Below are 431,508 nucleotides of genomic sequence, written 5' to 3'. Positions count from 1 at the left end.
GCAGGTGGGAATTTTATTCTTTCCGATTTGGTACAGCAACTTCAATTACTTACTCGTCGGACTCCTCCTCTTAGGATTACGTCTATCCAAGGAACAGTTGCCTGGTAGTATTTCTAACTCCACGGCTCCGCTTACTCTCCGAACTGGAGTGCTACATTCTGAGAAAATTTCCTTTTTGATCCTGGAGAAAGCGGTTCATCCAGTAGTATTGGGATTACCTTGGCTACAATGCCATTCGCCCATGATCCATTGGAACTCATTACAAATCGTCCGTTGGAGTCCCTTTTGTTTTGATCACTGTCTCCAGGTTCCGGGTCCACCATCTGTGTCCTTGTTGACTACTTCCGTATTGCCACCTGTACCTTACGCTGAATTTGCGGAAGTTTTCTCCAAGAAGAAAGTGGATATTTTGCCTCAGCACCGTCCCTTTGATTGCGCAATAGACCTTTTACCGGGAACCATTCCACCACTTGGGAGGGTATACCCTCTATCCTTGCCATGTCTGAGTACATCTCTGAGAATCTCGCTAAAGGGGTCTTAACACCATAACCAAGCGAGATCGGTACCTGCTGCCATTAATCTCAGAACTTCTGGACAGATTGCAAGGGGCCAAAGTTTTTACCAAACTTGATCTACGAGGGGCCTACAACTTAGTTCGAATCCACCCTGGGGATGAATGGAAGACTGCCTTCAACATGAGAGATGGGCATTACGAATATTTAGTGATGCCCTTTGGCCTATGTAACGCTCCGGCAGTCTTCCAAAACCTCATGAATGAGGTGTTGCGTGAAATGCTACACTCCTATGTAATAGTATATGTAGATGATGTTTTGATTTATTCACCAGATCTGAAGTCCCATCATCAACACGTTAAACAAGTACTGCAAGTTCTCAAAGACAATCAATTGTATGCGAAGCTAGAAAAGTGTATGTTTGAATGTGAGTCACTCCCCTTTCTGGGATATATCATTTCATCCACCGGGTTCCACATGGACCTGGAGAAGGTGTCCGCTATAAAGGACTGGTCCCGCCTTGTGGGGGTGAAGGCGTTACAACGTTTTCTTGGATTTGCAAATTTCTACAGACAGTTTATTCCTAATTATTCCCTCAGAGTCGCACCTCTTACCGCGCTAACCAAAAAGGGGGCGGATGCTAAAGTTTGGCCCAAAGCAGCCTGTCAAGCTTTTGAGGATCTGAAACAAGCTTTCTTGTTGGACACTTGTTTATACCATCCAGATCCGCGTCATCCTTTCGTTGTAGAGGTGGATGCCTCTAGCATTGCAGTAGGGGCAATCTTAAGTCAACACTCTTGCTCGGGTAAACTACTTCCATGTTCTTACTTTTCCAAAAAGTTTTCAGCAGCCAAGTGTAACTACAGTATAGGAGACAAGGAACTCCTAGCAATCAAGTTAGCATTTGAAGAATGGAGGCAATGGCTGGAGGGGGCAGCGCACCCGATTACGGTATACACCGATCATAAGAATTTAGAATTTTTGTGCCAAGCCCAGTGGTTAAACCCTAGACAAGCCCGGTGGTCCCTCTTCTTCAATCGCTTTGACTTTACACTTCGGTATTATCCAGCGGCCAAGAATACTCATGCGGAGGCCTTGTCGTGAACTATGGAACTTGAAGAAGAGGGAGAGCATCCCCAGTACATCTTGGATCCAGCAAGAATCAACATAGCGGCAGTGACAGTGAGCCCACTAGGAAGGACGGTAGTTCCAAAGCGTCTCCGAAAGGAGGTATTAAGGTGGGCCCACGACTCCCTTTCTGGTGATCATGCTGGCCGAGAAAGAACTTTAGACTTGCTAAACCGTTATTATTGGTGGCCCAATGTGAGAACCGACGTTCGCAGCTACGTAAGTTCCTGCCCCACTTACACTAGACAAAAGCCTCGTATTGGCCAACTTTGGGAGTTGCTGCAACCACTGCCTGTTCCCATTGAACCATGGACTCATATTGCCACGGACTTCGTGGTGGATCTACCTTCGTCTAATGGGAAGTCAGTTGTTTGGGTAATGGTGGATCACTTTTCCAAGATGGCCCATTTTGTTCCGTTGGCCAAATTACCATCAGCACCAGAGTTAGCTCTGCTTTTCACAAAGCACATCTTCCGGATTCATGGACTTCCACAGGACATTGTTTCTGACCGGGGTCCCCAGTTTATGGCCCATTATTGGAAAGCCCTGTGCAAGAAGTTTGGGGTTCAACTCAGTTTCTCTACTGCCTTTTATCCCCAGAGTAACGGCCAGACTGAGCATATGAACCGTTCCTTAAAACCATTTCTTCGCGCCTTTGCCAATGAGAGACAAGACAACGGGGTAGAGTTACTACCATGGGCCGAATCCACTTTCAATACTCAGATTCACTCAGCCACGGGGAAGTCACCCTTTCAAGTTGTGTATGGTAAGCAACTTAAATCACTGCTACCCCAGTCTCTGACCGTTCCGTCACTGGCAGCCCAGGTGTCTGCTCAGCAATTGCATAATCTCTGGAATTCCATCCAAACCAGATTAACTGCATCAGCAAGCTCTGCCAAGAGGCATGCCGATCGGCATCGTTGACCTGCACCAGTGTTTCTTCCAGGAGACAAAGTTTGGTTAAGCACAAAGAACATTCACCTTAGATTGCCTTCGAAGAAATTGGCTCATAAGTTCTGCGGTCCATTCCAAATTGCTGAGAGAGTTGGAATGGTTTCCTATCACTTACGGTTGCCCACTTCCTTACATATTCACAATGCATTTCATGTCTCTCTTCTCAAACCAGTTGTTCTTTCTAGGTTTCATCGAAGACCTCCAGACCCTGCTGATAACCCCACTGCTGCTGATCCCACATACCAGGTTCAGGAGGTCCTTGATGTCTGATTCCTCCACCGCTGCTGGGAGTACCTGTTGGCTTGGGAGGGCTGCGGTGAGGAGGAGAACACCTGGGAACCTGCTCGCAACATCCTGGACAAATCTCTCCTGCAACAGTTCCATCAAGACCATCCTGGTAAACCGGGTCCCTTGAAGAGGGGGCGTAAGAGGGGGGGTACTGTTGTGGTCCCGGTCGCTAGACTTGCGACCGGGCCCTTACCTTTCTCTCTCATCGTGGCCTGCAACGGGGTCCAGTGTTTCTCTGCCCTACCTGGCCTCTCTGCCGCGGCGTCTCCACAAGGGAGACGCCGCCGAGTCCCGATTCTGATTCCGCCCATCCCAGGGGTATGCACGCGAGGGATTCCGTTTTAAAGACTCAACTGCAGGAAGCTCCGGCCCACCTCCTTGATGACGTCAGATGCCGGCAAGGTATTTAAGTCCAGTGTCTGGCTAAGGAGGTTGCCTAGCAATGACGTTCTCTCCTTGGAGGCACCAATTGCTGTGTTTCTGATCCTGATCCTGCTGTGTTTCTGATCCTGATCCTGCTGTGTTCCTGATCCTGGTTCTGCTGTTCCTGATCCTGCTCATCTTCTGGATTCTTCTCGGTTTGTCTCCTTGGTTCCTGATCCCGGTTCACCTCTGATACTCCATATCTGTCACCTGTCTCGACTCCTGCTCTGTTCTCGCTTTGGTCTCGCTACTGCCGCCTAAGTCCCAGCGGTCCGGATCCTCAAGGGTTCCTCCCGGGGGGATCTCGGATCTCCAGAGTGAAGATTCCATCTTCTCTTCAGGACTCGCTTCTGCCGCCTAAGTCCCAGCGGTCCGGATCCTCAAGGGCTCCTCCCGGAGGGATCTCGGATCTCCAGGGTGAAGATTCTGTTCCTGCGTTCATCTTGGTACCGCCTCCCGGCCTGTCTCATCTCCGTGGAGCTCTTTCTTCCAACCATCTTCCTCCACCAGGTCGGCCCAAGGGTCCACTGTCCAGTCCGCAACAGTTTGCAACAGACCAAAATGATAAAGGGAATGGAATGATTCCCCTATGATGAAAGGCTAAAGAGGTTACAGCTCTTCAGCTTAGAGAAGAGATGGTTGAAGGGAGATATGATAGAGGTTTATAAAATGAGTTGCATGGAATGGGTAAACATGAAATTGGTTGTTTAATCTTTTAAAATATACAAAAACTAGGTGACACACAATGAAGTTAATAGGTAATACATTTAAGACAAAGCGGAGAAATATTTTTTACTCAACACATAATTAAACTCCAGAAATTGTTGATGTAGCTGGATTTAAAAAAGGTTAGGATAAGTTCTTAGATGAAAAGTCCATAAACCATTATTAATTAGGACTTGGGGAAATCCACTGCTTCTGTCTGGGTTAAGCAGCATGGAATCTATCAACCTTTTGGAATTCTGCCAGATACTTGAGACCTGGCTTGGCCATTGCTGGAAAAAGGATACTGGGCTTGATAGACCTTTGGTCTGACCCAGTATGGCAAATCTTATGTAAAAATGACTTTTATTTATTTATGATTAATTATTTAATTGGTTTATTTATATGCCACCTAATCCAGGACCCTAAGCAGCGTACAAGCCAACATACACAATATTAAATACAAAGACAAAAACAAGACAACTGCAGTATGCAGGTCAGAGGTCTAAGAAAAGGCCAATTTAAAGAAAAAATTGTTGGCCATTTTCCTAAATGTTTTAAAGCACTCCATCAGCCATAGTGCCTATGGTAAGGTATTCCAAAGAATTGGAGCAGCAACCAAAAAGACCTGCTCCTTAGCATCTGCAAGTCTAGCATGCCGCACTGAGGAGACATTCAGCAAGTCCTAGTAAGGCCCTGCCAGGGTTGTAAATTCAAACTAAGATGTGAATCCATGGTGAAGCATCCAGGGCAGAAGCTTGAGTCCTACACAACAGTTTTGTACTTGATCCTCCATTGTACAGGGAGCCAGTGTGTTATAACACACAAGAGAAAAATCAGTGGAAAAGTCATTTTTCCACTGATTTTTCTGTTATAAAATTTAAATTCCCAGGAAAAATAAAATAAAAACTGAAAGCAAAAGTCCTAACCTATATATATATCACCAAATCCAGTCATCTCCTGATTTTGTGTTTATAATAATTCTTGGAATGTATTTATTTTTAATTGAAAGCCTGTATTATAATTCTAGCAGCTATATTAGTCCTAGAGAAAACTGGAGTCCTAGTAGGTTGTGACATCTTTTAAAGGATTGAAAGGCTCAAATGTCCCAACTACAGGTATATCAGTGCATCAGGAAGAAAATGACTGGTATAATACCATTGATTTATAACAGTCACTTTCTGCCTAGAGTCTTTTAAAGGACCAACAAAAGAGATGTGGGAGTATATACTGTAAGCTTTCGAGACTGTACACATCCTTTCTTCAGATCTTCATAAAAGGACCTGTATGGTCTCCAAAGCTCATGTACTACTACATTTTTTGCCAAGTTTTTAAAAGGTATCACAGCCTATTTGAACAGTTTGAATCCAGGTGGGAACCAGTAAAAATAAGACTTTAAAAATTTCCACAGTAAAATAAATCAGAGTTGATTAAAGCCAGAAGATTGAAATGTTATTCATCCTTTGTCATTGATAAGGCTATAATGAAGAGCATAGGGAAGGCATCATTTATACTGTTGGAGCTGGAAGAAATATTAAAAAATGAGAATTTCTTTTTTATATATAATATCATTGAAACAGGGTGGGGAATAAAATACCTCAAAGGTTTGGTACATAACTATGCATATAAATGGGAGTTTTATTTTAAGGACCTGACAGTTTTAGTAAGCATAAGAAGAGATCTGTATCTCATTACTGAAGACTAATCACACATTTGCTCTAGATCCAGACTAGAGGATTTTTGTAGAAGCTACTGTAGGCTTTATCACCGCATCTCAAAAAAGATATAGGGGCCGATGTAATAAAACTCATGGTGAAATCAGCGCTATTTTTCAGCACATATTTTTTTTAGCATGCACAGCAAAAGAAGATGTCTGCATGGGATATAATAAGGGGATGGCATGCAAATGAGATATGTTCAGAAAATCCTTGCAAAACAAATATCTGTTCAGATATGCATGCAAAAATGCACACTGAAGGCCCTATGAAATAAACCGTGCATAAATCTGCATTAATGTGGTGACCCATGATTGATTCTCATTTGAAAGCCTTCCCCTTTTATAAGAAAGTAGTGAGTTAGTGGTCCAGAAGTGGGGCTGAAAGTGGGTAGAGCAATGTCTAACCCCTTCATGATGCGTCACTGACTACATGGGAGCTATAATGGTGGATGCTGATGAGCAAGGAAAATGCAGCAGAGATTTGGAAGGGACTACAAAAGCATTCAGCATTTCTGACATGTACCTATTCCTTCTCTGACCTCTCTTCTGACTTCTGCCTTTTAATTTTTTGACCTCCAGATAGGTGCTTAGACTTAACTCCTGCTCTGACCCAGGTGCTAAAACACCCGTTTTTAAAAAAAAACAACAAACAAACGCCAGCCCATGAATAGTTAATTTTCTCCTTTGCATGGCATTAGCATGGACTTGCACTAAACCAGCTGGGCTTCTTCACGTGGGTTTGTGTACATGGTTTTTCTGCACTAATCGCATTATTACATACACAAGTAAGATTAGCGAGGGGAAACATGCAATACCACGTGCAAAAAAACCCATGGCACGTCTACTGTTTATTTTATAGCCCCCATAGTGGAATTAGAAAAGGTGCAGAAAAAGGCAACCAAAACGATAAAGTGGATGGAACAATTCCCCAAGAAGTCATGTGACTAGTTACCCCCTTCTCATGGCTTCCCTGCAGATCCAGTAAACCAGAGGTCCCCAAATTTAATCCTCTAGGGCTGCAACACAGTCAGTTTTTCAGGAGTTCCATAATAAATATGCATGAGATCTATTTGCATGAACTGCCTTGAGTCTGGGGACTTACTGTATGAAGTTAAGACCAGGGCAGACTTACAATTCTAGTGTTTCACTAGCTCATGAGCAGCCAACTTTGACATTGGGAGGGTATTGTTATAACTGTGCCTGTTCTGGCAAAGTCTGAGTGTATCTTTTACATGCAGACTTTACTCTGAATTTTCAAAGCAAATATATGTTATGTGAATTTTCAAAGCAAATCTTTAAAAATGATTTTAGCTGGGTTATGCGGGAACAGGGGAAATTGCATTTTTTTTTTGTTTTACTTTAACACCTCTGAAGAGATGTAATGTTATGTAATTTACTCTCTGTGCTTTCCAGGCCAATTACCCACGAATTTTCAATGTGAATTTGCTCATGCACAGAGCCCCAGGCTATTTTCTAACAGCCATTTACGTTAATAAAACAAAACAGGGATTATGTTGTAAATCTCTGAAAATTCAGCCCGAAATCCCGAAACACAGGTAGAAAATCTTAGCAGCAGTATGGTGTCTCAGCGGCACTGCGGGGTCCACTAGCAACATGAGCCCTATTAAAGTAAAAAAAAAAAAATTTCCCCACTGTGGCAGTGCCTTATGAGGTCCTGCGCCAGGTACCCGATGTGTGTAAAAAGTTCTTTTCTAACGGGCACTGCTGTGAGTGGCACCCGCTGCACTGTACCGGCGTCTTGTAACGCCTCCTTAGGCTCATATCCAGGTAGGGAGCGTAGGAGCCGAGGCCGCCCTGACTTGGGTCTGCAGCCCCAGTACTATCAGCCCAGCCGTGAAGCCGGGCTCCCACCGGCAGCGACCACTCCCGAAGACACGCCCGAACCTGGCTTTCCCTCGTCCCCACTCAGGCCTCCGAGCCGCCACGTGACCCGGTTTGTTGTTGTTGACGTCATGAAACCTGCGGGCCGCGTGGGTGTCAGTGGTGGAAGCCGCGTCACGTGACGCGTTTAAATCGCTTTCAGCTGGAGCGCTGCGAGCGGCGGGGGAAGGGGAGCGAGCTAGAGACAGTTGGAAGATGGCGGACGGGGAAAATGTTCCTCCGGCTGGCGCCCGCTTCGCGCTGGTGGCGGAGGGGGGCGAGCCGGCTTCCAAGAGACCACGAATGGTCTCCGGAGACGCTGGGCCGCCCATGACTTGGCGGGACGAGACGGAAGCAGGCTCGGAGGCGACCGGAGAGCCGGTCCTGTCAGCGGCCCAGCAGGGGGAGGAGGCGCAGGCCTCGGCGGTGCTAGTGCGAGCAGACAATGGGGCAGGGCTACAGGGCCTTCCTGTGGAAGAGCAGCAGCAGCAGCAGCGGCGCCGGCGGCAGCAGCAGATGATGCTAGTCTTGCTGCGGGAGGAGGAGGAGGAAGAGGTGGTGAATGGAGCCGGAGCCGCTCAGGCTATTGGTTACCGAGGTGCGCAGTTTCTGCCGCCGCCGCCGCCGCCCATCTCTAGCTAGCGGTCTCTTTCAATCAAATGGTTGCACAGGTTGTCCCGGGGAGCTTCCCCTAGAGTCTGACAGTCGGGTCAATCGATCTGTCTTCGTCGTTTATTTAGCGTAGTCGCGCAATGATGTGTCAGATGGATGACAGCTCAGGCAGGAAGGCGAAACACTTTATGAAGTTTGCAAAGAATTTACTTTAGTGTTTTAAGCCCGGCTTAAAAACTCTTGCATGTATGCTATCTTTGTAACTGTTGAAAGAAATTTTTCATCTGGATATGACTTTTTTGTATATATTTAAGAGCTATTAGTTTTATATAGATATTTTGTATTGAGCCACTGGCAACTTGTTATAGTACTCATAAATACCTAGAGGGTGTCTTTGATGATTCCCAAGCATTTTTGTAACGGTAAAAGCTAACATAATAGTTACAAAGTTGAAAAGAAAACTTTTGTTGGGCATTTGAGTTTAATTGTTGTGCAGTGAGGCCAAAGTTTAATGCAAAACAACTCGCTGATATCACCTTGTTTTAAGGTATTATGTATTATACTGTTGTTGTGTACAAATTCTGATTCACCTGCTCTGAAGTTGATTCTTGAACATTTTTTAACATATTACCTTATCAGTACCATTATACTTTTTACAAAGATATTTGTACTAATTCAATATTTTATTATAATCTACCTTGAGACTGAATTGTAAAAAGGTGGAATATCAAATGTTTATATATAAAAATAAATAATTGGTTATTGGATTATTTAGTGTTGCATGTTTTAGGTAAGGATTAAAATTAAGCAACCATTTGTAAAGCTAGAACACAAGAAGCAATCTGATTTTGCGACTTCTCTGTGCTAGTCAGGTAATGGATAGGACAATTTTCAAAACAATTTACACAGTTGGTCATGTTTTTTCTGTTGAATGGGGTGTTTGGTTTTACTTGATGTTAGTGGGTTTTGAGGGATTTCTGATATGGAATTATGATGCCTTGTTCTGGGTGTCCTTAAGGCAAATAGTATAAATTGTTGAGAGATGTGTTAAAGAGGTAAATTTTTATTGGTAAGTAGTGTGATATTCTAACTAGGAAGGATTATCCAGGTTTTTTATTTTGGATTTTACATTTTATTTAATTACTTGCTGTAATGTTATTAATATCTAACTATTGAGAGGGTTAGTTTATTTTTATGTATTATGATTGTTTCCCCTTTTGGAGTTTATACCTTGCTTGGAGAGTGGTAATATAAGCCTGTAATATAGATTTTAAATCAATTCTCTCATGTTAATTGGCTATTTGATAATTGCCTCTCCCCCATTTGGCTGCAAGTCTATGCATACATTCCACCACATTGAGAGGAGGTTCCTGGGGACATGCTTAAGTTGGGAAGGAAATAAAGTACATAGATTGCATTGTCAAATCTATGTCCATTATTTTTAATGAAGAAAATTGTTGCAAACATTTAACCTGTATTTTCAAGTATTTTGTAGCCACAAGAAGTTTCAGAGTGAAAGTATGTAAGAACTTTCACTTTAAAATTGGTGCAAAGTCTACTGGTTAAGGAGTAATTTTCAAAAGGAATTGCCCAAGGGGTTATGCACACAAGTACACATGCAAGCCATTTCACCCACAGTTTACATGTACTGCAAAGAGATGTTCAGGATAGGGGTGGGGCAAAGTTGGAGCAGGGACAGAACTTATTCACATACTGTCCTTTTTTTTTTTTTTTAATATTCTTGTAAATATACATGCCCAGGTACACCTGTTCCCAAACAGATATATTTTCAAAGTGGATCTATGTGCATAAATCTGCTTTGAAAATTCTGGCTAAAATTTGCAGGTAAAAAGTATCCCTGGTAGGCTGAAAATAACCCCCTCTAAGTATCTGCAGACTTTCTCCAGATGTGGATAGTTTGAAAGTTGCCTTCATAATTAAATAAGCAAGTTCTCTAAAGATGACAGGGTTGTTTTTTTTATTTTTGTTTTTTCCATTGACGCTCTTTATTTCCTATGGATTGTTCATTGTAATAAGGTCTAGTAATAGTAAACTGTAAATCAGAGAGAGACTGCCAATTAGAGATAGAGGCTTCAGAAACACATACATAGTTGCCCAAAGGCAGATAAAGTATTAGGAAAACTGATGAGTCCTGATAAGGTGAAAATATTTATGAGATGGTGAGCTGTAAAAGCAAAATAAGTATGACTTTCTGTCAAAGTATAGAGTTGGTATAAGGGCCCAATTTACAGAATGGGAGAAAAGCCTTAGTGAATCAGGCTCTTAATCTTCTAAAGTTATTTGAAAACTGTGTTTTTGTAAGTATAATTCTATTAAACATTGAGTATGTTCTAATTGACTAAATGTTACATATGTCACTCAGTGACTTTTTTTTTTTTTAACTTTTTCTGTGCAGATAACATCCTTTTGAGTGATGATATTCTTGCTAATGGTTTCCATTCCTGTGACAGTGATGAAGATGACAGAACCTCACATGCCAGCTCTAGTGATTGGACTCCTAGACCACGAATAGGTGAATATATCGTCCTTAAACACTAGTTTATCATGACTTGTTTGGTTGCATTTGTCTTGAATATACTCTTGTAGAATGACAGTATTTTTAACATACCATTTTAATCTGAAAAATGTCTCAAATGAGGTGTTCAGAATTTTGGTGTGGTCATTTGTGTCCCTCACTAGGGGGTGTTGCTACATCCTAACAGATGGTCTTGCCTATCTATTTAATAGTGGACAAAACTTTGTTCTTGGTTAATCATTTTCTCTTTGCAGGATGGCATTCATAATCCTCACTCGTGTGCAAAATCATATGAATGATCTGATGACTTCAGTAACCACTCTTGCAACCATATTCATTGAAAAAAATGCAGTCTCATTTAAACACATTTTTCATCTTCGCCTTTCTCTATTTCTCAACTAAAGAACTGGAAAACTGCGTGTCTAAGTATTGCTTAACAATCCTTTATTGAAGAGTCAGTAGTGTGTGCAAATGAGGTTGATGCACAAAAAGCAAGTTAATCAAAACCCTTTCTATTTCACTTTGACTGTTAGTCATGCCCCCTATCTAATATGTACTTGCTATGTTTTTCATTGAGTTGGTTTCCTGAGATAAGAACAAGAACTTCCATAATGGTTCAGACAAAGGGTCCATCAAGCCCAATATCCTCTTTCTAATAATAGTAGGCTAACTGTAGGGACAGAAAAAAACAAAACAAAACCCCAAAACAGCCCACAGGACTGGCTTAAGAAACTAATTGGTCATCTTGCAAATTGTAGTGGTTACTGAATGAATAGTCAAAGCAAATAGAGGTTTTTTTGTTTCCTTTGAGGCCTTCTACATTAATCATTGATTCTCTCCTTACCTTGGTGTTTTTTTGCTCTGGGGAGAGGTTGTATGTGTGCACCTGATGGAAAGAGTTCCTGGCTCTCGGAGAACGAGTCCTGCTTCTGGAGCCTAGAGTGGCAGACAGAGGTGTATAGATGAGACTTTCAGGGACATAGTAGCCAAGTCCCAACTACAGTCTGGCAGCCCTGGTGTTGCATTGGATCAGAAAAGTCTCCTAGTTAGAGAGCATCACCCTGGTATAGCAGGAAGTGATCCTGTAGTAAGGAGTTTCCTTCCAGGTGATGCATTGGTCTCTCATACCAAGGATACGACTCCCAGGGCTATTGCCCAGGAGGGAAGGGCTAGTTCGGCTGAAATAGTTAGTGATTCAGTTATTAGAAATGTAGATAGTTGGATGGCTGGTGGATGTGAGGACCGTCTAGTAACTTGCCTGCCTGGTGCAAAGGTGGTGGATCTCATGCTTCTCCTAGATAGGATTTTGGACATTGTTAGGGAGGAGCTGGCTGTCTTGGTACATGTGGGCACCAACAACATAGGAAAATATAGGAGGGGAGGTTCTGGTAGCCAAATATAGGCTTTTAGATAGAAAGCTGAAATCTAGAACCTCCAGGGTGACATTCTCTGAAATGCTCCTTGTTCCAAGTGCAGGTCCCCAGAGGCAGGCAGAGCTCTGGAGTCTCAATGTGTGAATGATACAATAGTGCAGGGAAAAAAGATTCCATTTTGTAAGGAACTGGGCAACCTTTTGGGGAAGGGGGAGTCTTTTCAGAAAAGATAGGCTCCACCTTCACCAGAGTGGAACCAGGCTGCTGGCATTAACTTTTCAAAAGGAGAGAGAGCAGCTTTTAAACTAGAACAAGGGGGAAAGCTGACAGTCGATCAGCAGTGCATGGTTCAAAGGGAGATATCTTCAAAGGATGCTAATAAAACAGGAGAGTTAGGGCATCCCAACAGCAAAAGTAGTCCATGTACCTAAAAGTAAAGAAACACCTGAGCTAAAGTATTCCAAATTATCCTTCCCTGTACATACCTGGATCAGTCCAGACCATGGGTTGAACCTCCTGTCCAGCAGATGGAGACAGACCAAAACTGAAAGGGTATCCTATATCAGGACAGAGCCTACCCTGCAGCCCTTCAGTATTCATCTGTCTCCAGCAGATGCCAGACAGCTCACCCTGTGGTTCCCTGTTAGCTTGCCCTTTCCCTTCGGGGTTTCTTCTTTGTTCTTTTCTTTGGGGGCAAGCTCAAGCAAGTATTGTATGAAGTATTTCTCTGAAGAAAAAAAAAGAATTTTCAGTCTTTAATTTCTGTCATTTGGGTGACTGTGCAGGGAGACAGTCCTGTCTTCCTCGCTCTTGGGGTTCCTAGGGGGGGCTTTGCCCCTTGATTCGCTCAGCCTAGGTTCCCTTCCCGGTGACCACCTTATTGGGGCGATACTGGTGGTGCCAGTCACTCCCCCCTCAGCCTTCTGCCTTGCCCCGGGACATCCATTCCTCGGGTGCCCTTTTCAGGGAAGCACATTCCCCTGCACTCTCTGCTGTAAAAAAAAAATAAAATAAAAATAATAATAAAAAAAAGTGTAAACAGCAAGAGAAGGAGAATATTTGTATTTTTTGGTAAAAGTTCAGTGGCAGGAAGGTTTTGGCTTTAGGAGGGAGCTGGGTTCGATCTCCTGCTCCTCTCCTCTGGGACTCCCCTATCGGCTGTTTTTTACTTTCACTTGTGGCTGGACTGTTTCTGTGATACCACATTCAAATCTGTGTTTAGCCTGTGGAGAGCCGGCCGCCTGGCTTTCCAGAGAATGGGGTGTGCTCCCGATGCCTCCCGGGTGGGGAGGGCTCCTCCGGTGGCAGAGAAAACTCAAGCCCAGTGTCGGGCTCCACGTCGCATGGCTAGGCCGTTCCTGACCCAGCAAACCGCAGGAACGGCGGCCATCTTGGGTTTTTCTCCCGATGCAGATTCTGCTTCTCAGGGACCAGAGGAGCTGGATTTGCCAGTTTTGCCCCCCGATTTGAGCCCGGTGCGCGCTCAGGAGGAGGCCACGGACCCCCCCTCCCCCCACGGGAATATTGTCTCGGGCCCAATTTACTTCAGATTTTGTACTCCTCTTGTACAAGTCATACCTAGCTAGCCTGCAGGAGGAGGAGGATCCCCGCTGGTTCCTCCCATGGACCCGCTTGATGCATTTGATGAGGAGGCTGCAGATCAAGCTCCCCTGCTCGAGGGTGATGATCCCAGAGTCCTCTGCTTATTTCAGCGAGAGGAGCTGGAACCTCTCATACCTTTTGTTCTCCAGGAATTGGGGATTGATGCTCCGCCGGATGATTCTGTGACGGCGGCGATGCCACCTAATGCGGACCCGGTCCTGGTGGGACTTAGGGCTCTCCCGCATACGTTCTCATTCCATCCTATGCATAAATTGCTCCTCCTACAGGAATGAGAAGCCCCTGAGACGGGCCTCAGGGTTGGGAGAGCTATGGATAAGCTCTACCAGCTCCCCAAGGATTGCCTGGACATGCTGAAGATTCCAAAAGTGGACTCTTCTGTTACTGCGGTCACTAAGCATACCACTATCCCAGTGGTGGGCGCCACAATGTTACGGGATGTGCAAGACAACAAGCTCGAGTTTTATTTGAAGCGGATCTTTGAGGCCTTAACCCTAGGGGTCCGGGCGACAATCTGCAGCAGTCTCATGCAGCGGGCAAGTCTTAGGTGGATGCAACAATTACTCAGCACCCAGGACCTCCCGTCTGCAGAGGCAGAGTAGGCGGAACGCTTGGAGGGCGCCATTGCATATGGCACGGATGCCCTTTATGACTTGCTTCGCGTCCAGGCCAAGGCGATGGTTTCTGCATTTTTGGCTAGATGCCCACTCTGGCTGCGTAACTGGTTCGCGGACTCTTCGTCAAAGGCTCAGCTGGGCACACTTCCTTTTAAGGGCAAGTTGCTTTTTGGTGAGGACCTGGAACAGCTTATTAAATCCTTGGGCGAGAGCAAAGTCCATAAGCTGCCGGAGGACCGCCCTAAACAGTCTAAGTCTTTCTTTCCGACTCGTACCCGCTTCCGAGGGCAGCGCCGGTTCGGCAACAGGGCGCGAGGTTCCTATCCCAGAGGAGGCGCTTCCAGGTCCCAGTCATGGTCTCATTCCTTTCGGGCCGTCGTGGCTTTCGAGATGGCAGTCAGCAACACCCTGCCACCAAGTCCGCTCCCCAATGAGATCCAGCCGGTCCATTCCTCCACATGAAACTTAGGTGGGCGTCTGTTTTGCGAGGAATGGGCCAAAATCACGTCCGACAAATGGGTTCTCGAGGTGATAGAACATGGTTACGCGTTAGAGTTTGCCTGGGACCTACCGGATCTTTATCTCGTTTCACCTTGTGGCCCTTTAAAGAGGCCTGCGGTCTGCCAAACCCTAGCCAGGCTCCAGGACCTGGGGGCAATTATCCTGGTGCATTGCAGGAACAAGGCGCTGGCCAGTATTCCATTTACTTTGTTGTGCCCAAGAAGGACAATGCCTTCCGTCCAATCCTGGATCTCAAGCGAGTCAACCGAGCTCTCAAGGTTCCTCATTTCCAAATGGAGACCCTGAGGGCGGTGATAGCGGCGGTCCGCCCCGGCGAGTTCTTAGCCTCACTCGACTTGACGGAGGCTTACCTTCACATTCTGAATCAACGAGAGCACCAGAAATTTCTCGGGTTCCATATCCTGGACCAGCACTTCCAGTTCCGGGCTCTCCCCTTCGGCCTCGCCACCGCTCCCCGCACTTTTACCAAGATCATGGTAATCATGGCGGCTGCGCTTCGCCGGGAAGGAATCCTAGTCCACCCTTATTTGGACGACTGGCTCGTTTGGGCCAAGTCCTCCGCCCTGCGCAGTCGACAGGGTCCTGGCTCTTCTAACCTCGCTCGGCTGGATACTCAACTTCTCCAAGAGCAATCTCCAGCCCTCCCAGGTCCTGGAATTCCTGGGAGCTTGTTTTGACACTTGGGTCGGGAAAGTTTTTCTCCCAGACGCTCGGGCACTCAAGCTCATCGATCAGGTGCGCAGCTTTATCTACCTGCCGCTTCCCACGGCGTGGGATTATCTGCAGTTTCTCGGAACCATGGCTTCCACTATCGACCTGGTCCCCTGGGCATTTGCGCATATGCGTCCATTACAGAAAGCCTTATTCCGCTGGCAGCCAGTGACCGAGCAGTTCCAGGAGACCCTACCTCTCTAGGACTCTACCATTGCAGACATACAATGGTGGCTGTCACCAGCGCATCTCCTGAAGGTGATGCCACTGCTGACTCCTGCGTGGGTCATAGTCACGACGGACGCCAGTCTCTCCAAATGGGGTGCGGTTTGACAATCTCAAGCGACTCAGGGATACTGGTCCCCACTCCAGTCTTGGTGGCACATCAACCGCCTGGAAACCTGTGCGGTGCTCTTGGCTCTCAAGTTTTTTCTCCCCCTGATCCGCCACAAAGGGTTCAAGTGCTATCGGACAATTCCACCATGGTGGCCTACATCATTCGTCAAGTGGCTATTCGCAGTCGTTTGATGGTGCTGGAAGCCAGCAAGCTCTTCGCTTGGGCGGAGAGGCACTTGGATCGTTTAGCTGCCTCACACATAGCAGGCAAGGAGAATGTTCAAGCCGACTTCCTCAGCCGTCAATGTCTCCATCCCGGCGAATGGGAGTTGTCAGGCGAGGCAATGGAGCTCATTGTTTGCAGGTGGGGTTCCCCTCGCCTGGATCTGATGGCGACTTTGGGCAACGCCAAGGCCCCCCGATTCTTCAGCCGTTGGAGAGAGCATTGCTCGGAGGGAGTAGATGCGCTAGTCCTCCCTTGGCCTCCCGACATTCTCCTCTACGTGTTTCCGCCCTGGCTGTTAGTGGGAAAGATTCTCAGGAGAATAGAGTTGCACCAGGGTCCGGTGATTCTCGTGGCTCCCGAGTGGCCTTGCAGGCCGTGGTTCACGGATCTGATAAATCTGGCGACGGACGGTGCTCTGCATCTCAGCCATCTCCCCCGGCTGCTTCGCCAGGGTCCCTTATGTTTCGATCAGGCGGATCGCTTTTGTCTAGCGGCATGGTGTTTTAACGGCGACGATTGAGGAGAAAAGGTTATAAAGAAGAGGTTATCTCCACTTTGCTTCAGGATCATAAGCAGTCTACGTCTCTGGCCTATGTCTGTGTCTGGAAGGTCTTTGCGCGGAATGGGGCGTTTCGGCGTGTTCGCCTTCGGTTTCCATGGTTCTCACTTTCCTTCAACGGGGTTTATCCAAGGGACTTTCCGTCAGCTCGTTGTGCATACAGGTTTCCGTCCTCAGTTCCCTCCTGGGTACCATCGAGAGTAGGGCGGTGGCCTCTCATCCAGATGTTGTCAGTTTCCTCTGAGGCCCCAAGCATCTGAAACTGCCCGTCCAGCCCACTTGTCCTTCTTGGAGTCTAAATTTGGTTCTTCGGGCTCTTTGTTCGGCCTCCTTCGAACCACATAAGAACATGCCATACTGGGTCAGACCAAGGGTCCATAAAGTCCAGCATCCTGTTTCCAACAGTGGCCAATCCAGGCCATAAGAACCTGGCAAGTACCCAAAAACTAAGTCTATTCCATGTTACCGTTGCTAGTAATAGCAGTGGCTATTTTCTAAGTCAACTTAATAAATAGCAGGTAATGGACTTCTCCTCCAAGAACTTATGCAATCCTTTTTTTAAACACAGCTATACTAACTGCACTAACCATATCCTCTGGCAACAAATTCTAGAGTTTAATTGTGTGTTGAATGAGAGAGAACTTTCTCCAATTAGTTTTAAATGTGCCACATGCTAACTTCATGGAGTGCCCCCTAGTCTTTCTATTATCCGAAAGAGTAAATAACAGATTCACATCTACCCATTCTAGACCTCTCATGATTTTATCCTCCCATCTCCATCGGGCTCATCTCAAGGACTTGATGCTCAAGGCTATCTTCCTGGTTGCCATTTGCTCCAGCAGGAGGGTGACGGAGCTTCAAGGTCTGTCTTGCAGAAAACCTTTCCTGCGGTTCGTGGATTCGGGCGTCTCTCTCAAAACGGTGCCTTCTTTCTTGCCAAAGGTTATTTCCTCCTTTCATGTTTATCAGTCAGTGGAGCTTCCCGCGTTTTCTTCTGAGGAGATCTGGGGGCAGTGACCTTTGCCGCCTGGATGTCAAACGCGTTTTGTTGCGTTACCTTCAGGTTACCGATGATTTCTGGGTTTCGGATCATCTTTTTGTTCTGTGGAGTGGTCCAAATAAGGGCAAACCTGCTTCTAAGACTATGATCGCTCGGTGGTTGAAGGAGACGATTTCTTCAGCCTACATCTGCAAGGGTCGGGCGGTTCCTGAGGGCTTGAAAGCTCATTCCTTATGTTCTCAGGCTACTTCTTGGGCGGAGAGTCAGTCGGTCTCTCCACAGGAAATATGCAGGGCAGCTACATGGAAGTCACTGCATACCTTTGCTCGGCATTACCGCCTTGATGTTCAGGCGCCAGTCTTTGATTCCTTTGGTCAGCAGGTGCTTCGAGCGGGACTGTCTTGGTCCCACCCTGTTTAGGGAAGCCTTGGGACATCCCATGGTCTGGACTGATCCGGGTACGTACAGGGAAAGGAAAATTAGTTCTTACCTGTTAATTTTTGTTCCCGTAGTACCATGGATCAGTCCAGACGCCCTCCCGTGTTCTGTCCGCTCGAACTTTTTTTTCCTGGGGGGGGTTTGTCCTTCTTATAGGAGTATTTTGGGTCTCTACATGGCTCTCTTGGATTTTTATTACAGGCACCGGAAGCATCTTTTACGATGATCTGGGGTAGTCATGCAAGAGCGTTTTAGTCACACAGTTCATTCAATTGTTCTATTGTTTGCTGTTTTCTACCCAATTGTTGGTTATTCTGTTACTTGCTTGATCTTATGCCTTTTTCTGCTTTAACAATAGTTATACTGAAGGGCTGCAGGGTAGGCTGTATCCTGATATAGGATACCCTTTCAGTTTTGGTCTGTCTCAATCTGCTGGACAGGAGGCTCAACCCATGGTCTGGACTGATCCGTGGTACTACATGAACGAAAATTAATAGGTAAGAACTAATTTTCCTTTATCAGCTGAAAAGCAGGTTGAAAATATAAACAATAAACACACTTTGAAATGTCTGCATGCCAGTGCTAGAAGTCTAAGAAACAAGATAGGAGAGTTAGTGTGTATAGCAGTGAATGATGAGAGACATAATTAGCATCTCAGCGACTGGTTGGAAGGAGCACAACCAATGGGATAGTGCTATAGCAGGGTACAAATTATATTGCAATGGTAGGGAGGATCAACTTGGGGGCACTTTATGTCCGGGAGGGCATAGAGTCCAACAGAATAAAGATCATACAAGAGACTAAATACACAGCATATGGGTAGAAATCCTCTGTGTTGGGTAAGAGTATAGTGATAGGAGTATACTACTGTCCACCTGACCAAAATAAGATGGACAATGAAATACTAAGAGAAATCAGGGGAGCAAAACAATTTTACAGTGCAGTAACAATGGGGTAAATATTACATCAGGACATGCTAGAGAGAGAAAGTTTCTGGATGGAGTAAATGACAATTTTATGGAGCAATCGGTTCATGAACCAAAGAGAGAGAGAGAGCTATTTTAGATCTAATTCTTAGTGGCATGCAGGATTTGGTGAGAGAGATAATGGTGGTGGGGGCCACTTGGAAATAGTGATCATAACATGATCAAATTTGAACTAATGACTGGAAGGGGGACAATATATAAATCTACAGCTTGAACACTAAACTTTCAAAAGAGAAACTTTGATAAAATAAGGAAAAGAGGAAAAAAGTGAAAGATGCAGCTGCAATGGTTGAGTGCACAACAGGCTTGGACATTGTTCAAAAATACTATTTTATAAGTACAAACCAGATGTATTCCATGCATTAAGAAAGTTGGAAGGAAGGCAAAACTAATACCAGTATGGTTAAAAGTTAAGGCGAAAGAGACAATTTTAGCTACAAAATAACCCTTCTTTTAAAAATTGGAAGAAGGATCCATCTGAAGAAAATAGGAAAAAGCATAGGCATTGTCAAGTTAAATGTAAAACATTGAGGTAGGCTAAGAGAATTTGAAATGAAGTTGGGCATAAAGGCAAAAACTCATAATAAAAACTTTTAAAATTATATCTGAAGCAGGAAACCTTTAAAGGAGTTTGTTGGACTGTTAGATGATCGAGGGGTTTAAGGGGCTCTTAGGGAAAATAAGGCCATTGCCAAAACACTAAACATTCTTTGCTTCCATATTTACCATTGAGGATGTTGGGGAGATACTGGTTTTGAAGACTGTTTTCAAGGTGATGATTCTGATGAACTGAACCAAATCACAGTGAATTTGGACAATGTAGTAGGCCAGATTGACAAACTAAAGAGTAGAAAATCACCTGGATCTGATGATATATACTTCAGGGTTTCTGAAAGAACTCAACATGAATTTTTAGATCTATTAATAACAATTTAGTAAAAATTGTTAGCCTATCATTAACATTGTCCATTGTATCTGAAGACTGGAGGGTGGCCAATGTAACCCCAATATTTAAAATGGTTCCGGGGTGATCTGGGGAAACAATAGATTGGTGAGCCGACTTCAGTTCTGGGAAAGATATTAGAAGCTATTCTAAAAAACAAAATCACAGAACATATGGAAAGACATGGTTTAATGGAACACAGCTAGCATGTATTTACCCAAGGAAAGTCTTGCCTCACAAATCTGCATTTTTTTTGTTTTTTAAGGGTTTAGTGAACATGTGGATAAAGGTGAACTGGTAGATGTAGTGTATTTGGATTTTCAGAAGGCGGTTGACAAAATTCCTCATGAAAGGCTTCTAAGAAAACTAAAATGTCATGGGATAGAAAGTGGATGTCCTTTCAATGACTGCAAACTGGTTTAAAAGACAGGAAACATGATTAAATGGTCAACTTTCTCAGTGGAAAAAGGTAAACAGTTGAGTGCCTCAAGGATCTGTACTTGGACTGGTGCTTTTTAATATATTTATAAATGATCTGGAAAGGGATACAATGAGTGAGGTGATTAAGTTTGCAGATGACACAATTATTTAGAGTAGTTCATATGCTGATTGTGATAAATTGCAGGAGGATCTTGCGAGACTGGAAGATTGGGTGTTCAAATAGTAGATGAAATTTAATGTGGACAAGTGCAAGGTGATGTGTACAGGGAAAAATAACCCTTGCTGTAGTTACACAATGTTAGGTTCCATATTAGGAGTTACCACCCAGGAAAAAGATGTAAGCATCATAGTGGATAATACATTGAAAGCTCAGTGTGCTGCTGTGGTCAGAAAGGCAGATAGAATGTTAGGAATTATTAGGAAGGGAATGGTGATTAAAACAGAGAAGTTCATAATGCCTCTATTCATGGTCAGACCACACCTTAAATACCGTGCAATTCTGGTCGCCGCATTTCAAAAAAAGATATAGTTGCACTGGAAAATGTACAGAGAAGGGCGACCAAAATGATAAAGAGGATGGAACGGCTCCCCTGTGAGGAAAGGCTAAAGAGGTTAGGGCTGTTCAGCTTTGAGAAGAGAGAGCTGAAGGGGGATATGATAGAGGTCTATAAATCATGAGAGGACTAGAAAGAGTAAATGTCAATCAGTTATTTTACTCTTTCAGATAATAGGACTGGGGGGCACTCCATGAAGTTAGTATCACATTTAAAACAAATTGGAGAAAATTCATTTTCACTCAATGCACAATTAAGTTCTGGAATTTGTTGCCGGAGGATGTGGTTAGGGCAGTTGATGTAGTTGGGTTTAAAAAAAGGTTTGGATAAGTTCCTGGAGGACAAGTCCATAAACTGCTATTAAGTTGATTTAGGGAATCACCACTGCTTTTACTACCATTAGTAGCATGGGATTTATTTAATGTTTGGATACTTGCCAGGTACTTGTAACCTGGATTGGCCACTGTTGGAAACGATACTGGGCTTGATGGACCCTCTTTCTGACTCAGTTTGGCAACTTATAATTTTCCTCTGTCAGAACCTCCATTCACAGCTACCTAGGGATTTTTCCCCTATTTTATATTCCTTCCTTATCCGGTTAACTTATGAGGCATATTCAACAGTGTAGCCTCACTATTGAATATAGCCAGCTATTTCACTATAGTTAACAGGCTAACATTAGGACAGCTCTTTGACTCAACCAGACTTAGGCTGGGATTTTCTATTGGTGCACAGCTTGCTGAATCCCGTGGTAGCAGGGGGCGGGCCTGCAAAAGCCAGCAGCGAGTGCACCACCACAGTGTTTTCGCTGCCGGCTTTCACACACAATAGCGCCACTGTGAAAGGTGGCGCTATTGGGCGCGCTACTGGCGGCGATAATGGGTCTTAACTTCGCTGGCAGTGATAAGGTATCGCCATGTCCGCCCCGACTGCGCCTCTTCCAGTCCCGACTCCGCCTCGACTCCACACCTATCAAGCTATCGCATGCGAAAAGGGACTTTTTGCGTGCGATACCGATAGAAAATGACCCCCTTAGTTGGCTAAATCTTAATAGTGGCGTTAGCTGGCTAACTCAGCTCCTCCCAGTTACACTCCTAGACCGCTCCTAACCTATTCAGTTAAATTCTGATCTAATTTATTATCCAGCTAGACTTTAGCTGGATAAATGTTGAATATAGCCAACTAAGCCATTTAGACGTATAACTATTATGTTTCCATGTAAATGGCTTTTGAATATGGACATCATAGATGTCAGACAAGGACTATATGGTCCACCCAGTCTGCCCAGAGGGGATATGGTCACAAAATAACATTTATATATTTTAAAACACTTCCGTAGATCAGGGCATAAAATTTTGGATATAGTTACACTGGGCAAAAATATATAGTCATTAGACTTGCTCATGCTGAAATTGATGGTCAGACAGGGGTGAGGAGGAAATTCAATTACTTTTGTTAAATATATATGGTAGTTTCTCTAATTGTCATGTTGACACTGATGTACTTTTTATGTAGCTAGATGCCACCAAGAAGATAAGGTGTAGGAAACAGAAAGGAATGCAGTCTGTTGGTACTTTCTTGCACATTAGTACAAAGTGCTATTTCCTGGCAGACTCGTGTGTGCCTAAAAAGGTTGCATAATGCGCTCTTTTTTTTTTTTTTCATCTAGATTTGTTTCTTCTCCTTTTTCTTTTTGCCTCCCAACTCCTGCTTCCTTTTCTCCTCTCTAGTTTTGCTTACTTATCTGAGGTCTGCTTTTGCTCCTTTTCCTCCTTACAGTGGTGTAGAGCAGTGCATTCTCTTTCCCCCCAATCACTCTATCCCTCTTCCTTTCTCACCCCCTTTGCTGTCTATAGCTTTCTTCCCTTTTTGCTCATTTTCTCTAATTGTCTCCTATAATTTTCAAATTTATCTTCTATGGAAGAATTTTCAAACTGCCTACATTGCCGCAAAATCTCCTGATACTCTTTTGCCACAGTCTTGCTTCAAGGAAAATTATCTATAGAGATTTGTATCTACTTTTTCCAACCAAAACATGCATAGTTTTAGAAAATTCAAGACTCTCATTTTCTTCACTGATTTTTATGCTACTCTAATACAGTGGCGTAGCCAGAATTGATTTTTTGGGTGGGCACAAGGTTAACATAGGTGGGCACAAGGCATGCAGGTCTACTAGTTGTTTTCTTACTGATAAATAATGCCATATACTGCACCCTAGAATGGCTTTCTAAGTAGTTTGCAACAGCCATTATGTGTCATGTATGAAACTTTAAAATAATTTACTTCAATTATTTCAAGTATAGAAAACAATCAAATCCAATCATATAATAAAACAAAAATTAATGTATTCTTTCATGAACCATCTTTGCAGAAACCCAGAAATCTTCATAAATACAATAAAATATAATTAATCATCAGAACAGGTGCAGCGCAAAGCTAGGGCAATTCACATTACAAGTAACATGAAAAAAAAAATTCAAATTCTGGTGTAATCTCAGCAAAAAATAACCCTCCACTGCTATTTTGTGAAGTAACAAACTCTTGCAAAGAAAGAGGCATCTGGAACCTTGCCAAACAATCACAGCACTGACTCTCAGGATTCAAACAGCAACCTTATGAAAAAGCAGCAATGCAAATACTACACCAGGCCCTAGAACATTAAAACATCACCTACGGGAATAACAGAACAGGCTGGACTACTACTACAGAGAAACTATATGCTAGAAATACTCATTTCTGTCACAAACAGGCAAAACTGAGACGACCCTTACCTAATATAGAAATAAGAAACTATAAATTAGAAACAGAAACATGTAGATAAAGCCAAAATAGAAAGCCTGAGAAACTAAAATGTCTGAACAGTGGAATACTTAAGAGAGAGCAAAATACAAAAATATAAGAATGCACATTCCCAAAGATGACATATTTAAATTGCTAACCACAAACAACCGAGCCGTGGCCAGCATTCAAACTGGTTATATATAAATCCAACACAAATGCTGGTAGTGAGTAATACAGTCCCAAACACTTCATTCAGGTATATAAGTATTTAGTTTCATTTATTCAGAAATTGGCAACTCCATTGTTATAAAGCATAGTTTTTCATGCACACGTGTGCATGAAAAACTATGCTTTATAACAATGGAGTTGCCAATTTCTGAATAAATGAAACTAAATACTTATATACCTGAATGAAGTGTTTGGGACTGTATTACTCACTACCAGCATTTGTGTTGGATTTATATATTTAAATTGCTAACATATCTCTCTCTCTCTCTCTCTCTCTCTCTCTCTTTTTTTTTTTACCTTTGTTGTCTGATCTTTGTATTTTTCTAATCAGTTGGTCCTGGTCTCTCTTTCCCATTTTTAACCTTGTCGCTCATTTCCTAATTCCTCTTCAGTGTCTTTTCTACTACTGTCTTCTTCCCTTCCACACACACACACACACATATATACATAAATGCTTTCTCTCACAGACTCCCTCACACACTCAGGCTCTCACTCTCATATGCTCTCCCCCCCCCCCCCAGCTCACATTCTCTGCAGGCACACATACAAGCTCTCACTTTCTCACCCCTCCCCAGGCTTATATTCTTATGCACACACAGACGCACATCCAGGCACCCATTCTCATCTACACACACAAACCCAGACTCCCATTCTCACCCACACATACACACATTTAAGGTCCCATTCTCACCCACACATACACACTTTCAAGCACCCATTCTTACCCACATATTCCAGCTTCCATTCTCACCCACACACACAAACCCAGGCTCCCATTCTCACCCATATATACACACATTCAAGCTTCCATCCTCACCCATATATGCACACATTCAAGCTTCCATCCTCACCCATATATGCACACATTCAAGCTTCCATCCTCACCCACATATGCACACATTCAAGCTTCCAACCTCACCCACATATGCACACATTCAAGCTTCCAACCTCACCCACATATGCACACATTCAAGCTTCCAACCTCACCCACATATGCACACATTCAAGCTTCCATCCTCGCCCACATATTCAAGCTTCCATCCTCACCCACACACATTCAAGACTCCATTCTCATCCACACATACACATTCAAGCCTGTGCACAGTTTCCGCTTCCTCCCCCCAGAGCAGGAAGATCAGCTGCCTCTCCTGCTGCCACTGGCCTCCTGCTATCTTCGGGCCGTATGGCCGACCGATCTTCCTGTTTGGGGGGAGGGGGGGAGGAGAGCGGAAGCGCCGCGCACAGTTTCCGCTTCCTCCCCCCAGAGCAGGAAGATCAGCTGCCTCTCCTGCTGCCACTGGCCTCCTGCTATCTTCGGGCCGTATGGCCGACCGATCTTCCTGCTGGGGGGGGGGAGCAGAAGCTGTGCGCAGCGCTTCCGCTCTTCTTCCCCCCCCCCCCCCCCCAACAGGAAGATCGGTCGGCCATACGGCCCGAAGATAGCAGGAGGCCAGTGGCAGCAGGAGAGGCAGCTGATCTTCCTGCTTTGGGGGGAGGAAGTGGAAGCTGTGCACGGCGCTTCCGCTCCCCCCGCAAACAGGAAGATCGGTCGGCCATATGGTTGTAGGACCGCTTCCCCACGTGTGCCGTGATGGCGTGCCAAGCATGGGTTCTCCTCTTCACTGTCGCGGGGATGGGATCCCGCGACAGCCTTGCAGTTCTGGTGTCAGTTGGGTGGGCCTGGGTCTAAATTGGGTGGGCAGCTGCCCACCCAGGCCCACCCATGGCTACGCCACTGCTCTAATAATGCCTAATCTACAATGGAGTTAAACACAACTTACAAAACTTTGCGTGTACTTTCATGTGCAATCATGTGGGCAGTTTTCAGATACCCATTTAATGTAGGTAAAATGCTTTCTACCCACAGAAATCCCTCTTGAAAATTGCTCTCTAAAAGCTGTAATATATATTGGTTATGTTCTATGATTATATAGATCAGTGAATGCAATCCAAGTTTTTCCTATGGACAAAAAGAATAGTATATAATACTTACTTTTTCTAACAGGTCCCTACACCTTTGTTCAACAACACCTGCTATTGGGCACAGACCCTCGGACAATCCTTAAAGACCTGCTGCCAGAAACGATCCCTCCACCTGAACTGGATGACATGACCCTTTGGCAAATTGTTATAAACATTCTTTCAGAGCCACCAAAAAGGAAAAAACGCAAAGATATTAATACCATTGAAGATGCTGTGAAACTTTTACAAGTGTGCAAGAAAATAATTGTTTTGACTGGTGCTGGGGTATGTATAATATGTAACCAGTTTTTTTTTTTGTGTTTTGTTGTTTTTTTTGGGTGTTTTTTTTTTTTAAGAATAGATTTTTTTGGGGAGGGAAAAAGTAATACAGTTATAGATACAGCCATTTCAGTCTAGCTAACTCAAAAAGTTCACTGGATTGAATAGCATCTGATAACTATACAGTAATTAAAATGGAAAAAATATTTTCTTTGTGATGTGGTGGTTAGTGCATATACAGAATTCTTACTTTCCCTCTGGCAGGGCTCCAAGGCCCTGCATAGTGTAGCAGCAGCCTGCACCCCACAACACTTAGGTGGAAGAGAAAATAACTTTCAAAATAATTTTTCCCTGTTTAGGGTGCATAGATCTATGTTTATCTATTGGGTTACATTTTTTTTTTAAATTTATATCTTTATCGATTTTTCCATAATAAAAACAGAAAATAGATTGTTTGGTTCAGTGATCAACCTTCCAAACTTATTAATTTCATATAAAGAAATTACTAAGCAATTAAACATGTTTTCTCATAGCATGGTCAATGTAACAGGTACTTTTGTCAACAGAAAAGAGAGGTATTAAGATAATAGGGAGATATTATTTAACATAATCAATTGTCTGAATTAGTAATTCACAATTCTGTGCTATTCCTTTTTCTCACTTACTGGGGAGAGAGGACGAGGTGGTTAATCTCTTCTGTTCAACAAAACACTTTAACTGATCAGGCAGAAAAAATATGAAAACATCTTGATCTCTCTTAATTATATACTTGCAAGGAAATCTTAGGATGAAGGAATATCCCATAGTTATCACATCCTGGCGATATACCAAAAACTGTTTCCTCCTCTGCTGTGTGGCAAAAGATAAATCAGGAAAAAGTTTTACTAAATTTCCATGATACGATATAGGGTATTTGGAAAAATATCTTTTCATAACTTTATTTAAGTTGGAAAATGTATAAAGGAAACTAGTAATAAACCCCTATCAATTATCAGATTATTAGAAGTTTCTAGAAAATTAGTTAATCGCCTTGAAAAGGCAATTCTGAGACATTCGGATTAATATTTTTCTTTGGCAAGAAATAACAGTAACTAATACTAGGCAAATCTTGTTCAGAAAAAAGCAACTCTTCCCTTTGAAATTTTTGCAGCAATTCCATCGGTATTTCTCCGACCACTCTTGGAAAATTAAGTAGATGGAGATTTAAACGTTTGGAATTGTTTTCAAAAATTTCTATTCACCTGGATAATACTTCTCTATCCTTTGCTACAGCAGCATGAAATTCCAAATTCTTTGCTCCTGTTTCTTCCAGGACTTTAATTCTTTCTTCAGACTTTTTAACCACATTTTGTATATTCTCTAGATCTGCTGATTTTTCCCTGAAATAGAATCTATCTTCTTTTCTAACCCTTTAATATTGGTAGACATTACAACCATCAAGTCCCACACTCGATCTAGTGTGACCACTGCAGGATGAATTAGTCTCCAGAACCTCTCCCTCAGCTGGCTGCTTTTCTCCTTCATTTGTGGCCTCAGAATATTTCATTCCTTCTTGCTTTTCATCACTCTGGCCTACACTTAGACCCATTGCAGCTGAGGGCTCTCCTCTCGAACTTTCCAAGGAGGCCTCTGCTGCTACCAAGGATGGTTTACGCATTATATTTCCAAGTATCGACTCATTCGCCTGCAGCAAAGGTGGTAAACCCAGATTGGGGCTCAGCGACGCCTCCTCTATAAATGCAGAACATCCTCCCTCATGATCCAGTTCAGCAGGCTCCTTGGCTGCTGGAGTATTTAGTACAGACGCTGACATATATCTAACAATCTCCTGCTGGATAGGAGATGGTAGGGGCATGGTGGGAAACACCCTAACATTGCCCTTTTGCTTAGGCGGCATTGTAAACAAAAGAAAACTTTAAACTCCAGCAGATTATGTCACACATAGTCAATTTCTTGTGAAGTTCCTTACCTCTGGGGCTGCCAAAGTTGGATCATAAGCTTCCTCCTGCTACTCCGGCCTATTCCGGACCAAGGGCGTGTGCAGCTTTGGCGGCACGCCAGTCTTATGGCGTGCAGGGCCCATCTCCCTGACGTCGGGCCTCCAGGGTGAGCAAGTTGTTCTTTGCTTGGTTCTTCCAGGTAGGCTCACAGTCCAATAGGCAGCATCAGAACGCCGCTACTGTGCCGATCTTATGGCGTGCAGGGCCCCTCCCCCTGATGTCGGGGCCTCCGGGGCGAGCAAGTTGTTCTTTGCTGGGTCCTTCCAGGTAGGCTCACAGTCCAAGTAGGCAGCCAACTATTGGGTTATATTTAACACTAGATAATTTAAGTGAGCTAGTTTTAAATTGCTCTTGAATTGGTAAGCACAAAAGAAAATCATCTGGGCCATTTTGAATATTTTGTTCAGTGTTTAGACTTAAAATTAGCATTTATCCCTCAGCATTTAAAATCTTTAGTTTCTGGACCCTTGAATGAAAGCTATAAACTATCTAGTATGCTTGCAAGTTGATGCAACAGATAGTTGACACATTTGCCTGTGCAACAACATTAGCTGTAACTTTCAGTACAGAGCCTGGTTATGCAATGGATGCAGACACCTCAGGGTGTTTGTTAGAAGACTGGAGGCATTCTTCACTTGATGCTGCAAGCCTCATTCAGTAAAAAAATTTTTTTCCAAGAATACAGATTAGGAAAAAGTTCTTTGAATAAAGCTGTTTGTCTAGGATTGGACTGCTTTTTGGCTTTCAGATTTGAGATTAAAGATATTTTTGTTTATCAGCAGTGGCTTGATTTATTTTTCTTTTTTCATAAGTAGTTTTGCAGTGTTTCTGCTTTTTGTTGTGTACAGAAAAGATGATTCATTTGATTAACCAGGTATTGATACTAATGTAATATATCAAAATTCAGTTTAAAATATTCAAAAATGTTTCCCAAAACAAAAAAAAAAAGTTGAGTAACATTCTACTGAAATAAATAGTCCAAATTGAAAATGTCATTCGTATGAAAATCCTATTTCTTAATTTTATACCGTTTAAAGCAGTAATCCATGGTGGCTGGCTAGTTTTTAGCCTCCATTCAGAAGAAGAGAGCCTTATGAGATTGTACTGAATATCTCTGTGTTGCAGTTTGTGTGTATACGTGGTCCCTCTCTTCTACAACCATGGAACAGCCGGACCTAACTGCATCCAATTTTGTGCAGTGTTAGATGCTGGAAAGGTTGTGGGGGAGCGGATGAGTAGGCAATCCAGATTTCTGCTTTTGAAAGTTGGCGAGTTATTTGCAGGGGTGTAAGAGAACAAAGTTGGCACACTTGCTATAGTAAATATATGGGGATGAACCAAGGCTATCTAGAATGTCGCACTCTTTCTACTAACTAAAATTTAGTGAAACTTCAATGATATGCATATTATGTTCTCTCACCTTTTATAAATGCTATATCTGGCAGTAAAAGAAAACAAATAGTTCAGCATGCTTAATTTTTTCTTTATAATATGGGATAAGTATAGAATTTTAGTTCTGAAGCAGTTTGTTCTTTCTGTGTGGTATTCCTTTAGACATAAATTATACATTTTCTTTTAATTTTCTCCAAAGACAGGCAGCATGGCCAGATGTGTGTTTAAAGTCATCTGATTGTGCCAACCATTGCATCTCCAAGAGTCTTCTGGAAAAGATTAGAGAAGCTTTTCCAGATATGCCTGGGATTTCTTGAATAGCCACTACTACCTGTTGGAGCCCCTTCAATTTATTTTTGTCCTCAGTAGCTTTTGCATGCATCTCTACTTCCAAGTTGTCTCATTAGCACTAATCTCTTTTTATTGCAGTCATTTTTTCCTACTCTTGTCCCATTGTTGCTTTGGGATTTTGGGACTTAAGTTTGTTTTATTTGTTTATTTTTACATGGCTATTTACCCCAAGGTTTCCCTCTGTGCAGCCTTTTGAGTAGCCACCCGCAGCCTTCGTTCAGCCTTTCCCACAAAAATTTCATCTTTTGATTTTTCTTAGTATGACTGAGAAGTCTAGCAGCTTTGAATTTTGTCCCTCCACAAAATTTCCATCATGCACCATTGTTGAGTTTCCTTATGCTGGTTGGGGCTGGAACATGATATCCCTGGTTGAGGCATCTGTTCAAAGATGTCATCCAGGACTATCAAGCTTTGGAGCCTGAAGTTACTTGACATCATCCCTGCAAAGATAAAGGTATTTCATTACTGGCACCAAAGACATGGGTTTCAAAGGACCCAGGAACCACATTGTCTACTGCAAATGTTGGGTGGCCAAAGAAGCACCTCTCATCCTCTGAGCCAAGGCTGAAGCATAGGTTCAGGAACAGGGAACCCTTCTGCTCTTCCCACCTGGCATACGAGGAGGATCCTTTGCAGTAGACTTCGGACCCAAAGAGTCAGTGCTGAATATCAAACAAAGTCACAAAACAGTAAGCACTGTTCTCATCAATGCTCAAGTCTGAGTTACAGGAATTTTGTAGCACTTGCCATGCAGCCTTTTAAGCAGTTTTGCCTGGAGGTGAGCTCACCTTTCCAAATTGACGCTCAGCTGTTAGTCTTCAGGATCCAAACCACAGGCTTCTGACGTTTCCTCTCCAGTTTTGATCGGAAACCTGATAGAAGAATCCCAAGTCTATCTCTTGGCACTTCAAGCAAGATGAGTTGTCTATGCTGAGTCCTAGAAACCTTCACCATGGTACCAAAGGCTCAGTGTAAAAACTGGTATCTTTTGGTACATAGATTGCGTATTGACTCCATCGCCATCGTATTGACTCCTATCGCCAATCTCCCATTCATAGCCAAGATTCTAGAAAAAGTTGTCAATACTCAACTCTCCGAATACATAGAAGAAAACAAAATCCTATTCCAATCACAATATGGATTTCGCAAATCACTGAACACAGAATCCCTCCTCATCTCCATGTCTGACTTCATATTAATGGGCCTTGACAAAGGCCAATCCTTCCTCTTAATTCTACTGGACCTATCAGCCGCCTTTGATACGGTCAATCATTCCATTCTCACTTCCATTCTGGCTTCTATAGGTATCTCAGGCACCGCTCTCTCATGGTTTAAATCTTTTCTCTCCAACAGAGGCTTCAAGGTTAAGATACAGAACAAAGAATCTTCACGAATGGACGCATCCATAGGAGTCCCTCAGGGCTCCTCACTGTCACCTACACTCTTTAACATTTATCTTTTACCTATCTGCCAACTCCTCTCCAACCTTAACCTCAAACATTTTCTCTACGCCGACGACATCCAGATCGTGATACCCATTAAAGAATCTTACACAAAAACATTGGTTCACTGGGAAAACTGTCTCTTCGAAATTAAACATCTCCTGGCTAACCTAAACCTAGTTTTAAACTCCTCTAAAACAGAACTGCTTCTCATCTCCCCAGATAACAATGCCATCTCTAATCCTCCAACTATCCCAACTACTACACAGGTGAGAGATCTAGGAGTATTAATTGATAACCGGATGAACCTTAAAGCTTACATCAACAGAACCACCAAGGACTGTTTCCACAAACTCCAAGTTCTGAAAAGAATTAGACCACTCTTCCACACTCAGGACTTCAGAACCATTCTACAAGCTATCATTTTTTCTAAGATCGATTACTGTAACTCTATCCTACTGGGCCTACCTTCCTCCTATACTAGACTCCTCCAGATGTTACAAAACGCTGCGGCAAGATTACTGACAAACTCCAGGAGGAGGGACCATATATCTCCAATCCTAAAAGATCTCCACTGGTTGCCTGTTCACTTTAGAATCCTCTACAAATCTCTTTCCATAATATACAAAACCATCCATCAACACACCCCACTCGACTTACAATTCCCATTCCAAATTTATAACTCCTCCAGACCAACAAGAGACACACTCAGAGGATCTCTTCAAATGCCCCCAGCCAGAACTACCAAACACATTACCTTGAGAGATCGGGCCTTTTCAACAGCCGGCCCCCTTCTATGGAACTCCATCCCACCGGACCTTAGACAGGAGCCCAGCCTCCCAACCTTCAGGAAGAGACTTAAGACCTGGCTGTTTAAAAAAGCTTTCCCGGACACCGATTAATTCTATTCAGCCAGATTCTACCACTTCCACATGTAAAAATGTTATTACTAATGTAAATACCTATACCTAATGTTATTCTCTCCCTTTCCTTCTCTCCTTCCAGTTCTTTTACCTTGTTATTTGTAACTGCTTCCTTCTACACAAATAGGTTATTGAATTGTTCACTGTACACCCCTGTTATATGTAAACCGGCATGATGTGTTTGCAACATGAATGCCGGTATATAAAAATTTTAAATAAATAAATAAAATCTGCACCAAATCAGTGTCAAATGGCTGTAGCATTGCTTGGTCCCAATGCTTAGAAAAGCATCTGGTTTAGTTTCTTGATCTCCCCTTGGGCACTTAGGTGGGGAGTAGGTGGTCCTCCCTGTTATCTGTCCTTTTTTAACTTTTGTACAGAGAATGGCTGAACCCATTACTTTTTAAATTTAGAAGTGGAGGATAAGCTGGTGCACCACTACTAGATCAAGTATCTCGATGCCCTTAAGCAGTTGGTGGTAATGCCTGTTAACCAATTTTTGTAGGATATATGTAGAAGACCATGCATATGGCACATCCTATATATAAAAAGTAGGACACCTAGTATCTTATCCAGACACCTGAATGGTTCAACAGTCCTATTACTGCACTAATTTGTGGTTATCAGATCTGCCCCCCAAAAAAGCCAAGATGTCATTCTCACTCTTCAGTGCTTGTGGAGTGTGATTCCCAAACTTTTTGGATCTTTATAGGGAAAATTTAGATTATTCTACCTTAACTAGTCCTTTGGCTTGCCAGCATTTATCCTTGGGCCACATGTTCATATTGGTGATCAAGCCCTGCACAACTTGGATTGTAAGAGAGCTGTCACCTTCTATGTGGCACAAACCTAAGCCCATGGAAGGTCCACTCAACTTTTTTTTTTTTTTTTCTTTTGATCTTAACTGCAGTAACCAGATTTCTATTTGATAGCAGATTATATCTCCTCTTGTTATGCCCAGGCAAGTTCAACTGTAGAAAGGCACGTCAAGGTTCCTAATGTTTGAGCCTTGGTAGTGGCTCATCCATGATTGGCCTCCATGGAGGGGAATTGCAAGGCTGTGATGTGAAGTTCAGACCACACATTTTACATCCCATAAAGCATTTGAATTAGTATTGGTATGTCCCTGGTCACACTATATGCTTATCTCGGGGGGTGGGGGGGGGGGCTTTATTACAAATTCTTTGAGGCAGGAGGTATGGAGAGTGTGGTGTAGGAAAGCACATTTTTGGTGGTGGGTCCTGAGCTCTGAAATGATGCACCATTAAATATCAGATTAGAGCAAAATTTTGACCTTTAGAAAAGAGGAAAGACGTGGTTGTTCCCTGGTGGATGAGGGGCTGGAATGCATGTTTAGGTCTAATCTTTGCCTCACCCTTTTGATTTCTTCTTTTAATTTCTGCTGGTTTTTGTATTATGGGCTGGCATTTAATGAGTGCTGGATGTGATATCAATGGGCTAAAATGGATGATATAGGTTTCAATGCCTAATTGTGGTACTGCAAGAAGATTATTTTTATTTTAATTTAATGTATTTATTATTGTGTAAGTTTATTATGGGCCATTGTATTTGGTGCTTTTGATGTTATATGCTGCTCTGGGCAACTTGTTCTTGGTATTGCAATTTATAAATAAATTAAACTAAATTAAAGTTTGGATATGAGATTTGCTCTTTTCCATGGTCTGTTCAAGGAATGGAAATCATCAACTTCCCTTGCTCCTCCCCCTTACTTATACTGTCTGGGTCCATTTTATTATTTAGGGTTTCCTTTGTAATGTGTGTTTAAAAGTTTTTACACAACAAATGTTTTTCATGCCCATTGGTAGGCCTGTTTTTTTTTATTTTTATTTTTTTTGTTAATGAGCGTAATCATTTGATAGACATTCCCTTGTGACTGGTCATCCTACTTGTCCTTAGAGAAAGCAAAATTGCTTACTTGTAACAGGTGTTCTTTGGGCACAGTAGGTTGATCAGTCATGGATACCCTCTCCTTCTGAGGAGTTTTCATGCTTTAATAATATGTAAGAGAGAAGGGCTCCAAGGGGCAGTGACTGTATGGGAAATCCCACACATGTAAGGAAAAGTTTTTTTTTTTTCTTTTTCTATAATCTTTTTCAGAAGACTCTGGGAGATTCTCAGCATTGGCTCCATCAGATGACATTGCCCATGTGTGTCCGATCATCCTGGTGCCCTCAGAGATCACTTGTTACAGATAAGCAACTTTTTTTATATCCAGGGATATATTTTACCAGATGTTACACATTATATTTCAGGTTTCAGTTTCCTGTGGAATACCTGACTTCAGATCCCGAGACGGTATTTATGCACGACTTGCAGTAGACTTTCCTGATCTACCTGATCCTCAAGCAATGTTTGATATAGAATACTTCAGAAAGGATCCAAGGCCATTTTTTAAGTTTGCAAAGGTAGCTTTTTAATTTTTGTATCTTACTTTTTTTTAAATTACCAGTGTCATGCTAAATGTTCTGGAAAGTACAGAATGTTGATTATGGGGACCTGGATGCCTTAATAAAAGCCTTTAGCAGTTAATTCTCAAAGCTGCTAGTTTGGAACAGGATTAAATGAGAAGAGAAAAGAATGTCTTTTGCAGTCTGATCATCATTCTGTTCTCTGTCTGACATTCTTGTTTTCAGCAGACAGATTTATATTTTACAGAAATTCTACTTCTAATTGGCACTCCAGTTGGCAGCCCCTGTAGACAGAATAAAGATTGGGGCTTGTGGATAAGCTAACTACAGTATCACTATGATCACTCATTATTCCAGAATGGGTCTAAGGCATGATTGTGAGACCGGTTGTTAAACCTGCATTGCCTCTGTGTGATATGTTGAGGGGTTTTTTAATTTTATAGATAAATTAAGAATGTAATTATTTCTTAATTGCCTTTCCAAAGGTGATCTTGTGTTATAAGGGAAATACATTGCATTGACACATTTTTTTTATTGAAATATTTAATCTAGTAAAAACTAGTCGTATGGAGCATAATCTTCATAGCCATTTCAGCAGGTAAGAGTACTTTTACCTGCACATATGGGTGTTTACAAAATTGCCTGTGGAATATGCAGGTAAAAGTATGCACATGGGACCTCTGGACGTAGATACTTTCCCTTTGGAAATTGATGTAAAGTCTTCAAGTAGAAAGTACCTGGAGACTTTTTGCCAGCTTTGGGCAGTGTTAACACTACTCCCGAGGATGGAAATTTTTACATTATCTGTTGTGACTTGACGTTATACCTGTGGGATTATAAATGCATTTCAAAGGGAAACCCTCATACCATATGAGCAATGAAATCTTCCGACCTGTAGGATAACCAAGGATGGAAGCAGCTTGTTTATAATTTTTGCTGCATATTTCACAGAAGTAATGGAAATTTTGAAATGAACCACGTTTCTTCTATGAATATACCATGGTGGAAACTACCAGTGGGAAATTGGAAGAGTGGTATAGTGTTATGAGCCATACATGGGTGGCAGTGGTATGTGTTTTGATATTGGGCGGTCTGGTGAGATACTATAAAATATATAGTAAAATTGATTGCATAATAAAATACAGGAATGATCCATGCAAGTGCTTGTTACAATACAGGTGGAATGATATGATTGATATATTGTGAATAGGTTCCAACTCAGTTTTCTGAGAGGCATTACTACATATGGTCATAAAAGATTTAATTTTCAGTGTATTGTAATACCATGAATTCTGAACAATCAGTTAATATATAAAATGTAAACAAACTTCCAGCAATTCAGTTTATCTAGATTAAATGGTTTGCTGAAGGAAAGACTTTTTTTTTTTTAATCCTATATTTCACTAGTAAAGATGATCGAACATAACCGTTCTGCCTTCTGTGATCTGTTTAATGTGTCAAATACTTCATCAGATTTTTAACTCTTTCACTGGCTGTTACTTTTCAATTTTGCAGGAAATATATCCTGGTCAGTTCCAACCTTCTCTATGCCACAGGTTTATAGCAATGTTAGATAAGGAAGGAAAACTTCTTCGGAACTACACCCAGAATATAGATACACTGGAACAAGTCGCTGGCATCCAAAGGATAATTCAGTGTCATGGTTGGTAGCTACAGTTTACTATATCTTTTTCTCTATCACATTTGGATATCTGATATATCTAAACCTGGTTTCTGCCCATTGGACAGGCTGGAGATGAGGATACTGTGAAAGCAACATTCATGGCCTCTGACCAGGAGTCTGTCATAATATTGGAAACAAGTATGATTTTGATCCAGAGTGAATATGCGTGTGATTCTGAAGAGAATCACAATATGTGAACTGCCTATCGAGGACTGTCACTGTGGTATCTGAGTTATAAAAAGGAGGTGAAGGAGGGGAGAACTTGTGAGCAAATAAAAGCTTATGGCATTGTATCTTCAAATAAGTTCATGTTCTGATTGATCTGTAAGCCCAAAGAAGCAGGAATAAGCTGCCAGGTCAACTCTGCTACTCCCCCAATCACCAATATCACCTCCCCCCCCCCCCCCCCCCCCCCAAAAAAAAAAAAAACTAAGCATGTGAAAATACTTTAAATTATAATACAAGTTGTTTACTTGTTGCAGAATATATGCACACTGTTAGTCACACGTATGCAGCCTCAGTCATGGACTAATACAACTTCAAACACCTTCCACTTACTATATTTAGCCTAAAGTCCTCTATTTTAGGTGGATGGATACTGGGAACCTTCTCTTCTTTCTGTCCCCAGCTCCTAAAATTGACTCTGAATGAATGAGAGACAGAAAAAAATCTCATACTATGTTTTGATTGAAATGCTGTGTATCAAGAGGAGTTCTACAACTGAACATGAACAAAAAAATGTCAAACTGCAAAAACAAAAAAAATAAATAAAAATCTAACCATCCAGTCATGTACCTAGCTTTTTCCAGTGTTTCTAACATGTTCTTCATTAGGTATAAAACAAATGGTGAAGCATACCACGTACACTTTTCCTCCTCCAACCAGTTGGATTTCAGTCTTCCCAATTGCAGCTAGAGGTGGAAGCATTCCTTCACCAGAAGGTTCTCAGACCTTTCTGTTCTCAGGAATATGGCCAGAAATTAAATTACCAATATTTCCTAATCCCTAAAAAATCGGGAGGCTTGAGACCTATCCTGAACTTGCAGAGACTGAGTAAGTTGTTAGTTCAGGATGAATTCCCTCTGGACAATTCTCCCTTTCATTCAGCCAAAGGATTAGATATGTGCTCTGGGTCTGGAGGATGCTTATGTACACACATTTACCATGCCCCTCAGAAGTTCCTCAGGTTTGTGGTGAAAGATGCACACTACTAATGCAAGATGCTCCTTTTTGGTGCTTCTGCAGCCCTAAGGGTATTTACAAAGTGCTTTATGGAAGTGGTGGCAATATTTGTCGTCAAGGAGTCTGCATGTTCTCATGCCTGGATGATTGGCTGGTGATGGGTCCATCCCATTCAGGAGTTCTGGAGTCTTTTTGGACCACAGCTCCTTCAGTCCCTGGATTTCCTAGTCAGCTTTGCCAAGTCAAACCTGGTTCCAGCTCAAATAATTTAGTTGATAGAGGCCTGGATGGACTCACTTCAGAATAAAATGGTTTTTTTTTTCTCCCTATTGAAAGAGTTGCATTGCTGATGGGCTTGGTAAGGTCTTCCCTTCAACAGGACTGAATGTCATCTGAGTTGGTCCTGGTCCTTCTTGGACCCATGGTTGCTGCAATATATATAGTTCTTGAGTCAATCTACACATGAGGGACCCTCAAAGCCAATGGGATCAGCTCTGTCATTATCCCACCAAATCTCCATGATTCCAAGGGTTCACTTCAGTGATGGATAAACCCAGAGGTTCTAAATGTGAATCTCCTTTTATGCATTCTACTGTATCAAGTGACACTGTCTACCGAGGGGGGGGGGGGGTGCATACTGGTGCAACTTAGACCCAAGGATCGTGGTCTGCAGCAGAGTGTCATCTATAAATCAACCACATGGAGCCAGAGGCTGTCTGCTATGCTTTTGGGGAAGAGAATCTTGATCCAGACAGATAACCAAATGGCCATGTTCTGCAGGAAAGTACAGGCTCTTATGCCCTCTGCCAGGAGGCCCTCTGAATTTGGTCATAGGCAGTATATCACAATGGTCATCTCCAGGCAACCTACCTTCCAGGGATACAAAACATGTTATCAGACCACCTTAGTATAACTTCATGAGTGGTCTGTGGATCATGGAATTGCAGTGTTCAATCTGTTTGCCTCAAAAGACAACAGAAAGATGAAAGTTCTGCTTTATGCATCTTTATCTTGTCCTGAAGGTTCTTCAGGACAAGATAAGGATAATCCCAGTAGCACTAACCTGGCTATGGCAAGTGTGGTGTCCATGTCATGTCTGCTTGTCAATTCAGTCTCCGGTTTCATTGGGAACATTTCCAAATGTCATTACACAGGAGAAAGGAAGGCTCTGCCATCACTGGTCCTCATGGGATGGATGTTGAACATGCAATAGTCTCCTTACTACTTCCTAAAGAAGTGGAAGAATTTTCTGATTTCCACCAGGAAACCTTCAACCACAAGGTCCTATAGTTTCAAATAGAAGAGGTTGTTGTCCTCAGGCCTTAGCACCTCTTAAGTCAAAGCTCATCTCTGTCATTGTGGCATATCACCAGCATGTGGAAGGGGCTCCAGTCTCCCTCCACACCTTGGTATCTAATTTCATGAAAGGATTGTGGCATTCAAAGCCTTTAGTCAGTAAACTCTCAGTGCCTTAGGCTCTCTATAGTTTTAATTTAACTCAAGAAACTTTCTTTCAGATGTCTCGAAATAGTGGACTTTTAAGTTTCTCATATGGAAAGTATTTTCTCATCGCTGTTTCTTTGGCATGAAGATTAAGTGAACTAGCAGCTCTGATTTCATATTCACCATACTTGCAGTTTTTCACAATAGGGTGGTTCTATGAACTCTCCAAGTTTGTTATGAAAGTGTCTGCATTCCACAGCAATCAAGCTATTGTGCTACCTATATTCCTTCCAAGACTACACACACAGGAACATGCCTAAAGGGGACTCAACCTCACTGTCAAGCTTCTTTGGGAAGGGCAGTTGCCATACTCTATCTGATTGGCTAATGGACTGTATATTGCACAGTTATCCACCAGCTGGCTTACAGATTAGACTCTTTCAAGAATCAAATAAGAGCCATGGTGACCCTTGGTGGCTCATCTCAGGACCACTTCTTCTGAAGACATTTGCAAAGCTGCTACTTGATCATCTGTTTACATTTTTCATATACCACTGCTGTCTGGACAGCATGTCCCAAAAAGGCAGTAACTTTGGACAAGCAATTCTGTGCAGCCTGTTTAGCCAATCGTCCACTTGATGGAGCCAGATTATTTTTATTTACAGGAATCTATATTCCACCTTACATAGAATCATGACAGCATCCAGTCTGCCCATCATTCCAACTAATTTAGCATTATAATTGCCATCACTTCCTTACAGAGCTCCTATATTTATCCCATGCTTTCTTGAATTCAAGTACTATTTTGTCTCCACCACTTCCACTGGTAGGCTGTTCCACACATCCACTACTCTCCTAAGATTACTCGTGAGTTTACCCCCTCTTATGAATCCTCATTCTAGAGTCGCCTTGCCTTTGAAAAAGGCTCACCTGCTGTGCATGGAAACCTTTGAGATATTTGAATGTCTTTATCATGTCTCCTCTATCTTGCCTTTCTTCTAGGTTATACAAGTTTAGATCGTTGTCTATCCCCATATACTTTACAGCGAAGACCATTGATCATTTTAGACTTAAGTGCAATGCAATTGTTAGCTTGGGACGCTCCATGCTTTATAGTTAGTTTGTCTGCTTGTTGACGGAAAAAGCAAGTTTGCTTACATGTAAACAGGGCTCTCCATAGACAGCAAAATGAATTGGTCATACTTAATGCTTACCTATCTCTCTGGAAAACTGACTATCTCGCTTAAGCTGTGAAAGAGACTGAGGGGATAACAAGGCAGTGTGCAGATGCTTAGTCTTTACTGAGCTGTGAGCTGGTGGTGGCTGCTTATGATGTTACTCATTATGGCTAATTCATACATCCTACCTACAGAGAACCTTGTCTACCAGTAAGCAGACTTTTTTTTTCTTTATTTTAAAACTGTTTAAGCCTTCACTAATCTGTTTTTGGGAGGGCATCCATGTTGCTTCTGAGCCTGCCCCCTTGGTGCCTTGTTTTATGATCCCTTGTTCTATAACTTCCTTTTCCTTTTCATTGAAACAGATTTACTTCTGGTTTTTTAGACATTCAGATACTTGAAGAGTAGTAGTTACTCATATCTCTCCTGTTTCTACTGTCCTTTAGGATTTACATATTTAGGTGCTTTAGTCTCATCTTGTAGGCTTTTTTGTGCAAACTTTGCACCGTTTTTGGTAGCCCTTTTCCGGTCTGCCACCACAGATGCAGTGTTGCCATTGATCTATGCAATGGCACAGTCCCTTCTTTTTATCTACAATTATCCTCTGGATCTGGCCACTGCCTTGTAACACTGTTTTGCTACCTTGAAATCATCAAATATAATCATCCCAGGGTATCTTTCCTGCTTGGTGGACAACAATATCTCATCTCCATCATGTACCACTCCTTGGATTTTTGCACTTCAAACACACAACTGCATTTTTTTATTGTTGAAATTTAGGTGCCAAATGACCATCCCTCAAGCTTTTTTAGATTGCTTCTCATTCTGCCTAGTCCCTTAGACCAGTCTATTGCAGATCTTAATGTCATGCAAAGAGACAAACATTTCCTCTTAACCTCTTCACAGTATCATTGACAAAGGTTTCAAAGGAACCAGTCCTATCTGGTGCCTTGGGGTTTATGCCATCTATCTGCAGCTCTCTACAATGTCTAAGAAATTCTTTATTTTTTAAAGAAGGAATTGTCTAAAATTAAAGTTGCTTTCCCCATTATACAGGATCTAGAAAATTTGCCTCCCCTCTGACAAAGGCTCTAAAGAACCAGAAGTAGATGGCAAAAGCAGTACAGAGGCCATTGGCACTTTATAAACTAACATTTATTGAGACATAAGCTTTTGAGAGCATGCATCCATCAGATGCTACTACAGACTAGCATAGCTACACCTATGGAAGAAGCAGATGAGTTATAGTGGGTGTGGGTAGGATAAGACCTGTGATGCAGATGCCCCATTCCCAAATGAAAGCCATACAAAATGCTTTTACAGCATTGGAAATAGATGTGTACAGTTCTGGTCGCCGCATCTCAAAAAAGATATAGTTGCGATGGAGAAAGTACAGAGAAGAGCAACCAAAATGATAAAAGGGGATGGAACAGCTCCCCTGTGAGGAAAGGCTGAAGAGGTTAGGGCTGTTCAGCTTGGAGAAGAGACGGCTGAGGGGGGGATATGATAGAGGTCTTTAAGATCATGAGAGGTCTTGAATGACTAGATGTGAATCAGTTATTTACACTTTCAGATAATAGGACTAGGAGGCATTCCATGAAGTTAGCAAGAAGCACATTTAGGACTAATCGGAGAAAATTCTTTTTCACTCAATGCACAATTAAGCTCTGGAATTTGTTGCCAGAAGATGTGGTTAGTGCAGTTAGTGTAGCTGAGTTCAAAAAAGGTTTGGATACGTTCTTGGAGGAGAAGTCTAACTGCTATTAATCAAGTTTATTTAGGGAATAGCCACTGCTATTTAATTGCATTAGTAGCATGGGATCTTCTTGGTGTTTCGGTAATTGCCAGGTTCTTGTGGCCTGGTTTGGCCACTGTTGGAAACAGGATGCTGGGCTTGATGGACCCTTGGTCTGACCCAGCATGGCAATTTCTTATGTTCTTATGATAATTAAGAAGAGGTTTAAGAAGTGGTAACAGAGTTGAAGGAAGATGCCCATTATACACAAAACTCAGAGGCACTGAACTCCTGCTGGGGGACTCTATCAAAGGCAATAACTTGGACACATTTGGAGGGAAACAGAAGTCTAATACCTTCCAGGATTCTTGGTAAGTAGGAATTCAAAACAAATCCTTAATACTATAGGAGTAAAAAATGACGGTGTTAATATCATAGTCCACCTGGAGATACCAATAACCTTGCTAAAAATGGAGTCTCTAATACAGAGGAAGTTTGAGAATTTAAGGAAGGGGTTTAGGTAGGTAGTAAAGATCATAGCATTTTCTGAGGTTCTACCTATTTAAGACGAGGGAAGGGAGGAAAGGCTATGTTGTATCAAAAACATCAATACTTGGCTCAAAACCTGCTGTAAAGTATATACATTTAGATATATTGGGATGGGGCTGTATGTAGAACATAAAATGATATACTGTAATAAAGTCAATATCCATGAGAGGTAAAATGATCCTAGGTGAGAGATTCAGATCATACTGGACAGGTGTTTCAATTAGTGAAGGGTGGTAGTGGATGGAAGTCAGTTTATTTTTGGTTGTCACCCCTGATGAACAAATGAAGATGATGGGTGTGGCAGGGAACACAATAGTGAAGATCTCAATAGGGTACGCTTGAATAACATGGGTTAGGTAAGTGGAGCAGGTAAAAGACAATATGGTGTGTAGGCTAGGCAAGGAAAAATAGCTTGTAAGACTGAACACAAATGCACATAATAAAATTTCAGATCTGCAAACCTTGATAGTTGAGACAGTCCTTTCTTTCATTATAACTTGTGTGTAGTGGTATAAAGGAAACACAATCATGGTTTATCTGGGGATTTGTGATATCTCTAATGAATAAGAAGAGTTTCATAAGGTAGTATAGGTTAATATTCTCATCTTCACTTTATTGGAACGTACATCCTGTTACTGACCCTTCCTTCAGGGACTATTCTTCCCACCCTAGTAAGCAAATGCTTTAAAAGTTGACTGCATTATCCAACTAAAGAATGATAATCCAGGGAAAGCCCTAAACTTCAATAATAAAGTCCATGAAAGAGGTGGGTAAAAATAGTTGTAAAGGCACTGTTCATTCTACTATGAGTGAAAAGGAGTATCAGAATCGCAAAGCCCAATACATTTTTTTTCTCTCTCATGCCCATACATTATTATCCCAAATGTTGTTTTTAGTGTACTTTTTGCTTTGCAAAAATGTGCTTAAATCCACCCCTTTGTGTCACATAGACTTTCCAAATATAAATCTCTTAACACTGAATGTTGTTTCAGCAGCACTTTTATCAGGAGTCACAAGAGAGTTTGAGTCAGAAACTATTATCTGAGTGACCAGTTTTATTAACACCTCTTCACTCAGTGTACTGATGGTGTAAACAGCAGTCCAACTTTCACAAAAGTGCTCTGCCACATTTAAAGTGCGTAAGTAAGTGATATGAGAGCAAAGTAAGTATCACTCCAATCGGAGCTCAGACTACACTTCATTCATAGAAATATATTAATCTTAAGACTAATCAGAGAAAATTCTTTTTCACTCAACGCACAATAAAGCTCTGGAATTTGTTGCCAGAGGATGTGGTTAGTGCAGTTAGTGTAGCTGGGTTCAAAAAAGGTTTGGATAAGTTCTTGGAGGAGAAGTACATTAATGGCTATTAATCAATTATACTTAGGGAATAGCCACTCCTATTAATTACATCAGTACACCAACTTGAGCATACAAGGGAATCCTTGTGTGGTGGTAATCTTGTACGGAGGTTTTCGATGAGGATAACCGATTTGCAGTTATCCTTTCTTTTACCTCCGTCTATTATTCTTTTATTAAGGTCAAAAATATTTTTTGGTGCTCTTTCGTGTGATTTTTCAATTTTTCTTAAAATCCCTTCTCCCCTGCTGCTTTTCCGACCCACTGCTAGTCTTATGTCATACTTATCAAGGTCGTCACCTTTGTTGATGTCTCATGGGTACGGAGCTGCTTGTCCGACACGGGCCATGTTTCGGCACGATGTGCCTGCTTCATGGACTATGGGGGAGTGTGCTGTGTCCTATGTAGGGTTCACAGCGTACTAAAGTCCTTCAATATATAAAAATATTTAATTAAACATCAGACTTTGTTTCACATTCATTCATAACTCTCTAATTCTTACCCACCTTTTCATGAAAAACTTACTTATCAAAAGCTTCTGCTGTCTCACGTGCGACGCCTTCTGTGTTTGCCTGGGCGTCTACCCTATTCTCACTGTTTTTATAAGCCTGCCTAGGAGTCCACCACCCTCTCTGGCCAGAACGAGGCTATCTCAGGAGTGTACTATGAAGTTAATTAATTCTTTTCTAACTTACATATACGATGCTGGACCCTTAATTTAATCAAACTCGGTGAATAAACATCTTTGCAACATGTCATATATTGTATTGACTTGCAACCGCGTTCAACTGATATTAATTTCGGTAATTTTGCATGGTTTTGTATGCACGGCTTTAGAGGACCTGATGGAGAACTTCATCTACTTAGCAACTAGTTTCCTCCTTGTCTCGGGCGGACCTGGTAGTGAACCTGTGTGTACCACCGTCCGCTCATACTGCTTCTGACTCATTAGGTGTCAGTGCTGGTGGGCGTTTCCCGGGCGGGGCGCTTGTGCCGCGCCTCTCTGTAGATTAGCTGTCCACGATCCACTCTTCTTTAACCTTCAATTGAGTACTGTGCTAGGTTTCTCGGGCGAATCACTGAGCCACATTTGTATACTAATCTGCTGTCCGCTTCGTACTCTCTCAAAGTGCTCCGTTTTAATCCTGGTTTTCACTACACGGGGTTTTTGTATGTCGGACCTGGTAGAGGACTATAAGTCTGCTGGGTCCGATCTATTGTCAACATGTGACTGGGTCATATTCATTAAATGCTGCTACTAGTTTTAAACTTTTGACTGGTATTTTTGAATGTGGCTGATGAACATAGTTTTGAGCGTGGCTAAAAACCGCATTTACTGATCAGTGCTTTGTTTCGACGGCACTGTTCTTTAATACAGTGCTCTGAGACTTTTATGGATGTGATACGAGCCTATGAGCATTTCATAAGATTTCAGCTTTAAAAGATGTGCTAAATTTCTTGTGTTACTGCTAACCTAATGGCCAGAGAGGGTGGTGGACTCCCAGGCAGGCTTATAAAAACAGTGAGAATAGAGTAGACGCCCAGGCAAACACAGAAGGCGTCGCACGTGAGTCAGCAGAAGCTTTTGATAAGTAAGTTTTTCATGAAAAGGTGGGTAAGAATTAGAGAGTTATGAATGAATGTGAAACAAAGTCTGATGTTTAATTAAATATTTTTATATATTGAAGGACTTTAGTACGCTGTGAACCCTACATAGGACACAGCACACTCTCCCATAGTCCCTGAAGCAGGCACATCGTGCCGAAACATGGCCCGTGTCGGACAAGCAGCTCCGTACCCATGAGACATCAACAAAGGCGACGACCTTGATAAGTATGACATAAGACTAGCAGTGGGTCGGAAAAGCAGCAGGGGAGAAGGGATTTTAAGAAAAATTGAAAAATCACATGAAAGAGCACCAAAAAATATTTTTGACCTTAATAAAAGAATAATAGACGGAGGTAAAAGAAAGGATAACTGCAAATCGGTTATCCTCATCGAAAACCTCCGTACAAGATTACCACCACACAAGGATTCCCTTGTATGCTCAAGTTGGTGTATTGTTGAAAAGGGAAAGAGGTTGGTTAGCGATTAATTACATCAGTGGCATGGGATCTTCTTAGTGTTTGGGTAATTGCCAGATTCTTGTGGCCTGGTTTGGCCTCTGTTGGAAACAGGATGCTGGGCTTGATGGACCCTTGGTCTGACCCAGCATGGCAATTTCTTATGTTCTAATAGATGTAGAAGGGCTCTGCAGTTTCGGCAATATGAGGCACCATACGAAGACTAGGCTTATAAAACAGAATTCCAGATCTAACAGGTATACTCTGTCAGATGACCCATCACAAAATAGACCCATCACAAAATAGACCATTCTTTTCTCATCCTGCTATACCAGTCCAGAACAATTGGGTTATGACCCCCTTCCAGCAGATGAAGGCAGATCACATGACTTTCTGTGACATCACTATTTACTATGGTGCCAGGATAGTTAAAGCCAGTATTCTCTGCTCCCAGGAGTTTCCATAACTGTTTATTTTCTTTTGAGTTAAGAAGTGAAGCTTTATCTGCAACTTATTTAGCTTGATTCAGAGTTTGCGAACCCTGATGCTGATAGCAACTAGTCCCATTGAGGGTCTTGGTAGAGCTTGAAGGGGAATCTAAATTAAGGATTTAAAGGAAAAGAATAAGAGGAGGATCTTCTAAAAAATTACTATCTCCTCTTCTATTCCCTCTTTATATTTCTCTAAAAAAAAAAATAAAAATTCCCTCCCCCGATGGCTGAGGTAAGCTAATGAAAGCGAATTTTGTTTCAATGACTACATATTAACTCTTCCTAAGAGAGTAAATGTTAACTTGAAACTTAAAATCCCCTTGTGTTAATAAGGTACCAATATTGGAGTGGAGCCGCTGCTGTCTCTCCTGTGGTAGCAGATGAGTTGTGGATGCAATCTGTTTTCTGTCCAGCTTGCTTGCCTCCATGTTGAAAATGACTCTGAGCAAGTTGCAAAAAAGCTTAAATGAATGAGATGGTGACTTGAGGTCAGGACAAGTTCCTCATTTATACGCCAGGCTGAACAGAAAGTAGTTGGATTTTGAGGCAGCTTTTAATGATGGAATGGCACCATATCGAAAATAACTTGCATGACTTAGTGTAGCACAGGCAGACAGAGGAAAAAATGCTGAATCTCCAGTTTTAACTCATGAAATCAATCAGGTATTGGATTAAAATGTAGATACTAACATGCCCACCATTGGAGAAATCTCCCCAGAGATTGATTCCTTCACCAGGCTTTTTGTGCTTTATAGATTCTCAGTGAAGGAACATTTTCTGCAGTTCATAAAAGGCATAAGCTACAGGACAGCTACCAAATAAATTCTTTTCTGTTTCAAAACAGAGAGAGGCTTTCACCTGAGACAGCTGGAGTAGGGTTTTCTCAATCCTATGAGGATCTATAAGATGGGAGAAACTGTGACTCTATTGAAGAAGGGGAAATTCAGTCTGAAGGAGAAGATGATTCAATGTTTAGACTCTTAACAAGAGGATGAGGTTGTAGCATTCATTTCATCTCATCCAACAAATTGGATGAAACCCCAGACTGGGATCCAAGTATTAAAGGGTTTTGCAAAACATCAGTCTGAAACAGAAAATGTTATTAACTACATGGGAGTTACTACAGTTTATACAAAGACGACCAAAGTCCTTCTGAAAACTATAACCACTTCCTCATGACTGGAGGACAACTATTCCAGATGCAAAGACTGGAAGCTATAGTCTCAGCAGTAACTAGAGAAACAACTATCCCTGTGGAAAGAGGTGCAGCACTTAGGACCCACAGGATAGCAAGCTAGATATATTGTAACGTGTTCTCAACAACAGCTCTTATAAATAGCTATTTGTAATAGTTTCATAGCTAGAGCAATTTTGCGCTTGGTGCAGCTCAAATGGAATCAGCTGCAGCTTATCTTTCAGATAGCTTGTATATCATATAGGGACTTCTTCAAAGTCATTAACTTCATCAGTAGGAGTTAGAAGGCTACTTTGGTTTTGTCAATGGGCATTTGAATGTTGGTCAAAAACATGCTTATGCAAGTATCCTTTTAGGGAAAAAAACCTTTGTTTGGAGAGGAACGAAAAAAAAAAATTAGTCAAAAGCTTGGGTGAACAAAACACCCAAAATCTACTAGAAGACAAAGTAGAATACATTTTTGGACATAAGAGGTTGAGAACAATTATGTAACATGAAATTTAGGGGAAGAACGCTACTTTTAAGGAGCAAGGAAGTCCAGGCCCGAAACAGCAGGTTCTTCAGGAACAATACACTTATCCCAATGAAAGTTTTTAGATACTCTATAGTGCAGCTGATAGACAGTCAACTTCAACGATTTTCCAGGTAACCTCAGACTAATGGATCTTGGCAATTATTCAGAAGGGATATGCATTGGAACTAGTACAGTTGTGCTTGGTCTGATCCAGTATGGCATTTTCTTATGTTCTTAAGATGTGTATCATTTAAAGAAAACATGAGTAATCAGATAAAACGTCTTATTTTTAATGTTTCAAATTAAACTCTTCTACATCACAGAATAGCACAATTATTAAACAACCATAGAATGGTCCTGTTCAAAAGTTTGCACACCCTTAGTTCTTAATTTTGTATATTGCCTCCTTTTTGCATCAATAACAGCTTGCAGTCTTTTGTGATAGTTAGTTGTAAATAAGGCCCTTTATTTTCTCATGTGGTGAAGCTGCCCATTCCTATTGGCAAAAAGCCTCCAGATCCTGTAAATTCTTTGGTTGTTTAGCATGAACTGCATATTGTGACTCAATGATGGCCACTCCAGAACCTTCACTTTCTTCTGCTGCAACCACTGAAGGGTCAACTTTGATCTTATGTTTCGGATAATTGCCATGTTGGAAAGTCCAAGTACGCCCATGCGCAGCTTCCTGGCTGATGAATACAAATTCTCCCCCAATATTTTCTAAGATACATTTATTTTGCCATCAAGTTTGACTAAGTTCCCTTTGCCGCTGTAGCTCACACATCCCCAGAACAGCAGAGATCCACCTCCATACTTCACAATAGGGATAGTTTGCTTCCCTTCATAGTGTTTATGGTTGTGAACATAAAGTTCAATTTCCCTGTACGTACCAGGATCAGTCCAGACCATGGGTTGAGCCTCCTTGCCAGCAGGTGAAGACATCCTAAAACTGAAAGGATGCCCTATATGAGGACAGAGCCTACCCTGTAACCCTTCAGTATTTGTCTGTCTCCAGCAGGTGGAACAGCTCACCCTGTGGTTCCCTGGTTACGTTATTCTCTGTCCCTTTGGAGATTCTTTATACTTTTTCTTCTCATGTTGTCTGGATCAAGCAAGTATTTACTCTTCTTTGATTTAAAAAAAAAAAAAAAAAGAGATTTAGACTTTGTTTGAACTTTGTGTTCTGTTGTTACAGGAGACAGTTCCTGTCTCCTCGCTCTTGTGGGGGCCTAGGGGGCTTTGCCCCTTGTGTTACATAGCCTAGGCTCCCTATTCCCGGTGGTCCTCAGCTGCAGGGGTGGATATTGGTGGTGCCAGTCACTCCCCCTGTTCATCTCTCTCTCTTTCTCCCTTCACGGGGTTGAATCTTTCTAAGGCTGCCTGCTGGGAGTTTTCCCTGCCTTCTTTTACAAAAAAAAAAAGGAAAAGGGAGCATTTGATTACTATAAGGGAGAAAAGTTCTCTAACTTACTTTTGGCAGTCTCAGAGAGTTTAGGAGCGTGCAGACTTCACTCTCTGCCTCCGCTCCTGCAGCCCAGCTGATTTTAAGTGCTGCTCCTCCCCCTCTTCGGAGCCATGCCGAGATCCCCACTGTGCCTGGCATGTGGGGACTCCTCTTTGCATCTCTCGAGAGAGGGACTTTGTTCTCGATATTTGCCGGGGTTCCTCAGAGGTCCTGATGCCCTCAGGACCCCCGTACAGACCTCCTAAGCGTTTGGCCACGCCATTCCCAGGCCGCCAAACCGCGGGAATGGCGGACATTTTAGGTTTCTCTGCTGCTTCTTTTTCTGAGCAGCCTGAGCCACAAGACCTGACTCTTTTTTTTTTTTTTTGATCCATCCCTCGATTTGAGCCCCCCTCATTTCCCCCCTTGCAGGTCCTGACCCCCCCCCCCTCCCCCGGGACGTTAGAACCCGTTTTTCAACGGAATTTGTTCTTTTATTGCACAAATCCTATTTGGCCAGTCTGCAAGAGGAAGCAGACCCGCCCCTCCCCCGGCTAGGGTCCCTCTGCTCTCCGTTCCTTCTCCTCCTGTGGCTTCGGGAGGGGAGGGAGCGATGTGGGCCCGGGGGCCCTCCCTCCCATCCCCCCGCCCCCCTGCCTTCCCAGGATCTGGACTCTGTTAATATCCCTCCCCCCCTGGAGGGGGATGACCCCCGGGTTCTCCGTCTTTTTCGTAGGGAGGAACTGGAACCTCTCCTCCCCTTTATTTCCCAAGAATTAGGGATTGACTGTCCCCCCAGTGGATGAGTGTTCAGCAGCAATGCCAGCATCCTCGGACCTGGTCCTTGCGGGGCTCAGGGCTCTCCCGTACTCTTTTCCTTTTCACCCTATGCATAAGCTCATGCTACTAAGGGAATGGCAGGCCCCTGAGGCGAGTCTTCGGGTCGGGAGGGCCATGGAAAAACTTTATCCCCTCCTGGAGGAGTGTTTAGATTTATTGAAGCTGCCTAAGGTGGTCTCTTCTGTGACGGCAGTCACTAAACGTACCAGCCTTGAGAGATGTACAAGATCGTAAGCTCGAATCCCATCTCAAGTGCATTTTTGAAATCCTGGCCCTGGGTGTAAGGGCATCGATATGTAGCGGGCAAGGCTTAGGTGGGTCCGACAATTGCGCAGCACCCAGGACCTCCCGCCTGCAGAGGCAGAGCAGGCTGACCGGTTAGAAGGCGCTATAGCTTATGGGGCGGATGCCCTATATGATTTGTTCCGCATACAGGCAATGGCTTCGGCGGTCTCAGCTAGATGGCTCCTCTGGCTACACCACTGGGAGGCTGATTCCTCTTCCAAGGCGCAAGTGGATACTCTCCCTTTCAAAGGTAAGTTACTTTTTGGGGAGGACCTGGACCAGCTTAAGTCCCTAGGGGAGAACAAGGTCCATAAGTTGCCTGAAGACCATCCGAAACAGGCTAGATCTTCCCTACTCACACCCACTTCTGGGGCCAACACCGCTATAACCCTAGAGCGAGGGGCGCCTTCCCCAGGAGAACTTCTTCTCGGACCCAGTCGTGGCCCCAGTCCTTTTCGAGGCCGTCGGCCTTTTCAAGATGCCACTTCCCACTGTCCTGCGCCAAAGCCCGCCCCCCAATGAGAATCCACCAGCCCATCCCTCCATTCCCAACTTAGGTGGTTGTTTGTCCCTGTTTGTGGGGGAATGGGCCAAGATCACGTCGGACCAGTGGGTCCTTGGAACCATCCACAAAGGCTATGCTTTAGTTTGCTCGCACCATCCCCAACTTGTATATGGTCCCCCCGTGTGGCCACCAGAGGCGGGCCGCGGTCACCCAGACTCTCCTCAGACTTCAGAGGCTGGGGGCCATCTGCTCGGTTCCGGAGGCGGAGTGCGGCACCGGCCAATACTCAATCTACTTCGTGGTCCTGAAGAAGGACGACTCCTTCCGTCCCATCCTGGATCTCAAGCGGGTCAACTGGGCCCCCAAGGTGCCCCATTTCTGAATGGAAATCCTTCGGGCGGTGATAGCTTCGGTACACTCCGGAGAATTCTTGGCCTCCCTCGATCTGACGGAGGCCTATCTGCATATCCCGATCCGTCCCAAACATTAGAGGTTCCTTCGGTTTCACATCTTAGGGCAACACTTCCAGTTCAGGGTTCTGCCCTTCGGTCTCACCACAGCCCCACGCACGTTTACCAAGGTAATGGTGGTGGTGGCGGCAGCCCTTCGGAAGGACGGCGTCCTGGTTCATCCGTACTTGGACGATTGGTTAATCCGGGCCAAGTCGGAGACCCTATGCTGCCAGGCGGTGGACCGCGTACTCTCTCTTCTCTCGTCCCTAGGTTGGATAGTCAACTTCTCCAAGAGCAATCTCCAGCCGTCTCAGGTCTTGGAGTTCCTGGGGGCTCGCTTCGATACCCTTGTATGCAAGGTCTTTCTACCAGACTCAAGAGCTTTCAAGCTGATGGATCAACTCCAGGGCTTCTTCTCCATTCCTCTTCCCACAGCGTGGGATTATCTGCAAGTCTTGGGGACCATGGCTTCCACGATCGACCTGGTTCCCTGGGCGTTTGCACATATGCAACCATTACAGAGAGCCTTGCTGGTTCGTTGGCAGCCGGTATCGGAGCAGCTTAGATGCAGCTCCCACTTTCTGACTCTACCATCAGCGAATTACAATGGTGGCTTTCTCTCAAGCATCTCCTCCGTGGAATGTCCCTTCGGACCCCGCAGTGGATGGTAGTCATGACAGATGCCAGCCTGTCTGGTTGGGGAGCAGTTTGCCAGTCTCAGACCACGCAGGGGCACTGGTCCTCAGCTCAGTCTCGCTGGCACGCTGACATTCTACGTGATACCTACGAACAGAACAGTGGTCTCTTGTGAAGATTTGCTGGCCTTCGGAGTGAGGAAACTCACTCCAAGATGAGATTTGGGCAAGGTTTTCTCAACCTAGCTTGATGTTACCCAGGTAGAGAGTCCATCAAGCTAGGTTGAGAGAACACTGCCCAAATCTCATCTTGGAGTGAGTTTCCTCACTCCGAAGGCCAGCAAATCTTTACAAGAGACCACTGTTCTGTTCGTAGGTATCATGTAGAATGTCAGTGGCCCCTAACCCCCTACACTCTTACCTAATCCCCACCTCGAGTTACTAGGAGGGCCTACCACACCCCCCCCCCCCAGCTCTGAACCTGTCAATTCAGCTGAAATCGGACTTACGGGAGACATCGCGAATGGCGATGAAACCTTACCGCACGGTCACGGCGGCTGTCGCACAGCCTAACTCAATCGAAAGAGGTGTAGTTAAAATCGGTGTTACGGCTATGCGATAGCTCTTCGCCCCTAACTCCTCCTATTTTCGGAATTTGCATCGCACCATACGATATGGTGCGATCGCATGCGTTAACGGGGCTTTTCGCATGCGATAAGGCGTTTTCGCATGCGTTAAGGGCTTATCGCATTTTGAAAAATGACCCCCTAAGTGGCAGGTTGTGTGTTCCATGTGAATAGGTACTATTCTTTGTTAATCAGCACAGCAGTGGGTCACTCAGGAAATCTAACTGAAGTGTACATCTCCTAAGGGATTGTTTTGCACTAATTTACCTTAGAAGCACATTATATATTACAAGGGAAGTGTTAAGGTTGTGTGTTTTATTTGATTAGGTAACATTCTTTGTTAATCAGAACAGCAGTGAGTCACTCAGGAAAACTAACTGAAGTGTAAATCTCTAAAGGAACTGTTTTGTACTAATTTACCTTAGAAGCACATTATAAATTAGAAGGAAAGAGCTCAGTAACCCACATTCCAGTGGGAACACTGAGAGGAGAGGATCACCTTGCTGGTGGCTGAAAGGAATCAGTAAGTTTTTGCTTGGGACATTGTCTTTTTTAAAAGTATTGGGGCAAAGTTAATTGTTTGGGAATATTTAGTGTGTTTGTGCCTTTAATAGTCAGAAAGGCAGTGAATAAACAAGTTAGACTGTATTTTTAAATAGTCAGTCAATAAGGTAGCAGTAGGTAGTGTGTTTATTTTAAAAGTCTGCAGAACTGAGTGTTCTCCAGACTTTTAAAGAACTGAGTGCTTGTATTTAATACTAACTGAGTGCTTGTATTGAAAAAAAAACGCAAACCCCCCCCCCCCCCCCCCAAAAAAAAAAAAAGTAGCCAGAAGCTAGAAATAAGCTAGGAGCAGTGTAAACCTAAGTAAAAAAGTTGAATAGTTCAGCTCAGTTACTCACCTTGGAAAGGTGTTGAGGTAGTGTGATTGGGTTTGAATAGGGACCAACGTTTGTTAATCAAGAGAGCAGTGACTCACTCAGGCTGACTAACTAACTGAAGTTAGACTGTTTGTCCAAGAGGCGTGGTCATTGTTAAAAAATACCATTCTAGAAGCACAGTCCAGATGTATTCCACACATTAAGAAAGGTGGAAAGAAGGCAAAACTATTACCGGCATGGTTAAAAGGGGAGGTGAAAGAAGCTATTTTAGCCAAAAGATCTTCATTCAAAAATTGGAAGAAGGATCCAACAGAAGAAAATAGGATAAAGCATAAACATTGGCAAGCTCAATGTAAGACATTGATAAGACAAGCTAAGAGAGAATTTGAAAAGAAGTTGGCTGTAGAGGCAAAAACTCACAGTAAAAACTTTTTAAAATATATCCGAAGCAGAAAGCCTGTGAGGGAGTCAGTTGGACCGTTAGATGATCGAGGGGTTAAATGGACACTTAGAGAAGATAAGGCCATCCTTCAGTAAACACAGAAGCAAAGAAATGATTTTTTGCTTCTGTGTTTACTGAAGAGGATGTTGGGGAGGTACCCGTAATGGAGAAGGTTTTCATGGGTAATGATTCAGATGGACTGAATCAAATCACGGTGAACCTAGAAGATGTGGTAGGCCTGATTGACAAACTGAAGAGTAGTAAATCACCCGGACTGGATGGTATACACCCCAGAGTTCTGAAGGAACTAAAAAATGAAATTTCAGACCTATTAGTAAAAATTTGTTACTTATCATTAAAATCATCCATTGTACCTGAAGACTGGAAGATAGCAAATGTAACCCCAATATTTAAAAAGGGCTCCAGGGGCGATCCGGGAAACTACAGACCGGTTAGCCTGACTTCAGTGCCAGGAAAAATAGTGGAAAGTGTTCTAAACATCAAGATCACAGAACATTTAGAAAGACATGGTTTAATGGAACAAAGTCAGCATGGCTTTACCCAGGGCAAGTCTTGCCTCACAAATCTGCTTCACTTTTTTGAAGGAGTTAATAAACATGTGGCTAAAGGTGAACCAGTAGATACAGTATACTTGGATTTTCAGAAGGCGTTTGACAAAGTTCCTCATGAGAGGCTTCTAGGAAAAGTAAAAAGTCATGGGATAGGTGGCGATGTCCTTTCGTGGATTGCAAACTGGCTAAAAGACAGGAAACAGTAGGATTAAATGGACAATTTTCTCAGTGGAAGGGAGTGGACAGTGGAGTGCCTCAGGGATCTGTATTGGGACCCTTACTTTTCAATATATTTATAAATGATCTGGAAAGAAATACGACGAGTGAGATAATCAAATTTGCAGATGACACAAAATTGTTCAGAGTAGTTAAATCACAAGTAGATTGTGATAAATTGCAGGAAGACCTTGTGAAACTGGAAAACTGGGCATCCAAATGGCAGATGAAATTTAATGTGGATAAGTGCAAGGTGATGCATATAGGGAAAAATAACCCATGCTATAATTACACGATGTTGGGTTCCATATTAGGTGCTACAACCCAAGAAAGAGATCTAGGTGTCATAGTGGATAACACATTGAAATCGTCGGTTCAGTGTGCTGCGGCAGTCAAAAAAGCAAACAGAATGTTGGGGATTATTAGAAAGGGAATGGTGAATAAAACAGAAAATGTCATAATGCCTCTGTATCGCTCCATGGTGAGACCGCACCTTGAATACTGTGTACAATTCTGGTCACCGCATCTCAAAAAAGATATAATTGTGATGGAGAAGGTACAGAGAAGGGCTACCAAAATGATAAGGGGAATGGAACAACTCCCCTATGAGGAAAGACCAAAGAGGTTAGGACTTTTCAGCTTGGAGAAGAGATGACTGAGGGGAGATATGATAGAGGTGTTTAAAATCATGAGAGGTTTAGAATGGGTAGATGTGAATTGGTTATTTACTCTTTCGGATAGTAGAAAGACTAGGGGGCACTCCATGAAGTTAGCATGGGGCACATTTAAAACTAGTCGGAGAAAGTTCTTTTTTACTCAACGCACAATTAAACTCTGGAATTTGTTGCCAGAGGATGTGGTTAGTGCAGTTAGTATAGCTGTGTTTAAAAAAGGATTGGATAAGTTCTTGGAGGAGAAGTCCATTACCTGCTATTAAGTTTAGAGAATAGCCACTGCCATTAGCAATGGTAACATGGAATAGACTTAGCTTTTGGGTACTTGCCAGGTTCTTGTGGCCTGGATTGGCCACTGTTGGAAGCAGGATTCTGGGCTTGATGGACCCTTGGTCTGACCCAGTATGGCATTTTCTTATGTTCTTAAATTCAAGAAGTTTACATGATCTCATCATGTGGAACACCCACAAAAGATGGCAGCCAAAACTACATTAAACAAGCTGCTGCTATTGAAGGCAATATGGCTTGTACCATTTCAGGAGCAAACAAAAGAATACTGCTATTTTATATTTTGTTATAAAAGGATGGAACATTCAGACCAATACTGGACCTAAAGATAGTGAACTGAAGTCTACGAGTTCCACATTTCCTTATGAAGACTCTGCAGTCAGTCATTTTGTCCGTATAACAGGGCGAGTTTCTAACTTATCGGAAGTACATTTTGATATTCCAATCTGGGAACATCATCAGAAATGTTTATTTCTGTATAATGAGAAGATTACCAATTCAGGGCACTGCCTATTGCATTAGCAATGGTTCCAAGAGCATTCACCAAGGTAATATTAGTAGAAGCAGCATTTTTGAGAAAAAAAAAGGGATTATTGTTCCTGTTTGAACCACTGGTTGATCAGAGCAAGATCCTATTAAGAAAGCATCATAGTATCCAACAGTGTGGTACAAGTTTTAGAAAGCTTAGGCAGGCTAATCAATTATGCAGAAAGTAATGTTATCCCATCCCAGTCTTTGGAATATCTGGGCCCACAATTCAGTACCAAGAAAGGTCACGTATTTCTACTTCAAAAAGAGTAACCAAGATAATTGAACAAATAAATTCTTGACACAAGGAGCCCCAAATGCATGGGTCTATCTTCACCTGCTAGGGAAAACGGTAGCAACTCTAGACCTAGTGCTATGGGCCAGAATTCATACGTGACCTCTCTAGAATTCTCCTCTTTCCTTAGCATCTTCATATTCAAGGTTAAGAGTTGTCTTCTGTTCAAGTGTGAGAGAGTCTCTGATTTGGTGGTCAGAGATAAAGAATCTATTAAGAGCGTCAACATAGAAGCACCATTGTGGATTTTAGTCAGCACAGAGATGAGTTTAACATGTTGGAGACTACATTGCCAAGATCAAGAAGTTCAGGTAAATGGACAAGGAATAAGCCATTTGGTCAATCAACAGGTTAGAAATCAGAACATTAAGATTAGCCCGCTATCATTTCCAACTCATTGTGAGTTCTGTGCAACTGCAGTAGCATATGTGAACAAGCAGGGAGGAACTTCAAGTCCAAGAACATTGGAGAAGACAAATCAGTTAATTTGAGTGGAAATAAATCCTAAAGATTTCAGCACCATTCTCAGTAGAAATCTTCTGGATTCATGTGAGTGGGCACTCTGTAAGATGCCTTTTAAAAGCGAGTGAATCGATGGGGCAAACAGATGGATCTTTATGGTGAGTAGCAAAAACACAAAAATCAACAATTTTATAGTGAATGCAAAGAATACAAAAGTGAAGGGATAGCTGCACTGATTCAATCATGGCTAAAGCTGGATTTTAATGTATTTATTCCCTCAATTATTATTGATAGATTGGATAATGAAAAATAGAGAAGGAAAAGTCAAGCCTTTCTAATGGCACCATATTGGCCAAAAGAGACTATGGTATGCAGACCTAATGAGGTTACAAATCAATCCCCTTCTAAAGGTTCCTGAGGTCTTTTATTCCAGAGTTCAATAGTAATGTAAGACCTATTACCATTTTATCTTTCAGCAAGGATCTTGAAAACCAAAAATTAAATTAAAAAACTACTCTTCCTCTGTTATTTCTACTTGGAAAAAGCAAGAAAAAAATTCAACGTCACTAGTAGATGTACATATATGGCATTTATTTGAGGAACATTGCAAAAATTGTTTAATATCCCCTTGGTGGGCAGATATGCCAAATATTAACTTTTTTACAAAAATGTTTAGAAAAGGGTCTAGCCTTAAATTAATAAAATGTTGCGGTGTCAGCAATATCATATTACAGAGGTAGAAATAAAGGAAATTCTGTCGCATCCCATCTGGATGTCACTCATTTCCTATGTGGGGTGAAAAAGTTACATTTCCCATTTTGAGCAATTGTGCCACAGTGGAATCTAAATTTTGGTATTAAGAGCATTTATATCAAACCATTGAAGCATTCCACTATTAAGGATCTTACATTAAAGACAGTCTTTCTAGTTGCAGTATTGTCAGCAGGGTGTACTTCAGAGATTCAGACATTATCCTGCAGGGATCCATTTTTAAACTTTACTTAAGATTCAATAATTCATCTAGTTTCTTCATTTTTACTGAAAGTGATTTCAAGTTTTACTTAAATCAGTCTTATTTCTCTAGAAGTTACAAAATAAGTTTGTGAATCTGATAAACCATTTTATTTGGAGGACTACGTAAAGGTGACTCGGCATCAAAAAAAACATTAGGAAGATAGACTAAGGAAATGATAGCTCCAGAAATTATCAGAGCCCATTCAACAAGAACGCAGTTTTTCTCTTGGGCAAAAGCAGTGGCTGCACATCCTGTAAACATTTTGTAGAGCTGCAACTTAGTGATCTTTACATTCTTTCACAAATCATTATATATTGAAGGCCCTCATGACAGAAGACACTGCTTTTGAAGCAAGCATTCTCAGAGTGGGTTTAACATCATCCCACCCAGAATAATTGGGCTTTAATAGTTCCCAGTCATTCTGGGCTCATATAGCAGGGTGAGAAAGGAAGAAGAAATGTATACTTACCTGACAATTTCCTTTCGTTTAGTTCTGCTACACCAGTCCAGAAACTCACCTGGGGAGGTAAAAGTTTATTGATTGCAGGTTTTTATCTAGCACCAAAAAACCCCAAAAAACAAATCATGATTTGGCATTACTAAAGTTTACTTAAAGTAAACTTAAGATTTGCTATACTAGGTCAGACCAAAGCTTCAAGCCCAGTATCCTGTTTCCAATAGTGGCCAACCTGGTCACAAGACCCTGTCAGGATCCCAAAAGGTAGATAGATTCTATGATATTTATCCCAGGAATAAGCAGTGGATTTCTGCAGCTCCACCTTAATAGTGTTTTATGGACTTTTTCTCACCTTTTTTAAATGCAGCTGCATAATAACTTTCACCATATCCTCTGGCAATGAATTCCAGAGCTTAATTATGCATTGAATAAAAAAAAAATTTGTTCTTATTAGTTTTAATTGTACCATTTAGTAACTTCATTGTGTCTCTCTACTTTTTGAAAGAGTAAACAGATTCACATTTACTCTTTCCACTCCACTACATATAGACCTCTATCAGATCTCCCCTCAGCTGTCTGTTCTCCAAGGTGAAGTCCAAACTTTTTTAGCCTTTATTCATAAGGGAATCGTTAAATCTTTATCATTTTGGTCACCCTTTGCTGTACTCTTTTTAATTCTGCTATATCTTTGTTGAGATGATGTCGTCAGAACTGCATACAATACTCACGATCTGTTGTGTACTATGGGGGGTCTGCCCCAGGTGACAGGAGAGGGAGACCCTCATCCACACCGACAGAACCCAATATGCTGGCAGTCAAAAAGCGAATAACCCCAGGACCAAAAAGAAGCTGACAGCCAATGAAGACCAGGGTCATCCTAAGGGGGGGTGTGGAAGAAGGGAATGTGGAGTAGTGGTAAACTGGGGCAATTATGCCAGATTCCATGCTTTTGTGCTCCCACAGCAGAAATCTCCTTGCACTACAGGAAGGACTCCAATAGCCCCAAGCAGCATTTGCTACACATCAGCAGGAAGTGTCATTAGCATGCGTCTGCTGGCACAGAGGAAGGGGCAGTGCCATTTACTTGTATTTTCTTATGCAGTGCAGAGGAATCAACCATAGATGGGAAGAGATGACTGTCACCATGAACAAGGTGCTTGGGAGGGTTAAGGAGACAGAAGGAAGTGTTTCCTGGGGTCTTAGTGCCTCAGAAAGAGAGAGTGCTTGTTGATAGGATCTTGGTTGGAAGGGAAGAGGCTTCATGGGGTATTTGAGGGGGGGGGGGGCATAGACTATAGAGAGATTATTTGAGGGGTTCATGGGGGGAGGCTGTATGAGGTATCTTGGAGAAAGGGAAAAGACGACATGGTGTCTTTTGGGAGAGTGCATTCTCAATCTTGAGGAAGGGAACTCCTGTTGTCCTTCAATAATGGGTAGGGCACCTCTTTCTGGATGATTCACCCTGGCCCCCTACCTCTCTGTCATCCCTGGTGGATCCTATCCCACTAGCAGCCACAGAGTAGTACAGGCCCTCGGGACTTCTGTCAACAGTCAAAGAAGAGAGGGAGAGACCTGACTTGAGTCAGAGTTCATGTGAGTAATACGGTATCCTGGGTGTGCTGGTACCTGTCATTTCAAATGACATTTGAAATGACAGGTACCAGGAAGTGGATCCCAAATTTAACCAAAAGAAAACCTAAAATACCCTCCTCCCGAAGCAAGGCGCAGGGCGAAAAGCAACTCAACATGTAAAGTATTGTGAATAAGTGTAACCAAAGTTAACTTAGAAAGTTAACAATACTTTACATGTCGAGTCGCTTTTCGCCCTGCGCCTTGCTTCGGGAGGAGGGGATTTTAGGTTTTTAGGTTTTCTTTTGGTTAAAGTTTCTTCAGGAGGAGGGGAGAGAGGACTGGGGCTGCCCCGGAGACTGGCATCCATGGACGTGGCTAGGACAGGTGAGCGGGGGCTGGGGGAAAGTTCGATTCTACCCTTACCCCTGCCTCTAACGCAGGGGTAAGGGTAGGCAGTAATTTAGCAGGTTAAAGACGCTGCTAAACTGCAGGTTAAAAAGGCGATAGTCGGGGCGCACATTACTGAATGGGAGGGAATAGCTAATCCGATCATTTACATCTCATATACATGCGGGCGGAAAGGGTTACCCGTTGATTTAAAGAAGCGGTAAGGATGGGTTAAAAGGGATAGTGAATCGTAGGTTGGACTAATGCAGCCAAATTGTGAGTAGAAAGCGGGTTAGAAGCAGGGTAACCATGGCCGCACTTTACTGCATTGGCCTGACAGAGAGGTAATACAAGTTACTTCCTCTACAGCTTCTACAGCTTCAGAGGATTCGAGGGACATAATATGCGACAAAAAACAGAAAGACCATAAAGTATACACTACTTTACCTCAGAACACAACAATGCACCATAAAGCATGTGGATCACAAGAACCAGATGATCGTACAATAATGCCCCCTCGTACAAAAGAGGCATTTTTTCAATTGTCCCAATCCTTAGCAGGTTTTTATGAAACTCTTCAGTCATCATTCAAAATGACTAATATTGCTGCTGACAGTTCTCCGGAACATAAGACGCAGAATAATAGAGAACAGTCGGTGGAGCCTCAGACATCTCCCATAGCAAACCGACCAGCTTCACCAAATTATAAACAGGATACATCATTTGATTCTCCCTCACTGCAAACATCCCCATCATCTACGGGATTCCCATCGGATCCGCAGGAACAACCTCAGGAGCCGTTTTCCCCTCCAGAAGACCTTACATACCCAAAATTTCTGGAAAAATTGGGTACAATACTGTATCTAAAGGTCCAAAAAGATATAGACCCTAGGTCAGAAACCCTTGGTCTCCTAAAAAATTTTTGACACTCCAGGGGAACCAACATTTCTTCCACCACAAGAGCTCCTGCATTCAGTCTTACAGAAATCCTGGGAAACACCTTGCGCTATCGTAGCGGTTTCCAGAAAAACGGACATAAAATTCCATATGAGGAAAACATCACTGTACTCTGTACCACAATTACCTCATGCTTCAATTGTAGTAGAGTCAGCGATGCAAAGATTTAAGAAAACAGTCACATTCCTCATACCCACCAGGCAAAGACAACAAATATTTGGATGAGTTTGGGAGGAAAATATATCATAATTCAATGTTGAATGCCCGAATTATGCACCATCAATTCTACATGGTACAATACCTATATGAGTGCATACAAGCTATAAAAGGTATGCTTTCCTCGACTGCGGATCAGATACCTCCGCCTCTTCATGACTTGGAAGAGTCTTCTCGACACCTTTTGAGGTCAATCTATGAAGCATATGAAACATTGTCTAGGGCATCGGTAACAGCCATTGTAGCCCGCAGACTAGCATGGTTACGCTCAAGTTCTATATGTGAAGGTTTGCACGAGAAACTAACGAACCTCCCATGTACAGGAGATATCCTGTTCAGAGAACGATTTCAAGACACAGTGGGTAAACTAAAGGAGGAAGCTCCAGCAATACAATCATTAACATCACATCCTAACTATTCGACCACACATCGTTATATTGGATCTAATCGTAGGCAATCCTATGGCAGGAGACCCTACAGATCTTACCAGTCCTTTTGTACACAGACTTACCCTGCTTACCAGCGTCCTGCTCCACAACAGAATACCTCAAACCAACATAGAGGTAAACCACATAATCAGAGACAGCAGGCACAACAACCGGCTACTGCAGTGAAAGTGACTTCATCTTTTTAGTTTCCCAGCCACCACCACAACATCAAGCACCACCCGGCAGGATTCATTCCTGCCTGACAGCTTGGGAGAGAATAACATCCGATCAATGGGTTTTGGAGATAGTACGTCACGGCTACCAACTCCAATTTGTCACAAAACCCATATTACCTCATCTTTCCACTTTCAAGATTCACAACTTCGAACCACAACTGGGGGAAGAAATTGCTTTGCTTCGCAAACAAGCAATTCGACAAATTTACCCAGGGACCCAATCTTTAGGATTTTATTCCCCATACTTCCTCATACCCAAGAAGTCTGTGGCCTTTGCCCCATCCTAGACCTAAGGGAATTGAACAAATTTCTCACCAAAGAGAAATTCAAAATGGTATCCTTGAAATCAATCCTTCTCTGATTCAAACCAATGATTGGATGTGTTCCATAGACCTCAAGGATGCTTACACACACGTTCCAATCCATCCATCCTCGTGGCGTTACCTATGCATTCGCTACAGGCATCAACACTACCAATACAAAGTTCTCCCCTTTGGACTATCGACTGCACCCAGGGTGTTCACCAAATGCATGGTGGTGGTGGTGGCTCATCTCAGACAACAAGGTATAATCATTTTCCATATCTGGACAATTGGCGCATAATCGCCCCAACTCCAAACATCTTACTCGAGCACCTCCATCGAGTGATACAATTCTTACAAGAATTAGGATTGGTGATCAATTTTCAGAAATCACACCTACAACCAACACAACAGTTACAGTTCATAGGAGCATGTCTGGACACTACGTGCAACAGGGCATACCTACCAAGCGACAGAATATCACAATTCCGTCTTCTGTTACATACCTTGAACCATACTCAAAGACCTTCAGCGAGACAGGTTTTAGTAGTCCTCGGCCACATGGCAGCGGCAAATTTCATGGTTCCCAACACCAGGCTACACATGAGACGCCTGCAATGGGGCTTGAAACGTCAATGGAAACAGCACTCACAACCATTGACACAGAGATGAGGAAAGATATAACATGGTGGCTCCTAAACTCCACCCTATCCAAGGGAGCATTGTTCAGTTCCCCTCCTCACAACACAGTATTAACCACAGATGCGTCTCGCAAGGGCTGGGGTGCACACCTCCAGATTTATGAAACACAAGGGTTATGGACAATCTCGGAACAGAACCTGCAAATTTACTGGAACTCGGAGCGATTCGCAATGCATTACGAGTGTTCCAAGACCACCTGAAAGGATGCAGGGTCATGATCTACACGGACAACCAAGTCACGATGTTTTACATCAACAAACAAGGAGGGTCCGGTTCATGGTCCCTTTGCAAGGAGACCTTGACAATCTTCGAACATGCTCACTGAAATTGCATACATCTCCAGGCAACTTACCTACCAGGAGTTGCAAACACAAGAGCGGACAAGCTAAGCCGCATCTTTCATCCTCACGAATGGGCACTCAATACAGAAATAGCCCAAGACATATTGGTGCAGTAGGGGACACCTTCGATAGATCTCTTTGCAACAGAGATCAATGCTCAAGTTTCCAAATTCTGCTCGATAAGACCAAGCCAATTCAGGATCGCTCAAGATGCCTTCCTCATCCCGTGGACGACGGGCCTCCTATACGCCTTTCCTCCCATACCACTCATAACAAGGACAATTCAGAAATGCATAGCAGACAAAGCTCAACTGATACTCATAGCCCCGGCTTGGCCGAGGCAACCGTGGTACAGTTTCCTTCTCCAACTATCCATCATGGATCCAATTCGATTATCAAATCGCCAGGATCTTCTCTGCCAAGATCAAGGGACGCTTCTACACCCACTACACTCATCTCTCTACTTGACAGCGTGTAGATTGAGAGGCTCCTTCTAACAGAACAGAGAGTTTCCACCTCTGCACAATTTATCTTGTTAGAATCCAGGAAACTCTCTCCACAAGAAAAAATTACAGCTATAAATGGAAAAGTTACTCTACCTGGTACACTTCCAAAGGTGTTCCACCATTGGACTGCTCACCTGAATTGCTCATTGATTATCTTCATACACTATATGCAGCTGGTCTAGCAACATCATCCATCAGAGTTCATCTCGGTGCCATAGGGACATATCACAGACCAGTTAACAATATTCCTATATCCAATCACCCCTTACTATCTCGCTTCATTAAGGGGCTAACTCACATTTGTCCTCCGATCTCTAAGCCTCCAGTTCCTTGGAACCTCAACATAGTTCTAGAACAGCTCATGCTTTCCCCATTTGAACCCATGGACTCTGCACATATTAAATACCTCACATGGAAAGTGGTATTCTTGGTTGCAGTAACATTGGCACGAAGAGTTAGTGAATTACAGGCCTTGGTCCGTTATTCTCCATATTTACAATTTCATCACCAAAAGGTAGTTCTCCGAACTCGCCCATCCTTCTTTCCAAAAGTGGTTTCCCAATTTCACCTCAATCAGACCATGGAATTACCCACCTTTTTCCCTAAACCTCATGCAAATGCTAGGGAAAAACTACTGCACACACTAGATTGTAAAAGAACTTTAGCATACTACAAAGAAAGGACAAACTCGGACTCCTGTGTTTCTCAACTTTGTCTCCTTTGACCCAAAGGCACCTGGATTACCAGTGGCTAAACACACCATCTCCAGCTGGATAGCACAGTGCATCAAATTCTGTTACCTTAAACAGAAACTAAAACTACATTCACAGCTGAAATCTCACCAACTCAGAGCAGTAGCAGCCTCATTGGCACACCTAAGGAATGTGCAACCCATAGACATTTGCAAGGCAGCTACATGATCAAGGCTCCATACCTTCACATCTCCCTACTGCCTTTATCAAGAAGCAGCCACGGATGCGAAATTAGGGCTAGCAATCCTGCAATTTCTATCCTTCTGTCCACGGTGACTGCCACACTGTCAAAGATCACTTACAAACATATATATCAAAACAACGTGATCGGGAGCTTAGGACTCATATGACAGCATGGCTAATTCAGCCCTGCTATCGACAGGAAAAAGCAAGTTTGCTTACCGTAAATGGTGTTTCCGCAGATCGGATGAATTAGCCATGCTGACCCACCCCTCCTCCCTGGCAGTCACCAAGTTTTCGACTACACTAAGGCTTAATCACAGACTGAGGAGATTCCGTTACTTTCCTGTGCGGGAATACACGCGCAGCCGCAGAGAGCAAAGCTCTGATTTCTGCTTTGACAAGCTCCGCCTCCTGGACCTGATTGACAGATCCCATGACAGCATGGCTAATTCATCCTGCTATCTATGGAAACACCATTTAAGGTAAGCAAACTTGCTTATCCATTTCAAATTTGTCTACATATTTTTATTTATACTTTGCAGTCTTTTTATTGTATTTGGTGAGGGTCTGTGTTCTATCTGACCAAGGTGAGGTATTCTGCTAGCATGTAGTTTCTTTATAGGGATCTATAGCAACCTGGCTTGTTCTGTTTTCCTAATAGGAGGTGCATTGGTGTTTTAGGGCCAGGTGGAATATTTGCAATGTTGCCTTTTCAAAAGGAAGATTCAGTGCTGGCAGTTGGTGCTGTCTTGGTATGGGAAGTTTTCTATATGTAGGGCTTCTCTACTTCCCCCAACAAACATCCCTTCTCTCTCCCCCTGGGTTGTGTGTTTGTTTGTCAATGGGATTCTTTCTGAGGTGTATGTGTGTGTGAGTGAGAAGAAATTTTGTGCTGCCTCACTAATCCAAAACAAGCCCAGGGTGACTGGAAATGAAAAGATTTCAGTTGTAGAGAGTGGAGAATTGTTCCATCCTTATTAGTTTTAATTATTGGGTGTCTGATGTGTCTGCCATTTTTAAATATTTTATTGCTGTTTAGAATTTTGTATGAGCTCTTCATTATTGGATATTCTATTCATCAGCTCATTGGACATATTCTTATTAGAATGGTTTTACTAGTTTTGAGTGAAGGGATCCAGAGGGTGAAGAGAGGAAGTGAATGGGGGTATTGTTGGGGGTGGGTGGGAGTGTACCATGGAATGGTTGTGCCAAAGGTAATATCCACCCCACTGCCACATAATTTAGTTTTGCCACTGCTCAAGATGAGGTCACACCATAGAGCAATACAGAGGCATTATGTTATTCTGTTTTTATTCTCCATTCTTTTCCTAATAATTTCTAGAATTCTTTTTGCTTTCTTGGCTGTTGATCCACAACAGAAATATTTCAACATGTTATCAATGATAACACCTATATCATTTTCCTGAATAGTGACTCCTAATGTGGAACCTTGCATTGTGTAGCTATAATTTGGGTTACTCTTCCCTAAGTGTATCACTGCACTTGTCCACATTAAGTTTCATTTGCCATTTGTCATTTTGCCAGATAACAGAATTTCAGACATGAACTGAGAACATGGCTCTTTAGAAAAGCTTAAGATTTAACATAAAATACCAATATTCTGATAACTTCAACTTCAGTACAAAAGATTATGGTAGTGAAGTGAGCAATAAATAATGAATGAGATAAAGTGTATAGGTAGTAGAATTAGAATCTACGGCTGCTGGAATGCCGACTTATATACTTCATATTTGTACATTTTTTATCTGCTGTCATGTTGATTAAGAATATGTACGAATATGAACAAAAACATTTAACTGTTGTGATGTTGACCTAAATTATTAATGCTGACATAGAATGTGATTGTATGTCATTGGCAAATTTGATCACCTCTCGTTCCCAATTACAGGTCATTTATAAATATGTTAAAAAGCAGTAATCCCAAAAAAGATCCCTGGGGTACTCCTATGCACCTTTCTCCATTGAGAAAATGTACCATTTAGCCCTATTCTCTGTTTTCTCTTACCCAATTCCCAACACTGCCCCCATCCCACAACTTTTTAATTTCCTAAGAAGTCTCTTGTCTAATGCTTTCCGAAAATCCAGATACGCTATATCAACTGGCTCACCTTTATCCATATGTTTGTTTACGTCCTCAATAAAAAGTAGCAGATTGAGACAAGACTTCCCTTGGCTAAATCCGTTTTGGCTTTGTCCCATTAAAACATGCTTATCAATATGTTCAGTAATTTTGTTCTTTTATGATAGTTTCTACCATTTTGCCTGGTATGCTGGTCTGTAGTTTCCTGGATCACCCCTTGATCCCTTTTTAAAAATTGGCATTACATTGGCAACCCTCTAGTCTTCAAGTATCATAGACAATTTAATGAAAGTTTACAAATCAATAGCAGATCTGCAATTTCTTTTTTCTACTTTAGATTATTTCAAAAATAGCCTTAGATTAAAATTTTGTTAAATTTAATAAACTGCTTTTTCATGGGAATACTGGTTTCAATTTTCCTGCAACACAAGTAAATAGTGAATGCACAGAAAGTGCCATGTCATCTGCCACCATCTGCTGTAAGGGGAATATAACCAATCTTTCTGGACTGGTGTAGCTGGACTAAAGGAAAGGAAATTCAGGTAAGTATAAAGTTCTCCAAATGTCAGAAACCAGTGTCCATGAAGCTCACATGATATCTAGAAAAACAGATGTTGTGTGGAGCTCAAACTAAGAGGTTCTAATGACTGTAGTTGATGGATCCAATATTGTTCCAGCTGGAACAATCTTTTAGATGCATCACCACTATGCCAGTGGGGTAAGACTTGCAGAATTCTAAAGAACAGTAGGTCTATAAAAACATTCTCAAATTCTAAACAGTGGGTCACTGAAGGCATGATCAAATATATATTCTTGATAGCTGTTATACTCGGATAGCCTAATGTTTAAAGATCAGTGTCTTGCTGACAAAATTTTGGGGCAAGGGCACTGTAATACATACTGTCCCAGCTGAGTGGTAATCTGTTTTATGATGTAACTAAAACTTAATGGAAACGAGAGAACCAAGAATCTTAAAAGATTGCAAATGCATTGATTATGCACAACAGCACAATGATCAGAAGAAGAATGTCCCTCAGATGCCTATTGTGTGGATGGATCTGAATGAACAACCTAATCTTTTCCATCTAGCCCCAAATAAACCTCTTTCTGGTCTTTAGAATCAGTTGGAACTTGACAGTCTTCCCTTGGAATGTTTTACTTGTAGAGATAGTGTTCATGATAAACTTCTTAGCTTTAGATTCACCCCTTCATAAGCTGTTATACATAAACTCCTTGATACTTCTGTTTGATGTACTTGAAGCTAGTGGTCAACCACTTCCCAGAATTTCACTCCATGTAATGGAACTCAGTCATTGTGATTAGCATGCTTCTTACTGGCATTGGCTTATTGCACTCCTTGGTCTCACTCTTGTTTAACCCCTTGCTCTCTTTATGGTCTTTCAGTGCAGGGTATGTGTCCATCACAGTAATAGTAAGGACACTTCTTAGAAAGATATTTCTCCTATTTGTAATGGCAAAATATCTAAGGTCGTCAATGGGCATATACATGAAGCTAAAGCTAATGTCATTTCTTCATAGTAACTAATGTTTCACCATTGACATGAGATTTAATTGTTTTTGTTGTATCCTACAACCTGATTGTGGTGTTTTTTTTGTTTTTGTTTTTTTTTTTTTTAAGGCCTGCAAAAGCTTAATCTGTATTTCTTTTTTTAGGTTCCTTTGCAACAGCCTCTTGCCTGATTTGTAAGTACAAGGTTGACTGTGAAGCTGTCAGAGGAGACATTTTTAATCAGGTAAATGTTGGGATTATCTTTCCCAAGTTTTGAGTTTTATAATATTTAAAACAATTGAAAGCTTTGTAAGCAGAGGCCTGATTTTAAAAGGGAAATCTGCCACAGTTACACTTAGATTACCATAGATGACCATCTACTCATTACAGAATTGTTACCACAAACAACCTTACACTAGCTAAAGATAATTTAGATTTATTTCAGTGGTACAAAAATGCAAGAAAAAGGTGGTCTTACTGAAGAACAACTACACAATGAAGTGTATTTGTTTCCCCTTTGCGGATTTGGTGTGTAGTGAGGACAAAAATAAATGTGCTCTCTGAACAATAAACTGTTTGGAATGTAAATAATATAAAAATTTAGTTGTAACTAGCTAGTGGCATCTGTTTAAGTGAATCTCCAATTACAGCTGGTAACGGGGATCATTTTGGTTGGGTCAGGCTGATGTCTTCTACATGATTCTGTTGAGCCCTGGCTTTGAGTGCTGCATCTAGCTCCTGCTTCTCATATATTCAGGTCCTGGAGATACTATACAAGCAGCCTTCTTAGTCTCCTGAAGGTATAGTCTCAGCCATACCACAACTGTGATATCTGCTGGTCAGGTGTAGGTTGTACACAGACCTGGTTCCAATCTGTGAACCTAATCCATGATTCACACTGATGGGTGTTTTTAACTGGAAGAGGTTTAAAAAAAAAAAAAGAGAGAAAAGAACTTGTAGCTTTTAATCATGCCATGGATTATTTCTTCCCCCCCCCCCCCCAACCCCTTGGGGGCAGGAGGGACAGAACCATTGAAAAAATGTAAATGCCTGCTGTATGCCCCAGCCTACCCCACACCATCAATTTTTGGCATGGCTTCCTTTTTTGCATTAAGCTACATTATTGTGGTGTGTCATGGACCACTGTGCTAGTGCTGTACTACTTGTTCCACTATGCTGCTTTAGCTTTTGAAAATTGTGCTGGAAATAGAGAAAAAGGTTACAAGGAGGAAAGAGAGTGCTTGAGATTAGGAATCCTATACGAGAGAGAAGAACTGAGGCAATTGATCAGTATGTTCTAATATCCATGGTTGTGCTTAGATATTTCTGTGTTTTGGTTGTTTTTTGGTTTTTTTTAAATTTAAACTGAAAAAACATTCAAATCTAAACAAAAACATTAAATGTTGTTCCTTATTATACAGGTGGTTCCTCGATGTCCTAGGTGTCCTACTGATGAACCATTGGCCATAATGAAACCAGAGATTGTTTTCTTTGGTGAAAACTTACCAGAACAATTTCACCGAGCTATGAAGTATGACAAAGATGAGGTGGATCTTCTTATTGTCATTGGGTCTTCCCTAAAAGTAAGGCCAGTAGCACTGATCCCAAGTAAGTAAATGACTCTCGTTTTTTCTGTAAGTTAGGATATGTCAGGAAGACAAACATTGTTAAATGTTATCAGTTGAAATTTTTCAAAATAGGATATATTTATTAACTTGCATTAATGTGCATTGTTAGTAAATTGACCTCACTGAGATTAATGGGGTCTGTTGATAAGCAGTGTACACTAGTGTTATGTATTTTAGTAAATATGGCCCATTATCTCTTAAAAAGGTGATGGGGGAGATTGCATGACTCATTTTAAAAGGGAAACTCCTTGCAGAGTTTCTTCCTTTTGAAAATTTGGGGCTAGTGGGTACTTCTGCACCCACAGACTGTACCTGCTTTTAAAGTAAGCATGTACTTTCGCTTTTGAAAATTGGTGCAAAGTCAGCAAGTAAAAAGTAGCCACAGACTTTGTTCCAAAACATATAGAGGTCATTCATAAAAATGCATTATGGCGTTAATGCGTTAACGCATGCATTATGAACAATAACTCACGGCGTGAATGCAAATTTTTTGGAGGGGCGGGATCAGGGAGGAGTTTGGGCAGGATTTAGTAAAATGAGGGGCTGTAATGCACCCTGTGATAGCAAAACACATGCTATCGCACGGTTTTAATGCCATAAATAACTACACCTTTTTTCCTGGCATTAGGCTGTGCAATATGCCTGAAATGGCCATAACGCAATTCATGATAACTTGGAATTGCATTTTGGCTATTTCTGGGCTTGGGAGAGGAGAGGGGGAGAGAGAGAGCCTTTGGGGAGGGCCTCACTGTGTGCACATATTTATATCTCTTTAGGAGGGCCATCTAATAGGTCAAGGTGAGGTGTTGGTGGTTTAAAGGCCAGTTTTGCATGTAGAGTGAGATGTACGAACAGCACATTATACCTTGGTGAAGATTTGACATCATTTGGAATGAGGGAAGTCTCACAAAGATGAAATTTTGTTCTATGTTACCTCACCCTAGCTTACAAAATAGTTGACTCAAAGATCAGTTTTGATGATGATCTCCTTTTGTGAGTGTATAGTAGCATTTTATAGAATTCAGTAGTTTTTAAGATTGTACAGTCTACAAACATTTTTTAGCATAGTACTTCAGAGACTATGTGGGCTGAGACTGTCAGGGTTCCCTGCCAGATGCAGTATGAATCTATGCAAGGCTAACACTATTATAAGGCAGCACGAGTGCACTGCCTGGGTCAGCAAAGCATGTCAGCCTCTGTACCTATTGCTAACAGCATGAGCAATGCACTGTGAGCTAGTGTGCACTCAGTCCTCATGGCAGGCTCTTCTTCTTCCTTTAGTACAGATTTCTTACCCCAAATAGGAAGCCTGAAGGGAAGTGGTGAAGGATTCTGCCAGCCAGAGGGATTGTGAGCACATGCTGACTCTTGGTCCCAGTGCTCAAACTGAATGTCATTGCCTATGCTATAGAAACCAGGGTCAGAGCTGCCTAGCACAGCAGCACCTCTTCAAGAAAGAGAAGGTGAGGCAGAGGCTTGTGGGAAAGGCAGACTTGGTATCATTAAGGGCATTTCCCTTTACCGGTTTTGACCCTGTGCCACCCACTATCCTAATCTCTAAGTTCAGGCTCACAGTAGTATCAAATCATAGAAGTAAAGAGTTTCAAAACCTTTTTCTTTAAAATATTTCTAACACACTGAGGATACAGAGAGCAATGAAGAAGCACTATACATCTATAACTGTTTGTTTTGCGAAGTGTTATTTTTTTCAGCTCTTATGCTCCCAGCCTGCCTCTGCATTGTAGGATTATTGTTTTGTGAATTACTTCATCATTTACTAAGGATAAGTTTGTGAGGTGGTGGTGGTTTTTGAATCTATGATTTAAAGTGCCTCCTGGCCTTTCTTTTTCTTTTTAAGGTAATCTGAAGCAATATGAGAAGACACACTTAAATCTATTCTTTTACCTTTAATTTCATGTATCATTTTTCTTATTTATAGGTTCCATCCCTCATGAAGTGCCTCAGATCTTAATTAATAGAGAGCCTTTACCTCATCTGCACTTTGATGTAGAGCTTCTTGGAGACTGTGATGTTATTATTAATGAGTTGTGTCATAGGTTGGGAAGTGAATATACACAGCTTTGCTATAATTTAATAAAGCTTACTGAAATCACAGAAAAACCCCCACGAACACATAGAGAGGTGGAATTGCAGCCAATTGAGTTACCACCTACACCTCTAAACATTTCAGAAGATTCTAATTCTCATGACAGAATCACAGTACATGACTCTTCAGTAGTAGATCAGCTTCCCGAAAATACTGTGGGCAACTTGGAGAATTTTGATCATGTCTTAGAATCAAATGGAAGGTGTATGGTTGAAAAATCGCATGAACTGAGTATGCACACTACTACAGAAAACTTGGAAGGTGATACTGAACAATTAGTGAAAATGGAATGCATGAAGGATAATGGATCCATTAATGTGGAAAATAAAGAAAAACATGAAAAAAAAATTGATGTTGAAACACTCAGAAGATGTTGGATGAGCAAATTTGCAAAAGAACAGATAAGCAAGCGACTTGACGGTAAGTAGAATCTCATTTCATCTTTGTGAAAACTTTAATTTACAAAGTTGAGACATTGAAGCCATTGTAATAAGAAATATAATTATTTTTGGACTACTTATTTACATTCATATTTTTGATCAGGGCACTAAACAAAGGGTGACAGTTAAAGTACATTACATAGGAAATGATGGCAAGACATTGAAGCCAATTGATTTGGAGTTAAACTGTAAAGGAACAGGATTCCACTACCAAAGGGAGTGAGAATGCAAACAACTTTGTAGCTGCATAAAAGCCCATTGGAGCTGTTAGGATTTAAGCTAAGAATATCAGAATGCCTCTGTATTGATCCATGGTGTGATTGCACTTTGAGCAGTGTGTGCACTTCTGGTTGCCCCAATTAAAAAGAAGATATGATATAATTAGAGAATGTGGAGAGAAGGGTGACCAAAATAATGCGGATGGAATGGCTCCTCTGTGAGGAAAGGCTAAACAGGTTAAGGCTCTTCAGTTTGGAGAAAGAGCTAAGAGGAAATATGATAATAGGTCTATAAAATCTTGAGTGGGGTAGAACAGATAAACAGGAAACAGTTATTTATCCTTTCCAATAATACTAGGAGTAGGGCACATTCCATGAAACTAACAGGTAGCATATAGCAGTTAGAGGAGCTAGGTTTAAAAAAGGATTTAGAAAAGTTCCTGGAGAAAGAATCTATAAATCATTATTAGCCATGAAAACTTGGGAAAGTCACTGCTTATCCCCTAATTATGAGCAAAAAAATAGATTGACTCCATTCTTTGGCATCTGTTGGGTATTTGTGACCTGGATTGGCCACTGTTTGAGATGGGATGCTGGGTTTGATTGCTGTAGAGTATTGCACAGTAATTCTTGAATATATGTATGCATTAACAATGGTTGATTTATAACCAAAGAAGTTTAATTTTATGATGAGTTTGAGTATTCCAATTGAAAATTGTCAGTTTTATAATTCAGAATTAGAAACTAATTGAAAGCTTTAAACAAAATCCTTTTCTGTAGCCTGTCTCCTTCCCATTCATTTTTCATCAGTGAGCTATCATACACAACCTCCTAGTAGTTTCAAAGTTTTCTTCCACTTGACTAGTTATTACAAAGAATCATGTTTAGGGAATGACTTTAGTATAAGTATTGGCCTGTTGCTGACTAGTGCATATTTGTGAAAGAGCAATACTTGATTTTAGCATTGTCCAGAGTATGTAAGATAATTGTATTCTGATTTTGAAAGGGAAATGAGGCTTATAAGATCACTCTTTGTGCATGTCTCTAATATTTTTTTTTTCATATTCTACACCAGATTTTCAAAATGTCAGAGGGACATTAGTCTCTCAACAGTAGACATGCATTTGTTTAAAACAAATGCACATCTGAACCAAAAAAAGGCTGTGCACAAGAATACCCAAAAATCTTCAAATTTTTTTAGCAATGGTTTTTTTCCCCTCTTTAAATGGCTTCTCCTGAGCCTCCCCAGGCCTTTCCGGTTTGCTCCCTAGCCCCAAAAGAAAGTTAGAGGCCCAGATCTACCTGACTGGTTTCAGCCAAGCCTAGCCAGGGCTGCTACAGCCCCCATATACCCCTTCCATGGGGGTCCTGGAAAAAGGGTCTGGTGCAATCCGTACTCACTCCTTTCCTACCACAGGGCTGGCACCAAAGTGACCGCCATACAACATGGTGCCAGGCAGCCCAGAGATTGGCGCCAAAGTGACATCACTTTGGTACCTGCCTCCGTCTGTTACCATTTTTAAAAGCATTATAGTAGGACAAGAGCAAGTAGGGGATTGCTACTGCCCAATTGTTTTTCCAAGATCCTCATGGAATGAGTAAGTTTATTATATTTTTATACCATCATTCTGTGACAGTCATAACTGTTTACAAAGAAGTAACATCAAAATAAAAAAAACAATCAGTATAAATAAATATTAATACATTAAGGGAGAAAATAGGTCTAATACAAAATTCATAAAATTAATAGTAACACCCCCCCCCCCAAATCATAAAATTAAAATAAAGTATTGCCTTAAATCGACCCTACAAAGGCCTGATGAAAAAGCCATGTTTTCAAGTTTTGTGGGTTTTTAGTTTAGTTTTTTTTTGTGTTGGTTTTTTTTTTTTTTAGAAGCCAGAAAATCTTTGTAACCTTAAATCTCTGGTTAGAGTTCCATGATTAGGTCTGGCAATAGATATAGCGCGCTCTCTAATCTCACTCAGCTGGGCACTTTGCACTGAAGGGATCATTAAAAAGCTTTTATTAGCGGATCTAAGATTTCTTTGGGGAGTATACAGATGTAAAGCTATATTAAGCCATTCGGATTTCAATGTTAATGATTTTGTGCACTAAACAGAACCTTGAAATCAACTCTAAATTTGACTGGAAGCCAGTGTAATGAAAGTAATGTTTGTGTGACAGGATCAAACTTCCTGGTGCCTGTCAGGACTCTAGCGGTGGCATTTTGTAGTAATTGCAAAGGCCTTATTGTGCTTGCAGGTAAGCCAAGTAGAGCATTACAATTGTCCAAATTTGAGAAAATCAATGTTTGCAGAACCGTATGAAAATCTTCATAATTCGGGAGCGGCTTTAGATGCTTTAAAATGTGTAATTTATTGTAGCAGTCTCTGATTTTATGATTAATATATTTCTTCATGCTAAGCTCACTATCAATATTACTCCCAAATCTCGGGCATTACAGATCAGTTCAATTTGTATAGAGTCTATGTTAAGGTAAATTGGCTTTGATAATTTTCTATTTAATATAGTTTCAGTTTTTTGATGATTTAACATCAATTTCATATGTCTAAATTGTTGAATTGCTGAGAAATAAATGTCAACCAAATTCAGAGTATTTTCTATTGAATCCTTAATAGGAGCTAAAAGTTGTACATCTACATATATGTAGTGCATAACAACTAATCCAGAAAGTAGTTGGCATAAAGGTAACAAATAGATGTTAAAGTGTAGCAGGGAGTCAGGGAGGTCCTCATCCTGACAAATTTGTCAGGGAAAGGGGGCATCAGAGAAACTCAGGGAGAGATGAGAGAGGGATTGAAGGGTCTTTGCGAGGCCCCAGATGGACTCTGCCCAGCCCATATGGGTGGGCTGGAAGGGGATAGGATTTGAAGGACCTTGTGAAGATCCAGTTTCATTTTATTTTTTTCAGGGTGGAGGTTCTTTTGTTAATGTTTGTTTTAGGGAAAGAAACAGAACCTAAAAAAAACATTAAACAAAATGTAAACTGTATTTACAAATGTACCCCCCACCACCACAGACATGAAAAAATGTGCCAATACAAATTTCTATGGCTTGCACATCTCTGAGAGATGTAGATTTTTTTTTTCTAGATTCATTCATATGCATGGACAATGCACAAGCACGCATCCTGAAACGTAGGTTCCTTTAGATCTGGGTGGAACTTCTTGTTCTTGGAAGAGATTATATATATATATATATATAGAGGAAGCAAATAGTATGCTTTAAGGACTTGGGGGGAGGAGAGAAAATGTTAGCAAACGTGTTCTGCCAAGTATACTGATTTGGCACAGTACTGATCTGGCAGGTTGCCAAATATAGAAGGCATGAGACATGGATGGAATTTTGAGTGCAGTGCACACGTCCCAGTTTAGAGTTCTATGTACTATATAGTTTTGAGCAGTAGTTCTCGGTTTGCTAGCTGTGATTTCATATATCCTCTCCACCTTCCTCTTTTTGTAAAATTCAGATTATATTATCCTTGTAGATAATTATGCATATTATAGTTTGCATCTTTTGTCCTAATTTACATTTATCCTTTCACATATTTTATCAAATGTTATTCATCACGTTAAATCATATACTATCAACTGTTAAATCTATTCGTTTTCAAGTTGCTTTCTAATATTATCCCAAGCGTTTCATGTAACGGTTGCGCCGATTCCTATGGCCGTCCGCTTGTTCCTTGTAAACCGTACGATGTGCAAACGGTTATCGGTATATAAAAAAACATTAGATAAAATAAATATCCCATCAATTAAATCACTAGTATCAAATTGGGTTGTTCATCAAGTGTTACCAAAGGTTGTCTCACAGCTCTATCAGTGGTGTGACAATCGCAGGTATACTTAATGTGACAAGTCTGTATTACACAGGCTTATTATAATTTTCCCTACTTTTTCTCCAAAGTTCTGTATGAAGCAGGGCAATAATCCTGGTGAATACCATGTATAATGTGTTAGTAAAGAATTAAAAAAAAAATGTTATAGTTGATATAGCAGACATTATGCCTAATATTGAGAGAGCTTGTTTCTATAAATGATTTATGTAAAACAGTTTGTACTGTGAAATCTTGCTCTAAAATATGCATTATAAAATTATGGTGATGTGCCATTTATACTCTTTGGAGAATAAAATGGTTAGGAAGAAACTTTTGTGTCTGCTGTCTGCAGTACCATATGTCCACCTCCCAGTGACTGACCGCATGCCGCCTCTTTTTATCATGGCGACCAGTTTTCAGAAGTGCCCGGAATGTCCGTGGACCTTGTCCATAACGGATCCTCACTATGTCTGCGTCCTGTGTCTCGGGCCTTCCCATGATGTCCGTCTGTGTCCCAGCTGTGCTCAGATGACCTCCAATAGCTGGCACGCCTGCCTGGACAAGATGAAGCACTTGCTTGGTTCCATGCAATCTGCTCTATCTACTCTAGTGCCAGGTGCATTGAGTCGTGGCGATCAAACTGACTCGGGACCTGCCCCGCTGAGAAGACAGAGGAGCAGGAGACTGCCCCTCACCGGCATCGAGTCAATCAAAGACTTCGGCATCATTGTCCTCTGTGCCGGAGAAGGACCGGGCCGAGCACCATGGGAAGCGTAAACACCAGCTCAGACGTTTGTCACCGTCCGGTGCAGGCACATACACAGTAGGGGCATTGGCCTTGGCCGAACCCCCTCCAAAGAGGCCCCAGGGAGAGGAGGCTCCATCCTCCTCTGGACCCGGGAGCCCAGGGTGTTCCACCCCCCCCTCCCTCCAGTTATTGGTGCCAGGCACCGAGCCTCTGTGGACCCCAGTAGACACTCCAGTGATGCCCAGCCTGCCTCCTTCTCCAGGGTCGGTGTCTTCTGCATCCTCGTTTTGAGAGGAGTTGGACCATGTCCAACAGGCAGTGCTTAATGCCCTTCGGGGCCTCCAGGCACCACAGTCGCCAGCCCCCATGCCAGCATTGGAACTGGCACCCTGTATATTGGCGCTTCTCCTGGACAGGCGGATGTGCTGCTCGGTGCCTTACCAATGCAGCTCGTGCCAGCGGGCCCCTCCATGCCCTGCCAACCACTGATGCCTCCTCCCGTCTCGATCCCGATTCATAGCACCTCAGAGGAGGAAGATGCGGCTCCTCGCCCATCTCCATGGGTGGAACCACCATTGCTGGATCCTGTCCCTGGGCCATTGGACCTTCCGGTGCCCCGAAGTCCTCACAGGTCCCGGTGCCCTCAGTGCCGGTACCACTGCTGTCAGTTCAACTTTACCGACCATTGGAGGCCACACCCCGTACCCTGAGTTTTAGCCTCCCTCCTCGACCCGGGCACTTTGCTGGTGAGGAAGAGGCCCCCTATGATGCATGGGGGGATGCTTCTTCTGTGCATTCCTCGGAGGCCTCAGAGGACCTTCTGTCAGAGCCTTTCCCTCCAGAAGAGAGATGGCACTCCCCTCCAGAGGATCTCTCCTTCGCAAGTTTTTGTTAGGGAGATGGTTTTAACCATTCCCTTCCAACTTTCCACGGAAGAGGATGCCCACCACAAGATGTTGGAGGTCTTACAGTTTGTGGATGCGTCTAAGGAGGTGACAGCTGTCCCGGTGCATGAGGTTCTTCTAGACCACCTTCACAGTCTCTGGGAACATCCAGGTATTGTGCCTCCAGTCAATAGGAAGACCGATGCCACCTACCTGGTTCAACAGGCCCTAGGTTTTCAGAAGAGCCAGTTGCCATACCAGTCAGTGGTGGTTGAATCAGCCCAGAAAAAGGCCAAGAGGACCCGCCTTCACTCCTCTGCCCCTCCAGGAAAAGACCAGAGAGCATTAGACGCCCTAGGTCGAAGGGTCTTCCAGGGTTCCATGCTTATCATTCACATAGCAGTGAATCAGAATCACAGGAACCTCTGGAAACAGGTCCAGGAGTTCACGGAGACCCTGCCACAGCAATTTCTGAAGGGCCTAAAATCCATCCTCCAAAAAGGATTGGAGGCTGAAAAACACAAGGTGAGAGCGGCCTATGACTTTGAAACAGTGTCAAGAGTCTCAACAGCAGGCATTAGTGCCAGATGCTGGGCCTGGCTAAAAGCCCCTCAGACCTTTGTCCAGAGGTCCAAGAAAAACTGGCCTACCTCCCCTGTACAGCAGAAAACAACCTGTTTGGGGACAAGATAGAGATGCAGTAGCCCACCTCAAGGATCAGCATGAGACCCTGCATCAGCTATCAACTACCACCTCTGATGCCTCCACAGTGACCCATAGAGGTCCACGTAGGGATACCAGGAAGCAGTTTTACAAACAGAGATACTACCCTCTGGCCTCCCATGCTCGTACAGCTCGGTCCTCCCAAAGAGGCCATCCTAGCCAACAAAGAGCATCTAGAGCTCAACCAACTCCCCAGCCTGGTCCTGCATCTGGCTTTTGACTGGCATCCAGAGAGTCGAAACAAGTCCCCTCTGCCTGCACCGTCTGACCCACTTGTAGGAGGTAGTCTCTGCCACTTCATCAACAATTGGTTTCCAATTACCACTGACAGATGGTTACTATCCATCGTAGCCTACGGTTATCGCCTGAATCTCTTCACTATTCCTCCAGTCTCCCCGCCCTCTCTGGTGTGGAGCCTTGTAGAACACGTAATGACCCTCGAATTAGAACTCTCGGCACTGCTCTGGTCCAGAGCCGTGGAATCGGATCCCAGGGCTCAACGGGTACAAGGGTTCTACGCCTGGTATTTTCTTATACCAAAGAGAACAGGCGGCCTCTGTCCCTATCCTTTATCTTCGAGCCTTTAACAGGTTCCTTCACAGAGAATGATTCAGAATGGTATCCCTGGGCACCCTATTTCCACCTTTGAATCAAGGGGAATGGCTCTGCTCTCTGGATCTCCAGGACGGTTGCGCACACATTGCGATTTTTCCACCTCATCGCAAATATCTGTGCCTAGTCATAGGCTGCCGACATTTCCAGTACAAGGTTCTCCCCTTCGGGCTGGCCTTTGCACCCTGAGTCTTAACAAAGTGCCTGGCAGTGGTGGGAGCACATTTACGCCGGGTGCATGTGTTCCCATATCTGGACGATTGGCTTATCAAGAGCCCGTTGAAAGAGGGAGCTCTTCAGTCCCTCAACGTGACGTTAAGCCTCCTCCAGTCACTGGGTTTCCTCTTGAGCTACCCAAAATCCCAGTTGACTCCATCTCAGCAACTGACCTTAATCAGAGCATACCTGGACACCATGGTGGCCAAGGCTTTCCTCCCCAGCGAACGCATAGCCACCCTGATTGGGCTGGCCATATTCATCCATCACCGGTGGATGGTCTTCGCCCACCTGCTCCTGCAGTTGCTGGGCTACATGTCAGTGCATGTTACCCCAATGGCCCACCTAGCCATGAGGGGTCACGCAATCAATCCTGCAGTCTGTGGCACCAAGCCACTCAAACTCTCAGCAATGGTCCAGATAACCGACCCACTCCAGCTCTCGCTCACCTGGTGGGCACAGGAATCCAACTTGAGCAAGGGACTTCCTTTTCAGCCCCCTGGCTGCTCAGGTAACTTTGACCACTGATGCCTCCAACCTAGGCTGGGGAGTCCAAGTCGATGGTCTACAAACACAAGGGCTATGGTCGAGAACAGAGGCAGTCTGTCAGATAAACTTCCTGGATGCCCTCTATGCATTCCAGGACTACCTGTCCAACAAAGTCGTCTTGATCCAGATGGACAACCAGGTAGCCATGTGGTACGTGAATAAACAGGGAGCACAGGCTCTTATCTCCTCTGCCAAGAGGTGGCGCAGGTTTAGGCCTAGGCCCTGTCGCGTTCCATGCTCCTGCGGGCCATTTACCTGGCAAGCACCGACAATGTAGTAGCGGACCGACTCAGCTGGACATTCCAGTCCCACGAGTGGTCCCTGAACCCCTGTGTAGCGGGCAGAATCTTCCTCTGGTGGGGTCAGCCGAACGTAGATCTGTGTCCTCGCAGAGCCACAAGGTGGACCAATTCTGCTCCCTACACGGGATCCAAACGAGACCAGCCGTGGATGCCTTCACCCGCTCCTAGAGCGGAGGCCTCCTATATGCGTACCCTTTGATTCTGCTAATAGGCAAGTCTCTCGTGAAGCTACAGCAGGATTGAGGCTCCATGATCCTCATAGCCCTGCATTGGCTGTGTCCAGGTCTGGTTCCCCATTCTCCGCAACCTCTCTGTCCAGGAGCCCATTCGCCTGGGCACATCGCTTGACCTAATCACGCAGGATCAGGGCAGGCTGCGCCACCTGCAACCCTCCAGTGTCTGTACAACTACAACTAAAGCCTCTACTATGTCCCCCTGTTGTAGCTTGGGACCTCAACATAGTGCTGACGTGGCTCATGTGACCTCTGTTTGAGCCCTTGTACTCCTGCAAGTTCAAACACCTCACCTGGAAGGTCTTCTTCCTAGTGGCAGTTACTTCTGCTCGCAGAGTCAGTGAGCTGCAGGCCTTGGTGACCTATCCGCCTTACACGAGGTTATTCCACGACGGTGGTGCTCCGCACGCACCCTAAGTTCCTGCCGAAGGTAATGACTGACTTCCACCTAAATCAGTCCATCGTGTTGCCCACCTTTTTTCCCGAGACCACACTCCCATCCAGGTGAGCGGGTTCTGCATACCTTGTACTGCAAGCATGCCCTCACCTTTTATTTAGACCACACCGCAGCCCATAGGCAGTCCATCCAATTCTTTGTCTCCTTTGACAAAAATAGACTCTGAGTTGTGGTGGGCAGGCAGATCCTGTCTAACTGGTTGACAGACTGTATTGCTTTCTGCTACCAGCAAGCAAGCAGGCCTTCCGCTCGAGGGACAAATGAAAGCGCACTCAGTGAGGGCCATGGTAGTGTCAGTGGCACTCTTCTGGGCAGTCCCTATTGCTGAAATCTGTAGAGCCGCGACGTGGAGCTCCCTCCAGACTTTCGCAGCCCATTACTGCCTGGAAAAGGATGGTTGACAGGATAGCGTCTTTGGCCAGTCTGTTCTCCATAATTTGTTTCCAGTGTAAGAACCCAACTCTTCCTACCTAGGACTAAATCTAATATTCAGGCTGCCCCGTTGTTGCCAACAGCACCCCTGTTGTGCTTGTTGCATGTATTGGGTAACTGTTGGACCAGGGTATTCTGGGAGCAGCCTGCAGCTTGCTATTCATCCATCTGTGAGGACTACCATCTTGCTTGTCCTGGGAGAAAGCAGAGTTGCTTACCTGTAACAGGTGTTCTCCCAGGATAACAGGATGTTGGCCTTCACAAAACCCGCCGGTCACCCCCAGAGTTGGGGGTTGCCTACATTTTGTTGTGTTTAATTTTCTCTCATACTTTTCTGCTATGAAACGAGACTGAAGGGGGACCCCATGTGGCCATGGGGTTGGTAGCATGCAGGGCATGCTCAGTGTGCCAGTCAAAGTTCTAGAAACTTTGACAAAAGTGTTCTATGACAGGGCTCCATCTGATGATGTCACCCATCTATGAGGACTAACATCCTACATAAGAACATGCCATACTGGGTCAGACCAAAGGTCCATCAAGCCCAGCAACCTGTTTCCAACAGTGGCCAGGCCATAAGAACCTGGCAAGTACCCAAAAACTAAGTCTATTTCATGTTACCGTTGCTAGTAATAACCGTGGCTATTTTCTAAGTCAACTTAATAGCAGGTAATGGACTTCTCCTCCAAGAAATTATCCAATTCTTTTTTAAACACAGCTATACTAACTGCACTAACCACATCCTCTGGCAACAAATTCCAGAGTTTAATTGTGCATTGAGTGAAAAAGAACTTTCTCAGATTAGTTTTAAATGTGCCACATACTAACTTCATGGAGTGCCCCCTAGTCTTTCTATTATCCGAAAGAATAAATAACATATTCACATCTACCCATTCTAGACTGCTCATGATTTTAAACACCTCTATCATATCCCCCCTCAGCCGTCTCTTCTCCAAGCTGAAAAGTCCTAACCTCTTTAGTCTTTCCTCATAGTGGAGCTGTTCCATTCCCTTTATCATTTTGGTCGCCCTTCTCTGTACCTTCTCCATCACAATTATATCTTTTTTGAGATACAGCGACCAGAATTGTACACAGTATTCAAGGTAGGGTCTCACCATGGAGTGATAGAGACATTATGACATTTTCCGTTTTATTCACCATTCCCTTTCTAATAATTCCCAACATTCTGTTTGCTTTTTTGACTGCTGCAGCACACTAAACCAACAATTTCAATGTGTTAGCCATTATGACACCTAGATCTCTTTCTTGGGTGGTAGCACCCAATATATGGAACCTAACATTGTGTAACTATAGCATGGGTTATTTTTCCCTATATGCATCACCTTGCACTTATTCACATTAAATTTCATCTGCCATTTGGATGCCCAATTTTCCAGTCTCACAAGGTCTTCCTGCAATTTATCACAATCTGCTTGTGATTTAACTATTCTGAACAATTTTGTATCGTCTGCAAATTTGATTACCTCACTCGTCGTATTTCTTTCCAGATCATTTATAAATATATTGAAAAGTAAGGGTCCCAATACAGATCCCTGAGGCACTCCACTGGCCACTCCCTTCCGCTGAGAAAATTGTCCATTTAATCCTACTTTCTGTTTCCTGTCTTTTAGCCAGTTTGTAATCCACGAAAGGACATCGCCACCTATCCCATGACTTTTTACTTTTCCTAGAAGCCTCTCATGAGGAACTTTATCAAACACCTTCTAAAAATCCAAGTACACTACATCTACCGGTTCACCTTTATCCACAAGTTTAACTCCTTCCAAAAAGTGAAGCAGATTTGTGAGGCAAGGCTTGCCTTGAGTAAAGCCAAGCTGACTTTGTTCCATTAAACCATGTCTTTCTATATGTTCTGTGATTTTGATGCTTAGAACACTTTCCACTATTTTTCCTGGCACCGAAGTTAGGCTAACCGGTCTGTAGTTTCCCGGATCGCCCCTGGAGCCCTTTTTAAATATTGGGGTTACATTAGCTATCCTCCAGTCTTCAGGTACAATGGATGATTTTAATGATAGGTTACACATTTTTACTAATAGGTCTAAAATTTCATTTTTTAATTCCTTCAGAACCCTGGGGTGTATACCATCCGGTCCAGGTGATTTACTACTATTCAGTTTATCAATCAGGCCTACCGCATCTTCTAGGTTCACCATGATTTGGTTTAATCCATCTGAGTCATTACCCATGAAAACCATTTATTTATTTATTATTAACAGCTTTTCTATACCGACATTAAAATACACATCATATCTGTTTACATAATAACAAAAGGAGGAAAGTACAAAAAACAGGGAGAGGGGTGGGGACAACTGAAAGAGTTCCCAACAGCGGAAAACTGAACAAAACTGAAAAAGAAGAGAGAGGGATAGAGAAAACTTAACTATATTATACAAGGTTACTTGATATACATATTTACAAATGTAGCTGATTGAAATAGCATGGTCTGTGTGATAGCTTTGTACCTTCTCCGGAATGGGTATCTAGCCAACATACTCTTTAGTAAACACCGAAGCAAAGAAATCATTTAATCTTTCTGCGATTACCTTATCTTCTCTAAGTGCCCCTTTAACCCCTCGATCATCTAACGGTCCAACTTACTCCCTCACAGGCTTTCTGCTTCAGATATATTTAAAGTTTTTACTGTGAGTTTTTGCCTCTACAGCCAACTTCTTTTCAAATTCTCTCTTAGCCTGTCTTATCAATGTCTTACATTTAACTTTCCAACGCTTATGCATTATCCTATTTTCTTCTGTTGGATCCTTCTTCTAAATTTTGAATGAAGATCTTTTGGCTAAAATAGCTTCTTTCACCTCCCCTTTTAACCATGCCGGTAATGTTTTGCCTTCTTTCCACTTTTTTTTAGTGTGTGGAATAAATCTGGACTGTGCTTCTAGGATGGTATTTTTTAACAATGACCACGCCTCTTGCACACTTTTTACCTTTGTAACTGTTCCTTTCAGTTTTTTTCTAACAATTTTTCTCATTTTATCAAAGTTTCCCTTTTGAAAGTTTAGCACGAGAGCCGTGGATTTTCTTACTGTCCCCCTTCCAGTCATTAATTCAAATTCGATCATATTATGATCACTATTGCCAAGCAGCCCCACCACTGTTATCTCTCTCACCAAATCCTGTGCTCCACTGAGAATTAGATCTAAAATTGCTCCCTCTGTCATCTGTACCTGAACCAATTGCTCCATAAAAATGTCATTTATTCCATCCAAGAACTTTATATCTCTAGTATGTACCGATGATACATTTACCCAGTCAATATTGGGGTAATTGAAGTCTCCCATTATTACCGCACTACCAATTTGGTTAGCTTCCCTAATTTCTCTTACTATTTCACTATCAGTCTGACCAGGTGGTCGGTAGTATACTCCTATCACTATAGTCTTCCCCGACACACAAGGGATTTCTACCCATAAAGATTCAATTGTGCATTTAGTCTCATGCAGGATGTTTATCCTGTTGGGCTCTATGCAATCCCGGACATAAAGCGCCACACCGCCTCCCGGGTGCTCCTGTCATTGTGATATAATTTGTACCCCAGTATAGCACTGTCCCATTGGTTGTCCTCCTTCCACCATGTCTCTGAAATGCCAATTAAGTCTGTCATCATTCACTGCTATACATTCTAATTCTTCCATCTTACTTCTTAGACTTCTGGCATTAGCATACAAGCATTTCAAAGTTTGTTTTTTGTTTGTATTTTCATTCTGCTTTTTAATTGATAGGAATAAGTTAAATTTTTTAGCTCAGCTGAGTTTTTAGTTACAGGCACTTGGACTACTTTTCTTATAATTGGAACCTCACTGTTGGGATGCCCTAATTCTAATGTGTCATTAGTATCCTTTGAAGATACCTCTCTCTGAACCATGCGCTGCTGAGTGACTGTCTGCTTTCCCCTTTGTTCTAGTTTAAAAGCTGCACTATCTCCTTTTCAAAAGTTAGCGCCAGCAGTTTGGTTCCACCCTGGTTAAGGTGGAGCCCATCTCTTCGGAAGAGATGGGCACACATACAATTTCTCACCGGCGGGTAAAGAAATCATACATGTGACACTCTATGTAAAAGACTGGGAAGTCCCCCTCTTGCTGCTGGACTGCTGCCTTCATCTCAGATTTGTTCAGTTCCTACTTAAAGTTTTAGGTTATCATGGGAGTAGGAATGTCCTTTAAATGTATTAGTGAATTCACTATATGTGGCCTACACGGGAATGATCAAACTCTCAATAAGGTGGTGTGTTGTTTTTTTTTTTAAAGTGGCACCTGCCTATAAATTAGATGAGCTAGGGGTGGGTGGGCAAAGGTTGGGAAATACAAACAGTCTAACTTCAGTAGGTCAGCCAGAGTGACTCATTGCTCTCTTGATTAACAAATGTTGGTACCTAATCAAACAATAATTAGTCTTATATTCATACAGTTATTATGTTATATTGTAAAGCTCTATGCTGAATTAATGTTTGAATGTAAACTGAGGTGATGTTTCTTACGGACCCCGGTATATAAAAATCCTTAAATAAAACCAAATCACACTACCTCAACACCTTTCCAAGGTGAGTAATTGAACTGAACTTTTCAACCTTTTACTTAGGTATACACTGCTCCTAGCTCATTTCTAGCTGCTTTCTACTTTTTTTTTTTTTTTTAATATACAAACAGTCTAACTACTGCTTACTAGCTGCCTTACTGACTGACTATGTAAAAATACAGTCTAACTTCTGTTTATTTGCTGCCTTACTAACTATTAAAAACACAAACACACTAAATAATATTACCAAATAGTTAACTTTGCCCCAATACTTTTAAAAAAGACAATGTCCCAAGCAAAAACTTACTGATTCCTTTCAGCCACCAGCAAGGTGATCCTTTCCTCTCAGTGCTTTCAGTACCCCCACTGGATTGTGGGTTCTGCTGTCCTGGGAGAAACCTGTTACAAGTAAGCAACTCTGCTATATGCCACACTGGGTCAGACCAAGGGTCCTTCAAGCCCAGTATCCTGTTTCCAACAGTGGCCAATCCAAGTCACAAGTACCTGGCAAATACCCAGACATTAGATACATCACAAGCTACTATTGCTTATTAATTACCATAAAGGTTTATGGATTTTTCCTCTAGGAACTTATCCAAACCTTTTTTAAACCAAGTTACACTAACTGCTGTAACCACATCCTCTGCAATGAGTTCCAGAGCTTATCTATGTGCTGAGTGAGAGAGAATTTTTTTTGATTTGTTTTAAAGGAGCTACTTGCTAACTTCATGGTGTTCCCCCTGGTCCTTCTATTATCTGAGAGAGTAAACTGATTTACAATAACTTGTTCAAGTCCTTTCATGATTTTGTAGACTTCTGTCATATCCCTCCTCAGTTGTCTCTTCTCTAAACTGATCAATCCTAACTTCTTTAGCCTTTCCTCATTGGTCACCTTTCTCTGACTTCTCCACTGCAGCTATATCCTTTTTGAGATGCGGTGACTAGAATTGCACACAGTATTCAAGGTGCAGTCTCACCATGGAGCAATACAAAGGCATTATGGCATCCTCCGTTCTATTTGCTTTCCTAATAATTCCTAACATTCTGTTTGCTGCTTTGATCGCCACAACACACTGAGCAAACTAGTTCAATGTAAAAGGGCAGTAACAAAGCTCTGATGAGGATCAAACTCAGTAAAACTGGTTTTGTAAACCAGTACTCATACCACTGATTAACATTGGTACATTTAATAATCTTGTACAAGTATGAGCTGTTAAAATCATTCACCTTCCAATCCTTTCACTTAATTTTGTATGTAGTAATGCTTATGCTGTTGCAAATGCCATGCACAGAATCTGTTCAGTTTATAAAACTGACCAAATGACTTTTCAGAGGATATTGGCACAGACTAATAGTTTTACTGTCTTGTTTCCAATGTAAATCTCCAGCATGATAAAATAAGACCGTTCTTAAAGTTTCCAGAGACTTATCCAAAATGATTCAAAAGTGCATACATAGTTCTTATAGTCCCTTACACCCACAACTTTACAATCGCTAAACATGAAGATACAGATCTAGGTACCACCTTTTAAATTACTTCAATGCCAGCTACCATTTCAGCTTTATCTAAGGCTGCTCTTTTTGCGTGATAATGTGCTGTCATATGAATTGTGTTTTGTCTATTTTGTGACCTTTAATTTGCTCTTTTTGTATCAATGGGTTTGGCTTTCTGTATGATATCAACATATACTCTAGTATCAAATTGCTCCCAAAAGGACTAGTATAGGTGGCAATGGGTACTTCATAGGATGCTCTTTGGCCTAAAGGTCAGCAAGCCAGGGAATCTGATAACCTAGCCAAGAAATCTGGATTGGCTCTAGCCAATTTAATTAGCACAGAACAAGCAATTATAACCAATAATAAAAAAAATATTTTCCGGGGAAGGGAGATACAGTAATTTTAGGTAATTTACAGAATTAGGAAGTGGGCGTAGGTCATAGGGAAGCTAACCCTGGATTCCTACCACTTATCCACTTTCAGAGATCTTTAGGGGGAAGGAGCAGTTAAGGAAAGCTTGACCTTTCAGTGCAGAGGGGTAAAATTATTACTTGGGGAAGGCTTGGGCCACAGGCCCACACAGTACTCTTTAAAAATAAATAAATAAATAAATAAATAAATAAATAAAAAAAAATCTGCCACTTAGCCAGTTATAACTAGACCTGTTGTGAGGCTGACCTAAAGTTAGCAGAATAAATTAGGCCTGCCCTAGAGTACTTTTTTTTTTTGTGGCTAAAATCTAGCTGGATAACTGACTCATTCAGAAAGTTGCCATTTAGCTGGAAAATGTGAGTTATCTGGCTAAATGCCTTTGAATATTACCACAATAGACTATTCTTCTTAATCTCCAGGCAGAAAGAAAACAATTCCTAGAAACAGGTCTCAGATTGAAACCATAATATATTTATGAATTGTATTAGGTCAAAAAATATTTTACTAGTCACATTCATTAAGCTGATCTGGCTCAAAATAATGTTTACCCAATCTCTGAATTTGACATTTCAGTGATAAAATAACCAAAATTCTCAGTTTAATCAAGAACTTCATGTTATTTTGACAAATCTTTTACATGAAGCGTGTGTAGTAGCTCTTGATATTTCTGGAAAGACTAAGGCTTTACATCAATATATCTTATATGAAGGATCTAATCTGATTCAAAACATATGTTTAACCAATACCTTTTGGATCAGTGTTTTCTTGTTAATGACTACTGTCTGTCTTCCTTTTATTTCTTCAGACTTTGTCCTTTTCTTTCTCCTCCATCTCCCTCTATACCAGCTTGTCTCTCTAACTTAGTTTCCTCTCCCATGCCTAGTTTCTCTCCAATTTGCCTAATAAAATATTTATATGCCACCCAATCACTGCAACTCTGAGTAGCTTATATGATGAGCATTCATAAAAATAAAAAAAAAAAAAAATATCACAACTCTGAGAACTGTTGAAATAACCATCAACTGGGCAGCATAGCCCCTTTCTGGTGGGGGTGGGAAGGACTAGACAGATTCAAGTTTCTCTCCTTCTACCTCACTTCCCAATTCTGGATCCTCTTGGCAGAAAGAGTGGATCTTCATACCCACCTCCTTCCTCTACCATGTTGCTAGTTCCATGATTTGAACTGCCCCTGTTAAAATCCATATGGCCCCAGATGTGTGAAACTCTGAAATTAGGAGCAGCATATTACAGATGGCAGCTGGCAGAAGATGAATGAAATTCTGCCCTTGTCCTCCAGCTGAGTGAGTGATGAAGAAAAGAAGAAAAGTCTGGATCAGGATGAAGGAGAGGAGAAAGGGACCTCCAGGATCTGCTTCTAGCCCTCTGAGAGGGGTGGCTTCAAGGGGGCTAAAGCTAAGTACTAACTCTGCCTGTCAAGATGCTGAGTTAATAATGACGATTTTTGTAATCAACTTCTGTCTCCCCTTATATCACCATCTCTTCTCTGTCGCCCCTGTGTTTCACTCATTTATATTTGTCTCTATCTGTCCATGGCACCCCTCCCATTACTGCTTTTTTTTCCCCATCTGTCTCTTTATTTTCCACCATTCTATCTCTTGTCTCTTCCTTCCTTCCGCTATCTTATCTCCTCCTCTTATTCCCACAACAGCATAGGATACAGGAAGCGGAAAAGAGCACAGTATTCATCAGGCCCCAAATACTTCCACTTTATTTTAATTTTATTTAAAATATTTATAACCTGTTCCTTCCAGTAGTTCAGGGTGGGATACATCCATAAAGCAAACATTAAAACAGCATGACAATGAGGATGAAAACTCAAATATATGAGACAAACAAATATTAAACAGTTTGCTTGCCTTTAACAACTTAAAAGAATAGAGCATAGCATGTACAATTAAATGGTCTTAAACTGGGGAGTTAAAAGGCTTTTCTTAAAGGTCTTCAGTGCTTTTTTGAAAGCTTTAGAATCTTTCATATTTCCTAGCGAGTAGCCAGATGGACTCTGAACCAATGGGTTTTGCTCCCCTGGCAGCAGATGGAGACTGAGTCAGATTTCAAAGCTAACGTCACCCTAGATATAACCCTGCAGTGACCTCATTCCTCCAGTATTTCTCAGTCTTCAGCAGGTGGTGGACGTAGCTCTCCCTATGGGGATTGCTGTACATTTTGGAAGGAGATATTCTACATTTAAATTGGAGAAAAAAAATTGAGCCCCGCTCTCCTGTGGTGATACCTAAAGGACCCTCCCCCAGTTGAGAATTCCTGAGGCAATTTCCAAGGTCCTCAGAGGTGTGCCTTGGTCCGGTAGCCGGTTCCTGGCATGGACTTTGCTGCTTAGGCAGCAGGTGCAGGAAGCAGAGCGCGGCAGTAATCGCCAAAGCCCTCTCCCCCCGCAGTTGGAGACTCTGTCTGTACTCTGCCGGTAAGCACTGAGCCCAGCTAAGTGGTAAAAAAAAAAAAAAAAATCTCCCTATTCAGAGACATTTTGAGGGGTTTTGGTAAGACTTCCTCCGGTCTCTTAGCTCAGCACACCATACCGACATAAGGGGAAGTGGGCTTCCGAGTGGGTTGAACGCCCCCCCTCCCCCTGGTGGGCTAGGCCCCGCTTTAGGCTTGGTTGGCACACTGCGTAGTAGGCTGTGGTGGCGCCATCTTGCACGCATCTTTGTGCGGGCCATATTGCCCTCCTTAGAATGTCTGTATGCGCAGTGCTCATAACGTTGCGCGCATATATATGTGTACAACCTACTAAGTGCAGAATGCAGGTAAAGCCAGGCACACAGGCTGGGCATGCGCCTTGCTGCTTCCCGCCTAGGTGCCCGAAATCTGTGTGCATAAAAGTTTAAGCGCGAGCTGACAGAATGCAGTTACCGCTGCCAATGGCTCAGGCAGCCAAGAAATATAAGCGCCTTTCTCTCTGCGCTGCTTCTCATATTAGGGCTTCAGAGTCTGATCTGGATTCCAACTTATGTCAGCACTGTGAGGAAGCCTAGGGAGAGATGGCCTCTCCGAACTTTGCTAAGCCCGGCGCCTCCTATTCAGAGGATGCGTTAGCCACAGCCTTAACTGGAAGTACCTGGATCTGAGTACCCCTGGGACTGGGTCATCCATGGGACAGGGAAATTCAGCGGCACCTACCCCAGTGCCTCCTGGGCTAGGCATGGACCCAGTTGCCTTCTCTTGGGTGGAATTTTTCCAGGGCCTTCAGCCCTCATACAAGTGCAGTCTTCTACCTCACTTGCCCCTATCTGGATGGAACCTCAGCTGGTAAGCCCTCCCTCTCCCAGGACTATTGGCAGACCTCGAGGCATGCCTTGCCTCACCAACGGTATCCCTGGCAGGGACCCGGATGCCACAAATGAAGAAGAGGATGCAGATTCCTTGGAAGATGGGGAAATTCCTCCTGGTTTAGAACCGAATTGGAGGATGATATGGTATTTCCATAGAGACGAAGTACTGGCCCTGGTTTCCCAGACACTGAAAATGCTGGGAGTTCCTGGGGTCGACTCTGACGGAAACAAAGAAGAGTTCCATTTTGAGTTCCCTATGGAAAGCCTCTTGCTGTTTTTCAGTACTGGAAGCCATCCAGGAGTTGATTGACCTGGAATGGAATGCCCCAGAAGTAAGTTTTTAAAGGAGGATGAGCGTTAGAAGCTCTATATCTGCTGGATCCGGCAGTGAGAGAGTGTTTGTTTCCCTAAAGTGGATGTGCTGGTCTGTGCCATCTCTAAGCAAACAACTATCCCAGGAGAGGGAGGAGCGGCCTTAGATGTGCACAATAGACAGATGGAGTCCATCTTTAACAGGCCTTTGACGCAGTAGCAATGACCTTACAGATTGCTTCTGGTTGTGCCCTGGTAGCTTGTTCGTGCCTACTCCTCTCTCAAGAGGTGGATGATTCGGGGGTGAATTCCAGAGCAGTTATGGAACCCGCTGCCACCTTTTTAGCTGTCATAGGCTCAAATCTAGTCTGTACTTCGGCCATAGGAGTGGCCTCAGTGATGGCGGCTAGAAGACAGCTATGGCTGTGGAATTGTTCAGCAGAAGCAACCTCCAAGGCAAATCTTACAAAGATGCCCTTTTAAAGGATCACTTTTTGGAAGCAAATTGGAAAAGCTGGTCAGTAAATAGGGCAAATCTTCAGTTCCCCGGCTACCAGAAGATAAGAGAAAGCAATTACAGCACCTCTCACCTATAAGGGATTGATCCAGGGGCTCCCAAAGCTTTTGCCCCAACAAAAATGACATTTGAGGTGTCCGCCCTTTGGGAGGTCTCAGCCCTTTCGTAGTTGACAGCCCAAGAGAGGGGCCAGCATGGGTTCAGGTTTGTCCCGAACCCCCCCTCCAACAAAATTTTTCCAACGCCCCCCCCCCCCCCTTGAAACAAGGAGAGGGGGGGTTCAACTATCTCTCTTCTACTAGAGGTGGGTCAAGATCACTTTGGGCACATGGGTACTGGAGTTCATGTGAGAAGGATGTGTGCTGGAATTTCACAGCATTCCTTGAGACATATTCATGATGTCTCCTTGCCACTCCCAGCACAAGAACATAAGAACATAAGAAATTGCCATGCTGGGTCAGACCAAGGGTCCATCAAGCCCAGCATCCTGTTTCCAACAGAGGCCAAACCAGGCCACAAGAACCTGGCAATTACCCAAACACCTAGAAGATCCCATGCTACTGATGCAATTAATAGCAGTGGCTATTCCCTAAGTAAACTTGATTAATAGCAGTTAATGGACTTCTCTTCCAAGAACTTATCCAAACCTTTTTTGAACCCAGCTACACTAACTGCACTAACCACATCCTCTGGCAACAAATTCCAGAGCTTTATTGTGCGTTGAGTGAAAAAGAATTTTCTCCAATTAGTCTTAAATGTGCTACTTGCTAACTTCATGGAATGCCCCCTAGTCCTTCTATTATTCGAAAGTGTAAATAACAGAGTCACATCTACTCGTTCAAGACCTCTCATGATCTTAAAGACCTCTATTATATCCCCCCTCAGCCGTTTCTTCTCCAAGCTGAAAAGCCCTAACCTCTTCAGCCTTTCCTCATAGGGGAACTGTTCCATCCCCTTTATCATTTTGGTTGCCCTTCTCTGTACCTTCTCCATTGCAACTATATCTTTTTTGAGATACGGCGACCAGAATTGTACACAGTATTCAAGGTGTGGTCTCACCATGGAGCGATACAGAGGCATTATAACATTTTCCGTTTTATTAACCATTCCCTTCCTAATAATTCCTAACATTCTATTTGCTTTTTTGACTGCTGCAGCACACTGAGCCGACTATTTCAATGTATTATCTACTATGACGCCTAGAATCTCTTTCTTGGGTGGTAGCTCCTAATATGGAACCTAACATCGTGTAACTACAGCAAGGGTTATTTTTCCCTATATGCAACACCTTGCACTTGTCCACATTAAATTTCATCTGCCATTTGGATGCCCAATCTTCAAGTCTTGCAAGGTCCTCTTGTAATGTATCACAGTCTGCTTGTGATTTAACTACTCTGAATAATTTTGTATCATCCACAAATTTGATAACGTCACTTGCCGTATTCCTTTCCAGATCATTTATATATATATATATTGAAAAGCACCGGTCCAAGTACAGTTCCCTGAGGCACTCCACTGTTTACCCTTTTCCACTGAGAAAATTGACCATTTAGACCTACTCTCTGTTTCCTGTCTTTTAACCAGTTTGTAATCCACGAAAGGACATCGCCTCCTATCCCATGACTTTTTAGTTTTCGTAGAAGCCTCTCATGAGGGACTTTGTCAAACGCCTTCTGAAAATCCAAATACACTATATCTACCGGTTCACCTTTATCCACATGTTTATTAACCCCTTCAAAAAAATGAAGCAGGTTTGTTAGGCAAGACTTCCCTTGGGTAAATCCGTGTTGACTGTGTTCCATTAAATCATGACTTTCTATATGCTCTACAATTTTGATCTTGAGGATAGTTTCCACTATTTTTCCCGGCACTGAAGTTAGGCTCACTGGTCTATAGTTACCCGGATCGCCCCTGGAGCCTTTTTTTAAATATTGGGGTTACATTGGCCACCCTCCAGTCTTCAGGTACAATGGATGATTTTAATGATAGGTTACAAATTTTAACTAATAGGTCAGAAATTTCATTTTTGAATTCCTTTAGTACCCTAGGATGCATACCATCTGGTCCAGGTGACTTGCTACTCTTTAGTTTGTCAATCTGACCTACTACATCTTCCAGGTTGACAGTGATTTCGTTCAGTTCGCCTGACTCATCACCCCTGAAAACCATCTCCGGAACTGGTATCTCCGCAACATCCTCATTAGTAAACACGGAAGCAAAGAATTCATTTAGTCTTTCTGCAATGGCCGTATCTTCCCTAAGAGCCCCTTTAACCCCTCGGTCATCTAATGGTCCAACCGACTCCCTCACAGGTTTCTTGCTTTGGATATATTTTAAAAAGTTTTTATTATGAGTTTTTGCCTCTATGGCCAACTTCATTTCAAATTCTCTCTTCGCCTGTTTTATCAATGTTTTACACTTAGCTTGACAATGCTTATGTTTTATCCTATTTTCTTCAGATGGATCCTTCTTCCAATTTTTGAAGGATGATTTTTTGGCTAAAATAGCCTCTTTCACCTCACCTTTTAACCATGATGGTAATCGTTTTGACTTCCTTCCACCTTTCTTAATGCATGGAATACATATGGACTGTGCCTCTAGGATTGTATTTTTAAACAATGTCCAAGCCTGTTGAACACTTTTAACCTTTGCAGCTGCACCTTTCAGTTTTTTTTTCTGACTATTTTCCTCATTTTATCAGTTTCCCTTTTGAAAGTTTAGTGTTAGAGCTGCAGATTTACTTATTGTCTCCCTTCCAGTTATTAGTTTAAATTTGATCATGTTATGATCACTGTTGCCAAGTGGCCCCACCACCGTTACCTCTCTCACCAAATCCTGTGTTCCACTAAGAATTAAATCTAAAATAGCTCCCTCTCTTGTTGGTTCCTGAACCAATTGCTCCATGAAACAATCATTTATTACATCCAGGAACTTTATATCTCTAGCAAGTCCTGATGATACATTTACCCAGTCAATATTGGGGTAATTGAAATCTGAATTAGTCGAAAAAGTCAGTGGTGTACCACACAAATATAATCAACAAAAAATTAGTGGAAACCAAATTAATTAAATATTATAGCCTAAAAGGTGTCAGCAAGCCTGTCGTTGTGACACTTAAACAGTGACCAACCGGTCTACACATCACCCACCTTATAAAGTCCTTTTTAATGAAATCTATATTTTTTTGGATTTTTAAATTTTTGTAAAACTTCTTCTGGTGTGTACTAGTGAAAGACTCTTCGTATTCAATTTTAACCAGACCCAACACGGCCCGTGTTTCGTTGTGAAGCTTCTTCAGGGGCATACAATGATATCTATGAATAGTGAGTCATATCACTTTCACCTTTACGAAAAGGACACAGCATCTCGATAAATTCACCTAAAGACATCAATGACAAAATTAATTCTGAATTCTTGAACAAGAATAAAAAGAACAGTACTTATCTGTACATAGACTTGGCTACCATTTTGAAAAGGACACAGCGTCTCGATGTCTCTTCGCCTGAAAGCAAAGGAAATGAAGCCGAGGCTATATGCTCATCACGTCGCATCTCTGAACTACAGGCATTGTATCTGGAACCGTTCCGGATGACTCCAGGAACATTACAGCTTCATACCATTCCATCCTTCTTGCCCAAGGTGGTCTTAGAGTTTCATTTGAATCGGTCCATTTCATTGCCTTCCCTAGATGAGCACAAGGAACCAGAAGAATACCAATTCCTTTGTCATTTGAATGTCAGACGTTTGGTGTGGTATCTGGAAGTTTCAGAACCAGTCTGAAAGATGGACCACCTGTTTGTCCTTCATGGTGGAAGGAAGCAGGGCGAGCCAGTTTTGCAAGCTACTATAGCTCGCTGGATTAAGGACGAGGTCACGGGAGCCTATGTAGAGGCAGGAAAACCATTACCTTCTCAGGTTAAAGCTCATTCCAGTAGGGTTCAGGTGATCTCATGGGCGGAAGCTAGACTACTGTCTTCTGTTGATATCGGCCAAGCGGCAACGTGGTCCTCCTTGCAGACCATCTCCAGGTTCTATCGCCCGCATGTACAGGCCAGAGAGGATTCAGCCTTTGCATGGGGGAGTAGCTTTTGTACACCCCATTGGTCCTGAGTCTATCTGGCTCCACGCTAAGAAATGGAGAAACTACTTACCTGATAATTTTGTTTTCCTTAGTGTAGACAGATGGACTTAGCATCCCACCCACAGCTGCCTAAGAACGGTGCCAAGAATTCACATGTAGAGTGGATATAGATTCCAAGAGATTATGGATAAGCTGTCATCCAGTCCCTAGATCAGGGCATCAATATTCTTACTGGGGTTCAGTGTTTGGTTGAGTACAGTTATGGTTAACCATTTTTAATCATTTTAAATTGTTTTTTAATAGTATTTCCAGTGTCTTTTAAAGAGAATACTGAAGGGCTGATGTCACTGCAGGGGTGTATCTAGAGTGTTGTCAGCTCTGAAATCTGACTCAGTCTCCATCTGCTGGCAGGGGAACATAACCCATTGGTCCTGAGTTTATTGTTGTAAACTAAGGAAAACGAAATTATCAGGTAAGTAATTTCTCCATTACGCATCTGTAGGGGTAGGGAATTCCATAATAAGAGACAGTTCTCAGACAGATGGACAACTCTGGTAGATGGAATGTCAAGAAGGTTCTGACTAGATGAATGGAGGGTATGAGTTGGAGTGTAAATCTTTAGTGTAACAGAGATCCAAGGAGAGATGACATGACTGTGGATCGTGATTGCTAACTTATATTGAATCTTCCAGTATACTGGGAGCCAATATAGTGAGTGGAGGATAGGAGTAATATGGTCATATATATTTTGGTGCCTGTGAGAATTCATGCAACTATATTCTGAATGATGTGTAAAGATTTTAAATTATTAGCAGAAAACCCAACATACAGAGAATTGCAATAATTGAGACTTGAAAATTACTGACTAGAGAACAGTATGGAAGTTATTTGGATTAAGGAGTGGTCTTATGTAATAGCATATGTTATTTAGTGAATGAAGCTTGAACTACTGATTTAATGTGGAATTGCCTTGAGAGATCAGGGTCAATTATTATACCAAGGTTACAAACTTTATTGGATAACTGGATGGAATGACTGTCAAAGGATAGGACAGAGGGAAAGTTATTAACAGGAAGATATAAAAGAATGATTTCTGTTTTGGCAATATTTCATGACAACCTATTGTGGCGCAACCAATTGTGTATAGTAGAAAGAGAGAGAGACAACACTTTCCTCAGTTTGCAAGAGATATATTAAAGAGAGCCATCAATAAGGCAGAGTCTTGGGGCACATCTGTTTGAATTTGGATACAAGGATGAGGTCTAATTGATAATTCTAATCTGCCGAAAGCATTGTGAGAAATAAGATCAAAACCAGGAAAGAACAGAGCCAGTTATACTTTGGGTAGACAGAAGATGTAATAGAATGTCATGATTTATGATGTCATAATGCTGAAGCAATATCTAGAAGATTGAGCATGTGGTGTGTGGGGGGTGTTTTTTCTGAATCAAAACTGGAAAGAATAACCGGGTCATTCATCAAAATGCAATATGGTGTTAATGCATGCGATACCACTAGCGCATGGTGCAAATACAAATTTTTGGAAGGGGTGGGACCAGGGAGGAGTTTGGGTGGGATTTATGAAATGAGGGGCAATATTGCACCTTGTGATAGCATGCGTTATGCTATCACATGGTTTAACACCAGAAATAACTACACCTTTTTTTCCTGGCATTAAGCTGTGCGATGTACCCGAAATGGACATAACACAATTTCCTGGAATTCTTCAGCCAAGGTCTCATGTGACATATGAGGGCAAAGGCTAGCGCCGGCGCCATTTTGAATACTGGCAATACGGCGCGAGTGCAGGAGGTCGCTCCCGGACCCCCGCTGGACTTTTGGCAAGTCTTGTGGGGTTCAGGAGGCCCCCCCAAGCTGGCCAAAAGTCCCTGGGGGTCCAGCGGGGGTCCAGGAGTGATCTCCTGCATGCGTGCCGTCGGGTGCCAGGAACCAAAATGGCGCCGATAGCCTTGCCCTTACTATGTGTCAGGGGCTACCGGTGCCATTGGTCAGCCCCTGTCACATGGCAGGAGCACAAGATGGCGCTGGCCATCCAGTGCTCCTATCATGTGACAGGATCCGGCCAATGGCACGGATACCCTGTCACAAGGTAAGGGCAAAGGGCCATCGGCGCCATTTTGATTAGTGGCAGCTGACGGCCCGGGAGAGGGAGTGGCAGCCGACGGAGCGGGAGATTGCTCCCGGGACCCCCCACTGGACAACCAGGTACCTGTAAAAAAAAAAAAAAAAAAAAAAAAAAAAAGGTTTTGGGGGGGTCGGGAGGGTGGGGGAAACTAAGGGATTACTTTTAAAGAGTCGGGGTGGGTTTTTTGTTTATCGGCTGCCCAGCCAGGCCCGATGGTAAAAAACCAACATGTGAATCTGAACCGGAATCCAAACCGATTCCGGTTCCGATTCACATCTCTGAGGCGGTATACCAGTGTATAAATGCCCTTATTGGAAAGGAAGCCTTATACCCAGGTCTTTATTGAACTTTCATATCGGACATAAATGGTAGATTTCTTCCAAAAAGTTATACCATTTTGGATCAGTCTGATACTGTACTATATATCTATTAATGAAATACCTATGTGGTTCTCAGCATTAAGCAAGGCTTGCTTCATTTTTGGATTAAATGCACATGAAGATCCCTAGTTTTATAGGCACTACTATGTTGAAATATATTTTATCTTCTACATTTCAGGTACGCAATACCTATTTTTAACACCAAATCGCTACATTTTTCATGGTGCTGAGGTGTATTCTGATTCAGAAGATGATATATCATCCAGTTCATGTGGAAGTAATAGTGACAGTGAATCTTGCCACAGCCCCAGCTTAGAAGAACCTGTGGAAGAGGAAAGTGAGACTGAAGAATTCTACAATGGTATTGAGGAGGATGCCGATGTTCCAGATGGAGAAGATGGAACAGGCTTTGGGATAAATGGGATCGAAAGAGAGGCAGGAAATGAATTGACAGAGGAAACCCTAGGGATTGACAGTACATCACTGAAGTTGTAATGCAATTTGTACCTGAGTATGGTAACTTTTCCACCAGCAGGAGCTTTGGCATGTGAGAATGAACACTCTTACTTCCGGACTTAGTAGAGCAAGGAAACAATAAAGGTATAATATGTATAAACTACTAAATAGAAAGTTTTCATACATAATTTGTGGACCATTTCAGTAATCCTGTGCTTGATTACTTATTCAACACTAAATGATTACTTTTCAAATGAGGTACTAATAGCATCTGTTAACAGTCACTGTGTTCATGTTTTTAGGGTTCATTTATTCTATCAAACATATGTCTATACTATTTTTTTCTGCATGAAACACACTTTTGAAAAGTTTTGTAAAAGCCATTTAGAATCCTAAATTTAATACAAAGGGAACAGCTAATCTAGACCAAAGAAGAATGGTATTTCCCAAATCTTTTGTTTCTGTTTTTGAATGGTTGATTTTAAAACTCCTTATGCTTCTGCTTGAGTTTAGTTTCTTATATAGTGGGTCATGAAACACTGGCATTTTCCACAGTTTATTGTGGCAGCTAATATTTTGTTTTAACATACAGAAAATTTGTTATTTTTATACTTTGTATGTTTTCACAGTCATACTCAACATGAGTAGATGAGAGAGTGAGTGGAATTGAAAATATAGTACTTTATGCCTTACTGAGAATGACAGAAAATGCTGACAGAGCTATGAAAAGCACAGAATGTCAGTGTTTCTTGAATGTGGATGGATCATACTTCCTGTGGACACGCAGCAATCTCTATACTGGCTCATAAAACTTAAAAAATAAAAGCATTTACTGAAATGCTCTGGGTTTTTCACTTGTAGAAACAAATGTGCCTCCTTTGATTTCTCATGGTCTGTTTTCTAGTACATTGTATGGACATGCCTATCACTGTGGTACAGCTTGCATAACAAAGTCCTTTTCAATAAAACAAAACTGCCAAGATGTGAAGATGCAAGCTATTACAAATTTTTAATATTGGTACTTTAGTTGGAAAATGATTTCCTAGTATTTAAGTCAAACTGTGATATCTTTTTCAGGCTTTATTCTTTCGATAAGATCAACTTAAAGCTGTTTACAGTTCCACAGTAATTTTATAAAACATTTTGATTAGTTAAAATATGCCTCTTTGAAGTGTAGTGTCTGTAATTTGAAGAACTTTTTGACATCCTGAAAATGGTCCTCTTTGCATTTCCTATAGTGATACCCCCTTAAAGAAGCTTGCTTTTTAAATGATGCTGTATAGCCTGTAAATTGGATGTCACACAAAATTGCAGACTGAGGATTGTTTCCTTTTCTCTACAGCTATCGTTCTAAAATTGCCCAAGATAGTAGTATAGCAATCTCTTTCCATCTGCATGGTCTATTTTCAATACCAGCCCAAAACAGCTATAGAACATTTTTAATATATATATTTCAATTTCCTTTAGCAAGACTTTAGAAATATTTACATTTAGCTGTTCTTGAGCATACAGCAATAGTGCTATAAATTAATGCCCAGATATAGGTTAAGAAATGTGTGTTAGCAAGAATGACTGTTGTTCATCTGTTGGCATGTGGTCTTACAGTGTAATTTCTGGAAGTCAAATTTATTTGGTTACACTAAGAATGCAGTAAGTTAGTTTTCACTTGCATGATACTGTGTACCAAGTTGTGCTATAGCAAACTATTTTAAATTTTAGAGATTTTGTTTTAAATTATTTTTACAGTGAGGATGCCCTTTCTGCCCTTTTATATTGTATATAGTGTCTTTTATGTAATCTACTGACATGTTTTGTAGAAGCTGTTTAAATGACTGGCAATGTTCCTGCAACTTTTGAAATACAAAACCAGTGTTTTATACTTGTACACTGTTCTGTAATCTATTAAAATTGTCATTTGGCATTGTTTCTGTAAGTACATACATGCAACACCTAATGTGTTTTTGAAACAAAATGACTGCATTGCAGTAGTTAAAAGTATTTACTTCTATTCAGATATGTTGTCTTCTATTGGCATGGTAATATTTAATAAATATGCTTCTATATACTGATACATAGTAGCAGCTAGTACCAGTTCATATTTGCAGTAGCCTAATGGCTGTTCATTATTGTGTTCCATTGACTAAAATCAATATGAGAAACTACTGAAGTTACAGCACTCTCAGGAAAACATGCCCTAGCTTGCTGTGCTAACCTGTTAAGTGGTTTTTCCATTTCATTAAGGTTTTGTTTCAACATAATTATGAAGTTTGAAACTTTGAAAGCTACCATTTTTAAATGGTAATCAGCTTGCATTTTCTAATTTAAAAGTAGAAAATAATTTGGTACTACACTAAATATTTGTGCACTTCAATGTTATACAGTCTGATTTAAAGAATATAGTCACGAGTATAAGGATTTATTTACATTACATTTATTTACTATGATTTGTCACCTATCTGTAAAAAGCTTTGTGTGATTTACATAAAGTCCTTCTATTATTCGAAAGTGTAAATAACCAATTCACATCTACTCATTCAAGACCTCTCATGATCTTAAAGACCTCTATCATATCCCCCCTCAGCCATCTCTTCTCCAAGCTGAACAGCCCTAACCTCTTCAGCCTTTCCTCATAGGGGAACTGTTCCAGAATTGTATACAGAGTTCAAGGTTTCACCATGGAGCGATATAGAAGCATTATTATTATGCTGCACTGGCAACTAATGATTACATAAAGCAGGGGAGTTGTGGGTCACCTCCAATCTAGAGTAAGCCTAGCAGCAGCATTCTACAAAACTTGAAAAGGTCTCTCCACATAGAAGGGTAAATCAACATACAATGAGTTGCAATAATTGATTATCAGTAATATCAGTTCATATTAACATGCAAAAATTTGAACACAGTAGGAATTTAAGACTACGCTCTAGATCCAGTTTAGGAAAGCAAGATCTCTCCACAGCTTTGCTTTGATCCTGAAGGGTCAAATTGTCAATTAAAATCTCCAAACTCTTCTCATAAGCCACAGTTGGCAGCTCATTTTCAAAATGAATTGTACTTAGCATAAAATCTTCCTTAGAGTGCTGAATAGCAAAAAGCTCTGTTTTAGCTAAGTTCATAACTAATTTATAATGTCACTCAAGCAGTGGCTTACTCAACAACCAACAAGGACTAAATTGCACAGTCTGGGTAAACAAATAAGCATGAGAGTAGCTTGCTTATTGCAGCGGTTACTACCTCTAACCAATTAGGCTTGATACTTCACTTTGATGCAGCTCTAGCACTGCTCTCTATAAACAAAGGTGGGGGTGGAAAGAAATTTAAAACCAAAAAGTTCCCAAGAAGGGCCCTGACCTCAGCGGTCAGAGTAACAGATAAGTATGAGAAAAATAAGTGTGAAAGCTTGCTGGGCAGACTGGATGGGCCACTTGGTCTTCTTCTGCCGTCATTTCTATGTTCTATATTTCTAAGATAAACAATTCAATAAGAGAGATTATATCCACCCATGAAGTCTGCACAGTAATAAAGAACTGGATGTTCACATACTCTTGTGCAGAGCCCAGCCAGTATCCTGTATGTATGTGACATGTAAAGATTAAACAGTAAAGAAACAGAGTTCAGCCCTGGGGGACACAAGTTGTAATCAATCTGAACAATCATCATTAAAGCGTTCCAGATAAGCAGGACCTAAACCAATCTGAACAGTATCAATGATATTCACTTAACAAAAATACTATTCTCCCAGGACAAGCAGGATGGTAGTCTTCACATATAGGGAGTCCTATCACAGAGCACTTTTGTCAAAGTTTGTTGAACTTTGACTGGTACACTGAGCATACCCAGCATGCCACTAACCCTGCATCCAGCAGGGGTCCCCCTTCAGTCTTTTTTTTTTTTTCCACACAGCAGTTGCCTCGTGGTTCTTAGGAGCTGTGAGAATTTCTCACAATGTTTTCCTTATGGAACTTTTTTCAAAAAATTTCAAAAATTTTCCCCGTCCCTGGGTCCACCATCAACCTCTGCTAATGCCGGTAAGTTTTCCATACTTCTTGCGGTCGATTCCCGATGGGTGTTTCCATCAGTGCCCGATGACAGCACGCCACCCCTTTTTTTGAAATGGTGACCGGTTTTTGGAAGTGCCCCAAGTGTCAGAGGACTATGTCCATTACGGACCCTCATGATGTCTGTGTGTTATGCTTGGGGCCTTCCCACAACATCCATCGGTGCACGAGTTGTTCCCAAATGACTCCTAAAGGCCGCCTCGCCTGCCTAGAGAAGATGGAGCACTTGTTCGCCTCTAAGCGCTCGTCTCCATCGACTCCAGCCAAAAGCGCACAGTCAGAAGCTTTCCTCTTCATAGACTCTTTCTCCATCCACGTCTCAACATCGAGATGCCGATGACCGGCCGTCACTGGCATCATCCCGCTCAAAGGCTTCGACATCCTCCTCCTCAGCGCCGGAGAAGGACTGGGCCGAGCATCACAAGAAGCACAGTCATTGGCACCGTCCAAGCTATCTGCATCAACCTCGACTGAGCCGCAGTCCAAGAAGTCCTGGGGAGAGGAACCTCCATCCTCCTCTGGACCCAGGACACAGAGATGTTCCCCATATGCAATGGTGCCGGGAGCCGAGATTCCACAAATTCCGGTGGACCCTCCGGCAACGCCTACTCAGCCTCCAACCCCGGCCACTGTGTTACCAACACCAGCCTTGTGGGAGGAATTGGACCAGATGGTCCAAGAGGCAGTACTTCAGACGCTTTGAGGATTTCAGTCACCGCCAGCGCAGACTCCCAGGCCGATGCCTGACCCGGTGCAGACTATGTTGGCTCCACTCCTCGAAAGATTGGGCAACCTGATCGATGCACTTCCATCTGTGCCTGTTCCTTCTGGGCCAGTGGCTCCTCTGAAAAGCACCGGCATCAATCCAGATTCCTTTATCTTCAGATGACGAAGAACTGGATTGTGCCACTTCTCCTTCCTGGGAGCCACAGATACCAGAGCCGATTTCTGGGCCATCAGGTTTGCTTCAACCCTGACATCCATCAAGAACACCGATGCCATCGGTGCCACCACAGTCCTCTGTGCCTCCATCTTTTCCATCGGTGCCACCTCCTGATCCGGCTGGATTTGGACTTGTGCCTCCATCTGAAGGACCGCAGGGTGGACTAGATCCACCATACGACCTTTGGGGTGGTGATTCCTCTGACTCTCAAGATTCAGAAGACCTGTCAGCACCATCACTCCCCTCAGGAGGACCCCTCATTTGCCAGTTTCATAAAGGAGATGTCTGAAGCCATCCCCTTTAAATTGCAAACGGAGGAGGATGCCAGGCATAAAATGCTGGAGGTACTTCAATGCATGGATGCCCCCAGAGAGGTAATGGCAATTCCAGGCCACGAAGTTCTGCTTGACCTATTACACCACACCTGGAAACATCCTGGCACAGTGCCACCAGTCAACAAAAAAACCGATGCTATATACCTTGTTCAGTCAGCTCTGGGTTTTCAAAAGAGCCAGCTACCCCACCACTCAGTAGTGGTAGAATCCACCAGAAAAAGGCTAAGAGATCCTGGCCTTATTCTTCTGCCCCTCCTGGCAAAGAGCAGAAGTCCTTGGACACCTTCAGACGAAGAGTTCTCCAGGGATCTATTTTGATCACACGTGTAGCAGCCTATCAGCTATACATGAGGCAATACACCAGGAATCTCTGGAAACAAGTCCACGACTTCACTGAGACCTTGGCTGAAGACTTCCAGGAAAGATTGTCTACCATCTTCCAGAAGGAACTCTATGCTGGCAAACACGAGGTAAGAGCAGCGTATGATATCTTCGACACCGCCTCCCGAGTGTCAGCGGTGGGAATAAGCACCAGATGCTGGGAATGGCTCAAATCCTCTGACTTATGCCATGAGTCCAGGACACGTTATCAGACCTTCCATGCATGGGGGACAGTTTGGCGAAAAAATTCAGGAGACAGTAGCGCAACTCAAAGACCACTATGAAGCCTTGTGCCAACTGTCCACTGTCCCCTCTGACTTCTCATCTACTACCAAAAGAACATTTTAGACGAGAACCTAGAAGGCTAACCTACAAACCACGTAGGTATTACTCTCCTCCATCCCAGGCTAGACCCTCTCACAGAAGTCAGCCTTGTTAACACAGACCCCTAAAAGCCTAACTAGCTCCTCAGACTGGTCCTGCATCGGGGTTTTGACTTCCACCTCGAGAGCAGCAGTCAACCCTCTCTCCAACCATCTGTCCTGTGGGAGGCCGCCTGTGCCATTTTGCCAACAAATGGCACACAATTACCACAGGCCACTGGGTCCTTTCTATAGTAGCCCAGGATTACCATTTAAATGTCCTTACACTACCACCGGATTCTCCACCGTGTCTGAGTGGAATTTAAATGACCACACTCTGCTTCTTGAGGCAGAACTGTCAATCCTCCTGCAGTCCAATGCTGTGGAACCAGTTCCCAGACTGCAGCGAGGAAATGGGTTCTACTCTCGATATTTCCTGATTCCAAAAACGTCGGGTGGCATATGTTCTATATTGGACCTCTGTGCCCTAAACAAACATCTTCACAAGGAAAAGTTCAGGATTGTTGCCTTGGGCACCATTATCCCTCTCCTGCAAAAGGGAGATTGGCTCTGCTGTCTAGATCTTTAGGAGGCTTATGCCCATATAGCCATATCCCCTCCTCACTGAAAATATCTGATTCATTGTAGGTCAAAGGCATTTCCAATACCAGCTGCTACCGTTCGGCCTGGCGTCAGCACCCTGAGTATTTATGAAATGCCTGGCAGTAGTGCCAGCTTGCTTAAGACAACGCAGTATCCATGTCTATCCGTATCTAGACAATTGGCTACTCAGGGGTCCAGCCAGGGAAGTAGTACTTCAATCCCTCCATCTTACCATATCACTGCTACAGTCGTTGGGATTTCTTATAAACTACCCCAAATCTCATCTGACTCAGTCACATACTCTTTCATCGGGGCAGATCTAAACACCATTCAAGCCAGAGCATTCCTCCTAAATGATCGAGCATGCACACTGTCAACCTTGGCCAAAGCAGTACAGAGTTGCCAAACCACCTTGCTAGGACATATGGCATCTACAGTTCACATTACCCCAATGGCTCGTCTACCCATGAGAGTAAAGGCCATTGTGTTAAAGTCCCAGTGATCACAAGCACACCAACAGCTGTCACAGATTGTCCATTTAACCAGCCAGCTTTGCCTCTCACTAGCGTGGTGGATACAAGAGTCCAATCTTCAGATAGGACTACCCTTTTAACCTCCAGATCCACCAATTACGTTGACCACAGATGCCTCCAAACTGGGTGGGGGAGCCCATGTTAATGACCTATAAACCCAGGGACCCTAGACCAGAGCAGAAGCAAACCACCAGATAAACTTTCTGGAAAGCCGGGCGATACGCTATGCCCGATTTTGCATTTCAGGATTGCCTATCCAACAAGGTAATCCTAATTCAAACAGACAACCAGGTAGCGATGTGGTATCTCAACAAGCAAGGGGGCACAGGCTCTTACCTGCTATGCCAGGAGGTAGTGCAGATCTGGGCCTGGGCTCTCTTCCCATTCCATGCTGCTGAGTGCAACCTACCTGGCAGGCATAGACAATGGGATGGCAGACCGCCTCAGCCGGACCTTTCATCGCCACGAATGGGCCCTAGATACCACTGTAGCAAACAGAATTTTCCACCAGTGGGGTCGCCCACACATCGACCTCTTTGCATCAATTCACAACCATGACGAAGACCGCTTCTACTCTCTACGCCACAGCCGTGCGTCACCACCGATGGATGCCTTTGCCCACTCATGGATGACGGGTCTTTTATACACATACCTTCCTATTCCATTCATCAGCAAGACTCTCATGAAGTTATGACTAGACCGGGACACAATGATCCTCATAGCCCCATAGTGGCCGCGACAGATTTGGTTTCCCATCCTACGCGACCTCTTGGTCCAGCAACTAATTCACCTGGGCACAGATCAAACTCTAATAATGCAGAACACTGGACTGTTGCATCATCTGAACCTCTACTCCCTGTCTCTCACGGCATGGATGTTGAAAGGTTAATTCTACAATCCTTTGATCTTTCTAATGATGTGTCCCAGGTCCTCTTAGCTTCATGGAAGCCTTCCACTAGAAAATCTTATCATTCCATGTGAAAAAGATTCTCCTTGTAGTGTATGACTAAGGTCAAAGATCCCCACACCAAGGTTCCTGGACTACCTCTGGCACCTCTTGGAGTCTGGCTTACAAACATCCTCCATTCGAGTACATATAAGTGCCATAGCTGCTTACCAAAAAGGTGTAGGAGATGCCCCAATTTCGGCATAACCCCTTATGGGGCGCTTTGAAAGGCTTATTCCAGCTGAAGCCTCCACTACATACCCCAGTTGCGGCATGGGACCTCAATGCTGTGCTAGCACGGCTTATGCGACCTCCGTTCAAGCCCCTACGTTCCTGCGAACTCTGACATCTCACCTGGAAAGTGATATTCCTAGTTGCTATAACATCGGCTCGCAAAGTCAGTGAGCTACAGGCACTGGTAACATACACACCTTATACCAAATTTCTTCACGATTTGTGTGGTATTCCACACTCACCCTAAATTTTTGCCAGAGGTAGTTTCTGATTTCCACTTAAATCAATCCATAATATTTCCACCTTTTTTCCAAAACCTCACTCACACCCAGGTGAGCGGGCACTGCATTCCTTGGACTGTAAACGTGCGCTCGCCTTTTATTTGGACCACACTACAGCCCATAGGAAGTCCACCCAACTTTTTGTCTCCTTTGATAAGACCAAACTGGGAGTTCCGGTGGGTAAGCAGACCCTATCCTCGTGGCTGGCGGACTGTATTTGTTTCTGCTACCAACAAGCAGGCCTTCCACTACAGGAATGTGTGAAAGCACATTCGGTCAGAGCCATGGCAACGTCAGTGGCGCACCTCTGTTCCTTACCTATTGCTGACAGCTGTAGAGCTGGCCCATGGAGCTCTCTCCATACCTTCGCAGCTCATTATTGTCTCGACAAGGCTGGCAGGCAAGATTCAGTCTTTGGCCAGTCTGTACTATGTAATTTGTTTCCAGTTTAATAACCCAACTTCCTACCTACGACCCACTATGAAATTCAGGCTGCCCTCATAACCAACAGCACCCGTGTTGTGCCTGTTGCATGTCGTTGGGTGCTGCTTGATTTGCCTCTATTTGGGCATCCTGTAGCTTGCTATTCACCCATATGTGAGGACTACCATCCTGCTTGTCCTGGGAGAAAGCAGTTGCTTACCTGTAACAGGTGTTCTCCCAGGACAGCAGGAAACTCACCAGCCACCCCGCGGAGATGGGTTTGATTACATTTTCTTATTTATTTTTCACTCATAGCTTTTGCTACAAATGAAACTGAGGGGGAACCCTGCTGGATGCAGGGTTAGTGGCATGCTGGGCATGCTCAGTGTGCCAGTCAGTGTTCTAGAAACTTTGACAAAAAGTGTTCTGTGATCAGGCTCCATCCGCTGATGTCACCCCATAGGTGAGGACTAACATCCTGCTGTCCTGGGAGAACACCTGTTACAGGTAAGCAACTCTGCTTTTTCATGGTGATAAAGACTGAAAATTAAAATCTTGCTGCATAGTTCATCTCTTTATCTGCTCCAGCACAATTGACCTTCTGCAAATATTGTTGTAGGTGTGCAAATTATGTAGTAAATGAACTAAAATATTTATCTTCTGAAGTTACAGGAAGGACAGATTTAGTTTTTGTTGCCAAAGACTTATTAAATTAGAATTTCTTGAACTAAACATGGGTATAGTGTACAGTGGTGCACAGGCACCACCAGCTTTAAAATGGGGTGTGCCATGCACCACCAATTTAGGAAGCAGTTGCTTCTTCTGTGGCCCTTCTCCTCACCTCCTCTCCCAAGCAATAAGTGCTGCTGCCCATCATTTCTGTTTCCTCTAAGCTGCATGCCTGTGTGTAGCCATGTATTACTTTTCCCACTGGTGTGTACAGCTCCCACATCCCCGTGCAGAAAGCCTGGTGGGGCCGTAGTGGAGCCCATCCCACCATGGCCCATAGAGAAGAGGAGATCATCTGGGCCATAGTGGAGCCCATCCCAACACCATCCAAAGAGGAGGCTGTGTGTGTGTGTGTGTGTCTGTGTGGGAGAGAGCCTGTATGCATGTATATCTGTGAGTGATTGTGTGCCTGTATGTACATGTATGTTTGTTGTGTGAACTTGTATGAATGGCTTACAACTTATATGTATATGTGTATCTGTGTGAGAGCTTGGGTGCCTGTGTGCATACATATCTATGAGAGGCTGTATGTATCTGGGTTTAGAGCTGTGTGTATTGTGGTCTGTGAGGGCCTGTGTGCATGTATGAGGGAGATGGAGTGTGTGTGAAAGCATTATCATGTAGTAACGATGGCAGAAAAAGACCAAATGGTCCATCAAACCTGCTCCATGCAAGTTACCACCAAGCCTTATATTAAGGTTGGTAATATTTGCAATCCAAACCAAGTAACTGTCAAACCCATAACAAAATTACTACTAGCAACATTTTTGTGGGGTGAGTATCCTTTGATAATTCACACAATGCTGCTTGAACATGTTTTGCTTTTTGGACTTGGCCATAGAAGCAGTTCTCTGCTTTTTACCTAATGTCTGCATTTTCAGTACCCCTGATTGTAACAGTCGGGGGGTCTTGGCTGAATCCAATTCCCCTTTTTGCTCCCACCTTTGAAGCATGTATATGAGAGACGGTATGTGTGAAACAATGAATGCTAGTATATGTGTGTGTGAGAGAGAAGATAGTTTGTGCAGCCCTACCTCCCTTGATCCATGATAGTCTCAGGGTGACTGAAAAATCAAAAGATCCCAGGTATACAGAGCAGAAAATGTGTTTAATCCTTATTAGTTTTAATTATTGGTTGTAATTTGATGTTTCTATTGCTTTGAAAAAACTTTTTTTTGGGGGGAAATGCTAGAACATTTTTAAATTATTGGATGTTTTATTCATCAGATGTTTTGAAAAATTTTATTGTTACTTTTGCTTTTATGGAACCTTGCTGTTGGGATGCTCTAACTCTCTTGTTTCTTTAGTATTTTGAAGATATCTTCCTTTGAATCATGTGCTGCTGAGTAACTGTTTACTTCGCCCCTTGTTTTAATTTAAAAGCTATCTCCTTTTTAAAGGTTAGTGCCAGTAGCCTGGTTCCACCCTGATTGAGGTGGAGCCTGTCCTTTTGGGAAAAACTCCCCATTCCCAAAAGATTACCCAGTTCCTTCCAAAACTTCCTCCCACTTACTTGCACCGTTGTCTCATCCACGCATTGCGACTCCAGGGCTCTGCCTGCCTGTGGGAAACCTGCATGTGAAACAGGGACCATTTCATAGAATTCTACCCTGGAGATTCTGGATTTTAGCTTTCTACCTAAAAGCCTAAATTTAGCTTCCAGAAACTCCCTCCCACCCCGTCCTATGTTTCTGGTGCCCACATGTACCATGACAGCCTACTCCTCCCCAGCACTGTCTAAAATCTTATCTAGGTGATGCATGAGATTCACTACCTTCCCCTCAGCCAAGCAAGACACAAAGCAAGCAATCCTCACATCTACCAGCCAACCCAGCAATCTCCATTCTAATAACAGAATCACCAGGAATGCCAGCAAATTTGAATTAATGACTGGAAGGGGGACAGTAAGCAAATCTACGGCTCTTGTGCTAAACTTTCAAAAGGGAAACTTTGATAAAATAAGAAAAATAGTTAGAAAAAAACTGAAAGGAGCAGCTACAAAAGTAAAAAGTGTGCAAGAGGAGTGGTCATTGTTAAAAAAAAAAAAAAAAAAAAAAAACCATCCTAGAAGCACAATCCAGATGTATTCCACACATTAAGAAAGGTGGAAAGTAGGCAAAACAATTACTGGCATGGTTAAAAGGGGCGGTGTAAGAAGCTATTTTAGCCAAAAGATCTTTATTCAAAAATTGGAAGAAGGATCCAACAGAGGAAAATAGGAAAATGCATAAACGTTGGCAAGTTAAATGTAAGACAGTGATAAGACAAGCTAAGAGAAAATTTGAAAAGAACTTGGCCGTAGAGGCAAAAACTCACAGTAAAAACTTTTTAAAATATATCCGAAGCAGAAAGCCTGTGAGGGAGTCAGTTGGACCGTTAGATGAACGAGGGGTTAAAGGGGCACTTAGAGAAGATAAGGCTATCACGGAAGATTAAATGATTTCTTTTCTTCGGTGCTTACTGAAGAGGATGTTGGGGAGGTACCCGTACTGCAGAAGGTTTTCATGGGTAATGATTCAGATGGACTGAACCAAATCACGGTGAACCTAGAAGATGTGGTAGACCTGATTGATAAACTAAAGAGTAGTAAATCACCTGGACCGGATGGTATACACCCCAGAGTTCTGAAGGAACTAAAAAATGAAATTTCAGACCTATTAGTACAAATTTGTAACCTATCATTAAAATCATCCATTGTACCTGAAGACTTGAGGATAGCTAATGTAACCCCCATATTTAAAATGGCCTCCAGGGGAGATCCGGGAAATTACAGACCAGTTAGCCTGACTTCAGTGCCAGAAAAAATAGTGGAAAGTGTTCTAAACATCAAGATCACAGAACATATAGAAAGACATGGTTTAATGGAACAAAGTCAGCATGGCTTTACCCAAGGCAAGTCTTGCCTCACAAATCTGCTTCACTTTTTTGAAGGAGTTAATAAACATGTGGATAAAGGTGAACCGGTAGATGTAGTGTACTTGGATTTTCAGAAGGTGTTTGACAAGATAGGTGGCGATGTCCTTTCGTGGATTACAAACTGGCTAAAAGACAGGAAACAGAGAGTAGGATTAAATGGACAATTTTCACAGTGAAAGGGAGTGAGCAGTGGAGTGCCTCAGGGATCTGTACTGGGACCCTTACTTTTCAATATATTTAAAAATGATCTGGAACGAAATATGATGAGTGAGGTAATCAAATTTGCAGATGATACAAAATTGTTCAGAGTAGTTAAATCACAAGCAGATTGTGATAAATTGCAGGAAGACCTTGTGAGGCTGGAAAATTGGGCATCTAAATGACAGATGAAATTTAATGTGGACAAGTGCAAGGTGATGAAAAAAGGGAAAAATAACCCATGCTATAGTTACACAATGGTTAGGTTCCATATTAGGTGCTACTACCCAAGAAAGAGATCTAGGCGTCATAGTGGACAACACATTGAAATCATCGGTTCAGTGTGCTGCGGCAGTCAAAAAAGCAAACAGAATGTTGGGAATTATTAGGAAGGGAATGGTGAATAAAATGGAAAATATCATCATGCCTCTGTATCACTCCATGATGAGACCGCACCTTGAATATTGTGTACAATTCTGGTCGCCGCATCTCAAAAAAGATATAATTGCGATGGAGGAAGGTACAGAGAAGGGCTACCAAAAAGATAAAGGGACTGGAACAGCTCCCCTCTGAGGAAAGACTCAAGAGGTTAGGACTTTTCAGCTTGGAGAAGAGACGGCTGAGGGGGGATAAGATAGAGGTGTTTAAAATCTTGAGAGGTCTAGAACGGGTAGATGTGAATCATTTTTTTACTCTTTTGGATAATAGAAAGCCTAGGGTCCACTCCATGAAGTTAGCATGTGGCACATTTAAAACTAATCGGAGAAAGTTCTTTTTCACTCAGTGTACAATTAAACTCTGGAATTTGTTGTCAGAGGATGTGGTTAGTGCAGTTAGTATAGCTGTGTTTAAAAAAGGATTGGATAAGTTCTTGGACGAGAAGTCCATTACCTGCTATTAAGTTCACCTAGAGAATAGCCACTTCCATTAGCAATGGTAACATGGAATAGACTTAGTTTTTGGGTACGTGCCAGGTTCTTATGGCCTGGATTGGCCACTGTTGGAAACAGGATGCTGGGCTTGATGGACCCTTGGTCTGACCCAGTATGGCATGTTCTTCTTATGTTGTTATGTTTCTGGCCAGTAGCCCTGGGAGACTCAACTACAGTCCAAGAGGATAATGTATCACCTGGCGAGCAGATCCTTGCTACGGGATCACTTCCTGCTACTCCAGCATGATGTTCTCTGACCAGGGGGCTGATGCAATAGGCCGAGTGCACTCTTAACGAGCAGTTAGACACAGGTAAAATAGGCGCTAATCAATCCCCTAATGCAATAAGGGGATTATTGCCTATTTAATGGGCGTCTAACGCGGTGTGAATGAGAGAGTGCTCATCACATGCAAATGCATGTGAATGAGCCTATTACTCATTCACTCCCAATGCAAAAAGATAAATGGGCGTCTCACATGCACATTTATCGCTCAGATATTAATGCCTGCCTGGAGCAGGCATTAATAGCTGAGTGGCCATTTTCAATACTGGAAGAGAGGCAGGTTATGAAAACAGAGGCAAAGTTTACCGGCGTCAGTCTTCATAACTTGGTGGTCTGCCAGTAATGAAAATGGCCGCCAATAATCTCAGGGGCCGTTTTCATTACTGGCAGACAGCCGCGGCGGGTCGCACTAGGAAGGAGGCGCTAAGGTTGTGCAAGCGACCCTAGCGCCTCCTTCCTAGCGCGATCCCCTAATTTAAATATTTCAGGGTGCCCTCCCCCCCTTTGGGGCACCATGCGTGCATTAAGAGAGCCAACGCTGACTGTTCAGTGCCCACTTTCTACATGCCTTTATTGCATCGGCCCCCAGGTGAGCTGCTTCCTCCAAGGTAGCAGTGGAACTGACAGACTGGAATTGGGACTTTGCCACTGAGTCTGTGAAGGTCTTCTCTATATACCTCTGTCTGCCCCAGCAACTCCAGGTGTGCCCCTCTAGTCTCTAGCGATAAGACTCATTCTCTGCGAGCCAGGAGCTCTTTGCACTGAGTGCACATATACAACCTCTCGACAACTGGTAAAAAAAAAAAAAAAAATCATACATGTGACACTCTATGCAAAAGCCTGGCAATCCCCTAGCTTGCTGCTGGACTGCTGCCTACATTTTAATATTGTTATAAGTTACGTTTAGGTTGCCTAGGATGTATGTTTGTTTATTAGGGATTTATATACTGCCTGATGCTCAAGGCCCTAAGTAATTTACAAAAGTCATATAATAAATCATGAGACAATAAAACATACATAAAAACAACACATGATAAACACTACAACTGCAATCTTAAAAATTATAACTAAGTGTAAGCAAGTTTAGGGGTGCAGGTACCTGTCTGCTACAGGACACTTCATGATCCAAAGTCAGGAAAAAGATGACGTGTTTTCCTCAGAAACAGATTTTTATTTATTAGATTTGGCAGGGTATAGCATTTAGAAAATAACACTTCCTGTCTCTAACATCCTGGCTATTAAGTGCCAGTTTTCCCTAAAGAAAATTCTGCATCATGGGTGGTAACAAATGTCATAAACCTTAGCCTGCTTAATATATTAATACTTATGTCTAACTCACCCCTGCTCCCACCTTAGGCGATACCCCTCTGTTCACCTCTGAAGCAGTTGCTGGCTGGAGGTCAGGAGAATGTGTGCAGGGAAGGACTTGGTTCCTGGGTTTGGTACTGGCAGAGCTGGCAATGACTGGAAAGGAGGCTGGCTTCTAGTTCTGGTATTTCCCTGGCTGTCTGGGTCTTGCTCTCACCCCTTACTCTCTAAGACTGCGTGTCACTTTCTGCACTTGAGCAGGGCATTTTCTCTCTCCGGTCTCCTGCTCGGGTCTCTTGGCCAGATCTAGGCTTCTCCCTGCTCGATAGCAGGGGGTGCTGGTCTATTTAGGATTCCCCTTTTGCTCTTCTGGTTCCTTTTCTTTCAGGGGTCTCTGTTCTGGTTTCAGGGTCTCACTCCCAGGGTCCTTTTTTTTCCTTCTTATTTGCCCCCCTGTCTTATACCTTCCAGCTGATAAATATGCATAAGCTCATGCATAATCACAGGGTGGATGGAGGGTCTTTGCTGCATTGGAAGTCTTCCCCATCCCCATTTTTTCGGGGGAGGGGGTCCTGCCATATTGCAGGTCTTTCCCCCCACCCCATTTCTTTGGGGGGGAGGAGGGGAGAAGAACGACCATGTCTGTATGCCAAGCTATATGCTAGTGACTTTCTCTGTCTTAGACTTCCCCCCTCTCTTGCAAGGGTGGGGGTCTTTCTGACCTTGGGACTTGATGGATCCATGACTCCGCCTTAGGGGTTTAGCTGCTTTATTGTCGTCGTCTTTTTTATTGAAACATGTACTTACAAATAGGCAGAGCTAGATAACCTATCCTTCGGTGCAAGGTTTCTTCTTTTTTCCACTGAGACTGTTTTTGGGGCCTGTTAGAATTGTCTGTATATTTCTTTGGTTATTATGATTCATATTTACTGCTTTCAGGGGTAAAAGAAGAGATATCTCCCTACATTTCCTCCTTCTTGAGCAGGATGAGCCAGCAATGGAGCTTATCTCGCTTAAGCCTATTGATCAGCTACTAGGCAGGCCTGAGCTGTATGACATATATGACCACCAATGATGACATCATCAATATGAGGTAGGAATAATGCAACAATAATAGTCGTGGTACTTATAAGGAGTCATAATAATAATAGAATGGGAGTAATGCAAAATTGTAATAGGATAATGGTGAATAAAATCATTGTTATAGTGAGGAAAGGCAAAGAGTATAATGAAAAAAATAAATGGGGAATAGTAACAGGTAGGGATGTGAATCGTTTTTTGACGATTTAAAAAATCGTCCGATATTTTTTAAATCGTCAAAAATCGTTAGAGTGCACGATACAATAGAAATTCCCCCAATTTATCATGAAAAATCGGGGATTTGGGGGGAGGGCGGGAAAACCGGCACACCAAAACAACCCCTAAACCCACCCCGGCCCTTTAAAACTAAACCCTTACCTCTGGTGAAAATGTATTGTTAAATATTACTCAATTCCTAGAGACCACACAACAACAGCAATTAGAAGGAAGAGGAACCTTATTGGTAAAGTTTTCAACACCATTGGACAGAGAAAATATTATGAAGAAGTTCTTGCAAAATAGATCTGTTTTATATCTAAACCAGAAGGTATGGATATATCCTGACGTTTCTAAGGAAACACAAAGAAAAAGAAAAAAATTTTTGACATTGTTACCTATAGCTAGAAGTCATGGAGCCCAGATTATTCTGCGGTTCCCATGCAAATGTGTTATGAAAGTGTCCGGGAATAGATATGTTTTTTATGAGCCAGACCAGCTCGGCAATTTTATACAATCACATCAGTGGACATTAGATCCAGGCTGAATCAGCGATTTAATATATAACTGCCTAACTCTCAGTTTTCCTTTTCTTTTTATATGTTTGATAAATTGCTCTAAAGTGGAAATGGATCTCTCCTATGTTGTATAAAAGTAACAAGAGCAATAGTAATACTATATTTCAGTTTTCCATCTCTGTTCTAAATATATTTTTCTTAATTTTGTATTTGATGGCACTATTAGAGATTTGGATAATTGTAAAAAAATTACCTTAAATGATGGAAATATTATGCTCATTTGCTGAACATGTAAAATGTTTTGAGTTATTGAAATTTGTAAAATAAAAAATTTAAAAAAAAAACTAAACCCTTACCTTCCCCCACCCTCCCGAACCACCCCCAAAACTTTTTACGAGTACCTGGTGGTCTAGTGGAAGCCCCGGGACCAGTCTTCCGCTCTCGGGCCATCTGTGCCATTTTGATGCCACTAATAAAAATGGCGCTGATGGCCCGATTAAAAAAAACAAAAACAAAAAAAATCCCACCGACCCTTTAAAAATCAACCCCTTAGCTTCCCCCACCCTCCCGATGGCACCGCGCCATTTTTAAAGATGGCGCCGGCCATCCAGTGCTCCTACCATGTGACAGGGGCCGGCCGATGGCATGGATACCCTGTCACATGGTAAGGGCAAAGGGCCATCGGCGCCATTTTTATTAGCGCAGTCGATGGCCTGAGAGCGGGAGATCGCTCCCCGCACCCCCACTGGACCACAAGGTAATTTTAAAACGTTTTTGGAGGGGGTCGGGAAGGTGGGGGAAGCTAAGGGGTCAATTTTTAAGGGTTGGCGTAGGTTTTTTGTTTATCGGCTCGAGCGCAGATTTGAACCGGAACCGATCAGATTCCGGTTCCGATTCACATCTCTAGTAACAGGAAATATATGTATAGATGATAAGAAATAAGGAAATAATGTAGTTCTCACATGGTGCATGCTGAAGAAATATGAGGTAAGAACATAATCTCAGACTTCAGGTAGAATGTGTGTGCAGCCCTGTGCCAAAGTGTGATCACTGATTTGTCCGGTGCATCTTACAGTTCCAGAGGTAGGGGCTGTGGGAGATTTCACAAGTGCATAGGTGTACGATGCAACCTTCCCGTATATCTCATTAGGGCCCTTACTCTTTTAAAGAGGGTGATTGAAAATAGGATGTGGGCTATGATTACCATGGATTGGGCAGGTAAGGCATTAGACAGTATATGGTCAGTTTGTAAAATATCATAATCTCTGGAATCATAGTCAGCAATTTCTGCTGTATCTTGGTCTACAGACAGTTCCACAGTATGAGAGTCTTTATAGCCTAAAAGATATACCAGGCTTTCATCAAAGTTGATTTCGTGGCTCTGAAACACATCCAGGATTTCTACCTCTGTGGGAACTGGGTCTGGTTCTAGATAGTATAAGAACACATGCCCTACAGTAACTATTGAGATCTTAAGAACTGTGACTAAAGAAATATTACTGGATAAGGGAACCATACTGGTAACATCATGCTTGTTAGAAATATCAAGTTCTTTCAGAGGGGTGCTAACTAACCAAACATTATTTACAACAGCAACCTTGGTTTCTGAAAATTCATCATCATTTCTCATAGTAATCTTACATTTCTTTTGGATGTTGTCCGAGGACAAATCACATAGTACTTCTGTAGTATCCTTAAGGAAAGGCTTACCGAGGCATAACTAATGTATGTTCTTTATTGTTTGGCATAGGCCTAAATTAGGAACTAAATATTGCTGTGGGTTGTGGCTCTGATATGTTAGAAGGGTAGTGGTGTTTACATGCAGGTATACATTGTCTGTCCAGGTACCTACCTTAATTACTTGTTTCAATTAGTAAACATTCTCAGGTAAAATGAAAGGCACATTTAAAACATACACAACCTCCATATTATCAATGTCCACATACAGCGGTATAGCAATACCCATGTGATAAGCAATCTGGACCTGGATAGGCTTGATGTTACTTTGAGTAATTTTAGCGAAGGCATCTGTAATGACATCTGGAGAGACTAAATAGGTTGGAATCTATCCTTTCATTAAGTTAAGCAAATGTTGCTTAGCTGTAACAGGTGTTCTCACAGGACAGCAGGATGTTAGTCCTCACATATGGGTGACATCACAGGATGGAGCCCAATCACGGAACACTTTTGTCAAAGTTTCTAGAACTTTGACCGGCACCTACTGCGCATGCCCAGCATGGCACTAAACCTGCAGCCAGCAGGGGTCCCCCTTCTGTCTTGTTTAAAGCTACATGAAGTGCTGAAAAATAAAATAAGAAAACGTAATGAACCCAACACCATGGGGAGGTGGGCGGGTTTCGTGAGGACTAACATCCTGCTGTCCTGTGAGAACACCTGTTACAGGTAAGCAACATTTGCTTTCGAACAGGACAAGCAGGATGGTAGTCCTCCCATATGGGTGAGTACTGAGCTGAGGATGTCCAAGAAATGCACCAAATGTACCCAAGATGTGCAATAGGCACAGGGACTGGGGTGGAATTTGGCAGAGGGCATCCTGAACCCTAACGGGCAGGCGGAAGGTTGTTGGTACATCAAGTTGTAAAAAGGTTGTGCAAGACAGACAGGCCGAAGATGGAATCTTGTCTTCCGGCCTTGTCTAAGCAATAATGGGCTGTAAAGATATGGAGAGAACTCCAGGTAGCAGCCCTGCAAATGTCAGGAAGCGGCACCAAGCGTAGGTGCGCTACTGAAGTCGCCATGGCCCTCACAGAGTGTGCTTTAACACAGTCTAGAAGCGGAATGCCTGCTTGCTGATAGCAAAAGGATATGCAGTCCGCTAACCAGGAGGAGAGAGTCTGCTTACCCCCAGGCTGTCCCAATTTGATGGAATGGAAAGAGACAAACAATTGAGTGCTTTTTCTGTGGGCAGCTGTACGGTCTAGATAGAAGGCTAGAGCCCGTTTGCAGTCAAGGGTATGCAGAGCCTGTTCTCCTGGATTGGAGTGGAGCCTGGGAAAGAAGGTAGGTAGTATAATGGATTGATTAAGGTGAAACTCCGATCTTACCTTAGGTAAGAACTTAGGGTGAGTGCGGAGTACAGCCCGGTCCTGCAGAACTTTAGTGTAAGGTGGATAGGTAACTAGGGCCTGTAACTCACTAACTCTGCGAGCAGATGTTATTGCCAAAAGGAATATCACTTTCCATGTGAGAAAGCGAAGATCACAGGATTGGAGAGGCTCGAATGGTGGTTTCATGAGCCGACCTAAGACCAGATTAAGGTCCCAAGGGGCCGGAGGATGCGGTGGAGGCTTGAGGTGAAGCAAGCCTTTCAGAAAACGTGTTATGAGGGGTTATACCAAAATAGGAATGTCCCCAACACCTTTATGGAAGGCGGCTATCGCACTGACATGCAGTCTGATGGAGGAAGTTTTTAGAACTGATTCTGACAAGTGCCAGAGATAGTCTAGAAACTTCGTGGTGGAACAGGTAAAGTGATTGAGACGAACGCCATGATTTAAACCTAAAGATAAGATTTTCTTGTGGAAGGCTTCTGTGAAGCAATCAGGACACGGGAAACTGGTTCTGAAAGGTTAAGTGGCTGAAGAATTAACCTTTCAACATCCTGAAGATTGGGGTGGCGTAGGCACCTGTCGTTCTGAGTGATCAGAAGCGGGTGCTTTCCCAAGGGAATATGCCTGCGAATGGAGAGGTCCTGAAGTATTGGAAACCACACTTGGCGAGACCAGTGAGGTGCTATCAGGATCATGCTTCCCCTGTCCTGACATAACTTCACGAGAGTCTTTGAGAGAAGTGGAAGTGGAGGGAATGCATATAGGAGACCGGTTGCCCATGAGAGGGAGAATGCATCTCTTGGCTGAGAGTGTTGGCTGAGAGTGAGAGAGCAAATGTTCTCTACTTTGCGGTTTTGAGGTGACGCAAAGAGGTCTATGCAAGGATGACCCCAACATTGGAATATTGAGTCCGCTACTGTGGGGTTGAGGGACCACTCATGCGGATGGAAAGCGAGACTTAGGTTGTCTGCCAACACATTGTCCACTCCCAGCAAGTAGGTGACCCTGAGGTACATCGAGTGGGAGAGGGCCTCCGCCCATATCTGTGCAGCTTCCTGACACAGGTAGGAGCCCATCCCTCCCTGTTTGTTGATGTACCACATGGCCACCTGGTTGTCCATCTGAATCAGGATGACCTGATTGGAAAGGCGATCCTGAAACACCCTGAGAGCATATCTGATTGCTCGCAGCTCCAGGAAATTGATTTGGTGTTTGGCTTCCTCTGGAGACCAAGTTCCTTGTGTTTGCAAATTGGCAACATGGGCTCCCCAGCCGAGGTTGGAAGCATCAGTGGTGAGAATTATTTGAGGGTCTGGAGCCTGGAAGGGCAGGCCTTGGAGGAGATTGATCTGATTTTTCCACCAGGCTAGAAACTGACAGAGTGAGTCGGTGATGTGGACAGTGGTCGACAGAGGTTGGATGGACTGAGTTCATTGTGACCTTAGAGTCCACTGCATGACTCTCATGGCCAAGCGGGCCATTGGGGTAACCTGTACTGAGGACGTCATGTGTCCCAGTAGGATGAGGAAGTAGCGTGCAGTCGTGTGGTGCTGAGCCTGTAGCTGGTGTGCGAGAGAGATGAGTGAGAGCTCGCTGTCAAGGCAGAAATGCCTTTGCCTGCAAGGTGTCCAAGTCTGCCCCTATGAATGATAAAGTTTGAGATGGGATTAAGCAGGATTTTGCGTAGTTGACGAGAAATCCTAGTGAAATCAGAGTGCGTAAAGTAAGACGTAGAGCAACTTGCTGAGTGGGAGCCCTGATCAACCAATCGGCTAGATAGGGGTAGACGTGAACACCTTGAGTCCTGAGGAAGGCTGCTACTACTACAAGACACTTGGTGAAGACTCGTGGTGCAGATGCCAGGCCGAATGGGAGCACTTGGTATTGATAGTGCTTGGGGCTTACCAGAAATCTCAGGAACCTGCGATGAGATGGATTTATCGCAATGTGTGTGTACGCATCTTTGAGATCAAGAGAGCAGAGCCAGCCTCCTCTTTGCAGAAGAGGAAGGAGGGAACCTAAGGTTACCATCTTGAACTTTTCTCGGTGGAGGTACTTGTTGAGGGCACGTAGGTCCAGAATTGGATGAACGCCGCCTGATTTTTTGGGGATTAGAAAGTACTGGGAATAGAATCCTAGGCCTTGTTGGGAGTAGGGCACTGGTTCTATTGCTCTGGACTGGAGGAGGGAGACCTCCTGCTCCAGGAGTAGTGAGTGGTCGGATGTTCTCCATGTCAGTAGAGGTGGGGAGTCCGGTGGAATGGAGAGAAAGTTCAGGCGATAACCTTGAGAGATTATGGCAAGAACCCACTGGTCTAAGGTGATTGTGTGCCACCTGTTGTTGAAATGGCACAATCGACCTCCCACTGGTATCTGAGGCAGTGGAAACTGGCTGCTGCTCTCTATGCAGGAGTTAAAAGCCGGAAGCAGGGCCTGGCTGAGGAGCTGCTTGTGGCTTTTGTTTACGAGGTTGACGAGACTGGGCCTTTTGAAAAGGTCTCATGGAACGAGTTCTAGACGGTGGTGGATAGGATTTCTTTGGACGGAAGAATGACTTTTTAGTATCCTTCCTGAATGGCTGTTTGGAAGAATACTCAGAGGGCATCAGCGAGAGCTAGCGAAGGGTCTCATGATGCTCCTTGAGTTCCGCCACCATCCGCTGAATCTGTTCGCCAAACAGTCTCCAATGCAGGGCAGATCAGATAATCTGTCTTGCACCTCAGGGTGCAAGTCAGAAGACTTAATCCAGGCCCACCTTCTTGCCGAAATAGCAGTTGCAGACACCCTGGAAGTGGTGTCGAAGATATCATAAGAGGATTTTATTTCATGCTTTCCTGCCTCAAAACCCTTGTGAACTAGGGTTTGAAGCTGTTCCTGGAATTGCTGAGGCAGGGACTCTGCAAAGTCCTGTATCTGCTTGAATAAGACCCTGTTGTACTGGGTCATATATAGCTGGTAAGAGGCGATCCGAGAGATGAGAATTAATCCCTGGAAGACACGCCGGCCAATGGCATCCAGGAATTTTTGTTCCTTACCTGGGGGAAAGGAAGAGTGGGGTTTTGATCTTTTTGCCCTCTTTTGGGCAGATTCTACAACCACAGATTGGTGATCCAGCTGAGGTTTCTGGAATCCTGGGTCTGACTGGACCATATAAGTGGTATCAGCTTTTCTATTGACTGGGGCAACAGAACCAGGGTGTTCCCAGTTCTTTTTCAGGAGATCCAAAAGAACCTGGTGAATAGGGATGGAGGTTATTTCCTTGGGAACATCCAGGAATTGTAACAGCTCCATCATTTGATGTCTGTCATCTTGTTCAGTCTGCAATTGGAAGGGAACCAATTCAGACATTTCCTTCACAAAATTTATGAAGGATAGGTCCTCTGGAGGAGAACGCTTCCTGCTTTCAGTAGGCGAAGGCAAGTCATTGGTGTCTTGAGAAGAATAGTTGAAAAAATTGAGCCACAGTACGGTCGACGGTCAGTAGGCCGCGAGGGCCAAACTCGACGAGAATCAACTGAAAACGGGTAAAATCTTACCAGAGTACTGTGGAGTCAAAAATTCGAAGGAGGGACCCCTGTGGGGTATGAAAGTTTTTAGTAATTCCGTGAGGAAAATTCCTGTCAGGAATCTCTGTGGAGCTCCTTAAGCCGCGTGGCTACTGCTGCGCAGAAAAAAGAAGACTGAAGGGGGAACCCTGCTGGCTGCAGGTTTAGTGCCAGTCAAAGTTCTAGAAACTTTGACAAAAGTGTTCCGTGACTGGGCTCCAGCCTGTGATGTCACCCATATGTGAGGACTACCATCCTGCTTGTCCTGTGAGAACTCATGCTGTCGTCCAGCTCTCTAAACAAGTCATTAGTGAGCGCTTGAATGGGCTGGATAAAATGTCAGTCTTCACTCCGCATGGGTTTAATGGTGGTAATGTCCTCTCGGTTATGCTCAATTGCTTGAGAATGTAGGTTAACCAAGGTGACAGTATTACTTAAGTATTTTACCTTGAAGTTAACTGTTCTTGTTGGTGTTGTATCTGTTTAGAGATACTTTTCATATCATCCTGCAACTCTTTAACAGTGTTGTGCAAATTTTTCATGGAAGCTGAATTGGCAATGGACATGGATGCACCAAAGAGGGCACCCAGGGCAAAAAAGATAATGGATCCAGCAATTAGATCGACCCAAAAGGTTTATTGGACTAAGTCTTTTCTAATGGGCTGGATCATAATTTTATCCAATTGGCTAATGAATGTTCTAATGTTCTGGGTAGCATATTTCAGATGATCCTTGAACCAAGCTTTAGTTGCAGGCAAATGCATGTTAGTGAGGTTAAAATATTTCTGGATCACATGGGGGTCCAGCAACACAGACTTTCTGGGTGACAATCTGAGACTGCGTGATAAGGAAGCCAGGGATGTCTTGCATCACGATGCCAGAGGATGGACCAGGCTTGACCAATTTGGCAGCTTCTGCTCCTGTCAGCAGCACTAGGATGATCGCCCTACTCTTCTGCTCTATTAATGTCACTGTCACCAGGCATTGAATTTTGATCCACAAATTTAGGAGGGTGACAAGGTCTGAGCTGGTTAATGTGGACCCATTAAAGGACCTCTTCACAATCAGGATTTGTCTTAATTTGAATAAGATACATGACTTGTGAGACTTTATCCACACTTACAAAAGATCCTTTCCAGCTAGGCAAAAAATTTGCTTTCTTTGCCTTTATTTTTACTGTAATTATAGTAAAAGACCTTGTCTCTGTTGTGTGTACCAGCCGCGGCAGCCCCGTGGCTCGGCCCCCTCACCTCTCTGGTGAATCCAGGACCTAGTTCCTCATCTCTGGCGGTGGTAGGCCGCCGGCTCCGTCCTCGGGCCGCCCCCGGTGCCTCAGCTACAGACCTCCGTGCTCTGCGTCGGACCTCTCTGTGTGGCCTGTGGGAAGATGCCGCCATTCAGCGCAGCTCAACATTGTCACTTATGAAGGGCCTGCGGTGGGAACTTGGCCGCGGCCCCGGATGATGACATCACTGAAGTTCCAGTATTTAAAGCCGGGCTCGGCTTCCAGTGATCGCCTTTGCAACAGGTCTCCACGCTGGTCGTGTACTCGCCTCCTGGTGATTCTCCTGTGTTCCTGGTTCCTGATCCCTGTTAGTTCCAGTTCCTGTTCTCCTTCATTCCTGTGTTCCTAATTCCCAGCCCTTCATAGGATTGCTTTCTCGGACACGACCTCTGCATTGCCTGACTACGCCATTGATTCTCTCCAAGCCCGGACCTCTGCATTGTCTGAGTATGCTATTGATTCTCTCCAAGCCTGGACCTCTGCATTGCCTAAGCTATTGACCCTCTTCAAGCCTGGACCTCTGCATTGCCTGACCACGCTATTGATCTTCTCCTCACCCAGACCTCAGCCTTGCCTTGCCACTGCTCCTTGATTGCCACCAGCCCTGACTCCAGCTTGCTCTACGACGCCTCTTCAGTCTATGTCCTGGACTTGGCCTATTCAGGCTTTAGCCTGTTCTTGCTCGGGCGCCCCCTGTCTGACTTTGGTTCTATTGGCGCCCGGGTCTCCGGGACTCCACCTCATCCAGTACAGATTTCTCCATTTTCCTGTTGCTGCCTCTGGGCTGACCTCTCTACCTTTCCACTGACGACGACATACGGAGGTCCACCTAAGCTCAGCCGGCCCCGGTACCTAAAGGCTCAACCCGCTGGGAACGAGGGCTGGTATTGGTGAAACGCCAGCCGGCCTCCGGCCTTCAGCCCACTCCGCCTACCAACAGTAGGGACCCATAGGATCCCTCCTATGGGTAGCGTCAACCCCACCTCGGCCCAAGGGTCCACCTCCGGTGCAACAGTCTCCAATTTTATACTCTTTAGAGGTAGCTTTTAAATCATAATAGGCTTTTCTACCTCTGACATTTGTCTCTAAATTCTTTTGGGCAAAGGTAAAAGTGTTTTGCAAATGTTCTCGCAGATGGGTAACATTCATGTGCAGCTGTAGCACTAGCCAAATTTGCAACTACTATTCTGTAAAGCAAATGTATAGATAAGGTCATTTCTCTTCCTGTCATCATCTCAAATGGGAGAATCCCATAGTACAGTGTGGTGTGGCTCGAATAGCTATTAACACTAGGTTTAATTTAATATCCCACTCCTTACCTGATGTGGATACATACTTCTTTAGAATGCTGATCATGGTTTTCTGTGTTCTCTCAACTTGTCCTGACGATTGGGGGTGATATGATATGTGGAGCTTACATTTCATACCCAACGGTTTCCACATATGTTTAATTACCTGTCCAGTCGTTGGGGTCTGCTCATGAAAATAGACTCTGACCAAGGCCCACATTTTGCTGAACATGTGATTCAAGAGTAGGGTGACTGTGGTCTCAGCAATGTGGTTAGGGGTAGGTATGCACTCTTGTGCTTCATTTAAAGATATTGGTTCGGGCTTTGGATCCGGTGCTCTGTGGAAAATTTAATTTTCCCATGGTTCAGGATTTTTTTTGGCAATTTTTGACGAAGTGCGTTGGTGCGCACCAATGGGCCTTAGTGCACACTAACTGGTTATTAGTGCGCAGTATATCAGCATTAGTGCACAGTACACTGAACGAGATAACATCTAGCTAGTGTGCACTATCTCGTTCGGGGTATTGTGTACTAATGCTGAGGTAGTGCGCACTAACTGGTTGGTAGTGCGCACTAACTGGTTGGTAGCGCGCACTAAAAAAAATGCAACTTAAAAATTAAAAAGTATCAATTCAGAGAAGTTCGTTAGCTAGAAAAACAGTGCGCGCTAATTGGTATTACTGCGCACTAAGATATGCAGTGCACAGTAACTCCGTTAGTGCGCACTAACACGAAATATGAATTTTGCAGAAATTTCAGCAAAAATCGCTTTGTCTATCGGTGCTACAGACCCATGACGAATTAGACAATATCATTGACATTGTCTAATTCGTGAAAAACGAATGCACATCCCTACACTCTACCCACTTAGTGTAAACAGGCAGGTCACTGTGAGCATATATTTGTTACTTCTACAGGATCTGACAACAGGCCCAACCCAATCTATTTGAATATCAGACCAGGGCATGGTAATACCTCAGGTCTGTAAGGGCGCTCTGTGAGCGGGTGAAGTGGGCTGGACCCTGCAGCAGATGAGACAACCTCTTGTGTATGATTTTACATCCTGGTACATACGTGGCCAATAGGCTACTTGTTTCAGGGCATCATAAGTGATCTGATCACCTCAGTGTCCGGCACATAGCTCATCATGGGCTTGCTGTAGTTTGATCCCCCTATGGGACTGCGGGACCACCCATTGTGAGATTCCCTTCTTACTGGTCCTTATCAGTAAAACTTTTATTATCTGAAGCTGATTTCTGGAAGCATAGAGTTGCTGTAACTCCTCATCTGTCTGTCAATCTGCTTCAGTGAGGGGATTTGCAGCAGGAGCCTGAATGATGGTATAGAACTTTCCCAGGGTAGAATCTCCTTTCTGGGCATACACTAGGTCAAAGGCGAGCATTTTGCTACACCATTGGGGTGTGGGGATAGTGACCTGTTTAGCTTGATGCCTGGTGACTGTTTTTACTTCGACTGTGGGAGATTCCTTCATTTGCAAGAGCCTATCTGATGTGGCACCCTCCTTGGCAAGTTGGTTTGCAAGGTCATTGCCTGCTTTGTCGGTACCTGTGACTTTAGAATGCCCTCTTACCTTTTTCCAGTAGACTGTCTGTCATTTCTTTTTCTTGCACTAACTGATCTAAGGCTAGAATCAATTCTCGATGTTTGACAGGTTTCTTTTTAGAATTGAGAATTTTATTTGCTTTCCAGTTAGGCAGATGTCATGAAGTTATGCCTGACATAGTCAGAATCTGTGCAGATTATGATGGTCTGTAAACTGTGCTGTATAGGCATTTGCACAGCTCTCAGTGCTGTGGTGCTCTCTGCATCCTGATTTGATTTGGATCCCAGAGTGTAGCTGAGAGGACTATAGGGATGATTCTTCTCCCATGCTATTCCTACTATGGCTACTAATTCATGGTCACTATCCCTGCGGAAAGCACAACCGCCAACACAAGCTTTAGGAATATGGTTGCACATTTTTTCATTATTGGTGTAATGATGGTGGGATTCTGTTGTCTCAGTCACAGGTTCTGAGATCAACTCCGGTTCTTCCTCAGCAGTGCAATCATGTAACTCAGCTAAATTTTGAGCCACAACACTTTTATGTCTTTGGGCATATTGTCCCTCAAACGGCCAACCTTAAAGAGCAAGTTTCCAGGAAGTGTTTTTGCTGCTGGAGACCTGACCGGCTTTGATTTAGTCACTGGCTAAAAAATTTATGGACTGATGGCAAGTCTCTACTACTCGTTTCTCCCCTTGCACATAGCTTCTGAAGTGTTGAAGTGCCCATACTGTGGTTAGTAGGGATTTCTCATACTCTGAATATTTCTTTTCCACCTGTCAGAGCTTTACTAGCATATGCAATGACCTGCTGCTCAGTATCATATTTCTGGTACAAGACAGCACTCATGCTCTGCGGAGGGAAGGCTAATTCTAGGAAGAAGCCCTGCCCACGTTTTGGATAAACAAGATAGGGAGCTTTACCCAGAATTCCCTTCAACTCTTCCATGGATGCTTGCTGCTCAGATCCCCACTGCCAGCGTTCATCCTTCTTCAGTTTTACTAGAGGCTGTGTGATCTCTGCATACTGATCTATGAACTGTCATGAGTAATTGCCTATTCCCAGGAAAGAATGTAACTCTTTCAGTGGTAGGTGTGTTTATTTTTTGTAAGGCTTCTATTCTTTTGTGGATGTAGTCCTGCTGAGACCTCATATCCTAAGTAATTAAGTAACTTCCTACACCACTGTCATTTTGAGAGAGACCCGCCACCTGCAGCAGGACCAGAACAAGATCAATCTCTTGCAGGTGCTCCTGGAAGTTGGTATTCTTTATTAGGATGTCATCCATGTACACTACGGTGCCCCTAGTATCTGCAACAGGTAAGGCCTTGTGTAGGAAAATGTTGAAGTCTGCTGGTGAGTTTAGATACACCTGGAGCAGAACTCCCTTTGGGTATTGTTTCTTCCCAAAAGAAAAGGCCAATTTATACTGATCTTTAGGGTCCAGAACCCTGAGCTAAATCAAAGCAGAAATATTTGGTTCCCTGAATTCTGATCCATGTGGGGCATGGGCCACCTGGACAGGAGCACAATTTTGTTCAGTTTCCTGTAGTCTATAGCTAGTCTCCATGTGCCATTCTTTTTCAAGATGGGCCATATGAGTCTTTTAAAGGTACTGTTACATTGTCTGATAATTCCTTTTTCTTCTAGGGTGTTTAAGATTTCTTGCATTGACTTGTAGGAAGTTAGCAGTATTTTGTATTGGTGTATGAAAACTGGCTTTCTTTTGGGCTCAGTTGGCACTTGAGTAACAGGTAAGTCAGTCAGGCCACAGTCATCAATGGCAAACATATCTTTATATTTGTATAGCAGTTCCTTTAACTGATCTTTCTCTGCTGGGGTCCTACAAGCATCCGCTTCCATGAGCTGATTGTTCATTGTCTCCTCGAACCTGGGGAAGGGTTTGTTTTGAGCTATCTGCATTAGCTCTTCTATCTCCGCCAAGCTGGAGCAAGTCTGAACTGAGCCAATTGTTTGGATGCTTTCAGCCTGGATTTCATCTGTCTCACTTCCATCAAATTCCCTTCACAGTAGGAGGCAGTCATTTTCCAGTTTTTGCATGAGTTAACAGTGCTTTTCGTATGCAATAAGCCCTTAATGCATGTGAAAACACCTTATAGCATTTTGATCAATGACCCTATATGTTTGTACCTGAGGCAATGGAGGGTAAAGTGACTTGCCCGAGATCACAATGAGCAACAGCGGGACTCAAACCCTGGTCTGCTGGTTCATAACCCACTGCTCTAACCACTAGGCTACTCCTCACTTCTTGCCCCTAGAAAGAGGCAGAAAAAAAACCTTAGGGGTGAATTTTAAAAGCCCGGAGTATGCCAAAGCCAGGAGAGATGCACAGAAGTCAGGCTGCCATGCGTGCACGTATTTTAAAAGGCACCAGCAAACGTGCATATTTCCTGAAACGTGCACAAGTCAAAAGTTCAACGAAAGGGGCGTGGGCATGGCATGGAAGGCCAAGAGATGTGTGCATAAATACTTGCGCACATAGGTGCGCGCTGGGGTCCCCTGCCATGTAACTTTACTACTGCTGTGGATGGTATGTAAGTATAAAAAAAAAATCTACGCTAGTCAGCAGGGTTTTAAGGGTTGGGGCTAACAGGGGAAAAGGGAGGCTATTAGGGAGGTTTGCAAGTCATATCCCTGAACTGGGAATGAACTGGGAAAACTGGGTATGGTACCGGCGTTTGTCCCTTATAAAATTTTCCAACTTCTGCAGTTGACGCATTTGCATGCACATCCATTTAAAATTGTGCACATGTGCGTGTGCGTTCAGCCTATTTTATAACATGGCGCATATACACGTGAATGTTACAAAATGGCTGCGTCTCTGAAGGTGAGCCGGTAAACGCGAATACATGTGCAGCTGCTTCAAAGTTATCATCCCTGTATAGGAAGCACCTAGTCTTGAAAAGATAATGGAGAGAAATCAACAAACACAGAAAGAAAAGAAACCACAGAAAATTATGGGCAATCATAAATATATCTGACTCATCAGCCCACAGACCATGTACTTTTTTTTAAACATGTTTTTTCCTTTTTATGGTGTTAACATTAAAACAAAATATCGCAACATGGCTGTGTTTTGGCATAGCAGCGGCATGGCTGGATTTCTGAAACATAGAAATGATGGAAGAAAAAGAACAATTGGCCCATTCAGTCTGCCCAGCAAGCTCCCACACTGATTTTCCCATACTTATCTATTTTACCAACCACCAAGTTCAGGGCCTTTGTTGGTAACTGTTTGATTCAAGTTTCCTGCCATCCCCTGTCATTGATGCAGAGAGTAATGTTGGAGTTGCATCAAAGGTGAGCATAAGGCTTAATGGTTAAGGGTAGTAACCACCGCATCAAGCAAGTTACCCTGATGCTTGTTTACCCAGACTGCCAGATCAATGCCAGATTAAGTTCAGTTCACTTAGAGAATAGCAACTGCCATTAGCAATGGTAACATGGAATAGACTTAGTTTTTGGGTAATTGCCAGGTTCTTATGGCCTGGATTGGCCACTGTTGGAAACAGGATGCTGGGCTTGATGGACCCTTGGTCTGACCCAGTATGGCATTTTCTTATGTTCTTATGTAATGCCTTGTTGGATGTTGTCTGAATGTAAATCCTGTTTTCCACATTTCTTCCTGCCGTTAAAGCAGAGAGCAATGCTGTATATGAATTCAAAGGGATTTATCAGGCTTAATTGGTTTAGGGTAGTAACTGCTGTAATAAGCAAGCTACCCCCAAGCTTGTTTCCCCAGATTGTGAAGTTCAGTCCTTGTTGGTTGTTGTCTGAATGTAAATCCTGTTTTCTACATTTCCCCCTGATTACTGATTATATAATTAAAAAATAAGGAATGGAACCTACTACTCAGCCATCTAAGCACACTACATATTTTTCCCAACATTCACCACCTGATCCACTTCAATAGGCAAAAATGATTTAAAAAAAGCTATTGTACTGGATTGTTGATCTTTCTTAAGGCAATGCAAGAATAATAAATAAGTAAAATATTACAGGCTCCAGTGTTATTTCAGTGATGTGAATTCAAAGTCTATTTTTTGAAATAAAATCATGCAAATGGAAACGTGCAGTCACTTTTGCTCCTCAAAACAGGACTCAGGTGCTGAATGTAATATAAAATCTGAAATGTGCTCAAAAGATTTGAGTACCAGACATTCCCTCCTGACAGGTAGAGATCCCGAAACACAGTAACTGCATAGGTCATTTTTTAAATGTTCAACCCTTTAAAACAACTTTTAAAAAAAGAGCTGCAGTTAGTCAGCTGATGCGTTTGCATTTGGGCAGGTATTATAGAGGTAAGGATATTAATTTTCAGTTTTTATTTGTATTTTTCCTGGGAATTTCAATGTTAGAACAAAATTATTTTTCCACTGATTATTTTTGTGATAACATTTATTTATTTAAACAATTTTATATACCGTTGCATGGACGAATCCATCTCATAGGGCAAAAATCAATGGAAAAAGTTATTTTTCCAGTGCCAGTTTTTTGCTATATTTAAATTCCCAGGTAAAATTAAATCTGAAAACTAGGGTCCCTCCACTCTCTCTTACCTATCTCATTCCACGAGTTTTATGACAGGAATGAATCTCATTCTTAAACCAGGGTATGTCTCAAGCTCTCACATGTAGTTTTTTTGTGAGTTGTTGATTTTCCCATTATCCTTTTCAGTTTGTTTACATGGTTGATGTTCTGTTCTTTTTCCTTTGACGGGACTTTAGGGTTCAGGCCCTAAAGAACCTCAAAGGATTGGTTTTATAAACTAGCAGGAAAAGGTTTGTAAATGTGCACTTTATGGATCGATACGCACTGGTTACTATACCTCTCACAACATACAACTGTGGATACCTGAATACCCCCAGTATTGAGTGACCTCATTTACTGTAGCCAGAGAGGGGTGTTTATTTAGAACTCTCCATCATTTTGAAAAGTTGGTTCCTATGTATACCAGTCAAGTACAAAGGTACGTTTTCAGACTATCATTGACTGCAGGAGGGCAGACAAATTGCCCTCTCTTACGGTTAGACCGCTGAAAACAAACCTATACCAAGTTGGCCGAGCTCCTAGCCCTGCTCCCCAGTGGCGCCAGCAGCTGCAGTACTAAACCCCACCGCTCACCTTGGCCCGACTCCGACCTTATGGTGCTTGGGAGGGGCGGAGCCGGGGATGGCACGTGCTCTAGCTGAGCGCTCTGCTATTGGTTGGGAGCGGCGGTACATGTCAGCGCGCGGGCTGGTGGGAAGGGGTCGTGCCCTGTTATTGCAGAGAAGGACGAAATAATGGCTTCGGCTGGTTTATTGCGGGCTCTGAACCGGGCCGCGCTGCGCGCTGTGGTGGCAGGCAACCCGCTGGGCAGGGGCTCAGTTAGAGCCATGAGTGCTGGTGGTGAGCGAAAGTTAGGCCGGGGGCACTGGGAAAGGACGGGAGGCAAGAGGGTCTAATTCACCTGGGGCGGCTCTGAGAGCAGGCTCCGGGGCTGGTTGCTGGGCGAGGTCAGGGTGCTCGCGCCAGCACAATGCAGCGGACAAGGTGGGTTACGGGCGACCTCTGTCCAGTTTATAGAGGTAAGTGGGACCTGAGCCAGTGCCAGGCGCACCAAGGCGAGCGGGCCAGGGCGGGACAGCGTGACCTTAGCCCTGCTGTAAGAGCGCAGAGCACTCGAATTCGGGCGGAGGAGCGATCTACGCTTTGAGCTGCAGGACGTCTGCACCTGCTGTGACTTTTTCTCACCAGATGCTGACTACACTAAAGAATAGTATGGAAAAAGGTGGCAGTTGCAGCATAGCAGACAACCTAATGGGTACACGGTTTTTCACAGTTTCCTTTATCCGCTGTCAAATTTGAAACACTGTTTTATTAAGCGTTTCTTCCCCCAGGCCTTCGTCTGATAATTGTAAAATCTTACTAAATGACCGCAGCAAAATCCCCAAGCGGTCTAGCCAGACTTATCAGCAAGTTGTTTAGGTTAGTAAAACTACTGCTCTGTGCACTTTACCCCTAAAGTTAACATGGCTTATTACTTTATTTTTGTCCTTTAGCCACTAGGGATCCAGTTTATCCCACGCCCTTTTGAATTCTATCACCGTTTTTGTTTTGTTTTTTTTTTTTACCACCTCTTCCGGGAGGGCATTCCATGCGTCCAGCACCCTTTCCGTGAGCAAATAATATAAGTGAAGGCCCCTGTTAAGACATTTTTTAATCTAATTGTCGGCTTGTGATCGTTTAAAATTATCAAGTATTATAGTAGACATCATAGTGAATGAGTGGACTTCTTACAAACAAAAAATTGATTAATTACAATCCAGATATATATTTTTATTTTAGTACTTTTACAGCCTACTTTTAACCTGTGGTCCAGTGACATTAAGGGCCCATGAGCCATTATGTTTACCTTTTGTATATATGGAAAACTTTATTTTCTTAATTTGATATAGTTTACTATTTTTATAAAAAGTTTGCTTTCCAGTTGTGAATAATTTGATGTAAATATAGCATTATTCATTTTTTTTTTGTATAGGTATTCCAACAGATGAAGAACAGGCTACTGGGCTTGAGCGAAAAACTCTACAGGCATTAAAGAAAGGACTTGTATGTATTAAGAAAAATGAATTAACATATGGATAATGGTTGGAACAATGTAGTTTACTAAAATCTTCTGAAAGCTTGGAATCAATTTTTGGGTATGTGAGTGGAAAAATTGTTCTGAGCTAGAGGGATAGAGTGGATGTCATAATACCTCATTACTTTATTTTGTGTAGTCTAAGAGCCATTTAAGTTCATGTACACTAAAAGTGGGGAAAGGGTGGTTACATTAGAAATTGTAAGTAGTACTAGATTTCACAATATAAGGTATGAAAGAATTTGCAAGTAGTAGTAAACAAGCCTAGCTAATTTTTTTTCCCAAAAAGTCTTAAATGCTTGAGGAGCTGTTATAAGTGTAAAAGACTATTAGGCTCTCAACAACGATAGTAAGGGTCTGCAATTCAGCACTATTTGACCAGCTAGGTATGAACTTAGCTGGTTAAATGGTGCCATGGCCAGCCACTTAGCCAGCTTAGCACCTGACTAAAAACTTACCTAAGTTAGTGGTGAAATGGGGCCATTCCAGGGCTGGACCATTTGTTTGGCTAACTTACAGATAAATGCTGATATTCAGCATTATATGGCATACATGGATAAGTCTAGGACAGCAATTTTACTATTCTAAAGTTACCCAGATAAACTTATCTTCCTAACTTTAAGATAGCTAAGTATATTCAGCAGCATGGCTCTGACACTAAAGATCTTGGTCAAGGTAGCCAGATAAATTTAGCCAGCTCACTTGGGCAGTCAGATAGTGGCTGAATCTTGGGGCCTAACAGAAATGATTACATGCTGAGCCCAGATGAGGCATGATAAATTTCTTTAGGTACAGAACATAAATGTCCATCAATGCTGTGTAGGTTAACACTTGACTGACATAATTTGGACTCCTGAAATGATTGAACTTCAAGTGCTTACAGCACTCTAGCTGTTTACACATTGTGACAGAATGTAGGAAAGAACTAGAGTGTAATGAAGGGATAGGCACAAAACTTGATCTTTTAATGTTATTTTACGAAGAGTCAAGACTTAAATATGCAACTTGAAAGTGGAAATGGTTTGGATTTCACACATTTGGTCTTCTTGCCAATACTACTGAAAAACGCATTCAAATTCCTTTAAGCCAATGTAGCAGTGGTGTTGTATATGCTTGGAATAACATTTGTGAAGTGATTTAAGATGCATACAATTCTTGGTTTTAAAACAATTTCTACAAGCTTCAAAACTATTGTTAAAATCATACATGAAGTGGTGGGCTAATCCCTTCATTCTCAAATGACACAACATCAAAGCTAGTTTTGACACATACTGTCTGGAATCATTAATTTACTGTAAACTGATTTCACATTATGCTTTCCTTAAGGATCCATACAGCATTTTCAAACCAAAGGCATATGCAGGCACTAAAGAGGATCCTCACATTGTTCCATCTATCAACAAGCAGCGGCTGGTGGGCTGTATCTGTATGTACTTGACTTACTGTGAAATATTTTGCTATGCTTGTGACTGAATAATTTGATCCATTGTTGGAGATAGGAGGAAAGATAAATATATTGTCTGATTGCATTAGCAAATCTACTAAGGCAAACATTTAAACATATATCTAGAAATATAGAAACAGCAGCAGAAAAGGACCAAATGGTCCATCCAGTCTGCACAGCAAGCTTATGGTAGTAGCTACTGGCCTTACAAGCCACCTTGTAAGGCCAAAGTCAGGGCCCTTGGTGATTGCTGTTTGAGTCCAATGCCCCATTATCTCTTGCCTTTGAAGCAGAGAGCAATTAGTGGTGTTGCATCAACAGCATAAAGTCTTCTTGGTTAAGGATAGTAACCGCCCTATGGGCACGTTACTCCCACACTTTGAATTGCACAGTCTGGGAAAACATATGTCGTTGATGGTTGCTGTCTGAATCTAATTCCCCTTTTCCTTTTTTTGCCCTGCCATTGAAGCAGAGAGCAATGATTGAGTTGCACTAACAGCAACAGTTACCCACTTGCACTCTTTTCTTCATTCCCATCCTCTAGCCTTAACAGATCCAGTGTTTATCCCATGCCCCTTTGAAATCTTTTACTGTTTTTGTTTTCACCACCTCCTCTGGAAGGGCATTCCAGGCATTAACCACCTCAAAAATAGAGCAGAATTAGGAAAGGTACAGAGAAGGGCAACCAAAATGATAAAAGGGAATGGACATATTCCCCTTTGAGGAAAGACTAAAGAGGTTAGGACTCTTCAGCTTGGAGAAAGATGGCTAAGGGGAGATATGATAGAAGTCTGTAAAATGAGTGGAATCGATTGTTTACTCTTTCAAAAAGTACAAAGAGTAGGGACACACGAAGTTAAAATGATATATATTTTCTTAAGTTTTAAATGTATTATTTTTTACGCTCAATGCATAATTAAGCTCTATAATTTGTTGTGAGGGGATGTGGTGAAAGCTGCTGATGTAGCTGTATTAAAAAAAATAAAGGTTTGGACAAGTTCCTGGAGGAAAAGTCCATAAAGCATTATTAGGTGAAATTGCAGAAATGCACGTTATCCCTAGGATAAGCAGCTTGGAAAATATCTACCCCTTGGCATCCTGCCAGATGGTTGAGACCTGGATTGGCCATTGTTGGAAAAGGGATACTGGGTTTGATGGACCTTTTGATCTAACCTAGTATATAACAAGTCAATGTTAGAATGGGGGTTCTACTCTGCTTTCTTCGGCAAAGAGGGCCCATTTTTTTTCAGGAATTTTGAGACCTGTCAGATAAATCTGAATGCTAAAATCTTGACTGCATAGCTGGTGGTTACATTTTCTCTAAAATTCTCTTGTTGGCCCAGTAGGCCCTTTAGAGTGTGGTAAATGTAGTTAACATCTATACATGAAGTACATAAACTTTTCTAAGCCTTTGTAGTATATCAATTTGTTTAAACATATTTACAATTTAATGTTGCATATACCTTATATAATATGAAAGAGCAGCCACGAAACAAACTCTAGTGTCATTGAAAGCTTATGCAACAATATACTATTAAAGAATTCTTAGCTACAGTACATGCCTGTGTCAGAAGATGGCACAGAGCAGCTCCACCATTCAACCTTTGCCTCTGACCATCAGTGTGTAGGGATAAAGCTACGTGTTGAGAAGCCATGGAAGACAAATCTTTCATTTATTTTAGGCTGTTTGCCTTTCCGATGCTGGCCAGTGTTCTAAATTGGAAGTATTTTAGTTGACCCTTTTATTACATAGACAAAGCTAGCAGAAATGACTACACATTGTAGGCCAGATTTTCAAAGGGATACACGTGTACCCCCCAGAAACCTGGCCGAAGAACCTCCTGTGCGCGCTGAGCCTATCTTGAGTAGACTCGGCAGCGCGCGCAAGTTCCGGGGCTTTCCTGGGGGGGGGGGGGCATGTCACGGCGGCGCATCATTTGGGGGGGGCCACGGGCGTGGTTCCAGCCTGGGGTGTTTCGGGGGCATGGCCGAGGCCTCCGAAATGGCTCCCGGGCCTGGGAATCGCATGCTGGTGGCCGGCCCGGCATGGGCAGGCATAACTTGTACAACGAGAAGTGGAGGGGGGGATGGATTAGGTGGGGGGAGGGAACGGAGGCAGGCTGTGTGGCTCGGTGCACGCAGGCTGCCGATTTTGGGCAGCCTTGTGCGCGCCGACCCCGGATTTTAATGGCTACGCGCGTATCTTTTAAAATCCCGCATACTCGTTTGCGCCTGGTGCGTGAACAAAAGTACGCACGGGCGCAGATTTATAAAATCTACCCCAATATTATCATTAAATGCAAAGTTATCAAATTTCATTTAAACAAAGTAACATTTTTATCTTTAACATTCTGTGCTTCTCCCTCCCCCCCCCCCCAAACAGGTGAGGAAGATAACTCTGCTATTATATGGTTTTGGGTCCATCAAGGAGAAGCTCAACGTTGCCCATCATGTGGTGCTTACTATAAGCTGACCCATCATGATCTTCCCCATTAGAAAACTTTAATATGACTGAAAGAAGACTTTACATTTTGTTTGAATAAAGCCTGCAATTGCTGTTGTCCAATATTTTGTGTTTGTTAACTGTTTTAAGTTGAACTTTAATTTTGCTGTAGCACTTCTGAACTGTGGCTTTCACAGGCCCCGGTATTAAGTGCTGACTGAGCCTTTGAGAAAAAAAAAAAATTTTTTGCCAAGGTTTCATTTCCTGAAATTATGATGCCTCTGGCAATGGTACTGGCTTTTACATAAGTCTTATAGTAGTAGGAACTCACTTCAGCTTAGGCCTGGACAATTGGGGGTTGTATGAGAGAACTGTGTAAGGTAATTCTGACATTTTTCCTAAACAAGGGGGAGTGTAAAATTAGAGGTATCGTTCCACAACAGTGGCAGCAGCAGAATCATCCACTGTAAATTATCTTTAGCTACCTAAAACCATTCATATTTTTTCACTTCCATGTTTTTCAGACTTAGGATAAGATGTAAACATGTTTTTAGCCTGGCTGCTTGCTCTTTGGGCTGTTTCTGTTCAGAACTGGCTTAGTCCAGACAAGTGGGTTTTGCATCTCACATCTGTGGCTACTCTAGATCGATTATCGCTTTTGTTTTTTGGGTCCTTCGTTATCTCTGAGTTCCTCAGCAGAGAATGAGAGCCGGGGGAATAGTTGTCTCCAGAAGCCTGGGATCGCATTTGTGCCAGGTGGTGTGTTCCCTAGTTGGATCTCATGGCAACGTGTGCCAATGCAAAAGCAGCAAGATTTTTCAGTCGCAGAAGGGGGATAGACTCAGACAGGCTGAATGGTCTAGTGTGCCCATGGCCAATGCGGGTTCTTCTGTATGTGTTTCCTCCTTGGCCACTCATTGGTCAAGTTTTGCGGCACATGGTCACATCAAGGGAAGGAGGTGGTGCTAGTGGCACTTGAGTGGCTGAGTTAGCTGTGGTTTGCAGATCTGTTGTATCTTGCAACAGATAGGCCTCTCAGGTTCGCTCACTTGCCAGGGTTGCTGTGACAAGGACCCATATTTTTGTATTGGAGGATCACTTTTGGCTTGCGGCTTGGCTTTTGAGAGGTGGCAGTCTTCTAAAAGGATATTCGGAACCAGTAATTTCCACATTACTCCATGCTAGGAGCCTGTCTACTTCTATGTTGTATGTCAGGGTCTGGAAGGTGGTTTGAGTCCTGGTGTCTTCAACGGCTGGATCCCCTGACTGGGTGTTCCTCACACTTTGTCCTTTCTACAGCAGGGGTCGCTAAGGGCCTAGCCTATAATTCGCTCCACGTCCCAGTTTCAGCCTTGGGTTGTCTTAGGGGCGAGTTGCGGGGGAGGCTTTTGGCTTCTAATCCTGATATGGTTCGATTCCTGAAGGGGAACATTTGTGGCCTCTGATTTGGAAAGTTTGCCCGGATTGGAAACTTAACTTAGTTTTGCGGGTGCTCTGTGGGGATGCCATTTGAGTCCTTAAGACGAGTGTCTTTGAAGGATCTGACTTTGAAGACAGTTTTTCTGGTGACCTTATGTTCAGCCAGGTGGATTTTGGAGCTTCAGCCTCTGTCTTGTAGGGATCTGTTTTTGCATATTGCTAATGACAGCGTGACATTGAATACAGTCCCCTCTTTCTTGCTGAAAGTGGTTTCTTCCTTCCATATGAATCAGACAGTTGAGCTTCCGGCATTTCCCGAGTGGTCTAGGGAGTCTCGGCAGGATAGAGATCTTCGTCTTCTGGATGTGTGTTGGATGTTGTTGCGTTATCTGACGGTCACTAACAGCTTTTGGTGATTGGATCACCCATTTGTGTTGTTTGGTGGAGTGAAGAAAGGAAAGAAAGCTTCTAAAGCTACTTTGTCTTGATGGCTGAAGGAGACCATTTGCTTAGCTTATATTTGTTAAGGGTCATGAAATTCCAACAGGCCTGAAGGTACATTCTACAAAAGTGCAGGCAGCCTCTTGGGCAGAGTGTCAGCTGGTGTCTCCCCAAGCGATGTGGTCCTCGCTTCATACTTTCACCAAGCATTATCAATTGGAAGTTTAGGTGCAGGAAGTTGCAACTTTTGATATGTGTTTTATAAACAGGTCTTTTGTGTTCTCACTCAGTGTAGGGATGCATATCCCACTGCTCTGGGTATAAACAGGAAAGGAGAATTGGTTCTTACCTCATTTTCATTCCTGTAATACCACAGATCAGACCAGAGACCTGTCCCTTTGCTGCTGAAAGACTAAATTTCCTGGTGGTTTTCACCTTATATCAGAGATGTTTCAATCTGTACATAAATTGTTTTTTTCAATCAAGTGTTATTGAGTTCCTGGAAGCATGAGAGGCTTCAGCAATTCAGGGGGTTCCAGCCCTGTGTTTTCTGTTTGCCCTGAAAGGGGGAATTGGTGGCTACTCTGTGGCTTGGGTACAGGTCAATACTGAGGGACTGAAGGTGGAACTCTCAGATATGCAGCAGTGCCTCAGTTTTATTCTCTGCCTTCATCTGGTGGTAGGGATGCGAAACCTACTTGTCTGGACTGATCTGTGATATTACAGGAATGAAAATTAGCAGGTAAAAACTAATTTTCCTTTAACTATAGCACAATAAGCCTTCATTCCCAATTCAGCTCAGCATAATTCATGGCTCATTCAAAAACCTTGTTAACATGGGACCAGTCCTAAAGTCTGGCCACTGAGCATCACTTTTCAGTTTCTCTACCCCCACTCTACCCCAGGGTTGGGAATGCTACTTCTACATGACACCCCCAGCCCAGGTCTTTTGCATGGCAGCATGCAGCACTTGGTACACAGCTGTCACAGTATAAAATATTTTTTAAAAATAACTCAGCAGATCCAATTTAAATATGACTGCTGCTGCACTTATCAAACTTCAAAAGTCCCTCGGTTTTAGGGAATGTGGCTGAGCTGCAATAAGAAATGTAGGAATTTCAAAGCACAGAACAAAAATAGAGAAAAGCTGCCTACATTTTACTACTCTGAGCAGGAAAAGAAAAATATTCTAAAATGGGTAACAGAAAACCAAGTGTAGAGATTCCTTCACATACAAAAAAAAAAAGAGGGGGGGGGGCAAGTTTTGAATGAAGTGGCCTTAGATCCCAAAAGAAGGGGTTCTGATTTAAATATTTCTGATGTGGACATGCATTTTTAATAGGAATAGGATTTTAAGATTCTGTTTGGACAAGTAGGATCGTAGTCTTCACAGATGGGTGACACACTGAGCATGCACAGCATGTCACTATGCACTGCCACGCGAGGTCCCTCTTCAGTCATTTCTGCAAAGCAGTTGCCATCGCAGACTAGGAGCTTTCTCCAAAATATTTTTCAAATACTCTCAGCAGATTTTTCTCTGTTTTTTCTTCCCCACCGGGTCCCTCCGTCTCGGTAGGTATGTTTGCTCCTGTTCTTGGCAGTCTATTCCCAAGCGTGTCCACCCCCACCCCGTTGCCATCAACCTCTTGCCAGCTTTTCATGGCATCAACTGGTTTTCAGAAATGCCCCAGTGACTGCGGACCATGGCCATCATGGATCCACATGAAGTCTGCATCCTCTGCCTGGGGCCTTCCCACAATGTCCGTGGGTGCCTCAATTGTGCTCAGATGAGTCCCAAGGGCTGTGTTTCCTGGCTGGACAAAATGGAGCAGCTTTTTGGCACCAAAAGGGCTGTTCCATCAACTCTGGTGTCGGAGTCCTAGACACCGAAGCGTCACAGGGACCCCTCTGACTTGTCGTCCAAGTCCTGGCCAGTCCCCCCTCGGGAAGAAAAGGGTTTTGGGGGATCGACACTCTCAGTCGTCTGACCATTCCAAGATATCAGGATCATCTGCTTCCTCAGTGCTGGAGGATCACCAGGCCAAGCACTGAGGGAAACACAGTCACTGGCACCAACAGTCATCATTACATGCCCTGATGCCAAGGGAGAACCGGCCCATGCAGAGCCTCCCCTGAAGACACCATGGAGAAGATGCCCCATCCTCTTATAGACTCAGGAGTCCCAGGCATTCCCCACTGATTTTGGTATCGGGCACAGAGCCTCCTCAGTCTCCCATGATGACTCGTCCATCTCTTCCTCCGCCACCCACGCTTTCATTGCAGAGTTTCAGGCAGAATTGGACTGCAGGCTGCAACAGGCTGTACTCCGTGCCCTCCGGAGTGCTGAACTGGCACCGGAACCAGTGCCTACACTGCTAGCGCCTCTGCTGGAGCGGCTCGATGTCCTGTTGGGCGTCCTGCCAACATAGTCGATTGCCAGGGCCCCCTCTGTTCCTCATCAGCCACAGAGATCACTCTCTGATGCAATTACAGTCCTCGGTTCCTCTGAGGAGGAAGGCGTGCAACCGCTCCCCGAGCCCGTTCCATTGGGACTACCAGGGTCACTGGTTCCCTGGTAGCCCAGACAACCCTCAATGCCACTACCGAGGGAACTGGATGTTGGTCTCCCTCACTGCCCCCCCTCGGGATGTCAGTGAGGATGCACCATATGATCCCTGGGCTGATGATTCTTCAGAAACCTCTTCCGATGTCTCCGGCGATCTGCCCTCTGAGCCTTCTCCACCGGAGAGACGTCGCTCTCCCCCAGAAGACGTCTTTCACGGGTTTTGTTAGGGCGACAGCGGAACTCTTCACGGAGGACGATGCCCACCACAAAATGCTGGAGGTTCTCCAGTTTGTGGGAGCACCTGGGATCCGTCCCCTCCGGTTAACCGAAAGACAGATGCCCTCTATCTGATCCAGCAAGCCCTGGGCTTTCAAAAGTGGCAGCTCCTCCACCAGTCTGTGGTTGAGTCTGCCCTTAAAGCAAAAATATCCCGCACCCATTCATCCGCCCCTCCAGGCCGAGAACACAGGGCCCTGGATGCTCTGGGTAGAAGAGTCTTTCAAGGAGCAATGCTCATTGCCTGTATTGCCTCCTACCAGTTGTACATGTCCCAGTTCAATAGGAACCTATGGAAACAGGTACAAGAGCTGGCGGAGAACCTACCTCAGCAGCAACAAGAGGAGCTAGAGGCAGTCGTTCAGAAGGGCCTGGAAGCTGGAAAGCATGAGGTGAGGACAACCTATGACGTCTTTGAGACGTTGGCCAGTGTGTCTGCTTCGGGCATTAGTGACAAAGTAAGGGATGCAGTGGCTCAGCTCAAGGACCACCACGAAACCTTGCAGCAACTTTTGGCCAGCGCCTTTGACGCAGTCTTCTGGGCGCAGGGCTTCATGTCCAGGACCTTGCAAGCCCTTCTACTGCCAGAGAAGGTACTATCCTCTGGCTATAGGTACCAGGGCATCAAGCGCTAGAACCAGGGGTTGGCCTTGCCAGCAGTGTACCCCCAGCCCAACCACAGGCTTTTGACTTGTAGCGAGAGAGCGGAGGCCAGCTCCCGATGCCTGTGGATCCTTGCCTACTGGTTGGGGGTCGACTGTGTCTGTTCGCAGACCACTGGGTCCCCATCACCACCGACCGATGGGTTCTGATCATCATAAAACACAGGTTCCACCTGAACGTCAAAACAGTCCCAGCGGACTCCTCGCCACTCTTAATGATTGACCCCTTGGGACATCAGGCAGTTCTCGAGTCCGAACTCTTGGCAAAAGCCGGTGGGGTCGAACCTGTGCCTTGCTCTCAGCAGGTCAGGGTTTCTACTCGAGGTGTTTTCTGATTCCAAAGAAAACAGGCGGCCTCCGTCCATTCTCGATCAAAGAGCCTTAAACAGGTTCTTGCACAGAGAATACTTCAAGATGGTATCCTTGGGCACCCTGATCCCTCTCCTTCGCAAAGGAGACTGGCTCTGCTGATCTGAAGGACACACCCATATAGCCATATTCCCGCCTCACAGGAAGTATCACCCCTTCCAAGTAGGCCACAGACACTTCCAATACCGGGTGCTACCTTTTGGTCTCGCCTCGGAGGGTCTTCTCGAAATGCCTGGCTGTAGTGGGCGCACACCTGCACCACAGTGGTGTGCACATGTTCCCCCTACCTAGACGACTAGCTCATCAGGAGAACCACACAGGAGGGTGTTCTACTCTCCCTCTGCCTCACAGCCAAGTTGCTGTAGTTGCTGGGATTCGTAATCAATCTCCCAAAATCCCATCTCAGCAGCTGGTGTTTATTGGAGCTCTGCTGGATATGACCCTTGCCATAGCGTTTCTTCCCTGAGGTCATGCCAGGTCCTGGCGTCCCTGGCACACACTGTCCGCCAGTCACAAGGTCTCTGCCAGGGTGCTTCTCTGCTTGCTGGGGAACATGGCCTCGGTACGTCACCCCACTTGCCCAACTAGCCATGCCCATTGTGCAGTGGACACTCCGCTCTCAGTGGCTCCAAGTCACCCAGGCCCTCTCAGCGCTGGTGCAAGTCATCCCACTGCTCTAGGCTTCCCTGTCCTGGTGGAAGAGGCTGCCCAACTTGGAAAGAGGACTTTACTTCCAAACACCATCTCCCCAAGTGGTGCAGACCACTGATGCCTCTGCCTTGGGCTGGGGGGCACATGTGGAGAGACTCCACACACAGGGCTTATGGTTAAAACAGGAAGCGTGTTGTCAAACTTCCTGGAGCTGCGAGTGATCAGGTACACCCTCTCGGCATTCCAGGATTGCTTGGCTCACAAGGTAATCCTGATCCAGACCGACAACCAAGTTGCCATGTGGTACATAAACAAGCAGGGAGAGACGGGCTCCTTCCTGCTTTGCCAGGAGGTGGTGCAGATTTGGGTCTGGGCCCTGTCAGGCCCAAATCTGCAGTTTACCTGTCTTACGAGCAGTTTACCTTGCAGGGACAATGTAGTGGCGGACCGCCTGAGTTGGGCTTTCCACCCCCACGAGTGGTCGATCAACCCGACAGTTGCGGACAGGCTCTTCTGCCTATAGGGCAATCCAGAAGTGGATCTCTTTGCTTCCCCCCTGGAATTACAAAGTGCCCCACTTCTGCTCCCTGTACAGGGAGAATGGGGACCAGCCTCGGATGCCTTCACCTGGTTTTGGGGCAAGGGCCTCCTATAAAAGTATCCACCACTCCCACTGGTGGGGAAGACGCTTGTGAAGCTCCAGCAGGACAGGGGCACCATGATCCTGGTCACCCCATATTGGCCATGGCAGGCCTGGTTCCCGATCCAGCGAGATATGTCAATCAGGAGCCCATACAGCTGGGCTGCTCCCCTGACCTGATCATGAAGGATCAGGGCAGGTTGTGCCACCTGAACCTCCGGTTGCTGGCCCTCACTTCCTGGATGTTGAAAGGGTAGTCCTGCAGCCCCTCGACCTCTCTGATAATGTGTTGCAGGTACTGGTGGGCTTCCGAAAGCCTTCCACCAGGAAGTCTTACCGGTTGAAGTGGAGGAGGTCCTTTGGTGTGAGGCAAAAGGCCTAAATCTTTTCTCGTGCCCCATTCAGTGACTATTGGACTACTTGTGGTCCCTTCTCGGAGTCTGGGCTACAGATTACTTTGATCTAAGTCCACCTGAGTGCGATCAGCGCTCATCACTAGGGGATAAGTGGAAAACCCTTTTCCGTTCAGCCCCTGGTGAGCCGCTTCATGAGGGGCCTGTTTTAGCTAAAAGCCCCCTCTGATTCCTTCTGTTGTATCCTGGGACCTCAACGTGGTACTAGCACGGCTCATGCAGCTTCCGTTCGAGCCTATGTGCTCCTGCGAGCTTAAACATCTCACATGCACAGTCATTTTCCTGGTTAGCTCTGCTTGCAGGGTCAGTGAGCTTCAGGCATTAGTGACGTATCCGCCCTAAGTTTTTTCATGACAGGGTGGTTTTATGCACTCACCCTAAGTTCCTGCCTAAGGTGTTGACTGATTTCCATCTCAATCAGTCTATAATTTTGCTCACCTTCTTCCCGAGGCCCCATTCCCACTAGGGTGAACGGGCTCTGCACAGCCTGGACTGTAAATGTGCTCTCGCCTTTTATCTTTAGTGCATGGCAGCCCACAGGCAGTACATGGAGCTCTTTGTCTCCTTTGATAAAAACAGGCTAGGTGTTGTGGTAGGCAAGCAGACCTTGTCCAACTGGTTGGCGGACTGTATATCTTTCTGCTATGAGCAGGTGGGCCTTCCACTTGGAGGCAGCGTTAAGGCGCAATCAGAGCCATGGCAGCTTTGGTGGCGCACTTCCATGCGGTCCACATCGCTGAGATCTGCAAGGCAAAGATGTGGAGCTCCCTGCACACTTTTGCCGCACATTACTGTTTGGACAAGGATGATTGCTAGGACAGTACCTTTGGCCAGTCTGTCCGTCAATCTGTTCCAGGTATAAGAACCCAACTCTCCCTGGTTCTTGGTGCCTCCTGTTTTTTGGTGAGTACACTAGGAAATTATTGGTGTTTCTGGAAATTACAGACATTATACAACCATTTTTTTTTATTATAGAAACAAGCCGTTAAGCCTGTTAAAACGGGCAAGGTATGCCAGCCAGAGCTGTCTATTCCGCACAATCACAGCTGCTCATGGGCCCGTAAAACAGGTGAGATGTTCGCAGCTCGTCGGTCAGAGCTCTCTTCCGCGCAGAGCTGCTCCCTTCACATTCGCGGCGCAGGCGCGGCACGTCAGTGAGAGCTGTCTCATCCGCGCTTTCGCAAGACGCTTGTGAAGCAACCGGGGCTCCAAGAACCCAACTCTCCCTGGTTCTTGGTGCCTCCTGTTGCTTCCCACAGCACTTCTGTTGTGCCCATTGGCACAAGGTTTAGTCCTATTGCTGGGGGCAGCGTGCAGCTTGGTATTATTCACTAGGGATGTGGAGAAGGAAAAAATTTGTTTCGTTTTGTTGGTACCCAAATTCGTTTCATTAGTTTCATAGGGGGAAAAACCAATTCGTTTATTAGTTTCATTCGTTTTGCCATAAAAAAATTCCTAAAAACACATTTATTTCAATCTGCTTTCCATATATCACACTCTAAATAACATAACTACTTCTCCATCATACAGGGCACAGCATTATTATATATTGATTTATTTTATGTAAACTATTCATTGTTTTAGATTTTTTATTTTTATTCTATATTTTTGTAATTTTGAGCTTTTATAATTTGATAATTTTTATGTTTCTTTTAAGTTTAATCTTTATTTACGTTTGTTTTTTTATTTAGTTATGTAAACCGTTTTGATTAAACACTGTTTGTAAAGACGGTATACAAACACTTTTAAATAAATAAAAATAAATAAAAGTCAATGGGGGAAGTATTTGCAGCCTATTTTTGGCTGCAGAATTGGGGTTTTCTTATCAATTCTGATGAAACTTCTGGGGAGCAATCATCAGAACGAGAAAAGAGCTCCAAGGTACTTAGACTATGGCAAAGTGGCACCAAAGTGGCACGAATAGCCTAAGGCACTGTAAAGGGGCAAAGGGGTACCAGGAGTGGCAAGAGTGCTTTAACAGAGGTGCAAAGCAGCAGCAAGAGTGTGTCAAAAACACACCACAGCTTCAAAAGAGAGCACCTATAAACAGTTCATGAACCCTCGAAGGCAGCATGACAGGCTAAGTGGCAAACAAGTGGCATCAACATCCTGCAGCAAAATGAAGGGGGTTCATAGCAAGCAGAAAGGGTGTCAGAAAAAAACACAAGGTGCCAATAAAGGGAAAAAGCAGCAGAAAGACTAGCATCAACACACTGAGGAACCATGATAGTGGCAAGAATACCACAAGTAGTAGAATCGTCTGGCAGCAAGGCAGAGTGGCAGAAAGTTGATAGGTGCAAGACAGGATGGCAGAGCGGAGGTAGTCTGGTCCCTGTGGTTTTGATAGGGGCAAGATAGGCTGGCAGAGCTGAGGTAGTCTAGCAAAAAACCTCAGATAGAACCCAAGAAGAAAGTGCACTGTGTGCTATGCTTGCTTAAGGTAGAAATACAGTGGACCCTTGACTTACAACTCAATTGGTTCCAGAGGGCTGGTTGTAACTCAAGTTGGTTGTAAGTCAAGACTATTTTTTCCATAGGAAATACTCATAATGCATTCCAAACCTCCCAAAAGCACCCCTTATCTAACCATCAGCTAGATAATGGAGCGGTGACCGACGTGCCACGAATGCGCAGTAGAGAGCAGCTCTCACCGACATGCCGCGCTTGCGCGGATGAGACAGCTCTCACTGACGTGCCGCGCCTGCGCCGCGAATGTGAAGGGAGCAGATCTGACTGCGTGGAAGAGAGCTCTGACCGACGTTCCGCGAACATCTCACCTGTTTTAACGGGCACATGAGCAGCTGTGATTGCGCGGAATAGACAGCTCTGGCTGGCATACCTCGCCCGTTTTAACAGGCTTAACGGCTTGTTTCTACAATAAAAAGTGGTTGTATAATGTCTGTAATTACCAGAAACACCAATAATTTCCTAGTGTTCTCACCAAAAAGTTATAAAATGTGCCTAGCCTACCAGAAACAATTTCACCTCCTCCACCAGTTCCTTTACGATATCTGCATATGGACTCTCTACCTGGGTAACATCAAGCTAGGTTGAGAGAACACTGCACAAATCTCATCTTTGTGTGAGTTTCCTCACTCCGAAGGTCATCAAATCTTCACAAGAGTGCGCTGTTCTGTTCGTACGTCACACTCTGCATGTCAAAGTGGCCCCTAACCCCTACACTAATACCTACACCTCACCTCGAGTAACTAGGTGGGCCTCATATAGGGGTATAAATACCTACCTAGTATGAGGGCATTATGGCTAGGCGCTGTCTCTCTCTCCCTCTCCTAAATAAGATATGTTTCATTCGTGGGGGATTGCTATTTGTTTCGTAGACCCATGAATGCAACGAAAAGATCCCTAGGGCAAGAAGGATAGTAGTCCTTCTTGCCCTAGGAGAAAGTGGAATTGCTTACCTGTAACAGGTGTTCTCCTAGGACAGCAGGATGTTAGTCCTCAGGAAACCCACCCGCCACCCTGCGAAGTTGGGTTCGCTGTTGGTTTGGTTTTTTTTTTCGCTCATCTTTTTGCTAAGATACAAGACTGAAGAGGGACCCTGTGAGGCTGTACAGATAGTGGCATGCTGGGCATGCTCAGTGTGTCAAAGTTTTCCATGCCGGGCTTCATCTGATGATGTCACCATCTATAAGGACTAATATCCTGCTATCCTAGGAGAATACCTGTTACAGGTAAGCAACTCTGCTATACCCCTAAACTGCATTAAACACCTCCATCCCCATCCTTAAAAACAAAAAAAAAAAAAATGTTTTCAGAGGTTGTTTAAAAAAAAAAAAAAAAAAAAAAAAGTCCCAATCCATCCTATAAAAGACCCACAGGGTATTTGGATGACTATTAAAATACAGCTCATTTCTACTGCTTATCGATAGGAAATCTTGATATAGTATCAAAAAAGGGGAACCTGGTCCCTTTCATTCATTTATTTTTTTTAATTTAATCAAATTAAAATGAGTGGAGCCCATATCTACTGTTTTTGCTGACAAATCTATGCAACATGGAAATTACCAGATCTTAATAAATAAAATATTGTAGGTCAGGCCACAATTACAGCTAAACAAGAATCACACTGTTATCAAAATGTGACATTTTATTACAAAAGTAACATATTTACAAAATCAAAAATAAGGCTAACTGCAGTGAACAGGAAAAAAAACAATGTTTTCACATGGTGATTAAAGAATCAGCAAATCTTTCATGCACTCACACACAATCCAATCTCATAAGCTAAATGTTAAAATCCATGTTGTGGAAATTGAGTTTCATTCACAATACAAATTTTAAGATGGCAACCAGGATGTACAGACTGCTCTGTACAGTCTGTTCATCCTAATTCTAAAAAGGACCTGTTTCTCTTTTTGTGTATCTTATAGCACTGAACATTTTGCGAATAGTGTTTAATCATATCATTGCCTCTGCTTGGCTGCTGGACCTACCATTTCAAGAAAATTATGTCAAGAGCTTGAGTCTTAGATCATTGCTGCCACAAATAGCTATATCATTTCACTTCCAATACTATACTAAATTGAAGCCTTCGTAGTGATCTATAGCTTGGATCAACTTGGATTTCAAGGTTTCTTTATCTGTGTACTTTGGGAGATCAAGAAGATTAAAGCAAGTGTGGGCCACTGGAAGATAATATTCTCCTCCTGCTGTGGGCTGTATGACCAGCTTAAGACTCTTCATTCCAAGGATAGGGATCCGGTCACTACCAGTCAGAAATACTATCAAGAAAACAAATTAAAATGAACTCTTAAGACTCTGAAAGCCTATTTCACCACCACTGAACTGTAACAAGGTATTATTTATACACAAATTTCTTATTTACATTTTATCATCATCTAGTATGATCTGCCTACAATTCAGAAAGAAAAATATTGGATGAGCTGTGCAGTACTCAAAATTATCAACTATATTCACATAAAACGCAATTATGTACCTGTAGTTATGTTGGATGCCAAGTATGAGGCGTTTCTACTAAGCTCCAAACTTTTTTATAATTTACACCAACTAGGTAAAGCTAGAACCATTGCAAGCACATTTTTCTATTTTTGGAATTGGAAAAGGACAATTGACAATTCCCAAAAAGAAAGGAGGATATGATGTGTGGCACTGCTGAGATAGCAATTACATCTAGGTACTCTAAGGCTATATAAGCCTTAATAAGGCCATGGATGTTATCTAAGGGTTGTTTGTTGCAACATAAATGAGCAGAAGAGAAAAACTGAACACACAATTTTTGTTCTAGTATGATATTTTGTTTGATGGAGACAGGTAATAGCTGGAAGGAAACAAATAAAAATGGGCCCTGGGGGAAAGGAAGTTACATTACAGCACAGTCAAGCCAAACTTAATTCTCCAATAGGAAGAAATGTCTACATGCATTTGAATAATGAGTGGCGACTAACAAATTTCACTAATAGATGACAACCTGAGGTTAAATATAAATGTTGCTGGCCCTTAGCATGATAGGCTTTGACATGTTTCCCCACGTTCCTACCAGAATGAATGATGATAAATGCAATATGTGTCATTTGGAAGTAATTCATTTACCCAAAGGACTGTCATATTTATTTGTGTAAAAATAAAAGGATGGATGAATTGCATGAGGGCTTCAAGTTTCTCCAGCTAAAGAGGCAACAGGTCCATGGTGTGGAGGGCAGCTTCTCCCAATGGGCATGAGAAAAATGTCAGAAGGATGACTAAGCTTAAATTCTGACAGCAGCTCAGACTGCAGGTTGAAGTGACCGCCATCGGAACTACAAATTTCCAGGTCAAGTAGGTTTCCAACAAAAGCTGAATGGAACAAAAGGGTTTATATCCCATGATACAATGGTGATCTTTGAAAGGAGGTTTCAAATGCATAAGACCCTGCATAAACTTGATAAAAAGTATCAGCTGTACTCTGTCTTATTTTTGGAGTGCTACAAAAAAACACCAAAGCAAAACAGATTTGGGGACTTGCTTATACACCATCTGAAGAATCTTTCCCATATCTAATTAAGTAACTTCCTAGAAGACTCCACAATGGCCTTGTCTTCTGGTTCATAAGGGCATTCATAAGGGGGAAAGAGTAGGTCAGATATAACTTAGGAGGACGGGAAGTCTTAGTGCTGCCACTTGAGTGCATGTGCACTTTCCCCATCTCTCGCCCCTCCATGTTCTGCTTCAAAGTCACTCATTTTATTTGCTTGATTTATATCCGCTTTTCAGGTACTTCAGAGTGGATTGTATTCAGGCATACAAAATGAATCTTGAAAGAGAAGTCTTGGAACAGGAAGGGATGGCAGGGATAAATGTTCAATAAAAAGAAGCTGCCTGTTTGACAGCCAAGACTAATGGAAGTGGTTTGTTTCGGTGACTCTAGTGCCATCTAGTGGCCTTGAGCTTTGAGAAAGTGTCAGAATTTGAAAAAAGCTCTTCCAGTTTGCCATGCAACAGATCACTTGACTCATTAGTATAGCTATTAAAGATGATTATTTTCCAAGAATTTTCATTATTAATGCTCGAGTTCCAAAGAATTCAATGCCTTAAATGGGGCAAAATGAGCCATACATATCTAGGCATCAGTATTTAAAGTAGAATAAAAAATACTTGCAACTTTTAACAGGGAAAGTGACGGAGGATCTGTAATTGGGCTGGAGCTTGAGTTTTCGCATTGCAGGAAAATCTTGGATGTTACACATTATCTAATGGTTTTAGGATCTGTACTTTTTTTTTTTTTTTTTTTAACATTGCAAACCAAAACATTAAAAGTGAGGAGAAAGCAGAGTTGCTTACCTGTAAACAGGTGTTCTCACAGGACAGCAGGATGTTAGTCCTCACATATGGGTGACATCATCAGGATGGAGCCCAATCACGGAACACTTGTCAAAGTTTCTAGAACTTTGGCACCACTGAGCATGCCCAGCAGGGTACCAACCCTGCATCCAGCAGGGTCCCCCTTCAGTCTCGTGTATAGTAAAAAATACGTGCGAAAAATAAAACAACAAATCGCAAGCGTACCCAACTCCGCAGGGTGGCGGGTGGGTTTCGTGAGGACCTGAAGGGCTCGATGACCTCATCGGTGGTAACACTCCAGAAGGGCCTGGCATCAGTGATTCACCCTCACCTGAAGAGGGGAATGGGCATTGAAGGACTCTGAGGTAACTATGTTTTCCTCAGTGCCGAAGGCAAAGCATGATGAGGGCATCGATCCTGTTCAGCATCGGTGGCATCGGATCCGGCATCAGTATCGGAGCTGGTATCGGTACATATGGAATCGGGTGTCCATGGAGAGCTTGCACCACTGCCTCCTCAAACATCCAGTTCAGTTCCTCACGGAACGCTGGCACTGTTAAGACCAGGTCCGGAGTGGGAGGCTGGATAGGCACCGCCGGAACAACCACCGGTATAGGTGGAGCATCGGTTGGTGCCTCCACTGAAGGCGAGGGATGCCTCGGTGAACCCGGCACTGAGGAGGTTTGGGCTCCTCGACACGGGCCTTCTTCCTTGGTGGCTCCTTGGAAGTGGAAGCCACCGGTGCGCTCGGATCAGATGGTAAGGCTTCGCGACGCTTTTCCCTATGGTCACCCTTACTGGTATCCGGCGCTGAAGAAGCAGAAGCCGAAGTCCTCGATGCAGGTCGAGAGTCATCGGTATCCGACCGGTGACGGGACTTGGCTGGCGACGGTGTCAATGACTTCGAAGCTTTTGAAGAAACCTGTTTGGGATGGAACAATAAAGCCATCTTTTCCAAACGAGCCCGACGCCCTTTAGGAGTCATTTGGGCACAGTTGGTACACGAATCTACAGCGTGGGTAGGGCCCAAGCACAAACCTGGTGAAGGTCGGTGATGGACATTGTCCACGGACAGTCCGGGCACCTACCCGTCGCCATCGTCGTCGATAATTTAGGCTGCGGCACGGTCGGTGACCTCCGGGCCTAAAAGTTGGAACTGTCAGTAACCGATCGAAAAGGTAGTAAAACTTACCGAACGGACACGGGTATCGACAGTATACAAAGGGGACCCCCAGCCGGGGTGAAAATTTTTGAACAACTTGAACTTTTTCCTGAAGAATATTTTCCTGTCAGGAAACCATGTGGCAAGAGCTGCGAGGAAAAAGAGACTGAAGGGGGACCCCTGCTGGATGCAGGGTTGGTACCATGCTGGGCATGTTCAGTGGTACCAGTCAAAGTTCTAGAAACTTTGATAAAAGTGTTCTGTGATTGGGCTCCATCCTGAGGATGTCACCCATATGTGAGGACTACCATCCTGCTTGTCCTATGAGAAATGCAGATTCAGCACCATGGCCTGGCAGCAGTCTCATGGAGCAGAACTCCAGAGTTCAGTTTCTTATTTGAAATGGCAGATGGAGATATTTGGGGCTGGGAAGAAGCTTGATAGCATCCAGCATTCAAGTTGCTTGAGCTTTCTCCCCCAGCCTAGGAGCAAGTTGCTCTTGTGTCATATAATCCAAAAAATAGACTTGCATGATTTTTTTTTTTCCTAACTGAAAATACTTTTTTTTTTTTAATAAATAAAACATTTTTATGTAAACATACAACAAGGGCTTTGGAGTAAATGCTGTTTTCATCTCTGAAGTAAAAAGAGAATTCTAAAATTCTGGTATAACAACTTCCTTCCAAATTCTCATGTTATGTTATGAGCACAGGTTCAAATGCTATACTCACACAAAAACTGCTTTTTCTTTTCCAGTGGCAACTCATGAAACACCTCCCAAAAGAGCTTAATTGTTGTATGTTCTGCCCAGTAATCTCCTTTGTATTCTGTGTTCTTTAAAAAAAAAAAAAAAAGGAAAATAAAATGGTAATTTTATAGGATGAGCTTATTCCAGCCAAGTAGACAATCACATCTAATTACAATATATATATATAACACAAAACAGATCCAGGTAACATAGGATACGTAAATACAAATGTTCTTTCTTGTACTTATAAACAATTCAGGACAATCTATGGGAAACAATTTTGGGTAACTGCCACAGAAAGAGATTTTACCAATCTGTTTTCAATAGCAGTATTCTATCAAGCAGCTATAAGTTGCCAGTTTTAAAATTCACCTTTTAGTGTTATTGCCAAAACCATCAGTCAGGGCTTGATGAACACATTCCTTTCAGAATAGGGAACACTAGAGAGTAGAGATGTGAATCGAGTGCTGGAATCGGTTCCGGTTTCTGACTCGTGGACCCGCAGGAAATTCTGTTTCCCGCGGTCCGGGCATTTTTTTTTTTTTTGGCTATCCTGAGCCAACGCCCCCCCTCCACCCTGACCCTTTAAATCTAATTATTTACAATCCCCCACACTCCTGACCCACCCAAAACCTTCCTAAAGTATCTGGTGGTCCAGCAGGGGTCCCGGAAGCGATCTCCTGCTCTCGGGCCGTCGGCTGCCAGTAAACAAAATGGCGCTATTGACCCTTTGCCCTTACCATGTGACAGGGGCTATCGGTGTCATTGGCCGTCCCGTCACAATGGACAGCCGGCGCCATCTTAAAAAATGGCATGGGCCATCCATTTCTCCTACCATGTGATAGGGGCCGGCCAATGGCACAGATGGTAAGGGCAAAGGGCCATCGACGCCATTTTGTTTATTGGCAGCCGACGGCCCGAGAGCGGGAAATCGCTCCCGGGTCCCCCGCTGGACCACCAGGTACTTTAGGAAAGTTGGGGGGGGGGGCGCGGGAGGCTGGGGGATTGTAAATAATTAGATCTAAAGGGTTGGGGTGGGTTGGGGGGGGTTCTGTGTGCCCTTTCTCCCTCCCCCCAAAACGATAAGAAAACCACATGAAAATTTCGTGGGGTTTTCCTATCATTTTCAGGGACCCCCGATACATGACGGATTAGAAAATATCGTATGATATTTTCATCCGTCAAAAAAACAATGCACATCCCTACTAGAGAGTACACTGTCGGGTGTGTGTTTCTCCATTGTTTTACTGAACAACTAAAGAAGCCAAGATCACCCTTTGAGAAGTTCATACCACACAGACAAAGCAGAGTTGCTTACCTGTAACAGGTGTTCTCACAGGACAGCAGGATGTTAGTCCTTACATATGGGTGACATCAATGGGGTGGAGCCCTCACGGAACACTTTTTGTCAAAGTTTCTAGAACTTTGACTGGCACACTGAGCATGCCCAGCATGCCACCAACCCTGCATCCAGCAAGGGTCCCCCTTCAGTCTCGTTTATAGTAAACGTACGAGCGAAAAATAAAATAATAAATCGAAAGCAAACCCAACTCCGCAGGGTGGCGGGCGGGTTTCGTGAGGACTACCATCCTGCTGTCCTGTGAGAACACCTGTTACAGGTAAGCAACTCTGCTTTCTCACAGGACAAGCAGGATGGTAGTCCTCACATATGGGTGAACAGCGAGCTGAGGATGCTCGAGTAAATGTACCAAAAACACCCAAAGATGTGCAACAGGCACAACAACAGGGGTGGGTTTGGTTAGACGGGCATCCTGAAAATCCAGTGGGCTACTGGAAGGAAGTTGGGTTATTAAGCTGAGAATAGACTGTGTAGAACAGCCAAAAATGGAATCTTGCTTGCCAGCCTTGTCCAGGCAATAATAGAGCTGCAAAGGTATGGAGAGAATTCCATGTAGCAGCTCTGCAGATGTCAGTAAGGGGCACTGAACGGAGGTGCACTACTGATTTTGCCATGGCCCTTATAGAATGTGCTTTCACACGTTCCTGCAGTGGAAGGCCTGCTTGTTGGTAGCAGAAGGAAATACAGTCCGCTAGCCAGGAGGATAGAGTCTGTTTGTCCACCGGAACCCCCAGCTTAGTTTTATCGAAGGAGACAAACAGCTGGGTGGACTTCCTATGGGCTGCAGTGCGCTCCAAATAAAATGCTAGGGCACTTTTGCAGTCCAAGGAATGCAGCACTTGCTCACCTGGATGTGAGTGGGGCCTTGGAAAGAAAGTAGGTAGTATAATGGATTGATTTAAGTGAAATTCAGATACTACCTTCGGTAAAAATTTAGGATGAGTGTGGAGCACCACTCGATCATAGAGAAATTTTGTGTAAGGTGGGTATGTCACTAGAACCTGTTGCTCACTAACTCTGCGAACTGACGTTATAGTGAGATAATGCAGCTCGCAGGAGTGTAGAGGCTCAAATGGAGGTTTCATGAGCCGTGCTAATACTACATTGAGGTCCCAGGCAGGGGCCGGGGGGACGCAATGGGGGTTTTAGATGTAATAAGTTGTGTCGATATTGAGACTTCCCCTACGCCCTTATGGTACGCGGCTACAGCACTGACATGCACTCTGTTGGAGGAAGTTTGTAGACCAGACTCCGACAGATACCAGAGGTAGTCTAGGAACTTTGCTGTGGGGCAGGTAAAGGGGTCTGTTTCCTTAGTTATGCACACGAGGAAAACATTTTCCGTTTGGAATGATAAGATTTCCTAGTAGAAGGCTTTCGTGAAGAATTAGCCTTTCAACATCCATGCTGTCAGCAACAGGGCCTGGAGGTTCGGATGACGCAGCTTACCGTTGTTCTGAGTTATCAGGGACGGATCTGCTCCCAGGCGAATATAAGGATGGACTGAGAGGTCGCAAAGGATGGGAAACCATACCTGTCGTGGCCAGAAATGGAGAAATTACTTACCTGATAATTTCGTTTTCCTTAGTGTAGACAAATGGACTCAGGACCAATGGGTATAGTGTGCTCCTGATAGCAGTTGGAGACTGAGTCAGATTTCAATCTGACCTCAGCACTACATATACCCGTGCAGGAGGCTCTACTCTTCAGTATTGTCCTCGAAAAGCAATTGTGGATATATGTGTGTTTGAATAACTTGATTAACTTGAACTGGTTGACATGAATTCTAGCTGGAGACCACCAGTGCACTCAACTGAGAAACACCGACACCCAGTAATTATGGGTGTCTTGACTAGGGGTAAAGCATGGCTTACCCGTGCTTGTCTTGCTCTCGGGAATTGTCACTCGAGGTTTCCGTATTATGAGGCAGCCATGGCGGGATACTGAGTCCATCTGTCTACACTAAGGAAAACGAAATTATCAGGTAAGTAATTTCTCCATTTCCTAGCGTGTAGCAGATGAACTCGGGACCAATCAGATGTACAAAAGCTACTCCCGAACTGGGTGGGAGGCTGCCCATGGCTCACTTAGTACTGCCCTTGCAAATGCTGTGTCCTCCCAGGCCTGAACATCCAGGAGGCAGAACCTTGAGGTGTGAATGGAGGACCATGTTGCCGCCCGACAGATCTCGGCGGGTGACAGCATCTTGGTTGTGTTGACGACCCACCCGAGATTCTGCAGTAGATTCTTGACTCTTGTGGTTGCCTGATGACTCTTCTGGAGGATTTTTCCCTGATCAGCCAATTGTCCAAGTACGGGTGTATGAGGATTCCTTCTTTCCTCAGTGTCGCTGCCACTACCACCATGATTCTCATTGTGGGGTGAGGCTGGGGCCTGGACCTGAGCCGGCTCCCCTCTTATTGTGTTTGTTCCGAAAGGACTGGCCCCTGCCTGCGGGGCGAGGTGCTTGGTATGTTTTCTTGTACGGTCTAAAGCGCTGTGATCCTCTGCCCTTGGATGTTCGGGGAGAGGGGTGAAGGCTTATTTTGTTCTTGTCCTCCGGTAGCCGAGGTACTGGGGATTTGCCCCATTTGTCGGCTAACTTCTCCAGTTTGCTTCTGAACAGGAGGGCTCCTTTAAAGGGCATTCTCATGAGTTTCGTTTTGGAGGTCGCGTTGGCTGACCAGCTTCGGAGCCAGTGTTGTCTTCTGGCTGCCACAATGGATGAGACGCCTCTGGATGAGGGGCGCACCAAGTCGGACGTCGCATCCGTGAGGAAGGATATCGCTGGTTCTAATGTTTCGACGGGCGTGGTAGCGTTCCTGGCAAGTGATAAGCAGGCATGTGTCATCACGGTACAGCAGCGATCTGTAGTGTCATAGCTGCTGCATCAAATGACTGTTTAAGGATGGATTCCTGACGTCTGTCCTGGGCATCCTTGAGTGCCGCTCCTCCTTCGACTGGAATGGTAGTGTGCTTCATGACAGCGCAGACTATGGCGTCCACTTTGGGGAAAACCAGGAGTTCTTTGGCTGATGGTAGCAGTGGGTATAGGGCTTCCAGGGCACTTCCCTCCTTTGAAACTGGCCTCCGGCGCATTCCATTCCAAGTCGATCAGTTGTTGTACGGCCTGCAGCAATGGGAAATGGCGTGAGGCCTCACGGAGCCCGACCAGCAGATGGTTCGTCTTTGGCTCCGCTGTGGCACTTGTGCCTGGGATGGCCAGCTCCTTCAGGCTCAGAGACATGAGGTCTGATAACTCATCTCTGGAGAAGAAACGCATTATGGTTCGGTATGGTTCCGTTCCTGGAGGGATTTCTCCTTCCTCCAGGGAGTCTGGTTCTTCCTCAGAGGTGTCCGTGTCCCCTAAGAGGAGGCTTTTGTCCAGAGGGGGCACGTCTCAGGGAGGCCGAGAGGGGCCTGGAAGGTTTTGGTCTTCTGGTGGAGGCTGTGGCACCGGTGGCACCGATTGTGCCTGGACAAAGGTTTGCAGCCCTTTGAAGAACTCTACCCAGGAAAAGGTTCCTGGATCCATATTGAAGCCAGTGGCGTTCCCCGAGGTGCCCCGCGGAGTAGGGGCTGAGCCGGGAATAGAGAGGTCCAGGGTACTATTGTTGGTGGAGCCGGATTCCTCTACTGGCTGGGGGGCTCTTGTCCTGGTTCTCCCAGGGCCTTTTCACACTGCAGGCATAGGGCAGAAGCCACTTCGTGTTGTGCCGCTCTCAGGTGGCAGGCTGGGCAGAAAGCTTGCCCCTTGGCTTTCTTGGCCGGTGGTGCCATGATTTGAGCGCGTGGAGTAGATGAAAACTCATCTGTGCGCCTATATGCATGCAGCAGGAGGCTTAGATATGCGCTCCGGGTGCATCGAAGATGTGCGTGCAAGATTGTGCGTGTAGGCCGCTATGTGTGTGCCGCTGTGCGCGTCGCTGTGCGCACAAGTAGTTTATGCGCCTGGCTCGCCGCTGTGCGCACGGCTCGATTGTGCAGACAATACGGCGATCAAGGGAGGGAGATGGCGCCGGCGACCACGCAGGCAAGATGGTGACACCCCCCCCCCTCCCGGGAAGATCTCCACACGAGGGAGAACCCTCATACCGAATCGGGGTCTAGCCCGGACAGGGCTGTTCAACCCGATGGGACAGACGCCGGAGAGCGATCTGTGCGGCTATCCGAGCCTCAGAGACTTTAAGAAAGTTTTCTATCTTACCTTGTCTCGGCGCTTCCCAGTCTTGTGCTGGGCGGTCTCCGGCTGCGGGGGGAGAGGGGAATACCTTCACCGCCGCACTCGGTATTGCATCCGCTGCCTCTCAGCCACTCCCGTTCCTGGGGGCTAAGTCCATGCCAGGAACCGGCTACTGGACAGAGGCTTACCTCTGAGGGATCTCGGAAATCACCTCAGGAATTCTCAACTGGGGGAGGGACCCTTAGGTATCACCGCAGGAGAGCGGGGATCGTTTGAGGAGGTAAGATTATTTCTTCTTTGTTTTAGAATTTTCTTTCTTCTTTTGGTTTGGATTTTCTAACGCTGTGCAAGCGTGTGTAGAGTCACAAACTGCTATGGAGACTGAGAAATACTGAAAAGCAGAGCCTCCTGTACGGGTATATGTAGTGCTGACGTCAGATTGAACTATGATTCCGTCTCCAACTGCTATCAGGAGCACAGTAGACCCATTGGTCCTGAGTCCACCTGCTACACGCTAGGAAAGGGGCTATGAGAATCATTAAGCCCTTGTTCTTGCCGTAACTTCATGAGAGTCTTGCTGATGAGTGGAAGTGGAGAGTACGTATATAGGAGACCCTGTGACCATGAGAGGGCAAAAGCATCCCTTGGTGGCGCCCTGTGACTGTGATGTAGGGAGCAAAACTTTTTCACTTTGCAGTTGTGAATGGATGCAAAGAGATCTATGTGCGGATAGCCCCACTGCTGGAAGATATCCTCTGCCACCGTGGGGTTCAGGGACTATTCATGGGGACGAAAGGTCCGACTCAATTTGTCCGCAAGTACATTGTCCACGCCTGCCAGGTAGGTTGCTCTCAGGAACATGGAGTGAGAGAGAGACCAGGCCCATATCTGTGCTACTTCCTGACGTAGCAGGTATGAACCCGTCCCCCCCTGTTTGTTGATGTACCACATCACTACCTGGTTGTCTGTCTGGACCAGGATTGTCTTGTTAGATAGGCAATCCTTGAAAGCTATTAGGGCATACCTTATTGCCCTGAGCTCCAGAAAATGTATTTGATGTTGTGATTCTGCCAGAGGCCAAGTTCCCCGAGTTTGCAGGCTGTTAACATGGGCTCCCCAACCGAGGTTAGAAGCATCTGTTGTCAGTGTTATTTGAGGTTCTGGAGCTTGAAAAGGTAGTCCACTGAGAAGATTGGACTCTTGAATCCACCAAGATAGTGAGAGCCGGAGCTGCCTGGTGACGTGGACAATGCTGGACATTGGATGGTGGGCCTGAGACCACTGGGACTTCAGTGTCCATTGAGTTACCCTCATGGCTAGACGAGCCATTGGAGTAACATGAACTGAGGATGCCATGTGACACAACAGGGTTAGTAAATGGCGAGCTATTGTGGATCGGCGAGCCAGCACTAGTTTCGCAAGGGTTGCCAGAGTGTGGGCACGATCCCTTGGGAGAAAAGCTTTTGCCCGGATGGGTATCTAAGTCCACTCCAATGAAGGAGAGGATCCGTGACGGAACGAGATTGGATTTTGAGTAGTTTACTAGAAATCCCAGTGACAGTAGTAGCTATAGGGTTAGATGGAGGGAGTTTAGAACCTCCTTCTCGGATGGAACCCTTAGCAACCTATCGTCTAGGAAAGGGTAGACATAAATGCTTTGTTGCCTTAGGTATGCAGCTACTAATGCCAGGCACTTCGTAAAGACCAGAGGTGCCGATGCTAGGCCGAACGGTAGCACTCGATACTGGAAGTGTCTGTGTCCGACTAGGAAACACAGGTATTTTCGATGAATCGGCATTATCGCTATGTGTGTGTATGCATCTTGTAGGTCTAGAGAGCAAAGCCAATCTCCCTTTTGGAGAAGAGGGAGCACAAGGTTACCATTCTGAACTTTTCCTTTTGTAGATGCTTGTTTAAGGCACGAAGATCTAAAATTGGACGAATGCCTCCTGATTTTTTCGGTTTTAGGAAATATCGAGAATAGAACCCTTTTCCCCGTTGTAGAGGGGGCACTGGTTCTAGGACATTGGATTGGAGGAGGTTTGTTATTTCCTCCTCCAGGCGTGGTCGGATAAACCCCACCCCGGCCGAGGTGGGGAGTCCGATGGCACTGAAAGGAAGTTGAGATGGTAACCTTGAGATACTACCGAGAGGACCCATTGATCCGTAGTGATTGTGTGCTGGATAGTAGTGAAGTGGCACAAGCGGCCGCCCACTGGCAGAGATGGTAGTGCAGGTTGACACTTGCTCTCTAGCCAGAAGTCAAACCCCGAAGTAGGACCAGCCTGTGGAGCTGGTTGGGCTTTCTGAGGCCTGGACTGATGAGCTTGACCCTTTTGGTATGGCCTGGTTGGGCAGCTGCTTTATAGGTCGTCCTCTTAGTCTCTCTTCTGAAGGGACATTTTGAAGTAGAGGGAAAGTTAGATGGTACAGACGAAAGCTGGCGCAATGTCTCGTGGTGGTCCTTGAGCTGCGCGACAGTCTCCTGAATTTTATCTCCGAAGAGATTATCACCTGTACAGGGGAGGTCCACCAACCTCTCCTGAACTTCCGGCCATAAATCAGAGGACTTCAGCCATGCGCATATTCTTGCACTTATCCCGGCTGCAGACACTCTAGAAGCTGTGTCAAAGATGTCGTATGCAGCACGGACCTCGTGCTTTCCAGCATCGAGGCCTTTGAGTATAGAGTTGAGTTGTACCTGGAATTCACCTGAAAGGGACTCCAAGAAGTCTTGAGGAAGTTTAAAAAGGTTTCTTATGTATTGAGTCATGTAAAGCTGTTAAGCTGCAATACGTGAAATTAACGTGGAGCCATGGAATACTCTGCGTCCCAGGGCATCAAGAAACCTCTGTTCCTTCCCAGGAGGTGTAGAAGGATGTGGCCTAGGTCATCTTGCCTTCTTCTGAGCAGACTCTACCACCACAGAATGGTGAGACAGTTGGGTCTTTTGGAACCCAGGAGCTGCTTGGACCAAGTAGGTGGCACCCGTCTTACGGTTTACTGGTGGTACTGTACCTGGATGTTCCCATCTTCGTTGTAGAAGCTCAAGGAGGACTTCGTGAACAGGTATAGACATCACCTCCTTGGGGGTATCCACAAACTGGAGGACTTCAAGCATTTTGTGTCTGGAGTCTTCTTCTGTTTGTAGCTTAAAGGGAATGGTTTCTGACATCTCCTTTATAAAGCTAATGAAGGACAGATCCTCTGGAGGTGAACGTCTTCTCTCATCAGGAGGAGAAGGCTCCGAGGGGATGTCATCGGTATCCTGGGTATCTGAGGAATCATCAGACCAGGGCTGGTATGGCTGATCTCCTGCATCGGGTGGGCCTCCTGATGGTAGGAAAAGGCCTATTTCCGCTGGATCCGGTCGTGGCACCGAGGGAATCGGAGGAGGCACTAATAAGGGCTGATGCGGCACCGAAGATGGGACGGGCACCAATGGAATCGGTGACCTCGATGGACGCTTCGCTGGAAGAACTCCCGATGGTCCTGGAACCGGATCTAGCATCGATGATTCCTCATCTTCCGATGACAGGGGAATCGGCGACGATGGAAATATCGGTGTCTTTGGGGGCACCGGTGGAAGTGCCCCGATAAGCGTGTCCAACCTGTCCAGTGATGGAGCCAGTACCGTGGGCATTCAGATCGGTGACCGAGCTCGGAGCCGGTGTCGATGGAGGCGGAAGACCTTGCAGTGCTTGGATGACTGCCTCTTGAACCATCCGGTTTAATTCCTTGCGGAAAGCTGGTGTTTGGAATACCAGTTCCGGAGTTGGAGGCTGCACTGTTGTCGCCAGAGGTTACACCGGTGAAAGTGGAGTCGCGGCTCCCGGCACCACTGAAGGTAGGGAACGCCTCGGTGACCCGGGCATGGAGGAGGATGGGGGCTCCTCAGCGCAGGCCTTCTTCCTCGGCGGCTCCGTCGAGGCCGATATCGAGGCCTGACCTGGATCGGCAGACAAAGCCTTTTGATATCGATGCCAGTGCTCGGCCCGGTCCTTCTCCGGCGCAGAGGACGAAGAGGTAGACTTCTTCGGAAGAGATCCCGGCGGCCGAATATTGCCGGTGGCAGGTCGGTGCCGAGGAGTTGACGGTGACGGCGTTGATGAGGTCGAGGCTTTAGACAGAGTTGGCTGTTTAGTTTGAAACAGAAACTCCATTTTTTCTAAGCGGGCCCGGCTGCCCTTAGGTGTCATTTGGGCGCATTCGGTACAAGTCACGACGTCATGGGTAACCCCCAAGCACAGGACACATACCTGGTGCGGGTCTGTGATGCAGATCGTCCTTGGACAGTCGGGGCACTGTCGAAAACCCATTGCCATGCTAAGGAAAATTTTAACCGCGGTGCGGTTGGTGGTCGTTAGACCTGAAAAGGGAACCTTTGGTAACCGACCGCAAAAAACAAGGTAAAGCCTTACCTAATGTTAGCGGGTATCTATAGTTGATAGGGGGACCCCCAGATGGGGTGAAGTTTGTCAAATTTTTTGAAAAAATTTCCGTGAGGAAAAGTCCTGTCAGGAATAGGTGTGAGAGCTCCTCAAACTGCATGGCTACTGCTGCACGGAAAAAAAAGAGCCTGAAGGGGGACCCCTGCTGGATGCAGGCTTGGTGGCATGCTGGGTATGCTCAGTGTGCCAAGTCAAAGTTCTAGAAACGTTGACAAAAAGTGTTCTGTGAGGGCTCCATCCTGATGTCACCCATATGTGAGGACTACCATTCTGCTTGTCCTGTGAGTATCTTATTTTTTATGTGAAGCACTTCAATTAACATGTTTCTGTCTGTGGTACAACTGTGTGCAAACTTAATGAGACGTACAGCAGATTATTTGTTCCTCAAGGGTGAATGATGGAAACTTACCAACTGAACTACACTCAAAATGGAAAACAAGCAGCTAGTCTGGTGGAGTAGCTTTTATAGTGACCAGGTTAGGTAGCAACACACAAAGCCACATCTAAGGGTGGATGCCTTAAGATATTTCTGATACCTGAACTGTATATATGGGGTAAACAATTAGATATTGTTCCAATTACATATTCCCCATTTAGAATTGTATAAACTGGGAGCACAGAGAGATAATGCGACTTGCTCCAAGTGACTTGCAGTCAGTAACAAAAAAAGGTGTGTATCCTGAATTGTCTCAGGATGTGTCCCAAGTCAGTCTGATGATCTCAGCACTAGCCTATGTCACGTGGTACTGTATACAAGTTAATACATTCATACCCATTAAACAGAACAGAGTGGGAGCTGCAATTCCAAGCACTGTGATCGCTTGGGATAGAGGGAATTAAAAACTCCTAGAAATGTTTCATTTCACAGATTTAACTGTTTCAAAGGGTCATGTTAATGGCCTTTTGAAAAAAAAATTCATTAAGAAACCCCATTACAATTCAAGTGCAGCTCACTATAGCAATAATTTCCCCTTAACTGGGCATATGCTGACTCAAAGGAATGGTTCTGATTTTGTATTTAAATATCAAGTTTCAATTTTACATTTATTCTTGAGTACCAATGAAATTCAGCCACTTACTTTTTCTAGTTCTTTCCAGTCATAATTTGTGTTTCCAATCACCATTGATTGCAGTTCACTGGGTTGAAAGAGTTGAAGAACTTTACCTCCACATACCTTGTGAAAGCCTGCATGAAACGCATCAAATAAGGAAGCCACGGATTTATTGAATATGTAGTCCACATAAGCTTCTACATATTCCTGCCTGCAAATTGGAAACAAGTTTACAAACTTTAACATTCATTTTTATAATGCAAGACTGTAGTATTCCAGTTAACACATCTCACTGACATACCGTATTTTTCGCTCCATAAGACGCACCTGACCATAAGAATCACCTAGGATTCAGAGGGGGAAAATTAAAAAAAAAATTGTGCTAAACCCGCTCTGTCCCCAGGCGTCTGTGCATCTTATGGAGCAAATTAGGGGAGTGCATAACATTTTTTTTCTCCCCATTTTGTTTTCGGGTCTGGGGAGGGCCATTTCGGTCCATTCCCCAGATCAGAAAACTTTTGTCTTTCTAATTCTGTGGGGATCCCCCCCCAAAAAACCCCCATCCCAACCCTTTAAATTAATTAACAAGCCCCCACCCTCTTGACCCCCCCAAGACCTGCCAAATTAATTAAATACAACCCCCCACCCTCCTGACTCCTCTCCAATATCTTCCAAATTAATTTACTACAAGCCCCCACCCTCCTGACTCCCCCAAGACCTGCCAAAAGTCCCTGGTGGTCCAGCGGGGGTCCAGGAGCGGTCCGGGAGCGATCTCCTGGACTTGAGCCGTCGGCTGCCAGCAATCAAAATGGCGCCGACGGCCCTTTGCCCTTACTATGTCACAGGGGCTACCGCTGGCATTGGTCGACCCCAGTGACATAGTAAGGGCAAAGGGCCGTCGGCGCCATTTTGATTGCTGGCAGCCAACGGCCCAAGTCAAGGAGATCGCTCCCGGACCCTTGCTGGACCACCAGGGACTTATGGCAGGTCTTGGGGGGTTATAGTAAATTAATTTGGAAGGTCGGGGGGGTCAGGAAGGGGCACAGACATTTTCCCCCCACTTTTGGGGGGAAAAAAGTGCGTCTTATGGAGTGAAAAATATGGTAAGTGCTTGCTTCAGTTCTAGTCGACAATTTGGTGGTGACTATGCAAAAATGTGAAAACTTTTAAATGCAAAAGAAAAATATACAAAAAAAAGAGATACACACATTGGACCTTATGCTTATACATGTGGGGCATATTAAAGAAAAATGAATGCCTGAATCTCAGTATGAAGATACTATTAATAATAAAAGAAAATTTGATGTCTTAGTTTCTAGATTGGTATAAAGTACAGAGAAACATGAGGCAGTTGGTAATTTCTGAAGTTAATTTTCAGAGAGTTTGCTCTGCTCCTCCTAATAATCCCCCGATCCAACCACTCACTGCCTGGCCTACACCCGCCGAGGTGTCTGCCTGCTAGGCCGTTCAGACTGCTCACTCGTGTCTGCTGTTGCGAAAGCAGACAGTGGATTTTTTTATTAATGTAAACTTTACAGCCAAATATATTTAATGAGGGGACTTCCCTGGATAAAGTAGTGCTTTATCCGCAGACATGGTCCTTTAGACAGTAATTATGCACATACTTTTACATGCATAGGGGAGAGGCATTCCAGGGGATGCAGTCGGGGCAGGGCTGGATACTCTGCATACCTTTTGATTTTAAATAGAAGGCACGTAAATTTTCTCTGAAAAACTATGCACATCAAATAGCAGGTGGAATTGTGCACGCAGAGTTTTTTGGGATAATTTTCAAATGTAAGTTCGCTTTGAAGACTCATATAACTTTGAGGCTTATAATAGCCTGCAAATTTTCATGACCTGTTAAGAACAATTTACAAATCCACTCATCTGGTTCAATAGCAATTTACTGAGGTAAAAATTGGCTATTTGGAAATTGCCAACCCTCAATGAAGGTAAATGGATGTGCAGGGTTACAGACAGAGTGCACTTTTTGCCTGTCTGAGCGGAGGCCATGTTTGGGGTGAGGTTGGAAAGCAGGGTATAGATTGGAAAATCCAATCTAGGCATGCTTTTCTCAGCACAAATGCGCCCATAGTAAAAGCAGGTGTAAAGTTTGCAGGATCCTTTGTATTCGTGGGCAATTTTCAAAGGGAAAGCTTGTTGACTTTGTACCTAGGCGAGATGATCTCAGTAAGCAGAATATTAATAGCAGCAATAATACAATATTACAATATTAACAAAACAATATAACGTGATCATAAGAACACCATTTTTTTCTGCACTGGAAAATCAACCTTCCAAAATCTTAATGTCTACAAATGTTATGGGACCATGTTAAAATTATTCTGAACACAATACTCACTTGTTTTCCTGGTTAACAGGGATGTTATCACCATTTGGAACCAATTCTTTAACTTCAGTTGCACCAAAATTTTCCACAGTGATCTGTGAAATGGTAAAGACGACATCAATTCACTATACACAGCATGAAAACTCTGTGTGGTTACATGACTTATGTGTCACCATAACTCAGAATCTGAAACTTCATTCAGCCTTTTCTCTTTCATCAATAAAACTTTCATGTGAAATATCACACAACGAAGCAACAAGAGAATACCTGATATTCTGATTTCCCTTTCCCCCTTGATTTAAACAAAGCACTAAAACACAGGTTTCCTAGCTGACAAGTTTCTCGGAGTCCCATCCAAACAGTTTAAATAAGGAGAATATCCTCCTCATCAGCAGATGCAGACAGTTTTGCATGTAAAAGAGTCTTCCTTGTATAAAGCTTTGCCTGAGCTTCATTCCTTCCCAAGCTGAAAACCAAAACTAAAGAAAATACATCCTGCCTTACCAAACCTGTACAGCACCCCCACCCCCAAATTTAGCAATTGTTAGTACTGCAACTAAATTTCTTTCATAGAACTATGACAGCAGAAAATGACCATATGGCCTATTTCAGTCTGCCTACTATATATATATACTATGGGTGTAGTATATATATTATATTATATATATAGATAGATAGAAAAAAAAATCAGGCAATATGTGAATCATACGAAGTGCTCAACAAAGAGGCCAAAAAACCATTCCAAAGGAATGAGATAAAAGAGCACTAATGTAAATGATAACGAATCTTATTATTTATTTATTTTATTTATTTGTTTTTCTATACCAACATTCTATTCAAAATTTCACATCGGTTTACACATAACAGAATTGTCTCCAAGTAAACTACGAAGACAGAATAAGGTAAAACATACTAAATAAAATTAAATATAATATTAAAATCAATAATTTAAAAAAATCAAACCTATATAAACAAGAGAACCAATTATTAAAAAAAAATCAATCTTTATTATCTGTTTTGATACAATTAAAATAAATTAGCACTTTTATACTAACTGTGCTATAAAAGAACAACCATACGTATTATCCCTATATACATGTATTCATCTATTAAACATCTATTATCCCTATATACATGTATTCATCTATTAAACATATTAACCATACGTATTATCCCTATATACATGTATTCATCTATTAAACAAATAAACATGAAACCAGTCCCTGTCTATACAAATCTTACTTACCGTAGTAAATGTCTGCTAAATGTTATAAAATATGATGAGTGTTTATTTGCCAAAAACCATAAATAAGAGAGAGAGAGAGAGAGATATGAGGTCTCTTTTCAACAAGCCTGTTGGTTGACAAGTTATCTAGCTACAGTTAGCCAGATAACTTGTACCATATATTCAGCTGGATAAACGTACAGCTATATAATACTAGCTTAAAGTTATCTGGCTACATGCAGCTGGATAATAAAAAATCTTAACCGGTAATGTTTGAATATATCTTCAAAAGAGATCTGGATAAGAAGCAGTGCTATTAACAACCCAAAAATATTAAGATATTTACAGCCCGATTTTAAAAACCACACGCATAAAATCCGGAGTTTATGCGCGTGGCCAGGCTTTGCGCGTGCCGCACCCATTTTAAAATGGGTTCGGTACGCGCAGAAGAGCTGGGCCTATCAAAAGGGGCAGGCCAGAGAGCATAATCTGAGTGGGGAGGGGGCCAGTGGCCTAAATTGGAGCGGACTGGGAGGGAACTGGGAAAAAGGCAGATCGCGTTGCTGCACATAATTTACAAAATCCCCCCCCCCCAGCACGGAAGAGCCCACCTGCCCGCACATGTGTGTGTGGATGTTAAAATCCAGTGTGCTTGTGCGTGTGGATTTTAACATGTGCGCACCAACTCGCGCATGTTATAAAATAGCTGCATCCATGGGTCTTAAAATCGACCCTTAAGAGTACAAATACAGCCGCTCACTGGTAGTGCAACCACTGAGCGGCTGTGATTCAAAGCGCCAGGACGAGGATCTGGGTACCTTGCTCTTGGGTGACATTTTGGGGGGGTTCTGGGGGCATCCAGGGGTGGGGGGAGCAGGCAGTTTTGTATAAGCAGCCTGCAAGTGGGTGAGTCGGAGGGGGCCAAATACATATTTTATGACTGAATGGGTAGAAAGTGGGGAGCGGGAATGGGGAGTCCTGACCTCCCCCCCCCCTTTTTTTGTCTTTTTTAATTATTCTGGGGAAGGTGGGGTGGTAGAGGAGTGGCCCAGCGGAACCTGAAGATATTTTATTATGAATATTGAAGATTGGGACAGAGGACCTTTAATATCTTTACTTTTTTGGGCTGTTAATAGCACCGCTTCTTATCTGGATATCTTTTGAAGATATCTGGATATCTTTTGAATCTTTTGAATATGGACTTCATATATCTATCTATCTATCTCTATATATATATATCTAATCTATATCTATCTATCTATCTCTATATATATATATATATATATATATATATATATATATATTTACACGCATGCACATATAGTGGTTACAAAAAATCTTTCAAAACCAAAAAGTCAATAATCAATTTATATATATATATATTTCAAAAAAATATATTGCACAAAAATTTATATAAACAGACTTTATGGCATGCAAATGCCACAATATAGAAAACACATGCAACCCTATAAAAACATAAAACAAATTGGATGAAAGAAAAGTCCACTGATCTAACTTAAAAAACTGGAAAAATCTTGAGTTTCCATAAATATCCCTGGGGGCACATGCCCTCAAGGCAGAGTTGTTTTTTTAACCAATATAAGCATAAGTGCAATGCAACTGAAGATTTGATGAGATCTAAAATATGAATATAATCCACCATCAAAAGATCTCAATTAGCTGAAAAACGTCGTCTCATGAATGATGGAGTAAAGTTCAACATATCCTGCAAGGAATTATGCTTAACCAAGTTTTTATTGATTTTAATGCTGAAGATCCTTTGATGGTTAAATCTCGCTGGAAATCCTCTGACAGTTAAGCCCCAGCATAGTCCATGATTTGCCTTATAAAGGGCTGACTCATGGAGAATAGTCTAAAAGAGGAGGTTTTGGATATATTGAGGGCTGGGGGCAGTGTATGGAATAATAAAAGACTATACAGTAGAGATGGTCTACATCTGTCTGTGGCATGAAAAAGGATTGTAACTGAGAAACGAAGAACATATATCATCAGGAGTTTAAACTAGAGGATGAAGGTAGTAGAAGGAAGTCAATGGAATTGGAATGTCACCCCCAACAAATACAAAGTGAGTGGAGAAAAGAACAAAATTGGTCCACTCTTAAGCATAATAGAAAAAAGATGCCCAGGAATAGCAGAAAGCCAAGGGAGAAAAACTGGAAAGCGATGTTCACAAATGCTCATAATCTCTGCTACAAAACTCCAGATCTGCAGATCCTAATGGTGAAGGTGGACTTGGATATTGTTGCTATTTCAAAGATGTGGTCCAGTGAGTGTCATGAATGGGATATGGCCATCCTGGGCTATAATTGTTGAGGAAGGATAGATGGGACCGAAAGGGGGAGCAGTAGCTCTTTATGTCAAAAGCAATATTCTAGGAACAGACATGCAGGGGGTATAGAGAAAGGAGGAAGCACCATGGGCCATCTTAAGAAAAAAAAAGAAAAAGATGATGGTACATCCATTTACACTGGCCTCAAATCAGACAGAACTAGACAGGAATCTGACCAAAGACATCTAAAAGGTGGGAAGGAAGGGGGAAGTGTTGCTTGTTGGATATTTTTTTTCCCCAAAATATTTTTTATTGGAAAGAGATATCTGCACATAATGAATATCCAAATATCATAAACAGTCAGAAAAAGAAATTCCATGAACAGTGAGTGCACTGGGACAGCACATAAATCATATATAAACCCATAACATCTTGCCCCCTTTAGTGAGCGTTCTTCATGGTTACCTTTCCCAAGAAGTACGTAAGGCCTGCAACACCCTTCCCTTCAATTTTCTTCTTTATTCCCTTACTTACACATTCATTCCTCACAGATAAACTACACTCAGACAACCACACATTGCAAGTCTTTCCCCTTCCTAGAACCTTCTCTTAATTCACAACACCCCTAACGCTGCCATCCCTGCTTTTCCGCTTCCAGTGTGGAAATATAACAAGGGGCCCTGTAGGCACACCACAGGCATACATGAAAAACAAATGAACTTTAGACTGGACTGATAACATTAATCATGCAAAATAAGCATGCAAATTAGCTCACCTCCTCCTTAAATGACCTTTTAAATCCCACTCCAATTTGTAGAATACCCCATAAATGATACTCTGTTCCGGAAATCCATCGGTAAGTGTTCAAACAAAATCTCCCATGCGGCACAGTATGCCTCAGCAGCCTTGCGTTTATCTGATTTAGAGTCCAGCCATTCCATCTGCATCACCAAAACAATTTTAAGGAGCCAGGAATCAAATGCAGGGACTGCCTCTCCTGTCCAAAAAGTTAGGATACAGTTGCAATGCAGCAAAAGACCCTCCCACCCACCACGAGGTTATGCATGAGCTTATGCATATTATCAGCTGGGAAGTATAAGACAGGGGGGCAAAGAAAAAAAGGCAAGCAATGGACCCCTTGGGAGAGCGATCCTGAAACCAAAAGGAGGAACGGATCCCCCTGGGAGAGTGAGCCCTGAAAGAAAAGAGGCAAGCTGCGGACTCCCGGAGGAAGAGGCGGCAGAAACCCTGACTGCAAACCTGGGGAGAAAACCCAGACAGCGAGAACCTGTGCTGAGGTGTCCCTGGAAGGGAAAGGGGGGCCAAAGGCAGACCAGCCTCTCCCTGCTATTGAGAAAGGAGAAGACTAGGTGTGGCCAGGTGATCGGAGAGAGGAGACCCCCGCTCAGGTGTGAAGAGTGACACGGAGTCATAGATGAGGAAGGGTGAGAACCAATCCAGACAGCCGGCAAGCACCAGAGATAGAAACTAGCCTCCTTCCTGCACAGCCTGCCCCCTCTGCCAGCACCAAGCCCAGGAAGCAAGCCTCTCCCCTGCCCACATTCTCCAGCCCTCCAGCCGGAACCTGCTTCAGAGGTGAACAGAGGTATTGCCTGAAGCTGGAATCAGGGGTAAGTTAGCCACAGGTATTAATATCTTAAGCAGGCTAAAGTTTATGGCATGTTTTGTTACCACCCATGATACAGAACTTTCTTTAAGGAAAACTGGTGCTTAGTGGCCAGGGTGTTAGAGATAGGAATTGTTATTTTCCAAATGCTATGTCCTGCCAAATCTGATAAATAAAAGTCTACTTCTGAGGAGAATTTTCCCTGAGTTAGGATCGCAAGTAAGGTGGGAGGGCAGCTGGCAGTGTCTTGTCGCAAACAGATCCCTGCACCCCTAAACCTGCCTACAGGACGAAAGGAGCCCTCCTTCTTTAGCACAACAAAATTAATGGAATATCGGCTCGTGTTTTCTTGAGACATGGGTACTAGAACCACAGCCCTCAGACTGAGGAGCCTTGACAGTGTATACCTCACTGCCTGCTTCTTCTGTGGGGAGTGGCAGGGAGACACAATGAACACGTCCTGAGGATCTCCAGCGCATATCCTTCTCGTATTACCTCCAGGACCCACTGATCAAATGTGATCTCAACCCACATCTGATAAAAGAGAGCCCCCCCCCCCCCCCCATCTTCTGTTCCCAGGGGTGGGTTGGCAAACCTTCATTGGGAGGCTCGGGAGTTTCCATTATCTGAGCCTTGCTTGAAGCTATCTGGGATGAAAGAACTGAGACCTGCCAAAAGGAGGAGTCCTCTGAAAGGTCACCCCCTCTGTAGAGACAGAACTGCTTGGAACCCCTGAGACGATTCCTCATACCAAAGGGGTGCTGCAACTGCTTCTTATCCTTCGGCAACAGAGGATTCACCCCACTTACTGGCCAGTTTCTCCAACTTGCCCCACGCTTTCGCCCCTCCAACCGTCCGACTAGAACAGCTCGCAAAGCAACCCTCTACACCCCCACCCTTAAAATTGCACACCTCACCTCTACTAGGGAGCGAGCCATCTCCATCGCAGGCCCCACTCTCTGGAACACTCTGCCCCTAGAGCTCCGTTTGGAAGCCTGCACCCAAAAATTCAAAAAAGGGCTACAGACTTGGCTCTTTAAACAAGCATACCCGGACTTGGACCCCTCGTAGTCCCTACCTGCTCATTCTTTTCTCCCCCCCCCACCCCCCTTCTCTTTGACACCCTTTGCCCTCCCTCCCTGCACGTTTTTACCTTGGCCATGTGTTACTTTGTTTCATTTGTACAACTTGATATAATTCACGACTGCCTTCATCCCGCCCTCTCCCCGTCATGTTATTGCATCCTCTGCTAGTTTGTACATAGTGCTACCTTGTATATAAGCAGTGCTTATTACCTTTATTGTAAATTTGTATATTATGCGCATTACTAGTTCACTACCTTCGCTCTTTTACCGCAATGTTCTGTTCATTTGTTAGTTACTTCCTGTCCTTTTTTTTCACCCTCTCTCCACAGAGCATATTGATTCCTCACTGCTCCCCTTTCCCCTACCCTTGTTATATTGTATTTTCTCTTCAGTTTTATGTAAACCGATATGATGTACCCTTGAATATCGGTATAGAAAAACTAATAAATAAATAAACAAGAGTGAGTCTTTAAAAGGCAATTTCATAAGATTTATTTATTTAAGCATTTTATATATGGTCATTCCAAAAGAAGATCACAACGGTTTACGAAAGCGACATTCATATTATAGGTCAACCAAATACTTAAAACACAGTTGTCTTAGGACACTTTATATCGCCCATTTCTCATTAATTCTTCTAACATTGACTACGTGTTTTAATACTGTAGTTCTCTGCATATTGATATACTATGTTAGATCGTATACATTTTTGAAAAGCCAGGTTTTCAGCTCATGTTTTAATCTCTTTCTTTCTGTTAACAGGCTTAAACATCTCTGGTAGAGAATTCTACAGCTTGGGGCCTGTTATGGAAAACATTCGGTCTCTTATTTGCGTTAGATGTGTACTTCGTGTTGTAGGCACAGTTAATAGTCCTTTATTTTGCGATCTTAGTGCTTGCTGTGGTGTGTATGGTTGAGATTCACACTTATTAAGCTGGAGTTTCTGTCGATGATGTTAAAAATTAGTGTTAGTACTTTATAACGGTTTAGCTTTGGAGGTCGCATCGGCCAACCAATTTTTCAGCCATAACTGATGTCTGGCTTGCTATTACCGAAGCCACTCCCTCTGGCTGAGGTGCGGTCCAAATTGTAGCCTACATCTACTAAAAAGGTGACAGTGGTTTCCATAACTGCCCTGGCATTCACCCCAGAGTCATCAACCTCCTGAGAGAGAAGCAAACCACTAAGGAATAATAGGAAGCTATCTGCAGTGTCATTGCCACTGCTTCAAATGTTTGCTTAAAGATGGCCTCAATCCTTTTATCATGTACATCCTTCAAGACTGCTCCTCCCTCCATGGTCCCACTTCACAAAAATGGGTGCAGAGACAAGGCTGGCAACTACAGGTCGGTTAGTTTTACTTCAGTGATGGGACAATTAATGGAGATGCTGCTGAAGGTCAGGATAATCAACTATCTGCAGTCCAATGGGTTGCAGAATCTGAGGCAACACGATTTAGCAGGAAGGTCGTGTCAAACAAATGTAACATTTATTTTATTTAGAAACTTTTCTATACCGTCGTTCAATAAATTAACCATCACAATGGTTCACATAAAGGCACATATAGTAATAGAAATTAATTAGGATAGCTAAAACATTATAGACGTGCCAAAAATATGCAGTAACAGGATTCTTTCAATATAAAACTGTTAATTATTGATTTTATTAGGCTGAGGTTACTATTGCAGTTCATCTATAAAGAGAATAATCTTAAGTGTATTTAAAGGTGGGAAAGAAAAGAAATTTAAAAACTACTATTCGGTGCCGGGTTTTGCTATTATTTGCTCTCTTCATTCTCTTTGTAAAAAGCCTGTTTAAAGAGTTAAGTTTTAAGGCTTACTCTGAAAAGTTTGAAGTTTTTCTGCAGTCTTATCTTCAGAGGCATTGAATTCCATAATGTGGGTCCTGCCAACGATAGTGCTCCCTCCCTTACTTGTGTGAGTCTAGCAGATTTAACCGAGGGGATAGTAGTGCTTTGTTAGCTGATCTTAGATTTCTGTGTGGAACATGTATACGTAATGCTGTGTTCAGCCATTCCGCTTTTTCGTCATGAATTAATTTATGTATAATGCATAGTGCTTTATATTGTACTCTTTGTTCAATAGGTAGTCAATGAAGTTCTGCAAGTGTTCCAGTAATATGGTCTCTTTTTCTTTTACCTGTCAAAATTCTTGCAGCTGAATTTTGCAAAATTTGAAGAGGTCATGTTGTCACCTGTGGGAGTCCTAAGAACAGGGCGTTGCAATAGTCAGTGCTTGCGAAAATTAGTGCTTGTAAAACTGTTCCTGAGTACCATTAGTTTAGCGTATCCCTCTTTTATTTTCAGTGATATGTGTTGTTTCAGGTTTAGTTCAGAGTCTATTATGATACCTAGATTACGTACCTTTTCTGCTCATTCTACTCTTTGGTTATTGTTAATCGTTATTGTTAAATGGATTCGGTTTATGTTTTTTCGTTCTAAGTGCAGGAATTCAGTTTTATCAATGTTTATCACTAGCTCCATTTGGTTTAATAGCTGTTTGATTATGTCTAGATACATAATGGCTAGTTTGATTGTTTTTTCAATTGTGTCGTCTATGGGTAGGATTAGCTGTATGTCATCAGCATATATATAGTGTATGATTCCAAGGCCTGCTAGCAGGTGACATAACAGGAGGACGTATCAAAGTAGCCCTGATCCTTAAAATGAGAGTCTTTTCTTCACTTACTAAATTCAGTGGATAAGAACTTGAGAAATGCAATCTCTCCCTCTTTCCATACAAAGAGAACCTAATAGCATTTCACAGTTAACTTCTAGGATATTGGGAGGGAAAAACAGTTGCTACTTGGAATTTTACATTTGCAGATCTCTCCTCTGCTATCTGTCCACTTTTTTCCACTCTTCTCAATATTAAGTCAATCTCTGGCAAGTCCTATTGTTTTCAGATTGTATGGAAACACTTTAAAATGCAAGGGTGAATCAGATCTGTTACAAAAAAAAAAGTCCACATATTTATGTCCTGAAACATGCATTACTAAATTCATCAGATGTTTCTGTATGCAACACTTCACATATTGTGAAATGTGCTGTCGCTTCTTGTCCATCCTTGCACGTTGATATATGCCAGGGTCATAGCACTGTCTTGAGTTTATCCTCACGGCCTTCATTTTAATCCACTACTTGGAATGGCAGAAGGATTTGAAGGCTGCTTTCATCTCCAGTACACTGACATCTTGGAGTCTTACGGATAACATATTTCTTGAGCCATATGATTATTCAGGATGGCTCTCCAGTCTTTAAAATTTGTATCCATTGTTATTACTGTCCAAATCTGAGGGGCAATTGAAATCCCACATTTTAAGTTTTCTCCATTTTGCCACCAGGAAAGAGATCTTTTGCCTGCTCCTGCTAATATGATTTTCTGATTCAAATCCTTTGAATTCAGTTCCGTATTTTCAATAAATTCCACTAAAGAGGCCTTAGTTTGATTTTGGCTTATTGGACCAATCCTATTGTTGAGGTCATCAGGTCCAAGAGCAGCAAACATTGCTTTGCTTTAATTGTCTGTCTCTTGTAAGGCAGACACCTCTTGCAAATCTCTACTATTATGCTTCTATTAATGCCGCTGACTTTGAGGCATTGAAGGCGGCTCCCATTGAGTCTTTCTACCAAGCTGGAATCACACTATTCTTTTTCCAATGTATGACTCAGTGTTCCTGCCAGAAATTAATTTTGAATATTTTCCTGCCAATTCTGATTCTGCCCTTATCAGCCAATCATCCAAATATGGTATAACATGAATACCTTTTTTTTCTCAAAACTGTTAAGACTACAGTAAGTTTAGTGAATGTTCTGGAGCTCTGACAAGACTGAAAAAGTAGGGCTGTGTGCTGATAAAACAACACAGAAAATCTTAACTGTTTATGTTGGTTTCCTTTTATTAGAACACCCAAATATGCATCTGTCAGATCTATCGATGTCATAAAATCTCCATTTCTTACTGACATTACTGATTACTGAAAAGCTGTACTTTTAATAATTAGCTGACAAACTTTAGGTCAAACACCGCCCAAAACTCTGCTGAGGAATTTAGCACAAGGACATGATGGCCCTCATTGCTAATGGTTTTGTCACAGTCCTCACCGTGGCTATATTTTTCAGACTGTCTTTTGAAGGTTGAAACAAATCTGCTTTTCACAGGAATTTCTATTGCATTCCTAAGGACACTCTTCCATTATCCATTTGGTTGGTGTTGCATACGCTCACTCCTTCATAACAAAAAGAATCTGCACTGAACAGGACGCTTGCTTCATAAACATTCTGCCTCTAATATAATATTCTTTTGATTACTCCTTTGTTTAGATGAAAATTGCCTCTGGGACTATGTATAAACTCCTTTGCTTAGAATGTGCTCTTTAACCCCCCCCCCTCCCAAAACCCCCCCCCACAAAACATGCTTCCCATTCCATGAAAAGTACTTTTGATTAATTGAAAATGACAGTTATCTATTTCTTCTGTCATGAAGCAAAGATGATGATTTCTGCTAATTTATTTAACAGCACATCCAGATCCTCTCCAATTAATAATGCATCTTCATAAGGAAGTGCAATCTAATTATTTTTGGATGGCTTATCTGATGACCAGTTTCTCTGCCAGAGTGTTCTCTCCCCCCCCCCCCCGATTTATGATCGCATTTAAGAAAAAAAAAATCCTGAATTCACACAATTTAAAAAAAACTCTTTAAAGCTAGAGGGGTTGTGTGTGCAGTATTATACATGACCATCAACGGCTGCTTGAATGCTCACACCTGATACTGCAAGGGCCTTCCCGACAGGAATGTACCCATGGATTAATCTAGGTCAAGGCCAAGCTGCAAGGTACCCGACTGCACCCAGTAAACGAGTACAGCCACACAGGAGCCATTACCCCGACCAAAGTGTTCTCCTTGCTGTATTGGATGCCAAGTCAGTCATTTCTGAAACCAATGTTATGTCATACGTAGTAGGAATGTGAATCGTTTTTTGACGATTTAAAATATCGTCCGATATATTTTAAATCGTCAAAAAATCGTTAGGGCCACGATACAATACCAATTCCCCCGATTTATCGTTAAAAAATCGTAAATCGGGGGAAGGGGGAGGGCAGGAAAACCGGCACACTAAAACCCCCTAAAACCCACCCCCGACCCTTTAAATTAAATCCCCCACCCTCCCGAACCCCCCCCCCCAATGCTTTAAATTACCTGGGGATCCGGCGGTGGTCCAGAACGGTGGCGGTCCGGAACGGCCCCCTCAATAGAATCGTGTTGTCTTCAGCCGGTGCCATTTTTCAAAATGGCCGCCGCAAAATGGCGGCGGCCATAGACAAAAACGATTCGACGGAGGTCGTTCCGGACCCCCGCTGGACTTTTGGCAAGTCTTGTGGGGGTCAGGAGGCCCCCACAAGCTGGCCAAAAGTTTCCTGGGAGTCCAGCGGGGTTCCGGGAGCGATTTCTTGCCGCGAATCGTTTTCGTACGGAAAATGGCGCCGGCAGGAGATCGAGTGCAGGAGGTCGTTCAGCGGCAGTCCGGAACCCCCGCTGAACGACCTCCTGCAGTCGATCTCCTGCCGGCGCCATTTTCCGTACGAAAACGATTCGCGGCAAGAAATCGCTCCTGGAACCCCGCTGGACTCCCAGGAAACTTTTGGCCAGCTTGGGGGGGTCTCCTGACCCCCACAAGACTTGCCAAAAGTCCAGCGGGGGTCCGGAACGACCTCCTCCGTCGAATCGTTTTTGTCTATGGCCGCCGCCATTTTGCGGCGGCCATTTTGAAAAATGGCGCCGGCTGAAGACAACACGATTCTATTGAGGGGACCGTTCCGGACCGCCGCCATTCTGGACCACCGCCAGATCCCCAGGTAATTTAAAGCATTGGGGGGGGGGGGTTCGGGAGGGTGGGGGATTTAATTTAAAGGGTCGGGGTGGGTTTTAGGGGGGTTTAGTGTGCCGGCTCACGATTTTAACGATTTTTCACGATAGTTTACACACCCAAACGGCAACAATACGATTCCCTCCCCCTCCCAGCCGAAATCGATCGTTAAGACGATCGAGGACACGATTCACATCTCTAATACGTAGTATCCGTTACACGATCTGCTGCTTAAAAATCAAATTGTGGTCTGTGTTTTACCACTACATTATTTGCTTGCATCATGGCTAGCTTTCTTACCAAAGCTTTTGAAAAGTTTACCAATGAAAAAGAGATATTCTTTGCTGCTCCTGCATCTCAAAGCTGCTACCAAATGAGCTTGCAAACTGACCAAGCTCCTGATCTTAGTGGTCTCTCACATTCTGATACTTATAAGTACAGGCATTCATATTTGTACATAGGGCTTTATCTTGGGGATACTGAAAATTATGTCTCCTAACTCTAAGCTACTGCATCAGGCATGGATGTGCTTGGGCTGTACATTTTATAGAATAATTTAATTCCAGGTGTGTAATGGCTACACCTTTTACATTATGCTGTTACACCATGGTGTAAGAACCTTGCAAGTTTTTGGGTACTTGCCAGGTTCTTATGGCCTGGATTGGCCACTGTAGGAAACAGGATGCTGGGCTTGATGGACCCTTGGTCTGACCCAGTATGGCATGTTCTTATGTTCATGTGTGTGTGTGTATATATATATATATATATATATATATATATACACACACGCACACATATATACACACATAGTGCCTTTTACATACATATATTACAGCAGGACAAGCCAAACAGCTGTGCCACTTATAGAAATATAATGTTGGACCCTGCTGTGCAAAGCCTGAGGCTGTTCCATTTATATACAACAAGCCGTTAAGCCCGTAACAGGCTACATTAACATTTTTTTTTTGGTCCATTTCCTTTCCACTCCCTCCCTCCCCCCACCTCTCTCTCTCTCTCCCCTCCCCCACCTCTCTCTCTCACCTCCCCCCACACCTCCCTCTCTCTCTCCTCCCTCCCTCTCACCTCCCCCCACCTCCCTCTCTCTCTTCCCTCCCCCCACCTCCCTCTCTCTCTCCTCCCTCCCTCCTCCCTCTCTCCCCTCCCACCCCCCACCTCACTCTCTCCCCCCTCCCCCTCTCTCCCCCCTCCCCCTCTCTCCCCCTCCCCTCCCACTCTCTCCCCCTCCCCCTCCCCCCCTCTCCTCCCACTCTCTCCCTCCCCCTCCCCTCCCCTCCCACCTCACTCAGCTCACTCTCCTCCCAGCTCATCCACAACCGGCAGACAGGGGGTGTCCCTCCCGCGCGCCGCCGCCGTTACTGCTCCTCCCTGCCTCTCGCACGCTGCCGCCGCTACTGCTCCTCCCTGCCTCTCTCTCTCGTACGCGCGCGCGTCGCCGCCACTATTGCTCCTCCCTGCCTCGCGCGCGTCGCCGCCGCGGCTACTGCTCGTCGTCGTCGTCGCTGCCGGTCCTGCTCCTAAGGAGCAGGCGCCATTTTTTTTCCTGACACGCTGCGCTCTGGCCGATGTGCGCGCATGCGCAGTAGAGCTGCTCTCTACTGCGCATTTGCGGCACGTCGGTCAAGCTTCGTTTATTAGTATAGATATTCTGCTCAAAGGGTATGCAACAGTTCTGTCTCTTGCTGCTAGGCAAAAAAATAATCTCTTCAGCATTAAACAAATACATATTTACCTATCCTGCTTTGCTCAAAAAGGGTCCTCTTCTACTGACTGACAGTTCAAAAACGGAGGTTTGCATAGTTTTATTCTAGGACTTCTCCGACTGTAAAATTGTTTTGTTTTCATCTGCTGTCAGGAAAACAATGTCATGGTTCACACTGTTTTAGATGCAATATCCAAGCAGCATTTTTTTTTTTTTTAAGGAGCTGCACATTTATCCTACCACTGCATTGGGAGACACTATCTACTGCTGCCTACACCGCATTTCCAGTTCTAAGCTAGCAGTGCTACAAGCTCTTTGAATATGAAACTAGGCTTAGTTCCTGCTACGTTATTCTGACTGCTCTTCTTAGAAGAAAGATTTAATCTCTGCAAATTCATGACAAGAGTGCAGAAATAGGTTTCCAAAAAGAAAATAAATCTTATTTATGGCTGAAGTTTTAGTACTAATGAGGTCAATATTCAAAAAGATTTCTCTAGTTAACCTTTGGAGTTAGCCAGTAAAACCCTGGTGTTTAAAATTTCATGCCCTCTTCCAACCCCCGGCCCAACCAATTCATCAGATATATTTTGTCTGTACAAAATTTTGCCTGCACAAAATTTACCTTCATAAAAATAGGTGACAGTTTTACTTTGGTTAGCGCCAATATTCAGTGCTAGCTAGTTTCCTGGGTAACTGATTGGACAAATAGCAGTTGGCCAAAGACAAATCTAGTGGACCAAGCAGTAGTTGATCTCCAAACACCTCCCATTACTCCCCCAAATTAAAATGTAGCAGGCAGAGAGTGACCTATTCCCTCCATCCTACCTTAAAAATACATTGTGTGTTAAAGTCCCCACCTTCTCACCCCTCTTACCTCCTCCTGCTGGGTTGAATATTAAGTGCCAGTACAGCTGACAGCTACTGACACTTAATATTCATTTATTCACTTCACTCTGGGTTAATATTTGTATTTATTAAAATGTATTAATTGCTTGTACCAAGGTCCTAAGCAATATTTATTTATTTATTTATTTATGGATTCTTTTATACCGAGGTACGTATAGCAATACATCACCTCGGTTTACAGTGAAACAATAAATTAGCAGCCAGCTTTACATATAACAGTATATACATAAAAACCTACAAAATTAATGCAGTAATATGAATTTTAAAACAAATTTAAAACACACTTAACATAAGAACATAAGAAAATGCCATACTGGGTCAGACCAAGGGTCCATCAAGCCCAGCATCCTGTTTCCAACAGTGGCCAATCCAGGCCATAAGTACCTGGCAAGTACCCAAAAACTAAGTCTATTTCATGTTACCATTGCTAATGGCAGTGGCTATTCTCTAAGTGAACTTAATAGCAGGTAATGGACTTCTCCTCCAAGAACTTATCCAATCCTATTTTAAACACAGCTATACTAACTGCACTAACCACATCCTCTGGCAACCAATTCCAGAGTTTAATTGTGCGTTGAGTAAAAAAGAACTTTCTCCGATTAGTTTTAAATGTGCCCCATGCTAACTTCATGGAGTGCCCCCTAGTCTTTCTACTATCCGAAAGAGTAAATAACCGATTCACATCTACCTGTTCTAGACCTCTCATGATTTTAAACATCTCTATCATATCCCCCCCTCAGTCGTCTCTTCTCCAAGCTGAAAAGTCCTAACCTCTTTAGTCTTTCCTCATAGGGGAGCTGTTCCATTCCCCTTATCATTTTGGTAGCCCTTCTCTGTACCTTCTCCATCGCAATTATATCTTTTTTGAGATGCGGCGACCAGAATTGTACACAGTATTCAAGGTGGGGTCTCACCATGGAGCGATACAGAGGCATTATGACATTTTCTGTTTTATTCACCATTCCCTTTCTAATAATTTTTTTTGACTGCCGCAGCACACTGAACAGACGATTTCAATGTGTTATCCACTATGAACCTAAATCTCTTTCTTGGGTTGTAGCACCTAATATGGAACCCAACATTGTGTAATTATAGCATGTGTTATTTTTCCCTATATGCATCACCTTGCACTTATCCACATTAAATTTCATCTGCCATTTGGATGCCCAATTTTCCAGTCTCACAAGGTGTTCCAATCTGCTTGTGATTTAACTACTCTGAACAATTTTGTGTCATCTGCAAATCTGATTATCTCACTCGTATTTCTTTCGAGATCATTTATAAATATATTGAAAAGTAAGGGACCCAATACAGATCCCTGAGGCACTCCACTGTCCACTCCCTTCCACTGAGAAAATTGTCCATTTACTCCTACTCTGTTTACTGTCTTTTAGCCAGTTTGCAATCCACGAAAGGACATCACCACCTATCCCATGACTTTTTACTTTTCCTAGAAGCCTCTCATGAGGAACTTTGTCAAACGCCTTCTGAAAATCCAAATATACTATATCTACCGGTTCACCTTTATCCACATGCTTATTAACTCCTTCAAGAAAGTGAAACAGATTTGTGAGGCAAGGCTTGCCTTGGGTAAAGCCATGCTGACTTTGTTCCATTAAACCATGTCTTTCTATATGTTCTGCGATTTTGATGTTTAGAACACTTTCCACTATTTTTCCTGGCACTGAAGTCAGGCTAACCGGTCTGTAGTTTCCCGGATCGCCCCTGGAGCCCTTTTAAATATTAGGGTTACATTTGCTATCCTCCAGTCTTCAGGTACAATGGATGATTTTAATGATAGGTTACAAATTTTTACTAATAGGTCTGAAATTTCATTTTTTAGTTCCTTCAGAACTCTGGGGTGTATACCATCCGGTCCAGGTGATTTACTACTCTTCAGTTTGTCAATCAGGCCTACCACATATTCTAGGTTCACCGTGATTTGATTCAGTCCATCTGAATCATCACCCATGAAAACTTTCTCCATTACGGGTACCTCCCCAACATCTTCTTCAGTAAACACCGAAGCAAAGAAATCATTTAATCTTTCTGCGATGGCCTTATCTTCTCTAAGTGCCCCTTTAACCCCTCGATCATCTAACGGTCCAACTGACTCCCTCACAGGCTTTCTGTGAGGGAGTTTTTACTGTGAGTTTTTGCCTCTACAGCCAACTTCTTTTCAAATTCTCTCTTAGCCTGTTTTATCAATGTCTTACATTTAGCTTGCCAACATTTATGCTTTATCCTATTTTCTTCTGTTGGATCCTTCTTCCAATTTTTGAATGAAGATCTTTTGGCTAAAATAGTTTCTTTCACCTTCCTTTTTAACCATGCCGGTAATCGTTTTGCCTTCTTTCCACCTTTCTTAATGTGTGGAATACATCTGGACTGTGCTTCTAGAATGGTATTTTCTAACAATGACCACGCCTCTTGGACATTTTTTACTTTTGTAGCTGCTCCTTTCAGTTTTTTTCTAACAATTTTTCTCATTTTATCAAAGTTTCCCTTTTGAAAGTTTAGCACGAGAGCCTTGGATTTGCACACTGTTCCTCTTCCAGTCATTAAATCAAGTTTGATCATATTATGATCACTATTGCCAAGCGGCCCCACCACCCTTACCTCTCTCACCAATTCCTGTGCTCCACTGAGAATTAGATCTAAAATTGCTCCCTCTCTCGTCAGTTCCTGAACCAATTGCTCCATAAAGCTATCATTTATTCCATCCAGGAACGTTAACTCTCTAGCGTGTCCCGATGATACATTTACCCAGTCAATATTGGGGTAATTGAAATCTCCCATTATTACTGCACTACCAATTTGGTTAGCTTCCCTAATTTCTCTTAGCATTTCACTGTCTGTCTCACCATCTTGACCAGGTGGACGGTAGTATACCCCTATCACTATAGTCTTCCCCGACACACAAGGGATTTCTACCCATAAAGATTCAATTTTGTATTTAGTCTCATGCAGGATGTTTATCCTGTTGGACTCTATGCCATCCCGGACATAAAGCGCCACACCTCCTCCCGAGTGCTCCTCTCTGTCATTGCGATATAATTTGTACCCCGGGATAGCACTGTCCCATTGGTTATCCTCTTTCCACCATGTCTCTGAGATGCCAATTAAGTCTATGTCATCATTCACTGCTATACATTCTAATTCTTCCATCTTACTTCTTAGACTTCTGGCATTAGCATACAAACATTTCAAAGTTTGTTTTTTGTTTGTATTTTCATTCTGCTTTTTAATTGATAGGGATAAGTTAGAATTTTTTTTAGCTCAGGTGAGTTTTTAGTTACAGGCACTTGGACTACTTTTCTAATTATTGGAACCTCACTCTCGGGATGCCCTAATTCTAATGCATCATTAGTATCCTTTGAAGATACCTCTCTCCGAACCATGCGCTGCTGAGCAACTGTCGGCTTTCCCCTTTGTTCTAGTTTAAAAGCTGCTCTATCTCCTTTTTAAAGGTTAGCGCCAGCAGTCTGGTTCCACCCTGGTTAAGGTGGAGCCCATCCCTTCGGAAGAGACTCCCCCTTCCCCAAAAGGTTCCCCAGTTCCTAACAAAACTGAATCCCTCTTCCTTGCACCATCGTCTCATCCATGCATTGAGACTCCAGAGCTCTGCCTGCCTCTGGTGACCTGCGCGTGGAACAGGGAACATTTCAGAGAATGCTACCCTGGAGGTTCTGGATTTAAGCTTTCTACCTAAGAGCCTAAATTTGGCTTCCAGAACCTCCCTCCCACATTTTCCTATGTCGTTGGTGCCCACATGTACCACGACAGCCGGCTCCTCCCCAGCACTGTCTAAAATCCTATCTAGGTGACGCGTGAGGTCCGCCACCTTCGCACCAGGTAGGCATGTTACCAGGCGATCCTCACGCCCACCAGCCACCCAGCTATCTATATTCCTAATAATCGAATCACCAGCTATGACGGCCGACCTAACCCTTCCCTCCTGGGCAGTAGGCCTTGGGGAGATATCCTCAGTGCGAAAGGACAATGCATCACCTGGAGAGCAGGTCCTTGCTACAGGATCCTTTCCTGCTGCACCTGGTTCGTGCTCTCCCATCTTGAGACCTTCTTCCTCCAAGGCAGCACCAGGGCTGCCAGTCTGACGTTGGGACTTGACAAAGACTATGATGATTATCAATAATGGTAGTAGCCAATTTCAAGTTTACATTCCAGTTGCCTGCAGAATCAACAACAGAATAAAAGCAAAGAGTCAAGCGAACACCAATGGTAGCAAAAATGAATTTAGAAGTGCCTTGAAATGTTTTGGGTACTTCATTAAGTCTAAGGCTTCAGGAATTGTGTTCCACAGCAGTGGTTCGGCAACAGAGAATGCACAGTCCTTTGTCGCAAACAATCTTGCTACTCTTACTGAGGGAACTTTGAGGCCTTGCTGCTGAGACTGAAGGTTTCTTGTGGGTTGGAAACGAGCTAGTACTGAGCAATTTATGAATTATCAGTAGAGCTTTATATTGAATTTGAAATTAGACAGGTAGCCATGAAGCTGGACCAGTATCAGATGATGTGGTCAGTGTTTCTTTCCGCTAATTAAGCAGAAAATAATGCACTGTTCAGAACTAAGTTCTGAATGGAAATTGGTCCAGTCGCTGATAAGCAAGGAACCAATTCTCATTCAAAACTTAATGAAAGGGAAAGAGCCAATTTCAGTAGAGTTCTGAATGAAGATTGGTCCATCTTTCCCAGAGTAGTGAATAAATGAATATTAAATGCCTGGAGTGTCTGTACCAGCAGTTAATATTCATCGCAGCAGAAAGTAGTAAGAGCCTCTTCTCCTGCTGGTCTTCTAGAAGATTTTTGGGGATTCAGGGGTGTGGGTTGCAGGATTTGGTGCACAACTTATTTGAAGGTAAGGGATGGGGCAGATGGGGAAAAGCAAAGTTGCTTACCTGTAATGGAGGTTCTCCGTGGACAGTAGAACAAACCAATCACATAAGTGGGTGATATAATCGATGGAGCTGACATGGCTCCAGAGCTCAGACGATGCAACAACCCATTCTGAGCATGCACAGAAGTTCCTATCACCTACTTGTGTGGCTCGATTTGACCTGCTTGTCCAAGGAGAAAACTGGGCACCTTCGGCCAGCTACATTTTATTTAATCTTGGGCATGGGGGTGGGAATTGGTTGTTCAGCCAACAAGGTTTTGTTTTTTTTAATCTTACTGGTTGATATTCAAAAGCCTGGTGAACGGCAAAGTTACTCAAATAACTTTATCCAAGTATATTTAGCCATTCTTTTACTGGAATAAAAAATGCCGAATATCCAGGTAAAGTTAACCACCTAAAGTTATCCTGGTATCTTTGACACTCATTGGGCTTTTCAATATTGATCTCAATATCTCATAAAGAGCGATCAAAGGAATCGTAACTGATTTAATGAGCCATTCGCAGTTTCACTGTACTGGCCATGTGTACTTACATGTGCATGGCTTAATCTTTGAGACAAACATATGCTACTGGCAGGATCAACCAGGTAGTGCTCTTTATGAATCTGATGAACTTTTAGTTTTATTTGCAACAACAAAAAATCTTTAAAAAAAATTGACCAAGTAGTCCTGACAAGACTCATGATTAAATGTGACCCACATTATCACAAAATGAATGCAATGTCAACAGATACATGGGTGTTATGAGCAATCTTGCTATATTTATACAAATATTCTGGTTTTGCTCTGCATTTAAATGAGATTATGGCGATATTGGAAAAACATTAAAGATATAAACATGAATGCTTTAGAGAGTTTGTCATTAACGTGTCAATATAAAAATTCAAATACTATAAACATAAATCTAACATAGCTTTCTCTCAGCTTCATATATTCTAACATATGATCTGGGTACGTACAGGAAAAGGAAAATTGGTTCTTACCTGCTAATTTTCGTTCCTGTAGTACCACAGATCAGTCCAGATGCCCGCCCACTGGGGAGTTTCAGGGTTGCGTAAAGAGAGCCTGATCGATCTATACTGGTTTTTTTCTAGCCTTTTTTGAAGAATGGCATAGGATTTTCGTTTTAATTCTACAGTTCTTTTCCTCATCCTCTGCTTGTTCTAGGGGATAGAGTTAGGTTAATCCATAAGAAAGTTCTTTTTGTTCTCCAAGTTGGGTCTGCTTGGGTACTGATAAATAATGAGGAGCAGCGGGTGGCACACGGGGTTATGAGGCGGTGCCTGTGAAACTTTCTCTGTCTTCATCTGCTGGAAGGGAGGCAAAACCCAGAAGTCTGGACTGATCTGGGTAGTAACAGGGAAATAGAAATTTGTCATCTGGGAAGCAGGGAATTCCAAGGATCAATATATTCAGTGTTGCCCAACTTGTGAGAGAATTCAAGCTAGGACACACTTTCTGGAGTAGCGAAGGCTACTTACTAACAGGTTTTTAAACATTTTCATGTAAGTTAAAAAAAATAACTTACTGTAAAATTTATACAGAATGTCTCTTCTATATTATCTTCTGGATAATCCAGCAACTGCTGCATACTTCTACAAGGCAAATATTTATTTAAACATTTTAATATACCGTCATTAAATTATTTACCATCATAACTGTTTACAATAGGGCACATATATCAAGGAAAATATAGATCACACTTTAAATATGCTTAGTGTCCTTCACCAATGAATGTGTTAACCCACATTAACATAATATGCTCTTTTGGCATTCTACTGAAAACAGAAAGCTAGTGCTCCTCCTATGTGTATGTTGAACAGACAATTACAAACTGTGAAACACAACATATGGAAATTGGCTTCTCTTCACAACCTGAAGTAACTTTTTCAATTGAAATGTGGTTTGCCCCACAGTAGCTCCAGAAAGAGAGCACCAGACAGCGAGAGACGGGAACCACTGGACACTGACACTGCAGATAACTCTATTGAATCCAGCTTGGCTCTTCACAAACCTTAACCATTTCAGTTGGAATTAACTAACCTTCCAACATCAGGCATCAGCTCCTTTAAGTCATCCAAGGTTGGTTTCTTATTCAGCAGCTTCTTGTATAAAACCAAGGGAAAGTGCAGGTCTACAATGGTAAAATTGTAAATCGCTAGCCCGCAGACAACACCAATTAGGTGGAACAAGTCGCTGTCTTCAAAAGTCTACGTATAGAAAATTGAAAGAAAAATCAATTTATGCAGTCCTCGTTTTATAAAGGCAATCTTCTTGTATATTTTAAGTTTTATAGAAAAACTGCTGAAAACTAACATTTTAGAATCAGGCACATTGATAGGCTAAGAACTAAAGCATCTCTTCTTTAGCCAGTCTCTTGTCCTTTGAGGGGGAAAAAAAACCAGAGAAAGGATACAAGATGCATGCAGAAAGGGCATTCAAATTTTGTTTTGAATAACTAAGTTGTCTCCTGGCCTTGTGGCAATGCTGCTAGGAGAGCGTACCATGAAGACAAGCAGAGTACCACTGGCATGATGGGGCAATGTTCCCTACAGGAGCTGCTGAGAAAATCCACAGATAATTTATAAGGGCCCTATTGTTCTCCCTATTGGTGACTTGAAAACTATGAACTGGCACACCTATAAAATACTTTTAATTACAATTAAAACAAAGCAAACACCTTTCTGGTCGTATCCTTGACTCTCTCTCTCTGCTTCTTGTGTTAGCGGCAAAAACGTGGGAGAGGATTTACCAGGAGAAAAATGCTGGCCAATTCAGAGTGCACCAAAATGTACATCATATGATGCAGGAGATTTTGTTTCCCACCATGGAACTCCACACTTCCAAAACAAAACCTAAAAAGATACATTTCTTTTTTTCTTTTTAAAGCAGCAACAGATATTCCACAAAAAAAAAAAAAAAATTGTCATGTTAAAATGCAGCTATTAACTAGCACCACAGGCTTGTAAGAAATAGAAATACATTAATTTTTTTAATATATAACTTTGGTGGCAATACATTTCAGAAACTAAGTTCTGCTTGCGAAACACTCAAATTTTCAAACAGCCAAGAAGCTTGCAGCTCTGCTGTACACACAAATTTCCAAAGGGCTGGCAAGCACTGTAGCTGTATTTTGTACCTGTTTTACAGCAGGAGTAAAGTAACATGTAGCAAAGAATGATGAAATGTACTTCTTATCAGCTTTAATTCAACCCTGGCACTGTCCGTTTCTGCCACAGCCAAAAACAAGTGCAGCATGAAACAGTGTACACACTTTTGATTGCTGGTGGAGAGGGCAATTTTCAGCCTCAGAAACTTAACCATAATTAATTTTATAATTACCCAGGCAATTTCTTTTGCCCCCCCAAATTGCCAGTATTTTGAGGAAGGCGGCGATTTAAAGAATTTCACAGATAATGTCTTAAAACTTATATTTTCGTTACTATACATGTTGAAGATAACCAAACGGACTTTTGCAGATAAAGTACTACTCAACCCTATCTGGACACAGGTTGAGTCACGGGTCACAGGCTTCTTTCACTAGCCTCCCCCACCCATCTATTTGTGGGTTCTCCCTTTGACTCCTCCATCTCTTGCAGACTGAAAAGAAAACAGATGTGGCTGCATTTTGGATATAAGCACATGACCACAACTTTTTATTTTAATAAAGCAGAGTTGCTTACCTGTAACTGGCGTTCTCCTAGGACAGCAGCATGTTAGTCCTCATACATGGGTACATCATCGGATGGAGCCTGGCATGGAACTTTGATCTACTGAGCATGTGCAGTTGTAGTCATCACTCTGCCCCCTAGGCAGAGCCCCTCAGTCCATGAAATAGCTAATACATTGAGAAAAACCAACTCCCAGGGGAGGTGGGAGGGTTTCGTTAGGACTAACATCCTGCTGTCCTAGGAGAACACTTGCTAGAGGTAAGCAACTCTGCTTTCTCCTAAGACAAGCAGGATGATAGTCCTCACACATAGGTGAATACCATGCTACAGGCTGTCCGAGCAGACAAAGTGGTAAACCGCACAGTGCTAGATCACTACCTCCGTCCTTTGCTTGCGAGGCAGCCGACCCACCAAGCTGAAGAAGAGTTGAGTTCTACAAAGAAAGCCAAGAAAAAGACTGAGACAAAAATTCCCAAGCGTAACAGGGATGACTGAAGCAGTGGAGTGATGAGAGTGCAAGCAAAAGCAACTGAGCATTATGGAAGAATACAAGTAGGGCTTCTGACAAAAACAGTGGATCTAGATCCTCCTGGATACAGGAAGGACCCAAAGATATAAACAAGAGAGACTCTAGGACGAAAACCACACAGTTTCCTTCGGTGTGAAAAAAACATCCGACAAACAGGGGTCCGAGAGCCCTCCAGAAGACACTGTCGACTACTGATAGCAAAAGGTCTGGAGAAGAGTGCCCAGGTATGGCTGGTAGGCCAAATGGGCAAAAGAAACCCACGCCACACTTAAAGAACAAGCAGCAAACTACGGCAGGGCCTGGGACAGACACTGCGTGCCGAAGCATCAGACATAGCTGACTGCATAGGACAGCGTCAAGGGTTTCAGGGGATGAGACAATCCCCGAAACCAACCTGTAGCCCAAAAACTCCCTAGCAGGGAGATGAGATAGGCCTGAAGCTCACTCAAGTGCACCTGTCAGAACAGGTTCATCTATCCTGTCACAGGATTGCAAGGGGAGCAGGAAAGCCCCTTGGGCAACCTAGAGCAAGAGAAAAAACCCCGCAATATTGGCCAGAGAATGACAAAAATAAGTGGAAAAACAGTGTATACTTTCCTGCAGGTATACAAAGATATACCACGGGTGCCTTGGCTTTATCTCCCCTCCCCTCAACAATCCAATCAGAAGTTGGAAGGAGTGAAGAACAAAAGGAGGCAGACTGGAGGACTGCCAGGGCAAGCACAAATCACCAGGTTATCTATCAACCCCAAGCAAACAACTCGCTGCCGAAACCAGCAGGGAGTAACCCATTGAGATGAAGCATTCAGTCTTCTTGAAACAGTGGAAACTGAGAGCGATTACCCCAGGGGAGAAACTTCCCTTGCTAAGGGAGCACGAGGTCCAGTAATGGACAATGTTGCATGACCCAGGACTCCTCTGTCTGCAGACGGGGTGATCCTGAAAAAGGGGAAAAACAGACTGCATGCTACTGATAGCAAAGGGTGGTGTCTCTGTTGCGGGGTACTCAGACCTCAACTCCCTCTGCCATGGACAATGGCAAAAGGGTGAAAGGCACAATCACCCAGGGTTCCGCAGACAAGAATGACTGACGATAGCGGTCCTTAAGAAAGATGCTCACCGAGTCCAGCAGATTCCAAAGAGACTCCTGAACAGGGGGAAACCTGGAGGGTCACCGGGGAGCAACACTGGACAGGCTCCCTCATGGATAGACCAAGGGAGAGTGGTATTCAACTATTCTCAGGGCTGGTGCCTGTCAGAGCAGTGCCAGCCCTTGTCTGGGAATGGAAAATGAGGGACACTCCTCGAAGGGGTGCATAGTCGGACGTCGAAAGGGAACCCAGTCGAGTCTCCCCTTCCAAGAGGGGAAAGGGAAGCAGCAGGATCAGGGTCTAGCAACCCCCCAAAGGAGAATTGAGGCACAATCAGCGATCGCTGAGGCGACAACGCAATCAACCCACCACAGGCAGCCAGCCTCAGATAGGGGAGGTCGCCACTGCAATCCCCAGAGGGGCCCCAGCTGAAGACAGTTCAATGACTGCTAATGCAACTCCCTTGCCCTGTCCTCCAAGGAGAAGCGTCAATTCAGAGGCCCGGGGCTCTGGATCAGAGAAAAAACATTTATCAGGGACAGAGCCGCAGGGATTGTTCCACAAGAACATGGTAGAAAGCAAAAGACATATGCCTCTGCTGAGAAAGGAGAGAATGCTGGAGCCACTTTTGCGATGTCCTCTCACCTCAGAATCTGACCAGGAGTGCAGTCCTAGGCCAGCCCTGCGGCTGCGAAGCACAACCTGTTGTGGCCACCCGGAGGGAACAATCCACAACACACACACCCGAGGGCAATTGGAAGCCCTCCACTGTGAAAGCGTGCTGGGCGGACTCATGCCGTGGTAACCCATCCATGGATGGTGGAACACCCACGATCCTGAGTGCCAAGCTTCTGGGAGAAATCCTACACCCCAGCAAGGACCAAGAACCATGTGCCCGAGTCTGTGGCTACACGCTGCCCCACGACCAAGCACAGTGTGTGTAATGACACCTCCGTCACCAGTGCTTCTCAGCACTGTGCGGTACGGACTGACGCAGAAGCTGAGACGATGCTGAAAGTTGGCAGAACTCTAGTGTGGCTGAGGACTGCACAGCCAGGGAGATGCCGCCTGACAGTGACCGAAGCCCTTGGAACAGGTCATTGATATCAAATGGAACTGACGACCCCTAGTGCAAATGGAGAAATTACTTACCTGATAATTTCGTTTTCCTTATTGTAGACAGATGGACTCAGGACCAATGGGTATTGTGCTCTTCTGCTAGCAGATGGGAGACAGAGTCAGATTTCAAAGCTGACGTCACTCTAGATATACCCCTGCAGTAGCCTCAGCTCTTCAGTATTCTCTTCGAAAAGCCATTGTGGATATATCTTTGCTTAAATAACTTGATTAAACTTGAGTAAAACTTGAACTGGTTCAACTAATTTCCAAACTAGAGACCGCCAGTGCACTCAACCAATTAACGCCGACACCGTCAAACTGTGGGTGTCTTGAACTATTTATTTTATTTATACATACAGTTTTTCTATACTGTTATATAGAAACAAGTTTCTATCACTACGGTTTACATTTCATTTAAAAAATAAAAACAAAAATATAAATTAGAATAAAATTACAAAAACCGGATTAATCAAAATAAGACTAATAACTACATTCATTACTAAAAACAGTAAAGATAAAAACTAGAAAATATAAAAAAGTAGAAGAATCTTTTCATTTGGGGTCAACTTTAAACGCCTGTTGGAAGCACCATGTTTTTAACTCTTTTCTAAACTTTCTCAAATCCGGTTGTAAACTCAGGTTCTGTGGTAAAGTGTTCCAAAGTTTTGGTCCTGCAACTGAGATAGCTCCGTCTCTCACTTCACTTAAGTGGGCAGATTTCACTGTGGGTACTGTAAGAAAACCCTTGTTTGCGGACCTTAACTCCCGGTTGAGGGACATGAAGTCCGATTGAGACGTTCAACCAGTCAGATTTTTCTCCATATAAAATCCTATATATAGTACATAACATTTTATGTTTTATTCTAAAAAAAAACTACTGGCAGCCAATGGAGGCTTTGCAAGACTGGGGTTATATGGTCTCTTTTTTTAGTGTTTGTCAGAAGCCGGGCGGCAGAATTCTGGAGTACCTGCAAGGGGTAAGTGGTAGATTTCGGCAAACCTAACAAGGTTGAGTTACAATAATCAATTCCAGTAAATAGCATGACCTGGAGCACATGTCTAAAATTATTCCAAGAAATTAGTGGTTTTAATCGTCTGAGCATCCACAGTTTAGCAAAACCTTCATTAGCTTTTCTTGCGATATGAGCTTTCATATTCAATTCAAAATCCATAATGAGCCCTAGGTTCCTTTCTGTGTCCTCTAATTTAAAACTTGTGTTGTTATTTAAAATAACCACTTTCTGTTCTAGGTTAACATTTTTCCTATCTAAAACCATGAACACAGATTTATCCATATTTAAAATCAATTTCATTTGAACTAAAAATTGCTCGATTATCTTCAAATACATTTGTACCATTTTAAAAGTGTTTTCTAAACTATTTTCTATTGGAAATAAAATCTGGATATCGTCTGCGTAAATGAAATAAATTAAGCTAAGACCAGTTAAAAGATGACACAGAGGTAACAAATAAATATTAAAAAGGGTAGCCGATAGGGTTGACCCCTGAGGAACTCCTGTATTTAGCTTTACTTTGTCCGAGGTGGTATTATTTATTTTTACCATAAAAGTTCTACCCTTTAAAAAAGATGAAAACTATTTTAAAGTGTTATTGGCTAAACCTATTTCATGGAGTCTCATCAAAAGAATCTTGTGATCTACCGTGTCAAAGGCGGCTGAAAGATCTAACATTACAAGTAAGTACCTTTGGCCTCGGTCAAATCCCCTTAAAGTATCAGATAAGGACAATAGCAATGTTTCGGTGCTATGTAATCTACGAAATCCGTGCAGGGTATAATATTTCATTATCTTCTAGATGGTCAGTAAGTTGTTTATTTACAACCTTTTCAATTAGTTTTGCTATAAACGGTAGATTTGAGATAGGTCTGCAATTCTTAAGATCTGTGGAATCTAAATGTTTCTGTTTTAAAACTGGTCTCACTGACGCATTCTTTAATATCTTGTGCATACTCCCTTTCTCTAGTGATTGGTTCACTACTTTAGCCAGGTATGGCATAATAATGTCCTTGCATTGTCTTAAAGCTATGGTGTTAATTGTATCTGATGGATGATTAGCTGGATTCAGTTTTTTAATCAGCATTTCAATTTCTATTTTTGATGTGTTTTCAAATTCAGACCGTATTGGTATATCTTTTTTGGGCATGTTAATTATTTGTGATGGTATAGAATCTAATGATTTTAATAGGTTATCTATCTTATTTTTGAAGAACAATGCTAATTCATTACATTGGGTTTCTTGTAGGGATTCATCCTTTGATGGATCACTGGTTAACTTCGCAACTATTTCAAATAAGACTTTAGGATTGTTTGAAAAACTTTGTAATTTAGAATCATAACTCTTTTTTGCATTATTTATCAATTTCCGATAAGTGAGAAAGATGCGATAGTTAGTGCTAACGCCGAGTGTGTTTTTCTCCATTCTCTCTCTTTTTTCCTAAGCTTAATTTTTGTCTGTCTTAGGTTGTTGTTATACCAGGGATTCTGTCTTTTAGTCATTTTTATTGATTTTGTTTTCAATGGATTTATTCTTTCCGCTATTTCTTGTTGTTATTTTATACCATTGTTCAGTAGCATCCATGTTCAGTGGGTCCTGTATGTTTGATATTTGCTCAGAGAGTTCTCTCTGAAGTAATTCAGTATTGTAAGGTTTTCTATATTTAAATGTTATAGGGGTAGGCCGCGTCTTACCCGTATTTGCTTAGTCTCGAGGTTTGTTATCAGAGGTTCTCCTTTTTCCCGGGCAGCCGTGGGTGGGATGCTGAGTCCATCTGTCTACACTAAGGAAAATGAAATTATCAGGTAAGTAATTTTTACATTTCCTAGCATGTAGCCAGATGGACTCAGGACCAGTGGGATGTACAAAAGCTACTCTCGGACAGGGCGGGAAGCTACCTGTGGCCCACTTAATACTGCCCTTGCGAAAGCTGCTTCTTCGCAGGCCTGAACATCCAGGTGGTAGAACCTGGAGAACGCGTGTATGGAGGACCACGTCGCCGCCTGACAGATCTCGGTGGGCGACAGCAGCTTGGTTTCTGCCCAGGAGACTGCCTGGGCCCTCGTAGAATGAGCCTTAACCTGTAGAGGTAAGGGCTTTCCTACCTCTATGTAGACTGCCTTGATTGCCTGCGAGGCCGCTTCTTCTTGTTTCTTCCCACTGTGACGAACGAATAAGCGATCAGTTTTGCGCACCGATTCAGATCTTTCCAGGTAGCGCACCAGGAGTCTGCCGACATTCAGGTTGCGAAGAAGGCATGAATCTTCCGAGTCCTTATGTTCATCCGGAGCCGGTAGTGAGATGGTTTGGTTCAAGTGAAACTCGGAAACCACTTTCGGAAGGAAGGAGGGGACAGTGCGCAATTGTATGGTTCCAGGTGTGAACCTGAGGAACGGTTCCAGACAGGATAGAGCCTGTAGTTCGGAGATGCGATGAGCTGAACATATTGCCACCAGGAATGTCGTCTTCAATGTTAAGAGGCGTAGTGACAGACCATGTGTTGGTCTGAAGGAAGCCCCAGCTAGGAAGTCTAACACTAGATTGAGATTCCATAGAGGCACCGGCCACTTTAGGGGTGGTCGGAGTTGTTTAACCCCTTTCAGGAAGCGGGACAAGTCCGGATGAGTTGATAGCCAGATACCGTCCACTTCTGCTCTGAAGCAGGTCAGTGCGGCTACTTGGACCTTGAGGGAGTTGAGTGACAACCCCTTCTTCATACCATCCTGTAGGAACTCCAGAATCATGGGAATCTTGGCTGCCCGCGGGAGAACCCCGCGGTCCTCACACCAGGCTTCGAATTCTTTCCAGATCCATATGTATGACAGGGATGTGGAGAACTCTGTGGAGAACCAGTAGTGGCCATGGGGGGGAAGGCGTACAGTAAATCTTCCTCTGGCCAAGTCTGGACGAGAGCGTTAATTCCTTGGGATTGCGGCTCTCGTCTGCGGCTGAAGAACCTGGGGACTTGGGCACTGAGACGGGTGGCCAGTAGGTCCATGGCTGGGAGGCCTCAGTGATTTACTATCAGTTGGAAGGCTGTGGTCGACAGCGTCCATTCCCCCGTGTCCAGGCTCTGTCTGCTGAGACGTTGTCTTTTCCTGCAATTTGGGAGGCCGAGATCCCTTGTAGGTTTATCTCCGCCCATGCCATGAGAGGGTCTATCTCCAGAGACACCTGCTGGCTTCTTGGTTCCTCCCTGGCGGCTGATGTAAGCAACCATTGTTGCGTTGTCCGACATTACTCGAATCGCTTTGCCTCAGAGTCTGTGGCTGAATTGCAGGCATGCTAGTCTGACTGCTCGAGCTTCCAGGCAGTTTGTTCCATTCCACTTCTTTCTTGTTCCACTGTCCCTGAGCAGTCAGCTCCTGACAGTGGGCTCCCCACCCTCGCAGGCTCACATCCGTGGTGAGCAAGATCCAGTTCGGTAGGGATAGGCTTACTCCTCTGCTTAGGTGGTCTTCCGTAGCCACCACTGGAGCTGAGAACGTACTTCTGCTGGTAGTTGGAGGCGAATTGAATAGTCCTGGGACAGTGGGTTCCATCGTGACAGTAAGGTACGCTGGAGTGATCGCATATGGGCCCTTGCCCAAGAGACGACTTCCAGGGTTGATGCCATGAGGCCGAGGACTTTAAGATAGTCCCATACTTTGGGGCGTGCATTGGTCATCAATTGTCACAATTGTTCCATCAGTTTCCTTCTCCTCGTCGGAGGGAGGAAGACTTTGTTCTGTTTGGTGTTAAAACGGGCCCCCAGGTACTCTTGCGATTGAGAGGGCTGCAGACTGCTCTTGCCCGTGTTCACGACCCAACCAAGTTCCTGCAGTAGGCTCTTGCCTCTGCTGGTCACCTGCCGGCTCTCTTCCGAAGACTTTGCCCTGATTAGCCAATCGTCCAGGTAAGGGTGTACTAAGATCCCTTCCTTCCTCAGTGTTGCCGCCACGACCACCATGATTTTGGTGAAGGTTCTGGGGGCAGTTGCTAGGCCGAAGAGTAGTGCTTGGAACTGGTAATGGTGACCCAGTATCGCAAAGCGCAGGAAATGCTGGTGATCCTGATGGACTGGAATGTGAAGGTAGGCTTCGGAAAGATCCATGGAGGTTAGAAACTCTCCTGGTTGTACTGCCATTATTACGGAGCGAAGAGTTTCCATGCGGAAGTGTAGAACCCGCAGATGACGGTTGACATTCTTGAGGTCCAAGATAGGCTGGAAAGATCCTTCCTTCTTGGGAACGATAAAATAGATGGAATAGCACCCCATATTTTGTTGGGGCTTGGGAACCGGAGTTATTGCCTTCAGACTGAGTAGTCTTGTTAGAGTGGTTTCTACTGCCAGTCTCTTGGAATGGGAGTGGCAGGGTGACATCATAAATTTGTCTCGAGGGATGCTGCGTACCTCCAGAGAATAACCTTCTCGAATGATGTTTAGAACCCATTTGTCCGTTATCTCGACCCATCTTTGGTAGAAGAGGGCAAGTTGACCCCCTATATCCTCTTCCTGTGGATGGGTCGGCCCATTCTCATTGTGGAGCACGGCTGTAGCCTGCCCCCAGGCCTGCTCCCCCCTCTTGGTCTGTCTGTTCCGAAAGGGCTGTTTCTTCTTTGGTTCCGCCATAGGGTCCATGCCAGGAATACCCAGCGTCTTCAGAGTCTGGGAAACAAGGGCTGGTAATTCGTCCTTGTGGAAGAAGCGAAGCATGGTTCAGTATGGTTCCATTCCTGGAGGGATTTCTCCTTCTTCCAGGGAGTCACTCATCATCTGAGGTGTCTGGGTCCCTGTTAGGGAAGTTCTTGGTTAGGCGAGGCATGTCTCGAGGCATCCGAGCAGGGCCGGGAGGATCTTGTGCTTCCATCAGGGGTTGAGCCTGGGGCGCACCTGGGGCTGATTGCGCCTGAACAAAGGCTTGCAGCCCTTGGAAAAATTCCAACCAGGAGAAGGTCCCTGGGTCCATGTTAATCCCAGGGGGAATTGGAGTAGGGGCCCCAGAGGTGCCCTCCTGTGGGGAAGCCATCTCGGAGATGCAAAGGTCCGGGGAGCTATCTTCAGTAGTTCTGGAACCATCGCCCGACAATAAGGGAACAGGCTTTGGTTCCCCCTGGGCTTCTTTACAATGTTAGCACAAGCAGGACTCCAATTCAGGCTGCGTGGCTCTTGTGTGGCAGGCTGTGCAAAGAGTGCCTTCTGGCCTTCTTGGGCACCGGTGCCATTGTTTCTGTGGGTTTGCGCGCGTGCAGTTGTAAATGCGGCTGCACGGGCGCACGCCGCTGTGCGCAGGTCTGTATTGGACACGCACAAGTTAGGCGCATCGGCCGCCTGGTCTGCCCTGTACGTACTGCCGAGAATGGAAGATGGCGCTGCCAACCCCCATGCATAAGATGGCGCCCCAGGGTCTCCATGTGTGTGGACCCTTGCACTGGATCGGGGCCTAGCCTAACCAAAGCTGCTCAACCCTATCTGTGTTCCCTTCTAACCTCGCTGGGATGGATTCGATACGGCAATCCGAGCTGTGGAGACCGGAGACCTGAATTTAAAGATTTTTTCTTACCTGGTCTTGGCGCTTACGGGGATCGTGTGCGGGGGGAGAGGGAATTACCTTCACTGCTGCGCTCGTTTCTGCACCCGCTGCCTTTCAGCCACACTGGGGGGGGGGGGGGGGGGGGGGGGCTAAGTCCACACCGGGAACCGGCTACCAGACCAAGGCACACCTCTGAGGGATATCTGAGATCAACCTCAGGAATTCTTGACTGGGCGAGGGACCCTTAGGTATCACCGCAGGAGAATAGCGCTCGATTTTCCTTAAGGTAAATTTTTTGCTGTAATTCTTAACACTATTCTAGTGTGTGGGATAGTGTCCGCATCTGCTAGGAGACGGAGAGGTACTGAAGAGCTGAGGTTACTGGAGGGGTATATCTAGAGTGACATCAGCTTTGAAATCTGACTCCGTCTCCCATCTGCAAGCAGAAGAGCACAATACCCATTGGTCCTGCGTCCATCTGGCTACACGCTAGGAAACAGCAGTTTCCCTCGGCTCACTGATTCATCAGGTGGTGTCGATGCTGAAAGCTTGATGGCCTCACAAGATTACGGCTGACAACAGCCTAGCTAGCGCCCATTAATACTGATGGTGTGAGCATCTTGGTGGGGCCCCCAACACTGGGGTCATCGGCTGAAGGGGCAGTTCTGCGCTTTCCAGTGCTCTATAGTAGACACCATACCCAGGAGCCCTGAGGGCACTGGCCCATTTTGTACAGATGCACCAGCGTGCCTCGAGTAGATGGTGACCCCTGCGCTCGATCCGTAAGAGGCAAAGAACCCCTGCCCCTTGAGGGTGTTCAATGGCAAATCCAGTGCCTGATCGGTGGGGCTCAATGTAGTTGAGGTGGTAATGAGAGGCATCTGTGGTCAGAAGGCCTCTCCAGTGGCCCCACACCTTGATGGCCTCGAGGACGTCAGTGGAATTGGGGCAGCACTGCATTGTGCTGGCACTGAGGTTGCACACCTTGACGACCTAGTGGGGTTGATAGCATCGAGGGCTTGCCACCGCTTTGACCTCGCCAGCCCCTAGGGTGGCTATGCACACACCTTGATGGATCAAGGGGATCAAGGGCTCTGCGGGCACCGAGAGCACCATAGGCATTGAGAGCCCAGCGGCATTGATGTTACCACAGTAACCACAGCAGTGTGCAGTGAGGGTACTGAGGCAAGACAGCCATGAAGGCATCGAGAATTTGAGCTCATAGATGGCACTGAGGCGTTGAGTGCACCAAGGGCTCCGTGCCGAGCGGTCGAGTGCCCCAAAGGCACCGTGGTATCGAGTGCATCAAAAGCACCGTGGCATCAAGGGCACTGAGGGAAGTGCACCAAAGGCAACGAGAGCACCATGGCATCGAGTGCAAAGGCACTGAGGCATCAAGTGTACTGAGGCCACTGTGGCAAGTGCACCGAGGGTTCCGTGACATCAAGTGCATTGAGGGCAGCATGTCATTGAGTGTGCCGCATCACGGCACCAAGGGCATCAAGGCCTTGATGCCCAAACCAGCGCAAGACTCCAATTCCAATGCCGATGGCACTGAAAGCCACCGTGACATCGTGGATGGTCACGCACCGTGTCAAGGGGAACATGGTACCCGAAGTTGGGCCCCGTCCCTGATGCGGTCCCGACATCGATGTGTCGGACAAACGGTGCACTGGTCACAGCTGTGTAGGGCAACTGTTCATGGGCATAGCACTAAAGTGCAGCAGCAAGCTGCTAGTCCAGGCTCCGCTCACTCTCTCTCCTAGGGAAATTGTATTGCCAAGGCTGGCAAGCAGGAGGGGAGGAAATGTCATCCACGGCTTCTGCCCGTGGAGACTAGCTCCTTGAAATTTATTTATTTATTTTTGTACACTGACATTCACTCAGGGTATCACATCGTTTACATGATGTATTGTAATATACTGTTAAATAGGCATTAATCTGTTACATGATCATTGTATATACATGCATAAAAACATAGTGGTAGATTAATGTATGTTCATAGATAGTAACAAAATAGTTACAGAAAGTAGGGATGGACAAAACTAGTTCCATTGGTGTATCATTTATATACAAGCAGAGTAGAGAAAAACTAGGCTATTGGCAGTGTAGATTCGTTTGGATGGTCCATTGTCCCTGACTAGCTTCAATCTTCCTTCCCTCTAGTCCATAACCCACCATCATAGCTAATACCACTGGACCCAGTAATCTTTTCACTTTTGTACATAATATAACAATAAGCATTGTCAATATTATTTAGCATGATATGTACCAATAGTTACCTATGCTAATCTAAACATAAGTTAACCACCATTTATTACTTATTTTAAGAACCTCTCACAGGTTGACCTGTATTTCTTCCTTTCTATGCGTGCTCCCCGATCCCAGATTGTTTATTCTCCTGTTAATTGTATTTTCTTACATTTTGTTATGATGTAAACCGATGTGATGTACACACTAACACGGTAAAAAAAAAAAAAAATGTATTTAAGAGTGGTGAGGAGGGTGGGCTAAGGTTAGGTTTTGAGGTAGGAACGGTGCAAGCGTCGAATGGTGCAGATGTCGAGGTATTAGATGTCGGCTGGGTTTGCTTTTTTGAAAAGCCATGTTTTTAGTGATTTCTTGAAGTTCTGTGGTGAGGGATCCGTTCTGAGAGGTTCAGGTAGTTTGTTCCATAATGTTGGACCGGCTATTGAGATTGCTCATTCTTTGGTTGAGATGAGGTGGGACTTTTTGTTGGAGGGAATGGCGAGTAGTCCCGTGTTACTGAAGCATAGGTGTCTTTGTGAGGTGTATGGGTGGAGGGTGTCTTTTAGCCAGTTGGTCTTTTCGCTGTGGAGGGACTTGTGTATGAGAGTGAGGGTTTTGTATTGAATTCTGTGTGTGATGGGGAGCCAGTGAAGTTCTTTTAGTATGGGGATGATGTGTGTGGAGCGTTTGCTGTTGGTGAGGGATCTGGCTGCTGCGTTTTGGAGTAGTTGGAGGGGCTTGATGGTGTTGTGTGGGAGTCCAAGAAGGATGGAGTTGCAGTAGTCAAGTTTGGAAAATATGAGTGCTTGTAGTACAATTCGATAGTCTTGAGTGAGTAGTAGCGGTTTGATTTTTTTGCGGACTTGTAGTTTGTAGTATCCTTCCTTTATTATGGTGATGTTGTGGGTTTTAAAGTTTAGCTATGTGTCGAGGGTGACTCCAAGGGTTCTTGCTGATGTGATGAGGTTGTTCGAGCTTGGTATGGATGGTCCGCTTTGGATGATCTGTTCTGGGGGTTTGTTGGAGATATATAATATTTCTGTTTTTGAGTGGTTGAGGGTGAGTGCTATTTGGGATAGTAGGTTCTGTATTTGTGAGAGGTAGTTGTTCCATTTAGTGAGGGTGTTTTGTATGTTGTCATTTGTAGGGATAAGAATCTGGACATCATCAGTGTAGAGGAAGTATTGGAGGCCCAGGTTGGTGAGGAGTTTGCAGAGAGGGAGCATGTAGATGTTGAAGACAGTGGAGGAGAGTGAGGATCCTTGAGGAACGCCGTGTGCGAGTGGGTATAGTTTTGATTCTTTGTTGCTGTAGTTTACTTTTTAGGTTCTGTTCGAGAGGTATGAGATGAACTATTTGATTGTGGTACCTGCTAGTCCGATTTCTCTTAGTCTGGTAATGAGGGTGTTGTGGTTGACGGTGTCGAAGGCGGCAGAGATGTCAAGGAGAATAAGGTATGATTGGCCTGTGTCGAGACCTCTGAGTGATATGTCATTGAGGGAGAGTAGGAGTGTTTTGGTGCTGAGTGTTTTTCTGAATCCATGTTGGGCTGGGTAGAGTATTTTGTGGTTTGTGCTGACATTCGGCCCAGGATGCTGCTTGCGATCAAATAGTGAGCTCTCAACCCCTCAGGAACCATGCGAGGATGAAAACTATTAGTGACCTCCAGATACTGAAGCAACACCCGGTTCACATCCAAAAGTCTCAACTCTCTCTCTGAGAGGCACCCTTGCATTCAGAACTGTAAAGGCTGGTAGTTCCACTGACTGATTCAAATGAAAGGACGAGACCACCTTCGGAAGGAAGGAAGAGGCCGTATGCAGAGATTCCATCATCTGTAATCCTAAAAAAAGGATCCCTGCATGAAAGAACCTGTAATTCCAAAATTGTTCACAGTTGCTCTTCAGCTAGGTTCAAACAGAGCTGAGCATAACCCTTTGAGAACCAAGTTAAGCCTCCAGGGGGCACAATGTTTTGCCCCTGGGGCTGTAAAGTACCACATCCGGATGTGCAGCCAAGGCCACCCCCTGGACCTTGTCTCTAAGGCAGCCCAACGCCACCACCTGAGCTCTAAGGGAGTTAAAAATCAAACTGATCAACCAGTCCCTGTTGCAAAAAAGCCAAAATGTGCATGACCGATGCTTGAGTAGGATCAACCCCCTGCTCTATGCACCACGCTTCAAAGATTCTCCAAACCCTCACATAAGCCAAGGTCATTGAGGTCTTCCCAATTTGTAACAGGGTGGAGATGACATCCGCAGGATATCCTTTGGCACTCAAGACAGTGCCTCTCAAAACCAAGCCACGAGACAGAGGTGAGCCGCCTGGTCTGAAAAAACAGGACCTTGGTGCAAGAGATTGGACAACTGAGCAAGACACAATGGTCCAGCCACCGTGATATCGACATCATCTGCAACCCAAGGCCGCAAAAAAAACTACTTCGGGACCACTAGAATCACCTCTCCTAGATGAGCCTCTATTCGCCTGAGTACCTTGCCCACCAGCGGCCACGGCAGAAAATTGTACAGGAGGAAAACTCTGGACAGCCATGGGAACACCAAGGCGACGACTCCCTCTGCTCCGCGTTCCTTTCTGCAACCGAAGAATCACAAAGCCTTGGCATTTTTCTGAGTTACCATTAAGTCTAAGCAGGGGATGCCCCAACAGACAGATAAGCTGCATTGCTTCCTCAAACAACTCCTACTCCCCGGGATCCAGCTGACGACTTAGAAAATGTGCCTGAACATTGTCTATCCCAGCTATGGGAGAGGCCGCCAACAACTCTAGATTCTGTTCTGTCCAGTGAACCAATTCCTGGGCCTCCTGAGCCATTGCCAGACTCTTGCTACCCCCTGTTGGTTGATGTACGTCACTGCGGTCTCATCGGCTGATAAAAATCTCACTGGCTGACCTTGTAGAAGAGGAAGAAAAGCTCTCAACATGAGGTGCACTGCCCTCGACTTTAAACAATTGATAGGCCCTGATGACTCTTCCGGCAACCACCAGCCCTACGCTGATTGATTCCGTCACACAGTCCCCGCATCCAGAAAGCCTAGCATCGGTTGTGACTATCATCCAGTTCGGAACTTCCCAGGGAACACCAAGAGAGACTGGAACTGGCTACCTCCATCCAAGGCAACAGCAGATAAAACTATTTCAACAATGGATCTCACTGGGAAAGCAACGCGCTCTGCAAACAACTCCATAGAGCCAAGAACCTGCATGTCATTCCAGTCCCTGGGACCCGCAGTTTCCAACAAGCTGCAAATTCACCTCTGTCGCTTGTCTATTCGCTCCGTGTTGAGAAAAACTCTTCCAATCTTGGTGCCGAAATGTGCCCCCAGGAACTCCAACACCTGGGAAGGAGCTAGCTGACTCATGGACAGATTTACAATACAACCCAGAGACCTTAGATGCTGCAGTACCTCTGTCACCATCTGTTTGCATAAATCTTCTGACTTTGCCCAGAAAAGCCAATCATCCAGATATGGGTGAACCAAAATGCCCTCCCTTCTGAGAGAAGCCGCTGCCACAACCATCACCTTGGTAAAAGCTCTTGGGGCCGTCGCCAAACGGGCAGAGCACAAAAACTGAAAATGCGTCACAAGAATCTTGAACCTCAAAAACCTTTGATGATCCGGTTGAATTGCCATGTGTAAGTAAGCTTTGGTCAAAACAAGAGATGCCAGAAACTCCCCCCCTTGTGCACCGGCGCAGTCACCGAACATAGAGTCTCCATCCGAAAACCAGGAACACAGAGCTACGTTCACTTTCTCCAGATCCAGTATCAGGCAGAAGGTCCCTCCTTTCTTTGGAACCACAACGTAAATGGAGCTCCTTCCCATTTCCCACTCCCCACACGGGAACGGGAACGATGGTACCCAGCAAATGTAGACTGTCGATGGTCTCCCGAACCACCTGCCTCGCTTGTGTATGCGCAAGGAGTCACCATGAACAAATCTTTCGGCGGGCACACTGATTAGACGTAATCCTGGCCTATGCCTTGAAGAAAAGAGCCAACCGACTCCATAGAACTGGGACTGAGGAATGGGTTTGCCTTGCTTCATTGGGTGGGCTTGAAACCTGATGCTTCGTGGCCGGAACCATCTCTGGCTGACTTTCAGCCTCGAGAGGACTGGTACCAGGACTGTTGCATCCCGGCGCCTTGTCTCTGGCTCCCTTCCGAAGCCAGACTCTAAAGCCTGACTCTGCTGAAACCGCCGATTCACCCTAAGGCGAGTATCCATGGAAAAGGACTGCTCTTCAGCTTGTTCTCTGGCAACCTATGCCCTCTGTTGTCGTTCAGCAGTTTTACCAGCTCATCCAACTCCTTGCCAAAAACATCCTCTCCTTAAAAAGCAACGCCCCTAGTTGAGATTTAGACCAAACGTCCGCAATCAGTTCCTTAACCAAAGGAGCTGCCTGGCCAAGACCGCTGACATCATAGTACTGGAGGACGTTCAGATGAGGACATAAAAGGCATCCATTCCATAGTCCACTTCCGCTTCCAGGTGCTCAGCCTGTGTGGCCTCTTGACATTGACAGCGCTTTCCAGCTGCTTGGCCTGTTTACCAGACTGCAAGTGCTGAACCCAGCATAGACTAGCCCAAAGCATAAAACTGCTACACATCACCACCCGAATGCCATGGGCAGACAACTCAAAAATCTTTTTGAGCTGGACCTCCAATTTCCTGTCTTGCATGTCCTTCAGCACCGCTGAACCAGCCACAAGAATACTTTTCTTCTTTACAGCTGCCACTGAGGCATACACCTTTGGTAGCCATAACAATTTCAAAGTGCCCCCTGCCCCCCCCACCCCGGTAACAGATACAGTTTGTCCATAGCTCTGTTAACCTTCAAACTGGGTTCAGTAGTCCCCACACCCGGAACACTAGTTTCTTTACCGACTTTTGAAAAGGAGAAGGCCTTTGTTGGACCTCTTAAGCCTTCCATTATTGGATCCACCACCTCATGATCAGAATATTCTCACATTTCCTTGATTCCTAGCCCCTTTAGCACATAAGGAATCAAGGGTCACAACTCTTCCCTGTGGAAAAGACAAACCACCTTGGGATCGTCTCCATCCAGTCTGGGCTTGCCCTCGCCCCTCATTCAAGTCTGGACAGTCCAGAAAAGAGTCCAGTACCATAGGGTCCTCTGCCAGAGGCCCCCACACTTCAGACTCTACCAAAGTGTCGCCCGTGTCCCCTAAATGTTCAGGCTGCCATAGGAATCACCGAACCCTGGTAGCCATTCTAGCCCACACCGTTCTGGGCTGTTTGGAAGGACGTGGCCTCTGAAGCTCCTCACGCAAGAAAACAATGTCCCGCCACATTCCTGACCAGATATGCTTTGTGAAGCCAAAGCACAAAGTCCGGGGGGGGGGGGGGGGGGAATTGCTGGGTCCTCAGGATCCTTCCCCAGGAGGTCCTCATCATCCCAGAGGCTCCTGAGGCCCCCGGGCCTCCATGGGTCTTCTACCAGCCAGGGACAATGGTGGGGGGAAGGGCTTACTCTTCCCTTGCAGCCTCACTCGCCACTTCAAGCGAAATTCAAAATGGCCACCATTCCCGCATGCAGGAAGGGGCTGGCTGCAGCAGTGGCCTCTACCATGGTCCCTGCAACAGCCCGAAGCCTCCTGATGACGTCACCGGTGCTACTGAATTGCTCTCTCCCCGGGAGAGGCAGCTAGAACAAAGGATGGTCTAAGCGTGCTGTGCGCGCGTCTCCCCGCACATTAAATAGCGGCTGCCACGTGACATGGCTCCCGAAGTGCGCCGGCACTGCTGCTGAGAGGATGCCAAGTAAAACAAAAAATTACTCTGCTGGCCCGCCTGCTTCCCACTCCGCCAGGCGATCCAAGCACCCTGACGGAGAAGTCAAGAGAAAACTACATTTCCTGCATTCTTTTTTTTTCAAACTTTAATAGAAAAAAATGTGACAGACCAGCTTTTTGAAGATTAACAGCAGGCTCTGGGTGTCTTCCTGGTGGGGGGAGGGTACTGGCACCACCAGTTGTCCACTCCCAACAATGTGAGGGACCGAGCCAAACAAGGGTTCCCAACCCTCTGCTCATCCACCTCAAAAACAGAAGGAATGGTCCCACCAGGACCTGCCAACCTTCTGGGAGGTACTTCTCCACTCCTATTCTTGCTTGCTTTCTTCTTTTTTTTCCTTTAAACTTCTCCTCAGACTGCAGGTTCTGCACTGCCATCTGCTGGAGACAGAGAAATACTGAGGGACTGCAGGTGGCACACCAGATTACATGCCAGTGTCAGGGAAACTATGTCTCCATCTGCTGGAAGGGAGACAAAAGCCAGGAGTCTGGACTGATCTGGGTACGTACAGGGAAAAATTAATTGACAAAATTGTAAGAAGAATTCTGTGAAAAACAACATTTTCTAATAAGAGCACGAGTTCCACAACCACGAGACAGCTCCACAGAAAAGAAGAGACTGAGAGGCTCTGCCCAGGGGGCAGGGTGATGACTACAGCTGCACATGCTCAGTAGGGCATGCTGAAAGCTCTAGAATCTTTGAGATCAAAGTTCTGTGATAGGCTCCATCCGATGATGTCACCCATGTGTGAGGACTAACATCCTGCTTGTCATAGGAGAATCATTTCATCACATTATACACCACCAAGTGGGTGAGGTTCGTCCAGGCTGGCATAAATTTTCTTCTGTTGGTTACTGCCTTGTTACAGGAGGTGTTCTCCTGATCCAGCAGGAGGCAAGGAGCAGATGCAAGCTCTGCTAAATTTAACATAGGTGATGCTGACCTTTTGGATAAGGAGGCTCTATCCAGTCATGTGAGCTGTAGTTGGTCCAACCTCTTCTTATTTGAATTTTCTTTACTAGATATGAAGGCCCCCACCTCAGCCAAACTAGCAGGTGGTAGCAAGACCATCTTGCACTAAACTTGAAAAATGTGTGTTGTGTTCACTTCAGTGGAGCACGGAGGGCCCCACCCCTGCAGTAAATCTGCCCCAGCCCTATGTCATTATAAGTGAAACTAATGACTTATTTAAACTTTAATGGATAACAGCGTAATAGCAAGCACTTAATCACATATAGACTCAGTTGACACCCCCTCCCCCTCCATTTTCACCACTCGCTCTGACAGTAAATCCTCGCTTGGTGTAACATGGTGCTGAGAAAAGAGGCTGGGCCTACCCTTGTTCAGTTTTCTTAAACCCACACTGCCAGCTCTCCTGCAGCCTGCCCCCAAACCTCCTCAACAGCAACTAGAGGTCTCCTGACCATGCGGTACAAAATCATGCTATGCCCTTTGGACGGTCAGAGCAGTCTCAGGGTTCTTACCTATAAGAAACCCTTGGAAAATTGTGTGACTGATACACCTGTACTTTTATGCGCACAGGGGAGAGGTGTTCCAGTGGGTGGAGCTTTGGTAAGTTTGGGACTTACACACACTTTTTGATTTAAAAACTGTGTGTATAAATTCTTTTAGCAAAACTACCTACACCAAATAGCAGGCTGCCTTCTACCCTTCTTACTGAAGACTTGAAGAAGCTCCTTAAGTTGCACAACTCATTTTCTCCTTCCAAGACAGGTAATACTAGAATTCAGTGCTATACTGTACTAGAAAGCATACCAACTTTTTCAGCCAGCTAGCTTGCAGGTGTTTTTGGTACAACAGTGCCTTTTCACTCACAGCAAAATTTAGATTTGCCAGGGGCATGTGGTCAGTCTTTACTGATGCACCAGAGCTGTTATCAGAAGACTAATACTGATTATGGAACAATTCTTTACCCATCAGGAATTTCTGAAGAATTACAATAGCACCTGAGAACATGGCAGGAATGCCCTTAGTTTCTGTTCTTCCTCGTCCTCTTACTTTTCAAGCTTCAGATGGCAACAGGATGCTTTTTGGGTGGCTTTAAACTGATAGTCAAGGCTCTGATCAGCAATAGAGCAGACTGAAGGCTCAATGGCCAAGTTCTCAGTTCTGAGTTAGGTCGACAGAACAGCATATTTCTGCTCAATGGGATTTTTTAATCAATCAATTTTAAAAGAATCACAGTTCAGTAATTTCCCGACTGCAGTAAGTGCTGTCCTACTTGTAGCAAATCAGAGCACTACTCAAGGCGATGGTGCTACCACTTCAAGCTAGTATATGCTAATGAATGCTTTTCATCATCTCATCGGTAGTAATGGCTTACTGCATGCCAGCGTATGTTTTTGAGAATATATACCTGATCAGAAAACCAGATGAGTCTGGATTCTTCATAGTACCGGAACATTCCATATTTAGGATCCAACAGCTCTCTCATGATCAACAAGAAAAATTCCTTGCGCACACCCCCAGCATCAACAGCTTCTTCTCCTACAAAAATCACCTGAAGTGGGCACATAAATTAGCTCTCAGCATTAGTAAAATGTATTTATATTATAAATATAACTACTGAAGAAATTATGTGGCTGCATGCAGGTGAGAACATAACAATCATAATGTATTTCATATTAAAAACATTTGCAGTTTTAAGTGGACTTCTGACCATACAAGCATTGATTAAAATTGTATACTGTACCTTGAGTGGCTTTTTATAATCAATGTTTTTTGTTTTCCGAAGGACTTCCATGGCATCTCCTACAATATTTTCTCTGCGCACTATCAGAATTAAACAAGGATTTACAGACTCAAATACTGGTAGAAAAATAGATGTGAAATTCTGTCTGTGGGCTTGGTCAACAGCCATCTAGAACAAAAAGCAAGTTTAAAAAGTTTAGTTATACCAAGCATAAATGCCAACGCATACTTAAGCATAATATTGGTATTTTTTATTTTTTGAATCTTATCTCAGAAAATCTTTGGCTGGTGCAGAAAGATAAAATTTTTATGTGCTACACCATATTCAGCAAGGGAGAGAAAAGAAGTAGGACCACCGCAATACCAGCCACCACTTTTGCAGTTAAGGCAAAACTAAAAAAAAATACATACTGACTGTTAAAGATCATTAAAGAGACCCATTTTTATTTCTGAATTTTAAATGAAATGAATGAATAAATAATTTCTTAAGAGAAAACACACTGCCTTTAAAGGCTTTTCCTGTTTAGGTACTGCCATCACAGGGGTTTTCAACCAGGTCCCATGACACACCTAGCCAATCAGATTTTCAGAATATCCACAATAACTATGCATAAGAAGGATTTGCATATAATAGAGACAGTGCAAGCAAATCTATCTTATGCATAGTCATTGTGGATATCTTGAAAACCTGATTGGCTAGATGTATCATAAGGACTGGGTTGAGAAACACTGGTCATCTGTCTGGGAAATGCAAGAGGCTGCAGTACCAGCAGTGGCCACAACATATTAGTATCTTTCATTACAATTATAGATGACTTTTTGTCTTCAACAGGCACACACATATAGACATGGCCAAAGGGTACAGATGTCCAGTCAAGTTAGGGTTTTGGGCCATGATGGGCTTCAGGGTTGTTGCATTGGAGGGAGCTGCATCAGACAGGAGCACCAGTAATTTGCGGTAGGGACAGAGAGAACTACTGAAGTAAACCATGTCATTGGGGAGCAGTTTCCTCTAATTTTTTTGCGGGCTGTGTGCGCACACACAAGTTTGTGCGTGTAACCGTGCATAAATTTGTGTGCAGTGTCCTTTGAAACACCATTCTATTTTCCTTTTCTTGTGCGCGTTGTTTTCCTGTGTACTGTTTAACAACCTAAGTGCATGTGAACGTGTACAAAGCCTACAGGGAATATTGCTAGGGAGATGGACTGCACCAGTGCTAGGGAGATGGACTGCACCAGCAGATGCAAGATACATTAGGTGTCTCAGCTATGGACTGTGGCGGTGTTGTGGTGGTGATGGTTGCAGGATTAGCCACATTGAGCTTGGAGAAAAGGGGGCAGTGTGGAGCCATGGATGGTGTGTCATGGAAGTGGTGGTGGGCACCATGTAACTTGCACAGGCCACATCGGAGGGGGTAAGAGGGATCTGAACTAACTCGGGGATATGAAAGATGTGATTGGCTGGGGTGCCTGGAGGGAAAGAATTGAAGAATTAGAGGGAATTGACTACGGGGATGACAGAAGTGATTAGCTGGTGAGTAGGGGGAAGGGTGAGAGACGATCAACTCAGTGTATGTGGGTGTGTGAAGGATGGGTGCTGGAAAGAAAAAGGCGGCTGGTGGTAGGGATGAGGAGAGGGTGTGAGATTGCAAGTGAAGCAGGATTGGGGACGAGGGAAGGGATACCTGCCTGTCCCCAATCTGGAATCTCCCCTAAAGGTTTGATTTTGTTGAAGTCTTCTGTGAAAGAAGAACTAGAAATCTGTAATAACAGAAGTATTGTTAAAATAAAGATGTTATTTTGACAGCAAATATTTTGCAGGTCTACTAGTTCATTTTTTTTATATGTTTGTGCATGTATCTGTGTAACTCTCTTTATATATATATCTATATATAGATATGTATAGATATATATCTATATAGATATAGATAAGAGAGAGGAAAAGTCCTATTTGATCAAAATTGTATGGAACTACAGTTCTCTTTACTTCATTGTGCGATAATATATAAATAAATGTGTGCTGTGAGGAGTCAGTGTCGTGAAGCTCATCCCACCGCCACTGAAGACTGTCCTGGTTCTGGATGTGGTGACAAGGAGTCCATCCTGCCACCGCTGCCGAAGACTGCTCTGGTGCTGGAGGCGGCAACACTGCCACAAGCCATTTCTGTTGCTGCTGCTCCACTGAAGAGAGACAAACTGGAGGGAAGCTTGCCCCTGGCCAGAGAGCATTTTTAAAGTCTGCAGGCCAGGATCTCCTAATCTCACAATGTACGAGATTAGTACCAGATTAGCCCATGATTTTTGAACATGCATTTAGAGATGACAAAATACATTGCTGCCATCCAGGCCCGGCACCACCGGGTATGCAAATGATGCAATTGCACAGGATGGCACACCCAGTGGGGCAGTGTAGGAAGAGGCCTGTGCTGCTGCTGGTGGACCCAATCCCACCAGTGGCGGAAGAAGCATGAGGCCCGTGGTGCCGCTGGTGGACCTGATTCACTAGCGGCAGAAGCCGATCCCACCAGTGATGGAAGATGGAGGCGACCCAAGGTGCCGCCAGTGGACCAGATCCCACCGGTGGCAGAAAAATCAAGAGACGCATGGTGGCACTGGTGGACCCCATCCCACCAGAGGCGGAAGAAGCAGGAGGCCCGTAGTGCCACTGGTGGACCAGATCCCACTGGCGGCAGAAGAAGCAGGAGGCCACAAGATGAGAATACAAGAAGTTCTAGCACTGCGAGTGTTGAATTACTTCAGGGCCAGCATATGAAGAGGAACCACAGAACGGTTGTTTTCCACAAAGGTGGTAGTGCAGGCTGACAGTAGCAGCAGAGGAGGAATGATCTGTGGATTCTGATTGCCTGGTCTGCATGTGTGTGTGAGTGAGCGGGAGGCTGCATGGAATGAGTGTGTGTATGAATGGGAGGCTGCCTAGAATGGGTGTGTGTATGAATGGGAGCCTGCCTGCGATGGGTGTGTGTACATGCATACATGGGAGCCTTTCTGGGGTAGGCAGTGGGGTGTGTATGTGAGAATGGGAGCTTGTCTGGGGTGTCTGTGTATGTTAGATGGGGGCTGCAGGTGGATTCCAACCTGCCAGCAGCTGAAATGAAGATGAGGGCCTAGGATTGCTGATATATCCCAACCAAAGAAGAGCTGTAGACGCCTACGGATTTTTCTGGGAGGGAGCATATGTGCGTATGTATATAAGAAAGAGGAGACAATTTGTGCATCCTGCTCTCACTAATCCATGACAATCTCAGGTTGACTGGAAATCAAACGTTCCCAGGAATGGAGAGTGTAAATTTTTAAAATACATTTTCATTTTATTTTTCAGGTGTTATTTGATGTATCTGCTGTTTTGAAATAGTTTGTTGATGTTTGGGACATTTAAAAAACTTGTATATGAGTATTTAATTATTTGATCTTTTATTCATCTGCTTTTTAAAAAATATTATTAGTATGTTTTTAGTATTATGTTTATGTCTTTATTTTATTTCTTGATTTTGCTTGAGGAATGGTGATGGTTATGTTTTTTCACTGTTGCACTGCATAGAATGTCTGGCTTCTTGTGGTTTCCAGTTCAGTTTTTGTCTGCGTGTTTGCATTTCTACTTTATGGCTGCTCTATTATGTATTTAGTGAAGGTCTGTATGTTCTGCATGTTTGACTGAGGCGAGGCATTCTCCTAATAGGAAGTGTATTAGGGTATTCAGGCTTTCAGAGGGTCAAGCCCACACCCAACACAACAGGCCTAATACCATATGGGTTCCCAGTGTCTTTTTTGCAGGGATTTCTGGTTGGCATCACAGCAGTGCATGTAAAAAATCACAGAACATATAGAAAGACATGGTTTAATGGAACAAAGTCAGCATGGCTTTACCCAGGGCAAGTCTTGCCTCACAAATCTGCTTCACTTTTTTGAAGGAGTTAATAAACATGTGGATAAAGGTGAACCGGTAGATATAGTATACTTGGATTTTCAGAAGGCGTTTGACAAAGTTCCTCATGAGAGGCTTCTAGGAAAAGTAAAAAGTCATGGGATAGGTGGCGATGTCCTTTCGTGGATTGCAAACTGGCTAAAAGACAGGAAACAGAGAGTAGGATTAAATGGGCAATTTTCCAGTGGAAGGGAGTGGACAGTGGAGTGCCTCAGGGATCTGTATTGGGACCCTTACTGTTCAATATATTTATAAATGATCTGGAAAGAAATACGACGAGTGAAATAATCAAATTTGCAGATGACACAAAATTGTGCAGAGTAGTTAAATCACAAGCAGATTGTGATAAATTGCAGGAAGATCTTGTGAGACTGGAAAATTGGGCATCCAAATGGCAGATGAAATTTAATGTGGATAAGTGCAAGGTGATGCATATAGGGAAAAATAACCCATGCTATAATTACACGATGTTGGGTTCCATATTAGGTGCTACAACCCAAGAAAGAGATCTAGGTGTCATAGTGGATAACACATTGAAATCGTCGGTTCAGTGTGCTGCGGCAGTCAAAAAAGCAAACAGAATGTTGGGAATTATTAGAAAAGGAATGATGAATAAAACGGAAAATGTCATAATGCCTCTGTATCACTCCATGGTGAGACCGCACCTTGAATACTGTGTACAATTCTGGTCGCCGCATCTCAAAAAAGATATAATTGCGATGGAGAAGGTACAGAGAAGGGCTACCAAAATGATAAGGGGAATGGAACAACTCCCCTATGAGGAAAGACTAAAGAGGTTAGGACTTTTCAGCTTGGAGAAGAGACGACTGAGGGGGGATATGACAGAGGTGTTTTAAAATCATGAGAGGTCTAGAACGGGTAGATGTGAATCGGTTATTTACTCTTTCGAATAGTAGAAGGACTAGGGGACACTCCATGAAGTTAGCATGGGGCACATTTAAAACTAATCGGAGAAAGTTCTTTTTTACTCAACGCACAATTAAACTCTGGAATTTGTTGCCAGAGAATGTGGTTCGTGCAGTTAGTATAGCTGTGTTTAAAAAAGGATTGGATAAGTTCTTGGAGGAGAAGTCCATTACCTGCTATTAAGTTCACTTAGAGAATAGCCACTGCCATTAGCAATGGTTACATGGAATAGACTTAGTTTTTGGGTACTTGCCAGGTTCTTATGGCCTGGATTGGCCACTGTTGGAAACAGGATGCTGGGCTTGATGGACCCTTGGTCTGACCCAGTATGGCATTTTCTTATGTTCTTATTGTAGGTGATATTTTTACCTCAGAATCCTGTACTTTGATATTTTTCATGTAAAATATAAAAGCATAACTCTTAACTGTGTGTGTGGATAGTTCTTGTTTCTTGTAAACCGGGGTGATATGTATTTTATACAGGAACCTCCGGTATATAAACCCTATAAATAAATAAATAATAAATGGATTTGGGCAGGGGCGTTGTGCAAGGCTATAAGGTTCGCCTAGGGCACCAAATACCATGGGTTCGGGGGAGGGGAGGAGAGTGATGGTGTCAGTTTTTAAAATTTGTATCACTGATTTTTGGTGAGCCCAGGACAAAAAATGAATGAACGGGGGGAGGGGGTACAGCACAGTAATTGTTCGCACAGGGCAGCAAAAAAGCTAGCATCAGCCCTGCTGCCAAAGATGAAGAAGCGGTGCACAGCTAAAACAGCCAGCGGCAAGTGTGCGCAACATATAAAGCCTATGAAGAGTGGATAGTGCAAAGCCCAGTGAAAACACTCCTGGTCTGGAGGAGGCATATGGCAGTTGGAGCTTGCCTCAGCAGTGGCTACCCCTCCATTTCACGAAACAAAGTAGCTAAGTATGAGGCCCATAACATTTGGGGAAGTTGCAACCCCTGCAAGGAGAGGGCAGGGCTGAACAAGGCAGAGCTGACCTCGGCTACAGGAAGAGGAAATACCAGAGAGAGGGACCTATGCACTGCAGAAAAGCAAGGTACAGAGTGGAAATGGTGCAAAAACCCCCAAATTATTTCCAGACTCTGAAACAGCTGTTGAGGTATGGCATGAGGGGACGATGGAACAGAGGTGCATGGGGGAAGGTATGAGAGGAGAATAAAGGGGAGAGAACATGATGGATGATGGCACAGAGAGAGATTGGGAAGGGCAAGACAATGGACAATGGAATGGAAGGCATTTTATCTGCATAAAGGCTCTGAAAATTCAGCTCTAAATATCATTTTTAAGAGATTAGTTTATGGAAACAGTTCAAATAGCAATACATTAGAGAAGTCAAATAAAGGTTTTACCTGCATCTGTAAGACGGCATCAGTTTGCAACAGCGTTGTCTTTGCTTGTGCATCAAAAACAAATGGATATGTGCAAATTGTAATTGGAACATCTGTTCCCTGAAAGAAGAAAATTATATGTTGATATTCACTATCAGGATATGAACTTTCAGGTAGAGCCAAGGAAAAATGTCACTTGTTTATTACTGAGCACAATGTATTATTTTAAACCAACACCCTGTAAATGCCATTTATACTCAAGTAACATATCATTGATGAAGGGATATTAGTGTTTATTTTTTGAGAGCATCTCCTATTTAGCCACACAACCACTATGGCTCAAAGTAAATAAAGGTGCTGCTGTCCTGACCCTTACCGGAACCCTGTGCAAGCAACACAGATATAAGTGCAGCTTATATGTAGCAAGAAACACCTGCTCATCTTAGTATACCCCTCTCAATGACCAAAACAGAGAAAAGAAGAGCAGATTGGGGGGGGGGGGGGGGGAGGAGAGAGATCAATAGGAATGAATGATATCCATCCCTGGGAGCCTCTGAATTCTGCTCACTCTGAGATTATCATCAGTGGATGGGGCGAGTGGTTTTGGGGATGCTGCGGTGAACATTTTTTTCTCTCTCCCCCACCCCTCTTGTAACTACTGACTTTTTGATTAATATTCTCATCTGCTGCCATTGTCTCTATTCCTCTATTCCCTTTTTTATGTTCTGTTTCTCTGGTTTGCTTCCCTCCATTTCTATTTCTGTTCTCTCTTCCTTCTTTGTCACTTTCCTTCAGCAGCAGATACTTTCTCTATCCTCGTGTCCTGCTTTTTTCCCTGCTTCCTATTCTTCATACCTGCTCTCCTTTCACCAGTTGTCCTCCTCCTCTTTTTCTCCTGTGCTCTCCTTCATTCCTCATCCCCTTGAATCCTCCTTTCCACTGCCACCTATCAAGGATCCTCTCCTTCTCCTATCATCCTTGGGCCTATCTTCCTCTTCCACTTCATCTTCCCCATCTCCACCTTCTCATCTCTCTCTCACCTTTTCCTGTTTCCTTCCCCTTACTCTCTCATCTCTCCCTTGCAAGCCCCTCCTGCCTCCTCTCTCCTTTGCTTGTCCCTTCTCATTCTTACTCTTGCCCCATCCTCCACAACAGTTCCTAACAGCCAATCAGAGGCAGGAAGCACCTATAGACAAAACTCTTCTACAAAATAGGTTCCTACCTGTTTTGGCAGCCATCTTAGTGCCTGACTGCTCTTCACCACACACCAGTGAAAAAGAGCGAAGGATGATTTATAAGATCTGGAGATCTTGGTGACCCAGGTCAAATGCTGGGAGTTCCAAGGTATGAAGATATCCATCCATCTGCTCCCTCCTCCATCTCTCATACCTTTATATCCCTCCCTTATCTGTTTCCCCTCTCTTCACCAAACCCCATTTACAATACTATCTTAGACATTTTGCAGGCTGTAATAATTTCTCTATATTCTCCAATATGATTTATGTAATGAAATTTGGAAACTAAATTGGTCCTTTATTGGAAGACCACATATAGAGTCTAAAAAACTCAAATACATCATCTTTTCAATTCTTGTATCAGTCCAGTAAAAGATATTACAACCTGAAAAGAATCAATGAGGAATGAGAACAAAGCTAAATATAAGAAAATAAACAGAGAAATGTAAAAATAATGTAGAGAGGTGAAAAAAAAATAATTTCAGTAAAACGTGAAGAACTCCAAGCATTAGAAAATCATCATAGCTGCTTAATGTTTACAAAATTAAAGAATTTGAAACAAATGTAGTGTGAAATTAGAAGAGAAGGTACTTAACTACTGGCAAAGAAAAATTAAAGGAAGGTGGGAAGAGTAAATTAGAAAAGAACTCTACAGGGATGAATGGCAGGCAAAATACTTTGCATCTAGTAACAGATAAAATAAGTACAATGTATGAAATGAAGTAAAAAGGTGTGAAAAACACTTGCCAAAAAAATAAAAAGGTACCGAGAGCGCAAAACATACTTGCAGAATATAGGCAAGCATTTAAACCTCTCACAAATTATGTGACTCAGACATTTCACTGGAGAATTCTCAGACGACTTGCTGGTCAATATTTTTCTCCCAGTCCCCCAAATCAACAAAACACTGGAATGCAGTGATTACAAGACACTAAATACGATCACATACATTTAAGATACTTTTGCTTGAAGCCTTTAAAAACAGAATTATGCAAATTGTTCAACAGTATTTAGATGAGAACTAGTTTTCAGAAGAAAAATAGGAACAAGATATGTCATTTATGTACTATGAAAGATAAGGATGATTCAAAATATGGATCTATTTGATTTACTGACTATGCTAAGGCATTTGATAAAGTAAATCCTAGCAAGCTGACAGAAATAACAGGAACAATTCTCAAACTATCCACACTGGGGACAAAGACCGCATGTAATTTCTACCTTTGTGATTTGTATCAATATTCAAAGCTAAAGTGTGTATGTACTTTTACTTTGAAGATTGCCAAGCATACAAGGTACATGCAGTTACTTGCCCCTGTTTTTTTCTACAGATAGATTTTTGCTGGAAAAGTGTGCACGAAGATTTGAAAATGTCATCTTTGCAAATAATTTTTCCTTCCCCAACCTAAACATGCCCCTGGGAGCATGCAGGTTTATAGTTGCCTTGATAAAGACAACTTTCAGGCTGCTGATTAATACAAGAAAATGCTTTTTATCCATGTAAACTGCTTTGAAAGTTGCCCTCAATGTAAGGTGTATATGTAAGGTGAAATTTTGTCTTACCTGCAAATTTCCTCTCCTTGAGTCCTGCCAAACCAGTCAAGTGGGTAATACTCCCCTACCAGTAGATGGAGGCAGAGAGCAATGGGTTTGCTGATGTCGCCCTATATAGGGTCCCATACTGACCTCAGCCTGCCAGTATATTCTGTAACAAGCTAACAGAACTCCTTCCCACACACCCCTATATTCAGGGGAATTTGGAAAGAAGAAACGATTCAACAGCGATATCCCCCAATCTTGGGGAAGCAAAGAACTAGAACCATAACAAGGCCTCCAATCTTGTAGTCTATAATAAAGAAAATACAGTAACTATAGACATCAATACTTGGGAATATCAGCAACTGAACTGACAGAGGGAAATAGTTCTTTCTACTCTAACTAGAAAGGTCCTGGGCTAGTTTGGCAGGACTCAAGGAAAAGAAAATAGCAGTTAGGACTAAATTTCACCTTCCTTATCCCTCTAGACCAGTGGGTTGTATCAAAGCCATTTCTCATACTGGCTAGGATATTGCCAAGGCTGCTCTCAATATTCTTGAATCAAATGTAAAATTCTCTTTGATTTGCACAACTAGACAATAAAGCTTTGCAAATAGACACAAGGACATCCACGTAGCCATCGTGCATATCTCCAATGGTGAAACTAGATGAAATTACACCACAACGAGTCCAGAGTCTGGGCAAATGGGCTCCAAAAATCCCGAGAAGCTGCAAAGCCTGGGAAATGTACGCTGAGCTGATGACAGCTTTGCTCCATTGAGCAAAGTTTTGAAACAATCTCCCACTTCCTTCACCCTTTATAAAGAGCAAATTAATTCTAATTTCTAAACAGACTCTTCCCCTTCAAGTAAAGCAGAATAAACCTGCAGACATCCAAATAGTGAAGTTCTTCAGTTCCTCTTATCAATATAAGTCCTTCTTGACATGGGGGGACTTCTTGACATTGGGGGGGGGGGGGGGTGAACCATCTGCTTTAGATGAAACTGACAAACCATCTAAGACAAGGATGGCCAATCTTTCAGACACCAAAAGCCAAGGAACCAGAATGCAGAGTTCCAAAGAGCCTCACATTTTTTAGATACGAAGGGTGTGGGTGAGGAAAGGGATATTTTGAGGCATGTGGGGGAAGGAGGGGCCAGTGTTCACTGTTGGGTGCTCCTTCCCCAATATCGCCAGCCATATCTCTCTATTAGTATCGCCACTCTGTCCCCACCAGTCTCTCTCAATCCTTCTCTCTCTCTCTCTCAGTTCCCTCATCTTATCCTGACCAGACTCTCAGAATGCTGAATGCTCTTCTCTACTGTCCTGTCAGCTTCAGTCTTCTGCTGTTTCCAGACAGGAGGGGAGGAGAAGAGTGGGGAAGAACAGAGATAAGACTCTGCTTCCTTCTCCAACCTCTCCTTTCCTATCTCCATAGCAAAAAGCAGGACTGAGAGACAGGAATAGAGGGACTGGACCAGGAAGCAGAATAGCTCTTCTCTAATGTTATGTTGTGTGTGCTCCTTGCTCTGGCTTCTCTCCTCCTGTCTTTTGCAGTGCTGCCTAGCAGACATGGAGACAAGATGACAAAAGCCACATTATGTACATGAAAAAGGCACATATGTCTGCCAAGCTACAGGCTGGCCACCCTGGGTCTAAGACAAAGGGAAGAACTGCACAGATCAACATTGCACCTTCTGAGAACCACAGAAATGACTCCCTATAGAGAAAGGAGTCTGCAATTCTAAAAAAATACTTTGTTGCAGAAATAAAACAGTCTTCTACATCAGAGCTCTTAGCGATGCTCCTTTGAGAGCTCATGAAGGCAACTTTCCCATATGGAAGACCAAATATACTTCACCCCTTCCAGGAAGTGTGAAACATCTGTATGACCTGCTAGAGGCAAACCTGGAAGACAACAGCCGCCACCTGAACCTCGAGGGAAATCAGAGCAAATCCTCTCTCTAGGCCCTCCTATAAAAAAGGCTAAACACTATTGTTACTGATGCTTTCCAAGGGGGACATCCCCTATAAATCCCTAAGCCTCAAAAATCCTCCTTCCCCTAACCTAAACTAGGAAGGTGACCTTTTGCTGGTCTGTGAAAACATGGAAAATCCCTTGATGGAAAGGCCTTTCATAACTGATACATCCTCTCAACAGACAAGCCGTAAGACAAATTGAAGCCAGATTCTCGCACACTACCGAGTCCTGTACTAGAAGACTCCTGCTCTGAGGGGGGCCTAGGGACTCCCACATTGATACTCAGCAGATACACAAACCAGGGATGCTGAGCCAATCCAGCTGCACTAAACCAAGATATGAACTTCAGATATCTTATGTAGGATCTGTCCCATGAAAGGCCACAGAGGAAAAACATACTGGAGACCCTGAGCTAGTCCTAACTGCGTTAATGCATCCAGATCCTCCAAGCTGAACTCTCTTCTATGGCTGAAGAACCTGTTGACCTTAGCATTCCGTTGCCAACGTATCTATGATTGGAATTCCTCTTCTGGCCACAATCAGGCAAAAATCCCTTCCAAGAGCCCTCTTTCCTGGATTCAGAGTGTGACAACTCAGGAAATCTGTTTGAACATCCTCCAACATAGCCTAATGAGCAGATGACAGTACTCTTAAGTGTTCTTCTGCCCAAAGAAAGGGAAGACATTTATTTATTTTTATTTTATTTAAAAGTATGTTTGGGGGGGCTGCCAATGCAGTGAGGCAACCAAAATCTTAACAAAAAGGAATATTAGGAAAAACTTTCCTGGCGAAAAAAGGAATCGCATCCATGCTGAAGCTCAGACAAAAAAAAAAGGGTAAAGTACCTTACGAGGCAATGCCCATGTGGGAATTCCTGTATATGCTCATTAGAGCAAAAGCTCCAAGAGCTTAGAGAGGAGTCTGTTGGTGTCTTCAGATGATGTCACCCACGTGTCATGGCCGATTCAGCTCTGCTTGTTAAGAGAATTAGATCTGTCTCCTCACATGTGAATGAGTTTAAAAACCTACTCCAGCTTTTATATTACCTCATGGAGTATCCATATCTTTTTTTTTTCTAAGCCCATCTTTCAATTCTGACAATAGAACAGGGCTAGTCTGTGCCACAATTTGACTTCTGTAATAAGCCTATATTTACAGAACAAGTTGTAGATTAAATGGTTTTCATTAACCAGACCTTGCACTGCTTAACCAAGAATATTCTATTCTCTGAGGACAAGCAGGATGGTAGTCCTCACATATGGATGACATCATCAGATGGAGCCCGATATGGAAAACTTATGTCAAAGTTTCTAGAACTTTGAAGAGGCACATTAAACATATCCTATACCTCACGTCAGTGTGAGGTCTCTCTTCAGTCTCTTTTTTTCCGTGGAGTTGTGAGCCTTGCGGTTTGATCTAGCTCAAACCTTGGCTTCTTGCTTTGTGGAAAACTTTCATTTTTTGCATTTTTTCTTTTCGGTCCATTGCCGGGTTCCACTCAGTGCCTCCCCGTAGTGTCCCCAGTCAAGGTTTTCGGTATTTCGGGTAAGTTTCCTTTTGCGGTCGATTCCCCCGTGGTGGCGGTGCCCTGGTGCCTGTCGGCCATCGACATCCACCGCCATAATTCTGACTTTCGGTCCTTTTGTTTCACCCGTCATAGCCACGTTCGGTTTTCACAGATGCCCCCAGTGCCCGAGGACCATGTCTATCACTGATCTATGCATCCTCTGCCTGAGGGCACTGCATAATGCCAGGGTTGCCGCTTTATGCCCAGATGACCCCGAAGGGAGGTCAGCTTAGACTCGACAAGATGGATCAACTCTTCGGGTCAAAGAAGTTTGAGCCATCAGCAACGAAGGACCTGAGAGCCGCACCGATGGACACCATGCCATTGGCGGAGCTGTCTGTTCCATCAAGGTCGCTGGTGGATAGGGGCGCCGGAGACAGGCTTGTTGATCTCCTCCAGGACGACCTCAGCACCGGGGAAAGACCGGACCAAGCATAGAAGGAAGCCTAAGCAGCAACGGCACTGGTCCCCGATGCATAGTACTGGCAAGGGGATGCACCAGCTTTTGCCTTGATGCCCCTGAAGTGGCCCCATGAAAAGAAGCGCCTATCCTACATTGATTCCCGGGGTCAGAGACAGTATCCATTGGTCCTGGTGCTAATCACCGATCCCCCTCGTGAGTCCGAGAAGATCTGGCCAACCCCTCCTTTCTCCCAGTCAGAGTTGGCATCCACAATGTTAAAGGAGGAGCTGGAGCATCGAGTCCAACTGGCGGTGGTGTGGGCACTGCAGGGATTTGGGCCTGTGGTACAGAAGTCTGTGTTGCCCGTCCTCGTACCGCTCCTGGAGAAGCTCAATGTGCTCATTAGTGTGTTACCAACCCAGCTGGTGTTCCCAGGACAGTACTGGTGCCCGGCGGGGCACCAAAGCCTCCCTATACCGATATAGTGGTCCTGGTTCCTCCTCCGAGGAAGCTCTGCCGAGGCCAGCGGAGAGGCTGAGGCCTGTAGTCACCCATCCAGTTCCTTTGGTGTCTGCACCTCTGGACATAGATCAAGCATCTAGGGCCCCCCATCCCTTGTGGCATACAATGAGGATAAAGGTCCCTATGACCCATGGGGGGATGATCAAATGACTCGGATGGTCTCCCATCAGACCCTTCTCCAGATAGCGAAGGAAATCTCCACCCAAGGACCTAATCTTCACAGGGTTTGTGAGGGTGTTGGCGGAGGCCATACTATTCCAGCTTTTGACGAGACGACACCAGGCACAAAATGCTTGAGATCCTTCAGTTCGAGGAGCCTCCAAAGGAGATCATGGTGGTCCCAGGTACACGAGATCCTTAAGGAGTTGCTGCTGAGGATTTGGGAACACCCCCTCACGGTGCCTCCAGTTAATAAGGCAGACGGGGTTTACCTCATTCAGAAGGCTGCCGGATTTGATAAGCGTCAGCAGCCTCACCAGTCGGTAGTGGTTGAATCCGCCCTCAAGAGGGCCAAATGCATTCGGACCCATTTCTTGGCACTCTAGGGAAGGACCACAGAGTGATTGGATGCTTTTGGGAGAAAGGTGTTCCAAGGCGCCATGTTTATTACCCGCCTCGCTGCTTACCAGCTCTACATAAGCAAATACTCGCGGGACATCTGGAAGCAGGTGCAGGAGATGGCTGAGCAGCTGCCTCAATAGCAGCATGACACCCTCATGTTGCTGGTGCACAAGGGTCTGGAGTGCAGGAAACATGAGGTCTGTGTGATGTACAATGATTTTGAGGGGGCATCAAGAGTCTCTGCAGTGGGAATCTGCACCCACAGAATGGCATGGCTGCGGGCCTCAGATCTCTGACTGGAGGTACAAGAAAGACTCACTGATGTGCTGTGTATGGAAGAGAATCTCTTTGGAGATAAGGTGAGGGATGCTGTGGCCTAACTCCGGGACCATCATGAAACCCTTCCAAAACTGCCAGTACTCCAGACCCGTCCTCCTCCTCCAGTACGCTGTGGAGGCCGGGACCAAGAAAGTCTTTCTTTCACCGAAGGAAGTACTATCCTCCACCTCCCTGCTTCCATCAACACTATCAGAGCTCCCGCAGCTGTCCCAGGCAGCAGAGAGCTCCCAAGCCCCAGCTGGCTCCTCGGGGATGGTGTTTTGGGGCTGCAGGGAGCGTAAGCCAGTTGCCAGTATCCGGGGTGATGGACCCTCTGGTTGGGGGCAGGTTGCGGTTCTTTGCGAATCAGTGGCCCAATGTAATCTCGGACCAGTGGGTTCTGTCCATCCGTCAGGGGTACCAATTGAACCAATTGGGTACCCCACCAAATTGCCCTCCGTGCCCATATTGGGGGCCAGTAGCGCATCAGTAGGTACTACTAATGGAGCTCTCCTCCCTCTTATGACCAGAGAGATTGAGTCTGTACCACCAAAGCAAAGATGGTGGGGATTCTTCTTCAGATACTTCCCGATTCCAAAGAGAACAGGACAACTCGTTCCATTCTAGATCTGAGGGCCTGGAACAGGTTTAGAAAATAAACTGCCATGCTGGGTCAGAACAAGGGTCCATCAAGTCCAGCATCCTGTTTCCAACAGAGGCCAAACCAGGCCACAAGAACCTGGCAATTACCCAAACACTAGAAGATACCATGCTACTGATGGGATTAATAGCAGTGGCTATTCCCTAAGTAAACTTGATTAATAGCAGTTAATGGGTTTCTCCTCCAAGAACTTATCCAAACCTTTTTTAAACCCAGCTACACTAACTGCACTAACCACATCTTCCGGCAACAAATTCCAGAGCTTTATTGTGCGTTGAGGGAAAAATAATTTTCTCCGATTAGTCTTAAATGTGCTACTTGATAACTTCATGGAGTGCCCCCTAGTCCTATTATTCGAAAGTGTAAATAACCAATTCACATCTACTCATTCAAGACCTCTCATGATCTTAAAGACCTATATCATATCCCCCCTCAGCCATCTCTTCTCCAAACTGAAAAACCTCTTCAGACTTTCCTCCTATGGGAGCTGTTCCATCCCCTTTATCATTTTGGTTGCCCTACTCTGTACCTTCTCCATCGCAACTATATCTAAAAAAAGAAAAGTTCAAGATGGTTTCCCTAGGCACCTTGATCCCCCTTTTGCAAAAAGGGGACTGGCTATGCTCCCTCGACCTAAAGGATGCATACACCCATATCAAGATCTTCCTGAGTCACAGGAAGTATCTCAGATTCGTAGTGGGAAAACAACACTTCCAGTACCGAGCATTGCTGTTTGGGCTCACGTCCGCCCCTCGGGTCTTCACAAAATGCCTGGCTTCTCGTATCTGGACAATTGGCTGGTCAAAAGCACATCTCAGGCGAGGGCTGCTAGGTCACTAGGGTTTGTTCTCAACTACTCAGTCCCATCTCAGTCCATCACCTCAATTGACTTCATAGGAGCCATGCTAGACACAGCTCAGGGCAAGGCCTTTCTGCCTCACCAGAGGGTAGTCACCTTGGCGACCATTGCGGCAGAGGTTCAACAGAGCCAGCAGGTGTCAGCCTGGCACATGTTGAGACTGTTGGGCCACACGGCCACAACCATCTTTGTCACTCCCTTGCCACGCTTACACATGCACAGAGCCCAAGCCCCGTCTCTCAGAAACTCCTTGTCCTGATGGCATGTAATTTCCAATCTAGAACAGGCGATTTCCTTTCAGAGTATCCCAACTCAAATTGTGTTAATTACGGATGTATCTACCCTGGCGTGGGGAGCTAACGTGTACGGGCTTGGCACCCAGGGCTTGTGGCGTGCTCAAACATTCTTGGTCAACTCAACTTCCTGGAGCTCAAAGTGATCAGGTATGCATTATGGGCTTTCAGAGATTGACTGTCCAACAAAGTTGTCCTGATCCAGACAGACAACTAAATAGCCATGTGGTATGTCAACAAGCAGGGAGGCAAGGGATCGTATTTCCTGTATCAGGAAGTGGTATAGATCTGGTCGTGGGATGATGCTGTTGCGTCCGGTCTTAGGCGGCTTCGCCCGACATGCCTCACCTTTCTCCACCAGCCTCGGGAGAATGGCGTCCGTAGCGTCTCCTTGCTGCACCCTCCGGCTTCCCCAGAGCAGCTCTGGGGCGGCGTTCCGCCATGTTGACCTGAGGCCTCCTAGAGCGCACGCACGCCTCTCTTCTTGTAGCAGTGTTGGCACAAACCTCAGGAGCATCCCCCTCGAGTGACACCACTGCTTCCTCCTTCAAAAGATTGCCCATTTGCTGACTCTCACCGAGTTAGCATCAGATTGGATTCGCTCCGGTCTGAAGCTGCTCTGCCGCTTCTACTCTGCTGGAAGCCACCTTCACACCTTCGGGGTCTACTAACCTGGGTACCCACTCCTCGGGGGCCCTTTGCTTATTTCCAGGTGCCTATCCTAATACAGGTACTCGCTCGAGGGCCTTGGTGTCTATCCTGGTGCCTGCTCCATATTCTTCAACCTGCTGGAACACTACCTACAGCTACAGAGAGTGAGTACTACTTCTCTAGTCTGTCCATCTTCAGCTTCTCGCTGTTCATCTGCATCGGGCCCTACACCACTATTGTGGAATGGGTCTCCTCTGCCAAGGACCTCAGACTGTTGATACCTTATCCTCTCTGTACTGCTCACTGGGAACTCTTACTCAACTACAAGGAGTGTGTATAACATCTGCCAGTCTGTCTCTCCTACAGTGCCTTACTGCACATCTGCATCGGGGCCTTACACCACCATTGTGGGATGGGTCTCCTACGCCAAGGATCACAGACTGTTGCTATCTATCTACTCTCTACTGCCACCTCTGGTGGACCACAATAGCTGTATAATAAAAGATACATTCTCTGTGTTTGTGCATCTGAATTTAGCCTGGTGCTTCAGTTCCCTACGGGGCTCCTCCCCGTAGGAGATAGCATCACTGTTGCCCCGGAGAATCCACCAAACACCTCAATATTATAACAGATGCTCAGTGCCATGTATCTGGCAGGGACAGAAAACTTGGTAGTGGCAGACTGAGTCGATTCTTCAGATCGCACAAATGGTCCCTGGACCAGGGAGTAGCAAATTGGATATTCTGCCTCTGGGGAAGCGTAGAAGTAGATCTGTTCGCATCCTCCTGCAACAGGAAGGTGCCTTGGTTCTGCTTCCTGTACAGGTCAGATGGTAAACCAGCCTCGAACACCCTGGCATGTCATTGGGGTAAGGGTCTTTGGTATGCATATCCTCCGATTCTCGTAGTGGCGAAGACTCTCTTGAAGATTCGTGAGGACAGAGGGACTACGATCCTCACAGCCCCTCATTGGCCGAGATAGGTCTGGTTTCCACTCCTGTGGGAGTTGTCCATTCAGAAACAGATCAATTTGGGGACTTCCCCAGATCTCATCACGCAAGATCAGGGCAGGCTGTGGCAACCCACCTCCAGGCCTTGCCACTCACAGCCTGGATGTTGAGAGGTTAATCTTGCAGCCATTTGATGTTTCTGAGGATGTGTCTCGGATCCTGGTGGCTTCTAGAAAGTCCTATGGACTGAGGTGGAGGAAGTTTTCCGTGTAAAGCAGAAGGCCCTAGATCCATTCTCCTGCCCCACACAAAAACTGCTTGATTACCTTCTACACCTATTGGAAGCTGAATTAAAAAACAACTGTCAGAGTTCATCTTAGTGCAACTAGCGCATACCACCATGGTATAGATAGTATGCCCATCTCCGTACAGCCTATAGTTGTACATTTCATATGGAGCCTGCTTCAACTGAAGCTTCCCCTAAGGCCTCCCATATGGTATACGCATGTTCAGTGTACCTAGTCAAAGTTATAGAAACTTTGACATAAGGTTTCCGTATCGGGCTCCATATGATGATGTCATCTGTGTGTGAGGACCACCATCCTGCTTGTCCTCGGAGAAACTCTTATTATATACAGTATATAATAAATGGGCTCAACTTTTGCAATCCAAACAATATTGGTTGTTTAATCATGCTGTCGACATGGGAGTAGGCTCCAATTTGTTTCATCATTCTTGTTCAATTTTTACATGATTGCCTTAGCTTTGCTGAGCTATTCATTTATGTACAGTTTTTCTTTCATCAGGTGGCACACTAGAAGAGACTTTGTTCTGAGAATCTATAGGTTTACATTCCATGAGGATATGACTTTTTACCTCATAGTTGCCAGTTATATTCAGATAATACAAAAATACATGCACTGCACTTACGACTCCAAAAGCCTGTTGCTGGAACCAGTTGATGTAGTCATTCCTGATATCTATAAAATCTTGCACTTCATGAATGTAGAATTTGTCATACTGTATAATTTGTCCTGCTCGTTCATTTACCTGGAGGGGAATACAATATGCACTGTATTTAGAATGAACTGAGTATATTCCAATGACACCATTTTGTTTTTGGTTTGTTTTTTTTAATGGTCAAAGGTTTCTGTCTATATATTCTGAAATTAAACAATGCATTTTCATTTTTAAAGAAATGGAAAAAAATAATACTTGTGAGATGTCTTCATAACAAATAAGAGAGAGAAACAAGACTAGACAAACTTACAAAAAAAAACTGCAGTTCAAAACTCAGGATCTGATATTAAAACACCTAGTGCTAAGTGACATCACAAGATGGCAGGTCAGTGAAGGCAGGTCTTCTGGTGACATCACAGGATGGAGCCCAATCACGTAACACTTTTGTTAAAGTTTATAGAACTTTGACTGGCACCTACTGGGCATGCCCAGCATGGCACTAAACCTGCAGCCAGCAGGGGCCCCCCTCTTCAGTCTTGTTTAAAGCTACAGGAAGTGCCAAAAAATAAAAATAAGAAAACGTAATGAACCCAACACCATGGGGCAGCGGGCGGGTTTCGTGAGGACTAACATCCTGCTGTCCTGTGAGAACACCTGTTACAGGTAAGCAACATTTGCTTTCTCACAGGACAAGCAGGATGGTAGTCCTCACATATAGGTGAGTACCGAGCTGAGGATGTCCGAGAAATGCACCAAATGGACCCAAGATGTGCAATAGGCACAAGGACTGGGGTGGAATTTGGTAGAGGGCATCCTGAACCTTAATGGGCAGGTGGAAGGGTGTTGGTACATCAAGTTGTAAAACGGTTTCGCAAGACAGATTGACCAAAGATGGAATCTCGTCTTCCGGCCTTGTCTAAGCAATAATGGGCTGTAAAGGTATGGCGAGAACTCCAGGTAGCAGCCCTGCAAATGTCAGGAAGCGGCACCAAGCGTAGGTGCGCTACTGAAGTCGCCATGGCCCTCACAGAGAGTGCTTTAACACGGTCTTGAAGCAGAATGCCTGTTTGCTGATAGCAAAAAGATATGCAGTCCGCTAACCAGGAGGAGAGAATCTGCTTACCCACAGGCTGCCCCAATTTGATGGAATGGAAAGAGACAAACAATTGAGTGCTTTTCCTGTGGGCAGCTGTACGGTCTAGATAGAAGGCTAGAGCCCATTTGCAGTCAAGGGTATGCAGAGCCTGTTCTCCTGGATTGGAGTGAGGCCTGGGAAAGAAGGTAGGTAGTATAATGGATTGATTAAGGTAAAACTCTGATACTACCTTAGGTAAGAACTTAGGGTGAGTGCGGAGTACTGCCCGGTCCTGCAGAAGTTTAGTGTAAGGCGGATAGGTAACTAGCGCCTGTAACTCACTAACTCTGCGAGCAGATGTGATTGCCAAAAGAAAAGTCACTTTCCATGTGAGATAGCGAAGATCACAGGATTGGAGAGGCCCGAATGGTGGTTTCATGAGCAGACACAAAACCAGACTGAGGTCCCAAGAAGAGGCCGGAGTGGAGGCTTGAGGTGAAGCAAGCCTTTCAGAAAACATGTTACCAGGGGTTGTACTGAAATAGGAACATCCCCGACACCTTTATGGAAAGCGGCCACCGCACTGACAAGCATTCTGATGGAGGAAGTTTTTAGACCTGATTCTGACAAGTGCCAGAGACAATCTAGAAACTTCGTGGTGGAACAGGTAAAGGGATCAAGGGATTGAGAAGAACACCATGACTTAATCCATTTCCATTTGTATAGGTAAGATTTTCTTGTGGAAGGCTTCCGTGAAGCAATCAGGACACGGGAAACTGGCTCCGAAAGGTTAAGTGGCTGAAGAATTAACCTTTCAACATCCAGGCCGTCAGGGACAAAGCTTGAAGATTGGGGTGTCGTAGGCACCCATCGTTCTGAGTGATCAGAAGCGGGTCAATTCCCAAGGGAATGTGCCTGCGAATGGAGAGATCCTGAAGTACTGGATACCACACTTGGCGAGGCCAGTGAGGTACTATCAGGATCATGCATCCTTTGTCCTGACATAACTTCATGAGAGTCTTCGAGAGAAGTGGAAGTGGAGGGAATGCATATAGGAGACCGGTTTGCCCATGAGAGGGAGAACACATCTCTTGGCTGTGAGTGCTGGCTGCGAGTGAGAGAGCAAAAGTTCTCTACCTTGCGGTTTTGAGATGACGCAAAGAGGTCTATGCGAGGATGCCCCCAATGTTGGAATATTGCGTCTCCTACTGAGGGGTTGAGGGACCACTCGTGCGAATGGAAAGCGCGACTTAGGTTGTCCGCCAACACATTGTCCACTCCCGGCAAATAGGTGGCCCTGAGGTACATCGAGTGGGAGAGGGCCTCCGCCCATATCTGCACAGCTTCCTGACACAATAGGAAGGAGCCCGTCCCTCCCTGTTTGTTGATGTAACACATGGCCACCTGATTGTCCGCCTGAATCAGGATGACCTGATTGGAAAGGTGATCCTGAAATACCCTGAGAGCATATCTGATTGCTCCAAGCTCCAGGAAATTGATTTGGTGTTTGGCTTCCTCTGGAGACCAAGGTCCTTGTGTTTGCAAATCGGCAACATGGGCTCCCCAGCCGAGGTTGGAAGCATCGGTGGTGAGAATTATTTGAGGGTCTGGAGCCTGGAAGGGCAGGCCTTGGAGGAGATTGATCTGATTTTTCCACCAGGCTAGAGACTGAGTGAGTCGGTGATATGGACAGTAGTTGACAGAGGTTGGACGTGAGTCCATTGTGACCATAGAGTCCACTGCATGACTCTCATGGCCAAGCGGGCCATTGGGGTAACCTGTACTGAGGACGCTATGTGTCCCAGTAGGATGAGCAAGTGGCGTGCAGTCGTGAGGTGCTGAGACTGTAGCTGGTGTGCGAGGGAGATGAGAGTGAGAGCTTGCTGTTGAGGCAGAAATGCCTTTGCCTGCAAGGTGTCCAAGTCTGCCCCTATGAATGATAAAGTTTGAGATGGGACTAAGCAGGATTTTGCATAGTTGATGAGAAATCCTAGCGGAATCAGAGTGTGTAAAGTAAGACGTAGGGACAACAGAGCAGTTTGCTGAGTGGGAGCCCTGATCAACCAATCGGCTAGATAGGGGTAGACGTGAACACCTTGAGTCCTGAGGAAGGCTGATGCTACTACTACGAGGCACTTGGTGAAGACTCGTGGTGCAGATGCCAGGCCGAATGGGAGCACTAGGTATTGATAGTGGTTGTGGCCTACTAGAAATCTCAGGAACCTGCGATGAGATGGATTTATCGCAATGTGTGTGTACGCATCTTGGAGATCGAGAGAGCAGAGCTAGTCTCCTTTTTGCAGAAGAGGAAGGAGGGAACCCAAAGTTACCATCTTGAGCTTTTCTCGTTGGAGGTACTTGTTGAAGGCACGTAGGTCCAGAATTGGACGAACGCCTCCTGATTTTTTTGGGATTAGAAAGTACTGGGAATAGAATCCTAGGCCTTGTTGAGAGTAAGGTACTGGTTCTATTGCTCTGGACTGGAGGAGGAGGGAGACCTCCTGCTGCAGGAGTAGTGAGTGGTGGGATGTTCTCCACGCCGGTAGAGGTGGGGAGTCCAGTGGAATGGAGAGAAAGTTCAGGCGATAACCTTGAGAAATTATGGTAAGGATCCACTGGTCTGAGGTGACTGTGTGCCACCTGTTGAAATGGCACAATCGACCTTCCACTGGTATCTGAGGTAGTGGAAACTGGCTGCTGCTCTCTATACAGGAGTCAAAAACCGGAAGCAGGGCCCGACTGAGGAGCTGCTTGCGGTTTTTGTTTACGAGGTTGACGAGACTGGGCCTTTTGGAAAGGTCTCGTGGAACGAGTCCTAGACTGCGGTGGATAGGACTTCTTTGGACGGAAGATTGACTTTTTAGTATCCTTCCTGAAAGGCTGTTTGGAGGAATACTCAGAGGGCATCAGAGAGAGCTGGCGAAGGGTCTGATGTTCCTTGAGTTCCACCACCATCCGCTGAATCTATTCACCAAACAGATTGTCTCCTATGCAGGGCAGATCAGATAATCTGTCTTGTACTTCAGGGCGCAAGTCCGAAGACTTAGGCCAGGTCCATCTTCTTGCCGAAATAGCAATTGCAGACACCCTGGAAGCGGTGTCAAAGATATCATAAGAAGATCTTATTTCATGCTTCCCTGCCTCAAAACCCTTGTGTACTAGGGTTAGAAGTTGTTCTTGGAATTGCTGAGGCAGGGACTCTGCAAAGTCCTGTATCTGCTTGAATAAGACCCTGTTGTACTGGGTCATATATAGCTGGTAGGAGGTGATCTAAGAGATAAGCATCGATCCCTGGAAGACACGCCGGCCAACGGCATCCAGGAATTTCTGTTCCTTACCTGGGGGAAAGGAAGAGTGGGGTTTTGATCTTTTTGCCCTTTTTTGGGCAGATTCTACCACCACAGATTGGTGATCCAGCTGAGGTTTCTGGAATCCTGGGGCTGACTAGACCAAATAAGTGTTATCAGCTTTTCTGTTGACTGGAGCAACAGAACCAGAGTGTTCCCAGTTCTTTTTGAGGAGATCCAAAAGAACCTGGTGAATAGGGATGGAGGTTATTTCCTTGGGAGCATCCAGGAATTGTAACAGCTCCATCATTTGATGCCTGTCATCTTGTTCAGTCTGCAATTGGAAGGGAACCAATTCAGACATTTCCTTCACAAAATTTATGAAGGATGGGTCCTCTGGAGGAGAACGCTTCCTGCTTTCAGTAGGAGAAGGCGGCGATGGCAAGTCATCGGTGTCTTGAGAAGAATCGTCAGTCCAGGTGTCGTAGGAATCAGGACCTGCCCCTCTAAGAGCCTGAGAAGGACGGGATGATGATATTCCTGAAAGTCCCGGTCTAGGATCCGAAGGCATCGAGGGAAGTGCTGGGGGCACCGATGAAGGCATCAAGAGCATCAATGGATGGATTGGTGTCACTGATGGGCGCATCGGCATCAACGGTTGAGGCATCGGAAGAACTCCCGATGGAGGAATGCAGAACTGTGTTTCCTCTCCCGATGACAGGGTAAGCGGGGAAGGCACTGGAGCCATCGGTGACCCAGGATCCGTCAGTGGAAAAGTGGCTATAAGCGCTTCCATCTTCGAGAGCAGCGGTGCCAGTGCTGCCGGAATTGGATCGGTGGTCGGTTCCACAATCGGCACCGGCTTTGATGGCGGAGGAACTTGAAGTCTGTGCATCGCGTTATCGATGGCCTCCTGAACCATCCGGTCCAGTTCTTCACAGAGACCTGGATCAAGCAGCCCCGGCTCTGGAAGGGAAGAAGGAGGCAGAGGCATAGCCAGAGGGACCACCGTTAAAGGCAGAGTCGCGGCTCCCGATACCCGTCCGGGAGAGGGGTGCCTTGGTGACCCGGTCGCAGAAAGGATCAGTGCCTTTTCTGGATGGGGTTTCTTCGATGGCGGCTCGGACGATGGCGAGGTCAAAGATTTTCCTTCCTCGATGGTCCGAGACTTGCGGTGTCGATGCCTATGTTTCTCTCTATGATCTCCTTGGTCCTGAGGGGGAATAGAGGTAGTTGAAGGCTGAGAAGTCGTCGACACCAGACGGTCATCGGCAAAAGAGCAGGTGAAATGTTTTCTATCTACATGAGCTCTTCACAAGCTGATATGACATTTTTTTGTATTGGCCTGTTAAAAGATTTTTCAAAAGAGAAAGCTGGGCTCTATAAGTTTTGATGTCTTGTAGATTCCAGTAAGGAAAGCAGTGTTGAAGATATACTGTTTGGCATCAATAATATGTATTTTTAAAGTTGAACTGTACCTGTATTATGGTAGTAATGATTATAAATTCATTTATAGGAACAATATAGATATATTCAATGTTAAAAATGTACTTTACATCAATTACTCAAAAAATAGTCCAACCTTAATGCATACGATGCAGTGACCAAATACAAAGACATGTGCATACCGGTTTTCAATATCTTACTTATGAAATAGGACCATCATACCACCCTGCGGTATTTGAACAAACTTTAGTTCAATAATAATACCTGACCAGGGTTACTTATAATCATCAGTCCTAAGATAGTAAACATCCAAATGAAAACAATTTTTTAGTAAATTTTTTAGAAATGTGGAACAATCCAAAGAAACCCAATGAAAAGGAACCCAATGAAAAGAACGCCCGACATCACATCATGTTTTGCGGTAAACTGTTTCAGGGATTCCCGATGTAAATTCTCTCTCAATATCCAGAATGATGGTCGCAACTTTTTGAACGCCATTGAACTAAAGATTAAGTTCAAACACCACAGGGTGGTATGATGGTCCTTTTTCATAAATAAGATCTTGAAAATTGGTATGCACACGTCTTTTTGTATTTATTTCTTTACATCAATTACCAGATTTGACAAACTCAAATGCATTAAACCACTGATGACCCAACAAATTCCACAGGCAAAGTTCGGAGCACTGGAAAAGTGCAAATGTAATCCCTCTTCACAAAAGTGGCAACAGGAAAGAACCTCCAACTACAGGCCAGTTAGCCTGATCTCCATGATAGGGAAATTATAGGAATCATTACTTAAGGAAATTATTATGGAATACCTTGAATTCACCAGACTACAGGATCCTAATATGAGTACTCTACAAAGAGGTCATGTCAAATGAATCTAATTACACTGCCACTCAAAGAAATAAGATTATAATCAGTAGCTGAGTATGGTGTACCAATATTTGAGTAAGTTCTTGGACACTGTTCCAAAGAGGCGGGTGAAGCTGGGAGGAGTAGGGAAATTCTAAAACAATGGAGCTTGTGACATAAGACTGGAAAAGGGTAAAGTTAGTAATGCAAGGAAGTATTTCTATGCAGAAAAGGTGACAGATATAAAGAATGACCTTACAATAGAGATGGAGTAAAACTTGTTTTCAAATTGAAGAAAATTTAGAACAAGCACAAAGGATCCTTAGTGGTTGGAAGAAACTGGTAAAACCAAAGTTCAAATTTAGTCTATGATACTGCAGTAGGAAAGATGGACCTTGCAGTCTCTCTGCTGTCATATTCTATATTTGAATGTTAAAAATGCAGCATAAATTTAATAGAAATATTGGTCCTTGCCATCTTAAGTCAGACTGCACCACAGCAATCTTGTCAATTAATCTTGTCAAAATAGGAATTTTGTCTTCAATTAACATTCCATCAACTCTCATACAATCTGCACTAATAGTTTCAGACAGGTCATGGCAACATGAAATCAAGTTTCTTAGTGTCCAGTCAGCTGAATCCAGAACAAGTGGGCTATGCACCTCTACCAGCAAATGGAGACAGAACAAACTGTCGTCACAGTATACAGTTACATCAGCAAGCCAGTATTCTCCGTCTCCAGCAGATGATAGACGTGCATCGCCCCACTGGGGATTGCTTCATTTTAGAGAAAAGGAGAATTAAGGAAATAAATTCAACCTGCTCTCCTGCGGTGATACCAAATTGTTCCTCCCCCCATTAAGAATTCCTGAGGTGATTTCCGTGGTCCCTCAGATGAGTGTTTTGGTCCATAAGCTGATTTTTTAGCCAGCGTGGACTTAGCTGCTTGAGCAGCTGAAATGACTGTGGCTTATATCAATTGGCATGGAGGTACCAAGAGCCAACAAGTGTCGCAGGAAATAGATCGACTTATGGAACGGGCAGAAATACATCTCCAGATTATCTCAGTCTCGAACACTGCAGGCAAAGACAACGTAAGAGTAGACTTTCTCAGCAGGGAAAGTCTGGACCCAGGAGAGTGGGCATTGTCAGACAAGGTGTTTCAGCTGAGTCTCCTGTTCCTAGATCTGTTGGTGACTTTCTTGTTGCAAGGGGAAGCAAACAGGTCTATTTCTGAAGGCCACCAAAGATGGAAGATCTGGTCCGCTACCTCCTGCTTCAGAAACCATTCGTGAGGTTGGAAGGAATGACTTAGCCCATCTGCCAGAACATTCTCCTGTCCCGGCAGGTATCTGGCTTGAAGAAGAATATTCTGGGATAAGGCCCACAACCAGATTTGGACTGCCTCCTGGCATAGGAGGAACAATATCAGTCCTCCCTGCTTGTTGAAGTACCACATGGCTACCTGATTGTCGGTCTAGATGAGTACGAACTTGCCAAAAACTTGTTCCTGAAATGCCCAAAGCGCATAACGGACTAGTCACAGCTCGAGGAAATTAATCTGACACCTCAGCTCCTGAGCTGATCAGCAGCCTTGGGTGTGAAGGTCCTCCACGAGCACCCCAACCCAGGTGGGAGGCATCTGTGGTGAGTACAACCTGAATACGGGAAGCCTGGAACGGAACCCCCACCTCCAGATTGGGAAGAGTCACCCACAACAGGGAGTCTCGGAGCGGTGACCTGAATGCATGCACCAAGGTCCTGAATGGCCTTGCGCCACTGAGACTGCAGGGTCCACTGCACCCTGTGCATGAGAAGGCAAGCAAAGGGGATGACATGGACAGTCGCTGCCATGTGCCCCAGTAAGTGACTTCGTGAGATCGTCCCCGCCAATGAAGCCAAGGTGATCGCTTGATCCCTGGGCAAAAACCCCCAGGCTCGAGCTGTCTCGAACCTGACACCTATGAAGTTCAGATGTGGGGACAGGAGCAACTGGAACTAGGGGTAATTGATTAAAATCCCCAAGTTTTCCAAGATTCGAATGGTGGCCTGTAGGGACTGTTTGGAGGCACACTTGACCAGCCAATTGTCCAGAAAGAGAAAGACTTGCATGTACTGCCTTTGCAGACGCACAGCCACAGCCGCAAGGCACTTCGTGAAAATGCGGGGGGCAGACGCCAGTCTGAAGAGCAACACCCTGTACTGAAAATGGTATTCGCCCACCACAAACCAGAGGTATTTCCTGTGGGTGCGGGCAATCCCTAGATGAGCATAGGCATCTTGTAAAACGAGGGAGCAAAGCCAGTCACCCTGGTGCAGAAGGGGAATAAGGACACCCAGTGAGACCATCTTGAACTTCTCACATGTGAAGAACTTGTTCAAGACCCTCAGATCCAAAATCGGGTGAAGGCCTCCCATTCTCTTAGGATAAAGAAATACTTGGAGTAGAATCCAGTTTCCTTGCTATCCGGGAGGTACAGGTTCAACTGCTCTGGCCATTGTTAAGGCGGAGAGCTCCTTGAGAAGTATTTCTTGATCCCTGGAAGCCTTCTAAGATGGACACGGGGGAGAGTCCAGCGGGGTCTCCTGGAAATGTAACCTGTACCCCTGGTGGATGATGGAGAGGATGGCTCTCCAACGGTCCACGAAGGACATAAACCGACCTCCGACCGGAGAGCCCATCGCTGGCTGCACTGGTGACTGGCTTAAACTTCCTCACAGCCAGTCAAAAACCCGTGGCAGGAGTCTGCAGCACATCTACCCGTTCTAGACCTCTCATAATTTTAAACATCTCTATCATATCCCCCCTCAGAGCAATATGCTCAACCTTCACATTTAAAAAGGAAGAAAGAAGAATCTAGTAGTGTGGAACTTGTAACATGTAATGGAAGGCTTTTCATTTTAATAAAAAAGTTTCAGGATTTAGAATGACAATCACATAATCCAAGACCTTAGAGTGAAGTTTATTTAATTTAGAAAACATTCTGCTCACACAACGTAAGTTGTTCAATGCCCAAAATCTGAGTGTCAGAGTAGATACCGCTGCAACCAAAGTATGTGCCACTTTCAGGGATAAGTTAAAAAAAAAAAAAAGGCTGCTTTGTTTGAAGCTGGATTGTGCAAGCCGAACGGATAGAGAGATATTTGGAATTTGGGGATATCATAGAGGTCTTTAAGATCATGAGAGGTCTTGAACGAGTAGATGTGACTCGGTTATTTACACTTTCGAATAATAGAAGGACTAGGGGGCATTCCATGAAGTTAGCAAGTAGCACATTTAAGACTAATCGGAGAAAATTCTTTTTCACTCAACGCACAATAAATCTCTGGAATTTGTTGCCAGAGGATGTGGTTAGTGCAGTTAGTGTAGCTGGGTTCAAAAAAGGTTTGGATAAGTTCTTGGAAGAGAAGTCCATTAACTGCTATTAATCAAGTTTACTTAGGGAATAGTCACTGCTATTAATTGCATCAGTAGCATGGGATCTTCTAGGTGTTTGGGTAATTGCCAGGTTCTTGTGGCCTGGTTTGGCCTCTGTTGGAAACAGGATGCTGGGCTTGATGGACCCTTGGTCTGACCCAGCATGGCAATTTCTTATGTTCTTATGGAATAAACATTCAGTTCATTGCTGATGAACTAATTGTTCTGAGGACTCTTGCAATAAGGGAAGTTAAAGAGAGGCATGCCTCCAAGTTCCTGAAAAGTTTGGTCATAGACATGCTTGCTAATTGTAGTCTATTATAACACACAATGGATCAAAAATGGTCAAATTGCTGAAGCTTATGACTGAAGATGAAAAGAAAGTCTGTTCAAGTGACTATCTCATCTGAGATAATGTTGCAGATAAAAAAAACAAGATGGAATAAAGAACAAGGAATAACTGGCAGATGAATTCACACTCATAGGGGAGAAAAATTAAATATCATGAGAAAGCGTTAAAAGGTGGGGTGATCGTTTGCTGGTTCTGATGAATAACCAGGTTCAATACATACAGGTGTTTGCTGTGCTGCACACAATCGATGAAGAAAAATCAGCTGCTCGACCTATTGCAAAAGCATGTATCGCATGCAAAAAATTAAGAAACCAAACAAAGGTAGTTCGAAAAAAAAGTTAAAACTTAAGAAAACCCATGTTAGATTACCCTACAAGATGGAACTTCACTTGTGACATGCTGGAGGATTTGTTGGAACTGCGGGAGTTTTGTCACAACATGGTGTAATCAAAACCATGTTGTTCACATCCATGACAATGACTGGATGGCAATTCAGGATTTGACAGCAGCTCTGTAGCCTGCTAAAGTGGTAAGGTAAAATTTGTTCTTATCTGATAACTTCCTTTCCTTGAGTCTTTAACTAAACCAGTTCTTACACTTGGCATTTCCCTGCTCTTCAGCTGCTGGAAATCTAATTCTTGACATGGCCACAGGCTCCTGCCAGTAGCCTATTGTCAAAGCAACCAGATAAAGACCCCATTCTTATTCCTTTTCTTTTTTTTTTTAGTCTAGTAATTCCCCCTCTCAGGGGAGGGCAAAGAGGAAGAGAGAGAGAGAGAATGCAGATTTACCTCTGATATCTCTGCTTGTGGCCTGTGTTCCTGGGTGGGGCCTGGACTGTTCTAGCAGGATTCAAGGAAAGAAAATGATCAGGTAAAAACTAATTTTATGTTCCTTTCCCTCCTACTAAACTAGGGGAGTTTCAAAAGTTACCTCAAGACTAGGTGGGAAGAAGACAGGGCTGCCTTAAGAACCCCGAACCGAAAGGAGCGTTTTTATAACCCTTTAGTAAAAAAATAAAAAATACATTAAAAAGTCATATTTACTATTTGCAAACAGCATCATAGGTCAGGTCAGGTCATATTTATTATTTGTGACAGTAAGGATCACATGCAATCAAATAAAAGGAAATAAATCCACTGATTTACTACAGGAATTTTTTTTTTTTTACCATTTATGTAATCACCCTCTAATCTCTATCTGAAACTCCAATGCAAATTTAAAGCAGATAGAAAGCATGAAGAAAAATATGTTTAAAATGGTTACTTCATCTCTTTAGTTTCATTAAGTATAGAAACAGCAGGGACTGACACACACTGATACACTGGAAAGTTAGCTTATCGCATCATCAGAGACAGCAGTTTAGTTTATGTTAACAAAAATGCTTTTGCTGTATTTTTACAAAACAGATCATTTGTAATAAAATGCTACCCCAACATTACTTAACTCAGACCTACCCTGTGCAAAATTTCCAAAACCTTTAAGGCAGTATGCAGAAAGCTAGTGAACATCCTTCTCTCAGCAGTGGGAATGCCCATCTTGTAAACTTTCATGAGTTGTACCACGACGTCCTTGAAAAGCTGCACAATCTTGAGAAACAATGGAGGTTCTAACAGAGACCACCAGTTTTCTGTCATGAAAAAGTGAAAATGTAATTTTTACAAAGTGCACAGTTATCAACTTATTTTATTCATTCTCCTCCAACTCTAGCAGAGTTATTCATGAAAAGTGCAACCTGAAATCTTTCATTTATGCAAAGAAAAGGTACAACTGGGGAAATACATGCTTCCCCTACATTTTCCCAATAACTTGGTTTTCAAAACTGTTCTGAGAGATCAACTCTCAAGCCGGGAATATTGATCCCTGCTGAGAACGCCAAATAGCGTCTCTTGTGAAGGCAATTTTAGCCATGTGCACTGCTGTCCACTGGGACACAGAGTGACATGACCAATTCGTGTTATGCAAACCACCCAAGAAAGACTGTTAAACAAATATTAAACTAAAATTAAATCAGTCAATGATATTCAGTCACTATTTACCTGGGCTGGATTTAAATTGACATGAGAGAAAAGTCTCTGCTCATGTGCCAGGCTCTAACCCTCCTATGCCTTGTAAGCTGATAAAACAGAAGCATACCTTATTCATTTAAATATTCTCTTTTAACACCTCTTCTTTGGCCTGACAGTTTCCCCATATACCCCACACCACCACCAAGAGTTTCTTGAAGGCTTCCAGTAATACTGTACATTGTTTATTTTATATTTAATAATATGTAATGCCTCAAAATCATGTAAAACAATGTAATCAAGCCTCTTAGACCAAAACTTTTGCCTTGGTATTAAGAAGGGACTGTCTGGTACAGATTTGTCTGGGCTACACACTCCATTTCATATCAGACTAAAGCAGTAATACTAGCACATTTTTAAATACATGCGATTAACAGTTAAAAATAATTGTGATGAATGCTCCCTTTTTTCTGTTTCGATTTTTAGCTCATTGCTGAGGAGATATTAGTGATTAATGCTTCAGAAAGTTCATTCATAGCCACACCTAGCATTATGAATCTACGTAAGCTAGGGCACTGGTATGCTGACTCTCAGCTGAAAAACTTGCACTGCTATATGTGAAGTATGAATAATTGAAGTGTGGACTAATGGATGGAGATATTTTAAGGGGAAGTACTGTCAACCATAATATGTTACCCTCTTTTTCAGGTATTCTGCTAGTTTTCTGACGCCTTGTTTGATAAAAAAAAAAACAAAAAACCCAAAACCTACGTATCATTTAATAAGTACGGAAATAAGTGGATGGTGGTCATCTCAGTTTTTCAGAGCCCTGAAATTCCATGCTGCATTGCTGGTGATGATATCAGAATGCTTATAAATCGAATAGGTAATGAGAAAAATATGAAAAGCTAAGAAAATGTATAAAATTTAGAAAATTCCTGTAGTGCATAGCATGAAACATGAGACCCCGACCAACAAATCTGCAAACTTCTCAATTGCTGCTACCTCATCACCAACAATGCTGAGAAGGACTGGGATGAGGCGGACAACACAAACTCTTCCTGAAATGGAAGCAAGCAAGATTTTAGGCGATGCTGGAAACTCATCAAAATAAAACTGTGAAACAGGACAAATTACAATATTTGGATGCTATGGAAGGTGTATATAAGATAGAAGAAATACATTTTTGTGCTATTCCCCCTTTAAAAACTAGGGTGTGACTTTAATATGAAGGTACACACCGTCATTCCCAAAAATCCCTGTAAAAAATAAACCCTAGTGGGAAAAAAACAGAAAAGGAAACCAAGTTTGAACAGTAGAAGCAAGAAACTAGCAATCTGATAATAAATTTTGTGGACCCAGAAAACAAATCGGAAGCCAATCCAGTTGGCTGTATAGCAGTATGGCGGCTGAATCGGCTGAGACACAGGCTACAGGAACAATTACATTAGGTGGCTTTCATACCCTATGCCGCATTGCATAATCACATGCTGCAGCATACTGATGTGTGCATTACCAGTTGCCCTTGAGGCAGCTCTCGACCAAAGAGCGAAGCTCGGCCAGAGTCAGGCAAATTTCAAATAAATTTTGTGGAACATAGCCCTGTAGCATGAATAAAGGTTCTGGAAATAAATGAATGAATATTGTATATTTGTTCTCTACTAAATTATGCTGAGCAATGACTGAATTCCCTTTCCACACTGTTTAGACATGCCACAAGTGAAGACGCACAAAATTACACTTTGCAGTAGATAAAGAGTTATGAACAAATTCAGCTTTGAAAGCAGAAAATACCAAAAAATTAAAGATTAAATGTTAAGAAAATAGCTAATACCATAAGCTATAAAAAAAAATCAAAAAGGAAGAAGAAAAGTATATGTATTTTTCATAACCATTTAAAATGAAATTATACAGTGACTATGAACAACTGATGACCTCATTCTCTTACACCATCAGTCACAATAAAGTCAATTTTCAAATGGTATAGGCTCCTGACTTTTGGAGTTAGACTTCTAGTTTCATTAGCCCCTAAATTTAGGAACCTAAAAAGTAGGTGGCTACAGGGCCGGAGTTAGGGTGAGGAAACAAAATTAGAAGCTTTGCATTGATTTTTCAGAACTAAGCAAATAAACAGCAGGACTAAATTTATGGGACTTTTAGGGTCCTAAATATATGTGAATTTTCAGCTAGAAACTTAGGCACCTAAGTTCAGTTGAAAATAGATGCCTAACTCAGGCCTCTTATTTAGAGGCCTAAATTTAGCTCAGCTTTTTTTTTTTTTTTTTTTAATAAGGGCCCCAATGAATTTTTTCATGGTACAGATTAGTACCATTTCCACTGGATTATTTTCAGTGAACCACAAGGTGGCAAACATTACTGCGACTGCAATCTGGAGCAGCTAGAAAGATGAATCACAGCTCTACTTATACTCATGCAACAACACCTCTGTTAAATAGGGGCAGAGTTTACAACTTACTGATACTTATGGTAGTGATATGCAACACCAACATATGCAGACACATTTACCGAACAGCAGTATTTTCTTAGGACTGACAAGATGAAAACAAGGCCAAATAAGCTAAACACTTACAGGGCCTATTTACCAAAATACATAAACATGAAGTAAGGGCCAGACCTGTGGTTCAGGAGGTAAGCACTGTACACTGCCATGCTGAAGGCCCCTGGATTCAGTTCCTGAATTAAGCCTATTGTTCCCCAAGTTGGCTGGTGATGCCACGGAAGCAACATTCACCAGCAGAGAGGGTGTCCTTCTTTAAAGGGTGACACCTGGTGAATGGATTCAGGCCCATGAGTGCATGGTTCTGGATGGAGCCCTGGCGCATAGCCCCTTGCCCAGGACTGTCACGGCAATGACCAAACTAGGTATGTTGGGAGTGGGAGGAATAAAAAAAAAAATGGGAGAAAAATCTACAGGTAGTTGTGAATAAAGGCTCATGATGCCAGATCCCAGCCATGGCTCCTACTGAGCTAGAAATCCAAAGGAGCAGGAGGAAACTGCCAGGTAAAAACAAAAACAAAAAACCCAAACAAACCATGCAGTAATGCAGGTTTTTAACACACATTCATGTATTGTGTTTAAAGGAAAATTGGTTCTTACCTGCTAATTTTCTTTCCTGAAATACCACAGATCAGTCCAGACAAGCAGGTTATGCATCCCTACCAGCAGATGGAGGCAGAGAACAAAACCTTCAGGCACTGCTATATAACCAAAAGTGCCACCTGCAGTCCCTTAGTATTGAACTGTACCCAAGCTAAGAAATTAGAAACTACCTAAAACCCCTCTAGGGCGAACAGGTAAAGCAGGGCTAGAAAACCCCCTGCCCTGAAGCCCCTCTGATCTCCATAAAACTCACAAACTGAATCAGAAAGGCACAACTATATTATGACTATCAGTCTTTTGGCAGTGATGGGGAGGGTCTCTGGACTGATCTGTGGTATTACAGGAACAAAGATTAGCAGGTAAGAACCAAATTTTCATTTCCTGTACATACCCAGATCAGTCCAGACAAGCGGGATATTCCCAAGCACCCCTAGATTGGACAGGAACCCAAAAGACCCGCACGCAAGACACCCTCACCAAACGACACATCTTGCTGGGCGCGCACATCCAAACGGTAATGTCTGGCGTAAGTGTGCAGTGAAGACCACTCCGCCGCTCTGCAAACTTCCGGAGGAGAAAGCAATTGACACTCGGCCCAGGAAGCTGCCTGCACCCTGGTAGAATGCGCTTTCAGCTCCTCTGGAGCCCTACGATCTTTTCAAATATAAGCAGAGGAGATAGCCTCCCTAAGCCATCGTGCAATTGTGGCCTTTGAGGCCTTATCAACTTTCTTCACTCCTCCAAACAATACAAAAAGCTGATGTGAGTGCCGAAAGGAATTCATGACCTCCAGATAACACAAAATAGCCTGGCATATGTCCAACAGATGCAGTTCCTTGGACCACTCTGGAAAGGCTGGAAGATCCACCGTCTGAATGACATGGAAAGAATACAACACCTTCAGCAAAAAGGAGGGAACCGTTCGCAACATAATCTCATCAATGGAAATACGCAAATAGGGGTCTCTGCATGACAGAGCCTGCAACTCAGAATTCCGCCAGGCCAAACAAATTGCTACCAGAAAAACTATCTTTAAGGTCAGATCCTTCAACATTGCCCTTCGCAAGGGCTCAAAAGGCAGACCACAAAGAACCCCAAGAACCAAGTTAAGGCTCCAACTGGGACACAATTTCTGCACCGGCGGGCGCAAATGCTTCACTCCTTTCAGAAAACTAACCACCTCTCACTCACCTTCCCCCTAAGGGAACCCAAAGCAGACACCTGTACACGAAGTGAACTGTAGGCCAACCCCTTGGACAAGCCCTCCTATAAAGGATAAAATCTGGGGCACATCCACCGAAAGGGGATCTAGGTAGTGCTGCAGACACCAGAAATAAAAAACCCTCGAGACTCTGGCATACGCTAACAAGGTTGAGGATTTCCGTGCCTGGAGGAGGGTAGAAATCACCTGCTCTGAATAGCCCTTCACCTCTCAAAAGCCAAGCCATGAGACAAAAGTGATCCGCCCAATCCGAAAATATGGGTCCCTGTCGCAGCAAGCGAGGCAGGTGAGAATCTGAGGGGTCCCTCGAGCGCGAGATACACGAGATCAATGAACTAAGGGTGATGCGGCCACTCTTGCGCCACTCACTCTGGATGAGACTATGCGCCAAAGAAAGAGACAGATGAGAGGCCACAGGGGGGAAACACAGTAGAATCCCCATTGGCCAAGGCCACACCAAGGCATCCAGGTTGCCAAAACGAGCTCTCTTCTGTGACGGATAAACCTTGTCATCTTCATGTTGGCGCGTGTCGCCATGGATCCAGTTGAGGCTCGCTCCATCTGGCACAGATGTGATCCCAAGCTTCCGGGGACAATTCCCATTCCTCCGGGTCCAACTGCTGTCTGCTGAGGAAATCCGCCTGCACATTGTCCACACTTGCATGTGAGATGCTGTTATCCCCTCCAGATGGAGCTCCACCCAGGCAAACAACTGTTGGGCTTCCAGAGCCACCGATTGGCTCCTCATCCTCCCTTGGTGGTTGATGTATGCCACAGTCATCGCATTGTCCAAAAAAACTTGAACAATTCTGTCTTTGATCCAGGGGATAAACACCTCCAATGCCCGAACCGCCCTCATTTCTAGATGATTGATGGACCAGGTCCTCTCCTCCGCTGACTACAGTCCCTAGGCCGAATGTCCCTGGTACACTGCACCCCAACCTTGAAGACTGAAGTCCATGGTCACTACCTCCCAGTCCGGGGTCTTCAGATCCACACCCTTCTCCAGGTTGGGACTCGATAGCCACCACAACGGACTGGATCTGGACTCCTGTAGGAGAGGCAAGGGCAGATGATACTCCTCTGACACGGGATTCCACCTGGATAAGAGTGAGCTTTGTAATGGTCTCATGTGCATGAACACCCACAGTGCCAGATCCAAAGTGGAGGCCATGGCCCCCAAGACCTGCAAATAGTCCCAGGCCATTGGCATTGAAAGTCAAAGCAGCCAAGTCACCAGAGCCTGCAACTTGTTTACCCTGTCGGAGGACAAAAACACTCTGCCCTCTGGGTATCGAAAAACACCCCCAGATATTCCAGAGATATTCCAGAGAATGAGAGGAACCAAGTGACTTCGCCACATTTATCACCTAACCTAGTGACCGAAAGCTGACCATAACTGTCTGGATTGACCTCTGACACTTCCTCCGTTTTTGCCCGAATCAGCCAGTCGTCCAAATACGGATGGACCAACATTCCTTCTCTGTGAAGGGCTGCTGCCACCACTACCATCATCTTTGTGAAGGTTCGAGGTGCTGTGGCCAATCTGAAAGATAGGGCCCGAAATTGAAAATGTTGGCCCAACACCTTGAAACGCAGGAACCTTTGATGTTCCTGCCGAATGAGGATATGAAGACAGTTTCTATCAGGTCCAATGATCACAAGAACTCTCCTTTGTGGACCACCGTCATTAATGTCCTTAGCATTTCCATCCGAAAACGCAGCACACTTAGAGCTCTGTTGACCTTCTGCAAGTCAAGGATGGGCCGATATGTGCCTTCCTTCTTTGGCACCACAAAGTAAATGGAATACAGTCCTCGACCCTGTTCTTGCTTTGGAACTGGCACAATAATGTTGAGGCGCAACAGCCTCTGCAGACTCCCCTGCACAGCCTCCTGCTTTTTCTGGAAGATGAAGTGGGACTCAAGAAAGGCTTCCCTGATGGGATGAGAAAAAACTCTAGTGCATAACCATCACGAACCACTTCTAACACCCAGCGGTCTGAGGTAATCCTGGCCCACTCCTCGTAAAAGCTGGATAATCTGCCCTCTACCACTTCTACAGAGGAATGGGGAAGGTTGGCTTCATTGGGAGGATTTGCTATCACTGGGGCCTTGCCCGGCACCATCCCTGGCAGGTCTGCAGGTTTCTCGAAAGGACTGCTGACATACATCCCAGAGGCGGGCTTGCCAGAACAGAATCAGCTGTGCTTCAATCATCTCATATTACTTCATTAACTAGCAGAATGTCATATAATCATGTTATAATGCTAGTTATTCTCCTGAGGTTGGCTCCAAGCCCCTTCTCTATGTTATATTTCTCTACTTTGATTATCTTTCTCTTCATTTCCAATTCCAAGTTATTCACCCTTGTTATAATGTAACTTTTTACCTTCTGCTCCCAATCTGTCTCCTCTTTTGAGGTTTGACTAGTTATTGTTAATGTACTATCGTTCTATGTAAACCGAGTTGATTTGATCTGTATCAAGAAAATCGGTATATAAAAACCCTAAATAAAATAAATAAATAAACCTATGCGAATCCCGAAAACGGGACCAAGATGGAAAAACCTTCTTGCCGGACCTTTGGCCCTCTGGAAGTTTATTTCCCTTGGACTCTCCCAAAGTCTTCATCAGCTGATCCAAATCTTCCCCAAACAGGAGTTTCCCCTTAAAAAGGAGATTATACAGCTGGGTCTTGGATGACATGACCACGGACCAACTCTGTAGCTATAACAGCCTGGGAGCCACTACTGCTGAAACCATGCTCCTAGCAGAGGTGTGGGTCAGATCGTAAAGCACATCCGCGACATATGCAACACCAGCCTCCAAGCGCACAGCTTGTAGAGAATCCCCATCCCCAGAGGAAGCCAGCTTTCGCAACTTCTGCACCCAGCAAAGACACGCTCTCTGCATCATGCTACCACAAATCGCGGCCCAGAGACTCAAAACACAGACACCTCAAATAGCTGCTTCAACTGAATCTCTAACTTGCAGTCCTGCACATCCCTTAAAACAGCAGCCCCCGCCACTGGGATAGTCGTCTGCTTGGTGACCGCTGAAACCGCTGCATCCACCTTCGGAACTCCTTTTCCCTGCACATGTGGTTTCTGCCCCGATGATTCCATCTACCATGTCATATGGGGTAGGCAGAGATATTGAGGCTCAGAGCCACTTGATATCTATTAGGAATGGGAGGGTCTCCAGCAAGATATGAATGGTTTGTCCAGTAAGGGTGCTTGGCTTGAAGGGGCTTTATTTGTAGTCTGGGAAGAGGGATGTTACTTTGGGATATGAATGACTTTTAATGGATATAGGAAGGGGGACATAGTCAAGACATAAGCAGGTGCATTATACTACTAATACTCTTGGCAAAAATTAACTATACTTTTTGAGGTGTAGTAAATTTTTTGGATTACTGCAAATTGCATGACCAAACATGATTTGCAGTAAGCCAATTTAATATTAATGAGCTGCTTCAGATGCATTTGCATGAGACAGTTTTTGAAAATAATGTTGTGCATTAAGGTAGATATTTTTGTTAATAGTAACACAAGGGCATGCATTCCTTTAACACATTAATGCATTTTAATAAATAGGCCCTTAAATGCTACACATTAACCAAAAATAGTTACTCTAAGACAGGAAGTATAACATACACAGGAATAACAACAAAAATATTTCAATTTGCATGCATCATAAATAACTTGCTATGAATACATTCATACTTATAAACCAGAGAAACAGCAAAGTTGCTTCCCTGTAACAGGTGTTTTTTCATGGACAAAAAAAATGTAAATCTTTTCACATGGGGTGATATCATCCGATGGAGCTCGGTGCAGAAGATTTAAAAGCGTCTAGAATTCTAAACAGTAGGCTAGCCTTCAGGTTGCTCAAGGTGAGCCACCAGCGAAGGGCCTCAGTTCTGTGGTCACCATGACACAGTGTTGCAAGTTCTGAAAACACAAGTCCCATTGAGAAAACAAGGTTCGCCAGGACTACCTCATATTAAAACTTGCTACTGCAACACCTAAAAGGTGGAAGCCATATGACCGAACATGTGACTTGATAAAGTCACATTCCAAGACCACCCATCTTTTGGAGATGAAATGTAATGAAGACATGATTTTGGTTATTCTGCCAAGGGTACAAATACCTTGGCTTCCTTGGAATCAAAACAGCCTTCATTGAATTCAATTTGCAAGGAGGAAATGAGTCTGGACTTTTGGTAAAGCAGAGGGGCTTAGCTGTAACAGGTGTTCTCCAAGGACAGCAGGATGTTAGTCCTCACACATAGGTGACATCATCAGATGGAGCCAGACACTGAGCTTGCACAGCCTGTCCTATACCACGCATCCACGTCTTCAGTCTCGTAACATAGAATTGCGATAAAACAAAAAATAGGAGAAACCCAACTCCACGGGGTGGCAGGCAGGTTTCGTGAGGGCTAAATCTTGCTGTTCTTGGAGAACACCTGTTACAGGTAAGCAACTCTGCTTTCTACAAGGACAAGCGGGATGGTCGTCCTCACACATGGGTGAATCCCTAGCAAAAGGCTGCTCCCGAACACAGAAAAGGACCAATAGATACCTAACCAGTGTTGACAGGCACAAAAACATTGGTGATGTTGGTAACAGAGAGGGAAACAGCCTGAACCCAAACAATGGACCCTAGGTTGGGAGAGTTGGGTTCTACATCTCAAACAGGTTTCTAAGGACAGATTGGCTGAATCTACTGTCGTGTCAGCCATTCCTATCCAGACAGTAATCAGATGTGAATGTGTGGAGAGAACTCCATGTTGTAGCCTTGCAGATCTCCTCCATGGGAACTGTTCACAAGTGGGCCACAGACGCTGTCATGGCTCTGACAGAATGAGCCTTGATATGATCCCCAAGATGCAGTCCCGCCCAGGCATAACAGAAGGAGATGCAATTTGCTAGCCAACTGGAGATTGTTGGGCAACGGTATCGCCCAATCTATTCTTATGAAAAGATGGGTGGACTGTCTATAGGCTTCTGTCCACTACAGGTAGAAGGCCAAGGCTCGCCTGCAGTCCAAACTGTGCAGTGCTCGTTCACCTTGGTGCGAATGGGGCCTAGAAAAGAATATTGGCAGGACGACTGACTGGTTAATATGGAAATCCGTCACCACCTTAGGCAGGAACTTAGGGTGTGTACGCAAGACCACCCTGTCATGATAGAACTTAGTATAAAATGGATAAGTCACTAAGGCCTGAAGCTCGCTGACCCTGCATGCTGGAGTGACCGCCACCAAAAATATGACCTTCCAGGTCAGGTACTTCAGGTCACAAGAGCGTAGTGGCTCAAAAAGATCTTTCATCAGCTGAGTTAGTACCAAGTTAAGGTCCCAAAAGACAGCAGGAGGCCTTAGGGGAGGCTTCATTTGAAGCAGGCCCTGCATGAAATGTACAACTATAGGCTGTACAGAGATGAGCGTACCATCTACACCGTGGTGCTATGCACCAATTACACTAAGATGAACCCTGATGGAGTGTAGGGCAGGAGACAGGGTCTAGGGCCTTCTGCTCATACCATACAGAATACCACCTTCACTTCAGTCCATAGGACTTTCTAGTGGAAAACTTTCTGGAAGCCACCAGGACCTGAGACACATTGTCAGAAAGATCAAGTGACTGCAGGATTAACCTCTCAGCATACAGGCTGTGAACGACAGGACGTGGAGGTTGGGATGCTGCCCTGATCTTGTGTGATGAGATCCGGGGAAGTCCCCAGACAGATCGGTTTCCAGATGGATTACAAAGAGCAGAAACCAGAACTGTCTCAGCCAATGAGGATCACAGTCCTTCCATCCTCGCAAAACTTCAAGAGTCTTCACCACTAAGGGAATCAAAGGATACGCATACAGAAGATCCCTGCCCCAGTGATGGGCAAGTGCATCCAGGCTGGTTTGCCATCTGACCTGAACAGGGAGCAAAACCGAGGCACTCTCCTGGTGCAAGGGGACACGAACAGATCCATGTCGGGGCTCCCCCAGAGACGGAAAGTCCAATTCACTACCCCCCAGTCCAGGGACCACTTGTGGGGTCTGAAGGCTCAATTCAGCCTGTCTACCACCATGTTCTCTGTTCCGGCCAGGCACCAACTGTGAAGAGGGACCCAATGAGGATCTGAAAAACAACTCAAGGAAATAGAGGGAAAAAAAAATCCTAAAAGTTGGAGCTCCACAGACCGCGAAGTAACTGCACCGCGGAAAAGAAGAGAATGAAGAGGGACCTTACGTGGACACGTGAATAATAGCAAGCTGGGCATGCTCAGTCTGCTGGTCAAAGCTTCTAGGAACTTTAACAAAAGTTTTCTGTGCCGGGCTCCATCAGATGATGTCACCCATATGTGAGGACTACCATCCTGCTTGCCTTTGGAGAGTTTAGAATGAATCAGATATTCTAGCCATTAGATCACGACCCTCTGCAACTGGCCAGCTAGAGGATAGGACAATCCCTTGATTAGGCATTCGTCCAGGTAAGGAAAAATATGGATACCACAGTACCTTAGATATGCCACCACCACTGCAAGGTACTTAGTGAAAACTATTGGTGCCAATATCAACCAAAAGAGAAACCCTGTACTGGAGGTGGTGTTGGCTCACCACAAAACATAAGAAATGCCTATGATTTAGGTGTACACAGGACATATGGAACTTGCTAGGTAGGATATCTCTATTAAGAAATTAGTCAACCTTCATACGATACCAAATAAATTGGTTATCATGCTGATAAGCCCTTATGAATAAAAAGGCCTTGTAATTATTAGGTGACTTAGTATTGTGTGATTCTTCCGGGGAGGTTATCCCACCTTCTTTCCCTTGGTGGAATGGGTTTGACTGCATTGGCCTCTAAGAATAAGAAGTGCTCCTTTGTAGCAGTTCCTGATGCTGAGACGCAGACCAAGATCTCGGTGGACAATTCAGTGGGTTTCCCAATAGGAGTAAATCTGTTCTGATTATGCTAAGAACCCTAGTGCCCAGAGATACTCTAGGCCAACAGTCTACATAAAACCTTGGCCTCCTCCCAACAGGAAAGTCCTCCAGTATGGATACTTGAATCCGGGCTATGCACCCTCCAGTCCAGTCAAACCCCATACTAGGTTTGGGCTGGGGTGCTGGCTGTGGCTTTTAGGCCATTTGCTATCTAGGATGAGAATGAAGTCCCAGCTGTTCATAGGGATGAGAAAGTGGAGGATAACATCTCCTTGGCACCCCACTTTAAAACCAATTGGTTGAGAAGGGCAGGATTGGAGTGGCAGTGGAGAGGGTCTAAAGCATTGCACAGTGGTCATTCATTTGAGTCACTGCTTCCTTGACTTTATCTCCAAAAGATTCTCTCCACTGCAAGACATGTCAGCGAGCCTTACTTTGACATCTTGTTGTAAGTCTGAGGCCCTCTACTATGCAGGTGTCAATACCTGCCACAAAGGCTCTCAATGCCATTTTGAAAACAACAAAATGTAGAGCACATGTTGCGTTATCCACACTCCATCCCCTTATCCATTAGAAACTCTAAAGCATCATGCTACCCCTGAGTAATCTGCTCTGACAACCCTTTCACGACCTTCAGGATGTTTCACATACTGTATATTGGCTCATAAAGAGCTGGTAAGATGCTATACAGGTTTTGAGCATAGCTACCTGGTAAATTGTTCTCTAATAAGATCAAGGGCATGGGAATCCCCTCCCAGGGGCACAGAGGACTGGGTTCTAGATCTCTTGGCCTTTTTCAGATTGGTTCAACAATAACCGACTGATGAGGTAGTTCCTGCTTCGCTAATCCAGGAACCTTCTGGACTTTCAAGGTCCTCAGAGGCTTGACACCACACTGCCTTATCACCCTACTCACTTTATACACATCCTCCCAGCCTCTACGCTATCTCAATCCTGTCTTGTGTTACCAGTCCCTAAGGAAATGCAGCTCTCAATTACCAGAAAGAGAACATCTATCATAGAGATACCTGACAAACATGGTGAGTTCGTACTATGGGCTCTTATAGAAGCCACTGGTCGCCTTTTCCTTTAGGAGCATCAAATGAAAAATTAATAAGGCAAAATGAAATGACTCAGCAGCTGGTGAAAAATATAGGAAACTTTACGAAATGACTGAATAAACCTACCTAGAGATGCTAATGGGGTGGGGGGAAAAAGATCACAAGGCCCCACACAAAAGGAGCTTCTGCACTTTAAGAAAACTTTCCCAAAACGAAAAGGTTACTTGAGAAAGAGAACTGTGACCAAAGAGCTTAGGGTGACCAACTGCCTGGTTTTTGACCGGACAGCCCAGTTTTGCAGCCTGTTGGACAGTGTCCGGTTACAAGGGTAACTGGACACTGTAAAACCCGGTCAGGCAAGGCCAGGAGCCAATCAGTGGTGGCAGCCTGGCAGCGCTCCAATCATCTACCTGTTTTCAGGGCTCTGTTTGACTCTCCTCCTCCTCTGCCTCTCTCATAGCTGTGCCGCACTTTGTGCTATCCTTCTGGAAGTCACAGAGGAAGAAGAGAGACAAACCTGAGCCCCAAAGACAGGCAGGCAGAATCTGCCTAGGAAAAAAATCAATGCTTGATTTGAAGGTGAAAAAGGGGGGCAGCTGAGTCAGCCCCCTGACCCCCCCTCCCCAAATGTCTGGTTCTGCTCCATGGAAAAGTTGGCACCCCTAAAAGAGCTCCATGGAAAATCCAAGACTGAAGGGGGCCTCGTACAATGCAGTAATGTGGATTGGACCACACATGCTCAGATTTGCATGCTAAAAGCTTCTAGAAGCTTTTAAGCAATCTTCTCGCACTGGGCTCCATTGGATGACATCACCCCATGCATGAGGAGTTTGCAAGTTCTCCAAGGACAAGCAGGATGCTAACATCTATTAATAGATAGGGGGAATTGTACAGCTACTGGCTACAGCACTCAGCATGCCGAGTTTGTGTGTAATCAGTTGCTACTGGCAGCTGTACAATTACCCCTTATTAGGAGGACAATTTTTAAAAAGATATTTACCCAGCTAAAATGTGCCGACCAAAAATTGCCCTCTTGAAATGCAGCTAAACGTATGCACAGCATGTGTGCTTTTAGCTGCAAGAAAGAGAGGCATTACTATACACGTGTTTAGGGCCATGGTAGAAAAGGCGTACATGCACATTTTCAATTGTATGTCTGCTACTCCTGCCCCTCACCATCTGCACAAATAACAGATGCAAAGTACACAAATGCTTTTAATATGCATACACTGCACTTTCTAATTTTCTGAGAAATAACCTGGGCAGGTACTAAAAAAAAAAAAAAAAAAAAAAAAATCGGTTTACATCTATGCAAACCATTAACAGAGTTGTTAGATGTTTGAACGTTTTCTATGATTTATAAGTAGGAATATATTCACAGCAAGTCATTTTTAATGCCTGCAAATTGCAGCATCATCATCATCCCTGTGCATGCTCTACTTTCTTGTAACGTGTGTTATGCGCCAAATACGCTTTATATTAGGCTTTAATCCATAACATATACAGATGTGATTAATTTTCACACTCATGTCAATTAGTTTAAAAATATTACAAAAGTCAAAACTTCCTTCTTATAAACTCATTTTGTATTTTGCTATTACTTTGAGCATTACCTTCAGTATTTAAACCCAAGGGACTCATCACAAAACATCCATGTAACTAAAACCCACAAATGTTTCTGCAATTTAACTGTCTTCACTGTATAAAGTGTCTATTAGGGATGTGCAGAGGGAAGCCATACGTTGCATTCGTGATTCGGATTCGTCGGGGAGCAGATATGTTGCATTCGGCCGTATGGCGCCCCGATGCGTTAATACGGCGATTTCTATTCGTGTCCCAGCTAAAATTAAAATTAACTACAACCCCCCACCCTCCTGAACCCCCCCCAAGACTTACCAAAACTCCCTGGTGGTCCAGCGGGGGGGTCCAGAAGCCATCCCCCTGCACTCACACCCTCGGTGCCGGTTTCATCATGGCGCCGATAACCATGTGACAGGGGCTGACCAATGGCTACCGGTGCCATTGGTCAGCCCCTGTCACATGGCCATCGGTGCCATCTTGTGCTACTACCATGTGACAGGGGCTGACCAATGGCACCGGTAGCCCCTGTGACATAGTATGGGCAAAGGCTATCGGCGCCATTTTGAGTACTGGCATCGGACGGCCGGAGTGCAGGAGGTCGCTCCGGGACCCCCGTTGGACCCCCAGGGACTTCCGAACTAGTCAACGAACTAGTCAACGAACTAGTCAACGAACTAGTCAACGAACTAGTCAACGAACCCACTCACAAAGCGGGTCACACACTGGACTTGATCTTCAGCAACAAAGGCATTACGACTACATCAAATTTGAAGATCCAAAAAGTACCATGGTCGGACCACATGCTTATCTCTACCTCTTTCACTTTGAAAGAAACCACCACTCCTAATATCCCTTCACCTTCATTCCAATACAGGAGGCGATGCTCCCCAGATGATCTCAACAACTTGCTAGAGTCACAGCTCCCTCTATTAGATCTCACCGACCCGAACACTGCCATTCGCTCCTGGAATAATATAACAGAAAATATAGCAAACAAGCTCTGCCCTTCAACTATAAAAAAATCTCACACCAATGCCTCCAACAGACAACCTTGGTTCACCAATGAACTCAGAAAACTAAAACAAAGTTTAAGAAAGAAAGAAGCGACTTGGCGTAAAACTCCTTGTGACTTCACCATTTCATCATACAAATCCACGCTATACCAATACAAAGCCCTCACTTCAAAATCAAAAAAAGATTACTTTGCATCTAAGATTCACAACTTGGTCTTTGATTCTAAAGCCCTCTTCGCTTATGTATCCAGCCTCACTCAAACTATACCACGAGAAATCCCCAGCGACTTGACACAATCCAAAGCTGAAGAACTCGCCCAGTTTTTTCCAAAATAAAATCAACAATCTTTTAACTCAACTGCCTTCCAATACAGCTGATGCCCTCCCGACATATAATCACCCGACTTACATAAACTCCAGCCTAAACACTTTTGAGCCCATCTCTTCCACTGAGATACAAACCATCCTGAGAAGAATGAAACCTTCGTCTCATCCTGCTGACCACATCCCCACCAAACTACTCCTATCTATTCCTGACTCAATAGCCACATCATTAACAAACATCATCAACTGCTCTCTAGCCCAAGGATCCTTCCCAGATGATCTCAAAATGGCCTCAATCTCACCACTCCTAAAGAAACCCAACCTTGACCCGAAGGACCCCAACAACTTCCGACCCATTGCTAACCTCCCATTCATCGCCAAGATCATGGAAAAACTAGTCAACTCTCAACTGTCAAACTACATCGAAGACAATAATCTCTTCTTTGCCCCTCAACACGGATTCCGAAAAAACCGAGGCACAGAATCTCTCCTTATCTCTTTGACAGACCATCTCCTACTGGGCCTCGACAAAGGAAACTCATTCCTTTTGATCTTGCTAGACCTATCCGCAGCGTTCGACACGGTCAACCACGCTATCCTCCTAAACCAGTTGTCATCCATAGGAATCAGAGGCACCGTCCTTTCCTGGTTTAAAACCTTTCTCAACAATAGAGGTTACAAAGTCAAACTCCAAAACAAGGAATCCTCAAGATTTGACTCTACCATAGGAGTCCCACAAGGTTCTTCATTATCTCCGACTCTATTCAATATTTACCTTCTTCCTCTATGCCAACTTCTCACCGACCTCAATCTAAAGTTTTTTCTATACGCAGACGATATCCAAATCATCATCCCCATCAAAGACACATACTCTAATACTCTTGACTACTGGGAATCATGCCACCAAAAAATCAAACAACTACTCAACAGTCTACACCTCATCTTAAATTCCTCCAAGACTGAGATCCTTCTTATCTCACCTGAAAACAACACCAACAACAGTACTCTTCCCACCAATCTCCCTACCACACAAACTAGAGACCTAGGAGTGTTAATAGATAACCGGCTAAACTTCAAAGCACACATCAACAAAACAACCAAAGACTGTTTCTACAAACTCCAGGTCCTGAAAAGGATAAGACCTCTTTTCCACGCTCAAGACTTCAGAACGATCATCCAAGCAGTCATATTTTCGAAACTGGACTACTGCAACTCCCTATTGCTAGGTCTACCTTCATCATACTCCAAACCACTACAGATGGTTCAAAATTCAGCTGCCCGTATTCTGACAGGCGCAAGGAAAAGAGACCACATTTCACCCATCCTGAAAGAGCTTCATTGGTTACCCGTATACTTCCGCATCATGTATAAAGCCTTAACTATCACCTATAAAACTATACATCAACTCACCACTCTCGATCTCCAATTCCCTCTCCAAGTACATAATTCCACCAGACCTACCAGAGATGCATATAGAGGTTCCCTCCTGGTTCCCCCAGCGAAAACGACCAAACACATTACCGTAAGAGATCGTGCCACCTCCACAGCTGGCCCTCTACTGTGGAATTCCATTCCTACAGACCTCAGACAGGAGCCTTGCCTCCCAAATTTTAGGAAAAACTTAAGACTTGGTTATTCAAGCAAGCCTTTCCGGACACAACTCAATGACACAATCCAATAACTCCTAAATCACCTTGCCGTTTGTTTATAACATTTATCTATTTTGTATACTACATTTAAATTGTATATTGTTTAACCATTTTCTATCCTCTTTTCTATTTTTCCTACTCCAAGTTTGGCCACCTTGTTAAATGTAACTGTACCTTCTGTCACCACAGTTCTAGTTCTTTGTTCTTAAGTTCTATGTATTTTATTGCACCCCCATTCTATGTAAACCAGCAAGATATGTTTTCATGATTGCCGGTATATAAAAACTTTAAATAAATAAAAAATAAAACTAAGATAGGGAAGGGGAGAAGGCGATAGGAACAGTAACATGTTAATTAAATGCAAAGGAGCAAAAGATATACTATAAATAATATACATAATATACAAATGGAGCCAGGAATCGAAAGGGTGGAGGCAGTTATACGATTAAATGAGACCCCCCGTAAGGAATTTAGGTGTCCTACTCGACCCCTATCTGAACCTCAAAAACCACATCACATCGGTTATCAAGGGAGGTTTCTACAAACTCATGATCCTAAAAAAACTCAAGCCCCTTCTCCACACCCATGACCTCAAAACTGTCATACAAGCCACCTTAACAGCTAAGTTAGACTACTGCAACTCCCTGTATCTGGGCCTTCCCTCCTCCTCTATCAGACCCCTCCAGGTACTGCAAAATGCCACTGCAAGGATCATCAGCAATTCACGCAAATCAGATCATATTACCCCTATCCTCAAAAACCTTCACTGGCTCCCTATCCCCTACCGCATCTTGTTCAAAGCCATCACCATTACACACAAAGCCATTTACAACCACAACTCCTCCTGGCTTAATGAACCCCTCCAACCCACACAACCCTCACGCCCGACCAGAACAATTCATAAATGTACTCTCCTAGTTCCCTCTCTCAAGAAAGCCCGCCTCTCGACCACCAGGAATCGCGCCTTCTCCATTGCCGGCCCTAAGCTCTGGAATGACCTACCGCCCAACCTCCGTATGGAATCCTGCCCCTTCAAATTTAGAAAACAGTTAAAAACATGGCTCTTTCATCAAGCCTTCCCAGATTAACATTCTCACCCCCACAGACCCCCGGTAACCCCCTCCCCACCCCCCTTGTATAATTGCATATGTGTATTCTCATTTAATCGTATAACTGCCTCCACAAATTAGTCAGATAAGTATACTGAATATTCAGCAGGATAAACATCCTGCTGAATATCTCCAAAAAAGTTATCTGGCTACCTTAAGCCAGTTAGATTTAAGGGTATCCAGTTAAATGATGAGAGTCTTAAAAAAAAAACCAAAACCCAAAGAAAGTAATAATATGGCATGTGCACTTACCGGCCCATTCCCAGCTCCTCCAGTAAATGTATCCAAAATGGGCCCTGCTGGGCTGAGTCCAACAACTTTTTCAATTATTTAAAAATAAAAGCAGCATGGGTTACTCACCAGCAACTCCTTCCCCCTTGCCTTTTCCTAGCTGGCCAAAATCTTAAGCCCATGTTCCCCCCTCCTTGCTCCAACCTTTTCACCCATCATTCTTCCCCAAACGCCTTTCTGTGCCAGGATCAGGGTATGCTGGTACTGTTATCCTGGTGATCGTGGTATCCGCATGCTGTGACCCTATCATAGAAAAGGGTTTGCTAAGATAGTGGGGTCAGTGGGAAGGAAAGAAGGGGGCATCGATTTAAGATTTTGGCCAAACATGAGGGTGGGGGTGGACAAGTGGAGGAACAGTGGTTGGCCAACGACCTGTGCTATTTTTATTTTTAATTGGCGGGGTGGGGGGGTATGGTCCATTTTGGACACATTAACTGGGGGGCTGGGGAAAATTGGAATGATAAGTCGTTAAAAAAAAAAAAAAAAGTGGCATGCAGGCCTATCACCATTTAACTGGCTATATTCTTTTGAATATAGCTGGTTAAGACTAAAGTTATCTGGGAACACATTCACTGATAACTTTAGATCTACTCCTAGGGCCAGCCAGGGTTAACCACAAAACGTATTTTCCTATATTCTAATACTGGAGTTAGCTGGATACGTTTCCCAGCTAACCCGTCCCCACCCCAAAAATGCCCATTACTTGTTTTGGCTAATTTTTAGCTGGATAATGACTTATCTGGCTATAAGTTAGCCGGATAAGCACAGGGCATATTGAAAACCTTTAGCCGGTAACTTACACATTATCTGGTTAAATGCCTTTTAATATTGGCCTCAGAGTATTTAACTTTTAAATCCAAACACTATCACACAATCTGCTTACCGAGTACTTTCAGTGGTGCTTTGTCTAGATTCACAAGAGCTGTTCCAAAGGGAATAGCTAATGTTGTGAAATTGTTTTCATCGCTCATGAGTGGGCACTCTGGGAGGGTAAGATACAATCTCAGGGCTTCAACATCAGGCAAAGTGCTTGTCAGTTTAGGAATAAGGTTCTTTTCCAAACTAGCAGCAACCTAAGCAAAAAAGTAAAATTAAGATTGGGTTTACAATAAAAATTCAATTATATGAACAATTCTGAAAAATATAGAAGGCAATGTTTCATTCTTGTTAGCTTGACTAGTAAACAATTTAAGTGTACTAATTGTACTGCATGGTGCTCATAAACGAAGTAGTCTTCCATTGTCAGCTGTTTGGATAGCCCAAAGGTGAATGGTGCTAGACACACGAGTTAGCTTCGGAGATGGATAGCAAAGACTCATTTTTAACTTTTCCTTTTCTTGGATTTTCTTCAATCAGCTCACCTATCACTAGAGCAGCTATGTCATACTTAATCCTTGAAGACTACAAAGAGTCTAGTTTTCACAATATCCACAATAAATATTCTTTAGTTACTTGCATAGCTCTAGTATATACCGTAGTTAGTTTACCTGTTTGTTATCTTCTTTTTTTAAGGTTTAAGTGATTTACAAAAATGAAATATAAACCAAAAAATCATGAACCCTATATAAAATTTTAAAAAGAAAACATTATTAAGAAATATCCAAAGTCATAGTCTAGTCCTCATTAAGAAAAAGAGAGGGGAGAGGAAAATAAAGTAAATAAACATAAAAAAGCCAGGAAGAAACTGCAGATCTAAACTATTATAAAATTAATCAGCTACGTACCAAATCCTGGGTTACAATAAAAGTATATTCTAATTCCCCACATTTTTATCAACAAGAAAAGTTTCTAAATGTAAAGGGTAAAAAAAAAAAAAAAACCCAACCCCAATTCTTTTGATAAACAAACATAGAAACAGAAATGACGGCAGAAAAGGCCCAAATGGTCCATCCAGTCTGCCCAGCAAGTTTATGGCAGCATCTGCCGTGCAGGTTACCCTCATGCTTATCAGTTTCCCAGACTGTAAAAGTCAGAGCCCTCCTTGCTTGCTGTCTGAATCCAATTCCTTTTAACCCTTGCCGTGGAAGCAGAGAGCAGTGTTGGAGTTGCATCAAAAGTATCAGGCTTATTGGTTAAGAGTAGTAACAGCTGCATCAGCAAGTTACCCCCATGCTTATTTGTACCGCAAACCATAAATTCGAGGCCCTCATTGGTTGCTGTCTAAATCCAAGAAAATTTAAGAAAGAAAGCAGCCCCAGGGAACTGTTTCAACAAAAAAAAAAAAAGGTTTCCTACAAGTATGTGTAACATGAGATTTATCATGAAATACTTGGATTTTCTGACCACAAAAAAAGAAAACCTTATTTATCCCCTGAAGAATTTCTGGAGCTTAATAAATCTTCATCTTGCTCAGCACGAAAGAAACCAAGAGTATGGCCCTAATTGGTATATCATCTATCGAAGCCTCCAAAAAGGCTGATAAATCAGGATTAGTTTGTGGTAAGTCATTTATCCCACCATCTTCTCCACTCAAAACTTTCTTACCCTTAGGAACACAAAGATCTTATATAAAACAGGCAACTTCTCTTCTGCTATACCCAAGACTTCTAGTAGATTTTTTTTTTTTTTAAACAATTTCATTGACGACATCAATTTAGACGTAAGGAAATTCAAAAAAGAAATTTCTCCCCATCTGATTATTTTCCAGTTGGTTATGCAAAACTAGACTATTTTTTAATTTAATTTATGCTAGAAGCTTGCAATGATGCTGCCTGCAGACCTATAACATACAGATTTCTGGAATCCAAGTAATTGTGACTCATGCTCTTCCAACTTGGACCCAGAGAGTCTCCAGTAAAATTATAAAACTGAAAAACAATACAAGTCAAAGTCTTCTCCAATCTTGTTTCCACCCTCCACGTGTCCTCGAGGGATACATTCTTGGATTCCTCAATGTCCCTCAGTAGGAGGAGAAACAGCAGATGGAATAGGCACCTTCACAAATGTAGGAACATGATCCCCAGACCCCGAGGGGGGGGGGCTGGGGCATCTATAGGGACATCATCATTTGGAGTACCCCCACCCTCTGTCATCATATCTTACCAGCTGATCTTCTAAGGCCATAGCCCTGCCCAATCCATCTAGAGTCCTAGCTTTTCCTGATGTGAGCCAACCCCCAACAGTAAACAGAGCATCATTGATGGACAACAGCTGGTTGAAGAGGAGGCAAGCTGGCACCCAGACTCAAGGAAGCTCCAAAACAAGAGGTCCCCACAGTGAAGTCACTGAGGGCAGAATCAACAAAATGCTGAATGTGTTGATCCATGGGACATGGACCAAAGTGGGGCAAGGATACGTCAACAACTTACCCTTCTTCCTCTTTTCCATCAGTGTTAACAAAAAGACAATCATCCAGCCCTCCTCACACAAAGAAAAAAAAACCCAACAAAAAACTTTGCCTGGGGTTGCACCCCTTTGGTGCATGGCTATGGCAGCGTATTGCAGGAGCATCTCTGTTAAGTAGGCTCAAAATGGCACAGCTAGATTATATCAGCAAATTTCTCTCCGGATGGGGAACAGCATCAGCAGGCTTCCTCCAAGGAAAAACAGCCCTATTGTGAAACCATAAGTACAGGTGTTGTGAAAACCTGCTAACGCTGTTCTAGAGATCTCCCTTCCCCTGTCCCGGTGAGGAACTCGCTGATGTCATCTAGCTGTGCCATTCTGATCCAAGTCAGCTTTTGTTGCCTTCCTCATTAAATCTCTATCATTCTGGGTAGATGAGCATACAATTTCTCATACTTGATCCAACACTCGGCACCCCCTCTTCCCACATTTTACCATTAAGCTTTGTAAATAAATTACTAAAACTAGCGAGGCTGCTACTCAACCATCCAACTGCCTAAATCTCTGTGGCCCTTCTGGACACTATAAAACCACTATCAACCTGCCCCACTGATCCAGCTGGTTTCTATGGAGTTGTAAACTGCTGGTTCAAACCCAACCACCCTTTGAGGTGCAGTATCAGTATTAGTTCATGCTTCCATTATCTGCCCCTTATTTTCTCATTACCTCTCCCCAACCTTACCTCAGTTCTCATGGGAATAAAGGATGGATTGCTTGCAATACTATAACTTTCCATTCTCCTCTATACCTGTCCCAGGCATGCTTAAATTCTGTCACACTACTGGTTTCTACCACATCTGCTGCTAAGTTATTGGAGGCATCTATCAACCTCTCAGTAAAGAAGTATTTTCTCATGTTTCCTTTGAATCTTTCACTCATCTTCATATCACAAACCCTTCTTTTTGTAATTTCTTAGACCTTTTCTTATCTTTGCTCCACTGAGCACATTGAGTGACTTAAAAGTTTTTGTAGGGTTTTTGTTGCATGCCATGTATCATTTTAGTAGCTCTTCTCTGAATTACTTCTATCCTTCTCAATGTCCCTATAAAAGTACAGCATCTAGAACTATCCTATATGGGCTGATTATAAATCTGCTCCAGTTTAGATTACAAGCATGGGTTTATTGAAAGGAATTCAAACAGAAAAAGAACAGGAACCTGATTTGCATTTCTGCATGTTAAGACTCTACAACGTAAGGATAACAGAAATGCAATCCAAGATCCAATTTGCATCAGTTAAACTAGTTATATTAATCTTATATGATTTGACACAATTAGACATTTCTCACAATACTTTAAGACTTCCACAATACTATTCTACTTACAGGTACATAGATACACAGGAAGGAGCACTCATAGGGCTCTCTGGATCCAATGTCTCAACTCGTCTCTGCCCTCCAGCCTTCAAGTTGCCAGAACATTGTGGTGTTCCAAGCAATCCCTCTGAACTTGAGGACTAAATCTGTATCCTCAGTGGTGGGGCCGCAATTTCTTGCTTGAGGAAAAAGGCAAACCCCTTCTGGATAGCTCAGCCTATGATCAAGGGAATCACCCAGTGGCTCAGAAGCACGGTTCCAGCTCTCAACCGGGACAGACTCTGGTTCAAAGCTTTCCAGAACTCCTTCTGACCTGACAAGAACTGAACACAGTAGTCAAATTTGGATTTCACTAGTGACCTGGATAACAGTGATATTACCTCCTTTCTTGCTGAAAAAAACTATTTATTAAACAAACATACTGTCAGCTTTCCTAATTGCTTTATTTCATTGACTGACTTTCTTTCAGGTCATCTGAGATGAATACAGCCAAATCTCTCTCTTAAGTTTCCAGTTCCTGTCCTTCTAAATGTTATCTAGAGGATGAATTTCTGTACTCTAAATGCAAGATTTTTAGCAATGAAGCTCATTTTACAAGCCCTTGACTACTTTTACAGTTTTTTCTAGTCCCCTATAATATTTTTTTTCACTTCTTCTGATATACCCATTCTGTTACAAATGTTTGTATTATCTGCAAACAAGTAAACTTTTTCCCTCAGGCCCCTCTGCGATGTTTCTAATAAATATACTGAAAAGAACCCATCCTAGCACTGAGCCCTGAGGTACCACAACCCCAAAGTTCACTTTACCATCACCAGAGTTTTCACTTATCACCACTCTGTGTTCTCTTGCTCAACCTGGTCCTCACAGCATGTTTCAGCCTCCCCAGCATCTTAGCTGGAGGGGCTGAAAGGGGCTGGCCCAGGGGGGGCAGGGAAGGCAAAGTCTGCAACTACTTTTGTAGCTGCATGTGCTTTCCAGCCTCGAATTTTCAAAGTTTTGAAAATTAGTTTGCAACCAAATGATTTAAAATACGCCTCCATCTGAAATCCTTTTTTATTTCATGGGGTTTACTCTCTAATTTGCTGATTTCTCAGATTCTCTTTTGTTAGATTACACAAGGAAAATAGGCCTACTGAGTATTCTAATAAAAGAAACAATCCAAAGAAAATACCACATATGAGGAGCACAGAAACCAGAAAGTTAAATGCTATTCAATGCTCACCTTGAGATGCTACCCCATCCATGAGACTCACAACTGAAGAATGTTAACAAGAGTCAAGTTAAAGCTCCATCTCTCTTTACTGGCAGGAAAACAACTCCACATATGGACTATGATGGCATGGACATCCCAAAAAACTGAGAAACTTCTACTTACCTGATAATTTCCTTTTCTTTAAGACAGATGAATCCAGAACAAGTGGGTTATGCACCTCTGCCAGCAGATGGAGACCAGGCAGTGACATCAGCCTGCCAGTATTATCATCAAAAGCAACTGTGGCCAGACTAGCAAAAATCCTGATTAAAAACAAGTAGCCAACAGTCAACACTGAGCGCAGATGGAATGTATAAACATTAGTCTAGGGCAGTGATAGCTAACCTATGTCACGCGTGTCAGATGTGACACGCCGAGACGTTTTTGCTGACACGCGCAGCGTTTCATGGACTATCGGGAATTTTTTTTTTTTATCTGCTGCGCCGAGCCTTTTTTTTTTTTTCGGCTGCGCCGACCCTTTCAAATTTGTTTTTTTAGTATCCCCCCACCCTCCGGACCCCTCCACCCCCCCCCCCCACCAATGCCCCCGGGTGCAGGGAGGCTCATGCGGCGCGATAGGCAGGGCTGTGGTGAGGCTCACGTCACCATGGCCCAAAGAAAAAGATCGCATTTAAACGTGCTGATGCTCCTCCTCCTTCCTGCGGCCCCGGAAGTAAATGTTGCCAGAGTCGCGTGGGCAGGAAGGAGGAGAAGCATCAGCATGTGCAGAAGAGGAGCAGCACTTGCACTTACAGGCCGCTGCGGCCCGAGAAGAGGAAGAGGCCCTGTAGCAGGGCCACCGCGGCCCGAGAAGATCAGGGCCGCTGCAGAGCCCATCCTGCAGCGACCCGCGAAGAGGAGGCCCAGAGGTGAGAGAGAGGCTGAGGGTCTGTAGAGGGTGTGTGTGTATGAGTGTATGAATGAGATGAGTTGAGAGATTGGGTTTGAGAGTGAGGACCTGAATGTTTGCAGAGACAGCATGTGCTTGAGCAAGACAGCATGTGGGAGAGAGAGAGAGAGCCTGTGTGTAAGAGTCAGACAGCATGTGACAGTGAGAGACTGTGTGTGTGTGTGAGAGAGAGAAATGCATGTGAGTATGAGAACCTGACTGTGTGTTTGAGGGAAGAAGATGGAGAGAAAAGAAACAGAAAAAAAGACAATTTAAAAGGAATTGGCAAAAAAAATAAGAAAGGGAAGGTGGAAAAAAAAAGCCTGTGACCAACCAATTAGAAAACTAAGATCAGACAGCAAAGGCAAAAAAAATAAAAAATTACTTTTTAGTGATTGGCACATGTAATCTTTGGGAATGTGCAAGAATAGCACTTTCTCTACGGATCTCACAATGTACGAGATCAGCATGGAGAAAGTGGAAGCTCACGGGGCCTGCATAGAGGAGGCAGCAGAATGGGCTTCAGTGTTAGTAGCAGCAATCGGCACCTCCCCAATAGCCACGCGGCAGCAGTGACAGTGGCAACAGAGGAATGAGAGAGGTTCCGAGGTTGCTGGCAAAAGAGAGGGGGGTCTGCCTTTAGTGTGCATGTGTATGAATGGGACTCTGCCTGGGGCTGTATGTGTGTGAATGCATGGGTGCCTGCCTGGGGTTCTGTGTGTGTGATAATGAATGTGTGCATGCCTGGGGGATGGGGAGGGAGTGGTGTGAAAATGAATGGGAGCCAATAAAAGAAACCGACTGACAGATGAAGTTTGTAACGCTTGCTTGGGCTTGAAGTGTACGAAATACCAACCTTCAATTGAAGATTTAGCCAATGAAATTCAGCAACAAAAAAGTCACTAAGCAGGTAAGGTAAAGAATTATTTGTTTTTGTTTTATTAATAAATACAGTACATATTAAAATTATAACTTTTTGTTATTAATTAGAGCTACAAATATCACACAATTATGGATTTTTCTAGAAGTGACACACCACCAGAGTTAAGCTCGTTTTTTTTTTTATGAATTTTGACACACTGAGCTCAAAAGGTTGGCCATCACTGGTCTAGGGACTGGATTAACACTTACCAGTAATCCCTATAACAAGTAGTCACATAAGAGGACCATAATGCAAACATTCAGCAATCATGGGAGGGAAACTGGATTCATCCAACTGTCCTAAAGAAAAGGAAATTACCAGGTAACTAGTAATTTCTCATTTCTTAGCATCCAGTCAGATGAATGCAGAACAAGTGGGATGTAGCCAATCTACTCCTAAATAGGGTAGGAGGCTGCCTGCGGTCCAGTCAAAACTGCATGTGCAAAGGCCGCATCCTCCCGGGCCTGCACAACCAGATGATAATACCAGGAAAGGTGTCTAAGGGGGCCACATTGCAGCTCAGCAAATGTCGACAGGGGGGTAACAATCTAACTTCTGCCCATGACACTGCTCAAGTCCTAATGGCATGAGCCCTAATCTGACTAGGGAACGGCTTCCCAGCATGCATGTATGCAGCCATGACTACCTCCTTAATACAGCGAGCTATCATAGCCCACGAAGCCTGCTCTCCCTGTCTAGCACTGCTGTGAAGAACAAACAGGCGATCCAACTTCCGGAAAGGCTTAGAAGCCTCCAGATACATGACAATATGTCTCTTAACATCGAAGGGTCGCAACAGATGCTACTCCTCCATATCTCTCTCTGTCCAGAGACGGCAGGGAGATGGACTGATTCAAGAGAAGCACAGTGACCACCTTTGGTAAAAAGGAAGGAACAGTACGCAGCTGTACCGCTCCAGGAGTCACCTGATAAAATAGCTCATGACAAGACAAGACCTGGAATTTGAACCCCTACACGCAGAGCAAATTGCACAAGGAATATTGTTTTCAAGGACAGGGTACACAGTGGTCTAAATGCAGGGCCTGCCAAGAAAACCAATACCAAGCAAGACCACAAAGGGGCACCGGAAACCACAAGGCAGGACGAAGATGGTTCACACCTTTCAGAAAACTGCCACATCAGGATGAGCCAACAAGGAACCATCATTTACCTGACCCCTGAAATAGGCGAGAACTACTTGCACCTTTAAGGAAATGAGAGCCAAGCCTTTATTCAAGCCATCCTGCAAAAATTCCAAAATGAATGGAATCTTGACCAAAGAAGGAAGAGTACCTTGATCCTCACACCAGGCCTCAAACACTCTCCAAACCCACACATAGGCCAAGGAAGTGGAGAACATTTTAGCCCTAGGTAAGGTGGAAATCACCACAGCAGAGTATTCCCGCTTCAGCAAGTGAGCCCGTTCAAGGGCTATACTGAAAGACAAAATAGAGTCAGATCTCCGTGAAGGACAAGTTCCTGCCACAACAGGGTCCTGTGAGCTGGAAATCGAATAAGCAAATCCATTAGGTGCCTCCGCAGATCCGTATACCAAGGTCTCCTGGGCCAGTCTGGAGCTACCAAGAGTACCATCCTTCTGTGGTGCTTGATCCATCGAACCAATCTGCCCAAAATGGGCCATGGAGGAAAGGCATACAGTAACTTCTCTTCCAGATACTCCTGCACTAGGGCATTGATCCCCAATGACTTCCAATTTCTCCTGCAGCTGAAGAATCGCAGAACTTTTGCACTGCGCGAAGTCGCCAGGAGGTCTAGGAATGGAAGATCCTAGCAATCTAGAATCAGCTGAAACACCTCGTCTGACAACACTCACTCTCCTGTATCCAGACTCTCTTTGCTGAGAAGTCTGTCCTTACATTGTCTCTTCCTGTTATGTGCAAGGCTGAGATCATCTGAAGATGCACTTCTGCCACAATCGTTGCGTTGCTCGACATTATTTGGACCGAATGACCTTGCAGCCTGTCGCCGAACTGTAAACATGCCAATCAGACTGCCCTGGCTACCAGCCTGAGTGATGCTCCAGAGAGACTCTTCTGAATTTCAGCATCCTCATGCTATCAGCTCCTGATAGCGAGCTCCCCAACCAAGGAGTTTCGCGTTTGTCGTCCGTACTAGCCAGTTCGGTGGGGCTAGGGAGATCCCCCTTCCTTACATGATCCGCCTGCAGCCACCACTGCAGTTGAGAGGAGACCTCAATTGGCAAGCAGAGCCGAATTGAATAGTGCTGAGCTGCAGGTTCCACCGAGACAGCAGGGAATGCTGAAGAGGACACATATGCACCCTTGCCCATGGCACCACTTCCATTGTCGCTGTCATTAAGCCAAGTACCAGCAGGTAGACCACAAGGGCGCAAAGTGTTCAACAGACGGGGCTGCGCCAGCAACTTCTGAATTCAAGCTTCTGGCAGGAAAACATTGCCCAGCTTTGAGACAAACCAAACCAGAGGTATTCCAACGACTGAGCAGGCTGAAGACTGTTTTTGCCCGGGTTCAATACCCAACCGAGCTCTCACAACAGGGAAATCACCTTGTGAATCATCAGGCATCTCTCTTCCAGTGACAGGGCACAAATCAGCCAGTCATCCAAATACAGATGTACTAGGGTTCCATCCCTTCTCAACTCTGCCTCAACAACTACCATTACCTTAGAAAAGGTTCATGGAGCAGTGGCCAGACCAAAGGGCAGCACCCGAAACTGAAAGTGGCATCCCAGAACTGCAAACCACAGGACGCATTGGTATTCTTGTCAGATGGGTATGTGGAGATATGCCTTGGATAGATCCAGAGGTCAGAAATTCTGACTGCATGGCCATTATCACCGAGCGCTAAAGTTCCTTGCGAAATTGACGCCTTTGAGGTCCAGGATGGGATGAAGAGAGCAGTCCTCCTTTGACACGAAATAAATGAAATATTGCCCTGAATTTCCTTGAGATGTGGGCACTGGGACCACAGCCCTCAAACTGAGGAGCCTTGCCACTGTACCCTCCACTGCCTATGTCTTCTGCAGGGAGACTCCATAAACACGTCCCAAGGAACACTGCAGAACTCCATCGCATATCCTTCTCGTATCTCCTGCAGGACCCACTGATCTGATGTGATTTCAACCCACCTCTGATAAGAGAGAGAGAGAGACATCCCCCTAGCTCCTGTTCCTGGGGGTGGGTCGACAAACCTTCACTGGGAAGCTCGGGAGGTTCCATTACTCGAGCCTACTCCTCTTCTGGGTTGTCAGGGACAAAAGGACTGAGACCTACCAAAGGGTCGAGTCCTCTGAAAGATCACTCCTGTACAGGGTCGAAAATGCTTGGATCCACTAGCATGACCTTTCATGTTAAGGGAACACTGTGCCTGCTTCTTACCCTCTGGCAAACAAGGAACCGGAGATTCGCCCCACTCACTGGCCAGTTTCTCCAACTTGCTCCAAACAAAAGCGAGCCATTAAAGGGCAACTTGATGAGGCTAGCCTTGAAGGTTGTATTGGCCAACCAATATCGCAACCATAACTAACGCCTGGCTGCAACTATCAAAGCCACTCCACTGGCTAAAGTACAGATCAGATCACAGCCCACATCTGCCAACAAGGCAGAGCTTGTTCTGTAACTGCCCTGGAATTTACCCCAGGGAAATTAACCTCCTGGGAGAGAAGCAAACAAGAGCGAGCCACCAAGGAACAACAAGAAGTGATCTGGAAGGACATTGCCACTGCTTCAAATGCTTGCTAAGCTTTTTCATGAGCATCCTTCAAGGCCGCTCCACCTTCCATGAGAATAGTGGTCCACTTGGAGACTGCACATACAAGTGCATCTACCTTCTGAAAATGTAAGCGCTCTCTTATCATTGTATCCAGAGGGTATAGGCCTTCCAAAATCTGACCCCCTTTGAAATTAGCCTCTGGAGCACCCCACTCAAGTGTAACCAAATCTTGAATGGCTTCCATCATGGATTTCGATTTGGCTCAGACAGTGAATATGCCCCAGGAACTCCAAGCATTTTCAAGGTCTGGGAAATAAGAGCTGGCAGTACATCTCTATGAAAGAACCGTAACATATTTCTATACGGTTCTAATTTGGGGAGAATTTCACCATCCTCATGAGAGACAGGATCTGAGTTATCATCCTTGCCATCCAGATCTCGATCAGGTGGTCCCGCTGCCCCTCTAGAAGCTCTCCGGTCCAGGCAAGGTTTCTACCTGCGCCTCTGCTGTGGGAGCATTGGACAGGGGTACAGACTGCGCCTGAAGAAAGGATTGCAACCCCTGGGAAAAAATTTCTACCCATGAAAAAACAGACGTATCCAGACCAGAAAGTACCTGAGGAGTACTCACTGAGCTACCTTCCCCTGCCGAAGAACAGTTAGGGGAGTTCCATAATCAGGCACTCCACCTGAGTCACCTTTACCCAGACCCACATCCGGCTGGGAACATAACATAAGAAATTGCCATGCTGGGCCAGACCAAGGGTTCATCAAGCCCAGCATTCCGTTTCCAACAGAGGCCAAACCAGGCCACAAGAACCTGGCAATTACCCAAAGACCAAGAAAATCCCGTGCTGCTGATGTAATTAATAGCAGTGGCTATTCCCTAAGTAAACTTGATTAATAGCAGCTAATGGACTTCTCCTCCAAAAACTTATCCAAACCTTTTTTGAACCCAGCTACACTAACTGCACTAACCACATCCCCTGGCAACAAATTCCAGAGCTTAATTGTGCACTGAGTAAAAAAGAATTTTCTCCAATTAGTCTTAAATGTGCTACTTGCTAACTTCATGGAATGCCCACAAGTCCTTCTATTATCCGAAAGTGTAAATAACAGATTCACATCTACTCATTCTAGACCTCTCATGATCTTAAAGCCCTCTATCATATCACCCCTCAGCCATCTCTTCTCCAAGCTGAACAGGCCTAACATCTTCAGCCTTTCCTCATAGGGGAGCTGTTCTATCCCCTTTTATCATTTTGGTTACCCTTCTTCTTTATCTTCTCCATCGCAACTATATCTTTTTTGAGATGCTGCGACCAGAATTGTACACAGTATTCAAGGTGCAGTCTCACCATGGAGCGATACAGAGGCATTGTGAGATTTTCCTTAATGAAATCAGAGGAAGACAAGTCTTCCTGAGCCTCCAAACAGCGCTGGCACAAATTAGCAAGCACTCCTGGCTGAGGTGCCCGAATATGACAAGAAGTGCAAAGAGAAGGTTGCTACGCCTTCTGAGGCACAAGCGCTATTATGGTTGACAGTGCACTGAGTGACGGCCAGAGGCATACACCTAGCCAGAGGCATACACCTAGCCAGAGGCGCTCAACCTAGGTGCATGAAATTATGCACCCAACACTTAGGTGTTACACACCTAGATGCCTACCTAGGCACTCAAAAATAAAAGTCACAAAAACCTTAAGCACACGGTACAAGTTGTGTGCGTGGAGGAAAGCGTGCGGCGACTTCGGTGGTGCTTAACATGGATGCACAGACTACAAGGCCTGACTGTGCGTCCAAAAACTGGACACACAGCTAGATGTACACGCTGGACTGAGAATCCTGTAGAGGACAGCAAAATACCGTTATGGCCTACCATGAGACATGTAACAAAAAGCCTAAGAGCAGGATCTAGCCCAAGGAGGCTGCTCAACCCGCCAGGCTGCCCATGTCGACTTTCTACAGAGTGGGACGAACGGACCAGCATGCCGAGCACAGAGACCGGGGGGGAGGAGGAAGCCCTACACAACAAAAAACCCAAGTCTCTGTATAATTTTTTTTTTGTTTGTTTTAAACTTACTGAAGCTCAGCCTTACCTGGCTGAGTACAAAGATGGTCTCCGGCTGTGGGGTGGGGGAGAGGGCACATGCCGTCACTGCAACAATCAGCTTCCTGCACCCACTGCCTTTCAGTTCCTTAAGTATCTAATTCCATGCTGGCTAAAAAAAAAACCTAGCTCCCAGACCAAGGCACTCATGAGGGACCAGAGAAATCACCTCAGGAATTCTCAACTGTGGGAGGGACCATTTGGTAATAACACAGGAGAGTGGGGCAAATTTATTTCCTCAATTTTCCTTTTCTTTAAAATGAAGCAATCCCCAATGGGGAGATGCATGTCCACCATCTGCTGGAGACTGAGAGCACTGGCAGGCTGATGTCACTGCATGGGTATATGTACAGTGATGAAGGAAGAACGATCCATCTGAAGGTAATAGGAAAAAGCATAAGCATTGTCAAGTTAAGTGTAAAACATTGATACGGCAGGCTAAGAGACTCTGGAATGAAGGTTGCCGTAGAGGCAAAACTCATAATAAAACCTTAAAAAACAAATATATCCAAAGCAAGAAATCTTTGAGGGAGTCGGCTGGACTATTAGATGACCGAGGGGTTAAAGGGGATCTTAGGGAAAATAAGGCAACTGCAGAAAGACTAAATTAATTCTGTGTTTTTGTGTTTACTAATGAGGATGTTGGTGAAATACTGGTTCCGGAGATGGTTTTCAAGGGTGATGAGTCAGATGAACTGAACCAAACCACTGTGAACCTGGAAGATGTAATAGACCAGATTGACAAACTAAAGCAAATCACCTGGACCGGATGGTATGCATCCCAGGGTTCTGAATGAACTAAAAAGTGAAATTTCAGATCTATTAGTTAAAATTTGTAACCTATCATTAAACTCATCCATCGTACCTGAAGACTGGAGGGTGGCCAATGTAACCCCAATATTTAAAAAGGAGGTTACATCCCAGGGGCAATCTGGGAAACTACAGACCAGTAAGCCTGACTTCAGTGCCTGGAAAAATAGTGGAAACTATTCTAAAGATCAAAATCACAGAGCAAATAGAAAGACATGATTTAAATGGAACACAGTCAGCATGGATTTACCCAACGCAAGTCTTGCCTCACAAATCTGCTTCATTTTTTTTGAAGGGTTAATAAACTTGTGGATAAAGGTGAACTGGTAGATGTAGTGTATTTGGATTTTCAGAAGGCATTTGACAAAGTCCCTCATGAGAGGCTTCTGAGAAAACTAAAAAGTCATTGGATAGGAGGCGATGACCTTTCGTGAATTACAAACTAGTTAAAAGCCAGGAAACAGAGAGTAGGATTAAATGGTCAATTTTCTCAGTGGAAAAGGGTAAACAGTGGCATGCCTCAGGGATCTGTACTTGGGCTGGTGCTTTTCAATATATTTATAAATGTTCTGGAAAGGAATACGAGTGAGGTAATCAAATTTTCAGATGATACAAAATTATGCAGAGTAGTTAAATCTCAAGCAGATTGTGATAAATTGCAGGAGGACCATGTGAGACTGGAAGATTGGGCATCAAATGGCAGATGAAATTTAATGTTGACAAGTGCAAGGTGTTGCATATATGGAAAAATATCCCATGCTGTAGTTTCATGATGTTAGGTTCCATATTAGGAGTTATCACCCAGGAAAAAGATCTAGGCATCATAGTGGATAACACATTGAAATCGTCTGCTCAGTTTGCAGCGGCAGTGAAAAAGGCAATGTTAGGAATTATTAGGAAGGGAATGATGAATAAAACAGAAAATGTCATAATGCCTCTGCACCTTGTGTATGATGTACAATTCTGGTCACCGCATCTCAAAAAAGATATAGTTGCCCTGGAGAAGTTACAGAGAAGATCGACCCAAATGATAAAGGGGGTGGAACAGCTCTCCTATGAGGAAAGGCTAAAGAGGTTAGGGCTGTTCAGCTTGGAGAAGAGATGGCTGAGGGGGGATATGTTAGAGGTCTTTAAAATCATGAGAGGTCTTGAACGGGTAGATCTGAATCAGTTATTTACTCTTTTGGATAAGAGGACTGGGGGCACTCCATGAAGTTAGCAAATAGCACATTTAAAACTAATCAGAGAACATTTTTTTTTCTCTCAACACACAAGTAAGCTTTGGAATTTGTTGCCAGAGGATGTGGTTAGTGCAGTTAGTGTAATTGGGTTTAAAGTAGGTTTGGATAAGTTCTTGGAGGAGAAGTCCATTAACTGCTATTAATCAAGTTGATATAAGGATTAGCCACTGCTATTACTGGCATCGGTAGCATGGGATCTACTTAGTGTTTAGGTACTTGCCAGGTACTTGTAGTTGGAAACAGGATACTGGGCTTGTTGGACCCTTGCTCTGACCCAGTATGGTAATTTCTTATGTTTTATGTGATGTCAGTTTGCTCCATCTCCATCTGCTGGTAGAGGGGCATAACCCACTTGTTCTGGATTTATCTGATTGGACGCTAAGAAATAATATTTTAAGGTATCATTCTAATACGAAAAATAGTCTCTATAATGGAGTATGTGCACAGATTCCAGTAAGAGTAAAGCAGATTTGATAAGGGCATACCTGTTGGGATATCTGAGGATAATCAGGCTGTATGAGTTTATGAAACAGAAGTCTAGCAGTATTCATGTCAACCCCTGAGAATTTGGAGCTGGTTCTGTAGTGATCATCATTGCTGAAAATAAAAACAAACTTGTAGAAATTTATTCAATTTTCAACAGTTCTATGCAGCCCAGCATTTCCTAATTCACAAAGTAAACATTATGGCTCTAAGCAGGCTTTTTTTTAAAGCAACAAACTAATTCTTTTTATTTGATTTATATTTATTATTTATTTTACAAGCTTTTCTATACCGCCTATACAATATGTAGGTCTAAGTGGTTTACAAAGTTGAACATACATAATTAAAAAATTGACATTTAAAAACTATCATAAGAATAATAATATAAAATGAAAAAAATGAGCAAAATAAATAACAAACACACAACATAGAATTGGAAGGTGAAAGAAGGGAGGGTATCATGGTTGAGATTCGGCAAAGACTAAGGAGCAGAGGTAGGTTTTTACTGCCTTTTTTTAAATTCTTTTGTTTGGTAATGAATTCCAAAGTGTGGGGCCTGCTATAGAGAAAGCACGCTTACAGGTAAGGTCTAGCCTTGCCATTTTAATATTCTGAATTTTTAAGTAGTTTTTGTCAAGGGAGCATAGATGGCGCAGAGGTTGATAAAGACACAGAGAGGAGAATAACTACACAGCTGACGTATTGTGAAGTAGAATGTGAATAATTTTTAAGACCTTATAATAAATAGTTGACGTACTGGCAATCAATGGAGATGTTTAAGAGTTGGAGTAATATGATCCTTCGATTAATATTTGTCAATAAACGGGATGATGCATTCTGGACTAACTGCAAAGGGCGTATTACACTTTCAGAAAGACCTAAGTAGAGCGAGTTACAATAGTCTACACTCGTTAAAATCAATGCTTGTAAAACTGAGCAGAAACTGATGGTATACAATATCTGTTTTAGGGGGTTTTTTGGGGTTTTTTTAAGCAGTTGTAGTTTATAAAAGGAGTTTTGTTAGAGATGAATATTAGCAGTGATGGATAAACTGGAATCTATGGTAATGCCTAAATTACGTGCCTATTTGGTTATTGGAATAGGGATGTTATTAAATATGAATTCTGATTGTGGAGCAAGTGAACAATTGAGAATGGTTGAGAAGTATAAAATTTCAGTTTTTGCAGAACTGAGGGTGAGTCGGTTATGAGTCATCCAAATTTTTGTAGTATTTAAATAGGGATTGACTAGTGAAAATGTGTTGCTCCAGGAAGTGTTATAGGGTAGAATGAATTTGATGTCGTCTGCATTAATTTAATGTTAAGGCTGGAAAGGAGATGGCAGAGGGGTAACATGTAGATATTAAATAAAATGGCAGATAAAGTGGATCCTTGAGGGACACAAGATTCAATATAGTACCAATGAGAGTGATATTGTCCAATGTTGACCTGTTGTGGTCTATGGGATAAAAAAAAAAAAAAAAGTTGAACCAGTGGAGAACAGTACCATTAATACCAATGTGTTGAAGAATGGTACAGAGAATGCTATGGTCCAAGGGATCAAAAGCAGCTGAAATGTCGAGAAATATTACAATGTAATCTGAATTGGAATCAAAGCCACGGATTATGGAGTCAAAGGAGGAAAGAAGTAAGGACTCCGTATTGTGTCCCTTATGGAACCCATAGTGGTCAGGATGAAAAATATCATTTTTGTCAATGTATTCAGTTAATTGATGGAAGACTACTGATTCTATTGTTTTGGCCAATGTGGTTAATGAAGCTATTGGTCGATAGTTTAAGAGATCATAGGGATCATTTGATTTCTTTTTGGGAATTGGGAGAATTGAAGTTTGTTTTAAAATGTCTAGGAATGTACCAGTGGTTAGGGATAGATTAACTATTTGCATCAATGAAGGGGAGATAAGTTCTCTAATTTCTTTTAGTAATTGTCCAGGACAGGGATTGTAAGGGCATTTTGAGATTTTCAATTTGGTAAGAACATGGACGATTGTAGGAGGGTTGGTAGGAGAGAAATCAGTGCAAGAACTAGTTGCAGGGGGAAGGTTGCTTAATGGGATAGGAAGATGAGAAAATTTTGAGAAGAGGTTTAATATTTTATATTTGAAAAACTGCGCTAGGTCATTATAGAAAGAATCAGAGAGATGGTCTGAGTGTGCGTTCTTACAGTAACAAGAGATTTTACAACGTTGAATAAAACATTGCAATTGCCATTTGCGGCTTTTATTTTTTCTGCATAGTATAGTTTATTACTTGGTCTATTTGTGTAGGTGCGAAAAATACATATTTCTGTCTTTTGTGACTGCTCAGCTACTTCAAGCAGATTACATTCAGGTATGTAGTTATTTCCCTGTCGCCAGAGGGCTTACAGTCTAATGGCCTGATTCATCAAGGTATTTTCCCATAGACACAAAATGGGAGAAAGCTTTAGTGTCTGAGGCAACAAAGCGTGACATTATTTGTCTAAGGACACAAACAGTTTCAGCAAGATGCTCTTGCCCAGAAAAGAGATGCTCCCATTAACAAATGCAAAATTGTTTTGCAACAATATTGTCTTTTCTAGCCGCAATATTGCTTCTGCAGTCTAAGACTCTGGTCAGGGATCACACTATTTACAGCTTAGTGGACCATGGTACTTCCACTGCACCAAAAAAAGGGTCAAACATATCACTATATTTCAGTAATATATCTCTTCCAAACATTCTATTCCCAAAATGTCAACATGCTTTTCCTCATCCTTAAAGAAGTTATCCATATTTCTTTCCTATATTTCCCTCCACTTTTATAAATTGTAGAATGTTTTTCCTAATTAGTCATATGGTATGTGGCTGTAATGCTTCTTTCTACTCCTACTTAGTGTACCTGCACTCTACATACATGCTTTTCCTCATCCTTGCTGATTAGCTAACATGAACTCACACACCATACAGAGATATGGCTCCAAACTGGAAAAATGAGAGATACACTGGCAGACATACTTAAATTAACACCCCATTATTTTTTTCAAGTATTTTTCTACCAATTCTGACAAGAACAGGGGTGAAAGAAATGGTTTACTCAGAGTTTGAGTATTACTGCACAACACATTCAAATTTGAGCTAAATTAAAGGGACAAGTCTCACTGGTGCCATATGTTCATATGGAAATTAAAAAAAACCCAAAAAACACAACCGGGGGGGGGGGGGGGGGGGGGGGGGGGGGGGGGGGGGGGGGGGGGGGGGGGGGTTGAGATGGGACACAAAAAGGTAAGCTTGCAGAAAGACCAGAGCTATGCCATAAGCACAGAGCCTGTGTACCTACCTGACTGCAAGAAAACTTCCATTCAGACACCCAGCTGATGAAAATGTTCCATCAATCTCACTGAAGAGTAAACACACATGTTGCAAAATAAGACATTAAAAACAGATGGTTATTTTTTAACACATTCATTATGATTATTTAAGGAGAAATTTAATCTTACCTGCTAATTTCCTTCTCTTGAATTCTCCTAGACCAGTCTAGACAAGTGAGGTTTTACTTTGCCCCTCAGCTGATGGAGACCGAGAACACACTTTTTTTTCCTCTGTGACATCACTGGATAAATGGTGGTGCAGCCTGGGCCCTTGACAGTAAACTTCTGTCAAAGCAATGGCATGCGCCCCTAAGCCAATATACCTTTATCCTTGCGTGGAAAAAGGAATTTTTACCAGTATCCCATAGGCAGGAAGAGAAAATGAGGAAGCAGAACAAATGACAGAGCGGATCCAGCTGTTTCCCTAAGAGGGGGACTACATTCCCTATGCCTACTGAAGCAAGGAGAGAGAGACAGAGAAATACATATGTGCAGCCACTGTGTTCCCCGGTGGGTAACTGGTCTAGCAGGATTTAAGGAAAGGAAATTAACAGGTATGACTACATTTCTCTCTTTTTTTTTTTTTTATCATCATGCTAGACCAGTCCAGACAAGTAGGAATTACCCAAGCTTAAACAAGACTGGCTGGGATGAAGACAGGGCTGCTCTGAGAATGCCTGCTCTGAACACAGCAGTCTAGTCTGTAATATTTAACAAAGAAATACAAGGATGACAAGTGGCTGCTTTACAGATATCCTCTGGAGCAACTGCAAAAGATTCTAGCCACAATGTCGCCTGGCCTCTCATGGAATAAGTATGGAGCACCCTTCAGCAAGTATGCAGATGCAATTACCTGCTTGATTCATCTGGCCAGAGTAATCTTGTAAACTGCCAGACAGTACAAATAGCCTGTCCATTTTCCAGAAAGTGTTAGTCACCTTCAGATATCCAAGTAGGCAGACATCTAAAATATGGTGCCTGCTGTCTTTACTGTGTCATTCTCTCCCCTGGAAGGCTAGCAGCGCAATAGGCTGATTCAAATGAAAGGGTGACATCACTTTTGGGAGAACGGAGAGAACCGCCTGAAAGATAAGTTTCAGTGGAGAACTGCAAGATTAGGCCTGTAATTCTGAAATGTGTTTGATGGTGCAGAAGACTATCAGAAAAACCATCTTCAAGGAAAGATCCTAGAGAAGCCCATTTCACTGATTCAGAGTGTGAACCTACCAGTGCATTGAAGACCACTGAGGAACCAAGGACCGAAAATGGAAGCAGATTCACTTCACTCACTGGAGAAAGCGGGTTACATTTGGATGCACAGCTACAGAATATTTGACATGACCTTTGTAGCAAGAAATGGTTGCAACCGGGCTAGGACTCTCTGAAAGAAGGCCAGAATGGCTTCAATGTCTGTCCTATAGGGTAAAACTGACAGCTCTTCATAAAAGCTCTCAAAAAGGCACTATACCCGAACATACGCCAAGGAAGTTGAATTCCCAGGAGCCCTTAGTATCAATGCAGTAACTAAAGGGGAGTACCCCTTCCTATGTAAGCAAGGGTCAGGCTTTAAGATAAAATGGAGATGGGCCCTCCATTGAAACTGGGTCCTGCAATAATAGGCTGCATATGTTGGGTAGAGGAAGAGGGTGCCCAGTTAGTCTTAAGTCCACATATCAAGGTTTTCTTGACCAATCTGGAGCTACTAGTATCATTGTGGACAAGTGCTCCTCTATACTTTTCATGGTCCTGCTTATGAGGGGCCAAGGAAGGAAGACACAAAGAAGCCTATCCTTTGGCCATGGCAGAATCAAGGCATCTCTTCTGCTAGAGTTCCATTCCTTCCTAGGACTGAAGAACCTGTTGACCTTGGAATTCTTGCAGGTTGCCATCAGGTCCATAAAGGGAACCCCTAACTGGTCCACTATTAAAGGTAAACTCTCCTGGCTGAGAAAGCTGGCCCGGATATTTTTGACTCTTTCAATATGAGCCTCAGAAAGGTGAGCCAAACACTATTCCCACTGGAATGTCAGATTTGTCTCCTGGGCCAATCTGGCATTCCAAGTGCCCCTTGCTTATTCAATATATGCAACTGCTTTCTCTTCACCATCAGAAAGAACTATACCAGGGCTATCAGTCTAGCCTTGATTTCCAGCCTGTTTATGGACCACAAGACTTTCTCTTTGGTCCAGAGGATTTGAGTCATCTGATAACATTAGTAAGCACTCAAGTCCACTGCACTTATGTCTGAAGTTACTACAATCCAGGAGAGAAAATACAAGTCCATTCCCTTCAACAAATTTGAGGGCGTCACCCACCATTTCAGGATATCCCTTACTAGGAGTGGCACAGGCAAATGAATTTCATGGTTCTGATATTTGGGGAGCCCAACCAAACAGCAAGGTCAATTGCAGGGGATGCATGTGAGCCCTGGCCCATGGGCTTAAGTCCAAAGTGGTTGCTATAAGCCTCAAAAATTGGAGATAGTTTCACATTCTGGGTGCCTTTACAGACCAAAATGCTTGCATTTCTGCTCCATTTTAATCAACCCTTTATTGAGTTAGGAAGACATATCCTATTTTTGTATTGAACTGGGCTCCCAAGAATTCTTAAGGACTGGGAGGGGCTTAACCTACCCTTTGAATTGTTTGCCACCCAACCTACATGTTCCACTATCTGGACAACTCTGGCAGATGTCAACTAGTTTTCTTTGAATGATTTGATCCTGAAGAACCAATCATCTAGATAGGGATGTAACATAATGCCTTCCCTGTGGAGGGCTGCTACAATTTCAACCATCACCTTGGTAAAGGTTCTTGGTGCCATGGTGAGCCTGAATGGCAGAGCCTTGAACTAGAAATGCTGTCCCAGGACAAAAAACTGAGCAATCTCTGATAATCTTCCTGAATGCCAAGCCCAGGGGCAAAAGACACTCCCTTCTCCTTACTGCCACAATATTATCATGAAGAGTCTCCATCCTGAAACAGGAACTGCAGAGGCACTTGTTGACCTTTTTCATGTCCAAGATAGAGAGAAGGGACCTATCCTTCTTTAGGAAAACAAAATAAATAGAGTATCTTCCCTAGCCCTGGGCCTCAGTCGGGACTAGAATCACAGCTTCCAAACTTTGAAGTTTTTCCAGGATAGCTCTTACTCTCCTAGCAACTGATTTGCAGGGGGAAGTCAAAGGCAATGGTGATGAGAATTGCAAGCTCCAAGGAATATCTCTTCTATACAACAACTAGGACCCATTGGTCTGATGAGATGTGGATCCACTCCCAGAAGAACTACTGAAGGCAACCAACCACCGGACATACATCACAAAGGAACCCATTGAATCTCATTGGGACAAAATCCTCCCAACATCTTTTGCTTCTTGGCCCCACAAAAAGGGCAATTTCTATTACAAAAATGACTCCCCCACAAGGGGGACTGCTTCCCTGGCCTGAATCTTCTGGATTCTCGAAAGCATCTGGCACCCTGAGGCCCCGTATGGGATCTGTTCTCTGGAAGCCTCTGGGACTTGGATTCTCCCAGATCTTTGACCAACTTTTCCAGCTCCTCACCAGACAGTAACTTGTCCTTAAAGGGGAGCTTACCAAGGTGGACTTTAGATATGGTGTTCACAGCCTAATTATGCAACCATAGTAGTCTTTGGGTTATAACCACAGAGACTGCTGAATGAGAGAAGATCCTGACAAGGTCATACATGGCATTCACCAAAAAGCAACACTCTCAGGAAGCTGCTGAATCCAGCACACCAAGGCCTAGGCAACACATCCTCTACATATAAAGGATTGTATAAGCTAGTGCCACTGCCAAGGCGGCCTGTTTATAAGGGTTTCAATCTTTCTATCCTGTAGGTAGGTCCTTGAGAGCCATACTACCTTCTACTGATGTAGTAGTCTTGTGTGTTACGGCCGACACCAGAGCATACAACCAAGAAACTTCAAGGAGGTGCTCCTTGTCCTCCGTGGGCATGGGGTACAATTTGTTCATAATCTTAATCTCCTTAAGCATTCCTTGAGGGGATTCCCATTTTGCAAAAACCATCTATTTCAAGTCTTTATGGAGAGGAAAGGCCTTCAGAGACTTGTTAATTTTCTCCAAAACTGGATCTCCATCTAAACATTCCTCTACCTTAGACATCTTAGTAAGGAAATAACTTCAGTAATAAGAGCAGACAGCTCTTCTTTATGCAAGAGCCTAATGACCGAGCCTTCCCATTCCTCCAAGGAGTCCAATCAATCATCCAAGTCTGACTGGTTATCTATACTTGATCCCTTAAGGGATTCAGAGGAGGCAAGCTTGGTCAGGAAATCCAAGGCACCTGGAGCCACCTTTGGCTGCTTTGGAGCACAGCCATGGTGACCAGCAGAAATGGAACCCATACCAAGCCCTGAGACTGGTGGTAAACCACTACCACCAGGCCTCTGCACTATCCCGGGGGTGGCCAACTCCAGTCCTTGAGAGCCACAAGCAGGCCAGGTTTTCAGGATATCTGCAATAAATATGCATGAGGTAGATTTGCATACAATGGACAGCATGCATGCAAATCTGATGTATATTCATTTTGGATATGCAGAAAACCTAGCCTGTTTGTCTCTCTCAATGACCTGAGTTGGCCACCTCTGGCATAGTGCAGAAGGCCTGGTGCTTACACCCTGGAGGAGAGAATTAACCACATCCTTGGGGAACTCCTGGGTGTCATCCCCCTCAGGAAAGACTATTGAAGGTCTCTGTCCCTCGAGGCAGAGGCCTCAAAAGGCGGGGCTGAAGATGGCTAATGGAGATGTTGGAAGTTGACAAATCTTGGTGCCACTGCAGGGTAATCTCCTGCTGCTCCTGCGGCTGCCTGCTCCCCTTGCTTCACAGAAACAGAGGAGTCCAAGGCCCGAGACTGAATCCATGGGAGGAGGTCCTGTATCAGCATCACATATGGAGAAGAACGAGTCCAACATGCTAGGAATGCAACTGGGACTGTAGGCAGTACATCTCTGGCCATGGTTCACTTCAGCAGCAAGCTTATCTCTATCCCTTTATTTATGGGTTTTTTTTTGTTTGTTTGTTTGTTTTTAAGGTGAATCAAAGGTAGGCCTGATATGCAGGCAGATGGCTGAAGGAGAGAACTGTGTAGAGGCTAGCAAGGGGGCCTCCAATGCAGGTTGAGGTTGCTTTGCAACACTTACCTCTTCAGAAGCCGCTGGGCCCCGGAGATGCTACATAAACACATTCTCTCTGTAAACTACTACTACTAGTAATCCAGTTCTCTCTCTTTTTTTTCAACAATACTTTATGTAGGGCTTTGCCACAAATAAAGGAAGGGGAGGGGAATTGTCAGAGGTTCACTGAAGAAGATCATCCACTAAGGGCTCAAATCAGGCCAAAATTCCTGGGAGCTGCCTACAAGGTGTTTTAGCTTACCCACATAGTGAACCGACAATACAAAGGCCAGTATCCCCCAGGAAATTCCCCTAGTGAGATCTGCCACTTCAAGGCAAAAGGCTCCCTTCCTTACAGATCTGCTACTAAAGAAAACAGAAAACCACACTCACATGCTCATACACTCCAAGTCAGCACACAATAGATACTGGGATAAGCAATGTTTATCATTAATGCTAAGTTACATTCCAGAAAGCAAGGCAGCAAAGGTAATGTACAAATATAGCAAAGGCAATAATTGCAATGCTAACATTTCTTACAATTAGAGCCGCTGAGTTGCTTCCGTCAGTGAGTAGATTCTCTCTCGCTGTATGTCCCTCTGCCATCTCCCTCCCCTGCCTATTAATTATATCCTTTTTTGACTGTGATTCTGAAACTGTGTTTTGAGAGACTGCATACAGTTTTCCCAAAACATGGTCCAGAACGTAAAAAAAGGAAAAATTACTACTTATCTGATAATGTCCTTTCCTTTAGTAAAGGCAGGTTAATCCCCACGAGTGGGTTATGCACCTCTACCAGCAGATGGAAACAGAGCAAAAGATGACGTTACAGACATATGGCCCCGCCCCCAACATCAGCCCACCAGTATTCTCTGGCAAAGCCAAACTGTGGACAAAACTGTCTTTACTTGAACATTATCAACAACAGTCAACCATTTATGTTTCCCAACCAACAGGAACACTGAGCCCAGTCAAAAGAAGGAACATATCTAGCAAACTAAGGGCTACAGAAGCCAGTTACCAGTTTTCAACGAAGAGTAGGAATCATACTCTACATAGCTCACCCGAAGAAAGACTAACCACAAATTTAAACATTGGCAGCCGAGGGTGGATCGGGGATTGACCTGCTCTTACTAGAGGAAAGGAAATTCAGATAAGTAGTAATTTCTCCTTCCTCAGTGATCAAGTAGGTCAATCACCATGACTGGGATGTACCAAAGAATCTTGAAAAGGGCGGGAGGCTGCCAGCGGACCAGTCAATAGTGTCCATGCAAACACGGCATCCTCCCTAGCCCTAACATCCAAGTGGTAATGCTTGGAGAAGGTGTGCAAAGATAACCATGTCACTGCTCGGCAAATTTCAGCAGGTGACATCAAACTAAGTTCTGCCCAGGATACCGCTTGAGCCCTAGTGGCATACAGTCTAATCTGTTTCGGCAAGGCAACCATAGTTACCTAGGCTGCCGTAATGACTTCCTTAACCCAGGAGGCTATCGTTGCCGCATCACCGGTGCTCCCTGTTTACCTCCACCATAGAGCACAAACAGGCGATCAGACTTCCGAACAGCTTTTGTCATCTCCAGGTTCCGCAGCAAATGACACGATCTCCAAGGAACGCAGAAGATGGTACTCAGCTTCATCTCTGTCCCTATCCAAGGCCAGCAGAGAAATGGACTTATTTAAATGAAACTCCGAAACCACTTTTGGCAAAAAAAGAAAAAGAATCATACGGAGAAAAAAGGCTCACAACAGGAAAGAGCCTGCAGCTCAGAGACCAGATGGACTGAACAGATTGATACCAGAAAACTGCATTCAGTTTATTGTTGTTTACTGTTGTCACTCTTTGATTATGTTGTTTTCTGCTTCTAAACTTGTTGCTATGTTATTGAAACACCAATAAAATATAAATAACAAAAAAAAAGAAAACTGCATTCAAGGTAAGCAACTGCAAGGAAAGAGTATGCAGTGGTTGAAAAGTCAGACCTGCCAATAATCCGAGGACCAAGTTAAAGTCCTACAAAAGCACCAGAAGCCACAACAGGGGGCGAAGATGCTTAATTCCCTGCAAGAAATGGGACATGTCCGGATGGGAAGGCAAAAGCCCTCCATTAATTCTCCCCCTATAACAAGCCAGGGCAGCAACTTGAACATTCAGGGTTTTAAGGGCCAAACCCTTAAGCAAGTTGTCCTATAAGAATTTAAAAATCAAAGGAATATCCACCTTGAGCAGTTTAGTACCTCACTCAGAACACCAGGCCTCAACGACCCTCCAAACTCTAACAGTCTACAGAAGCAGAAAATTTCCAGCCCGAAGAGCAGAAATCACAGCAGGTGAATAACCCCACTTCAACAATCGAGCCCTCTCAATGGCCAAACTATAAGAAAGAATCGACCCAGATCCTTGTGCAGAATGGGCCCCTGACGAAACAGATCTGTCCGAGATGGTAGCCTGACAGGACTGCCCACTAGAAGTCTCTAAAGATCAGCGTACCACGGCCTTTGGGACCAATCCGGAGCCACTAAAAAGCGGAGTTGGTTTGACTTGCTATCTTCTGGACCAGCCTCCCTATCAAAGGCCAGGGCGGAAATGCATATAGCAGGGCACCATGTGGCCACTCCTGAACGAGAGCATCTTTGCCCATCACTTTTGGCTCCTGCCTACGACCTCAGAAGCGCAGAGCCTTCACATTGAAGGTCACCAACAGGTCTAGATCTGGTAGACCCCAGCAGTGCACCAGTAGCTGAAAAGACTTATCTGCCAGCTCCCATTTCTTCTGGGTCCTCTGATATTTTCCTTTCCAGTAATGTGAGAGGTGGATATGCCAGGAGATGCTCTCCACCCACATCATGAGCATATCTATCATCTCTGAAAACTGTTGACACTTGGTTTCACCCCGATAATTGATGTAAGCCACCGTCGTTGTATTGTCTGACATTAACCGGACTGCCTGAGCCTCTAGCCATTTGGTGAATCGCAGGCATGCTAACTGAATTGCTTGTGCCTCCAGTCTGTTAATATTCCACTACCACTCTGCTGCATTCCGGTGCCCTTGAACCACCAACTCCTGACAGTAAACCTCCTCAGCCCCGGAGACTCACATCTGTCGAGAATACCAACCAATCTGGCAACTTCAGGGAAACTCCCTTCTTGAGATGATCCGCAAGTAACTAACAATCCAAAAAGGACCTCACCCTCTAATGGGAGGAGCAGCCTCACTGCATAGTTCTGCGACTGCGGACTGCAGCAGGCGAGCGACGTGCGCTGAAGATGGTGCATGTGTGCCCTTGCCCAGGGAACCACGTCTAATTTGGTTGCCATCAATCCCAGGACCTGTAGATAAGACCACACAGTCAGACAAACAGACTTCTGCAGGGATCGACCTTGCACCATCATATGGAGCAGAGACTACAGCAGAAAAACTCTGCCCTGCCTTGCATCAAAACAAACCCAGAGATACCCCAGGATCTGAGACGGCTGCAAATTGCTCTTAGCCAGATTCACCACCCAGCCTAGTTCCTGTAGCAAGGAAAGCATGAAGAGAGTCTTCCATGTTTTTGGCTGGAATCAACCTGTTGTCCAAAATGCCCTCCTTGCAGAGGAATGCCGTTATCACTACTATGACCTTGGAAAAGTTCCTGGGCGCAATGGCTAGCTGAAAGGCAACGCCTGTAACTGGTAATGATGATCCAGAATAGCAACCCAGAACAACCACTGACATTCCTGATGGATGGGAATATGCAGATACACCTCCGTCAGATCCAGAGACGTGAGGTACTCCCCTGCTTGAACTGCTATTTATGACAGAGCACACAGTTTTCACCCTGAAATGCATGATTCCTAAAAGTAGGTCAACTTCCTTGAGATTCAGTATGGGCCGAAATGACCCTTCCTTCTTGGGCACGACAAAGTAAATGGAATATCAGTCCATATTTCATTGTGATACAGGAACGGGAATCATTACTTTCAGGTTCTATCCTTTTCTGAGGGGAGTTGCATGGAGAGATCAAAAAGGCATCCGGAGGAATGTAAAAAATTCCAGAGCATACCCATTCCGAACCACTTCCAGAAGCCATTGATCTGAAGTAATCTGGACCCACATGTAATAATGGGATAGGCAACCACCTATCTCCTGCACCAACAGGTGATCCTGCAGACCTTCACTGAGAAGACTGCAGGGTTCCATCTCCAGAGCCTACATCCTTTCAAGGCCCTCAGGGACGAAAGAACCAAGACCAGCGAAAGGAACGGGACCTCAGGGAAGCACCTCCCACATAAGGTTGAAAACGCTGACAGTCTCAGAGCGGTCACTTGCCTGAAAAGACCGGGCAACCGGTTTTTTGCCCTCAGGCAATCAAGGGACCTGAGTCTCTCCCCATTTACTTGCGATTTTTTTTCAATTCACTGCCATGCTAAAGTGAGCCCTTGAAGCACAGCTTGGTACGATTGGACTTTGAAATAGTATCCGCCGACCAGGTACGCAGCTCCAGTTGCCGCCTGGCTGCAATAACCGAAGCAGCTCCTCTGGCGGCCGTGTGAACCAAGTCACAGCACGCATCAGCTAAGAAAGCGGCCTCCCGGTTCCATCATAGGTCTAAGATCGGACACGGCGCTACCAGATTCTTGACAAAGATGTAAGTTAGCCTGAACTACAAAGGCACAACAAGAAGCAATTCAGAAGTTTATTCTCACTGCCTCAAAGGTTTGCTTCAGGATAGCATCAATCCTTCTATCCTGAGTATCCTTCAATGCCATACCTCCCTCTACCGGGATGGTGGTACTTTTTGTGACAGAACACACCAAGGCATCCACCTTAGGGAAATATAATTGTCCTTTGGCCTGCAGATCCAAGGGGTATAAACCCACCAAGGAGTGCCCACCTTTAAAGGTCATCTCTGGCACACTCCAATCCAGATCAATCAACTCTTGGATTGCATCCAAGAAGGGAAAGTAAGACGCATTGCGAAGGGTGACCAAAATGGGATCACCAAAGAGTCAGTCCCAGCCACTCCGAGGTTCTTCAAGGTCTGAGAGATCAAGCTCGGTAACTCATCTCTATGAAATAAAAAGAGGAGTTCGATATGGCTCCCAAACTGGGGGAATATCCCCTTCCTCATCAGGAGAGCCACCATCATTGTTATCATCCTGAGCCACTTGCATTTGAGTTTTGTCAGGCCGCATAGTGTGACAGCGCTTGACCATGGAGAAGCACAGGGACCTCTCTTAGTAAGCACCGCCAATTCAGAAAACAGGCCCTGTAAAAACGTCTGCAATCCCTGGAAGAATTCTACTCAGGAAAAGAAGGACGGGTCCATTCCAGGCCCCATTGGCCCGAACTTGACGTCCTGACAGCTAGTGGCTCGTAACGACTCAGCCTGAGGATTAATCAAGGGAGGGGACACCCCCATCATGTTTCCCTCTGTCCCACTCCCCTCAGACATAGGTAGTGGACCCACGCCAGCAAAATCAGAAGGAAGTAAATCTCCCCGAGCATCTAGGCAGCATGGACACAGGCTTAAAAGAAAGCTCCAGCTGAATGGCCCCAATGTGGCAGGCAGCACAAATAGATAAGTGCTTAGGCTTCTTCACGCGGGTGCCCTAGTTGTAAGCGTGCTGACTGGTACAGGCTCGCACCTCGATTAACTGTGCATTTAAGACATGCATAAAAAGGACGAACTAAAAATGTGCGTATAAGTACATGTGCCTAGGCTGCTCACCCAACTAGAAGACCAAACTGGGCGCTCAGTATCTACACCAAGGAAAGCATCTAAGCAGGATGCACAAGATGTGCATCCAGAAGTAAGGACGTCCAAACTGGATGCACAGGCGAGAAGGGACGCACAAACAGGCACGCACCGAGGGCCCACAGCAAATACGTGCGAAAAAACCTCACAACCTACCACGCGCCAAAAAGGGAGAAGCCTGCGAGTGGGGCCTAGCCAAACGGCTGCTCAACCCGCCGTGCCTGCACTACCTCCTCACCTCACAGAACTCCCCAGAGACCTGAGCTGGACAACCAAACAAGGTAACAGACCCTCTCTCTTGCTTACTTTCTCCTGTTTGCTGTTTCTCTTTTTTTTTTTTTTTTTTGAAGTAAGAAAAACTTTTACCCGAGCTAAGCCCTCCCTGGCTGAGAGGGCTAAAGTCTTCACCGCTGAGCCTCTCTCAGCCTGCAAATGCTAATTGAAATTTTGTTACATGCCACTCAAGGCTATAGGACTGAGGTACTCTACTGAGGGAGGGACTGCATGGTATCACCTCAGGAGGCAAGCAGTGCTATATAGATATCTTGTTTTTCCCGATATCTCCTTTTCCAACTTTTCTTCTATTTTTTTTTTTTTTACTCAAAGGCAATCCCCCTGAAGGGAAATGCATGTCCACCATCTGCTGGAGACGTAGAATACTGGCGGGCTGATTCCGGGGTGGGACTATATGGCCGTGACATCAGCTTTTGCTCTGTCTCCATCTGCTGGTAGAGGTATGTAACCCATTCGTTGGGAATGACCTGCCAGAACGCTGAGGAAAATGGCTTTTTCTTCTGATACTGCATCTGCTGTTTACCTCGTCCTTTCCCATACTTGTTACAGTCATGTGATGTGTCTCCACGTGAGCCCCCCCCCCCCCCCCCCAAGTCCACTAAAGGCCTACCTTCTGAATACATCCTTAGTCAAGTTTGTCACATGTAGGCTAAGTAATTCCATTATATAAAAGGTGATCAACCAGGACTGCTAAGGATCATCGGATCCCTACTCTACCAGGAAAAACCAAAAGACGTGGGAGGTAAAGTTGTTCAATAAGAGGAATTAGCCCAAAAAAGGGCTGTTACCCAAGGAATAGTCCAGACTGCTCAACCAGACCGAGGAATGGGTCATGGACCCCGAGAGCCGGGATACTTGCTGTAGTAATCCACATGTTCGTTATCTGCTGGAATCAGAAACTACTGGCAAGAGCCCAGGCTGCACCTCCCTTTGTGCAGTGATGTCATGGAGAAAAAAGAATATCCTCTGTCTCTAGCTGGGGGGGGGGGGGAGGGGGAGTAAATCCCCACTTGTCTAGACTAGTTTAACAGGATAAGAAAGTTTATTTCTTAATCCTCGGTAGCATATATTACCACCAATCTGACGAAACACAGGTTACTAGCTGCTGCTCTGAAGTAGCACCCATATAGAACTGGATTCTATTTTAGATTATCTTCTATAAATCATTTCAATTGGGACATATGCAGACTTAAAATTTTGTTGTAAAAATAAGGACTTTGTCTTTTTTTTTTGTTTGTTTCCATATTCCTATCTGCTCTTCCAAACTGGATGAAAACTCACCACTCAGCATGGAGTTTTGTAGATAGGAAATGCAGCTTAATCAATAACAATCACCAGACAAACTGACAAACAATTCAAAGAAATCAGACCCCACAGATTATGAAAAAGATCTGAGGTCACCAAAATAAGCAATTTCTTTCCTTAACATTTAAACTGACCCTTCTTTACAAACAAACCCTATCTCCCTAAGCTTAGTTATAACAAACTGCAGTGATGCCTCACAAAGTAAAGATTGTACAATACTTATTACAGCATTTAAATTCTTCTACAGCAAACACATCCGTCAGCTCCCCAACAAATACCCTTCTTTGAGTGGAAAGAGTCAGCCAAGAAACCCTTACCTCGGCCAAGGAAGACACACAGTATTAGGGTGGAAGATGAAACTAAAGGAAATACCATAGGAGCAAGGAGGGGAACCTGAGCTGAGACTGTTTTTGTGGTTTACCACTTATTGACTATAATATGCCAACACATAAGGTGAATATATCCTTTGTTATGACAACTAATGTTGGCTTAATTTGGCTCTTTACTTCACACACTGATTAGTTAGGGATGATAGTAACTTGTTGTATTTTTATTTTTTAAGTAAAACCCTTGAAGGCACATGCAATTATAAAACAGAACTAAAAGCAATAATAAAAACAAAATTTAATTCAAAATGAACTGAAATTCTAAATACCATGCTCATAATTCCTGGGTGTAAAGAGAGAAATTTCTGTATCGTCAGAGAAAACAGATGAAAAACACACAGGTACTCAGTAATATACATTTAGCAAAACAATCCTTCTCCTTTTTGCCGCTTCTTTCATAGAAGATTTCAGATTGTTCAAAGAACTTGCATGCAGTAGAAAAACACTGTAAACCTAAAGTACAACGTTGAACCTGACTTTTGGCAAGCATAAAATTGTTTGAATGTTCTTGGTGTTGTAGGGTTCTGCTGGTTTACATACCTTACTACTAGGCAAGGAACTGGAGACCATTTAGATGGTGTTAGGATATAGTTCCACTGCCTACCTATTCTACATTACCTGATTTTAAATATTTTACTACCACAATAAAAGATCTAACATTTATATTCCTGCACATATATTTTCTTTTAATTACAGAGTTGTGTAAATTTATCGCAGTTTCCAATGATGATAAACAAAACAGAGGGCATTTGCTTTACAAGTAAAATGAAACCTTCATCTGATTTTACATCATGTACCATTTCAGTGAAAAGTATTAGAATCCCAGTTAAAAATGAGGAAATAAATTTGGTAGTTTTATTTGATCAACATTTAATTTCTTTTTACCCAATTTGCATTCTATTTTAAAAACAGGTTTTTATAAGTTATGTGTACTGTGCCATATAAGATACATTTTAGATAAAAATGATTTTCAAATTTTAGTACAATTTATTTTAACAATTGATTTTTGTAACACATGGGGTTGGTAACTTTTAAACAGTTGCGCAGGTGCACATATACGCACATATGCTGGCTTACGCTAATGGACATGGCGATTTTATAACATGCATGTATGATATAAGATAGACTGTACACGCATACATGAGCACATAATGTTATACAGACGCACACATATGTGCACAAATACCGCCTCTACCGTGTAAGTGGGGAGATTTTAGTAGACCTGAGCTGACAATTACCAGTTTCCCCAGTTTGCCTAGGTAAAGGATAGGCCTACCTTTTACCCTGTTAGCCCCACTCTTAAAACCCAGCTAACCTCATTTTTTTTTTTTTTTTTTTATTTTGCTTCAGCACTTACACACCATTCATAGCAGAAGTAAAGTTATGCGGTAGGGGACCCCAGTGTGCGCTTGTGCACATAAATACTTATGCGCAGATTTCATTGAGAAAACTAGGAATGCCCATGCCCTTCTCAGACCGCACCCATGGCCCGCCCCTTTTTTGAAATAAGTTATGCGCGTATACCTGGAGATACATGCGTATTCATGCGCTTTTAAAATCTGTGTGGTGCGCACCAGTCTGACTTCTGTGTGGATCTCCTAGCTTTAGTGCGCTTAGAGCTTTTAAAATTCACCTTTCTTTGTGGGACTCTGCCTCAAGTATTAGGTTGCTGCGTACATTACAAAATTCTGTAGCCAGATTGTTAATGAAGGGGCAGTCATGGGATCATGAAATCCCGCTTTTGACAATTGCACTGGTTGCTACCTGTATATCATATTAAGTTTAAGGTATTAATATTATTTAAAGTGCTTAAGATTGAAGGTTCCAATTATTTATCAAGGATACTGGTTTCAAACACTCCAACCAAAACATTACAATTTCAGAATATAGGATATTTAGAAGTTCCATCTGTAAAATTCCTCCATTTAAAAGAAACAAGGTATAGAGCCATTTCTGTGATTGGCCCAGTAATGTGAAATGCTTTACCACCAGCACTGCAGGTTATTAATGATATAAAATTGTTTAGAAAACAGATAAAAGCCCTCCTTTTCAAGGATGCTTTTGGGGTATTGGCTGATGTCCGCATATAGATTCTGAATACTCAGTTTGCTCGTGTATCGATGCAATGCTTTTGTTTAGATGCAATGTGCTTTTTAAATTCCAAGGTAGCAACAGTAGCATGGGATAGACTTAGTTTTTGGGTACTTGCCAGGTTCTTATGGCTTGGATTGGCCACTGCTGGAAACAGGATGTTGGGCTTGATGGACCCTTGGTCTGACCCAGTATGGCATGTTCTTATGTTTTTAACATGTGTTGATTTTGTCAGATTGTATTTGTGTTGTAAATCCACCTAGCTTGGCTGAGTCATTATAGGAAGATGAGAAAGCAAATGTTGCTTACCTAATATGTAACAGGTGTTCTCACAGGAGAGCAGGATGTTAGTCCTCACAAATGGGTGACATCAAGGATGGAGCCCGACCACGGAAAACTTCTGTCAAAGTTTCAGGAACTTTGACTGGCCCCTACTGCGCATGCCCAGCACGGCACTAACCCTGCAGCCAGCAGGGGTCTCCCTTCAGTCTTGTTTCAAAGCTACAGGCAGTGCCGAAAAATAACATAAGAAAAAACGAACCCAACACCGCGGGGTGGTGGGCGGGTTTCGTGAGGACTAACATCCTGCTGTCCTGTGAGAACACCTGTTACATCAGGTAAGCAACATTTGCTTTCTCACAGGACAAGCAGGATGGTTGTCCTCACAAATGGGTGAGTACCGAACTGAGGATGTCCTATCGTGCACCAAATGTACCCAACGGCGTGCAACAGGCACAACAACTGGAGTGTAATTTGGTAGAGGGCATCCGCACCCTACCGGGAAGGTGGAAGGGTGTTGGTACCTTATGCTGGAAAAAGGTTACGCAAGACAGACTGGCCGAAGATGGAATCCTGTCTTCCGGCTTTATCCAAGCAATAATGGGCTGCAAATGTATGGAGGGAACTCCAGGTGGCAGCCTTGCAGATGTCAGGAAGCGGCACCGATCGAAGGTGAGCTACTGAAGTCGCCATGGCCCTCACAGAGTGTGCTTTAACACGGTCTTGGAAAGGAATGCCAGCTTGCTGATAGCAAAAGAAGATGCAGTCCGCCAACCAGGAGGAAAGAGCCTGCTTACCCACAGGCTGCCCTAACTTGTTAGGATGGAAAGAGACGAATAATTGAGTGCTCTTCCTGTGGGCAACTGTACGGTCTAGATAAAATGCTAGAGCCCGTTTACAGTCAAGGGTATGCAGAGTCTGTTCCCCGGAGTTGGAGTGGGGCCTGGGAAAGAAGATAGGTAGTATGATGGATTGATTAATATGAAACTCCGAAACTACCTTCACCGGTAGTACCGCCCGGTCCTGCAGGAGTTTAGTGTAAGGCGGATAGGTAACTAGGGCCTGTAGTTCACTAACCCTGCGAGCTGAAGTGATAGCCAAAAGGAATAACACTTTCCATGTGAGATATTTTAGGTCACAGGAGTGAAGAGGTTCGAAAGGTGGTTTCATAAGGCGACCAACAACCAGATTAAGGTCCCAAGATGGGGCCGGAGGACGTAAAGGTGGCTTCAAATGGAGCAATCCTTTAAGAAAGCGTGTTACAAGGGGTTGTACTGAAATAGGGATACCCCCGATACCTTTATGGAAGGCGGCTACAGCACTGACATGCATTCTAATGGAAGAGGTCTTTAGACCTGATTCTGATAAATGCCAGAGATAGTCCAAGAATTTGGAAATTGGACAGGAAAGGGGATCAAGGGACTGAGAAGTGCACCATGATGTATACCTTTTCCATTTGTAGGAATAAGATTTTCTTGTGGAAGGCTTTCGTGAAGCGATCAGGACACGAGAAACTGAATCCGAAAGGTTAAATGGTTGAAGACTAACCTTTCAACATCCATGCCGTCAGGGACAAGGCTTGGAGGTTGGGATGGAGGAGGCATCCGTTGTTTTGAGTGACCAGATGCGGGTCCTGTCCCAGAGGAATGTGCCTGCGGATGGAGAGATCCTGGAGTATGGGAAACCACACTTGCCGTGGCCAATGCGGTGCTATCAGGATCATGGTTCCCCTGTCCTGACATAGCTTCACGAGAGTCTTCGACAGAAGAGGAAGTGGAGGGAATGCATAAAGCAGACCGGTTGACCACGTGAGGGAGAATGCATCCCTGGGCCGAGAGTGCTGGCTCCGAATGAGAGAGCAGTAATTGTCCACTTTGTGGTTCTGAGGGGACGCAAAGAGGTCTATGTGGGGATAACCCCATTGCTGAAAAAGAGTGGTCGCTACCAAGGGATTGAGGGACCACTCGTGTGGGTGGAAGACACGGCTCAGTTTGTCTGCCAAAATATTGTTCACTCCCGGCAAGTAGGTGGCTCTGAGGTACATGGAGCGGGAGAGGGCTTCTGCCCAAATCTGCGCAGCTTCCTGACACAAAAGAAAGGAACCTGTGCCCCCCTGCTTGTTTATGTACCACATGGCCACCTGGTTGTCCGTCTGAATCAAGATTACGTGGTTCGATAGGCAATCTTGAAAAGTCCTGAGAGCATGTCGTATTGCTCGAAGTTCTAGGAAGTTGATCTGGTGTTTGGCTTCCTCTGGAGACCAGAATCCTTGGGTTTGTAAATTGTTTACATGGGCTCCCCAACCGACGTTGGACGCGTCGGTTGTGAGAATTATTTGAGGATCTGGTAGGTGAAAAGGCAAGCCCTGTAGGAGGTTGGATTGAGTTTTCCACCAGACAAGAGACAGACGGAGTGCATCGGTGATGCGAACAATGGAGGACAGAGGCTGAACAGCTTGGATCCATTGTGATCTCAGAGTCCACTGCATGACTCTCATGGCCAGGCGGGCCATGGGAGTCACATAAACTGAGGAGGCCATGTGTCCCAGCAGAATGAGGAATTGTCGAGCTGTTGCTGTGCATTGAGACTGCAACTGGCAAGCTAGGGACACAAGGATTTGGACTCGTTGAAGAGGAAGGAAGGCTTTTGCCTGTAAGGTGTTCAAGTCTGCCCCAATGAAGGATAAGGTCTGAGATGGGATTAAGTAGGATTTCTCGTAATTGACAAGAAACCCAAGAAAGTAGAGTTTGAATTGTCAGGGTCAGGGAGGACCGAGCGATTTGCTGGGTTGGGGCCCTGATTAACCAATCGTCCAGATAGGGGTAGACGTGGACACCTTCCTTCCTGAGAAATGCTGCAACTACCACGAGGCATTTGGTGAAAACTCGTGGTGCGGATGCCAGGCCGAAAGGGAGCACTCGGTATTGATAGTGATTTCAGCCTACTAAAAAACGGAGGTATGTGCGATGAGGTTGAGTTATCGCAATGTGAGTATAGGCGTCTTTTAGGTCTAGAGAGCAGAGCCAGTCCCCTCTTTGCAGCAGAGGGAGAAGCGAGCCCAGGGTTACCATCTTGAACTTCTCTCTGTGAAGGTACTTGTTGAGGGCCCGTAGGTCCAGGATTGGTCGAAGTCCTCCTGACTTTTTTGGGATCAGAAAGTACCTGGAGGAGAACCCTAGTCCTTGTTGTGAGGGAGGAACGGGTTCTATAGCGTTTGACTGGAGGAGAAAGGAAACTTCCTGCTCGAGAAGAACAGAGTGATCGGTGAGTCCCCACGCCTGCATGGGTGGGGAGTCCGAAGGGAGAGTCAGGAAGTTGAGGTGGAAACCGTGTGCAATTATCGCTATCACCCATTGATCTGTGGTGATATGATGCCATTTTTCTAGAAAGTGGCTTAACCGACCTCCTACTGGTATGGTTGGAAGAGGGATTTGGCAACTGCTCTCTAATTGAAAGTCAAAAACCCGATGCAGGGCCAGGTTGTGGAGCTGCTGCGGGCTTTTGTTTTCGAGACTGGCGAGGCTGAGATTTATGGTAAGGCCTCGCAGACCTAGACTTGGTTTGTGGGGGATAATACTTCCGTGGACGGAAGGAGGACTTTTTTGGGTCCTTCTTGAACGGCTGTTTAGAAGGTAAGTCAGAAGGAATGGATGAGAGCTGTTTTAAGTGTCTCATGATGATCCTTCAATTCAGCAACGATTTGCTGAATTTGCTCACCAAACAAATTATCCCCTAGACAGGGCAGGTCAGAGAGCCTGTCCTGAACCTCCGGACGAAGGTCAGATGACTTAAGCCAAGCCCAGCGTCTTGCGGAGATGGCCGTAGCAGAAAGTCTGGTGGAAGCATCAAAGATGTCATAAGCTGTTCTTATCTCATGCTTCCCAGCTTCAAACCCTTTATTTAGTAGGGATTGAAGTTGTGGTTGGAACTGCTCTGGTAAGGTATCTGAGTATTCCTGTATCTGTTTAAGAATGACCCTATTGTATTGGGTCATATATAGCTGATAAGAGGCTACCCTGGAAATTAGCATGGCTCCTTGGTATTCTTTCCTACCTATACTATCTAGGAATTTATTTTCCTTAATAGGAGGTATGGAAGAATGTGGCTTTATTCTTTTAGCTTTCTTTTGAGCTGATTCTACCACAACAGAGAGGTCTAGCTGAGGTTTCTGAAAGCCAGGTGCTGACTGTACAAGATAGGTAGAGTCAGCTTTTTTGTTTACTGGAGCGACAGATCCAGGAGATTCCCAATTCTTTTTTAGAGGGTCCAGAAAAACCTGATGAATTGGAATAGAAGTGATGACTTTAGGGGCATCCAAGAATTGGAGCAACTCCATCATCTGGTGCCTGTCATCTTGCTCCGATTGAAGCTGAAAAGGGACCAACTCCGACATTTCCTTCACGAAATTTATGAAAGAGAGGTCCTCAGGAGGAGAACGCTTTCTACTTCCCGCAGGAGAGGGTGGTGAAGGCAAATCATCGGTGTCTATGGAGGTATCATCACCCCAGGTGTCATAAGGATCAGGTTGCTGACCTGTAGGACCATGAGGGGGTTGGATACCTGAAGGCCCCGGTTGAGGCTCCGAGAAACTCGAAGGAATTGCCGGGGGCATCGAGAATGTCCTCGGTGGCATCGGCGCCGGCCTCGGTGCCGGTATCAAAGGAATCGGTGTCGGCATCGAAGGTATGGGTGCCGTCATCGAAATTCTCGATGGAGCTGATGAGCGTATCGCCCCTGTGGAATGTATTGGTGGCGAGGGACGACATGGTACCGATGGTACTACCCCCGAAGGGGGAATTCGGTACGGTGTTTCTCCACCCGATGAGATAGCTGTCGGAGACCCGGCTATCACCGGAGGAAGGGCAGTCATAAGCGCTTCCATCCGGGCAAGCAGCGGTGCCAGTGCTGCTGGAATCGGGTCGGTGACCGGTTCCACTCTCGGTGCCGGAGGAATCTGGAACCGTTGCATCGCCTTGTCGATGGCCTCCTGGACCAGCCGGTCCAGTTCTACCCGAAGAACTGGGCTAACAATACCTGGCTCCACGGGAGAGGGAGGCTGAGGCGGAGGGACCACCGTCACCGGTGGAGTCGCGGCTCCCAAACCCCGAAGGGGTGAGGGTTGCCTCGGTGTCTGCGAGACAGGAGTGGACGGTGCCACTTCTGGTCGAGACTTCTTCTTCGGAGGCTCGGACAGTACTGAGGTCGATGACTTCGATTCCTCGATGGTCCGAGACTTGTGACGTCGATGGCGATGTTTTTCTCTCCGATCCCCTCTATCTTCGGGGGAAGGGACGGGAGTCGATGGCCGCGGAGACATCGATGACAGGCGGTCACCGGGAGGCTGTCGACTATGGTGAGACTTCGACGGTGCCGGTTCCGATGACGTCGATGCAATCGATGGCGTCGGAGTGTGAGCATGGAAAAGGAGTCCCATTTTCTCCATTCTGGCTTTGCGACCTTTTGGTGTCATTAGGGCACATTTGGAGCAAGTCAGGACATCATGCTCACTCCCTAAACACAAAACACAGACTCTATGTGGGTCTGTGATGGACATAGTACGTGTACAGTCCGGGCACAGACGGAACCCCGACGCCATGGCCATAGGCCAAAAATTTAGCCGCGGGACGGTCGACTGCCAACAGGCCTCGAGGGCCGAACTCGACGGTAGTCGACAAAAACAACGGCAAAAACTTACCGAAGTACCGCGGAGCAAAATTTGAAGAGGGGAGACCCCTGAGGGGCAAATTTTTCTTCAAGAAATTAGTTGAAGAAATTCCTGTCAGGAATGTGGTAAGAGCTCCTTAACCGCGTGGCTTACTGCTGCGCGGAAAAAAGAAGACTGAAGGGAGACCCCTGCTGGCTGCAGGGTTAGTGCCGTGCTGGGCATGCCCAGTAGGGGCCAGTCAAAGTTCCTAAAACTTTGCCAGAAGTTTTCCGTGGTCGGGCTCCATCCTCGATGTCACCCATTTGTGAGGAATGCTTTTAAATAAACAGCCTAATATGTCTAGCATAGTAAAAAAAGAAAAAAAACACCACATTCTTCGATTCTGAAAGAATATATTGCATAATTTAAAGCAGAAAACAGCTGTTAAAATATTTACATCTTCTACTGCAGTAAAATGGAATTTATGCAACACATGTGGCTTGTACTAACTTTGCTATCTCCACCGGAAATCTTCCAGAAGGGCAATTCAGCCATTTCTGAATACTCGTCTCATTCACAATCCAGATCTGTTTAGAAGGGTCAAGATATCTGAAGTCATCTGGAGGTAATGAGTTCTAAAATGTAAAAAATAAAATCCTAAATACATAAAAAATAATGAAATTGGTCCTTTTTTAAGTAATCAAAGCTTAAAATGACATCACAATTACTTTTTGAAATCTGTGGGAGTATTGGGAGGAGAAGTATTGTTTCTTTGGGTAATACTGGGACAGTTTGGGAGAGGTGAAATTGTGGGGTAAATTACTCTCTAGAATGTGTGTGTGTATGCCTTGATTAAAAGCTAAGAAAGGTTAAGTAATTTCTTTTAGTGTGTATGCGCATTTGCGCCTTGATTAAAAAAGAAAACCAGTAGATAGGTAATTTCTTGTTTAGTTTCTGTGTGTGCACCTTGATTAAAAAATAAAGAGAGAACATGGAGGTATGTAATTTCTTTTTTAGTGTCTTTCTTTTCCTCCAGTCCACCCCTAAGCTCATTCTTTCACTTATAAACTCTTATCCCATATAAGATGACAAGAATCATTTTCAGGTCAAAAATAAATCACGGATTTATCTAAAACAAGGGAGTGACCTAGCCTTTATCAATTAGATTAACTGCCAAAATACCATTAAATACATTACATAACTTTAGATGACTGTTTATACATCTCCACTCCCATAGCAAGCTCACAGGGTCATTCATCAAAATGTGTTATGGCGTTAATGGTATCGCACGGCACGAATGCAAATTTCAGGAAGGGGCAAGATTAGGGAGGAGTTTGGGTGGAAATTATGAAAATGAGGGTCAATATCACACAGTTTTAACGCCGGAAATAACTACACCATTTTTCCTGGTGTTAAGCTGTGTGATATGACCGAAATGGCTGTAACGCAATTTGCAATAATTTTTAGAATTGCATTTCGGCCATTTCTGGGCTTGGGAGGGGAGAAGGGAGAGAGAGAGAGGAGTAGAGAGAGAGAGCCTGCCTTTGGGGAGGGCCTTCACAATATGCTACTATTTATATGCCAATAGGAGGGTCATCTAATAGACTGAGGTGAGATGCTGTTGGTGGTTTAAGGTACTTTGTTATCTTGCCCTAGCTTGATAGTACCCTGTTATAGAGTCCATCATGCTAGGGTGAGAAAACATAGTAGAAATTTCATCTTTGTGGGACTTTTCTCACTCCTCCAAATGAAGTCAAATCTTCACCAAGGTGTACTTGCTGTTCGTATGTCTCACTCTGCATGATAAACTGGCCCCTAAACCACCACAAAAACCTCATCTCAAGCTATTAGATGACCCTCCTATTGGCATGTTACGATGAGTTATGACCTGTCTTTTTACAATTATCACCACTGTTCCTTGTATCGCCCCTGAGCGAATGTTGAAGTTGCATTGTAAACCAATATGATTTGTATATTTTACAGGAATGTCGGTATAGAAAAATCTAAAATAAACAAACAAAAAATATAAATACTTGACTACTATGAAGGCCTTATAGATAGTCTCTTCTCTCTCAGCGCAAGATATGAAAGTAATTATTGCGGGGCACAAAAAGTTTACTGCACCAAGCTATCGCATGGTGCGGTAATTCTAAAATTTCCATACACATGCCCCTTTTTCTTAGCACATGCGTTATCAATGCGTTATCACATTTTGATGAATCTAGGGGTAAATTAACTAAGAACTCTACAATATGAAGATGCAGGCAGGAATCCAGCAGCGAGATGGGAGCCTCCAGTCTTTTTCACTGAGTGCCACATGTATGATTATCTATCAGTTGGTGAGAGATTGTATGACTCTCAAGAGAATGAATCCAATCTTTGGAGGCTAGAGTAGCAGATCTAGAGGAGCTGAGGCAGACAGGACATAGTCGCCAAGCTTCAACTCCAGCAGCCCCTGTGCTGCTTTGGAGGAACAAGGTCACCTAGTCAGACAAAATTACCAGTTGTAGCAGGAAGTGATCCTGTAGCAAGGTCCTGTTCTCTAGGTGATGCATTATCCTTTTGCACTGAGGATGTCTCCAAAGGCTAGTGCCCAGGAGGGAAGGGTTAGGTGAGCCATCATAGTTGGTGATTCGAATGTAGATAGCTGGGTGGCTAGTGAACATGAGGATTACTTGGTAACTTGCCTTCTTGGTGCAAAGGTAGCAAACCTCATGCATCACGCAGATAAGATTTTAGACAGTGCTGGGAAGGAGCTGGCTGTCGTAATACATGTGGGTACAAAAACATAGTAAAGTGTGGGAGGAAATTTCTGTAAGGCAAGCTTAGGCTCTTAAATAGAAGGTTGACATCCAGAACCTCAAGGGTAGAATTCTCTGAAATGCTCCCACTCCATGCACAGGACCCCAGAAGCAGACAGAGCCTCAAAGTTTCAATGCGTGGATATGATGATGGTGCAGGGAAGAGGGCTTTAGTTTTATTAGGAACTGGGCAACATTTTGGGGAAGGTGGAGGCTTTTCTGAAGGGCTGGGCTCCAACTTAACCAGGGTAGAACCAAGCTGCTTGTGCTAACCTACAAAAAGGGAGATAGAGTTACATTTTAAACTAGAATATGAGAGAAAGCCGTCGTCATTCAGCAGCACATGGTTCAGAGGGAGGTATTTTCAAAGGATACTAAAATAACAGTGGAGTAAGGGCATCCCAATAGAGAAGTTCCAATAAAAGCATAAGTAGCTCATGTGCCTCTAAGTAAAGAACCACCTGAGTTAATATCAGCAAAAAACATACTTTGAAATGTCTGTATGCTAATGCCAAAAGTCTAAAATCATGGGAGAGTCAGAATGTATGAATGAAGAGGTAGACATAAATGGCATCTCAGAGATCTGGTGGAAGGAGGATAACCAATGGGACACTACTATATCAGGATACAAATTATATTGCAATGATAGGGTGGATCAAACAGCTGGAGGGTGGCATTTTATGTTAGGGAGGGCATGGAGTCCAACAGGATAAAGATCCTGCAGGAGAATAATCGCACAGTAAGTAGAATCCTTAGGGGTGGAAATTCCATACATGATGAGGAAGAGTAGCAGTGGGGGTATACCTACCATCCATCTGGGCAAAATAAATAGATGGATAATGAAATGCTAACAGAGATTAGGGAAGCTAATAAATTTAGCAGCACAGTAATAATGGAAGATTTCAATTACCCCAATACTGATAGCATATCCTGATGTTATGTTTACCCTAAGGAGGTAAAGTTTCTAGATGAAGTAAATGACTGCTATATGGAACAGTTGCACCAGGAGCTGATAAGGGAAGCCATTTTAGATCTAATTCTTAGTGGAATGCAGGATTTGGTGCAAGAGATGATAGGACTGCTTGGCAACAGCAGAGTGCAATCAAATTTGACTTAAATGACTGGGAGAACATTACGTAAATCTACAGCTCTGGCATTAAAATTTCAAAAGGGAGACTTTGGTACAATGAGGAAAATAGAAAAAAAAACCAGAAAGGTGCAGCTACATAGGTTAACAGTTTACATCAGGCGTGGCCATTGTTTAAAAATAGCAGCAACCCACAAATGGAGTAAACAAACACACATACAGCATTTAGTCACAAAAGAATATATATGCAAAGCAGTCAAAATTCAGTCCAAATGGGTCTACCAATTTAATGATTATAATCTTCAGATAATGAAACAATGCCTTTAATAATATGTTAGGACTACCTAATACAACATTAAGACCACTGCAAATACTTCAGAACACAGCAGCTAGAATACTAACTGGAAAAAGGAGGAGGGACCATATAACTGAAACCCTAGCAGAGTTACATTGGCTACCAATTGAACACAGAATTAAATACAAAACCCTATGTATCATTCACAAACTAATTTATGATGAGAAATCAGACTGGTTGAACACAGCATTAAGGGTAACACACTCCACACAGGAACCTCCGCTCAGCAAATAAAGCACTCCTAACCATTCCATCAGTTAAAACAGCAAGACTGACACAAGTGAGAGAAAGAGCCCTATCACTAGCAGGACCCATAATCTGGAACACAATGCCTCCAGAGATCAGGCTACAAAGTGATCTCAGGACATTCAAGAAAAACATAAAAACATGGCTTTTTAAACAAGCATTTTACAAAGAGACTGGAGAATAGAGAGAAATATTTCAGGAAAAGACAGAAGGGACATAAGGTCCTTAGGACTATACATTAGATTAGTCTAGGAACTCTACACCACAATAAAACATAACTATAATACTATGTGTAATAAAACTACATGTGTAAGTACCTTGGTACAATTGGTCATGAACTACTTCGCTAAATGACTATGTCTAATGATATATTGTAACCGAACCTTTGACGGCACCTGTTAGAATGTACTATAGTACACTTTTACCTACATTAAATATGTTCCTACATGTAAACCGTTGCGACGGTATTTAACTTAGCAACGATATAGAAAAGTTTTTAAATTAAAAAAAAAGAAAAATAAAGAAAAGCTTATAACCATTATATTGATGGACTCATTTGGACAGAATTTTGAATGCTTCCACATATTTAAAAATACCATCTTAAAAGCCTAGTCCAGATGTATTCCACGCATTAAAAAAAGTGGAAGGAAGACCAAACAACTGCCAGCATGGTTAAAAGATGAGGTGAAAGAGGCTATTTTAGCCAAACGAACTTCTTTCAAAAATTGGAAAAAGAATCCATCTGAGGAAAAAAGGAAAAAGCATAAGCAAGTTAGATGTAAAACGTTGTACCATTCCCCCTTGTGGATGAGTAGCCTAGTGGTTAGAGCAGTGGGCTATGAACCAGGAGACCAGGGTTTGAGTCCCACTGTCGCTCCTTGTGACCCTGGGCAAGTCACTATACCCTCTATTGCCTCAGGTACAAACTTAGGGGCAGATTTTAATACCGACGCGCGTGCGTAGATTTGTGCGCGCAACCCGCACAAATCTACGCCCGATTTTATAACATGCCCCCCCAAACCTTTGTTTTGCAAGTTGCACCTGCCTCTGGGCAGGCCTAGGCTGCACGCGCTGGCCGAGTGCCGGTGCGCGATCCCCCCGGCCTAGACGCCCTACGGAGGCCTTTGGCCACGCCCCGGACTGCCCCCGCCCCTTTTTTCAAGCCCCGGGACGTACGCGCATCCCGGGGCTTGCACGCGTCGCCGGGCCTATGCAAAATAGGCTCGGCGCGTGTAGGGCTTTTAAAATCTGTCCCTTAGATTGTAAGCCCTCTGGGGATAGGGAAATAACTACAATACCTGAATGTAATCCACTTTGAAATGCTGAAAAGAGTGCAAAAAGTGGAATTTAAATCTAAATAAATAAGGCAGGCTAAATGAGAATTTAAAATAAGCTGGCCATAGAGGCAAAAAATTCATAAAACCTTTTTAAAATATATCTGAAGCAGGAAGCTTGTGAGGGAGTCAGTTGAACCGCTGGATAATCGAGGAGTTGAAGGGGCATTTAAAGAAGTTAAGACCATCGCAGAAAGATTGAATTAATTCTTTGCTTCAGTTACCAAAGAGGATGTTGGAAAGATACTTGTGCCAGAAACAGTTTTCAATGGTGACATTTCAGAAGAAGTGATACAAATCACTGTGAAACTTGAAGATGTAATAAGGCAGATTGACAAAATAAAGAGTAACAAATCACCCGAACCGGATGATATACATGTCAGAGTTCTGAAAGAACTAAAAAAAAAAAAAAAAAGAAATTACAGATCTGTTACTGGTAATTTCTAGCCTATCGTTGGGACTGTCTGTGTGCTTGAAAATTGGAGGGTGGCCCACGTAACCCCGTTCTTTAAAAAGGGCTCCAGGGGTGATCCGAAAAACTATAGATCAGCTTGTCTGATTTCAGCGACAGGAAAAATCATGGAACAAAAATCACAGAACATATAGAATGAAATAGTTTAATGGAAAACAGCCAGCATGGATTTACACAAAGGAAATCTTGCCCCATCAATTTGCTACTTTATTTTTTTTGAAGGGTTAATAAACAGGGATAATGGTGAGCCAGCAATGTAATGTATTTGGATTTTCAGACGTCGTTTAACAAAGTGCCCCATGAGAGACCTCTTAAAAAATTAAAAAGTCATGGGATAGGAGACAATGTCCTGTTGTGGATTGCAAACTGATTATAAGATAGGAAGCAGACAGTAGGACTAAATGGTCAGTTTTCGCAGTGGAGAAGGATCAAATGTGGAGTGCCTCAGGGATCTGGAAAAGGGAACCAGTGAACTGATTAAATTTTCAGACAATACAGAATTATTCAGAGTTGTTAAATAATAAGCGAAGAGTAAAAATTGCAAAAAGATGATCTTGTGAGACTGGAAGACTGGGCATTTAAATGGCAGGTGACATTTAATGTGGACAAGTACAAAGCGATGCATGTGGGGAAAAGTAACCTACACTGAATATCAAAGGAAAAGATGAATCAAGAACATAGACATTTTAAATAAACTATGCAAATTTTATTCATGGAGCATAACATTGCTCTGCAGTCTAAGGAAAAAAGACGACATTGGATATCACCTTGTACTTGGGAAATCATTTTCCTCTGCAAAAGGGACAAGAATTAAGTGTATTTTCAGTGGACTGAATATATTGTATTTCAGTTACCTGTAGATTAGAGTAATGTGAAAAACTTTGATCCCCGCCAGCAAATATTTTCTTTACACAATAACAAATCCCTCCATCTGTAACAGAAACAAAAATATAGGTAATTTAGACCTTTAGATGCTGTATTTAGAAGATATAAATAGTACTGCATAGAGGCAGGGACAGCGGAATGCCTTTTTGGTTGGGGGGGGGGGGGGAGCCAACTAAGCTCTGCCCCTAACTCTACAAGGACAGTCAATTTCTTACTTTACTTTTACCGTTAAATGTCATTCTCTCTTAGGTACATTCTTTCTGCAACTCATGGATTTGAATTATTTATTCCCAGACCTATCAATAAAAAACTTGATGATAGAAAATCGCTAGGGTATTCTTTCAGCTGGTATCCTCCGATAAGGGCGAGCAGGAAAGAGTGAAGATCAAAAGGGCTTCAATAAAAGAGCGCCGCGAACAAAGGCGCAGCTTAATAAAAGCCATGATGAAGAATGGCGAACCTTATAACGGCGCCGAGATTAAAGGCCCGTGCTAATCAAGGCAGTGATGAATATGGGCGCCACATAGCAGCTCATCAGAGCAATCCCCTTGTCCATTTCTCTGCTGTGGTTGATCCTTTTTTTTTGGGGGGGGGGGGGCCCCATTCATTTCTGTTGGACCGGATGAAAAAGCAGCCGCTATCTCGTCCCATCCCTTCCCCTATGACCATGGAATCCATTTAAGAAGCACTTTAAAAAACCAGAAATCAGAAGTCTATATCTATTCTCATTCCCACGTCTACTTGAAGGGAAAGCAAGTTTACGCCAAGCCGCTGCCGCAGCACAGGCACCCAGCAGAGCTCCCAGCAGCAGTGACGCCGGAGCTGGATCCAGAGAGCCACAGGGCGAACAAGAGAAATCGGGGATCAAGGGGGGGGGGGGGGAAAGCAGTGGCAGAGAATGTGCAAACCCCACCGCACATGCCGCCCCCGCCCCCCCCCCCCCCGGGAGAGATTGGCGATGTCGGCCAAGCTGTGACACGGAAAGTTATAGCCGGGAGGAAGCTCGGGGTATGAGGCGACTCCTTGCAGCCGCTCCAGATGAGCCGAGGCTGCCCTCCCGCCACCCCGATTTCATGCGCCGGGATCCGACCCGCCATGGATCCCCTGCCCTCCTCTTCCTCCTCCCCATCCCCAGGCATGCTGGAAAACAGCAGCCGAAGCCCCGGCACTACCTCCCCCTTCCCTTCATTGCCAGGGATGCAGACGGTGGGCAGGGCGCGGCTGAGCAAGAGCCACATCCAGAGGGGGTCCCCGGCCTTGATTGCTGCCCCAGCCGGGCATGGTGGGTCGCCACTGGCTTAGCTCTCCCCCTCCAGACTGTGCTCCTCCTCCTCTATCTGAGCCTTCTTTATATTTGGCTTCTTCTAAGGAAAGGAAGGGAGTGTGATTAGGTATTCTTCTTCTTGCCGCCTCTTCCTCCTCCCCACAGTTGTCTTTTTCTTTTCCCTTCCTCCTTCCTATCTCCCCTCCGCTGTCTTATGCACTTTTTGGCTTGGACCTGGAAGTGCCTGAGGACTGGAGGTGGCGAAGTCAAAAGCCAAACACTTTCCCAAAAAGCCTGGAGAAATCGACCAACTCGGGAGCAAAGAGAAGGATGAAGGAAGGGGAGGAGGGGGGATGACAAGAGGTAAGGCAGAGGGTGGATGACAGAGCTGAGGCAGTGCTGCCAAAAATAAAGACAGTAAGTAAAATTAAAAAAAAAAAAAAAAAGGAAGCAGCTAAATAAATAACTCCTTCTCAGCAAGATGTGGACTGAGCACTGAGAGTGGCGATAAGGAAGGGGGTGGGAAGAGCGAGGAGGTAACCCGTGCTGGCAGGCAGGAGGAAGCAGTCAGTGCTCCTTTCCCTCCCTACCTGAGGTATCCTCAATAATTCGCAGTTATTCACCATTAGAGGCGCCCATATTCATCACCGCCTTTATTAGCACGGGCCTTTAATCCCAGTGCCGTTATAAGGTTCGCCGTTCTTCATCGTCGCTTTTATTAAGCTGCGCCTTTGTTCACAGTGCTCTTTTATTGAAGCCCTTTTGATCTTCACCCTTATTGAAGTAAACCCTTTCAGCATTGCAGGCAGAGGTAGCCTGCACCTGAGAAAAACATCATTGCTAATAGAGGTGTCAGTATTAAAGGAAAATTGGTTCTTTCCTGCTAATTTTCATTCTTGTAATACCACAGATCAGTCCAGACTCCTGGGTTTTGCTTCCCTGCTAGTAGATGGAGACAGAGAAAAAACACACTAACAACTAAGACGCCAAAAACCCCTTCAACGAGAAGGGGAAAAGATGAAGCCTTACAGGCAGAAATCTCTTCCAACAGTAATCAAGAAGAACATCATTGAATTCTTCAACAACTCTGCATTATACATTAAGTATCAGTACGAGTGGAATTCTCAAGTGGATGGGGCTCTGGACTGATCTGTGGTATTACAGAACAAAAATAAGCCAGTAAGAACCAATTTTCCTTTCTTGTTCATACCCACATCAGAACAGACTCCTGGGATGTACCCAAGCTTCCCTACAGAGTGTGGGGCCAAGACAGTCCCGCTCGCAGAACACTCTCCCTAAATCCCATGTAATCCAGAGCCAGAACATCCAAACGATAACGTCTGGCGAAAGTGTGCAACGATTTCCAAGTAGCCACCCAACAAATCTCTTGCGGGGATACCTGTTGACATTCGGCCAGGAAATCGCCTGAAAGCAAGTCAAATGAGCTCTCAAACCTTTTGGTATGAGGCTACTCAAAATTTAAGCCTATGCAAGAGCTTTCTTTGGCCAACGGGCAATTAAAGCATTAGATGCCTTTCACCCTTTCCACAGACCATTCCAAAGCTAAAAGAGGTGATCTGACAAACGGAAACTATTCATAACCCTTGAGATACCTCAACAATGCCCACCGTACATCCAGCATCCGAAGTTCCTTCTCTGAAGCACGGATGAATCCAAATCCGGAAAGGCTGGAAGCTCCACTGTTTGATTAAGATGGAACACAACCTTCGGGAGAAAGGAGGGTACTGGGCGCAAGACCCCCCCCCCCCCCGAGTCCGAAATCTGTAGAAAAGGATCTCTACATGGCAACACCTGAAGCTCGGAAATCCTTCCAGCCGACCAGATTGCTTCAATTGTAGTAGGCCCTACATGAATCGTATAACATCCCCAAGAGAGAAGTCTCAGACTGCCCTTCAGGAAAAGTGTCTTCTGAGCCAAATCCAATGCAAAAAACAGGTTATGCCATCTTTTGTTTTTTTCTTCTGGGAATAGGAAGGCAAAAGAGGAGGACTAGAAACCGCCCCAGAGGCATTATCACTGCCAAAAGGTGGTACCTTGAAATCAGTATTCTAACATAGGAAATCATTTGAGCCTAAGCAGATCATCTCCTAAGATTGTTAGAGCCCTTAGCTGTAAGAGAACTCCTGCACTGCAGAAATGAAAACCAAAATGGCTGCCACTCCCACACTGCAGGGAAAGCCCAGCACTGCCTGGCTCTACAGGCCACAAAACTTGCCTCCTCCCAGCTGGCTTCCTTATACTTGCAGGAGCATTAACAGTCCCCGAACTGTTTCAATCTATTCAGACAAGCCCCATGCAGCATAGAGGCATTAAGACAGGTTTTGCGTCTCCCCCTGCCTTGCCGCATTTCCCATGCTCAGCACAAGCTGCCATGAAGAGTCCCCAGACTAGCAACCACTGCCAAGAACTACCACAATCCCTGGGTCTCCACCTGTTTTGCCTTGCTTCCTGTGCTCAGTAGGAGCTGCAATGAGCCGTGAAGCAGGCCATTACCGCTGAGAACCACTGTGGGTCACATGTATTTAAATCATGGCAAACTGATTCTTGCACGGGTCTGACCTAAGAACTAGTGTGGCTAACACTACTCACCAAGCAGCTGCTGTCAATCTCTCTGCCCCACCACACATACAGGCCACTGATCTCCATCAGTCCCCACAACACAGGAACATTGACCCATATAAGAGCAGCCCTATCAAAGCTAAAGTGCTGACATTTCTGCTCCAGACCCTCAAAACCCTCCCTTTTTTTTAATCAACAAATCGTGTGATAAGCAAGGAAAATTCACTTCCCTGATCTGGAGCATCGAGGAACAGGCCAGCAGCTGCCCAGGACGACAGGAAAGTCAGAGGAATGAGGGAGGCAGCACCACTGGCTTTCAATCCTCTTCAGGAAAGGATGAAAGCACCCAAGGATCACTGATCCCCTGCTCGTCCTCACTTGACCAGGAGGATAACCCCCACAAGGGACCTGCCCACTAATGGGAGTAAATTATCCAGCAAAACAGCCGACTGCAGGTTTTACACCTCTACCATCTGCTGAAGACAGAGAAATACAGGTCAAAACTGAGAAACTGCAGGTGGCACACTAGGTTATAAGCAGCAATTAAACTTTTTTCTTTATCTCCATTAACCAGCAGGGAGGCAAAACCCAGGAGTCTGGACTGATCTGGGTATGAACAGGAAGTGACTATTCTGTACTATGCATGGAGAGAGAGGAAGCAGAGTTGCTTACCTGTAAAAGGTGTTTTCAGAGGAGAGCAGGATGTTAGTGCTCACACATGGATGACATTATCATATGGAGCCCAGACACAGAAAACTTATGTCAAAGTTTCTAGAACTTTGACTTGCCGCTCTATACCATGCATCCATGTGGGGTCCCTCTTCAGTCTTATAACATAGAATTATACATGAATCAACAAATAGGAGAAACCCAACTCTAGAGTGGCAGGCAGGTTTTGTGAGGACTGACATCCTGCTGTCCTCGGAGAATACTTGTTACTGATAGGCAACTTTGCTTTCTCCGAAGATGAGCAGGATGGTAGTCCTTACACATGGGTGAATCCTTAACTACAGGCTGCTCCCCAACATAAAATGGAACCAACAGACATCCAAACCAGGTGCCAACGGGCACAGCAATGGTGCTGTTGGTAACAGAGGAGAAGATAGGGCCTATTGTTTGGGTTCAGGCTAAGTTGGAAGAGTTGGGTTCTACACCTCAAACAGATTCCAAAGGACAGATTGGCCAAACCTACAGTCGCCATCCCTATCCAAGCAATATGAGATGTGAATGTGTGGTGAGAACTCCACATTGCAGCCTTGCATATCTCCTCCACGGGAACTGCTCACAAGAGAGCCACCAACGCTGCCATAGCTCAGACAGAATGAACCCCCAAGTTGACCCCCAAGTTGCAGTCCCACCTGGGCATAACAAAAGGATTTGCAATCTGCTAGGCAATTCAATAGTGTCTATTTGGCAACGGCAATGCCTAACCTATTCCTATCAAAAGAAACAAAAAATTGGGTAGATTGTCTAGGGGCTTCTCTCCACTCCAGAAAGAAGGCTAAGGTTCACCTGCAGTCCAAATTGTGCAGGGCTCGTTCGCTAAGTCACTAAGGCCTGGAACTTGCTGAGGTGACCGCCACTAAAAATATGACTTACCAGGACAGGTGCTTCAGGTCATAGGTACGCAGCAGCTCAAAAGAAGTTTTCATTAGCTGAGTTTGGGACCATGTTGAGGTCCCAAGACACAGCGGGAGGCCTTAGGGAAGACTTCAATTGAAGCAGGCCCTACATGAATTGAACAACTTTAGGCTGTACAGATATGGGCATACCATCTACACCCTGGTGGTATGTGCCAAATGCACTCAGATGAACTCTAACAGAGTTGGGTTTTAAGCCAGCTTCCCACAGGTGTAGAAGATAATCAAGCAGTTTTCGTATGGGGCAGGAGAATGGATCTAGGCTCTTCTGCTCACACCACATGGAAAACCTCCTCCATTTCAGTCCATAGGACTTTCTAAGCCACTAGGACCCAGGACACATCACCTGAGAGATCAAGTGGTTGCAGAATTAACCTCTCGACATCCAGGCTGTGAATGACACGGCCTGGAGATTGGGATGTTGCAACCTGCCTAGATCTGGCGTGATGAGATCTGGCAAAGTCCCCTGATGGATTGGTCTCCGGATGGACAACTCCCATAGTGGAGTGGAGTGGAAACCAGACTTGTCTCAGCTAATAATGGGTTATGAGGATCATAGTCCCTTTGTCCTCATGAAGTTTCAAGAGAGTCTTCACCACTAAAGGAACTGGAGGATAACATACAGAAGACCTTTGCCTCAATATCAGGCAAGGGCGTCTGAGGCTGATTTGCCGACTGCCTGACAGGGGTTAGAACAGAGTCACCTTTCTGATTCAAGAGGACGTGATGAGATCCATATCTCGGCTCCCCAAGAGGTGGAATATCTGATTCGTAATCTCCTGGTCCAGGGACCACTCATGGGGGTCTGAAGGTACAACTCAGTCTGTCCGCTAACATGTTCTCCATCCTGGCCAAGCACATGGCCCTAAGCACCATCCCGTGGGACAGGGCCCATGACCACATCTGAACCACTTCCTGACACAGGATGTACAAGCCCGTAGCTCCCTGCTTGTTGACATACCACAAAGCCACCTGGTTGTCTGTTTGGATCAGGACAACTTTGGTGGACAGCCAATTTCTGAAAGCCCATAGCGCTTACCTGGTCACCCGGAGCTCCAGGAAATTGGATTTGGCAACAACTTTCCAGGGCAGACCAGAGACCTTGGGTGCTGAGCCCATCTACATGAGCTCCCCATCCCAGGGTGGATGCATCCTTGGTTAGGACAATTTAGAGGACTTCGAAATGAGATCCCCCGTTCCAGATCTAAAAGTACTAGCCATCAGGACAAAGTCTCAGAGGGGCGAGGTGACTCAGATGTGATCCTGGAGGTTCTGCATGACCTGGTGCCACTGTGACCTCAAGGATCACTGGGCTCTGCACATGTGTAATTGTGCCAAGGAAATGACATGGATGGTTGCGGCAATGTGACTCAAAAACGTCAACATGTGCCCTGCTGAATCTCTGCCATGGTGGTCATCAAAATGATGGTTCTTTGATGGGGCAGGAAGGCCTTGGCCTGAGCCATTTCTATCAGGGATCATATGAAGTCCAACTGAAGTGATGGGCTGAGATGGGACTTTGTGTAGTTCATAACTAACCTTAGTGACTCCAACATCCAGATGATCAAGTGCATGGACCTGACAGCCTCTGCCTGAGATGTGCACTTGACTAGCCAATCGTCCAGATAAGGAAAAACATGCAATCCCAACCTGCGTAGGTGCCCCACCAGGCATTTTGTGAAGACTCATGGGGCCGATGCTAACTTGAACGGCAACACCCGACACTGGAAGTGCTATTTGCCAACCACAAACTGGAGATACCTTCGGTGACTTGGGAAAATCTCGATGTGTATGATTGCGTCCTTCAGATTGAGGGAGCATAGCCAGTCCCCTTTTTATAAAAGAGGGGATCAAGGTGCCCAGGGAAACCATCTTGAATGTTTCTTTTTTGATAAATATGTTCAAGGCCCTTAGGTCTAGGATGGGATGGAGTCCTTCCGTTTTCTTTGGACTCAGGAGGTACCTGGAAGTAAAATGCCAACCCTCTTCATTGTGGTGCAATCGGCTCGACCGCTCTGGCTGTTAAAAGGGAGAACAGCTCTGTTATTAGTACCTCCTGATATGCTATCGGCCTCCAAAGTGGACTCTGAGGGCAATTTGGCGGAGCACCCAATAGATTTAATAGATGCACCTGACTTGATGATGGAAAGAACCCACTGGTCTGAGGTTATACTGAACCACAGCTGCCCCTGACCAACGGATTGGATTCATCGCCCCAGGTACGGGTAACTAGACGGCCGCAGAAGCCCTAATTCTGTTTGATGGGAGCGGAGGATAGTACTTCCTCTGCCCCGATCTCACCAATCTCCTAGCTGAGGAAGACAGATCCGGAGTGCTGGCAAAGATTTGTTGGAGGATTTCATGATGGTCCCAGAGCTTGGCCACCAAGGCCCTCACCCTATCTCCAAAAAGATTCTTCCCAGAACATGGCTCGTCAGAGAGTCTTTCCTGTACCTCTGTTCGGAGATCCAAGGCCTGCAGCCAGGCCATTCTGCGGGTGCCAATTCCAGCTGCAGAGACTCTTGATGCCATCTTGAAAACATCGTAGGTCGCTTGGACTTCATGTTTCCCGCATTCCAGGCCTTTGTGCACCAACTACATGAAAGCATCCTACTGCTGCTGAAGCAGCTGCTCAGCCTCCTCCTCACTTGCTTCCAGATGTCCAAGTACTGGCTCATACAGAGCTGGAAGTACGCCAAGTGGGCAATGAGCATGGACCTCTGGAAAACCTCTTCCCCAAGAGTGTCTATCGCTCTGTTATCCTTCACTGGGATCGATGAGGAATGAGTCCGAGACTGCTTGGCTCTCTTAAGAGCAGATTAGACTACCACCAATTGGTGAGGAAGCTGTCACCTTATCGAACCCAGGAGCCTTCTGGATGAGGTAAACCCCATCAGCCTTCTTATTCATTAGAGGTACTCAGCAGTAACTCCTTAAGAATATTGTACACAGGGACCACCACGATCTCCTTAGGAGACTCCACGAACTGAAGGATATCAAGTATTTTGTGCCTGGCATCCTCCTCTGTCAGTAACTGAAATGCAATGGCTTCTGCCATTGCCCTCACAAATCTACACGCTTCTGGAGAAGTTCTGAGGGGAGACCTTTAGAGCCATTGGAGGACGACTTCGTGGTGTCATCCCTCCAATGGTCACAGGAGCCCTCATCCTCACTGAAACCGACAGGGGAAAGGACCTTAGGTACTGAGCCTTCTTCTAGAGGTGCAGGCACCAGCAAAGCTGGGCAAGGGACTGCAGGCCTTGGTGTCTCAGCTGGCCTAGGTGGAGCTTCCTCCTTCAAGGAACCAGCAACGACCACCATATTGGCAGGGGGAGATTTTGGTGCCAAGATGGGCACTGATGCCAGCTGGGTCGTAACACGCCGATGAGCGCATGGAGCTTCTCTAACAGTGGCTCTAAGATGGACAGTGCCACGGGACCGATGCTTCACATCGCCTGCTCAACCGCCAATTGAACTTGCCACTCAAGCTCCTCCTGGACCACTGCCAATATCTACACCAACTGGGAGGAAGGAGAGGTGGCATCACAGAATGAGCTGGCCCATCCCTGTGCCCGACACCATGCATCGATGGGGACAGAGGCTGATATTTCTTTGGGTTCCCTCAATGCTCGGCACGGTCTTTCCCCAGTGCCGAGGCCGATGACGAGGAACCAGATGTCCTCAGCCTGGAGGAGCCAGATGGTAGCCGTCTCTGGCGTTTCTAGCAGCCGAACTTGTGAGATTGGAAAATTGGGTATCCAAATGGGAGATGAAATTTAATGTGGATAAGTGCAAGGTGATGCACATAGGGAAAAATAATCCCTGTTGTAGTTACACGATGTTAGGTTCCATATTAGGAGTTACACCCAGGAAAGAGATCTAGGTGTCATAGTGGATAATACATTGAAATTGTTGGCTCAGTGTGCTACGGCAGTCAAAAAAGCAAACAGAATGTTAGGAATTATTAGGAAGGGATTAGTGAATAAAACAGAGGATGTCATAATGCCCCTGTATTGCTCCATGGTGAGACCGCACCTCGAATACTGTGTACAATTCTGGTCACCGCATCTCAAGAAAGATATAGTTGTGATGGAGAAAGTACAGAGAAGGGTAACCAAAATGAAAAAGGGGTGGAATAGCTCCCCTATGAGGAAAGGCTAAAGAGGTTAGGGCTGTTTAGCTTGGAGAAGAGTTGGCTGAGGGGGGGATATGATAGAGGTTTTTAAGATCATGAGAAGTCTTGAACGAGTAGACTGAATCTGTTATTTAGACTTTCGGATAATAAAAGGACTAGGGGGCATTCCATGAAGTTAGCAAGTAGCACATTTAAGACTAAATCGGAGAAAATTCTTTTTCACTCAACGCACAATTAAGCTCTGGAATTTGTTGCCAAGGGATGTGGTTAGTGTAGCTGTGTTTAAAAAGGTTTGGATAAGTTCTTGGAGGAGAAGTCCATTAACTGCTATTAATCAAATTGACTTAGGGAATAGCTACAGCTATTACTGGCATCAGTAGCATGGGATCCTCTTAGTGTTTGGGTACTTGCCAGATTCTTGTAGCCTGGATTGGCCAATGTTGGAAACAGAATGCTGGGCTTGATGGACCCTTGGTCTGACCCAGTATGGCAGTTTCTTATGTTCTTATGACTGCACAGGCAGAACTGATGGTCCCACTGATGTCGATGGCTTGGTGTCCATTGGTGTGGCTCCGAGGTACTTCGATGCTGATGGCTCGGGTTTTCTCTGGCCTGAAGAGTTGTTCCATCTTATCGAGCTGAAGGTGATGTCCATTTGGGGTCATCTGGGTACCTTTGCGGCAACCCGGACGTCATGAGATGCCCCCAGGCAGAGGAAACATTCATCTTGGGGGGTCTGTGATGGCCATGGTTCTCAGGCACCAAGTGCATCACTTGAAATGAGACACGGCCATGATGGGACAAAATAAATGGGAAGCAAGATCAAAATCTATGGCGGCAAAAGCCAGGGGGCATCAAAGCACCGCCGTCGCAGGGAATTGATGGTGAATGGAATCTTACTGACAAACAACAAAAACCCTGACTAGGAACACTATGGGGAGAACCAAGAAGGACCTGACAGCAAACGCATGCGAAAAAAAATCTCAAAAAAAGCAAAAAAATGGAAAAAACTTTTTTAAACAGGCCTAAAAGGCCATAAGTGAGCTCACCAACTGCAATGCTGCAGATCCGCAGACAATGTGAAACTGAAAAGGGACCCTGCTTGGGTGCATGAATTAGGGCATGCCCAGTGTGGCAAATCAAAGTTTTAGAAACTCTGACATACGTTTTCCGTGTCGGGGCTCCATCTGATGATGTCACCCATGTGTGAGGACTACCATCCTGTTTGTCCTCGAAGAAGATAGAGTACCAAGAGATATAATCAAAGACCAAGAAAATGTGGCTTACAGATACTGAAACAGGCTTAACTGTTTTGGCACCACTCGCCTGTTTAAAAAGAAAATCCAATCTCACCTCAATATGCTGCCTCAGCATTTGCCTCCTGGGGGAGATAGGTGAATGGTAAGGGCTTGTGTGTGAACTCTCTCAGGGTCAAGCAAGGGTATTAGGCATCCAAGGTGAATCTTAAAGCCTTGTGGGCTCCCCCTCACCACTCACAATTAATAATTAAACATTTATAACATTTTACATGGAAGAGGACATTCAAAGTAGAGTCTTCTGAAGTAAAATTATCACTTACATCAACGGGCATATTATATTTACATACACTGCTGTGGTGCCAATAAGGAAACCCTGCAAGAGACACTTGGAACCCTTCTGTTATCAGGCTTATTGTAAAGTGTGGTGGGTTCGGCGCTTGGCCTCAGAAAGCCATAAGTAAACTGAGCTATAAATATACTAAACCTCTCTAACACTAACTGCCAGCATCCAAACACTAAGAACCCGGCCCATAAAAATGCAACACTGCAAATATTACTCTAGGCCTTAATACACTAATATCTATCTATTAGGAAAACAGAAAAAGTCAAGCTGCTATAGATCGCTACACAGAACTACACAGTAGCAGTATACCTCACCTCGGTCAGTCATGCAGAGCACAGATAGATCCTCACCAAAAACAGATTAACAAGACCATAAGGTATAAAGAGAAATGTAAAGATAAACTGAACCGGAAACCACAACAAGCCAGACTGCTTTCAGTGTAAAAACAGAGTCATAAAAATGTTTAAAAAGTAGTAAAAAAAAAATAGTTTTATTATTGGGTGATTTAATCAGGATAAAAAAATTCCCCACTCTCCATAGTGGGAGCTTTTGATTTCCAGTCACCCTGAGATTGTTCTGCACACAAACTTTGTCCACGCTCTCTCATATTTACACAAACACACACTCTTCTCCCCCTCCAGAATGCACAAATGGCAGCAGCTTCCACCTTCAGCCCAAGGAGCTGACTGGACTCCTCTTCCTTCTTCCCAGGACATGGACAGATGCTGATCCTGCTCCTTCTGGTCGTTGTGACTGTACTTTCTTTTTCCCACCCGTGTAGGCCCATGTGACACAACTTCTTCTTCTGTGCCCATGCAGAGGGAAAAAACAAGGAATCACAATCATTGCAGTTTTGCTACTCTCCTGTGCCACCCCCAAAATTGTGGTGCACTAAGCGGCTGCTTAGTGCTTCCACTGGCCCTGCACTCTTTCCCACTTAACCCCACTCCCCTCTTCCATCTCACTCACAACCCCTTCCCCATCTCTTACGTACATCTCCCCCTTCCCTCTCCTCATTCACATCCCCCCTCCTTCTCCTATCCCAGTCACCCCCTTCCCTTTCCTCATTCACACACACCTCTCTCTTCCCTCCTCTCAGTCACCCCCTCCCTTCCATCTAATTCCACTGACTCATCCCATTGACCCCCTCCAAACTCATCTCCACACACACACTCATTCTCTCTCTCACTCCTTCCCTTCTCTTCCCTCTCACCCCCATCCACTCAGCAGGTCTTCTACTCTGAGTGCACGCCACCATCCCACTCAGCCAAGGGGGTCCTCTTTCTGCCCACGGGGGATGAGAACCCCCAAGGGTAGGTTACCATTTGGTGGCACTGCTGTTACAGCAGCTGGGATCTTCTTTCTGCCTGTGAGCAGGGATGGCCTGCCCCCTGAGATGAAGCTGGGTGGATCAGGGCCTAGGTGGCCCATCCTGACACCTATGCAGTTTTGTCAACTCCTACTTGAAAAAAGTCACTAGATCCACTGTGAAAAGTCTCCAAATTGGTTAACATGTAGCTAAAACCATGTTGATGCACAGTGGCATCAGCACAGCTGGTGAACCTAAGATTGGTGGGGAAAGCAAAGTGGCTCACACTCAAACACACTCCTTTGCTCATTCAGAAACTGACATACATTATTGCATTCTCTCAGTCACACACACTTTCTGAGACATGCTCAGACACTGACACAATCTCCTGCTCTCTTAGATACAGCACACACACACTCTTAGACACTAACACACATACTCAGACACTGACACACTCATACATGATTCTACTTCTTCTTGTGTGCTCACTTAGCGAGTATCCACTCCTCTGGACTGGCTAACTAAGGGCTCTGCAGCATCATCACGTAAAAGTTCCTGCCCTTATTGCCAGCCCTTACCCTAGCCTGTAGCAGCCACCTTTATACTTTCTCCTCCCTCTTCAGGCACTCACTGTCTCCATTTGCTCTGTCAATGGTCCACTGCATTGCCCTTCTCTAAGATCAGCCCAGTCAGCTCACACAGAAGCTTGGCTAGCATAGCAGAGAACCTCCCCTGACTCCCAGGAAGACAGCAGCAAACAAACAAAAAAAGATTACTGATGATAAAACACAGCCCTCGCCTTGTCTTCTGTTGCTGTCAGTCTGTCATAAGATGATGATAAAAGTTGCAGCTCCTGTGGTTTTTTTTTGCAGGCTATGATTTGTTCTCCTTTCAGCAGAAAGAACTTGTCTGTGACATCATCAGATTCTCCAGGGTAGGAGGAAGAGAGTGGAGAGGGGAGAGACATAATCAGCAGAGCCTGTTCTGAGACAGGGAGGGGGCTGGACCAGTGAACACTGCACTCTCCTTCAGACTCTAGACAAAGGTCTCACTCTCATGTACTCTCCTGCAGCACTCTTGCCAGAAGAGGTCACTCTTGCACGTTTCAGCTTCCAGATATTCAGTAAATAGGGAGCCTGATAGACATTTAGAAGGGGGGGGGGGGGGAGTAGTTGCCGCTGGCAGCTAAAATTGGTTTTTTTTTTGGTGGGGGAGGCCATGGTTCCTATGCCCCCCCCCTTTCTAACACCTATACATACAGGAAATTTTATAGACTTTACAAGAGCAAAACCTACATATTTGATGAATGTCATGTGAAAATGCACAAAGTAGAATAAGCAACAACATTTTGAACTCATACACTAATAAACTATGTAATAGCATGCACATTGGTAATGCCATCTCCTTACTTGATGTAGATGGGCTCTGCCTACTGTGAGAAATCCAGTTGCCTTTTACAGTGAAAGGACTTTTCCTGTTGCAAGTTGTCCCAGTTCCCAGCTGTCCATTACCTCCAAGGCCAAAGGAATAAATTCTCCCAGACGTAGGAACAAAAGCTAAAGTGTGCTGTCTAGTAATAACATCAAAAATACATAGTTACAAACAACAAATACGTAATCTATAATCCAAAATAAAAGGCCATATTTTAATTTATTCACTCAAATATGTATCATAAAAAGAGTAGATACAGGGAGGGTAATTTAAAAAGTCATTTAGAGAATAAATGTTGCTTTACCTGAGGAAATAGGCTTTTAAAAAATTGTCTATCCAATTTACAGGTAAAAATACGTGCATAGGGGCCTCCATGCACATACTTTTACACACAATGACAAAACGCATTCCTAGGGGATGTGGCTGAGGAGGGGTTTAGAACTATGGGCAATCTCACATTTTACAGTTTTTTTCCAGAAAACTATCTATGCATGCTAGTGGGGGCTAATGTTTGCAGGTAGTTTTTCTAGGTTATTTTCAAAGTGAACATGTGCAGGTACTTTCACTTTGAAAACTGGTGCAAAGACTGCAGATAAGACTTTCCTGCAAACTTTCCACCAAAGCAGACAGACCATCTTAAAATCACCCTGTATATTCATTTCATCAAAAAACATGAAAGTTCACACTGTCCTCAAATTTTCATGCATAAACAAATTAAGAGGCCTGTGTTTAATACCTTGTGTTTCATTTTTATTGACAGATTACAGCATATGTATGTCTCAGTCATAAGTTACCATAAAAGATGCTTTCAACTTTCAAAAGTACAACCGCAAGGAAAAGGCTGACACTTGGTATTATGGAACACTGTCCATAAGATTTCTGCCTTCCCAAGTACAATAAATGTCTGCCCATATTTAATTATACATGACTAGCAGAACTGCTCATTCTACACACAAGTGTAGAATGGGCACATAAGTGTGCATGCCTATTTGAAGGGAGAGGCTAAGCAAGGAAAAAGTGAAGCTCCCTTCAGCATCTTGACGATAAACAAAACTAGGGCTTTTGTTGCTGGTTGGCTTGGCTACCAGTTGAATAGCTGATTGGTTGGCAAGACTTTTTTTACTTCTTTCTAGTCCAGCCAGGATAGCAAGTGTTGCTTACCTGTAACAGGTGTTCTCACAGGACAGCAGGATGTTAGTCCTCATATATGGGTGACATCATCAGGATGGAGCCCAATCACGGAAAACGTCTGTCAAAGTTTCCAGAACTTTGACTGGCCCCTACTGGGCATGCCCAGCATGGCACTAACTCTGCAGCTAGCAGGGGTCCCCCTTCAGTTTTATTTGATAGCTACAGGCAGTGCCGAAAAAATAAAACAAAACGTTATGAACCCAACGCCGCGGGGCGGCGGGCGGGTTTCGTGAGGACTAACATCCTGCTGTCCTGTGAGAACACCTGTTACAGGTAAGCAACACTTGCTTTCTCAAAGGACAAGCAGGATGGTAGTCCTCACATATGGGTGAGTACCGAGCTGAGGATGTCTGAAAATGCACCAAATGTACCCAACAGCGTGCAACAGGCACAACAACTGGGGTGGAATTTGGTAGAGGGCATCCTGAACCCCACTGGGCAGGCGGAAGGGTGTTGGTACGTCACATTGGAAATAGGTTATGCAGGACAGATTGGCCAAAGATTGGCAATAGTGGGCTGTGAAAGTGTGGAGAGAACTCCAGGTGGCAGCCCTGCAAATGTCAGGAAGCGGCACCGATCATAGGTGTGTTACTGAAGTCGCCATGGCCCTCACAGAGTGTGCTTTAACACGGTCTTGGAAAGGAATGCCTGCTTGCTGATAGCAAAAAGATATGCAGTCTGCCAACCAGGAGGAGAGAGTCTGCTTACCCACAGGTAGCCCTAATTTATTGGGATGGAAAGAGACGAATAACTGAGTGCTCTTCCTGTGGGCAACTGTACGGTCTAGATAGAACGCTAGAGCCCGTTTACAGTCAAGGGTATGCAGAGCCTGTTCCCCTGGGTTGGAGTGGGGCCTGGGAAAGAAGATAGGTAGTATGATGGATTGATTAATGTGAAACTCCGAAACTACCTTAGGCAAAAACTTAGGGTGAGTGCGGAGTACCGCCCGGTCCTGCAGGAGTTTAGTGTAAGGCGGATAGCTAACTAGGGCCTGTAACTCACTAAAACTGCGAGCTGAAGTGATAGCCAAAAGGAAAATCACTTTCCATGTGAGATATTTTAGGTCACAGGAGTGAAGAGGTTCGAATGGTGGTTTCATGAGCTGCCCGAGAACCAGATTAAGGTCCCAAGAAGGGGCCGGAGGACGTAAAGGTGGCTTGATATGGAGCAAGCCTTTCAGAAAACGTGTTATGAGGGGTTGAACCGATATAGAGACATCCCCGACACCTCTATGGAAGGCGGCTACCGCACTGACATGCATTCTGATGGAAGAGGTCTTTAGTCCTGATTCCGATAAATGCCAGAGATAGTCCAAAAACCTTGGGATTGGACAGTAAAAGGGATCAAGAGATTGCGAAGAACACCATGATGTATACCTTTTCTATTTATAGGAATAAGACTTTCTTGTGGAAGGCTTCCATGAAGCAATCAGGACACGAGAAACCGAATCTGAAAGGTTAAGTGGTTGAAGGATTAACCTTTCAACATCCATGCCGTCAGGGACAAGGCCTGAAGATTGGGATGGCGTAGACATCCGTCGTTCTGAGTGATCAGAAGCGGGTCTGTTCCCAAGGGAATGTGCCTGTGGATGGAGAGATCCTGGAGTATGGGAAACCACACTTGGCGTGGCCAGTGAGGTGCTATCAGGATCATGGTTCCCTTGTCCTGACGGAGCTTCACGAGAGTCTTTGAGGGAAGAGGAAGTGGAGGGAATGCATAAAACAGACCGGCTGCCCACAAGAGGGAGAATGCATCTCTGGGCTGAGAGCGCTCGCTCCGAATGAGGGAGCAGTAATTGTCCACTTTGTGGTTCTGAGGGGACGCAAAGAGGTCTATTTGGGGATAACCCCATTGCTGGAAGAGAGAGGTCGCTACCGAGGGGTTGAGAGACCACTCGTGCGGTTGGAAGACACGACTCAGTTTGTCTGCCAAGACATTGTGCACTCCCGGCAAATAGGTGGCCCTGAGGTACATCGAGTGGGAGAGCGCTTCCGCCCAAATCTGCGCAGCTTCCTGACACAGAAGGAAGGAGCCTGGGCCTCCTTGCTTGTTGATGTACCACATGGCCACCTGGTTGTCCGTCTGAATCAGGATGACGTGATTTGATAGGCAATTCTGAAAAGCTCTGAGAGCATATCGCATTGCTCGAAGCTCCAGGAAATTTATCTGGTGTTTGGCTTCCTCTGGAGACCAAGATCCTTGTGTCTGTAGATCGTTCACATGAGCTCCCCACCCGAGGTTGGAAGCGTCGGTGGTGAGAATGAATTGAGGATCTGGTAGGTGAAAAGGCAGTCCCTGGAGGAGACTGTTCTGATCTTTCCACCAGGCGAGAGACAGACGGAGTGCGTCGGTGATGTGCACAATGGTTGACAGAGGCTGAGTCGCTTGAATCCATTGGGACCTCAGAGTCCAATGCATGACTCTCATGGCCAGGCGGGCCATTGGTGTGAGATGGACTGAAGATGCCATGTGTCCGAGAAGGACAAGGAATTGCCGAGCTGTTGCTGTATACTGAGACTGCAACTGGTGAGCGAGGGACACGAGGGTTTGCACTCGTTGAGGTAGAAAGGCTTTTGCCTGTAAGGTGTCCAAGTCTGCCCCAATGAACGACAAGGTTTGAGATGGGACTAAACAGAATTTCTCGTAATTGACGAGAAATCCTAGAGAAATTAGAGAGTGTGTAGGGTCAAATCCAGGGACGATCGAGTGGCTTGCTGGGTTGGGGCCCTGATTAACCAGTCGTCTAGATAGGAAAGGTGTTCACGTCTACCCCTGAGAAAGGCTGCGACAACTACGAGACATTTGGTAAAGACTCGTGGTGCCGATGCTAGGCCGAATGGAAGCAATCGGTATTGATAGTGCTTTGGGCCTACTAAAAACCTGAGGTACTTGCGATGAGTTGGAGATATGCAATGTTGGTGTATGCATCCTGGAGGTCCAGAGAGCAGAGCCAGTCTCCTCTTTGTAGAAGAGGTAGAAGCAAGCCCAAGGTTACCATCTTGAACTTTTCCCGTTGGAGGTACTTGTTGAGGGCACGTAGGTCCAGGATTGGACGAAGCCCCCTGGATTTTTTGGGGATCAAAAAGTACCGGGAATAGAACCCTAGGCCTTGTTGCGAAAGAGGAACGGGTTTTACTGCTCTTAACTGGAGAAGAAGGGAAACCTCCTGCTCCAGAAGGAGAGAGTGGTCAGTTACTCTCCACGCTTGTAGAAGTGGTGAGTCCGGTGGAAAAGCAAGAAAGTTTAGATGGTAACCCTGAGCAATGATTGATGGCACCCATTGGTCGGTTGTGATTGATTGCCACATGCCGTGAAAGTGGCACAATCGACCTCCCACTGGTATGCTTGGCAGAGGAATCAGGCTGCTGCTCTCCAAGGGAAAGTCAAAAACCTGAAGCAGGCCCCGGCTGGGGAGCTGCTTGTGGCTTTTGCTTCCGGGGCTGGCGAGGCTGAGATTTTTGATAAGGCCTCGTAACCTTGCTGGTGGAGGATAGTACTTCCTTGGGTGGAAGAATGAAGAGTCCTTCTTGAAGGGCTGTCTAGAAGGGAAGTCAGAAGATATCGATGAGAGCTGTTTGAGGGTTTCATGATGGTCCTTTAATTCAGCCACTATTTGCTGAATCTGTTCACCGAACAGATTATCCCCTATACAGGGCAGGTCAGAGAGCCTGTCTTGTACTTCTGGGCGAAGGTCAGAAGACTTGAGCCAGGCCCAGCGTCTTGCAGAAATGGCAGTTGCAGACACTCTAGTGGAGGTGTCGAAGATATCGTAAGCTGTTCTTATCTCATGCTTTCCTGCCTCAAACTCCTTGTTGACAAGGATTTGAAGATGATCTTGGAATTGGTCAGGCAGGGTTTCAGAGAAGTCCTGTATTTGCTTGAAAATGACCCTGTTGTTTAGGGTCATGTACAGCTGGTAAGAAGCAATTCTGGAGATGAGCATGGCCCCTTGGAACACTTGTCGACCAATATTGTCTAGGAACTTGTGTTCCTTAACAGGAGGGGTAGAGGAGTGAGGCTTCGTCCTTTTTGCTTTCTTTTGAGCTGATTCTACCACAACTGAGTGGTGGTCGAGCTGAGATTTTTGAAAGCCAGGGGCTGACTGTACTAGATAGGTAGTGTCAGCCTTTCTGTGTACTGGGGCAATGGATCCAGGATTTTCCCAGTTCTTTTTGAGGAGGTCAAGAAGGACTTGATGAATGGGAATAGAAGTGATCACTTTAGGGGTAATCCAGGAACTGGAGAAGCTCCATCATCTGGTGCCTATCATCTTGCTCCATCTGAAGCTGAAAAGGGACCAATTCCGACATTTCCTTCACAAAATTAATGAAAGAAAGGTCCTCTGGAGGAGAACGCTTTCTACTTTCAGTAGGAGAAGGAGGTGAAGGTAAGTCATCGGTGTCTGTGGAAGTATCATCACCCCAGGTGTCATAAGGATCAGCAGGCTGACCTGTAGGACAAGAAGGGGGTTGAATACCTGAAGGGCCTGGCTGAGGCTCCCAGAAAATCGAAGGAATCACCGTACACCGTGGACGCCCTGGGGGGTATCGGTGCTGGCATTGAAGGCATCGATGGCGCCAATGTGCGTATCGCCCCCGATGAATGAATCTGTGGTGAGGGACGACATGGCATCGATGGCTGAGGCAATACCCCTGAAGGAGGAATGCGGAATGGTGTTCCCTCCTCCCGATGAAGCTGTCATCGGGGAGCGCACCGGAGCCATTGGATCCCGGGAATCACCGGTGGAAGGGCAGTCATGAGCGCCTCCATCCGGGATAGCAGCGGTGCCAGCGTTGCTGGAATCGGGTCTGTGACCAGTTCCACTCTCAGTGCCGGTGTCTGCGCTGGAGGAACCTGGAGTCATTGCATCGCCTTGTCGATGGCCTCCTGGACTAGCCGGTCCAGTTCTTCCCGGAGACCTGGGGCAATCAGCCCTGGCTCCGTGACGGAAGAGGGAGGCTGAGGCACAGTCGGAGGGACCACCTTTACAGGCGGAATCGCGACTCCTAAACCCCGATCGGGTGAGGGTTGCCTTGATGTCCCGGTCACAGGTGTGGTCTGTGCCGTTCCTGGACGGGGCTTCTTCGATGGTGGCTTGGACGGTGGCGAGGTCGATAATTTCGCTCCCTCGACGGTCCGAGACTTACGATGTCTATGGTGATGTTTCTCCCTACGATCCCCTCGATCTTGAGGGGGAGAAATGGGAGTCTATGGCCGTGAAGACGTCGATGGCGGGCGGTCACCGGACGGTTGTCGATGCTGGTGCGACTTAGACGGTGCCGGTTCCGATGAAGTCGACGCGATGGACGGCGTCGGGGTGTGAGCACGGAAAAGGAGTCCCATCTTCTCCATTCTGGCTTTGCGACCCTTTGGTGTCATGAGGGCACAATTTGGTGCAAGTCAGGACATCATGCTCAAGGCCTAAACACATTACACAGACTCCATGAGGGTCTGTGATAGACATGGTGCGAGTACAGTCCGGGCACCAACGAAACCCCGACGCCATGGCCATAGAAAAATCGAGCCGCGGTACGGTCGACGGCCAGTAGGCCGCGAGGGCCAAACTCAACGGTAATCGAAGAAAAACGGTGAAAAACTTACCAGAGTACAGCGGCCTGAGAAAAGTCAGAGGAGGGACCCCTGTGGGGCAATCTAATTTTAATTAACCCGTGAGGAAAATTTCTGTCAGGAATCTCTTCAGAGCTCCTAAACTGCGAGGTTACTGCTGTGCGGAAAAAAGAAGACTAAAGGGGGACCCCTGCTGGCTGCAGGGTTAGTGCCATGCTGGGCATGCCCAGTAGGGGCCAGTCAAAGTTCTGGAAACTTTGACAGAAGTTTTCCGTGATTGGGCTCCATTCCTGATGATGTCACCCATATGTGAGGACTACTATCCTGCTTGTCCTGTGAGAAACCCTTATACATATTTTATATGGAGAGAGATCGATCACACACACACACACCATCAGTGTCAGCAACCTTTCATCTCTTGCTCTGTCTCTATAAAGTTTTCAATAAATGGGTTTTCTAAAACAGAGTGCTGTACTCAAATTCCATAGCAGCTGAAACCAAACCCTAGCAATTACAGAAATACGATCACTATCTTATGTTTAAAAGTGCTATCACATTTGTAAATCACAAGGTTGCAGAACATAAAATAAGAAAATGAATTGGTGGCAACGTAAACAGAGAGGGGAATTTTATAATAGACCATGGAGGGCTAAAGTCTGTGGACACTTTGTACCCGCAGACTTTAACCCAAAGTTTATGTGCACAAATCCAATTAAAAAAATCTTTTGTTGTCCCAATATGCACATATGTATACGCTCAGAAAGTTACTCATGCTGCTGAGCGTGTGTAACTCTGTTTGCACTTGTTTATGGACATATGCTCCAATTCCTCCCCTGGAATGCCTCCTCCTAGCATAGGTAAAAAATATGTTTTTATATGCACAACCCCTAAAACAGGATTTTATGCACACAAGTCCGACTGCGTTCTTTCATTAGGTTTTATCATGTTTTTCTGATATGAATAGAATCCATGTTTTTAACAGTTTTGAGACTGATTTAAACTGCCTTTATTATTTTTTTTTGCAAAGGCATATATGTGAATCCTTTGAGCCCTCAGTCTGGCTTTCTTGCCAGTTGTTTTTTTTTTTTCAAAGCACAGCTTTAATTAAAACAATTAAGATGAAAAGAATGCAATAATAGTATGTAGTATTTTAATATTATGTTTATTATTAAAATGGCTCACTAAGGCCTAGATTTATCAAAATGCTATAAATATAGCGGAAATAGTGCCCGTGACAAAAAGAAAGGGCGTGGTTAGGCTAATTTTCCTGCTCCTGCTGTTTGAATCTATGAAAGGTACATAATGCTTTCTGCTGTTTGAATCGAGGAAAGGTACAAGAGAAGTTCATTTGTACAATGCACTCTCTACTTAGCTTCAAACAAGCTAGGTAGTGAGTGCATTGTACAAATCAAGCCATCTTGTACCTTTCCTCGATTCAAACAGCAGAAATTCTTCAGTGCTGTCAACTTTGCTGTTCGTACCTCCTACCGTGTATGTAAAGTCCCCCCCCCCCCCCAAACCCCACTCCAAGTTAAAAGTGCCCCTTCTTACAGTGGTATAAATAGTGGAGTGACATTGTTCTCTACAAAGGCTCTCCCCCCCCCCCCAGAATGAACTAGTGTTAAACCCCTAACACAAAAATGATATATGACCTGGTAAGAGCCATTGGGCTATTTATTTTTAGGGGGGTAAGATGGGAGTGGGTTTGTCTTTACTTTTAAACCAAGTCTCCCTAAATGCTGCCAATAATACAGCTGAGTGGCTCCAGGGAATCCTCGCCAGCTGGAGGGAGATCACCTCCGAGAAATACCCTTTGCACTATTCTACTACTCCCTCCCGGTACCTGATGAACAAGGAATCCATCCACAAGAAGTACTAAAGCATGAGTTAATGGGCCAGTTTTAATCCTTAAATCAACAACATAACAAAAATACTCCCTCTCATATACAATTGATTTCTTCAGCCTTTTGGGTTACTTTGTGCCCTGCCTCAGGGATCAGTGAGATGGGTGTTCCTACCATTTTTAACCAAGGATGACTTCCAGTTTCTGGCATGTTTGCAATACGTCTTATACTGCAGAATGAATCTTACCAAAGCAGCAGAAATCTCTCTTAAGACTTATTGTCATTTTGCTATTTACTGAAGACATTCTGTGCCAAATCAATTTTCATTGTTGCCCTTGGCCATTAAACAATTGCCATATTAGTCTTTACCTGCCACAGGCTATCTGTGTGACGATATTTCCCATGAGTTCAAAGACTTTCCTTGGGTTTATTTCATGGTTGGTAGAATTGTGTCCCAACTGACCATATCCTCCAGCTCCAAATGTAAATACACCTCCTTCCTAACCCATACAAAACATCGAGATTTAGGATTAATACTCGAAACAGTAGAAGGCAAGAGTCTACATTTTGCTTCTCAATTTTCCTGGCCTACCTTGTCCAGATGGTGAAAAAATTGAAAGAAATTACAAGATTCAGCATCTTGATGGCCAACAAGAATGCTACATGGCTAAAAATGTCAAAGGTTTGGGGTGCAATTGCCTTTTCATGTCTGTAAGAAAGGGTTAGCCTACATAAAAGGTACTACCTTAAGTGCATTCAGGTAGCCAATATCAAATCGACAGCTAAAATGCCAGACACATCCTAAATAATCCTGCTGCATATATAAATGTCAATTTCTTAAAATGTTGGCATTACTATTGCAATATAATCCCTGACATCAATAAAACTAGCAAATTATCAAGAGAAGATGTAACATCATTTATCACTAAATGTGATGTGACAAGTTAATATAAAAAATGTACCTCCTTAACGTAAGTACCTTAGTAAGAGCAGCTGTATGATCTTCTCCACAAGATATGTGAACAATCTTCTGAGACCTTAATGACTTTAAAAGGACAGGATAATACTTATCTGCAATTTAACAGCAAATGAAAATTTACTTTATTATAAAATTTGTAAAAAATCAATACTAAGTGGTCCCTTTTACTGTGGTCTGTAACAGATAAAACTCCTGTTTCTAACTGCAAACTCACTGACTGACTTCTTTCTGTACAGAAAATGAAAACCAGTCTCCTTTTCATTTTGGAGGTATATTGGAGAAATTACTTACCTGATAATTTCATTTTTCATAGTGTAGACAGATGGACTCAGGACCAATTGATATAGTGTATGCCTGATAGCTGTTGGAGACTGATCAGATTTCATAAGAACATAAGAAAATGCCATACTGGGTCAGACCAATGGTCCATCAAGCCCAGCATCCTGTTTCCAACAGTGGCCAATCCAGGCCATAAAAACCTGGCAAGTACCCAAAAACTAAGTCTATTCCATGTAACCATTGCTAATGGCAGTGGCTATTCTCTAAGTGAACTTAATAGCAGGTAATGGACCTCTCCTCCAAGAACTCATCCAATCCTTTTTTAAACACAGGTATACTAACTGCACTAACCACATTCTCTGGCAACAAATTCCAGAGTTTAATTGTGCGTTGAGTAAAAAAGAACTTTCTCCGATTAGTTTTAAATGTGCCCCATGCTAACTTCATGGAGTGCCCCCTAGTCTTTCTACTATCCGAAAGAGTAAATAACCGATTCACATCTACCCTTTCTAGACCTCTCATGATTTTAAACACATCTATCATATCTCCCCTCAGTCGTCTCTTCTCCAAGCTGAAAAGTCCTAACCTCTTTAGTCTTTCCTCATAGGGGAGTTGTTCCATTCCCCTTATCATTTTGGTAGCCCTTCTCTGTACCTTCTCCATCGCAATTATATCTTTTTTGAGATGCGGCGACCAAAATTGTACACAGTATTCAAGGTGCGGTCTCACCATGGAGCGATACAGAGGCATTATGACATTTTCCGTTTTATTCACCATTCCTTTTCTAATAATTCCCAACATTCTGTTTGCTTTTTTGACTGCCGCAGCACACTGCACCGACGATTTCAATGTGTTATCCACTATGACACCTAGATCTCTTTCTTGGGTTGTAGCACCTAATATGGAACCCAACATTGTGTAATTATAGCATGTGTTATTTTTCCCTATATGCATCACCTTGCACTTATCCACATTAAATTTCATCTGCCATTTGGACGATTTGACGTTAGCCCTAGTACATATACCCCTGCAGAAGTGCAGCTCTTCAGTATTCTCCTTGAAAAGCATTGTGGATATATGTATGACTGAATAATTTGAATAACTTGATTAACTTTATAACTTAATTTGAACTGGTTGAATTGGCTATAGCTGGAGACCGCCAGTGCCCTCAACCGAGAAACATCGACACCTGGTAGGATGGGTGTCCTAGATGAAGGAAAGTATGGCTTACCTGTGAATCACTCGCTCCCGGGGATGTCCCCCGAGAATTCCATGAGTAACGGCAGCCGTAGGTAATCCCATGCTGTAGGGCGAAGTTCACTCAACAGGGTTCGTAACTGGGTCATCAGTTTTGATCTCCTTGTCAGTGTCAGGATGACCTTGTCTTGTTTGGTGTCGAACTGGACTCCCAAGTATTCTCGAGATTGGGAGGACTGCAGGCAGCTCTTGTTTGTGTTGACCACCCACTCGAGGCTTGCCAGTAGAATTTTGACTCTGTTGGTTGCCTGGTGGCTTTCCTCTGGGGATTTTGCTCTGATCAGCCAATCGTCTAGATAAGGGTGAACACGGATTCCTTCTTTCCTCAGTGTTGCTGCCACCACCACTATGATCTTGGTGAACGTCCAGGGTGCCATCTCTAACCCGAAAAGTTGTGCCTGGAACTGGTAGTGACGGGTCCAGGATCGAGAAGCTTAGAAAACGCTGATGCTCTTGATGGATCGGAATGTGTAGGTAGGCTTCCGACAGATCCAGGGATGTAAGAAACTCTCCCGGTTGTATTGCCCTTATTACCGAGCGTAGGGTTTCCATGTAGAAGCGAGGAATCTTCAGGTGACGGTTGACCGCCTTGAGGTCCAGGATGGGTCTGAACGTTCCTTCTTTCTTGGGTACGATAAAATAGATGGAATAATGGCAAGTATTTATTTGTTGTGGAGGCACCGGTGTTATAGCCTCTAAGACTAGTAATCTGGTCAGTGTAGCCTTCCACTGCCATCCTCTTGGAAGGGTCGTGGCAGGCAGATTCCACAAACTTGTCCAGAGGGAGGTGGTGGAAATCCAGGTAATATCCCTCTCGAATGATGGATAGGACCTACTTGTCCGAAGTTATCTCGACCCATCTTTGGTAGAATAGGGCAAGTCTGCCCCCTATGGCTTCTTCCTTTGGATGGGTCGGCTGATTTTCATTGTGAGGTGCAGCTGGGGCCTGGGCCCGAGCTGGCTCCCCTTTTATTGTGTTTGTTCCGAAAGGACTGGCTCCGGCCTGCGGGGCGTGCCGCTTGATATGAGCTTCTATATGGGTTGAAGCGCTGTGATCCTCTGCCCCTGGAGGTCCGGGGGAAGGATCGCTGGTTTCTCTTATTCCTGTCCTCCGGTAGCTGTGGCAGTGGGGACTCACCCTACTTGTTGGCTAGTTTCTCTAGTTCACTTCCGAACAGGAGTGTTCCCTTGAAAGGCATCCTTGTGAGTCTCGTTTTGGAGGATGCGTCGGCTGACCAGTTTCGGAGCCAGATTTGTGTTCTGGCTGCCACGGCGGATGACACTCCTCTAGCTGCTGTGCATACTAGATCAGAAGCGGCATCTGCGAGGAATGATACAGCTGGTTCCAGGGCCTCCCCAGGAGTGCTGTTCCTGGTCTGTGCTATGCAAGCGCATGTCACCACGGCACAGCAGGCCGTGATCTGTAAATACATAGCAGAGACGTCAAAGGACTGTTTGAGGATAGATTCCAGACGTCTATCTTGAGCATCCTCGAGTGCTGCTCCTCCCTCCACCGGGATAGTAGTGCGCTTCAAGACCGCGCAGACCATGGCATCCCCTTTCGGACATGCCAGGAGATCTCTGGCGGCTGGGTCCAGAGGGTACATGGCTGCCAGAGCCCGGCCCCCTTTGAACATAGTTTCTGGGGCATCCCATTCAAGGTCAATTAGTTGCTGGACGGCTTATAATAGTGGGAAATGGCGGGAGGTCTGACGGATCCCCTCTTAGGTTCCCCTGAGGCACTTGTGCCCGGGATGGCAAGCTCTTTTAAGCTGTGTGTGACCAGGTCTGGAAGCTCACCCTTGGTGAAGAAGTGTCTCATGGTTTGGTGGGGCTTTGTCCCCGGAGGGAGTTCCTCTTCCTCCAGGGGTTCTGATTCCTCATCTGAGTTGTCCATGTCCCCGAAGGTGGGGCTTCTGGGCAGTGGAATCACTTCCCTGGGCATAGAGGGTCCCAGGATTTTGAGGTCCTCTGGTGGAGCCTGTGGCCATATTATAGGAGGCCCCGGTTGCATGTGGACGAAGGTATGCAGACCTTTGAAAAACTCCACCCAGGATATAGATGCTGGGTCTAGACTAAGGGGCGCCATGTCCCTGGGGAGCCCCGTTTGAGGGAGGGGGGTCCCGCTGTGTAATGCTAGGTCCGGCGTACTGCTCGAGAGACTGGGGTCTGGTACCGGCTGGGGAGGGCCATGAGTTGAGTTCCCTAGGGCCTCTTCGCACTGTATACACAGGGCCGTGGCCTCCTCATGCTGTACAGCTCTAATGTGGCATGCTGGACAAAGGCCCTGAGCTTTGTTTAGTTTCCAGTGGTGCCATGGCTTGTGCATGTAAAATACAGTTGTGCGCTCCGGTGTGCGAAGTTGTGAACGTAGGTTTGGTGCGCGCGTGCAGAGAGATGTGCGTGCTGTTTGCACACAGGTCGAAATTATGCGCCCGGCACAGCAGTAAGCACGTGGCTATGCGCATCGCTTGTGCATGCGACGTTGTGTGCACAAGGTATTTGTGCGCATGGCTCGCCTCTGTGCGCATGGATCGAAACGGCGGACGGGGCGGCGAACAGAGCAAAATGGTGACTGCGACCACACGGACAATATGGCAACTACCTCGGAGGGTGTCCACATGGGAGGACCCTCGGATCTAACCGGGATCTAACCGGGGTCTAGCCCTGCTAGGGCAGATCACCCCGGTGGCACTGGTCCCGGCTGGCGACCTGTGCGTCTCCTCAAGCTTCGGAGACCGGAGACTTTTAAATAGATTTCTACCTTACCTTGTCTCAGTGCTTCCCGGTTTCGTTCCGGGCGGTCTCCGGCTGCGAGGGGAGAGGGAAAATACCTTCACCGCCGCGCTCGAGGTTGCACCCGCTGCCTCTCAGCCTCACCCAATGTCGGGGGCTAGGTCCCTGCCAAGGGTGCGCCGCCGGACCGAGGGCTTACCTCCAAGGGATCGCGGCAATCACCTCGGGAAATCTCAACTGGGGGAGGGACCCAATGGGTATCACCGCAGGAGAACGGGGCTCGTCTGTAGAGGTAAGATTTCTTCTTAATTTGGTTTTCTTTGGTAAAATTACTCTTAACGCTGTGCTAGCATGCATAGAGTTCCTAACTTCTATGGAGACGGAAAATACTGAAGAGCTGCACATCCTGCAGGGGTATATGTACTAGGGCTGACGTCAGATCGAAATCTGATCCATCTCCAACTGCCATCAGGAGTACACTTTACCCATTGGTCCTGAGTCCATCTGCTACACGCTAGGAAATTGACAATTTTTATCATTCCTTGATGGATGTCAGTTCCTTTGAAATATTATGCCAGATGGGGCATGCATATACATTTTGAAGATAATATTCAAAACTTATGGCAGGTAAAGTAAAAGACAGGGTAGAAGGAATTTGGGGGGAGGCAAAGTATATAAGGCCTTTCATTTCAAAAGCCGTGTGTATACTTTTGGGAATTCTGTTTGGCAGACATTTCCAAAGGGAAACCCCAAACAGTGTTTCCCTTTCAAAATAAACTTGCAGGTCCATGGGGAATAATGTGTTGGAGGGGAAGGGCCTGCAAGCCTTGTAGCAAGTCCCAAATTTGTCCTATTAGTTAGTTAGTTTTCTTAATCTGCTTGGATTTGGTAAAGAAGATAAATATAGTAGTATTATAGTTATGTAACATTTTAAACACAGTTGTAGTGCATTTGAACATGCTTAAAAATAAAAATTCATCAACAATGTGTGCATCAGTAGCTGTCATAAGCTGCAGGAATGGAAAATGAACAGCAGGCATCAACTGTGTACTTGGAAGTCAAATGGAGAAATTATTTACCTGATAATTTTGTTTTCCTTAGTGTAGACAGATGGACTCAGGACCAGTGGGGGTTTATGCTCCCCTGCCAGCTGATGGGAGACGAGCAAGCTGATGTTGCAGTATATATAGCCCTGCAGTGACCCCAGCCTGCCACTATTCTCTTTAAAAGCAACTGTGGATAGACTAGCAACAGGGTGGGAGGCTGTCAATGGTCCAGTTAACCCTGCTCATGCAAAGACTGCATCCTCCCAGGCCTGCACATCCAGATGATAAAACCTAGAAAAAGTGTGTAGAGGACCACGTCGCAGCCCGGCAGATATTAACGGGAGACAACAAACTAACCTCTGCCCATGACACTGCCTGAGCCCTAACCTGAGTAGGCAACAGCTTTTCAGTATCCACATACATGACCGTGATCCAGTGAGCTATGGTAGCTTATTAAGCTGGAGCGCCTTGCTTACTCCCGCCATGGAGAACAAACAGGCAGTCCACCTTTCGAAAAGGTTCAGAAACTTCCAGATACCACACGACAAGCCTCTAGACATCCAAGGAGCGCAAGAGGTGATACTCTTCCGCATCCCTGACCTTACCCGGGGACAGCAAGGAGATAGACTGATTCATATGAAAGTCTGAGACTATTTTGGGCAAGAAAAATGGAACAGTACGCAGCTGTAACGTCCCTGGAGTCACTCGAATGATAATGTCTGCAGCTCAGAAATTAAGTCCACTGAACATATAGCTACCAGGAACACAGTCTTCACGGTCAACAACCACAAGAAAAGGTTACACAGCGGTCGGAACATAGGGCCTGCCAAAAAACCCAGCACCACTCCACCAAGGAACCTGTAACCTCAAGGGAGGCATAAGATGCTTCACTCCTTTCAAAAAGTGGACATCACAGTGAGATGACAAAGAACTGCCATTCACCTGGCCTCTGAAATAGGCAATAGCCTCAACCTGTATCTTCAAGGAATTAAGGGCCAATCCTCTATTCAACCCATCCTGCAAAAAAATCTAGCATGAGTGGGATCTTAACTGAACAAGGAAAAACACTTCGCTCCTCAAACTAGATTTCAGAAACTCTCCAAACCCACACATAAGCTAAGGAAGCGGAGAACTTGCGAGCGCAGAGCAAGGTGGCAATCACCTCAGAGGAATAACTGCGCTTCAACAGGTGAGCCCTCTCAAGGGCCAAACCGTAACACAGAACAGATTTGGATCCGCTGAAGAACCGGACCCTGCTGTAACAGATCCATGTGCAGCGGAAGACGAAAGCAGGGGGTTTCTCCACCAGGAGTCTTCGCAAATCTACATACCATTGACATTTGGGCCAGTCCAGTGCCACCAGGAGTACCAGCCCCCTGTGGTCTTCGATCTTGCGAATTGCCCTGCCCAGCAAGGGCCATGGAAGAAAGGCATAAAGCAATTTGTCTTCCAGCCAGACCTGTATAAGAGCATCTATTCCCACGGCCCATGGATCTCTCTTGCGACTGTAGAATCAAGGAACTTTTGCACTGCAAGAAGACGCCAGCAGATTTAGGAACGGAAGGCCCCAGCGATCCACAATCAGCTGAAAAGCTTCAGCCGACATCATCCACCCTCCTGGGTCCAGACTTTCCATGCTTAGAAAGTCTGCTCTTATGGTGACTTTTCCTGGAATGTGAGAAGCCAAGATCTGCAGATGACCTTCTGCCCATTCCAAAACTGGTATATTTCCTGCGACACTTTCTGGCTCTTGGTTCCTCCCTGGTGATTGATGTAGATCACCGTCGTCGTGTTGTCTGACATCACGCGAACCACATGATCCTGCAGCTGAACTGCAAAACATGCCAGCTGTACCGCCTGGGCTTCCAGGCAATTGATATTCCAGCAGGACTCTTCAGTATTCCAGTACCCTTGGGCCTTGAGCTCCTGACAGTGAGCCCCCCAACCTTGGAGACTCGCATCTGTCACGAGTATCAATCAAGTTGGACAAGGAAACTCCCTTTCGCAGATGACCCTCTTGCAACCACCACCGAAGGCGGGAGCAGATTTCCATCGGCAAGTGGAGCCGAACCACATATTCCTGAGACTGCGGGTTCTAATGAGACAGCAGAGAGTGCTGAAGAGAACGCATATGCGCCCTTGCCCATGGCACCACTGGTTTCCATCAAGCCGAGCACCTGCAGGTAGGACCACACTGTCAGGCGTATGGATGTTCACCAACTGACATACTTGAGACATCAATTTCTGAATCAGAACTTCCGGCAGGAAAACTCTGCCCTGCCTCGTGTCGAACCAGACCTCCAGATACTCTAATGACTGGGATGGCTGAAGATTGCTCTTGGTCAGGTTCACCACCCAACCAAGCTCCTGTAATAAGGAGATCACCTTGTGTGTCACCAGGTGGCTTTCTTCCTGAGACTTGGCTCGAATCAGCCAGTCGCTCAAATAAGGGTGCACCAGTATCCCTTCTCTGCACAAGGCCACCGCTATGACCACCATAACCTATGAAAATATTCTGGGAGTGGTGGCTAGACCAAAGGGCAGCCCCGAAACCGATAATGGTGCCCCAACACAGCAAACCATAGAAAGCATTGGTATTCCAATCAGATGGGAATATGGAGATAAGCCTCTGACAGATCTGGGGAGATCAGAAATTCCCCCGGCTGTGCTGCCATTATTACAGAATTTAAGGTTTCCATGTGAAAATGAGTCATCTTCAAATGATGGTTGACCCTCTTGAGATCCAGGATGGGATGAAAGGAACCCTCCTTCCGCACAACAAAATAAATGGAATATCGCCCCATACTTTCGTGAGATGTGGGTACCGGAACCACAGCCCTCAGCCTGAGGAGCCTTTGAAGTGTGAACTCCACTGCTTGCTTCTTCTACGGGGAGTGGCAAGGATACACCATGAACATGCCTCGAGGATTACCACGAAACTCCAGCATATATCATTCTCATATCACCTCCAGGACCCGCTGGTCCAATGTAATCTCGACCCATCTCTGATAAGAGAGAGACGTCCCCCTCTCTCTTGATCCCGAAGGTGGGTTGGCAACCTTTCATTGGGAAGCCCAGGAAGGTCCTCCACCTGAGCCCACTCCTCTCTTGGGCTGTTGGGGATGAAAGGACTGAGACTTACTGAAAGGCGGAGTCTGCTGAAAAGTCGACCCCCTGTAGGGACAAAACTGCTTGGAATCCTAGAAATGACCCCCTCATACCAAAGGGGTGCTGAAACTGCCTATCTTCTGGCAACCGAGGAACCAGAGATTTGTTCCACTTACTGGACAATTTCTCCAACTCGTTCCCAAACAAGAGCGAGCCTTTAAAGGGCATCTTGGTAAGAGTAGTTTTAGAGGCTATGTCAGGTGACCAATTCCACAACTAGTTGTTTGGCCGCGATCACCGAAGCCACTCCTCTGGCCAAGGTACGGTCAAATCACAGCCTACATCTGCTAAAAAGGCGGCTGCGGGTTCCATAACCGCACTGGAATTCAATCCAGACTCAACCTCCTAAGAGAGAAGCAGACAAGATCTAGCCACTAGGGTGCAACAGGAAGCAATCTGTAAAGTCACTGCCTCAAAGGCTTGCTTAAAAATAGCCTCAATCCTATCACGTACATCCTTCAAAGCTGTTCCTCCCTCTACAGGGATAGTCGTTTGCTTAGAGATGACACATACCAGTACATCCACTTTGGGAAAATGCAAACACTCTTTCAACTGGATCCAGGGGGTATAGGCCTTCAAATGTCTGGCCCCCTTTGAAATTTGTCTCTGGGGCGTCCCATTCCAGTCAATCAATTCCTGAATGGCATCCAGCACAGGGGAAAAAAAATAAGAGGCTTCTCAAAGTCTGGGAAATCAGGGCCGGCAGTTCATCTCTATGAAAGAACCGCAACATGGTTCGATATGGTTCTAATCCTGGAGAAACCTCCTCATCTTCCAGGAAATCAGGATCTACCTCATCATCCGTGCCATGCCATCCAGATTCCTGTCAGGAACATCCACAGGGAGCAGAGGCGAGCTCTGGCACTAGAGCATAGGACTGGAAGAGGGAGGAGCCACTGGCTGAGGGTCCAACCGGACAGAAATGGGTGAAGTGGAGGACTACACCTGAAGAAAAGCTTGTAAGCCTTGAAAAAATTCCACCCAAGAAAAAGCAGCTGGATCCAGACCAAGCCCAGTTGGAACTATGACATTCAAATCCTACTCCCCATGAAAGAGAACATACAGAACACTCTACTACAATGAGAGTTCCTATACATCTCAAATACAAAAATTCTTAACTCCGATATCTCTCACACTCAACCACAAGAAAACCGAAATATTATACATAGCAAACAAATCCTCCACAAAGAACATTCAAGACCCCTCGATCACACAACTAAACACTCAATTCGTATCCGCAGTAAAAGACCTAGGCGTCACATTAGACTCTGAACTAAACCTAAAAAAAACACATCAATGCAATAATAAAAGAGGGCTATTTCAATCTACAGGTCCTCAAAAAACTCAAACCAGTCCTCTTCAATCATGACTACCGGACAGTGCTCCAGGCCCTCTTATTCTCCAAGCTAGACTATTGCAACTCCCTTCTCCTCGGGCTCCCAGCGTCCACCCTCAAACCTCTGCAACTACTGCAAAATGCAGCAGCCAGATCTCTCACAAACAGCAAACGCTCCGCCCACATCACACCCATTCTTAAGGACCTCCACTGGCTCCCCATAACCCACAGAATGCAATACAAAGCCCTAACCCTTATGCATAAGACCATCAACAATGAAAAGATTGACTGGCTAAAGGACACCCTCCACCCACCCGACTCACAAAGAGACCTCCGATCCAGGAACACTGGTCTGCTAACAATTCCTTCTACAAAACTGGCTTACCTTACTACAATAAGAGAACGCACCATCTCAATAGCAGGCCCCTCACTATGGAATAAACTATTTATTTTATTTATTTATTTTATTTAAGTTTTTTTATATACCAACATTCAAGACGGTAGTCCCATCATGCTGGTTCACAGGAAACAGGGGTGAAACTCAAATAAACTTTACAATTTGAACAATGGTGCAGAAAAGCAGTTACATGTAACAGGGAATCAATAACTTGGGGTAAGAAGGAAAATGAAGATCAGATATATATATATATATATACAAAAACATTATAAGATGTGGCTATTAATGATTGATGATTTAAGGGAGTTAAGTAATGTTTGAGTTAGGAAAGGCCTGCGTGAACAGCCACGTCTTGAGTCTTTTCTTGAATGTTGAGATGCTGAGTTCCATTCTGAGATCCGGGGGAATGGAGTTCCATAAAGTTGGACCGGCTGTGGAGAAGGCCCGATCTCTGAGCGTGATGTGTCTGGTCGTTTTGGCTGGAGGAACTTGAAGTGAACCTTTGTAAGCATCTCTTTTCGGTCTTGTTGAGTGGTGTAATCGGAGGGGGATATGGAGGTCGATTGGGGCTAATTGATGGATGTTTTTGAAAATGGTGAGAATGGCCTTGTAGATTATTCTGAAGTGGATGGGTAGCCAGTGGAGGCCCATCAGGATAGGGGTTATGTGTTCTCTTCTCCTGGTGTTAGTGAGTATACGGGCGGAGGCATTTTGGACCATTTGTAATGGTTTGGTGTGTGATGAAGGTAGACCAAGCATGATGGAGTTACAATAGTCCAGCTTTGCGAAAATGACTGATTGTAGAATTGTTCTAAAGTCATGTGTGTGGAAGAGAGGTCGTATTCTTTTCAGCACTTGGAGCTTATAAAAGCAGTCTCTAGTGGTTTTGTTGATGTTCGCTTTCAGGTTTAGGTGATTATCAATTAGAACTCCTAGGTCTCTCACTTGTGTGGTGTTTGGTAAGGTTGGATGAGTGTGTGTGAGGGAGCTGTTTTCTGGTGTGATGATTAGAAGTTCCGTTTTTGAAGAATTTAGTATCAGGTTGAGACTTGTGAGACGCTGTTTGATATTTTGGAGGCAGGTTTCCCAGTGAGATAGTGTTTTTGCGAGTGACTCCTTGATGGGGATCAGTACCTGAATATCGTCAGCGTAGAGGAAGTGTTTGAGATTGAGGTCAGAGAGAAGTTCACATAAGGGTAACAGATAAATGTTAAACAAGGTTGGAGACAGGGACGAGCCCTGAGGGACTCCTACTGACGCAGGGTGAAGAGAGGATTCTTTATTATGAATCTTAACCTTATATCCTCTGTTGCTGAGGAAGGTTCTAAACCAAGATAGGGCAGTGCCAGAGATACCTATGGCTGTTAGTTGGTTGATGAGAAGAGCGTGATTGACCGTGTCAAATGCAGATGAAAGGTCGAGTAGGATCAGAAGGAAGGATTGTCCTTTGTCTAAGCCTAAGATGATGTGGTCGGTCATAGAGATGAGGAGGGCTTCCGTGCTTAAGGTTTTACGGAATCCGTATTGAGATGGGAATAGTAGGTTATTGTCTTCAAGGAAGTTTGAGAGTCGAGAGTTTACCAATTTTTCCATTATCTTGGCTATGAAGGGGAGGTTGGCTATCGGTCTAAAATTGTTAGGATCGTTTGGGTCAAGATTTGGTTTTTTGAGAAGTGGTTTGAGTGATGCTAGTTTAAGGTTGTCAGGGTAGAGTCCTTGTGAGAGGGAACAATTTATGATATCTGCCAGGGTTTTGGAGATCGAATCCGGAATTGATAGTAGTAGTTTGGCTGGGATGTGGTCTGAAGGGTGGGAGGAAGGTTTCATTTTCCTTAGAATTCCTTGGATCTCCATGGATGAAGTTGTGTCAAGTTCTTCTAGCTGGGTGTAGTTGATTGAGGGTTGAGGAGTGGTTAGTGGCACAGTGGGGTTAGTGGGGAGCTGAGATAGAAGAGTGTTGATTTTGTTGCTGAAGAATAGAGCTAATTCTTCCGCTTTCGATTGAGCTTGGTCATGTGCAATCTCTGGTTGGTTTAATTGTGTGAGGTTGGCTACATAGCTGAAGAGGGCTTTGGCATCGAATACAAGGTCGTGTATCTTCGAGGCGTAATAGTCCCTCTTGGATCTTAATGTGCTTGATTTGTATAGATGCAGAGATGATTTGTAGATTGAAAGGGTGTTGGTTACTGGGTTTTTGCGCCATTTAGCCTCATTTTGCCTTAGTTGGAGTTTGAGCTTTCTTAGTTCTGAGGAGAACCAGGGCTGTCTTTTGGAGGAATTCTGGTGTGGTTTTTTTGTGATTGAAGGGCATAGCTTGTTAGCTATAGTTTCGGTGATTGTATTCCATGATCGAAGTGCTGAGTTCGGATCTGTAAGGTCCAGTTTGTGGAGTTGAGGTGATAGGTGATTATTGAGGTCTTCTGGGGAGCAAGTTTTCCTGTATGTGAAGGAGGGCGAAGGAATACAAGCCGGGCTAGTATCTTTTATAGAGAATGAAGTTGTTATGAGGTAGTGATCTGACCATGGGACCTTTGTGCAATCTGGGATAGATATGGGCTTGATTGCAGCGTTAACGAAGATCAGGTCTAACGTGTGGCCGGCTTTGTGAGTAGGTTTGTTAACTAGTTGAGTAAAGCCTAGCGCTGAGAAGGCTGTGAGTAGTGTTTCACAGTTATGTGATGGGATAGGGTTATCTACGTGCATGTTGAAATCACCTAGTATGATAGCTGGCGAGTCAAAGTTGATGAGGGAAGAGGTTAGTTCGACCAGTGGTGAAGCATCTGATTCCAGGAGTCCTGGGGGAGCGTATACGAGAAGGATTTGGAGCTTGTCTGAGGTGAAGAAGCCAAATTCAAGTTTAGAATTGGAATTGGATTGCTGTAGAGAGAATTTGAGGTCCTTTTTAGATGCTAAAAGAATACCTCCTCCCTTTTTTTTATGACGAGGTAGCGAGAAGAAGTCGTAAGCCTCTGTAGGTAATTGATTAATTATTGCTGTGTCTGCTGGTTTTAACCACGTTTCAGTGATTGCACATATCTCCGGTTTCACGTCGATGAGGTAGTCGTTTAAGATTACAGACTTTTTCGTTAGAGATTGAGCATTGACCAGGCTTAAAGAGAAAAGGGTGAGGCCTAGCAATTGCGTGGTAGGGGTGATCAAAATTGAAGAAAGGGATTTAAGGTTGTGTTGTTGGGCATGTCGGAAAGAAATTCTTTTAGGTGGTGGATTATGTTGGAGAATTGGAATTGTGAAAAATGGAGCCATTTGTAAGAACTATGTTGTGAGATTAGAAGGATAGTGAGAGGGGCTATGTGAAAGTTGGAGGCTTGACTGTGCAGGTTTGATGAGTGTTAGAGGCTTTCAGGAGAGGCTGTATGAGTGCTAGAATCTTGCAGGTGGGTCATGAAGAGTGCTAGAGGCTTGCAGTTAAGGCTGGATGACTGTAGGGAATTTGCAGGCGAGGCTGGATGAATTGGTCTTGTATGCAGGTGAGGCTGGATGAATGCTGGAAGCTTGCAGGTGAGGCTGGATGAATTGGTCTTGTTTGCAGGTGAGGCTGGATGAATGCTGGAAGCTTGAAGGTGAGGCTGGATGAATGCTGGACGCTTGCAGGTGAGGCTGGATGAATGCTGGAAGCTTGCAGGTGAGGCTGGATGAATTGGTCTTGTTTGCAGGTGAGGCTGGATGAATGCTGGAAGCTTGCAGGACAGGCTGGCTGAATGCTTGTAGATTGCCGGTGCAGGTGGATGAATGCTGGAGAAATGCAGGTGGGAAGGGGGATGGATCGAGGTCCAGGTGCGTTGGTGGAGAGGTAGTATGTGAACGAGAGTTGGTGGAGAGGTAGTATGTGAATGCACAACGAGTGTCTAACCTGACTCGCGTCCTGAAGTGGTGGAGGGTCTTGTTGTAGATGTATGTTATGACGCTGTGGAGACTGGAATGGATGAAAATGGTTGAGTGGTACTTTTATTCCATACGGCTGAAACGGTTAGCTCCGTACCTTTCATAGTTGCTACCTTTGTTGTAGATAGAACACTTCCGCAGGAAGGACTCTGGCCTCCTCGGGGCTGAAACGAAGGGGCGAAACAAAGGGGCAGGCCCCTTTGTCGCGCTCCTTAGACGCGCGACGCACGGCGCGCGGCGCCGGTCTTCCTCTGATTTAAAGCCCCTCTGGGCTGGCTCCTATTGGAGGCTGGCTTCGGCGGGCGGGGCTTCCTATCGCGGCGATTTTTGGCGCGGAGAGGAGATGGTAAAGTCCCTGTAGGTACTTATCTTTTTGCCTCGCTGTCTGCGCTGGGTCTCCTGGGGGAGGAGGGTGCTTTTGCAAGCCTTCCCCCGGCGGGGCTCGGCGCCGATCGCGCAGGCTGAAGCAACAAGCAGCAGCAGCGTTCGAAAGGAAATGGCGCCGGGCTTCCTCTGATTTAAAGCCCCTCTGGGCTGGCTCCTATTGGAGGCTGGCTTCGGCGGGCGGGGCTTCCTATCGCGGCGATTTTTGGCGCGGAGAGGAGATGGTAAAGTCCCTGTAGGTACTTATCTTTTTGCCTCGCTGTCTGCGCTGGGTCTCCTGGGGGAGGAGGGTGCTTTTGCAAGCCTTCCCCCGGCGGGGCTCGGCGCCGATCGCGCAGGCTGAAGCAACAAGCAGCAGCAGCGTTCGAAAGGAAATGGCGCCGGGCTTCCTCTGATTTAAAGCCCCTCTGGGCTGGCTCCTATTGGAGGCTGGCTTCGGCGGGCGGGGCTTCCTATCGCGGCGATTTTTGGCGCGGAGAGGAGATGGTAAAGTCCCTGTAGGTACTTATCTTTTTGCCTCGCTGTCTGCGCTGGGTCTCCTGGGGGAGGAGGGTGCTTTTGCAAGCCTTCCCCCGGCGGGGCTCGGCGCCGATCGCGCAGGCTGAAGCAACAAGCAGCAGCAGCGTTCGAAAGGAAATGGCGCCGGGCTTCCTCTGATTTAAAGCCCCTCTGGGCTTTAAATCAGAATGGAACCTTCAACCCAGACTTTCAAGAATATCCTAAAAACATGGCTATTCCAGAAAGCCTTCCAGCCAGCGAGTTAATGATACCCCCCGATCATTATGAACCCATTCGACTCCACCCCACATTCTTGGTTAACACACTCCTTTCTTCACCGCCTACTTGTAGCTCTTCTGAGCTAAGCCCCCAAACAGTTGCTCCTCCCTACCCCACTCCCTGGTCCTCTACATAACTTTAGTTACTGAGTCCTTATTAAAGTGTTTAAACTGCCAAGTGTTTGTTAGTTTCCCATTAAAGAAGAATAAGACACTCCTATCTCATCATCTCATGTGTTCTTTGTATATCAAAAGAGAGTTCCAAATTGTTAAATAAGTTACTCTGTTACTATGTAAAGAATAATAAGACACCATTGTCATATTATTCCATGAATTACTCTGTAAACCGATGTGATATGCCATATCGAATGTCAGTATATAAAACAAATAACTAAATAAATAATAAAACTGAAGCTGGTCCCACAGAACTGCCCTTGCCTGAGGAGGAGCCAGTCAAGGGAGAACCAAAGTCTGGCATCCCTCCAGTCAATGCTACAACCAACCCATCATCAGAATGGGAAACGCCAGGCTTAGCAAAATCCGAGGAAGACATAGAAACATAGAAATGACGGCAGACAACTCCCCGAGGGTCTGAGCAGTGCTGACACAGGTTAGATGCCAGGTCAGGCTGAGAACCCCTAATATGACAGGCAACACAAATAAGAATATGCTTAGGCTTCTGTTACTGGCGCCATCATGGCGGTAAATGTGCGTCTGCACGGCTCACGCTCAAAAGGTTTTTGTGAGCATAAAACTGAAGTGCCTCAGAAGTGCAAAAAGGAGCACGCACAACTCATGCGCCAAGTCCCGAAGCGTGAAAAGTACAAAAAGGTTGTGCGCATAAAAGGCATGCCCAAAATCGAGCACACAACGGGTGCACAGAGCCGACGCACTGAGCACACTGATGGCCTGTAGAGGGCAGCAGAACATGCACAGGAGCACGTGAAGACGCCACGGCCTACCACACGGCGGGTAAAGAAAAAGCCTGTGAGACCTAGCCCAACAGGGCCGCTCAACCTGCCAGGCTGTCCAGTTCCCCAACCTCAATGGGAGCGGGAACGAACATCAGGACAGCATGCTGAGCATGGGGACAGGAGGAAGTCCTAAAAACCTCTCTGTCTCTGCATAAAAGGTAAACTTTTTTTTTTTTTTTTTTTTTAAATCTTACCTGAGCTCAGCGCTTACTGGCTTAGTACAGAGATAGTCTTTGGCTGCGGGGATAGAGAGCATCTGCTGTCACCACAGCGCTCGGCCTCCTGCACCCGCTGCCTTTCAGATGAACTAGCAGCTAAGCCCACACTACGAAAACCAGCTACTGGACCAAGGCACACCTCTGAGGGACAACGGAAATCACCTCTGGAATTCTTAACTGAGGGAGGGACCTTTTGGTATCACCGCAGGAGAGTGGGGCTTTCTTTCCCTTAAATCAGAATTTTACATTTCTCCTTCAAAGAAATACGAAGCAAACCCCATAGGGAGATGCACGTCCATCATCTGTTTGGAGACAGAGAATACTGGCAGGCTGCGGTCACTGCAGGGGTATATATATACTGTGACATCAGCTTGCTCCGTCTCCATCTGCTGGCAAGGGAGCATAAACCCACTGGTCCTGAGTCCATCTGTCTTCACGCTAGGAAAAGTAGCATTCATGTTCTTCAAACTAGAGGGATGTAACTGTTGAGGATAAACTGAACACAAAAATACTTCAGAAATACATTTCATTCACTTAAACTCCAAGCTCTGTAAGAGTTCCCTGCCTCTTAGGAACCTGCCATTAAGATCGATGAACAGAAGGAAAAAGTCAGTATCACCAAACCACAAATGATAAAGCACAAAATACCACAAATAACAATTTGGTCTGTTCAGAAGACCAGAATAGGCTAAAATTGTTCTCACTCCAGACTGGCCGATACAGTAAAAATCACGGGAGAGCGGGCGAGTGCCCACTCTCCTGTGCATGCGATACAGTAAATTAATTTAAATTAAAAAAAAACACTCAAATCCTGGCTTTTCAAACAAGCTTTTCCATAACCAGACGAACATTACCAATAACATACCACTTCGAACATTTCCATGACCATATTTTACAGGCCTATTATTGCACATATATTTATTTATATTTATTTTAGAATTCTCTAGTGTTGAATTACAGTTTTTTGCTTAATCGTCCCTTCGTTTGCTAAATGTCTCTATTGTTAACTGCTGCTAACACTTCCCCCTGTTCTTACCCTTGTTTTCCCAGTTCCTTGTAACCCTGGTTCTATGTAATGCTTGTTGCAAAATTGTGTTCCACTGTAAACCGATATGATATGTATCTTGCCACATGAATGTCGTTATAAAAAAGTTCTAAATAAATAAATAAATAAATTTGGGTCCGCAGCAAAAAGAGGCGCTAGGGACACTAGCGCATCCCTAGCGCCTCTTTTTGGACAGGAGCAGTGGCTGTCAGCGAGTTTGACAGCCGACGCTCAATTTTGCCGGCATCGGTTCTTGAGCCCGCTGACAACCACGGGTTCGGAAAACGGACGCCGGCAAAATTAAGCATCCGGTTTTCAACCAGCGAGCCGTGGGCCCATTTTTTATTTATTTATTTATTTTTAACTTTTGGGGCCTCCGACTTAATATCGCCATGTTATTAAGTCGGAGGGTGCACAGAATAAGGGGTAAAGCTAGCACATCAAAAACGCGCGTCCAAATGCCGGTTAACAGTTCGCTCTGTCGGAGCACACTGTACTGTATCGGCCTGAAAATAAGGTAGCTCTCCTGCAAGGCTAATTAATAATTGGCAATAAAAATGTACTACGTTTTCTCTATCAGCTTTCTCCTGCTCCTTTGAGTCACTAAGTCCAATTAGAACCGAACACTAGGAGCCTTCATTCACAGCTATCCTGATTTTTTCCCATTTTAATTCCGTGTCTAGAGATGTGAATCGTTTTTTGTGTTTGTGTCATTCTTCGGCCGCCGCTGAAAATGTCTTTTTTTTTGCAGTTCGGGGGGTTTTTTTCCGTGAAAAATCTTTTTTTTTTAGTTAGTGCGCGCTAACGGGGAGCAAAAACCATTAGATTTTGTTACTTTTTGTTAGTTTTTGTTAGCACGCACTAATCCAAAAAATGAATTTTCGTGAAAAAATCATTTTTCGGGGTCCCCGAAACATGCCGAATTGGACAATTTAGTTGAAATTTTCCAATTCGGAAAAAACGAATGCACATCTCTATCCGTGACTCCTTTTCACCCTGCTCAGCCATTACAGTGACAGGCGCAGATCATAATTAAGATTCAGGAACATTTATTGGCAGAGATCCCCCTCAGGAGTCTGACACAAGAACTTCCTGAAAGATAACAAATAGGTGTTGACAGATGGGACTCTCCAGGGGGACTGTGAGTGCTGTATCCACCTTTTCCCCAACAAGCCATCAGCAAAAGATGGCCCAGTCAAACAACAGTGAGCAAAGCTAAAGCAAGCTTAGGAGTCAGAAGCAGCTAGCTTTAAAAAAAAAAAAAAAAAAATTTCGGGTCAATTCTAAGGCTTAGCTACAGTACTGTCTGCTATTACATAAGACTCCAGTTTGGCCTACTGGCACAAAAGGCATGTGTAGTAATAAATCATTGGGTTTTCCTACTGATCCTTTCAATTCCCAAAGACAAGCATGTTAATATTTTACAAATACATGAAAATATTTTTCTTTTCTAGTCTTACTTAGCTCAATTATATTTACATATTCAAAGTAAGAAAGCTATAAACAGAGTCACAATTTGAATGGTTTAAGGCAGCATGCAGAAAGAAAATCTCTGTATTGTAAAAGGAAAGTGAGAACAAGTTTGTAAGTGCCTGATCATGAGAAATGCCTTTTTATTCTGAGGTAACCACTACCATCAGATTCTTCTGTCAGTCACCAGACCCTTATCTTCTGTTTAGAAATATAAGATGTATGCCATCCATAGAGTTCCTGCAATATGCTCTAACACAAAGCAAGGTAAATGCTTAAACACTGCAGTCAGTTAGAAAGCATGTTCATCACTTTGGTAATGCGTGGAAGCTTTTATAGAATGGTAAGAGACACATGCTTAATATTAGACTTTATTCTTCTCCATCCTTAGATTCAATTCTCATCTGGCACTAGAGTTAATATAAGCCCTTTTATTAAGCACAGGGGTTCTGATAAGCACAAAGTGGAGCAAATCCTTTTATATTAAATCTGATGTACTACTGTATATAGTGATTAAAATTAAAAAAAATTAAAAATAAACCTTATAAGAAATTTGGACTGATCATGGCTAGTTGTCCCCAATTTCTATTTTGGTGACTCTTTACCTTTATAACAGAAATATGTTTAAGATTGACATTAATACAAACTATTTATTATATTCTAAAATTCAGCATGATCTACTCAATATGGGTTGTGACATTTACCACTTTAAAACAGATCTCATCTTCATCACTCAGTGTTAACCTGGTCAACTCAAAACCTCCTAAGTGTATTATCACATATTTCCTTGTTGGTTCAATAAAAGGTGTCACAATCAAAGACTTCAACATCCCTAAATCTGATTACAAATTATTTAACTATTTGTACTGTTTTATAGACTGCTGCAGTAATACATATGTGGATAACATTATATATAAACATACATAATGATGTAATCTTTAACTTACCAATTTCATCGTTAAGTCCAAGCTGTCCAAATTTGTTACGACCCCATCCAAAAATAGCTCCTGAAAGTGTCAGCACAACACTATGCGCTCCTCCTGCTGCAATCTGGGTAAATGGGATTCCCAATAAAGACTTCACCAGTTGTGGTGAAATCTGTTTTTTGTACTCAAAACCTAAACCCAGCTGTCCATATTTATTCTGTCCCCAGGAATACACTTCACTTCCTGAAAACATAATAAAAACAAAAACAAAACAAAAACATATATAAGAAAATATAATTTATTTTTTTTAAATCTTCCTTCTAGAATAAGGGAAGCCCCTAAGAACCATCTGATTATGTACATGGCTATAAAGGATGCCAGATGGGTAATATGGCACAAATGTTGGCAGGACAAGCCTTTACTGCGCTACTGTCAAATATTCCTCATGAGATGTCACACTGTCTTCATGTCTGTTCATCAGAAAGTCATGAAATGCTTTTCCCATCTTACTAAAATGACACCTAGCATCAAAGAGAGTACATATAGCACGCACTGCTTTAATTTCAAAGCAAATATGCATGGCACAGGGAATACAGCATATCACAAGATAAATAGAATCCTGTCATTAAACACACTTGCATAAACACAGGATACACCCATAGTACTAAACAGCATCAGGACATCCTATCAATTCTGTATCAAACAAGTTGCTACATACACACCATTCACCATACAAACTATGCTACAACTGACAGGTCATCAACATCCTGTCTGCCATAGCTATATAAAATGAAGTGTATGCCTGTATGCATGTTTGCTTATAACTCAAGAATGACTGATGCTATCTTAAACTTATTAAAAAAATTATTGAATGCTAGCCAAAGAAGGTTACGACAAATCCTTTTTGACATGACCCTTTATGTTGGAATGTATTCCTGAAGCCAAGTTTCAGCATGCTTACCCTACCTTTATTTGGGTGTGGGGGGATTTTATTGCATAGGATGCACTTATTTTATTTGCCTGTGCTGAAGAATAATTTTATGAAACATTTTTCAAAGTTACAATTCTGAATGAATAGAAAACACAAAATGTGGAGATTACTTACCTGATAATCTCGTTTTCCTTAGTGTATGCAGATGGACTCAAAACAAGTGGGATACAGTGTGCTCGTGCTAGCAGTTGGAGACGGATCTGACGTCAGCACGGGTACATATACCCCCACAGGAAGTGTAGCAATTCAGTAATCTTCCTTGCAAAAGCTTTTATGGATATATGTGTGACTGACCGATCGTTTAAATGAACAGGATTTACCCTGACCAATTGATGGTAGCTGGAGACCGCCAGTGTTCTTAACCGGAAGGCATGACACCCGGCAGGGTGGAAGCCCTTTATAAGCAAACATGTCTTACCTTGAGTTGGCGAATCCCCATGTATACCGGCAGCCGGGCGGGATGCTGAGTCCATCTGCATACACTAAGGAAAACAAGATTATCAGGTAAGTAATCTCCACATTTCCTTTCGTGTAGCAGATGGACTCAAAACAAGTGGGATGTACAAAAGCTACTCCCGGACTGGGTGGGAGGCTGCCCGAGGACCGGTTAGGATTGCCCTTGCAAATGCTGTGTCCTCCCTGGCCTGGACGTCCAGACGGTAGAATCTGAAGAAGGTACGGAGGGAGGACCAGGTCGCCGTTCTACATATTTCTGCAGGCGACAACATCCTAGTTTCTGCCCAAGAGGCCGCTTGCGCTCTGGTAGAATGAGCCTTGACCCGTAGAGGTGGTGGTTTTCCTGCCTCTACGTAGGCCGCCTTGATAACTTCTTTGATCCAGCGGGCGATGTTTGACCGAGAGGCCGCTTCTCCTTGCTTCTTCCCACGGTGAAGGACGAACAGATGGTCCGTCTTTCGTACTGCTTCTGACATTTCCAAGTATCTGGCCAGTATTCTGCCGATGTCGAGATGACGCAGTATTCGACCTTCTTCTGACTTCTTCAAACCTTCCGTGGTTGACAAGGATATGGTTTGGTTGAGGTGAAATTGTGAGACTACTATGGGTAAGAAGGAAGGAACCGTGCGAAGATGGATAGCCTCTGGAGTGATTCTGAGGAACGGATCACGGCAGGACAGTGCTTGTAGCTCTGAGATGCAGCGTGCTGAACATACAGCCAGCAAGAACACCATCTTCAAGGTCAACAAACGGAGAGACAGGCCTCGAAGGGGACTGAAGGCGGATCCCGCTAGAAATTCCAACACTAGGTTGAGGTTCCACAGGGGCACCGGCCACTTCAGTGGCAGGCAAATGTGTTTGACTCCTTTCAGGAAACGTGAAACGTCTGGGTGTGTGGCGATGCTGTTGCCAGCACTCCAGGGACCGTAGCAGGATAGCGCTGCCACTTGAACTTTGATGGAACTGAGGGACAGACCCTTCTGAAGTCCATCTTGCAGGAAATCCAAAATGATAGGGATCTTAGTGGCATGTGGATTGGTGCCGTGAGTTTCGCACCAGGCTTCAAATACTCTCCAGATCCTTATATATGTTAGTGATGTGGAGAACTTGCGTGCTCGGAGGAGGGTATCTATTACCGGCCCCGAGTATCCTCGTTTCTTCAATCTAGCCCTCTCAAGGGCCAGACCATAAGAGAGAATTGAGCTGGATCCTCGTGGAGGATGGGACCTTGCCGCAGCAGGTCCCTGTGTGGAGGCAGGGGTAGTGGATTCCCTGCCAGTAGTCTTCTCATGTCTGCGTACCAGGGTCTTCTTGGCCAGTCCGGTGCCACTAGAAGAACTAGGCCTCTGTGCCGCTGAATCTTGTGTATAATGGCGCCCAGAAGGGGCCATGGAGGAAAGGCATATAGCAGGATCCCCTGAGACCATGGCTGTACCAGGGCATCGATCCCCTGGGATAGAGGATCCCGCCTGCGGCTGAAATATCTGGGTACTTGAGCGTTGGACCTGTCCGCTAGTAGGTTCATGCCCGGCGTCCCCCACCAATCCACAATCATCTGGAAAGCTGTGGGCGACAGCTGCCATTCCCCTGGATTTAGGCTTTCTCTGCTGAGGAAGTCTGCCGTGGCGTTGTCCTTCCCGGCGATGTGGACAGCGGAGATGTCCTGGAGATTTGCTTCTGCCCAAGTCATCAGGGGGGCTATTTCTAAGGATACCTGTTGGCTTCTGGTTCCGCCCTGTCGGTTGATGTATGCCACCGTGGTGGCATTGTCTGACATCACTCTGACCGCTCTGTTGCGAAGTCTGTGGGCAAATCGCAGGCATGCTAGCCTGACTGCCCGTGCCTCTAGTCGGTTGATGTTCCATCCCGACTCTTCTCTGTTCCACCGCCCTTGGGAAGTGAGTTCTTCACAATGTGCTCCCCATCCGTTCAGGCTGGCATCCGCAGTGAGCAGGGTCCAGGTTGGGGAAGACATTCTCGACCCCTGGCCCAAGTGGCCGGGCTGCAACCACCACCGTAACTGATTCCGCACTCTGGCTGGTAGAGGTAGGTGTGTGGTGTAGTTCTGTGATCGTGGGCTCCACCGAGATAGGCGGGCGCGTTGTAATGGTCTCATATGAGCCCGCACCCATGGTATCACTTCCAGAGTGGATGCCATAAGGCCGAGGACCTGTAAGTAATCCCAAGCTGTGGGCCGGGTGGCGCTCAGCAGAGCTTTCAGACGATTCCGGAGCTTTGATCTTCTCTTGGAGGTCAGGCTGACCTTGTCTTCCTGGGTGTCGAATCAGACTCCTAGGTATTCCAGCAACTGAGAAGGCTGTAGGGAACTCTTGTTCAAGTTTACAACCCATCCTAGGCTTTCCAGAAGAGCTATAACTCTGTTGGTTGCCTGGCGGCTCTCCTCTGGTGACTTCGCCCGGATCAGCCAATCGTCCAGATAGGGATGGACGAGGATTCCCTCCTTCCTGAGGGACGCTGCCACTACTATTATGACCTTGGTAAAGGTCCGCGGCGCGGTGGCCAACCCAAAGGGTAAAGCTCGGAACTGGAAGTGCTGGTCCAGGACCTTGAAGCTTAAATAGCACTGATGATCCCGATGGATTGGGATATGCAGGTAGGCTTCCGACAGATCTAGGGATGTGAGAAACTCCCCTGGCTGTACTGAATTTTTGACAGACCTCAGCGAAAGCTGGGGACCAGTAGGTATCGGTTGACTGACTTGAGGTCCAGGACGGGCCGGAAAGTGCCCTCCTTCTTGGGCACGATGAAATAAATGGAATAATGCCCAGAATTCATCTCCCTTGTAGGCACTGGGATTATGGCCTTTAGGGACAGGAGCCTCCGCAAAGTGACGTCTAGGGCCGTCCTCTTGATGGGCGAACAAGGAGATTCCACAAACCTGTCCGGCGGAAGCCGAAAAAAATCCAGGTAATACCCCTCTCGGATGATGGCGAGGACCCACTGATCCGAGGTAATCTCGACCCACCTGCGGTAGAAGAGGGACAGCCTGCCCCCTATGGCCGCGACCCCCGGATGGGTCGGCTGATTGTCATTGTGGGGTACGGCCGGGACCCGAACCCGAGCCGGTTCCCCTCTTGTTGTGCTTAGGCCGAAAGGACTGGTTCCTGGCCTGCGAACGAGGTGCTTGGTAGCGAGTCCTGTACGGGTTGAAGCGCTGAGAGTTTCTACCTCTGGATGGTCTGGGGAAGGGGCGCTGGTTCCTCCTTGACCGGTCTTCTGGTAGACGGGGTAATGGAGAGGCGCCCCATTTATTGGCCAGCTTCTCAAGGTCACTGCCGAACAGGAGGGATCCCTCAAAGGGCATTCTCGTGAGGCGCATCTTGGAGGAGTCGTCGGCCGCCACTGAGTATGACACTCCCTTGGCTGCCGTACAGACTAGGTCAGAGGCTGCATCAGTGAGGAATGAGAGAGCTGATTCCATTTCTTCTCCCGGGGTGTTGCTCCTAGCCTGTGATAAACAGGAACGTGTCACCACGGTGCAGCAGGTCACAATCCATAGGGACATGGCTGCCACCTCAAAGGCTTGTTTCAGAATGGTGTCCATGCACCGGTCATGTGTATCCTTGAGGGCCGTCCCCCCCTCCACCGGAATGGTGGTGCACTTCACAATTGCGCTAACCATGGCGTCTACCTGGGGGCACGCCAGCTTCTCCTTGGTTGCCGGGTCTAAGGGTTACATGCCAGCCAAGGCCCGACCCCCTTTGAATGAGGCCTCCGGCATATTCCATTCCAGATCGATTAGCTGCTGAGCTACTTGTAGGAGGGAAAAATGGTGAGACGTTTGGCGCAGGCCCTCCAACAGGAGGTTCATTCTCTGTTCCTCTGGGGCAGCATGGCCCGGAAGAGCCAGTTCCGACAGGCATTGAGAGATCAGGCCTGGGAGATCCTCTCTCAAGAAGAAGCGCCTCATGGTCCGATATGGTTCAACCCCTGAGGGAAGTTCTCCCTCATCGGGGGACTCGTCATCTTCCTCAGGGCAATCTGAATCCCCACAAGTGGGGGTCCTGGGTGGCGCGTGGCCGTGCCTAGGCCTTGAGGGTCCAGGGGCCGGGTCATCCGGTATGTATGGACCCACTCGGGGAGCAGCCTGCATTGAGACAAAGGCATGAATCCCCTTGAATAATTCCACCCAGGAGAGCGAAGCAGGATCTGGTCTGAGGGGTACCAGGTCCCTTGGGGTCCCCGGCTGCCCACTACTGCCGGCTAGGTCCAGGGGGTGTTCCCTGAGGAACTGGCAAGTACGCTGGGCTGTGACCGGTCCTGGCCTGGAACTCCCAGGGCCTCTTCACATTGGGCACATAGGGAGTCTGCTTCCTCGCTCTGTGTAGCTCTGAGGTTGCATGCTGAGCAGAGGCTCATGCCTGATGTTGGAGGGGCCAGGTCCTCTGATGCCTGGGCTCTCTTACGCTCTATGTGCGTCTAGGAACGGACGCTTATCAGCGGGCGCCTATAAACGTGCGCTTTACACCATGCGCCTAAGCAATGTGCGCCTAACAGCGGGCGCCTAACGCCGTGCGCCTAACAGCGTGCGCCTAACAAACCAGGCAGAAAAAATGGCGACCTCCGTGGCGGATTGCCACCTAGGCAGACTCTGCAAAGCCTCACTTCCTCGGAGACCAAGTAAAGATGTATATGCCTTACCTTGTCTTCGGCGCTTCCCGGTTGCGACCCGGGCGGTCTCCGGCTGCGGGGGGAGAGGGTAAGTACTGTCACCGCCGCGCTCGAGGAAGTGCACCCGCCGCCTCTGGGCCGCACCCGAACTCGTCTCGCTCGGGGGCCAAGTCCACGCCGGGACCGAGGCTGCCTCTATGCCGCGCCCGAACCCTTCTCACTCGGGGGCTAGGTCCCTGCCGCGAACCAGCCACCGGACCGAGGCACTCACCTCCGAGGGACCACTGAAATCGCCTCGGGAAACTCAACTGGGGGAGGGACCGACTGGTATCACCGCAGGAGTGCAGGGCTCGTCTTCAGGTAGGTTTCTTCTATGAATTTAGTCGTGTAGAATTTGGAAACACGCTCAGCAAGCGTGAAGGAGCTCCAAACTGCTTTGGAGACGGAAATTACTGAATTGCTACACTTCCTGTGGGGGTATATGTACCCGTGCTGACGTCAGATCAGTCTCCAACTGCTAGCACGAGCACACTATATCCCACTTGTTTTGAGTCCATCTGCTACACGAAAGGAAAGTAATTTTTTCCACTGTCAGTAGCATATACTTCTTTGTATTTAAACAATACTTCAGGTAATTTTTATCGCACTTCTGCTACAGAACTTTGACAGAATAGTTTTAGCAGGAAATATTTCTACTTTCTCTTCTTACTTAGCTCAATCTTTCTTTGAACCCCATACACATGAAAGTAAGAAACATATAACCATTCATGCTCCTTTTTTAAAAAATAAGCTTTACCACTAAAAACAGTGACTAGAACTTTAACCCATCTTATACAATTGAAAGCCTGAACTTATTAGATCTCAGAAGTTAAGCAGGGTCAGGCCTGACTAGTGCCTGGAGTTGCTAGGGTTGCAGAAGGCAAAGACAAATCTCAGCAGTATTCTGCCTACAAAACGTCACAGTCACCATGATAGGGCTACAATCACTAGTCCTTCGACAGGAAAAACACAATACTATACAAAATTAGATTAGCAGGAAGAACGAAATGCTGGAGCTTTGCTGTGACCAGCAAAAGCTTTCCCATAGTATACATTGGAGGAAATAAAATCAAACTGATACACCATGCCTTACTTCTACTCTCAAAACTATACAAGCTGTGTGACAACCCTCATATCTTCTAATTTGAGGAGAGGCTATTCACTTTCAAACCCTGAAGAGCAGCATGGCATGATGCCACACCAAAGTCTCAGACAGCAGTAGAGTAGGGCTCCTTTAGGATGATTTTATACTGTTTAGTGAATAAGATAGCCAAAACCCCACTTACTAAAAATTATACACCCTGAATGGCCTGGTAATTTTATATAAATTTTGTACATAAAGACACATAAATCTGATTTAGCTAGAAAGGGATATGCAAACAACATCTCAAAGCAAATATTCAGCTGTATCTGAAATAGTCAGTATACACATAGTTGTGTGCAAACATTTTAGCCACCCCTGGTCAAATTGTAATGTTTCAATGAATCTCTTAAGTGAAAAGAAGCTGACACAAATTCTACAAGGTACAGAGTTAAACATGAAATCTTTCTGCAATTTTTAATGTAAAATTACTTTTTGCTGATTTTTAACAGATTGAAGATAATAAAATATTGAATATGGCACATGCCAAAGTTTGGACACCATGTCAGTCACTGCTTTGTAATATCTCCTTTAGTGGAAAGAACAGCTTCCTGTAGCCAGCTCAGTCTTTTTTTTTTTTTTTTATTCTTGCTTTTGGAATGTTTTTTCCTCTTTTCCTTGCAGAACTCTTCTAGCTCCAAAATAGTCTTAGGTCTCCTTGCTTGCTTGAGATCTCCCCACAGATTTTTAATAGTATTCAAGTCTGGGGACTGTGAAGGCTATTCCAAATTTTCATTTTTCTTTCTGTAAGTACTTCATGATTGATTTTGAGGTATGTTTCAGATCATTGTCTTGCTGAAATATGCAACCTTTTTTCTGCTTCAATTTCTTCACTGTAACATTAGCTTCTAGGATAAGTTGATGTTTAGTTGAATCCATTCTTCCTTACATCCCCAAAATATTTCCAGTGTCACTGGCTGCCACACAATCCCAAAGTTTAATAGATCTACCCTAAGGCTAAATGATTGGCAAGGTGCTTTTCTTTTTTTTTCTCAAAATGTATCTTGTGTGGTTGTGACTGAACAGTTCGATTTTCATGTCTTCAGTTCAAAGCACTTTGTTGCAAAATGTTTCAGGCTTATCAACGTTTTGCTTTCGCTACTTTACAAGATAACTTTTGTGATGGGGGTCATAGAAAAGATTTCCTTCTCACAACTCTATCATGCAGATCATTGTTGTATAAGCAACGCTGTGATGTGGACACTTATGCCAGTGTTAGCAAAACCTTTCAGCAGATAGTTTACAGTGATCTGTGGGTTCTGTTTTGCAAATCTTTCTAATTCATTCTAATCATTCATTCTAATCGCCATTCTATAGGATTGCTGTTATTTATTGTTGTTTTAATGTTATTTATTAACTTATTAATTTCAATTGTTTTTTCTCCAAGTTCATTTTCCTGTTCTATGTAAGACTCACTTGTTAAGTCATTCCAATGTTATATGTAAACCGAAGTGATTAGTAACATTGTTACTAGAACTTCGGTATATAAAAATGCTAAATAAATCTGACCACTTTGCAGGCAGTTTTATCAGAGATTTTTCTTGGTCTTCCAGATCTTGCCTTGACTTCACTATTTCCATGTAATTTTCATTTTTTACAATGTTTCTGACATTTGAAATTGCTAACTGGAAGCCTTTAGAGATTTTTTAATAGCCTTTACCTGTTTTGTAAGAGTCAATTATCTTCATTTTCAAACGCTCAGTTAGCTGCTGCTTAGAGGAACTCAAGCTGCTGCTGCTTAGAGGAACTAAGCTGCTGCTGCTTAGAGGAACTAAGCTGCTGCTGCTTAGAGGAACTCAAGGTTGTTGAAGGTAAACAAAACAGCAGAGGGGTGAGAATATATGTTCAAGTTGTTGAATTGTTTTCACCTGATTAACTGAAAGCCTAATGAGTCAAATTTTTTGGCCTTAACTTAAAAAAAAAAAAATAATAATAGTAGTACATCAACTGGAAGAGTATCCAAAATTTTGTGTGTGTCAAATTCACAGTTTTATTATTTTTAATCTATCAAAATCAGCAAATAGTAATTCTGCATTAAAAATTTCAAACACAACTTTGTTCCATGTAGAGACTGCATTAGCTTCTGTTCACTAACGAGCAGATTTTAAAAGGCCCGCGCACGTAAAATCAGGGAGATAACGCGCATGGCCGGGCCTTGCGCGTACCGAGTGCATTTTAAAAGAGGCCCAGCCACGCATGTATCTCCAGTGCTGGGCCTGAAGAAAGGGGCAGGGCAGGGCGGAAGCCGGCTGGGACAGCAGCCATTAGGCCCTGTCCTGGGGGAAGCACACACCGGCAGCCAGCCAGCATATGGAACTTACTCCTGCTCGGAGTGGGCAAGTTCTTCAATATAAAAGAACGCTAATTAGGGTAGGTTTAGGGGCTGGGGAGGAGGGAGGATAGAGTTAGGGCAGTTCTCTCCCAATAAAGGAGCGGACTGGGAGGGAACTGGGCAAAGGACTGATCATGTTGCCGCACGATTCTTTTAAAATCACCCACCTGTGCTCGGAGGCCACCCACCCGCACACGTGAGCATGGACATTAAAATCCGGTGTATATGTGCGAGCGGGAATCACATTTTATAACATATGCGCATGTTAGAGATTAATTGAAACATAGCTTGAACTGAGGTGCCTAAACGTTTGCACACAACCGTAACAGCAAAAAGGTAGAAATCAGTTGTGTTGTATATTTACCTTTGGAAAGAGCAAGTGAATGATAACTACCACAGGCAACTTGCATTATCTGTATATCTGACAAACCTTTAATATTTCTGGGGAAAATGAAAAGAAAATAAATTAGATTTTGTTTAATTAAAAGACAAGTGGAACTCCTATATATTTACTGTGTAGCTATTTCATATACAACTACTGTTTGTGAAATGTATTTTTTTTTTTTTATTTATAACCCATTTGTTCACCAAATGTGCCCCAAGTAAAGCACACCACAACTGTGAAATATAATGGAATTTATTATCAATATAAACACCATAACACAATATCCTCAACAGCAATCTCACCACCCTATTTAGTTGTACATTTAATCCTCATAAAGATATAAGTGAGAAAAATGATAAAAATGTGGAGGTTAAAGTCCAACTTTAGTAGGACTATTTATTATATAAGAAATTTTGTGTGGTTTATTACTTTTAACCAATATGCACGATTTAAAGGAAAATTAGTTCTTACCTGATAATTTTCGTTCCTGTAGTACCACGGATCAGTCCAGACACCTGGGTTGTGACTCCGCACCAGCAGGTGGAGACAGCAAAACTTGCCGGGCTTCCCTACATATAGTAAGGTGCCACCCACAGCCCCTCAGTCTTACGTAAGGTCAAAGCAAAACTGCCAACTATACTAAACAACTGTACCGCCCTAACAAGGGCCGATTCAACCAAACCCCCAACTGGAACAGAACAGCCAGAACCAGAGGGCAACCAAGTTGGAAACAAACCGAACCATAACAACTGAATTCACCGAGCGGACTCTCCGTTCGTCAGAACTCAACCGATCAGCATTTCGAACACTGAATACTCGGGCGGGATCCTGGACTGATCCGTGGTACTACAGGAACGAAAATTATCAGGTAAGAACTAATTTTCCTTTCCCTGTACGTACCCGGATCAGTCCAGACACCTGGGATGTACCAGAGCCACACAACTACGGGTGGGAGCCAGAGAGTCCCGCTCGGAGAACTCTCTCGCCAAAACCCCCCGAGGCAGGAGCCTGGACATCCACTCTATAATGTCTTGTGAACGTATGCAGCGACTTCCAAGTCGCCGCTCTGCAAATTTCTTGAGGTGAGACTTGAGAGGACTCCGCCCACGAAGCGGCGTGAGACCGTGTGGAATGAGCCCGAAGCCCCACCGGAACTGGTTTGCCCCGCAGAAGGTACGCCGAAGCAATAGCCTCCTTGAGCCATCGGGTAATCGTAGCCCTGGAAGCCGCACCACCTCGCTTGCGACCAGTGTGTAACACAAAAAGGTGATCCGATACACGGAAAGGATTCGTAACCTCCAGATAACGGAGAAGGAGCCGACGAACATCCAGCTTCCGTAACTCCGGCGACGCTCGAGCCTCCGGAAAAGCAGGAAGCTCCACAGATTGATTCAAATGAAAAGCCGACACCACCTTCGGCAAGGAGGGAACCGTCCTTATGGACACTCCTGAATCAGAAATCCGCAAGAACGGCTCCCTACAGGACAAGGCCTGTAACTCCGAAACTCGTCTCGCCAAAGCAATCGCGACAAGGAAGACCGTCTTAAGGGTAAGATCCTTCAACGTGATGCGCTTTAAGGGTTCAAACTGAGGTGAACACAACGCGGAAAGGACCCAATTGAGGTTCCAGGACGGACAGGGGTGACGTAACGGCGGATGTAAATGTTTGGCACCCCGAAGAAAACGGGCAATATCCGGGTACAGGGCCAGAGAAAAACCCTGTACCTTGCCCCGGAGACACCCGAGTGCTGCTACCTGGACCCGAAGGGTACTGCAAGACAAACCGTTGGAGAGCCCCGCCTGTAGAAAGGCAAGAAAACAGATACCGGTGCCAGCATAGTGTCTACCTTGCGATCCCTGCACCAAGCCTCAAAGACTGACCACACTCGCACATAGGACAAGGACATGGACTGCTTTCTGGATCTCAACAAGGTGGCCACCACCGCATCCGAGTAGCCCTTTCTCAACAAGCGACGCCTCTCAAACGCCATGCCGCGAGACAGAAGTGATCCGTGTCCTCCAAACAAATGGGGCCCTGACGGAGGAGAGCCGGGGATCCCCGAAGATGTAGCGGAGGATCGGCCATCAGGAACAGAAGATCCGCAAACCAAGGCCGCCGAGGCCATTCTGGCGCCACCAGAATCACGTCCGACGGGTGCAACTCGATCCGACGAAAAACCTTGCCAATCAGAGGCCACGGAGGGAACACGTACAACAACACGTTTGTCGGCCATGGCAGCACCAGCGTGTCGACGCCTTCGGCTCCTCTCTCTCGCCATCGGCTATAAAACCGCGGAGCCTTCGCGTTCTGAGCGGTGGCCATCAGATCCATGTGGGGCTGGCCCCATCTCCTGCAGATGAGGCGAAACGCTTCCTCCGACAATTCCCATTCTCCTGGATCGAGATGATGGCGACTGAGGAAGTTCGCCTGGACATTGTCCACTCCGGCGATGTGCGACGCCGCTATGCTGTTGAGGTGCTGCTCCGCCCAGCACATTAAGCGTTGAGCCTCCACCGCCACCGGTTGGCTCCTGGTTCCTCCCTGGCGGTTGATGTACGCCACCGTTGTTGCGTTGTCCGACAACACCCTGACCACCTGTCCGCGAATCAGCGGAAGGAAGGCGTGAAGTGCCAGCGTTACCGCCCTGGTTTCCAGGCGATTGATGGACCACCTCGACTGCTCCCTGGACCACAGGCCCTGCACTGAGCGTCCCTGACAGACTGCTCCCCATCCGGAGAGACTTGCATCCGTCGTAACCACTGTCCACACGGGCATGAGCAGAGAAACCCCACGCCTGAGATGGTCGGGATGTAGCCACCAGTGAAGACTGTCCCTCGCTGTGTCCGTGAGCGGGAGTGGGAGCTGAAACTCCTCCGACACCGGCTTCCAGCGGGAAAGTAACGCCGACTGTAAAGGACGCAGATGCGCAAACGCCCAAGGGACCAACGCTAGCGTGGATGCCATAGAGCCCAAGACCATCAGGTAATCGCGCACCAGAGGCGTTCGGAGGGCCAGTAACAGTCTCACCTGGCCCTGCAGCTTGCAGACTCTCTCCTCGGAGAGATAGACTCGACCCCGTTTCGTGTCGAACAGCGCCCCCAGATACTCCAAGGACTGAGAGGGCACCAAGCGACTCTTGGCTAGGTTGACTTCCCAGCCGAGGGAGCGCAAGAGCTGTAGGACTCTGTCGACGGCCCGTTGACATTGATCCGCGGACTTCGCTCGAATGAGCCAGTCGTCCAGGTAGGGGTGCACGAGAAACCCCTCCCTCCGAAGCTGAGCTGCCACCACCACCATCACTTTGGTAAAAGTGCGGGGAGCGGTAGCCAGCCCGAAGGGCAGAGCTCTGAACTGGTAATGTCTGCCCAGAACGCAAAATCTGAGGAACCTCTGATGAGATGGCTGAATGCCGATATGTAGATACGCCTCGGTTAGATCTAGGGACGCGAGGAACTCGCCTGGGCGCACCGCGGCCACCACCGACCGGATCGTCTCCATTTTGAACCGGGGAATGCGAAGGCACCTGTTTACCCCTTTCAAGTCCAAGATTGGCCGATGCGTGCCCTCTTTCTTGGGTACAATGAAGTAAATGGAGTACCGACCCTGTCGTTGCTGTCCTCGAGGCACAGGAACTACGGCCCCCAAGGCTTCCAGCCGCCCGAGAGTTTCCCTTACCGCCGCGCGTTTGACTATCCCTTTGCATGGGGACACGAGAAACTTGTCGGCTGGCACCCATGCAAAATCTAAACCGTAACAGTGCCTTATCACGCTGAGGACCCATTGGTCCGACGTTATCTTGGCCCACTCCCCGGCAAACAACCTTAGCCGGGCCCCCACGACTGGGATACCCAGTCGCTGCAGTCCCGAGGAATGGGCCGACCTCGTTTCATTGGGAGCCTTTGGACCCCGCTCCTGCCGCGGGTCCACTCTGCCTGCCAAAACGCTTCCCCCGAAAGGACGGAGCCCATGAGGAAGACCTGGCGGAGGAGGCAGGGCGATAGGATGAACCAGCCGCTCTCTGCGGTCGCGATCATCTAGGCCCCCGAAAACGAGACCGATTGGAAAATGACGATCGAGCCCTAGGCCTATCTTCCGGAAGCCGGAAGGCTTTGTTCTCCCCGATGGATTGCATCAGATCGTCCAACTACTTGCCAAACAGCAGCTTTCCCTTGAAAGGCAGGGCACCCAGATGAGCTTTAGACGAGCCATCCGCCGCCCAATTCCGCAGCCAGAGGAGACGGCGCGCCGAGACCGCCAAACCATGGCCCTGGCCGACGTGCGTAGGAGATCATACAGCGCATCCGCTCCATAGGCAATCACCGCCTCCAGCTGATCCGCCTGTGCCGATTCCTCATCCGAGAGACCGGCATTAGCCTGAAGCACCTGAGCCCAGCGTAACCCCGCTCGAAGGGCAAAGTTAGTACAGATTGCTGCACGAACTCCCAGAGCGGAGACTTCAAACACCTTCTTGAGCTGCATTTCCAGCTTTCTATCCTGGATATCCCGCAGCGCCGTGGCCCCTGTGACCGGGATCGTCGATCTCTTCGTCACCGCAGACACCGCCGCGTCCACCTTGGGGAGGCGGAGGAGCTCTAGCGCGGCCTCCGGGAGTGGGTACAACTTGTCCATGGTTTTACTCACCTTCAGCCCCAATTCCGGGGTATCCCACTCCCTAAAAAGTATATCCGTGGCCGAAAAATGGAAAGGAAAAGCTACAGCCAGACCCGCGAGTCCCAACAGGACCGGGTCCATATTGGCTTCCTGTCTGATCTCAACCGGCGGCGCCTCCACTCCCAGCTCCTTGAGAATAGCCGGGATAAGCGGATCCAGTTCCTCCTTCTGAAACAACCGGACTACCTTCGGATCATCACCATCACCAGCCGGTTGTCCTTTGGCAGCCGCCGGAGGAGCCGGACCCGCAAGATCCAGATCATCCTGCCCCGCTAGGGGCTCAGCCCCCTGGTCCCCATCCTCCGAGTCCGTGGATTCCGAATCCGTGTCCTGAGGGACGCCCCTCACCGGGCGTTTCCCTTTCGGGGTTTCAGAAGGCCGTTTGGGCACCTCCGCAGACTTCCTCTTCCGGGCACCCGGCCCCTGCGCCGGGCCCCCCACCGCCTTCTCCTTTTTCCGGGCCCTCTTGCACTTCAGGACTTTGTGCAGGAGAAGCGCAAAATCCGCTGAAAAGGACGCCTCGGACCCTGATGACGTCATGGCCGCGCTATCTTCCGCCGGAGATGCCCCCCCCCTCCGGGGGGGCCCCATCCGACAATCGCCGCTGTGGAGACAGCGTAGGAGGCCGGCCGCCATTAGCGAGGGCCCGCCGCATGGCCTCCTGCACTGTCTCTAAGATGGCCGCCATTCCCGCGCTAAGTGGGAACGGGTCCGAAACGCCGTCCTGACGCTGGCCTTCCCGCGGCGGCGATCGCGCCGACCGAGATCGGCCCCCCCTACCGATCCCGGACGACACCTCGCCCCCGGGAACGCAGGAAGAGCAAACCCCGTCACGGGACAACCGCACGCGCGGCACGACGAAGCCCTCGGCATCCCCGGCGCGTTCCGAGCGCGAAGCAAGTAGGAACAACTCAAAAAAGACAAGAACGTGAACCGGAGCCACCGACCGCTACGAGAACGCGCCTGACAAACGGAGAGCCAGCTCAGGAAAAAAACGCCAAAAACAAGCTTTTTTTTTTTTTTCAATACTTGCGCTGTCCCAGGTCCTGATGAGCTGCTCCAGCGGGGGTGAGTGAACCGGGCTCCCCGGTGTCACCCCCGACGCTGCTGCCTGTGACCGGCTGGGCCCTCGACCCTCAGCAGCGGCCTCAACCAGGGGGGGGCTGGTCCCCTCAGGACTTTACAACCCCCCTGGGAGGCTGTAGGACAATGGAGCCTGAACTTCCTTTATATTTCTTTTTTTTTTTTTTTAAACTGAGACTGCCTAACAACCTAACAGAAAACACTGATCCCTGACTACAAACCAAAAAGGAACCCAGGGATCCCAGAGGCTGTGAGTGACCCTGCACCACCTGCTGGAGACAGAGTAAGACTGAGGGGCTGTGGGTGGCACCTTACTATATGTAGGGAAGCCCGGCAAGTTTTGCTCTGTCTCCACCTGCTGGTGCGGAGTCACAACCCAGGTGTCTGGACTGATCCGGGTACGTACAGGGAACTGTAACCCATCTAGAACAATTACTGCTGCAATAGGAAGCTATACATTTTTAAAATAAAGTTGGAGGACAATTCATCTAGTAATCATCTAACTTAACAAAACTCTAGTACTCCCTACTAACCAAATGCCAAAGTAAACAAGAGTGTGCTCAATAGTTTACGAAAGGTCAAATCTTTAATTTTCTTAAGTTACTTAAGTAGTTTATTTCAAGTTGGGGCCCAATGAATCAGAAATGAATCAATACCAAGTACTTTTTAAAATGTATATATCTTTAAAGAACTATAACATTCTGAGATGAGAGCAAAGTCTGTCTGGGACTATATGGAAAAAGGCAATTTTTAAAGGTAGCCTGCCCTCATTTCTTATCTCGCTTTAAGAGTTAATCATAGGATCTTAAAATGGATCCAATAACTGAGCAGGATCCAATAAAAGCAGAAACCAATTAAATTATTTCAAAATGAATGAAGAAAAAGTAGATCTACATACAGACAACAACCAACAAGGACTGAATCACATAGTCTGGGTAAACAAATAAGCATGGGTGTAGCTTGCTTATTGCGGCGGTTACAACCCCTAACTAATTAAGCTAGATATTTCACTTAGATGCAGCTCCAACACTGCTCTTTGCATTAATGGTGGGGGTGGAAGGGAAATAGAACCAAAGGGTTACTAAGAGCCAAGAGTAACATAAGTATGAGAAAAAAAAATGCGAAGCTTGCTGGGCAGACTGGATGGGCCGTTTGGTCTTCTTCTGCCGTCATTTCTATGTTTCTATCCTATTTCTATATTTTGCTTTGGATATAATCCAAGCAGCCACATTTTGTACAAACTGGAGCCCACCAATGTATTTTTTTTTAAGTAGTCCAATTAATAAACCACTGCAGTAAACTAATCATGTTAGGACAAAGGCATGAATTACCTTAATTGATCTTTTGACAACAAAAAGCATATCTGACATTCCACATAGATGTAAAAAAAACAAAAAACCCTGCAGAAGCGTGGGAAAAATCTTCATTGAAGACCACACTCTAGACACAGAACTGGGGGATGACAGCTAATAGACTTATCAATCAGAAACAGATTCAATCTTTGTGATTTTGCTCCATCAATCCAAATAACCTCTGATTTCTATCAGACCACCAAGTCTTTGTATCCCCAATATGCTAAGTTGTTGAAAGAAGCAGTACAATCAGAACCTAATGGCATGTATAGCTGTAGATCATCAGTGTATAAAAAAATATTCTATACTGAATGCCTGAATGAACTTGCCCAGTGGTAGCAGATCTAAGCTAAACAAAAATAGGGCAGATAATGGCATCCTGTGGTATACCACTAAGTACAGCAAGAAATTTAAAGAAAAATATTTCTTCCAAAAATATATATTGGCTTCTGCCCTGGAAAAAGGACTGGAAACATTGTAGAACATTACCATTGGTCCCCAAAGAGTCTGGGTCAACAATCAGAATGACATGGTTATGCATGTGAAATGCTGAAGTAAGGTCCAATAGTATGAGCAGACTGTTATTGACCTCATCAAGTTCTGTAAGTCAGTAACTGGTTAAAGTGATCAATATGGTCTTAGTACCATATAATGAGAAAAAACAAATATGTAATGAGAAGTTTGTACGCTGTCCAACAGCTCAAACACACAAATGGTAAATCATTCAAATGCCATTTTATTTAGAGAATCACATAGCTTAGTGCCATATCTACAGGGTTTGTTTTAAGTGATCCTAAAAGAATTACAATACATTATCAGGATTTCAAAAATGCACAGATCCACTTGTCTAGAGCAAGTGCAAAATTTCATAGCTGGTTTCTAGCACTGTGGGACAGCATCCTCTTTCCTTCAGGCACTGACCTATCAGATACCAAGGAAAGTGGAAGTTGATGTAAGAGACTTAAAGCTAGGGCTGACACTGAGCAGGGTTTTCAAAATTTCTCTAGGACTTACTCACCAGGGAAAAATGAACTCATCATGCACTACACCTCCTGGGGGAGTGGGGGTGTGAGGTAGGAGGTACATGAAGAGTGCATTTCTTCCATAACAAGTGCACACCCTGAAATCCCATCGAGCCCTCTCTCCTCCTCCTCCACTATTTATGCCACCCCAGTAAGTCCCACTTACTTTTTCTTATCCCCACCCTCATGCAATTCTCTTTCCTCTTCCTCCCCCACATAGAATTTTGACTGCTGCAGTGTGCTGCAGCAGTCAAAAAAGCAAACAGAATGTTAGGAATTATTAGGAAGGGAATGGTGAATAAGATGGAAAATGTCATAATGCCTCTGTATCGCTCCATGGTGAGATCGCACCTTGAATACTGTGTACAGTTCTGGTCGCTGCATCTCAAAAAAGATATAGTTGCGATGGAGAAGGTACAGAGAAGGGCAACCAAAATGATAAAGGAGATGGAACTGCTCCCCTATGAGGAAAGGCTGAAGAGGTTAGAGCTGTTCAGCTTGGAGAAGAGACGGCTGAAGGGGGATATGATAGAGGTCTTTAAGATCATGAGAGGTCTTGAATGAGTAGATGTGAATCGATTATTTACATTTTCGAATAATAGAAGGACTAGGGGGCATTCCATGAAGTTAGCAAGTAGCACATTTAAGACTAATCGGAGAAAATTCTTTTTCACTCAACGCACAATTAAGCTCTGGAATTTGTTGCCAGAGGATGTGGTTAGTGCAGTTAGTGTAGTTGGGTTCAAAAAAGGTTTGGATACGTTTTTGGAGGAGAAGTCCATTAGCTGCTATTAATCAAGTTTACTTAGGGAATAGCCACTGCTATTAATTACATCAGTAGCATGGGATCTTCTTAGTGTTTGGGTAATGGCCTGGTTTGACCTCTGTTGGAAAAAGGATGCTGGGCTTGATAGATCCTTGGTCTGACCCAGCATGGCAATTTCTTATGTTCTTATATACAGAAAACATATAAATGCCTCCCCCTTCCCAAGCTATGTCTTACATTTTTAATCTGCTCTTTAGGTGATAGAGATGTTCTATCTTGACAGCCGGAAGATGGAACCAAATACAAAAAGGTAAAAACCTATGTCAATTTGAATTCTAAGAAGTCTTAGTGGAGAGATAATGCGCCTATCCATGAACTTAAATTTCTTGAAAGTGGGATAAACTAACTACACAGCTATCTAACTGATGACTTTAGCAATAAAAAGGTACTCTGCATATATTTAGTAGAAACAGGTCTCAAGATAAGAATAGTCTGACAAGCAAAGCAACTCAAAATCTGAGGAACTTTACAAAGAATATCAGAAATTTTCAAAAAATCAGATATCTGCAAACATGTCTCAATTTAAAACCAACAATATGACACTGTTGAAACTGAAATTAATACTTTTTTTTTTTTTGGAGTCTCTCAGATTACCTGGGTACTCTGATATAGTCATCTGTTCCTGGTAGACCAAGCTGTCCATCTGTGGCAAGACCCCAGGAAAACATTTGACCTTTGTCATTTAATGCCAGGGTGTGGGCTTCTCCACATGATACTGCTACAATATTTTGAGCATCCAAAGCTCCAACCTGCTCTATTAAAGAAAAAAAAAAAAAGAAAAAAAAAAAAAGGAAAAATTTTATAGTGTTAAATATTTGCTGTCACGACTAAGACAAGCCTCCTTAAATGCTCCTAAATTTATTTCTATTTTTAAGGACATATGAATGATACATAACATTCCACTTAATCTGTTAATTCCTGTTCTAACAGTTCTCCCACCAGTCTGAGCCATCAGTTCTTGTTTTAGTTGTGTGCTTAAGATCAACATTATTACAATGAGCAGCGCAATCCACTCTACTCCAACTGAGACATGTTGCCAGCTAATTCATCCAGTCAAACAGGACATCAAGGACACAGTCACTTTGACTGGCCATCACACCCCCTCCATCATAGGACACAAATAAATGGATTCTGAGACATTCAGGTTAAAGCACCGTCCTTAAGTTTTTAACTTGTACACTCTATGGTAAAATTTCTTTTACCGGCCTATCTTCTTTCCAGCTGGTTGCAAGCTTCCAAGTTCTCTCCCCCTGTTGATTGTAACTTTGACTTATTCCTACTTATTGTTATCTTTCGTTTACGTGAATTTGTTACTCTAGTTTTTCCCTTTGTTAAATTGTAAACCGATCCGATATGGTAATTTACTATGAAGGTCGGTATAAAAAACTGTTAAATAAATAAATAAATAAACATATTAAACTATGGAACCATGAACTCTGAAAGGTAAACCAGCAGATTTGTCCCCTGGAAACTAAACATGGGTGGTTATCAAAGGAGGCAACTGGGCTTCAGCAGACTGTGACATTCCTTACATCTTGAACAACTGCAGCTACCCTAAGTTTATGGTAGGGTACCCGAGCAAAGAGATGCATGGGAAGCTTGAATTGGGGTGCGGTAATCCAAAAGAGCCATATGTGATGGGGGTAAAGATTATTGTGCATGGAATGGGAAAGGGACCTTGGGGAGATAGTGTTTGGCAATCTGAAGATGGGAAAGCAATGTGACAAGGCCATAGCTAAAGCCAGACGAATGCTGAGCTGCATATGGAGAGGAATAACTAGTAAGAAAAAGGAGTTGATAATGCTCTTGTACAGGTCCTTGTGAGGTCTCCCTGGAGTAGTGTGTTAAGTTCTGAAGACCATATCTCAACAAGGATAGAGACAGCATGGAGGTGGTCCACAGAAGGACAACCAAAATGGTGGAGGGTCTGTACTGGAAGAATTATGAGAGGCTGAAAATTCTAAATATGTAGACCCTGGAAGAGAGGAGGTGCAGAGGAGACATGATACAGACCTTCAGATACCTGAAAGGTTTTAATGATGCACGATATTCAAACCTTTTCTGTTGGAAAACAAACAGTAGAACTAGGGGTCACAATATGAAACTCCAGGAGGTACGACTCAGAACCACCATCAGGAAATAATTCTTCATGGAGAGGGTGGAGGATGCCTGGAATTCCTTGCCGGAAGATGTAGTAAAGATGAAAACAGTAAATGAATTAAAAAAGATGTGGGATAAACACTGAAGATCCCTAAAGGCTGCAATTGGAATGAAGAAAAGGGGGCATGGGGGTAACCTGCAAGGAGCAGCTGCTACTACCCTTAACAGAAGGCATGGGGATTACTACCCTTAACCAATTAGCCTTGACACAACTGCAATATCACTCTCTGCTTCAATGGCAGGGGGCGGGGGAAGGAAATTGCATTCAGAGGACAGCTAATGTTGGGTCCTGACTTTTACGGTCCAGGATACTGATACACAGACATGCAGGAATGCGCTACGATTAAGTCCAAAAGCAAAGTATGTTCAAACAGCATTGTCTGAATCAAGAAGGCCGTGTATCCTGTTAAAATGTTGCTAGCAATATTTGTATAGGCTGGGACAGTTTGGTTTTGAATGTTAATATTACTACCCTTAACATAAGGCTTGGGGCTAACTGCATGGAGCAGCAGTTATTACCATAAGAAACTTGCTGGGCAGACTGGATGGTTCAGATGGTCTTTTTCTATGAACTGCAATGCACAGCACCTTCCCCCCTAGGACAGAAGTTGTTCCTATCTCATGGGGAATAGGGAACATTTCAGGACCATGGCAGTCGAGATGGTGCCACATTCTGCTGATTTGGTGCAGCACCAATTTGCCTTAGGACCCAAAATATGTGAACTGGACACAACCATGCCAGTGAGACCATCCTCAATAGCAATATCAATAACCCATCCTAGCATGGTAATACAGTTGAGGCACAAGTATTTACAGGGATTCGGTTTAGCTATTCCTTTGGCAGGCCAGCAGACCTGGTAATTTTTGGATTGCCTAGCTTACCTTGACAAATGTTTCATTTGGGTACAAACTGTTTGGTTCCTTATTTTGTTACTTATGTAACTTAAGTTGCAAGCTTTTATTTCTACTCATTGACGAGAGTTTGGGGTTCTAGGGAGGGGAGATGGTAGTGACAGAATGTCATGACTTCATATTATGAGAAAGAGGAACCCATTTGAACTGGATCTTGCACAAAACAGGGATCAATCTTATATCTCCGGTTCAGGCAGCAAACCATGGATGGCCTGCTCAGGATGTGCAGTACTATTTTCTAAGTGAAGAAATGTTCCTTATTTGTCTCTGATTCTTCATAAGCAAGACAGACAGATCCAGCTCCCAAAGGGTATTTACAAGCATCATACGCAGGGCAATGAGAGTTCAAAGAATAAAAATCATACTAAAATTCCAAAGTGTCAGGAATTAACTGGGAACAGGCAGGCTGTACACTTTTCAGAGGGGGCAGGGGTGCCACGAGTCAGAATATTTTTTTGCTAGTGGAGATAAACGGTTAAGAAAAAAGCTTTAATAAAGCTGTCGCTTTCAATTTAAAACCACAAATAAAACAAGCAGACTGAGAAATTGCTGCCACTTGGTCAGTTCCTTCTATTGATAAGGCCACTTGTAAACCCATTACACAGACTACAGTTTTTTCAGTTTTTGGCCATGATCGGGCACTCCTGTTCCCACTATAACCTGGCAAAAGATACCCTGCTATATTTTAACAACCTGTGGCATATCTTCTGAGAGTGAATGGCGTTCTTAATCTCAAGCAGGTTTTGTTTTTCCATAACTTCTCCAGGGCCTTAACTCTTAAACAATACCCAAAAAAAAAACCCCAAAAAAACTGCTGACTCACAGTCTACTTCATTGCAAACAGACAGACTGCACAGAGCATGGAATACCCCCTTCAAACACAAAAATAAAAGCCACTAGGCCAGCACAAAGAGGAAAGGGAAAAAAAACCACATCTTGACCTGTGTGACCAATGAACAATGTGGGGCGGGGAGGGGAGAATTTATGCTCTGCTCTGAGCATTTTAATTTGGGTGCAGCAGACTTCCAAAGATGTAAATGAAGAGGATCTTCTGGTGTCATGTTGCCTTCAGATGAATATACCTTAAGAGATGGTGCAATGAGGTTGATTTTAAGCTTACATCAGCAAATTCACAAATATGTATGAGATATATTTGCATACATTGGAGTCCCAACACATACAAAGATTTTTCATAAATATTCATTGTGGATATTCATAAAACACAACTAGCTGTGGTGTCAAGAGGACAGGTTTGGAAATCCCTATGGTAGAGGGCTTAAACTTGTTCTGTAAGATAAATTCACAGCGTGAGGTTATAAAGCAAAGACAGGAAGCTCCAGTCTCAGTGCCACAAACAAGTCTGGTTTTCAGGATAAAAGCAATGAATATCATGAAGTATATCTGCATGTGCTGCCAGTACTGTGCAAATAAATCTCATGAATACTCATTGTGGATATCCTGAAAACCAGACCTGTTTGTAGCTCTCAAGGAAGAGAGTTGTTTACCCCATTATAAAGTCTGTAACTCTACATCAAGAACTCTGCCCTCAGACTTTCAAGAAAAAACTTAAAACTTGGCTTTTCAGTCAAGCTTTCTCCGGAGACTTAAGCACTCGCTGATTGCCGCTCCACGGACAAGGACTAGGGGGCTCCTCGGACAAGGGCACGCCGCACTCTCAACCTAGTCCCCCCCCCAGGCCTTATCTAGGGCCCTCTTCCCTTTCGTTATTTCCTTCGTTCTTTCCCTGCTTATTTCACCTGCCACCCCCCATGCCCAGCCTTTCCCCATTCAGTATACCATAATTTTACATCTTAGACCCACTGACCTAAGCATTAGCTTACCTTACCAAGTAACTTGTAATTTGCAATTGGTTCCTATCCTTATATGTAGTAACAGGTAACCACTTATCTCATCACTTTCTTATTTGGTATCTAAATGCTGTTCCCCTAACCAGCGCCTCAATGGAGTGAATCCTCTGCCTCTTCTCTCCAGCCCCCCCCCAGTTTCCCCGTCTTTACTGGAATGTACCCCAATTTTTAGGTTTATATGTATATTTTATTCTGTATTGAAGTCTTTACTTTATTGGTTGTAAATGTTCCTTGTTTCAAATGTTCCTTGTATCGCTCCCACGCGACTGTTCTGTTACACTGTAAACCGGTGTGATCTGTATTCTATACAGGAATGTCGGTATATAAGAATTTAAAATAAATAAATACACTCATAAAAATTGCCATCCAATTTACAGAGCAATTAAGGGACTTAAGATGCAGGATTTCACCATGAGCATCCAAGTATCAATTCTAACCACATCCAGCATCATTCCTATACATTACACTCCACATTAGTTGTGTTACTGTTCTAAAATTGCAGTTTTCAGTGCCCTTTCTTACATAGCATTATAAAATATATTTATACTAATTGGTAATAGAGATAAGTAAATTATGTTTTTCTTCAACTATATGCTTGTCAAACATGGATATATTCCATTCCATTATGTCTTTCAAAACAAAAAAAAAAAGTACTGGCTACCTTTCCAAAAGAATGAAGTTATGTTTAATCAAAATAGGTGTTAAGTTCATGTGAATGGAGAAATTACTACTTACCTGATAATTTCCTTTTCTTTAATTAGGACAGGTGGCTCGAAAACTAGTGAATTATGAACCTCTACCAGCAGATGGAGATGGAGCAAAGCTGACATCACAGTATATATACCCCTGCACTGACATCAAACCACCAGTATTCTCTGCAAAAGCCAACTGTAGACAAACTAACAATACTTCATTATTAACAAATAACCATTCCAGCACTTATCTAACAGGAAACACTGAGGTCAGACAAAGAGTGTAACAATAGTCTAGGGCAGTGGTTCTCAACCTTTTTTTTGGCCGGGACACACCTGACAGATGGTTCTCACATGCGTGACACACTGAACATGTGACCATCACGGGGCTAAATGTAAACATGCACTCTGCATCCACAAGAATCCCCTCAATCCCCAGCAATGAGTACAGAGTAGATCTAGGGCATTACCCTGTACAACTTGTCATACAAAAAAGATATTCTGGTTCTGATGACACCCCAGTAAAAGCAAAACAAACTCCTTTTACTACCAGGCAAAATAGCCTTCCTTATGAAAAGACAGTAATTTACCACTAATGCATATCCTATTGAGAAAACACAACAAATAAGATTGATACAAATGCCTACATGCTAGTTAAATACCTCACTTCGGTCACACACCCAGAACTGACCTTCATCAAGTACAGAAAAACCACAAATCATAAATATGGAGACAGAAACTGGAATGGAAAACCAAAAAAGCCACTCTGCATGCAGTGCGAACCTGGAGAAATGGAAAGAGAAATATAGCACCTAACAGACTCTCAGGATTTGCAAGAATGCACACAAACTAACCCACACAAAGTTACACCTGTATTATGGAACACACTCAACAGTAACAATCCTGTCTAAGAAATACAACTATTAAACCAGGCCCTAAACACTAATACATTTCCTATTGGGAAAACAGAATAAGCCAAGCTGCTATAGAGCCCCAAACAGAAATAATTGTAAAGCTATACTAAAAATGTTACAAAACAGCTGCTGAACAGAATAATATCCAACAATTAAAAACTCATAAAAATTATTAAAACATGTCCAAATATCAATAAATATTTCAAAACAGCAGACATTGCATAATACTTAATTAAAATGGCAATCAATCAAGAAAAATAACCTTAAAAAGCCACCTTTACTTACCCTCTCCAGCAACTCTCCTACTCCTTTCCCTTCCAGGCCAATAGCACTCACCAGAAGCAGCAAGGGCTGCTGAAGCTCTGTCCTCACAGTCCTCTTCCTTAGCGCCCACATTCAGTCACCCCCCCCCCCCAATTAGACCCCATGACTAGTCTCGGTCTCTCTCTCACACCAGTCATCTTCCTGACCAGTCTCTCTCTCTCACACAGAAACACATCACCACCCTGACCAGTCTCTCTCTCTCAATCACACACAAATGCTCTCACACCTACAGACAAGCTCTCATCCATGCATCCATTCACGCCTACAAGTTCTCAGCCTGGCACCCATTCAAACCCACAGACACAAGCTCTCACCCAAGCACCCATTCACACCTACACACACACACAAGCTCTCACCCAAGCACCCATTCACACCAGCTCTCACCCAGGCTTCCATTCACACCCACAAGCTCTCACCCAAGCACCCATTCACATCCACACACACAAGCTCTCACCCAAGCACCCATTCACACCCACAAGCTCTCATCCAAGCACCCATTCACACCCACAAGCTCTCACCCAGGCACCCAATTCACCCCTACCCACACCAGCTCTCACCCAGGCACCCATTCCCACCCACAAGCTCTCACTCAGGCACCCAATTCACCCCTACCCACACCAGCTCTCACCCAGGCACCCATTCCCACCCACAAGCTCTCACCCAGGCATCCATTCACACCCACACACACCAGCTCTCACCCAAGCACCCATTTACACCCACATGCACCAGCTCTCAGCCAGGCACCCATTCACACACAGACGCACCAGCTCTCAGCCAGGCACCCATTCACACACAGATGCACCAGCTCTCACAAAAAACTTCTTCCTTCACTGCAGGGATGGGCTCCAGTTCTGCATTGGCTTTACTCTGGCAGGCCTTCTTTTTTCGCTACCATGGGAATGGGCTCCCATGGCGGGGGTCGGGTTTCCTCTTCACCGTGTGGCCTTGCTTCGTCTGAGTTCAAAAACTTCTATTCCTCCCACCCCACGTCCGGGCATTCTGATGCCTGCCTCACTGGCCAATCAAAGGCTTCATCCCTTCTTCCTACTCCCATGATAGGGAGGAGGCTTCCGATTGGCCTGCGCGGGGACAGGCAGAATGAAGGAGGCTTCCCATTGGGAAATGGGGGTAGGAAGAAAGGAGGCTTCCAATTGGCCCGTGGGGGCTGGAAAAAGGCAAAAGGAAAGTAGAACAGGTTAATGGGACACAGGGAGACGCAACATACCTGCCGGTGTTGGGCGACACACCGGTTGAGAAGCGCTGGTCTAGGGACTGGAGTAACACTTATCTGTAACTCTTGGAATACGCAGCCATGAAGGAGGACAATAGTACAACCATCTGGCAGCCAAGGGCAGGAAGATGGATCCACCTGTCTTAATTAAAGAAAAGGAAATTATCAGGTAAGTAGTAATTTCTCCTTTCTTAGCATACGGACTGGTGGTTCCAAAACCAGTGGGATGTACCAAAGATACTCCTGGATAGGGTGGGAGGCTGCCCACAATCCAAGCAACATGGCATGCGCAAAGGTTGTGTCTTTCCGGGCCTGCACATCCAGGCAATAATGCCTGGAAAAAGTGTATAAGGAGGACCCCGTCGCAGTTCGGCAAATGTTGATGGGAGTCAACCATCTAACCTCTGCCCATGACACTGCCTGATCCCTAGTGAAATGAGCCCTAACCTGACTAGGTAACGGCTGCTGAGCATCCACATATACGGATGTGGCTACCTCCTTAATCTAACGGGCTATTGTGGTGAACAAACAGGCGATCATCCATCTTCTTAAAAGGTTTAGAAATCTCCAAATGCCTCAACATATGCCTCTTGATGACAAGGACCCTAAAAGGCAATATTCCTCTGCATTCCTTTCCCTGTCCAGAGATAGCAGGGAAATTGACTGATTTAAGTGAAAATCCGAGACCACTTTTGGCAAAAAGGAAGAGTAAGAATACAGCTGTATCGCCCTTGGAGTCACCTGTAAAAACAGCTCCAGACAAGACAAAGTCTGTAGTTTGGATATGCTAAGCACACAACAAATTGCCACAAGAAATGGAGAAATTACTTGCCTGATAATTTTGTTTTCCTTAGTGTAGACAGATGGACTCAGGACCAATGGGTATAGTGTGCTCCTGATAGCAGCTGGAGACGGAATCAGATTTCAATCTGACGTCAGCACTACATATACCCGTGCAGGAAGCTCTGCTCTTCAGTATTCTCCTCGAAAAGCAATTGTGGATATATGTGTGTTTGAATAACTTGATTACTTGATTAACTTGAACTGGTTGACGTGAATTATGGGTGTCTTAACTAGGGGTAAAGCGTGGCTTACCCATTCTTGTCTTGCTCTCAGGGATTGTCACCTGAGGTTTCCGTATTCTGAGGTAGCTGTGGGTGGGATACTGAGTCCATGTGTCCTACACTAAGGAAAACGAAATTAACAGGTAAGTAATTTCTCCATTTCCTAGCATGGAGCAGATGAACTCAGGACCAATGGGATGTACAAAAGCTATTCCCGAACCGGGTGGAAGTCTGCCAGTGGCCCACTTAGAACTGCCCTTGCAAATGCTGTGTCCTCCCGGGCCTGAACATCCAGGTGGTAGAACCTCGAGAAGGTGTGAATGGAGGACCATGTCGCCGCCCGACAGATCTCGGCGGGTGACAGCATCTTGGTTTCTGCCCAGGACACTGACTGAGCTCTGGTGGAATGGGCCTCGACTTGTAGAGGTGGAGGCTTCCCTGCCTCTATGTAGGCCGCCTTGATTACTTCTTTGATCCAGCGAGCTATGGTTGCCCGCAAGGCTGCTTCCCCTTGTTTCTTCCCACTGTGAAGGATGAATAGGTGGTCAGTCTTTAGTATGGATTCCGACCTTTCCAGGTATCGGACCAGTAGTCTGCAGACGTTAAGATGGCGAAGAAGGAGAGAGTCTTCCGAGTCCTTATGCTTGTCTGGAGATGGCAGCGAGATGGTTTGGTTTAGATGGAAATGAGAAACCACCTTTGGATGGAAGGAAGGGACAGTGCATAGTTGTATGGAAAGGAAGGGACAGTGCATAGTTGTATGGAAGGAAGGGACAGTGCATAGTTGTATGGAAAGAAGGCATAGTTGTATGGAAAGAAGGCAAAACGATTACCGGCATGGTTAAAAGGGGAGGTGAAAGAAGCTATTTTAGCCAAAAGATCTTCATTCAAAAATTGGAAGAAGGATCCAACAGAAGAAAATAGGATAAAGCATAAACATTGGCAAGTTAAATGTAAGACATTGATAAGACAGGCTAAGAGAGAATTTGAAAAGAAGTTGGCTGTAGAGGCAAAAATTCACAGTAAAAACTTTTTTAAATATATCCGAAGCAGAAAGCCTGTGAGGGAGTCAGTTGGACCGTTAGATGATCGAGGGGTTAAAGGGGCACTTAGAGAAGATAAGGCCATCGCGGAAAGATTAAATGATTTCTTTGCTTCGGTGTTTACTGAAGAGGATGTTGGGGAGGTACCCGTAATGGAGAAGGTTTTCATGGGTAATGATTCAGATGGACTGAATCAAATCACGGTGAATCTAGAAGATGTGGTAGGCCTGATTGACAAACTGAAGAGTAGTAAATCACCTGGACCGGATGGTATACACCCCAGAGTTCTGAAGGAACTAAAAAATGAAATTTCAGACCTATTAGTAAAAATTTGTAACTTATCATTAAAATCATCCATTGTACCTGAAGACTGGAGGATAGCAAATGTAACCCCAATATTTAAAAAGGGCTCCAGGGGCGATCCGGGAAACTACAGACCGGTTAGCCTGACTTCAGTGCCAGGAAAAATAGTGGAAAGTGTTCTAAACTTCAAAATCACAGAACATATAGAAAGACATGGTTTAATGGAACAAAGTCAGCATGGCTTTACCCAGGGCAAGTCTTGCCTCACAAATCTGCTTCACTTTTTTGAAGGAGTTAATAAACATGTGGATAAAGGTGAACCGGTAGATATAGTATACTTGGATTTTCAGAAGGCGTTTGACAAAGTTCCTCATGAGAGGCTTCTAGGAAAAGTAAAAAGTCATGGGATAGGTGGCGATGTCCTTTCGTGGATTGCAAACTGGCTAAAAGACAGGAAACAGAGAGTAGGATTGAATGGGCAATTTTCTCAGTGGAAGGGTGTGGACAGTGGAGTGCCTCAGGGATCTGTATTGGGACCCTTACTGTTCAATATATTTATAAATGATCTGGAAAGAAATACGACGAGTGAGATAATCAAATTTGCAGATGACACAAAATTGTTCAGAGTAGTTAAATCACAAGCGGATTGTGATAAATTGCAGGAAGACCTTGTGAGACTGGAAAATTGGGCATCCAAATGGCAGATGAAATTTAATGTGGATAAGTGCAAGGTGATGCATATAGGGAAAAATAACCCATGCTATAATTACACAATGTTGGGTTCCATATTAGGTGCTACAACCCAAGAAAGAGATCTAGGTGTCATAGTGGATAACACATTGAAATCGTCGGTGCAGTGTGCTGCGGCAGTCAAAAAAGCAAACAGAATGTTGGGAATTATTAGAAAAGGAATGATGAATAAAACGGAAAATGTCATAATGCCTCTGTATCGCTCCATGGTGAGACCGCACCTTGAATACTGTGTACAATTCTGGTCGCCGCATCTCAAAAAAGATATAATTGCGATGGAGAAGGTACAGAGAAGGGCTACCAAAATGATAAGGGGAATGGAACAACTCCCCTATGAGGAAAGACTAAAGAGGTTAGGACTTTTCAGCTTGGAGAAGAGACGACTGAGGGGGGATATGATAGAGGTGTTTAAAATCATGAGAGGTCTAGAACGGGTAGATGTGAATCGGTTATTTACTCTTTCGGATAGAAGAAAGACTAGGGGGCACTCCATGAAGTTAGCATGGGGCACATTTAAAACTAATCGGAGAAAGTTCTTTTTTACTCAACGCACAATTAAACTCTGGAATTTGTTGCCAGAGAATGTGGTTCGTGCAGTTAGTATAGCTGTGTTTAAAAAAGGATTGGATAAGTTCTTGGAGGAGAAGTCCATTACCTGCTATTAAGTTCACTTAGAGAATAGCCACTGCCATTAGCAATGGTTACATGGAATAGACTTAGTTTTTGGGTACTTGCCAGGTTCTTATGGCCTGGATTGGCCACTGTTGGAAACAGGATGCTGGGCTTGATGGACCCTTGGTCTGACCCAGTATGGCATTTTCTTATGTTCTTATGATCCCGGTGTGAGTCTGAGGAATGGTTCCCGACAGGATAGTGCTTGAAGTTCGGAGATGCAACGGGCTGAACATATCGCCACTAGGAATGGCGTCTTCAAGGTTAGAAGCCGTAGAAACACCCCGCGGGTAAGTCTGAAGGAAGCTCCCGCTAGGAAGTCTAGTACTAGACTGAGGTTCCATTGGGATACCGGCCACTTTAGTGGTGGTCGGATTTGTTTGACACCTCTCAGGAAGCGGGAGACGTCTGGGTGTGAAGATAGACTGATGCTGTCCACTTTGGCTCTGAAGCAAGCCAAACCGGCCACCTGAACCTTGATGGAGTTGAGAGTCAACCCCTTCTGTAAGCCATCCTGCAGAAATTCCAGGATCGTGTGGATTTTGACTGTCCACGGAAGAATGCTGAGGTCTTCATACCAGGCTTTGAATATTCTCCATATTAGTATGTAGGTTAGAGACGTGGAAAACTTGCATGCTCGGAGCAAGGTGTCAATCACTGCCCCGAATATCCACTCTTCTTCAGGCGCGTCCTCTCAATGGCCAGACCGTAAAAGAGAATAGTTAGGTCTTCGTGGAGGATCGGTCCTTGCTAGAGCAGATCCCTGTATGGAGGTACAGACAGGGGGCTCCCCTCCAGAAGTCTTTGCATGTCTGCGTACCACGGCCTTCTTGGCCAATCTGGGGCCACTAGAAGTACTAGCCCCCTGTGGTGTTCTATCTTGCGGATGGATCCCGCCCAGTAGCGGCCATGGAGGAAAGGCGTACACAGCAGGTCTTCCTGTGGCCAGGTCTGGACAAGGGTGTCGATCCCCTGGGATTGTGGGTCTCGTCTGCGGCTGAAGAAGTTGGGAACTTGGGCATTGGACCGGGTTGCCAGAAGATCCATGGCTGGAGTTCCCCCGGCGGTCTATTTTCAACTGGAGTGCTGTGGTTGACAGCCTCCATTCATTTGGATCTAGACTTTCTCTGCTGAGGTAATCTGCAGTGATGTTGCCTTTTCCCACGATGTGGGTGGCTGAGATCCCTTGCAGGTTTGCTTCCACCCACGCCTTTAGGGGTTCTACTTCCAGGGACATCTGTTGGCTTCTGGTTCCTCTCTGGTGGTTGATGTAGGCCACTGTTGTGGCGTTGTCAGATATGACTCTGATTCTCCTCGAAGCCTGTGACTGAATCGCAAGCAGGCTAGTCTGACTGCTCGGGCTTCCAGTCGGTTGATGTTCCATCCAGACTCTTCCTTGTTCCATTGCCCTTGGGCCGACAGTTCCTGGCAGTGGGCTCCCCACCCTCGTAGGCTCGCATCCATGGTGGGATAGCCTTACTCCCTTGCTCAGATGGTCTTCTTGTAGCCACCATAGAAGCTATATCCGTACAACCGCCGGTAACTGGAGGCGAACGGTGTAGTCCTGGGACATTGGGTTCCATCGTGACAGTAGGAACGTTGTAGTGGTCGCATGTGAACCCTTGCCCATGGGACTTCTAGGGTTGATGTCATGAGGCTGAGGACTTGGAGGTAGTTCCATACCGTGGGACGGGTGCCGTTCAACAGTTTTCTCAACTGGTCCATCAGTTTCCTTCTCCTTGTAGGGGGAAGAATGACCTTGTCTTGTTTGGTGTTGAACTGGACTCCCAGGTATTCTAGTGATTGGGAGGGCTGCAGGCAGATCTTGGTTGTGTTGACGACCCACCCGAGATTCTGCTGTAGATTCTTGACTCTGGTGGTCACCTGATGGCTTTCTTCTGGAGATTTTGCCCTGATCAGCCAATCGTCCAGGTACAGATGTACGAGGATACCTTCTTTCCTCAGTGTCGCTGCTACTACCACCATGATTTTGGTGAATGTCCAAGGGGCAGTAGCTAGTCCGAAGGGTAGCATCTGGAACTGGTAGTGGTGGTCCATGATCGCGAAGTGTTGAAAGCGCTGGTGGCCGTGGATGGACCAGGATGTGCAGATAGGCTTCCAACAGGTCCAGGGAGGTCAGAAATTCTCCCAGCTGTACTGCCCTTATGACCAAAAGTAGGGTTTCCATGCGGAAGTGTGATACCCTCAGGTAGTGGTTGACAGATTTGAGGTCCAGGATGGGCCGGAACGTTCCCTCTTTCTTGGGGACGATATAATAGATGGAATAGTGCCCAGTATTTTGTTGGTGTGTGGGCACCGGAGTTATAGCCTCTAGGGAGAGCAATTTTGTCAGTGTGGTTTCCACTGCCGTCCTCTTGGAGGGGGAGTGGCAAGGGGATTGCACAAATTTGTCTGGAGGGATGTTGTGGAAGTCCAGATAGTATCGCTCTCGAATGATGGTTAGGACCCACTTGTCCGACATTATCTCGACCCATCTTTGATAGAATAGGGCAAACCTTCCCCCTATGGTTTCTTCCTGTGGATGGGTCTGTTGATTCTCATTGTGGGGTGCGACTGGGGCCTGGACCTGAGCCGGCTCCCCTTTTGTTGTGTTTGTTCCGAAAGGACTGGCCCCTGCCTGCGGGGCGAGGTGCTTGGTATGTATTCTTGTATGGTCTAAAGCGCTGTGATCCTCTGCCCTTGGATGTTTGGAGAGAGGGGCGATGGCTTCTTTTGTTCTTGTCCTCCGGTAGCCGAGGTACTGGGGATTCGCCCCATTTCTCGGCTAACTTCTCCAGTTTACTTCCGAACAGGAGGGCTCCTTTAAAGGGCATTCTCGTGAGTTTCATCTTGGAGGTCACGTCGGCTGACCAGCTTCGGAGCCAGGGTTGTCTTCTGGCTGCCACAAAGGATGAGACGCCACTGGCTCAGGTGCGCACCAGGTCGGATGTCGCTGGCTCTAATGTTTCGACGTGCTTGGTAGTGTTCCTGGCAAGTGATAGGCGGGCACGTGTCACCACAGCACAGCAGGCAGCGATCTGTAGTGACATAGCTTGCTGCATCAAATGACTGTTTAAGGATGGATTCCTGACGTCTGTCTTGGGCATCCTTGAGTGCTGCTCCTCCTCCGACTGGAATGGTAGTGCGCTTCGTGACAGCACAGACCATGGCGTCCACTTTGGGGAACACCAAGAGTTCTTTTGGCTGAGGGTTGCAGTGGATATAGGGCTTCTAGGGTCCGTCCTCCTTTGAAAATGGTCTCCAGAGCATTCCATTCCAAGTCGATCAGTTGTTGTACTGCCTGCAGCAATGGGAAATGGCGTGAGGCCTGACTGAGCCTGACCAGAGGGTTCGTCTTTGGCTCCACTGTGGCGCTTGTGACTGGGATGGCCAGCTCCTTCAGACTCAGAGACACGAGGTCTGGTAACTCGTCTCTGGAGAAGAAACGCATCATGGTTCAGTATGGTTCCGTTCCTGGAGGGATTTCTCCTTCCTCCAGGGGTCTGGTTCTTCCTCTGAGCTGTCCATGTCACCTGAGGGGACTTTTGTCCGGAGGGGGCACGTCTCGAGGAGGCCGAGAGGGGCCTGGAAGGTTTTGGTCTTCTGGTGGAGGCTGTGGCTGTGACACCGGTGGCACCGATTGTGCCTGGACAAAGGTTTGCAGCCCTTTGAAGAATTCTACCAAGGAAAAGGTTCTTAGGTCCATATTGAAGCCAGTGGCGTTCCCCAAGGGGCCCAACTGAGGAGGGGCCGAGCCAGGGATAGAGAGGTCTGTGGTACTATTGTTGGTGGAGCCGGATTCCTCTACTGGCTGGGGGGGGGGGGGGGGGGGCCTTGTCCTGGTTCCCCCAGGACCTCTTCACACTGCAGGTACACGGCAGAAGACACTTCACGTGCTGCTCTCAGGTGGCAGGCAGGGCAGAGAGCTTGTCCCTTGGCTGGTGGTGCTATGATTTGAGCGCGTGGAGTCGATCAAAGCTCGTTTGTGCGCCTATAAGCACGCTGCAGGGGGCTTAGATATGCCCTCCAGGTGCGAAGATGTGCATGCAGGCCGCTATGTGCGTGCTGCTGTGCGCCCGGTGTCGTTGAGTGTGCTGCTGTGTGTCCGGCACCTTTGTGCGTGTGCCGCTGTGCGCACAAGTAGTTTATGTGCCCGGCTCGCCGCTGTGCGCATGGCTCAATTGTGCAGACAATACGGCGATCAAAGGGGGGAGATGGCTCCGGCGACCACGCGGGCAAGATGGCAACCCCCCCCCCCCCGAGGGTCTCCATGAGGGAGATGACCGTGAACGTCAGCTGCAAATCTGAATTTATCATCTTGATGGATTTATTAAAAGTACGATTCATGAACAGCCTATAAATATTTAGACTTTGAAGTCTCTGCCAAATCATTGTCTGTGTCCACTAAATTGGTGACTTGGCTATCCACCTATACCTTGACATTTTTGCGGTTCATGTGGTTTTTTGATGTGCACTGTTTGTTGCCATTAAAAATTTCAAGAAAATAAATATATATTTTAAAAAGAATGAGAAACTGCATGTTATGAAGAGGAAAATGTATCTTATAAACTAGTACAATTTTAGAAGATCTGCAATGCTAGCAGGATAACTGTCCCGGGACCAGTCTTACAAAAGCTGCCAAGAATGCTGTAATTAGGAAGAGATTTAGCTGAGAGTGCTAAGCACTGGTCTATCAGGCCAGCCAAGCATTTTTGCTCTTAAGATATAAAAAATGCAACTTTAGCAGATTACTTAATTAAACTTTTAATTTCACACAAAGTTCCTATTTTTCCTCAAAGAGAAACTACCAGCTGTTCTTCATGGCACTGACAAAAGAAATTTAGCTTTGCTTCTTGAGATTAGGAACAAGCAGAGAGCATAGGCTTCCTCAGAGTATGTGTTAAGGTTGCTATTTCAAAACCACAAACATATATTAAACAAGAAAAATAATTCACATTGCCATCATAGTGTTTATAGCGTGCAATAAATTAAGCAACCTGAATCAGTTCAACAACCTACTTTCCTTCAGCTCCGCAGCACTGAAACCTGTGGTTCATTGCAGAAAATCACCAGGGAAAGGTCTACCCGACTACAGAGAGTCACAAATGAAAACATGCCAGCTGATGCCTTCAGATCAGCTTTACTCTTGATTGTCTGGGACTTTAAAAAAATTCATTAAGGATGGGGATGGGGGTCTGTTTATAGAGGTTTTTCCACCACAGCAAAGGGTTTTTTTTGTTTTTTTTAAGTTTATCCCATGCCCCTTTGAAATCCACCACAGTTTTAGTCTTCATGGATCAATCTCACCAATAAAATTGCAGATCAAATCTGCCCATCAACCAAAACCATACAACCCGCATTGGACAACAGAAAACCTTGGTTTACCCCTAATCTTAAATCCCTCAAGCAAACACTAAGATATAAAGAACAAAGCTGGAGAAAAAACCCAACCTTTTCTTCACACACTATCTACAAATCCCTCCTCAACACATACAGGAACACCATCCTTAAAACTAAGAAAAATTTCTACGCAAAGAAAATCCACAATTTCATCTTCGACTCAAAGGCACTTTTCTCCTACGTCTCTTCACTTACCAAACCATCTCCTCCCACTATCCCAGACCACCTGGCACTCAACAAAGCCAACGAACTCGCCAATTATTTTAAGACAAAAATCTCCAACCTTACCTATTCCCTCACAACCAACAGCATCTCTCCAATAAACCACCTCATTACCCTACCTCAACAAAACGCTAGTCTCAAGTCATTTGAGCCCACTTCTTCGTTGGAGATAGAAAATACCCTCAAGAATCTCAAACCATCCTCCCACCCATCAGACCCATTACCAACAAACCTGCTCATAGCCATCCCCGAACACCATCTCTAAACCAATTTCTGAAATTATTAATACATCTCTATCTCAAGGCTTAGTACCTAACCAGTTAAAATTGGCAATCCTCAAACCTCTGCTAAAAAAAACCAAATGCCTCTCCATCGGACCCAGCTAACTTCCATCCAATCGCAAACCTACCTCTCATTGCCAAAGTAATGGAAAAAATTGTCAACAAGCAACTGTCAGAATATCTGGAAGATAACAACATTCTATCCTCTGCTCAGTACGGCTTTCGCAAATCCCTAAACACAGAATCTCTCCTATCATCACTCACGGACACCATCCTTGAAAACCTGGAGAAAAAACAATCCTACTTGCTTGTTCTCTTAGATTTGTCCGCAGTTTTTGACATGGTAAAACACACAATACTTATAGACCAACTAGCCAACTTAGGCATCAAAGGCTCAGCTCTCAGTTGGTTTCAGTCCTTCCTGAGCAATAGACTCTACAAAGTCAGGATAAACAACAAGGAATCTCATCCCATCCTTACAGACCAAGGAGTCCCTCAAGGATCTTCACTTTCACCCACCCTCTTCAATATCTACCTCCTCTCCCTCTGCCACCTACTCGCTAACCTTAAGCTTACCCATTACCTCTATGCGGAGGACATACAAATCCTTATCCCGATCACAGAATCCCTTCAAAAAACTATCACCTATTGGAATGACTGCCTTCAGCCAATCAAAGACCTACTCTCTAGTCTCAACTTAGTTTTGAACGCCAATAAAACGGAAATGCTCATTATCATCCAGATAGGGGTAGACGTGAACACCTTGAGTCCTGAGGAATGCTGCAACTACTATGAGGCATTTTGTGAAGACTCGTGGCACAGACGCTAGGCCGAATGGAAGCACTCGGTACTGATAGTGCTTGGGGCCTACTAGAAACCTCAGGTATTTGCGATGTGATGGAGTTATCACAATATGAGTGTATGTGTCCTGGAGGTCCAGACAGCAGACCCAGTCTCCTCTTTGTAGAAGAGGAAGAAGCGAGCCTAAGGTTACCATTTTGAATTTCTCTCGCTGGAGGTACTTGTTGAGGGCCCGTAGGTCCAGAATAGAACGAATGCCTCCCGATTTTTTGGGGATTAGAAAGTACCGGGAATAGAATCCTAGGCCGTGTTGAAAGTAGGGTATGGGTTCTATTGCCTTGGACTGAAGGAGGGAGACCTCCTGATCCAGAAGGATGGAGTGATCGGATGTTCTCCACATCGGTAGAGGTGGGGAGTCTGGTGGCACGGAGAGAAAGTTCAGATGGTAACCCTGAACAATTATCGCCAGTACCCATTGGTCTGAGGTGATTGAGTGCCATATGTTGTTGAAGTGGCACAGTCGACCTCCCACTGGAATGTGAAATAATGGAAGCTGGCTGACGCTCTCTAGGTAGAAGTCAAAAACCTGAAGCAGGACCTGGTTGAGAAGGTGCTTGTGGTTTTTGTTTCGGAGTCTGACGAGACTGGGCTTTTTAAAAAGGTCTCGTGGAACGGGATCTGGTTGATGTCAGGTAGGACTTCTTCGGGCAGAAGAATGACTTCTTAGAGTCCTTTCGGAAGGGCTGTTTTGAAGAGTAGCCAGAAGACATCAGAGAGAGCTGTCTTAGGGTCTCATGATGGTCCTTAAGTTCCACCACCGTCCATTAAATCTATTCGCCAAACAGATTATCTCCTACACAGGGTAGGTCGGATAACCTGTCTTGTACCTCAGGGCGAAGGTCGGAAGATTTGAGCCAGGCCCATCTCCTTGCCGAAATAGTGGCTGCAGATACCCTAGTAGCAGTATCAAAGATATCGTAAGATGATCTGATCTCATGCTTGCCTGCCTCAAAACCCTTGTTTACTAGGGTTTGAAGCTGATCTTGAAATTGCTGAGGCAGGGAGTCTGTGAAATCTTGTATTTGCTTAAAAATGACCCTATTATATTGCGTCATATAGAGCTGATAAGCGGCAATTCGGGAGATGAGCATTGATCCTTGGAAGACACGGCGACCAATGGCATCTAGAAACTTCTGTTCTTTGCCAGGGGGAAAAGAAGTATGAGGCTTTGATCTCTTTGCTCTTTTCTGTGCAGATTCTACCACTACAGATTGGTGGTCCAATTGAGTTTTCTGAAAACTCGGAGCTGACTGCACCAAATAGGTAGTGTCAGCTTTTCTGTGGACTGGAGCAATGGAGCCAGGATGTTCCCAGTTCTTCTTGAGGAGATCCAGAAGAAATTGGTGGATATGGATGGAGGTTATTTCCTTGGGAGCATCCAGGAATTGTAATAACTCCATCATCTGATGTCTACCATCCTGTTCAGTCTGTAATTGGAAGGGAACCAATAAAGACATTTCTTTCACAAAATATATAAAGGAAAGGTCCTCTGGGGGAGAACGCTTTCTACTTTCAGTGGGTGAAGGTGGTGAAGGCAAATCATCAGTCCAGGTATCATAGGGATCAGCACCTGCTCCTCTGGGAACTAGAGGAGGACGGGGTGGTGAGATACCTGAGGGTCCTGGTCTAGGCTCCGAAGGAATCAAAGGAATAATTGGAGGCACCGATGAAGGCATCGAAGGCACCGGCATCGAGGGCATCAATGGATGGCTCGGTGGCGCCGACGGGCATATCGACACCGATAGTTGGACCGGTGGAGATGGACATATCGGCATAGATGGCTGAGGTAGAACTCCCGATGGAGGGATGCGGAACGGTGTTTCTCCTCCCGATGACAGAGTAAGCGGGGAGGGCACCGGAGCCCATCGGTGGAAAAGCAGCAATGAGCGCTTCCATCCTGGAAGCAGCGGTGCCAATTCTGCCGGAATCGGGTCAGTGGGCGGTTCCACAATCGGTACCGGTGTCGGTGCCAGAGGAACCTGGAGTAGTTGCATCGCCTTGTCGATGGCCTCCTGAACCATCCAGTCCAGGTCTTCTCTGAGACCTGGAGCAAGCAGCCCTGGCTCCGGAACAGAAGGAGGCAGAGACATAGCCGGAGGGACCACCGTTAAAGGCAGAGTTGTGGCTCCCGATGGCAACCCTCACCCAACAGGTTTGCCTCGGTGACCCGGTCGCCGAAAAGGTCTGTGCCTTTTCTGGATGGGGTTTCTTCGACAGTGGCTTGGACGATGGCGAGGTCGATTATTTCGCTCCCTCGATGGTCCGAGACTTTCGATGTCGATGGCAATGTTTGTCTCTACGATCCCCTCGGTCCTGAGGGAGGAGTAGAGGGTGTCAAAGGCCGAGATGTTGTTGATGCTGGACGGTCACTGGCCGGTGGTCAATGCTGGCACGAAGTTGACAGAGCCGGTTCTGACGACGTCGATGCAATGGACGAAGTCGGGGTTTGAGCACAGAAGAGAAGTTCCATCTTCTCATTCTGGCCTTGCGACCTTTTGGTGTCATTAGGGCACATTTGGTGCAGGTCAAGACATCGTGCTCTCATCCAAGACACATTACACAGACTTTATGGGGGGTCTGTAATGGACATGGTGCGATTACAGTCCGGGCACCGACGGAACCCTGACGCCATGGAAAAAATTGAGCCGCGGTACGGTCGACGGCCAGTAGGCCGCGAGGGCCAAACTCGACAGTAATCGGAGAACTGGTAAAAAAAACTTACCAGAGTACCGCGGCTTGAAAAAGTTAAAGGAGGGACCCCTGTGGGGCAAATTAACTTTCAGTAATTCCGTGAAGAAGATTCCTGTCAGGAATCTCTGCAGAGCTCCTTAACTGCGAGGCTACTGCTGTGCAGAAAAAAAGAAGACTGAAGGGGGACCCCTGCTGGCTGCAGGGTTAGTGCCATGCTGGGCATACCCAGTAGGGGCCAGTCAAAATTCTGGAAATGTTGACAAAAGTGTTCCGTGATTGGGCTCCATCCTGTGATGTCACCCATATGTGAGGACTAACATCCTGCTTGTCCTGTGAGAAATAATGTGACAAGGCGATAGCTAAAGCCAGAAGAATGCTGGGCTGCATAGAGAGAGGAATATCGAGTAAGAAAAGGGAAGTGATTATCCCCTTGTACAGGTCCTTGGTGAGGCCTTACTTGGAGTACTGTGCTCAGTTCTGGAGACCGTATCTCCGAAGGGACAGAGATAGGATGGAGGCGGTCCAGAGAAGGGCAACCAAAAAGGTGGATGGTCTTCATCGAATGACTTATGAGGAGAGATTGAAGAATCTAAATATGTACACCTTGCAGGAAAGGAGGAGCAGCGGTGATATGATACAGACTTTCAAATACTTGAAAGGTTTTAATGATCCAAAGACAACAACAAACCTTTTCCGTTGGAAAAATATCAGCATAACCAGGGGTCACGATTTGAAGCTCCAGGGAGGAAGACTCAGAACCAATGTCAGGAAGTATTTCTTCATGGAGAGGGTGGTGGATGCCTGGAACGCCCTTCCGGAGGAAGTGGTGAAGACCAAAACTGTGAAGGATTTCAAAGGGGCGAGGGATAAATACTGTGGATCCATAAAGTCTAGAGGATGTGAATGAAGAGAAGAGGCATGGGGGTGGCTTGCGGGAATGACAGCTACTACCTGGAGAATAATACCCTTATTCAATAAACATACACACGGTTAATGCGACTAACATTGCTCTTTGCTTCAACGGCAAGAGGAAATGTGGAAAAAAGGATTTGCATTCACAAAAAAGCGGGGGAGTAGCTTGCTTGTTGCAGCGGTTACTACCCCACATCAAATAAGCCTGATACTTCACTTTCAATGCATATCCAGCATAGCTCTCTGCTTCAACGGCAGGGGGGAATGAAGAAAAGATGATTTATATTCCGACCACCACCAATAAGGAATGAATTACATAGTCTGGGTAAACAAATAAGCATGGGTGTAGCTTGCTTGTTACGGCGGTTACTACCCCGAAGCAATTAAGCCTGATTCTTCACTTGGAATACATATCCAGCGCAGCTCACTGCTTCAACGGCAGGGGGGAATGAAGAAAAGAGGATTTATATTCAGACAGACAGCAAGGACTGAATTGCACAGGCTGGGTAAACAAATAAGCGTGGGAGTAGCTTGCTTATTGCGACAGTTACTACCCCTAACCAATTAAGCTAGATACTTCACTTAGATGCAGCTCCAGCACTGCTCTCTACATTAATGGCAGGGGTGGAAGGTTAATAGAACCAAAAAGTTACTAATAAAGGCCAAGCGTATCAGATAAGTATGAGAAAAAAAATAAGTGTGAAAGCTTGCTGGACAGACTGGATGTGCCGTTTGGTCTTCTTCTGCCGTCATTTTCTATGTTTCTATGACAAACGTTTTTATGGAATATCTACTCTAACAGCAGTCACTCTCCCCTGAACATCAAAAGACTTTAGGTAAAGGATTATTTGTTATATTGAAAACTGTACAGTCACGACAGCTCATAACTAATCTAATCCCTAGAGATCTTCCACTTCCCAGATTCTTAATGTAGTTCAGTTCAGCACAAACTCTAATGCATTACTGTGGATATAGGGAGGAATAGAAGGTGAGGTGTGTTAAGAGGACAGAGAATACATATTAAAACTTGTGTAACACTACTTTTAGTTAGCTGCCAAGCTATACTCTTCATTGAGCACTTGGTAATGCCTTGTTACACTGCGTTTACATATTTCATACAAAATATTATACTTACCAATCACACTCTGCCCTAGAAATCACTACACAGAGAAAACTGACATCTGGGAAGATCCAAGTTAAGCTCTTCGTGACCATGTGCTCACTTACTGGAAAATACTTCCAGATAGAAAGCACAAGTTACCACTATTTTGCAGTATGTGTTGGGAAACAGTAACATAGCAGATCCAATCAGAGAGATACACATTAGCCAGGAACACAGAAGAAATGGACAATTATAAAACATAGCTATGGATGCAGCAATATTACATAAATAACGTAGCTCATTCACCTGGTGTCCAACTACGGTAGGGATTAATTCTGGTGCAAACATTTATAAATGCCTAAGAAATTCATATGACAATTAGTCTGAGAGGACAGCAATTACAGTCCAGAACGGTGAGACTAGTGAGCTGCAATCAAAAGTTAAGATGCAGACACTCACTATACATTTCTGATTCATTTTGAGACACATAAAAAACTTAGAAGTGTGGCAAACAAAGATCAAACATTAATTCATTATTTTTACTCACTTGGTTTCTTTCTAGCTTTCTCATGCCCCAGTTGTCCTAGATCATTGCAGCCACATGTATAAACAGTCCCATCCTCCAGGACAAAAACAGTATGTCTGTGTCCACACCCCACATCCCGGACATTTTTGTTGTGGAAAAATTCACAGTTCCTGGGCTCTATTACAATTTCTTCATCAATCCCACCTAATCCCAGCTGCCCAAAAGAGGCATTGCCCCAGCACAACATGCTTGCGGTCTTCTTGATTCAAGAGATCTTCCAGTTTCAATGATCAGAAACTTTGCGTGTACCACTGTTCTTGACCACTGTAAAGAGAGAAATGTTTATTACCACTGCTTAATGTTTGCATTAACTATCTTGAATACTCTTGGTTCACTTAGTTAAACTGTGGTCATGTAATCTTGCTCACTTCAAAATGACAGACATCCTATTTAAGACCCTACTGCAATGCATTTTGAAAATAAATCTTCTAATAATTCAATTATAAGAAATCAAACTATGGCCTGAGACTAAATTCAATGGTCAACGTTAACATGCAATTTAGGGTTCATGCAATAGTTACACAACCTAAGCCACCTTGTACCATACAGTAGTTATCTGAATGAGGTATAGAAAAAGGAAGACACCTTGGATGTATAAACTGAAGGAACTACCCCCCTATTTTCAAATATTAATTCCAAATTTAATGTACAATGAGATACTTCATAATTATCTTACTTCCATTGCATGATGCTGTCTAAATAAGCTTTTAATATTCAGTACCTGATGTATTATGGAACTTGACAATATTCCAAAGTTGCCAACAAGCCCACCTATGTATCTTCAAACTTATACTACCTTATGCAGAATTGTATAATATGCCATTTATTACATTAAGTTAGTGGGTATACTAACATTTGTGAATGCTGATAGACTATATACTCTATATTTTAGATACTGTATAAGGGATTTGCCAACGCATTTTTCTTCATTATTCTATACCATATAAAAGTAGTTGCCCATGAGACTTGTTGCTCATAAACCAATTTAGAGAGGGATCGGAATCACACTGAATAACTTTCTCAATCTGAGACTCTGAACCTTCTTAGTCTATTTTGCACTCCCAATATGAAAGAGTCACATTGGGAGTCCTGAAAAGTCACATGTGGTTCCTAAACCTTAGTATGGGTATCATTAGTACATTTCAGTTAACCACTACAAAGCAAAGTCTCAGTCAAGCCTTACAAAATTCAACAGGCCAATGCAGAAAGGTGCAGTCACCCAAACACGCAGGTTTACCTGCTCTTGAAGGCACATTTTGTGAGCATAAACCTTACTTACAATGCAGCAAGGAATTTTGCACTCACAAAAAGAGCATTCAAAAATGTGTGTCAGCTCAGTACTCTCCATGGAAATTCCTGGGTTCAAAAAAGGTTTGGATAAATTCTTGGAGGAGAAGTCCATTAATGGCTATTAATCAAGTTTACTTAGGGAATAGCCACTGCTATTAATTGCATCAGTAGCATGGGATCTTCTTAGTGTTTGGGTAATTGCCAGGTTCTTGTGGCCTGGTTTGGCCTCTGTTGGAAACAGGATGCTGGGCTTGATGGACCCTTGGTCTGACCCAGCATGGCAATTTCTTATGTTCCATGCAAATGAGGGCATTAAGCATACCCTCCCAATGTGCACTGGCTGAGCACACATTTTCTTAACACTAAAAGCTTTACTCCTGATCAGAGGTGAAGTAAAGATTTTAATCCTGGATCTGCCGCTAGGCTCCTCCCCTACCCATGAGCACAAGCGGCAGAGGCTTGACAGTGCATTTATTTTTAAATCTAACCATGGACAGGGAACCGGCTAGGAGCACAATAAAAGATACACTCCTAATTTAGGAATACAAGAGATATGCTCCTAAATTAGTAGCACAACAAAAGATATGCTCCTATATTGCTCTCTCCCGTTCAACCTCTCCCCTCCCAAGTTAAAATGTAAGGTCAGCCTGTGCTGATTACACATTTTAACTCCCAATGCATTAACAAAGCATTAGCTTACTGCATTGGGAGTTTAAAAAAAAAAAAAAAAGTTTCACCTGTGTGTTAAAACTGTGCGCTAAATTCCACACACAGGCTCCTTAATGTAGACGTTACGCATTGGCCTGTCATTGCATTAACTTCAACTAGTTGCTGAACAGCCAGAATAGGCCAGCCCAGGGACACTAAACATATTTGTGTGAGTGAACCAGGAGCCCTTTGCCGAACCCCATTTGGAATGTAACCAGCTCCACCAGTTGTGACTGACTTCAGGCTGACCTGGTTGCCAGCACCTTCTAGCCAAATGAGTATCAGCCCCAAATATGTCAAAATGTATGACAAAGACCAACTGAGATTGCTAGGGCCCCACTATACAGCTGCAAATGTGGCCTACCATGCCATGCTCCAGTACAAAAAGAACCAATGAATTATGATTTCAGTAGAAAGTGGATCAGGGAAGACAAAGCAACAGTTTCTTGATTCATCTTCTCACTGCCCTCAGAAAGGCTATGCCAGGGGTGGCCCACTCCAGTCCTCATGAGCCACAAACAGGCCAGTTTTTCAGGATATGCACAATGAATATGAATGAGATTTGCATGTACTGCCTTCATTTTACATAAATCTCTCTCATTCATATTCATTGTGCATATCCTGAAAAATTGGCCTGTTTTGTGGTTCTCGAGGCCACCCCTTGGATATGCTAATAATAATAATAGTGTGGAACAATTATTTATTTGATTCATACTCCACTTTTCAGGCACTTTACTTTTGGTGCTGGACCCATACTTGGGGGTCTTGGGCTGAGCCTACTCCCTGGTCAGAGCATTTTGTTTCTTTTAATTCAATGCTTAGGGAGATAAGTTTTCAACTACATGGGTAAGTTGCTCCTAGAGAGAAATGTAATCTTGCCTGTTAATTTTTTTCCCTCGAGTCCTGCTACACTAGTCCTGACACATGGATTATCTCTGTTTAGCAGCAGATGGAGAAAGGGGACACACCTTTTCAACATCACCACCTGGTATATAGGCTGGTGTGCAGCACCAGCAATAGCTAGTTTTCTTATGTCAAAGAAATGGAAAAATACCAACTACCCCTCAAACCACAACAGTAAATAGAGACTTTAACAGGAGGGTCAGAAAAAACAATCCTGTATGTTTGTCCTGCTTAGAACGTAAGCGCTACTGAGTAAGGACCATCTCACCTATCTCTGTATGGCACGGCGCACATCAAGGAGCATTACAGAAAAGATAAATAGTACAGAAAATAAAAAGATAAAGTCAGCCTCAGGGACACCTGGATAGGCAAAATCAAAATTTTCTGCCAAACCCACCAAGGATAACCAATGCAGGCTTTCACTTTTCAGGAGGGTCCTGGACTGATGCAGGACTCAAGGAATGGAAATTAAAAGTTAAAATTAAATCTCTCCTTATCATTCTGCATCACCAGTCCAGACATGTGGGACATACCCAACCCATTTTAACATGGGTGGGAAGAAGACAGAGCCGCTCTGAGAATGCCCAGCCCAAGGCAATATCTCCCTTGACTTGCAGATCAAACTTGTAGTGCCTAACGAATGAATATAAGGAAGATCAGGTGGCTGCCTTACAGATGTCTTCCAAAGCAGGCATTGTAGATTCTGCTCAAAAGGAAGCCTTGGCCCTTATAAAATGAGGATGAAACATCTTCAGAACCTGTTGTCCTACAAAAAAAATAATAATAATGGCTGACGAGATCATTTGCTTGATTCACCTAGACAATGAAATTAAGCTGCCTTTTCCCTGAGAGGTCCAACGAATAAAATCCTATCAATTAGCAAAAGGAATTAGTCATATTTGAATACGAGAGGAAGGTATGAAAAAAATCTAATAATTGGAAAGCCTGCCCTTACCATGACATTTCCCTTTTTGAGACTCCAGAAGAGATATTGCCTATTTAACTAAAGGGAAAATAATCTTGGATAAAAAGAATGGCACCGGCCAAAAGCAGCCAACTCTGTGAAAAAGACCAGGAGGAATTACTGCCAATTAAAGTCTGTAACTCTGAAATACATCTGGACATAGATCATCACTATGGATACTGAGCTTATGGAAGATCTTTCAAGAAAAAATGACTTGCAATTTTTCATCAGATCTATTTGAGAGGAGGAGAACCCATAAATCTGTTATGTTCAGGAAAGCTTCCCAACTGAGCTCACACTCTTCAGGGTCCAACTTATTTCTGTTGAGGAAGTCTGTTTAAATGTGTGCTACTCTTGAATGTGACTGCCAAGAACTGCAGTAAACTCTGTTCTGTCTACCTGAACACCACGCTTGCTTCCTAAGCTACCAATGGTCTCCAACCATTCACAAAAGCAACTAGTGTGGCACAATACAAGAGTATCTGCTTGGCGCTCCCTTTATTAAAGGCAGGAAATGCAATAGGGCCAGCTCAATAGCCTTGATTTCCAGTCTATTCTTTATAGACCACAAGCTTCTTTTTGGACCAGTTCCTCTGGATTATATGGGCATGAGAGCATACCCTAGTTAATCAGATTTACATCTGGTGTATCCACAACCCATCTAGAAAGATCCAGATCCATTCCCCTTGATAGATCATGGGATTTTCCACCCAAGTCAAGCCATCCCTGATAAAGTGGAAGAGGGAGACATCCCCCCAAAAGTGCTTTGTCTGCAGGACCTAGCGAGACAACATTGCCATCTGAAGCCACAAGTGATCCCTGTCCCAAAGAAACTAAATCCAGAGGCCATCATGAGATCTAGGAGCTGGAGATACTCCTACATCCTGGGGGACCACCATGAGATAAGGTTCACACTTGAGCTACCCATTTAATGACTTTCATCCGAAACAAGAAGCCTCTGCTTACCCTGGTATCAATACTATAAATAATGAACAAAGGAGTGAAAGAATGAAAAAGTATATCCAAAAGAATGAGCTCAGTCAAAAGAATACATCTTTGATATCTTTTGAGTTAAATCATTCTTTTGGGATATCCTGGTATCAAAGCAAGCCCCTGGAAATTCCAGAGACTGGGAAGGGACCAGACTTTCTGTTTAACTCACCACTCAGGACAAGACCCTGAGGTCCTGAGCCCCACTGGACAAGGTTGACAAACACTCCTTAAACACTGAAACTCTGAGGTATGGATCAAAATAAGAATGGACCATTTCCCACCAACCCCGGAGTGAAGGATTTTGAAACAGAGGTGAGTCCAAAGAGCAGAGGGCTAAAGCAGAAATGCTTTCCTCAAATACAAAATGCAAAGGGATGAAGAGAACCTTTCCAGACGGGAATGCAAAAAAAGCTTCTGAAAGATTTACGGACGTGAGGTACTCCCATGCTTCACCAACAGAATGAAGGAGCAAGGATTTCATGCAGAAAAGGGGCATCCCAAGACATCTGTCGACCCACTTCTACTGGAGGCAAAGAAATACTGGCTATTGTTAGTACTGCAGTAGCCTATATACCAGGTGAAAAAGGTGTGTCATCTGGCTCCACCTGCTTGAGGGTGATGACAAATCTGGAATGGTGTAACAGGATGATCAGAAGTGTTTATAGATTTTAATACTATCGATTTAGGGGCAATTACTAATGGATTAGATATCTTCCAGGATAGACTCTGTAGGTTGTCTTTAGAGGTCCAGATTCTCTGTTGGAATAAAGAGGTGGGTACTCATTGATAAAATTGGCCCCATTGAAGAAGGGTATTAAGCCACAGAAGAGTGCACCATGGTCCTCTGAGTTTAGGGGGGTTGAAAAAACAGGGTTAGCAAGCAGCAAGATAGGCCAATACAATACCATGTGCTGGCCACAGTGCATGCTTCAACACATGAGTGGATGCGTGTCCATAAACCCCGATGCGAAACGGGGGTCAGGGCATCCAATCGAGTGTGCAGGTAATAACACTCCTAACATGTAAATTCATGTTGATGAGTCCTATTACCTATTTCCCCTCGATTCAGAAAAAAAAAAATGTACACCCGATGCGCACATTTTAACCTGCAAAAAATTAACGCCTGCCTGGAGCAGGCATTAATTCTTGAGGAGCCCAAAAAAGTTACAGAAAAAGCAGAAAATACTGCTTTTCTGTTCCTTTTTTTGATTCCTCTGATTTAATATCATTGTGATATTAAATCAGAGGAACCGAAATAGGAGAATTAAAAAAAAAAAAAAGTGTGCCAGCAATCAGGTTAGGAAAAGGGACGCTCATAAAATTGAGAGTCCATTTTCCTAACCTGACCACCCGCTGCCGAGGAGGTGCTAGGGGCGCATAATTTCTCCTAGCGCCACCTTTTTACCACAGCACCCGATTTAAATATGAAATCGGGTACCTGGGAGAGGTGGATTGGCATGTGCTAAGGGAGCAGGCGCTCAATCATGAGCGCCCATTTAACACATGTCAATATTGCATCGGCCTGAGAGTGCAAGTGAAAACACAGACTTTGGTGGATAGAGAGAAATGTAGGAACTAGGCCAAACACTATAAGGTTGCAAATGTTGAAGCAAAGAGAATATATTATAAGTGTTTGCAAGATCCAGAGTCTCTGACTTAGAAGGCTTTTAAAATTGAAGAGAGTCTATTTTCAGTGGCTCAGACCCAAGGATTAGAGTGGCATGAGGCTCTAGAACATAAGAACATAAGAAATTGCCATGCTGAGTCAGACCAAGGGTCCATCAAGTCCAGCATCCTGTTTCCAACAGAGGCCAAACCAGGCCACAAGAACCTGGCAATTACCCAAACACTAAAAAGATCCCATGCTACTGATGCAATTACTAGCAGTGGCTATTCCCTAAGTAAAAATTGATTAATAGCCATTAATGGATTTCTCCTCCAAGAACTTATCCAAACCTTTTTTGAACCCAGCTACACTAACTGCACTAACCACATCCTCTGGCAACAAATTCCAGAGCTTTATTGTGCGTTGAGTGAAAAATAATTTTCTCCAATTAGTCTTAAATGTGTTACTTGCTAACTTCATGGAATGCCCCCTAGTCCTTCTATTATTCGAAAGTGTAAATAACCGAGTCACATCTACTCGTTCAAGACATCTCATGATCTTAAAGACCTCTATCATATCCCCCCTCAGCCATCTCTTCCTCAAGCTGAACAGCCCTAACCTCTTCAGCCTTTCCTCATAGGGGAGCTGTTCCATCCCCTTTATCATTTTGGTTGCCCTTCTCTGTACCTTCTCCATCGCAACTATATCTTTTTTGAAATGCGGCGACCAGAACTATACACAGTATTCAAGGTGCGGTCTCACCATGGAGCGATTCAGAGGCATTATGACATTTTCCGTTCTATTAACCATTCCCCTTCCTAATAATTCTTAACATTCTATTTGCTTTTTTGACTGCTGCAGCACACTGAGCCGACGATTTTAAAGTATTATCCACTATGATGCCTAGATCTTTTTCCTGGGTGGTAGCTCCTAATATGGAACCTAACCGTGTAACTACAGCAAGGGTTATTTTTCCCTATATGCAACATCTTGCACTTGTCCACATTAAATTTCATCTGCCATTTGGATGCCCAATCTTCCAGTCTTGCAAGGTCCTCCTGTAATGTATCACAGTCTGCTTGTGATTTAACTACTCTGAATAATTTTGCATCATCCGCAAATTTGATAACCTCACTCATCGTATTCCTTTCCAGATCATTTATATATATATATTGAAAAGCACCGGTCTAAGTACAGATCCCTGAGGCACTCCACTGTTTACCCTTTTTCCACTGAGAAAATTGACCATTTAATCCTACTCTCTGTTTCCTGTCTTTTAACCAGTTTGTAATCCATGAAAGGACTTCGCCTCCTATCCCATGACTTTTTAGTTTTCGAAGAGGCCTCTCATGAGGGACTTTGTCAAATGCCTTCTGAAAATCCAAATACACTACATCTACCGGTTCACCTTTATCCACATGTTTATTAACCCCTTCAAAAAAATGAAGCAGATTTGTTAGGCAAGACCTTCCCTTGGGTAAATCCATGTTGACTGTGTCCCATTAAATCATGTCTTTTTATATGCTCTACAATTTTGATCTTGAGAATAGTTTCCACTATTTTTCCCAGCACTGAAGTCAGGCTCACTAGTCTATAGTTACCCAGATCGCCCCTGGATCCTTTTTAAATATTGGGGTTACATTGGCCACCCTCTAGTCTTCAGGTACAATGGATGATTTTAATGATAGGTTACAAATTTTAACTAATAGATCAGAAATTTAATTTTTGATTTCCTTCAGAACCCTAGGATGCATACCATCTGGTCCAGGTGATTTGCTACTCTTTAGTTTGTCAATCTGGCCTACTACAACCTCCAGGTTCACAGTGATTTTGTTCAGTTCATCTGACTCATCACCCCTGAAAACCATCTCCAGAACTGGTATCTCCCCAACATCCTCATTAGTAAACACGGAGGCAAATCCTTTGTCCCTCTTCTTTTATGAGAAGGTTGTGATCATTAAAAGGAACCAGATTTGGAAGAAGGGAGGGGAGTAGAGGTTGAAAAGCCTGGAGTGAATTCCACTACTGGTTTTTTTTTTCCCTAAGGAGCTTAATGTTGAGGACATTATTTCTTTGATAAAATCAGTGCATCCTACTACATACAAATTGGATGTATGCCTGTCTTGCTTACTCCGGTGTTCTGAAAAGGTAATAGTGAAATCAGTTAATCAATTATGAATAACTCCCTTAAAACAGGGAAATTTCTAGCAACACAGAAGACAACAGTTAGGCCTATATTGAAAATTTTGTTTAGACATACTGCAGTTAAATTATTGCCCAGGGTTGCAGATGCTATACATATTGAAATTTATTGAGAAAACAGTTTTAGGTCAATTTCGATAATTTACGGAGGCGGCCAATATTCTAAATGAAAGTCAATCTAGGATTAGGAGACATCATAGTACAGGGCTAGCCAATTCGGTCCTCAACAACCACAAACAGGTCAGGTTTTCAGGATATCCACAATGAATATGCATGAAATAGATTTGCATACAATGGAGGCAATGTATGAGTGGAGTAGTATCCTAGTGGTTAAAACAATAGGCTGTGAACCAGGGTCAAATCCCGATGCCACTCCTTATGACCTTGTGAAAGTCACTTCATACTCCATTGCCTCAGATACAAATAGATTGTGAGCTCACTGGGGACAGAGAAATACCTATAGTACCTGAATGTAATCCACTTTGAAGTGTCTGGAAAAAGTGGAATTTAAATCAAATACTGCAGATATATAGCAACTTATTGTTGGGCCAAAGATTAGAAACAGATTTAAAGTAATTTTGGTGGGATTTAAAAACATTTATTCCCCAAGATGGAAGATTTGTGGGATAGTCAGTACTCTGACTGGGGTTTGTTTTGATTGATTGTTTTTATTGTGAATGTTAGTAATAACTAATGATTGTTATGTTACAACCCATTCTGTGTATTTTCTCAACAGAACAAGTAAAATATTGAAATAAATACTTGAGGCTTTTGAGAATGCAGAGACAATACACAACAATACCTTGGGAGTTGCTTTGGTAAGTTTATTCAAGTAAGTTACCAGGAGATGGACACCATATTGAAAAACATCTACTGGAGAAATCAAGACTGGTAAATCAGGAACACAATGGGCAGAACTACCATGTGTTTTATTATGTTCTGGCAAGAGCCAGTGATAAAAAAAAAAAAAAAGGCCAATGTTCCACCTTAGGCAGCATCAGGGACCTATCTATTTGCGGCTATCTGGGAATGGTGGGGGGGGGGGGGAGGTGGCATCAACCTATATGAGGATTTAATGTAAATAAGTTTACATACTTTCATTTATTTATTTAATTAGATGACCGTGGCCTCTTCCTCCTCAGTGAGAATGTGGTGGGGTTTAGGACTCAATGCTACATTGACAATGTACTTATTAGTTGCTGATATCTCAAAGGAGTTATGGTAGAAACTTTCAAATATCTCCAAGGTATCAATTCACAGGAAAGGATGGTGGATGCATAGAACAGCCTCCCAGTGGAGGTGGTGGATAGTGGACAGTATCAGACTTCAAGAACGCATAGGACAAGCACTAGGGATCTCTGAAGGAGCAGTAGGGATTGTAGAGCTAAGCAGTTATTATGGCTGGGAAAACTAGATAGAAACATGGCAGCAGAAAAAGACCATATGGCCTATGTTGTATGGTTATACTTTTGATATACTGTATTTTAATTATGTACCAAATTGTTCTAAATAAATATAGCTTTTTGCTATGTATTGCATTTCAAGATTATGTATTTCAACATTCTGAGCATGGGTTTTACCCATAGAAAGGAATGTCTCAAACTGAAATTAAACAAAACAGGATGGAGAGATCTGCAATTTTCCAAAGAAAGAACAAAGAGCTCATTTCTTCTACACAAATTTCATATGCACATAACGTGGTTCTTTTTTAGTGACTTGTTAAATCACAAGATAGGGGTTGATTTTATCTAATTGTGAAGCCATTATGCAGATGGCAATTTTATTTACTGGGAAAAGCTGAACTAGTTAAAATACTTGCTGTGAAGCAACCTAAATAAATATCGACACACATGGGCAACCGGAACAGAGCATTCAGAATGGGCCTGCAAAATATACCACAATGTTCTGAAAAGCTCTGGTTTTACCTTTGAAGTATGTTTTTATGCACCAGTAAACAAAGTTTAATTGCTAGAACCATTCTTCCCAGTCTTCCACCTCTGACTACAACTCTCCACTTTCACAGTAACTGTGCTAAATTCGTTTACTGCTCTTAAAAAGTCTCTCTTTTTTGTCCAATGAAATGAGACAGAACTTCAGTTCTATTAATAGGGAAAATCATTTCCTATCAGTTGATGTGTCTAATTTCAGATGATATAATGCTGAGCATAAATAAGAGGATCAGAAGTCAGAATTCCTGAAGGAGGTAACCTCTGCTGCACATCCTGCTAAATCCTACTTCTCAGTATTCTATTGTCTGTGATCAATATTTTTGGCATACATACTGCACACTTCAGTTCTATCCAGAACGAGAGCAAACAGGAATATGGAGAACAATAAAATACTTAGGTTTTTAGTTTATTTTGTTATATATTCAACAAAGCAACCCCACAGCACTTAACAGGAAACTTTTTTTTTCAACTTTTCCCTTTTTAATGGAACTGAAGAAAATACTTTCAATTATAACCCTAATGCTTTATAAGCATGTATTTTTTAGATAGATTAATATGCTGCTTTTAAGTCTGTACCAATATCATTTCAACTAATGAACATAAGAACATAAGAAACTGCCATGCTGGGTCAGACCAAGGGTCCATCAAGCCCAGCATCCTCTTTCCAACAGAGGCCAAACCAGGCCACAAGAACCTGGCAATTACCCAAACACTAAGAAGATCGCATGCTACTGATGCAATTAATAGCAGTGGCTATTCCCTAAGTAAACTTGATTAATAGCCGTTAATGGACTTCTCCTCCAAGAACTTATCCAAACCTTTTTTGAACCCAGCTACACTAACTGCACTAACCACATCCTCTGGCAACAAATTCCAGAACTTTATTGTGCGTTGAGTGAAAAAGAATATTCTCTGATTAGTCTTAAATGTGCTACTTACCAACTTCATGGAATGCCCCCTAGTCCTTCTATTATTCGAAAGTGTAAATAACATGATTCACATCTACTCATTCAAGACCTCTCATGATCTTAAAGACCTCTATCATATCCCCCCTCAGCCGTCTCTTCTCCAAGCTGAACAGGCCTAACCTCTTCAGCCTTTCCTCTTAGGGGAGCTGTTCCATCCCCTTTATCATTTTGGTTGCCCTTCTCTGTACCTTCTCCATTGCAACTATATCTTTTTGAGATGCGGCGACCAGAACTGTACACAGTATTCAAGGTGCGGTCTCACCATGGAGCGATATAGAGGCATTATGACATTTTCCGTTTTATTAACCATTCCCTTCCTAATAATTCCTAACATTCTGTTTGCTTTTTTGACTGCTGCAGCACACTGAGCCGACGATTTTAAAGTATTATCCACTATGATGCCTAGATCTTTTTCCTGGGTGGTAGCTCCTAATGTGGAACCTAACATCGTGTAACTACAGCAAGGGTTATTTTTCCCTATATGCAACACCGTGCACTTGTCCACATTAAATTTCATCTGCCATTTGGATGTCCAATCTTCCAGTCTTGCAAGGTCCTCCTGTAATGTATCATAACCCGCTTGTGATTTAACTACTCTGAATAATTTTGTATCATCCACAAATTTGATAACCTCACTCGTCGTATTCCTTTCCAGATCATTCATATATATATATATATATATATATATATATATATATATATATATATATATATATATATATATTGAAAAGCACCGGTCTGACCATTTAATCCTACTCTGTTTCCTGTCTTTTAACCAGTTTGTAATCCACGAAAGGACATCACCTCCTATCCCATCACGAAAGGACATCACCTCCTATCCCATTGCCTAACGAAAGTCGGTATACAAAAATTCCAAATAAATAAATAAATAAATAACTGACTTTTTAGTTTTCGTAGAAGCCTCTCATGAAGGACTTTGTCAAATGCCTTCTGAACATCCAAATACACTACATCTACCGGTTCACCTATATCCACATGTTTATTAACCCCTTAAAAAAAATGAAGCAGATTTGTTAGGCAAGACTTCCCTTGGGTAAATCCATGTTGACTGCGTTCCATTAAACCATGTCTTTCTATATGCTCTACAATTTTGATCTTGAGAATAGTTTCCACTATTTTTCCTGGCACTGAAGTCAGGCTCACTGGTCTATAGTTATCAGCTGCCAGGCTCAGGACAATCTTACAGCCCAAGAAAAAATGTTTTAGCCTTGATTTTCTCACTATATACCCTGTTTCCCCGAAAATAAGACAGTGTCATATTAATTTTTGCTACCAAAGATGCACTAGGCCTTATTTTCAGGGGATGTCTTATTTTTCCATGAAGAAGAATTCACATATATTGAACAAAAAAATGAACATTATATTATATTCTGAATAGTTGTCTGGTTATGCTGGTTTGTGATGACAACTAACTGTGAATCCTGCAGGGTAAAAAAATCACAGCTGCATGCTCTGGTGTTCTGTGCGACGGGCATGCTCCCAAATAAAAACTTTGCTAGGTCTTACTTTCGAGGGAGGTCTTATATTTAGCAATTCAGCAAAACTCTACTAGGTCTTATTTTCGGGGGATGTCTTATTTTCGGGGAAACAGGGTATTTCACCTCTTTTGGTGCACGAGAAAATCTGATTGCTGTGCTTGGCACTTTACATTGTTGTTTTGCAGATCTTGACACTTCAATGTGAAATTACAAATGTTTTCAGCATGTTAAAAATTGTATCACACTACAGAAATCCTGCGGCAAAAAAGGTCTGATAAGTTTGTATTTAACTCATTTCTTTAGTGGACTTATTAATTTTATGTATGTATGGTTTGCAAATAAAAAGATCTGTTAAATGATTTATTCATTTTCACAGTTTAAAATTGTTTCTGGAGGACAAGCAGAATATGCAGTCTTCACACATAGGTGATGTAATTGGACAGACCCAGTCACAGAAGCGAAGTTAAAGTTTCCACAGTCTTCTGACATGTTCAGTTGAGTATGCGTGGGATGTACCATATCACAGAAGGCACATGACACTCCCTCAGTTGGTGTTTTTCCACAAAACTAACAGTCACACTTTTCTTTGCAAGTGGTTTTATGTCAGTAAAAGTAAATTTTTCTTTGAGGCTTCCATAGTTCTTGTAAAAAAAAAAAAAAAAAAAAAAAAAAGCTTCCTCTTAGTTTTCTTAGCTAGGGCAAACCATGAGATTCTTATGGTTGCCCCTGAGAAAATATTCCCTGGTTCACCACTTTTGATTGACTGGAATCTGCTGCAATGATGAAGAATCCCAAACTGCAGGTTTTGATGTGTTCAGGTCAAGAAGCGAGACTGGGACTCTGGTCTAAGGAATCACTGCAGCGATGGAGGAGGGGAGACGCTAGAAAGTTCCTCTAGCCTCCTTGAACAGAGGTAAAGAAACTTCTTACGAACCCTGTAATTTGGTCAAGTGACTTGTGTCCTCTGACCTTGTATAGGTGGTGCAACATCTTCTTTGGAGACCAAGATAGGTTTCTGCATCTGAATAGATAGTCTACTGGAGGTAAGTGGAACTATAGAGCATACAGATCTGGTGTTTCCAAATGCAGACCCTGCGTAAGCAACCAGGACAGTGTGAGGGTTTTTGTTATTAGAGAGGGCAGAAGTAGTACCACCCCTTTGCCTACTGATGCAGGATGAGCTGCAAATAGTTATGTTGGTAAAGCAGCCTTGTAAGATTGGTGCATTGAAGGCTTTGATGGAGTGGAATGCCTGGATGCTTTGGAAGAACCTGACTGATTGCATTTTCAGGAATCACATCAAGAAAAGCTGGTGCAACTCGAGGATGCTGTAGTGATGCAAGTGTTAGCTGCTTCAGGATTGAACAATAACTCCTCCTCCTGTGCATTGTAGGGTCATGTTTCAGAGGACCAGATGTATAGTGTTGTTGGTGCAAGGAAGCCTCGAGGTATGTCAATGAAGCGTGGGATGTGTGCACTGCAGGCATTGGTGCATCAAGTGCAATTCGCGTCAGGTGCTTCAAAGCAGCACAGTGTTCTGATGCACTGTATATTGATGCACCCTGCACCAACAGTGCAGATTATGGTCGACACATCTGTGCCAGTACCGATTTTCTGCACTTTGAGTGCTTGTGCTTCGTCAACACAGGCTAAGATGGTTCCAAGGACTGAAACCACTTCTAATTTAATGCAGGACAGCTTAAACTAGTGGACCCCGGGCTTCAGCCTTAGCTGATAGGGGAGTTTTTGAGGAGCTCCTGCTCAACTCTATTCCAGGTAAGGCAGACGATGCTGCACGGCAGAAGGAGGATTTGAAGTGACTACAGAAAGATTTATGCATCTGCTCAATCCTAATGACCCTAGAACATTAGGAGCATGGAGACAACTGTGCACAATGGTAACAGTATGTTTGATCATACTCCGGCCTGAGATACCAATAGCAGAGCTCAAGACCACCTGTGAGGGACACTGCCTTGACACAAACGTAGGTTTTGAATCTGCTCACAGTAGACTTTTTCTTCCAGCACAAGGCAAGACCTTTGAAGACTTTTTTTTTTTTTTTTTTTTTTTAAAGTAGCACTGAAAAGTGCTATTGTAGGTGCTGCGGGGCAGCAAGACAACTATAGAACAAGAATACTGAGATTAAAATATATGAATAGAGCTCAAAGCTCTTACTAGCTTGGAGAGATGCGTCTGTTCGGTGCTGCAAAATGACATCACCCACGTGTAATGGCTAATTCAGTCAGTTATCGACAAACAGTGGAAAATTATTGGCAATTGTAATGACTTATTGCAAAACTGGTTGTCATAGTTCAACATACCAATCAGTCACACATTAATTACAATAATAAATCGGAGTGCACATTAATTCCTAATCCTGATAATCTATATAAATGCATAAAGGAATAATTATTTTAAATGCAAATTTACAAAGATTGCCATTTGGCACAGGTGGATTGAGTACTTCCATATATAAGGAAGGCTACCGAAAGGAACTCTGTGTTACATTTTTCCAGTTTTCACCCCAGACAGTTAAAAGAGAATATCCCAATAGGCAAATTTTTGTGTCTTCGGAGATTGTGTTCAACTAATGAAGAGTATGTTACACAGGCGGCAGAACTTACAAATCAATTTCAAGATAGGGGATATATTACCAAAGTTATTAGAAGAGCATACAAATGGGCTGTATATGCCAATCGAGACAACCTATTATTATCCAACCAAAAGATCCTAATTGTCAAGAATTCTATGCACACTTCATTATTCTAATCGGGCATCCTACAAAGATATCTGCAAACATCGGAGAATACTCTTTGATCAAGAAATTTTTAAGTATCTTACTATTTTCACATTACAGAGAAATAAATCATCACATGACCAATTGGTGCAGGCCGCTCTTCCAAAAGCCATAGGAGAGGAACAACATCTTTGGTCAGTCTGCATGTGGCTCCTGTTCTGTGCATACCCATACATTGTGTCTATCGTCTTTTAGAGGTGGCAATAGTTCCTGTATGTATAATACAAATCAAGTTGTGTACGTTATTGGCAAACTGGTATATATTGGGCAGACCAAACGGAGTATTAAGATTCGCATTAGCGAACATTTAAGCTGCATTCAAACTAGACAAATGCAAGTAACATTAGCTACACACTGGGATGAAAAAAAGCACATTACTGACAATTTGAAATTTCTTGTGATTTTCCATGTGACAGCACATCTAGGCGGGGCCATAATGCGTCAACTCATCCAGAGAGAACAGTTTATTTTCAATTGGAACACCCTTGAACCTCATGGATTGAATCATGAGGTTGAATGGAATAACCTGTTATGATATTATGTTATTTTAAGTTACAATTTAGATTAGTGTTTATTATATCATTTCAGCTCACGATTCAATTGTTTAATAGAAACGTGGGGCACAGTTTTCAATTAGGTTGCTTCATAGAATATAAATGTTCCTTGTATTTCGTAGCACTGTACACTCAAAGCACTTCAGTCTTCAACAATGTAGTGTTTAACAGCTATGTTGTTCTTGCAGGCTCAATGACTAATTGCAAAAGATACCATGCAGTTTTTGATTAGGTCCTCTCAAGTACATCTTTGCATGGATAGACAATTTTGGGATTCTGACAGATTGAACACACAAATTAATTAAGGTTTGAATTAGTGTTTATCAAATGGTTGTGCGATCGGGAGATATTTTGGGATCATATGTTTGTAAACATTTTGAATAGATAGATGCACCGAATGTATAACTTTTGGCAGTTCTTTCAGGTAGTGTGTTTTAAACCGAGTGAGTGGGCAGGCTTTAAACGATTCTCAGATCTCAAAGGTTATTTTCGATTGTGATTTCCAGTTATCCCTTTAAAATTTGGATATGTTGCATGCACATGCAAGATGTTTTTTGCAACATAGATTAATTTTCATTCCCTAGTCGTTAATGGTAGATCGGATATGAGGTCAGTATATGGGTATTGTGTATTTGTTGCAATCATTTATCAGTTACATATAACCAGCTTTTGATTTATTTGTAGACTATGATATTGAAGCGTGTTAGATTGTTGTGAACAAAAATGGTTGATCAGGCATCACAGAATTTTGCCAGTAAGTTGTAATTCATCTTATTTTGTTGAGAACAGAACATTTAAGGTTTTTATAATGATTATAAAAATAATATATATCTTTTAGATATTTAAAGAACCATGCCGATACAACAAAGTATGAATTTCTGTGTCTGTCCTCACATTTCTTGCATATCAAGGATTTACCTGAACAATCGGTTCTCCAATCAAATTTTGATTTGAGCAGCTGGCACTTCAATCAAATGCTAAGTAGTGACATCCATCTTAGAATCCCACGAATATAATTATGAATTATATTCAAAAGAGAATAAAAACAAAGGTGAACCCCCTGAAGAAGCCAAAGCGGTGAAACAGCAGGGCCCGTCGTCGGGGTAGATCTGTCACGGTATTTGGCAAATCAAGGTTTTTAAACAATTGTATTTATATAAAAGGGGTAGAATTGTTATTGAGTTTTGGAAATTAAGGATTTAAAAATTGTATTTATGTAATCAGAAACTTAACAGGTGTATGTTGTTTATCTAAGAGTAACATGGAGTGATTTTTATGTACGAGTTTGTGTGTCGTGTATGAATGTAAGAATGGTGGTTGATGACCATTTTCCAATTTTGTGATTTTAGATGCAAAATATTTTGAGGTATGTAGAGCATACACGATTGACATATATATGTTTGATATTTTGTATTCTGGATGTTAATTCATTTTTGGAATAAAATGGCAATTTTTGTAAATTTGCATTTAAAATAATTGTTCCTTTTCGCAATTAGCCATATTTCTGGATAACCACAATAGCTAATAGGTTTCTTTGGTATGTACCATGTCCATACCTGGGAACTTTCCAGATTTCACCCTGAAACCCCGGGAATTTGCATCAACTGCAGGGTCTCAGGGAAAACATTAGTAAGCTCAGGGTCTCTCTGTGTACAGCTCAAGCCACTTTCCCTTTCCCAATAAGCCTGCAGAGAACAGGAGTAGAGGGCCAAGTCTGGAGCTGAGACTGCAGACAGCATGTGGGGAGAAATTGGAGAGGGGCTGCACATATACAACTCAGTTTGCAGCTGTGATTTCAGGACTTGGAACTCACTCAGCTGAGGGTAGAGTGAAGGTGCACAAAGCAGGGAGCTATGACTTAGGGGGTAGAATGGGATCTATTTAATGTTTGGGTACTTGCCAGGTACTTGTAACCTGGATTGGCCACTGTTGGAAACAGGATCCTGAGCTTTACGGAGCCTTGGTCAGACCCAGTATGGCAACTTACATTCTTAAAAGTTTTTATTGGTCAACGTTTTAAACATACAACATAATTCTGTACTATCTAAAACCAGTTTTTAAAATTTTACACTAACTAGCATTGCTTAGAATTACATTTACAAGCAGTGACAGGCAAGAAGGGAATAATTTGGAAGGTGGTTGTACCTTAGGTTTTATCAGTAACTGACTCTGAGAAAGCAAGTTTACTTACAGTAAATGGTCTTTTACGTAGATAGCAGGATGAATTAACCATGATCTGTGGGTGACGTCATCTGGTGGCACCTAATGGATTTGTCTCTCCCAGCTAGTAGAGCTTTGAGCTCTACTTAGCATCCTGTTTCCAACAGTAACCAATCCAGGTTACAAGTACCTGGCAAGTACCCAAACATTAAATAGATCCCATTCTACTAATGTCAGTAATAGCGGTGTCTGTTCCCTAAGTCAACTTGATTAATAGCAGTTTCAGTTTATGGACTTTTTCTCCAGGAACTTACTCAAACCTCAATAGCCTCCTCAGTCTATATTATAGCTCACAGGTCTCTGTGTATGCAAACTTCTCATGCATATTCATTGTGGATATCCTGAAAACCTGCCTGGCTGAGGGTCATCCAGGATAAGTTTGGGAACTACTGTCATAGTTAAATATAGCTAAGTCGATGACTCTCCAGGGAGGCGGGCATCTCATGGCCAATTCATCCTATCTACGTAAAACACCATTTACAGTAAGCAAATTTGCTTTTACCATCTATAAGCAGGCTGAATTAGCTATGATCTATGTGGACTACCAAGCTGAGTGCTGCAGCAGAGTGTTTACTGAATAAGCAACCCGGTCTCTAGCATGGAGAATAGATACTGAGAGAACAATTTACATAAAACTGCTTATCCGAAGGTACTGTCACCTCCTTGAGAGGTTGTTCAGATTATAATGGAACAGAAAAGGGTGAACTGAAGACAAAGTTGCAGCTTTTCAAGCATACTTAAAGGGGACTATCCCAAGATGAGCAACAGTAGAAGGCAGAGCTCTGAGCTGAAGAGCTGCGCCTGAGAATGAGATCTGCAATCCTGATAAGATGTAGCATTGCTGAACACATTCCACTATCCAAGTGGACAAAGTAAATTAGGCAACTGATGCTGTTAAAGTCATATGTGGAAAATAGATGCAAAGCTTGGCAATGCCATGAAGATCTTCTTATACTAGATAAAGACTCTTTTTTCAGTAAGGAATGAAGGTTTTTTTTTCATGAACACACAGTCTCAGAAATAAGGTAGTCAATACGATGTGTTGATTGATTTGGAAAACAAACAACTTTGGTAGAAAATTCAGATGAGAGGGAAGGACTGCCTGAACATGGAAAAAAAATGTATGCATGGCATATAGTGGACATGAGTTTGGAGCCTGCTGACTCTTGTAGCTGAGGTAACCACAATGGGAACGCTTCTTTTCATGTCAAGAACTGAAGAGAATCTCTCTGTGCTGACCCAAAAGGTGGCCTCATGAGTCAAGGAAGAACAAAAAAAATTGTCATACTGGATCAGATCCTGAGGATCCATCAAACCCTGTATCTTGTTTCCAATAGTGGCCAATCCAAGTTACAAGTACCTGGCCAGTATCCAAACATTAAATAGATCCTATGCTACTAATGCAGGTAAATGCAGTGGCTATTCCTTAAGTCAATTTCATAAATAGTAATTCATGGACTTTCCCTCCAGGAACTTATCCATACCTTTTTTTAAACCCAGCTACATTAACCACCCTAGCTACATCCTCCGGGAAAGAATTCCAGAGCTTGACTGCACTAAGTGAAAAATATTTTTTTCCGATTAGTTTTAAATGTGCTACTTGTTAACTTCATGGAGTGTCCCCTACTCTTATCTGAAAGTTTCACATTTACCTGTTCTAATCCTCAATTTTATAGACCCTCCCCCCTCCTCAGCCATCTCCTCTCCAAGCTGAACAGCCCTAACCTTCTAGCCTTTCCTCATAGGGAAGACGTTCCATCCCTTTATCATTTTGGTTGCCCTTCTCTGTACCTTCTCCAATGCAGATGCGGAGGCCAGAATGGCACACAGTATTCAAGGTGCAGTCTCACCATGGAGCAATACAGAAGATGACCTTCAAATCCCAAGGAAGGGGAAGATTTTGTACGGGGACTAAATGTGGCGCAAGCCTTTCATAAGTTGGATATCAGTGGAGAAGTAGAGATGTCCAATGTGTACAGGAACATGGTAAGCCATAAAGATGTTGAGATGTACTTTCACTGGTGATGTTAAAAGCAAAGTCAGAAAGGAGGAGCAAGTACGAATATGAAGTCTATAAATTCACTGTCATATTAACCAAGAATATGTACGAACATGAATAAGAACAGATATCTGATGTGGCTTTGACCTAGATTTTGAATGCTGGCTCAGAATGTAATTGTTAAACAAGATTATGAATGATGACTTTGTAAATCGTTGTGATCTTATTCTGAAACGACGGAATATAAAACGCCTAAAAGTACGTTAGCAAGTACTTGGGCTCACAAGAAAATGATTCCAAGATTTTGTTTTTCTCTTTTGCATCATGTGGAGAATCTGATCTATTTGAAGGTATAGCACGCTCTGGTGGATAGTGTGTTAGCTGGAACCAAAAATGTTCTCGATTGCACTAAACACAGAAATGAAGAAACAGTGTTCAATGTCCAAATCACTGGTTTGAGATACAAAAGGGCCTGCAGCATTCCTGTGTCCTGAGTTAACGATGTAGGATCTGTCCCCAGATATATGGGGGCACTGCTGGAAAGTTGTACAAGATATACAAACTGTCTCAGCAATGCTAGAGCTAAAAGAAACAAGGAAGCACAGTCTTGCAGCAGCTTTTACCTAGCCCAGGTAATCAGTAATAGCAATGGAAAAGCATCCATTAGGCTTGTCCTCCAATTAAGGAGGAAAGTGCCCAGAGCTAGTCTGAGATCACTGGGTAGAACCAAAGTGGGGAAAAAAAAGTTTCGTTTTCTGTTCCGAAGCAAACAGGTTAACTGACAGCCAATTCTCTAAAATGAAGAGTACGTCAGTTGTCAATTGTCACAAAGGCCACTTCTGCGGTCGGAATACTCCGTTGAGGTGATCCATCAGCGTATTGGAGGCTCCTGGAAGACAGATGGCTTATAGAACAGGCTAAAATCTGGTTACACACTCCCCAATCTTTAACACTTAACTGACATAAAACCAGAGCAACCCGTTTGAATTAAGATACTCCCTCAGACCTATTACAATTAATTTGTAACCTATCATTAAAGTCATTCATTGTACCCAAAGACTGGAAGGTGGCCAATGTAATGCAGATATTTAAAAAGGGCTCCAAGGATGTGATCTGGGAAACTATATACCAGTGAGCCTGACCTCAGTGCCAGGAAAAATCGTGAAACTATTATAAAGAATAAAATCACAAAACATTAAGATAGCCATGCCAGCATGTATTTACACAAGGGAAGTCTTACCTCATAAATCTCCTACATTTTCTTGAAGGGTGAATAAACGCAGACAAAGGTGAACTGGTAGACGTGGTGAATTTGGATTTTCAAAAAGCATTCAACAAAGTCCCTCATGAGAGGCTTCTAAGAAAACTAAAAAGTCATGGGATAGGAGGTGATGTCTTTTTGTGGATTACAAACTGGTTAAAAGATAAGAAACAAAGTAGGATTAAATGGTTGTGTTCACAGTGGAAAGTCTCAGGGATCTGTACTTGGACAGGTGCTTTTTAATATATTTATAAATGATCTGGAAAGGGGTATGACAAGTGAGGTGATCCAATTTGCAGATAAGAACATAAGAAGTTGCCATGCTGGGTCAGACCAAGGGTCCATCAAGCCCAGCATCCTGTTTCCAACAGAGGTCAAAACCAGGCCACATGAACCTGGCAATTACCCAAATACTAAGAAGAACCCATGCTACTGATGCAATTAATAGCAGTGGCTATTCCCTAAGTATAATTGATTAATAGCCATTAATGGACTTCTCCTCCAAGAACTTATCCAAACTTTTTTTGAACCCAGCTACACTAATTGCACTAACCACATCCTCTGGCAACAAATTCCAGAGCTTTATTGTGCGTTGAGTGAACAAGAAATTTCTCCGATTAGTCTTAAATGTGCTACTTGCTAACTTCATGGAATGCCCCCTAGTCCTTCTAGGGGGCACAACATTATGTGCCCCCTAGATGACACAAAATTATGCAGAGAAGTTAAATCTCAAGCAGATTGTGATAAATTGCAGGAGGATCTTGTGAGACTGAAAGACTGGGCTTCCAAATGGCAGATGAAATTTAATGTGGACAAGTACAAGGTGATGCTTATAGGGAAAAATAACCCTTGCTATAGTTACATGATGTTAGGTTCCATCTTAGGAGTTACCAACCAGGAAAGAGATCTAGGCATCATAGTGGATAATGCATTGAAATCATCAGCCCAGTGTGCTGTGGTGGTCAAAAAAAGCAAACAGAATGTTAGGAATTATTAGGAAGGCAATGGCAAATAAAGCAGTGGATGTCATAATGCCTCTGTACCGCTCCATGGTGAGATCGCACCTTGAATACTGTGTGCAATTCTGGTTGCCACATCTCAAAAAAGATATAGTTGCAGTGGATAAAGTGCAGAGAAGGATGACCAAAATGATAAGGGCATGGAATGGCTCCCCTATGAGGAAAGGCTAAAGAGGTTAGGGCTTGTTGAGCTTGGAGAAAGGACGGTTGAGGGGGGATATAAGAAGTCTATAAAATCATGAATGGACTTAAACGGGTAAATGTGAATTGGTTATTTACTCTTACAGATAATACAAGGACTAGGGGGCACTCCATGAAGCTGGCAAGTAGCTCATTTAAAACAAATTGGAGAACATTCTTTTTCACTCAACGCATAGTTAAGCTCTGAAATTCATTGCTAAAGGACGTGGTTACTGCAGGTAGTGTAACTTGGTTTAAAAAAGGTTTGGATAAGTTCTTAGAGGTGAAGTTCAGAAACTGATATTAATCAATAAGGAATAGCAACTTGGGATCTATTTAATGTTTAGATTCTTGCCAGGTACTTGTGACTTAGATTGTCCACTGTTGGACACAGGACAGATGCTTGGTCTGACCCAGTATGGCAAGCTTTGATAGAGCGTATTTTGATCGCCCTTATTTTGGGCAGAGTCCTCCGACAACGGCTTTGCTCGCAAGACCATGTGCCCTGGGATCAGAATAATTCTGTGGGAGCATTCCCCCCTTTCGAGGTGGTATCCACTGCTAGTAAGACTTGATAAGAAAGACAGTGAAGTGGCACCCCCATCCTGAACCACGCGGGAGTTTTATACTAGTGTAATCCTAGTCTTGGAAACCTGGATTGTGGTGGATAATGATTGGAATGGATAAATCCATCAAGAGCAGAGAACTCAGTGAAGAAAATGGATATAAATGTGGGTCAAGGGGACCATGTGCAATAACCGTCATATGTCCTGATACAACAAGAACTGCTCCAGTTGTCATGCAATGAGAGGTCAGTAGTTTATGCATGAGGGATATCATAGCATACATTTGATCCGTCAAACGTTAACGCCTGCAAGTCTATCCATGCTTAAATGAATTTTATTCTGTAAACAGGTACTAGAATTGACTTCTTGAAATTGATTAGGAAAAGTCCAAATTTTGTAGAAGACAGACCGTCTTGTGTAGGCAAAGTAACACTTATTCACAAGAGCTCACTGCAATTAGCTAATTGTCAAGGCACGGGAAAGAACTTGAATTTTCTGGGAACAGAGGTGAGCAGCCACCACTGTAAGGCATTAGGTAAAGACTCTCGGAGCTGCCAATAAGGCAAACGGGAATAATTTGTACTGGTAGTGGAAAGAAGCCATATTGAAGCAAAGATAGCGCCAAAGGGAACAATGGATGGACATAAGAAGACACCTCCTTCTGCTCAAGAGTGCACATCCATTCCTGCTCTTGCAGGAAAGGGAGAATCATACTGAGGGAATCCAGTTTGAATTCCTCTTAAAATAAATGTTTGTTCAAGGGTCTCAGACCCAGAATGGCCCTCAATCCTCCTGATATTTTAGGGATGAAGAAATATGGGGAGTAAATATCCAGTCCATATTGGGACACAGAGACTGGTTCTCTCGTTCATTGTTGAAATGACTCAATGCTGCTTTTGCCAAGCAATAGAGACAGACAGATGCAGATCAAGATTTGAGCACCATGGAGGGAAAGGTACCTGGGAGAAATGCAGACAGTATCCAGACTCATGATTTGGAGGATCTAGAGATGCAACGATATCTGGCACCATGCCTCCAAGAAGATTTAGATCTCAACCCCTCTGGAACAAACTGGGACTGGGTGTATGCTAGGACAGTTGTGTAGTCATAGGCTGACAGTGTTTATACTGCTGAGGTCTGATCGGAAGTTGGTGCTGATGTGGAGCCAGAAAAGGCAATACTGCTTGAAAAGCCAGAACTGAGCCCTACGAAAGCATGACTGGAAGTGCACAAGGTATGTGGAGACCCTCAATAGGTTGGACTGCTACATTCCATTTCTCAATGTGTTGCCGGGAGCAGGTAGGTCCGGTAACTGCATTTGGACATCAGCCTGGACGCCACTTACCCTGAGCCACGGCATATGCCAAGCTCAAATCCAAGCTGAGGAGGCGTGAAAATAGAGGTGAACATTTTTTCTGTTTGTAAACAAAACAGAAAAAAACAACACTGCACTACTCTGCCTTCAAAAGTGATTGTAGTAATAAGACCCTCCGTCCGCAGGTTGTAGGAAGAAAAAGCCTTCAAATTCTGAATACGCTTGTGAAGATAATGTACCACATGGAACTCATATGTAGAACTACAGATAGTAAGCATGGAGCTTTGGAAGAATGTCTTGCCAATATTTTCTAGCAGTCTTTGTCAGGGTGGACTCAATGACGACTGATACAGCACTGAGTCTGACTGATACAGCACTTCTCCAAACCCTGAAGATGATGGATTCTGCATTTGAGATGCAGCGTCATAGCCATAGGAATGCCAGAGATTGGCATTTCCCACATTCTCATCTGCAAACAATTATGGAATGTTGTGGATTGGCAGAACCACCGAATCCAACAGGCATCTAAATTCTGGAGGAGCTTTAAGACTTATAAACAAGGTGCTTTGACAGCTTTTCCATGAACTGAATGTCATATCTCTAGAACTCCTTGCTGAAAAAGAGGGGTTATAAACCTAGAATCCCCAAAAAAAGACGACAAACCAGGGGTCTCTTCCAGTCCAAAGGTGAAGCACCTTGGTTGACTACCTCTGAATAACTCAACTCTGTTGCCAATTAGGGAAAAGATGAAGAACTCCAAATCAAGGGTTCCATCGATGTGTTCACCCTGATGGATGATATTGGTACTCCGGGGCAAGGTATCACTATCACAATGCTCAAGAGATGTAGTTGTATTGATCATTCCATCTTCATAGATAACAAGGTAAGAAAATTCTCACTAGATCTGCAATCTGGTCAAGCAACTGATGTGTCCTCAGACCTTGCAAGGCAATGGAACATCACCTCTATGGATAAGGATAGGTTCCTGCATCTCAATAAGAGGTTTCTTTTCCTCTTCCTTTTTTTTTTTCCCCAGAAGCAAGTGATAGTATGAAGCATACAGAAGCTGGAGTCTCTAATCTGAAGATCTCCGCTATCAACTTAGAAGGAATGAAGGCTGTGGTAAATAAAGAGTGTAGATAAGATAAGCCTCCCAATGCCAAGAGGCATCCTGTGCGCTGGGTGATACCTCGAGGCCACCTGTGCTTAATGTATTCTGCTTCACTGATGCTGACTTACAATTATTCCACACAGGGCAATTATATTTCTTGACCCCATGATTTTGATTGAGCCAAAAGAGGAGTTCTGCTTGACTCATTTCCTGTCAAGATAGACAATGCTGCATTGCGGGAGGAAGATTTACTGAAATTCCTGTGAAACTCTCAGTTTCCTCTATGCTCTGGAATGTTGGGAACGTGGAATATCCATTCACAGCGAAGCAAGGGTAAGCCAATTAGCAACATCACACCACCATGGTTGCAGGTCACTGTGGATTCATCCTTGCTGGCCATTTTGAATAGGCAACAGTTTTTTTTATTTGTTTTTTTTAGTGTAGTTTGAGTGCTGCAGGGCAGCAAGGCAATTAAAAGTAAGAAAACTGAAGAAAAAAAATGAAAAAATGTAAAGGATTTTGAAGAAATTATTATAAGTGACAATACATGTCTGTGCTGTGCCCAGACAAAAAGAGATTGAGGAGACTCTTGCAGAACTCCCTCACATGCTCAGTAGATCTAAAAGCTCTACTAGCTATTTGCATTTATTAAAATGTATTAATTGCCCATGCCAAGGCCCTGGGTGATAAGAGCCATGGGGTAGATTGTAAAAGCCCTGCACATGTGAATCCTGCTGGATTCACCAGCGCGCCTATTTTGCATAGGCCGCCGGTGCACGCAAAGCCCCGGGACGCGCATAAGTCCCGGGGCTTTGCTTGGGGGGAGTGTCGGGGGGGCGTGTCGGGGGCGGCACGGGGCGGGGCCGGGGCCGAGTGCTCTGGCACAGCGGCCTGTGCAGGGAGCAGGCGACAGGCGTAACTCAACGAAATAAGGTAGGGGAGGGGGGATTTAGTTAGGGCTGGGGAGTGGACAAAAAAAAGTTCCCTCCGAGGCCGCACCGATTTCAGAGCGGCCTCGGAGGGAACGGAGGCAAGCTGCGCGGCTCGGCGCACGCAGGCTGCCGATTTTGCACAGCCTTGCGTGCGCCGACCCCGTACTTTTGTTCGCGCCGGTCGCGCGTACTTTTTAAAAATCTGCCCCTATATGCGAGTCGAACCCATTTGGTGCTGCTGGATGACATCACCCATAGATTGTGGTTAATTCAGCCTGTTTATAAACTGAATAGGCCAGTTTCTGCTAAAGGTTACAGTAATTCTAAAGTAATTACTTAACAAAAACTAAGACCCACTGTGTTCCATAATACAGCACATGCAAAATTTATTGAAGAAATTGCTGTTCTACCAAATTCACATTAAAAAAAATTAAACACTTTTACAATGAATGAAAAGAAAAATATTTATTTAGATTTAGCTCATGCTTTTCCATTGTTAGCTCAAGGTGAATTACATTCAGGTACAGTACAGCAGGTATTTCCCTGTCCCCAAAGGGCTTATAATTTAAGTTTTGTACCTGAGGCAATGGAGGATTAATTTTAAATCCTGCTTTTGTCTACTTTTCTTTCAGTCCTAAGTGTCTGGCTGGGCTCATTTTTTCATAGAACACAAAAGGAATTTTTGTATCTTGTTAAGATCATGATTAGTATGTTTGTTTTTAACGTGTTTATACCATTTGCTTAATGTGCCCGAGACAGTCTCTAAACATACTGAATGCTTTTCTTTTGAAGAAAGCCTTGAAAATGAATTATAATTATATATATATTTTTATTACTATAATCTATGAACATGTATTGCATACGGAAGGAAAATATTTTTGAAAAATAGGTTAGAGTCGTTTAACTGTAGGTACTCCTAATTATTGGATCTTGTTGAATTTTCTTTAAGCAGTACCCTCATTTTAGTTATTTAAAAGGTTGCTTAACATTGTATAAATTTAAATCCCAAAAGGAGCAAAGATGTCAACCTGTCCTTATTCATTAAAATGTTAAAAGGACACAGACTCATGTTTAATGTCTTTTATTTTTAATGCAGATCAGCCATAACATTCCAAAATTTTGGCTACAGATTCTTGTACACCTTGCTACAGAAATTATCTCAGGACAAAGGAGAAAAAAAATAAAAGTACCTTATCTAGAACTAGACCAAAATCTGAACAAACTTTTTTACTAATTCTGTCCATGGATATAAAAAGAGAATTTTCCCCTACCTGAGGTTATGGAGGGGAATACTGTCTATATAAAACACTGCCAAACTCCATTTAGTTACAGAGAGACATAGTAGAGTAGAGGAAACATGGTCTTCAAATGCAAACTGTAATAAAAAATAATTTAATCATTAAAAATATATATAAAATTGGAAACAAACAGTATTGTTTTGCTCCAAAAAATTTAACTTGAAAAAAATAGTAATATACTATATAATATACAGATAAATACCTTATAGGCCCAATTATAAAGGGGGAATTGCTGAAGCATACTTTTCCAAATAAACTCAATTTATAATCTTAGACTAGGCACCAGTAGGTCTGGCAGTACCCACATGGGATGGGGAAGACAGAATGGCCTGGTCATGCAGCCTAGCAAACTACACATGGGCCAGGAAGGATAAATTATTCTTACCTAATAATTTTCTTTTCTTGAGTCCTGCTAGACCAGTCCTTGTGAATAGGATTTCCCTCGTCCATAGCTGACAGAGGACACATCTCTTTAACGATCTCATTCTAGCTTTCCGGTTGCCTCATTTTGTTACTTGTTCATTGTAAAGCTTCTTGCTGCATTAAGTTCCCTGTAAACCGAGGTGATGTTCCCAATGTAACGCTGTATATAAATATGCTTAAATAAATAAATAAATAAATAAATAAGGGAGATGTGGTCCTGGTGCAATACAGCAGCCTACTGCTAAAGCATTGTGACCACCCAAAATCCCTGCAATACTCAATTTTTAAAACCTCTATTAAGCTGAAGACCACTCCAAGAGAGTCAAGAGGTAAAACGAGGAAAAGGTAGAAATAGGCAGAGTGAGGAAGGCGCTACTGAGCTGCCTCATATGAAGCTATTAATTTCCAATGATACTCATTGCTAGTCTTCCTAGGCTGGATCTGCACTGGTCTAGCAGAACTCAAGGAAAGAGAATTATCAGGTTAAGTGTAATTTAACCTTCTTTATCATACTGTTAGACCAGTCTTTACCTAAGGGAATTACCTTAGCTTCCCCTTTCTGGGGGCAAGAGGAAGACAAGGCTGTCCTCAATGCTTCCACTCCAAAGACAGAGTCTGCCTTCGGAGCAGGAGGTGTGAAGGTGTGCAGAGATGACTATGTGGTGGCCCTGCAGATTTTATCCAGCAATATCACAGATGCTTCAGCCCATGAAGCTGCTTGCACCCTCGTAGAATGGGCTCATAGTCCTGCTGGAGCCTGCATGCCCACGAGTATGTATGCTGAGGATATTGCCTCCTTGATCCATCTAGCTATGGTGGTTTTGCATGCTGCAACCTCCTTCTGAGGACTGCCAAACACCACAGCCAGCTTGCCTGACTTCCTAAAGGCATTTGTTTCCTTCACACACTTCAATAGCATATGGTGTCCATCTAACTGACATATGCCTTCATCTTTTTCTTACCTTCTCTGCTATTAAAGGCTGGCAGAGAAACAGACTGGCTAATATGAAAGACTGGTACTACTTCTGAGAGAAAGGATGGGACTGGCTGAAAAGTCACCACATCCGAGGAAAAGAACGAGTACGGGTCCCTACATGATAGAGCCTGCAGCTCTGAGAAGCACCTTGCCAAGCAGATAGCTGCTAGAAAGATGGTCTTAAGGGAAAAGTCCTTTATAGAGACCTGTTTTACTGTTTTGAAGTGAGGCTTGTCTAAGGCCCTTAAGACTAAGCTGAGATCCCAATAAGGGTATGAAAGGCAGACACATCTGTTTCACCCCGCTCAGAAATCGCCGAAAGTTTGGGTGCGCTGTCACCTGAGCACCTTTGACTCAGCCCCTATAGCATGAAATCACAGTTAACTGCACCATCAGGGAATTAAGGGCCAGCCTTTGGCTAAGTCCACCTGTAGGAAGTCTAAAATACGTAGTATACCCATCTTCCATGGGGAGAATCCCTGCAAGTTGCAGAAATCTTCAAATAATCGCCAGATTCTGATGTATGCTACTGATGTTGAGGGTTTTCAGGCTTTTCACATGGCTGAGGAGATTCTGGTTGAGGAGTAACCGCCATTATGCACACATGCACCCTCAAAAACCAGGCCAGTGAACTGTCTCGGAACCTCTTAGAACCGGCCCTTGCCAGAGGAGGCCCTTTTCCTTGGGGAAAGTACAGTGAAGCTCCTATCCACAGCCTCACCAGGTCCACATACCAAGGCCTCCTTGGCCAATCTAGGGCTACTAATATTACTGTGGACTAGTGGTCCTCTGTTCTTTTTATCATCCTGTTTACAAGAGTCCACAGTGGGACTGACGAATGGCCACAGGCACAGAAAAGCATCGAAGCCACTGCAGCCCAACTCTGCCCTGCAAATGAAGAAGACGTTTACCTTGGCATTTCAGCTTGTCACCATTAGATAGGCATCTGGAAGCCCCCAGCAATTCACTATCATCTGGAAGGCCTCTGGACTCTTCTCCCACTCTCCTGGGTCCGGCCCGGTCCTACCAAGGAAGTTAGACTGGAGATTGTCCTTCTCTGCTATATATGCTGCCAAGAGCAAAAGCTGATTCTCTCTGTCCATGCGCACAGCTGGGCTGCTTCCTGCGCTAGTGCACAGATGTGGGCGTCCCCTTGTTTACATATATCACTGTCGTGGCATTGTCTGATATCACTCTGACTGCTCTTACTTTCAGCAATGGGAGAAAGTATTGGAGTGCTAACCTGATAACTCATCTCTAGCTGGTTTACTATCCACTGAACATTTCCCTTTGACTACTGTCCTTGGGCCATTTGGTCTTGGTAACGGGCTCCCAACCTCTCAGGCTGGTATCTAAGGTCACTACAATCCAGTCAGGGGTTTTTAGAGGTATCCCTTTCCGCAGACTGAAAGGCTATACACACCAGTCCAAGCTTTTTACTTCTAGAGGCATTTGTAGTCGGCATTGGTAATCCTAAGAGGGCAACCAGCACAAGAGGAGGGACTTCTATAATGGACTCACATGGGCTCTGACCCAAGGAACCAGGTCCAGTGCTGCTGCCATGAGGCCAACTAACAGGAGGTAGTCCCATGCTCTGGGTCAATCTTGCCTTGAAAGATTCCCTGGTGAGGCTGTGAAAGGTCTGAATCAGCTTGGACACTATTGGGAGACAACATGACTCTTCCTTCCCCCATATCGAAGTAAGCTCCTACAAATTATAGGGTCTGAGTCAGTTCCCAATTGCTTTCTGAGAGGTTAATCATCCACCCGAGCTGATGTAAGAACTGGCCTACTCTTTCCAAGAACCTGCACTGATTTGGCCAATTGTACAGGTAAGGGTGCACTGTAATTCCTTATTTGCAAAGGGCTGCTGAATCACCACCATGACCTTAGTAAAGTTCCTAGATGCACTCACTAGACAAAAAGGCAGAGTCCAGAACTGAAAATGCTGTCTTAAGACACCGAATTTTAGGAGGCTTTGGTGGGTAATCTGAATAGGAATGTAAAAGTATGCTTCCGCTAAATCCTCCTATGGAATCCTGTTGTGCGATCTGGAGGTCTTCCAACCCCTGATACGGTTCCCCTTCATGTTTACCTATTGCAGAAAACTGAGGGGTCGATGCAATAAAGTGCACCCAGCCTAGCACACAGGTTTACATGTATTTTTGGACACGCCAGACTAGCACCCGATGCAATAAGATTAGCACATCCAAAACATGCGCCCAAACAAATGCGTAGCTGATAGCGCCCATCACATGTAAATTCCATGTAGATGAGGCTATACCTATTACTTTTCGATGCAGAAAATTGCTGGGCACCCAACACACGTTTTAACGTGGCAAATTTAACTCCAGCCCCGGAGGTGGTGTAAAGTCAATCTGTGAGTCAAGGACTCATGAGAAATTTAAAAACACAATCCTCTGTGGTTCCTACTTGATATTGTTGTGACACTTAAATTTACTGCTTACAGGGTTGAAAAATAAATGTATATTACTTTGATTTAAAAAAAAATAAAATTCTTCTGGACACATAAATTTAGATCCCCACAGCAAGGGGCACTTAGCTATGGGCATCATCAGCAACCTCAGCAAAATTGGTCAGAAGCAGGAGGATAAAAACAAATGCTCGTATTGAGCACCCATTGCAACTGTGGGCACCCGATGCATTTAAGCACTAGGAACACAATTTTCCCCTAGTGTGTTCTTTTTCTTTACCCAAGCCCTCATTTAAACACTGCATAGGGCACCCAGGGGTGTGGCTGCTTGTGCGTTAGGAATACGAGTGCCCATTTTCAACGCAAATCTTATTGCAATGGCCAGATAGGAGAATCCCCTGGCAATAGGTCCCAGGGAACACCTAAGCCTTCTAGGTTTGATACTGCATTCCCTCCAGGCGCTGTTGCTTCCAAAACAAAGCCTCTGCCTGCCCTTCCTGGGTAGGCAGAAGCCACCACCTCCTGAGGGGGCTGAGCCATATCCCTGTCACAGACTGGGCACAAGGAGCCTATCACTACTGGCACCTTTTTAGGGTCACAAGCCCCATACCTACAGCCTTTGATTCCTCCATTTTTCCTATAAAAGAAAAAAAGTTTTAAGGTGAGGGGGAGGCAGGCCACCAAGGATTTTGTGGCCCTATTAACTGCTGCCTTCTCTTTTTTTTTTTTTTTTGCAGCCTAACGCTTTACTGCAGGGGAAACAAAACTCTGCTTATCATGTGCCTCTACCAAGACTGATGCTGCCAGCTCCCACAAATAACCATCCCCCTCAACTGTGGCCTGCAACCAGGGCTATCATGCCTCAAACACCACTTTCCCTGCTGCAGTGATTGTGGCACTGCTGTGGCTGCAATAAAACAAACAGACATGGTAAGCAAGCAGGTAGTTCCTGCCTCCCCCAAAAGACAAGGGAAGTACGCACCCCTCTCCTGTGCCTCTGTGCTGCCAATGGAATTGGCCAGTTCAATAGGTCTCAGCATGTTTCCTGTTATTTTCCCTTTTTTTTTCTAAAAAGGGAAATTTAAGCACTCCTGTAGAACCCAGAAATGAAGGGAGAGGAAAGGCAGAGAGAGTTCACAGTAGGCAGAACAGGAGAGGGGAGGGTAAGAGCAACCCAGAGCTGCACTATCCACCTGGGTTCCCAATTCTCTGGGGTACAGAAGAGGGAACCCCCCTCCCCACCAGGATACTCACTAAACTCCAAGGGTCCTGTGAGAAGACCCCCAAGGGTGCTCAACCGGGAAGCTGTTTGTTTTTAATGTCTCCTTCCCAGGAGCAAGCAGCTGCAAAGGACTGTTGTCCCGGAATCTAGTGGTCACAACCAGGCGGAGGACAAACCAAGACTCTTGGAGTTTGAAAAGGTATCCTTATTCATCACAACTGCTGAAAACAAGAGACTACTGGACTGCAGCAGGACCACAGCTCTCTTTTAAACCCATTAAAGAGGTATTCCCTCTGTCTACATGAGCTGTGGAGGAGAAAAATCCCATACATAACAACCACTCTAGCATGATAAGGAAGAGAGAAAAGGCTTTGAAGAGAGAGATGATGGAAGAAGGTGAAAAGAAACTGAAGGAGGCAGGGGAAAAAAGGAGAGGCTAGAGGAAGGAAGAAGGGGAGAAAAATGTAAAAAGTGGGAGGAGGAAAGGAGCAAAGCAATGTTTTTAAGGTGCATGTCGAATCTTTACAGTATATTTTAATTTCTTCTCAGAAAGAGGGGTGGTCTTAAAATTCGAGTTCTGTTCAGCATGAGATGGTGGTGGTGTTATAACTCTGGTGTGGAGCTCATAGTGCACAAGTATGAAAAATAAAATACAATCCCTGGCCACTGGGGCTGGGTTCATAGCAGTGAAGGTGTGCTCAGGCCCTGGGGAGGAGAGAAAACAGCTGTTGCTATTGTGGTGGCCCATAATGGCTAGCAAGACTCGCTGTCAAAGTAGGCAGACCTAGGAATGGCAAGAAGTCCTTGCTTACAGTCCATAGAACTGTAGAGATCACCAAATGGAGAAAAAAGGGTGACGGTGAAATAAAAATATATTTAGTTTCATATTTTATTATAGATAACTGCTTTGCAAATAAAAAGGAAGAAGATTAATTTACAGGTGACCTTTTACAAAAAAAAATGTAAAGACTGTTCTTAATAGAAAATAGATTGCAGAATAGGTACATTTTTGGATCTGTAATCAGTCGGCAACACAACTGCTTGTGTATTTTGGTATTTCTATAATGTCATAATGGGCAACATTTTTTTTCCTGTCATTATACCTGTGCAGCGTAGCCCTGGTTTGTATGAAGAAACTTGGTTTTTTTGTTTGTTTTGTTTTTTTAAGACAGCAGGCTATCCTTTATATTCATAAAAAGGTTCTATTTCAGGGTTTTCCAACCAATGTGCCCTCAGACCTGATCAGGAGTAATATGGAAAAGTCACTATTGCCTCATGCTCAGATCCAAACCTGTATTTGGGCTCTACTCACAACACCTAACAGCAACAAGAGTTGCCAGCAGTGGCTCTTAAAACATGTTGAAGCTCCTTTCTGAGAACATGTGTAATCATACATGCCTCTTCCTAGGTACAGCACAAGCCCTTGAGTGTGGTAATTAATGGGCAGCACGCAGGACATGGATAGTTAGGCTCACTTTGTTTGGCACACACAGTACCTCCTCATCTGCTTCTCCTGAGCTTCTTCCTTTGAGTCATTCCAGCCTCTGTCTTATTCCCAGGCTGAGTGAGGGGTGGGGAGGATGCAATGAGCACTGGATATAACTCGCATTAAGCAGCTCTGGCAGGCATAAGAAACAGACATCCTGCATCATACCGACTTCTCTTCCTGAACTTATATATGGTAGGAATTGACCCACTGTGATGAATTTGTGTGTGTCTCTACCTCCCATCTTCCTTTTGTTTCCAAATTTGGAAGAGACTGGTGGGGCATTCGGTGCTTCTCCAGCTCTTATTTTGATCATACAGTTTTCGCTATGTCCGTGGCGCAAAGTGTGCCACACATTTTGGTTACTGTAGGTGTGTGCGCCTTGGCCTTGAAAAGGTTGGGAAACACTGTGCTTGCTGTTTGATTGATCTCGGTGGAGCACACCATCTCTTGCCAATTTTCTCAAATTATAAATGACATTATGCTTTACAAAGACCATGCACGAAGAATATGTTTTGAACCGAATCTTAGTTTCTTTAACTAGTACTAACGTAATACTTACCGCTATTCAAGCCAGAATAAATAATTCATTATTGACATGCTAAGGCCCTAAGGTGCTCAGCTACAAAAAGCGTTAATTTCTTTCATAAGCAACCAGAGCCTACAGCAGCAGCCGCCCAACAAAAGCCATTTTCACTAGGGAAAAGCCATACGGAGATAAGCAGGGGGGCAGGGAGTCTCCGCTCCTGGGAAAGTAGCCAGGCCCGGAACTGTGAGACCTCAGCCGAGTGCATAAAGCTCCTCCACCAGGGACCCGGTTTCGCTCACTCACACAACCTGCAATGAATGGGTCGCTCACCGCACATAGCCAGCCGCGCGCCAGCATTCGGACTTAAGCCACAGCCGCCACTTACTCCGCCGACTCCGAGCCCTGCGAAAGCACGGCGCAGCCAGGGCAGGCAGCACGGCTCGAATGCTGAGAGCTGGAATCCATCGATTGCGCCCACTCCACCCTTGAGCTCTATAGTGACGCCCTCCTCAAAAGCGGCAGAGCGAACCGCGCTGGCCCGAGCAAATTTTCTGCTCGATAGGCGCTCCGAGGAAAGGCTGGCTCGCGGGAGCGCGCGCAGGAACCTAGCTGTCGGACTGGATGCGCGCAGTACGGGAAGGGGTTGTGATGTCAGTAGCGACAGTGCGTTAGTCACGTGAACCAAGGTTTGTCTCTAGACCAACCTGGAAATTTCTCCTATAGCTAGAACAGCGTACTTAGTTCATTCATGGTGTGTATCTGATCTTGCTTCCTGGGTTTATATATTTTATCATTTCATATTTTGGGAATATTAATTTATACCTGACAGTTCCCCACTCTCACATTCCAGATGCGTCCTTAATGTGGGATCTTCTCGTTTTAGCCAGTAAGTCTGGTCTTGGATACTGCGATCTCTTTCAGCTGGTAGAGAATGCTGCTTTTCTGGTATGACCCGGTTCTGGTATGGGTTGATGGAGAGTACTGTTTCTGGGGTCTAACTGTATGTGTCCTGAGGTGCACAACCTAATCCGGGATTTACAATTCATGTTTTCGGCCTGCAAACAGGTTTGGTTTTCAAACAGGGGCGGAT

General features: G+C 44.2%; 3 protein-coding genes and 1 non-coding gene across 15 annotated transcripts; 2 read left to right on the top strand and 2 right to left on the bottom strand.

The window, feature by feature from the left end:
• Positions 1-7,659: 7,659 nt before the first annotated feature.
• Positions 7,660-102,454, top strand: SIRT1 (sirtuin 1). 5 transcript variants are annotated; one of them, XM_029609709.1, is made up of 9 exons: positions 7,660-7,678; positions 10,634-10,750; positions 26,094-26,335; positions 34,711-34,863; positions 36,382-36,529; positions 69,234-69,313; positions 70,491-70,677; positions 72,637-73,224; positions 99,860-102,453. In XM_029609709.1, exons 3-9 carry the CDS (start codon positions 26,198-26,200, stop codon positions 100,174-100,176), a joined length of 1,611 nt encoding a protein of 536 aa, XP_029465569.1. In that variant the 5' UTR covers positions 7,660-7,678; positions 10,634-10,750; positions 26,094-26,197; the 3' UTR covers positions 100,177-102,453. The 5 variants fall into 5 exon arrangements, with proteins under 5 accessions (XP_029465569.1, XP_029465564.1, XP_029465567.1 ...); XM_029609704.1 differs by lacking the exon at positions 7,660-7,678 and adding an exon at positions 7,774-8,203 and having other exon boundaries at positions 99,860-102,454; XM_029609707.1 differs by lacking the exons at positions 7,660-7,678; positions 99,860-102,453 and adding exons at positions 7,774-8,203; positions 90,232-90,937.
• A 30,969-nt stretch (positions 102,455-133,423) lies between these two features.
• LOC115095670 (cytochrome c oxidase subunit 5B, mitochondrial-like) lies at positions 133,424-138,825 on the top strand. Its single transcript, XM_029609703.1, has 4 exons — positions 133,424-133,579; positions 134,712-134,782; positions 136,140-136,239; positions 138,641-138,825. The coding sequence occupies exons 1-4, from the start codon at positions 133,474-133,476 to the stop codon at positions 138,751-138,753; spliced, it is 390 nt and encodes a 129-aa protein (XP_029465563.1). The 5' UTR covers positions 133,424-133,473; the 3' UTR covers positions 138,754-138,825.
• Positions 138,826-150,222: 11,397 nt separating this feature from the next.
• Positions 150,223-431,028, bottom strand: HERC4 (HECT and RLD domain containing E3 ubiquitin protein ligase 4). 8 transcript variants are annotated; one of them, XM_029609698.1, is made up of 28 exons: positions 430,749-431,028; positions 423,734-423,899; positions 423,322-423,425; positions 410,938-411,103; positions 394,976-395,278; positions 371,621-371,780; positions 362,051-362,127; positions 352,117-352,338; positions 332,181-332,272; positions 331,571-331,701; positions 322,577-322,737; positions 320,526-320,663; positions 308,607-308,683; positions 301,968-302,092; positions 280,527-280,586; positions 277,212-277,323; positions 262,010-262,199; positions 242,252-242,424; positions 230,330-230,449; positions 217,885-217,983; positions 211,641-211,808; positions 211,305-211,448; positions 189,947-190,113; positions 189,432-189,498; positions 168,257-168,339; positions 165,919-166,102; positions 154,829-154,931; positions 150,223-150,879 (listed from the first exon to the last, which is right to left on the bottom strand). In XM_029609698.1, exons 5-28 carry the CDS (start codon positions 395,199-395,201, stop codon positions 150,671-150,673), a joined length of 3,288 nt encoding a protein of 1,095 aa, XP_029465558.1. In that variant the 5' UTR covers positions 395,202-395,278; positions 410,938-411,103; positions 423,322-423,425; positions 423,734-423,899; positions 430,749-431,028; the 3' UTR covers positions 150,223-150,670. The 8 variants fall into 8 exon arrangements, with proteins under 8 accessions (XP_029465558.1, XP_029465557.1, XP_029465555.1 ...); XM_029609697.1 differs by lacking the exon at positions 410,938-411,103; XM_029609695.1 differs by lacking the exon at positions 423,734-423,899.
• Positions 179,207-179,386, bottom strand: LOC115096306. The gene has a single exon (XR_003858037.1).
• Positions 431,029-431,508: the final 480 nt, after the last annotated feature.

Source organism: Rhinatrema bivittatum, chromosome 7 (genome assembly GCF_901001135.1).
Source record: "Rhinatrema bivittatum chromosome 7, aRhiBiv1.1, whole genome shotgun sequence".
Classification (NCBI taxonomy): domain Eukaryota; kingdom Metazoa; phylum Chordata; class Amphibia; order Gymnophiona; family Rhinatrematidae; genus Rhinatrema; species Rhinatrema bivittatum.
Note: the sequence above shows the minus strand (reverse complement) of the source record. Positions and strands in the feature narration are given on the sequence as shown.

What these genes read in the sequence shown, in the direction of transcription:
- SIRT1 (XM_029609704.1), top strand. Translation starts at nt 7,822, where the DNA reads ATGGCGGACGGGGAAAATGTTCCTCCGGCTGGCGCCCGCTTCGCGCTG. An exon ending in AAGGATAATTCAGTGTCATG is followed by an intron (nt 36,530 to 69,233) that starts GTTGGTAGCTAC and finishes TTCTTTTTTTAG; the next exon opens with GTTCCTTTGCAACAGCCTCT. An exon ending in GATAAGCAAGCGACTTGACG is followed by an intron (nt 73,225 to 99,859) that starts GTAAGTAGAATC and finishes TCTACATTTCAG; the next exon opens with GTACGCAATACCTATTTTTA.
- LOC115095670 (XM_029609703.1), top strand. Translation starts at nt 133,474, where the DNA reads ATGGCTTCGGCTGGTTTATTGCGGGCTCTGAACCGGGCCGCGCTGCGC. An exon ending in AGGCATTAAAGAAAGGACTT is followed by an intron (nt 134,783 to 136,139) that starts GTATGTATTAAG and finishes GCTTTCCTTAAG; the next exon opens with GATCCATACAGCATTTTCAA. An exon ending in GCGGCTGGTGGGCTGTATCT is followed by an intron (nt 136,240 to 138,640) that starts GTATGTACTTGA and finishes CCCCCCAAACAG; the next exon opens with GTGAGGAAGATAACTCTGCT.
- HERC4 (XM_029609698.1), bottom strand. Translation starts at nt 395,201, where the DNA reads ATGTTGTGCTGGGGCAATGCCTCTTTTGGGCAGCTGGGATTAGGTGGG. An exon ending in GTCAGCTCCTTGGGCTGAAG is followed by an intron (nt 308,684 to 320,525) that starts GTGGAAGCTGCT and finishes TTTCTGTTACAG; the next exon opens with ATGGAGGGATTTGTTATTGT. An exon ending in TTTTGGAAATTTTGCACAGG is followed by an intron (nt 230,450 to 242,251) that starts GTAGGTCTGAGT and finishes ATTCCCCTCCAG; the next exon opens with GTAAATGAACGAGCAGGACA.